Source organism: Orcinus orca, chromosome X, assembly GCF_937001465.1.
Source record: "Orcinus orca chromosome X, mOrcOrc1.1, whole genome shotgun sequence".
NCBI lineage: Eukaryota > Metazoa > Chordata > Mammalia > Artiodactyla > Delphinidae > Orcinus > Orcinus orca.
In genome coordinates, this window is record NC_064580.1 from 26,509,627 (window position 1) to 27,086,342 (window position 576,716).

A 576,716-nucleotide genomic window follows, 5' to 3' on the forward strand; every position below is an offset into this window, starting at 1 on the left:
ATATTCTTTATGAATACAAGATTACTCCTGCACATTTTTTTTTATCATTTCAGTACATTGTTCATTGTCATCTGACTTCCTCCACTCACTTGCATTTTAATATACACCATAAGTGCTGTTCATTTTTGAATGGTGAAAGCAATTTTCAGGGTGACCGTGAAGAAATCCTTTCATGTTTAAATTATAAGCATTTTATGAAATCATTTAAGTTTATTAAATCTGAATTTGGTGTAAAATCATTTGGTTCTTCAAAGAAAAAAATCAGCCTTCTGAGTCATCCACTCAAAGCTAGGCTGACTGGGTAAATTAGAAACAGCTGAGGTGCATATGGTGCCATCAGAAGCCTCTACTATAGGAGAAAGAGTCCCATTGGGGAGGTTTGCCCTAGGAGAAGCTTGCGCTATTTGTGCCAAGACCATAGCAAGAGTTAGTTAAGGACAATTCAGTAAAGTTAGTTGGAGTATAGAGACTTCTACTGGTCAAAAGGTTTGTAAGTTGGGTTTTTAAACACTGGGTTTTGATTTATCTAGTGAGGATAAACTAATTTTGGGAGAGCTAAATCAATATAAAAGTGAGAAGAAATTTATGAAGTTAAGAATCAACACTCCATTTTTCTTTGAAAAAGTTTTCCTCTTTGTTCTTTGCTCTCTTTAATATTACACGAGTATATTAATTGTTTTTCTTTTGTTGTTGGTTGGTTGGTTTTAGTAATGTAGTTGGTTTTCTTCATTCATAATCTACAAGTCTTTTAATTTGAACCTCTAAGTCTGCTTTGCTTCTCTAAACAGAGGAACCACTGATATTTGGTAATAGCAACTAAAGTAAATTTAGGCATTATCTTTGAAACTAAATAGTTCATTTAGGATGCATCCTAACTGATCCCTAATACCAAGCCCAACTATTAAGTAGTAGCAGACATGTTCACTTAGAAGCGTTTTGATCCTATCTTGGTGCAAAATTTTTTCCATCTATTTTTTTCTGTTTCTTATGCCACTTCTCCGTGTCGTTTAATATGTTGCTGAAAACGTCTTTTACAAAATCTTCCTAATTTGATGGAATGAGAGACAACGGAGCTACCATGCTGACTCAGTCCCTTCCCTATTTTATTCAGAATCCTTGCCCCCACTGATCATTACTCTCTGCAGTGTTTTATTTTATTTTATTTTTTAACATCTTTATTGGAGTATAATTGCTTTACAATGGTTAGTTTCTGCTTTATAACAAAGTGAATCAGTTATACATATACATATGTTCCCATATCTCTTCCCTCTTGCATCTCCCTCCCTCCCACACTCCCTATCCGACCCCTCTAGGTGGTCACAAAGCACCAAGCTGATCTCCCTGTGCTATGCGGCTGCTTCCCACTAGCTATCTACTTTACCTTTGGTAGTGTACATATGTCCATGCCACTCTCTCACTTTGTCGCAGCTTACCCTTCCCCCTCCCCGTATCCTCAAGTCGATTCTCTGGTAGGTCTGCATCTTTATTCCCGTCTTGCCCCTAGGTTTTTCTGACCATTTTTTTCCTTAGATTCCATATATATGTGTTAGCATATGGTATTTGTTTTTCTATTTCTGACTTACTTCACTCTGTAGGACACTCTCGAGGTCCATCCACCTAACTACAAATAACTCAGTTTCGTTCCTTTTGATGGCTGAGTAATATTCTATTGTAATTATGTGCCACATCTTCATTATCCATTCATCTGTTGATGGACACTTAGGTTGCTTCCATGTCCTGGCTATTATAAATAGAGCTGCAGTGAACATTTTGGTACATGAATCTTTTTGAATTATGGTTTTCTCAGAGTATATGCCCAGGAGTGGGATTGCTGGGTCATATGGTATTTCTATTTATACTTTTTTAAGGAACCTCCATACTGTTCTCCATAGTGGCTGTATCAATTTACATTCCTACCAACAGTGCAAGAGTGTTCCCTTTTCTCCACACCCTCTCCAGCATTTTTTGTTTGTAGATTTTTTTGATGATGGCCATGCTGACTGGTGTGAGATGATATCTCATTGTAGTTTTGATTTCCAATTCTCTAATGATTAATGATGTTGAGCATTCTTTCATGTGTTTGTTGGCAGTCTGTATATCTTCTTTGGAGAAATGTCTATATAGGTCTTCTGCCCATTTTTGGATTGGGTTGTTTGCTTTTCTGATACTGAGCTGCATGTGTTGCTTGTATGTTTTGGAGATTAATCCTTTGTCAGTTGCTTCATTTGCAAATATTTTCTCCCATTCTGAGGGTTGTCTTTTCGTCTTGTTTATGCTTTCCTTTGCTGTGCAAAAGCTTTAAAGTTTCATTAGGTCCCATTTGTTTATTTTTGTTTTTATTTCCATTTCTCTAAAAGGTGGGTCAAAAAGGATCTTGCTGTGATTTATGTCATAGAGTGTTCTGCCTATGTTTTCCTCTAAGAGTTTGATAGTGTCTGGCCTTACATTTAGGTCTTTAAGCCATTTTGAGTTTATTTTTGTGTATGGTGTTAAGGAGTGTTCTAATCTCACTCTTTTACATGTAGCTGTGCAGTTTTCCCAGCACCACTCTTTGAAGAGGCTGTCTTTTCTCCACTGTATATTCTTCCCGCCATTATCAAAGATAAGGTGACCATATGTGCGTGGGTTTATCTCTGTGCTTTCTATCCTGTGCCACTGATTGATATTTCTGTTTTTGTGCCAGTACCATACTGTCTTGATTACTGTAGCTTTGTAGTATAGTCTGAAGTCAGGGAGCCTGATTCCTCCAGCTCTGTTTTTCTTTCACAAGATTGCTTTGGCTATTCAGGGTCTTTTGTGTTTCCATATAAATTGTGAAATTTTTTGTTCTAGTTCTGTGAAAAATGCCAGTGGTGGTTTCATAGGGATTGCATTGAATCTGTAGATTGCTTGGGGTAGTAGAGTCATTTTCACAATGTTGATTCTTCCAATCCAAGAACATGGTATATCTCTCCATCTATTTGTATCATCTTTAATTTCTTTCATCAGTTTCTTATAGTTTTCTGCATACAGGTCTTTTTTTTCCTTAGGTAGGTTTATTCCTAGATATTTTATTCTTTTTGTTGCAGTGGTAAATGGGAGTGTTTTCTTAATTTCACTTTCAGATTTTTCGTCATTAGTCTGTAGGAAAGCTAGAAATTTCTGTGCATTAATTATGTATCCTGCTACCTTACCAAATTCATTGATTAGCTCTGGTAGTTTTCTGGTACCATCTTTAGGATTCTCTATGTACAGTATCATGTCATCTGCAAAGAGTGACAGGTTTACTTCTTCTTTTCTGATTTGGATTCCTTTTATTTCTTTTTCTCCTCTGATTGCTGTGGCTAAAACTCCCAAAACTATGTTGAATAATGGTGGTGAGAGTGGGCAACCTTGTCTTGTTCCTGATCTTAGTGGAAATGGTTTCAGTTTTTCACCATTGAGAACGATGTTGGCTGTGGATTTGTCATATATGTCCTTTATTATGTTGAGGTGAGTTCCCTCTGTGCCTGCTTTTGGAGGTTTTTTTTTCATAAATGGGTGTTGAAGTTTGTCAAAAGCATTCTCTGCATCTATTGAGATGATCATATGGTTTTTGTTCTTCAATTTGTTAATATGGTGTATCACGTTGATTGATTTGCATATATTGAAGAATCCTTGCATTCCTGGGATAAACCCCACTTGATCACAGTGTATGATCCTTTTAATGTGCTGTTGGATTCTCTTTGCTAGTATTTTGTTGAGAATTTTTGCATCTATGTTCATCAGTGATATTGGCCTGTAGTTTTTTTTCTTTGTGACATCTTTGTCTCGTTTTGGTATCAGGGTGATGGTGGCCTCATAGAAGGAGTTTGGGAGTGTTGTTCCCTCTGCTATATTTTGGAAGAGTTTGAGAAGGATAGATGTTAGCTCTTCTCTAAATGTTTGATAGAATTCGCCTGTGAAGCCCTCTGGTCCTGGGCTTTTGTTTGTTGGAAGATTTTTAATCACAGTTTCAATTTCAGTGCTTGTGATTGGTCTCTTCATATTTTCTATTTCTTCCTGGTTCAGTCTCTGAAGGTTGTGCATTTCTAAGAATTTGTCCAGTTTTTTCAGGTTGTCCATTTTATTGGCATATATTGCTTGTAGTAATCTCTCATGATCCTCTGTATTTCTGTAGTGTCAGTTGTTACTTCTTCTTTTTCATTTCTAATTCTATTGATTTGAGTCTTCTCCCTATTTTTATTGATGAGTCTGGCTAATGGTTTATCAATTTTATGTTCTCAAAGAACCAGCTTTTAGTTTTATTGATCTTTGCTACTGTTTCTTTCACTTCTTTTTCATTTATTTCTGATCTGATCTTTATGATTTCTTTCCTTCTGCTAACTTTGGGGGTTTTTTGTTCTTCTTTCTCTAATTGCTTTAGGTGCAAGATTAGGTCGTTTATTCGAGATGTTTCCTGTTTCTTAAGGTAGGATTGTATTGCTATAAACTTCCCTCTTAGGACTGCTTTTGCTGCATCCTATAGATTTTGAGTCGTCGTGTCTCCATTGTCATTTGTTTCTAGGTATTTTTTGATTTCCTCTTTGATTTCTTCAGTGATCACTTCGTTATTAAGTAGTGTATTGTTTAGCCTCCATGTGTTCGTATTTTTTACAGATCTTTTCCTGTAATTTATATCTAGTCTCATAGCGTTGTGGTCGGAAAAGGTACTTGATGTGATTTCCATTTTTTTTAATTTACCAAGGCTTGATTTGTGACCCAAGATATGATCTGTCCTGGAGAACGTTCCATGAGCACTTGAGAAGAATGTGTATTCTGTTGTTTTTGGATGGAATGTCCTATAAATATCAATTAAGTCCTTCTTGTTTAATGTATCATTTAAAGCTTATGTTTCCTTATTTATTTTCATTTTGGATGATCTGTCCATTGGTGAAAGTGGGGTGTTAATGTCCCCTAGTATGTTTGTGTTACTGTCGATTTCCCATTTTATGGCTGTTATTATTTGCCTTATGTATTGATGTGCTCCTATGTTGGATGTGTAAATATTTACTGTTGTTATATCTTCTTGGATCCATCACTTGATCATTACGTAGTGTCCTTCTTTGTCTCTTGTAATAGTCTTTGTTTTAAAGTCTATTTTGTCTGATATGAGAATTGCTACTCCAGCTTTCTTTTGATTTCCGTTTGCATGGAATATCTTTTTCCATCCCCTCACTTTCAGTCTGTATGTGTCCCTAGGTCTGAAGTTAGTCTCTTGTAGACAGCATATATATGGGTCTTCTTTTTGTATCCATTCCTCCAGTCTGTGTCTTTGGTTGGAGCATTTGATCCATTTACATTTAAGGTAATTATCGATATGTATGTTCCTATTACCGTTTTCTTAATTGTTTTGGGTTTCTTGTTGTAGGTCTTTTCCTTCTCTTGTGTTTCCTGCCTAGAGAAGTTCCTTTAGCATTTTTTGTAAAGCTGGTTTGGTGGTGCTGAATTCTCTTAGCTTTTGCTTGTCTGTAAAGCTTTTAATTTCTCCATCAAATCTGAATGAGATACTTGCCTGGTAGAGTAATCTTGGTTGTAGGTTTTTCTCCTTCATCACTTTAAATATGTCCTGCCACTCCCTTCTGGCTTGCAGAGTTTCTGCTGAAAGATCAGCGTTAACCTTATGGGGATTCCCTTATGTGTTATTTGTTGTTTTTCCCTTGCTGCTTTTTATATGTTTTCTTTGTATTTAATTTTTGATAGTGTGATTAATATGTGTCTTGGCATGTTTCTCCTTGGATTTATCCTGTATGGAACTCTCTGTGCTTCCTGCACTTTATTAACTGTTTCCTTTCCCATATTAGGGAAGTTTTCAACTGTAATATCTTCAAGTATTTTCTCAGTTCCTTTCTTTTTCTCTTCTTCTTCTGGAACCCCTATAATTCGAATGTTCTTGTGTTTAATGTTGTCCCAGAGGTCTCTGAGACTGTCCTCAATTCTTTTTATTCTTTTTTCTTTATTCTGCTCTGCAGTCGTTATTTCTACTATTTTATCTTCCAGGTCACTTATCCATTCTTCTGCCTCAGTTATTCTGCTGTTGATCCCTCCTAGAGAATTTTTTATTTCATTTATTGTGTTGTCCATCACTGTTTGTTTGCTCTTTAGTTCTTCTAGGTCCTTGTTAAACTTTTCTTTTATTTTCTCCATTCTATTTCCAAGACTTTGGATCATCTTTACTATCATTATTCTGAATTGTTTTTCAGGTAGACTGCCTATTTCCTCTCCATTTGTTAGGTCTGGTGGGTTTTTGCCTTGCTCCTTCATCTGCTGTGTTTCTGTGTCTTCTCATTTTGCTTAACTTACTGTGTTTGGGGTGTCCTTTTCGCAGGCTCCAGGTTCGTAGTTTCCGTTGTTTTTGGTGTCTCTCCCCAGTGGCTAAGATTGGTTCAAGGGGTTGTGTAGGCTTCCTGGTGGAGGGGACTAGTGACTGTGTTCTGGTGGATGAGTCTGGATCTTTTCTTTCTGGTTGGCAGGTCCACATCTGGTTGTTTTTTTTTGGGGTGTCTGTGGCCTTATTATGTTTTTAGTCAGCCTCTGTGCTAACGGATGGGGTTTTGTTCCTGTCTTTCTAGTTATTTGGCATAGGGTGTCCAGCACTGTAGCTTGCTGGCCATTGAGTGGACCTGGGTCTTGGGGTTCAGATGGAGATCTCTGGGAGATTTTCGCTTTTTAATATTATGTGGAGCCTGGACGTCTCTTCTGGACCAGTATGCTGAACTTGGCTTTCCCACCTCAGTGGCACAGCCCTCACACCTTGCTGAAGCACCTAGACCCTGTTCTCCACCCGGCTCAGCATAAAAGGGAGAAAAAAAGATAGAAGAAGATAAAATAAAATAAAGTAAAATAAAGTTATTAAAATAAAAAATGATTGTTAAGAAGAAAAATTTTTAAATAATAAAAGCAAACAATCAAAAACGGACAGACAGAACCCTAGTAAAATGGTAAAAGCAAAGCTATACAGGCAGAATCACACACAGACGCATACACATACACCCTCACAAAAAGAGAAAAAGGGAAAGAAATATATATATCGTTGCTCCCAAAGTCCACCTCCTCAATTTGGGATGATTCGTTGTCTATTCATGTATTCCACAGATGCAGGGTACATCACGTTGATTGTGGAGATTTAATCCGCTGCTCCTGAGGCTGCTGGGAGAAATTTCCCTCTCTCTTTGTTCGCACAGCTCCCGGGGTTCAGCTTTGGTTTTGGACCCACCTCTTCATGTAGGTCGCCTGAGCGCGTCTGTTCTTCGCTCACACAGGACAGGGTTAAAGGAGCAGCTGATGTGGGGGCTCTGGCTCACTCAGGCCAGGGGGAGGGAGAGGTACGGATGCGGGGCCAGCCTGCAGCGGCAGAGGCCAGCGTGAGATTGCACCGGCCTGAGGGGTGCCATGTTTTTTCCCGGGGAAGTTGTCCCTGGATCACAGGACCCTGGCAGTGGCGGGCTGCACAGGCTCCGGGAGGGGAGGTGTGGATAGTGACCTGTGCTTGCACACAGGCTTCTTGGTGGCGACAGCAGCAGCCTTAGTGTCTCATGCCCGTCTCTGGGGTCCACGCTGATAGCTGTGGCTCGCGGCCGTCTCTGGAGTTCCTTTAAGGGGCGCTCTTAAATCCCCTCTCCTCATGTACCAGGAAACAAAGAGGCAAACAAAAGTCTCTTGCCTCTTCGGCAGCTCCAGACTTTTTCCCGGACTCCCTTCCAGGTAGCTGTGGCACGCTAACCCCTTCAGGCTGTGTTCACGCAGCCAACCCCAGTCCTCTCCCTGGGATCCGACCTCCGAAGCCCGAGCCTCAGCTCTCAGCCCCCGGCCGCCCCGGCGGGTGAGCAGACAAGCCTCTCGGGCTGGTGAGTGCTGGTCAGCACCGATCCTCTGTGCGGGAATCTCTCCGCTTTGCCCTCCGCACCCCTGTTGCTGTGCTCTCCTCCGCGGCTCCAAAGCTTCCCTCCTCCGCCACCCCTGTCTCCGCCCGTGAAGGGGCTTCCTAGTGTGTGGAAACCTTTTCTCCTTCACAGCTCCCTCCCACTGGTGCAGGTCCCGTCCCTATTCTTTTGTCTCTGTTCTTTCTTTTTTCTTTTGCCCTACCCAGGTATGTGGGGAGTTTCTTGCCTTTTGTGAGGTCTGAGGTCTTCTGCCAGCGTTCAGTAGGTGTTCTGTAGGAGTTGTTCCACATGTAGATGTATTTCTGATGTATTTGTGGAGAGGAAGGTCATCTCCACATCTTACTCTAACGCCATCTTGAAGCTCTCGAAAAATATTTTTTAAATGCAACCTGTGTTTGAGTTCTTTCACTTTCCTAACTGTTCTTCCCCGTGTGAACTATGGTTTGTTTATGTGCCTCACAGGGAATACATAGGTATAGACTTAACTTTACAATCCACAGTGGACTACAGTCACTACAGCAGAGTTCTTGTATTTTCTAGAAAGGCAGTCTGTGTTCACATTTGCCACTATTTCATAGCTTTGTTGTCCTATTGACAATAATTGTGCTTGTATTCAATTAAAACCAAACTCTACTGCTACGACTGCTGCTGCTGCTACTTATTTTTATTTTTACCCTGAATCATATCTTCTTTACCCTGTTTTGTACCTTTTGTGTTTTGGCATCCAAATGTACAATATGTTTTATTCCTGTAAGATTTATGCTATTATATTAGGCCTCAGTTCCCCTCATCAAGATCGTTTTGGATTTTTATTCTGTTATCCTCTATTCGGTAACCCATCCAGATTCACATTACTGGTAAATTGCATAATTATTCCTTATATGACTTTATCCATGTCATTGGGTTAAGATATTGAAGAGAATATGAGAAAGGCTTGAGGCCTGCCGTTAGAACTTTCTCCCTCTCTCTCAAATAGATCCATTAACTTATACTATTTTACTATAATATTATATACTTATGCTATATTTCTATATATTGCATACATATATCTTCTATTACTATATACTGTTGTATATAGGAACATATACTTAACTGGTTCCTTTCATGTAAATAAACTTTGGTGGGGGAGATTCATGGTAGGAATATAATGAAATAACAGGCCTTATTCAAAAGAAATGGATTGATAATAGAAATGTAGCATGCTTAATGTAATCATATAAAACTTTAGGCGGTGCACAGCACATGCTTATTGAAGTTATTAGTTGTCTTTATTATGTATATTCTCTCTCTCTAATTAACTTGTTAATTATTTGACTATACTTCCTGAAACCAAGCAAAAGATTTCAAGGAAAATTTGCAAAAATATTATAATTTCATCCTAGAATAAAACATATTCTGAAACATATTAGGAGTAAAGTAAAACAATTAATTTAATGATGAACAATACTCTGAAGAAATAAAATGATCAATACTCTCTAAAGTTTGTATGCTAAAATTCCCTAAAACTCCTTAGGTGATGTGTGCTATTGCTGAAGTTGTTTTATTATTTGTTTTGGAAAAGCTTAAAGACTTTAGATGGTTAAACCAGTAAATTTACAGACAGTTATAGAAGCTTGTGCTATTCATGTTGTTAAATAATCACATAATGCTTAGAGCTTGCCATTTGTTACTGATCTTCTCCCTGTGATTAGGTGTTTAGTTTGTATATTAGAAAGAATAACTGATTCCACACTTCATGGATCAGGAAAATAACCACACTTTAATTGTCAGGATATAGATAATCACTGTCTTATAAACTATAGTAAAACCAAACATTTATGATATCTTTTAAAAACACTCCTTTACTCTTCAAATGATTTTCGTGTATTAGAAATTCCTATTGTTTGTCTGACTTAATGACTCATGAAAATGTAACCTAAAAGTGAAAACATTAACATAATAAAATAAATAATGCCATTAAATCACTAGTGATATGGTCCATTTGTGTTAATGGTCTGTATTTCTAGACAAGTAATTGTGCCCTCTTGTAATCGTGTTTCAGTTACAAATCTCACTATCTAATTTTAGTAGAAAATGTCAGCTTAAAAGTATATGTTTTCTTATCACAAAGTAATTGTTTTTGCTGAGGTAAATTTGGAAAACATAGAGAAGCATAAAAAGTAAGAGGGAAAATCTGTTGCCATTCCATCACCTAGGACCACCACCTATAATTTTAAAATTGCTCTATATCAGTATATTTGTAGTTTCTTTTTATAAAATGTAGATTATAATCTTCATCCTTTTGGGTAGCATTCTTTTCTTTCTCTTAACAATGAATTCTAAACATTTTCCATGCCATTAAATATTCTTCTAACACATCTTTGGCTACAGCAGAGTTTAGTTACCAATCTCCTATTGATGGGTGTTTAAGTAGATTTTAATCTATTGATGAAAGCAAAGAGCTTGATGTTTCTAAAACTGCTTTTTAAAATGAATGCATAAAACTCTGAGTCTGATTTTGTACAAGAAAAATGTATTTGTCTTATATGCATTTGAAAGAGCCCATCATTTATTCTCTACTTAAAATTGTAGACTTATGTCAGTGTTGTAATGAAACAAATGGTTAGCCAGAATAATTTTAATGTATTCTGATGGAAACTTGGAGATGCCTCTATTAAAACCTAGATTTGGACTTTGAAATTACTGCAGTAGTATTGAATATGTCTGATATTCCTTAACACTCAAGTAACTTTTTAAAAATAGCTGGATCTAATTCATTGATTCATTTGTAAAAGCACAGGGTACCTTACCAAAATAATCAAATATTTATTCATATCCTCAGCTAATGTTAGAATATATTTTTTACTGAATTTTATTCAGAAATAGGCAGCAGTATTTATAAAAACAGTGGCTAAAGTTGACCATGCTTCTTTATTTATTTATTGTGTGTGTGTGTGTGTGTGTGTGTGTGTGTGTGTGTGTGGTACGCGGGCCTCTCACTGTTGTGGCTTCTCCTGTGGTGGAGCACAGGCTCCGGACGCTCAGGGTCAGCGGCCATGGCTCACAGGCCCAGCTGCTCCGCGGCATGTGGGATCTTCCCGGACCGGGGCACGAACCCGTGTCCCCTGCCTCGGCAGGCATACTCTCAACCACTGCGCCACCAGGGAAGCCCGACCATGCTTCTTTAGGTTTAATATAATCTTCCATAATTTCTGGAAACTTCTTTAAAATGCTACTTATCTTACCTGGTTTGACTAACATTTTTTTATATAAACTTATTTATTTATTTTTGGCTGTGTTGGGTCCTCATTGCTGCTCATGGACTTTCTCTAGTTGTGAGCGGGGGCTACTCTTCGTTGAAGTGCGTGGGTTTCTCATTGCGGTGGCTTCTCTTGTTGTGGAGCATGGGCTCTAGGTGTGTGGGCTTCAGTAGTTGTGGCACGTGGGCTCACTAGTTGTGGCTCATGGGCTCTAGAGCGCAGGCTCAGTAGTTGTGGCACATGGGCTTAGTTGCTCTACGGCATGTGGGATCATCCCAGACCAGGGCTCGAACCTGTGTTCCCTGCACTGGCAGGTGGATTCTTAACCACTGCACCGCCAGGGAAGTCCCTGACCTAACATTTAATATATCTGTATTTATTTTTCTATTTCTGTGGGCATAGGTGATTTTCAAGGTTGTATTGGTCCATAATACTAGCAGAATTTTAAGCAAACAATTATAAGTGAGAAAATGTTAATGATCATGTTTTCATTATGTAGTAAGAAGTATATGTCTATACAATATTTGCTAGATTGAATTTTGTCAGAAAATTATAAAATAGAGATATAAACTGTCTGCTGGAATGTACAATATCTGTACTAGATTTTCCTAAGTACCAGAAGTTAAGTATACTAAAGTAAATAACTTTGAATTTTTTTCACACGTTTTTCAGATTTTGTGTTAAATGAGACACCGTATAACACATGTTTAACTGACCACATAATTATGTGCTGAGTTTTCATTTTTTAAATGTTTTTACTTAAAAAATAAATATAAAGATGCTCAAATTCACTGTTAAATGCAGCTATATTTATGCAAATGCACAGATTTAATAAAAGTACACCATAACTGATTTTTTAAAAATCAAAATCGATTTGTAAAACCTAAAGAATTGTAGTGAAATCAGTCAAGTTGGTTGTACTTAAGTGGACTTCCTTAGTGCCATGAACTTGTTGTTCACTATTTCTCTTGAAACATAATGCTCTCTTTTGCTTTCTTTATGCAAACGCCATGCCATTGTAGCAGAAGCTGTCACCTCAGTGCAGCTATAGGCAGTGTCAGTTCCTTTTCTAATGATTAAATTTTTTATTGACACATATTGATCCACAGTAACTCTCAGTCAATTTTTCCTGGGTGAAGACATGTATCCAATGAAACAGTAGCAGTGAAATTGTTGTTTGGATATGCTCACTACTTTTTTATGAATGTCTCTTTTTGTATAATTTTTACTGGAGTATAGTTGATTTATAGTGTTATGTTAGTTTCAGGTGGACAGAAAGGTGAATCAGTTATACATATACATAAATCCACGCTTTTTTAGATTCTTTTCCCATACAGGTCGTTACACAGTATTCAGTAGAGTTCTCTGTGCTATACAGTAGGCCCTTATTAATTATCTATTTTATGTATAGTAGTGTATATATATCAATCCCAGTCTCCCAATTTATCCCTCCTCCTTCTTTTACCCCCTGGTAACCATAAGTTTGTTTTCTATATCTGTGACTGTATTTCTGTTTTGTAAATAAATTCATTTGTACCATTTTTTAGATTCCACATAAAAGTGATATCATATGATATTTGTCTTTCTCTGTCTGACTTCCTTCACTCAGTATGACAGTCTCTAAGTCCATCCATGTTGCTACAAATGTCATTATTTCGTTCTTTTTTATGCCTGAGTAATATTCCATTGTATATATGTACCACATCTTCTTTATCCACTCCTCTCTTGATGGACATTTAGGTTGCTTCCATGCCTTGGCTATTGTTAATAGTGCTGCAATGAACACTGGGGTGCATGTATCTTTTCGGATTATGGTTTTTCTCCTGATATGTGCCCAGGAGTGGGATTGTTGGATCTTATGGTAGCTCTATATTTAGTTTTTTAAAGAACCTCCATACTGTACTCCATAATGGTTGTACCAATTCACATTCCCACCAACAGGGTACGAGGGTTCCCTTTTTTCCACACCCTCTCCAGCATTTCCTGTTTGCAGATTTTTTGATGATGGCCATTCTGACCGGTATGAGGTAATACCTCATTGTAGTTTTGATTTTCATTTCTCTGATATTAGTGATGGTGAGCATCTTTTCATGTGCTTTTTGGCCATCTGTATGTCTTCTTTGGAGAAATGTCTATTTATATCTTCTCCACATTTTTGGATTGGGTTGTTTGTTTTTTTGATATTGAGCTGCATGAGCTCTTTGTATGTTTTGGAGATTAATCCCTTCTCAGTCACTTTGTTTGCAAATATTTTCTTCCATACTGTGGGCTGTCTTTTCATTTTGTTTATGGTTTCCTTTGCTGTGTGAAAGCTTTGAAGTTTAATTAGGTCCCATTTGTTTATTTTTGTTTTTATTTTCATTACTCTAGGGGGTGGCTCAAAAAAGATATTTCTGCAATTTATGTCAGAGAGTGTTCTGCGTATGTTTTCCTCTAAGAGTTTTATAGTACCCTGCTTTACATTTAGATCTTTAATCCATTTTGAGGTTTTTTTTTTCTTTTTTAATAGTGTTAGGGATTGTTCTCATTTCACTCTTTTACATGTAGCTGTCCAGTTTTCCCAGCACCACTTATTGAAGAGGCTGTCTTTTCTCCATTGTATATCCTTGCTTCCTTTGTCATACATTAGTTGACTGTAGGTGTGTGGGTTTATCTCTGAACTTTCTGTCCTGTTCCATTGATCTATATTTCTGTTTTTGTTCCAGTACCAAACTGTTTTGACTACTGTAGCTTTGTAGTATAGTCTGAAGTCAGGGAGCCTGATGCCGCCAGCTCAGTTTTTCTCTCTCAACATTGCTTTGGATATTTGTCATCTTTTGTGTTTCCATACAAATTGTAAAATTTTTTGTTCTAATTCTGTGAAAAATGCCATTGGTACTTTGATAGGGATTGCATTGAATCTGTAGATTGCTTTGGGTGGTATAGTCATTTTCACAATATTGATTCTTCCAATCCAAGAACATGGTATATCTCTCCATCTGTTTGTGTCATCTTTGATTTCTTTCATTAGCATCTTATAGATTTCAGAGTACAGGTCTTTTGTCTCCTTAGGTAGGTTTATTCCTAGGTATTTTATTCTTTTTGATGTGCTGGTAAATGGGATTGTTTCCTTAATTTCTATTTTTGATCTTTCATTGTTAGGGTATAAGAATGCAGGAGATTTCTGTGTATTAATTTCGTATCCTGCAGCTTTACCAAATTCATTGATGAGATCTAGTAGTTTTCTGGTAGTGTCTTTAGGATTCTCTATGTATAGTGTCATGTCATCTCCAAACAGTGATAGTTTTACTTCTTCTTTTCCAATTTGGATTCCTTTTATTTCTGTTTCTTCTCTGACTGCTGTGACTAGGACTTCCAAAAGTATGTGGAATATAAGTGGCAAGAGTGGACATTCTTGTCTTGTTCCTGATCTTAGAGGAAATGCTTTCAGTTTTTGAATGTCAATTATTTTTGAGAAATATTTTCCTATACTTGCAGACCTTTCCATTGCAAATTTAATAATACTGTTGTAAAAATAATACTAATTTGACTAAAGGAATGTTTAATATAGAATTTAATTAATTTAGATAACATTTTGGGCTAAATGTGTATTCTGATCATGATAGATATTTGCAGGTTGAATAATTAATATTCTAAAAGCTTTTTCTTAAACATTTTACATTGTGCGCCTCACAAATAAAAGCAGAATATTCAATGAAGTTGGATATCATAATGATTGTTTTTGGTGAAAAGAATTAGGGCACTCATTTTGACAAGGGAAGATATGCAGTTCCCTTTGCTCAGAGGTGTGTGTCCTTCTTTAACTTAAATCACTTTAAAAATTCTATTCCCCATTTATTTTCATTAAGATTTTTGATGTAAACTAAGTGTATATGTGTTTTGTGGATTTCCAAATTGATTGCTACATAGGGGAATTGGGGATTAAAACTCTTGCAGTTATTTTTTAACATTCTCAAAAAAACTTTTCTGCAAAATATATTGAGCAAAGAACGTACACATGTATTTTCTTTGGATTCATGAAAAAAATATCAAAACATTGAGAACTTAAATGTAGTCAGAATTTCTATGTAAATATTTTTAATGAATTATAGAATTCCCAGGAAAGCTGGAGAATTTTTGTTGTTGTTCTGGTGAAAAACATAGCTTTGGCATTTGTTACTATACAAAATAAATACATACATGAACACAAGTCAAACAGCCTTACTGTCTACCTGTAGGAATCTCTCTGTCTTGTGGTACTGAAGTACACTTTGAGTGGATCTGCTTTGGTTATTTGAAACAAGATCTTTGGCAAAGTTAGTTAAATGAGTTGCAATCTCTTTCCCTGGCCTTGTAAAAATCAAGAGGGCAGATCTGAATGAACCTATTTGAAGTGTCTCACTCAGTGATCTCTTACTCAACTTTAACTTCTACAGCAAACTCTACAGATGTTTACTGAATAGAATTTAAGTAAAAGTTTGGAGGAAGTGGAAGGAATGAAGCTCTACTATAAAGATATGAAAAAAAATAGCAAAATAAGCATATGCTTAAACACAGTGATGGCCTACAGGGAGAGATATCTTAAGTGATGTCAAGGGTATTTCATGTTAAGAACTGAGAAAAATTTCTCAGTTCAAGGGAAGTCATCTAATTGCCAACTCAAGAAATTTTAAAGTCTCTACTAGATATCTATCTCAAACATGGGTTTTAGAAATGATTAAATAAGTTAATTTTAAATTCAGGGGTGATGTGATTCCTTTGCAGCCCTTCTGATTCCAGTGATTTATTAGTGATTCTAGTAGCTTCTGTCACTTAGTTGTACAGCAGAAACTGTAATACAGATCTCCAACATGGCCATATCTAAATTGGGCTGTAGGAAATACCTACATAGCTATTTACTTTGTGTAAATAATGGTTACTAGGAAATATAGGGATATTATTTAATGAATTATGGAAATTTTTTATGTTGATTTACTGTAATGCCTTTCATTATACCTATTTATACTTTTAAAGAAATGTGAAATATGTTATAGATACAAAATAATGTATGTACCACATATAGAAAGTTTTAAAAATAACAAAAATGAACTCCTTTGTGTCAGCCACCAGTTTTGAGAATAAAGCAGTATAATACCACACTTTGTAAACCCCTTGGGGCATGGCTGCCTGGGTCTCAACTCCCATTTTCCCTTCATACACAGCTAACCTGATGTGTAACTACTGTCCTAAATCTTGTGTTACTCATTTCCTTCCTTTCCTCTGTAGTTTTAAAATATATTATACATTAACTAAAAAAATACATAGTTTAGTTTTGCTAATTTTGTTATGTAAATGTATTCATTTGAATATATTCATCTTCTGTGACTTATATTTTACTTATTGTTTTTTTGGATAATATTGTAATGGTGGCAATATCAGTATTTATTTGTTTCTATTGCTGTATAATATTTAATTGCATAAATATACCACAATTTAATTTACCATTTTACTGTTGAAGGACATTTGGGCTGTTTTAAGTTTTTTTGCTGTTATTAACAATGCTGCTAGGACTATGCCTATATTTGTCTCTTGGTGTACATGTGGAAAAATGTCCCCAGGATATGAACTCCTGGGTTTGTATGCATATTTTGAGTTATATTAGGCAACAATAAATTCTTCTCCATATGTGTTATAACACTTTACATACCAACAAGCATGTTCAGCCACATCTGTAATCAAGCCCATTGCCTTTGTTTGACCATTTTACTTTTATGTTATTTGTCTTAAGCCTCTTGATTCAAAGGAGTATATTACATATCCTGCATATGATGCCTTTTCTGGTAATACATAGTGCAAATATCATCTCTTTGTGGCTTATCTTTTTACTCCCTTTGTGGTACCTATAATCAAAATCAGTTCTTAATTTTAATCTACTAAAATTTTTTATCCTTTTTCTTTCTGGTTTGAACTTTGAAAATAAAGTTTCATATCAGTAAAACATTTACCAGAATAAGGCTATTTGTCTAGAATGATAGTATGCACCTATCTAAAAATTATTATAAAATATAATAATTATAAAATGTGATATGTATATAAACTGTATATATATATGCACTATATATATACATGTATTTGTGTGTGTATATATGTATTGTGTATATATATATATATATATATATATATATATATATATATACACACATACACACACACACACAAACACACAGTTGACCTTGAACAACGTGGGGGTGGTGTGTAGTTAGAGGCACTGACCATCCCCAAAGTTTAAAATTTGAGTATAACTTATAGTTGACCCTTCATGTACATGATTCCTCCCTACCGTGGTTCTACGTCAGCAGATTCATCCAGCTGTGGTTCATGTATTATAGTACTATGTTTTTTACTTTCGAAAAAATTTGCATATAAGTGGACCCACATAGTTCAAACCTGTGTTGTTCAAGGGTCAACTGTACATACACACACACACATAACAAAGTGTCTTTCAAGGTTTTCAACTTAATTTTAAATTTCATTTATCTGCCTTATCATGCATGAACTACCTTTTGCTTACTTTATTATTTTAGGCAGCTCCTGAAAACACTTCTACTTTGCAGAAGGGGTGGTAGTTGTGAATTTTCAGGTGTTTGTCTTTGAGTTTTCTCTTTGGTAGATACTATGATTTTGTTCAGCAACATGAGAGAAACTATGGGATTTTTAACTTTATGAGGCATCATCATGCTCATGATTTATTGTTCTTTGGACAATTGATTCCAGCTCAAATGTCCCATGAAATAAAATAACACATTCAGTGAAATTTGTTTCAGTAATTATTATATGTAGCAATCATTTGACTGTGCCAATCAAGTTTTACTTTCTAAAAGCTCTTTCCATTAGTGCTAATGTGTTTGACTCTTTTTTAATAAATCTAGTAATCATCGGGCAGTTGGTGAGGAGAAACAGATTAGAAGATTGTTTATCTGTATTTTCAAAGTGATGAAATAGAAATTCTTTTATGAACTTTTGCTGCTTGGTTTCTGGCAAAGTGTATTTTTAGTGTTAAAATGCTGAAGCACTGAGTGTAATTAGTCCAGGGAGAAAAGGAAAAGGAACTGTCATTGGTTAAACACTCAATATAGGTTAGGCAGTGTTCTGGCCATATTATCACAGATATTCTTTATTCATGCATGCATTCATTCATTCAACAAGTATTTTTGAGTACTATTCCATGTGTCAAGTTCTGTTGTAGGAATTGGAATAAAGCAGTGAATTAAAAAGAAAAAAAAATCTCATCCTCATGGAACTTAGGCAAAAAATATAATAGCTTATTGCCTTAAAGGTATGGAAAAGTTGACAAGTACTATAGAAAATAGCATATGGCTCTGCTTCTCATATTGTACTATGCATGTGAATCACCTGGGGATTTTGTTACCATGCATATTATTACAGTAGTTCTTGGGTGGGAGCCCGAGATATGGCATTACTAGCAAGTTCTTGAGTGATATCAGTGCTGCTAGCGTAGGAGCACACTTTGAGTAGCAGAGATTGTACAGTAAATGGTGAGGAGTGGGGATCAAGAGTAGAGAATGAGAGAGAGACTGGCTGCAATTTTAAATATGATGATTAGGAGGAGGCTTACTGAAAAGGTGATGATTGAGTAAGGATATGAAGAAGGTGAGAGATTTTAGCCATACACTTATCTAAGGAAGTATAACCGGACAGTGCAGAGGCCTTAGATGGGAGCATGCCTGGCAAGGAGGCCAGTATGGATGGAATGGAATGAACAAGGATAGCAGTTGTAGATCGGATTTGAGAGGCAGTGGGTGGGGGACAACCTTGCAGGGTCTTGTAGACCATTATAAGTTCTTTGGCTTTCACTTTGTGTTTGGGACTCACTCCAGAGTTCTGAGCAGGGGAGAGACATGCTGTAACTTTTGTCTTTAAAAGATCACTCTAGCTGTTATAGAGACGATAGACTGTTGAAGGGCTGGGGTAGAAGCAGTGAAACCAGTTAGGCTTCTGCAAAATATATGCTGGCTCAGACTAAGGTGGTAGCAGACGAGATGATGGAAGTGGTCGTATTTGGAATCCACTTTGAAAGTAGAGCCAAGCGAACTTTTTGACATGCTAGTTGTAAGCTGTGAAAAAAAGAAAAGTCAAGGATGACTGCAAGGTTTTGGCCTGAGTTTTTTGAAGGATGGAGTTGCCAACAACTGCAATGGGAAAAGACTGTGTTTCCAGGAGCACATTAGAATTTCAATCTGTGTCTCGTTGTGTCAGTTAGTCCTCCAAGTGGAGAGGTGGAGTAGACAATTGCATAGGAGAGCCTGGAAGTCGAAATTTGTTCTCCCATAGCATTCTCATAATCCTCTGCTGTTCATCTTTTGTCCTTGTTTTGTAGTTGGGGAAATATGATCAGAGAATTTAACTAACTGACTCGGCTGGCAAATGGTGAAGCAGAAACTCAAGACAGTATCTGTCTGGCTCCAAATGTCATACTGCTCTCCTGCTCCAGTAGTAAAGGAATCAACACTGGTCATTGTAACTGGTTATGCCTTTATTCAGAGCAAATCAAAAGTAGTTTTAGGCAGGAAAATGGAGTTGGCTGTTCATCTTTTTAGCTGACTTGTTTGCTTACTATAGACAGATTTCTTTAAGTCGATACTTGGCAGGTTTCCACATGTTCTAGAGTGCCATGCTCATCTGAGTGTGACTAAGGTTTTCCTGAATCACTCTCTTTTTTCTACAGTTTACTAGGGGAGAGAATAATATATGGTCAGTGATCTGGGGTTCATAGTGAATAAATCTGTGCTTTCTCCGTGTTAGAAGGGCAGAGAAGTGGGTCGATAACATTGTAGCCTCCCTATCCTCCATGCAGATGATTATGAAGAATGTTCTTCATGGTTTCTCAGAGGTTCGCAGCAGGATTGAGCCCCAGTTGCCCACAGCAATAACCCACTGATTAATAACCATTTACTGGCTTTCCTTGTATCCCTACCTCACCGTTCCCATTCTTCACTTCTTGGGATGACCTCCGAAATAGACCGTCTGCACCCAAGTGCATGTCTCTGGCTAATCTAAGGCAGGTGACAATGTAAAATGTGCTTAATTGGTGTATCCAGAATAGTTATTTCTAATTTCTACCACAGCACCTGGCGAATAGTCTCAATAAATATTTGCCAGACCACCAAATGGCTACAACTTTCCTTAATGATCATTAAGTAATAATAGTAGTTGGTGTTACTATTATGTTACGCAAATCTATTTTTAATAGGATAAAGATAAATTCCCCTTTGTCACTGCTGCTACCAATCTCATTCCTTTTCATACCTTCCCAGAAGCAAGAATTCTTAAGAATTTGGTGTGTGTGGTTCCAGTCAGTGGGGGTGTGTGTGGGGTGGGTTTTTGACATTTACTTAAGTCACATCATTTTATACGTATGATTATGTAATTTGCTTTTTATCAAATTTATTATTTTGAGCTCTATGCATACTATATATTTCCTGCTTTCTAGTTGATTAAATTTTTCCTATTTCCCCCCTCTACAGGATTTAAAACTATTAAATTCTATTTCTTTTTTTAGTGATTTTCTGTAAATCTTTAAGGAACATATGAATTTATATTTTTAAGTACAACTACGAGTAATAAGCTAATATTTTAATGTTGTTAAAATTAGTGAGCTTCTCTATTCTCTCCCAAAAACATAAGCTGTAGCTTACTTTTCCTCCTTGCTACTCCTGTCTGCTTCCATATTCATGTTTCATATAATTTTTTGTTTGAGATTGTTCTTAAGCAACAAAAGGCTTTATTATTATTATCTTCATTGGTTCTTATTTAGATTAATGAATTTTTATTTCTTTTTTTCATTTGCTTCTTGAACGTATTTCTTTCTTCACATGAATTTTTTCTTGTTGGTGAAGTGTCTGCTTGAGTCACTGACTGTGGTAATTAATCTAGGTCTTGACACTAGGGTTTTGCCATGAAGAGGGAAAAAAGGAGAATCTATGCAAGGTGATAGTGTCTGGATTTCCTTTGCATATGCTGGAAGGTCTATGCATTACCCTCTGAAAGTGGCTTTATGTTGCTGTAATGTTTGCAATACAATCCATGGTATAGTATATATGTATGTTAAAAAGAAACTGATGAGAAAATGAACAAACCACACATTAAGAGGTGACCCAAAAGAAAGTATTATCTAAGACAGTATATTTGGTATGTTAACCTAAGTGCCCATCATCGGATGAATGGATAAAGAAGATGTGGCACATATATACAATGGAATATTACTCAGCCATAAAAAGAAACGGAATTGAGCTATTTGTAATGAGGTGGATAGACCTAGAGTCTGTCATACAGAGTGAAGTAAGTCAGAAAGAGAAAGACAAATACCGTAGCTAACACATATATATGGAATTTAAGAAAAAAAAATGTCATGAAGCACCTAGGGGTAAGACAGGAATAAAGACACAGACCTACTGGAGAATGGACTTGAGGATATGGGGAGGGGGAAGGGTAAACTGTGAGAGAGTGGCATGGACATATATACACTACTAAATGTAAAATAGATAGCTAGTGGGAAGCAGCTGCATAGCACAGGGAGATCAGCTCGGTGCTTTGTGACTATCTAGAGGGGTGGGATAGGGAGGGTGGGAGGGAGGGAGACGCAAGAGGGAAGAGATATGGGAACATATGTATATGTATAACTGATTCACTTTGTTATAAAGCAGAAACTAACACACCATTGTGAAGCAATTATACCCCAATAAAGATGTTAAAAAAATACATAAAGATTTGTTTAGAACTATTTCCCATATTTCTTAGAGCCTCATCAAATGCCAGCATAATCAAATATAGTGAAATCAATGAAATGAATTAAATTTTAAAACATAATTTCTGCAGTGTGTTTAGCCTCACTGAGTAGGCATTATGACTATAATTTCCAATATTTGTAGACTGTAGATCTTCCTTCTTACTCATAGAGTCATTTTTAAGTGCTAGGACAAACCATTTTTTCCCCTCTCTTTGACACTCATGCTATTGTATACCTAAATTAGTTCTCTAGTTATTAATTTTATGCAATTTCACCATCACTGGTACTTTTTTTTATTAATCCTCAGTCCTACTGTTAACATTCTTACCAAAGGGTTATCAGAAAATTTAAGTGACTAAAAACACATATAAAGCACGAAGCCTGTGAAAGGTAGTTAAAGCTGGAATTCCTCCCACTGTTAGAATCCCACTCTCACACCTTTCAGATCGCCTTTGCCCTCAGCTCTGATCTTGCCATTGGGCATGATGTGGTCCTGGCTCTTAGCTTTTTGAGATTTGTATGGTAGATGTCACCTCTAGTACTTCCAGGACCCCAAGAGTTCGACCCAATTAATCAAATCATAGGCCATGATAACACTTTAAATTCTCCTATATACTCCTCAAAGCCTAGTAATGGGAAAGGGGAAAATGGACTTTTTTTTCTCTTCTCACGACATCTTCTTTCATCCTTTCTGGTTTCTCTCGATGTCTCTCTTTCCAATTACCTGCAAGTTTACTTTTTTCAGTGGTTTCCTGTGTTGTCTGTGTGTTATTCCCTCTTGGAAGAAGGCACTGACTAGGCTGACAGTTTGCTAATATCACCACTGTCTGATTACAGCTCTGTTACGCATGTGCAGCAGAACTGCATATCCTTTAAGAGGCCACTACAGCATTTATCAGCCTTTGTGGGTTTTAGACTAATTTGACCATTCATTTAGACTTGCAATCCATGCCGTGGGCAATCCAAAACCACCACCATGACAAATTAATGCTTTGTCAGAGGCATAGCAGTTGTCTCTCTATATCCTGAGACCCTCAGAGCATTGTTAAAACATGGCAGTGTTAAACGTTAATTTTTATTGCCCGGTGGGGTTAATCACACATATCCATGAAGAGTCAATTTTAAATTAAAGTTCTCTGTTCACTATTTATAATTCCTTCAAAGGAACCAATCATACCAAAAAGGAATCAGAGCCAGTAGTATTTCTTACTGTCCATTTCGTGAGAGCATGTACTTATTGTATTGGATTTCTGGCATTTAGTGTTCTAGAAATATAAATTCCATTTTAAGTGCCCTAAAGACTCCCATCACCGAAATGAACAATGAAGTGTTAACTTTTCATGCACACGTATTTAGTGGTTGTTGTCAAAATTTAAATTTATGCTGCAGGTCCCTGTATTGACAAAGTTTTAGGATCTGTCAATTTTAGTTCAGAAAAAGATGTATTTTTTAATATTGGAAGTTATCTTTAGCTAGTCATTAAAATACTTAATTCATACTAAAGCTTGTTAAAAACAGCCTCTTCTCATGTTTATACTATTATAACATTGGGGTTTCTAAGCCAGTTCTATAGTACACATTCTAATTACTGTTTCTTATGTTATATTCTTATTCTACTTTTATCTTAAGGGAATTTATGACTTCATAATATTTTGTTCTGGCATCATAGTTTAAACTTTAAGTCCACTAAAAAGTGCATTTTGAATAACAGTAAAGAGATAATACAGTATAGTCTTCTGAAAACACAAGTTCACTTAGTTTTTCTTTTTTTCATGAGACAGGTTTCCAGTGATTCAACATATGTTTTTTGAATTTTTTCAACCTATGTTTTACTATTGAATTTGCGTTCTCAATGTTAAATCTGATGCCGAAAGTATCTTCCCATATTTCTTCTGGTTCCAAGAACACCATCCACTTTCCCAAGTACTGCATTTTATCTGAAAAAATATGAGAAGATGTAAACAACCTTGAGGCAAAAGCATTTGAATTTGATTATTTTCAAAATTTGACAAGTAATTTCAGGCTAAATTTGAAAATAAAATTAATTTCTAAATAGTAAAAGGATAAATAAAACTAAATTTATTATCACTGAGAATATTAGACCATCTGTAATTATGTCTTTTAAAAAACATTAAATGTAGCTTTCACAGATTATACCACTTTTAAGGTGACACTATCTCCTATGTGCTAGATAGAAAATGAAAGATAATCTTGAGAAAGATTAAAGTGCAACAGAGTGCATCATGTTTGAATCTAAGTTTTAAATTGTGTGACCAATACTTTTATCTTTAGATTGGCCCTGAATATATTTTTCTCAGCCAGTATATTTTTCTCAGCCATTAGCCATTAGAAGAACCAACATTCTACTTGGTTTCTTATGACAGTTTAATTTACTAGCTTCTCTGGTTCTTCCAACTGTACATGTTATAAAGAATAGTTATTCTTTATTTCTTTGGTAAATTTACTTCAGATTCAACCATGGGAGGAAGATACTCCCTAACACTTCTCCATTTCTTTCAGTATTTGTTCATATGCCATTTCATCCAGGAATATTATCTTTCATTTCTGCCTCTTACCTAGTTGAAAATAAAGATGAGTCTACAAATCCAAAAGAACATAGACACCTTAACAATAATACCTTACAATTTATTATGATGATGAAGTTGCCATTAAAATGTGTAGTTTTCTGACTGTTTCCAAATGTATATTGCAGGACAATGCTGTAAACATATTTTTTCTCATTTAATTAAGCTTAATTAATTAAGCTTCAGTTTTGCATACTTGAAGTATTTACTCTTAGGAATATTCTTAAAATATTCCCCAAGTCACATTTATGTAAGCTAAGCAAACTATGCAATAGATAAAAACTCATTATTTTATAAAAACTCTTTATTATATAACAAGAGATATATTTGTGTGTGTGTATATATGTGTAAGTATATGTATATATGTATCTGTATATTTATTAGACACATTTATTAAATTTCTAGAGACGTACTATGGATTTTAATCTTTGATTTAAATTATATATAATTTGCAATTACACATACATCTACATGTCAGCTTAAGTATTTTAATCACAAGATTTGTATGTAATTTGTCTCTAAAGTTCACTTTTTTCTGGCCATGGTAAATTCTCTATTCTTTGACAGTAGCTTTTGTTTATTATCACTAGAAACACTTTTCTTGAACTAGGTTGTTAATTAACTGTCATTTTTGTACAGGGTGTAGAAGAAAAATGAAAAGAAGAGTACATAAGCAAACGGAATTTCACACACTATTGACTGTTATAGTGTCTTCAAATTTCAAATATATGTATTGAAATTCTTATCGTATTTAATTTCATCAGAAGCATGACTTTAACCTCTGATTCATTACACTAGAGCACTGTATAGATACAGTTTAATATTGACTGAGAATATATTAATACAGACTTTAAAGTGGCCATTAAAAGCAGATTTCTGCTTCTCAATTTGTGCATTTTCTGTGATTACTGTCATTGCCATTGTAGCTAGCTTTGTGTGCATTTATAAAGCTTCTGTTTTAAACCTAGAAACATACAGCTCTGAGAGAAATAATATCAGCAGTGTTTAACTTTTGTCCACTGTTGTAAATTGACAAGTGACATAAGTGCCTTTAGATTTTTTTTAAAGAAACAAAACAAGTAGAACATATGCATCTAACTCATTAGGATCATCTCAAAGGAGCCACACTTCTTTATTTAAGTGATTCATTAGCCCAAATACACTATAATTTCCTCTTTTAGAATTGCTTTCACAGGCCAGTTTATGAACCAGAAAATAAAGACTCATTTCTTTATAGTTAAAACCTAATTTTTGGCCAAAAGTTATATTGCCCAGTATACCACTTAATCTCTTATTGAATCTGATTCTCAATGAATTTTGTTTCTGAAGTTCATAGCAGTTCTTAGAAGACTGAAGACTTTTCAACCATTGAGACTATTGAGAAGGCTGAGATATAAGATTTAATAATTCAATAATTACAAATGGCGTAACTACTTTTTACTTCCAAAGAAGGTGATAGGGGGCTTTCATCAGACATCCTCAGAGGTTCTAGGGAAGGCGGATCCTGTTCAGAAAGTCCTGGGAACTAGAGGCAGATTGCCATGTCATAGGCAGTCAAGTCCCTAAACTTTAAAACTTATTGCAAGGACATGGTAGCTCATTTGAGCAGATTGATAAGCTTTTTGCCTTTCAGGACCGAGGAAGCACTGCAATCCCAAGGTCCAAGCCCCAGGAGGCTTCTCATCTAAACATTGATGCTTTAGAAATCACCTGCTGCTGTGAATTTATGAGTGACTCGGGGCATTAAGGTAAAACAGGAAACTCCATAGGGAGGCTTGGGGCTAGAGGAGAGATGTAGGTAAAGGAGATGGAGTGGAATGGTTGAAACAAGGGTCTGTTTAGACAGTTGGCACATGGCTTGTTTTACTTAGTCCAGACAGAAAGTGCTGACACCTCAGCCAAGGCTGGCCATTTTTCACTGGCAGGGATCAGCGGGGATGAAGGAACCACACTTTCACGTGCCAGATGTGGTAGCTTAACATCTTTACCAGACATGTGGAAGTCTGCAATCTGAGCAGGGAAGGGAGTTTATAGTGTCACTGTATAATGAGTGGAAGTACTGGATATACAGGAATCTAATGAATAAGAGAAATACTAAATGAATCTTCACAGAGTGAGGTGAAAGAAAAATGATAAAAGTGTGACTGGTGACAAGAGATTAATAAAATTGAATTAGTGTGTGTGTATACACACACACACACACACACATAAATACATACATATATATATGTCTCGTTTAAAATTAAGAGTTCAGTGAACTGTCCATCAGCATGTCTTCTTCATATCATTGAAGATTTAAAATATACCTAGGGCTTCCCTGGTGGCGCAGTGGTTGAAAGTCTGCCTGCCGATGCAGGGGACATGGGTTCGTGCCCTGCTCCAGGAAGATCCCACATGCTGCAGAGCAGCTAGGCCCATGAGCCATGGCCGCTGAGCCTGCGCGTCTGGAGCCTGTGCTCCGCAACGGGAGAGGCCACAGCAGTGAGAGGCCCGCATACCGCAAAAAAAAAAAAAAAAAAAATATATATATATATATATATATATATATAAATAAAAATAATCCAAAATAAAATATAATTGAATAGACTCCAATATCACATTATGAAAATAATCCAATGTGACCAAATAGAATTGCAAGAATGGTTTAACTGGAAAACCTATTAATATAATTCACCATAATAATAGGTCTAAGAAAAAAATTTATACTTACTCCATAGATGCCAAAGAGATAAATCAGTTAGAGGCATAAGATTTAGAAAAGAAGTAAAACTCCCTTTATTTATAGATGGAGTAATAGTATACCTGGAAAACCCTAGTGAATAAATGGTATTCCTAACTCAATAAAATAATTCGACAAGTTGGCAATATGTAAAATTGAGAAGTAAAAATTGATACCCATCATATGCAAGAAATAATAGCCAATAAGAAGAGTTGGAAATTTTTTAGATGAGTTATAAAATCGCGTTACAAAAGCAACAAAAAAGATAAAATACGAATAAACTTAACAGAAATGTGTAAAACCTATAAGAAACTATAAAGCCCTTCTGAAAGACTGAAAAGTAGACTTAAACAAACAAAGAAAATCCCTTGTTCTTTGATAAGACATCATTAACATCTGTTCTCCCTAAATTAATTTATAAATTTAATGTGTTCTCAATAAAAATAACAATACTCTTTGTTATATGGAGCTAGACAAATTGAAATTACGGTTTATATGGAAAAATAAGTGCAAGAAATATCTGGGAGAACACTGAAAAGGAAAAGCTATGAGAGTGGCTAGCCCTACAAGATATTAGAACATGCTACAATGCCCTAGTAATTAATTTTAATGGCATATGAGTAGACAGACCAATGGAACAAATTCGAAAGTCCAGAAGTAGACCCAAGTACATACGGAACTGTAATATATAATAAAGGTAGCATCTCAAATTGCTGAGACAGAGGTGAATTTAATAGTAAATAGTATTCGTAAAAAGAAGTAATTAGATTTCTTTCTCAATCCATGCATAAGAATAAACCTTAAATAAATCAGAAGGCTAAATGTATAAAATAAATCTATACAAGTACTGAAATAAAATATTGGTGAATTCCTTAAGGTAGGGAAAGACATTGTAGTCATGACTCAAAATTCAGATACCACAAATTTAAAAATTAATAAATTTTACTACACACAAAAGAAAATTTTCACAAGGAAAAATCAAAAGACAAATGAAAATTGGGGGAAAATTATGTAACATATATCACATAGGTTTAATATTCCTAATATATAAAGAACTTTTAAATCTTAAGTGGGAAACAAAAGTCCTATTAAAAATGCTTAAAACATAAACAATTTACCAAAAGTATAAAAATGATCCTTAATCATATGAAGATGACTGCTTTCAGTAACAGTAAGAGAAATGCAAATAAAAATTGTAATGAGATACTCTTCTCAACCATCAGATCGGCGAAACTTTAAGTTTCACAATGTACTCTGTTAAGGAAGCACTTTCCTACATTGTTGTTAGAATTGCAAAATGGTCCACAACAAATGGAAGGGAAGTTGGCAGTATCTCATAAAAGAACATGTGCAGTTAAACTTTGACCTAGCAATCTCATTTCTAGGAATTAACCTGAAGATATACCTTCGATAATGCAAATACACATATGCACAAAGTTCTTCATTGCAGCATTACTTTAAACTGCAAAATATTGGAATCTACCTAAATAGCCAAACAGGATGTTAGTTCAATAAACTATAGTGTATGCACACAGTAAAGTAGTAGGCAAATGTAAATAAAATAATTAGGATATATTGATTGACTGATATGTAATTTCTAAGGGAAAGAAAGTTTCTCTTGTATGCTACCTTTGTGTAAAAACAGTAAAAGAAATAAGAAGAAACTGGACATCACCTTATGCAAGTATTCCCTGTGCAGTACAATATATCCTTGTAGCTTATTTATTTTATATGTAGTAGTTTGTACCTCTTAATCCCCTACTCCTGTTTTGCCCCTCTCCCTTCCCTCTACCCATTAGTAATCACTAGTTTGTTTTCTATATCTGTGAGTCTGTTGGTTTTGTTATATTCATTTGTTTGTTTTATTTTTGAGACTCCACATATAAGTGATAACATACAGTATTTGTCTTTCTCTGACTTATTTCACTAAGCCGAATAACTTCCAGGTCCATCCATGTTGTTGCAAATGGCAACATTTCATTCTTTTTTATGGCTTAGTAGTTTTATATATATATATATACACATATATATACATATATGTATATATATATATAACTACTATATATATATTTTGTTGATAGACACTTGGATTGCTATCATATCTTAACTATTATAAATAATACTGCTATGAACATTGGGGTGCATGTGTCTTTTCCAATTACTATTTTAAATTTTTCTGAATATATACCTAGGATTGAAATTGCTGATCATATGGTGGTTCTATTTTTAGTTTTTATGAGGGGCCTGCATACTGTTTTTTACACTGGGTGCTACATCCTACATTCGCATCAACAGTGTACGAGGGTTCCCTTTTCTCCACATCCTTGCCAGCATTTGTTATCTGTGGCCTTTTTGATCATGGTCTTTCTGACAGGTGTGAGGTGGTATCTCATTATGGTTTTGATTTGCATTTCTCTGATGATTAGTGATGTCAAGCGTCTTTTCATGCGCCTGTTGCCCATCTGTATGTCTTCTTTGGGAAAATGTCTATTCAAAACATGGTCTTCTGCCCATTTTTTCATTGGGTCAGTTTCTTTTTGATATTGTTTTATGAGCTATTTTTATATTTTGGATATTAACCCCTTATCACTCATATTATTTGCAAATATTTTCTCCATTTCATTGGATTGTCCTTTCATTTTGTCGATGGTTTCCTTAGCTTTGCAAAAGCTTTTAAGTTTAATTGGGTCCCATTTGTTTATTTTTGCTTTTGTTTCCTTTGCCTTAGGAGACAGATCCAAAAAAATATTGCTATGATTTATGTCAAAGAGTATTCTGCCTATGTTCTCTTCTAGGAGTTTTGTGGTTTCCGGTATTACATTTAGGTCTTTAATCCATTTTGAGTTTATTTTTGCATGTGGTATGAGAAAATGTTCTAATTCCATTCTCTTACATGTAGCTGTCCAGTTTTCCCAGCACCACTTATTGAAGAGACTATCTTTTCTCCATTACACACTCTTGCCTCCTTTGTCGTAGATGAACTGACCAGCGTGTATGGTTTTATTTCTGGACCTTCTATCCTGTTCCATTGTTCTATATGTCTGTTTTTGTCCCAGTATCTTGCTGTTTTGTTGACTATAGCTTTGTAGTGTTGTCTGAAGTCAGGGAGTGTGATAACTCCAGCTTTGTTCTTTGTTTTCAAGATTGTTTTGGCTGTTGAGGGTCTTTTGTGTTTCCATATAAATTTTAAAATTATTTGTTCTTGTTCTGTGAAAAATGCCATTGATATTTTGATAGGGATTACATTGAATCTGTAGATTGTGTAGACTAAGTGGTGACCAGAATTTCTACTAACTTAGTGTCACTGTATTAATTGATTATTTTGATTTTGGTTCCCTCACAAGCAGACCCTAGATCCTGGGACAGGGATTCAAGAACAAATAGTTCATTTGGGAGGGGATACCAGGAAATAATAGGTATGGGCAAATGAGAAAGGGAGGGGAAGGTCTCTAACAGAGGATGCATCATTGACCCAGTTACCACTAGGAGGACGAGCTTAATCCCTTTGGGGGACTGGGCGACAGTGTAATACACACCTGAAAGTTATCCTGCCCAAGGAGGGAGGGGGATGAGGTATTTGTACACTGATTCTCAGACATAGATTGAGGGCTTTTGGGGCATGCGAATTAATTCTCGGCACTTCCAGACTGCCCCAGTTCTCCACCAGATTCCCGTAAGCAACCAGTTGCAAGAGCTGATATTTGAGAGACAGGACCTCACATGTGAAAAATGATGAATGCTAAGGGGTTACTGGTGAGTGCCTCACAGCATCTGCTGCCTAGCTGAGGTGGAAAGCTGCTGAATCAGTCCCCCTGGCATTTCAGCCAGCACTCAGAGGGATTGCAGCCATAATTATGATGAGGTCTTTACCTTAACTCTGTTTCTAGGGTCCAACAGATTTGAAATACATTATTATTTCTTCCATTTACTAGCTCAACAACCTTGGATGAGTTTTTTGTTCAAAACTTTAGTTTCTTCATCTGTAAAATAGGGACAGTAATAGTGAATCCTCATCGAATTTTTTAGATGTAAAGAGATCTTGCTTTTGAAAGCTTGGCACTAGAAAATGATTACTAAGTGTTAGTTTTAATTATTATATTTGTATCCCTTACAGTTGTTATTACTTTTCATTTTTAATCAGTCTGTTAGAGATCATTGTTCTTACGTTGAACTATAAAATGCACCCCAGTCTGCTAGATTAATGTGTACCTTAGCTCCAACAAATGTGAAATTTTTATAGCCATTGAAGACTCAGGACTATAGGGACTCCTATTTGCCATCTCTTCTTGAAAATGACAATCAGTTACTTAGGAAAGTGACACTGAAAACTACAAAGGAAAGTCAGAGAGATTGGAACCAAATCATGAAGCTCAAACACCATCAAAAGCATAAGTTGTGAGTGGCACATAAAGGGAACAAAAATAAACATATGAGGACTGGACTAAGCCATGTGCACTATGCTTTGGATATATTTATGGAATAGTCACAGGTTAACTGGTTAATTGCATGAGGTAGATTTGGTTGGGTGTAGAAAATCACCTATTCTTTCCTACACTGCCCCTTCAAACCTGTTGTTGTGGCTAGTCCTTTCCCAACCCATGAATGAAACCTCAGGCCAATCCCATAGTTTATCAGTCTCACAGTGTATTAGTTTCCTAAGGCTGCCATGATGAAATACCACAAGATACGTGGCTTGAAAGAATAGAATTTTATTCTCTCACAGTTCTGGAAGCTAGAAGTTCAAGATCAAGGTGTTGGCAAGGCTATGCTTTCTCTGAAGGCTCTAGAAGATGATCCTTCCTTGCCTCTTCCTAACTTCTTGTACCTACATCACTATGATGTCTACTTCCATCTTCATATGGTGTTCTCCCTGTGCCTCTGTAGCTTCATAAGGCCATTGTTTTATAAGGATACCAGTCATATTGGGTTAGGGGCCCACCCACTCCAGTATGACCTCATCTTAACTTAATATCATCTCTAAAAAACCTATTTCCAAATAAGATCACATTCTGAAGTTGTGGAGGACTTCCACATATCTTTTTTGAGGGCACATAATTCAACCCATAACATGTAGATAATTATAATCTAGGCCCATCAATAATCAAATCCCCAAATCTCCTCCACTGTAAACAACTTCCCTTCCTCAGTTCAGGACTGCTCTATGCCTGAAAGCCTACATTGGGGTGAGAGTAACGTGAATGCCATCTTCCCTGCCTCCTCACCTTGTTCTGCTGCTCCTCCTCTCCCACTGGCTGACAAGGGTGGGGCTGGCTCTTTCAAGGCTTGAGCAGGTGGAGAGGGTAAAGGTACTGACACTGGAAGGAAAAGAGGAGAAAGGAAAGTATGAAGAAACTTCTTTTGACTGATAGAATTATTTTGGCTTTTGTGTCCCCTGAGGCAGCAGATTCCAAATTCTTATTCTTATTCTGACTATTAGGTGGGTTTTATGCTTCTTCAGAAACTCACTTACCCTGAATTCTAGGTATCTTTCACTTAAAACCAAATTTATGTGGACAGTGTCTCCATCACTATCAATCAAATCTTCAGACCCTTGATGTGTCATACTGTTTCTCAGTTGGGATCTCTGTACCCTCCAGGCAGTCATCTTGGGTGGAACTTCTCTTGAAATGGATTCAGCATCCTTCTCCAAGGTTGACAGAGGCCTCACAATAAATGTAAATCCTTGTCCCATGAAGCTGGAACTATTTCCTCAGGCATTAATTAGTAAAACTCCAGCCTCAGACACTTGCTTTGAAGTTCTAAGAGTTAGATACCAGTCCCTACAGTCGTCAGTCTCCATTGGATACATTTTAAGTTCTCCAAGTCGAGGTTTTCTCTTATGGGGGGCTCTCTCGCTAAGCTTGTGGTGAAGTGAAGCGCTCCTCTTCCCTACCCCTTTGACTCCCAAGAAGGGGTAGGCAGAGAAAGTGAAGGGATTGTCAGTCTTGCAGAAACACAGCATGCTAACAATTCTCTCCAAAGAAAGCCACACTACTGGACACCCTGATTTGTCCAAAGATTTCTTAACCTTATATAAACAGCCTAGAGGTAAATAGCAGCCTAATCAAAACCTGGTAGAACTTGTCAGAACCTGTCTTTTTTTTTTTTTTTTTTTTTTGTGGTACGTGGGCCTCTCACTGTTGCAGCCTCTCCCGTTGCGGAGCACAGGCTCCAGACGCACAGGCTCAGCGGCCATGGCTCACGGGCCCAGCCACTCTGCGGCATGTGGGATCCTCCCGGACCGGGGCACGAACCCATGTCCCCTGCATCGGCAGCCGGACTCTCAACCACTGCGCCACCAGGGAAGCCCCAGAACATGTCTTTTAATATTTTCTAATATGTATTTTTGTAAAGTGGTTGACTGAAATATAATTCACACAGCACACCTTTTACCTACTTAAAGTACACAATTCAATGTTTTTTAGTATACTCACAGGGTTTCACAAGCATCACACAACCTAATTTTAGAATAAAAACCCCATACCCATTAGCTGTCATTACCCATTTTTTCCCTCCTTCCAGCCGAAGGCAAACACTAATATACTTTCTGTCTCTGTAGATTTGCCTATTTTGGACATTTCACATAAATAGAATCATACAATATGTGGTCTTTTCTGACTGGCTTCTTAGCGCAATGTTTTCAATGGTCATATATTGACTTGTAGCATGTATGAGTATTTCATTTTTTTTCTCCAGATAATATGCCATTCATGCATATATCATATTGCATTTATCTGTTTATCAGTTGATAGGCATTTGAGTTGTTTCTACTTTATTACTATTATAACTAATGTTGCTGTGAAGTTTTGTGTACAGTTCTTTTGTGGATATATATTATCATTTCATCTTTGGTATATACCTAGCAGTGGAATTGCTGGGTCCTATGGTAACTTTATGTTTTAACTTTTGAGGAACTGCCAGACTGTTTTTCAATGTGACTGCATCACTTTACATTTCTACTGCTTCTCCATATTCCCACCAGCACTAGTTTTTGTCTGTCTTTTTTATTATAGCCATTCTAGTGGGTAAAAAGTAATTGTTTCATATTATTTCACTATATTTTTGTAGGTGTTCTATTGCTTTTTCTTTGCGATGTCTGAAGAGTTTATACTTTCTATATTTTTTCTCAGACTTATTAGTCCTAAGCTAAATCTCTAAAATGACAAGAACAGTGATAAATGACAACAATCTCCACAGCAGTCAGACAAGAAAAAGAAATAAAATGCATCCGAATTAGAAAGGAAGAGGTAAAACTGTCACTATTTGCAGATGACATATTACATAGAAAACTCTAAAGTCTCCCCCAGAAAACTATTAGAACTTAAATGAATTCAGCAAGGTTGCAGGATACAAGATTAATATACAGAAATTTGTTGTTACTATACACTAATAATCAAATATCAGAAAGAGAAAGTAAAAAACCTATCTTGTATAAAATCACACCAAAAGGAATAAAATACCTGGTAATAAATTTAACCAAACAGGTAAACAGCCTATACTCTGAAAACTGTAAAACATTGATGAAAGAAATTGAAGGTGATACAGAGAAATGGAAAGCTATCCTGTGTTCTTGGATTGGAAGAAATAATATTGTTAAAATGACCATACTACCCAAGGCAGTCTACAGATTTAATGCAATCCCTATCAAAATACCCATGACATTTTTTCACAAAACTAGAACAAATAATCTTAAAATTTGTGTGGAACCACAAAAGACCCCAAATTACCAAAGCAATCTTCAGGAAAAAAAAAAAAAGCTGGAGGTATAACCCTCCCAGATTTCATATTATGCTACAAAACTATAGTCATCAAAACAGCATGATACTAGCATGAAAACAGACACATAGATCAATGCAACAAAATAGAGAGCCCAGAAATAAACCCACTCACTTATGGTCAATTAATATAAAACAAAGAGACAAGAATATACAATGAAGAAAAAAACAGTGTCTTCAATAAGTGATGCTGGGAAAACTGGACAGCTCCATGTAAAAGAATGAAATTAGAACGTTTTCTCACACCATATGCAAAGATAAACTCAAAATGGGTTAATGACTTAAATGTAAGACTGGAAACCATAAAATTCCTAGAAGAAAACATAGGCAGAACACTCATTGACATAAATCGTAGCAATATTTCTTTGGATTTGACTCCTAAGGAAAAGGAAACAAAACCAAAAATAAATAAATGGGACCTAATTAAACTTAAAAGCTTTTGCACAGCAAAGAAGACCATTGGAAAAATGAAAAGAAAGCCTAAAGAAAGGGAGAAAATATTTGCAAAGTGACCAACAAGGGATTAATAGCCAAAATATATAAACAGCTCTTACAACTCAATGTCAAAAAAAAAAAAAAAATCCAATCATAAAATGGGCAAAAGACCTGAACAGACATTTCTCCGAAAAACCATACAGATGGCTAACAGGCACATGAAAAGATGTTCAACATCACTAATCATCAGAGAAATACAAATTAAAACAGCATTGAGATATCACCTCATACCTGTCAGAATGGCTATCATGAAAAAGACCACAAGTAACAAATATTGGTGAGGATGTGAAGAAAAGGGAACACTCTTACAATGTTGGTGGGAATGTAAGTTGGTGCAGCCACTGTGGAAAACAGCATGGAGGTCCCTCAAAAAACTAAAAATAGAACCACCATATGATCCAGCAATTCCACTGCCTGCTTGGTTCTATATATACCCTGAAACAACAAAAAACACAAATTCGAAAAGGTACATGCTCCCCAAAATTCACAGCAGTATTATTTACAATAGCCGAGACATGGACACAATCCAAATGCCCTTCAACTGTTAACTAGATTAAGAAGATGTGGTATATTTATACAGTGGAATAAAAAATAATGAAATACCGCCATTTCCAGCAACGTGGATGGGCCTAGAGAATATTATGCTAAGTGAAATACATCAGACAAAGACAAATACTTTATGATATCACTTATTTGTGCAATCTAAAAAATAATACCGATGAATGTATATACAAAACAGAAACAGACTCACAGATACAGAAAACAAACTTGCGATTTCCAAAGGGGAGAGGGAAGAGGGGGGCAAATTAAGGGTATGGGATTAACAGATTACAGACTACTACACATAAAATAGATAAGCAACATAGATATATTGTGTAGCACAGGGAATTATAGCCATTATTTTATAATAACTTCTGATGGATTATAATCTGCAAAAATACTGAATTACTATGCAGTACACCTGAAACTAATACAGTATTCCAAATCAACTATACTTCAATTAAAAAAAGACAAAAATTTCAACAAAAGGCATTGGTACAGCTCTACTCTAGAGTTAGCATAATATCATATATGCAAAAAAAATCATGCATATGTCATGAGATAGAGAGTAGAGTACATGTGAAATAATCTTACTACATCCTGAGTGCTAAACACTTATGAAGGCCTTCAGACCGGTTACTTGCTTTATAACAATAATCACAACAGTAATAATAATAATGATAATAATAGATAACCTGTACTGAGCTCTTCCTATGTTTGTACCAGGCATTGTTCTACATATATTTTACATACATTAACTTCCTTGGTTCCTGTGAAAACCCCACTAAATAGATACTATTATTAATCTTAGTTCCCAGATGAGCAAACATCCTTAGATGACAAGGTTAATCTCTAACTTTTCACAAGTAGGGGAAAGAGAAGATGGAGAATATATTAAAAATAGCTAATGCATAAAAATCTGCAAAGGTAAAGGGCAGTAATTTTGCTTAGCTCTGTCCAGATCTTCTCAGGTCCCTTTTGGATATTTTTGTTGTCTACCCTTTCCCCAATTTCTGTGCTTTCATGCTCATCAACCAGTTCTTTTTGGAGGATTGTCCTCAGGCTACTGGAGCCCATCTCCCTCCCCACTCCCAGGTGGAAGAGCTTAAAGCCTGGAAATTTCCCATGAAGTTTTAGAAGTTTCCCTACTGATAAAATCCGTTTGCTTTCCCCAATCCCTCACTGGTTTTCCCTGAAAGTGTTTTTTTTTTTTTTTTAACAAATCACTTATACACAAATCCTCATCTCAGGGTTGGCTTCTTTTCATGGAGACATGCTGGGGAAGGAGAATTTTAATGACATTTATATAGAACTTGTTATGTGAGGAAGAGAAGTTAAAGTTATCATCTCAAGCTAAAAAAAAATGAGAACAAAAGAAAATTCTCTTAAGCCAGCAGGAATTTATATTAGAAATAAATGGATTGTCATGATTTGAAAATGTTAAAATGGGCTATTTACCCAGAAAAATCTGTGTACTTGCTTTCTGTGAAGACTTTAAAATGTATATAACCATTTTTTTCTGGGTTGGTTTAGATATACTGCAGTCCTTCTGGAGCAACATGACTAACTCAGTGTCTTCCCAGAGCCTCTTTCGCTCTGAAAATTGTATAAGAGCACAACATTATCATTAACCTAAGCAGCAAAGCCTTTTTGATTATGCATTGTGCTAAGGGCTTTACAATGATGGTTAAATAGATTCAGTCCCCACCTTTTAGGAACTTAAGAGAGCAAACTTTGAAAAAGAAATAAAAGAAATCTACTATTTATAGTATACTACAAAGAAGCATTAAAATAAATGAGAATGAAGGTCACTTCAAGGAAACATTAATGGATTACAAACATCAGTATTTCAGAAAAGGAATATTTAGAAGTGATATCCACATTGATTTTACAAACGAGATATAGAGAAAAAATATATTTATGGCATGTGTACTCCAAATTGATCCATTTTTCAGAGAAAGTAGAAAACTAAACATAATGGAAAAAAAAAGTTTATCATTATGTAATATTAAGGGAAAAGAAAGAAATGCGTCAGAAAAATGTGAAGGTATGATGGATATATGTGAAGAAATTTTTAATAAACCGATGAAGAAAGAAAAATTTTAGTGGTCAGGATAGGATATTAAAAAAAAATTTGCAGGATAAATTCCCATTGTGTCATTGGGGAAGCAAATAATACTTCCTTGTAGAGGGCGGCAAGTCAGGATCTAATATCAAAAATTATTTATTAAAGAAATGAATACTTTTTCTTCTCAAATCTCAAAACATATTTGGACCTGAGCAATTTTGAAACAATTTTCTTCTGAGTTTCTTAGAATGATAAAATAGTTCTCACGTATGAAAATGACTGAACTTTAAATATTTGTGTGTATATATTTGATTTAAGAGGTTGGGAAAAGATTTGAGTGGATAAGTAGTAGTTAGGGGAAAGCAGAGGAGATAAATAATACCAACCCTTTACATAATTTTATTATATAAGTAATTTCATGCACATTGTAAAATCGGCATTTGTAGTACATATATATATTTCCTAAAACTGTTACTACTTTCCCTCAATCAGATAGATAATGAAGTTGTTTTTAGCTCTTTTAAATAAACTAGAAATGTGGGCAGAGATGAAAAAACAAATCCAAATCTATTGCCTTCAAACTTCACCTGTGTGAATATTGAATAAAGACACATTTTCAGATGTGCAAAAACAGAGAATTTGTTTCACCCTTTCTTAAAATATTATTCAGGGATGTTATCCATCAGAACTAGAGAGTAAACCAAAAAAGAGGAAAGCAGTGAAGAGAAGTTCCTTGATTATAGCTATTTGGAAGTCTCTACCAAGGAGCTATCTGTCCCAAGTTAAAAAGGAGGGAGGACTTCAGAATAGAAGTTTCTGGGGAGTGATTTTATTTTATACTTTATAATTTGGAACAATGTAAGGAAGCAATAGATGCCAAAGATAAAAGGATAATAGAAAGGTAATCAATCATAAAAGATCTTAGCAGCCCCTTTTATGGGAATAGGAGGACTATTAGATGATAAAGTCCAAGCAATCAAGATCAAACCAAAACAAAAAAACTCAGGAATATTAAATATGTGGTAAAAGAACAGAAGCACTTTCAATACAAATAAGTGTAGAATTGGAAATAAAAATAGAATCATTTGTAGAATAGAATGTAAATATTATAAACATGGAAAAGTGAATTAATATAAAATTGAAACAAGAAGAGGGACAAGAAGCTTATTTTCTTGTTTTTCCTACAGGAAAGAAGTCAGTCTGGCTTAAAATTGAAATACTTATTTTAAAATATTATAATTGTACTGAAGCTGACCTCTTAAGGTAGATTCATGTTTACTTTTTAAGAAAATTCTAAAGCACCTAGAGGGATCATTAACAAACTAATAATTATTTTACTTCTGATTATTTCTTCATTTATGTGCAAATAAAATTGCATTAATTATGTCATTCAAAACATGACCGTGTTTAACATAATCCCATTTAATAAAATTATATCTATCTATATTTATCTCTATACATGTATTAGAGAGATAGCTGGGATAATCATTACCTGATGTTTATTATTACTATTTCTTATCTATAGTTTTTAATATTGTTTGATTTTTTTAATATTGAAAATATATTATTTTGTAAATTAAATCATTCCAAGAAAAAGTCAATTAGTAAAATAATGTAAAAATCAATACAGCTGTAGGAGTGACATCAGCACCCTGGTGGTGTGAGAACTCCCTTTGTCTCGCCCCTTCAATCTGCAAGTACTAAGACATCCATAACTGAACAAAGATTCCTTTGCCCAGCACACCAGGATGCAGAGAGACCCACACATTTGTGTGCCTGAAGATGGGTAGATTGGAACACATAGAGGAAGCAGAACTGGGGAACAGTGGCAGCAATGCCTGCGATCCTGGCTCCCCAGCTGCAGCAGCTGAGACTGCAGGCCCAGAGAACTCAGTAGCAGAAGTGGAGGCAGCACACACAACTCTGACTTCTTGGTTGGAGTGGCACCCACGGCCATAGGGAACTGGGCAGCAGTGACAGTGAGGGCCCCACAACCCCTGTCCCTCCAGCTTCAGTAGCATCTGCATCTCTGGTCCCCCAACCTGCAGTGGCAGAGCACCCATGAACCCGATGACCCCAAAGGTAGTGAAGACACCTGCTACCCCAGCTCCTCCTGCTTCTTCCTGTTGCAGCAGCAGTGCCCACAACTCAGATGAACTCAGACATGGCAGAGGCACCTGCCATCTCAGTGCCCCTGGTGGTGACACCAGCAACAGCAGCAATACCAGCAGCAGCAGCAAGGCACTGGATACCCAGGAGGCACAAGCATCAATTACGAGGGCACATCAACACCTCTGGCAGAGGTGGTAGAGGGTAGAAATGGCCTGTTCTCAAATATAGTCCAAGGCATCAAGTAAAAGAAACCAAAATCGTGTGCTATAGTGCCAATTGAAAAACAAAATAAAGGCCTCTAGTTACCAATCTCTTGAACAGTTAGAATCAAAGTAAACAGAGCTTTACCTAAATAAGAAAGGTGTTTTCTACTTCAAATGTGCCAGCAGGGGAACAACTCATCAAGCACCATGAAAAACTATGTTAATGCAGTATCACAAAAATAAAATGACAGTTCTTCAGAAACCAAACTTACAAATGTCTTAAAATCATGGAAGACTGTGACCTAACTGATAGAGAATTCAAGATAGCTGTCACGAGGAAACTCAGCAAACTACAAGAAAACTCAGAAAGGCAGTTCAGTGAGCTCAGCGACAGAATTAATGAACAGATGGAATACTTTACCAAAGAGATTGAAACTCTCAAAAATAACCAAACAGAAATTCCGGAGCAGTAGAATTCAATAAATGAGATGAAGAACGCATTAGAAAGCATTGGAAGTAGAGCAGACCATATGGAAAAGAGAATTAGCTTAAAGTTAGAATTCTAGAAATTTTCAGGTTGAAGAGGAGAGTGAACTAAGTTTTTTTAAAAAAATGAATAAACTTCACAAGAACTATTAAACTCCATTACAAAAGGGAACATAAGGATAATGGGTATACTAGGAGGAGAAAAGAGGGAGAAGGGAACAGAAAGAAATATTAACATAAAGAAATAATAGCTGAGAACTTCCCAAACCTGGGAAATGAACTGGATATACTACAAGTCCACAAAGCTAATAGAACACCTAATTATCTCAATGCAAAAAGACTTTCTCCAAGACACATTATATTAAAATTCTCAAACATCAATGGTAATGTCAGCCAGGGGAAAAAAGACAGTATCTTACAAAAGTACCTCACTAGGCTATCAGCAGATTTCCCAGCAGAAACTCTACAGACCAGAAAGTGAGGGAATGGAAAACAATATTCCATGCAAATGGAAATCCAAAGAAAGCTGGAGTAGCAATTCTCATATCACACAATATAGACTTTAAAACAAAGACTATGGGCTTCCCTGGTGGCGCAGTGGTTGAGAGTCCGCCTGCCAATGCAGGGGACATGGGTTCGTGCCCCGGTCCAGGAGGAATCCACGTGCCACGGAACGGCTGGGCCTGTGAGCCATGGCCACTGAGCCTGTGCGTCCAGAGCCTGTGCTCCGCAACAGGAGAGGCCATGGCAGTGAGAGGCCCCCGTACTGAATAACAAAAAACAAAAAAACAAAGACTATTACAACAGACAAAGAAGGACACTACATAATGATCAAAGAATCAATCCAAGAAGAAGATATAACAATAGTAACTATTTATGCACCCAACATAGGACAACCTCAATACATAAGACAAATGCTAACAGCCATAAAATGGGAAATAGGCAGTAACACAATCATAGTAGGAGACTTTAACACCCCACCTTCACCACTGGACATATCATCCAAAATGAAAATAAATAAGGAAACACAAGCTCTAAATGATACATTAAACAAGATGGACTTCATTGATATTTATAAGACATTCCATCCAAAAACAACAGAATACACTTCTTCTCAAGTGCTCATGGAACATTCTCCAGGATAGATCATATCTTGGGTCACAAATCAAGCCTTGGTAAATTTAAGAAAATTGAAATTGTATCAAGTATCTTTTCCATCGACAATGCTATGAGACTAGATATCAATTACAGGAAAAGATCTGTAAAAAATACAAACACATGGAGCCTAAACAATGCACTACTTAATCACTAAGAGATGACTGAAGAAATCAAACAGGAAATCAAAAAATACCTAGAAACAAATGACAATGAAAACACAATGACCTAAAACCTATGGGATGCAGCAAAAGCAGTATTAAGAGGGAAGTTTATAGCAATACAATCCTACCTCAAGAAACAAAAAACATCTCAAATAAACAACCTAACCTTACACCTAAAGCATTTAGAGAAAGAAGAACAAAAAAAACCCAAAGTTAGCACAAGGAAAGAAATCATAAAGATCAGAACAGAAAGAAATGAAAAAGAAATGAAGGAAACAGTAGCAAAGATCAATAAAACTAAAAGCTGGTTCTTTGAGAAGATAAACAAAATTGATAAACCATTAACCAGACTAATGAAGAAAAAATGGGAGAAGACTCAAATCAATAGAATTAGAAATGAAAAAGGAGAAGTAACAGCTGATACTGCAGAAGTACAAAGGATCATGAGAGATTACTACAAGCAATATATGCCAATAAAATGGACAACCTGGAAGAAATGGACAAATTCTTAGAAATGCACAACCTTCCGAGACTGAACCAGGAAGAAATAGAAAATATAAACAGACCAATCACAAGCACTGAAATTGAAACTGTGATTTAAAATCTTTCAACAAACAAAAGCCCAGGACCAGATGGTGTCACAGGCAAATTCTATCAAACATTTAGAGAAGAGCTAACAGCTATCCTTCTCAAACTCTTCCAAAATATAGCAGAGGGAGGAACACTCCGAAACTCATTTTATGAGGCCACCATCACCCTGATACCAAAACCAGACAAAGATGTCACAAAGAAAGAAAGCTACAGGCCAATATCACTGATGAACATAGATGCAAAAATCCTCAACAAAATACTAGCAAACAGAATCCAACAGCACATTAAAAGGATCATACACCATGATCAAGTGGGGTTTATCCCAGGAATGCTAGGATTGTTCAATATATACAAATCAATCAATGTGATAAACCATATTAACAAATTGAAGGAGAAAAACCATACGATCATCTCAATAGATGCAGAGAATGCTTTTGACAAAATTCAACACCCATTTATGATAAAAACCCTCCAGAAAGTAGGCATAGAGGGAACTTACCTCAACATAATAAAGGCCATATATGACAAACCCACAGCCAACATAGTCCTCAATGGTGAAAAACTGAAAACATTTCCACTAAGATCAGGAACAAGACAAGGTTGCCCACTCTCACCACTATGATTCAACATAGTTTTGGAAGTTTTATCCCCAGCAATCAGAGAAGAAAAGGAAATAAAAGGAATCAAATCGGAAAAGAAGTAAAGCTGTCACTGTTTGCAGATGATATGATACTATAAATAAAGAATCCTAAAGATGCTACCAGAAAACTGCTAGAGCTAATCAATGAATTTAGTAAAGTAGCACGATACAAAATGCACAGAAATTTCTGGCATTCCTATACACTAATGATGAAAATCTGAAAGTGAAATCACTCCCATTTACCATGCAACAAAAAGAATAAAATATCTAGGAATAAACCTACCTAAGGAGACAAAAGACCTGTATGGAGATAATTATAAGACACTGATGAAAGAAATTAAAGATGATACAAATAGATGGAGAGATATACCATGTTCTTGGATTGGAAGAATCAACATTGTGAAAATGACTCTACTACCCAAAGCAATCTACAGATTCAATGCAATCCCTATCAAACTACCACTGGCATTTTTCACAGAACTAGAGCGAAAAATTTCACAATTTGTATGGAAACACAAAAGATGACAAATATCCAAAGCAATGTTGAGAGAGAAAAACGGAGCTGGCGGCATCAGGCTCCCTGACTTCAGACTATACTACAAAGCTACAGTAATCAAGACAGTATGGTACTGGCACAAAAACAGAAAGATACATCAATGGAACAGGATAGAAAGCCCAGAGATAAACCCATGCACATGTGGTCACCTTATCTTTGATAAAGGAGGCAGGAATGTACAGTGGAGAAAGGACAGCCTCTTCAATAAGTGTTGCTAGGAAAACTGGACAGGTACATGTAAAAGTATGAGATTAGATCACTCCCTAACACCATACACAAAAATAAGCTCAAAATGGATTAAAGACCTAAATGTAAGGCCAGAAACTATCAAACTCTTAGAGGAAAACATAGGCAGAACACTCCGTGACATAAATCACAGCAAGATCCTTTTTGACCCACCTCCTAGAGAAATAGAATAAAAACAAAAATAAACAAATGGGACCTAATGAAATGTCAAAGCTTTTGCACAGCAAAGGAAACCATAAAGAAGACGAAAAGACAACCCTCAGAATGGGAGAAAATATTTGCAAATGAAGCAACTGACAAAGGATTAATCTCCAAAATTTATGAGCAGCTCATGCAGCTCAATATCAAAAAAACAAACAACCCAATCCAAAAATGGGCAGAAGACCTAAATAGACATTTCTCCAAAGAAGATATACGGATTGCCAACAAACACATGAAAGAATGCTCAACATCATGAATCATTAGAGAAATGCAAATCGAAACTACAATGAGATATCCTCTCACACCGGTCAGAATGGCCTTCATCAAAAAATCTACAAACAATAAATGCTGGAGAGGGTGTGGAGTTAAGGGAACCCTCTTGCACTGTTGGTGGGAATGTAAACTGATACAGCCACTATGGAGAACAATATGGAGGTTCCTTAAAAAACTAAAAATAGGGCTTCCCTGGTGGCGCAGTGGTTGAGAGTCCGCCTGCCAATGCAGGGGACACGAGTTCGTGCCCCGGCCCGGGAAGATCCCACATACCGCAGAGCAGCTGGGCCCGTGAGCTGTGGCCGCTGAGCCTGCACGTCCGGAGCCTGTGCTCCACAACGAGAGAGGCCACAACAGCGAGAGGCCCGCGTACCACAAAAAAAAAAAAAAACCAAAAACAAAAAACTACAAATAGAACTACCATATGACCCAGCAATCCCACTACTGGGCATATACCCTGAGAAAACCATAATTCAAAAAGAGTCATGTACCAAAATGTTCATTGCAGCTCTATTTACAATAGCCAGGACACAGAAGCATCCTAAGTGTCCATCAACAGATGAATGGATAAAGAAGATGTGGCACATATATACAATGGAATATTACTCAGCCATAAAATGAAACGAAATTGAATTATCTGTAGTGAGGTGGATGGACCTAGAGTCTGTCATACAGAGTGAAGTAAGTCAGAGAGAAGAACAAATACCGTATGCTAACACATATACGTGTAATCTAAAAAAAAAAAAAAGTCATGAAGAACCTAGGGGCAAGATGGGAATAAAGATGCAGACCTCCTAGAGAATGGACTTGAGCATATGGGGAGGGGGAAGGGTAAGCTTGGACAAAATGAGAGGGTGGCATGTACATATATACACTACCAAACGTAAAACCGATAGCTAGTTGAGCAAAGATCAAAAAAGGAGATAGATATAGATATATGAACAAGTGGTAAGAAGCCGCATAACCCAGGGAGATCAGCTCTGTGCTTTGTGGCCACCTAGAGGGGTGGTATAGGGAGGGTGGGAGGGAGGGAGATGCAAGAGGGAAGAGATATGGGGATATATGTATATGTACAGCTGATTCACTTTGTTATAAAGCAGAAACTAACACACCATTGTAAAGCAATTATACTCCAATAAAGATGTTAAAAAAATTAATTAGCTAATTAAAAAAAAAACCTCTACCGACCGGTCGAGAGTGGAATAACATAGTCAAAATTTTGAAATATAAAAACTGTCACCCAAGGATATTCTATCCAATAAAGTTATCGCTTCATATATGAAGGAGAAATAAAGGTTTTATCAGACAAACAAAAGGTGTGGGAATTCGTAACCACTGCACCTGCCTTAGAAGAAATGTTGAAAGGAGCTCTTCTACCTGAAACAAAAAGGCAAACGTATACAAAATTGTCAATAATGTGATAAATAGCCAGAGAGAATCAGAAAATTGCAGCTGTATATCAGAATAGGTTGTTAGACAGTTAATTTTAGCATAAAGGTCAAAGGAAAAAACCGCAGTAGAATAACTGTAGCTACTTCAATTTGGTAATGAACTCAAAACATAAAAAGGGATAATTTGTGAAAACAAAAACACAAAAGGGGAAATGGAAAAGGATGGAACATGTATAGGCAAATGAAGATGAAATGCTATCATCAGAAAAAAGGACCATTTTATCGGTGAGATGTTTTATACAAACCTCATGGTAACCACAAAAGAAAAAAGAAAAAACTAGAGAAGAAATTTGAAAGGTGAAAAAGAGGAAACTGAGAAAAAAAAACCATACAAAACTGGCAAACTAAAATGGCAGACAGAAACACAAGTAAAAAGAAACAAGGGAGATGTAGAACAACCAGAATACGAAAGATAAAATGGCAGTGCTACATCCTTGTATATCAATAATTACCCTAATTGTAAATAGACTGAATTCACCAATCAAAAGACACATGTGGCCGGATGAATTAAAAACCAAGACCCAACTATATGCTGCCTCCAGTAGACTGATCTCAGTTCTAAAGACCAACATCTGCTCAAAGTGAAGGGATGGAAGATGGTACAGCAAATGGCAGCCAAAAGAAAGATAGTGTAGCCATACCCATGTCAGGTAAAATAGACTTCAAGCCAAAAAAAAGTAACAAGAGACAAGGAAGGACATTATATAATGGTAAAGGGGACAATCCATCAAGAAGTCATAATATTTATTAATATATAGGCACCTATAGCAGGAGAACCAAAATATATAATGCTGTTATTAACAGACCTAAAGTGAAAAATGACAGCACCACCCCATTTACATCAATGGATAGATCATGCAGATAGCAAGTCAACAAGGAAACAGTGGCCCTAAATTAAACATTAGATCAGATTTACCTGATAGATATATGAACATTCCATCCAAAAGCAGCAGAATACTCATTCTTCTGAAGTGCATGTGGAACATTCTAAAGGATAGATCATATGTTGTGACACAAAACAAGTCTCATTAAGTTCATGACTGAAGTAAATTTGATTTATAATATAGCAAAATATCCAGAGTATAACCCTAAAAGCTTTTTTTCAAAATAATTTAATAACCTTCCAAATTATTATCACCATTCTTATTATAAAAACATGTAGTCTTCACCTCTGTTTTCAACTGGAAAATAATTTTACATTAAGGGTGTAACTGCTGACCAAATCCTAGTAAGCCCATAGAACTGTAACATAAGATAGTTTAGATTAAAACCACAAAATACATTATTGACAAGGTATATGTCACAATGGGGTGAAGTTCAACCCAAATTACTGCCTTTCTTTTGCAATGTGCTTCAGATTTTGTGAACTCCTTTTGCCCTTCAAAAAATGTCTGGAAATGGAATATATTTGCTTTTACTTACATAGGGACAAAAGTAAACAATAATACCTGGTAAAGTTTAGAGGCATAGTATACTTACTTGTTTGGATAAGAGCATGCATTAGAAAACACTAGTATCTAAGATAGCCAGGTCCAAAACACTAACTTACAACCGTCTAGATGCCTTCATAATCTGAATTTATTATAGCGAGAAAGCCTAACCTAAGTCAAGTATTTTATGTGCTTTTCATTTACCAGTGAAACTAATCCAAATGGTGTGAGACTGAAACCAGGGGTATCAGCTTTCATCATCTGGGCCAAGCTTGCTCTGCTTCATTTCCTTCCACTTATTGTTTTCCCGCCAGGTCACTGGTTAGCAGACCATGCAGCCCATAATTATGACCTGGGGTGCTGAATATGAGTTTTTCATTTTCAGTAAGCATCCACTTTGCAGCAAGCACTTCTGAGTTTATTATCCAAAAATATATAATAAAAAATCCTTATACTTGGACCAATGGGTTTGTGGAATAAATTGTATTTGGACAAAACTAATGTGCTCTTGAAATGTTTATAAAATTTTGTTAATCCAGCTTCTTCTCTGATTCATATTAGTTATCTGAGTTAGAGACTTGATATCCTTTAGCCAGATTTCCATATTTCCTATAATATTAGATGTCCCATACACCCACTGTGTCCTACTAGCATCACAGGGACACCTCCACTCCAGTTAGATTATCACTCTTGTGCACTCTTTTACATTCAGATAAGTTCATATTATTTCTCCATTGGTTCCTGTCCCAGGAATGCCATTTCTTCTCACCCTTTTCTATCCAGCCGTACTTCAGAATGTATATAGTGCATGAAGAACTTTCTTGTTCTCGAAATCCCTATGGAGAGTAATATGCAGTTCAGTACTTAATCAGCCTCGAATTGTTTCCTACAAGCTAGTTTTATCTCCACAACTGAGTTGTAAATTCCCTGAGTGCAGTAACATCCCCAGATCTTCTTTATCTAGCACTACCATAAACAGTGCTCAGCATATTTGTTACCTGTTTTAACAAATAGTTGTTTATGATTACTTGATATTATGATTTAGGCTAGTGGTGCAGACCTGCTTTCAGGTAAAAATAAACACAAAGACAAATAAAACAAAACTTCACATCTGTTATGCAACATTTCTAGTCTCCTCTCCTGGCTCCTCTAAATTACTTTAATGCTTTTGATTTGAATGACTCAAACTAGAACATACTTAGAAGGAAACCCAGTTGTTGTGAATATCTATTAGGATGACTCAGGGTAGATAAATAAAGAAATAATAACTCAGAGGAAAGACTGGAAGCCAAGATTCAGAGTTCATGTTTCCAAGTATAGGTCAATGTATCTCCTTTGATCCAGATAAGTCAGCCAGTTGGTCAGTGGATCCTATTTGTTTGCCTATAGTAACGTGCATTTCTGTTTTTTAACACTTCTCCCATTATTGTAAGTACCTTTGCATATATTCCTCTTTTCTGGGCCTGTGGGCCCATTATGTAGCCCAGCAACTGTCTTCTCTTCACCATAGTATTATCAAGGCTGAACAAAAGGCCTAACACTTAGTAGGTGTTTAAAATATGTGTTGGAAGAATGAATGTATGGATGGATGGATAGATGAGAGATGAAATTATTTACTGGGTCATAAAAGAAGATATCCCTTCTTATGAAAATAAGTGGCCTTTTTTGTTGCATTGTTTGATGCTCTAAGATGTTAAGAAAGCAAAAAGGACATATTAGAGACTAAACCTAATCAAGGCTCTCTTCCCATACAAACACACAAATTAGAACACATGACCTTATAACATGGAATGTGAGTAGCTGCCTTAATCGTTTCAGGGTGGCATTTAATATCTCCTTTAAGCAAAAGGTGTCTTTGTGAATAAGATTCAGTAGTCATTTAGCCTTCTGTTTCTCAATGTTCTCATCTCTAAAATGGACATAGTAATTGTTTTTTTTTTTTACCTATTTCATAGTTGGATTAAAATTTATACCTTGCCATATGACCATTTAGACCACAGCCCTTGCACACCTTTCTGTGGATACTGACAAGGTAGAGAGGTCAGGGAAAGGAAATTTATACTGACATAGTGGAGTGACAGCAATGGGACAATAAGGGGAAGATTATGTGAAAAATTCATGCCAGGGAATAGGGGCAAGATTCTATAAAACTTAGAGCAAATCTCAAAGGGGAGGAAAGTGTCAAAATGATTAATATTAGGATTCAAAATCCACACTAAAAACGGATTTTAAAAATTGATTCTTTGCTTACATGTCACATATATGGTCATACAGTAGTAACATTTGAAAGAATTTTGAGTCTTATGGTCACATAGATAGGTCACATTTTTACCTAAATATCTCCTATAGTAAGTGTTCAGGGACTTGGCTAATTTTATATTTTTTAACTTGTCACCCAGCCCTTTGTTTCCTCTCTCCAGACATGCAGAAGGATTCTAAAATATATTTATGCCAAACATTTCTCTTTCATGGGAATTTGGTTTAAACCAGCTCTGTTGCTATGGTACCTAGTTTTCAGTTAACGGAAAAACACAGAATAGAAATAATACTGGATTTGTAGTGTGTGTGTATGTATATATATATATATTATATATATATATATATATACACATACCCAGTTGCATATTAGTTTACTCACATCAATTGAATATGCAAAAGGTCAGAAGTTGCCCAGTACAGTAAAAAAAAAAAAGTTCCTAACCTATTTAGAATTCACATAATAATACATACTAGTATTTATATCTTTCAAATATGTGTGTGTGTATAGTAGAAGAGGCGGCATGATATAATAGTGTTTGGAGGTAAAGACACCTGAGATTGAATCCCAGTTTAGCCAGCTAAGAGCAAGTTAACCTTGAATAAGTTACTTATTGCTCTGGATCTGTTTTCCCATCTGAAGTGGGTATTAATAATAATATTACTAATTTTTAATTTTAATAAAATTAAAACAGTGCCTTAATTGTGTGAAACAGTGACTGGCACTGAGCAGGTTTGCATAGGCCTACTAGTTTTTTCAAATGTGGAGGTAAAGTATATATATTTAGTCCGTTATATATATTGGACTAAATTGTTTTCCCTCTCTTCCAAAACTACATGTTGAAGCCCTAAACACCAGTACCTCAGAATGTGACTGTATTTGGAGATAGGGCCTTTAAAGAGATAATTAAGTTAAAATGAGACCATTAGTGTGGGCTCTAAGCCAATCTGACTGCTATCCTTACAAGAAGAGGAGATTAAAACACGTAAAGAGTTATCAGGGGCTCTCATATAGAGGGAAGTCCATGCAAAAACACAAGGAGAAGGCAACCCACTGCAGGCCAAGGAGAGAGGCCTCAGAAGAAACCAAACTTGCTGACACCTTGGTCTAATGCTTCTCGCCTCCAGAACTGTCTGTGGTACAGATGGTCTCTGACTTCCAATGGTTTGACTTGGAATTTTTCAACTTCAAGATGGTGCAAAAGCGATACACATTCAGTAGATACTGTACTTTGAATTTGGAATTGTGATCTTTTCCCGGGCTAACGATATGCAGTATGATCCCCTCTTGTGAAGTCGGGCAGCAGCAGCGAGCACGGCTCTCAGTCAGCTATGCAATCACCAGGGTAAACAACCTGATAAACTTACAAACATTCTCTACCGATAACAACCATTCTGGTTTTCACTTTTAGTACGGTACACAATAAATTCCATGAGATATTCAACACTTTGTTATAAAATAGGCTTTGTGTTAGATGGTTTTGCCCAAGTGTAGGCTAATGTAAGTGTTCTGAGCACCTTGAAGGCAGGCTAGGCTCAGCTATAAGTTCAGTAGACTTGGTGTATTAGATGCATTTGTGACTTATCGTATTTTCAGTTTATGAAGGGTTTTTCAGGACCTAAGCCCATGGTAAATCAGAGGAAAACCTGTACTTTATTTGGCAGCCCTAGCAAATTAATACTATCTATCTATCTGTCTATCTATCTAAAACAGGTACACAAATGGTCATAATAATATAAAAATGATAGAACATGCTGGGTTTTCCTGAGTCTTTTCCTCTTCATTCACTGCCTAAAGTATATAGATTTTTAGTTATTATTTACTTTTTATTGACTAATAACTTATCTGGAATAAAGAGCACAGATCTTAAATGCATATACCAATGAATTTGTACGCATGTACACATCCATATATTTATCACCTAGGTCAAGACTTAGAACATTTCCAGTTCCCTAGAGATCTCAGTCACATTCCTCCAAATCCCCATCCACTCCTCCCTGTCAAAGTAAACACATGTGACTTCTAGTGTTGCATGTATTTTGAACTTCACATAAATGGAATCACACGTTACTCTTTTGAGTCTGGTTTCTTTCACATAACATCATATGTGTGAAATCCATCCATGTTTCTATATGTTAAATAGTTCATTTTTTTCTGTTTCTTAGTAGTATTCCATTGTATGAATATACTCCAGCTTATCTATTTTAGTGTTGAGCATTTGGGTAGTTTCTAGTTTTTCATAATTATAAATAAATTTGCTATGAACATTCTTGTAGCTGTTTTTGGTGGACATAAGCACTCATTTCTCTTGGATAAGAAGTACATAACAATTTATAAAATGTCTCCATTTTAATGTTAGTCACACTATAAAGTCAGTATTTTTCTACCTTTTATTGCCTTTATTCTCCCCTCTAGAAATTTCTAATGTTTTCTGAACCAGGGATGACTTTGCCCCCTAGGGAATATTTGGCGATGTCTGGAGATATTTTTGGTTATCACAACTGAGGGGATGCTCCTGGTATCTAGTGGGTAGGGGCCAGGATTGCTGTAACAGCCTATAACACACAATATAAGCCCCGACAACGAATTATCCTGGCCCAAATGTCAGTAGTGCTGCTGTTGAGAAACCCTATATCTAGATCAATAGGATTTCATTTTTATTTTTACCTGGTAGGTATCAACACCAGCTTTTATTGCTTGACCAACCAGCATATTCCTTCCACTGTATTTTGTTAGGACTCCTAAAGGGAAGTTGTAACGGGCAAGAGTATCTTCTTCCCCGTTATATTTGGTGTGTTAACTCTCAACACCTATATGACCTGACTCAAATGAGCTCAGGCATCAAAAGAGCTTGACTTTGTCAATAAACATTTCTAGAAAAGGGAAATAGCAGGTCTCCCCTTTAAGCTTATAGTACTACATTCTGTGCAAGAAAAAAATGTCATATGTCTATCTATGCAAATGCCACCCATTGCCTCTATTTAGGACCAACTAAGACATCCATGCCATTGATGCTTATTCTGTTTCAAAATTTGTACAGAATATTCTTGAAATCCCTCCTGTCATTTTTCCCATTCTCTGAAACTGTGATCAGTCCATTCAGACAACCGCATGTCACTCATTGTTTTCTCAGGCAACCTCTTCTAACCTTCAGAGTAACTGAAGGTATATTATATTCACTTTAGTTATCACAAATACTTAAAAGAAGAAAATGAGCATGTTATTTCCATTTCCATGTATCTGAGCTTTCTCTTCTCCCATATTCCTGTCAGTCTTTGCTTCTGGAAACTGAGCTTAAGGGCAATACCTTAACTAACACTTTTTGCTGATTTTATATCATCCATCTAGCTACAGGGCCAACAGAGGTGATTACTTGCCTCCCCAAACAGGCATGGAGTCTCCACCTCATATGATTGCCTTCATTTATTTCAGTGACATTGAAATGGAGGAATGGTGTTCTTTGGCTTTCGGCTTTAAACACACGATATGCAATATTTTTGGCTGACATCTCAGGAGTGCCTGACACTAAAAAACTGAAAAGTCATCAGTTTCCCTCTTCACTTTCAAAAATTGAAAAACCACTGATAACTAAGAGTATTAAATGTGAATATAACCCATTTTAATAATACATAACTGCCTCTTAAATTTAAAAATTATTACAAATAATTCTGTCTGTGCAACTCTAACACGTCAAGAAATGTTTGTGGGTGAGGGCTTTTGTAACTTAAACTTTAGCTCTATGGTTCCTTAATTTTAAAACTCATAGTTATTGATATTTGGTGCCTTGGCTCTGTGATGCCCACAGTCATACTATGTTTCAAAGTGTCTCATAAAAAGAAAGACCATCTATTTTTAAGATGTACTAATGACCTCATTGGCAATCAGTGACATAAAAGAAGAGAATAATTAACTTTTCAAATGATCCTCAATGAAAGGTGCTTTTCATGATTCTAGAATCATGGAAAAACTATGGGGGAAAATTATATCTGCACTTGAACTCTTGGGAAATATTTTCTTTAAGCTATTAACCATTATTGTAGAGAAATTACTACTTTGGCTTATTTTTAAAATATTTGTTTTTTCCTTTCATCTTCAGCAAAATTAACTAAGTATTAACTATGATATGTCCTTGGAAAGAAAAGAAAAGGGTTCTGTGGTTGTTATGGTAAGTTTCATGTGTCATCTTGACTGGGCTAAGGGATGCACAGATAGCTGGTGAAACATTAATTCTGAGTGTGTCTGTGAGGGTATTTCTGGAACAGATTAGCATTTGAGTCTGTGGACTGAGGAACGAAGATCTGCCCTCACTGTTGTAGCTGAGCATCATCCAATCCACTGAGGCTCTGAATAGAACAAAGACAGTGCGTGAGCTGAGACCATCATCTCTTGCCCTTGAACATCAGTGCTTCTGGTTCTCAGGCTTTTAGACTCAGACCAGGACTTATACCATCTAACCCCGATTCTCAGCTCTTCAAGTTCAGATCTACACCTTTGGCTTCCCAGTTTTCAGACCTTTGGACTTATACTGAATTACCACCACCAGATTTCCTGGTTGTCCAGCTTGTGGACAACAGATTTTAGGACTTCTAGGCCTCCAAAACTCTTCTCTTTTATGTATCTGTATATATCCTTTCGATTCTGTCTCTGGAGATCCCTGACTACTACAGTGTTGCGACAAATTAATTAAATACTGCATACCATTTTCCTCCACCCTGACTATGCCGTAGTTTAACCATGTGGATTTGAATATTAAAAGCTTTAAGAGTCATTTTAATCTGTTTTTCTTTCCCCATCCTTCCTTCCTTCCTTCCTTCTTTCTTATCATGATAAGAACATTTAACATAAGATTTACTCTCCTAACAAAATTTTAAGTGCACAGTATAGTATTGTTAACTATAAAAGCACTGTTGTATAACAGATCTCTAGAACTTATTCATCTTGTATAACTGAAACTTTATTACCAATGAACAGCAACTCCTCATTTCCCCCTCCCCCCAGTTCCTGGCAACCACCATTTTACCCTCTGTTTCTATGAGTTTGACTATTTTAGGTACCTCATATAAGTGGAATCATGCAGTATTTGTCCTGTGACTGGCTTAGTTTACTTACATGATGTCCTCCAGGTTCATCCATTTGTCACACAGATGTATAAACCCAAGGAACAGAATAGAGGGTCCAGAGATAAACCCATGCACATTTAGTCACCTGATCTTTGACAGGAGTTCCAAGATGGGAACAGGATAGTTTTTACAACAGAAGTGCTGGGAAACTTGGATATCCACATGCAAAGAATAAAATCGGACCCTTTTACTATACACAAAAATCAACTCAAAAAAGATTAAAGACTTAATGTAAGACCTGAAACTGTAAAACTCCTAGAAAAAAACATAAGGAAAAACCTTCATGACATTGGTCTTGGCAGTGTTTTCTTGGATATAACACCAAAAGGACAAGCAACAAAAGCAAAAGTAGACAAGTGGGACTATATCAAACTAAAAAGCTTCTGCATGGCAAAGGAAGCAATCAACAGAATGAAAAAGCAATAAATATTTGCAAAACATATATCTGACAAGGGTTTAATATCCAATGTATTAGGAACTCATACAGCTCAGTAGCAATAATAATAATAATAACCTGATTAAAAATAAGCAAAGGACCTGAATATACATTTCTCCAAAGAAGACATACAAATGGCCAACAGGTATCTGAAAATATCACTAATCGTTAGGGAAATGCAAATCAAAACCACAATGAGATCTCACTTCACACCTTTTAGGATGGCTGTTATTAGAAAAACAAAAGATAAGTTTTGGGGAGGATGTGGAGAAATTGGAACATATGTACACTGTTGGCAGGTAAAATGGTTCAGCCACTATGGAAAATAGTATGGAGGGCCCTTAAAAAAATTAAATATGCATTATTTCTTAAATGTATAGGACTATAGGATACTTTTTTCATCTAACATCTAGTGATATGAACTAAATGTTCTGTGGAAAACACTTTGAAAAATGACTATGTGAAGTCAGAGTATCCAGTAATATTTCTCATTCTAGTCTAAATCTAAAAGTAATATTCAAAAGCCAGTCCTTCTATTGCATAGAGTAAAAGACTTTAGAGTTTCATAGTACCAGAAAAGATCCCCTAGTAAACCTTCCTTTTGAATCTATGGTTTTTAATTATCTAACTGATGAATCCAAACAGATTCTCCAACATTATCTTCTCTGTGTTAAGACCACCCCTTATGTTGCTACCTTAAAGACAATTTGCATTTCAGTAATGAACATAAAAATGAATCAGTTCCTTAAATAAGAGTCTGAATATAAGACAAAGCAAGCATAATGTGAAACCATAATAATCATTGTTTTGAATTGTGGTCAGTAATTTGGGTAGAGAACATTTTTTTTTCAACTCTAGAAAGAAGGCGTGACAGAAAAGTTATCCTTAAACACAGGAGAATCAAGATCAATTCCATAGTCACAGTCATGTGTGACATTCTTCTGAATAAGATTTCAAAATAAATGCTGCAAAATGTTCTAAAAAATAGAAAATTATCATTAATCGTATTCATGCTCATTTCCTTGTCTATTTTCCAACAAAGATTTTTTTTCCACTTTCACCTTTTACAATCGTTGGCTATACAAGTGATACACTTGTTCCATTTCAAGTCAAGTGACAGGGTTAGTTCATTACTGTTGCAGCTCTGGCAAATGAGATCTGAAGCGAAACACCTGTCCTTCAACCCTAACTTGTTCTTGGCTTATGCAAATGAAGAGAGCAGGTAGGCGTTTTACATGTTTTACGTCTCATATGATGCTGTGGGTTTTATGCTGACAAGGGACATTTTAATGTGTGTGAAACTAGTTTTCATAATCTGGTTTGGTTTTAGCTTTTTTCATATTGGACAGATTGTCACTGCTGTCTTTTTATCTGGAGAGCAGATGGAAGTTACCCAGGTTTAAACTTGCACATAAAATCCAGGTTAGGCCCCATACACAAAAATAAACTCCAAATGGATTAAAGACCTAAATGTAAGGCCAGACACTATAAAACACTTAGAGGAAAACATAGGCAGAACACTCTGTGTCATAGATCACAGCAAGATACTTTCTGACCCACCTCCTAGAGAAATGGAAATAAAAATAAACAAATGGGACTTAATGAAACTTCAAAGCTTTTGCATAGCAAAGGAAACCATAAACAAGATGAAAAGACAACCCTCAGAATGGGATAAAATATTTGCAAACGAAGCAACTGACAAAGGATTAATCTCCAAAATATACAAGCAGCTCATGCAGCTCAATATGAAAAAAGGAAACAACCCAATCCAAAAATGGGCAGAAGCTCTAAATAGGCATTTCTCCAAAGAAGATATACAGATTGCCAACAAACACATGAAAGAATGCTCAACATCGTTAATCATTAGAGAAATGCAAATCAAACCTACAATGAGGTAACATTTCACACCAGTCAGAATGGCCATAATCAAAAAATCTACAAACAATAAATGCTGGAGAGGGTATGGAGAAAAGGGAACCCTCTTGCACTGTTGGTGGGAATGTGAATTGGTACAGCCACTATGGAGAATAGTATGGAGGTTTCTTAAAAAACTAAACATAGAACTACCATACGACCCAGCAATCCCACTCCTGGGCATATACCCTGAGAAAACCATAATTCAAAAAGAATCATGTACCACAATGTTCACTGAAGCTCTATTTACAATAGCCAGGACACGGAAGCAACCTAAGTGTCCAGCGACAGATGAATGGATAAAGATGTGGCACATATATACAATGGAATATTACTCAGCCATAGAAAGAAACAAAAGTGAGTTATTTGTAGTGAGATGGATGGACCTAGAGTCTGTCATACAGAGTGAAGTAAGTCAGAAAGAGAAAAACAAATACCATATGCTATCACATGTATGGAATCTAAAAAAAAAAATGGTTCTGATGAATCTAGGGGCAGGACAGGAATAAAGACACAGACGTAGAGAATGGACTTGAGGACACGGGGTGAGGGAAGGGTAAGCTGGGGCGAAGGGAGAGTAGCATCAACATATATACACTACCAAATGTGAAATAGTTAGCTAGTGGGAAGCAGCCACATAGCACAGGGAGATCAGCTTGGTGCTTTGCAATCACTTAGAGGGGTGGGATAAGGAGGGTGGGAGTGAGACTCAAGAGGGAGGGGAAACGGGGATATACCTATGCATATAGCTGATTCACTTTGTTATACAGCAGAAACTAGCACAACACTGTAAAGCAATTATACTCCAATAAAGTTGTTAAAAAAAAAAAGAAACAGGTTAGATTTAAGTTTAGATGTCTGGATGACTTAAAGAAATAGATTAGAAATACACCTATTAAATTTACCCATATCTTAACATTTGGTTTATGCATTATGACTGTCCCAATATGCTATGCCAATGTGAATATTTTCATAACTAATATAAATTATTTAAAAATAGAAAATGCAAAACAAAAGCTCTTATATGAAATATAGTTATCAGCATGAAGTGTTTACTCATTTAGTACCTGGCTATTGTAAATGTATTAAATTTAATGATTGCATTTTCTCCATTAAAGTTCTCAATAATAATCTGGATATAAAATAAATCTACTCATGTTATTTTAAAGAAAAGAAAAGAAAATTCCTTGGGATAAATTGTGTAACTGAACTTTTGTGATAATTTATTTCAATTGGGATAGAAAAGATTATTACTATGCAGATATGGTGGCAATGGAAGTCCAATGCGAAATAAAGCCTGTAGACATTGATTGCAGTAAACTGGTTGCCCTCATTCTTCAAGGGGTTTCCAAAATGTTATTACAAAGTTCTTATTTTCAATAAGTCACATCATAGGGAAAACGTCTTTAAAATGAATAGACTATTATAGCCATGGAAGTCATCTATTGGAATTCTTGGCAACAAAGTGAAACCAGTAAGTTATTTATTTGTAGGTTTTTCTATGCACATATTGTATAGAAAAATGGGAATATCCTTTTTGATTAGAAAAGTTTTAACGATGGGAAAGCGGTTTTCCTGTAACAGTGATATAGGGTTGAATACCACTGACCCAAGGTTACCAAGAAATTCATAATTATTCCAAGGGAAACAATTTGTAATCTTTTCACCCCTTTATTTTAAATACATAGACAGTAACTTTCCCCCAGGTGGCAAATACTCAATGAAAAATCCAAAGGAGATGTGTTTTGTATTCGGTGGAACTTTGGCATACAAACTAAATTGGTGGCAAATAGGTTGCTGGCTCTTTGATTTTTTAGATATTTGGAAAGATGTTTCTTTTGTAAGGAAGCTAACCAAATGACAACCAATGTGTTTCTTTTGTAAGGAAGCTAACCAAATGACAACCAATGAGTGGTGTGAAGAAAGCAAGGGAGCTTTCACCTTTAATAGCATGGTTTACAATGCAGCTGCTTCTGGGGAAGAGAGTTACATTTCCTTAAATCCCAAGGTGAAAGGTTGCTGTGAGTTCTTTTTTCTGAAAGAAGGGTTTGATTAAAGAAAGTCATAGATTATTTGTGGATGCCAGGCTCCTGAGAAAATAATGGAGGCCATTCTGACAGGGAAGAGAGATGCAAAAAGGATGGGCATTTGGGGATGATTAGAGAGTCTCTCATTTGAAGCAGAAAGTGTTAAACTTGGAAAGAAGGGCAAAATAAAACCATGATCACGGTGAACTGATGACATATTGCCAAGAATTAGGTCATTATTAATACATAAACATTTAATAGGATGCAAATTTGGATCATAAAAGACCAAAAGGTAAGTTTTAAGGAAGTAGAGTTATTACTCATACATGAATATTTATGTTTACATGTTGTCAGAGACTGTTCATACTTGTTCATATTGCTAATTTGAGTATTAGAGGGTTAAAGTGCTTACTCCTTATGGATATTATTTCCCTCCCAAGATTCTTTCTATCACCAAACCTCCCAAAGTTTGTTACGCTCTATGAATCTTACATTTTTAGTTATGGCAATCAGAAAAGCAGATGGAAAGGCATTCCTTATTGGGAGTGGCATAGACAAAGTAATTGATACTGTTGGAAAGATAGAACATGACAGACAGAACATGACCATCCCATCAATTACAGTGCACCATATGGTGGGTGAAATGGTGTACCAGTCAGGATGTGCTAGATTATCATGCAGAAGTTAGTAACCTTATTTTTTTTTTAAATTACTGTTATTTGAGTTTTCGTAAAACTTGAGAAACATGACCTCATGATAAACATTTTTTGAAATGTAGAACTATTTATATGAATCCATAAAAGAGATATAAAGATGAAGTACAACAGATATGGATAGATAATAAATTATTATGTGATTCTTTGATATTCTCATGTATAGTTTTATATTTTACAAATGTGCTTTCTAAATAAGAACCTACATAAACCTTTATATTTGGGTCGTTCCAATTCTTTCAATTCTAAAGATGTTAATTTTGGTCCCACTGGAATTTCAATAACAGAGATAAATTAAAGCTGTTATTCAGAGATGTTTTTTTAAATTCTATGTTAATAAGGGGTTCCTCAGAGATGTTATACCTAGTTTTCCAAAAATAATACCTATCTTCTTAGTAATCTACAAGTCAGATTTTAGGCAGCAGCTGTTAAGAAGTTTAGGGCACTCATTTCCATTTTTTCAGATTGTAAAGTTCTAGTGCTGGTCAATGCAATTAGGATATTCATCACACAACATTATTTTTTCTAATATAACTTAAATAGAGATTATCATTAAATGCTGACTTCCGAGAGTTCCTCTTAAATGAAATTTTTTTTTTTTTGAAATCTCTGAGCAGGAAGAGGTAGAACTTCAGCTCCAAGCTCTTGACTATTTGTTTATTTTCATCACTTTGCACAAAAGTCTCAGATCCGAGCTGGCTACCTTATTTACAGTCATTATCAACTTACTTGCCTATAGTGCTGACATTGTTGATGGATTCAAAGCAGTGAAACTGGCAATTCTGTATCTAATGTTAAAGTCCTAGGAGCAATAAAGGGAGTTTCAAAGGGAGGCTGAAATTGAACACTCATATACCTCAATTGTTGGAAATCATTATATATTTTTTTGTTTTGTCTTGCCTTTTACCTTGGAGAAGAGTTTCTTTACTGCCATGGACAATTATACTTATTCAATATGTAGAAAGGTCATGACTTCCCTTAAATATTTGGCTTTCCTTTAAAAATTAATCTTATTAGGAGTCTATTTTAAACTGACGTGAGCTAATTTATTTAAACTGTGAGGAAGAGATGTTATATCTTTTGGGCACAGCGGGAAAATCAGTGTCCTAGAACTTACTGGTGGCACCTTCAGAGGTGACTCAGCTGACCAGAAAGTGTTGATTTCCACTTTGTGATTTTAAGAGTAAATGATATAAACAATCTAACTCTACACGTAAAACAATCTAACTCTACACGTAAAAAAACTAGAGAAAGAAGAACAAAGAAAACCCAAAGTCAGTAGAAGGAAAGAAATCATAGAGATCAAAGCATAAATAAATGAAATAGAAACAAAGAAAACAATAGCAAAGATCAATAAAACTGAAAGCTGTTTTTTTGAGAATTGATAACCCTTAGCCAGACTCATCAAGAAAAAAAGGGAGAGGATGCAAATCAATAAAATTAGAAATGCAAAAGGAGAAATCACAACTGACACTGCAGAAATACAAAGGATTATATGAGAAAGAAGAATTGAAAGCAGAAAGTGAAAAACATATGTAGTCCATATTATTTTCCTGTTGATAGCTTCAATCAAATAAGTAGTAGTTAAATGCCTTTAAGAATCAGATATACCACAGAGGTAGCTTCAGATGACATGTTGCTTTGTAAGTTGATTATATAGTTTGGATAGGACCTTGAGAAGTATATCTTGGCTATCATATTGGAAAGTCTTTCCACAAGATGATGCTCCTAATGTCTTTTGTTTTTAACTTTTTTCTTGCTCCTAATCTCTTTTGTTTTTAAATTTTTTCAGTGCTTTATTTTTTTACCAAGTTGAAGAAAATATATAACTGCAATACATGTTTGAGAATGCAGATAGCTCATTTCAGATACTTTTGATTGGTTTATTTTATTGCTGATGGTTATCATATATTTCCTCAAAGACATCAAGAGATGATACTGGATTTGAGGGGTACATGAGGGCCTATCAGCCCTGCTCCCAGATTTAATGCACATTGAAAAATTGTACCCATGGATTCTTATACTAACCGAGATTTTCAGTGTACCAGATTACTGTTATTTTAATATTCCAACTACCTGATTTATAATTCTGTTCTACATGTTCTATTTCTCTATAATACTTGGCCCGAAAAAAAATGAGAACATATTTTCTGCTAAACAAATTTTTCCACTTGGATGTAGTTTTAAAGATGTATTACATTTATACAAAGTTTTGAGATGGGAGCCTTTCAGGTTAAATTCCTCCTTTCAAATTTTGTCTTTTATGGTCACTTCTGCATCTTGACACCCTCTGGAATAATGACCACAGTAAACAGAATTGGGAGGAGACTCTGGAGAGCACTTGGTTCAAGATGTTGCCACTTGTGCATGTTCTCAGTGTTTTTTTTATCCCGAAGTCTAAGTGAAGGGAAAAATCAAAGTCTTCCCTTTTGAAGTGTATGAAGGGGAGAAACAGGAATGGGAGGGAGCAAAAAAAGCAAGAGAGGAAAGGACTTGATATCATAAATGTATGCATTGATTGCTATTAGAATAGTAGGGCAGCCTCAAGCATTACTTTACAAAACCGTATTCACCAAGTCAATAAAATGTCATCACTATTGTTCTAATAGTAATGATGGATAAAATATGAAAACAGATAAAAGACATATCCCAACAAAGTAAATATCTCCAGACCAAATCAAAAAAAAAAAAAAACAGAAACAAAATGTGCACAGTATGACAGGCAGATCTAAGGGCATAAGTGTGCTGGGATCAGAGTCTGGAAGTAGGAAGAGGTATCCTGGAATTTATATCCTCTGGGTCTATAGAACTAACACTGCCCTTTATGAAGCATGTAACTGGAACTAGGCTCAGTGTGCAAACTGGTAAGTAGGCTGGAAACTGATTGAAGAGATCTTCTGTTGGCAGACTCTAATTCTTAGGAGGCTATAGTGGAGTAAGCTAGTATGTTGGTTTCCTATTGTTGCTATAATAAATTATTAGAAATTCAGTGGCTTAAAACAACACAGATATATATCTCATAGTTTAATAGGTCAGAAATCTAACATGGGTCTCACTGGGCTAGATCAAGGTGTAAGGAAGGCTGCATCCCTTCTGGAGGCTTCAGGGGACAGTCTGTTTCCTTGCCTTTTCCAGCTTCTAGAAACCGCCTGCATTTCTTGGCTCATGGCCCCTGCTTCCATCTTTAAAGTAGCAGCATAGCATCATCATATGTCCTTCACTGACTCTGCTACCTTTGTCACACCACTTTCTCTCCTCTATCTCTCACCTTTCTGCATTCCTCTTTTTATTTATTAAAAGAGCAATGGCTATAATATGACTGAATAAAGGTACCTGATCATATTTCATAAAGTAATAACTTTATCAAAAATGACAACAAATTTAAAAATTTAAAAGAAAACAGACAATGAATCAACACTCAAGTTATAAAATTACTTCAGATGAAATGAAAATAATGGGAAAATACTAAAATAATTATATTCATGATTGTTCAAGAGATAGCAGTTATGCAAAAAGAGCAATTTTTAGGGAAAGAATGAGAGGCCCTAAAACCTAAAAGAATGAAGGTAGTGGATATATACAATAAATTTCATTATTGGAGAAATTTTTGTACAATATATAGAAAAGGATCACTATTCTGAATATGCAAATATTTCCCACTTAACAAGAAATAACCTAATTCAAAATAGTAAGAATATTTAAACAGATAATCAAAGAAGCCAATAAACATGGAGATTTTCTCAGCTTCATTAGTAATCAGGAAAATGCCAATTAAATAACACATGTACTATACTATGTTCTACTGATCAGATTGGTAAAATTTTAAATAGACATTTGTAAGGCTGATTACATAGCTACACTTACATATTGATTAAATCTAAAACCTTACCCCAAATTTGACCTTTTCATATTTCCCTGAGAGAAATACTCATATACATGTATAAAAAGACATGTACAAGGTATTGTTTATTTTCATTGCTGTTTATAATAGAGAAAAATTGATGCCAAAAATAGACAAAAGCTAACAAAAGAGGACTAAATAAGTAAAATGTGGCAAAACATATAATGAAATATAAAACATAATGAAATTAAATGCACTGAATTTATGTGTTTCATCATATGGTAGAATGTCAAAAATATTAGTATATTATTTGATTGTAATAGGAAGAAATGTTTATATTAAAACAAAATCACACTAGAGAATTTACATTGGTACATATTCATATATACAAAAGCTTTTAAAAATTACTTCAAAGATAAAAACCAAATTTTTAATAGTATTTACCTCAGTATAGTGGAGGAGTGGATCAGCAATGGAAGTGGTGATTGAAGATAACTTGAGCTTTATGAGTGAACTCTCTGGTTTTGTTAAAAATATACCTAGATTCATATTTTCAGTAGTTTGTAGAGCACACACGGGGGTAAAAGGTGTTCATTAGTAAATTAAATCACAAAAGTGGTTAAATCTGGCAGCTGGTAATATAGGTGTCTGTTATTTTTATTTCTTTTTATGTACTTTTCAAATATATAAACATTTTTTCAGGATAATTTTACCAGAAGTAAATCACTTTTTTAAAAAAAAAAGCTCAGCTGATTAATTTTAGAAAGCACAGAGCCAATATGAAAATTAGTGAGCAGAGAAATTTATACCAAAAGCAGAATAAGGAGACAAATAGATTCAAAATAGACACATAAAGGAGTAATTAGGAGACAAGGAACATAGCTTGTGAAGTTCCAACATTATTCGTTTTATAGGAAGTGATTTTAGAAATGGCAAGGAAGCAATAGTTGAAGTAGTAATGTCAGAGAATTTTCTAGGACTGAAAATTTTAATCATTTTCCATTGATTAAATGTGCACACTGAATGTCCAGTAGGACCAATACAAATAAATCCACATCTAGACACATCAAGGTTAATAAGAGCATCTTATTAGCTACCAGAAACCAAAGACAGACTACCTACCAGAAACTAAAGGAAAGACAATTAGAGCAATAGCAGACTTGTCACCAGCAAGGATTGATGCCAGAAAACAATAGATTTCATGAAAGCACCACGGTTAAGATCTATCAACCTCGAATTCTATGCCTAACTGAACTATTACTAGGAAAATAAAATAAAGATATTTTCTGACATTGAAGGACTGAGACAATATTTTGCCCATAAATTCACCGAAGGGTGGGGAGGCTTTGAAAGCAAGAAGTGAAGCCAAAGGGCCTGAATGGATTTAAGTAACAATACATTTTTTCTTTCCTCTTCTCTCAAAAAAGATAAAGCTTCTGCTTATGGGTCAATCAGATTTCCAGTATTTTTCCTATAGAAAATAAGTGAAGTAAGAAAAACCTCATATTCTGCTCCTAGAAGTTTATTCCTGATAAAAGTTTGTGAAAAGTTCAGAAAAGTCAAGTATTTGACTGATGAAATTGATGCAGTTCATGGCAGTATACAGTAATTGGCAGTCTGATCCTAATGCAGGCTGACATAGAAAACAATGTAAAAATGACATGTAACATTACTTCCATTAACAAAAAAGAAGAGCTAGACATTTAGGTAAGTATACAGATACTCTGTGTACAGGGTACCAAGATTTTCTTTCATTTGAAGTTCTTTTTGGCAAGCATCTTCCCTGTTTGGAAGATAAGAGAGTTGTGGCAGTTTCAAAGGGACTTGCAAGGAAGTAGTAGTGCACAGAACCAGCAACTGGCTACATGAGAGTTGTCATTACTTTCATACAAATGCATATGGAAGGGGAATGGAATAACCCAAATTCCAGAGTAATGTTTCAGATTACTAAAGGAAATGTATTATAGTGCATGGTACATAATAAGCACTCGATTATATGTTGAACCAATAATATCTTTCCCTTCTGACCTATTAAACTTATTTTTAAGGTCAAAAGTAATCAATTATTTATTAGATTATTCATCTGATATACAATGAATTCATATAAGTATAATTAAATCGAATAAAAAAGCCATGCATGGATCACTGATATTAATACATCATAAACCTAGGATTAAGAGTATACCAATTGTGGGCTCCCCTGGTGGCGCAGTGGTTAAGAGTCCGCCTGCCGATGCAGGGGACATGGGTTCGTGCCCCGGTCCGGGAAGATCCCACATGCCGCGGAGCGGCTGGGCCCGTGAGCCATGGCCACTGAGCCTGCGTGTCTGGAGCCTGTGCTCCGCAACGGGAGAGACCACAACAGTGAGAGGCCCGCATACCGCCAAAAAAAAATAATAATAATAGAGAGTATACTAATTGTGTACACAGGAGCTTTTTCAGGAACAAATAATGAACTTTATGTTCTTTTGAAAACTTTAGAGTTCTATATAAATATAAGATAATGTATTGTTATTTCACCAGCATTAAAATGGTGATTTCTGGGTAAATATTCCATATTGTTTCAAACTAAATTATTCACAGTTATCAAGTGAACTCTCAATTGGCCATATTTATTTTGATCCATGGATCATATATAATACAGAAGTGGTTATTAAGTGAAATAGTATTTAGGACTAGGCCTCGTTCATATTTTCAACTGGGATGATTTCTTAAGTTTGTAAGGAGAAGAATAGCATTTGTCATAACTAAATACAGTGTAATAGAGACCAGCAGTTTTCTGGCCCTTCAGAAACAAGAAGATTTCAATTTTATAGAAAAAGAAAAAAGAGAGTCAGGAAGGTCTTAAACAGAATATTTATTCAACCCTATATCACTTGGTTATAAAAGAGATGTGGTAGTCCTTGAGAATGTCCATGGAGACAACTGCAGATGACTTTGAGAAAATATCCACCATAGATTTTTTGGTCACTGAGCTTTGACAGCCACTTTAGATCTCGTCTGATGCAATTTCTGTTCTACCTTCTTCATCAAAACTGAAAAGAATTGTTTAATAGATAATATAGAAATATGCCTTATTCCTCCACATTCTAGCAGTTAAATGCCTTATATTTTCTAGTTAGGTGATCCCAACCATTGAAGCTTTATCATTACAGACTTTGGGGATGGAGCAATGAATATGATATATGATATCTTATAACAATATAAAGGTTCTCACTAGAGTTTGATTGAAAAGAATATAACAGATGGTATTTTCTTCTCTGTAGCCTACTGTCTTCATGCATCTCTTAATAAGATCATGACTCCAATCTCAGAGAACCTGAGGAACTTTTCCAAGGCCACATGGCTAGAACATGACTCACCTGGGGTATGTTAACATCAAGGCTCATTTTCAGGCTGAAAACAGGAAATGCTTTGCATTTTGAGCATGTTCATATAAAGTTCAAATGGAAAAAATACCATATAACTTCAAAGCCTAACACTCCTCATTTTATCATATTGCCCCAACACTATACTCTTAGTTCAGTGTGAAGGATATATGATGATGATGATTAATTTTCTTGTTATTTTGTCATGACCATAAATACAATGCAAAAATAATGACAGATGCCATCTTTTTCCATTTTATTTTTAATAATTAGAAAGCAGATTGTCTAAAGAAAAAATTCACAATTACTTTTCAACAACTTATAGTCATGTTAAAATGCCTATCAATGTAAGATAAATGAAAATATATTATGATTTGAATATTAACATTTGCCTAATTCACATATTCCCAGGATAGTATCAAACTATTGATTTGGGCTAGAAAGAACATTACCAAACACAGGTTTATAATTTAGAACCTATTAGTCTGATAAACCCATGTATTACCATGGATATAGGAGGAGATTTAACTAATGTTTCAATAGGATCCATCATATGAAAATGTGTGAAGGCAGGTCCAGTCTTTAGTAAGGACACAGCAGTGTCACTGTCATATAGAACAATGTAATGACTATTTTTTTGCTCCATCAGACAGATGTATTACTAATAAAAGATAAAATATATTGTACCCTAAAAATTATAGCTGATATCCAGAACTGTGAGATTTATGTTTTAGAAAAATTCCATAGACACCTAATTGTAAAATTCATTATCAAATGTATTTTTAATCAAAAAGTAGCTAAGTATTTTGTGTGCATCTATAAATTTATGTTCATGCTCCTTATTTCCAAGTTTACTTCTGAAACAGCAGTAACTAATCTAAGTGACAAATTAAATGAAAAAAATTTTTCCAATGCATATGAAAATAATTTTTTAATACAGTGGATAATAGATTTTCTTAGAAAAAGATCTGAAGGTGAAAAAGCCCAACAGTATCACCTTTGCTCTGCTATTATATTCCACTGGTGAGTTTACAGTGATATTTATTCTGCCCACAGTTACTACTAAAAGTAAGGGGGTGTTGAGAATTTGGACACAGTGCTTAAGGTTGTGAAGATTTTTATTGTAGCTTTAGGTGGTTTCCTTACTTCTAGGTCTCAGTTATAAAGAGGATATTAATAAGTATGAAAACATCTACAATTTCTGCTTTATTTACTAAATACTAGGCTGATTTAATACTAAGTCTGCCTAAGATCACAGCCTTGAACAAAAGAGATAGATAGACGAGTATCACAGAATACCAGGAGGGGATTCCATTCTTGAGCCACTTAAGCCTCCCCTGACAAATGATATTGAGTACTACATTTCACTGAATCACCTGCCCGCAAACGGTTGTGATAAGAGCTTCTAATCTTATACTTGAATTTCTTTATTGTCCTTGTATAAATGAAAGCAGGAGAAAACATATGAAAAAAATTGTGTATGTTACTTATCTTTCATCCAAAAGATACATGTAAAATCATTTGTCTAAGCAGTTATTCTTGAGCGTACTTTTCATATTGTAATGCTGATTCGAAGTCCCTAACTATTCCAAAATTAGAATTTAAAGACTGTTAAGACACAGGTATCCTCAAACTATATTGAAGCTTAGCCCTAATGCCCTTTTACGAAGCCTAGAATGCATCAAAATAAGATTAGTTCCTAGTAGTTACTATTTATCCATTAGGTCCATCAAGAGACCTGAGAACATTTGATGTCAAGGAAAATATAGTTGTTTATTTCCAGTTAGGTTTAAGTTTTCCTTGTTCTTCTAATAGATGCCTTTCTAATCTTGTTTCTGTAATCTGTAGTTGTCTCCTCTATTTTATTCTATTGTATATTTCCCCTCCCATATGTAAAGTATATAATGTACAGAGAGACATGGATATAACTGCAATGTAGAACTCTCCCAGTTGCATTTCAGTAGCTGTTTTGTGTCATGCTGATTTTCTGGGAGAGGGTGACAGAAACAGAAGGGATGAAAGAATGGGTTTTTCAGTGCCAAATTATCATAGCATTTATGTCCCTTCTTCCTATGATGCCACTATACTCTGTAATGTTTGTCTCAGAATTAAGAGCCCCTGGAGGTCTTAAGAGTTTCATGATGCTGCTTTTTGTTCATCAGTTTATTCAATGAATAATTATTGAGCAACTATATGCTGCCAAGTACTGTTCTTGACTATAAAATCTGGCAAGACCCTTAAAGTCCCTCACAGTGTCTTTTATCTTATAAGTAGTTAAAAAATTCTTGACGATAATTATTTCCTTCGATCATAAATATTTTCAGTTCACATCAGGATATTACAGGATTAAGGATTTTATCTTGACAAAGTTTTCTGGTTTTGTTTTTTTTTGTCTCTGATTTTGTTTTATTTTTATTTTTAAACTGATACGAGACAAAAGGATTTTATTTTTTGTCCAATATGTAGTTTTCACTTCAAGACAATTGTAATTTCTTACAGTCCCTATACTCATGAATGGCAATTAATGTATATAATCATTCAACTCTAATGTGTCACCTTAAAACCTATTCTAGGAAGTAAAGCATTGTTTATAGAAAGTTGAAGTCAGCAGTGTTTCAAGTCATTTGTATTAGATACTCTCCAAAGTCATTTTATTTATATATATGTATATATATATATATATATATATATATACATACATAAATATATATAAAAAACTGATGTAGAATGAATACCCTGGTCATTACAATTTCTTTATCTTTAAGTTCACAGTAGGAGGATGGTGTTGTACAAGAACTCGCATTTTTTTTTTAATGCAGAAATTCTTGACACAGTTACACAATAAAATTGAAACAAACCTTTTTCCAAAAGTACTCAATGTTTAGAGGCACTGCATGAAAATACCTCTTCTAGTATTTTTCCACATTGTATGCCAAGTAAATGTTGTGTTCAAAAAAGTGTTCCATGGTCAAAGAAGTTTAGGGAATGCTGGATGCTTAAGCCCCCCCTTAGAAATTTATAATGCACATTTCTACATCAGAAGAATCATAAAAGATCTTGCTTATCTTCATTTGAGTCCTTTTAGAAAATGAAAACTATTTGAAACATCTTTCATGAGTATTTAGAGAATACTACTACTACTAAAGTATTTTTTATTGATCTTTAAATTTTTACAACTGATGATACAGTCAAGTTACATGCATATATACATGCATTATCTTTAGTTGCTTGAATTTCACATATCAATTTGGGGAGAATTTGAAAAGGAAACTGGGAAATGCAACTGACTTGCCCAAGTTCACAGTTAGTGACAAAGAATGAACAATGCCTTTGTTCCTATTTTTCCCCAACTCCAATATATTTATAGATAAAGAATTGTTTATTCCTAGGCCTGTTACACTGGTCTGTTTCTTGAAAATTTGTTTTTCCTTATGAAATGAGACTTTTATTTGGTAAGATGAGGGAAAGGTAAGGCAGTGTGGCATATGAGAAAGGCATTTTGGGGGACAGGATCCTAAAATGATGTCAGGAAGGTAGTCTACTTTTCTACCTCCAATTATTCTGGTTCTGCTATAACCTGACTTGATTTTTGATTTATAAGGTACTTTTTATAAGTACCTTTCTTCAGAAGAGGGGAGTAGGGAAACGAATACTCTCTCATCACTTTGTACCAGTTATTCTCAACCTTGGCTGTACCGTAGAATCACCTGGGGGAGCTTTTAAAAATCCTGATGTTCAGGCCATACTCCAAATCAATTAAATCTGATTCTCTGGCAGTGGCATCAGTATATTTAAAGCTCTCAGAGCCACTGCTCTAAATAAGGATGAGGAATGCAGTAGATGTCAGATGCCTACAGAGGACAAATAGTTACACATTAAGAAGCCATGTGAGACGAATTGGGAATAGTGGTGTCCGTGGCGACTGGAGAGATGATTGTGGCTACTAAGCTCCAAGCCAGTGTTGAAGGGAGGGGAACAGGTTGATTAAGAGGACCAAGCAAATCTCCTGGGGTTAAAGCACTTCTCTGCCCTTTACTGTGTAAGCTTGAGCAAGAGATTTCTTTATACTTCAGTTTTCTTATTAGTAAAATGAAGATGATAATTATACCTATCTCTTAAGGCTGTTGTGAGGATTAAATGAAGTCATAAGCATAAAGCACTTAGCCTTATGTTGGACACGATACAGATACCCCACATTTGTGCTGATTATTATGATAATGAGCCCAGAAATACCAGAGTTCTTCACTTGTCTTCTTTTCAATAGGCAGTTGGTTTCCAATCTAGGGAGAGGAAAGGAAGAGTACACAAGAGCTAGGGAGATGGACATCAAAAGTTTCTGAAGAAGATCTTACTATTTTTCAATTATTTTTCTTATTTTTCTATCACCTTGTCCCCATGCTCAGCCTCCAAGAATTTCTTGCTCTTTTAGGTTCTTAAACCTCCAGTTTCATGATACTCCCACCAGGTTGGAAGTGACATTTCTACATGAGTGGATGAATTAGTAGGTTATCAGTTTAGAGTCTACTGTGTAGCAGACTATGTCAGAACAAAGACTATTTGGGGGCTTAAAACAAGAACTATTTTTGGTTTTGCCTCACTATACTTTGAGTTGACAATTTGGCCTGTGCTCTCCTGAGTGGTTGTTTCTCTGGGCTCACACATGCATCTGTGTCAGCTGTTTGTCATCAAGCCAGCTCTTTATTTTGGGGTTGGCTTACTGCGACTGGCGTGATAGACTTGACTGAGTTGTGTGTCTCTCATTACCTAGCCAGTTAGCCTGGGCATTTTTACATGATGGTAACAGTTCCCAGGAGTGAAGAAGTGGAAGCTCTTGTGGTCAAGGGTCAGACTGACACTACATCATTTCTGCCACATTCTTTTGGTCAAAGGAGATCATGTGGCCAGCCCATATCCAAGGGATAAGGAAATGGTCTCCACCTTTGATGGAAGTTGCTGCAAAGTATTGTGGCCATTTTTTGTCACCTTTCACAGTAGCCTGTTGAAACAGGGCTGATGGGAGGAATTGAGGTCAGAGTGAGGGTGATGGCACGGGACGTATAAAAGGCATATTAGAGATAGGATTTGGCAGATGATCCAGTGTGGATGGTGAGGGACAGACGTATTTACGTGGAAGCTGAGGCCTCAGTTATTATGAGAACTGAACTTTTATTAACTGAAATAGGAAAGCAAAGGCAGCAGATGAGCACAGGGTCTTATCTATGTATTCTCTTACAACAGACCCTGGACTGTATTTCCTTTCTGAAATTGCTTTTTTCTATAACCATTTTTTCCCCCAGGGCAGGGCATATTTTAAAACTCATTAATTAAGGTCTCAAATGACCAATTAGATATTCTGTTTCTTAGTTGACTCCTTCATGAACTTTTAGAATGCTAATAAAATGTATAAATAATATATGTAGTTTCTAGTTCAAAAGGATGTTCCTCTAATCTCAACTCCAAAGTAAGTTATTCGGTTTCAGACTCTGAGCCAAGACCAAAGTCTATGTAACATCTTAAGAGAATCTGAGAGAAATTTATGGGAATAAAAAAGATACAGTGGCACTTAGCCATTTTCTGTATTTGTTTATTGAATCTATATAGAATTCTTCTCTGAAGTTTATAGACTTTTTGTTATAGATTTGCTCTCATGAATATAATTTTAAATTGCTTTGCTCTTATATAACCATTTTATATAGGCCACTAGACTGTGAAATAAAATCAGATAAAGGTAGACATTGTTTTTTTTTTTCCTTTCTTGATTTAGTATTCTCCATGATTTTCCTATAGCAAGATGGTCTCTCCTTTTCCTTTTGTGGTATTTTGCCCCAGAAAATCTTTCTTTTCCCTTTGATGTACATTATTTCAAGTACTTTTAAAGTAGCATATTTTCCTGAATTAAAATTCTTTAACATTAGTTTAGAAATATCCAGTACCACTTATACTAGTGCTTATTATTGATTTTTTATTATTATTACTATTTATCATCATTGCTTAAAATGTGTTTTTAAGTAATTAGATAAATTACTTTTTCCTCTTACTTTCTCCTCCCTCACACTTGGGCACGTGTTACCAGCCCTGATTGTATGTGTGCGTGTCTCCACATGGAGAGCTCTCTCTACAGGATGAGAGAGCCTGTGTTACTGGCTCAGGCAGAAGAACTATTTATTTTTATTCACCTATAGTTTTTCCTTGATCTGTTACTTAGCTACTTCCCCATTACTGCTGCATAATAAACTATCCGAAAACTTGGTGGCTTCAGACAGCAATCCCTAATTCTCACTCATGCATCTGTGGATCTGCTGGGCGGGAGCAGGGTGAGGGGAGGTGGCTCATCTAGACTGGGCTCAGCTGCATTAGACTCCAAGATGTAAGTTGGATCTAGGTCATTGTCATGTGTCTCTTATCCTCCTTGGACCCATTATAGGTTTTAGAGCATGGTGTGTTTTAGGTAGATGACTCTGACAGCAATTTTTCTATTTGGCAATTTGAGTGCAGACTACTAGATGTCTCAGTATATAAGATGTGAAGACAGGAAACAACATGCAAGGATGCCTTATTAACTTACACAAGACAACAAGCAATTCCATTTTCCTTTACTATTGAATTCTCTGTTCTATTTGTGAATTTGAGCCTTCATCAATTTATGGGATTCACATATGACTCATTCTGTCTTAATGTAAGTCTAAAATAACTTTATATTATGGAAATAAAACATCTTCCATCTCAGTACAGTCCAAAATAGGTTAAATGAGATGGATTCCCCTGAGTAAGTGGAGCAGGTCTACAATATAGCTTTCTCACATATATTATGTCACGTATTCTTTTAGCATTTATGTGAGTTGTGTACATCACACAGATAAGCATATGCAAATGCAAACAAAGATGCTGGCACAGTACACACTTTAAAACTGCTTTATTGTTTTTAGATTTTGCTTGTGCTGATTTAAAAGGAAATCTACAAATATTTTTCATATAAGTAACGGATATGAGCTAGAATTCTAAACTATTAACACTGGAAGTGATTTTAGAGATCATGCATTATATACAGCACCCACATTTGTCAGATTAAGGAGTACAACTCAGATACATCAAGTGGCTTCTCAGAGATTGGATTGTAAGTTAGTGGAAGAGCTGGAAAGGAATTCCAGCTCTCCTGAATAACCAGTAGGCTTTTTCTATACTGCCATACCTCCCAGGCCCCTGCTGAACAATATGCCAACAGAGTTTGCAGAGGGACAAATTAGACATAGTTGTGTCCTGATCTCTATTATTGTGGAAACTTTTAAAAATGTGTTTTAGTTCCTAAACTAGTCTTGCAGGCACCTCAAAGCTAAGAGCAAGTCCTTCTGAAACCTTCCCTGGAATCCTGTTGGAAACGTTGACACCACTGTTTCTCATCTTTAAATTTTTGTGGCACATAAACATTTTGTCATGAGGATAAAGTTCTTCAGGATAGAAAATATATCCCTTACTCCTTTGTACCCGCTCACAAGGATAAGAGCAGTTCTGGCTATTTAATGCTGTTGACTGTAAACTCCCCCAAACGACAACAGAATAACCTGTTGATTGAGCAAAGCTAATTAGCCCTACTGCAGTAAAGGGAGAACACCAACTAGATGGAGTCTTGGTAGTGTGTCAAAAAGGGATATTTGGGGGGTTTCTAACCCAGGCTGGATAATTTCATGGTGGGTTTTGCAAAGTGGGGTTATGGTTGCGATTGGACTGAGTTTATGTCAAATGGTTCTGGATGAGTAGACACACGGTGTGTGGATCTTTATATGATTATTAATGAGCGTTAATCTTTTTCAATAAAGCATTTGGTTGGTTCACACTCTGTTTGTTCAAGAGCAGGTATTTCTTGGAACACATAGTTAAATTATATTTGTATGATTCCAGCATTTTTAGAACAAAACCAGGAAAGTATACATCCTCCCATAATTGCTTAGCAAGGAAAATATGTTGATATCAGTTTTCAATATTTACTTGTTAACTAGTCATCATTACATCATCCTAAAAATGAAACTAGGCCAATCCGAAGTTACATGCAAGGGGCATTTCTCAATAACACCCTGAAATTTGAAACCATGTAATTTAGACTGCAGATATAATTAGCCATGGACTTCACAAGTTCTTATGTGAAGCTGGCACTAGCGAGAGGTACCATTCGAATTTTAAGGGGCAAAAGAGGCGTTTACTCAGTTATTCCTTCATGTGTTACTGAAATTTGTATCTTGAGTCCCAGTGTCAAAACTAATGGAGCAAAAGGAATGTGAGAGAATTCTTTCTAGACCCAGTCCCACCTTTCCCTCCTTCCGGAAAAATGGTATTTCGCAAAACTTTGATTTTTATAAACATGGTTCAAAAGAAAGAAGCCACTGGGCTTACTCCCCACACACACACACACTGCTCTTCCCTGGGGAAACTGATGTCAGGGGCAAGATAAGATGCCCAATGTTCCAAATGGGTAAATGATACCAATGGGCCTCTGCTTAAGAATATCTACTGTCCCCATTCTGCCAATTGCAACAGCGCTCTTGAGTCCTGCACGTGTACACTGTTGAATGCCAAATTATAGCTCCATTTTCCCTCTGCTTTTGTCTATTCAAACTACTGCAGACACTTCATTTGTACCTTTTGTTTTGTTTTATCCACCCAATGGAACTAGTTGACTCTGATTCAGTCATAAGCACGGATACATCTCCAGCACTGAAATATTGTGGCAATGCTTAATTACATAGTAGTTAATATTTTTGGATTATCTCCAAAATAGAAATACAATATTTTAAATTTTCTCTTATGAACTCTTAAAACTCAGTTTAAGAAATGCTGCCCTAGAGGTCTACTAGCATCAGCATGCTTTGTTTTAATATGCGCACATTCATTCACTCAGTAAATATTTACTGAGCACCTATTTTATGTCAGCCACTATTCTTGGCATTAGAAATTCAGTGGTAAGCAACAATAGGTAAGACCTTTGCCCCTATGAATTTACTGTATAATAGCTAAGGCTTTCTTTGAATGAACCAAAATGATAATGAACAAAGTAGCGAGGAACATGGTCTTATTTGTGTGTAATATGGAGAGCTGTAGTACTGAGAATGGATGGAAGCTATGAGTGAAATCATATGCAACTTAGAGTGAAGTATCTCTAACTACTGAAACAGTAGGAAATCCGCACATGAGAGCTTGTTTAACAGTATCATCACCTCGTCATCATCCACCATGTACATGGAGGGTGTGGTTAAAAGGGAATATTGTTTAGTAACGTGATTCCTTGGTAGAGAACACGTTTTAAAATTAATTTTTATTGGAGTATAGTTGCTTTACATTGTTGTGTTTCTGCTGTACAACAAAATGAATCAGCTATACGTATACATATACCCCTCTTTTTTGGATTTCCTTCCCATTTAGGTCACCACAGAGCATTGAGTAGAGTTCCCTGTGCTATACAGTAGGTTCTCATTAGTTATCTATTTTATATATAGTAGTGTGTATATGTCAATCCCAGTCTCCCAGTTCATCCCACCCCACCCCCTTTCCCCCTTGGTATCCATACATTTAGAGAACATGTTTTGAAGGGTGGTCACACTAGGATGGAAGAGAGAGAATCAAATAGTGGGAAAGAATAAGGAGAGAATTGGGAAGGCAATAAAGATAGGCTTGGCCTCTGTCATTTTTTCCTAGTGGTAAGTGCCTGGTGATCATCTAGATGAAGCTCTGGCAGATGGTCAGATGTTGCTGATTGCTGGTGAGTTATGTTAAAGTAAAACCAGGCACCAGCTGAGTTAAAGAATAAATAATTCAGTAGAATGCTTATATATGTTAATCAATGACATCAGGTCTGATCATTTATGCTACTTGCATTCAGCATTGTTCAGAGCAAGCCATGGTGCCTGTGCTCCAGATCCTAAGGGAGAGAGCCCCTGAGAATCATGTATACCACCCAGGAGAACCCAAAGTATGGTCCTTGAATCAGCAGCATGGACATCTGCAGGCACGGTAAGAATGCAGAATCTTAGGCCCCACCCATACTGAATCAGAATCTGCATAATAACAAGATCTGCAGGTGATTTGGAAGAACATTCAAGTTTGAGAAGTACTGGTCTAATAAACTGACTTAGCTTCTGTGTTAGTCACTGCTCTAGGTGCTGGGGATAGAGGACCCCAACAAGCCGTGCCCCTGATTTCATGAAGCCTTTAGTTGAGTGTGTTTTCCTTGGTGGTCCTATTTTCAGATACTGTCTTTGCTTTCAGACCATTCGTCCTGATTTTTGGTGTAAAAAGTTAAGCAGCATGACAATACAAAGTTTGTTATAATGAGGTTGAAAGAGCAGAATGTTTTGAGTCAGAGAGGCCTCTGTTACAGTCCTGGATGTACTATGGCTTACTAGCTACGTGGTCTTGGGAAAGTTACTTAATCTCTTTGATTCAGTTTCCTGAGCTGTAGTATTACGGGTTAGTTCATAGGACGAAAGAAAATTATATTTATTGAATGGGTAGTAGAGTACCTGGTTTAAGCGTCTCTCAGTAAATTGGAGGAAGAGTAACTCTGGCTGTTATTCTTAAAGCTTATATGAGAAACAGCATGAAGTTCTTTGAGACTAGTCATTAAATCTGTTGAAGCCTCTATTACATATAATGAAATTACACACCTTTTAGAAACGCACAAAGAGGTCTAAACTTGAGTGGGCTGATACTTTCCCAAGGGCAGTGATTCTCACCCTCTGTCTAACTTCCTCTCCTAGGTGGAAGATTCCTGTGCATGTGTTGGAGGGGGATTTAGCAGGTTGCTACATGTAGACTATTGCTATGCTGGCCATGTCTCCCATGTTTCCTGTGGAATCCACAAGCACAGCTGAAGTGCTGTTCTTAAAGGGATGGCAGTATTGCTCTACCTGATTTTCCCATGTCCATTGACTCCGTAGAGGGCTTGTCAACAAGGTTCATTAAAGCTCAACCTCCAAACTCTACCTTGGACATCAGAGAGTCTGAAAGAGCCCAGGAAGCTTGGCTCCCTACAGGTGTCACTGTGACTATTACCCATTGGCTCCTGTATGGACTGTAGGGTCTGATGACCTGACCACACAAAATCACTAACCCAGCATGGTTTACCCACCTACTATGGCTTCTCCTGCCTTTAATGTATTCCTCTGATGTGCTTTCCTGTGAAATATCCAGGAGCCTATATTTTGTGCTACAACAATCCAACAATAGTTTTTAAAAACCAGACAGCTCTTTAACATGTTGAGATCTTGGAATATGATTAGTTCTCTGGCATTACAAACCCTAGAAGCTTTCCTGTAGGCTGAAGGACTATGAGAAACCAATGGCCTGGACAAACAGTTACTTTTACTTTGGGGCAGTAGAGAGGAGCAGAGGTGGTAATGTTGTTGGTGTTCTCTGATTAGCTAAAGGTGATTCTCTACCCACAGTTGCTGGGGAGAAGTCTACTTGCTACTCAAATAACAGAAGAAGAGTAGAGCTTGGCAAAAGTTAGGAGGGCTTCATGGCTCTCTGCAGCAAATCACATATTTGTGGGGTGAGCGTCTTGACAATGAGGTTTCTGTGTATATGAAGTTTAATAGGCATTACATGGCAAGAAAGGTTTCTTGGATTTATACAAGCACATATTCCAAAGAGCTCTAAATACATCTCCAACACTATTTGCTTTATTCTTGGGACACTCCTGTGAATTAGCCAAAGGCCAAGCTGGGTCCTTCTGCTGGAGAAAGATGGTGGAAAGAGGCAGAGAGAGGGGGAGTCACCAGGCAGAGGGGAGCAGAGAGGAAACTAGGGTGAGAACTGTCTGGTTCACGGATGTAGACCTGGCTGCTTCTTCTGTGTGGCACTTTCCATCTCTCCTCTAGGTTCAGCAGGCCATGGTTTTCATAGCCAGTGGCCCAAGGACCCAGCGATCACATGAGAACCAGGCCCATCGATACCTCAAGGAAGCATGTGTAAACATCCGGTCTATAGGGAATGAGAGATATACAGCTATTTAGTAAGGGCACCGTAGCAGGCACTGTGTTATGCAGCAGTATAGTTACAAGAGTAATTAATTTTAGGGAAAACTGGAAGATGGAGGAACTCTTATTATCCCCATTTTACACATAAAGAAACTGCTGACCCGAGGGAATAGGTGAATCTCTTAAGATCCCTTGGCCAGAAAGTGGTGAACAGAGATGGCAAACCCAGGGCCTCTGATCCCATTGTTGAAGCTTACTGGGCAGCCTCTGATCAGTCCTCTATGACAGGCCAGGAGGCAACACAGAGTAACCCTGAAGCATCTGATAAACATGACGCAAGAGGGAAGAGATATGGGAACATATGTATATGTATAACTGATTCACTTTGTTATAAAGCAGAAACTAACACCCCATTGTAAAGCAATTATACTCCAATAAAGATGTAAAAAATAAAAAACCTCAAATGTTGACACTCACGGGGGAGGGGTCAGTCTTCTGTGGTGCTTCAGGTGACACATTTGTTTTCTTTTGTTTTAACACGGCACATGAGAGTGTTTATAAGAATTGCATGTTCTTTTGAGTCCATCTCTTGGGACAGAATTTATGTAGAACGTACTATGCCTCTCAAAATAAATATTCAGCCATTGATAATTCTATGGTGCTCTCTCAGATACGTGATTTTTGGATAGATTAGGTGTTTCATCTGGGAATGAGGTTGATAACTGTTTGCAATGATATATATTTATATATAAGCATATTCTTTAATAACTAACAACAAACGTCTTCCCTCTTACATTGTAATAAAACCAGTTTTACCTCTATTTACATAATCATTTCAGTATTCCTAATCAATATTCTAGTGTCTATTCTTTGGATCCTTTTTTGAATCAGTTATAGCACCTTCCCATTCACTCATGAGTTAAATTAGAATCTTTTATCATGTGCTCATTTTATATCTGTATGAGCGCCATGACTTTATCCCGTTTGAAAAATATTTTTTAAGTGTTGTGGAAATTGCAACAAGATGTTCAGTAGATTCACATGACAGAGCCAGGCAAATTTCCATGACAGATATGTGCATGTCATAGCAGTTGAAGCTCAGATGTGCTTTTCTTAGCTCTCCTTCGGTGAATCCAAAGCACCAAGAGAACATTGCTGACTCTCTGTTTTTCTGGTTTTAATTTTCCTCTCTACTAATTTTGTGTTTCTGTTCCATCTTGGTTCATTTACAGCCAATAAGTTATTACCTATTGTTGGCAGCAATGGTTGGGAACTTGATTTTAAGGTCTGACAATTTGGACATCCCTCTAAATGGATTAATGGTTTATAGAAATCTAATCCCTATGAGTGAGAGACAACAGAACCTAGTTTGTTAGTCTTTTTGTTTGTCTATTTTTCAGCTCAAATCAATGAAGAGTGTCTTGCTGTCTAGGAAGAGAACAGCTCTTTCATCTGGACTGGGCAGTATTTCTGTTTCTTTCTTGACTCTTGCCCTATGGCTGAAATTATAGAATTGAAGCTGTAAGGTCTATTTTTCTGCCCCTGTATGTCTATATATTTATAATTCAGAAATACCTTCACTGCTGATTGAGTCAGTATATACTATTTTCCTACATCCAGGTGGTATTAATATATTACCTTATAAAGCTCTTAAATTAGAGGAGCTCTATTCTTATGAGCATATCAACATACCTACTTATATAAGCTGACTTTTCCTAAAATTCCCTGAAAATAAGGAAATGGAACTACTGATCCTTTAAATGTGTTGGATTAAAAAATATATATTCTCCAAAAAACAAACACAGAAGCATTATAAGAATTCAAATTTATATAATTTAGGTAAATAGTTGGCAAGAAAAAAGTTTAATCTTTAGTGTTTAATAAAAGCAGCTATATCTTCTCTGATTTGTCAGTGTTAAGTATCAAGTATAATACAGCATACTTTTTTTCTATATGAATATGTTTTTCCTAATGTATACAGGTCAACTGATCATATAAACCAGCATACTTCTAGTTATCATTTAACATTATGAAAAACATACACTTATATTTAACCAAAGTAAACCATTATTCTGACAGGCTTTTTAAAAAATTTCCACAGTAATTAAGTTTAAGAATATGTCAGCTTGAACGGAATTTCCAAGATGTTCAGCTAACCCTTGGACAGATATTGAATTAATTGATGGACATCCATTGAATGCCTAGATCATTTCTATGTAAGATAGAATACTGAAGTATTGATTGTTAAGCATAACTTTAAGGGTATATACTTTTGCTCCTTACTTGTATGTGCTACAGAGAAGGTATATCTTTGGCTTTGTCACTGAACATGTTCTTTTCTGCCATGTTGAGAAATAAGGGAATGTGCTGCTGTAAGAAACTGAACTGTATATATACTGAGCTCTGCTAGTCCACCAATATGACAGACTGTTCACAATTATCCACCCTTTAGTTTTCTCTGTGGAATAGATGTAACATTGCATAAAAGCTATAATTAATATATATGAATGAGACTCTATTAGGAGTTTCAAGATAATAAGGCATGTTTTAGTTGATTAAGGGGAAAAAAGAGAATGCTTCTGTCTTAAAGTGAAATGACTTTTGTTCCAGAATAAGAAACAACATGGTGAAGGGCAACACTTAGCATACAGATAGATCTGAAGAAGATTCGCAGAAAGATAACCTGAAAATGAGAACAAATTTTTGTTAGTATTTTGCCAAATAGGACTCAGTTTTGATAGGTTTATTCATGAGATTTTCAAAAAGAGCTGTGTCATGTATTTGTTGGTGGTCTGTATATCTTCTTTGGAGAAATGTCTATTTAGGACTTAGGCCCATTTTTGGATTGGGTTGTTTGTTTTATTGTTATTGAGCTGCATGAGCTGCTTATAAATTTTCGAGATTAATCCTTTGTCAGTTGCTTCATTTGCAAATATCTTCTCCCATTCTGAGGGTTGTCTTTTGGTCTTGTTTATGGTTTCCTTTCCTGTGCAAAAGCTTTGAAGTTTCATTAGGTCCCATTGGTTTATTTTTGTTTTTATTTCCATTTCTCTAGGAAGTGGGTCAAAAAGGATCTTGCTGTGATTTATGTCATAGAGTGTTCTGCCTATGTTTTCCTCTAAGAGTTTGATAGTTTCTGGCCTTACATTTAGGTCTTTAATCCATTTTGAGCTTATTTTTGTGTGTGGTGTTAAGGAGTGATCTAATCTCATACTTTTACATGTACCTGTCCAGTTTTCCTAGCAACACTTATTGAAGAGGCTGTCCTTTCTCCACTGTACATTCCTGCCTCCTTTATCAAAGATAAGGTGACCATATGTGCGTGGGTTTATCTCTGGGCTTTCTATCCTGTTCCATTGATCTATCTTTCTGTTCCATACTGTCTTGATTACTGTAGGTTTGTAGTATAGTCTGAAGTCAGGGAGCCTGATTCCTCCAGCTCCGTTTTTCGTTCTCAAGATTGCTTTGGCTATTCAGGGTCTTTTGTGTTTCCATACAAATTGTGACATTTTTTGTTCTAGTTCTGTGAAAAATACCACTGGTAGATTGATAGAGACTGCACTGAATCTGTAGATTGCTTTGGGTAGTAGAGTCATTTTCACAATGTTGATTCTTCCAATCCAAGAACGTGGTATATCTCTCCATCTATTTGTATCATCTTTAATTTCTTTCATCAGTGTCTTATAATTTTCTGCATACAGGTCTTTTGTCTGCTTAGGTAGGTTTATTCCTAGATATTTTATTCTTTTTGTTGCAATGGTAAATGGGAGTGTTTTCTTGACTTCACTTTCAGATTTTTCATCATTAGTGTGTAGGAATGGCAGAGATTTCTGTGCATTAATTTTGTATCCTGCTATTTTACCAAATTCATTGACTAGCTCTAGTAGTTTTCTCATAGCATCTTTAGGATTCTCTATGTGCTCAATATCATTAATCATTAGAGAAATGCAAATCAAAACTACAATGAGATATCATCTCACACCAGTCAGAATGGCCATCATCAAAAAATCTAGAAACAATAAATGCTGGAGAGGGTGTGGAGAAAAGGGAACATTCTTGTACTGTTGGTGGGAATGTGAACTGGTACAGCCACTGTGGAGAACAGTATGGAGGTTCCTTAAAAAGCTACAAATAGAACTACCATATGACCCAGCAATCCCACTACTGGGCATATACCCTGAGAAAACCATAATTCAAAAAGAGTCATGTACCAAAATGTTCATTGCAGCTCTATTTACAATAGCCCGGAGATGGAAACAACCTAAGTGTCCATCATCGGATGAATGGATAAAGAAGATGTGGCACATGTATACAATGGAATATTACTCAGCCATAAAAAGAAACGAAATTGAGCTATTTGTAATGAGGTGGATAGATCTGGAGTCTGTTATACAGAGTGAAGTAAGTCAGAAAGAGAAAGACAAATACCGTATGCTAACACATATATATGGAATTTAAGAAAAAAAAGAATGTCATGAAGAACCTAGGGGTAAGACAGGAATAAAGATGCAGACCTACTAGAGAATGGACTTGCGGATATGGGGAGGGGGAAGGGTAAGCTGTGACAAAGCGAGAGAGAGGCATGGACATATATACACTACCAAATGTAAGGTAGATAGCTAGTGGGAAGTAGCCGCATAGCACAGGGAGATCAGCTCCGTGCTTTGCGACCGCCTGGAGGGGTGGGATAGGGAGGGTGGGAGGGAGGGAGATGCAAGAGGGAAGAGATATGGGAACATATGTATATGTATAACTGATTCACTTTGTTATAAAGCAGAAACTAACACACCATTGTAAAGCAATTATACTCCAAAAAAATGTAAAAAAAAAAAAGAGCTGTGTCTCCTTTACAATCAAATATTTTAGTGAGGCAAACCTAGAATTTGATTTCCTCTCTGTAAAAATGACAAAGTTTCCTTGGAGTATTCATCTGCTCTTTATTATAATTATAATTTTATTGAGTTATAGTAGCTGTACAATATTATATATTATAGGTGTACAATGTAGTGATTCACAATTTTTACAGGTTATACTCAATTTATAATTATTATAAACTATTGGGTATATTCCCTGTGTTGTACAGTATATCCTTATATCTTATTTTATACATAATAATTTGTACCTCTTACTCCCCTACCCCTATACTTCCCCTCCCCCTTTCCTCTCCCCACTAGTGACCACTAGTTTGTTCTCTGTATCTGTGGGTCTGTTTCTTTCTTATTATAATCACAGTTTCTTCTAATTTTTAGATTCCACATATAAGTGATAACCCTACAGTATTTTGTCTTCAGCCGCTCTTTTTTTTTTTAACCTCTTTATTGGAGTATAATTGCTTTACAATGTTGTATTAGTTTCTGCTGTATAACAAAGTGAATCAGCTATATGTATACATATGTCCCCATATCCCCTCCCTTTTGCGTCTCCCTCCCACCCGCCCTATCCCACACCTCTAGGTGGTCACAAAGCACTGAGCTGATCTCCCTAGGCAATGCAGCTGCTTCCCACCAGGTATCTATTTTACATTTGCCTACCTATTTTATTTTATTTTTTTACTGTATTTATTTTTTTTAAACATCTTTATTGGAGTATAATTGCTTTACAATGGTGTGGTACTTTCTGTTTTATAACAAAGTGAATCAGCTATACATATACATATATCTCCGTATCTCTTCCCTCCTGTCTCCCTCCCTCCCCCCTCCCTATCTCACCCCTCTAGGTGGTCACAGCACCGAGCTGATCTCCCTGTGCTATGCAGCTGCTTCCCATAGCTATCGGTTTTACATTTGGTAGTGTGTATATGTTCATGCCACTCTCTCACTTTGTCCCAGCTTACCCTTCCCCCTCCCTGTGTCCTCAAGTCCATTCTCTAGTAGGTCTGCATCTGTATTCCTGTCCTGCCCCTAGGTTCTCCATGACCATTTGTTTTTTGTTTCTTTCTTGATGCCATATATATGTGTTAGCATACGGTATTTGTCTTTCTCTTTCTGACTTACTTCACTCTGTATGACAGACTCTAGGTCCATCCACCTCACAACAAATAATTCAATTTCGTTTCTTTTTATGGCTGAGTAATATTCCATTGTATATATGTGCCACATCTTCTTTATCCATTCATCTGTCGATGGACACTTACGTTGCTTCCATGTCCTGGCTATTGTAAATAGAGCTGCAATGAACATTGTGGTACATGACGCTTTTTTTTTTTTTTTTTTGCGGAATGCGGGCCTCTCACTGTTGTGGCCTCTCCCGTAGTGGAGCACAGCCTCTGGACGCGCATGCTCAGTGGCCATGGCTCACGGGCCCAGGCACTCCGCAGCATGTGGGATCTTCCTGGACCGGGGCACGAACCCGTGTCCCCTGCATCGGCAGGCGGACTCTCAACCACTGCGCCACCAGGGAAGCCCCACTTTTTGAATTATGGTTTTCTCAGGGTATACGACCAGGAGTGGGATTGCTCGGTCGTATGGTAGGTCTATGTTTAGTTTTGTAAGGAACCTCCATAATGTTCTCCATAGTGGCTGTATCAGTTTACATTCCCACCAACAGTGCAAGAGGGTTCCCTTTTCTCCATACCCTCTCCAGCATTTATTGTTTGTAGATTTTTTGATTATGGCCATTCTGACTGGTGTGAAATGTTACCTCATTGTAGGTTTGATTTGCATTTCTCTAATGATTAATGATGTTGAGCATTCTTTCATGTGTTTGTTGGCAATCTGTATATCTTCTTTGGAGAAATGTCTATTTAGGTCTGCTGCCCATTTTTGGATTGGGTTATTTGTTTTTTTCATATTGAGCTACATGAGCTGCTTGTAAATTTTGGAGATTAATCCTTTGTCAGTTGCTTCATTTGCAATTATTTTCTCCCATTCTGAGGGTTGTCTTTTCGACTTCTTTATGGTTTCCTTTGCTGTGCAAAAGCTTTTAAGTTTCATTAGGTCCCATTTGTTTATTTTTGTTTTTATTTCCATTTCTCTAGGAGGTGGGCCAAAAAGGATCTTGCTGTGATGTATGTCATAGAGTGTTCTGCCTATGTTTTCCTCTAAGAGTTTTATAATGTCTGGCCTTACATTTAGGTCTATAATCGATTTTGAGTTTATTTTTGTGTATGGTGTTAGGGAGTGTTCTAATTTCATTCTTTTACATGTAGCTGTCCAGTTTTTCCAGCACAACTTATTGAAGAGGCTGTCTTTCTCCATTGTATATTCTTGCCTCCTTTATCAAAAATAAGGTGAGCATATGTGCGTGGGTTTATCTCTCGGCTTTCTGTCCTCTTCCATTGATCTATATTTCTGTTTTTGTGCCAGTACCATACTGTCTTGCTTACTGTAGGTTTGTAGTATAGTCTGAAGTCAGGGAGCCTGATTCCTCCAGCTCTGTTTTTCTTTCTCAACATTGCTTTGGCTAATTCAGGGTCTTTTATGTTTTCATAAATATTGTGAAATTTTTTGTTCTAGTTCTGTGAAAAATGCCATTGTTTGATAGGGATTGCATTGAATATGTAGATTGCTTTGGGTAGTATAGTCATTTTCACAATGTTAATTCTTGCAGTCCAAGAAAATGGTATATCTCTCCCTCTGTTTATATCATCATAAATTTCTTTCATCACTGTCTTATAGTTTTATGCATACAGGTCTTTTGTCTCCTCAGATAGGCTTATCCCTAGGTATTTTATTCTTTATGTTGCATTGGTAAATGGGAGTATTTCCTTAATTTCTCCTTCAGATTGTTCATCATTAGTGTATAGGAATGCAAGAGATTTCTGTGCATTAATTTTGTATCCTGCTACTTTACCAAATTCATTGATTAGCTCTAGTAGTTTTCTGGTAGCATCGTTCGGATTCTCTATGTAGAGTATCATGTCATCTGCAAACAGTGACAGCTTTACTTCTTTTCCAATTTGTATTCCTTTTATTTCTTTTTTTTCTGATTTCTGTGGGTAAAACTTCCAAAACTATGTTGAATAATAGTGGTGAGAGCGGGCAACCTTGTCTTGTTCCTGATCTTAGTGGAAATGGTTTCAGTTTTTCACCATTGAGAACAATGTTGGCTGTGGGTTTGTCATATATGGCCTGTATTATGTTGAGGTAAGTTCCCTCTATGCCTACTTTCTGGAGGGTTTTTATCATAAATGGTGTTGAATTTTGTCTAATGCTTTTTCTGCATCAATTGAGATGATCATATGGTGTTTATTCTCTAGTTTGTTAATATGGTGTATCACATTGATTGATTTGCATATATTGAAGAATCTTTTCATTCCTGGGATAAACCCCACTTGATCATAGTATATGATCCTTTAAATGTGCTGTTGGATTCTGTTTGCTAGTATTTTGTTTACGATTTTTGCATCTATGTTCATCAGTGATGTTGGCCTGTAGTTTTCTTTCTTTGTGACATCTTTGTCTGGTTTTGGTATCAGGGTGATGGTGGCCTTGTAGAATGAGTTTGGGAGTGTTCCTCCCTCTGCTATATTTTGGAAGAGTTTCAGAAGGATAGGTGTTAGTTCTTCTGTAAATGTTTGATAGAATTCACCTGTGAAGCCATCTGGTCCTGGGCTTTTGTTTGTTGGAAGATTTTTAATCACAGTCTCAATTTCAGTGCTTGTGATTGGTCTGTTTATATTTTCTATTTCTTCCTGGTTCAGTCTCGGAAGGTTGTGCTTTTCTAAGAATTTGTCCATTTTTTCCAGGTTGTCCATTTTACTGGCATATCGTTGTTTGTAATAATCTCTCATGATCCTTTGTATTTATGCAGTGACAGTTGTTACTTCTCCTTTTTCATTTCTAATTCTATTGATTTGAGTCTTCTCCCTTTTTTTCTTGATAAGTCTGGCTAATTGTTAATCAATTTTGTTTATCTTCTCAAAAAAACAGGTTTTAGTTTTATGATCTTTGCTACTGTTTCCTTCATTTTTCATTTATTTCTGATCTGATCTTTATGATTTCTTTCCTTCTGCTAACTTTGGGGTTTTTTTTTTGTTCTTCTTTCTCTAATTGCTTTAGGTGTAAGATTAGGTTGTTTATTTGAGATGTTTCTTGTTTCATTAGGTAGAATTGTATTGCTATAAACTTCCCACTTAGAACTGCTTTTGCTACATCCCATAGGTTTTGGGTCATCGTGTTTTCCCTGTCATTTGTTTCTAGGTATGTTTTGATTTCCTCTTTGATTTCTTCAGTGATCTCTTGGTTTCTAAGTATTGTTTAGCCTCCATGTGTTTGTATTTTTTACACTTTTTTTCCTGTAATTGATATCTAGTCTCATAGCGTTGTTGTTGGAAAAGACACTTGATACAATTTCAGCTTTCTTAAATTTACAAAGGCTTGATCTGTGACCGAAGATATGATGTATCCTGGAGAATGTTCCATGAGCACTTGAGAAGAAAGTGTATTCTGTTGTTTTTGGATGGAATGTCCTATAAATATCAATTAAGTCCTACTTGCTTAATGTATCATTTAAAGCTTGTTTCCTTATTGATTTTCATTTTGGATGATCTGTCCATTGGTGAACATGGGGTGTTAAAGTTCCCTACTATGATTGTGTTACTGTCAATTTCCCTGCTTTTGGCTATTAGCATTTGCCTTATGTATTGAGGTGCTCCTGTGTTGGGTGTGTAAATATTTACAATTGTTATATCTTCTTTTTGGATTGATCCCTTGATCATTATGTAGTGTCCTTCTTTATCTCTTGTAATAGTGTTTGTTTTAAAGTCTATTTTGTCTGATATGAGAATTGCTACTCCAGCTTTCTTTTGATTTCCATTTGCATGGAATATCTTTTTCCATCCCCTCACTTTCAGTCTGTATGTGTCCCTAGGTCTGAAGTGTGTCTCTTGTAGACAGCATGTATATGGGTCTTCTTTTTGTATCCATTCAGCCAGTCTCTGTCTTTGGTTGGAGCATTTAATCCGTTTACATTTAAGGTAGTTATCGATATGTATGTTCCTATTACCATTTTCTTCATTGTTTTGGGTTTATTATTCTAGGTGTTTTCCTTCTCTTGTGTTTCTTGCCTAGAGAAGTTCCTTTAGCATTTGTTGTAAAGCTGGTTTGGTGGTGCTGAATTCTCTTAGCTTTGCTTGTCTGTAAAGGTTTTAATTTCTCTGTCGAATCTGAATGAGAGCCTTGCAGGGTAGAGTAATCTTGGTTGTAGGTTTTTTCCTTTCATCACTTTAAATATGTCCTGCCACTCCCTTCTGGCTTGCAGAGTTTCTGCTGAATGATCAGCTGTTAACCTTATGGGGATTCCCTTGTATGTTATTTGTTGTTTTCCCCTTGCTGCTTTTAATAATTTTTCTTAGTATTTAATTTCTGATACTTTGATTAATATGTGTCTTGTCATGATTCTCCTTGGATGTATCCTGTATGGGACTCTCTGCGCTTCTTGGACTTGATTAACTATTTCCTCACCCATATTAGGGAAGTTTTCAACTATAATCTCTTCAAATATTTTCTCAGTCCCTTTGGTTTTCTCTTCTTCTTCTGGGACCCCTATAATTCGAATGTTGGTGCATTTAATGTTTTCCCAGAGGTCTCTGAGACTGTCCTCAATTCTTTCCATTCTTTTTCTTTATTCTGCTCTGCAGTAGTTATTTCTACTATTTTATCTTACAGGTCACTTATCCATTCTTCTGCCTCAGTTATTCTGCTATTGATTCCTTCTAGAGAATTTTTACTTTCATTTATTGTGTTGTTCATCATTGTTTGTTTGCTCTTTTGTTCTTCTAGGTCTTTGTTTAACGTTTCTTGTATTTTCTCCATTCTATTTCTAAGATTTTGGATCATCTTTACTATCATTATTCTCAATTCTTTTTCAGGTAGACTGCCTTTTTCCTCTTCATTTGTTAGGTCTGGTGTGTTTTTTCCTTGCTCCTTCATCTGCTGTGTGTTTCCCTGTCTTCTCATTTTGCTTAACTTACTGTGTTAGGGGTCTCCTTTTAGCAGGCTGCAGGTTTGTAGTTCCCGTTGTTTTTGGTGTCTGCCCCCAGTGGCTATGGTTGGTTCAGGGTGTTGTCTAGGCTTCCTGGTGGAGGGGAGTAGTGCCTGAGTTCTGCTGGATGAGGCTGGATCTTCTCTTTCTGGTGGGCTGGTCCACGTCTGGTGGTGTGTTTTTTGGGGTGTCTGTGACCTTATTTATGATTATAGGCAGCCTCCCTGCTAATGGGTGGGATCATTTTCCTGTCTTGCTAGTGTCTGGCATAGGGTGTCCAGCACTGTAGCTTGCTGGTCGTTGAGTGGAGCTAGGTCTTGGCATTGAGATGGAGATCTCTGGGAGATTTTCGCTGTTTGATATTACGTGCAGCTGGGAGGTCTCTTGTGGGCCAGTGTCCTGAACTCTGCTCTCCCACCTCAGAGGCACAGCACTGACGCCTGGCTGGAGCACCAAGACCCTGTCATCCACATGGCTCAGAATACAAGGGAGAAAAAAAGAAAGAATGAAAGAAAACAATTAAATAGAATAAAGTTATTAAAAAGACAATAATTATTAAAAATAAAAAATTTTTAGGTAATAAAGAAAAAAGAGAGCAACAAAAACAACAAACAAATCCACCAATTATAACAAGTGCTAAAATCTATACTTAACCCCAAAATACAAAAAATGGACAGACAGAACCCTAGGACAAATGGTAAAAGCAAGGCTATACAGAGAAAATCACACAGAGAAGCATACACATACACACTCACAAAAAGAGAAAAAGGAAAAAATATATATACATCGTTGCTCCCGAAGTCCACTGCCTCAATTTGGAATGATTCCTTGTCTATTCAGGTATTCCACAGATGCAGCGTATATCAAGTTGATTGTGGACATTTAATCCGCAGCTCCTGAGGCTGCTGGGAGAGATTTCCCTTTCTCTTTGTTCGCACAGCTGCTGTGGTTCAGCTTTGGATTTGGCCCCGCCCCTGCGTGTAGGCCACCTGAGGGCGTGTGTTCTTCGCTCAGACAGGGCGGGGTTAAAGGAGCCGCTGATTCGGGGGCTCTGGTTCATTCAGGCCGGGGGGAAGGGAGGGGCACGGAGTGCGCGACGAGCCTGCGGCGGCAGAGGCCGACATGACATTGCACCAGCCTGAGGCGCACCGTGTGTTCTCCCGGGTAAGTTGTCCCTGGGTCACGGGACCCTGGCAGTGGCGGGCTGCACAGGCTCCGGGAGGGGAGGTATGGATAGTGAGCTGTGCGTGAACACAGGCTTCTTGGTGGCGGCAGCAGCAGCCTTAGCGTCTCATGCCTGTCTCTGGGGTCCGCGCTTTTAGCCACGGCTCGCTCCCGTCTTTGGAGCTCCTTGAAGCGGCACTCTTAATTCCCTCTCCTCGCGCACCAGGAAACAAAGAGGGAAGAAAAAGTCTCTTGTCTCTTAGGCAGGTCCAGACTTTTTCCCGGCCTCCCTCCCGGCTAGCTGTGGCGCACTGACCCCTTCAGGCTGTGTTCACGCCGCCAACCCCAGTCCTCTCCCTGACCGAAGCCCGAGCCTCAGCTCACAGCCCCGCCCGCCCCGGCAGGTGAGCACCGGAGCCTCTCAGGCTGGTGAGTGCCGGTCGGCACCCATCCTCTGTGCGGGAATCTCTGAGCTTTTCCCTCCGCACCCCTGTTGCTGCGCTCTCCTCCGCGGCTCCGAAGCTCCCCCGCTCCGCCACCCGCAGTCTCTGCCCGCGAAGGGGCTTCTAGTGTGTGGAAAGCTTTCCTCCTTCACGGCTCCCTCCCACTGGTGCAGGTCCCATCCCTATTCTTTTGTCTCTGTTTTTTCTTTTTTCTTTTGCTCTACCCAGGTACGTGGGGGGTTTCTTGCCTTTTGGGAGGTCTGAGGTCTTCTGCCAGCGTTCAGTAGGTGTTCTGTAGGAGTTGTTCCACATGTACACGGATTTCTGATGTATTTGTGGGGAGGAAGGTGATCTCTACTTTTTACTCTTCTGCCATCTTGAAGCTCCTCCTGTCTTTGGCCGCTCTTAATAAGAGGTTGTAAAAGTTTGCTCTTTACCTCAGAGGCTAATTTTCCCAAATAGCAAAGGTTCCGTATCTCACCAGAATGACATTCTACACTGTGTTTCTGACTTTGTCATGTCCTTGAGTGTTCTCCTCAACATAAAAGAAACAACAAATGTTCTTCATTTCTGAAAGTGTTGAGTGTCACTTCGATTAATAGATAGCCAAGTCACAACCATTCATGTTCTCAGGCATACCTGATCTCATCTGAAGTGCTCAGATCTGTCAAATTTTGAATTTTGCCTTCCCCGAATCAAATCCTTGCTGAAAAATGGAATAAAAAGTATGAAAGTTTCACAGAAACTTTCACATCTAAATCTTTCTTTAAGATTTCCCACAGGGCCCCTGGAGAAATCACAGAGATTTGTTCTTTTGCCTTATGGAAAAAGATGTTATGGAAATAACTATGTTTATTTGTTATGTTACGGTTGATGAGCCTCAGAATTGTCACATCAAAAGAGTTGCTACTTTGTACTTTTAAAGACTACTCTGAGTTCACGTCATATAATCATCATTTGTGAATGAATGCTAAAGATTATTATGGTTTTTGATAATTTAGTACAATGGTTATAATCAAATTCAGATATGATGGTTAATTAGTTATTTAAGAATGTTTATGAAATCTAATCTATATTATTAGTATGAGTTTTAAGAAATTGGTATTTATAGAGATTTTATTTTGCCCAGAACTTTGCGAGTCAGGATTCCCAAATGAATATCCTGCATAGCCATCCTGCATCTGGGAGGCAGGCAACAAGTGAATAAGGCTGAAGATAGCAGACTGGACTTATATTTCTGTGTGTTAATAACTTCCTCTTATTTTTTAAAAGTAGTTGAATTGGAGTTTTCTTTTTCTTGTAATTTATAACCTTCTGACAGATATCTACCTATACTTGGATCATAGACTTTTATATGTTACAGCTTCACTCATTGTTATTGACTATTATTCACCAGTAAACTTTTTAAGAAGTTTGCTTGCCTAGCTTCCCTACACATAGAACTTTCAAACCAGGAAACCTTAAGATTAACATCAGGCTGTTAAAGGCAAGCACATGACAGCGGGAGATGTGGAAGCTGAAAGGCTATCTTTGAAGGAAGGAGAGGCTAAAAAGGCAAAGAGCTGGGAGACATAGAATTGTACCAAAATACACAAAATAGATGCTCATAATGATGACTTTGACACATAAAGAGAAAAGTTAAACTATCCTTTTATTAAAGACTGAGAAGTATATATTTTGCAAAGACTTCCATCAAAAAATCTTAAAATGTATTAAATATGTAATGTTGTTTCAAGGGAAAAGTTATGTAGAATGTTAATTGACAAGATATTTTTTATTTCCCAACACCTAGCACGGAGAAAGGCATGGAAGAGACAGTTAAAAGTTTGTTAAATGAATGAATAGATGGATTTGGAGGATGGACAATATAAAATTATAATCTAATTCTATTTTGCACAGTTTCATAACTCATCTGACATGGAAATGATCACCTCTAAATATCTTTTTCCTCTTAATTTTCCATGAAGTCTATCCCCCCAATTTGTCTTTTCCTGAGTATTTAAGAAAAAACATTGCAAAAGAGTTTTTATGGTTTTCCACTATAAGTTATGCCCAGAAATGCATCAACAAAATTTTGAATTTCTTGTCAAATTTCATTCATGTAGCACAATGGAATTTCAGGGACAAAATGAAAGGCTAACAATGAAATCCAAATGTTAAATCAATTCATATCTGTGAATCATGGGGTGGGATGTGATGGACAGCAGTCCTAATGGGTTGGCAATGAGGAAGTAAAGTGTCTATAGAATAATTTAGAAACAAACATTGACTAGAATTTGTTCTGATTTTTTATTATCTTCATGTACCAGCAATTCTAAACAGTGTCTGTGATAAAATATTTCTTCCACCCAAAATATTTTGTTGATCTAATTTCTAAACAATTGATGTGGCTACTGCTGTGCTGTGTTTAATATTTATGTATGCTTCAGATTAACACATTTTTATTACTTATCGTTCAATAAATGTTTAATTCTACTTAGCAGTTAACTCAAAGACCTCCAAGTTACATATTAAATCCCCAACATACAGTCTCAGCTACAATGCATTTATTTCTAGAGTAAGTTTGTAATAGTTTAGAACCGTCTGAGCTGACTTTGGAAAAAGTTGCTTTGTCCAGTCCAGTGGTACTTGATATTTCTTTATTTAAATAGGAGATTTGATTTAAACAGTGGTGGGACAGTGATTGTAAAGATGAACAAATAGAACTTGAATTCCTTCAATTTTGACATTATATATGACCCCTTAGAGTTTTTGTTTGTGTTTAAAATTTAAAACATTGAAGCGGAGTGTGAACTACATGGAGTAATGTTTTTGTTTGGAAAGGGTATATCTTTGATACATGAAATATGTTACTGAATTTGAAAAATATCTTTATAATTGAAATTTTTTCCTTTTTATTGTTTTGAAACTAAAGAACAAATTGAGAAAATGACTACTACTGATTATTACATGGGTTTTACTGAGACTAACTTTATCAGATAGAAGAAGGAGATTGTAAAATATCCACTTCAGCAGTCCAGTACCCTCGTTACTCCACTGGATCATACCTTCCATGTAACGTGCACAGTGTTATGGCATGAATTATACATAATTATCATGGAAGTAATGATAATTAAATACCCAATAAGCCAGTGCTACAATTTTCCAGTCTCTATCGATCAGTTTGGGAGCCAACAAAGGGATCACAATGAGCCTTACAATATATAGACAACCTTCCAATTATTCATGCCCTTGCAATTAATTTAAAACTGTAAGTCTCTGTGCTTGTTCATTTTCTGTCTTGAAATGATTGTGTTTAAAATCAAATATGAATAAGCATTTACTTGGTGAAAGGTGAAATGGGTATATCATGGATAGGTTAATGACATGGCATCAAATAATTTCCTTGAGGAAATTAACTCTCTAGATGATGTTAATGATATTAAACCTCTTGGAGGCACTTTTCATTCTGTATATAAACTGGATCCTGTCATCATACTTCTTGGCAACATTCATCACAGAAGTTCGTGTTTCTCCGTCATGGGACCCTTCTCTGGGCGTTAGTGATTGCACATTTTTTCTGTTTTTCTGGCTCTTCTTCTTTCTCATTTGTTGTCTCATTCCATATGAGCCATATTCTTCTTTCCTTATGAGAGTTTGGCCTAGACTCCTTCCTCATCTCATTTTATACTCTTGTGATAGATAATCTCTTGCATGTTCCTGACTTTATTCATCATCTTTAAGTGAATAGCTTCAAAATCTGTATTTCCAGTTTCTCTATGCGCTTCTTACAGCTGGAGATCGCTGCCTAACTATCTCAGAGACACCTCAAACTCAACCTTTCTGTTTCAGTTTTCTATTACTTCACAAATATAGTAGCTAAAACAATGAAGGTCTATAATATTTGAGAATTCTGTGCATAGACTGGGTAGTTTTTCTGCTCCACTTGGTGTGGGCTCTAGAGTCGTGCAGCTGTTTTCAGCTGGAGGCTAGACTGGGCTGAAAGGTCTAAGATGGCCCCACTTTCCACATCATGTCTTTCCCTCTAAGTCCCCTCCATGTGGCCTCTCTCTTCAGCAGGATAGCCTAAACTTCCTAATAGCATGGCAGCTGGGTTCCACAAAAGCAAAGGTGGGAGCTGCCAGACCACTTAAAGGTTAGTCCCAGAAGTAGCCCAGATCAGGGAAGCCTGTTGCTTTAGCCAAAAGTAGGTACCTGTAAAAATATTCTTATTAAGTTTTAGGGATAGAGTAGCTACTGACACCATCAAAGGAAGTTTCTAAAAACAGAAAGGAAGGAAGAAAGGTAGGAAGGATGGGAAATTATCTTCAATCAACTTCTCAAAATAAAAGGGACAAATATTCAGCAGTAGGAGTGGTGTATTAGCTTCCTTGGTATTTGAAGTGTGAGCTGCCTTTCAGCAATTCCCCTTATACATATCAAAAAGGGCATATAGAAAAAGGAAATTACATACACATAATTATCAAAATAGTTTCTTCCTTGGACTACCAAGTTCAAAGTATTATTGCTTTTCCATAATTTATGCTGATAACCTTGGAATCATGGTTTGATTGGTCGAACCCTCTCCCTTCCATATCAGTTCAGCCATTTATCAAATCTTATGGACTCTCCCTTTGCGTGATTTCTCGCATCAGGTAATTCATTTTCATCACCACCATCCTGCTCCATTTCCTTTCCACCTAAAATGTGAGGTATTATGGAAATCCCATACCTGCCCACCCTGCATCCAATTTTGCCCTGGGTCAAGCTATTTTACACATTAAAGTGATTACACAGATTATTGCCTGCACAATACAGCCCAAACATTTTAGCATGGCTTTTGAGTGTCTTCAAACTGTTCCAACTTTATTCCTAGCTCTCTCATATACAAACTCTCTCTAGTGGCCAATTGGATAGGTTTCCTCTGTGTAATTGGTCAAGCTGTTCCCCACCTGAATTGTCCTTCTCTCATATCAGTTTTCTCAAAATCTATCCCTTTTTGTGAGTTTTGGGTCACATCCCATCTTACATCTTTCTGGGCTACCCCAGACCTCATGATCCTCTCATCAGTGTACCTCTTTAACTCAGAGTCAGTTGGCCTTCAGTGTAAATCAACTTACTGTTTTTTAATGTTTCACATGTCTCAAATGACACAATAAAGTCTTCCTGGATAGATCAATATTTTGAGCCCTCAGTAGTTCATGGAGAAGAGATGTTCAGCTTCTTTTCTTTTTTACCTTTGAGGAATAAGTAAATTACTAGTCTCAGATTATGTATCCACTTTATAAAGAGGCACTGTCTACCACTGAATTTACTGGAAATTAAAGGAAAAGCATAAGAATCTGATTTAAGAAAGATTCAGAGACAGAGCAGCTCTGGGGATCTAAGTACGAGAACCTCCTAGGATCCTCAGGGTCTGACCACCGGGATGAATGAAATCCCACCATTTTTCATTTTTCTGTTGCATTCTGTTTGTAAGAGTTCAGTCTGAAGAAAAAGCCTGATTGCCAGAGCTTGAGCCACACATTCTTCTTGAAGTATGTGTCGAGGGTGGGTCTAAAGTGAACTTCTTGGCTTCTCATTAAGACTCTCTCCAGTGAGTAAGAGGTAATTTTCCAAAAGAGACTTGGCGACCTATTATCAGAAAAGAGGGGAGCAAAGGCTGGGCAGGCATCTCATTCCTCCTTTGTATCAAATCATAAGATTTACCTGTATTTAATATATTCAGAGCCGACCCTGATAGAGCCTAACTTAGAAAGTAAGGAAGCTAAATGCCAGTAAGAAAACAGATACTGATTTCATTAGGATGATTGGTGGTATGGGCAGAGGAACACTTTTAAAGATGTTTGGGACCTACTTTAAAATTTTTCATCGTGGCCAAAATTGATTCCAAAAATATTATGTTTCCAGTAAACAATACATTGATTTGCATTTTCAAACATTTTTATAGCTGTTAAATTATTTTTGTCTTTTTAGAATATTTTACAGTGTTTTAAAATGTTGATCGGGCTACCTGAAATCTCTAAGAAAAGTTCTAGAAAGTCAAACCTCTTGGGTAATGTGTGAAAAACAGAAAAGGATCCAGTGCTTTCCAGCCAAAGGATAACTTTCCCTAATGTTGAAACCAAAACAAGATGTCATTATCTTACTTTCACCCTGATCCTATTTAATGTTGCAGTAGAGCAGTGGCTGGGTAATATGTTTATTGTCATTGGACCCCTTTGATGACAGCCATAGTATTCTCTCCCCAAAACATACATTTGCACAAGTACAATTTTGCACACATTTTTGGAGGATATATGTGTCCCTGAAGCCCATCTATCAATGCTAGATTTAGAAACTTTTGGGGAAAAAAAAGTGTGTTAAACCTGTAGTGAAAGGGCACGATATTTAGTTCCATTCCTATGTTGTATGGTAGCAAATTTCACTAAAAAGGAACCAGCAGATCCCAGACTGACACTCCTCCATTCACCTCCCTTCTGTAGTATGTGTTAAAAAAGAAAGTCACTAGTAAGTTTCTGAAACTTGTTCCTAAGTTGATTGTGCACTTTACCAATAGAGAGCCTTAATTATTACTGAAGAATTTCTTTTTGGTTAGGAAGTATATAAGGACCTTAATACAGTTCTTTAAAAAATATTTGGTGACACTCAAACTAACACTTTCTCTCTACTTATTTCATAATTCTAATTTGAGTGATTCATTATTCATGCATTTATTTGCTGTGTACTTAGTACGTGACAGAAACTGTGCTAGGTGCTGAGAATGTGCAGATGAATATGACACACTAGGTTCCTGCCTTCAGGGAATGTGTATTCATTATTTATTGGCTTTTAAATTCAACATATACCTCTGTTAATTTGACTATTTTAAACCTCTAGTTAATTGGCTTAAAATTTCTTTTACTCATTCTTTCTGAAGTGATTTTTTTTAAATCAGCACTATCGAATAGAATTGTAATGCCAATCACAATATGTGATTTTAAATATCATAATTAGTTATAGTAAAAGTAAAAAAACAGGTGAAATTAATTTTAATAATATATTTTTCTAACCAAGTATTTCCAAAATATTGCCATTGCAACATGTGATATCATAAAAATTTATTGATGAGCTATTTTACAATCTTTTGTTGTACTGTCTTCGAAATCCATCCACATTTCAAGTGCTTAATAGCTACAAGTAGCTGGTGACTACCCTTTTGGATAGAACAGGCCAAAATATTCAAATCCACGTACTTGCTCTTCCTCTGAGGACTTCAGTCTCTCAACATTTTTGTCTGCCTACCTATCTATTTTATTGAAGTATAGTTGATATACAGTATTATATTAGTTTCAGGTGTACAGCATAGTGATTCGGTATTTTTGCAGATTATACTCCATTATAAGTTATTACAAGATAATGGCTATAATTCCCTGTGCTATATACAATATATCCTTGTCGCTTATCTCTTTTATACATAGTAGTCTGACTGTTAATCCCATACCCCTAGTTTGTCCCCTCTTCCCTCAGCATTTCTTATGCAAGGCTATTTGGCTCCTTCTCACGTTCTGTCTTAATAATTCAGTACCTATTTGCTCCCTCCCCAAATTGCTTAATAGTGTTCTTATTTGCAGCAGAAAACAAAAGAAAAAGAAAAAAAGACTCTTACCGTCAACTATCTGCCTAGGAGGGCAATGAAAAATCATAAATTTAACAACAACAACAAAGTTTGCTATAAATGATAGAGCTAAAAGGGGCAATAGGCTTATTTGATCAGGGAAACTTTGGACATGGTAGGACACGACAGAAGAGATCGATTTTTAAAATACTATGTTAACTGTGTTATCAAGCACTTATTTGTCATCTTTTAGGCTCAAAATTAGGGTCAAGGATCTTCTTAGAGACTGAACTCACCTGGAATAATTACAGCAGCTAACAAACGCACACACACTGCCCATGGTCTACTTGCCTTATTTGCTAAAACTTCCAATTTTTAGGCAAACTGCCAGATTCTCAAGGTAATATCTGTGTCCCAGTTGAGACTCTGGTGTGCACAAACCTCTATTGCGACAGCTCCCTTTGGTGCTTCTGTGGCCCAATGAAGTGGAAATAATGATGAAAGAGTTCAAGATTTTGAAAAGTAGTTTTGACTATTTAAAAAGTGGCTATTCTAAAATAATTTCTATTTTATAGTATTTAGAGCTTAAAGAACTGAATAAAACTCTGGAAACTATTTGACTCCCTTAAAATTCTTCTGCAAAAAAAAAAAATTCTTCTGCAGATTCTGAATAGGAAATACTTATTAATCGGCTGAGTTAGGGACGTTGCATCACATTTTCTTTCATTAGTAAAAAAAAGTAAAACACAAAATAGACTCACCTTCTCCTTTTATTTACACATGAAGTTAATATTAGTCCAGACAACTAGGAAAGGAGCAAAAAAAAGTACGTTCTTTCCTTTGAAAGCTGCCTGAACAAATACCTGGTTTTCCTCTGAGCAAACAGTAGTGTGTGCACAGCAAAAAATGGTTACTGTAAGAAAAAAAAAAAAAAAAGAATAGATCAGAATAGACTATGTCTGTTATTTAAGTCGATAGAAGTTTTTTTTAATGAAACAAAGGAAATCTTTTCTCAAGAATATTCTGCATGATAACATCATTTGCAGAGTTCTCAGAATTCCAAAATACTTGTTGGAGTATGCACACACAGATGGACAGAAGAGTGCTCTACGGAGTTAATCCCTACCTCCAGATATCTAAAGACTAAGATTTTATGGTATCGTTCATTTTTTTAGTGAATGCTAAAAATATATGTGTTTTAAAAAAGCACATATTATACAGCTCTTCTAAATGTATCTGCACAAGGGCAAAAATAGGAAAAGCAGTGTGGTTGTAAATCTAATTCTCCTGCCAGAGAAAAAAAGTGTAGTGTGGCCTTGCTTGATATTATGACTTTTCCAAAGAGTTACTCTGTATGGTTTAACAGAACACCACTTCCACCAAAAATATGTGCTGCTTACAAATCTTAGGAATTGGAAAGTCTTTCGATCCAACTTGAAGAAAAACAAATGAGTAAGCATAAATAGTATATACACAAAATGTTATGTACCATAGCATTTTAATAATATAAAAATAACATGAATTTAAATACTTTAGTTTCTCTCTCATAGTCAAGCACTACTCAAGGATGGAAGTGTGGAGAGGGAGGTTCTGGGAGAGTTCTTGAAGTAGAGGTGTGGGGAGGGAACCTAGGAATTGTATCTGTGGAAAATGTATTCCAGCATCCTATCTGTGCACTTGGTCTTACTGCTAGATTGTGGGCAATGAGTGATGTACTTTGAATAGATGGGTATTAAGGGGGCCCTCCAATGAGTGAGGCTCATTGGAGTTTGCAGAGATCATTAAATGCTGGAGACCACATATTCAAATAGTTTCAGTAGGAACAGGAGACAGGGTCCCTACAAAAGTATCACTGTGGATGCTGGAGCAGGTGAGAGAACTCATCTTTGTGGGTGAGGCCACAGTGATCAGAGTGTCACCATTGCTCTGAGATGGAGACAGGTTGGAAGTAAATTTTCTGAGATAGTTCTTTTGGGAGTCCAGGAGATGGGCAAGAAGGGGAGTCTTCAGAATTCCTGGTTTATTCTTGTACTCTTATAGCTATCAATGTTAGTGGTACAATGCGTCATGTTATGTTATGCTAATTCAGGGTCACTAGAGGCCCATCAGAGCCCTGATTTGGAGGGAACAAAATGAATGGGCACAACTGGAAGATCCAGGAGGGATTCTTGAGGGAAGCCAGGCCAGGGGAGTGGATATACAGCAGGAAAATCCACTCCAGAGCCCCTGAAAGGCGTGTTTGCCACTGGAAGCAATACTGGGGAACTCTGTTGAGGGTGGCAAAGTCCAAACCAGGTATTGTCCCTTATACTCGGACTGTTATAAGCACTTATTTTCTGATTTCCCTATCATCCGTCTCTACCTTCTCAACTCTGTCCTCTAAGCTTACTCACTCATTGGATAACAGTTTAAGGATCACCTATATGTTAGGCACTATTCTATATTCTTCTCATATCAAAATGAGTAAAAATAAGTGCCTGTCCGCATAGATCTTCCAGTCCAAGCAATCCCAGTGAAGTGGAAGAACTTCAATAGGGCTTACAGGAGCATGTAGCAGTGACTCCCTAGTGTCTGATTATCACTTTTAGTGATGCCAAGATTGATGTGGGTTCAAGTGGTAACCTGATCCCTGCATTGTCAAATTCCCCATCAGCCTCAAGATTCCTAGAATTTAAAGATCCTGGCTAATGATTTTGTCAGAAGACTTATCCGGAGTTTCCTTCCATTCATTCATAGAGCAAACATTTATTCAGCTTTTTCTAAATACTAGGCACTATGCCGGTGCTAGAGACACAAAAAGAAATAAGCCAAGATGCATGTGGAAGAGACAGATAAATGAATAACTTCAGTGCAGTGTGAAAATGTGCAGGAGTAGATGCAGAGTCCTCTGGGAACACAGAGGAAGCAAGGTCCCTAATGATGGCAATCTCTAGCAGTCAGTGGGGAGTTCATCTAAGTCAGGAGCTGCTGGTTATCATGCATTAGCAAACAGCCAACATCCGGGGGAAACTCAGCTATACAGCTTGAATTTCTGCATTTCACAGCCAGCCACCAGAGAAGCTTTCACTAGAGGCTTGATACATCAGACTTTCTGGGTTCATCCTGCTGGCTCCCTCATTTTTTTTAAACTCTAAAGCTCTCATGTCTGCACTGGGCAACCCTGCTTCAGCCTCTTGAAAAACAGGGCAGGACGCTCTAGGCTTATGCCCTGGTCGATTTGTTTCTTTAGAGCTCCTAAAGTGGTTTGTATCAGTAATTTAAGGAAAAATACTCCAGGTAGTCTGCTTCACAGCCTGGATCCCCACTAATATAGTATTGTCAGTTGAAGAACTGTTGTTTCTTGTCTATTTTGTCACACCCAGTATTGACGCTTTACTAAAGGAAATCAGCTTTCAAATAAGAATGGTGTTGCCTCCTGTTGGTTCAGCTGCTCTGCAAACCACAGATTTTGTAAATTACAAATAAGATCCAATCTTTCAACCCAGAGAGGAGGAAGAGGCCCTATTTTCCCACTGGGCCTTATATTCTAGAGTGAGCCTTTTACTTAATTTCCCAGAGAATACTGAAAATGTTACCAAAAATGCAATAAGAGAACACTGCAAATATTATCTAAAATACATAAGAAAAACCAGAAAATTCATAACTAGCCCTGAAATTATCCTCTTAGGATTTTAATATTAGATTTAAAAACGCTGATTAGCCTGTTAAGTTTTCAACCCCACCCCCAAGCAATCAGCAATTGACTTCCTTGCATTCTGTGTGTAAAAATATGATAGACTGGGTAGATTATAAATAACAGAAGTTTATTTCTCACAGTTTTGGGGGCTAGAAGTCCTAGTTCAGGGTGCCAGAATTGTTGTGTGAGGGCCCTCTTCCACGCTGCAGACCTCTTCCTGTGTCCTCACATGGTGGCAGGGACATGGTAGTTCTCTAGGTCTTCTTTTTAAGGGCATTAATCTCATTTATCAGGGTTCCACCCTCATGACCTAATTACGTCCCAAATGTCCTATCTCCTAATACCATCACATTGGGCACTAGGATTTCAACATATGAATTTGGGGGGGGACACAAACATTCAGACTGTAACACTGGGCCAGTATCCTATGGCATATGATACTTTAAAATGTTTTATTTTGGTAAAGATATTTTTCATGTTATCCTAGGTAGACTAGTTTCTGTGGCTGCTGTGACAACTTAACACAAACTTGGTGGCATAAAACAATATACATTTATTCTCTTTAAGTTCTGGAAGTCAGAAATCCAAAATCAGTTTTACTGGACCAAAATCAAGGTGTCAGTAGGGCTATCATTCCTCTGGAAGCTCTAGGAGAGAATCAATTTCCTTGCCTTTTCGAGCTTCTAGAGCTACATTTCTTACATTCCTTTGTCCCTTCTTCCATCTTCAAAACCAGCAGCATAGCATCTTGCATCAGTAACCCACTGATTTCTATCTCTGTAGTCAGATCTCTCTGCCTCCTTCTCAAAAGGAGATTTATGATTAAATTTAGGGACCACCTGAATAATCCAGGATAATCTCCCCATCTCACAATCCTTAACTTCCTTGTATCCGCAAAGTTCCTTTTGCCATATAAAGTGACATTCACAAATTCCAGGGATTAGGACCTGGCTCTTGGGGGCCAATATTCAGTTTACCATACTAGGTAACAAAAACATTCTTCTCATCTGAAGTATCCATTTTCTCAAATAATCCACCCCCTTTGGTCTACCAAGGTTGTTTCAAACAATATTTTTTCCTCAAGTATGTTAGCTGCCAAACTTATAAATTATTACAGATGGAATCATTGTAGATCTGTAATATACAGCCTGCTGAGCTACACAAACAAGATCCCCTTTAGCTTTCTTTTTTTTTTTTTTTTTTTTTTTTCTTTCCGGTACGCGGGCCTCTCACTGTTGTGGCCTCTCCCGTTGCGGAGCACAGGCTCCGGACGCGCAGGCTCAGTGGCCATGGCTCACGGGCCCAGCCGCTCTGCGGCATGTGGGATCTTCCCGGACCGGGGCACGAACCCGTGTCCCCTGCATCGGCAGGCGGACTCCCAACCACTGCGCCACCAGGGAAGCCCCCCTTTAGCTTTTTATCCCGGTTTGACATACAACATGGTCAAGGGAAGACTGTTTCAATGACTTCTCTAAAACCCCATTGAATACTCAAAATGTCATCCATTATGTTGTTGAGTGTTCCTTATGGAAAAATTCATGATTTTTTTTTTAAAAGTTGTGTCCCTTAGATTTAAAACTCGAATTTATCTATCCTGATTAACTACAACTAGACATATAGGATTCATACTGATTTTTAAAAATTTGTCTTGACTTCCAGGAAGTACAGGCTAAATTTAGTAGATAATTAAAGTAACTATTCTAGTTAATACTATTGTATAATTATATGTTCTTCACCCACCCCCTCAATAACCATTTCTTCTCTTCCTTACTGTAATGCTTTAGATAATTTATCTTCCGGTCAACAAGCCTATTGCATGGGCCTTTTATTACAGTCTATCTCAAAATCCTTTTTGAAAGCAGCAGACATGAATAAAGCAAACAAACAAATTTGGAAGATATATAGACCCTATGAATTATGGCCCATCTGCAACTTTTTTGAGTGCCAAAGGTATAAATTCAGCGATAAATACATTTTGTTACTACAAAAGCATTTTACAATTGTGTTTCTGTGCGTTATATAGCTTATTAGAATAGATAAATTTAGATGTCAAGGATATGCTAACTAATGCCAATATAGTCTGTAGTTGTCTTGATTTCATTCAATATCTTCCAATTTTAATAATTTACAACTGGTATCAATGACACTAAGAAAACTTTAAATGGAAATGTATATGAGCTGGCTTTTGTTAATACCTTCTGCAATAAAGACACATAAACACAGTTTTGAAATCATAGGTATATTTTCTGAAAGGTTTCCACAGGATAAGGGCTTCATTTTGGAACTATTTTATACAGGTTTCTCCCCCTGCCACCTCCCACTCAGTTTATTAGAACTTAACATACTATCTGACATAAGTGACACATAAATGGAGTAAATAATTTGTGTGTATCAGAGGCCAAGCATATTGGCTATTGTGGAGGCTTTGAAACCCTGTCCTAGTAGAGAAAAATAAGAAAAAAAAAATAAATATAAGGGTCAAAAGTCATTGGCCTGCTTTCTCATTTATTCTCTTAATCTAGTTTCTGATGGTTACTCATCATGTAAGGATTTCTCATTACATTTCCAGAGTTACATCTCCAAGAAACCTAAATGATAACTAACTTAAAAATGCCAATATATTAAGCTTTAATTCAAATACAGCAAAATAAACATGTCTGAATGGGATTTAAGATTTAGAAAAACTTTGATTTATAAAAAGCAATTTAACTCAGAGAACTAAACATTAAATTGTAACTCAGAGACTCTTAGTTCAAATTTCATGTTCACTGACTCATCTATCCTTTTGAGATATCAATATTTTTAAAAATATATTTAACATTATAAGTGGTTAAACAGACCTAATTCTTTCTGTGATTTAAAAGTTATAGCTGTCTTTTAAAACTCTACTGATTCCCAATATTTTCGATTAATAATATATTTTTTTAATTTAAATATGAAATATTTTGAAAAGATAGAAATGGTACAGAATAATATAATACAGTACCTTTAAAACATTTCTACCCAAAGTTCAGAGTAAGAAAACCTATTTTATATCACATTTACATACATACATAAGTATACAAATAACTGAAGCAAACTATCCACAAAACACTGTTTAGATGTACTGCAGTTTACACTGATATTTCTTATTTTTTTTTACTTTATTCTTTTTAAAAATATAAGCCTCAATCTTTCAAAGTGATTTCAGACCCACAGTACGGGTATCATCCTACAGTTTGAAAACACTGATATACTATTTACATTTATGTATCCACCATTCATTCAGCTTTATAAGATCTTAACATTTTGCCATATTTACTTTAAATAAAAAGAAAATAAAACATTAGATAAATTCCAAGTTCCCCATGTACTCTTTCTTTTCCCTTTTCCTACTTTCACCACAGAAGTAACTGTTATTTTAAATTCGATGTTTGTTTTCATGCATGTTTAACAGTTTTCACTTCCTATAGATGTGAAGAATATAGAGCATAATTTTGCGTATTTTAAAGTTTATATAAAGCTATTATGCTCACCTATTCTTCTGAAATTTGTCTTTTTTGGTTTATCATTATGTCTTTTTTAAAATTGAAGTATCGTTAATTTACAATATTTTATTTCATGTGAACAGCATAGTGATTGAGTGTTTTTGAAGATTATACTGCATTATAGTTTATTATAAGATAATGGCTATAATTCCCTGTGCTATAAATAATATCCCTATTTCTTATCTATTTTATACATAGTAGTTTGCATCTATTAATCCCATGTCCCTACTTTGTCCCTCCTTCCTTCCCTCTCCCTTTTGGTAACCACATGTTTGTTTTCTATATCTGAGTCTTTCTATTTTGCATCTACCTTCAGTTATATTATTTTTTAGGTTCCACATATAAGTGATATCATACAGTACTTGCCTTTCTGTCTCTAACTTATTTCACTAAGCATAATATTGTCTAGGTCCAACCACATTGCTGCAAATGGCAGCATTTCATTCTTTTTCTGGCTGTGTAGTATTCCATTGTAATTCTGTTCTGAGTAATTCCATTCCCTTGTTTATCATTATGTCTAGATACGTATCAAGTTTGATACCTGTAGCTCAAGTTCATCCATTTTAACTGCTCTATAATAGCCCATTGAATAAATATTACTCATTTTTTATTAATCTATTGTGATTGGTAATTTAGAGTTTCTTGTTATTGTGGCAATAATGAACAATACTGTAATGAACATTCACGTACCTGCATCTTTATGCTCAAGAATAAGTGTTTCCCTAGGGTCTATAACTAGAAGTGGAGGCATGAAGCAATAAGACTTGCACGTGTTTGACATATATTTCCAAATTGTTCTTCAAAATAGTTGTTCTGATTTGTGTATGCAGTAGTACTGTCTAAGAGTTTCTATTTCTCCATATCCTTGCCGTTTATAAGTATGATAAAAAATAATGTGATTGAAATCTTGTGTAATCTTAATTTATATTTTATTGATCAGTAGTGAAGTTGAAAATTTTCATGATCTTTCGTCGAGTTCCCTCTTCTATACATTTTCTCCATTTTCCTAATGGGATATATTTTTTATGTATGTATGCTATGAGTATTTTTCCTCCTTTTTCTATCTTTTACAGTGAGGCCAGGTCTACACTATCAATATTATAGTAAAAATTAATTATTCAAATCAACAAAAGAAAGGTGTCAGACTTGCTATTCATGCTTACAGTCAAAGTGTAGTAGTTTTTCTGGTTTGTTTTAGTTTTGATACTTGGTTCCTCTGCAAGAAGGGCATTTAAAGTAGGGTTTGAGGCCTAAGTTGACCTGAGTTAAGCTCATAATAATAGCTCTCCACTTGGGGTAATGTATAGCACAGACCTACATGTGTTCCTGTATTTCTCATTTTTCAAAACTTCAACAGTGGATCAAATATCTGGTTTGATATTTGATCCAAATACTTGATCCAACAGTGGATCAAATATCTGGTTTGGATAATTTACCTCGGACAATCCATTGTTTCCTTAGTGATTTATTCTTAATATCTTCTCATTACAAATTATTGGGGAAGTCAGTTACAATGTGAATGAAGAAAGCATACATTTAACATATACTTACTATGTGCAGTATGTTGTAGTTGAGGGATGGGTAGATATGGATATTATGATATAATATCTTACTTCAACCAGAACATGGCTTCATTGGGGTCCTAATACCAATATACGTAAATGCAGGGTCTGTATGCTAGATTGGATCTGGATCTCAGGCTTTAGTTCCAGTCTCATCCTTCATGGCCATGCCACCTTAGCATGCCACTTCTTCTGTGGCTTCTAAACACTTAGGTAACTCAAGACCATGTCTACTTTTTTTTTTTTTTAGAATGTAAAAAAATGACATGCCAAGTCAAGGTTACAAATTGTTTTTTAATCAAAAACATTTTAATGATTAATGTATAGACATTATTTAACATTGTGGGTATATGCAGATGAGCTAAAGCACACTCTGACAGCACACTATTGAATGTTATAGTTTCTGTAATGAAATATGTAAAGACATTTGCAAGCTAGTACCTAGGAAGACATACACTTACAAATATATACATTCTAGATTTGATAAGGTAAATGTAAACAGATGCTGTGACTCCTTCCAAACAGAAAACCCACAAGACTAATTAAGAGAACCAACTGGCTCCCTATAATATGAATGTGCAAAATTAAAGCATGATAAACTGATATTTACATAAATATCAAACCACCAGTTCATTTATACATTGTCAACGACCTTCTCAGATGTGTCATGAGTGGTTCAATGAATGTTTTTTCCTCCAGTGGAGGAGGTATTCAGAGGCTAAATTCCAGTACTTTAAAATGACACACACAACAGTCCTTATCTGTTAGATCACGCCTCTAGGGTGTGAGACATGATTTTATGATAAGCGGTCTTATTTTTAAACAAGTATTTCTAGACAAATCTTTAGATTCGAAGCAGGAAAAAAAATTACAGGTGCTATTAGATTTACATTAAACAAACCATCTCTATCCAGTTTCCCAGTTCTCTCATGCTGCAGCTATCTGTTTAATTTTACCTTAAATTTAAGGTCCTTTCCCCACCTTTATTCATTTTGGTAAGCTAGGCACATTTTCAAAAGAAGTTTGTGTCAAAACAGATAGCAGTACAGAAATCAATCCAAATTTGGACCCTGGCAACCAGTTCCCCACTGCTCATCTATGGGACTCTGTCAAATGGTAAACATTTAATCATCTCTCTTGGAAAATATATATCTGCTCTCACAAGTGGAAAGCAAAATGGGCTTTGTCTCCTGTATAAAAACACTTAGCACTTCTGAAATTTAAAACGGGCTACTCATCCTACACACTTCCTAAAATCTTGAAGACAAAGAATATATATTGGAAGTTTCATCAAGACTGCTTTAGAACCCCCCCTCCCATTTTACATTATTAATAGTGGCACTCAATAAAAAAAAAGATCTATTAAAAAGTTAAACTGACTGTTCCACTAGACTTGAACCTGCCTGATTTAAAGCCAATATTACAAAACTGAAGGTGCCGATTTCACTTGTACAAGTCACTTGAAATTATGTGTCACACGATAGTTTCATAAATCATGGTCTTTGAGTTTTCTGAACGGAGCTATTAGAAATGAATAAAAACTTGAAACATACCCTAATTTAAACTAATAAGCTTTGGGCCCTGCTTTTTAAATTTTAAGGCATGTGTGTTTCTCTACTGTAACAACATTATACAAATTTACAATCACATGCGTAATCTACAGTAAAAAAAAAAAGTGTGGATTACAGTGTTATTAAATTGTGAATCACAATTCAGCACCTATCATGCTATAACTAATGAGGCAACAGCAGTGTTGTGTACTACAACACCTTGCCCTCCACAGTCTAGCGCAAGGGTCAGTGAGAGCCCAGAAATGTTAAAACTCTTATGCCTACTTGGAAAATCTGTCTACATTTTCTAGGGGTTTGGAACTGATGGAAGAGGTCCTGCGTGAGTCACACTATTGTAGGCCGACTTTTTACAGCACCTGTTAACTAGCATTGGGCACAATTCATACGTGCTTACAATCAGACGACGTGGTTCATAAGCTGTCAACCCTTGGGCCTCAGTCCTTATGCTGCTTCCTCGGCTTCACATTGTTTTCCAGGGAAGAAAAGCTGCTGGTGTGGCCGTTTATGGCCGTCACATAGCCGTTCTGGTGGTCCTTCTGGTGTTCTCTCCTCCGGGAGGCCCCCTTCTTGTTGTAGGTCTGAATATAGAAGTTTGTGAAGAGGGCAACCAGAGAAATCACATATCCAATCTGTAAATACAACCAACCAAGAGGGAAGGCGCGCGGCTAGATGACCCCGCAGCCGGTCTGGATGATGGTCAGCACAAACTGAAGCAGCTGCCCCTGCGTGATGTACTTCTTCCGCCAGAGGTACGGCCTCATGGAAGGGACGGACGACAGACTGTAGTACGAGTACACGTGGACGTGGATGAAGCTGTTAAGTGTGGCACCAAAATAAGAGTGCCACAGGGGACCCAGTTCATCACGAACCACCAGATGTTGAGCATGGAGGCGCGGTGGTACACGTGCAGGACTGTGATCTGGTGGTGGTTCTTGCGCAAGATGAAGAAGGTGTCCATGAACTCGATGAGCTTGGAGAAGTAGTACCACTAGAGCATGCGGGTGATCTTCATGTCTGCTTTTCCTCCACTGCGTGTGCCCTGACAGAAGAAGTTGTACTGGCCCTCCCATACTCCCGTCACTAACTCACAGAACATAGAGAGAGCAGTGTGCATTCAAGGTTATACACCACTAAAATCCCCCGGCAAGAGAACGGCTGCCTATTCTTCATATATTTTGGTCCCAGCCATACAATTAGCAACTATAGGATGGAGCAGAGCAAAGTAGGGATATAATTGTCCAGAAGAAACCATCCTTTTAGTCTGGGATCTCGGGGGCCGAGCAGTGCCTGGTAATAGGTACTAGGTGCTGCATCAGAGTGTTCCATTTTAAAACCTCTTAGGCCGAGGGCGGCTGCGGCTCCAAGAAGTGGCGAGGCGGCATTGGCGGCGGCATCCGGAGCCAGCCGAGCCAGGAGGAGGCAGGAGGGAGGCACCGGCCAGCAGGACCCACCACCACAAATTGATATTCATAATGTACATATGTAACTTACTAAGTCCGTACCATAAAAATGACATCTATTGTGCTATTCAAAAGAATAATGGTGAGATTAATTTTTTAAAATATCAGTTCATTGTACCATATGGTTGGTATGTACTTGTAATTTAACACAAATATAAAGAATATGAATATCTTTTTTTCAATTCTATCAGTAGCTCTTTGAGTGAGTATATAAATTCATTTGTAAATGATACCAAATCTAAATTTGAATTCTTCAATCTAAGCCATGGGCCAAGGGGTATCTTGCCCCTCATCCTTCTCCAAATACCATGGAATTGCCTCTGACCTCACCTCAGTTGACTTATTACTCTTAAGCTGTAAAATGATTTGTAAGATCCCATCCATATCTAACATCTCATGGTTTTAAAGACATTCTCTTCGTAGTTATTTGTGATGTTACAAACATAGGATAAATTTCTTTGGTGAAAACAGTCTTATTTGACCTTGATGTACCACTTGGCATTTTTGGAAATAGAGCAACTCTTCTGCTATGTTGTTTCAGAGAAAACAAATTCCCATATTATCCCAAACTCTTCAGTATAAGGCTATGAGTATGTTTAATTCTTCATGAAGTTAAGGTTTTTTTGTGATGTGGTGCCAGGAAATAATTTTGTGATAAAACAAACACTTGGTTTAACCAACTAGAAAATACTGGCATCCTACAAACATGAATTCATTAGAGAGGAATTCTGAGCTGCAGCTTTCATAAACTAAAATAGCTATGCTAGTTAATGTCCCAGAAGTTCTTAGTAAATATAAAGTACAAGAAACTGTCAGTGCTTCAAAAGCAGAGATAATATCTTATCCTTTTTATAACCTCAGTTATTAACTAGAACTTGCCACATAGTAGGAGACCGATAAGAACATTCATGGATTGGAGTGTTAAGTCATTAATTTTCAAACCTATATCCTTTAAATAACAAAGGATTGTCTTCTATTATTTCTCAAAAAGGTGGGTATGTGGCCCATAGGTTTCTTACCTTTGCTTTACATTCCTTTAGAGCTATGATAAACTAAAGCATTTTTTAGGAAAAGTGACTTCTAAAATATTTTTTGTTAATGTTTCAAATGTGCAATTATAGTCTGAAGATCATCAGGGCATAGATAAGTGCCTGTGGCATCCATTTTGTATAGTGGCAACCGTTGTTTATGTGTTTCAAGTGCTGCCTGCAGAATTTTTTCTTATATGAGAAATATAAGTAAATCAACATTATAAAGTCTATAGGATCTAAAAAATACAACAAACTAGTGAATGTAATAAAAAAGAAGCAGACTCACAGATATAGAGAACAAACTAGTGGTTGCCAGTGGGGAGAGGGAAGGAGGCAGGGGCAATATAGCGGTATGGGATTGAGAGATACAAGCTATTAGGTATAAAATAAGGTACAAGGATATATTGTACAGCACAGGGAATATAGCCAATATTTTATAATAACTATAAATGGAGCATACCCTTTAAAATTGTGAATCACTATATTATACACCTGTAACTTATATAATATTGTACATCAAGTATACTTCAATTAAAAAAAATAAAGTAAAATAAAAGCCACATGAGGCTAAAACGAAAACATATACCTATGCAGATACCAAGAAACAAGTGTGTAGGAGATTGGAATACTGTTTATGACTAGAAAAGCTTGACTATTTTTATTCCTAGATACCTATATGCATGGCACATGCAATATGACATTTGATTATGAAACAATTTTAGAATAGTTAAGGTGAATTAATTGATATTCATGAAATAACCATGACTGCTACAAGATGGCCATTTGGAAACGTGCCCTAAGACAGGGATCTGCAGACTTTTTCTAAAGGGACCAGATAGTACATATTTTAGTCTTGTGAGATATACAGTTTTAGTCCCAACTACTCAGCTCTGCTTTTGCAGCACAAAAGCAGCCACAGACAATGCAAAAGAAGAATAGGCATGGCTGTGTTCCAATAAAACTTTTTTTTTTTTTTACAAACACAGACATGGGCCATAGATTGCTGACCCCTGTCCTAAATAGCCATTGACCTCATTCAATTTTAAGAATTTGAAACTTTTAGCAAAAATGTTACAGTTCTTCATATAACTTGTAAGAACTGTACTTTTTAAAAAAATAAATGAATGAATCTCAAAAAAGGAACCTAAGTTTCATTTTCATTATTTGAATGGAAACATGATTTTTTTCTTATATTTGATTATACATGTATTGAGCTAGACTTACTTGCTCTTACCACTAGACCAGCTGTTATTAAATATACTTAGATAGTAATTTTTTAGATTATTTTCCCTAGAATATACTCGAATCTTGGACAAATGTTTCCTTGTCATTGAACTTTAGGTTTCATGTCTGTAAAATAAAGGCTTAGTCATGATTTCTCTAAGGGATCGTCAAACTATACAATTCCATGTTTCTATGGGTGTCATATCATTTGCCAGTAGGAACAATGTCCTTGTTTAGAGACTTCTTTTAAAATTCTTTTATTGAGAATGTCATTTCTCCAAGAGATCTTATTCTCTTTGAAAGTCACTTCTAGTTTCTGTATGAAAAAAATGTCTTTTAAAATCAATACCAGTGAAAGTTAATCAGGGATAGAATGATTACAGGATGCCTTGCTTATCATTGGAAAGCCAAGATAGTGATCTCTGTGATTATCCTCACATCTGATTTGAAAGGACAGAGGGGCAGCTTTTCTGGCCATCCCACTCTTACTTTGTGAAATGTCCTCACTATAATCCCTTTGTAAGAAGGCTGCCTGCCTTTATTACCATATTCTAAAGAGATTAACCAATATTATGCCCAAGTGCCCAGGATATCCCCAGCCCTACTTCAATCTTAAATTTATCACACATTCAACATAGTCATAAAGGGAATAATCAGAAAATCTTGTCACATCTCATCTCATTATATTATTGTGCATAAGGAAAAAATAGTTTTAAGGTATAGAGAAGAATGAATCGGGTCATGCGGCTGCTTCCCGAATGTTCAATTTCTGTCTCCATTGCCTCCATTATTTTTTCTCCCTGAAATGCAGAAATTATTCATATTGAGATACAACAGTTCTCCCCCCGCCCCGCCTCAAACCAAGTCTTCAGTGCCTGCTTCTTTATTAACACATAATAAAAGGTAACTCTAAGGATGTTGATGCAAGTGGCGGGCAAAGATCACCAGGGTTCTTCTTCATACAACCCTCTGCAGGGTTTTGCCTTCCCAGCAATCCCATGTCTGTGGGAACTGGCTTTTCCTCCTCCCTCCTCCTTTTGAATGGTTACAGTGGAAGCAAACACATTTTTACAAAGTGACCCCACCTCATCTGTAGAGATATAGCCAGAGGTTGGCTCCTGACCCAGGCTGAGCTAATCTGAGTCCATTCTCAGGATTTTAGAGTTAGAACTGGGAAATGATCATCCAGTGAAACTTTGAGCTCTTAAATGGAAATGTTGCAAACTCACAGGCTGTTGGCAGTAGATATTTTCTGACGTGTGCTTTAGAAATAGAACCAAAAAGTGATTCTACTGGTGGGGGTGGGGGTGTGGAGAGAGAGAGGGAGGAAAGGAACGAAACAAATATATAATGAGAGGCAGAGTTGAGATATGAAGAGCAAATTCTGGTTTCTCCACAGTTTTTGGATAAAGCTCCATTTCACACCATCACCCTGCCCTTGGGTTGTTTGAGATAGCCATATATGCGTTTAAGAAACTACCTTTTGCTAAAACTAGTTCAAACAGTTTCCATAACTTAAAACCAAAAGAACTAATTGTGAAGTTTATTTTTTACTGTAAACATTCTATGAAATATAGACTATAAATATAATGCTTACAGAAACATTCTTTTAAAGGTGCTAAATTACTGAACAGAATTAATTACCCACAAGATACTCCCCAGAGAAAGAGATCACAAAATGTGTGTGTGTATAATATCTTTTTTCAAAAAATAAGTTTTGAGTGCCTTTTGTGAACCAGCCCACAGTGGTAGGTAGGCAACAATGAACAAATACAAAAGTAGTCTATTGGGGGAGAGATATATTAACAAAATACTCACAAAAATTAGTAAATGATTAAAGACTATGGAAAATTCTATGGCAGAGAGGTAAGGGACAGGGAGCCAGGCAGAGGAAGCAACATATGTGAAGGCCCTATAGCTAATTCAAGCAAAGAACTCCAGTGTTGCTAATCCAAAGGATTTTTTTCACAAAGCCATTTATTAATTAGGTCCTGAAAGCATCACTTCTGTTTTCTGATTACCATATTTAGCTCTCATGTAGGAAGAGCATTTTTCGTTTGTGTTCCAAATTTACTTCTCAAATAGTTTAAGACCCTATTTCCTTACCATTATTCAAGAAAGACATGTAGTATACAATGTTATTTGCACCATCAATTTGTTCAGCAAACTTTCTTTGTAGTCAGATCAAAAAAAAAAAATCATCTCAGGTATATTCATGGTTTTACCATGGATCCGTGAGTGGATTAATGAAATCCTCGTTAGAGAGCTACAATTGTGGTAGTGTTCCAGCACATTATTCCAGGCCACCAGCTCCATCTCACTCAGGTAGGGTCCAACAAAAGTATGTGAGCCCAGAGCCATGGGAATGTTCATCTCCATCAAAAATTAATAGGAAAAGACACTCTCTTTAGCAAGATTTACTTAGGAAAGCAGCGTGCAGTGCTTTCTTGGGCTAGCATCCCTCTGTTCTTAAACCACAACCAATGCTACTGTAACATTTCGGTAGTAATCTAACAAATGGTGTCAAAGATATAAGAGAGAAAAATTATACTTTGTGATTTCTCTAGGTTTCTGAGCAATGCATGAACTCTTTAACTGTGTACACAAAGAACTGTACATTTAGTTGCCGTGGCACTGCTTATCTGTTGTCTTTAGGAGGAATAAAATGGTACTTTAACTACTGTGACTCATCCCCCTAGGTATAATTGATAAAGCTACCTTTCCTAACTTTGAACCAGAATCCTTCAACGGGCAAAGACTTTTTGTTGCTTTTGTTGTTGTTAAAGAAAAGATACTTGTTCACAAACCTAGGCTTAAACCCGTTCTCGACAAATGATAGCTTTAAGCAAAGATCACAGTTTACTGAATCTAACTAATAATTCACATATAATAGATGGACAACAAATCAAATGGCTGTCAGGGAAATAGCATTTTCCCAACATGTGTCCTCTTGAGTTACTATGTCTAAGCACTGACGAATGTTTGCTACTAATGACCCCTGGCACTAATAATGAGGCTCTAATCAAAGATCTGTTACATAACCTGCCCTTGATAAGAAATACTTAGTGTTCCTTAGCATATGGTCAGGGGAGAGTCCAGTGAGTATGGTATGTGAATTTAAAAATTCCTCACTATGCACCTTAGTGATGGAAAGTATGAGTGATTCTAGGACAAACGTGAGACTCCATGTATATACTGATAGGTGTGACACCCTCGCATAATTATTAAGACTGTCCTCTGTGCTCTCATAATACTGTGCCCATGCTTCCATCATGACACTTTTCACTTTGCTTCATAATTTTCTTTCTACACCATTGAGTTACCAGCTTTTAGAAGTACAATAGGCCATTATTATTATTGCTGTTGTTATTATTATTCTTGATTACCAAGTGCCTAAGAAGGAAAGGCTCAATACATGCTTGCGGTATTATTCTCAAAGAATCTACTTTGAGAAAGCTGTGTTCATTATGTCTTAACATTCTGCAAGAGTTACAAACAGATGAAGCAATTAAGTCTGAGAACCATGGATTACTGGATGTCCAAGATCAACTCTCTTCTAGGGAAATGCCCTGGGTTGAGGTTGGCCTAATAATAATAACTCTGGGGCTTCCCTGGTGGTGCAGTGGTTGAGAATCTGCCTGCTAATGCAGGGGACATGGGTTCGAGCCCTGGTCTGGGAGGATCCCACATGCCACGGAGCAACTAGGCCCGTGATCCACAACTACTAAGCCTGTGCGTCTAGAGCCTGTGCTCCTCCACAAGAGAGGCCGTGATAGTGAGAGGCCCGCATACCGCGATGAAGAGTGGCCCCCGCTTGCCACAACTAGAGAAAGCCCTCACACAGAAACGAAGACCCAACACAGCAAAAATAAATAAATTAATAAATAATAATAATAATAACTCTGATTTCACCTTATCCAGAGAAGCTTAGGAGAAAACACCCCAGGATTTAGAATGCTCTTTTTAATTTTTTATTAAATTATTGATACCTTTGAGAAGACTCTAGAAGCTACACTTTTGGAAGTCCTTAGGAGCAAAGACAAGTTATTTCTTGGACCTGGCATATATTTCAGAATGAAACAAATGAAACATCCTAACAAATTGTCTTTTTTTTCCTTTTTTTTTAAATTAAAGTATAGTTGATTTACAATATTGTATTAATTTCTGCTTTACAGCAAAGTGATTCAGTTATACATATATATACTTTTTTGTATTCTATTATGGTTTATTAAAGGATACTGAATATAGCTCCCTGAGCTATATAGTAGGACCTTGTTGTTTATCCATTCTATATATAATAACTTACATCTGCTCACCCCAACCTCCCACTCCATCCCTCCCCCAACCCCCTCCCCCTTGGAAACCACAGGTCTGTTCTCTATGTCTATGAGTCTGTTCCTGTTTTGTAGATAGATTCATTTGTGTCATATTTTAGATTTCACCTATAAGTGATATCATGTGGTATTTGTCTTTCTCTTTATGACTTACTTCACTTAGGATGATAATCTCTAGTTGCATCCATGTTGCTACAGATGGCATTATTTCACTCCTTTGTATGGCTGAGTAGTATTCCATTGTATATATGTATCACATCTTCTTTATCCATTCATCTGTCAATGGGCATTTAGGTTGTTTCCATGTCTTGGCTATTGTGAATACTGCTGCTATGAACATAGGGATGCATGTATCTTTTTGAATTATAGTTTTGTCTGGATATAGGCCCAGGAGTGGGATGGCTGGGTCATATGGTAGTTCTATGTTTAGTTTTCTGAGGAACCTCCGTACTGTTTTTCATAGTGGCTGTACCAACTTACATTCCAACCAACAGTGTAGGAGGGACTCCTACATCCTCTCCAGCATTTGTTATTTGTTGAGTATTTAATGATGGCCATTCTGACCAGTGTGAAGTGGAACCTCATTGTAGTTTTGATTTGCATTTCTCTAATAATTAGAGACGTTGAGCATCTTTTCATGTGCCCATTGGCCGTTTGTATTTCTTCTGTGGAAAAATGTCTATTTAGGTCTTCTGCCTATTTTTCTTTTTTTTAATTTTTAAAAATTTATTTATTTCATTTATTTATTTTTGGCTGTGTTGGGTCTTCATTGCTGTGTGCAGGCCCTCTCTAGTTGCAGTGAGTGGGGGCCACTCTTTGTTGCGGTGCGCAGGCTTCTCATTGCGGTGGCCTCTCGTTGCAGAGCATGGGCTCTAGGTGCGTGGGCTTCAGTAGATGTGGCTTGCAGGCTCAGTAGTTGTGGCTCGCAGGCTTAGTTGCTCCACGGCATGTGGGATCTTCCCAGACCAGGGCTGAAACCCGTGTCCCCTGCATTGGCAGGTGGATTCCTAATCACTGAGCCACCAGGGAAGCCCCCTTCTGCCTAATTTTCAATTGGGTTGTTTGTTTTTGGTTCTTGAGTTGTATGAGCTGTTTGTATACTTTGGAAATTAAGCCCTTGTTGGTCACATCATTTGCAAATATTTTCTCCCATTCTGTAGGTTGTCTTTTCATTTTGTTTATGGTTTCCTTTGCTGTGCAAAAGCTTGTAAGTTTGGTTAGGTCCCATTCGTTTATTTTTGTTTTTATTTCTTTTGCCTTGAGAGACTGACCTAAGAAAACACTGATTCGTTTTATGTCAGAGAATGTTTTGCCTATGATCTCTTCTAGGAGTTTTATGGTGTCACATCTTATGTTTAAGTCTTCAAGGCATTTTGAGTTTATTTTTGTGTATGGTGTGAGGGTGCATTCTAACTTCATCGATTTACATGCAGCTGTCCAACTTTCCCAACACCATTTGCTGAAGAGGCTATCTTTTTCCCATTTTATATCCTTGCCTCCTTAGTTGAAGATTAATTGACCGTAGGTGTGTGGGTTTATTTCTGGGCTCTCTTTTCTGTTCCATTGATCCGTATGTCTGTTTTTGTGCCATTACCACACCGTTTTGATTACTATAGCTTTGTAGTATTGTCTGAAGTCTGGGAGAGTTATGCCTCGTGCTTTGTTCTTTTTCTTCAGGATTGCTCTGGCAATCCTGGGTCTTTTATGGTTCCATATAAATTTTAGGATTCTTTGTTCTAGTTCTGTGAAAAATGTCATGGGTAATTTGATAGGGATCACATTAAATCTGTAGAATGCTTTGGGTAATATGGCCATTTTAACAATATTCTTCCAATCCAAGAGCATGGGGTATATTTCCATTTCTTTGAATCACCTTCAGTTTCCTTTATTAACATTTTATAGTTCTCAGCATATAAGTCTTTCACCTCTTTAGTCAGGTTTATTCCTAAGTATTTTATTTTGGGGGGTGCAATTTTAAAAGGTACCCTAACAAATTGTCTTGAATCAGATAACTCCCTGACAGAAACGAGGCAAAGTTTTCATCACTAATTTTGCCTTTGCAATAAAATTCCTAAGAAAGAAGTTAATTTGGCAATGGTGAAACAAAAAATTCTGCAGCATCAACACTGCAGATACAAATGGTACTGAAGGTAGTAAAATTGAGAAGTATGCATCTTTTATCTTTAGTAGTAATTTTTATATTAAAAACTCACCACCCAAACTGTACTAAAGTTATTGTAGGTTATACAAAGGTTTTGAGAAATATGGATGTGATAATGTAAAAGGGATTAAAATTTTATATTCTGTGAGATTTTACAATTTATTTTTCTTCCATGATATAGAAACAAGTACTGAAATCTCAAAGTTATTCCACATAGTAATACTGTAAATACAATAATGTATTATATTTAGAAAACTTGACTCAATTTACTACTTAGAAAAGTAAGTAGTAGTATTTTGCATAGTTTAATGGTTGGCCTTCTAAACAAATGCATTTAGTTCCTATTCTCCCATGATAACCTCTATGTTACCTTGTATAATTCTTTGTGATCTTTGTTCTCTGTTTTAGTTTCTCTAACCACATGTAATTTTGATTTAATTAAAAAATCAGATCCCTCCCTGTGATAGACTGTGGACCTCTTCCTAGCTTGGTGGCCATCCCAAAGTCATTTCTGTATCTTCCATTCCCAAGTGGCCTGCAATGTTCGTCTGGAATCCATTCAATCCTGTTTGCATTCAACAATACTCAGTATATTGGGGAAATTTTCCATCTTCTTTTTTAAAAAATATCTTAATATACCTAAATTATGGTATGGTAAGACTCCATTAATTCAAGCTAATTGGGGAGAAGGTGACTTGAATTTATAGGGAAAGAGTTTGTTGTTGTAGTTGTCTTGCTATTGTATAATTTAACTTCAGTGTTTTTACTTGGAGTGATATCTGAAGTCAAGAGCTGTGGAGTGGCTTTCTATTAGAGAGCCTTCCTGTTTACTAGGTAACATGGTATTTGAATGTAAAGAGGGACCTCTCATAGGTTGAAAAAGTTTGTTGCCCTTAGTAAGCTGAGTGATCTCTGAAATCTTGTTTACATTGTCTAACAGCATATTAAATTTATTAATAGGAAAAAGCATACCATAAATAACATTCCTATTTTTATGACTCAAACAATGCATTAATTTTCTAACTTGATCTTGTAAGAAAAAAAAGTTCAAACAGGATAATATTATGTGGGAAACTTATGTAAACTTATGCTATTTTACCCAGAAATCTTAAGAATCACCAGTACACCTGTGTAACTGCTGGTGTCTCATTTGAAATGAACCATTTAACCGTCCATAGAAAGTAGTTTCTCCAGATATTATTTAAATGGATACCAGGTTTAAATATTTAACTTTTATATGTCCTTTGTCTTATTATTCAGTTTACACTTTGACTTTTTAAAATGTTAAGGGTGCATTGAAATTGTACATTTTAGGTTTAAATAGCTGAATCATAGGTGGGCAGCTATTAAAAATATGCCCTATTATGAGAACTTGTATAGTGACAGGAATAATATCAGTGAATGGCCGAATTAGATTACAACCTTTAACTAAACAAGCACTTCTTGTAATTGTGATTGTCTTGGGGCTAATGTATATGACTATGACATTTGTTTCCACCATGATTTGATACCTATTTGAAAAGACATGCTATATGTCACAGGTATTCAGTTAAAATATTTCAGTGTAATTATAGCTAATTAAATCATACACACAATCACAGAACTCCATTCAAGAAATACTTGGTACAAATCTAAAGCATACTAAAAGGAGTAAAATTTAGTGTGAAGGGTCAGATAGCGCTGCCCTTGATCTTCCCAAGAGATTCTAATCATTGTCGACTGAATTTCTAGATGTTAATTAATGTGACACAGAAATCAAGCCCTGTCTCCCCTTACTTTGACTAATTATACATTTATTTGAGTTTTAAGTTCCTTCCATTCAATTTCAAAATGGTGCCTTAAGCTTATAAAGCCCCTCAGAAGCTTAAGGATAAGGCAGATGTAGTTTGGGTTGTAATTTTAAATAAACTATTTAAGTTATTTCATTGAATTCAGTGCTGCTAAAAGTAAGTATTCTTGGTTTTGTGGGTACTTGAAAAAAAAACATGTATCTTAAAGTTGTTCATTTTCATAGGATCATAAGACTGCTAATACTCTGGTGATAATGAGTTCGAATGGATTGAAATAGCATTCTTCATGTTATGCTGATGATGTGTTGTGTGTTAGCATTGTCATCTGTGTAGACAAGGAGGTGCCCCATGGTCACTTCAACACATGTGAGCTTTACCTGAGTAAGAGTTTCAGGAGTAGACAGGAATCATGTCATTTTTCAGCCTTTTCCAAACCTTTATAGTGATGCAGTATTGAATGGATGTACAAGACACTAATGATTTCATGTTAGTCAACACCGTGCCACATATATTTGGCTGCACATGATATCCATTCATAATGACACCAGCAAGATACCTAAACATTCCTGAAAAACCCCAGATACTGATAATGGAATGTATATTAACACAATCATTTTGTAAAACTGTTTATTAGTGTCTACTAAATCTGAACATCTACAACCTATCCATCCCCTCCTAGGTCTATATCCAGCATACATACAAAACAAGTACATGAACGTTCATAGCAGCACTATCTGTAGTGGCCTCAAATTGAAAACTACCTAAAGGTCCATCACCAGTAGCAGGAATAAATAAATTGTGGTGTGGTCACCTAATAGAATAATTTACATTGATAAAAATGAGTGAACTCTGTTATACACAATAATGTGAATGAATCTCATAAACATAATATTATATGAAAGACACCAGGCTGAAAGTGTATATAATATATGATTTCATTTATCTAAATTTTTAAAATAACAAGCAAATATTGTTGGACATCAGGATAGTGATTACCTTTGCTTAGGGGAGAAGTGATGGCAAGGGACCATGAAGAAAACCTCTGGGATGTTGATATACTGTTCTGTTTCTTGATCTGGTTGCTGGTTAAATAGGTATGTTCAGTTTGTAATGATTCATCAAGATATATACTTATGATTTGAGCATACACCCACACACACACACACACACACAGATACACTCATACATAGATATATAAAATATTTCAATAAGAAAATTAAATTATTGAAAAGTTCTGAGGTTAAATATGTTAAATTGAGCCCAAGTGTTCATCTGTGCTTGTATTAGTGTCCTAGGGCTACTATAACAAATTACCACAAACTGGGTGGCTTGAAACAACAGAAATTTAGCCTCTCACAGTGCAGAAAGCCAGAAGTCCCAAATCAAGGTATTCGTAGAGTTGGGGTTTTTTTGGAGGATCTGTGGGAGAATCTGTTCCATGTTCCATGTGGCTCTCCTGCCTTCTGGTGGCTGCTGGCAATCCTTGCCATTCCTCGACTTGTAGACACATCACTCCAATCTCTACTTCCTTCTTCACATGAATACCACCCCCCACCCCGCCCCGTATTTCTTCTCTGATATGAACACAGGCCTTTGGATTTAGGGCCCGCCTGGGTAATTGAGATTATTATCTTAATTACATCTACCTTTTTCCAAATAAGGTGGCATTCACAGGTTCTAATAATCTTTTAGGGGGGCCACCATTCAATCTACTGCCGTATTCCTTCCTCAAATTCCATGCAAATCATAGAAATATAAATATAAAAATATTACACAGACAAAAAATATGAGAAGAGAGGAAAACACAAGAGATAGTTTCAAGATTTTGGAAGATGGAAAGTAAGTATTGGTTGATTTAGCAGAATGCAAGAAGTTAAAATTGGGTGTCAGTAGAAAGCAATTACAAGCAGATGCAGGGTTTGGAGATACCAAGTACTTCTGGATGCAGGGGTAACAAGTGAGGCAGAAAATAGTAAGTTTGGTTGAAAGTCTATAGAAGGAAGTTAAAGATATCCTCCCCTGGTTTAGGCATCCAAGTGAGTAATTATCCCATACCTAGGCAGACAGAAAATGAACAATCCATATGAAAGAGAAGAATCAAAGTGGCCCTAGGCTTTTGGAACTGAGGAATTGCCCAGGTAGGGAGGGAGGCGCTGTACTGAAACAAAGGGATTAAGAAACAGTCCATATTTTGAATGGTGCTGACACCCTCCCCCCACCCTTCTATGTTCTAGTCAGGAGCTTAGAGGTTTCTTATCTGGGGAAAACTGCAGCCAAAGAGAAAAGAGCTGCAAACGAAAGGACTAAAGTCCACTTTTCAGCCACCATACACACAGAGCTTTCATTCTGTCAGCCAAGAGTTACAGTGTATTTGAGGAAAGCTCACAATGTAAAAGAGATTTTTTTAAAAAAACATACAGATAAAAAGAACTGTGAGGAAACAAAGACTGTTCAGGAAGATGAAAGCTTAAAAAAATTATAATGAATATTCCCCAATACATTAAAGAAGCAATTTATAACATCCAGGATACTATAAAAATGGACATTCAGGGAACTCATAAGAACTTTTGAAAGATTATTATAGCACAAATCTTCCAGAGTGTAAAACAAATTATCAAAGAGAGGAGAAGATTTTTTTTCAAAAGGAGATCAGTACAGGAGGTCTAATTGGAATTTTAAAGACCTGGGGAAAATGGAGAAAAAATAGAGAAGAGGAACTTATAAAATAAGTAACGTAAGAAAGTTTTTCTTAATTGATAAACTTAATTTTCCATATTTAAAGGGTTCAGTGGGTGATCAGCAGAAGGCATTCAAGATTATTCATATCAAGGCATGTCTGCCAAAAGTTTTAAGACACCAAGGGTAAAGATTCCAAAAACTTTCCAAAAGGGAGTGGAGAAAGGTCATATACAATGTCACGGGGATCAGCATACACTGGACTTCTCAAGAGCAACATTTGAAGCCAAAACTCAACTAAGTAATGTCTTCCAAATTTTGAGGAAAAATTACTAACTACTTTCTACCTACAATTCTTTATATAGCCAATTGATCAGTTAACCTACAAGAACAGATGTATAGAGGTTTTCAGAAGTACGAGATCTTAAAAATATATCTTTAGTATACTGTTTCACAAGAAGGTCCTAGAGGACATATTTTGCCAAAATGAGTGAATAAACCAACAAAGAATGGTTAAGAATCAGAAAACAGGGTACACGGGAGAGGAGAGGAGAGGAAACCTCTGGAGAGAAATATATTGCTGACAAGTAATAGAGAAAACAGAAAAATGAAAACATGAAAGAGAATGATTTTCAGTGAAAGAAGCCAATAGGAATTTAGATGATGTACATATAAGTGGAACGCTCCCAGAAAAGCAAACCACTCAAGATCTCTGAACACTTGCTGTATGTTTCTGCCTTTTCTGTTGCTTCTTGACATGCCCTTTCTCCATCTTCATTGTTGCTACACTAGTCCTTAAGAGACCCAACTCAAGATGTAATCTTTGCCAAAATGCAGGGGAGCATCTCTATGTCCTTGGTTAAGGAAAGCTTTCTTAACATAGATACAAAATACAGCCATAAAAATAGAAAGTAAAATCTGACCACATTATAATTTTAAACTCTTGTGAAGCAAAAAAGTTTCATAAACAAGTTTAAGAAGGTGACAAAATGGAAAATTGTATTTCCATTGGTTATCATGATAAAAACTTGGTACATAAAATATATCAAGAATTCCAAGTCAATAAGAAAGATACACAATAAAATAAATTCATGCAAAAATGGTCAAAGTTATAGCATATAATTCACAGATGAAAAAATCCAAATATGAGAGGATGGGCAACTTCACTTTTATTAGTGCAAAAGAAATTAAAACAATGATGAGTTATCCGTTAACCCATCTGAGTTAACCCATCAGATTAATTTTAAAATGTAATTAGAAAATCTGGTTATCAGTTGTTGGGGAAAATGTGGGGAAAATTGTTAGGAAAAATGTGGGAAAAAAATTATACTCTCAGATGCTGCTAGTGGAAGTATAAATTGGTGCTGGGGAAAATGTGGGGAAAATGTGGGGAAAATTGTTAGGAAAAATGTGGGAAAAAAATTATACTCTCAGATGCTGCTAGTGGAAGTATAAATTGGTGCAACCATTTTGGGGAACTATTTGGCAGTAGCCCATAAAATTGTAAAACTGTATGCTAGGATGAATATATATATATTTTGTTGCATAGCATATAATAGCAAAAAATTAGGAGCAATATGTCAAAAGGGAACACCATATCTAAAACATATATTACAGAATACTAAACAGCAAAGGAAAGAGATAAACTAGATTTCTCTATATATCAACATCAGTAGATACCCAGAACATAAACTTCAGGTGTGAATAGAAGACCCCAGAATGTTATACACAAAGATAGATGGATAGAGTGACTGATTGATATTTATATAATAGTAATTGATAAGTTCAATTAAATACAGCCCAAAATTATAATAGTGGTTGCTTCTGGTAATTGGGAAAGGGAGTCCTGGTCATGGTTAAAGGGGAATTAAGCTGTTTTAGTCATGCCTTATTTCTTTAAAAATAATTTGAAGCAAGTATGACAGATGTTAAAGTTGATAGATCTGGATTGGGGTGAGGTACATGTATATTTTAAGAAATATTATTCTTTGTATTTTAATGAGATTTTTTTCTCAAAGACAAAATGATGCCTTTTCCATGAAGCCTTCCTTGATCTCTAAGCCAAACATCACCTCTGTCACTCCTGTCTCTATAGCTCTCTTATGAGTTATGCTATTCTGCTTATTGGGTTTGTCTCTTACATTAAATTGAAAAATTCCTTATTGAAAAAATGGTGTCTTGTTCCTTTTTGAATCCGTCCACAACACCTGGACAGATAGCTGATACATAGTTAACACCCAATAAGACTATTAAACAGAACAGAGAAAAAATAGGTTGGTTTACATAGAAATACGTGCCTCGCTTTAGGTGACGCTAGAAAAATTTCAAATTTTCAACTTTTCTGTACTTCTCTTTGCATAATGGACCTATGTTTTCTGCCAACTTCAATTGACATTCTTTCAGAATAGATCTCTAATAAAAGTGAAATTACAGTGTTTTATGTTCATATGTTCCTTAGCATGTTGAAGATGCTCCAGACAGTAATTACCAAAACAAACCTAGGCTAGCATGGTGATTAAAAGCATCTGCTTCAGTTTCTCCTTTCTCAGAAATACATATTCTTTTTCCTAATGCTGAGTTCTAGACTGTTGAATGGGATGTGGCATTTTTCTTGGTTACTCCTTTGTGTCACTTTGGCTCTGTTGACCACTTTAGTAATGTTAACTTCTGCCTGTCAACACTAATTAACAATTTTTTTTAACATATACTGGGTCCACAACAGAATTTCAGTTTCCTGCTGTTCATTTAGAGTCTACTTGTTAAGCAGAGCTTGAATACAATATGGCATTTGCTTTGCAGTGTTTTTTTTATAATTTCAAGTTTCAAGGCTTCAGTTTTTCCACTCTCATAAATAAAACATAACACTTTTATTTTTTTCAAAGTTATCAGAGTTTGTGCAGTTGAACAATGCCCAACTTGCACATGAGTACTTTTGAAAATACATATGGTGGATATGTAAGTACATATGTGAATTCATTTGGCTCCGATGTGAATTTATTAAATGTGCTATGCCGAGTTATCTTTTATCAAAAGAACTGTTAGTAAGTGAAGATATCAAGTGCGCTTCCTCATACATACATAAAATGCTAAATTTAGGTTTTAATGCTGGCTTTTAAAGTGACTTTTTTGCCTGCTACTTATACTAAAAGGCTGCCTTTATTCTTGAAAATGAAATGTGTTTTTAAAGAATACTTTTCTTAATTTTTTTAGATTCCTTTTGTTGTTGTTTTCAGCTTTCTCTGCTGTTTCAGACTTAGGACCAGATATGCCCAACTGCAATGGCCCCCTCAACCATTATCTGGCTTTCCTTTGAGGCAGTACTTTGCACAGAGCGTGTTTTCTTAGCTGGCTGACTCCTGTGATTGCTGGACTATATGTGCTGTGTGATGTGTCTCACAATTGGATCTGACTAGTGATCCTGGCACTTTGAAAGTGTTCTTTTCAGGTACCTTTTCACCCATACACACAAAAGATGTGCTGATGATAGCACTGACTTTTCAGTGATCTTTTCATCATAATTAACATTAAAAAAATTCCCTGAGCTGAAATATACAATCCCGCGTGGCTTTGATGCTTCTGTAGTTAAGAAAGGCAGGAACAGCCTTGGGGAACACTTGCTGACTTGGCAGCATAAAGCAAGTCACATGTACCTCCAGATGAGCAGAAAAACAAGCTGATTTCGTTCATTTTACCCCCCTATATTACATGGACTGGCTGGTCATTTACTTATGTTGTCAAAACTGACCCTTAAAGACAATTAATCTGGCTAAAATTCAAGTACTTTATACCCATAGTATGAGATATGCTTCTGAAGTGGCTAGGGTTTTAAGGCAGGAGCTATATTATGGGTGCCTGGCATTTTGCAGGCTCTTATGAGCACACTGTTAGGCATTCAGGTATTAGAAGGGTTTTGGAAATCCTGCTCAGCCCCTGGCATCTTATCAACCCTCTCTCGATCTCTAGTCCAGCTGTTCAATTAAAAGAAATGAAGCTGAAGAGGCATCAGCGTGGCTCCAGCTGGTGCTATGGAGGTTGGCGTTATGCTACCAGATAATGCACGCATTCTTTTTACTGATGTGGAAGGCTGCTTTGCTGTGTATTTCTCAGGCTGTCAGAAAGATTGATTCTTGAAATAGTTTGAAAAAATGCTAAGTACTAGCTACTTTGGGTATTTACCCAGGGGCATTGCAGCTGCCTGACATTGCTGCATGGCAGCTGAGCAGTAATCGGTGCTATTTCTCTGATTTGTTTGTCTTGGTCAGCATCTGAGAGGAAGGAGGTTCAAACCCAGAGTGGGGCCCTCCTCCCGCAGTGATCTCATCCAGGCCATGGCTTTAAATATTCTCTGAGTTGCTAATGACTCCCAAATTCATTTCTTTGGCCCTGATGTCATCCGTGAATCTCAGACTCATACATCCAGCTGCCTGCTAAGTAGCTCAGATTTGATGTTTAAGAGGTATCTCAAAGTGAAAATGAACAAAACCAAGCTCCCGATCTGTCCATCCACATGCAGCCCCAGTTGCTCCTCCCAGCATCTTCCCACAGCAGTAAGTGGAAACTCCTTTCTTGGAGTTACTCCAGCCAACGCCTTGCAATCAGCCTTGAATCTCCCCAACCCTTTACCTCGTGTCCCGCATTCCAAGGATCTACCTTGAAAGTAGAGTCAGTACGTGAACACTTCTCTGCCTCTGCCACTGCTGCTGTAATCCAAACCAACAAATCTCATCTGGACTTGTGATTGCCTCTTAACATGTCAACCGGCTTTCCCATCCCAGCAGTGGATTTTCCCACAGCCGCAAAAGTGAACCCTAAAACACGAGTTCGATCATGTTATTCTCTTCTCAGAAATCACCAATGACTTTCAATCCCTAGGTCCAAACCACATGTGCAGAGCCGTAAGTGATCTGGCTCTCTGGTATTTCTCTAACTTCACACCGTTCTGCTGTTTCCTTAGCTCATTTCCTCAACTCATTCGCCTGTGTATACAATGGAGTCTTCACTACTCCTCACATATTCCAGGCATGGTCCCGCCTAAGTGTTTTTTTTGTTTTGTTTTGTTTTGTTTTGTTTTTTGCGGTATGTGGGCCTCTCACTGTTGTGGCCTCTCCCGTTGCGGAGCACAGGCTCCGGACGCGCAGGCTCAGCGGCCATGGCTCACGGGCCCAGCCGCTCCGCGGCATGTGGGATCTTCCCGGACCGGGGCACGAACCCGTGACCCCGGCATCGGCAGGTGGACTCTCAACCACTGCGCCACCAGGGAAGCCCTCGCCTAAGTGTTTTTGAAATTGCTCTTCTCTTCGCCTGGAATGCTGTTCTCCTGGATATTTACATGGCCTCTATCATCACTTCCTTTAGGTTTCCACTCAAATGTCTCTTTATCAGTAAGGATCTTCCCTCACCAGCCTTTATAAAAGACAGCACTGCTCTCAATACTCTTACCTTGCTATATTTTCTTATTTGCCTCTGTAATCTCCCTGTGTCTTTCCCCTCTGCATGCAGGCTTTGTTTCGTTCACTGCCAATTCTCCAGCACTAAGAACAGTGCCTGGTGCACAGAGGTCTTCAGTGAGTATGTGCACAAAGCACACCCATCGGACTATTCGTTCTACCTCAGTCTCCACCAGCTGTAAAATAGTACTTAAAGTACCTGGTTCTTTTGTTATTTTCATGAGAATAGCTCTGCGGTATCTTAGCTCTTCAGTAGAAAAGCCCATTCAAATCCAAGCGCTCACGGAGCTCATCTCTCCATCTCTGACTTGACTAGTCTGTGCTCTGGAAACTGGGCTGTGAAAAGCAGGTACTGCTGCGTCTTGCGTTCCTTGGATTGCCTAGCACTTAGTACCAGAGTGATAATGCCTGCATAACAAAGGTTTTTCCAGTGACTTAAAATCATTATAAAGAAAAGACACTTTCTGTATCTTGGGGAACAACTTGAAAGTTCACAAACACTTCAGTGCTACCAATTTCCTAGACTTGCCGTTTGCTTCCATCCACTTCTCAAATAACCATGGTGTCTGCAATTCATCTTCTGTGTCCACAACAAGCAACTCGCCTTTCCTCTTCCTCCTTGTCTTTTTGCTTTAACGAGAAAGAAGACTTCCTACGCTTCTTTTGTCTTAAAAACTTGTCCTAAGATTTCAACATTCTGCTTTGTGATTTATATTGCCAGCAAGTTTCCTAGTTCTTTGGGGGTGCAGGAACCATGAAATTCAACATCAGTGTTTGTCATAACACTTCGCAAAAGCCTTCATAGTCAGTGATATCTGTCAGCTTGGGTTTTAGCCTTTTTCAAATACCTTTGACATTATGATTACCTGTCTTTTTAATTAGAAATACAAACCTGATTAGTAATTGTTTTTCAAGAGGACCAGACACTATACTTCTCTGATGGTGTGGGACTGGACATCAACTAAGGCACAGCTTTCCAACTGATGTGCAGTGACACATGGCTGTGCCCCAAATGCATTTCAGGTGTGCTAAGATACCAACTCCTCTAAGCTCTTCAGGGCAGATGGAGCCCCTAGACCGATCACTTCTGACCACAAGATTTTTTACCCCAGGGTGCCCTACAAAAATAATTTCCAAATGTGTCATGACATGAGAAAGGTTGAGAGTAATTCTAGTCCATCACTGCATAAAAGAACTTTCTGCAGTAACAGAAATGTTCCAGATCTGCCTGTCCAATAAGGTAACCACAAGACGTGGTTATTGAGCTCTTGAAATGTGGCTAGTGTGACTCAAGCTACTGGTTACTATATTGGATACTGCAGCTCGAATATAAACTCTAAACTATATAATCTATTAGGAACCAAAGATGAAAAATAAGCACAATTTAGCAATTTATCAGGCTCAACAAATATGAATTTGAAGTGTTAACAACCCATTGTGGGACCAGCAGGCACAAATTAAATTAATGGAGCACTAGCTTGAGAATACAGGCATCAAAGCAGACCTGATCTTTTAATGTGGCTAACATAGTTGGATATTTGCTGGCTGACTCTAGCTGTGCTCTCTTGTCTTCTTTTTGTTTGATAATGTGGTGATGTGGCAAATGACAGTGTCGTTGCCGAAAGTGGCTTCAAAGTCATACCTGCAGGCCTTACTTTATTGAGTTCAGGTCAGTTGTGGCATTTACATTGTTCTTCTAATGGGGCCTGGAGCAATCTAATAATTTGCCTTTAGGTCCTACAGACCATGTGGTGTTTACCATCCACCTCTCCATCTTAAATGAGCTGACAGTCATTGATGAGGCCAGTGCTCTGTGTTTAGCAATGCTTTTATGCTAGGTTAATCAGTATGGAATTAACTATTGCTTGCAGCCATTGTCTTTGAAGCATTGTTTAAGCAAGAGCATTCTGGAGTATGTAGATGTATGAATCAAAATTCACAACCTAATTCCAATTTACAGTGAGGAAAAACAGATTAGATAATCTATTGCTTATTTCCAAATTAATCCTATAGGAGATGATTAATAACTGGCCTTTACCTCGTGATTCCTATGTTTGTTCATTCTTTCAAAAAAATGTTTTTGGAAGTGCCTATTTGCCCATATTTCTCGAAATGACTCATTAACCTCTCTGCTTACATGATATATCAAGTCCAGCTCTGTTTCTTTATTCATGCTGCTCCCTCTTTTTGGAATGACCTGTTCCTCCTCTCTTCTCAGGTACATTTTATCCTTACTTCTGGAGGTCTTCAAATCCCTAATATTAGCGTTAATGCACACTAGCAGTTATGAAGCACATTTTCTGTGCTAGGCCTAATATCAGCTACCCTTACGAGGTAGCTCATTTAATCTTCACGACACACCTTTAAAAGATCAATTTCTTCAAGAAATATATTTTATATCTACCTTAGAGATGAGGAAACTGAGTTTCAAACATGTGAAGCAATTTTCATAAAAATTTTATAATGGAGCAAAGCCAGGGGTGGAACCTAGGACTTCCTGACTCTAAATAAAGCCTTTGACTTTTCCATTGCAGATACAGAAGACAAAGAGGTCTATTAAAGGAATCTAATAAAGGAGTCTATTAACTATTAACCTTGTACTCCTTGGAACACATTTTATGGCTTCCTTGTTTGACTTCTTGATTTCCATTCCTTGTTTGCATTGTGCTGTCATCTTACTTCCTACGTCACGGTGCCTTCTAATACCAACAGAAAACCAATTATTTGCCAAGTGTGTGAGAGAGAGCATGGTGGACAGGGAAAGTCTTGGTCTTTCTGGGTAGTCTAGTTCAGGTACAATTATCTACTCTACCTATTACATGTTGCTCATCCATGGATCTCTCTCTGATTAATATCCTATTTCTTCCACCCCTTAACTTAGAACTGTGATATCACCCATAGCCAGGAATACAGAGTTCATCTTTTTATTAAATAGGGCTTTTCATTTGTTGTTGTGTTACTGGTCATGTATCTTCAACCAGAGTGTAAATTACTTGCGTGTATCTTGTTCTGTACTTACTTGGCCTTGCCCTATGGCACCAACCCAAATGCTAGGCTAATCACTGGCATACAGTGATGACACACTGTTGACTGAGTGATTATCTTCATCTTTACATTATAAGTGGACAAAAAGAGACATCGTAAAATTAAAATCCATTCCCCAGAGATGAGAAACATAGCTGAATATACTAACTCCTGGTCAGAAATCACTCAAACAAGGATGACATATTTCTCATATAACTATACAAATAGTTGGTACTTATTATTTTTAAAGGGTACTAATAGTTATTTTCTGGATTCATGTAGTGTATTTTCTAGATGAGTAAGTTTTCTAAACTAACTGAAGCTTGTCTCAGCCATCGAAAATGTATTTTTAATGAACAGTTTTTAATGTAAATCTTCAGAAAAAAAGGAGCATACAATTACTGCCTTTTAAAATAGAATGCATGAAATACAGTTACGTTTTTCCTTAAGTCATTCTACAAAAGTTTTTTGAGCATCCACTATATTCTACCTGTTATAGAAGACACTAAAAACATTAGGGACATGAAGGTTAAAAAAAATTTTTTTTAACCACCATAATCCCTGTTCTCAGGGAGTTTACACTTTCAAGAGGAAGTCAGATGTGTAGAAGGAAAAGTTACAACCCAGCCTCTTAAAGGTTGGATAGACGTGAGGAAACTTTAGCCTGAGAATTGATACCTGTGGTAGTTACGGAAGGTGAGTTAGGATTTAAGAAGGAGCAATCTGACGTTCCAGAATGAGCATAGGAGGCACGTTCCAAAAGAATCTAAGAGAATGGTGAACTGGAAGAATGGTAGACTGTTCAGTGTGCTTGATGCAGAGCAGCCTGAGGCTAGTTCTAGACTAAAGGAGCATAAAAAATTCACAGGGGATCATGTTACTTGCCTCCTTACCTCCATTGATCCCAAATCAATTACTGAATAAAAGTCTTAACTTGCTAAAGTATCTAAGAAATGTAAGCAAGCCCAGCCCAGATGAGCAAAGCCACATGTTTGACCGGGAATTGACCACAGATGCATGAGTGAGCTGAGCAAAGATCATTCCAGTTTGGGCGAGATCCACTGAACCCTCCAGGTGTCTCATAGACTCACGAAAAATCACTATTTTAAGCTACTAAGATTTAGGGTAATTAGTAACTCAGTAATGTTTAGCTGATAAACTGTATTAGTGCTTTTTTCCTAAAGTAAAATGCCTTTGCTCTATTTATTATAAAGAAATGGGAAGACGTATAGAAACAAATTTTGCTGAGCAAATAGCGCTGTGGTATTGCTTTGAGCTGGCATAGATACAGTTCAATTCCATTTCATTTCTTGTTATAAACTTGGCTCAAAATTGCTCATTTATACTTCACTATATGGATATATGTAGATACATGCACATATTCATGCTATATATAACATTCAAAAAATTTACCAACCCAAACCCTAAAGTTTTCATATCCGTGATATTTTTGAAAAACTGTTTTTATTTTGGATAATTTCAAGCATAATGGACACAAAAATAGAGTAGCATAATGAAATTCCATGTACCCGTCGCTCAGTTACAGTAATTATCAACATCCTGTAGATGTTGTTGTTTGTAACAGGCTTTTGTTTTGGTACTCATTTTCTTTTCGAGGGTGTGAGTGGTGTTCAATGCAACTAAGAACAAATTTGCAGTTTGTTCCTGCACTGCTGAAAAGAAAATTCTTAAAATGACTAACCCCAGTTTGTTGCCAAGTAACCCTTAGCTATGCACTGATAGCAAAAGTAATATAACAGCATTTGCAGCATAATTAGATTTTAATAGCAAGTTTTATTTAAAGAGTGCCTGATCTTATTGCTCATAGGCATGCTTTTCTTTCTTGGATTTCTTTTCTTTTTGGTGGTAATCACGTTTTTAATGACTTGTGATAGACTTTCCTTTTATGAAACAACAGGAAACTGCCATAGGAGCTTTTTAGTAAGCGTTTAGACGTTGTTGAAGCTGCTTAAAATCCTTTTAGGTAGGAGGTTATTATTTGACAAATAACCGTTTTTATAAAATGATTTCTGCAAAAAAGATGAATTCCCACCAGTGTTATTTGAATGAATGAAACCAGTCTAAACAGGAAAAAGTGATGATTATGTAGCCGAGTAAGTTATAGCTGAATAAATGAATAAATGGAAATTTAGGTTTCTGTTTTTTCACTGTAACCAGAATAGAGAAAACAAAATGCTTTTCCTTCAGTCTGCCTTCCAGATGGATTTCTTGGGAAGGAAGGAAGTATGATATGAAAGGAGGGAGGCAGGGAGAAGAAAAGGAAGAAAAGAAGGAAAGGAAGATGGGAGGGAGGGTAAACAGAAAGCAGGGAAGAAAAAGGAAGAAAGGGGTGGAAGGAGAGAGGCTAATTATCTGTAGGCGTATTTCTTTAAGCAGTCATGTCATTAAATATCACAAGCAGCCTGTAACTTAGTATACAGTATTTATATTGCTATATAATATAAACTGTACAGAAGTTAGATTGGATTCAAAGACTATCAGAGGAAACTGGTATCTCCCAGTGCAACCTTATCATTGACAGAGGTCAAGAAAGTTAAAGCAAGTTCAGAAGTTGAATATATCAGTGTTTGACAAATCTACTGTTACTGTCCCGTAAGAAGCTGACCACCAGTGAAATTTAATTCATCGAGAAGAATGCAATTCAGTAATAGTAGAATTGTTTGTTTAATTTATGTTTCCACATTTTATGCAAAAGTGATGTTATTTTTTACAGGATATGGGTGGTTATAAAGTCACTCTAAAGGAATTCTCTAATATTTTATATAATTACTACAAAAATTTAAAAATTTTAGTTCATATATATAAACCTTGGATTTCAATGGAGAACATGCTTTTGAAGGTTCATTTTCTCTTTGGTAACAATTTTAATGGGATTTCTAGAACGCTTCCCCTTATTTTGGTCCACCGTCATAATGAGAGCCTCAAATTGTATGCCATCATCAAGTTCTGTATTCAGTAAAGGGTTCTGCTTATGAGAGCCGATGACAGATGTAATCCTCTCTTCTAATCTTAAGAAATCAGTGTTAGGCTTATTCAAATTCTACAGTAAAAGCTTCATGATTGTGGAATACAGTTGAGTCCTAACACAGACGTTTCCGTCTCTCTATTTCCAACACCCATCAAAATGTTTTTCCCCAAGTCTTCCCCATATCATCAGAAACCCCAGGAGAAAAATAAGGTGTCTAATAGAAACTACATTAGAAATCACAAATGTTGGAAAGTAGACTACAGAAATGGAAAGCATGTGACCATTGAAATCAAATGACATAGGTTCAGATCTTGGCATCTGTCCTCACTGGCTGTTGGTTTGGGGAGAAGCTTCTAGATTTTTTCATTGTAGCAAATGGATGATCAAATGAAATAATGTAACTGCACACCCCAAAATAGTGTGTTAATTTTTCTTACACATATGCTTATTTGCAATCTTACATTTATGTTCTTGTGTCTTAAAAGCCTTCAATTTATGCTGAGAGTTCCAGCTTACCTGTCAATTTAATAGTTTGTGAATGAAATTAAGCAAAGTATGCTATGTTAGCTTTTAATGATAAATTGAGATATTACATGGGCTACTTTGTTTTTACTCCCTGGCTAGATCCCTTGAATACTTACTGCCACTTACCAAAAAACAAATGTATATATAATATGTATGTATACATATATATACTTTTTAGACTACCTTCTCTTGGTAAATATGTGTTCAGTGATTGCAAACAACTTTCAAATTAAGTGAAGTATAATAGTACAATATTAGGAAGATTTTGCTGTGAAATATTATGTAATATTTCATCACCTAAATGTTTTATAATAGGTTCGAATTATTTCTGCAGTTCTGGGTTGCCTCCACTATGCGTTAGATGGTTTATTCTATGTCTTTAGAGAAGAACCTCTTATTTTTTAGTTGTTTGGGTAGGGACAAGAGGCCTTGGTGGTGGTCATCCTCGCTATAAGGGTTTGGAAGGAGGAAGAGGTTACTAATTCTTTATATGGACTCTCACATTAATTCTTCTCATTTTGGCCTCCCATCTCTCCCTTGTACCCTGTCAGACATACCTGACCTTTCTGTGTGCTAAGCCTATGCAGACTTTCATACACCCTTCATGGCTCTCTCGATTGCTGTGGTCCACTCTACGGTGACCCAGACTACAGCTTCCTCCATCCTATTTCATCAATCCTCATGTTTTCAATAGCTTTCTGTCTACTAGAAAATTAAAGTCTCTTGTCCAATTCAGGCTTGAAATATAGCATTCAGGCTTGAATATGGCATTAGCCTGAAACATGAAACTTTTTTTTTAGACCATTTTCTCAGTCCTCTGGGAGACCAGAGGAGAAGATGAGTCGTCAGCCAGTGGCTTGGTTTTTCAAAATATAAATCATTGATCAGTAGTAAAATTCTCTAGCCTCTATGCATAATTGGAGGTGGCTGAATTGATTTATAAAAATGTGTCTCTTGATTCGTACTATCTTATAAAACTACCCCTCTTGTACTGTCCCCCGTATCATTAAGTAGCACTGCCCTTCAGGTGTTTGCTCAAGTGCATAACTGGGGATCTCCCTTAATTCCTAGATTTTCATTTACATTCCATATCAAATCCATCAGTAAATTTTGTCAGTTCTACCTACCAAGTAGGTATTTAAAGGAAAAAATCCTACCATTTCCAGCAGCAGCACTAATGTATCATCACCATTTGGTGTACTGCTTCAATACCCTCCTTACTGGCCTTCTGCCTCCACATTACTCTGTCCTCCTAGACATGAACACCAAGGTGCCAGAGTGATACTTTTGGCATATAAATGCTACCAGAAGCTCTCTCCACAAGTCTCCAGTGCATTCTCATTAGGTTTAGAATAAAACCCAAGTCTTTTCCATGTTCTACAAGGCCATGCCTGAATTGGCCCATGACTATCTCTGAACTCATTGCCACTCTTTCCTTTTGTCAAGATAGCTATAATGATCTGTGCCTTCCCTCAAACATGCCAAGTGCACTCCCATTTCATGGCCTTTGCACCTTCCTCTGCCTGCCATCATCTTCCTCTAGGTATTTCCATGACTGGTTCCCTCCTTTCACAGAGATCTGTTTCAAAGATCTTTAAAGCAAACTTTCCTGGCATTCCTCTAAAATAGCACCTGCGCTAGCTGCTTTGTTTTCTTTTTCTTTTTTTATAAATTAATTTATTTATTTACTTTTGGCTGCATTGGGTCTTCGTTGCTGCACGCAGGCTTTCTCTAGTGCTGCGAGCAGGGGCTACTCTTCGTTGCGGTGCACGGGCTTCTCGCTGCAGTGGCTTCTCTTGTTGCGGAGCACGGGATTTAGGGGCATGGGCTTCAGTAGTTGTGGCACATGGGCTCAGTAGTTGCAGCTCGCGGGCTCTAGAGCGCAGGCTCAGTAATTGTAGCGCACAAGCTTAGTTGCTCCGCGGCATGTGGGATCTTCTCGGACCAGGGCTCGAACCCATGTCCCCTGCATTGGCAGGCGGATTCTTAACCACTGCGCCACCAGGGAAGTCCCGGCTGCTATATGTTCTACAGTACTTAGAACTACCTGATATTATGTTATGCATATATTCATTTACATGTATAGTTTCCATCTGCCTCTCTGGGACGCAAGCTCCATGAGAGCAGGAGTTGTGTCTGTCTGGTTCACTGTTATACCCTCTAGTAGCTAGAAAACTTCCTGGCAAAGAGAAGATGTTTTAAAAATATTTGTTGAAATGAATGAATGAACATATTTTTTAATTTGCATTGTAAGCTACACTTATCAAACTATATGAATAAAATATTAAGTATCAAAGCTAGTCAAATTAATTTTTGATTTTCCTGAATACATACATTTTGATAGATTATATTAAGAGTTACATCCCTGGGAGTATTTGCTTTATCACTTTGACATGACTTCTAGATCAAGGTTATCATTTATATGGTGTTAGTTTGTTCATAAACCGCTTTCCCTGCACTCTCTGCTCAGTTGATTTGCCACTCCTTCCTCTTTGAGGCTTCTGAGGCTCCATGGCTCCATTGGGAGTTACCATAATTGTTTGCAACAGAAAGGAGAAATTTTGCCAATCCCAGTGCATTAGAGATAAGTGAAAAGTTAAGCACCTTTCTTCCCCCAAATGGCTCCACCTAGTATACACTCATATTTTCTCCCATCCGTTCATTTTTTTTCTCCCAAGGAACATGAGGTTTTGTCTACTTGCTATATATCTCATGAGTGCTATGCTCCACTATTAAGAACTAATGTTAAAACACTCCAGACCGGGGCTTCCCTGGTGGCGCAGTGGTTGAGAGTCCGCCTGCCGATGCAGGGGACGCGGGTTCATGCACCGGTCCGGGAGGATCCCACATGCCACGGAGTGGCTGGGCCCGTGAGCCATGGCCCTGAGCCTGCGCGTCCGGAGCCTGTGCTCCGCAATGGGAGAGGCCACAACAGTGAGAGGCCCGCATACCGCAAAACAAAACAAAACAAAACAGAACCAAAAAAACATTCCAGACCAAAGAAAGCAGAACTGAAATCCCATTTTGAATCATTGAAGCTCTATGAGTAATTCACATTCCGTTGACTTGCTAGGACAATAGGCAGTTGGTTGTCAAGTCTTATAAGTTAAAAAAAGTACATGCAGACAGCAAAACAAACCAAAAATCTCCATTGTAAAATGGCGCGTGTTGGTGGGATTGCCACAGAGCGTGTTTTATTGTCAGCTGAATAAATCTGTGAGTATTGTTTTGTGACCAGATTTAGCTGGTAGATTTAAATAGGGTCATAAAGAAATTACCTCTGAGTATAGCACTCATTACAATGCATCATATATGCGTTCTCATCTCATACATTCTTATGTATAACTCCATGCCTTATTGGTCATTTTATTTGTAATATAGTACTTATTATTTGCAGGTACTTCATAAAGGCTCTTGAAACTGACTCGTGGAGTTATATTTTAATTATGTATCTAGGTTGTAAGCTCTGTGAGGGTTAAAAGCTGTGTTTTGTTTACCTTTCTTTGAGTCCTTTACAATCCCAGTACCTTGCTTGCATATCTAAAAATCTTCAAAATGCTTTTGTTGAATTGTGTTTTTGAAGGATGGACCAGTTCTCCTGCTATGGAAACTAATGTAGGAAATATTAATGATTCTTAAATTCGGAACTTAAATGCCTTTTGAACCCTTATCTAAATATCCAGTTCATTATTTTACAAACTATTTTTTTTTCTTCTCAGGCTACAAAGAATGCTAAATGCTATTGTCCCAAACTTCGATGGATATCATTAGTACAGATGTATTTTCCATCTAATATATCCAGGCATTTAATCTGTTATCCTATTTAATCCTCACACCAAGCCATAGGGGAAAATGTCACATTTTTTATATAAGGAGACTGAGACTCATAGAGTTTAAATAACTTCTCCAACTTGCCAAACCAACCAGGTCTAACTTCTGTCAGAATTTATTAGACCCATGTCTCCCTGAAAAATATGTGTATTATCTTTCTTACCTTACCATAATGCTTCTAAGAAACAAAGCAGAGAAGGCACTACTTAAAATACATTTTGAAAAGTATCTATGATTTTGAAAGAACAGATTTTGTGGTAGGACAACTTTAAGTATCCAAGAAATATTAATTATTCTCAAGAGTATTTGAGGGACTAAACTTAAATTTTAGAGGGATGTCAAAACAAAGATACACTCATCCTAAATATCTCATATTTCTCTTCTCTTTAAGAACATTAGAAAAATTCGAGAATACTGGCCTCATTGCCCTGGTCTCTTGTCACTTTTGCTTTGGAAAATTGGATCCTCTTTTTCACTATTCCATAACCCAAGTGTACATGGCATGGGGAAAAAAGAGAGAGACTTCATCTCTTCATAATTATTTAGGGAACGTTAACATAGGAATTATTCCTATACACAACTTTGTGTATACCGCCTTCCAGATGTTTCTCTAACTAGCAGCTGGTAAGCAAAACAAACGTCCTTTAAATTGTTCCTTCTACTCTGAAGAACGGTTTTGTCGATCGGGACATATTAATAACTCTGTAAAAGATTTTTATTTTAAAATAGAAATAAAGATTTTTAATTTCAAAATAAAAACACTTTTAAAATAACTATGTTATCTTTAATGTTGTCAATGGGATATTCTGAAGAATAAAATGAGAGCTTGAAAATATTTTTGTTGGTGGATTCATAGAAATATTTCAATGCATAGGTAGCCAGAGAAACATCTCTACTATAATTGTTGTGTATTTTTTTTTGTAGACAAAATGTGATTAGGATTTAAAATCAGCCTGTGCTTCATGTCACTACTGTCAGACTTGCTTTATTTTTTCAACGATTTCAGCTTAGTGAGTGTGTGTGTGTGTGTGTGTGTGTGTGTGTGTGTGTGTGTGTGTGTGAATGAGAGAGAGAGAGAGAAGGAAAGAAAGGGTCCCAAAAGGAAAGATGTTTTCTTGACAATAAAATGTTAGTTGGTCTAGTCATGGTCTAATGCTTATTACTTTGCTTTTTATTGTAACTAATTTGTTTGAGTTCCTTCCAGTCGTACTTTTGCCCATGCAGAAAATGAAGAGGGCTTTGTGTTTGTGTGTTCATTTTGTTTGGTCATTACCATTCCTGCATTTGTTTGCCAGTTCTGTCTTCTGTCAATTCGATTCAACTGATATTTGTTAAACACCATAAAGTGTCAGAAACATTCAAATAATGGATAATTCAGCAAATGTCTTTTCTTTGTGGCAGCACAATTGTTTGCCCTCAAATGACTGGACCTATGTCTTAGCTTTAATGGTCACCCCATTTCACAGTCATGTGTCAAATCTGTAGTCAGCTCTTGTGTTCTCTGACAGTTTCAGTTCACTTTTATCAAAGACAAGTGAATCATACAAGAAACATGCCTCAACAATATCCCTCTAGAGCATAATATCAGAACTTAGAGATGACAGATTGCACAGTACAAGCGCTCTGCTGTAGGTTATAGTCACTTATTTGTATGTTTTTGCTCTCCTAACAGATTGCTCACACCTTGAGGGGAATCATTGCACAGGACTAGTAGTTGCTTGACAGAACTGGGAGGCAAAGATCTAGCAAGGACTCTAGCTTGAATTTGCTCTTTTACCTTTGGCAAACCAGTTGTGCTTTTTACACCTCGGATCTTTGACCTCTAACACAAGGGAGTTGAATTATAGATTTGTCTGGGTATATTCCCAGGAGTGGGGTTGCTGGGTCATATGGTAACTCTATTTTTAGTTTTCTTAGGAACCTCCATACTGTGTTCCACAGTGGCTATACCAACTTACATGTACAAAACAGAAACAGACTCATAGACAGAGAACAGACCTGTGGTTGCCAAGGGGGAGTGGGGAGGGAGAGGGGTGGACTGGGAGTTTGGGGCTGGTAGATGCAAACTATTACATTTAGAATGGGTAAACAACAAGGTCCTACTGTAAAGCACAGGAACTATGCTCAATATCCTATAATAAACCATAATGGAATAGAATATAAAAAAAGAGTGTATATATGTTTATAACTGAGTCACTTTGTACATCAGAGACTGGCACAACATTGTAAATCAACTATACTTCAATTAAAAAAAGAAAAAAATGTAAAAAAAAAAAGTAAAAAATTAAGTAAATAAAACAAGAGAGTTGAATCAGCCCAGAATTGTTCACTATTGCCATTATTTTTTAACTTCTGATTACTGTAAGATGTAAAGGCAGAAACCAAAGATATTCCAAAGCCACTATCACGATACCTAGCACATTATAGTGTCCAGTATACATCAGTTGAGTTGAATTGGATTTGGGGGGTTAAAATCTTGGACGGAATACTGATGTATAAGTAAAAGCAGAGCTACTTATATCAAGAGAGGGGTAGGCAGTACAACAAGGTATGGAGTCAAGGCCCTCAGTCCACCCCTTATCTGTATCTGCATGTCACCTGCCCAGAGGGGCGCTGTAGAAACCATAGGGCTTTAGGGAACACAATTTAAAAATCAAAGAATTTCATAAGCTTATAATTTTTTTCTGGCTTGAACACTCTGATTCCTCTGTTAACTTGGACTTGTCCCATGAGGATAATATAGAAAGATCTTAAGGATGTAACATTATGCCATGGGGTGGGTGGTGTGTTGGGGTGGAGAACCACACAACCATTTTATATTTCTGAACAAATGTCCTATCTATGGATTTTATTATCTTTCTCTACAGATATTTTCTTTTATTATAAATTAGTGTGAGATGTGTTTGAACAGGGAACATTTTTCTCAGCTGCTTTCTATAACTGTTGAATTGTCTGCTTGTGACTCTATAATCACAAGCTTTTATAAATGGAGTTAATTTACTGAAGAAACAGGTTATTTTGATGCCATATTGCTTTTGAAGTTACCTGAAATCATTTGATAACCAGAGCCTAGGAAATGTGGCTCTTTGACCTATTAATGGTGAACTGCTTTGCCAACATTTAGTGACTAACCTACTTATTTAGCTATTAGGAGAATAAAAATCTGTTAAGATCATTTTAGGCAAGACATACAAGTATTTGAGGTTAATCAGAGTGATGTCAAATCTTTGAGAAGAATTTCAAAGTGATTTATCTCATCTTATTACCCCAACTTTCCTTTCCCCTTCCTTCCCATCCCTGTGTTAAATATTAATGAAGATGAATGAATAATGCATTCAATTAGTTATGAACAAAACCTACTGATCCTATGTGAGGTTGGTCTTCCAAACAAGGACTCTTAAAACTCATTCCTGTTTTTCGGAGCTGGGATGCATCATCCGTTTGCACTGACTGTGTTTTCTGTTAAGGAGAGATAGAGGTGAGCTTCCGAAGCAGATTGCATTCTTGAATCCTCTGGTGATGAGGATTTGTGGCCACAACTCCGAGCATAGCTGTCTAGATCAGCCTTCTGGTTGTCAACCAAACTGGCGTGTCCTCCTGGCAAGGAAGGAAGCCCGCAAAGCAAAATCATTTAATTTTTCAATCAATTTCAGCAACCCTTAATTGATCATTTCTGTACTTCTCACAGAGTGGAAGTTGCAGTGACAGATTTCACAGGGACCTGGGCATTTCAGTCAGAGAGGGTGAGGAGGGAGTCTTTAATGAAGGATCACTGACTATTTGTCTAAAGTCCAGATAGTCTAGTTAGCTAGGAATGAAGTATGCAATGGGAAACCTATCTTCAAGATGCTTAATAGCCAACTCTTAGATCTGTACACTGATCATTGATAAATTGATAAGTGCACAGAGCAGTAATGTGTAGAAGCTAAAAATCAAAGACAGTATATCATGCAAATTAGCAATAAGTACTATAAAATGTCATGGATAATAGTAATAAGGGGTTCTGACTAAATGAAAAGTATTACTTAAAATATAACTTGGTGACTACTTTTATGCATGTTTGAATATGCTGCTTGTATTTGTAGTAATGTAATGCCACATTGCTGCCTCATTTATAGGAGATGTATGTGAGAAATACTTAATCTAATTACTAAATTATGGGTTTTGAGGCAATGTGATCCAGGGTAGGGAAACTAGGAATGGGATTAAGAAGAAAGAGGCAATATTATGCCCCCCCAAAAAATCATTGAAATGCACGATACAGATATAATGTGTATCTTTAATTAACATAGAGAAAAGGTAGGGTACCCTTTAAAAAGGAAAGCAAGGTGAAAATTGAAAATATTTGGTGAAGTACAATCATACGTTCTTAAGGACTGACCAATCCTGATTCTGTACTGCAACAGTCTCATGTGACTGCCAATTTGGTAGTGTTATATTTCGCTCATGTATAATCTAATAGCTTTTCAACTCGCCTGAAGGTACTGCCTGCAATATGTAAGTCATTACTTGGTAGAATGCTTTGACACACTACTCAGAGAATGAAAACTACTTGGGAAAATAAACTGTGTTCTATCCTTCAGTTTATTCAGCATAACTATAAGTCTGTATTATTATTGTTTTTCAGCCCCTCTCACTGATAAACCACCCAAGCTTCTGTATCCTATGGAAAGTAAACTGACAATTCAGGAGACCCAGCTGGGTGAGTAATTTCTTAATTCTAGTTAATACACTTTTCTCGTTACATTCAGACTATTAATAAGCCTAGATTGTAACCTGGTGTAATACTCTGAGCTAAGCCCATGTTTATTTAAAGGGAGCAAAATTAGAAAATACCAGCAAATATGGTGTATTCCATCCCCCTGGTGCGTGCATTAGGACCAAGCTGGACATATGGATGTAAAAACTTATGTGTTAGTTAGATGGTTGTTGAAAAATTAGATGGACTGAAGGGTTTGCTGATGGTATTATTTTGTCATTTTATAAGGCTTGAATTGTTGGGTTATTTAAATTTATTTTACTTATTTATTTATTTTTGGCTGTGTTGGATCTTCGTTGCTGTGCGCGGACTATCTCTCATTGCGGCTAGCGGGGGCTACTCTTCGTTGCAGTGTGCAGGCCTCTCATTGCGGTGGCTTCTGTTGTTGCAGAGCACGGGCTCTAGGTGCGTGGGCTTCAGTAGTTGTGGCATGTGGGCTCAGTAGTTGTGGCTCGCGGGCTGTAGAGCGCAGACTCAGTAGTTGTGGTGCACGGGCTTAGTTGCTCCGTGGCATGTGAGATCTTCCCCAACCGGGGCTCGAACCCATGTCCCCTGCATTGGCAGGTGGATTCTTAACCACTGTGCCACCGGGGAAGCACTTGAATTGGTTTTAAAACAGGCAGTGTGGAACTGTTTGACTTATAATACTTACTATAATACCCAATAATATGTTAAAATACAATTTTTTAAAATTGGGGGAAAGGGTAGAGATTCATTAAAGTAAATGACACTGTTACAGTTAAAAATCATTTTTATCCAGCCAAATATAATGGACCCTGTGATAGTTAAGTTATGGATAATATATTCATAAAATGTGAGTGAGTGGCTTTTGGTTAAAGGACTGAAACATAAGAATATGTACAGAATATTCTGCCTTGGTAAAAATATCTAGTCCACAAATAAGAATTTTAACATATTTATCTTAGAGTTAAGTCTAGAATTTCTTAGTCTGATTTATCTATCTATATTTAGTTATACCAAATTATGGGAAATTTCCCCTCTTGTTTATAAATATATACAGCACATTCAATTATATTTTTTATTTGAAATATGATATGCATGTATGTATATATCATAAACTTTAGCAGAAAATTAGTTGTTTTTGGTGGTTTGATATAAAAGGTTATCAAAAGTATAATTTAAACCATATATTCATGTTTGTTAAGGAATTTTTTCTTACATTAACCATTTGAAAGTAGAAATGCATTTAATGAATACAACTAAAAAAAATTCATAGTCCATCCCTTATGTTATCAATGTTATTGTCACTGGGGAGAGTTTAAATCAAAATTGTAAATCTGTCTTCAAAATGAAGATTACAGATCTGATAATCTTTACTAATAGCACATCCACAGTTATAGTGCAAAAAGATAAGATGATGGTTTTAGAGACTATAAAATTATTGTAGTCAACAGATTTCCAGCATTGGAAATATTCACTCACTTTGAGGCATGAACATATGTAATTTTTATACAAGTCAGGGTTTTAATGTTTCTTTGATGATAAACCTAAGGCTTTGGATTAATTCCATATACATGCAAGTAGTTTTATAATTGTCATTATTTTGAGATGGGAGACCAGAAGCAGCACTAAAGCCATGCTGTATATGAAACAAACATATTAAAATTGTATCGCGCTCTTTACTCATGCTGTGGTATATTGAGATATATTAGATGTTATTGCTACTTTGAAAAGAAATTTTGAAATATAAATTTTCCTAAGCGGCCATTCTCATACAGACCTTTCAATAACTCCTAGGAAGATATATTTCTAAGAAGTTATGCAAAACTATAAATATCTTGGACCAAGAGGGAGTGGTTTATTGTCCCAGTTATCTGTAATGAGCATAGCCAAAATGATATTAATTGTATCTCTTTACTTGAAAAAATGATTCAAAGAATTTTACAATAGATGGTTGCCCATTGGGTTTCCTTATATTGTCCCTGAATTTGGAATAAATCAAATTGTTCTGTCTTCTAAAATGTTTTACAAAATGGAATAAATAATTTGTAAAGCTTTCCTTTTTTCAAAAATTACTTTTTCTTGAACAAAAATTATAAAAACAAATCAAATTGAAAATATGAACATTTCTTATGCAAATTGGAAGGTTTGGCTGTATATTTGTTTGAAGAAAGATGGGCATGTCTTGAGAACAATCAAAATGCTCCAGAAAATACTCTAATTAACTCCTTTATTGTCACTGCCGAAAGGAACACCTTTTAAACACCAAGTAAACCATAGACATCAACCTGGGACTTGTATTGTTTTAAACAACTTTCGTTTTATTTTCTAACTCCACTTCTCAGTGTGATACATCATTTACTAGTTTGAGAAATTTAACCTTAATCCATGAATTTTTGAGCAACAGTTGATTTGAAATAACTACCTTTTAGTGTTGCTACTTTAATAGTATTGGGGTAGGTGAACAGCTGATCACAAAGGATAAGTGAAAATAGGAAATAATGTTAAGGACCAAAAAAAAGGAAAGACTCGAGATGCCTAAAATATGTTTGTTTTCTACAATATGTACTTTGATTTTTCACCTCCTTTGGGATTTAATTTTTGCCCTTTCCAGATTTGAAAAAGCTAATAATTTCAACAGGCTCAAAATGTGTTGTCAAATCCTAAGGAAGGGAACTGAGTGAAGAGTCATGGGCGGGGGAGTAAGGAGGGTGGCCAGGACCAGTGATAGGGAACCTGTAAGTGGTGCCTACTCTCATGAGATGGTGAAAATCTCCAACAGAGTTTCATTGATCAAGAGCTTGGGGGTCTGACTCAACCTTGTCCTAAATTGAGGGTTAACCTCAGAGGTTAATAAAACTACTATGTGAGTTAATTATAAGAACAATCATTAGAAATTACACAAAGCTGAGTTAATACATGGCTGGTGACCTAACATGAACATCTTGGCTAAGTTAAACACATATCCATTCACCTGTCCTTGGTAACTAAATCCATCAAATCTCCAGTTTGTGTATGAATATATAAAACATATTAATAATGAATTAGATAAAATCATGAAATGCATAGATTTGTTTTCATCTCCAAATTCTCCTTTCTCTGCCATTTGCTAGCCATGCCTACCTTTCCCTTTCCACATCCCTTTGTGTCTTCCTTTTCTTACAATTCTTTCATCTTCTCAAAACTGGAAAGATTCTGATAGTGATAATTTAAACTGTTTCAGTATAGAAAGCAAAAGGCACCAAAAATCAAAGTACTTAGGAAAAAAATAGTATAATAGTAACTAAATTCATATTAACCATGTAAATTGGTGGTTTTGAATTTCAGTCAATATGGGGTTATAGCCTAGTATTTTCATTTTAAGTGGCATCTATATGTTATTTCTAAATGTGAAAAAAAAACAAAAACAACTCTGTCCCTTTTAAATAACTTTCAGGCATCAGCGAATATGTGGACAGAACTTTCTTGGGCAAAAGGCCCAGAAATCACACTGTGCAATTCTGAAGGTCAATCCAGGGGGTGAGCCTGACTTAGTCTTTTCAGGTGGTTGTAGTCAAGGGAATCAAAAGACAGACACCAGTGTCTTGCTGAACTTGAGCCCTGAGGATGTCAATCAGATATATGGCCTTCTTATGGCTAGGAGCCCATTTTCAGAAACTTCTAGTACAGAGGATGTTATATTCATCATTACCAGACTTTCAAAGAGTAGAAATTCATTCCACCCTTGTCCTAGTAAGACACATTATACTTTACAACGTAGAATTTACTGAAAATTATCATTAATTACTCATTTAGATATGGGTATTTCTTTATTTAAATTTTGCTTTTTGCTTTAAAAATAATTTTATAGGTTAGTTTTACAGGTTAATTACAGGTAGACCTTTGGGGGAAATACAGAAAAGAATCTTGTTTCTTATACTTTATGTTGTAGAAACATTCTGCTCCTATTAAATATTCTGAGAAAATACTCCTTTAATGGCTGCATGACATCCATGTGAATGTCCTATAATTTCACGTATATTGCTGGAAATTTGGATTTTTCCAAATTTCATTATCATAAATAATGATGCAGTTGTCTTTAATCATACATTTTCTCTTGACCTATTTCAACAGGACAGATTGCTAAAAGGAAATGGGTAAAAGGAAATAATTTCATCAAAGTTTCTTGCTACATAGTTTCAGAATTCTTATCAGAGTAATACAGACTCTCACTAGAAGTATGTAGTGAGTTTAATAACTTTTAATTTTTTTGATACAATGCATAAAATGATACATCTTTGTAACATAGAGCTCTTGAAGGAAAACTCACTTTCCTTGGGTATCAGAATCACTTCTTCCTTCCCCCCTTAGCTCCTTCTCTTCATTCATTGAATATGAGTGTGGCCTCTCTTTTTCAGGATTATCCTCATTTGGAGGGTTTCGAATAAATCTAATCCATATTGTTGAAGAAATATAGAAACCTAATCAAATGTCTGCAGTCTCTATCCATTTTTTTTCTCTTGCTTATCCTAATGCTCAACTGAAAACTTCCTCTAGAGCCTGCGTTTCTTAATATAAGTACACAGGAATTTTGTGATGTGCTCTGGGCATAGGGAATGTCAATAAATACTAATTGACAATAAGGTATACATGCCACAAAGGACACACATCTCCAAATTTTCTGTAAGAAAAAAGTAATGAGACTGAACTGAATAAGCTGCTCAACAGTGCTTTTGTTTTTCTTTAATATCCACTTTCTTTTGTTAAGTTTGTTAAAAAGAAAACACATGTATCTGAGTTACAAGGATTCACCAGATGTTAACATCTCAGGGAAAGTGGTTGATGACAGTATTGAAACCTCAAATTTTTAAACATCTGTCCTCGTAAAGGACACACTACACATGTAACTTTATCCAACTTAATTACAGGCTAATTAAAATGTCACACTAGAACTTAACTAACACATCTTGCCCTGTTACACCATATTATAGTTGGCAGAATTTTAAGTTTCAAGCAGACTGAGGGAAAAATGTCTATATAATAGATCCTGATTGATAATTTAATAGGAAAACTTTTTGCCATGAAAATTTTATGTTTAATTTACTGTGTTGCTAGAGTAATTAGTTATGGAAATATATTCTACTTCAATCCTTTATATGTTCTGGAACTGTATATATGCATACATATATACATATAGTGCATGGAATGTGTTGTATTACAAATATACTAGTTGAGTTTTTAATCCAAGGAAAGTATATAGGGAATTATTTTATGGAGTGAAAAATAGCCCTCTAACATTTACTATCTAGTTCTATATTTTCATAGCTGTTATTTTCTTGAAACAGAACACATCCTTTCTGAATAGTTACTTAATTAGGAGGCCTGTTTGTTTCCTTTCTGGAGTAGGGAAGTACTTTATGTCAGTATCCTAGAAACAAAACAATTCAGGTGTTGAATTTGATACCTAATTCTGAAAATGACATACAATATTGATGATGCTAAAGAATACTTTGTTGCTGAGTTATGCAAGTGATGCAAATATGACCTTCCTTCCCAGAGGTAAGGAAGTCAGGATTGACTGTTTGGGTTTTTCCAGCCACAATTGCTCTTCTGGTTGTCATCAGCAAATGTAATGCTGTTGACTTTGGTTTTACTGCTCCATGTGGAAGATACAAAACATATTTTCACTGACAAACTCATATGAAAAACCATAAAACTTCTCTTTCACTCTGGATAAAAACATTTGTATCCAAGTCTTGATTTTAGATGACAAATGATGTACTCGTTGCCCACTTAAGAAAGACATGCAGATCAGCATAGTTCTACTGCCCAAAATAAAGCTTGCTAGACATAAATTAGAGCTTCTGGGCAAATAGACATCATAATTAAAGCATGTAAAGGCAAATACAGACTGGTGTTATAATTATTTAAACTGATGACATTCAGGTGTACTCAGTCCAAATTTATTGTGCCAGGATGAATGAAAGTAATAACTCTTGACAGCTGTTGTATTTTACTTTTGAAACCAAAAACACCTTAAGAATTGTGATTCTAACCTGAAGAGGAATATTTTGATATTAGTATTTATTTAACATTTCATATCCTTAAACAAAAGATGAATCAAGTAATGAAAGCTAGTATTCATATTCTTAGATCATTATATGGCCTAGCTTATATGATATGAATCTCACAGATTCTCAAAATCAGTCTTTCCTTATGCTAGAGAGGAAGATTAGGTTGGGGGAAAATGCAGCTTTGCATGTTTGCTTTAAAAATTACTAGGTAAAAACTCACAGATATAGAGAACAAACTAGTGGTTACCAGTGTGGGGGGTGGGGGGAGGGGCAATATAGGGAAGGGAGAGTGGGAGGTGCTGCAAACTGTTGGGTGTAAGACAGGCTCAAGGGTGTATTGTACAACACGGGGAATATATAGCCAACGTTTTGGAATAACTGTAAGTGGAAAGTACCGTTTAAAAATTGTATAAAAATTTTCTTAAAAAAGGTAAAGAATGGCTAAGTAGCAATGATGAGAACAAACATACACTATTTTTTTAAATAACTTTTACTATTTTTAATGTTAAGTAGCTTATTGCAATTACCCCTCAATCCAGAAAAAAAATCAAAACAAATATTAAAAAAATTGCTAGCTAAGCAGAAGTCAGACTTCCTTTTTAAGTGTTACATGCTCGAGGCCTAGTGCTAGGACAGGCTTGAGACCCAAAGAAAGATGGAGATGAAGGTTACAGCGGCTCCTATGGGCCATTGATTTCTGAACGTTTGGAAGCCAGCTGAAGCACTTGTATTTAAAAACTAGAATAGAGAAAATGTGAGTCTGCTGGTTCTTACTTTGGAAAAGGGCCAAAAGAGAGAAAAGAAAGGAAGAAAGCAAAAGTGCAAGAAAGAGTGTTGTCACAAAACCAGAGTCTTTTGAAATTCCCAACTCCTGGTGTAGTTCTGGTCTAGTTTGTTGGACACTAACATGAATCATGCAGATTGCTCTTTTGCTACAGCACTGAGAGTACAGTTTTGTTTGTCTGTGGCCAACTAAGAAACTAGATATGTAACTCTTCACAATTCTAGATTTAGAAACCTTACGAAGTGGAGGGACTTTGATAGTTATCAAGTCAAATTCTTCTCTTTAAACTGATGAGAAAACACAGATCAAAAATGGCTACATGTTTTTATATCACAAAATTTTCAAAAACAAACATCATCAACATCATCATTTTTCTTCTTCATTATTATTATGATTATTATTATTTTACTATTTTGGTTACTTACAATAAAGAGGCAGCATATAGCAGAGGTTCCAAATTCAGGTCATTCTGTCAGACAGACCTAGGTGACAATCCAGCTCTACCACTTAGCTCTGCTGTAACCTTAAACAAACAGCCCTCATTTTCCTAGTCAATAAAAAAGACACCATGATAATACGTAGCTCTGTAGAGTTAGTATGGGTATTTAATGAGATAATGCATGTAAAGATTAGTACATTGCCTGTATATATTAGGTAGTCAGTATGTGCTTGCTGCTGTTAGTTGAGATATTTCAATGCTACACATATATGTATATATGGTGTAGGTATAAATATATAGAGATATATAGAGAGGGAGAGAAAGAGGAGAGAGATAATGCTGTATATACAAGATTTCTGAGCTACATTTTGAATGTCAATGATTGTTTGATCATGTTTATGTTCTTATTAGAATGTAAGTCTGCTATTGTACAGGATGGATAATATTTTAGACAATTTCCATCTTCCATCTAAGAACAAAATATGAATACTAAATTTTTCTACTTAAATGAGACTTTATCTTAAAGAAATTATTGATTTTAGATTACTTAATTGTTCAACAAATCTATCCAAATGCATACAGTAAGTACTTAGTCATAGCAGAAGAAAATGATACCCATCCTTTAAAAAATGACCATGTAATGGACACTATGCCGCACGAATTTGTTAATAACCATCAAGAAGAAAGACTGAAAAAATTACTTTTTCAACTAAAGAACTTCAGATATAGTATTTCTTAAGACAAGGTACATGAGAATAATTTTACAAAGCAAAGCATCAAACCATTATGCCTGTCAAGTTCCTCCAGAAGGTTTTGGCAATAGCCTTATTCATTTTATAGAAAAATACTGCTTTTCCTCTGACAAGTACTATTATCTTGAAAGTACAGAGCTTGAAAATACAAAGCTTTCTGAGTTGTTCTTAATGATTGAAGTTTACTGCATAGAAAAATGCAGTGAGTATCCTATGTTAACAAGAACTTCTGAATTTGCAAAGTAAATGCCAATTTATCAGAAATAAACCTATCAAAGGACATAATGGTGTAGAATATTAAAAGAGGTTTCAGAATAAGAATATGTACCACATGACTGATGTTCATTAAAATAGAAACTATAAAAAGACCCACATCATTTAAAATTTGAATATAAAGAGAGATGTTCATCCATAAATTTCCTCTTGAATTTTGGCTAAATAACTGAGCATTCCTAAATTATATGCAGACTCTTCATGAAAAGTAACTCATGCTTGAATATGATTATAAAAATAGGATACCAGTATTTTATGGTCTAACGTTAACACACTTAGCATTCCAGTCATACTTTACCAACTTAGTATGTTCCTACAGATTTGTGGGTAAATTGAATCATCATAATTTCAGAGAAGTGTTCCCTTCATTTTTGATTGATCTTTAATTGGTAGTGGCTTAACATGTCAGTTTTAAGAGGCTCTGACCCCCAGTTCTTTTAAGCAGCTAATGATCAGTGAAAGATTTATATGCACAAGGGAAGTACTCTATTTAAAGAAACTCTGTGGTGAGTAATTTTATATAAGAATCTTTTTTGTAATTGAATAATCACCCCTATAACTCTTCTCTGTGTTAGTGAAGATTTTTACATTTTCATAAGATGTGGTTCATTGATATAAAACTGGCAAGTGGTATTTCTAACTAACCCAGATAAAGGATCATCCACCTATCACTGCAATATGGCTTCCTCTTTATCAGTGGAAACTGGTGTCCCCATTGTGACTTTTTGCCTCCTCTGAGGAAATATTAAATTTAATTCACCAGCCTCAGATCAACAGAAATTCATTTTAATTTAATTCTCAAAAATTGATGTGGTAGGGTAGATTCTTTGAGTAACCAGACTATCTCATGTTCATTTATGACTAAACAGTTTATTTTCATAAGAGGTACATTTTGAAGGCCATCGTACAATCTTATCTGCCTTGATTTTATTGAAATGTATCCAATAGAATGACTGTCCGTGGTGTCATTTGTTTTTCCATAGCTATAACTGTTGTTATTTCCAATTTTAAAGAGAGCATTTTGTATTTTGATTCTTCTAGAATTTATATGGACCTTTTCATTACATCATTTTGTTGATTACTTCCTTTTTTCTTAATGTATTCCTATGCATTTAATAATGTTTAACTTTTTAATATGAAAGCATATACAATGAAATTTGATCTGTTACTTCATGAATGCTTAAACGTTCACATTTTAAGATATGCCTAAATGTATGCTCCAAAACATGCCAGATAAGGGACTTCTCTGCTGGTGCAGTGGTTAAGAATCAGCCTGCCAATGCAGGGGACACGGGTTCGAGCCCTGGTCCGGGAAGATCCCACATGCCTCGGAGCAACTAAGCCCGTGTGCCATAACTACTGAGCCTGCATGCTGCAACTACTGAGCCCACGTGCAGCAACTACTGAAGCCCACGGCGCCTAGAGCCTGTGCTCTGCAACAAGAAAAGCCACGGCAATGAGAAGCCCATGCACCGCGACAGAGTAGCCCCCACTCACCGCAACTAGGGAAAACCCACGCGCAGCAACAAAGACCCAAAGCAGCTAAAAATTAATTAATTGATTATTATTATTATTTTTTTAAAACATGCCAGATAAGCCCAATGCATACAGTATCCAGAAGGTTTTAAAACCTGCGCCTCACAGCAAACTCTCAAGAAGAGGCCTCCTTTGCAATTCACCACACACAAGCCCAATGTTACTTTCTCAGAGACACTAAGGATTTTTTAAAATTTTGTAGTTAAGATATGTAAATTTTAATTATAGCATATATTATCCAATTGAATAATTAAGAAAAATAAAAGTAAAAAGCTTGATAAAGAGTTTTTAATTTTCCAGTGGTCTGAAGATATCTCCCACTTCCACTTCTGGTCCCCAGTGAGCATGAGAGAAAGATTTCAAGTTGCTGAGGCATCCAGGAAAGTCAGTACTTCCCTCTCCCCTCCCACTACCCCGCAAACTTACAGGCAGGCTACAGGCTTTCTCACTCTTGGAGAATTTTTGTTTCCAGTTTAATAAAAGCAGGATACTTACCTCAGACTTGCCTGACAAAGAATTGTGTTTATAGAAACTTGGCACCTCTTTGAGTAGGAAGAGAGCAAAGGAAAGTGCATTGCTTTTCTGGAAAAATTAAATTAAATTCATTCTGTCACATCAAGCTATCCTTAGAGATAGGATACTTACAACATGACTTGTTCTAGGAAACATTTGCAAGGCATTTTCATATGTTGTCTCATTTCGTCTTTTCAACAGTCTGTGATGTTTGTATTGTGCTTCCATTTTACAGATTGTGACCGAAGCTTACGTGCTATATACTTCTTGAAACATTTCTATACACTAGCGTATTGATTATTGTTTCTTTCTTCACTCCTTTGTTAAATTCTAATTGTAAATAAATGCTCTCTTAAATCCATGACCCTTCTGCAATATTTAGAATGATCTCATCTTATCCTTATGGACTACAATATTTAGAATGGTCTCATCCTATAGACTGCTTCATTTTATTTTATCCCACTGTTAACAGATTCTGTGTCTCATCAAATAGCACATCTAGTAATAATGCAATTGAATATGAACTTGTCCTTGAAATGTTTCTCAGGGTTTTTTTTTTCCCTATTCATTTGCATGTCTCCTCGATCTGCTTCAGTTCATCTTTGCCTCCTATTTTCTCATTCCCATTTTTTTGTACTTCTGCTCTCTCAAGTACATTTTAACAGACACTTTTCTTCCTCTACTGATCTTCAAGCATGAAATTTCTTTTCAAGGCACTTAAGAAAATGGGAGTACTTAGAACATTCATGAACAGAATGTCCCGTGAGCTGCAAAAGTTAATGTGAAAAAAGCAGAAGAGTCAGTTAGTTCATCAGTTTTTACTCTTTAAAAACAGCAAGTTATAGTCCTTTCTTAAACAGCAAGCAGAAAGCAAGTGTTCTCATTTCACTTCTTAAAATAGACAAAGTAAAACTAATAATTGACTTGTCAGTTTACTGTGACTATTAATTCCCTGTGCCCAGAGTTGGTTTTTGTAAATTTAGGATTCACATTTTCTTTCCGAATATAATTATCTGACTCTACATAGATAAGTAATTTAAAGACTACTGATTGTTTGAGCATTTAAAGTTAAAAACTATGTAGACATTGGTAAATTATCCGTTTAGAAAACCTGTAACAATTGGATTAAAATTAATGTTAACCCAGAAGTTAAATTGGACTTATGATATTTTTATGACATTTACAGTGCATCTTGCACATGGCTTGTAAATATACGTTAACTTTAAAGAACTTGGTAAGATTTTTATAGAAATGGAGATTCTTTTATAATGTAAATGCATGCTGCATTAACATAACAAAGTAATTTGCAATTTCTCCTATGGGCTGACATTTACTAGGTCAAGGCCCCACAAACAATGGTATCAAAAAACCTCCACCAATTGTAAAAATGCTTTTATGAATGAAAGTAGCATAGTAACTAAGTTAACACTCTGTTTTAAACTTCAGTGACTAAAAGGACCTAAGCATTAATTTATTTTATTTTCACAACAGCAGAATATTGAAAACAAGATGGAAGTTGTCTTTATTCTAGCGTATGAGAACAGTTTCTCAATGGGGAAATAAGACTAAGATTCTCAAAGGTTGTTGAAATAATGATAAATTCTCTTAAATGCAGATGAGCATTTTATGTTCAGTTTAGTAATTTGGAACACACGTATTTTAATTATTTTAATATTATAGGTTAACATTTTCACTTTTAATTTACATTTCTTCCTCTAAATAAAGAGGTCCTTGGCATCATGGTACACTGACACAAACCAATGGGCCTGTCTTGCCCCTGACTAATTAAGTGAGAATCTCAGTGACCTGAAGATCTTCATCGCCAGATGAACTGTCTATAGCAATGATTTTTAATGCGGAATGAATGACATAAATACCTGTAGAGCTTTTACAAAACACATGCGCCTGGTTTTCTAGCTCTCCTGCCTCCCGTGTACTTGAAAATTTAACTTATTAGATCTGAAATGGAGGCTGAGAATCACTGTTCTCTGTCCTGTTGGGACTTTTAAGTTCTGCAAACAGAAAATTCTTATAATTATGTCTCTATATCTATATATGTCTATGTCTATACCTATCTATATCTATATCTCTTCTGACCTGGTGGATCTGATGTTTTCGTAGTCATAATCAGGATTTCTGTACTTTCTGGAGCTCTTTGCAATGCGTATGAGGAAGCTAACAGACACAAACACATCTGGGTTATCTCATCAGTCAGGTTGTTATTGTCAAGAAAGAGAGACTCTCTAACTCAGGCACAGAAGGTACAAATGAGATCTGGATGTCCTTCCAAGTGGAAGCTATGTATGATACTGAGGACTGAAGGTGGGGATGAAGTAGAGAAAGGGAACTTCTCAAAGCCTAGTAGAAATTCAGCAACAATTTGCGTCACTTAACCTTTCTGAAAACTTATCTTAGTATCTTTATGTTTCCTGTGGCTGCTGTAACTAAGTACTGCAAACTTGGTGGCTTAAAACAAGAGAAATTTCTTCTGTCAACAGTTGTGGAGGCCAGAAGCTTGAAATCAAGGACTGCACTGCCTCTGGAGGCTCTAGGGGAGAATCTTTGCCTCACGTAATGAATGTCGGGAGGCTGTCAGCCTCCTTGACTTGTGGTCCCATCACTCCAATCTCTGCCTTTGTGGTCACCATTGCCCTCATCCTCTTCTGTGTGTGTTTGTGTGTATGTGTGTTTTGTCTTCTGACTGTCTCAAATCTCACTCTGCCTTTCTTTTATTAGACACTTGGCATAAGAGTTAGGGCGCACATGGAAAATCAAGAGAGATCTCATCTCAAGAGCCTTACTTTAATTACATCTGTGAAAAATCTCTTTTTCCAAAAACAGGCACACCTTGGAAATATTGCAGGTTCAGTTCCAGACCACTGCAATAAAGTAAATACTGTCATAAAGTGAGTCACATGAATTTTTTGGTTTCCCAATGTATATAAAAGTTATATTTACACTATACTGTAAGTGTGCAATAAAAAAACAATGTACATACCTTAATTAAAAATACTTTATTGCTAAAAAATGCTAACCTTCAGGAAGTGGCATCAAAGATAGCCATAAGAAATGTAATAAAAAAGTTTGAAATATTGTGAGAATTACCATGTGACACAGAGACACGAAGTGAGCAAATGCTATGGCAAAAAATGATGCAAATAGAGTACCGATGCAGGGTTGCCACAAATCTTCAATTTGTAAAACAAACAAAAACAACCCACCATAACTTCGAAGCACAATAAAGTGAAGTACAATAAAATAAGATATACCGGTAAGGTGATATTCACAGCTACCAGAGATTAGGACACAGACATATCTTTTGGGGGCCAGCATTCACACCAGTATGGTATATATCACATGTTCTACTACATTCACAAAAAGTGTGATATTGAGTAAAAGTTCACAAGATGAATTAACAGTGAAGTGTCGACAAGAGCCCTCATTCAATGATTATCAGGGCCTGCTCCTCTGTGTGTGCCCACAGGGTGCATGTGTGTGAGTGCACGTACATGTGTGTTATGTCTTGTGGTGTTTCTTTTTCACCTGAAGAATTCTTTGTAGAGGTAGCCCTTGAGGTTAAATTGGGAAAGACACCATTACGAGATGTCCAAAGCACAAGAGTTTTAAAGTGCCCAATACACAAAGCAAAGGGAACCCTTTCCCAAGAAGAAAAAGCATGATCGTCCCGTAGTTCTGAGAGAGCAAAGAAAGTTTGACTGTGAATTAGGCGATATTCAGTTGTCCTTTTACATTTGGCAAGAGTTGATTCACCTGTATTAATTAGAAACGGATGACTGCCGTGGATTGGTGATTATGTCTACTCATGGAGAGTCGGATATTGTTTCCAAACAAAGTGTTCACAAATAAAATGTTAGGAGTAATATGTCCCTCTCCATTAGTAGACATCCTGGTATCTAGCCATAACAATTATAGGCATAACTTCTTAAAACTACGGAGATAGTCATTTACCTTGTACAGCATTCTAAGACTTATGATTCATGAGCAGAGTTGTAATATTAAAAGTTTTCAAGGTACTAATAAGAAATCATTCGTTTAATCAAGCACTTGTTGAATACTTGTCATATGACCAGCATAGTATTAGGCAATGCAGTAAGTAAAACTAAGAACGTACTGTGTGAATTTAAAGAAGAGCTGTTTTCAAAAGCAGGATCAAGTAAGGCCTCATTGTGAAAACATTAGATGAGCTATACCTTAGTTTAGAAGTAAGATTTCAGCAGACAGATATGAAGTAGAAAGGCACTGCTGAACAACCAGTGTTAGGAGAGGCAGAGAAATGAGGAAACATATGTTGACTTTACAAGCTGGGCAATATTACAGCCAACTGAAGCAGTTGAGCCAGCTGACCTGATGAAAAAGAGTAGTGCCAGAAAAATTATGAATTTAGATACATTTTCACTAAAGTGAAACCTTCACGTCACTGAAGCCTTAAAATTTTTTAAAAAGAGGAAAGGAGGAGAGCCCAGTTGGTAAGTTAGTCTCAGACCATAGAATGAGTAAGAGAAAAAAGAAGCCAGTAGCCAGAGAACCAATTGGGAAACTAATTGCCTAGGTGAAAAGTAATATTAGCCTCTGAAAAAGGTCAGATTTCAGGGGGATCAGAGAGAATCGGAGGTATAAATCTTGTTAATGTATCAACTAATAGGAAGTAAAGTTGACAGACCGAGGAATTAAAAAGAAAAGATATTAATTATGGCTGACTGAAAAGGTATTAATTATGGCTGGCTGGGAGGAAGGTAATGCCAATAACAACAAGAATGTCAAAAATAGGAGGAGTATTTGAGGGGAATATGTTGACTCAAACTGTGGTTATAGGAGTGGTACGTTTTTGGCAAGGCTTTCCCAAAACTGGAAATGTGGACATAGCTTGAGTAAGGTGTCTGAGCTGGACAAGCATTTGGGAGATCCTCCTAGAGAGAGAGTCAGACAATTATCGGCCTGAGAGATTACTTATTTTTCTCACCCTGTCTCAAATTATTATTGTAATATGTAAGTATACTAATTTCTGAATGTCTTATTTTCCTCTTGAGCATGGGATATGTGTTTTATTTATCTCTGAGTAACCAATGGGAGAATTTTGTTCAATAAGTTCTTGTTGAATGACTGAAGGTTAGTTGCAGTGTTTTTGAGAGTATCTTTGTTTTTCCAAGTAAAATGGAAATTGTTTCATATTTACTATTGTGTCCTTTAAAAAGCATTTTTAGGAGTTTTGCTACAATCGTATTATCATATCATTGTCTAATCTTTCATGTTTCCAAGTATTTTAACTTACTTTAATTATTTCACAGCCTAATTATAAGATATAACTAACTGATTATTTTCGCAATTGAATTGTATCCATTCAAAATCACTCATCCCCGAATACTAATTATCAGATTATTATCCCAATAGAGATACCATAAATTATGCCTTTTCTTTTTGCTACTGCTTAATTTTCTTCTTCTGTCCAGGAAAGAAAGGTACTATATATACATATTATTAAAATATTTAGTAACTGAATAATTTAGGCAACATTTTAAATAACTGGGGATATGGTAGGAGGTTTTTAAAAGATAATTGACTCAATTTTTTTCAACAATTTCTTTAAAATATACAGACAGACACATATTTGAATGTTATTGATTTGGAACTGTGTCTATTTACATTTGAATTCCTGTGACCTGCTTACCAATTTTAGGTTTCATATTGTTTTATTCTTCCTTAGTCTATCTTTCCATGCTATATTGATTTCTGAGTGTTCAGGGAACTTCCATTTTCCACCTCATTTAAGTGCATTTCATCCTACTGTGTTGGTCACCAGCAAGTCACAAAAATGGTACACAAATGGCCATATAATGCAATGTGATTTGAAACAAAGGGGAATTGCACTTGTCTACGGGCATGGGATTTTTATCCTGGGTTGTTCAGTGTAGTTAGAAAGTAAAGAGTTATTGGGGTTTTTTTTCTTCATAAAAAGAATGAGAAGTTTGAATGCCATTTAGAGCAGTGGTTCCAAAACATATAGATTTCAGGAACCAGGTGAACTACAGGAAGGAAGGAAGGAAGGGAGGGAGGGAGGGAGGGAAGGAAGGAAGGAAGGGAGGGAGGGAGGGAGGGAGGGAGGGGGAGGGAGGGAGGGGACCATCACAAAGTTGTCAATGTATTTAGTTTGCCAAATTATATTATTAAGAAAATAAAGAAGCTAACATCTGCTATTAGTGTAATTTATAATTTCTTAAAAGGGCAATTTAAAATCCAAAACTGTGGAAGTTCTTCAGAGAAAACACCAGTCATTTGAATTGAACTGGTCATTTGAATTAAAATTTATATTTATTTTTTAAACTTACTATATTATCCTCTCTCTCCCCCCAAATTTTGCATCTAAGAGTATCTCAAGACTGTTACTGATCATGTCCTGCCTCCAGGAATGACTATAATCATAATACCTCTTAATTTTTCCACACTAACATAAAACATTTGACAGTGAAAACTAATTAAAATGCACAATTGCATTTCTTCTGTATATTTGGAAGTGGAATATCTTCATTGATATGTGTCTTTACATATTTTATTTGCAATGCAAGTGAAACTATTTTCATCTCAGTTACATGTACTTACACTTTGGAGTCATGTTATGAAAGCCATCTTATGTAAAATACAAGCACCCCTACTACACAACTGTGCATCACCTGCTTGCCCATCCTTCTAGATGGTAATTTTGGCTTCATCACCATCTGCTGGTCGCTTGTGACTATGGAAACACTAGTGAAAGTTGAGCCACTCAGCATAGTACTTTCCATCTTTTTCTCTTTTTGCCTTACTTTCTGGAAGATTTCCTAAACTTTATCTTCCCACTCTCTTACTGATTTTTTTTTCTTTTCTGATACATACTTTTAATTATTAAGTGTTTTTTCTTTGTTTTCTACATATATCTTTTTCTATAGCAGCCTGTTCTTGTTGTGTGGAGGCAATGGCATCTCTTCTCTCTCTGAGAGTATTTAAGTTAGATCTTTTGGGGGTTTTGTTTTGTTTTGTTTTAGGGGCTTTGCTTTTCTCTATATATATTATCTTTATTCTCCCCAAGTTCCTATTGTCTGTTTGTTTGCATGTTTAAGTCTCCCTCCTGTTAAAGGCTTCCCTCAGTGTTTTGGTGGTCCATGGTTGTCCGCTTATTATTAAGTGTAAGGCAGTAAAGAGATGCTTGGGAACTCTTCACAGGTAGTTGACTTGGGACTTCATGGATTGTTTGTCTGGCTTATTGGGAAACCCCTGCTCTCAGTGTCTTTGGGTCTTTTGTGTTGCACTGGTCAGATTCATAGAGAAGAATCCTCCAGTATTCTGCCTGTCTGTCTGCATCTGATAGATGAGTGGGAAAAGATTTTACATTCAGCATAAAAGCACACCTTCAGTTGTGCAGAGACTGTCTTTGACCCTCTCCACGGAATAAACTTCTAGTCTCTGCCATGGTGGAGGGAAGAATTGTTATCTAATTTTCTTTAAAATATTTTTGAACAATCCTCTTGTTTTCCCCCATTCTCATCCTCCCTTCCATAAATATCTAGTATCATCAATTCCCTAGCCTTCGGGGGGTTCTGCGTTGGTAATCATGTTGTTCCTTGGCATCAACATCTGTTAGATTAGGTTTCAGCTTTTGCAAGTCTTCTAAGTGAGTTATTACTTGTTCACTAACTGTCTAGCTTCTAAAATTCTGTTGCTGTGGTTCTCTCCCCTGTCTCCTTTGTGGGTTTGTGGCTAATTAAAAAGCCCTTCATTTATATTTTCATGTGTACTCCGGAGGGAAAAAAACCCTGTATTTCTGTGTTCATTCTACCATCATTACCTGATAGTCTGCATGTAACTTTAGGAAATTGTTTTTGACATTTTGTAAGATGATGGAATAAAAATAAACTGTCAAGAAGTCTTCATAGAAGATTTATGAGCTTGAGCAATAATTGTAATACTCTCTATTAGCTAACCTGGCACAACTCTGAATTAAAGTGAACCCAGTCATGTTTGCTATTGTTGATATGCTGTGAACAATGTGAGTGACACTCATTTTTAATTAGTCCATGGATAATTGCAGCCATGTACCTAAGTCCCATTAGTGGTCACTTTTTAACATTCGTAAAATAGAAGTACTGAAACCACTCTTTTCTTTTCTTCTTCTTTTTTTAATGTGGTGGAGAAGGTCAACCATGTTTTATGGGTTGGAATTATTGATAGGATACTTTTCTTTGGCTTAGCATTTTCATATCTTTTTAGCTTAACTGTCCACTGTGAGACTAAGCTTATTACTGTCATGTAAGATTTGTTAAGCAACACTAGTCATACCTAAAATCCACCATGTGGAGTGATTTATCCTCATTTCAGAAAACCAATATACCAGATATAATAGGGAGCTATTCTTCTTTTTAACCTTTTGATACATATTATAGACACTGGAATCAAAACAGAATCTGTCATCTCTTTAGAACCCAGGAACTTCTGTACACTTGGAGAAAGTGTACCCTGGAATCACCTATAAAAGGATCCTTCTGAGTTCTGCTTTTTCTCAATCATCTTATCCTGTTAAACATGGGACTTTTCTCCTCTTCAGTTTCTCAATGATAAAGGTTTAATTTCAGCTTGTAAATTCAGTTTTATCCTTTGTAACTAGAGCAAGATATCTCCTAGTACTGATCCTGTTTTCACATTTATGTAGGGCCCTGTGTGCCTGTCATATACATACAGATATCAATCAGGAAGCACGTCATTCCAGGCAGGGACGCTGATGCTTGCATGTGTATGTATATATGAATGATAATATAGTGTGAAGGATATGGATTGAGCTCTTTAGGGTATGTTATGGGTAGAGATCTTTAAGGACACCATAGATGGGAAGGCTGTGTATGCTCACAGGGGCTAGAATTGAGCTCTTTAGGGTATGTTATGCGTAGAGATCTTTAAGGACATTGTAGATGGGAAGGCTGTGTCTGCTCACAGGGCCTAGACAAGCCCCTCTCAGGCAGGCAGTGTTGACTTTGAGACTCAAAGGATGAGTTTAATTTCTCTAGGTGGAGAAATGCACACTAGACCAAAAAATAGTATCAGCAAATACTTATGAGTAGGAGGACCTTTAAGATTGCGGAAGAGTAAGACGCAGAGATCACCTTCCTCCCCACAAATACATCAGAAATACATCTACATGTGGAACAACTCCTACAGAACACCAACTACTGAACGCTGGCAGAAGACCTCAGACCTCCCAAAAGGCAAGGAACTCCTCACGTACCCGGGTAGAGCAAAAGAAAAAACAGAGACAAAAGAATAGGCCTGGACTTGCACCTCTGGGAGGGAGCCGTGAAGGAGGAAAGGTGTCCACACACTAGGAAGCCCCTTCGTGGGCGGAGACTGCGGGTGGCGGAGGGGGGAAGCTTCGGAGCCACGGACGACAGCGCAGCCACAGGGGTGCGGAGGGCAAAGTGGAGAGATTCCCGCACAGAGGATCAGGGCCGACCGGCACTCACCAGCCCAAGGGGCTTGTCTGCTCACCCGCCGGGGACGGCGGGGGCTGGGAGTTGAGGCTCGGGCTTCGGTCGGAGCACAGGGAGAGGACTGGGGTTGGCGGCATGAACACAGCCTGAAGAGGGCTAGTGCACCACAGCTAGCCGGCAGGGAGGCCGGGAAAAAGTCTGGACCTGCCTAAGAGGTAAGAGACTTTTTCTTGCCTCTTTGTTTCCTGGTGCGCGAGGAGAGGGGATCAAGAGCGCCGCTTAAAGGAGCTCCGGAGACGGGCGCAAGCCGCGGCTAACAGCGCGGACTCCAGAGACAGGCATGAGATGCTAAGGCTGCTGCTGCCGCCACCAAGGAGCCTGTGTGCGAGCACAGGTCACTCTCCACACCTCCCTTCCCAGGAGCCTATGCAGCCCGCCACTGCCAGCATCCCGTGATCCAGGGACAACTTACCCAGGAGGAACACACGGCGAGCCTCAGGCTGGTGCAACATCACGTTGGCCTCTTCCGCCACAGGCTCGCCCCGCATCCGTACCCCTCCCTCCCCCCGGCCTGAGTGAGCCAGAGCCCCCGAATCAGCTGCTCCTTCAACCCCGTCCTATCTGAGTGAAGAACAGACGCCCTCAGGCGACCTACACGCAGAGGCGGGGCCAAATCCAAAGCTGAACCCCAGCAGCTGTGCAAACAAAGTAGAGAAAGGGAAATCTCTCCCAGCAGCCTCAGGAGCAGCGGATTAAATCTCCACAATCAGCGTGATGTACCCTGCATCAGTGGAATACATGAATAGACAACGAATCATCCCAAATTGAGGAGGTGGACTTTGGGAGCAAAGATATATTTTTTTTTTTCCCTTTTTCTCTTTTTGTGACTGTGTATGTGTCTGCTTGTGTGATTTTTGTCTGTATAGCTTTGCTTTTACCATTTGTCCTAGGGTTCTATATGTCCATTTTTTTGCTTTTTGGGGTTTTTTTAGTACACTTTTTAGCACTTGTTATCATTGGTGGATTTGTTTTTTGGTGTGGTTGGTCTCTTCTTTCTTTATTTCTTCTTTCTTTTTTTAAATAACTAGTTTTTTTTTTATTTTAATAACTTTATTTTAATTTATTTTATGTTATCTTCTTCTTTCTTTCTTTCTTCTTTTTCTCTCTTTTATTCTGAGTCATGTGGATGACAGGCTCTTGGTGCTCCAGCCAGGAGTCAGGACTGTGCCTCTGAGGTGGGAGAGCCAACTTCAGGACACTGGTCCACAAGAGACCTCCCAGCTCCATGTAATATCAAATGGCGAAAATCTCCCAGAGATCTCCAACTCAATGCCAACACCCAGCTCCACTCAACGACCAGTAAGCTACAGTGCTGGACACCCTGTGCCAAACAACTAGCAAGACAGGAACACAACCCCACCCATTAGCAGAGAGGCTGCCTAAAATCATAATAAGTCCACAGACACTCCAAAACACACCACCAGACGTGGACCTGCCCACCAGAAAGACAAGATCCAGCCTCATCCACCAGAACACAGGCACTAGTCCCCTCCTCCACGAAGCCTACACAACCCACTGAACCAACTTTAGCCACTGGGGAAAGACACCAAAAACAATGGGAAGTATGAACCTGCAGCCTGCGAAAAGGAGACCCCAAACACAGTAAGATAAGCAAAATGAGAAGACAGAAAAACACACAGCAGATGAAGGAGCAAGGCAAAAACCCACCAGATCTAACAAATGAAGAGGAAATAGGCAGTCTACCTGAAAAGGATTTCACAATAATGATAGTAAAGATGATACAAAATATGGGAAACAGAATGGAGAAAATACAAGAAACATTTAACAAGGCCTTAGAAGAACTAAAGAGCAAACAAACAGTAATGAACAACACAATAAATGAAATTAAAACTTCTCTAGAGGGGATCAATAGCAGAATAACGGAGGCACAAGAACAGATAAGTGACCTGGAAGATAAAATAGTGGAAATAATTATTGCAGAGCAGAAAAAAGAATGAAAAGAATTGAGGACAGTCTCACAGACCTCTGGAACAACATTAAACGCACCAACATTCGAATTATAGGGGTCCCAGAAGAAGAAGAGAAAAAGAAAAGGACTGAGAAAACGTTTGAGGACTTTATAGTTGAAAACTTCCCTAATATGGGAAAGGAAATAATCAAGTCCAGGAAGCACAGAGAGTCCCATACAGGATAAATCCAAGGAGAAACACTCAAGACACATATTAATCAAACTATCAGAAGTTAAATACAAAGAAAAAATATTAAAAGCAGCAAGGGAAAAGCAACAAATAACATACAAGGGAATCCCCATAAGGTTAACAGCTGATCTTTCAGCAGAAACTCTGCAAGCCAGAAGGGAATGGCAGGACATATTTAAAGTGATGACGGAGAAAAACCTACAACCAAGATTACTCTACCCAGCAAAGATCTCATTCAGATTCAATGGAAAAATTAAAACCTTTACAGACAAAGCAAAAGCTAAGAGAATTCAGCACAACCAAACCAGCTTTACAACAAATCCTAAAGGAACTTCTCTAGGCAGGAAACACAAGAGAAGGAAAAGACCTACAATAACAAACCCAAAACAATTAAGAAAATGGTAATAGGAACATACATATCGATAACCACCTTAAATGTAAATGGATTGAATGCTCCAACCAAAATACATAGACTGGCTGAATGGATAGAAAAACCAGACCCATATATATGCTGTCTACAAGAGACCCACTTCAGACCTAGGGACACATACAGACTGAAAGTGAGGGGATGGAAAAAGATATTCCAAGAAATTGGAAATCAAAACAAAGCTGGAGTAACAAGTCTCATATTAGACAAAATAGACCTTAAAACAAAGACTATTACAAGAGACAAAGAAGGACACTGCATAATGATCAAGGGATCAATCCAAAAAGAAGATATAACAATTGTAAATATTTACGCATCCAACATAGGAACACCTCAATACATAAAGCACATGCTAACAGCCATAAAAGGGGAAATTGACAGTAACACAATCATAGTAGGGGACTTTAACACCCCACTTTCACCAATGGACAGAGCATCCAAAATGAAAATAAATAAGGAAAGACAAGCTTTAAATGATACATTAAACAAGATGGACTTAATATTTATAGGACATTCCATCCAAAAACAACCGAATACACTTTCTTCTCAAGTGCTCATGGAACATTCTCCAGGATAGATCATATCTTGGGACACAAATCAAGCCTTGGTAAATTTAAGAAAATTGAAATCGTAGCAAGTATCATTTCCAACCACAACGCCATGAGACTAGATATCAGTTACAGGAAAAAAGCTGTAAAAAGTACAAACACATGGAGGCTAAACAGTACACTACTAAATAATCAAGAGATCACTGAAGAAATCAAAGAGGAAATCAAAAAATACCTAGAAACAAATGACTGTGAAAACATGATGACCCAAATCCTATGGGATGCAGCAAAAGCAGTCCTAAGAGGGAAGTGTTCTGCCTATGTTTTGCTCTATGACATAAATCACAGCAAGAACCTTTTTGACCCACCTCCTAGAGAAATGGAAATAAAAACAAAAATAAACATATGGGACCTGTTGAAACTTAAAAGCTTTTGCACAGCAAAGGAAACCATAAACAAGATGAAAACACAACCCTCAGAATAGGAGAAAATATTTGCGAATGAAGCAACTGACAAAGGATTAATCTCCAAAATTTACAAGCAGCTCATGCAGCTCAATATCAAAAAAACAAACAACCCAATCCAAAAATGGGCAGAAGACCTAAATAGACATTTCTCCAAAGAAGATATGCAGATTGCCAACAAACACATGAAAGAATGCTCAACATCACTAATCATTAGAGTAATGCAAATCAAAACTACAATGAGATATCATCTCACTCCGGTCAGAATGGCCATCATCAAAAAATCTACACACAATAAATGCTGGAGAGGGTGTGTAGAAAAGGGAACCCTCTTGTACTGTTGGTGAGAATGTAAATTGATACAGCCACTATGGAGAACAGTATGTAGGTTCCTTAAAAAACTAAAAATAGAAGTACCATATGACCTAGCAATCCCACTGCTGGCCATATATCCTGAGAAAACCATAATTCAAAAAGAGTCATGTACCACAATGTTCATTGCAGCTCTATTTGCAATAGCCAGGACATGGAAGCAACCTAAGTGTCCATCAACAGATGAATGGATAAAGATGTGGCACATATATACAATGGAATATTACTTAGCCATAAAAAGAAATGAAATTGAGTTATTTGTAATGAGGTGGATGGACCTAGAGTCTGTCATACAGAGTGAAGTAAGTCAGAAAGAGAAAAACAAATACCGTATGCTAACACATATACATGGAATCTGAAATAATAAAAAAAAAAAGGTCATGAAGAACCTAGTGGCAAGACAGGAATAAAGACACAGACCTACTATAGAATGGACTTGAGGATATGGAGAGGGGGAAGGGTAAGCTGTGACAAAGTGACACAGTGGCATGGACATATATACACTACCAAACGTAAAATAGATAGCTAGTGGGAAACAACTGCATAGCACAGGGAGATCATCGGTGATTTGTGACCACCCAGAGGGATGGGATAGGGAGGGTGGGAGGGAGGGAGACACAAGAGGGAAGAGATATGGGGACATATGTATATGTATAACTGATTCACTTTGTTATAAAGCAGAAACTAACACACCATTGTAAAGCAATTATACTCCAAGAAGGTATAAATTATACTTAAAGAAGGTAAAAAAAAATACTTATGAGTAGCAATAAATCTGAGTGACTACAATAAAGAAATGCCCTGGAACATAATGAAAATTCACCATCAGATCTAACTGTAAAGTAGCTAGCATTGACTGAATATTTCTTCTGTGTCAGATACCGTGTTAATAGCTTCTCCTGAATGATCTCATTTAAAACACAAACTATTTTATCAATCACATTATGAATATTGAGGAGCTTGAGGCACAGAGAGGCTTCCCAGTTTCACACAGTTACTGATGAATATGAGACTTGAACCCAAGCAGTCTGATGCTAAGACTCATGGTATTCATCGCTGTGCTAACAACTGACAGAGACACTTCCTTCTGTGAAGTATAATTGTTCTTGGCCTCCAATTATGTAACTGGGGGATATGGGGTACCCAGAGAACCATCGCATTTGGGATTGTGGTTGACTATGGTGGTAAAGATGCTTAAACTCTCGATTCTCTTAGTGCTAAAAAATAACCACTCTTTACATTTTAGTGGAATACTTCACTATAGATGGCAATGTTTATTTTCATAATAAAAATAAATTTTTTAAATCTCATTTGGTAAGTTTAAATACCTATTAGTCAAGTGGGTAATTTATGGAATGCCTTATGGATAAAAATTTCAAGCAAGTTCAGACCTTAAAATAGGTTTCTCAACCTTGGCACTCTCATTGTTTTGGGATAAATAATTCTTTGTTGCGGGAAGAAGGGTGTGAACTGTAGGATATTTAACAGCATTCTTGGCCCCTACCCACTAGATCCCAGTAGCATTCACCCAGTTGCCTCCAGACACTGCCAAATATCCCCTGTAGGGTAAAAAAGCTCCCATCACTCAGGTTGAGAAACCACTGCCTTAGAAAAATCTAGTGCAATTCCTCAACTTTACACAAGAAGTGTATTGAAGTGCTGTAACAAATGTCACACAGCTAAGTAGTGGCAGAATTTTGATAGATCTCAGGTCTCCTAATCCCAAATCCATAATTCACATACAACAAACTGCCTAAGGCGATATCTGCCATTTAAAGCGATACCGTCAGGATATATGGTTTTAAAAGTGCACATACATCGTCCGTAACAGCTCAGTAAATAGGTCAGACAGGTGGTATAAACCCAATTTTACCAGTGAAAGTGCATAACAAAACATGTTATGATTTTCCAAGATCACACATTTAGTAGGGAAAAGAGCCTGGACACAAGATTTCAGACGTCAACCTTGTTGCTATTTCCAAAATCGACACTTGCCCCAGTGGGTGGGCATGGGCTTGATTTGAGAAAGGAGCAACAGAAAAACTATTGGGGAACATTTCTACATCATGTTTTCGTTTCCAGCACTCTGATCCTGTATCTTTTGCAGGCAGAAAAATAGCAAATAGTCTTTTCTAAATTGGTAGGGAGAAGGGAGTCACAGTATCTTCAAAGATGTTTACTACTTACTAGCTTGTATCTAGCTATACTTTTTCTTATATCTCAATGATTAGAGAACAAATGACCTCAAAAACATAAAAAATAAAATTAAGTTATTTTATATTATGGATGCCTCAACCATAGAAACCTAACTACTGATGATTTCCAAAGACTTATAAAGAGATACGGATGAAGTCATATTTCAAAACTTCTCCTGTCTTGGATTTTGTTATAGGTCTCTATCATGTAGTGATATGAAATCTAAATATTTAGCTACCCGCCTCTTTCCATTCATCACTGCACTGCCAGAAGAGAGGCCTTTATGGAGATAAATGATCTATCTTTCGTCAAAAACCTAGCAGGTCACCATGGTAAAGTCTCAGCCGTCTTTGAGAAGTGAAGAGTAAGCAGTTCTGAATAGGCCTCTCTGCTGTCACTCTGCATGTGTGATTGTTTCTCTATGAAAAATAAAGTTAGTCTGAAAGTTTAAATTCTGTTTAGTTTGTGTAGTGGCTTACGTGAAACTATGAACATGATTAAAAGAAAGAATTAAGAGCAATGTTTGCACATCTGCATAATAATGTTTTAATTTTTAAAATGGCCCTAAGCTAACACAAGACCTGTCGCTTATGTTTTTAACTTATTATTGCTATCTGTGGGCAAAATGTGTGTGTGTGTGTATGTGTATTGTCTGTGAATATTGGGTGTAAAACTAAAATTGGTCTAATAAAATGAAATTAGCATCTGTAAATATCTGGAATAAATTCAGCAATGTTCTGTATATACTTCAGAAATTTCAAAATAAAGGGATTTAAAAATTCCTCTCTGCAATTATCAGTTGTGGAGCTAATGGAACAGGATGCACATCTGACCCCTTAATGAATCACCAAGTTCTGTTGACAACATTTCCTAAATATATCACAAACCTCCTCACTTCTCTCCTTCACAGCCGACATGAGCACATTAGCCAGTGTCAGCATCTCATTAGGAGTACTGCAGTTGCTTTTTAATTGTTCCTCCACATCAACTCTTGCCCACTTCTAATTAATTTGTCCCAAAGCAACCAGAGTGACCTTTATAAAGTGTAATATGGACCATCGCATCATCTTTCTTAAATCCCTTCCATGGCTTTCCATTGCACTTGGAATAAAATTCCAAATTCTTCACACAGAACATAAGAGCTGGTATAACCTAGCTCTCCCCGATCTCTTCTTTGGCCATTTTACCCCTTCCTCACTAGCTCCAAGGACACCCCACCATGCCTCAGGCTCTTCCCAATTAGAGCCTTTACACATGGTCCTTCTCTTTGGAATGTTATTTCCCCATGCTTTCATTTAGCCAATTTTTACTCATTATTCATTTCCAAGCTTAAATATCATATCATCTAGGAATCTTTCTATGATTTTCCCAGAGTATGCCGGATATTCACTCTTAGCACCTTGTACCCTTTCATTGTAACAGTAATCTCATGGAACTCTGGAATTGTTTGTTAAATGTCTGTCTTCCCCAGTAGACCCTAAGCTCCAGGATGGCAAAGTTATAAATCCTGTTTTTCTCATAGTGCATCACTAGTGGCTAGCACAGTGCCTAGCATATAATAGGCATGACATAAAAGCGTGTTGGATGGATCAGGAGGGTGGGAGGGAGGAAGTTAGGAGTGGGAAGGTCCTACCTTTAGTAGTCTAACTGTAAACTTCTTTCTTCAATTTTTATTACTTTCTCCATGCAGACAGCAATCCTATATAGTACAATGAACATCCCTAACTTGATAACTGACACAACTTTCCGAAATAGGCCAACAGTTTAAAGGTTTGAATATAAAGTTAGAACAAATACTATCTGTACATATAGAACCTATAAAAATAGTCATATTTATTATTAAGTATAGAATTTCTGGTTTTATTTTATTTTTTAAAATTTAATTCATATTTTAAATACATAATTCTTTTGCTAGAACATAATTCAAAAGTTCTGGAAAGATATCCAGTGAAAATTTATGTCCCAACTCCAGCTACACAGTTCTTCACCCTAAAGGCAACCAGAGTTTCCAATTGCATGCCAAAATTGGATTTTGATTTAATGATTTCTGAATTAGTTTACAGTTTGGTTTCCTTTCTTATTCTCAGTCTTTACTTCTGTCAGCATTGAAATAGTTACCTTAATAATAATTACTATTATATTTCTTTCTTGTAAAATATAGCGTTAAATATAGCGTTACAATTACAGGAAAAAAACTGTAAAAAGTACAAACACATGGAGGCTAAACAATACACTACTAAATAATCAAGAGATCACTGAAGATATCAAAGAGGAAATCAAAAAATACCTAGAAACAAACGACAAGGAAAACATGACAACCCAAAACCTATGTGATGCAGCAAAAGCAGTTATAACAGGGAATTTTATAGCAATTCAATCCTACCTCAAGAAACAAGAAACATCTCAAATAAACAACCTAACCGTACACCTAAAGCAATTAGAGAAAGAAGAACAAAAAAAACCCAAAGTTAGCAGAAGGAAAGAAATCATAAAGATCAGATCACAAAAAATGAAAAGGAAATGAAGGAAACAATAGCAAAGATCAATAAAACTAAAAGCTGGTTCTTTGAGAAGATAAACAAAACTGATAAACCATTAGCCAGACTCATCAAGAAAAAAAGGGAGAAGACTCAAATCAATAGAATTAGAAATGAAAAAGGAGAAGTAACAACTGACACTGTAGAAATACAAAGGATCATGAGAGATTACTACAAGCAACTGTATGTCAATAAAATGGACAACCTGGAAGAAATGGACAAATTCTTAGAAATGCACAACCTTCTGACACTGAACCAGGAAGAAATAGAAAATATGAACAGACCAATCACAAGCACCGAAATTGAAACTGTAGTTAAATGTCTTCCAACAAACAAAAGCCCAGGACCAGATGGCTTCACAGGCAAATTCTATCAGACATTTAGAGAAGAGCTAACACCCATCCTTAAACTCTTCCAAAATATAGCAGAGAGAGGAAAACTCCCAAACTCATTCTACAAGGCCACCATCACCCTGTTATCAAAACCAGACAAAGATGTCACAAAAAAGAAATCTACAAGCCAATATCACTGATGAACATAGATGCAAAAATCCTCAACAAAATACTAGCAACAGCACATTAAAAGAATCATACACCATGATCAAGTGGGGTTTATCCCAGAAATGCAAAGAATCCAGTGTATGCAAATTAATCAGTGTGATAAACCATATTAATAAATTGAAGGAGAAAAACCATATGATCATCTCAATAGATGCAGAAAAATCTTTTGACAAAATTCAACAGCATTTATGATAAAAGCCCTCCAGAAAGCAGGCATAGAGGGGACTTACCTCAACATAATCAAGGCCATATATGAGAAACCCACAGCCAACATCATTCTCAGTGGTGAAAAGCTGAAAGCATTTCCACTAAGATCAGGAACAAGACAAGGTTGCCCACTCTCACCACTATTGTTCAACATAGTTTTGGAAGTTTTAGCGACAGCATCAGAGAAGGAAAAAAAATAAAAGGAATCCAAGTAGGAAAAGAAGAAATAACACTGTCACTGTTTGCAGATGACATGATACTATACATAGAGAATCCTAAAGATGCTACCAGAAAACTACTAGAGCTAATCAATGAATTTGGTAAAGTTGCAGGATACAAAATTAATGCACAGAAATCTCTTGCATTCCTGTACACTAATGATGAAAAATCTGAAAGCAAAATTAAGGAAACACTCCCATTTACCATTGCAACAAAAAGAATAAAATCCCTAGGAATAAACCTACCTAAGGAGGTGAAAGACCTGTATGCAGAAAACTATAAGACACTGATGAAAGAAATTAAAGATGATACAAACTGATGGAAAGATATACCATGTTCTTGGACTGGAAGAATCAGCATTGTGAAAATGACTCTACTAGCCAAAGCAATCTACAGATTCAGTGCAATCCCTATCAAACTACCAATGGCCTTTTTCACAGAACTATAACAAAAAATTTCACAATTTGTATAGAAACACAAAAGACCCCGAATAGCCAAAGCAATCTTTAGAAAGAAAAACAGAGCTGGAGGAATCAGGCTCCCTGACTTCAGACTATACTACAAAGCTACAGTAATCAAAACAGTATGGTACTGGCACAAAAACGGAAATATAGATCAATGGAACAGGATAGAAAGCCCAGAGGTCAACCCCCACACATATGGTCACCTTATCTTTGATAAAGGAGGCAAGAATATACAATGGAGAAAAGACAACCTTTTCAATAAGTGGTGCTGGGAAAACTGGACATGTACATGTAAAAGAATGAAATTAGAACACTTCGTAACACCATACAGAAAAATAAATTCAAAATGAATTAAAGACCTCAATATAAGGCCAGACACCATCGAACTCTTAGAGGAAACTATAGGCAGAACACTCTATGACATAAATCACAGCCAGATCCTTTTTGACCCACCTCCTAGAGAAATGGAAATAAAAACAAACAAATGGGACCTAATGAAACTTAAAAGCTTTTGCACAGCAAAGGAAACCATAAACAAGACGAAAAGACAACCCTCAGTATGGGAGAAAATATTTGCAAATGAAGCAACTGACAAAGGATTAATCTCCAAAATATACAAGCAGCTCATGCAGCTCAATATCAAAAAAACAAACAACCCAATCCAAAAATGGGCAGAAGACCTAAATAGGCATTTCTCCAAAGAAGGTATACAGATTGCCAACAAACACATGAAAGGATGCTCAACATCAATAATCATTAGAGAAATGCAAATCAAAACTACAATGAGGTATCACCTCACACCAGTCAGAACGGCCATTATCAAAAAATCTAGAAACAGTAAATGCTGGAGAGGGTGTGTATAAAAGGGAACCTTCTTGCACTGTTGGTGGGAATGTAAATTGATACAGCCACTATGGAGAACAGTATGGAGGTTCCTTAAAAAACTAAAAATAGAACTACCATATGACCTGGCCATCCCACTACTGGGCGTATACCCAAAGAAAACCATAATTCAAGAAGAGTCATGTACCACAGTTTCCATTGCAGCTCTATTTACAATAGCCAGGACATGGAAGCAACCTAAGTGTCCATCAACAGATGAATGTTTAAAGATATGACTCAGCCATAAAAAGAAATGAAATTGAGTTATTTGTAGTGAGGTGGAGGGACCTAGAGTCTGTCCTACAGAGTGAAGTAAGTCAGAAAGAGAAAAACAAATACCGTATGCTAACACATATATATGAAATCTAAAAAAAAAAAAAAAAAAAAAAGGAAATGGTTATGAAGAACCTATTGACAGAACAGGAATAAAGTTGCAGATGTAGAGGATGGACTTGAGGACACGGGGAGGGGGAAGGGTAAGCTGGGATGAAGTAGAGAGTGGCCTGGACATATATACACTACCAAATATAAAATAGCTAGTGGGAAGCAGCCACATAGCACAGGGAGATCAGGTCGGTGCTTTGTGACCACCTAGAGGGGTGGGATAGGGAGCGTGGGAGGGAGGCTCAATAAGGAGGGAATATGGGGATATATGTATACGCATAGCTGATTCACTTTGTTATACAGCAAAAACTAACACAACAATGTAAAGCAATTTTGCTCCAATAAAAATGTTAAGTTAAAAAAAAAACAGAAAAGAAACACAAGGAACTAGAAAAAGGAAATTACTATAGGTAAAATATAGTTAAGACCTTAAATTAATTAAAAATAAAAATCAAAAATTAAGGATAAATTGTATTTCTCCTTTTTACTTCACTCTGTATGACAGACTCTAGGTCTATGCACCTCATTACAGATAACTGAATTTCATTTCTTTTTATGGCTGAGCAATATTCCATTGTATATATGTGCTGATTCACTTTGTTATACAGCAGCAACTAACACAACATTGTAAAGCAATTTTAGTCTAATAAAGATGTTTAAAAAAAAACCTTTAGGAATATTGATTATAAAGAACATCCAAGAAAGGAGAAGTGAAATTTCATGTTATAAAATTTTTATACCAACATATTTAATCCATTGTTAGAGTTAAGCAAACATAGGGTCATTTTTATATCTTATATTTAAAAGAAAATAACCATTTATTGAGGCATGTAGAGGCAGATTATCAAAGTGGTTAAAAAGACGGGATCTGGAGCCAGACCACCTGGTTTCAAATTTCATCATGTTAAGTGATTACTTAGCACCTTGCTGAGATTCAATTCATCCATCTTGAAAATGCTGGTAACATTCATGTTTAGTTCATAGGATTGTTGAGAGGATTAAATAGGCTAATATGAATAAGGACAGAAGAATCATGATGAGAGCAAAGCAACCATATCAAGAAATTTTAGTTGTTGTTGTTGCTGTTTGTCGTTCTTACTAGTATTATTTAATAGGATGTGAAAATTGAAGTTTTGCCTGAAGTGTCAATATATGATAATTATCTGATACCCAGCTGAGTGTGAGACAGAATATCCTGGAGGAATCTTCAAAGTGGATAAATCAGAAGAGATTCCATGGCTGTTTAACCTTTCACCCACTTTGAGAATATAAAAGAATGTAGAATGGATAGGCAGAGAGGACCTGGAAAGATTTCTTTAGAGAGCTGCTAAGGTGTCTCCTCTCCCTCTGATAGGGTGAGTGGTCTACCTTCTTCCCTGAAATTCTGAAGGGTGGAAGTTTTAGGGGGACTGCTAAGAGAAGTTAACGGGTATTTCCTGGAGTACAGAGATGCAGTATACTTATGTCTCATTCACACCTGTGAAAGGTGAAGCATGTATGCGGGGGCGTGGGAGGGGGTGCTGAGAGGGAGAGAGAAGAGGAGAGGGAGAGAGAGGGGGAGAGAGAAGGAAGGAGAGAGGATAAAGGACCGGAAAGTGATACTCCTGCAGGGAGTTGGGGGGAGGAGAAGGGGTAACAGGCATGAATGTTTCCCATGGAGCAAATTTGGTCCACATGAAAGAGAAAGCCTACCTGGAGAAGTTGTTGTTTTTTTTTTTTAAGAAGATGTTGGGGGTAGGAGTTTAGTAATTTATTTATTTATTTTTGCTGTGTTGGGTCTTCATTTCTGTGCGAGGGCTTTCTCTAGCTGTGGCAAGCGGGGGCCACTCTTCATCGCGGTGCGGGGGCCTCTCACTATCGCGGCCTCTCTTGTTGCGGAGCACAGGCTCCAGACATGCAGGCTCAGTAGTTGTGGCTCATGAGCCTAGTTGCTCCACGGCATGTGGGATCCTCCCAGACCAGGGCTCGAACCCGCGTCCCCTGTGTTAGCAGGCAGATTCTCAACCACTGCGCCACCAGGGAAGCCCCCTGGAGAAATTTTAAACCCTGCCCAGGAAGAGATGAGTCCTCAGAGATACTTGATCTGAGGAGACGGTGACCAACCAAAGGGGAGGCTCTCACCATCTGAGCTTAGTTCAAGCTGGAGAGCAATGCCAAATCCACATCAGTAACCTTAAATGAAAGATTCAGCTTTACACATTTGCCAGTCACCAACCAAATAAGAACAGTTCTGTCCTTATGTCTCTTTACTCCTCCCTGCCCCTTTGTACCTGGGTGTGGATATGACAAGAAAGACAGGTAAGCTGGTCACATAAGTCACCTTATATAAGACGTGTCCAGGAGGATGGGAGAGCTCTTTAGCTTTGATTGAAGATTCTAAGGTTGATTACTATGATGATCTTAGACCGTACACTAAGGTAGTACTTATAACTTAAAGTGACTGTATGACCAAACTTTTCCTAAGAGCATGGAATCATGGGAATTTCTGAGTTTTCATTCAGTAGTAGGAGAAATTATCCTAGAAAAAAATAGTCCTTAAAAGGAAAGAAGTCAAAAGTTCCCCAAATTTTGAATTGCTTATGCTGTTCTGCTGGTTTGTTACAACAAAAGAGAAAGGAACCCTAAACTATACATACAGAGGACATAAATAAATAGGAAGGGTCATGGCTTAATACAGCATTGATAAAGTAAATACTTACATGATTCAGTACCTAGGCTACCACATGAATTAAAAATGACCATGTGTAATAAATTAATTTCCAACATAAATAGAACAAAGAGAGAAAATAAACCTTAACATCTTTTTACCTTGTGTGAATACAGAAGAGGTCAGTAAGATACAACATTGTTTCCGGATGATTAGAATGTGTTGAAAATATAGTGTATCAATTATAAGTGGTCATAATTTGCAAACTTTCTACTGGATTTTATGTACATGCACAGCATTAAACATTTTAATTAGTATTTTCCCTCCACTTTTTGAAAGCTAGATCCCAAAATGGGGTATTGATCTAAACAAGATCTAGTGAAAAATATGTATTGATAGATGACGTTTAGCACAGGGCCTTGCACATGGAAGATGCTTTTTAATACTAAGTTTTTATTTATTTTAGCTTGATTTTAAGTTCAGCAGAAATACAGAATTCATATATTTGCTTATGTAAAAAGGATTTTTCACTCCAAAAACATGAAACAATGTGTACTGTAGTTTCCTTTGGGATATTAGAAGTGTTGAACCTAGAAGCCTAAATCTTGAAAGTCATAAATATTTTTGTCATAAAATATTATCTGCAGGAATAATTCTAAATATCAGATTTTTTAAAAAACTCACTATACTAGTTTTTATGATATTGAGTTTTATCGTTTTAATTTTACTTGTTGATATCTTAAAAGTTTCCTCTTACATTTTAATAAAATGTATTATTTATTAGTGCTTGAAGCACATGATATTGATATTGTTTATTGGAAAATCTACTAACATGTTAAAAGATCCAAACAAAAAACCTGCCTTAGAACTATAGAAATTTCAACCAGATTGAACTAAATTAGGTTTACTTTTCCTCTGTGTACTATAAGAGAGATTGGACATCAGAAATTTTCTTCAAAAATATTAAAATCTGTTTTATTATATGTTGTATTGTCTAAAAATAATATCTGCTTTGATCCAACTCATAACTATAATTTCAATTTAACCTTATTGCAACTCAGTGAGCAAAATATTCTACCCTTCAAGTATTAAAGTAATAGTTCAATTTCAATAAATTTACTATGAGTCTGTAAATCAATATTAGAAGCATCAATCTTAGAAGATCCAATAGTAAGGAATGATAAAATAGTAGAGTAATAAAAATAAGCACCTGTGCTTTAATATCCTGGACTGTCCTTTGTGGGATATATGAGTTGCTAATGTCATATTCTACTCTTTGCTTTTATCTTAGTTAGATTCTGGTTGCTTTTTCTATCATTAATATTAATGTAATCAAATTCATCTATCTTTTTAGTTTATGCTGCTTTTTTTTTCTTTAAGAAATGCTTTCATTCCTCAGGATTAAAAATATACTCACATATATTCATTTTAAAACATAATATTTTTTCCTTCACTCTGAGCCTTTTTAATGTGAGATTTATTTTAGTATCTAGTGTGAACTTAGGAATACACTTTTGCATTTTTCATGTAGATAGTTAAATGTCTCAGAATCTTTTACTGAATAGTTTTTCTTTTCTTATTTTTTTGTGACACCTTTATTGCTTAATAGGTTTCCATATAAGTGTGGATCTGATCTTGGGTTATCTATTTTTTTGTCTATTTGTCCGTTTCTGTGTGCATACCTCACTACCTTAATTCATACAGTTTCATGTTAAAAGTTTAAGTAAATCTTGATATCTGATAGATATTGAAAGAGTTACTCTTTGCTAGTCTTCTTAACTTCTTTAACTTTACTATCAAATATGATTTATTGTCCTTTCATTTTACTGAAGTATAGTTGATTTCCAATATTATATTAGTTTCAGGTATACAACATAGAAATTCAAAATATTTATAGATTATATTCCGTTTTAAAATATTGGCTATATTTCCTGTGCTGTACAGTATATCCTTGTAGTTTTTAAATTTTACACCTGATAGTTTATAACTCTTAATCCCCTACCCCTATCTTGCCCCCCTCTCCCCATTGGTAGCCACTAGTTTGTTCTCTATATCTGTGAGTCTATTTCTGTTTTGTTATATTCATTTATTTGATTTATTTTTTAGATTCTACATACAAGTAGTAGCATACAGTATTTATCTTTCTCTGTCTGACTTATTTCACTAAGCATAATACCTTTCAGGTCCATCCATGTTGTTGCAAATGGAAAAATTTCATTCTTTATTATGACTAAGCTGTATTCCATTGTATGTATGTATATATGTGATATATATAAGGTTGCTTCCATATCTTGGCAATTGCATATAATGCTGCTATGAACATTGGGGTTCATGTATCTTTTCAAGTTAGTGTTTTTGTTTTTTTCAGATATGTACCCAGGAGTGGTATTGCTGGATCATATGGTAGCTCTATTTTTAGTTTTCTGTGGACTGTCCATACTGCTTTCCATAGTGGCTACACCAGTTTACATTTACACCAACAGTGCACAAGGGTTCCCTTTTCTCTACATCCTTGACCATCACTTGTTATTTGTGGTCTTTTTGGTGCTAGCCATTCTAACAGGTATGAGGTGGCATCTCATTATGGTTTTGATTTGCATTTCTCTGATGATTAATGATGTTGAGCATCTTTTCACATGCCTGTTGGCCATCTATGTGTCTTCTGTGGAAAAATGTTTGTTCGGGTCTTCTGCCCATTTTTTAATAAAGTTGTTTGGTTTTTTTTGATATTGAGTTGTATGAGCTCTTTATATATTTTGGATATTAACCCCTTATTGGTCATATCATTTACAAATATTTTTTTCCCATTTAATAGGTTGTATTTTCATTTTGTTGATGGTTTCCATTGCTGTGAGAAAGCTTTTAAGTATAATTAGGTTCCATTTGTTTATTTTTGTCTTTGTTTCCTTTGCCTTAGGAGACAGATCCGAAAAAAAATATTGCAGCAATTTATATCAAAGAGTGTTCTACCTGTGTTTTCTTCTAGGAGTTTATGGTTTCCAGTCTAACATTTAGGTCTTTAATCCATTTTGAGTTTATTTTTGTATGTGGTGTGAGAAAACGTTCTAATTTCATTATTTTACATGCTATCAATTAGCTATCAATTAAATATGAATTTTAAGACCAGTTTATCAAATTCTGTGAAAATTCCTATTGAAATTATTATTGAATCCAATTTATATATTGATTTGGAGAATCTCCATCTTTACAACTTGGGGTCTTACCATACCCTTCCCATGTTATGTGTATATAGATAGATATAGATGGATTCAGTAATTTAAGCTTTTGGTATATCTTTGGTAAAATTGTTTGGAAAAAATTTAGATGTCCTTTGTTCACTTCATCAGGTCCAAGGTTTCTCATTTGTAAATTGAAGATAATTTTTTTCCTGCCTACATTTCAGGGCTACTTTGAAGCAAAAATGAAATTATGCTTATGAAATAAATACATAAATGATAAGATTTTGTTTTTTATTATTTTTAGCCAGAAGTGTTGGTATATTATATGCTTAATGATACTCCATGATTTTCTGAGATTCTGTTTAATTAATCTCTTTTCCTCCTAGTGTAAAAGTTTGGATCTTATAATTATTTAAATAAAATCATTGTTCTGTTTAATGATTTCTGCAATGCTCTGTGAACCATGACTTTTTATTCATTCTGTGAAGTCTTTGATTAATGAGGAGTATAAAAGTTCATTTCATCAAGTATTTATTGTATCACATACTGTGTTGCTAGCACTGAATCAGTTTTGAGATAATTATTTTCATTTTAGGGGACAAAATGCAATAAGGAGTTTTGGTGACCTGTTACCCATCAATATTTTTTACGGTTATCAGCCTAGAGTCTCTAGTAAACATGGAAGTTTTAAGTATTATTTTTATTATTGTTATTTTTAGGAGAAATTGATCCCAAATTTTAAGTTTTTCCTTTGTAATAAGTGAATTGAAATATAAAGCTTATTTTTCTATTGTCTTCTTTTAATTAATCATTTCAATAACATGTACTATCTAACCTTGCCAAATCAACTATATAATCACTTCTTCCTTCTAATTTTATCAGTGTATTATCTGAAAATAAGGTAATATCAGAAAATATCCACTTGTTGAATGAGTGAAAATGAATATATATATTCAAATCCAGAGAATTCATAGAGAAAATACAAGATTCCAAGGAATGAAACCATACACAGATAAAATACTAAATAATAAATACTTTTAAAATAGGACAAGATACCTCATACATTGGAACATGGTATCAAGATACAAAAATATTCTAATAGATTAAAATAAGGAGTTACATCTAGTAAATGAGTGATCTGTCAAGTCTAATTATGAAGTTCTACACTCAGGTTCAACAACTCTGTTATATAAATGCACACTTAAGTGTATTAATATTGTTAGGAGTTAGTTGATGATGACCATATGTACATGTGCTGTGTGGACTTAAACATTTCATGGATACTTAGGTCATATGAATAGAAGACGTTTTCAATCAAAGGAGAGGGTTTTTTGATATTAGCCTTTCTGGCAGGGGTGAAGTGGTACCTCATTGTGGTTTTGATTTGCATTTTCTTGATGATTAGTGATGTTGAGCATTTTTTATGTGCTTGTTAGTCATTTGTATGTCTTCTTAGGAAAAATGTCTGTTCAGGTGTTCTGCCCATTTTTTTAACATCTTTAAAATGGATTTTTAAATATTAAGTTGAATGTGTTCTTTATATATTCTGCATACTAACCCCTTATAGATATATGATTTGCAGATATTTTCTCCCATTCAGAGAAATGGGAGAAAATATCATCATCTTGTTGATGTTTTCCTTAGTGTGCAAAAGTTTTTTAGTTTGATATAATCCCATTTGTTTATTTTTGCTTTTGTTTCCCTTGCCTGAAGAGACATATCCAAAAAAATATTGCTAAGACCAAAATCAAAGAGCATACTGCCTCTGCTTTCTTCTAGGAGTTTTATGGTTTCAGGCCTTACATTCAATCTTTAATCCATTTTCAGCTTATTTTTGTATATGATGTAAAATAGTGGTGAAATAGATGAATGAATTAAGAGGGAGAAGTGTACAGTTATAAGATAGATAAGACATGGAGATGTAATATACAGAATAGGGAATATAGTCAATAATATTGTAATAACTTTAAATGGTGACAGACGGTAACTAGACTTATCCTGGTGATCATCTCGTAATGTATTTAAGTGTCAAATCACTATGTTGTACACCTGAAACTAATATAACGTTCTATGTTGATTTTACTTTGATAAAAGTAAACAAACAACAATAACAACAAAAAAAGGTGAAGGTATTCCTTGTGGATCGTGCATTGGCATGCTATGTTAAAATATAAGAACATTTTTAAGAGGGGTATTGAAAAATTAAACTGTGTTCTGATGTAAGTAACTAAGTTGATGAAAAAGATCTGAAAACTCTTCCTTAGGAATGGGTTGGAGGTCTAGAGGATTTTATGCTGAGAAGGGAAGACTCGTGCATGGACACAGGAGATCAAATATTTTAATAGCTGTTTCATGGAACTAGATTAAGTTTAATTTATTCTGTAAGTCAGAACCATCAGACTTTTATTTAAAGTTCAGTTTCAGCTCAACCAAAAGTTATTTTTAGCCAATTAAATTATCTAAACATGATAAAGCCTCGATTATAATTAGTGGAGGAACTTCCTGATTTGAGTGCAAGACTCAAGTACATCACTCCATCAGCCATTCATTTTAAAGTATGTATTGGGACTTCCCTGGTGGTCCAGTGGGTAAGACTCTGCGCTCTCAATGCAGAGGGCCTGGGTTCGATCCCTGGTCGGGGAACTGGATCCTGCATACATGCCGTGACTTGGAGTCCACATGCCACAACTGAGAGTCCGCATGCCGCAAGTAAGACGCACTGCAATCAAAATATTTTAAAAAATAAAAAATAAAATAAAAATATGTATTAAGTACCTACAATGTGCTAGGTGTTGAAATTTTTTTAGGAAATCACTGATCAGTAATAATATGTGATTGTAGATTTTAATCTATGTTTCTGATAGACATTTAACACAATTTGATAAAGAACTTGTGATACTTATTAGAATATTACATATATTAGATAGTGTTGAGTGTATACTAAGGCTACAGTTCTGCACCAAGTAGAGTGAGTAATCTGAAAATACTGACATGAGAAGACAGTACTGGATTAAATTTTAAGAATGGATTCAGCAGTTGTATTAATTTGTCTAGAGCAGAGGATTTTCTTAGAAGAAATAAGAAAAGTGACCTGATGAAGTGGCAGTTAAAGAGAAGCAAAGAATGGGATAGAACAAGGGTCCCGAAGTGTAGCCTCTGGACTGGCAGCATAAGCATTACCTGGGAACTTGTTAAAAATGTAAATTCCTGGATCCCCCTCTAGACCTACTATATCAGAAACTCTGGGGGTGGGGCCCAGCAGGCTGCAGTTGAACAAGCCTTCAGGTGATTGTAATTCATGCTCAGTTTGCAAACCACTGGTGTAGACTGCTGGTGTGAAGTCGGGTTTAGATACGCTTTGGAAGCCAATTCATCATCACTGCACATCAGTGGAAATAAAGGATGCAGAGATCCCATAGATTATAGTAGCCATGTGATTGATTGGCTAACTTATGTAGGCATAACCCGGAGAGCACTTACAATAGCAAATGTTGAAACTCTTGCTTTGAAAAAAAAATTCATGGAGGTTTTTCTTTATTTTAATTTTACATCTACCATTTTACACGATAGAGCTGGGTATCGTCGTCTGCCAGAAACAAGGCCTGTATATTTTGTTTCACAGATAATGAATTCTTTCTTCCTCTAAAACAGTGTTGGGTAATGTTCCAAAAAAGTAATCACAGGCCAGTTAGTAAATATATGCTGGGACAGTAGAGTGCCTGATAGCAACAGCTATGTCTGCCGCTGCTGATTAATCATCTAGAGAACAGACCTATTTTTTGACTTAATACGGAATAGGGACTCCATTAAGGACAGAATCTGCATCTCACTTACTAAACATATTCCCCCACTGTTTTCATCTTCAAAGGTGTATATTTTCTTTTGTTGTCTAGTAGAATGACAATCAGGGCTGCACACTTTTTACAAATTGTTCCTTCCCCTCCTGTCTTCCTCTTTTATTCAATCAGCTTGTCAAGCTGTAAGGGATTATGAAAGTTTGGGGAGTTAGAAATCACAGCCAGTTCAATCTCATTTTCATATAAACTGAACAGTAAGTTATTATATTGTAACAGCTTATCACTTTGGACATAAATTACAGCAAAGTAGTTTGTAAATCCCATAACAGAGATAGAATAGTCCATTTATGTAGGCATGTTTCGTACAGTTTGCTGTAACTTTCAGCTTTAGCTCATTTTATATAACATTTTAATATATTGGTTGGAAAGATATAGTCATGATCTGCGGGGCTTTCTGATTTTGCTTCTCTCTAACATTAATTGCTGAAGCTAGTTAGAGACCCGTTTTAGGTTCTGCTGCTTCATCTTCTAGGATTATTCCTGTTTTAGGTCAAAGGAAATATAAGAAGTGCTGTGTCTGGAAATGAAAGTGGCCATTGAGTCAGCCTTGCTCTTTGTCCTCCTCTTATGTTGTACCCTTGTCTGATAATTACATTCTTGCCATATTACTTGTGATCAGACCTTTTTCTCATACTCAGTAATTGCTCTAGAGCTCTACCTTGATTCTAAGGCTTTTCCTCTGTTTATTTAAAACATACTAGGGAATTCTTGCCATAATCCCCAGTCTCACTTCCTCCCAGTCTCTGAGTACCTGTCCACCCAAACAGGTATTAGAGCATTCTGAGTACCCCAATTTGATATGCATGCACATTGAGCCATCCTGCTTTGTGGTCTTAAGGATTTATGTGAGTATGATCTTTTGTTGGCTCTTAGAAAATTCCTTGATTGTCACCTATGTGGATGCTGTTGGTACCCTACCTAGATGCTCTTAACCTGCAAGTACACCCATTCTCCATCTACTGACAGTATTGAGTTATAACTCACAGCTAGCAAAAGCATCACTATCCTATTTTATATATAGTAGTGTGTAACAAGGACCTGCTGTATAGCACAGGGAACTATACTCAATATATTATAATAACCTATAATGGAAGAGAATGTAAAAAAAGATATATATATAACTGAATCACTTTGCTGTATACCTGAAACGAACACAACATTGTAATTCAGCTATATTTCAATAAAAATTTTCAAAAAACAAAACAAACAAGGAAAACCCACCACCATCCTTCTGTGGAGAATTGCCTTAGACCAGTGGTTCTCAAGCTTTAGCTTGCTTCTGAATCACATAGAAGGCTTGTTAAAACAGATAGATGGGCTCAGCTCCCAGGTTCTGATTCAGTATGTCTAGGGCAGAGCCTGAGAATTTGTATTTCTAACAATTTCCCAATGATGCTGATGCTGTTGGTCTGAATAACAAACTTTGAGGGTAACTGGTCTAGTTTAAATAGGAATTTCTTTGTCCCTGGAGGCTATGTGTTCCATCTCCTCTCCTCAGGGCAGATGATGATCAGTGACAGATTGCCATCAGTTTTTAAAGGGCAGATTCTCCTGCCTCAAGGTGGGACTATTTCTGTGTGTCATTCATGCTCCATTGCTGCCTGGTGGGATCAGAATTAAATAGTCACCATCAGAAACCACATTTTGGCTTAGCTTTTTACCCCTACCATACCCTACTTCTTTTACTCTCCTCTTGAAGGCACTCTGTGAGTAAATTACCTGAACAAAATCTCCATCTCAGACAGTGCTTCTAGGGAGCACAACCAGAGACTTGTATCTGTGGATTTCTGGTTTCTAGTCTCTTTAGTTCAATTTATTCAACAAATTTGTATTGAATGACTTTGAATGCCCCAGGCAATATATGGTATATGGGAAGTAATTAAGACCCAGTCTCTCTCTCCCAGTCTCTGTCTCAAACAGCCCACTATTAAGTTGAAGACTGGATAAATAAAGGTACAATTGAAATACAGTATGGCTGATGCTATGCTACACTAGTGCTGAGAATTTGAAGCTATGAAAACTTTTATCTGAGCCTTGGAGGGTATCATAAGCCGGGTTCTTTGGGGAAAGAGACTCTGAGATGGAGATTTGTGAGTAGGAGGTTTATTGGGGCATATTTTGGGCAACACCAGTGAGGAAGTAAGGGAAGCATAATTGTACAGATGGAGAGGTTGGATGAGACCTCAGGCAAACCCATGGGGAACTCTGGAGAGGTCCAGAATTAAGGAGGAAAGGAATCAATCACTAGATGCAGACTGCCTACTGGAAGAAGCAGTTTTTTGGCTAAAGGATGCTCAAAGGGCGACTCAACTGTAAGGTACCATTAGCCAGTTCTCCCAGCTGCTGGAGAAATACACATGTCAGTCCTGTAGTAGGCATCTGGGTGGAGAACCACAGCAGCCAGTACAGAGGGCAGATGGATGCAAGGAAAGATCAGTCCTCAGCCACTTTATCCCAGGACCATAGAAAGTAGGTTGGACCTCATGAGAAAAAGTTTGGGGATCCAGCATGAAGAGTATTGCAAACACACACACACACATACACACACACACACACACACACACACACACACGCACACACACGTTGGTTCCTGGAGAACTGTCCTTGTGATCATCTCAGTTAATATATACTGGCTTCATTCAAGCCAAACAACCAGCAATCCTAGTACACCCAGTGTGAATTTTTTTTTTTTTTTGCGGTACGTGGGCCTCTCACTGTTGTGGCCCCTCCCGTTGCGGAGCACAGGCTCCGGGCGCGCACGCTCAGCGGCCATGGCTCACGGGGCCAGCCGCTCCGCGGCACGCCGTATCTTCCCGGACCAGGGCACGAACCCGTGTCCCCTGCATCGGCAGGCGGACTCTCAACCACTGCGCCACGAGGGAAGCCCCACCCAGTGTGAAGTTTAATTGAGTCTGTTCTTAAGCACTGAATTTCTCAAATATCACAGATGCTAAATGCAAGATAAACCTGAGATTTCCTGAAAATATATCCTGTAGACAGACCTGAAAGAGTTCTAAACCTTGTTGAAATGACTCTGAGGAACAGTTGCAGCAGGTAACAAATCTGCCGACAAGCAGCAATCTTGAGAATAAACATATGTGGGCCCAGAGTTCAGAGGCTAAAGTCGATTTAATGAGAAAGCTGTTGCTATTCTTTTTTATGTAAATTAAATGTATTCCAAGTAGCCAAAGTCACAGCCTAACGGTAATGGTCTGGCTGCAGAACTGAGCGTTTGTTTTATGCTCTTCTCAGGGTCACCTAAAGATGAATGTGAGTTACCTGGATTGAACAGAATTCTATCCGGTGTATTGTAAATGTGTGGTGATAAAATTCGAGAACCTAATTAAAGAGAACTGATTTGAATGTAAAATTGTTTATTTTGCAATTTATCTATGCCAAACATTGAAAATTTTCCATTGAGATAATAACAGCACATAATTTGTAAAGTGGAATATAAAGTCTTAGTGAATAAAGGGTAGGCTATTAATGTCTTCATAAAGTTAATTACACAATGTTAAGACAACAGAAGGAAGACTTGAGTAACCCCCTACCTATCCAGAGTAAATGTCGTAAAAATTCACACATTTTATTTTCTGTATTTAGTGCCAGAAATCCAGCGCATGCAGACACACACAAAAGAATGAAATAGGTCTGCATCTATCCCTGCAGTAGCTGAAATCTGTCCTGATGGAATGGCCTCTGGCAGTATTATGAATCAGCATGAAAGAATAGCAGACCTGGTCTCTAGAAACTATCCCCTCGCTGAAATGTGCATTTAAATTACCTCATGGCAAGGCCAGTGACATTCAAGGATTGAGAATGAGGCTAGAAAAATGGAAATGTTTCTCTACTTCAGGGAAGGCCTTTTGCCTGATCGACATTATGTAAACATTTTGCCAAAGAAAGAGTAGTACCAAAGTTTTGCAGCCAAATTATTATAGAACAGCAAACCGCTTTTATGCCCCCTATGCTCTAGTCCAAGGGTTGGCAAGCTGGCCCTTGGGCCACATCCAACCTGCCACTCATTTTTGTAAATACAGCGTTGTTGGAACACAGCTATGCTCATTTGTTTATGTACTGTCTGTGGCTGTTTTTGCGCCACAGTGGCAGAGTTGAGTAGTGTGAAATAGACCATATGGCCCACAAAGCTTAAAATATTTACTATCTAGCCCTTTACAGAAAATGTTTGCTGACCCCTGCTTTAGTCTCTTCTAGTTCAGTGTATTCCAGATTTACTGATGATAAGAATCGCCTGGAGTACTTGTTAAACCTACAGCTTCTCAAGCCCCTCCTTTGGAGATCCTGATTCAGTGAGTCTGCGTGAGACACAGAAATGTATATTTTTAACAAGTACTAGAATTTTTAAGAAACATCGGTCTAGTTCTTTTACTCCCCAGTTCTTCTGCATACCTTTTTATGCTCATCAAGTCCACATTCTTTTCTTCAAACTCTTCTTCCTCTCCCCACATAAGTGCTCGCACAGACCAGTGTGCTGTGTGACATTGTCGTGGGTGGGGTTTGCTAAAAGCAGAGCTTATGACAGGGATTTGGGTGTGTATTGTTTATGGACAGATCATGCCTAGGAGCAAGGAAGTTATGGAAGCAACATATGATATAGGAGAAACAAGCTAAGCAAGGTTGTGGTCTCAACTGGAGATGTACTTCAGCCTGATCCCACGAGGACCTCTGCAGCATGAATTGCACTACAGGCTTGTTCCCACCTTGAGGCAAGAGGTCTGGCCTTTTGTACACTCTCCCTCATGCCAACATTTGGATGTAGGGTGCTCTTGAACAGGGGATAGCTGAGAGCCATTAACAGCAATAACTGAGGCACACGTGCACCTTCAGTAAAGGAGGATGGGGGGGGTGATGTACAGTATCCAGTGCAAAGGTAAACCCCCAAATGAATGAAATTTAGATAAGCTTGGAATGTGCCCTCCAGAAAGTCATATCTACGATAGTCTTTAAAAGGTAATTTGAAATATGTTTTTAAATTAATAAATCTTTAGAAGTAATAAATGTATTTGCTAGAGTTGAGGTCTTCAGCCTTCTACCATCTCTGAAAAGTAAGAGGAAATTATGTGTCAGAGAGAAGTGACTTTTCCAATAAATAATCGTTGTTTTGTTGACCAGTGTCTTTGACCAGATACTTGGTAAGATCTTTTGGTTATGATCATCTCTGTTAGGATGACATGGGGTTCTTATGAATTTGAATGCATGCAAACATTGCAGAGGCCTCTTGGAATAGTACTCCTGTCCTAGAACATCTTTTTTCCTAGTCCCCAACATCTCATAGTAGATCCACTAGCATCCTAGAAGAATCTATCAATGAAAGGTACATTATGGGAATGTAAAATGAAGTTCATCTCTCCATAATTATGATTTGCTTTCCAAAGAATGGCAATAGCTACCACTACTAGCAAGTAGCAAATTAACTATTAGTAACTATTAGCAAATCCTCCCAACTAGCAAGGTAGGCATTATTTTCCCCATCCTCATGTTAAATCACATAGCTAGTCAATGGTAGAGTTGAATGTTCTGAAGAAAGGCTGACACCGACCCTATTAAAAAGTTATCTTGCTTATTTCTCCCAAGTTGTTTGAATAAAATTAGAACTCACAAGCCTAGGGCAAAGACTCTTTCAGACATTTCCAAATTATTAATTCTTGGATTTTGCAGTAAATACCCTTAAAGCTCTCAGGAGAAGTTGGTCGGGGGAGGAAAGGAAAATGTAATATGATGAGAGTTGTGCTCTTACTATTCTGACCAGTTCTCACTTTCATACTGCTCTTTCTGAAAGATGGGCAGAGAAAAGACCTGTGACCCCATGAGAGGTTGTATGACCTGAGCACCTCCCAGGGTCCTCTCTACAGCCCTCCCTCTGTGAATACAGTGGGGGCAGCTCAGGCAAAGAAGGTGGAGAGTATTATACTGTTTTATAAACTTGGCAGAATCAAGTTACAAAAAGCACCTAGAATCTTAATCTCATGGTATTCTGCTTTCCGTGTCCTTGAGGCAGAGTTGCTTAACCTTTTCTTGAAATAAACACTGTGTGAAATAAGAATTTTTCCCCCAAACAACTTAAGGACATTTTCAACAATTTTTAAACAGAAAAACAGCTAGCAAGATATGGTTACTCAGAGTAACTGTGTTTTTGTAAGTTGGTGACAAAAAATAGAACTTTGATTTTATCTCATGTATTTTGGGGAAAGAGCAAAAGGCAGCATGTAATGGTGAGTGAAAAAAAGAGAGAATTGGCAGGGTCCAGGATTTTCCCATGATTCTGCTGTGAACTTGGGATTCCAAACCAAATCCAGCTCATTTCAAAGCCAGTTTTCTTTCCAATTTGCCATGCCAGTCTCTTACAACTCTCCTTAGACTAGGGCCAAAGAGTGGCATCCCTGAAATTGACCCTCATCAAGGGATGGCTGAATATGGGCACCAGTGAACCACCTCAGGGAACAAAACCAAAACACAAGGATCAGGGTCAGCTGCTGGGTCATCTCACCCATGAAGCCTTTCCTTCTCTCTTCAGATAGATTTTGGTGGATCTTTTCTTTCTGTATATCTGTAGTACTTGTACTGCATTCCTCTATTTTAGAACTTGGCACATGGTTATACCTTTTTTTAACCTCTTTTTCAAATGTGCTAGATTAAGAGCCCACCAAAAGCAGGTTTTCTGTTCTGTTCAATTTTGTATGCTGTGCTCCATGAATTCAGGCATTCATTCAAAACCCATTTATTGAGTGCCTACAGGTATTGTTTTAAGTGCTGAAGATACAACAGTGAAAAAAAACAGACCAAAATTCTTGCCTTTAAGGAACTTTCAATTTAGTGATGGAGATAATATATTGTATATTCTATATAGCTGAGTGCTGAGGTCTAAAATGGAGGCTAAATGGAGACTTGAGTGTTTGGGGGAGGATTGACATTTTAGACAGGATAAGGGGAAGCCTCACAGAGAAGGTGACATTTGATTAAACGCTTAAGGAAATGAGGGAAGTAGTCTACAGATATCTGGAGGAAGAGAAGTCCAAGGAGGATAAAGGTAAAGACCTGGAGTTAGGAGCATGCCCAGTGTGTTCAGGGAAAAGCAAGGAGGCTTTTTAAGTCTGGAGTAGTAGCCACAAAGGGGAAAAGTGATAAGAGATGAGATCAGAAAGGAAAGAAGAAGGTGGGGGCAGAGATCACATATGACCTTGGAAGGTACAATGATAACTTTGGCTTTTGCTTTGAATGGTATTAGAAGACATTGAAGGAGAGCTATCTGAACTTTCAGTTTTTTGTTTTTTTTTTTTGCGGTATGTGGGCCTCTCACTGTTGTGGCCTCTCCCGTTGCGGAGCACAGGCTCCGGACGCGCAGGCTCAGCAGCCATGGCTCACGGGCCCAGCCGCTGCGCGGAATGTGGGATCTTCCCGGACCGGGGCACGAACCCGCGTCCCCTGCATCGGCAGGCGGACTCTCAACCACTGCGCCACCAGGGAAGCCCTGAACTTTCAGTTTTAACAGGATCTCACTAATGTTGAAATAATTAATGAATTACCTAATTAACATGTATTCAAGAAGTGCACAGAAACGCTAGAGATTGGGTTGAATTGGCACAATGGATCAGATCAAGCCTAAGTGCACATTCCTAGAAGCTGAGGGTTCAAGATGGAGCCATGAATCTCATCAAGTAGACAAGGAGAAGGCAGCCACAAACAGTGAACGTGAGATAAGACCCATTTGCCCTGAAAGTCTTGCATAACTCCTACTTCTATCAACATATGGAATAATTTTCTTGGGGCAACGTTAACTTACGTTAGGGAGTGTGAGCAGTTCCTACATAGCAATAAGCTAGGTGAGGAAAGTTGTGATACCCATCTCTCAGTACCCAAGACTGGCCCCTATATCCTGGCTTATATAGAGAAGCTCTATACCATTTGGGTAAACATACTTAATGATATGCTGAGTCCTCTTTTCTTTAAATCATTGTTGAATAGTAACCTGGCCAGCTCACAGTATAAAACCATTTAGTACACACTAAAAAAACATTGTAAGCTCCCAGAAATATTCACAGGTCAGAAAGAATTAAAGGATGAAAAGAAACTGAATGGCAACAATGGACACAGACTCCCAGCACCACAACCATGGGAGATGATCAAGTTAAAGGAATCTCAGTGAATTAGAAGATGAAGCCAGTTATGACCCCTACTTTATGTCTGATTTCACTCTTAAGTCACAAGGCTAATATCTTTCATAGAAAATATTGATTAAACCAGAAAGTACAGTGTCTTATATGTATACATTTACAGTATGATTAAAGATAATCAGGAACACTTTTACTTTGAGAACATATGAGGTTTGAAGAATGTCAAGACAAAGTTTTACTTTAAAAAAGGTCAAAGTATGGAATTTAAAAAACCTTTGTAATAGTAAAACTTAAATTCCATAATTGGAATTCTTGGAATGTTTATCCAAGATTTTTTTAAATCAGTCTTTGTTTTAAACACAACTTTCCATTACTTAGACTGAGCATCTTAGGTTTTTAATTTTCTTTTCTTTTTTTTTTGAATCTTATTTTATTTATTATTTTATACAGCAGGTTCTTATTAGTCATCCATTTTATACACATCAGTCTATATATATCAATCCCAATCTCCCAATTCATCACACCACCACCACCCCACCCACTGCTGCTTTCCCCCCTTGGTGTCCATACGTTTCTTCTCTACATCTGTGTCTCAATTTCTGCCCTGCAGACCGGTTCATCTGTACCATTTTCTAGGTTCCACATATATGCATTAATATGCGATATTTGTTTTTCTGACTTACTTCACTCATAATGACAGTCTCTACGTCCATCCACATCTCTACAAATGACCCAATTTCGTTCCTTTTTATGGCTGAGTAATATTCCATTGTATATGTGTACCACATCTTCTTTATTCATTCGGCTGTCGATGGGCATTTAGGTTGCTTCCATGACCAGGCTGCAGTGAACATTGGGGTGCATGTGTCTTTTTGTGTCTTTTGTGTCTTTTTGAGTTATGGTTTTCTCTGGGTATATGCCCAGGAGTGGGATTGCTGGGTCATATGGTAATTCTATTTTTAGTTTTTTAAGGAACCTCCATAATGTTCTCCATAGTGCTTGTATCCATTTACATTCCCACCAACAGTGCAAGAGGGTTCCCTTTTCTCCACACCCTCTCCAGCATTTGTTGTTTATAGATATTCTGATGAGGCCCATTCTAACTGGTGTGAGGTGATACCTCATAGTAGTTTTGATTTGCATTTCTCTAATAATTAGTGATGTTGAGCATCTTTTCACGTGCTTCTTGTCCATCTGTATGTCCTCTTTGGAGAAATGTCTATTTAGGTCTTCTGCCCATTTTTTGATTGGGTTGTTTGTTTTTTTAATATTGAGCTGCATGAGCTGTTTATATATTTTGGAGACTAATCCTTTGTCCATTGATTCATTTGCAAATATTTTTTTTCCTGTTCTGAGGGTTGTCTTTTCATCTTGTTTGTAGTCTCCTTGCTTTGCAAAAGGTTTCAAGTTTCATTAGGTCCCATTTGTTTATTTTTGTTTTAATTTCCATTACTCTAGGAGGTGGATCAAAAAAGATCTTGCTGTGATTTATGTCAAAGAGTGTTCTTCCTACGTTTTCCTCTAAGAGTTTTATAGTGTCCGGTCTTATATTTAGGTCTTCATTCCATTTTGAGTTTATTTTTGTGTATGGTGTTAGGGAGTGTTCTAATTTTATTCTTTTACATGTAGCTGTCCAGTTTTCCCAGCACCACTTATTGAAGAGACTGTCTTTTCTCCATTGTATATCCTCGCCTCCTTTGTCATAGATTAGTTGACCGTAGGTGCATGGGTTTATCTCTGGGCTTTCTATCCTGTTCCATTGATCTATATTTCTGTTTTTGGGCCGGTCCCATATTGTCTTGATTACTTTTTCCCTCAAGACTGCTTTGGCTATTCGGGTCTTTTGTGTCTCCATATAAATTTTAAGATTTTTTGTTCTAGTTCCGTAAAAAATGCCATTGGTTATTTCATAGGGGTTGCACTGAATCTATAGATTGCTTTGGGTAGTAGAGTCATTTTCACAATATTGATTCTTCCAATCCAAGGACATGGTATATCATTCCATCTGTTGGTATCATCGTTAATTTCTTTCAACAGTGTCTTATAGTTTACTGCATACAGGTCTTTTGTCTCCATAGGTAGGTTTATTCCTAGGTATTTTATTCTTTTTGCTGCAATGATAAATGGGAGTGTTTCCTTAATTTCTCTTTCAGATAGTTCATCATTAGTGTATAGGAATGCAAGAGATTTCTGTGCATTAATTTTGTATCCTGCAACTTTACCAAATTCATTGATTAGTTCTAGTAGTTTTCTAGTGGCATCTTTAGGATTTTCTATGTATAGTATCATGTCATCTGCAAACAGTGACAGTTTTACTTCTTCTTTTCCAATTTGTATTCCTTTTATTTCTTTTTCTTCTCTGATTGCCGTGGCTAGGACTTCCAAAACTATGTTGAATAATAGTGGTGAGAGTGGACATCCTTGTCTTGTTCCTGATCTTAAAGGAAATGCTTTCAGTTTTTCTCCATTGAGAATGATGTTTGATGTGGGTTTGTCGTATAAGGCCTTTATTATGTTGAGATAGGTTCCCTCTATGCCCACTTTCTGGAGAGTTTTTCTCATAAATGGGTGTTTAATTTTGTCAAAAGCTTTTTCTGCATCTATTGAGATGATCATATAGTTTTTATTCTTCAGTTTGTTAATATGGTGTATCACATTGATTGATTTGCATATATTGAAGAATTCTTCCATCCCTGGGATAAATCCCACTTGATCATGGCGTATGATCCTTTTAATGTGTTGTTGGATTGTGTTTGCTAGTATTTGGTTGAGGATTTTTGCATCTATATTCATGAGTGATATTGGTCTGTAATTTTCTTTTTTTGTAGTATCTTTGTCTGGTTTTGGTATCAGGGTGATGGTGGCCTCATAGAATGAGTTTGGGAGTGTTCCTTCCTCTGCAGTGTTTTGGAAGAGTTTGAGAAGGATGGGTGTTAGCGCTTCTCTAAATGTTTGATAAAATTCACCTGTGAAGCCATCTGGTCCTGGGCTTTTGTTTGTTGGAAGATTTTTAATCACAGTTTCAATTTCATTACTTGTGATTGGTCTGTTCGTATTTTCTCTTTCTTCCTGGTTCAGTCTTGGAAGGTTATTCCTTTCTAAGAATTTGTCCATTGCTTCCAGGTTGTCCATTTTATTGGCATAGAGTTGCTTGTAGTAGTCTCTTAGGATGTTTTGTATTTCGGTGATGTCCATTTTCACTTCTCCTTTTTCATCTCTAATTTTATTGGTCTGAGTCCTCTCCCTCTTTTTCTTGATGAGTCTGGCTAATGGTTTATCAATTTTGTTTATCTTCTCAAAGAACTAGCTTTTAGTTTTAATGATCTTTGCTATTGTTTTCTTTGTTTCTATTTCATTTATTTCTTCTCTGATCTTTATGATTTCTTTCCTTCTGCTAACTTTGGGTTTTGTTTGTTCTGCTTTCTTTAGTTCCTTTAGGTGTAAGGTTAGATTGTTTATTTGATATTTTTCTTGTTTCTTGAGTTAGGCTTGTATAGCTATAAACTGCCCTCTTAGAACTGCTTTTGCTGCCTCCCATAGGTTTTGGATCGTCGTGTTTTCATTATCATTTGTCTCTAGGTATTTTCTGATTTCCTCTTTGATTTCTTCAGTGATCTCTTGGTTATTTAGTAACGTATTGTTTAGCCTCCATGTGTTTGTGGTTTTTACGTTTTTTTCCCTGTAATTGATTTCTCATCTCATAGCGCTGTGGTCAGAAAAGATGATATGATTTCAATTTTCTTAAGTTTACTGAGCCTTGATTCATGACCCAAGATGTGATCTATCCTGGAGAATGTTCCGTGTGCACTTGAGAAGAAACTGTAATCTGCTGTTTTTGGATGGAATGTCCTATAAATATCAATTAAAGCTATTTGGTCTATTGTGTCATTTAAAGCTTGTGTTTCCTTATTAATTTTCATTTTGGATGATCTGTCCATTGGTGTCAGTGAGGTGTTAAAGTCCCCCACTATTATTGTGTTACTGTCGATTTCCTCTTTTATAGCTGTTAGAAGTTGCCTTATGTTGAGGTGCTCCTGTGTTGTGTGCATATATATTTATATTTGTTATATCTTCTTCTTGGATTGATCCCTTGATCATTATGTAGTGTCCTTCTTTGTCTCTTTTAACGTTTTTTATTTTAAAGTCTATATTATCTGCTATGAGTATTGCTACTCCAGCTTTCTTTTGATTTCCATTTGCATGGAATATCTTTTTCCATCCCCTTTCAGTCTGTATGTGTCTCTAGGTCTGAAGTGGGTCTCTTGTGGGCAGCATATATATGGGTCTTGTTTTTGTATCCATTCAGCCAATCTGTGTCTTTTGCTGGGAGCATTTAATCCATTCACGCTTAAGGTAATTATTGATATGTATATTCCTATTACCAGTTTCTTAATTGTTTTGGTTTTTTTTTTTTTTTTTTTTTTTTTTTTTTTTTTTTTTTGCAGTACGCGGGCCTCTCACTGCTGTGGCCTCTCCCGCTGCGGAGCACAGGCTCCGGATGCGCAGGCTCAGCGGCCATGGCTCACAGGCCCAGCCGCTCCGTGGCATGTGGGATCTTCCCGGACCGGGGCACAAACCTGTGTCCCCTGCATCGGCAGGCGGACCCTCAACCACTGTGCCACCAGGGAAGCCCTGGGTTTGTTTTTGTAGGTCCTTTTCTTCTCTGTGTTTCCCACTTAGAGAAGTTCCTTTAGCATTTGTTGTAGAGCTGGTTTGGTTGTGCTGAATTCTCCTAGCTTTTGCTTGTCTGTAAAGCTGTTGATTTCTCCATCGAATCTGAATGAAATCCTTGCCGGGTAGAGTAATCTTGGTTTTGGGTTCCTCCCTTTCATCACTTTAAGTATATCATGCCACTTCCTTCTGGCTTGTAGAGTTTCTGCTGAGAAATCAGCTGTTAACCTTATGGGAGTTCCCTTTTATGTTATTTGTCATTTTTAAAGTCTGTGTTATTTCCCATTTTGTATGTATCTTTTACTTTAATCACTTTCAACCATTTTGCCCACCCCCCAACCCACCATCTCTAGCAACCACAAATCTGTTCTTAGTATCTATGAGCTCATTTTTGTTGTTCTGGTTGTTGCTGTTTTTCAGATTCTACATGTAAGTGAGATCATACTGTATTTGTGTTTCTGTGTCTGACTTAGTTTACTTAGCTTAATGCCCTCAAGGTCCATCTACCTCATCGCAAATGGCAGAATTTCCTTCTTTTTATGGCTGAATAATATTCCACTGTGTCCATTCATCTGTCATTGGACATTTGGGTTGTTTCCATATCCTGGCTGTTGTGAATTATGCTGCTGTGAATATGGCAGTGCAGATATCCTTTTGAGATAGTGATTTTGTTTCCTTTGGATAAAAATTTTAGTTTTTCATAGGTTATATTGATTGATTAATATGAATGTTTATTTGTATTTAATTTGTAAATTGCCTGTTACTATCCTTTTGCCCACTTTTCTGTTGGCATGCTCATTCTTATTGATTTATATAAATATTTTATATTTCAATGGTATCAGCAGTCCATTACAAAGATTTTTTATTTGTCTTTTGCTTTTAAAGTTTACTTTAAAAATTAAATCTATATTTTTTAGATAAATTTGGCCTTTGAATATCTGTTTAGAAAGCTTGTTTTTACCTCTAGATGAGACAAATAAACACCTATGTTTTCTTCCAGTGCTTTTAAAATTACTTGTCATATATCTGAATTTTTTTGTGTCTGGATTGTTTTTCTTCTTTATTATTTTCCCACATGAGTTTCACCTTATTTGAGTGGTAAATCCCCATCGATGCGAGGTGCTATATGTAGTGTTTAATAAGTTCTTACGTATGTTTGGCCTGTTTCTCTACTTTCTCTTATGCTTGACATCTCTGTTCTTGCACCAGTAGCACATCAGGAATGTTCTTTTAATTATTATACCTTTGATTTACATTTTGAAGTTTGCCACTTCAAGCCTAACAAAACTTTCTTGGTTATTCTTGCATTTAATTCGTCCATACTTTTGGCAAGAATTTCAAAATGCCTTGGGGATTTTTGTTGAGAATGCATTCAAATATTTTTATTAATTTAGGAATAATTGGCAGTTTTCCCATATTAACTTTCCATACAGGGCATATGCTTTCTCTGTTTCTCCAAGTCCTTTAAAAATTTCTCACTGTGAATTGTTATAGTTTTCTTAATGTAGATCTTGCACATTTCTTATTAAATTTATTCTTATTTATTTTATAACTTTGTTACTATCATAAATGGAATTTTTGGAACCATATTTCTAACTTTTATTGCTGGGTGTACAAGGAAACTATAGCTTTATATATCTTTATTTATTTTAAAATATTTCATCAGATTGGAAGGAATGAGGATCCTGCTGATTTCAATGTGACTGTAAATAGAACATTAGCACGCTTGCATGTTCTTTTACATTCCCAAGGATTTTAAAACAGTATTTCCTTTGATAATGAGTTATTCCTGAGAGCTTTCCATATATCTCTGCATTCCTTTTTGTGAATATTTTGCCTCCTATCTGTGGCTGATAGATCAAAGGAAAAATGAAAAGTAATATGATTAATGCTAGAATTGACCATCAGTTTTTAGAAAGCTATACCTTCCAAATGAGATAATTCATGTGTTCTAGATAATTTAGCAACCAGCAAGTAGGAAATAATGAAGTAAATAAACTTCGTTTTCATTATGTTGGTATTTCAAGTTTTCTGAGTCAAGCAAGCAGTGTAATATGTATTTACTATTAATTAATATGAAGATATTGATATGCGTGAATGACACCCTCCCTGGGGTTGACATAAAAGTTACAAATCAAACATGGATCCGTTTATTCCCCTATTCTCTTCGCTGTACCCTTGCTCAAATTTTCCCCCTGACAGATATCTGAAGACCATTGAACACCCCCTCAGGAAATCTCTGGAGCTACGTACGCACCAGACGTCAGTAGAAATAAATTGTAAGCTATACTTCCAGCTCTCTAATTAGACTTTCCAGTCTAATTGCAGGAAATGAAATCCAGGGAGATCAAATTTACCTAGATGACAGACTTTAGAATTGTTACAAAGAAATACATTGACAAGTACAAAGCCAGCATGCTCCTGGGAATAAAACTGAACCTTTCTCTGCCTCATCAGAGTATCAGATGGGGATAAGAATATCTTGTCTACCTGATTCACATGCTTGTCCACCTGTTTTTGGAAAGAAAATGCAAATAAACTTGCTGCAATGCCGTCCATGTAATATTTAATTATTTTGACTCTAGAGTTTGACCTTGATTCAAATCCTGACTCCACCACTTCTAAACAGCTCACCAAGGAGCAGATGTCTCTAACTCCTTAAGCCTCCACTTCCTGTCAGAAAAATTAGGATAATTATAGAACCTACTGAATATGGTTGTTTTGATGATAAATGAGATTATATCTATATACAAGTTTTAGCCTAACACCTGATACATAGAAAGCATTCCATAATATTATATATTGTTATGTTTACCTTTGCTAATTTCCAGGTTGTTTTAATTAAAGTATAAAAGAATATTTTAAAGAATATTTTTAAGGAATATAGATGATTATTCAGATAGGAGTGAAATTCTAAATAACTGTTTTCCTGGAAATTAATTTTGAAAAGAATTTTTATGAAAATCTTATATTTAGAGTGAGGAAAACAGTCAATTGTAAAGATATCTATATATTTATATACCTTTACATATGTGAAGGTATCTATATCTACCTATCTATTTATCTATCTCTATCTATAGTATGTACTAGAGACACAAGTCAATCCTATGGTATAAGAAGTGTTGAATTGGGAGACTGGGATTGACATATATACACTAATATGTATAAAATAGATAACTAATTTTAAAAAAGAAGTGTTGAGAAAAATGTTGCTCCTTTATTTCATCTTAAACTGATTTGGTCTCCTTCATGAGTCCTCATCCATTATGTAATAGAAGATAAATAAATTCTCACTCTTATTTAAGCTTTTTATTTAGGGTACAATCTCTCAGAGGTAGGAAGGCCCAGTCTCTCATTCAGCTTTTCTCTACTTCTGCTTATTGCAAATAAGATGTTGCTCAGATATATGGGGTAAAGGGGAGGCTTCCTAGGCCCAAACGTTTACGAGGAAGAATCAGTGCCCGTGGGCATAATGTTCCTTGATTTCTGAGATAATATCCCTTATTCTCTAGCCATTGATGAACTTGTCAGCTGGTTGAATGCATAATCAGTCTCCTAACTGGATTAATTAGTATCCAACATCATTCTCTGTTTTACCTGGATTCCTTTTATATTGGAGTGACTCCAGACCCCCAAGTCTCTGCTATATTTTCTGTGCAGCCTTCTGGCCAGTGATCCAGCCCCAGCGTCCTCCATTGGGCCAACTTGTTCTGCCACTGTAAGCCCACAACAAGCCCCTTGGCAGCATCCAGCTAGATAGAATTCACTGTCTGTAGATATGCATGTGTGTATGTGTGTGTATATGTATGCATGAGTGTATATTTCCATCTTTACCCATGTATGTATCTATACACTAGACTGTGTCACAAAATTTATATGGCAAATTTTGTTCCACCCCAGCTAGGGTAGATTGTGAAATGTTCCAAAGTAGAGATTATTTCTCATTCATTTGTGACTCACCAGCACCTCACCTGATATTTGGAACAAATGTAAATAATCAGTGTGTTTTCTCTTCATGACTGGCAAAATTTCTCCATACTTATTGATGGTGGGTTTGTGACTACTAGTATTGGTGTGAATGCACAAAATATTGATACAGTAGCACAAATGGAAAATAAAAAACATTGAGGGACATGTTGGGATAATAATAGATTTTGGAAGGGTTCTCTAGATACCGTTTGATCCAATTTCTGAATTTATAATGTAAAACTGGCATCTGTGCTCAATCAGCTGCACTAGTCTGAAGAATTATTGGGGTGATTCTGGACCCAAACTCAAAGAACATGGTGAGACCGGCCTAGTCTCCTCTTTTGGCTCTAGTGATTTTTACGTAGCGTTGAACATATAAATGGTGCTTTACAAAGTACAGAAAGGGATCAAGAAGTTGATCTCAAATACTTACATAGAGAGGCTTTAAAGATATTTGTTTTACATTTCCTAAAAAAGGAAGGAAGGAAGGGAGGGAGGGAGGAAGGGAGGGAGGGAGGAAGGAAAGGAGGGAGGGAGGAAGGGAGGGAGGGAGGGAGGGAGGGAGGAAGGAAGGAAGGAAGGAAGGAAGGAAGGAAGGAAGGAAGGAAGGAAGGAAGGAAGGAAGGAAGGAAAGAAGACCTCCACTGAAAAGGAGTGTGTGAGGAAAAAAAGAAAACAACGAGAAGGAATTCAGAGGCGGGTTGACGTTTTGAGTTTAGACTGAAATGATGCGTTCATTGCAGTGAGCACCTTTGACATGTCGAAGGTGGTACACAGTCATTGATGATTACTACATTCTCTCTGGCTTTGGGTTCACAGTGCTTTGCAGTGCTATATTATTCAGAACTAAATAACTATTGTCCCTGCTCTATAATTTGGCCATGAGCTATCTGGTTACTTTCAGGCAAAAGAAAATGTCTCATAATAATGGGGTTTTGTATGAGTCTGCTCTTAATTTCAGAAAAAAAAGTGTATTTGAGGATTTATCTCTGTTCACATTGAGGAAGAAGCTTTAAAAAGTTTTACTCCTCCCTCCCTGTAGCAGTTCTCGTCTGGCTTTCCATCAGGGAGAAGTGTTACCTTCAGCATATTCTGCGTATGATATAGACAGTGCCAGATGCTTCAGATGGTCATAATTGTGAAGGATATGGAAAAGGAGGCATCTTCCTACTGTGTTTCATTTCACTGTGGAGGGGAAAAGCCCTTTGGGTAAATTAACACTTGGAGGATTTAGCAAAAGTGAATTAACTATGACAGAGTCCTCTATCCCATCTATTTGATGATTTTGTGAGTTTTATTCCCAGTTACCTGGGATACTACCATGCTTTGGGATGTCATGGGGTCATTAAAATGTGAGACAGAGTCTCTGTAAGAGAAAGAACAGATGAATCTTGACTTGCAGACAGTACGTCTTGCTAAATAGCATTTCCTTTGATCAGCCCTACCTTTCCCTTGGTGCTGAATTTCTCTTTCATATGCTCATCTGAAAAAACAAACAGGTGATTGTGAATTTCAGCTGCCAAAACCAAAAGACTGTTGGGAAGACTTTTTACAAGCAATTAGCAAGTGTGCAATCAAAAAATCAATATATAGGTGATTTTTTATTTGTAAATTGGTATGAAAAGCTAGCCTCTATTATGTCATAAGAATAGGGAAAAGAGAAATGAATGCAGAAGCATGTGATAGAAACGTATATGAATATGAGTCTACTATCCCTTACACACAATTCCTTATATATGATCAAAAATAGCTATGGAAGATTTAGTGTCTTTGTGGTAACTCATTCAACCTGACTTGGATGGATTTGGTGGCTAAGCCTTACCTGATCTACTGTGAATTATTTATCTTTACTTCTCTTTACTTCCCTTGATGTAATTATTCACATGCTTCACTGCAGAAATTTTAGCACATTTGATCCACGGGACTGTTGAGGACCCTGTGGAGGGACCCCTCAGCAGGGTCTTACAGAATATGTATAATGTAGCTTTCCATAGATATGAAAAATTCTGAATTTTGGAACAGAAAATTTTGAATATTGGAACAGACAATATCTATCCTATATGCTTTTCTTACTACTGTGTGAGGCATTGTGCTAACTGCTTTACAAACTTTATCTCAATGAAGGCTCACAGCCTCTATCGGAGATAGACCTTGCAGTTTTTAGATGAGGAAACTAAGGGTTAGAGAGGTGAAACAAGTTGCTCAAGGTCACTCTTCCAGTTATCTACTGTTACGTAACCAACATCCCTGAAATTGGGCAGCTGAAAACAACATTTTGTTGTTATCACGCACATTTCTGTGGTTTGTCCGGGTTCAGCAGAATGGTTCTCGACATGTGGCTACTGTCAGAAGCTGGGAATGGAATCATCTAGAGGCATCTTTGCTCACACTATCTGTCCCTCAGCTGAAACACCTCAGGGCTGATCAGGCATCTCACTCTCCATGTGGCCTCTTTGTGTGACTTCCCTGGTGGCGCAGTGGTTCAGAATCTGCCTGCCAATGCAGGGGACACGGGTTTGAGCCCTGGTCTGGGAAGATCCCACATGCCGCAGAGCAACTAAGCCCGTGCGCCACAACTACTGAGCCTGCACTGTAGAGCCCGTGAGCCACAACTACTGAAGCCCGTGCACCTAGAGCCCATGCTCCGCAGCAAGAGAAGCCACCACAATGAGAAGCCCATGCACCTGAGTTACTCCCACCAGCATGGTGGCCTCAGCATAATCAGGCTTAGTACATGGTGACTGGCATTCCCTAGACTAGAGCAAGTGTTCCCAAAGACAAGAAGTGGAACTTGCAAGTCTATTAAACGCTGAGCTCGGAAACTGGCACAGTGTCATTTCTACTTTTTTTTCTATGGGTGGAAACAGTCAAATATCACCCGGAGGGGAAATAGACTCCAACTCTCTAAGTAGGGATGGAGGCTGCTTAGCTCATAGGTGAACATCTGGGGCTTGAATGTAGGTCTACCTAGTACCAAAGTCCATTCACAAAGGAGTAAAGTCTGCCTCTCACCCCTTCTTCCTTCTGAATGCCATCCCCACCTTGAGGTCTTTTGCTGCTTAATACTCCATTTTTCCCCATCATTTTCCTATGTTCTCCTACTTCTGCCAGGCTATCCTGTAAGAAGGATATGTCAATGTAGAGAACTGTGGCATATTTAAGGGGGTGGGTAGGGAGAATCCTCTTTTCTCCACATACTGCTCTTACCTCATTGATCCTGACTTCATCCCATTTTTTATTTATTTATTTTTTTTGTGGTACGCGGGCCTCTCACTGTTGTGGCCTCTCCTGTAGCGGAGCAACAGGCTCTGGACGTGCAGGCTCAGCGGCCATGGCTCACGGGCCCAGCCGCTCCGCGGCATGTGGGATCCTCCCGGACCGGGGCACGAACCCGTGTCCCGTGCATCGGCAGGCAGACTCTCAACCACTGTGCCACCAGGGAAGCCCCATCCCATTTTTAAAATCCCCACCTCAATAGGAGAGAATTTGGAAATAACAAAGAAGAATTAATGTGAGGAAGGGACAGGAGGAAAGGGGAAAGGCATACATTCTGGAACATTCCAACTACAGTGAGCACCTTTACTCCTCCCTCTACTACCCCTGTACCCCCAAACTCTAATGTATTCCTCCTACTAAAATATAACACATTTCTTGTGGATTCTTGTCAATATTTGCTCCAGCTCTAGCACAGTGACTGGCATATATTAGTTCTTCTTTCTGTGGCAGAATTGCATGCATAAAGCTCTGTAGACCTGTGGATATGCTTCCCAGACATCTCACTTATGACCTGTCTCTAGGTCTGCCTTCTATCCAACCGGAAAGTAGGGGGAAAAAATAGCCAAGGTGTGCTCCTTAGCTGACAAGGTTTTAGTTTGCACTATAATGAAACCTTGAGCTGTTTTTGCCTTTGTGGGTTAAGCTTTGGAGTCCAACCAATCTGGAGACAAATAAAGGGGGCCTTGAGAATTGAGGTTCCATACTGATTTATGGAGGAATAATCACAGTGTTATTTAGAAGGAGAGTTGATGCACTTGAGGTTTCTTCAGGGAAAGTCAAAGCTTCACTGGGATTTAGCTAACTGGCAGTCATGATTTTGAACTCTATCCCCATTTGGCCAAACTTATCACATGTGTCAAAATGACACGGTTCTTTCAGGGGGCTTTTGGGAGTGAGACCCACAGCACGCAGCTGTGCTGAACAGTACAGCTGAACAGAAGCACTACATTAGTCAGCCTTCCTTAGAGACATCTGGCGTTTGCTTTCCATCTCCTTTCCCTCCACAGCCTTGCCTCCCTAATGCTAAACATACAAGCAGCCTTCTTTGCCGTCTTCCCCTACTCTCCCAGTAAGTACACGACTTACTTCCTGTTTCTTAAACAAACTCTATGGTTTTCTGATTCCTTCCAGGTTTTCTTGTGAAATGAAAACTATTGATGGCTCCTTCCTACAAATACAAATGTAACTGCCTGGAACATTCCTGAATTCCAGGTCATTAGCACAGGGGCATATATCAAGTATAGTTTTATAGGGCTTACTCCTGTTGTTTGAGTGAAGATGGTACAGTGGCCAAATTTTCTGAGAGAGAATAATGGTCCTCAGGGCCAAGTATTTAAGCCCAGTGGTCATGGTTGCTATGCTACAAATACCAGGAGCGAACTTGCTGCCACCTCAACATGGGAGGGCCTTTAGGGTCTCCGCGTGCAATTGCCTCATTTTTCCTGTTAGGAAATTGGGACCCAGGTAGGCAAAGCCATATTCCCAAAGATCTGCAATGACACAGTGAGGCTATAACCCAACCCTCCTGGCTCCTAGTTTAGTGACCATTCCACAATGCTGCGTTCATATCAGAATTTCTGCCTTTGTCCATCACCATATCCTGAGTGTTTTATTCTGTCCTACACTTCCACACCCCTGTGATTTATACTTCTGTCACCTCAAAGCTATCTTTAAATTTCTAGATCTCCTATAATGAGCGGGTACATTGGTCAAGAGAGCTTTCCATGTTCTCATTCATTTGCTACCAACACGTACTTTCCTGCCCTCTGTACTTATTGAGCAGGTGAGCCCATGTTGACAGGGAAACTGGTATGTCTTTTGGCCAAAAGACAAAAGGGAAGAGAATGAGGTCAGGTCTGCTGGTCATCATATAACCTTCCTTTTAGTCTCACCATGCCTGGGTGATGGAGGAGCTTTGCCCCCTCAGCAAAGATTATAACTCCAGCAATAGTGGATTGTGTTCCCAATTCTACAGTAGCTCATGAGGAGACCCACCCAATGTGGAAAAGTCCCTAAGTACAGTGTAGCCATCTTCAGAATCTGTGACAGAATCCCATAGATTAGGGCACATATCAAAGACATCTGATGTGGAGATCTACTCCTCACTCAGGATCGGAAAGACAGTGACTCTGGTCCAGGTGTCTCCATGGCAGTCTCAGTGAGGGAGCTCCCAGGAAGCAAACACAGTGCGGGGTGAAAGTGGGATGCTCCTGCCTTTGACCTTTCACGTAAATCTAATAAACTTACCTTTCTCAGGAAAAGAGGTTGGAACTGACCTTTTGTTTTTGGCAACTGGGGTCAGCTAGTATGTCCTCTGACAACAAAACTAGTGTTTCACCCCCCAGCTGGGAGCTGAAGGGGAAGCCCGTCTTCTACACGTTCTTAGCATGCTTGAGAAACATTAAGCTGAACACTTTTCAGCAACTTTTTCCTGCAACTCATGTAGAGAGCAAGGGCTGAGGAAGGAACATTGTCTAGAAAGGAATTTCTTCCAAAGGTCTCAAGCAGAACCTCAAAGCGGAACCTGGAAACACTAGAACTGCAGACATGAATTCTTTCTTTCTCAGCAAAGAAAGCTCATGCTTTTAGTCAGTAGAGGGTCCTTTACTTCCTTCAGCCAGCTAATGACCTCAAGAGGTCAGGGGATTTTATTTTCCTTACTCTACTAAATTTGAGTGGCATATTCTTTTTTAAAAAAGGATATATACTATCCTCAAAATGACTGGCAAACTTAGAAGGACAAGGAGCAAGAAATGGCCCGAAAAGGCTTAAAATAACATATTCCACTAATGGAGTGCTACTGTGTGGTGGAAAGACAGACGAGGAGGATTTTGTTAGTTGTCATAGTTTTTCCTCCACTTGCCCTCCCCCCAAACAATTGTAACTGTTATGGTAGCTAGAACCAGGCAATATGGGATAAAATCATTTTTCTGACCATAACTTTACTGGTTTTCAGTCCTTATCTCAAAATTTGCTACAGTATAAGGTCAAGTTCCATTTGTACATTCAGACAAATGTACACATATCACAATATCACCTTAGTCTTCCTCTGAAGCATAAACTCATGGGTACTTCCCTTTGATCTACCCCATCTCTGTCCTAACTCTCCCAGACTAACTGAAAAATGCTGTGGACTTTCAACAAATGGCACATGCTCCTTCCTTTAGGGGAATGTACATTTCCTTTGCTTTTACTAATAAACCATTACGTGTCCTGGAAGTTCCATCTGACTTACTTCTCCTTCTGCCGGACTCTTGTTATGGACCGTATCATGTCTTTCTGCCACATCTTTATGAATCGACCTTGGAAAATGTCTCCTCAGCTGATCTCAGGCTCAGAGCAGTTTTACCTCACCGAAACAGTTGGTTTGTATTTGTGGGCTCAATACTCAATAGTGACACCCACCCGTTTTCCCTTTTAACAGTGGTCACCAGAACTTTCCAAGCCAAAATTGTAGCCCATCTACATTCAACAATATGAATTTTTCCAACTACATTCCTTACTACATTTTATGAGCTGAACTTTGCTTTTCTTTTACTTTCAAATTTGGTATTTTGCCTTTAATGTATCATTTTATGGAACTACTTTCTGGAACAAGGTGGCTAGGAAGGGAAGGAAGGGGATAGGGGAGAGAATCCAAACTCAAAAGGTAGTTTACTTATGATTCTTTCACCTGGAAAAGTTAATAATTTTCCCTCTGAACTCTCCTAGCACTTGAAAGAAGCCTATATTGTAGCATTTATATCACGATGTGTCAATTGTTCATTTTCTTGGATTTCTTTCCTCCTACCTGACTGCAAATTTGTTAAAAACAATGATTACTTCTTACTTTTCTTGGTATTCCCAGCTTCTGGCTCTGCTCCTGGCTCAAGTAACGGCTCGATATATGTTTATTGAGTGAACAGTAGCTGAAAAGTAGCTCCAGAGATTTAATCCAATCACATAAATTGATTTAACTAATTGGAGTTCTGTTCAAGATTGAGATTCATTCTCTGAATCAGACTTCTGACCTTCAGAACTTTATATGTGACTAGTCACAGTCATATTTTTCATTGTACTTGTCTCCAACTGACTTTTAGCAAATAACCAGCAGGTTTAATACAAATAAGATCATATTAAATATAATTAAAAATCTCTCCATGAAATAGGATAAGATCCCATTGGGGCAGCACAAAACACAATTATACCTTCATAGCATATGCTCTTTTTAAGTAAATCTATTCATGAATATTAAAGTCTGAAAATCTTTTCTCAAAGTTTGTATCATCCTATAAATAACACCATACATCAAAGGAGAATTAGGAAGCCATTGTATTATCTCTATCCTGGATTATTTCTCTAAGCAGAATCATCAACATTGATACATACCAGGGCTTTATTTGAATTTAATGGTAAATCAGCTACATCGGTATAACAGCTAATTATATTCATTCTCTTTAATAGATGATGAAATTCTACAATATGTATATCCCAGTGAGCACAGGGCTGGTACAAACTTCCTTTATTTGCAAGTTGAAACAAGTTTGACCACGAGAACATTTATTCATTTAAATCTGCCAGGTCATTGCTAGGGCAATTGCCTGAAATGTCCTTTGAAATGTTAAAATAGAAACAAAATAGTCTGAAGAAATTATTATTGATTCTGATTTTCTCTCTGTTATTTGGAGAAGTCATAGGCACAGGAAGAAAGAAGAGAGTGTTTTTAACTGGAGAATGGAGAACCTTACACATTGTTTATGAAGTTGGGAGAATAGAAGGATTTGACAGTTTCTTCAAACAGTCATGGACACATTGTCATTTAAATAAAGAGACAAGTGAAAGAAAGTGAATTAAGTATTCACACAGATGTGCGTTACATACCCATACATTCACACGCATAAGCACATGCACTTGTGGGTCAGAGCTGCATCCAGGTAAATTGTAATGATCTCACAGTAGTCACCAAAAGTGACCAGACACCAGAACAGAGTGTTAGACAGTACGACCTCTTCAGCTAGTTCCAGCTCCCCACCTTGCTGACATGCTGCCTTGCCGAGATTCACTCAAAGAACAGGAAAAGTCATCAATATCTGCAGCTGATGGTATCTGGAAATTTACTTCCTAATCTAGTCAATAATTGTAGTCCTTTCAAAGATGCATAATTTTCTTGACAAGATATCTCATCAATGACTTAACTCGGAAACACCTCCTTTCAGTTTAGTGTCCAGTGTTCTCAAAATATCAGCTGTTTCAGCCAGATAAGGGCAAGTCACACCTCCTTTGTATTTTTCTTCTTCCTTGGTCTCAGCACCATCAAAAACTGGAGGGCAGGGTAGAGATTATAACTGAAGGAGGTAAAACCCAAGGTTGTGTGATAAATATGACCATTTTGGCCCCCAGATTCCTTGGGGAAAGCACCTATCTTACACCTTTCTCAAGGGGCCTCCTTTAGATTGCATCCTTATTTTCTCCTCTTGTTTCACATTCCTTACAACTAAATCATTCTTCTAAAGTGAATATTAGTTTTCTATTGCTGCTATAACAGTTACCCCAAACTCAGTGATTTAAAACAATACCAACTTATTATTTTACAGTTCTGAAGGTCAAGTCTGGAATAGATCTCACTAGACTCAAATCAGAGTATTGACATGGCTGCATTCCTTTCTGTAGGGTCTAGCGAGGGTTGGTTTACTTGCCTTTTTCAGCTTCTAGAGGCAGCCCACATTCCTTGGCTTATGACTCCTATGTTTAAAGCCAGCAATGGCCAGGTTAGTCTGTCTCATGCTGCATCCCCCGCACACTGACTCTCCTGCTTCCTCCTTCCTCTTATAAGGATCCTTATAATTACATTGAGCTCACTCAGATAATCTAGGATAATTTCTCTCTTTTAAAGTTAGCTGATTTGCACCCTCAAACCCATCTGCTACCTTAATCCATCCTTGCCGTGTAACATAATATATTCACAGGTTCAACAGATTAGGACATGGACATCTTTGGGGGGGGGCATATTCTACCTAAAGCAGCATCTTCTGGAAGAATTACCTTCTACTCAAATGGACAGACCTCAATCTAGGGGCCACTCCTCCTCATTTGTGAATTTTTTCAACTGGAGTCCTTCACTCATTCAGTATGGAGTGGGAGTAGGCAGTGGCAGTTCAGGAGGCTAAAGGTTGCTGCCATTCCAAGCTCTACAGAGGTAGCGTTTGCAAGGCGCTCTAGGCTTGTGATCTTTGTCTCTTCAAGCCTAAGAATTTAATCAGGGATCTCATTTATAAAAGTTCCACCAGGATGTCTTCATTTTCTTAGAATTTTTTGATAACTGTTGGAGTCATTGTCAGTTACATATTTGCGCCCACTAGAAAATTAGTTATAGAAACAGAGACTGCAAACAGATAGCCATCAGGCAGAATATGTTGCTTTAAAATAAAGGGTAAAAAAAGCAATGTAAAAGTACAAAGGTATAGCAGACAGTGTAGGGCTGGTTCTGGACATAGGGCTAAATTGGTAGGTATTTGGCAACTGTGCTGCAAAACCAGTGAAACTATTGTGGTCAGCTAGATCATAAGGAGAAAGGAAGCCTATAAGAACATTGACACTTAACTCTGTGTCCACGAAGAGTTGATTCTAAAGTGGAGGGTATTCACCCTCAAAATTACTCAATCTAACCCATTGGAGAATGGGAAGACAATGTGAGCATTTCTATACCCATATCTCTACTTTAAAAAAAGAACTTAAGCTTTACTAATACTTAAAATACAAATTGACACTCTCATGATCATTTGGCTTGCACTTTAGCCACTTACATATCACATAAATTAAAACATTTGTTTGAGAAAGAGTGGGAGTCCCACCCTGCAGAGAGGTTGACCAAGGTATGGTCACTCATATGCTGTTACCTTAGTGTGACTAATTGCAATACTCATGAAACCACTAAGTGGATTGATGGTTATACTGTCTTGTTTTAAGTAAGTTAACCCTCACAAAATGGACAAGTAGCTTAAAAATAGGTAAGTGTTTAAAGATTCCTGTAAGAAGCTATGTATGAAGATAATACTAATAAGATGAACATGGGTGAATAGCAAGCAAATAGAAAAAAAATGATGTTTCTCTAACCTCTAGTACTCTGTTCATCAATCACAAAAAATTCCCATCTGGTCAGATCTGACACATTCAATTTTGAGCAGAAATTTTTTTTTTTTTTGCATTTTGAATGAATACAGTAAATAAAAATTAATGCAATAAATAAAATTACAGAAATTAAATCATTTTGCATTAATACTTATTTCTTCTTCAGCTCTGTTTAAATTTCTATTCAGTGCATATCTTACCTTTGTAATATATGAGTACAATAGGCTATGTTTGTACTTTATAAATATGTACACATATACTGAGTATATGTATTAACATTTGTTTTATGGATAAGGCTGCATTATCAAATTGTTTGTAGACTGCTTTTCTACAGCACAGAGCTTTCGGAGGGAGGCAGTGAATAGCAAAGAGAAGGTTCGACATGGAGGAAAGTTTAAAAGGTCATCAAAAGAGGATGTATGAGGGAGCTCCAGTATAGGTCACAGGACATGCTTACACTAAGCTGTGAGTTTGTCCAGATCTGGCACTGCCAGGAACTTAAGTCTTATACTGACCTTTGGGTGGTACTTCTATCCTTTAATAGGGTCCATGACTTATTTGATAAAGAAAATAAGTCATAAAGGTCTCAGTGAGATCCTTTAAATTTTAAATATCCTCTTTGTTTTCATTGCTTAGAAAATGAACTGCTGCAAAGGTTATAGCAAAATAAGTCCTTTCCTATTACTCTGAGCCATGAAGCATCTCAGAAATATATTCATTCCAACATTAAAATATCAATCAAAATTTTCTATGAAGTGGATTTAATTGGCAACTTAGCTACAGCTAGCATACAATGAGTCCTTCTAATAATCAGTAGTTCTCCCTTCTGGACACAGTGATCTTGCATTCAGCTATTTTTTATTAACTTTACAAAGTATGTAACTATGCATTTTGCAGCAAACAACTAGAGAATTTCAGCTACAAAGTGCTCCATCCTGTGAAGGTTGATTATTTTATGGGTTACGAGATTTTCATAACTTCTGTTCCAACACAACACAGAGGCATCCTTCAGAATGCTGTCTTTAAGATCACAGAAGCTAAGAGATTTAAATTTCAAAGTGAATATTATCCATTTCCTGTTCCCTTTTAGCACTCCCAGGCAAGCTCTCTGATGCACTCATCGTTTGTTTAATGTTTTTCATTCTTCCAGCTGCTTTGGGAATCAATTTCAGATCACAAAGGAGAAAAAACCTTTTTCCTTCCTTCTGCCCCAAGCTCACCTTCCCAGACAAGATTTTTGTCTGCATTAAATAGATTCACTGACCCGGGACTAGCAACCTACCCATAGCAGCAGCTTCTGTGGTGCTCAGTGGAGCATGGGAAAGGCTCATAATGCCTGATTAAAGCCATCAGTGAAGCCTGAGATCATTTTAAAGGATTCTGGGGCAGAATGGCCCTACAAGCCATTCTTGTAAGTCCGTGTCATTTTATTACCATTAATACTTTCCTCCAGCTCTTGGTCCTAATGCGGAGAATCATGAGAATTTGAACAGGGTTCCCATGAAGAGTAGTACATTCTATGTTCTGGGACAGAAAGATAAACTCTTCTTCCCTGGTAAAATGCTCTGGCAGAAGTTCCTGCAGGTGTTTCCTCCAGGCGGTATCACATCAGTAGTTGCTTTAGAGATAATGTTTTGGATTGCACCAAAGAACAAAGTATTTGGTCAGATAATCTAAAAAGAATAACAGCTGACCTGAACATTGATGCGGTTCTTCCATGTTATCACATTTCATCCTCACAGATCAGAGAAACCCAGTTAGGTAGTATTTCCCCACTTCATAGACCAGGAAGGAAATTTCTGAGAGGTTAATTGATGTGCTGAAGGGCACATGGTAAAATACATGTCCCATAGTCCAAATTAACAGTCCCATAGTCCAAATTCCTTTTTAGTTCTTCTACATTATGCTGCCCATTCTAACTGGATTATTAGGTTGATAATGCTACTGTTATTAATTCTGCCCAAATGGTGGATAACAGACAGATCATACATTTAAGATGTTGGCATTTATCTCAATTTTATTGCCATCTATGACTAAAAATATTCAAAACTTTTTGATACTAATAATTTTTGGAAAAACATAACTTTTCCTTAGATATTGTTTCTTCATTAGTTTTTTCCATTAAATATTTTCCCCCTTTGGCTATCACAATCCTTAAGATTGATTCTCTCTGCTGAAGTTGTAACTCTCTTTATTTTAACCAGCAGTCGCCTTGGAAATGCTTGTGCTATATGTCACACTTCCTTAAATACGATTACTCACAAGATGCAATAAATATATGAAGTGTATTTATTTGAATATTTACTTGTTAAAGTCACACAGCTGTGTTTGCTTTTAAGCCATCTTCTCACACCTCTGTGGTCATAGCTACATAAAGTGCCAACCTTTCTTGTATCCTGGTATTAGGAAGTGACATGTTACAAATGTAGAGCACCTTGCTCTGAGCCAGCTGTAAATATTAATTCCATAGGAAAATATCTTCAGCCAACTTGCACGCACTGTGCATCAAATTATGCCTCTTGTCCCAGTTCACATAACACATTAAAAGTCCAATGTGATATAGTAAGTGCTTTCTCTGTTGGAGATCTGATATAATCTCAGAATTTAATCTTTCACCTAAAATTTACTCTTAAGTCAGATTCTATGGCCTAGACAAGTATCCAGAGCTTTAGTTCCTCATCTCTAGTTTCCTAGGAGAAATAACCAACTGGATGTCCCACTGTCCCCTCCAATTCAACTTGTCTAAAATCAAACTCGTTATCTTTCCCCCAGAATTAAGCTCTTTTAGAACTTCGTTATTTCAGTATTCAATCTGATCGTTCTCTTAGTTACTCAGGCTTGAACTTTTGTGAGGCTATAGTCTTTTTTTTTTCTCATTTTCTCTCATGTCCTATGTCCTATAAATTATTCTGAGCTTCTAACGGCCTTTCCATTTCCATTGCCACCCTCATTACCTTGCTGGGCCTACACTATAGTGACTTTACCAGCCTCCCTTTCCCTCGCTCTCCTCCTTTTGTCTGCCTTCCAAACTACTCCATGGTTATCTCTAAGTCAACAGTTTGCCTATACCCCTAATCTCCCCAAAACCACCACTCCAACACCTACATTGCTCCCCGACATGATGAGAGCTGAACGAAGCTCCTTGCCCACACGCTATCCTCATGTCCCTTCTGGTTCTTTACTTATGATTTGTGCGTTGACAGCACTCAATTTTCCGTTGTTGGTAGTTACATGGATCTTTGGGGGAAAAGAGATACTATACAAAGATAGTCTAAAGAAAGAAAAAGAGACATATTCTAAACATTAGCCTTCTTATATCTGTGTTATGTCGCTACTAAATCAGCTTTTGTTTGAAATAAGAAGGTATAGGTTTATATATTAGTTTAATTTATAAAATTTGATAATTTCAAACAATTCATTTATATCACTTTGATTATTCTTCTGGAACCTGGGTAGTTTTCCAAAAGTAAAATTAACATTCCATGTTTTGCCATAAAGGAAACTTTTCAGTTATGTTCAGGTCAACAATCATTAGAAAAGTTTTAATTTGGGAATTAAAGAGAGATCTAATATTGTCAATCCAGCTCTTCCCTGGTGGCGCAGTGGTTGAGAGTCCGCCTGCCGATGCAGGGGACACGGGTTCGTGCCCCGGTCTGGGAAGATCCCACATGGCGCGGAGCGGCTGGGCCCGTGAGCCATGGCCGCTGAGCCTGCGCATCTGGAGCCTGTGCTCCACAATGGGAGAGGCCACAACAGTGAGAGGCCCGCGTACCGCAAAAATAAATAAATAAATAAATAATATTGTCAATCCAGCCAACATTCCCTTGAGCACACAACTGGCCTTATGGCCATCATTTTAAGCAATGATAGGTAGGTTGACTTCAATATTTTTGTCCTCCAGCTGTTATAAAAATGAAGCAGAGATCTAGGGTCTGGCATAGTAATCTTGAAAGTGAGGGATTCTTAACTGAGAGTGACTCTGGAAGCTTCTCACCTCTTTGGGACTTTTCTGCAGTCGCAGGTCCAAGGAGGAAAAACTCATGTCTCTTTTCTGGCCACCTACAAGCTTTTAATTAGCACAATGTTGTTGCATTTCAGCCATCTCACAAAACTGCATTTCTATTCTGAAATCATTTTACTTTTCCCAGAGAGATTGATGGACCAAACAGATTCCTGAGTTCATACCCGGGTGCTTGCATATTATTAGGAAGCTAGTAGGAAAAATATCCTCATGCAAGAGCTATAAACATTATTTGGGAATGAGGAAAATCATGTGTGTGCTAAAATGAAATGGTGCCTTTGACGCTTCTGTCTGAAAAGTATGAGATTAGATCACTCCCTAACACCATACACAAAAATAAGCTCAAAATGGATTAAAGACCTAAATGTAAGGCCAGAAACTATCAAACTCTTAGAGGAAAACATAGGCAAAACACTCTATGACATAAATCACAGCAAGATCCTTTTTGACCCACCTTCTAGAGAAATGAAAATAAAAACAAAAATAAACAAATGGGACCTAATGAAACGTAAAAGCTTTTGCACAGCAAACGAAGCCATAAACAAGACCAAAAGACAACCCTCAGAATGGGAGAAAATATTTGCAAATGAAGCAACTGACAAAGGATTAATCTCCAAAATTTACAAGCAGCTCATGCAGCTCAATAACAAAAAAACAAACAACCCAATCCAAAAATGGGCAGAAGACCTAAATAGACATTTCTCCAAAGAAGATATACAGACTGCCAACAAACACATGAAAGAATGCTCAACATCATTAATCATTAGAGAAATGCAGATCAAAACTACAATGAGATATCATCTCACACCAGTCAGAATGGCCATCATCAAAAAATCTAGAAACGATAAATGCTGGAGAGGGTGTGTAGAAAAGGGAACACTCTTGCACTGCTGGTGGGAATGTGAATTGGTACAGACACTATGGAGAACAGTATGGAGGTTCCTTAAAAAACTACAAATAGAACTACCATATGACCCAGCAATCCCACTACTGGGCATATACCCTGAGAAAACCATAATTCAAAAAGAGTCATGTACCAAAATGTTCATTGCAGCTCTATTTACAATAGCCCGGAGATGGAAACAACCTAAGTGTCCATCATCGGATGAATGGATAAAGAAGATGTGGCACATATATACAATGGAATATTACTCAGCCATAAAAAGAAACGAAATTGAGCTATTTGTAATGAGGTGGATGGACCTAGAGTCTGTCATACAGAGTGAAGTAAGTCAGAAAGAGAAAGACAAATACCGTATGCTAACACACATATATGGAATTTAAGAAAAAAAATGTCATGAAGAACCTAGGTGTAAGACAGGAATAAAGACACAGACCTACTAGAGAATGGACTTGAGGATATGGGGAGGGGAAAGGGTAAGCTGTGACAGAGCGAGAGAGTGGCATGGACATATATACACTACCAAATGTAAAATAGCTAGCTAGTAGGAAGCAGCCGCATAGCACAGGGAGATCAGCTCGGTGCTCTGTGACCATCTAGAGGGCTGGGATAGGGAGGGTGGGAGGGAGGGAGACGCAAGAGGGAAGAGATATGGGAACGTATGTATATGTATAACTGATTCACTTTGTTATAAAGCAGAAACTAACACACCATTGTAAAGCAATTATACTCAATAAAGATGTAAAAAAAACCACCTAAATTATAATGAAAACTCAGGTAAATGAATTTGTAATGACTAGAGAAAAAGAAAGAGGACCATAGGTGAATAAGTACTGAATTTCTATTCAGGTCATTTACCTTTAGACCCTTAAAAAACATATTAGCTACTGGAATTGGTGGCCAAACTATGGTGTAAATGGAGCTACGATCAGAGTTAAATTCTGTTTGGACCAGAAGAAAAACCTGGCTATGGCCATAGTTGGTACTCCTATACTAATTCACCAACTCTTTTGTGTTACAAGGTGTATGATTAAAAAAAAAAAAGACTGATTATTTTTTTAAAAAAACCTTAAATAGCAAAACACATGTCTTACAGTGGTTAGGTTTGTTGCAATGGCTTTCTATAAATGTTTCTATAAAACATTTCTATAAAAATGGAAAAAACATCAAAGTTATGCATTGAACTAATGAAACATACAGATTGGGTCAGTATTGCAACCAACTGAATACCCAACTTTTGATGGTCAGTAATCATAAACATTGTCATCACAATTAAAATATGAATATTCAGTCTGGGTTACTAATATATAAAACCACTCTGTATCTTTCCCATTTTTTTTCTGGATTTGACAAGAAAAGAGGTTGTGGCATGGAGGAAGACCAGAGGTCTTAAAGAATCTCAGATTTAGGTTCCAGTTCCAGTTCTGCCCTTTCCTAGCTGTGTGACCTTGATCACATCAACTAACTTCTCTGACTCCTATCCCTTTACCTGAAAGTGGAAAAGTAACAATTTATAAATGATCATTTTATATATATAGGACGTATATATGACATATATAAATAATACATATGTAATATAACAATACTTAAGATAAACTCCTTATATATTCTATATTAATATAATACAATGTATATTAACACAAATACATGTATATTAGTTTAAATATATAATAATAGTTATATAATATTTTATATATATATACAATTGCAGTATTCTTCTGTGACCAAATACACATGACAAAGCATATATGTAAGTAATATGTCTATACATACCTATGTAATGTGTGGGGGGTCATAGAAGAGTACTGTATTAATTATTATGTTCACTGGGAACATTACAATCAAAAGCTTCTTAATCAATATTATTAGACTATAGGCACATTGAATGCAGCTGGCTTCTAAAATAATTTACTTTAGAAGAAGCCATTGATGAGATGATCTCTCTGTTTTCAACTTTGTTTTCAATACCTGGCTTGACTTCTATGCTATTATATTAGGTAAGCATTAATTTTCCCCTGGAACAAATTGCCACGAAGCACACACATAGACATAGTGCAGTGAGGAGAATGGAGCCAGTGGTGAAGTTCTTTTTCTGGAAGGTAATAGTACAGCTTTTCTTATTACTGCAAGTGCATGAATGAATGAACAAAATTACAGGCACAGACGTTCCATACATTATCTCATCAAACAGCCCCATCACTTCCTCAGTCCTGTTTTTTCTCTTCAGCATTAACTGATTTTTTCCAACAATTGAGCTTGTTTGCAATAAGCTGAATCGGAGCATAACCTTCCATTAATTAGAAAAAAAAATATGGGTATTAGCTTGAGGAAACAATAGCAGTCCTTGTGTGTTTTCTAGTGCAAACTCACAGTGATATTTTGTTTGATTGCTATTATTTCTTTTTCCCCTTGTGACAGTGTTAAGTCTGATGCAGAAAAGTCTGAAAACTTTTAAATAGTTTGTGCTCATTCCAGAGAGAAAAAGACCTACCAAGTTCAGCTCTGAATGGATGTGAAACTAGCATCTTAGAATACAAATCTGTGCCATTACCCTGTCTATACTTCTAAGCCTTTTTCATCACTTACAATTGTTTTTACACTCTAGTCTACATTGAAAGCAAACATCTTAATTGTCTTCTTTGTTTTAACTACAGAATTTCGAAAGTATTCCTTGATTCATATTTATATTCCCTTGGTAATTATCACTATGAAATCATGTTGGACTAAGAAGCTAGGTTTATATGTGATTTGCTATTTAGTTTTTCACCGTTTCTGGTCAGGCTGATTGAATTAGCCAATGCAGATTTCTTCAACTCAGCAAAGCTTAATTATGTAAGTAATTTAATTATATAATAAACAAAAGCCACTTTACCTCAGCATATTCACAGTGATCTATTTTTGCTGCACAGTGATTAAAAATGACTCATTTTTCTTAAACTTTGAAATCTGAAAGTATTACTTGAATGAAATAATTTATGGTAGAAATAAATTGAAAATGAGGACAAGGGTCACTGAGGTACAATCAGATGCAGTAGACTAAAGGTAAAATGCAACTTGGAATTATTGACCAGAAATCAAGGTGCCTATACAAATATGAATTAGAAGTTGTTAGGGAAATCTCTAGTATGAAAAGGAAGCCACAGATCATCGCATTTGCATTACCATGAGATGTCATCCTATTTCTTTAATGTAAAGATAAGATCATCATAACTTCTCCATTTATATGGAGACTAAACAGGTAATGGTCTTGAGTCCATCACCTTTTGAAAACCTTAACTGCATAAGATGGGTATTTGGTGGATGTATTCTTGCCTGAACAGAAGTTCTCATGGTCAACAGGGCACTATCATTAAACAACAAAAGTGCTGAATCCCAAGAATAAATTAGTGCCTCCAAATTCCATTCCCTCATTCTCTGAAGATCATTCTCATAAAGGGGATTCCATGTGTGACATCTGAAAGCAAGCATGTTATTAGTTGGACAACCAGTGGCTCTGTGAGAATGAGTAGCAGGGGGAAAATGACCTTCTCTGTCTTCTCTGAGTTTCCGATAGCTTTGGTCTTCACTAGTGTTACTACAGGGACATACTTAAGTTGACTGCCAATGAGGAGTATAAATCCTATTTTAAATGTATGCACAAAGCGAAGGTCTCTGCTCTTTGCCATGCCAATGTGGGTTTTGGTCACCACTGGGTTACTTTAGTTCTCAGGGAGTAACTACCGTATTCGTCATGATTTCTTCCTATTGACACCCTATCATTATTAAGAAACACATTATTTGAGGGCACCAAAATTCCTAGTCTATTATTATTATTATTATTATTATTTTTGGGGGGGGTATGCAGGCCTCTCACTGCTGTGGCCTCTCCCGTTGCGGAGCACAGGCTCCGGACACGGAGGCTCAGCGGCCATGGCTCACGGGCCCAGCCGCTCCGCGGCATGTGGTATCTTCCCGGACCGGGGCACGAACCCGTGTCCCCCGCATCGGCAGGCGGACTCGCAACCGCTGTGCCACCAGGGAAGCCCCCTAGTCTATTATTTTATGTCAAATTAGCACAAAGGACAAATGTATGTTTCTTGACCTACTTTTCTTTTTATAACGTGAATTCCCTACATAAAAAATGATGGTAGCATGTTTTGGCACTTGTGGAACCAACTGGCAGTATGTAAATTTCCAAATAGCGTATTGTTAAAATGCTTCTATTCTTCAAATCCTAATAATTTTCTAAGAAATTATAGTACTACATCTTTAAGGAATTTTTGCTCAGTGCACAGAGAACTTTGAAATATTAATACTTTAGAAAAACATATCATTTAGAGAAATAATTTTATTATAAGAAAAGTTTAAAAGTTGATAATAAGCATAATCTAATGAATAATTTTCTGTGGTGAGTCATCATTTCTTTGTAATAAAAAAAATTTTTCTCTCTGTGTACGCATGGAGCAAGTTTCTGCTAAAAGAATCCAAAACTTGGTAGGAGAAGAAGCCAAGGGATTACCAAAAACTATTCTTAGAATCTTTGAAGTTTTATATTATATTTGATAATACATTGAATGGCTCTTTGTGAAACATTTAATAAGAGAGTGCAGGAGAAAGGCTATTATTTATTAATCATGACATTACTTTTTAAAGTAAACAACAATAAGTCATTAGGTTGGTTTTGTTCACTGATATAGCCAAAGCACCATAACAGGGCATGGAACATAGTAGGACCTCAATAAATAATTGTTGAAATAGCCATCTGATTAGTCTCCATACACAAAGGCTGAAGTGAATTGTTGGATGGAAGCTACTGGCTAATCAAGCACATAATGCTGGCCTTAATTATGTGTCTATTCCAGAGTTGAAAGGGTATGAAGGGACTCAGACATCCTAAAGCTTTGGCCACTGGGCTACTTGGATGGCCATGGGCTTTTTGCTGTTACTCCACTGTGGATTTTTGGAGCAGAGGCAGTCTAATTAGGCATGGAGCAGGTATTATAAATACGTAGTGAATGCCAGTGTTTCATATAGTGATAATGTTTCATACCAATTAACAGTAAATTCCAAATACTATGCCAATGAAATTTCAAGTACCATTATTCCATTGGCTTGTCCATGAAGGCAATAATGCATATTTATTTCTTCACCAGGAAGGTCCTTATTGAACACACTGAGCTGTCTATGCCATGTGCAGTGTACCAACTCATTAGGAAGATTTCATGAAGTAACAATGGAGTCACTCTGAAATGACTTCATTTCAACACAAATTCTGTGTAAAAAGATTTTTGGTAAACAATCTTTCTTCATGGGGTTTCAGTTACCTTTTAGGAATTGGAAACTAATGGATAAAAAATACAGGAACACGTTGATTTTCTAAATAATTTCTCAATCACTTCTAATTTTAAAAAGGGGAAATAATGGCTTTAAGAAAGAAAATAATAAATTAATTATCAAGCCATTTTGTGTGATATAGAAGACATTTAAAGAATAAATGTATCTAGGTGTCTTATTGTGAGCATTTATCTCCATATTTGACTTCACTGGCAAATGTGACACCTTACAAAAGAAATTAGGCCATTTCAGAATTTAGTGCTACAGAGCTTGTTTTTTTTCCCCAATCTGAAGAGACTTCATGAATATTTTAATGTCAGATTTTACAATTTAACATATCAAGACTTGATTACTAATGACTGATAATCCTTGTCTCTGCTACTTCCCCAGTTCATTACTGTCATGCACTCTTGGGACACTTCTAAAGCCAGAATCAACAACTGTAATACAGTGTGGAGCACTAGATGCCTTTAGTTTCACTGCTCACAATATCAGTCATGTTCCAGAGTGTTTGTTGAATAGCAGCATGCCTCTAACCTTCATGAAGGTATCCTTTTTCCTTTATTTTTCTTAAAAAGATATTGTCCGTGGCAGCTAGCATAATGAACAGATCACTCAGTAAACACATTTGATCACCAAATATATTCCAGACTCCAAAATCTTTCTGGGCACACACAGCAGAGTTTAAAAGTCACAAGAGGACTAGACATGAACATATCCAACTATGTTCCAATAAAATGTACAATAATAGAACTATGCAATTAGTGCATTGGAACAGTTCACAATGCCATTAATTTTGGGGGGAAGTAATAAATATGACAGCTAATATTAACTGAGTAATTACCATGGGTCACATTCTCTTTTTTTTTTTTTTTTTTTTTTTTTTTTTTGCGATACTCGGGCCTCTCACTGTTGCGGCCCCTCCCGCTGCAGAGCACAGGCTCCGAACGCGCAGGCTCAGCGGCCATGGCTTGCGGGCCCAGCCGCTCCGCGGCATGTGGGATCTTCCCCGACCGGGGCACGAACCCGTGTCCCATGAATCGGCAGGCGGACTCCCAACCACTGCGCCACCAGGGAAGCCCCACATTCTCTTTTAAGTGCTTTACATACACTACCAGAAGTAAGAGTGAGTGGATGTTATCTCCATGTTTTTAGACCCTAAATGATGACGCATCTTGCCCAAGGCCATGAAGCTAATAGACAGTGTGGCTAGGATTTGAACTCAGGAAGCGTGGGTCCAAAGCCAATACTCTTGATCCCCAGACCACACTGCCTGTCTGTTTTCTTTTGGCGTCATAAGGGAAAGGGTCAGAGACAAGTTCATATCTGAGTTAAAAGCCAAAATAGAATGATGACTTTATCAATTATAGAGAGAAGATAGAGAACTTTTAGCAAAGGAAATATTATGAGCAAAATCAGGAAGAAATGAAAGAGATGAGACACAGGTGGGAAATTTCCCAAAGTCTGAATTGCTAGATAGGGGGCACGGCAGAGGCAGTGAGGGAATGAGATTGTAAAGGTAGGAGCCCTGATTCAGAGTGGTCCGGTAGGCCATGAAATAGGATTTGGGCCTTATTCCATGGGATCCCTTAGGAGTATTGTTACAGTCACTCTGAAGATTATACTGACTTCCGAGCCAGGTCAAAGTACAATTTAAGCTGTCAATGAAAATTATAGGCTTTAAATTTTGTCACCATTTTTAAAGTGCAGTACAGTGTTGAATCAATCAGCCACATGCTATAGACCAAGGAAAACATTTTACTCTAAATAAGCTGTTTGAATACTGAATGGTCTAAGTGTATTCCTTTCACATAATTTATATAAACTCTCTTTGAAATAAGGTATTAAGTAATTTTATGTTAAAAGTTTCAATACTTTAAAAAATTAAAATGTTCTTATTGAAGCCCCCAAGTCATATGCACCATATGTAATCTTTTGTGTCAGAAATACCCATGATAAAGGAAAAGAAAGCAAACAAGACACCGCAACCACAACTACCACCCCCACCAACAATAAAATCTCACTTCGCTTAAGACTTCATGTAGCTTTCAAATAGCCAGATCTTCATTAAAAGTATTCAGTACAATGTTTAGAAATCATTGTGGTGAACAGAAAACACCATCAGCTAATATTAAGTTTGAAAGTTGCATGTGGTGACCGAGACACTGTAATGTTCCAGTCTCTTGGAAGCTTATTTATCATGAGTAGTGCTCCATCTAACTCCCTTGTAATCCATATGGTAATACGTGGAATCTTCCTGTCTCCAAAGCCACTGGACTTCTGTCCTCATTCTTATCCCCAGATATCCTGTAGTAGGGCCCCTTTTCCTGACTTTGGAGTTGGGCTTTCTAGCTTCTGTCTTTCACTTTGTTTGGTTTTGTTTAGTTTTGGGGTTAACTGCATCTTTTCTTGAGCACATCCAGAATCTTCTCAGAGAAGCAACTGGTGCATTCTTTCCTTGCGGCACCTCAGTATTCCATCCCCTCATTCTAATTGAAGCATCCTTTATCTAGGGAAGTGTAAGAAGCAACAAAAAGCCTCCTTTATGTGTCATTTTCCTTTCAAAATTATCTTTTGATTCTCAGAAAACTTGTAGCTACTTTCCATCCAAGGTGAAAAACCTCTTATCCATGTTTCTATTTTAAGAGAAGCTGGGTAACTTAACATGACACATCAAGAAGCAGATGGGCAATCTGTTAGAGACAAGGTGTTTTGTATTTGCATCCTCTGTCCTGTTCCCCACTTTTTTTTTCAGAAAGCAAGTCCATGGCTTTGAACTCAGATGTTTAGGAAACAAATTATTGAGAATAATTAGTAATAATAATAGGTTGTATTTCAAAAGATATTTCAATTTTATGTGTTAAAATACAGATGGCTATAGTACAGTTTTGAGGAAAATCATCTTTTACTCATTACAAACAATTATCAATGGTCTCACTAAGAGAGAAAAGAATATGAGCCTCATAAAGGATCCACTGTTTTGAACTATTGAAGGGTGGTTCCATATTTTACTAGGTCACCCATCTTTCTCTCTTTAGATATTAACATATCTATATCTGTAATGAAATGTGACACTTAGAATTTGCCACAAATAATTGAAGTTTGTTTTTGTAAACCATTTATTTTTTAACCAAATAGAATCTTTTAAAAATTATTCCTATAATTACATTTTCAGTCTGTTATGTGTCATTTTTCATGTGTTTGAGAGATGGAATTAGAGCCACAGGCTAGCTTATCTAGTAGGCCATGAAATTGAAGCATATGTGCATGCCATTCATCTCATGTGACTCGGTGGAAAAAAGGGTGACAAAGGCTGTCCAGAATAGATCACTGAGCATCATAGGTATGCTTAGATTCAGTTCTCGAGCTATGACTTTAGATCATTAGAAGTCCACTGTTTATTGAAAGCTATACATGGAGAGGTAAAGTAATCGAACTCCTCAACTCTAGTCTCTGCTTATTGCTATATATAAAGTCAAGCCCTTACTTCATTCTAAAAATCATAGTTTTATATATATGTGTGTATATTTTTTTAAGCAATATAACATGAGTATGTGGTTCTGTCAGAGCAAGTGAGAATTTAAAACTAGATTCTAGTTAATATTTCGGGAAGTATTAACTAAAAACCTATGTGGTCACAAACTGTTGATAGAGATATAATCAAATTAGACATGATCCCTTCTAAAGTATTCAGTGTATAATGGAGATTGGCTTTAAATAAATCATCATGCACTTGCCAAAATAAATAGATGATTATCATTACTGGATCTCTGATGTTCTTGCAAAAACAATTTGGAAAAAAACTCTAAGGATAAATATGCTTCAGAATATGGTAGGGTATTCACCCTCTAAAATGAAACCTACCATAATAACTTACGGTTGAAAATATATTTTAAAATAACATAAAGTAATACATGCTTTGAAGTAAAGATTAAACTTTCTAACAAGTGATTTTATTTTTGATCATGCAATTTCAAAAATATGGAAAAAATATGAATCTGAATGTATATATGTAAACTTGTTCCATAGGTCAAAAATATTTTTGTATGCTTTTATTGTAAATAAGCATTACTGGAATCAGATATCAAAAATATTGTGATATTAAGACTTGCTAATTGTTAGAAGGTTTACTGAGGGAAATCATCAAATCCGCTCCTCTAATTAGGTAAGATTCTCATTCACTGGGGCTTATTCCTTTGGGAATACTTGAAGGCAAGGGAGTGGATGTTCATGTTTTCTTTGAATGTTGAATCAACCCTTCCCTGAGTAATTTTGCTTCCATGGTCCTTTCACACTTTAGAGTTTGTTTTACGTCCTCAGGTATTTTACAGTAGTCGTAATCTCTCTGCCAGTTGGTTTAGAAATAATACAGAGGACAGATAATAAAATTAACCAGTTTAAATATGTCATTGATAGCATCTTTTATGTGTTTCTAAGGGAAAAAGAACTGAAAATCAAACAGTTAGCTTTACGGAGTGACGTCAAACAGATCAGTTAAGGTATACAATGAAATCTATAATAGTCCAATATATATTTTCCATTAGCATCATTGATCTAGTGCCTGTAAGGTTGGGGCTTCATAAAATGAGACCCTGTAAAGAGAGGAATACCATACAAAGAGAAGGTAAATTAAAATGTGTGCTTTGTGTCATAGTTGAATAGAGGGACAGTTAACTGAAAATCAGGTAATTCTGGGTAAAATGACTTAATCTGCCTAAAACATTCTAGTCATTTAAAAATAAGTGGTAAGTAAAAACATGGAAATCACAAAAGTTATTTATCAGTCAAGAACACATAGAATAATTTGATACCATTAATACCTCATTCAAGCAGGTGTTTCTCAGAGGCATGCACTTCATTGTTTATTTGTCATCGCTCCTAATAAACATGTACTTGAGTTTATGTCATCTTAAAATAATTGGCATGCCCTACAGAGACATGGAAAACTGATGTAGGCATATGCCCGCCCAACATTTAATGACCTTAATCTATCTCAGTGACTTGCCTTTCTATTCAAATAACCAGTTTGGGATGTAATTTACTAAAATCAACTTTTGTAGTATTACTTCAACAAAGGACAGCCTTTTGTGTGACAAGCTGTAATATTTAGCTACTGAAAGGCCTACCATATTTCTCTCCCACTGAGAACTATTTTGTTATCTAATGTCACTTATAGGCTGCCTGTAAATCAAATTATTATTTCCGGCTCTGCATGGTGCAATACTGATTAAAAACTTGTCAAGCTATCAGAAGAATAAGGCCATTTCCCAGCATGGAATGATGTTATTTATTCTAGGCCCAATGATTGGTACCAGGACCAATGCCTAATAATAATATCTGTGACCAAGGGGAGAGAGTCATTTAAAAATGATCACTCTTATCACAATCCTAAGGCATTTGAAATTCTGACAATGCTGAAATAATTGTGCAACTTTAAGGAAATGTATAAGAAGGTAAGTAGACTGTCACTGAACTCACTGAAGTCAGCAGAGACAATGGCTTCATGAAAGCATTTAACACTGTTCGCCACTGTCCTCTTGACATGTTCTCCCACACTCTCTTGGTTCTCCAACTTTTTCTCTATTATTTCTCAGTTTCCTTGGCTGGTCCTTTGTATTCTATTCCTCCATTAAATGTTGTTGATTCCATGATTTCTCTCGTGTTCTCTTCTTTTTTTCATTTTAGTTGCTTCCCTTGAAAATTGTATGTCTTTGTGTGTGTTTACTGCTCCCCCAGATAGTCTCCAGGCATGATCTCTTTCTTTACCTCCAGGCCCATATATCAACAGACCATGAGACATCTCCCACTGATAACTGAAATTCAACCTGTGTAATCTCACTCTCTTACACCCCAAACTGGCTTTTCCTAATCTGTGGCTCCAAAATTCATGCAGTCATGTGGCAAAATTCCCAGGAATCATCCTAGAGTATCTTGTCTTCACTCACATTCCCATTCATTGAAACCTGTTAAGTCAAGCTCTTAAACACTGCTCAACTCTATTCTGGGTCTTCTCTCCCCACTGCTCAGGTCTGTGTTCCCCTCAGCTATGCACCATCACTATCCCCAAAGGCTCCCTGCCTGCATGCTTGCACATCTCTAATCCTGGCTTCCAGAGGGTGTGTCTCCCCCCCCCGGCCCCCCCCCCCCCCCCCCCCCCCCGCTGCAAAACTGAACTGATTATGTGATTTCCAGCCTTCAATAATACCACACCGCCTGAGGGCCAAGCTCATTAGCATGGCATGAGTAGCCTTTGTGGTTACATCTCGGTCTGCCTTTCCAGACTCAATCTTTAGCCTGAACACCTTTATGTTCTAAGTTTCAACAAGTATAACAGAGTACCAAGGCATAGCAAGATGTATCACACTGTGTCTCTCTCTCTGTGTTGTGTGTTTTACACAGTTCTCTCATCTTATAAAGTCTACTGTATTAGTTATCCATTGCTATACCAAAAATTACCACAAACTTAGACTTAAAACAACACACATTTATTATCTCACAATTTCTGTAGATTAGGAATCCAGGTGAGGCCCTGCTGGGTCCTCTGCTTCAGGATGTCTTGAAAGCTGTAATTAAGGTGTCAGTCAGGACTAGGGTCTCAGCTGAAGGCTCTGCTGGGGAAGGATCTACTTCCAAGCTCATTCAGTAGTTCTGACAGTTTAATTCATTGAGGCTTAAATTCTAACTGGCTGTTGTCTGAAGACTTCCCTCGGGTTCCTTGCCTCATAGGCTTGCTCATAGGCCACTCCTTTACAAATAGAAATTCATCAAAGCCAACAGGAAAAGAGTCACAATCTTATGCAACCTTATCATATAAGTGACATCCATCACCTTATTATATTGGGTAGAAGCAAGTCAGTAGGTTCAGCCTACACTGGAGGTGAGGAGATTACACAAAGATATGAACACCAGGAATTGGGATTGTTGGGAGCCATTTCAGAAGCTGCCTTCCACGTCCTCCAACCCTAACTTCCTCCACCTGCATCCACCTCACAACACTTGTGCAAATTTTTGAAGACTCATCTCAATCATCAAGACTTCAGTTCCATTGTAAAACAATTATTACTCCAATAAAGATGTTTAAAAAAAAAAAAAGACTTCAGTTCCTCAGAGACGATTTCCCTGACCAAGCCACCCCAAAGTTGATTACTCTGTCTTTTTATTACTCACACTGTACATCTAACATTATTTTTAAATTATTTGTTCATCTAGCTTTCTCCTCCACCAGGACATTGAAAGCAGAATTGCAGTTTGTATTTTCACTCTCTGGTAGGTTGTCATTCCAAAGAAAGTGCTCATTAAATGTAAAATAACAAGTGTTTAAAAATAAATGAAATGACAGATATTAAGTACATGAAATTAATCTGGAAACATAGTATCCCCTGGGGATATTAACATCAAATAATCTAACATCTGAGCATTGCATTTACTCTAGTTAGGGTACGAAAGGCAATCTTCTTTGAGTGACATCGCAAAGTGACAAATTTGTCTGTTATTTTTAAGTTCCTTCAAATAAAAGACAACTATAGGGCTTCCCTGGTGGTGCAGTGGTTGAGAGTCCGCCTGCCGATGCAGGGGATACAGGTTCGTGCCCCGGTCCGGGAAGATCCCACATGCCGCGGAGCAGCTGGGCCCGTGAGCCATGGCCTCTGAGTCTGCGCGTCCGGAGCCTGTGCTCCGCAACCGCAGAGGCCACAACAATGAGAGGACCGCGTACCGCAAAAAAAAAAAAAAAAAAAAAAAAAAAAAAAAGACAACTATAAAATGAAATGCCATGTGGCTAATATGGGGAAGGGGTTAAGATCATAGGCTTTAACATCAGACTACAGGATGAAAACCCAAGTCTTCCACTTACTATCCGTGTAGCCTCGGACAAATTATTTAACCTCTCTGTGCTTTGGTTTACTGGTCTATAAAATGGGAATAGTAATCAGACCTACATCATAGGGCTGCTTCAAATATTAAATAAAATCATTCATGGTAAGCAGTTAAAAGAAACCTGTCATATATCGGACCCTCAGTGAATATCAGTCATTATTATTTCCTACTGTACTAACGTGGTAAGATGTCCGTGGCATGTAATTAAGTGAAAAAAGCAACTTGGAGAACAGTACGTAGAACCTCAATTACCTTTTTTTGTTTTTGCGGTATGTGGGCCTCTCACTGCTGTGGCCTCTCCCGTTGTGGAGCACAGGCTCCGGACACGCAGGCTCAGCGGCCATGGTTCACGGGCTCAGCTGCTCCGCGGCATGTGGGATCTTCCCGGACCGGGGCACGCACCCGTGTCCCCTGCATCGGCAGGCGGACTCTCAACCACTACACATTAGACTTTTAACTATGATTATTTCCAGAGATTGGGGGAAGGGTGAGAGTCTTACCTTCATTTGTTACTTCGCAGACTTTTGCGCTGCTTGAGGTATGTTAAATAAGCACTTATTACTTTTATAACTTGTTAAGGGCTGAATTATTTCATTTGAAATAATATGTTGAAATCCTAACCCTCAGTACCTCAGAATGTGACCTTATTTGGAAATAGGGTCATTGCAGATGTAATCAGTTAACATGAGGTTACAATGGAGTACAATGGGCCCTTAATCCACTAAGACTACTGTCCTTATAAGAAGAGAAAAGACACACAGACACACAGAGAGAAAGCCATGTGATGATGGAGGCAGAGATTGGATTTACACAGGTGCAAGCCGAGGAATGCCAAGGATTGCTGGCAAAACACCAGAAGCTAAGAAGAGGCAAGGAAGGATTCCCCTATGGGTTTCAGAGGAAGCATGTCCCTGACAGTGCTTTCACTTTGGACTTACAGAAGCACTTACAGTGGACTTACAGAAGCACTTTGGACTTACAGAAGCACTTACAGTGCTTCATTTTGGACAACAGAGTTTTGGATGAAGTAGAAAAGAATGGCTTTATTGCTTTGCCAGGCAAAGGGGGCCACAGCAGGCTCATGCCCTGGAAACTGTGTGTCCCAGCCCGGATGTGGAGGGACAGTGAGGAGTTTTATAGTCAGGGTTGTTGATAAGGATCAGGGTGCCTTCAGGGCCTGCATTCCTCCAATTAATAGCAGTGACGGGCTTCTGTTGTTCTCAAGGTTGTCAAACTGTGACCTTCTCTCTGGGAAGAATGCTTCATTAAGTAGTTTACATCTCCTATTTGGTGGAGGTTTCAGTATCTGCAAAACAGCTCAAAGACATTGTTATGGGTATCCCTTGAGAAGGAACCAGGACCCTGCCCCAAGGCTACACTCGTTTCTCAACTCCTCCTCCCTTGTCTCCGCATCCCCTCCCTACCCTGAGTAGCAACTGTTTGAACCTGCCCTTTGAAACTCAGGGAAGGTCAGGAAGGCTGAATGAAGCCTATTTCCTGCAAACAAGAAACGAGGGACACAGAAAGAATTTTGTGCCGAGGAGCCCCACAAGGTCCTGCTTGGTTTCAATATTAGGAAGCAGAATAGGGTGAGAAATAAAGAGCTTTTTCTTTTCTCAACATGTTTGTAACCATGGAAGATAGCAGAAGGGAGTGAGAAAAAATGCAATCATTTTGATTAATAAAATGAATGGAGGGGGGCTTCCCTGGTGGCGCAGTGGTTGAGAGTCTGCCTGCCGATGCAGGGGACACGGGTTCGTGCCCCGGTCCAGGAAGATCCCACATGCCGCGGAGCGGCTGGGCCCGTGAGCCATGGCCGCTGAACCTGCGCGTCCGGTGCTCCTCAGCGGGAGAAGCCACAACAGTGAGAGGCCCTCGTACCGCAAAAAAAGAAAAATGAATGCAGGAAGCAGAGGAAGTGGTAACCCCAAATAGTGGGACATATATTATTATTTATTTTCTTTGCCTATCTCTTTCTCAAATACCTAGCTATTCATCAAGTAGGCTTTCCCTCCAAAGATCAAGGAACTGCCAAAGATTTAAATTTAACTTAATCTATCACTTTCATTTTTTTGTCTGATGGGATTACTTGTTGTTCTTAAGACTCTTCCAAATTAATGAAAATTGTTTAAGGTTGATACTGTCCAAAAACTTTCCTGTCCTCCAATTTAAGAGATTGTAAAGAATACATGAAAATTACATTACAGAATATGGCAAGAAAAATAGAAAAAGGGATGGGAATGAGAGAGAGGGAGGGGTGGAAGGAAGGGAGGAAGGAAACTGAAAATGGAAATGCAAATCTATCATCCATTTACACAAGTGTGAAATATTTGCCATTATCAGTACAGAAAACGAAACAAAACAAGAAAACTATGTCACAGTTGTCCTGAAAGTAATTACTGTTACTTATTAAGAGAGCAAACCAACAATGTTTTCCTCTGGGACTAATGCAAAGGTTAAACGGCCTGAGAATTACCTGCGCCATGGAAATTACTCTGGGGTTAATAGGCACAAAGTGTCCATCTTTGAGCTATCTTAACAACTACCCTAGAGACCAAAGATAAACTAAAGGACAGTAAAGAAATATAATTACATTGGACACGAGTGTCATGAAGAGTTAATTAGGCTTCAGTGGGTCGTAACTTATTTTGAGGATGTGGCATTTCAGAAAACCACCTAGCTCTCTTCATATTACCTTCAGACACTAAAAGTATAATTGTTGTCATTATTGTTTTAATCAGTGCTGCAATTTAATGGCTATATATGTGATTGTCGCAATGTCTTTTAAGCTATTGGGGATTTCAATATTTGACATATAACCTGAAAAAATAATTCTTTCATAGATTTAATATTGCCCTTTGTGGTTGATGATAATATTGCCTTTTTGAAATGGTTATTATTGATAGAACACATGCTTAAATGGCTTACAGGGCTGCCTTGCACTGCACCACATTTCTTTTCCTCGGAGGTCACTAGGATTATCTAATTAGACCAACACTGCCACCATATTTACTCAGTATGTACTGTATGTCAGTATATTGCAAAATACTAAAATGAAGGAAAAAAACACTTGCAGTAGTTTGTACTGGAAAAACATTATAGTTGCTACAAATGATGGCAGGAATCATATTTTATTAACCATAGTTCCTGATTTTCTTGATTGTAAATGCTAGGTACCATATTAGGCACACAGCTTGAAATACATGTAGCACAATGAATAGAAAAGCTTACTTCCCTGAAATATAAAAGGAATGAAGGATAGGTTTTCAATGATCACATTTAAATATTTTCAAAAAGGGTTATTTTCCACCCAGTGGTAGAATAATTGATATATAATTAAAAAGAGGCTATGCCAAGGTTCTTGCTAAACCCTTTATATTGAGCACAGTGGTCTGTACATAGTGTTTATTGGGAAATCCATCATTTCCACTGGGGTAATGGCCAGTTCTTTTACCACTGTAGCAGCTTACATGCCTCTGTTTCTAGATTTTCAGTTAGCTGCACTTGCGAAATCTTGAAAATGGGCAAAGCACGCATTTCTAAGACAAAGACTTAAAGGGCTGTCTTCACCCTTAGTACTTGGGGTGACTTGCAGCTTGCAAGCCTGGCTTCTGCTCTGAAACTAGCCAGGAAGACACTGAGTGTCACGGTACAGCAGCGGCTCTTACCTAGGCTACATATTAGAATCACTGGGGCGGGGGGTGTCCAGTCACTCTCAGTGATTCTGAATTAAATGCTCTGGATCTGGGTCCTGGATATTTTTTATAAAGCTCTCTAATGTGCAGCCAGGGCATTAGTGATTATTAGATCAGTTGTCAAAATACAGTTTGCTTAGCATTGGTGAATTGTGTCGTGCTAATATTCCTGGTTATGTTATTGCACTGTGGTTTTGTAACAGGTTACTACTGAGGAAAACTAGGTGCATGGAATGGAATTTCTCTGTACTATCTCTTACAACTGCATGAATCTACAGTTATTTCAAAGTAAAAAGTTTAACTTAATTTTTTAAATTGTCTACCCCTGAATTCCATTGAACTCACCTGTAACTCTTAATGCAGAAATGGGGCCCCAGCTGATCAGAGTATTTGTGGGTGGGTCCTGGAATCTACATTTTTAACAAACTCTCCAGGTGATTTCACTGAAACTGCAGAGATTGATTTAGGTCCTTACATGTTTAGATTTTGAGGAATACTGGGCACCTGGCCCGTCCTAGGTAAGGGAGAGTTAGACGAATTGGCATTCTAACATCGCTCCCCCATTCAGTATTCTCCTGCTATTCCCACTTTACTTGTCCAAAAGAAAGGGGTGGGAGTTGTACACCAAGGTGTTATGATCATCAGTCATTCATCCCACGGAAGCAGTAAAAATAACCTTTGTAAACCAATCATCTCAGGCATTGTGATAAACTATACACAGATTTCTTATTTAATACTCAAAACCACCCTGGGATATAAGTTCCTTTATTCTTCCCACTTTGTAGAAGAAAACACTGAAACGTAGAGAAACTATGTTGCTTATATATACATTTCTAATGAGTTTTGGATCTAGAGTTAGAATTCAGACTCTGAAATCAGAGGCTGTTTTTTGTTGTAAAATATACATAACATAAATGTTTACCATTTTAAAGTGTACAGTTCATTAGCATTAAGTACATTCACATTGTTGTGCACCCATCACCACCATCCATCTTCAGAACTTTTCAACACCCCAACTGAAACTCTTGCCCATTAAACAATATCAGAGGATCTTTTTCTTAGGCAGTATTCCCTAATCCCAGTCCTTCCTCCCTAAAAACAATCTCTAAAGGTAGAATTTCAGGCAAAAGGTAAAAGAAAACAATTTGGGAGACGAGCCCCTTGCCAGCGTTCCCCAAATCACGCCACGTAGACACGCATCTGTGTGTAAGGCCAGCCTTGATTTGGCTGCATTTTTATTGACTCTAAAAGAAGTAATTATCAGCACTATTGAATATTGATCAAAAACCCAGCTGTAGAACCAGGCTGCCCAGTTTGAAAGCCAAAGTGGCCACTTGGTAGCTGAGTAACTCTGGGTAAATAATTTAACCTATTTGTGCTCCACTTACTTCTCATTTGTGAAACAGACATATGAATGGTGCCAAAGCAAAGTTTTACTGTGAGGATTAAATGATTAACGCATGAGAAACCCTTAGAACCTTGCCTGGCACCACCTAAGTCCCCCTGCCAAAAGTTAGTTATTACTATTTCCCTAGTTGTCAATTTTATGTATTTAATTTCATGTACATAATTTTCTCACATCTGTTTCACTGTTTGTTAATCTTATAGTTTAGTAGTAAACACATCTAACAGCCTAAATTTATTTTTATTACAATTATTTTTCAAAAAATTACAGTAATACATCCTCAAATGTAGGTTTCAAGCAATTTGACTTGGAAAGTTTCTCAGGCACTGAACCCAATCTTGAGAAAACAGTAACATCCCCCTGTCTGTATTTGAGCGCAAGAGAAATTGCTTTCATGAACACTTGTTTCTGTTTTTCTTCCACTTGATTAGAAAATATGCTGTTGATGGCCAATCTAAATATGTAATTAATTATAGGAACAAATTGAAATTGACCAAATCTGCTCAAATTTCTCAGAGCTTTGAAAAAAAACGACTTTTCAAATGGTCAAAACAATTACTTAGAATTTAGGCATGCATTCAAATGCAAGTCAGTGTGCAGTGGAGATACAAAAGAAAAACCAGGCTCCCCATGATATTATAAGTGCTAACCCTGCTTCTTAAAGAAAACTAAAGTCTCTTTCTATTGTCAGTAGCTGTCTTCTAGGACAAATAGTTTGGTATTTTATAAAGGAAAAAAACTTATCAAAAACATTTCTATGAAATGTATCTCTTTTGAAAAATTACTCCTTGAATTTGAGTAAAAGGATTCTTTAGAAGATAAACTATTGAGATGATTCATCTGCACAAAAGAAAAATGCTAATTAAGAAGCATATTTGAAGGCATGTCATTGAAAATCAAAGATGATTTTTATGATTTTTTTTGGCTGCGTTGGGTCTTTGTTGCTGCATGCGGGCTTTCTCTAGTTGCGGCAAGCGAGGGTTACTCGTTGTGGCGCGCAGGCTTCTCATTGCTGTGGCTTCTCTTGTTGCGGAGCACAGGCTCTAGGTGCATGGGCTTCAGTAGTTGTGGCACATGGGCGCAGTAGTTGTGGCTCGCAAGTTGAAGAGCACAGGTTCAGTAGTTGTGACACACGGGCTTAGTTGCTCTGCGGCATGTGGGATCTTCCCGGACCAGGGCTCGAACCCATGTCCCCTGAATTGGCAGGTGGATTCTTTACCACTGCGTCACCAGGGAAGTCCCCAAAGGTGATTTTAAAAATGAGCCTCAAATAGGAAAAAAAAAAAAAGGGAGAGAAATCTATGTTTAATGTTATTGGTGATTTAAGTTTGGTAATTAGTGTCCATTTATTACTTTATTATGTTGCAATATAGTGGTAAACAAAACAAAGCAAGAGTTTTGGTTACTCTACTGTCCAGGAAATTGAAGCATGTATGAAACTTAGCAACTGATATGAATTTTGCTTTGATGGTAATTATGAAACTGTTAGCAGGGGTTTCACTTCCAGATAAAGATGGACAATGAAGGTCAATTTCTGACCTGCCTTTCTGGATATTCAGTACCAGCACAATTTAATTGGAATCAGGTAATCTCTCAGAAGGCTACACTGAACGCGTTATCATCCCTCAGTGTCACTCCTGCACACCTAGTTATCCTGACGTTGTTTGTCAGAAACTGTCACAAGGGAGTGTGTCTCACTGAGAAAAATAACCCATATGTCATTGCTCAGAGCTTCAAGACCAAACCCTAAAGTGATGAGAAAAAGATTTTTTTAAAGCAAAACTCCCTTTTCTCTAAACTGATTAAATCAACCCATCCTGGTAATATGAGAGAGCATTTTAATAATATAAATTACTTAGGGGAGGTCAGTGATCTTTGTTCTTCTAGCTTTAGTGTGATGGTTTCAAATGTCCCTCTTACCCTCTCTTGGCTTTGAAGAATATTACATCAGTCTTGAATATCTTTTGTACAATATTAGGAGTTATGCAAATAAAATATGTAAATATTGTTTTAAGGACTAGTGTTGTGGATTTTATTTTTATTGCAAATAATCTATCTTTTCTGATTCTTGAAGTAGAGCAGAAACAAATTCATTGTGGCAGTATTTATGCTTTTTATTATAAAAGATGACCATGAGCTCAGGAATTGTCTAATATCATCAAAATAAAAACACTCATAATAAGAGTATAACATAATATATATAAAAGAAATTATTGTGATTTTTAATAACTATAACATTAAATGTTGTTTGAATTGACATTCTTAAATTTTAATTCACTTCTGACTTCTGTCTGTTGATGTGAGGACTAAAAAGACAGTAATAAGTATAATATTTCTAGTCCGTTCAACCTAGACAATGAACCAAACAAAAAAGTAATTTGTGCTACATTTCTCTCTGTCTCAGGACATGGTATCAAGATAATTTCTAATTTTGTAAAATGAAAGTAGTAACAAAGAAGCCACCAAGTTTTATTTCTTCAGAATAACTGTACATAATACTATATACACTGTAAACTTTACACAAATATTGGAATGAAAAAGGAGGAATATTACAAATGATAAGTTTACCACTATATATACATAATAGCATTATTTCTCAAAGGAAATACACACATTTAACATGTGTCTTTAGTGAATACATGAAAAAAGGAAATACAGAACTGTAAATGTCTCTACAATTAACATGATCGAATTATGTAAATGATAGTTTTAATATATAAAGGCCCTCAAAGCATGTTATAAATGAGGTAGAAAACAAAATCAAATTTAAACTTTGCTAGTATTAAAAAATTATTTGCATAATTCTTTTCCGTGTTGAAGGTGTAGGGATTTTTCACTGACACAAACTTTGGAGAAAAACCTGTTCCAGTGTGTAAGGCAACACACATACAAAACACCACGGCTACTTTTAAAAGGGCTTAATGTCCTCAAGTGTTGTTTGCATTTTTATATGCGGAGAAAATAAGATATGGGTGTACCTGTGAGAAAGAATTGTATATGCAGAGGACTGCTTTCTCTTTGCCTCTGAGTAATAATGAGCACCCAAGTGGTTTTAAGGAAGAAGCACCCTTACTGGCTTTTCCTAGGAGACAGACTTTCCAGCTTGCAAAAAGGTGCAAGTAGTAAAATTCACATGACTCTGATGAGATGGTCACCTTTCTTAATCTGAATTGTTGATATCGAGTCATTTTTAAGGATCAGTCTATACGCAGAGCAATAAGGCAGAGGGTTTCCCAGCCTTCAGCATGAGTTAGAGCTGGAGGACACAAAAAAGGGAAGTTGGAAGCACCGGACACACATTGGTACCTTTTTTCTTTAATATATTTGCCTGGTTTAAAAAAGACATTTCCTTTGTCCAACTCATATGGTGTATTCCACATTTAGCTGTAGTATTAAAATAGAAAAAAACAAACAAACGAAAAAAAAAAACAAAAAAAACAAACAAACATGTGTTGGCAGGTAGGCCCCTGTTCTGGGCTGCACCCAATGGTAGGAGCACACTTTTTTTTTTTTTTTTTTTTCCACTCAGAGGCCTGTCACAGTGAGAGAGTCCATTTTATGGTCTTTCTGCCATCAAGAAGTGGATTTACTCTCCCTGGCCAAGTCAGCTCATACCTCTGAACAGAGCTCAACAGCCTGCTGGAGAATGAGATACTCAAGGAGAACAAGAGTATCAACTGGAAACTAATTAAAATTTCTATTACTATAAATGAGCCCTCCACTCACTCAAGTGACAGCAAAGCGAAAGAAAATCATCCTTTGTGCTTCCTTTGTTTCATGCAGTGGGTTATATGATACATTCATTATAGCCTTTGTTCTCAAGAGGAATAAAACAGGCAAGTAAAGGAAGAGTTTTCTTCCTTGGCTTCAAAGCGGTTTTCCTTTTTTTAACAGGTACAACTCAGCACTCAATTACTTTTAGGCGTGAAGTTAACAGCAGTGGTTCTCTGCCCTTTTTTTTTTTTTTTTTTTTTTTTTTTTTTTTTTTTAATCAATGGCTCTGCAGTTGTCATGCCTGGTTATTTACGTGTGAATGTAGAGGCTGTATTCTCCCAGCTCTTAGACTGCCAGGGCATTGCCATTGGTATAATTTATAACATTACTAATTAAAATGAATTTGCTTGCAGTAACACTCCGTGTGCTATTTGTGGGAAAGAAGTTATTAAAATATTCAGTACAGCAACAGTAAACTTGAATGCAAAGTAATAATAATCATACGTTTTTAATTACATGTTTAATACCCATTTGGCTAATATAGAAGTATTCTGAATATTGCTTAGGCTCAGCATAATGTTTTTGCACTTAGTAGTATTCAAAGGCACCCTTGTGAATGGGCTTAGCAAATGCACTGTCATTGAGATATAGCTGTTTAAAACGAGGACACACATTGTTTTTTTGTGATACTTTGCATAAGCGCAGCTATGATCAATACGAGTTTATTTTGCTTATTGCAGGCATATTGAAAGATTCCCATTTTTCCACAGATTTTTTTGAAAAATTTCAGCCTGCAAAAATTGCAAGACTAGTACAATGAGCAACCATATGCCCTTCACCCAGAATCAATTGCTAACATTTATACTGTCTTTCTCCCTTTCTTTCTTTCTTTCTTTCTTTCTCATTCCCTTTCTTTCTTTTCTCTTTTTTTTCTTTCATTCTTTATACATATATAATTTTCCCAGAACCATTTTAGAGTTACTTGAAGATGTCATGATACTTCACTTGTAAATACTGTTGACCCTTGAACAACAGCGGACTTAGGGGCGCTGACCCTCTGTGAAGTCCAAAATCTACTTATAACTTATAGTTGGCCCTCGTCAACTTTGGTTCCTCCACAACCTTGTTTCCTCCCTTGTCAAGTCCTTTGTTCTTTTAGCTGTAACACCACAAGATGTTTCCCCCTCACTCATTTGGAGGGTGTTTCAATTTACTTGTGGCAAGGTATTCTCTTAGCTCTTAATAATGCTATTGATTAAAATATCCTAATATGAAGAAAAGTATGAAGTGTTACTATTGCAAAGGAAATTATAATATAAATGCTGAAAGGAAAAGGAAACATGGGGGAAATCAGTATAACAATTGAATAAAGTTTAAAATAAAGATGCAACATATGTTACAAGGCAGTTTAGCATTACTTGCTAACTAAATGGTATAGGAAATAAGTCTATAGTGTCTGAAATTTATATAATGATTGATTTTTTAAGGCTAATGCAGTACCAGTTGTCCAAAATGGGCAAGAGTTAATGTTGACTTTAGTAATAATCATTTACATAAGTGTACGTGTGATTTCAAGGACAACAAGATAATGGTGGCTCATAAATAGGAAAATTTTTCATTGATCAAAACTGTGCCCATAAACTTCTGGTGTCTGATCTTTTAAACATTGTACAACATTAAAGTAATTAAGAAGAGAACTGAGGCAAATAAGACTGCTTTTAAAACACATCTTTGCGTGATTCTTCATCTTGAATTAGATCATTACAAATGTGATAAATCTCTCTGCTAAGTTTATTGTTTAATAGTTCTAAATTAAAAAAAGAAAACCTCCATTATATTTATCAAGACTTCCAAGCCCTTATTCACCATTCTAAAAAATTTGATTTTTCTACTTCATGACCTCAGGCAAATAGTATACAAGGTTTAACTATAACTCTTTAAAAATTATACTTATTTTTTCTATTATTATGACAAGTGTTATGATGGATCTTCTTTTAGAATTCAGTAACCTAGGAATGAAAAACTATTTTAGATTCAGTGATTCTAACTTCATGAATCTTCTGATTAATAAGCTTTCTCAATTGCATTTTAAGCTGAAAGAAAATTGCTGAATATAAGCTTTTCATTTTGCCTTTTCAAACAAAAAATGAATGTACAATGAGCTCGGTTCTCTTTTCACCACTCAGTGCACAGCTCAGGGCTATAGTGTTAGTCCAGTGCCCTCCTCTTTCTTGCTACCAGTTAGTATTGATTGACTAATAGATTGCACACTTGACATCCATGATCACTAAGATGCATAAACCTGTGTGCAAAGCCTGCCAGGCCGTTGTGTGTGCCTAGTATTTTACTGGAGTTCAATAACAAAACTGGAGATCAATTTCAATCAGCTGTATATAGAGTACAGAATGTGGTCTCTGTCTTCCTATGTATGCTTACTTTTGCTTAGTGATTGTATTTTCCGAGTAACAAATGTTAATTTTATATTAGACAGAAAAGTTATATTGTATTTCATTCTCTCTCTTTTTTCTAAACTTTTATCTTTAAAGAGTCTTTTTTATTTTTGTTATTTAACAGGCACTCATACAGAGCACTCGGCATACTCGAGGCACTGCTTTAAGGGCTTTATAAATATTAGTTAATCTGAAAGACAGCACGAACAAGCTCTCGTACCCGTCTCTTGTGAGTTCAGTAGCTAGTCTGAATTTTAGTAGCGGATGTTTCTGTTTATAGACAGGTCACAGAACCACTGCTGCTCAGGCCCCCTTCATCTGTTTAGTATGGTGTCCAATACAGCCTCCTTCCGGTCTGTCTGCCAACACACTGGAAAGAATGCATGTACCTTACCAGTCACTCCCCATTCCCTCATCCCCCTGCCCCTTGCAACCACTAATCTGCTTTCTGTCTCTGTGACTTTGCCACTCTGGACATTTCATAGAAATAGAATCCTACAGTGTGTGACCTTTTGTGTTTTGATTCTTTCATTTAAGATAATGTTTTCAGGGTTCTATCATCCATGTGGTAGCATATGTCAGTAATTTACTTCCTTTTATTGCTGAGTGATATTCCATTGTATGGCTATTCCACATTTTCCTTACCTAACTGATAGATATTTAGGTTTTCTCTTCTTTTTGACTATTTTGAATAATGCTGCCATGAACATTCATGCACACATTTTTGTGTGGACACATGTTTTCCATTTTCTTGGTCTTATATTATGGGTAGAATTGCTGGGTCATATTTTTGAGGAACTGCAAACTTTTTCAAAGTGGTTACACATTTTACCTTCCCAGTAAGTATACCTTTATATTTCAACTGACTGATAAAATTGAAGCACACAAAGCATATAAAGAGATTTTCACTTCAAGTTACATCTCAAATATTTGGCCATATTTGAAAGCAGATATTCAGTATTTAACAATAAAACCTAATAACATGCCTCTTTATGTGACTGACATTATTATGCTGGATAGCAACTACACAATCATTGGTGAAGCACAGTCTGAGGGATTCCAGAAATAAAATTGGAGGCATGTGGCCATTTAGCCTTCCAGAGCCCAATGTGAAACCAAATAACAGGTTTTGGTCTAGTACCAAGGTTGAAACTGAAATTTGGTGTGTCTCTCTTTCTTCCTGACTTCCTCCATTCCCATATCAAAATAAAAGAAAATAAACAAAATTCTTCCTTCCAACTTATTTTTCAGTGTAAGGAACAAATGGTATAATGAGAAAGCTAAAGTGCATACCAGTTAGGAAACCTGATATGAGACACATTTTGTCAAGTATAAAACTGTATAGGACATTACATTTATTTAATGCTCACTATATGCCAGACACTATTTTAAGTCCTTTACATGATTATTATAAGCCTATGAGGTAGGTGCTGTTGTTCTCCATATCGCGCAGATGAGGAAATGAAGGCTCACCAAGAGTAAGTGTCAGAGCTAATAAGTGACAGAGCTGGAATTCAGATCTAGGCAGGCTGGCTCGAGAGTGTGTACTTTTTAACTACTCTATCCTGCTAAAATGGTTTCTTTGACCACCATTATCTTATTAGGAACTTTAAATGTGTTTGTGTAACACTTGGCAACTTCACACACTGTAGCATTTTGTATGCAAAATTAAGTACATGTCTCCAATATCTAACTTCCTGATTCAAATTTGCAGGTCCATACTATGGATATCTGAAGGGCATTTCCATCCACTCGCAAACTATTGACTTACATCTTGTTTTGTGGGAGAGTAGAATTTATTGAGGATTTCCACAGAATGGAATCAGGATGGAGGGCTGTATGGCGTGGTAATTCCGCTTAAACATTCATAGTTCAAGCAAATTATTGTTTCCTGAGAATGTTCTTCAGACTGTAACTGTATGTGCCTGCCATATCTTTTCCCTGAAAAAGAATGATGACCTTACGGGTTCTAAGGTTTTATGCTACCATGAGTATCACCTCCAAGTTTAAAATATTTGAAGCAGGAGAGTATGTGAGTTTTCAGAAATAAAATTGTGTCCAAAAAATATATGTCCACCTTTGATGGACATGGGTGAGCATGACTGTGTATCATAGGTCATAGTTTTTGGTTCACTACATTTCCTTCCAACAATGTACCATGTTTTTCAAAAGAAAATATTGCTATATCATTTCAAATAAAGAAGGTTGTACTGAATGAGTTTTCTCTAAATAAAAGGGAGGAAAAGGTAATTCTTCCAAGTTTTGTAGATTTAAACCCTGTCATTGACATATATCTTCACATGAAATCAGTCAAGGCTTTGTAGTAGATAAGATATTTGGTAGGGCTTCTCTGTTGTTTGAATTCCCATTACAGGAAGGAAAATGTAAGAAAAAATAAATGTCTCTTTTCTCACCTGCTCTTCGTTTGGGGTCACTGTTTGGAAAATCATAAGAAACCATAACGGCTTGAATAAATAGTACAGAGCAAACCACTTTAACCTGTGCTATTTATCTGTTTGCTTCTACCATCAATTCCAGCTCCATTTTTAAGAGAAAAATGCAACACGGTAATTCTGACTTAGACCACATCGAAGTACTGGTTTTTTCCATCCTTGAAAAGTAATTTCACCCTTGCCTTTTAAAATATAAAATTAATTCTTTGTCAATTTTATTATATAATTATTATGATGAGATAACTATGATGTGACAGAATCTTCTCAGACAGTATCTGTTCATCCATAAAGGAGATACATATTAATATCATATATTAATGACTGCATCACCCTTACGAACCATTTATGAGTGTTCTTTGTGTGTACATCTGGACGTATGTGTATGTGTTTGTGTATGTGCCAAGCTTTGTGAAGGATGCTGAAGTTCTCTAAGTGTCCTTCTGATCTTTTTATTTGAAGTTCTGAGGTCTGTGATCAGAGTCAATGTCAAGGAAAGCCCTTAACTTCATTACTGTGCTTTATACTAAATTCAAACAGTACTGGTTTGTTTATTTCATTTCAAGTTTACATTTTAAATGTTTTTTGTTCAATATAATGGGTAGAAGTTAATTACTATTGTCCATTGGAGGGGAGGAGGGAAAAAGGGGGTTAACAGTGAAATCAAATGCTGATTAGTTTCTCCTCCTCTTGCTTTAGCCCTTGATAACTAGGCACCTTCCACTTTTATTCCCAACACGGTTACAGAGAGAAAGCAGTACTCTTCTCCATTTGTGGGAAATCCCTGTGGGTCACTGTTATTATCATTTCCTCATGAACTCCTTTAAAGGATCCTGCAAGGATGCTATAGTCTTAGAGTAGCTTTACGCCTTGCTACCTATTCAGTACTGTTTCTAGGGTTTTTTTGTTTTTGTTTTAAATCACATGGAAGAGAGAGTTGATAATATTACAAGGGGAAAAATTTCTTTTTCTGCTCAAAATGTGAGAATTTGAAGTAATGCTAGTGGAGGCAACTACAAGTAAATACACAATTAACTCTTACCATACAACTTCACTGAAATTGTGAGGAAATGTTCCAAGGCTAGTAAGGCAAAGAGTTTCATTCCTAATGTTTGTCCCTAAGTAATAGTTTCCTTTCTGAGTTGGTTGTCTACATGCACCTAGAGATGGCACTGAGGATAAAGACTCTTTAACTGTGCTCCCACTACTTTTTTCTGCTAGTTTCTAGCGGTGGCACGAGTTTTCATTACTTATTCAAGAACTGGGTGTGCTGAACTACCATTGCTTCTCTGTCTGCACCCACGTGTTTCTGTAGCTCAGAAATTTGCCTTTGAGTTTATGTATGAGGATCTTTTATCTGTCACTGTGTACTACATTTAGCATAATTGCATTTAGAGTTAGAGATTAAAGCTTATAACTTAATTATGAATCCAACTACTTAAGAAAGAGTTTAATTTAAATTTAATATTTTGATACAGCACAGCTCAATTCATATGTGTCGTTATTAAATTGTGTCTCATTGAATTCACCTTTGTCATTACCTTGGACATCAGTGCTTTTTCAGAGTTGCAGGCTGTAGCAAAATAACAATGCAGACCTGACTTTTGTCTGAGCTAATCTTCAGAAAGGGTATAGGCTAATGATGACATAAACATCTTTATACTTCATCTGGGTTAGTAAATGCCTTGTGTGTGTGTGTGTGTGTGTGTGTGTGTGTGTGTGTGTGTGTGTTTGCATGCACACATGCACATGTGCTCACGTGTATATCTTGCTATGCAAGGGCCTGGACAAATAACCTAATTAAAAATATACCTACAAGGCCTGACCTAAAATGATAAAGTAGATGATGTTAGAGGGTACATTTGGAATAAGAGTGAGGGAGAGAGAAAGACCTGGCCAGAGAGCCCCCGGTGCCTGTTCACGCGCCTCTGAGAGGTTGTACTGGCATGCTCGTGTGTGGGCGTGAGTGTGTATTTGCTGGGACTGGAGCTGGAAAGTTCAAACTAAATTGTTGCTCGCACCGCTCACTGAGACCGAGGCGGAGGCTGCCCAGCTTCTCTGGCCAAGTGCCCTGGTACTCAGGGCCCTTGGCGCAGCGGTGGCCCCTTGGCCCTGCGCTCGGGGATGGGGGTGGTGGCGGCAGCGGCGGCTCGGCTCACACCAAAGGGAAACTGCAGCCAGGGCTGGACTCTCGCCCAGCCAACTCCAGCAACGCTCCCTGCTCAGACTCCTCGCCTGGCGACCGCAGCAAGACTTGAATGCAGCAATCATCTAAATTAGAGAAAGGAGATAAAAATAACCTCTGGATATTGCTCTCTTGTGATATTTATTCTGGATGAAGCATTTAGATCACTACTAGAGGTGCATCACTCGTTATTTTACCCACATCCAAGACTTGAGGCAGGTGGACTAATTTATATTTTAAATGGCTGTGTGGCTGACAGGCTCTTGGTGCTCTGGACAGGTGTCAAGCCTGAGCCTCTGAGGTGGAAGAGCCGAGTTCAGGACATTGGTCCACCAGAGACCTCCCAGCTCCATGAAATATCAAACGGCAAAAGATCTCTCAGAGATATCCATCTCAACGCCAAGACCCAGCTCCACTCAACGACCAGCAAGCTACAGTGCTGCACACCCTGTGCCAAACAACTAGCAAGACAGGAACAATGCCACCCACTAGCAGAGAGGCTGCCTAAAATCATAAGAAGGTCACAGACAGCCCAAAACACACCACCGGACGTGGACCTGCCCACCAGAAAGACAAGATCCAGCCTCATCCACCAGAACACAGGCACCAGTCCCCTCCACCAGGAAGCCGACACAACCCACTGAACCAACCTTAGCCACTGGGGACAGACACCAAAAACAATGGAAACTACGAACCTGCAGCCTGTGAAAAGAAGACCCCAAACACAGTAAGTTAAGCAAAATAAGAAGACAGAGAAATACACAGCAGATGAAGGAGCAAGGTAAAAAAAAAACCCACCAGACCAAACAAATGCAGAGGAAATAGGCAGTCTACCTGAAAAAGAATTCAGTGATGATAGTAAAGGTGATCCAAAATCTTGGAAATCAGATGGAGAAAATACAATAGACATTTAACAAGGACCTACAAGAACTAAACAGCAAACAAACAATGATGAACAACACATTAAATGAAATTAAAAATTCTCTAGAAGGGGTCAATAGCAGAATAACTGAGGCAGAAGAACAGATAAGTGGCCTGGAAGATAAAATAGTGGAAATAACTACTGCAGAGCAGAATAAAGAAAAAAGAATGAAAAGAATTCAGGACAGTCTCAGAGACTGCTGGGACAACATTAAACGTACCAACATTTGAATTATAAGAGTCCCAGAAGGAGAAGAGAAAAAAAAGGACTGAGAAAATATTTGAGGAGTTTATAGTTGAAAACTTCCCTAATATGGGAAAGGAAATAGTTAATCAAGTCCAAGAAGCACAGAGAGTCCCATACAGGATAAATCCAAAGAGAAACACACCAAGACACATATTAATCAAACTATCAAAAATTAAATACAAAGAAAAAATATTAAAAGCAGCAAGGGAAAAGCAAAAAATAACATACAAGGGAATCCCCATAAGGTTAACAGCTGATCTTTCAGCTGAAACTCTGCAAGCAAGAAGGGAGTGGCAGGACATATTTAAAGTGATGAAAGGGGAAAACCTACAACCAAGATTACTCTACCCAGCTAGGATCTCATTCAGATCAGATGGAAAAATTAACACCTTTACAGACAAGCAAAAGCTAAGAGAATTCAGCAAAACCAAACCAGCTTTACAACAAATGCTAAAGGAACTTCTCTAGGCAAAAAAACACAAGAGAAGGAAAACAATTACAATAACAAACCCCAAACAATTAAGAAAATGGTAACAGGAAAACACATATCGCCAACTACCTTAAATGTAAATGGATTAAATGCTCCAATCAAAGGACATAGAATGGCTGAATGGATACAAAAAAAGAGACACGTATATATGTTGTCAACGAGAGACCCACTTCAGACCTAGGGACACATACAGACTGAAAGTGAGGGGATGGAAAAAGATATTCCATGCAAATGGAAACCAAAACAAAGCTGGAGTAGGAATTCTCATGTCAGACAAAATAGACTTTAAAATAAAGATTATTATAAGAGACAAAGAAGGACACTACATAATGATCAAGGGATCAATCCAAGAAGAAGAATTGTAAATATTTATGCACCCAACATAGGAGCACATCAATATATAAGGCAAATGCTAACAGCCATAAAAGGGGAAAGCGACAGTAACACAATCATAATAGGGGACTTTAACACCCCACTATCACCAACAGACAGATCATCCAAAATGAAAATAAATAAGGAAACACAAGCTTTAAATGATACATTAAACAGGATGGACTTAATTGGTTTTTACAGGATATTCCATCCAAAAACAACAGAATATACTTTCTTCTCAAGTGCTCATGGAACATTCTCCAGGATAGATCATATCTTGGGTCACAAATCAAGCCTCGGTAAATTTAAGAAAATTGAAATCGTATCAAGTATCTTTTCTGACCACAATTCTACGAGACTAGATATCAATTACAGGAAAAAATCTGTAAAAAAAAAATACAAACACATCAAAACTAAACAATACACTACTAAATAACCAAGGGATCACTGAAGATATCATAGAGGAAATCAACAAATACCTAGAAACAAATGACAATGAAAACACGACGACCCAAAACCTATGGGATGCAGCAAAAGCAGTTCTAAGAGGGAAGTTTATAGCAATACAATCCTACTTCAAGAAACATGAAAAATCTCAAACAACCTAACCTTATACCTAAAGCAGTTAGAGAAATAATAACAAAAAAACCCCAAAGTTAGCAGAAGGAAAGAAATCATAAAGATCAGATCAGAAATAAATGAAAAAGAAATGAAGGAAACAGTAGCAAAGATCAATAAAACTAAAAGCTGGTTCTTTGAGAAGATAAACAAAATTGATAAACCACTAGCCAGACACATCAAGACAAACAGGGAGAAGACTCAGACCAATAGAATTAGAAATGAAAGAAGAGAAGTAACAACTGGCACTGCATAAATACAAAGGATCATGAGAGATTACTACAAGCAACTCTATGCCAATAAAATGGACAACCTGGAAGAAATGGACAAATTCTTAGAAATGCACAACCTGCCAAGACTGAATCAGGAAGACATGGAAAATATGAACAGACCAATCACAAGCACTGAAATTGAAACTGTGATTAAAAAATCTTCCAACAAACAAGAGCCCAGGACCAGATGGCTTCACAGGTGAATTCTATCAAACGTTTAGAGAAGAGCTAACACCTATCCTTCTCAAACTCTTCCAAAATATAGCAGAGGGAGGAACACTCCCAAACTCATTCTACAAGGCCATGATCTCCCTGTTACCAAAACCAGACAAAGATGTTACAAAAAAATAACACTACAGACCAGTATCACTGATGAACATAGATGCAAAAATCCTCAACAAAATACTAGCAAACAGAATCCAACAGCACATTAAAAGGATCATACACTATGGTCAAGTGGGGTTATTCCAGGAATGCAAGGATTCTTCAATATGTGCAAATCAATCAATGTGATACACCATATTAACAAACTGAAGGAGAGAAATGATATGATCATCTCAATAGATGCAAAAAAAGCATTCAAAAAAATTCAACACCCATTTATGATTAAAAAAACCCTCCAGAAAGTAGGCATAGAGAGAACTTACCTCAACATAATAAAGGCCATATATGACAAACCCACAGCCAACATCGTTCTCATGGTGAAAAACTGAAACCATTTCCACTAAGATCAGGAACAAGACAAGGTTGCCACTCTCACCACTGTTATTCAACATAGTTTTGGAAGTTTTAGCCACAGCAATCAGAGAAGAAAAAGAAATAAAAGGAATACAAATTGGAAAAGAAGTAGTAAAGCTGTCACTGTTTGCAGATGACATGATACTATACATAGACAATCCCAAAGATGCTACCAGAAAACTACTAGAGCTAATCAATGAATTTGGTAAAGTAGCAGGATACAAAATTAAGGCACAGAAATCTCTTTCATTCCTATACACTGATGATGAACAATCTGAAAGAGAAATTAAGGAAACACTGCCATTTACCATTGCCACAAAAAGAATAAAATACCTAGGAATAAACCTACCTAAGGAGATCAAAGACCTATATGCAGAAAACTATAAGACACTGATGAAAGAAATTTAATATGATACAAACAGAGGGAGAGATATACCATTTTCTTGGACTGGAAGAATTAACATTGTGAAAATGACTATACTACTCTAAGCAATCTACAGATTCAATGCAATCCCTATCAAACAACCAATGGCATTTTTCACAGAACTAGAACAAAAAAATTCACAATTTGTATGAAAACACAAAAGACCCCGAATAGCCAATGCAATGTTGAGAAAGAAAAATGGACTGGAGGAATCAGGCTCCATGACTTCAGACTATATTACAAAGCTACAGTAATCAAGACAGTATGGTACTGGTACAAAAACAGAAATATAGATCAGTGGAACAGGATGTCACATTATCTTTGATAAAGAAGGGAAGAATATACAGTGGAGAAAAGACAGCCTCTTCAATAAGTGGTGCTGGGAAAACTGAACAGCTACATGTAAAAGAATGAAATTAGAACACTCCCTAACACCATACACAAAAATGAACTCAAAATGGACTAAAGACCTAAATGCAAGGCCAGACACTATAAAAGTCTTAGAGGAAAACATAGGCTGAACACTCTTATGACATACATCACAGAAAGATCCTTTTTGACCCACCTCCTAGACAAATGGAAATAAAAACAAAAATAAACAAATGGGACCTAATGAAACTTCAAAGCTTTTGCACAGCAAAGGAAACCATAAACCAGACGAAAAGACAACCCTCAGAATGGGAGAAAATATTTGCAAACAAAGCAACTGACAAAGGGTTAATCTCCAAAATATAAAAGCAGCTCATGCAGCTCAATATCAAAAAAACAAACAACCCAATCCAAAAATGGGCAGAAGACCTAAATAGACATTTCTCCAAAGAAGATATACAGATTGCCAACAAACACATGAAAGAATTCTCAACATCACTAATCATTAGAGAAATGCAAATCAAAACTACAATGAGTTATCACCTCACACCAGTCAGAATGGCCATCGTCAAAAAAATCTACAAACAGTAAATGCTGTAGAGGGTGTGGAGAAAAGGGAACCTTCTTGCACTGCTGGTGGAAATGTAAATTGATACAGCCACTATGGAGGTTCCTTAAAAAACTAAAAATAGAGCTACCATATGACCCAGAAGTCCCACCACTGGGCATATTCCCTGAGAAAACCATAATTCAATAAGAGTCATGTACCACCATGTTCATTGCAGCTCTATTTACAATAGCCAGGACATGGAAGCAAGCTAGGTGTCCATCGACAAATAAATGGATAAAGAAGATGTGGCACATATATACAATGGAATATTATTGAGCCATAAAAAGAAACAAAATTGAGTTATTTGTAGTGAGGTGGAGGGACCTAGAATCTGTCATATAGAGTGAAGTAAGTCAGAAATAGAGAAATACTGCATGCTAATACATATATATGGAATCTAAAAAAAAAATGTTCTGAAGAACCTAGGGGCAGGACAGGAATGAAGACGCAGATGTAGAGAATGGACCTGAAGACATGGGGAAGGGGAAGGGAAAGGGGAAGCTGGGACGAAGTGAGAGAGTGGCCTGGACATATATACACTACCAAATGTAAAATAGATAGCTAGTGGGAAGCAGCCACATAGCACAGGGAGATCAGCTCGTTGCTATGTGTCCGCCTGGAGGGGTGGGATAGGGAGGGTGGGAGGGAGACACAAGGGGGAGGAGATATGGGGACATATGTTTATGTATAGCAGATTCACTCTGTTATACAGCAGAAACTAACACACCATTGTAAAGCAATTATACTCCAATAAAGATGTTAAAAAAAATAAGATGGTACATTTGTGGTCTCCTAATTTTGTGCCTCATGAACGCACAACATATGCATATACGTGGAACATTATACACACAACACACACACATATATGTATACGGTACTTGTAACATTGTAGTAATTATAGGTTTCCAAATATGAGAACCCAGAATTTATAGATAGCGTTCGGTAGTATCTCCTTCCCTATCTCTCCCCACCTTCTCTTCCTTCTCTCCTTCCTTCCTGTTTTGCTTGCTACTTCCCACCCTCCGTTTCTATCTTTGTTACAAAAAAATAATGGCTTAGTCAGATAAATAACTTCTAAACTGTTCCTTTTTAGAGGAAAAATGGACTTTGTAAAGGTATTTTGTTCTAAGTAATAACTGTGCTTGCAGGGCTATGGGGGACCGATCTGTGCATATAAGGCGTTTTATTATCAATGGAAATCTTCCATTTGTCATTATGTTCACAACAACATCAGAAGCAGGAACATATACAGCATCTCAAAGAAAAGTCTAGGCAGCTTTGTGATCTTCGTATATAATTAGGCAAAGAAGTGATTAATACATATTGCAATATATGTGTCAAATCAACAGATTATACACCTTAAACTCACATAATAATATGTCAGTTATTTCTCATAAAGCTGGGGGAAAAAGTGAATAATAGTGAAAGACTTGAATAAGTCCCTTTCATAAACAACGTTAAAGCAACAATAATAGGAATTTAAAAATATACATGAGTATCATGCTAAGGTGGCAACTGTTTATTTTTCTCTCCATCTAGTTAAAATTCTAATTTATAAGGTTTTAGTGGATATAATTCTTTATACATATAAATCCCCCACTAAACAAAGAATTGCTTGTTATAAATTTTCGTGTCAGAAGTTTTGAACTAGATATGTGTTCCTATAGAGATAATGTAGTTCAAACTTCTCCACCAAGTACTAGTGAGGTGCTTGTGCTGGGAAGACATGGAGGCTATGGTGGGTGTCTTTCAATGGCTTGACTTCACACCAAGTAGCTCCACTTCGGTGTGTTTTTTTTGTTTGTTTGTTTTTTTGCGGTACGCGGGCCTCTCACTGACGTAGCCTCTCCCGTTGCGGAGCGCAGGCCTAGCGGCCATGGCTCACGGGCCTATCCACTCCGTGGCATGTGGGATCTTCCCGGACTGGGGCACGAACCCATGTCCCCTGCATCGGCAGGCGGACTCTCAACCACTGCGCCACCAGGGAAGCCCTGGTGTGGTTTTAAATTGTATCTTCTGACATCTCACCAGAAACTAACCCTGAAGGAACCTTCATGTCAGGCTTCCAGCCTCTAGAACTGTGAGAAGATAAATTCCTTTTGTTTGAAAAAATAAAAGTGGAATGCTAGTTGCCGGGGACTGGAGGAAGGAGAAAATGAGGAGTCACTAATCAAAGGACATAAAGTTTCAGTTAATTAAGATGAATGAGTTCTCTAGGTTTGCTGTACAACATTGTACCTATAGTCAACAATATTGTACACTTAAAAATTTAACAGAGTAGGTCTCATATTAAATATTCTTACCACTATAAAATAAAAATTTAAGAAATGAAATGAATGAACTAGAAAAAAAGAAAATAACAGAAACAGTGGGATAAAATAAGGGTAATTGAAACCTAAACATCACTGAGTAGGATTTTTATTTTATGCCTTGAGCATGATGCTTAAGGAGAGCACATCTAATTAGAGAGACAGGAGGCCAGTGAAGATTTTGGTGGGAATTATACACAGACGATTAGGGCATTTTCAAAGGCCTTGAGCTTGAGGGTCATTATATCCTAATTCACTTTCCATTTCCTTGTTGTTACTTTCATTACTCCTACACTTACTCATCATTGGGGTCGTTTGGGAGGTTACAAGTGAGTTAGAGCTGAGAGAGAGAAATCTCCTGTGATGATTAGACAAGCAAAGAGGGAAAAGAAGAAGTTGGGAGAAATGGTGTGCTTTCATGTGATGTGCTTGGGGTGGAAATACTTACCTGTGAGAAGCAAAAGGGAAACACAGACAGGTCATATGCCATTGCTCACAAAGAAACTCACCAGGTATTCATTCACTTACTGAGTATTTCCTGAACAAGATTGTATGAATACAGTGTCCTAGGTAAAGGGCATTCACTGATGAACAAGACCTGCCGGGAGCTTTCAGTCTACTGGAATAACAGGCGTAGAATAAAGAAGCAAACATCTTAAGTGCTAAAAAGAAGTAGAGTGTAAAATGAGAACCTGTGATAAGGGCACCTATTATGATCTCAGTGCTGAGGGAAGACTTCTCTGAGAAAATAATGTTTTAGCTGAGAACTGAATGATGAGTGGGAGTTAACTTGTGTGTTGAGGGATGGGAACAGTGTTCCTGATAAGGGAATAGCAAGTATTAAGCTGAGGAGTGGATGTGGTATTTTATGTGTATAAGACATGCTCCTTCTTTGGTCTTCCATGAATAATGTGATGAAATCAGCATCCTTCCAGTTACAAAGCCAAAGACTAAGAGTGATTTTGGAGCCTACCTTCTTTGCCACCCCTGCATCTTCTTTACCCTTACTACTCACCATATCCATTTGATCAACAATTCTTTCCTTTCCTATCTCCAAATCCCCCTTGATCCCTTCTCCTGCACTTCATGCTCAAATTAATTCACATCTCAATCACTTATTGATGAACTTGTTGCTTTCTCACTTCCCCCAAAATTGACTGTCATAAATATTTGATCATGAAATCCTCACCACAAACCTGTTGAATGACATAGCCCTGCCTACATAGTAAGAGCATCATCTCTATATGCTCTCCTTTTTTTTAACTTTTATTTATTGTTTTATACACCAGGTTCTTATTAGTTATCCATTATATACATATTAGTGTATACATGTCAATCCCACTCTCCCAATTCATCCCACCACCACCACCAGCACCCCCACCACTTTCCCCCCTTGGTGTCCATACGTTTGTTCTCTACGTCTGTGTCTCTGTTTCTGCCTTGCAAACCAGTTCATCTGTACCATTTTTCTAGGTTCCACATATATGCGTTAATATACGATATTTGTTTTCCTCTTCCTGACTTACTTCGCTCTGTATGACAATCTCTAGGTCCACCCACATCTCTACAAATGACCCAATATTGTTCCTTTTTATGGCTGAGTAATATTCCACTGTATATATGTATGACATCTTCTTTATCCATTTGTCTGTCGATGGGCATTTAGGTTGCTTCCATGACCTGGCTATTGTAAATAGTGCTGCAATAAATATTGGGGTGTATGTGTCTTTTTGGATTATGGTTTTCTCAGGGTATATGCCCAGTAGTGGGATTGCTGGGTCATATGGTAATTCTATTTTTAGTTTTTTAAGGAACATCCATACTGTTCTCCATAGTGGCTGTATCAATTTACATTCCCACCAACAGTGCAAGAGGGTTCCCTTTTCTCCACACCCTCTCCAGCATTTGTTGTTTGTAGATTTTCTGATGATGCCCATTCTAACTGGTGTGAGGTGATACCTCACTGTAGTTTTGATTTGCATTTCTCTAATAATTAGTGATGTTGAGCAGCTTTTCATGTGCCTCTTGGCATGTGTATATCTTCTTTGGAGAAATGTCTGTTTAGGTCTTCTGCCCAATTTTTGACTGGGTTGTTTGTTTTTTTTAATATTGACCTACATGAGCTGTTTATATATTTTGGAGATTAATCCTTTGTCCGTTGATTCGTTTGCAAATATTTTCTCCCATTCTGAGGGTTGTCTTTTCGTCTGGTTTATGGTTTCCTTTGCTGTGCAAAAGCTTTGAAGTTTCATTAGGTCCCATTTTTTTATTTTTGTTTTTATTTCCATTACTCTAGGAGGTGGGTCAAAAAGGGTCTTGCTGTGATTTGTGTCAATGAGTGTTCTTCCTATGTTTTCCTCAAAGAGGTTTATAGTGTCTGGTCTTACATTTAGGTCTTTAATCCATTTGGAGTTTATTTTTGTGTATGGTATTAGGGATTGTTCTAATTTCATTCTTTTACATGTAGCTGTGCAGTTTTCCTAGCACCATTTATTGAAGAGATTGTCTTTTCTCCATTGTATATCCTTGCCTCCTTTATCATAGATTAGTTGACCATAGGCGTGTGGGTTTATCTCTGGGCTGTCTATCCTGTTCCATTGATGTATATTTCTGTTTTTTGTGCCAGTACCATATTGTCTTGAGTACTGTAGCTTTGTAGTATAGTCTGAAGTCAGGGAGTCTGATTCCTCCAGCTCCGTTTTTTTCCCTCAAGATTGCATTGGTTATTCGGAGTCTTGTGTCTCCATACAAATTCTAAGATTTTTTGTTGTAGTTCTGTAAAAAACGCCATTGGTAATTTGATAGGGATTGCATTGCATCTGTAGATTGCTTTAGGTAGTATAGTCATTTTCACAATTTTGACTCTTCCACTCCAAGAACATGGTATATCTCTCCATCTGTTTGTGTCATCTTTGAGTTCTTTCATCAGTGTCTTATAGTTTTCTGACTATAGGTGTTTTACCTCCTTAGGCAGCTTTACTCCTAGGTATTTTATTCTTTTTGTTGCAATGGTGAATGGGAGTGTTTCCTTAATTTCTATTTCTGATCTTTTGTTGTTAGTGTATAGGAATGCAAGAGATTTCTGTGCATTAATTTTGTATCCCGCACCTTACCAGATTCACTCATTAGCTCTAGTAGTTTTCTGGTGGTATCTTTAGGATTTTCTATGTATAGTAACATGTCATTGGCAAACAGAGACCGTTGTTTCTTCTTTTCCAATTTGTATTTCTTTTTCTTCTCTGACTGCTGGGGCTAGGACTTCCAAAACTATGTTGAATAAGAGTGGCCAGAGTAGACATCCTTTTCTTGTTCCTGATCTTAGTGGAAATGCTTTCAGTTTCTTACCATTGAGTATGATGCTTGCTTTGGGTTTGTCATATATGGCCTTTATTATGGTGAGGTAGATTCCCTCTGTGCCCATTTTCTGGAGAGTTTTTATCATAGATGGGTGTTGAATGCTGTCAAAAGCTTTTTCTGCATCTATTGAGATGATCATATGTCTTTTTTTCCCTTAATTTGTTATTGTGGTGTGTCACATTGATTGATTTGCATATATTTAAGCATCCTTGCATTGCTGGGATAAATCCCACTTGGTCATGGTGTATGATCCTTTTAATGTGCTGTTGGATTCTGTTTGCTACTATTTTGTTCAGGATTTTTGCATCTGTATTTATCAGTGATATTGGTCTGTAATTTTCTTTTATTGTAGTGTCTTTGGTTTTGGTATCAGGGTAATAATGGTGGCCTCACAGAATGAGTTTAGGAGTGTTCCTTCCTCTTCAATTGTTTGGAAGAGTTTGAGAAAGATGGGTGTTAGCTCTTCTCTAAATGTTTGATAGAATTCACCTGTGAAGCCGTCTGGTCCTGGATTTTGTTTGTTGGAATATTTTTAATCACAGTTTCAACGTCAGTGCTTGTGACTTGTCTGTTCATATTGTCTGTTTCTTCCTGGTTCAGTCTTGGAAGGTTATACCTTTCTAAGAATTTGTCCATTTCTTCCAGGTTGTCCATTTTATTAGCATAGAGTTGCTTGTAGTATTCTCTTAGGATGCTTTGTATTTCTGTGATGTCCATTGTCACTTCTCCTTTTTCATCTCTAATTTTATTGGTCTGAGTCCTCTCCCTATTTTTCTTGATGAGTCTGGCCAAAGGTTTATCAATTTTGTTTATCTTCTCAAAGAATAAGCTTTTAGTTTTATTGATCTTTGCTATTGTTTTGTTTGTTTGTTTGTTTTTCTGCGGTACACGGGCCTCTCACTGTTGTGGCCTCTCCCGTTGTGGAGCACAGGCTCCGGACGCGCAGGCTCAGCGGCCATGGCTCACGGGCCCAGCCGCTCCGTGGCATGTGGGATCTTCCCGGACCGGGGCACGAACCCGTGTCCCCTGCATTGGCAGGCGGACTCTCAACCACTGCGCCACCAGGGAAGCCCTTTGCTATTGTTTTATTTGTTTCTGTTTCATTTATTTCTGCTCTGATGTTTATGATTCCTTTCCTTCTACTAACTTTGGGTTTTGTTTGTTCTTCTTTCTCTAGTTCCTTTAGTTGTAAGGTTAGATTGTTTATTTGAGATTTTTCATGTTTCTTGAGGTAGGATTGTATTGCTGTAAACTCCCTCTTACGACTGCTTTTGCTGCATCCCATAGGTTTTGGATCATCGTGTTTTTGTTGTCATTTGTCTCTAGGTATTTTTTTATTTCTTCTTTGACTACTTCAGTGATCTCTTGGTTATTTAGTAACGTATTGTTTAGCCTTCATGTATTCGTATTTTCTATTTTTTTTCCCTGTAATTCATTTCTAATCTCATAGCATTGTGGTCAGAAAAGATGCTTGATATGATTTCAATTATCTTAAATTTACCGAGTCTTGATTTGTGAACCAAGATGTCATCTGTCCTGGAGAATTTTCCATGTGCACTTGAGAACCAAGTGTAATCTGCTGTTTTTGGATGGAATGTCCTATAAATATCAATTAAATCTGTCTGGTCTATTGTGTCATTTAAAGCTTGTGTTTCCTTATTAATTTTCTGTCTGGATAATCTGTCCATTGGTGTAAGTGAGGTGTTAAAGTCCCCCACTATTATTGTTACTGTCTATTTCCTCTTTTTTAGCTGTTAGCATTTGCCTTATGTATTTAGGTGCTCCTATGTTGGGTGCATGCATATTTATAATTGTTATATCTTCCTCTTGGATTTATCCGTTGATCATTATATAGTGTCCTTCCTTGTCTCTTGTAACATTCTTCATTTTAACGTCTATTTTATCTGATATGAGTATTGCTACTCCAGCTTTCTTTTGATTTCCATTTACATGGAATATCGTTTTCCATCCCCTCCCTTTCAGTCTGTATGTGTCCCTACGTCTGAAGTGGGTCTCTTGTAGACAGCATATATATGGGTCTTGTTTTTGTATCCATTCAGCGAGACTGTGTCTGTTGTTGGAGCATTTAACCCATTCACATTTAAGGTAGTTATCGATATTTATGTTCCTATTACCATTTTCTTTCTTTTCTTACATATCGATATTTATGTTCCTATTAACATTTGTTTTTGTAGGTCCTTTTCTTCTCTTTTGTTTCGCACTTAGAGAAGTTCCTTTAGCATTTGCTGTAGAGCTGGTTTGGTGGTGCTGAATTCTCTTAGCTTTTGCTTGTCTGTAAAGCTTTTGATTTCTGTGTCAAATCTGATTGAGATCCTTGCTGCGTAGAGTAATGTTGATTGTAGGTTCTTCCCTTTCATCACTTTAAATATATCGTGCCAGTCCCTTCTGGCTTGTAGAGTTTCTGCTGAGAAATCAGCTGTTAACCTTATGGGAGTTCCCTTGTATATTATTTGTCTTTTTTCCCTTGTTGCTTTCAAGAATTTTTCTTTGTCTTTAATTTTTTCAATTTGATTACTGTTTGTCTAGGTGTGTTTCTCCTTGGGTTCATCCTACCTGGGACTCTCTGTGCTTCCTGGACTTGGGTGGCTATTTCCTTTCCCATGTTAGCTAATTTTTCCACTAGAATCTCTTCAAATATTTTCTCGGGTCCTTTCTTTTTCTCTTCTCCTTCTGGGACCCCTGTAATGCAAATGTTGGTGCGTTTAACCTTGTCCCAGATGTCTCTTATGCTGTCTTCATTTCTTTTCATTCTTTTTTCTTTATCCTGTTCTGCGGCAAGGAATTTCACCATTCTTTCTTCCAGGTCACTTATGCGTTCTTCTGCTTCAGTTATTCTGCTACTGATTCCTTCTAGTGTATTTTTCATTTCAGTTGTATTGTTCATCTCTGATGGTTTGTTCTTTAATTCTTCTAGGTGTTTGTTCTTTAATTCTTCTAGGTCTTTGTTAAACATTTCTTGCATCTTCTCCATATTTGCCTCCATTCTTTTTCCGAGGTCCTAGATCATCTTCACTATCATTATTCTGAATTCTTTTTCTGGAAGGCTGCCTATCTCCACTTCATTTAGTTGATTTTCTGGAATTTTATCTTGTTCCTTCATCTGGTACATAGCCCTCTGCCTTTTCATTTTTTCTATCTTTCTGTGAATGTGGTTTTCATTCCACAGGCTGCAGAACTGTAGTTCTTCTTCCTTCTGCTGTCTGTCCTCTGGTGGATGAAGCTATCTAAGAGGCTTGTGCAGGCTTCCTGATGGGGGAACTGGTGGTGGATAGAGCTGGGTGTTGCTCTGGTGGGCAGAGCTCAGTAAAACTTTAATCTGCTTGTCTGCTGATGGGTGGGGCTGAGTTCCCTCCCTGTTGGTTGTTTGGCCTGAGGCGACCCATCACTGGAGACTGCAGGCTCTTTGATGGGACTAATGGTGGATGCCAGGAGGGCTCATGCCAAGGAGTGCTTCCCAGAACTTCTGCTGCCAGTGTCCGTGTCCCCGCAGTGAGCCACAGCCCCCCCCCCACCTCTGCGGGAGACCCTCCAACACTAGCAGGTAGGTCTGGTTTAGTCTCCTATGGGGTCCTTCTCCCTGGCTCCTAATGCACACACTACTTTGTGTGTGCTCTCAAAGAGTGGAGTCCTTGTTTCCCCCAGTCCTGTTGAAGTCCTGCAATCAAATCCTGCTAGACTTCAAAGTCTGATTCTCTGGAAATTCCTCCTCCTGTTGCCAGACCCCCAGGTTGGGAAGCCTGACCTGGGGCTCAGAACCTTCACTCCAGTGGGTGGACTTCTGGGGTATAATTGTTCTCCAGTTTGTGAGTCACCCACACAGCGGTTACGGGATTTGATTTTATTGTGATTGCGCCCCTCCTACCCTCTCATTGCAGCTTCTCCTTTGTCTTTGAATGTGGGGTATCCTTTTTGGTGAGTTCCAGTGTCTTCCTGTCAGTGATTGTTCAGCAGTTAGTTGTGATTCTGGTGCTCTCGCAAGAGCGAGTGAGCGCACATCCTTCTACTCTGCCATCTTGAACCAGTCTCTCTATATGGTCTCTTGATATGATCTAGATCTCTCCTCATCTCCTGCCCCTTTCTTCACATTCTGGCCACATGCACCTCCTTGCTATTTCCTGACAATAGCAGGCACTCAGGGCCTTTAACGCTGCCAGCATGCCCTTCCTCCCTTAATTACCAGTCACAGTTCTTCTTCTATCCAGCCTATTGATTTCCTGGAAACCACTTTTACCTGTCTCTCCCACTCTTCAGCATTTACTTCACTCTGCCTTACATTGTACTGTGTCATTTATCATCTCTCCAAACTAGATTGTAAATTCCATGAATCAAGTAATTTGTCTTATTCACCTTTGCATTCCCTTTATGCCTTGTTTTTATAATTTTCCACAGTTAGAAATAAAAGTTTATATTCCAGACTTGATCAGCTGGGGGTACCGTCAGAATATTGGTAGTTGATAATGACCCAAGTCATCAAATAAAAGAGACTCAGGCTTTGTCTCTATGAGGCCAGGCACTCAGATTTTGAAAAATGAACATTTTTAGCAACCACATTTAAGCCCCTTAATAGCTGGATGTCTGGTGCTAGAGCAGACAGCTTTAAATGCTTGCTTTCAAAGACTTACATTAGGAAAACTGAAGATTTATGATCTTAGACAAGATGTTATTGATTATAATTTATTTATTCATTCAACAAATACTGATTGATTACTCACTGGGGATCAGGTACAATAAAACCCCAAACTCTTTCTTGGCTTTGGTCATGCTTGCTTTACTTTATTGCTAATTGAGTCTTAAGACTCACACCTGGTCTAAAAATTACCCGACCTCTACTGTTGGCTCCTTCCCTAACCCTGACACTAATCACACAAAAATCCTGAAATGGAGAGCTACCAAATTTTCACCCCTCATGTTTGAGATCTTGTTTTTTCCTTAACTAGTCTCTTGTACAAACCAAAAGACATGCAGACAGAATAACAAATGAAAATCCTTTTCAGCCAATAATAAAATATTTCTATAAAAATGGAAGTGTACAAGATAGCAGCCATCTGTTGTTTAAAAACAGCAGAACTATATTGAAACCTAATTACTGTGTAAGGTATGTGCCTTGAAAGCAAGGGCAAAATTGTTTACATTCTTCTAAACAGGAGAAGCTTTTGTGTTCTACTTTGTTCATCTATGCTGGTATCAGATTGGGTAACTATTACTGACAATATAGTTACTCATATTTAATTATAGGCAAGAATGGTTGAAAAAATTGCCCTTTTATTTTATTATTCATGAATCACATGGACATGTCGAACTGGATGGTTCTGATTTTTTTCCTCTTTATTTTGAGTGGCTTGAAATCCAGATGTATTGGCTTAGCAAATCTATAAGAAATCAGTGACAATGGAAATCACTAACAGAGCCTGAACTTCTTCTCATTTTCTTCCCCTGAAAATTTGAAACATATAAATCATGATAGAAATAACAACTAGAATAATTGTAAAAAGTTTTCAATGAAGTACATACTAATGGGAGTTAGGGCCTTACTAAAAAATATTCTTCCAGATATTCAATAAAATTGATACTGTTAAATTATATTGTTGATTTTTTTTTACTTATTAAAAATGACTGCTGTGAAAATCTACATTATTCTAATTCTTGGTATATTTTCAATGTTTAATAGAGGAATTGCATAAGTTAATCTTGTAAAAGGTTTTCATTTGTACCATTATGCTTTATATAAATGAAATATATGAGATATACATTCTTTGAAAAAGATGTTAATATCACTAATACAGCAGATTAAAAATTTATTTTATTTTATTTATGTATTTTTGGCTGCATTGGGTCTTTGTTGCTGCATATGGGCTTTCTCTAGTTGCAGCAAGCGGGGGCTACCCTTTGTTGCAGTGCATGGGCTTCTTATTGCAGTGGCTTCTCTTATTGCAGAGCATGGTCTCTAGGCACACAGGCTTCAGTAGTCGCAGCTCATGGGCTCAGTAGTTGTTGTGTGCAGGCTCAGTAGTTGCGGCGCACAGGCCCTAGGGCACACGGGCTTCAGTAGTTGTGGCATGCAGGCTCAGTAGTTGTGTTGCACTGGCTTATTTGCTCCACAGCCTGTGGGATCTTCCCGGACCAGGGCTTGAAGAACCCATGTCCCCTGCATTGGCAGGTGATTCTGAACCACTGTGCCACTGGGGAAGTCCCTACAGCAGATTTTTTGCAGAGACTAATAAGCTATGTCTAGCAAGCACATACTGCTCACATATGTTTTTTGTTTAATCTGCATTGTAATTTGAAAGCATGTGCATTGTTGCCAATATTTTGCCAACATTAAAATCCAGATTTTTGTCTTCCTTTATAAAGCATGAGAAGCAAACATTGCACATCCAAACCAGGATGTAGGGAACAATCTCAAAATACCTAAAATAGGAAATGCCAGGGGGGAAAAATGTATTGTCCTCTTAAGATGACTGTGCTCTCTGAGGCCATGATTGAAAATGTAAAGCATTTCTACCTGAGTGAGATGACTTATGAGGTAACATTTCAAATTTGGAGTCTCCTTCACTAGAATACAGACTCCATGAGGGCAGAGATTAAGCCCTGCTGTATCCTCTAATCTACCACAGTGCTCAAAAAACATTTTGTTGAATGAACAAATGAATGAATACACTTTCTTTCTTTCACCTTCATCCAATACTTGTGTCTCCTACAATAATCCTCTGTCACCCAGGGTTACTATTCTATTATTTGATGCCAGAAAATCCTCCAATGGGAGTACTCTATGTGCTTGTCTTTAACACCTTTTTTAGCCTCTTCACTTTTATACCTGTAATACTAACAGCAAAGGAGCCAAAAATCCACACACTGAGATGTGGTTCAACCAGAAATATTTAAAATTTAAAAGTGAGTGTATTAAGCCAAATCTATATCTTATAATAAAATGTAGACTATAGGATGATATTAAAAATTTCAAATAGCATATGAGAAATAATTTGGGGGAAGGAATCTAGTACTAAGCCTTGCTTCCCAAACTTGATTGTTCCTGTGAATCACGTGGAGATCTTGTTAAAATACAAATTCTTATTGGGTAGATCTGGAGTGGATCCTGAGAATCTGCCTTTCTAATAAGCTCTCAGGTGATGCTGATGCTACTGGTCCATGGGCCACACATTGAGTAAGAAGATAGTAAGCAACTGCTTAAATTATTCATTTGAGAACAGTCATGGTTTGAAGCTGTATGTGATAAAATTGATGGGCATTTATCAAACTGCTGAAAAAACTTAGATTGCTGAAAATATCCAAATGGGGCACATACTTGGAGTAAGATCTATATAGGAGTAGACTGCAAAGCACCTGAGATATAATCTGTTGCCTCATTTTACACAATAGGACTCTGAAGCTCAAAAGTATTTAGTGACTTACACAGAGCACACAACCACTTTGATGTTGCACCCAGTTAGAACCCAGGTTTTCTTATTCCCAGGTCCACCCTCTTTTTTAGATCATGCTCCCTCTTAGCTATTGGAATTATAGTAGCATTCCTTAAATAAAGCACTAAAAGGTTATTGAACTTTAAAATATACTTAATTTCACTTACTATTGAGTGCTTCGCTGAAGTCAGTCACAATGAAGGGAAATAGTGCATTTGTTTCATAGCGATTTTCATTTCTTGTGTGTAACATTTATTAAATTTACAATTTTTAAAAATAAATTTATTTATTTATTTTTGGCTGCATTGGGTCTTCATTGCTGCGTGCGGGTTTCCTCTAGTTGCAGCAACCGGGGGCTACTCTTCGTTGCAGTGCACAGGCTTCTCATTGCGGTGGCTTCTCTTGTTGTGGAGCACGGGCTCTAGGCACACGGGCTTCAGTAGTTGTGGCACACTGGCTCAGTAGTTGTGGCGCACGGGCTTAGTTGCTCCACGGCATGTGGGGTCTTCCTGGACTAGGGCTCAAACCCATGTCCCCTGCATTGGCAGGCAGATTCTGAAGCACTGTGCCACCAGGGAAGCCCTACAATTATTTATCTCCATCAAATATTGAAAATAATACTGAAAAATTTGGGATGCCTTTTATCAAGTATTACTGAATATAAGATGATGAATGACTTCAGTGGACTAGTTTGTTTTTGCCCTAAGAAAAAGCTTAATTTTATGACTAAAAAATATAAAAATTTAGGAAAAAAAAGCAACAAAATACCAAAAAAAAATTTTACTGCTTTTACTAATAAAAGATACGTTTTTTGCTAAATTGAATGGTTTTTTATTTTAATTTTTGAAAATCTGCACAGATTCCCCTCAACTCCAATGTCAAAAAGGTTTCTATTTTATCCTATAGTCTTTCACATCTAATCAAAGCCATCTTCCTTTTACTGTATATGTGTATGTGTGTATAAGTGCAAGCGTTACAATTTCTTAAAAGTAGGTAAAAAAGAATTATTTTTACCCCAGTATGGTACAAAATAGCATGAAAAGTGAAGTGATCTAGTGTGCATAAATTAGACACTTAACATTTCATTTGCAGTCTTGTCAAACTTGAAACAATTAGTTGGAGTCAAGATTTAATCAGAGGTTACATATATCCATGGGGACTTAATGGAGCTTCTTGGGTTTTTATGGGACAAAGAAGATATTTTTGTGTAGAGTAGAAGGATCCATCACCAACCCTTCTCCTCTATTCTACCGTCAACCCTCTACTTCATGTTGATCCATGTTAACATTATGAAAGTAACAAATGGAAGCTTCTCCTGACACAGGTTGTAAGAGCACATTGCCATGATGTGTAGAGTATAAAGGGAAAATCAGGCAACATAATTGCTGTGCTAATTAGGCTCAGACCATTAAAGATCTTATAACATTTGTATTGTTGTTGTTGTTGTTAATATCACCTGAATATTGTCTCGCAGATTACAAACCACTTCCTCGTATGTTATTTTCATGTGATAGATTATGAAATGCTAGCACAATAAATCATAATAATATTAATATTATTTTAATAGTGCATGAATCCTTGATTCTCAGCGAAGCCATCCTGTTTGCATAGTGACTATGAGTAACTAACTGCTATAGATTCTCAATCAGTGTTTTGTTTTGAGAGTTGACAACAAATGCTGGCATTTTTACAAAGAGTAAATTAAATAATCCATTGCATGCTCAGAGAATTGTAATGGTTACTAGGAATTTTTAAAAAGCATAATGATGCTTGGGTGATGCCTAGAATTTTCTGCTATGTATAAGTTTTTAAAAGGCCTACGCAGGCCTCATTTCTAGTCCTTTATCTGGCAATCACACCAATAATTTCTGACTATCATATATTTATGTCTGTCAGCTAATAGCCCTCTTTTAAATATTCCAACATGCATGAAAATGATAATACATTAAGGCCATTTTATCTACAGTTCTCATTTTGTTGTGAGTTGGTTTAATTTGTTTGCTTTGGCCCAAAGTATAAGCCAAAGTTAGTCCACAGAGAATAGGCATCTTGTTCATAGGGAAAGAGGATGGAGCTGCAAAAAAGTGGTGAGTCCTCAGATGCTACAAGGAGAGTATCAGGATCTGCCAAGAAATAGAAGGGCAGCCGCCAAACCAGATTTGTGTGGGGACTCTCCTTCCCTCATGCCTGAATAAAACCCATAAAACCTAGATAAAGTATATTATTACAGTTGAACGGTAGAAACTTGTATGTGTGTGGAATTCTGAACTTCTAAACTTATTCTTATACCCCTTGTTAAGTGTACTTTAAAACAAAATAGTTGTTGTAATATAATGTGCCAGTGAATCCGAGTCTGTCTTGCAGAGTGACCCATAACTCTTGAAAGGTCACTAATTTTGAACTTCTTCAGCATCCTTAAAAGAAGTTGAAAACTGACTGCTGCTGGCCTATGTGACTTGAAGATTATTTTGTTTAGGCCATACACTGTTTCTCATTCTGTGTCAACTGGCTGCCCACATTTAAAACTGAGAGGTCTCCTGTACACATCCATTTTTTCCTCTTGAACAACTGAAGATCTAGCAGTATTGGACTTGTGCTCTGCTGAAGCTGAGTATCCTTGTCTCCTTGGAAGGGACCTTCCCTATCCAGTTTTCCAGGTCCTGGCAAACCTGCTTCTCTCTGTAGAGACAATTGTTTTGGCACCTCTTGGCTTTCAATGTAGAAATGGCATTCCTAAAATTTGACCAATGTGGTGACTGATTGATTGATTATTTTATAAAGAGTTGAGTGAACCATTTTCAGTTTTATTATTGCTCAATTATGTACATTGAATATGTAAACTGTGGTGGAAGTTACACTTTTAAATGGGCCAGTTTACCACTGTACAATTTTAAAGGCTACATTGAAACAAAAGATAATTTTGAACATGTTCTTCCATTTAAAGATACATGTCTTTATAGGTGTGAAAATAGAAAGGAAAGAAGAAATCGACACAGCTTTTGTATATCCTACTGGTCCTACATGTGTGAATATCACATGTTTAAGTGAGGAGTCATTCACCAAGATTCTACTGTGTGCCAGAAATACATGCTTCTCCTCTAATTCATGCTAGAGGTATGAATAGGACATGTTCCCTAGTCCTGTACCAACTGCAGAGTCTGGTGGATACAAAATAAAAATATAGCAATAATTAAAATACAGTGTGATTAGGGCTGTAGTACAGGCAGGTACACACTATATGGAAAAACTGGCCAGAACTAATTCTGACTGAGATAGTCTGTGAAGGTCCCACAGAAATGTTCATTGAGCTTATTCTTGGAAAATAAGTAGAGTTTTATCTGACAAAGGAAATAGGGAAAGACATTCTAAGATGAGGAAATGGACTAAGCAAAGACCTAGACATGTGAAAGTTGATTTTATATCTATTAAAATTTCTGACTGAAGCATATGTTGAAAATGAGGTATAGTCAAGGAAGATGTGGAAGATAGAATAGGTGGATAGTGAGATTTGAAAAGGCTTTTTAGTCCTTCTCAAAGAGCTGGAGCTTTTTATGATAGGCAGTAAGGAGTAGTAAATGCTTCAGGGGTGGATATGAGTGATTGGAAAGGCAACTCTAGCGGCAATGCAGAGTTCTGATGAGCAGTGGGAACAAATAAAGTCAAGAGGTTCGTTAGGAAGCTTTGGGTATTGGCAGGGAGAGAAGCTGTGAGTAAGAAAGGAAGTAATTGGCAGGAAGGAGGAATCAGAAGAGAAGTAACTGAAAGCTATCCTTGAAGACATTTTCCTGATTGGATGTGGGTGCTGAGAGGATGAGATGAGTTTGAGGTGTGTAGCCTGAGAAAGAGTGAAGAAATCATACCAAAACCAAAATCATTGTATCTAGGAAGGGAACCATCCCTCGCTACACTTCCCATTGTGTAACTCTCTAATGCAATACATTGAGTGAAGTATGATACATTCCCACTTGCATTGTGTAGTCACACACAGACATATATCTTATATTCAAAATGCAATAGTGGTTTTTTGTTGTTGTTGTTAAAAACATATTGAATCAGAGGTCTTTCCATTGTAGGATTAGCAAAAAATAAGGTTGTACTTTTGAAGAATATATGTGAATATGAAGGATCATGAGTAGCTGTTCTGCTTTGTCAAATTCAGAATTAAAATAGGATTTAAGTGATTAAAAATAGAGGCATTTTCAGTTTATGGACTTATTATCTTTAAAAAAGAAAGTGATAGTAGGATTTCCAGCTGAGAGGAATGGTTGCAAAAAACATTTTGTTCCAGTTAGTTAATTTTTCCCTACATGTGCTATATTCATCCATTTTAAAAGCAAATGAGCCGTCTCTATCTCCTCTCGCATTTGTGGCAAACTCTTGCTGTGCCAATTTCAGATTACATGTATCTTAGGGAGAATAATATGTTCTAATCTTGATTATAATTTTAAATTAAAAGAATGAAAATAATTCAATATGAGGATATTTCTAGGTTGTGCCAGTCAGACTGCCTTTGCTTCATCTCCTTGAATTTGAAATTGAGTCTTTTGCAGTTTTTTTAGACATCAGTTCTTAAATGATCAACCCAAAATCTTTATCAGAAATCCGTGATACATTCATGCTTGGTATGTTGACGCTTTGAATCACTAAATAAATTTAAAACAAAAGACCAGTCTTTCAGTTTTCATTAATAAACTTGCCATAATTAACTACATTTATGATGAAGGAAGAAAAACAAAAATAATTTAGGTAACTTCAGTTTATAATCAATCAATTCAGGATGTATTTATTGTAGCTTTTTATTGGTGTATCATTTGTCTCGTTATTTATGCATATGCTTAAAGCAGTGAATCTGGAACATCAAATGTTATGCTTTGTTTGTTTTTTGAAGAATTCTATTCACATGAGTTTTAATCCACATCGATGTTGCTTTCTAGTGTTGAATACAAAGGAGCAATTATCTTTTGTGTGTGTCTGGGTGTTGCTTTTGAAGAAATTATATTCACATGAGGTTTAGTCCACCTTAAAGTTTTCTTTTTATTAAAGCTTGTGCAAAATTGCTGGAGTAAAATTTCATGATGCCAAGTCACTAAGCAACATTCCCCAAAATAACAACTGTTAAAAGAGCGAACTGAGGGCAATCATAGGCAGTGGGCAAACTGCCCAGTTATGAACCCTGAACTCATTCAACTAAGAAATCTATATATGATACTGGTATCTATTAAACTTGACTTCCTTTTAACCAGCTTTAGTCTAGGTTTCAATTCCCACTTTTTATTCTAAGGTACACGGGAAATAGAAGAGAAGGATAATCTTGTTCTGGGTGATTGGTAACTTTGGAAAAATTAACTTTCTTTGGTATCTTTCTGGCAATAGTTTGAAATGAAACAACTTTTTTTTTCAACAGATTGAAGCAACTTATTTCCTCCAGAGTAATAGTTTGCATTTGACATCAGATAAGTGATTCTTCTAATTTGTCTAGGCTTTCAGCAAACTATTGAAAACAATCCTTTCATTTATTTTCCATCTTTCTTTTGAGTTTTATATATATATATATCTTTCAAGGTGTTCTTGGAGATTGGGGGTTGGCTATCAGCTCAGAATAAGAATCTAAGAAAAAAACATACCATTAAGTATTTGAGCTTCTCAAATCAAACTCAGTATTTAACAGCAAAATAATATTATGCAAGGTTTTCTGATCATAAAGAGACAGATAGATAGTGACTTTGGGCAGAATGATTGTATATGGTAGCCTCTGAATTAACATTTCTAAGTCTAATACTCCTGATGAATTTCCTTCTGTCTCATATTTTTCTTAGGTATATAGCTCATGAGGCTAAAGCAGTATCCAGTCAGCATAAACATGTTATCACTGCCGTATATTTGGTGACTTTTTGTTTCTTTAAGGGAAATAAAGTTGCTCTTTAATGATTTGGTGAATTTATATGATTTCTTTGGAAAAGTTACCACTAGGATTCACCATGAATCACAACAATATACTTGGTGCTATTCAGAAAACATTTCATCCCTTTCCCTGTTTTTGTGAAGGTTTATTTCCTTTTAATGTCTCTTTAATTCCTCTTATTTAAAGCCTAAGTCTCAAACATTCATGGCTCTTATTACAGCCTATAAAATATGTGCTTAATGCCATTATCCTTTCTAAAAATTGTCTTGAATCCTTACAGTTTAATCACACATCTTGCTTGTAACTAAATTTAACAATATATGTAAATTGTCAGACCTCTGGTAGAACAAAATGACTAAAAACATTAGATAGTGCTGTGGCTTTTTAGCAGTGGTTACATCACTTGTTTTATAAAATTATTTTATTTAGCTTTTAAAGTGATATTTGCCCATTATCTGTATCTAGTAAAATCAAAACAGAACTTAGACGCTGAATATTTTTAAAGCCAAGAACCTTGGTGCCATCCTTGGTTTTTCCTTTTTTCTTACCTCTGACATCTAATCCGTCGAGTCCTATTGGTTATGTCTCAAATTTGGCCCTGTACCTGTTCATAAGTCTTCTGTCACCATGTTATTCCAAGCTTCCTCACTGTTCCCTACAATCCATTCTCCACACAGCAGTGAAAGCCGCTTCTCAAAAGTAAATTGGAGTGAACCACTTTCTTACTTAAAACTGCTCAATTACTTCCTGGAATCAAGTCCAAATTAGCTAGTCCCTATATCAACTGGCTCCGCCTTCCTTCTCTGATCTCATCTCCTGTCACGTCCCTTTCTGGTCACATACCAAGCTGGTTCCCACATCAGAGCCTTGGTTCTTGTTGTTCCTTCAGTTGCCGCAAACCTCTTTCTCTGCTTCATGATTTCTGCCTTCTCATCCCTCAGGTATCAGCCCAGATATCATCTCTCCGAAGAAAGCTCTGACCACCCAGCCCAAAGTAGCCCCAAGTCAAGCCCTATCATATCTCCCAGTGCTATTTATTTCATTTCAGTTAGCTCCATCTGAAATTACTTATTTGTTTGTTTCCTTGTTATTATTCCTTCCCCTCCCCCGAACCCCCTTATAATTTCCAGGAGAGTAGTGTCCTTATCTTAGTGCAATACTTGAGATCCTAGGTCAGAATCTGGAACATAGTTTATGCTCTATATAGATTTGCTGAATGGATCGTATATTAATGTGTCAAAATTCAGGGCATGTATTGAACAATTTTTTTGAAGCATTGATTCTCAAACATTTTTTTCCCACTGTAACCTTATTATTTTTTTTTACATCTTTATTGGAGTATAATTGCTTTACAATGGTGTGTTAGTTTCTGCTTTATAACAAAGTGAATCAGTTATACATATACATATGTTCCCATATCTCTTCCCTCTTGCGTCTCCCTCCCTCCCACCCTCCCTATCCCAGCCCTCTAGGTCGTCACAAAGCACCGAGCTGATCTCCCTGTGCTACGCGGCTGTTTCCCACTAGCTATCTATTTTATGTTTGGTAGTGTATATATGTCCATGCCACTCTCTCACTTTGTCACAGCTTACCCTTCCGGCTCCCCATATACTCAAGTCCATTCTCTAGTAGGTCTGTGTCTTTATTCCTGTCTTACCCCTAGGTTCTTCATGACCATTTTTTCTTCCTTAGATTCCATATATATGTGTTAGCATACGGTATTTGTCTTTCTCTTTCTGACTTACTTCACTCTGTATGACAGACTCTAGGTCCATCCACCTCATTACAAATAGCTCAATTTCGTTTCTTTTTATGGTTGAGTAATATTCCATTGTATATTTGTGCCACATCTTCTTTATCCATTCATCCGATGATGGACACTTAGGTTGTTTCCGTCTCCTGGCTATTGTAAATAGAGCTGCAATGAACATTTTGGTACATGACTCTTTTTGAATTATGGTTTTCTCAGGGTATATGCCCAGTAGTGGGATTGCTGGGTCATATTTTTATCTCATGAAACTGTCAAGTTGTCTCACTCTACAAGGACTCCCTCCCGTAAAACTGACTCAGTGTTATCAGGCTTTTCTGTTCATTAGTAACACATTTCCTACCAGTGGAATTTAATTTTGGTGAAGTGTTTCACAGGTCTTGAGTTATATAAATCATGTTTGAATTGTCTTCCAAATAAGGAGACCAGGGAAATGACTGACCACGTGTTGTGATTTCTAGGGTTTTGGAAAGCATCTGATCACTTCCTTCTACCTCCACCTGCCCATCCTCACTTATACCTGAAAGTCCATGTTTAGAGTTTTAGTTTTTTAGTTTATGTTTTGATGCATGTTAAGATAAAAATACTTCTAGAAGGGTTAACACTTTAAACTCGTCCAGCCACTTGAGTATAAGCTCTGAGGATCTAAAAGGATGTTTTAAGAAGGGAAAAGGGCAAACATTAGAATACCAGGAAGCTGAGATATAGGTGGAAGGAAGCACCCAGAGGGAGTGCTTCCATTTGGGAGCCGCTCAGAAATTATCTGCTTGTAGGGCAGGTGGGGGGATATCCATGGCATTCTGGTCCTTTTCCTGGCTCTGCTGCTAACTGTGTAAATTTGGACATGTTATTCCATCTTTATGGGAGAAACTAAGAGATTCAGCTGGGTGTTCTCTAAATAATTCCAGGTTGGTGATTCTATACTCATTCATTTTACCTGTGATGAACACTCTCCACTTCTCGTGGATAATGGAAAATATAAGAGAGTCGATGTAATTAAAAGCCAATATGGTTTCTATTAATTCAGTAACACAGGAAAAAACAGGAACAGACCTTGAATTTAATTTTTAGCATATGTATTTTATTCCACATATATTCATCGTGTTTCATTATGCATGTATTGAGACATGAATGTGTGTGCATGTGCACGTTCACAATGCACACTGTCTCCTTCACTGAGAAATTACAACACCATTATCCATCCAGAGACACTGACTCTGAGAAGCGAAACAGAAGATACTTCTCTCTTACGCAATGTCCAATAAGCTGCTTCATTTTCTGATATTCCTCATTATATTGCGTTTTATTTATCAGTATTACTTTGAGCCAGAATGCACAAAACCATAACAGATTGAGCAGGTTAGCAAGAGATCATCTGTTTCTTCCTTCAACTCAACTTCCTTTCAGACAACTCATTCTTGGTGATTTTCTTTTTAAATACTTTCCTTCCTTTCACCTACTCCCCTGATTCATCTATTAGTATAGGGTCAATTGTAGGGATCCTGGCAATGTGATAACAATGAGCAATTACTGTGGCAGTAACAAAAGACTTAATATTTTGTGAATATTTTCATTCTCAATCAGGGTCACAATTATTCTTATTACATTATTACACTTAATACACTTATTATTACATTTACAATAGTCGTCATGATCAAAAGTGATCCACTGATTCTCTCAGGAGGCGCTCAATACAGAGTTGGTGAGTGAATGAATAAATGCAATGTTGGAATTAATACACTGTCTAAACATTTCAACAAAACACTTCATTAAAAAGCGTGGGGGGGGGGAAATACGGCATTGGAGGCTGTGCACTGGAACAGTTATATCTTTTTCCATAGCATGAGATCCTGTCCTCATTAAAATACATATAATATGGAGCTATTGCTCCTAGAGGACCTGCTGTGTCCTGTTGAAATTACCCTTGCCAGTCCGTGGATTAACTAGCAGTAGGGGAGGATAGGGCTGATGCTTCTCTGTGCCTGTGTATTTAAATGACTGAAGAACAGAAGTAATAGTGATTAACATTCTGCTTTTACAAGTATAAATATACATTTGACAAAGAGACAACTTTATTTTTAGTGTACTTCATCTGTGCATTATGAATGGTATGTTCAGGTCATGCTTCTTTTGCATTCATTTTCTATTTTTGTGGAATTGTAGCAAACTCATCCAATTTATCAATGAAATTCAAAACTGTACTTGAAAATGAAAGAAGAAGGCATCATTTTTGAAAGAGTAAGTATAAATAAATTATCAAAACTTTAATACTGTTCAAAAAATAGTTTAAAAACATACTTACCTCAATCTGTTATTTCTCCAAGTAGATGCTTTAAATGTTTTAAACTTCAGTTAGAAAAACTAACCTAGACCAATTTGTTCACTCCGCAATTTTCAGGCTCTTGGAGTAAACTTTGTTAGAGTCCTTCATTTAGAGACAGGTGGGAAATCCATGGCAACCTACCAGGTGGTATGCTAAAATTAACACAAGCCTGATACCAAATTGACCAAATTCTGTCAAATGTACCAACATTTGTAGCAAATAAGCACAAAAACTGTTCTTGAGCTTAGGCCTTTAAGTTCTCACTCTCAAGCTGCAGGAACTTCTACTAGTCACCTTGCAAGAAAGGTTCATTATGAGGAAGATCGGCCAACCTTCTGTTCAGATCAGAGGACAGAATCTTCCAAGAAATAGAGTAGAGGGCAGACCGCAGGGAGTTTAGACCTAGACTGAATGCACTTATCTGAAGGTATTAGGCTCCTGGCCTTGCTGAGGGCTTGTGCCTTATTCATGTTAAGGTCCATAAAATCTATCTAGCCATCTGAACATCTTGACCGCCACTTATTTCATCAATGAATAATTATTCTGAGCATCCCTCTTCTTGAATTAATGAAACCTCTAGTGTAGATTTTCATAAGGATACTTGAAATTCTTACATAACCCTTTTATAAGTGTGAATTTTTGACTAGGGAACTAAAAATGCTCTCCACCTTAGATATGACTCAAAGTTAATTTACAGATACATAATTCACAGGGAAGTGAATTTTAAAGTCTACCACCATTCCTGTAACATAATGGCTTTATATATTGATTTATTAAGTATTGTAACATAATAACTTTTTCATTAGATTTGTGCTATAATGTTACATCTCCACCAAGAAGATATTGATTGAAATATGTAACATTTCATAGATATTCTACACATGTGTTTTAATATATATTTCTACTCCTACGATGATAGGGTGATGATCAGATGTATCTGTCATCATGGATGATATATCTGTGATCTATTATCGTAGAAGTAGGAATCGCAGAAAACAAGGTCATTTGAGCTAATGTCCCTTGTTTGTGTCACTTAAATGGTCTTAAATTTTAACCATATAAATTATTAAATACTCAAATAATGCAAATTCTACAGGTGTCTAAGGAATCGCTTCCAAATTTTAACTCTTTTTGGCGACACATAAGTTTCTCATATTTAAGAAAAGGATTGGCTAGTGAAGGAGACCAAGTCTGGAACTCAACTGAGTTCTTAAAAAGGTTTGGAAGGAAAACAGGGACAAGTTAAATGTCTGCCTCTGCCCAGAGAGGAACTCCCTGGATGAAGGAGAGCTCTAAAATTTCTTTCCCAACGAAAAGTTTAAAAACATAAAACAGGGCCCTAGGGAAAAAGCTCTGGGTGCTTGCCTGAAAGCTAGGTCAAGAAGTAGACTAAGAAGTAAAATTTCAGGGAAGCTTCTCTATACAATTGGAGGAATACCTTATGATATTAGTGTGCTTTCCACCTTTCAGTTGCCCCTCTGTGAATGAATCAAGTGGTTTGCTTTTAGTCAGTATATTGATTTCCTTTACCCTTGGGAAGATCATCTCTACTCACATACTTGGACCTGTTGTTTCCCTAGGATCAGTTATATACGCAGGCTTTAGAAATCAATAGAACTTTCCATTATATCTCTTTACAGGTAGAATGTTGAGAATAAATCCACCTGAGATTGAGCGCTCCCATGTGGAATCACTGAGTCTCATACTACCTACATATTCTGCTGAACAAAGACTCATATATCCAAATGACTACTAGAAAAGTCCTTTTGAAACTCTGGTGGGCAACTCAACCATAACATTCACAGCAAAAATACCAGTTACTCAGTCCCCCAAATGGCTTCCCAACCATTTTCCCCCATTACAATTAATGTTTACAACACACCCACCATTATTCAAGCCAAATACCTAAGAGTCATTATCCATTCTCTTTATCCTTTATACCCCACAGCCAATCTATCAACACTTTCTACGAGCTCTGACTCACCATCTCCGCTGCTATTCTTCCAGTCCAAGCCTCCATCCACTCTCACCCAGAATGCTGCATTTTCTACCTACTACCTCTCCTTTCTTCTACTCTAGCTCTGCTTCTCTGGTCAACACAGTAACTGAATGACAAGGAAAAAAAAAAAGATCATATCACTCCTTTGGTTAAAACCCTCTTATGCCTTGTCTTTTTACTCATGGAATGAATCAAAACCCCTAACAGTGGCCTACAAATCTCCCAGAAAATCACTGGCCTCTCAAATCTTCACCAGTTTCCTGCTGACTCTAGCCAAATAGGGTTTTCTCCTGTTCCAAACAGAAAACCAACATAACCCATCCTCAGGACCTTTGCACTCACCCTTCCTCTGCCTGGAAAGCTCTGGCCCCTGATATTCATGTATGGTTCTTTGATATCCAGACCTCATGTCAGGCACTCTCTGCATCCATACCTGCCTTCTATTCTCCAGGGTGTTTTTCACCAACTAGAAGTTTCTTATTTATTTTATTGGTTGGTTTTTGTCCTTCTACTGTGACTATAATATAAATTCTGTAAAATCAAGGATCTTGCCTCTCTTCTGCTCTACTTTATTTGCCTTTGCACATAGTAGGAGTCCAATTTGTTTAATAAAGGATTGAGGACTCCCACCTGTCAAAGTTCTTCTTTTAAAAAAGGGAGAATCAAAGTGACCTTTTCTAATGTGGTTGAGGTCCTTGGTAATATGCTGACTTGGGAGAGCTGTTCTGTCTAAGAGACCCAGAAAATGGTCCACCCTAGTGAAATCCAACTCTGAATATATTAACTGCCAAGGAGCCACCAGAGGACCAATAGGATCAATCTGAGTGTTTCTTGTTCCCTCAGGCTCCCTCGTCCTTCTGTTTGATAGATCCCTACAAGAGGAAGAGGAGTGGTATCAAATGCAGTGACAAGGATGACCTGTGATAATTTGCATCATTTCCAAAGAGAATTCAAAGCGAGTGACTCAATCTTAGAGCCCTAGGGCAGTGGTTCTCAAAGTATGGTCCCTGGACCATACATACATCAGCACCACCTGGGAACTTGTTAGAGATGCATATTCTCAGGACTTGCAGAATCTGAACCTTTAAATCTGTTTGAGCAAACCCTCTGCTAAACTGTGAGATCTATTGTGCTAGATCTATTGTACTGCCCAACCTCGGTTGCACTTTCTAATCATCTACCAAGCTTTTAAAATTTCTCATGCCTGAGCCTCTTTGCCAGAAATTCTGATTTAGTTGGTCTGTCATGGGCGAGGGCTCTCTTTTATTTAAGTTCTCCTGGGTGATGATGATAGATCTCCCAAGTTCAGAACCACTGCTCTAGTATGGGAGCAGGGTAATTTCAGGTACATCTAGGTACTTGGCAGAAGTTCCTCCTGGAAAAGAATGCAATTTGGAATTCAAAAATCGTTTGCTTCACAATTTTACAGTAGAGGAGAGGGGAAATAACTTGGCCTAAAACACAGCATATGGTTATAATTGCTAGTGTTATATAGCCTCATCCAAAGCATCAATTCATAGGGAAGCACATTAAAGCAATGTAATGTTCAAAACCAAGTTGTGTGGTCAGCATCCGCTATAATAGAATGACTTATTCCAGAAGTGAAGTTTAATTTTGGGGAGCTTATCATGATATCAGATATGTTTTGAGTTAATGAAAACGCAGGAAGCACCAAGTTAATAAGGCAATTTTAGACCATAAAACCTAATTTAACTGCACTAAGAATGACAATGCTCCGCACAGAGAAAGTCTCACAATCTGACTGATCAAATGGAGAATTCCTGGGATGCTCTGTGGCATTTCTTTTGAAGAAGCTAAGTTGGCTGGGAGAGCCAGGCTTATTTAGAATATGGTTATTTACTTCTTAATTAAACACAGAATGATTAAAAAGAGATTTCACTTTAGAAGGCCACAGAACTGCTTGTTTGATAAAATTGTTATCAGCCTCTAGACTCTCATTTTCATTTTAGTATTGATTCCTTATATTTGTTTCAGAAATATTTAAAAAGAGATTCTTCAAGTTCTGTTTATATATTTGCTTTTTTAGTTGTTGTTAGAGGTAAGATAAAGTTTGAATGATGGGAGAAAGTGTTTATTGTCATAATAAAAAAACCCTTTGTGTAATATTGAAACTATCCCTTTTGATGTAGATAACTAGATTTTAGCTGCTTAATTTCAAATTGAATTATTTAGTTGAAAAATTAGAAGTCAATACTATTGAAGCAGAGCTGCTTGTGTCTCTCATTTTATGGATATTTTATGAAATATAAAACCAGCTGTTTCATTATAATTTTCCTGAACTGAATCTCCTTAAGGGCTTTGCTGAAATTATATTTGATCAATAGCTCTTTTAAAACTTCCCCTATAAAATTTACTTCTTAGTAGTATTTTCCTTACATATAAAAATTGGCTACTACTGTTGTGGGTTAAGAACTTTTGTGAGGTCTCCTTAATTCATTAGAATGCCATATTATGGTTTGTAAAACCAATTAGACCGTTTACTAAACAGAATATTAGAAACATGCTATATACAAAAAGCATTGTGTTACAAGTGGTTCACTTTTCTAATTTCAAAGTTAGTTTTGGAGCATAATACATTTACAAAGTGAGAGTAGTTAAATTTAAATTTAAAATAATTTAAATGAAATAGTATACAAATTTAGTTCCTCAGTCACACTAGGTACATTTCCAATGCTCAATAGCCATGTGTGGCTAGTGGCTACTAGTATATTGGACAAAATATGGAACACGTCCATCACAAAGTTCTACTGAAAAGTGTTGTATAGGCTTGTTTTTGAGGAATATTTTTTAAAATATTTTTTTAAAAGCATTGTTTTATGGAATATTATAGGATAATTTTAAGAATTCTTAAATAGAATCAAATGAAATATTAAATAAATAAGGAAATATTATGACACATGGAATATTTCTTAAAACAATTAACCCTCTAGAAGAAGAGCCCTGAGTGCACTACACACACCATTTCCTATCAGAGGTGGTTGCCTAGAGCTGTTGTACATCTCGGCTCTATAACTAGGTCATAAGGGTTTTGAAGGCCATATCTTCTCTTCTAGCCAGTGTCCTCACAGCACCAAGAAAGAGTGTTGTGCGTAGAGGGCACTCAATGAATTTTTACTAAAGCAACTTGAAGCAAGGAGAGACTCCATAAATATTGACTTTGAACTTGAACAGTAGTTTGTGACCCCTGACCCAATCTAGCACTCCACTGTACAGTCATTCTGAACATTACTAAGCCATGACCTCCCTCTGGATCAGATGCTTCCAGGTAGAGTCACAAAAGCAAGTATTCTCTCAACCAGTCCCTGAACTAGAAGTTACCTAAACTAACGCAGAGCTCCTATTCCCTGTCATACCCTCTTTATACCTGGTCTAAGACCAGCCAATGTGAACAGACACTGGCTCAGCTAGTTTCTCATGATTTAATTATTCACCTTGAATTACCATATGACTTCCTCCAACAAAGTTTACCCATCTTTAATTCTCTCTGTTTCTTTCCCCATTATAGGAGATTGATACTCCAAATACACACACACACACACACACACACTCACTCACTCACTCACACTTATACATAAAAGCAGTTGAAATCCCTCTCTAAATCAGCAATATAGTTTTGTTTCAAAATATTTGCAATGCATAAATTTCACAAGGTAGTTTAAAATTTAGTTTAAAAAAGATTACTTTATTCAGAAAAAAGTATTTTGGAATATATTTTAAAACTTCGAGAAGCACACACAAACAGCTTCATTCCTAGATTCAAGAAAGGCAAATATTTCTAAGTATTTTCTAATCTTTTCATGATTAGTTAACCCAGAATAGTGTATCTCTTTTCCAACTAGACTGCATGTATCTCAAAGGTACAGAGGCTATTGAAAAAGAAGGTAGAATAGGAAATATTGACACGACTTTGGTCTGAAAATCTTTCCTTAATACATCACATGTGTTTTTGAGACAGATGTTTGGAGGACATGTTTTTTAGGGCAGAACCAGCACAAGTGTAAAGCTATGTCTGGACACCTGTTAAGCCCTTCCGTGCCTTCTACTTACAGGAATGTACATATGACCTTAAAAAATGGGTGCTGCTTTTGGAGGTCATTTACTAGGGTTGAGACTACACCTCCAACAACCGTAAGACTTAAAAAGAGATTTATCTCAAAAGGAAGTGTTGTCTCTGAGCATGAGCTCATTTTTATGAGCTGAGCTCAAAGTCCCTGACATTTAGAAATGACAGTGTGTCAGTGTGAGGTTCTTTCAAACAATCCTTCTAAGTTTTATCAGCTTTGCAAAATGTTACTAAGTGTCAGTATTCAGTTTATGAAATGTTTTAACTGTTGAGACTGTGATGGTGACCAGAAAGGGTAGAGTCTTTAGCTAAGATTGATCAAAGATAGTTCGGTGAGTAACTGTTTTATAAGGGGAATGGCGGTGGTGTTGTTTGATGGTTTTGGAGAGAGAGAGAAGGATTCCCTGTTGTGGTTATAAGATATATGCTCAATTTTATGTCTTTTAAAAGTTTTTTTTTGTCATAACATTTTAAAATTGTTGTTTGGAATTACAGTGAATCAAGGAAGTGTCTTTAAAAAGTATTCATAGGGCTTCCCTGGTGGTGCAGTGGTTGAGAGTCCGCCTGCCGATGCAGGGGACACGGGTTCGTGCCCCGGTCCGGGAAGATCCCACATGCCGTGGAGCGGCTGGGCCCGTGAGCCATGGTCGCTGAGCCTGCGCGTCCGGAGCCTTTGCTCTGCAACGGGAGAGGCCACAACAGTGAGAGGCCCGCGTACTGCAAAAAAAAAAAAAAAAAAGTATTCGTAGTTAAGGGAATATAATTCTGCTATCAAAAAAGGAATTTAATGACTTCCAATACATCTTAATGGTAAACAGTTATGTGATCATGAATAGTAATTGGGAATTTTATGAATGAAAATCCCAAGAATGCACATGTTCTTGTGTGTACAGATATGTTTGTCTGTGTTTGATTTAATGGAGGCCATGAACAGATTACTGTCCCATTCATTTGAACAGCTTGCCTCAGTATAAGCATCATTGAAAGAAAATAGGCATGGAAATGTCTAGTAAATAGCTTCTAATAGACTCATCAGAGAAAAATTGTGATAGAGAAACTGAGACTTAAGAAAGCAAGCTTGGTGATGTCTAAGCTTGGTTCTTAGATGAGAAAGAAAAAAATTAATTTAGCTTTTAAAATTATAATAACTTTAGCAGCAATAAAACATACCAGTGATTCTGAAACTACCTGAGGTTAAGTACCAGGTGTTTTGTTCTGCTTTAATTTTCAGTTCCTTAAGGACCAATACTTCAGTAAAATATCATAAAAATCAATAACTAGAAAGAGTAATATAAAAAAAAAACAGACATAAAAAGTAGCCAAGTATTTTTTATTGTTTCATTCAGACGACATTATCCAGTTGCTATAAAAGTTACTAAATGCTTACCCTCACTTTATATACTTCTTTTATGAAAGAACAATAAAAACAATTTGTAGACTGGCTCTGGTCTGTGAGCCAGGTTTTAAATAGAATTGCTTTACATCACTATGTATTAAACTGGGTACATGGGTGTATTCTCAGGGAGTTATGAGATACCTACAGAAAAATATTATCTATATATTAGATATAACATATTTTATTTTGATGATCATTTTAAAAATAGTATAAACGTGTTCTGTAGTATCTGGCTGACCAGAAAGTACTGATGCATGGTATGTGTCCACATCTGTGTTTGTGTTTTCAATCAAGTCAGCAAAAGTAATGTTATTCTAAATGTCAAGGTCTGATGAATGAAGACAAGAGGAAGCTAAAGAATCTGATATTTTGAAGAGTCACCTCTATTAAATGGGAAAGCTGGGCCTTGAATCCAAGGCTTTTAATTCCTACTTTAATGTGCTTCACTTTAGTTTTAAGGCAAATGTATGCTATAAGTGAACTGATTTATGTGAATCTTTCATTTTGAAGCAGATTTTATCACTTCACACCATATGAGAAAGTAATAAAACCAGGCCCTTTATTGGCACTGTTTTTCAATCACAACTTATATAACATTTTCCCCTATACTACTTTTATTTGTATATTTGCAAATTTTAATGCAGAATTAGAAACCAAGAATAGAATATTTGTGAAATCCACCTTGGACTCACTGTTTTTTAGGACCCTGCAGGGAGAGGTCAAGGGAAGCACATTAAATGTATTAGATGCATGATCCATATTCTCAAGGTTTTAAATGTTCATTCTCTTTTAGGGAGTGTGTAGGGAAAGAAGAGTTGCAAACATGTAAAATGCAGAATAAGACCTTATGCATCAATAGGCCAACTTGTGTATTTCGTAATTAAATATACGAGGAATTCAGAGAAGAGGAAGCTCAAGCTCAACATGAACTAGCTTCATCAGTGGTAGCCTCACCAAGGAGCCTGACCAAACTTCAGTATGAATTGTGTTTCCCTCCTTTCTTAAAAAAATAAATGTACAGTTGAGCCTTGAACGACACAGGTTTAAACTACGCAGATCCACTTATACACAGATTTTTTTCAATAAATATGTATGACAGTACTACACAATCTGTGGTTGGTTGAATCCGTGGATGCAGAACCATGGATACGCAGAATCCACTGTAAAGTTATATGCAAATTATTGACTCTGTGAAGGGTCAATGCCCCTAACCCCCTCGTTGTTCATGGATTATTGTTGTTGGAATGATTGTCTAATGCTGAACATCTAAACATTAATTGTGATGCAAAAAATAAAAACTTTTGTAGGCCCCACCAACTTAGTAAGAAAGACCCTGGCAATTAATTATTTTCCTTAATGATTGTAGTAAAATGTCATTCTCGCAATGACAAAATATTAGTGAAGGATTTGGGAACATATTAAAGTTACTTAGCGTTCATTGAAATAGTACATGGTGAAACATGCACTTGTATTCGTGCAATATGTCAGTCACCATTCCACCTTGACAAAGGGAACAGCACAAAGGGAACAAGAGTAAAAGTTTTATCAATAGAGAATTTCCAGGGTCACATTGTAGCAGATGGGTTGGGACTGATATAACTTCCCATTAAAATAGTTACACACAAACATGCCCTGGTATGCAGTGTGATGTGCTTGTGTGAGTATGTTTCCATTTGGGGAACTGTCCAGCATGAGTGCTAAAACACTCCACTGACTTTGGGCATATGCCAGGCCTGAATAAGTCGTTTCTCATTGGAAAAAGGGTCTATACCTAACTTTTCTAAATGGTATCTATTAAAATTATTCTGCATTATAAGAGAAAGGAAAGATTTTCCTGAAGGTTCAAAGTAGCAACATATTTCTGACAGTACGTTTCCATTAAAAGAAGTGAAACGTTTAGAGGGTATCTTGGTGTCCTCAAAAAGAAATAAGAATACATGATCACTATTAATTAAAAAGCTGGGGGGCGGTTGGGGGAAGATGGTGGAAGAGTAAGACGCAGAGATCACCTTCCTCCCCACAGATACATCAGAAAAAGCTGGGAGCCCTGGGGAGAAAATTTAATGATGAAGGGCAGAGATGCAAAAGAACTTGTTAAAATGAGAAAGGAATGAGAAGAAAAGCAAATGCAACTAGGGCTCTAAAAGCTGCATTGAAAGGAAAGCTGAACAAATTATATGAGTAAATGAAGAAATGTCTCCAGAAGGCAAAGTAAAATAAAAACCTATATATATATATATATATATAGAGAGAGAGAGAGAGAGAGAGAGAGAGAGAGAGAAGAATGAGTGAGTTATAGGGGGCAGAAAGTAGATATCTAATCTCATAAGTACATCTAATTTAGATGAAGAAACCATAAAATGGAAAAGTGGTCAATATATTTGCAATAAACAATTACAAAGATGAGATAATGGGAGTAATGCAGTCCTGGGATCTGACTGCAATCCTTGAAGCAGCCTTATAACCTAACTTCAATGCTGCTCTACTGTAATCTGAGGCATTCCTGCCCATCCAGAGACCCATCCAAGGGACTAGGCAGAAGCCAGGCCTATGGTCACCCCTGGTAATAGGCCCTAAGACATTGGACACGACTGTGGTCCCTGAAGCAGACTTGAACATGCAGAAGAAAATCAATGACCTTGAAGACAAGTCATTTGAAATTATCCACTTAGAGGGAAAAATAGAGTGAAAAGGAGTGAAAAAGAGCCTGGGTGACTTATGATGCACCATCAGGAGAACCAATAGATGCATTAAGGGAGTACCAGAAGGAATAGAGAATGAGAAAGGGTCAGAAACCTTATTTAAAGAAATAATGAGGAAAAGCTTCCCAAATCTGGGGAAGGAAATGAACATTCATATCCATGATGCCCAAAGAACCTCTAGTAGGCTGAACTTCAGTGAGACACTGAGACACATTATATTGTCAAAAATCACAGACAGACTTCCAGTTTCCAGTTCCACATGTAAGGAGCTTGGAGGCTGCCACTCCATCCTAATAACAACTAAAAAGCTGAACAGACTGAAAAACCAACAACACTTCAAGGATCCATAAGAGAGATGAAGAAAGAGTGAAAACACGGACAGTCAAATACAAAGGAGTCATGGCTCACCAGAGCAGAGACTCATGAACAGTAACTACTGCAGAAACCAGTGCTGCGTAGGAAAACTTGAACTATAACTAACAAAAAAGTATCTTTTTTGACCACAATGGTATAAAACTAGAAATCAATAACAGGAAGAAAAATGGAAAATTCACAGTTATGTGGAAATTAAACAACATACTCCTGAACAACCAATGGGTCAAAAAAGAAAAGTGAAATTAGAAAATATCTTGAGATAATCAATCATAGCCTGAAGAGATATCTGTACTCTGATGTTCATTGCAGCATTATTCATCATAAGCAAGATACGGCAACAACTTAAGTGTCCATCAATGGGATGAATGGATAAAGAAAATTACACACACACACACAGAGTGGATTATTATTCAGGTGTAATAAAGAAAGAAATCCTGCTATCTGCAACAAATGGATGAACCTGGAGGACATTATACTAAGTGAAATAATCCAAAGAAAGACAAACACTGCATGATCTTACTGCATGATCTGTATGGCATCTAAAAAAGTCTAATTCATAGAAGCAAATTGTAGAACGGTGGTTGCCAGGGCTGGGGAGTGGGGGAAATGAGGAGGTATTGGTCAAACACTACAAAGTTTCAGTTATGTGGGATGACTAATTCTGGAGAAGTAGTATACATCATGGTGACTGTAGTTAATAATACTCTACTGTATACTTGAAATTTGCTATGATAGTGTGTCTTAAGTGTTACCACACAAAAAAAAGTAACTATGCAAGGCAATGTATATGTTAATTAGCTGGATTGTGATAATCATTTCACAGTGTATATGTATATCAAAACATCATGTTGTACTCATGAAATATATACAAGTTTTGTTTGACAATTATATCACAATAAAGCTGGGGATAAAAAACAATATGGGTCTAACTTAAGATGAGCAGACAAGTCAATGGATAGGACAAATGGCCCTGAATTAAATAAATTAAAAATATATGTATATACACAGACACACACATATATATAGACATACACATATATGTGTATTTTTATATAATGATTTAGGGAGTTTATATTAAAAATGAAACCATAAGATACGTGGAAAAGTTCCTGGTTAATCTCTAGATAGAGGACAGTTTTCCAAGAATTTTTTTATTAAAAAAGAGATGGTCCTCACAAGAGAAAAGATTTTGACTACATTAAAAAGAACATCTTTTTTTTTTGCGGTATGAGGGCCTCTCACTGTTGTGGCCTCTGCCATTGCGGAGCACAGGCTCCGGACGCGCAGGCTCAGCGGCCATGGCTCATGGGCCCAGCCGCCCCACGGCATGTGGGATCTTCCCGGACCGGGGCACGAACCCGCGTCCCCTGCATCGGCAGGCGGACTCTCAACAACTGCGCCACCAGGGAAACCCCAAAAAGAACATTTTTAACAGCAAATATCAAAAGATAAAAATGACTAACAAGGTTAAGTATATTCAACAGGCATGAAGGGATTGAATTGTTCTTTAAATTTATTTTTTAAAAGCAGCAAAGCACATAATTGAATGATTAAACAAATAATAAGAATAAATAAAATGGCCAAGAAATTTACGGACTGTATTCAACATCATGAATAACTTGGTTATCAAAGATATGCTAATCAAAATGATAAGATTACAATTTTTCCTGACAGTTTTGTCAAAAGTATTGTAAAATAGACACCCTCATATCCTGCTGCTCAGAATAACATTAGTAAAACTTTTGTGCAACACCTACAGGGAATTTTAGGTCTAATAATTCATAGACTTGTTCTAACAATTCAAATACTGGGAATATACCCTTAAGAAAGTAATTAGACTCTTACAATGACTTCTACATAATAGAAGCTTTGTCACAGTGGTATGTATAGTAGCAAAAAATTTAAATTACCCAAATCAGAAACAATAGAGTAATTATGCCATGATTATTCAATGAAAAATTAAGATGCCTTAATAGTATGCAACATGGTAATTTACTTTAACTATCCCTTTTTTTGGATTAGAATTTTTTTAAATAAGATCTCACATATAATCTTAATATAACAGATAAAAACAACATTGTATTAGGATAAATTTATTTAATGATACTAATCCTTTTAAATTTATAGAGTTGCAATAAGGCTCAGTGTATCACTGTCGTTAATGCTCCCTGTGTGTTTGAAAAGCTTTTGTGTTCTGAAATTGTTGGGTGCATTAGTTTGAGTGAGTTGGTTGTATATCTCAAATTTTAAAATTTTATGTATTGTGCTGTTTGTTTTTTCTACCAACCTATCAGTTGGTAGGAGGAATTTTGAAAACATTTTACTCAGGTGGTCTATTTGTGTATTTCTCTTCACAAGCTGACAAATTTTACTTTATATATTTTGACACTGCATTTTTAGATACATAATTATATAGTCTCAGTATGTATTCTAGATATGTCTTTCTGATAAGGTGAAATTCTTACTCTTATACAGTGGCCCTCTCTATATCTAATAATACCTTTTCTTTAAAGTCTATTTCATGTATTATTGATATTGGCAAGCCAGCTTTATTTTGTTTATATTTGCTGTATATGAATATTTTATATACCATTTTGTGTACTTTTTTTTTTTTCTTTGCGGTACACGGGCCTCTCACTGTTGTGGCCTCTCCCGTTGCGGAGCACAGGCTCCAGACGCGCAGGCTCAGGGATCATGGCTCACGGGCCCAGCCGCTCCGCGGCATGTGGGATCTTCCCGGACCGGGGCACGAACCCGTGTCCCCTGCATCGGCAGGCGGACTCTCAACCACTGCGCCACCAGGGAAGCCCCATTTTGTGTACTTTTAATTTACATGTGGCACTTATGAACACATTTAGTTGGATTTGGTTTTTTTGTTCTGGTCTGAAAATCTTTGTTAACTAGGACTTTTAGTTCATTTTTAATTGTAATAAGTGGTGTTTCGAACCATGGCTACCATATTTTGTGCTTTCTTTTTTTTTTCTTTTTTTTTTTTTGGAGAACTGAAGTGTGACAAATAAGAAAACGATCATCTTTATTCTTTTGATACACATATGCTTACTCAAGAAAATTTTAAAAATCACTTCGAAGTCAAAATATATAAAACTAAAATATATTTTATGCCAACATAGATTTCAATTATGAATATTTTTAGGTAAGTTTTAAAAAAGAATTTACTGGAGTATAGTTGATTTACAGTGTTGTGTTCTACTGAGGTTTAAGGCAAAATGAGACAGTTATACATTTACATATATCAACTCTTTATTAGATTCTTTCCCCATATAGGTCATTACAGAGTATTGAGTAGAGTTCCCTGTGCTATACAGTAGGTTCTTATTAGATACCTATTTTATACATAGTAGTGTGTATGTGTCATTCCTAAATTCCCAATTTATCCCTCCCCCACCTTCGTCATGTTTTCATTATCATTTATTTCTAGTATTTTTTTTCATTTCCGCTTTGATTTCTTCAGTGATCACTTGGTTATTAAATAGTGTATTGTTTAGCCTCCATGTGTTTGTATATTTTACAGATTTTTTCTGTAATTGATACCTAATCTCATAGCATTGTGGTCAGAAAAGATACTTCATAAGATTTCAATTTTCTTAAATTTACCAAGGCTTGATTTGTGACCCAAGATATGATCTATCCTGGAGAATGTTCCATGAGCACTTGAGAAGAAAGTGTATTCTGTTGTTTTTGGATGGAATGTCCTATAAATATCAATTAAGTCCATCTTGTTTAATGTATCATTTAAGGCTTGTGTTTCCTTATTTATTTTCATTTTGGATGCTCTGTCCATTGGTGAAAGTAGAGTGTTAAAGTCCCCTACTATGATTGTGTTACTGTCGATTTCCCCTTTTATGGCTGTTAGTATTTGCCTTATGTATTGAGGTGCTCCTATGTTGGGTGCATAAATATTTACAATTGTTATATCTTCTTCTTGGATTGATCCCTTGATCATTATGTAGTGTCCTTCTTTGTCTCTTCTGATAGTCTTTGTTTTAAAGTCTATTTTGTCTGATATGAGAATTGCTACTCCAGCTTTCTTTTGATTTCCATTTGCATGGAATATCTTTTTCCATAGCCTCACTTTCTGTCTGTATGTGTCCCTAGGTCTGAAGTCAGTCTCTTGTAGACAGCATATATATGGGTCTTCTTTTTATATCCATTCAGCCAGTCTGTGTCTTTGGTTGGAGCATTTGATCCATTTACATTTAAGGTAATTATCGATATGTATGTTCCTATTACCGTTTTCTTAATTGTTTTGGGTTTCTTATTGTAGGTCTTTTCCTTCTCTTGTGTTTCCTGCCTAGAGAGGTTCCTTTAGCACTTGTTGTAAAGCTGGTTTGGTTGTGCTGAATTCTCTTAGCTTGTGCTTGTCTGTAAAGGTTTTAATTTCTCTGTCAAATCTGAATCAGATCCTTGCTGGAAAGAGTAATCTTGGTTGTAGGTTTTTCCCTTTCATCATTTTAAATATGTCCTGCCACTCCGTTCTGGCTTGTAGAGTTTCTGCTGAGAAATCAGCTGTTAACCTTATGGGAGTTCCCTTGTATATTATTTGTCATTTTTCCCTTGTTGCTTTTAATAATTTTTCTTTGTCTTTAGTTTTTTCAATTTGATTACTGTTTGCCTAGGCCTGTTTCTCCTTGGCTTCATCCTACCTGGGACTCTCTGTGCTTCCTGGACTTGATTAACTATTTCCTTTCCCATATTAGGGAAGTTTTCAACTATAGTCTCTTCAAATATTTTCTCAGTCCCTCTCTTCTTCTCTTCTTCTTCTGGGACCCCTATAATTCGAATGTTGGTGCATTTAATGTTGTCCCAGAGGTCTCTGAGACTGTCCTCAATTCTTTTTATTCTTTTTTCTTTATTCTGCTCTGCAGTAGTTATTTCCACTATTTTGTCTTCCAGGCCACTTATCCGTTCTTCTGCCTCAGTTATTCTCCATTGATCCCTTCTAGAGAATTTTTAATTTCATGTATTGTGTTGTTCATCAGTGTTTGTTTGCTCTTTAGTTCTTCTCATTCCTTGTTAAACGTTTCTTGTATTTTCTCCATTCTTTTTCCAAGATTTCGGATCATCTTTACTATCATTATTCTGAACTCTTTTTCAGGTACAGTGCCTATTTCCTCTGCATTTGTTAGTTCTGGTGGGTTTTTACCTTGCTCCTTCATCTGCTGTGTGTTTCTCTGTCTTCTCATTTTGCTTAACTTACTGTGTTTGGGGTCTCCTTTTTGCAGGCTGCAGGTTCGTAGTTCCCGTTGTTTTTGGTGTCTGCCCCCAGTGGCTAAGGTTGGTTCAGGGGGTTGTGTCGGCTTCCTGGTAGAGGGGACTAGTGCCTGTGTTCTGGTGGATGAGGCTGGATCTTGTCTTTCTGCTGGGCAGGTCCACGTCTGGTGGTGTGTTTTGGGGTGTCTGTGGGCTTATTATGATTTTAGGCAGCCTCTCTGCTAATGGGTGGGGTTGTGTTCCTGTCTTGCTAGTTGTTTGGCATAGGGTGTCCAGCACTGTAGCTTGCTGGTCGTTGAGTGGAGCTGGGTCTTGGTGTTGAGATGGAGATCTCTGGGAGATTTTCGCCGTTTGATATTACGTGGAGCTGGGAGGTCTCTGGTGGACCAATGTCCTGAACTCAGCTCTCCCACCTCCGAGGCACAGCCCGACCCCTGGCTGGAGCATCAAGAGGCTGTCATCCACACGACTCAGAATAAAAGGGAGAAAAAAAAGAAAGAAAGAAAAAGATTAAATTAAATTTACAAAAAAGTTATTAAAATAAAAAATAATTATATTAAAAATGTTTTTAAGTAATTAAAAAGAAAAGAAAGAACAACCAAACCAAAACCCAAATTCACCAATGATAACAAGCGCTGAAAACTATACTAAAAAAAAAAAAGAACCGTAGGACAGATGGTAAAAGCAAAGCTATACAGACAAATTCACACACAGAAGCATACACATACACACTCATAAAAAGAGGAAAAGGGAAAATATATATATGCATCGTTGCTCCCAAAGTCCTCCTCCTCAATTTGGGATGATTCGTTGCCTATTCAGGTATTCCACAGATGCAGGGTACATCAAGTTGATTGTGGAGATTTAATCTGCTGCACCTGAGGCTGCTGGGAGAGATTTCCCTTTGTCTTCTTTGTTTGCACAGCTGCTGGGGTTCTGCTTTGGATTTGGCCCCGCCTCTGCGTGTAGGTCGCCTGAGGGCGTGTGTTTTTCGCTCAAACAGGGCGGGGTTAAAGGAGCAGCTGATTCGGGAGCTCTGGCTCACTCAGGCCGGGGGCAGGGAGGGGTACGGAACCGGACGAGCCTGCGGCGGTAGAGGCCGGCCTGACATTGCACCAGACTGAGGCGCGCCGTGCGTTCTCCCGGGTAAGTTGTCCCTGGATCCCGGGACCCTGGCAGTGGCGGCCTGCACAGGCTCCGCGGAAGAGGGGTGTGGAGAGTGACCTGTGCTCGCACACAGGCTGCTTCTTGGTGGCTGCAGCAGCAGCCTTAGCGTCTCATGCCCGTCTCTGGTGTCCGCGCTGATAGCTGTGTCTCGCGCCGTCTCTGGAGCTCCTTTAAGCAGCGCTCTTAATCCCCTCTCCTCGCGCACCAGGAAACAAAGAGGGAAGAAAAAGTCTCTTGTCTCGTCGGCAGCTCCAGACTTCTTCCAGGACTCCCTCCCGGCTTGCTGTGGCGCACTACCCCCCTTCAGGCTGTGTTCGCGCAGCCAACCCCAGTCCTCTCCCTGCGCTCCGACCCAAGCCCGAGCCTCAGCTCCCAGCCCCGCCCGCCCCAGCGGGTGAGCAGACAAGCCTCTCCGGCTGGTGAGTGCCGGCCGGCACCGAGCGTCTGTGCGGAAATCTCTACGTTTTGTCCTCCGCACCCCTGTTGCTGCGCTCTCCTCCGCGGCTCCGAAGCTCCCCCGCTCCGCCAACCCCGTCTCCGCCCGCGAAGGGGCTTCTAGTGTGTGGAAAGCTTTCCTCCTTCACGGCTCCCTCCCACTGGTGCAGGTCCCGTCCCTATTCTTTTGTCTCTGTTCTTTCTTTTTTCTTTTGCTCTACCCAGGTACGTGGAGGGTTTCTTGCCTTTGGGGAGGTCTGAGGTCTTCTGCCAGCGTTCAGTAGTTGGTGTTCTGTAAAAGTTGTTCCACATGTAGATGTATTTCTGATGTGTTTGTGGGGAGGAAGGTGATCTCCGCGTCTTACTTTTCCACCATCTTGAAGCTCCCCCGTTCTGTGCTTTCTATTTACCTGACATTTTTATGTGTCATTTTCACTGATTTTTTTCCCTTCTTTCACATTGGTTGAGTTTGGAAGTTTTATACTTTATCTCTGTTCTTTTCATTATATCCTAGAAAATTCGTATATATACTTATCAAAGTTCACTTTTAGCTATATTTTTATTCTTTTTCAGGCAAAGTAAATACCTTTATTTCTGCTGCTTCTCTCAACTTTTCTTATTGCTGCTCGGTATCTTAGACTTTTTTTTTAATTCACAAAAGGTGCACTGTTATTGCTTTATACAGTCAGTATTTGTTTAGATAGTCAGTAGACTGCAAGCTCCATGAAGGGAGAAATTTTTGTTGTGGTGGTTATTCCTCGCTATACCTCAGGCAGCACTTAAAAGAGGGCCTACCACATAGTCATTGCTCATAAATAAATAATTATTGAATCAGTTGATTGAATATACCCAGGTATTTAACACTTTTTTTCACATCATACCTTCCTGCATCCCTCTGCGATCATTTTCTTAATGCCTGCAGAGTAATTCTGTATGGTTTCCTTCAGTGAGGGCAGGCTGCTACCAAATACAGTCTGTTTGCTGTCTGAAATGTTTGTATTTTTCATTCATGAATGGTACGTTTAGTTCTAAATTCTTTTTTTTTTATTGGGGTATAGTTGTTTTACAGTGTTGTGTTAGTTGTACTGTACTGCAAAGTGGAGTAGACTTCCCTGTGCTCTACAGCAGGTTCTTATTAGTTATCTATTTTATACATATCAGTGTATTCTTTTCAGCACAGTCTCTTCTCTATTTTAAAAGTTTTCTCTTTGTACAAATATATGTCAGTCCCATTCTTTCATTCTTTTTCTCCACTTCTTATGGAACTCCACTTAGAATAAGATATACCTCCTTACTCTATTCTCCATATCTCAAACCCTCTTTTATAGTTTCCATCTCTTTGGTTTCCTTGTGCATTGTAGATTGTATCTTCAGATCTAACTTTCAAATCACTAATTATTTCTTTAGGTGTTTGTACTCAGCCATTAACCTAAACATTCAATTATTCAATCATTTTAACCATCTCCACATTCTATTTTTTATTTCTAAAAGTTATAGTATTTTCATTTCTAAATCTGCTTTGTCATTTTCCATAGTCTCTTGCTTCTTATTCATATATTCACCCCCTTCTTTTTTTCTTCATAATATATTAAACATACTTTATTTTATATTCAACCTTTAATGATTCAGATATCCCAGCAATTTGTTAGAAGCTGCCATCTGTATTTTCTGCTGGTTCTCAACATGGTGCCTGGAGAGGGCTTCATGATGTAATGTTGACTAAGCAGAATAACACATAAGCAAATCGTTTACACTATGATAATGATTTTATAAAGATTCAAAGACAGAGAAGATAGACCAAAATATTCACAATTGTTAGTTACCTTGGAAAAGTGGAACTGCGGGTAATTTTTATTTTCTGTTTTATGCTTTTCTTCATATTCCAGATTCTCTACCATGAATATGCATCACTCCTCTCATAAAAAATAGTTTAGAAAATGACTAAAAGGAACTTTCCCAAAGAATTTCTCTTTTATCTTTCAATAAGATGGCATTTTAAAGAATGCTCTCATAGAGGATTTCAAGCACGTCAAGAAACTTGTTCCAAACTGCTGAGAGTATTGTGGTGAATGTAACAAGGTTATATTCCAGCTTTTGACATGTTCATCATTAACGTTTCGCTGGTCCCTGGCCTGTCTGAATGGAGAGATGAATTCATTAGAGATGAGTAAATAAAAAAGTGATTTTCTCTCTAAATTAATATAATGACACACTTCCATGATGAATTTGCTAAATCATTTCGGGTTATACCTTCCTCTCTGTGAGTTCAGTTATCTTTGTCATAAAAAGTTTTTTTTTTCCATAGACAACCTTTACCCATTTTTCATAGCCTAATTTAACTATAAAACTGTTAACATCCCATTTTAAAGCTGATGATAAATTGCCTTTTAACCTGTTTGAAATTTTTGAAATTAGGTGGTATAATATTCGTAGATATAACCTTACCAATTATGTGGAGAAAAAATGAAAACATAAATATGGCTTTAACCTTGAAACCTGACAGGCGTTTGGATAAGAAAGAGATGAGCCTTTTCATGTGTGTAAATTTGTCCAGACTCCTCACTCTGCGTGTCAGTGTTAGGATTAGTCCTTCTTAACATTTGTTTTCTACTAAATGTGTGAAGAACATATGTTTCCTATTGTTAGTGACTCAATACTGTTTTACTAAAGAATTGCATAATCTGAGAAAGTTTCAGTAATAAAGAAAATTCACGTTAGCATTTCCTGGTTATTTATTTGTATATATGTTTCACTCCTTTCTCTTTGTAGGTAATCAAAATAGTGTGAACATTCAGACTGAGGCTTAGAACAGTGTCTCTTACTCTCAATCCCTTAGGAAAGGTCCCTAAAATTAATCACAGTGGGCACCATATCTATATATATGTATATATATATATTTTTTTTTTTAGGGAAAATCTTTATTTCAACAGACCCAGGAAGTCTGGGCCCATATCTTATATTTTAAATGAATACCTTCTAACACCTTTTTAATTATACCATGCCATCTACTAACCAAATCCATGATTCTGACATAAAACAGTAAATAACTTATAAAATCAGAAGAAGAGAATCTTTTAAAAATTCATTTGTTTGGGGCTTTATTTATGTGAGCCATTATTTTCTAGCATTTCACCAGTTCATTTATATTCAAATTATGTGTTGCATTCTGTTACAGTGACTACTTTTTAAAAAGGGCTTTTAATGTGTCTCCTTTTTCCTCTTTTTTCTGACATTTGCTACTACCCCATGATTTCTGTTGTATCTAACACTAAGCAGGTGTCTTAGGAAATAATCCAGTATCTTGTAAAAGAGGTTCTACAGTGGCCTGTATGTTAATATCATTTATCCTCTGTCTTGTTACCAAGATAATGTGAGGCATTTTATTATATTCTCCCTCTCTCTCTCTCTCCCTCTCTCTCTCTCCCTCTCTCTCTCTCTCTCTCTCTCTCTCCCCCTCTCTCTCTCTCTCCCTCTCTCTCTCTCCCCCTCTCTCTCTCCCTCCCTCTCTCTCCCCCTCTCTCTCCCTCTCTCCCTCTCCCTCTCTCTCCCTCTCCCTCTCTCTCTCCCTCTCTCTCTCTCCCCGTCTGTGTGGCACATTTGAGAACATTAAAGCCCTAATCAGGCATTTCAATTCCTGCATGCCACCTCAAGTATAGTTTGGGAACTGTGGGAGCATATAACGCATTGTCTATTTCTTCCTCTTTGCTTTTTGCACAGTACCTTTTGATTTGGATGGAGTCTTCTATTTGCTGCACAGTTAGCCTAACATTCAGTTTAGTTTCAGGGGTCCCTTTGGCTGCTTTGGTGGTATGTTTGACAGCCTTTTGGCCTTGTAGATTCTAATGCATTTCACATTAGTTATATCTTGGTTGTCCCAGTATAATGTGGCTGGTGAAATTCCACTTGTTTACCAATTTTGTAGAAATGTTTTCCAGTTGATCTGCATTGTACCTGTGGCTCATTTCCCTGTATTGCCAAAACCCTGAACTGGGAGGGGTGTGAGGTATAATGCATTTTTTTGCATGTTCTTCGTAGCAAGTTAGCTCTAAATGTACCGATGCGTATAGTGTATCTCTACAATGATATGTCTCTCTGGGAAATCCCATTTAATTTGAGTTACAGGCAGCAAAGGTAACAGTAATGGCATAAACACAAACTTCTCAGAACTTTTAAGGACAAAGATCTCAGACAATTCATAAGAATTAAGATGCTTTTGGCTACAAGTAACAGAAATCCAGACTCCAACTGACTAAAACAATAAAGAACAAAAGATCTCACTTGACTGGAAGTTCAACGGTGGAGTGGGCTTCAGGGCCGGGTGATTCAGCAATGTCATCAAGGGCCCAGGTACTTTCTATTTCTCTGCTCTGTAATTCTAAGTGTGGCTTTATCCTCAGTGTAGTAGCAAAATGACTGCAGCAGTCCTAGGCATCATATCTACCTCCATTAATATCCAGGGGACATTCCTATGGCTATCTCACAGTAGCAAGGAATTCTCCCTTACTCCCTGGAAGAATTCCCATTACACTTCAGGTCAAAATGGGGTCATATGCTGGTTCCAGAACCAATCATAGGCAAGATTACTCTTGAAAGAATCCCTTCCTAAAATCGGGGTGAGTTCATTTTCTCTTGAGACATACAGCTACATGGAATTAAGGAGATATCTGATTGAAATTGGAGTTCTAATATACAAAAAAGTGGAGAAATGAATACTAAGTAAGCAACAAATAGTATCTACTACCTGGTTGTATCATCATAATTGAAACCTGAAAAAAATACAGAGGGAAATGAGAGCCCCTGTGGCCAACTTGCTATGACCAGCATGTGTTTCTAAAGCATAGGTTGAAGATAAAAGAAAAGGACAATGAGATTGCCCATCTTTTGGCCTGAGGCTAAAATAATTAATAAAATTCTTTAGTGAGCAGATACTATAGTTTGGCTCACTCAGCATCCTTTCCATCCCCCTTTTCTTGTTCTATAGAGATTAGAAAGTAATGTCCTTGATTTCACAGACTCTAACAGCTTGGGTTGGCCATGAGCAGAGTTGTGGCTAATGAGATTTAGGAAGAAGTCACTGGAGCAGGCTACCTTCCAGGAAATAAATGTCAGATTTGGGTATGACATTCAGAAGTTCAGTGTCTGCCTTGAAACCAGGAAAATAAAAGTCACCTATTAAAGAGGGTGGAATTACAAGGAGGCTAGGGTCTCAATGGCATCATTGAGCTGCTATTTGAGCCCTGAACTATGCACCCCCAAACTCTTGGTTATGTGAGGAGATATCAGTCACGGTAGTAACTGAAAGTGACAGTAGAAAATATAGAGTATCCAAGTCAATTCTATAAACTTATTCATATTTTATCTCACTTACTTTAGCCTTTCATTGTTTCCCTAAGGCCAAATTAGAGAAACTCCTTAAATAGCATGTATCACAAATATCTTAACTAGTGTGAACCCAGGAAACCAACTAATCATGCTCTTGGTGCCTAAGCAGAGATGATGCCCATTTATATGAATACAACTTTGCATGTGCCACTGCCACCTGAACCACCACAAGTTTCACAAATCAGTCCAGTTTGAGCCCACATGTCAGTCTTATTAAAGCATTGAATGCAACTTAAGTGAACAAAGAACAGTGAATTATATTTTATCATATAAACTGATTCTGAAATACGTCTGAAAACATTAACATGAATGAATGGGGTTGTATAACGGCAAGGAAGTGAAAATGTATATTAAAGATACTTTGTTTAACAATATTTGAACTCCATAACAGTCAAATAGTAAGCAAACAGTCCTTTCTTCTTTTACTTGATTAAAAAACAGATTGTCTAGAAAGTAGAACTTTTGACTACATGCAACCAGATGACAAAAGATGTTAGCTGGAGGGAAATTTGTTCTCTACCAATAAGTAAAAAGTACCTTTAAAATACACCATTATGGTGTGGAAAAACTATGTTTAGTTTAGAATTACAAACTCCTCAACTGCTTTAATACCACAGTTTCATTCCATTTGCCTCTCAACTCTTCCTACTGGGGCTTCTGCTGCAGTCTATTGACATATATAAGGGTTTCCATTACCTTTGAAAAACAAAACCAGCAATCATTTTTCAAAAGACGTTCATGCTGTCAGTATGTAATTATTGCTGATATTAAGCATTCATTATGTTACTGAATGCAGTGCACACACAAACTACCTCCTCATTGGGATAAACTTGCATTCCCACAATGGAAAAAAAAACCCTAAACACTATTAAAAGTAAGACTTAAGAAAAGTTCTCCAGTATAAATATGATCTTAAGTAAAGGTGGGACAAACAGGTCCCTGTGAGATATTTTACCAAAATATTTATGTTAAAGATAAGGTTCTACTGTATTTGGGATCTGGTTTCCATCAAAATACCTCATAATTACCTAATTTCGGTAAAGCAGGAGTAGAAGGACTAGCCTAGATAAATATGAAAGGGCTTTTATTCGTGCCCTGTCATACAGTTAAAAGTGTTCATCTAAGCTGCTGCATGGTATAGGATAGTTTATTCTCCTCGGTAACACCAACCATTAACGTCATATATCATAAGACAGAGACAAAATGCTTAGGAGGATTCAATAATATACTGGGACATTTGTCACTAATAGACGTATGTAAAATTCAAAGACAGTGACTTTGAAATTTTTTATATTACTGTTTTTAGCAGTGTAACCGTTTCTTTAAGCCAGAGCTTACAAAGATGCCAATGCAGAATACAGATAAGGTCATGAAGTACCTAGGGGTAAGATGGGAGTAAAGACACAGACCTACTAGGGCATGGACTTGAGGATATGTGTGTGTGGGGGGAAGGGTAAGCTGTGACAAAGTGAGAGAGTGGCATGGACATATATACACTACCAAACGTAAAATAGCTAGCTAGTGGGAAGCAGCCGCATAGTACTGGGAGATCAGCTCGGTGCTCTGTGACCACCTAGAGGGGGCGGATAGAGAGGGTGGGAGGGAGGGAGATACAAGAGGGAGGAGATATGGGGATATATGTTTATGTATAGCTGATTTACTTTGTTATAAAGCAGAAACTAACACACCATTGTAAAGCAATTATACTCCAATAAAGATGTTAAAAAAAAAAAAGCAGATCTCATGGTGAAGCAGAGCTGGCATTTAAAATCTGGTCTTCTTAGCTCTCCCACCCCCCTGAGAGGCTCCTGAGGCACCTCTGCAGAAGTATTACAAGCCATCATAAGGACCCAAAGAAACTTGAGGCACTAATGTTTTCTCCTCTATTGTAATAATTGTAGCTATTTTAGCTTCCCCGCGGGGATGATTTAGGTGGTCAAAAACTGAGAAGGACCCCTCTCCTGAGACATGGGAAGAGTCCTGAGTTCCAAACTACACTTCGTATTGTCTCTCTAGTCCTCTTAGGACATCCGATTAGTTGTACAAAGGGGATGTCTTAGGGGTCCTTGGAATTTCCTAATTGGAACTTCCAACTCACGCTTTACTGCTTTCATAGCTGTATAAAGTTGATAGCGCTATCAGATTACTAGACAATAGAGGTCTTTTCCTTTTTTTTTTTCGCTCGGTTTCCTTTTTCTCGTGTATCACATAGCATTGGATATTCTCGTTGTCAGTGTGTGCATGTGCACATGCATGTGTATTTCCTGATCTGAAGTTTAAAACCCTCCAGTTAGCTTTGGACCAATCCTGAGAAGGCCACAGAGCTTATATTAATACTGGTCTAAAACATAGCTGTTGACACCTATAAAAACAGAGTGGACTTCAGAAATGGAGTGACTGTGCTATTTTGTTCTATTGTGCTAAGTTCCTTTAAGCAGAGAAACTAGCCTCTATGGCATCCATAAGGAACCACCCAAGATGTGACACAGCCACAAATTGCTGTTTTGCTACAAACTGCCTGAAACCCATTTCATATATTTCAAGCCGCCTGGAGTCCCCTTTTATGCCTTTACTTCAGATTGTATACACATCTTCATTTTTCCTGGTTAACACCTGGGCTTCTCTAGGATACACTAGGCTTTTTGTACCAACAGTATACACTTAGATTCTCATGTATTGGGGTGTATTCAGCTGGAATTAGGTGGTAGACTCAGTGGGGTCGTGGGGAGAGAGAACATGATGTAGCTGCAAGGGGGGTCTGCCCAACTTGACCTGTGACCTTTCTAAAGGGACACAGCCAAACAGAGGGTGCTCAGCCGAGAGCTGAGAGAATAAATGTCTTGACCCCATTCTTTCGCACTCTTCTGCTAGTACTTCCCATTGGCCATACCCAAACTAAAGCCAAAGTCGTCTTCTGGGGCAGGTAAAGAAAGATTGGAAAGTAGAGTAGTAAACAGGAAAAAGAAAAAAAAAAAACTAGCATTCTTGGAAATGCCTTTCCTATCTAAACCTTTGTATCTGGAAATGCCTAATATCAATAACAAAAGCTATTATTTATCTAAAATTTGCCATATTCCAGTTTCTGTAGTAAGCGTTCTGTAGACATTATTTAAAATCGATAAGTACAATTTTTCTTCCCATTTTACCTACAAAGAGAGTGGGAAGTAGAGAGTTTGAGTTATTTTCCAAGGACTTAAATGCAAGTAGATATGAGAATCAGGTCTTGAACCTAAGTGTGACTCTAAAACTCATGCTTTTCATCAATTTTTATGTAGTCTCCCATTGATACCCCAGTAGCATCCTCAGCCAGCTCATTTGGTTTTTCTCTGCTGAAATTCTTGAATTCTTAGACTGCATTGGACAATCCCTTCCTTTATTTTTTTAATTTTATTTTTTTATTGAAGTATAGTTGGTGGACAATCCCTTCCTTTAACATATAAGGTTGAAACTGTAGCGCTCCATATTGTCAATTAATTGTGACAACATTGATGAGAAAACCACAAAGCTTTTGTCTTTTGTGGGAGGATGATATAACATATAGAAGTTTGGGGAGGGGACTAAAGAGATCTAGTAATACCTGCAGATCTAAGCATTTAGCAGTTAAAAATGATGAATGGGTGACCTTCCAGAAACTGAAAAAATCCTTACCTCTTATTCATGCAGGCAAACAATAATGTGACCAACCTGATATTGCCCCATTAGTAATCAATTATTTCTCTCTGACTTGGGTACCATAGAGAATGAATTTTGAAGGTACATCCTTACTTAGAACGTTAGTTTATTTTCCCCAGGTCACTTACAAGACACCATTTGTTTATGACAAATTCCTATCATGACATGACCCATGTCATTAGCATGGCATTCAAGAGTATAGATTCAAGCTATTTCTATTCAGATGGCCAGGGCTAGAGCTATATAGAAAATTAATTTAACTTTTTAATATGTGAAACCATATTCTGCAGCAATAATGACTTTCCATTTCAAAAGAGAAAGTTTTATCTAAAAACACTCATTTTTTCAAACTAGAATAGACATAATCCTATACCTTAAACATTTTATTCTTAGTGCTCTAGATTTCTATTGAATTATAATGAAAGGTAGGATGGCTCTCGACAGGACTTCATTTTCTGGTGAGAGCAAGTTGACATTGATCTGAATTATTTTGTATGCTTGTTGAATATGCCATCCAATCTTCCAGCAATGTGTGTGTGCAACATATAAGTATCAGAGTGAGGCAAAGTTACCTTAGTTATCTTCTAACTCCTGGCTTATAAGCATTCATATAGAAGCCAGAAAATAAAGTCTAAGATTTCAATTTTCTTATATTTAGCATCATTTAGAATAACAATCTGGATACTTAATCTAGTGTTTTACTTCTCAATTTATTTGAAATCATGTGAACATGATTATCAAGAAAATATATTTAATTATTATTGCCTCTAAAGAATTTCTAAAGAAATTCAGATTAAAACATGTGGTCAGTATTTGCAGAAAAGTATTGCATGTAGCAAGCTTGTAATATATTGTAATGTTAAAGAACTAATAGAACTAATTAACAGTGGAGGTTTATCATCTGTGAATCATAGGAGATCAAGAAATTAACAGTAGAACAATGTATATATCTATAATTTATATAAAACAGACAACATTTTTCAAACTTCTTTTGTCTTTGTGTTTTAAAATGTATATATATTTTTTTCTTTTTATGTCTGCATATGTAACATTTAGATATTCTAAAAGTTAATCTGGTAAAGTCTTCTTCTGCAATAGAATTTCCTATTAATTTAATTTATTGTGTTATAAACCAGAACTTATGCTGTTGAAAGTGAGATGGACTACTCATTTATTTATTCCACATATATTTTTTCAGCACCAACAACGTGCCTGACATTGTACCAGATAGTGGGAAGGCAAGGATTAGATTTTATTCAACTTGGCAGCCTCCGTAATGTCTAAAACATTGCTTTAAAAGCTATTGGTGTTCTGTAAATATTTGTTGAAAGAATGAAGTCAAGGTCCTCGACTTTGGGGAATTACACATGCAGATAATGACAATGTTGTACTACAGTAGAAGGATAGTTCTGACATTTATAGAGCTCAGAACTTCCGGTGGAAGGAACGGGAAGTTTCCACGGAGGGGAGATATTATGAATGACATTTAAAAGATGGGGAGGGGGCTTCCCTGGTGGCGCAGTGGTTGAGAGTCCGCCTGCCGATGCAGGGGACACGGGTTCATGCCCCGGTCCGGGAAGATCCCACATGCCGCGGAGCGGCTGGGCCCGTGAGCCATGGCCGCTGAGCCTGCGCGTGTGGAGCCTGTGCTCCGCAACGGGAGAGGCCACAACAGTGAGAGGCCCGCGTACCACCAAAAAAAAAAAAAAAAAAAGATGGGGAGGAATTTGATATGTGGATATGGTAATAGGGGATAGTGTGGCCAAAGGCACAGCTTCAGAAAAGAATTAAGTATGCATTTCTGAAGAAAGAAGTCCAGACCAATTCGGCTGGACAGAGTCCCATGTAAAAGGAAACAAACTTGGAAAGGTTGTTGATTGTTTTCAAATGCAGGCTGAGAAGGTTGAGCTCTATTTGGGAGTCACTGGAGGCTTTAAGCATAAGCATGGTAAGATTGAAGCGTCCTTCATGAAGGTCAATCCAGCTGCATTGTACAGGATGGGTTGTCGCAATGGGAGATGAAAATGGGGAAATCCACTGTGAGACTAATGTAATTGTTCATGTGGAAGGTAAAAATAGCCTGAGTGACCAAATAGTGTTCCTGTATTTGAGACTGACTTTGTTTCTCCAAAATGCTTCAAACTGTTTAGAAGAGATTTCAAGGAGTCTCAAGTTCGAAGCAGTCACTGTTACTCTAAAATAGAAACATTGTGTGAAGCTACCTCATTTACTCACTTCTTTAGGATATCAGGCATCCTAAAATGTGCAAAACACTGGAACACAGTTGTAAATCTGTACTTTTTGCTAGTCTCCATTAGAGACCATCTTAGACCTTCACTTAGGGTCTATTTAAACTTTTAAATACAATCTAAAGAACCATACTACATTGATTTCTATAATATATGAGATTAGAAAAACCTAATCAGAAGGTGACAGTAAGCTATCAAAAAGCATAGACCATTCTGTGTAGGCAGAGTAACACCTGAATAAATTCTGATGCTATTAGTGTACTTTGGTAAATAATATTCAAAATGATAGTAGTTATCACAAAAAGCTTAAACTGTTTTTCACAAGTTCTTTTTGAGAAGGATAGAATATTCACTTTGAGGAAACTGAGGCCATATATCTTGTTTTTGCTTCATAACCAGCACCAATGCCTTGAAGAGTGAAAATTGAAGTTGGAGAGGCAAATAAGACTTTCTATAAAATCATCACTGTTTTAAAGGTGCAAGTCTTCAAAGTACATTTCAGCCTCCTGGAAAACATATTTCCAATGTAGAACTTAATATCAAATAATGATGAATGTTGAGGTGCTGTGACTGCATATTTATGGAAGCATTGTCTCTCCATGCAAATGCCTTAACATATAATTAGAAATTTAAAAATTAAGGAACTTGATTTCATTCACTATCATTTAAGCTCCGTATATTTGTTTGAATTTTTCTCTGAAGAACAGCTGCTCTAAAGTACAGTCAATATTTCTCCCATTGTGATAGCTAGTTCTACTCAAAATTTTGATATCAGCAAAATTTATTGTGGAAGGGTGTGTGTGTGTGTACTCATCCTTCCTTCTTTTTCTCACTTTCTCCGATAACCAGCATCCTTATGCCTTCCATCGGTTCTCAAACTTTAAAGTACTTAAATATCACCTGAAACAATTCTTAAAAATGTGTATTCCTGGTCCTACACTCCCTGGAGATTCAGATTCCAAAGTGTGGGAAGCCTGGGATTCTACATTTTGATAAGCCCAACTAGGTGATCCTGAGGCCGGTGTAACTTAAGCTTACTGTAAGTGGCTATAACTTTAGCCCTCTCTTTACTTTTGTGGGGTGGCATGGTCCTGACTTTAAATAGGTGCTATCAGTTATTTAATTCAATTAATGAGTAAAGTCAAGCAGTGTAGATAGCCAGGAAATCTTCTGTACTGAGTCAGAAAAATGGTGTGCCCATATAGAGTCTGGTCGTTAGTAGCATCACCCCACATTGAGAACTGCAGTTTTACACTGTCGGTCCTGAGATGTTTTATAGTAAGTTAAATGATCTAATGTATACTAGGTGCTGAGATACTTCCAAAGACAGAGCACTTCCAAGGGTAGTACCTTTTATGCATTTAATTACATTGGGGTTCCAATCCAGTTCAAAACCATGTCTACAAAGGGTGGCCTTTAGTCAGCTAAAGATTTGAATGCTTCTTTGTTCCTAAGGAGGAAAACACAAGACTAATTTCTGTTCAAGTAATTGCAGGTGCAGGTTATGTTTACAATCTTGAAAAAGGAAGTGTCTCACTGAAGGGAAATTAAATGAGAGGGTTAAGTGCATGACCTGGAAAGGATATTTGAGTCACCTGTGATTTTCCATCCTGTTTTAGAATTCATCTTTCCTTTGAGGTGGGACCACATTACCAGCTATGTTCCTCTTAATAGGAGGAAGTTGGGTACTGGAGGGAGAATAAAAGGGTACAAAACATTAGCCAAACACAATCACAAATTAAGTTTTTTTAAAGCTAACAGGAAGCATTTAAAGATCTGCACAATAAAGGGATAAATAAAAACACATAATGGAAAAAATAATTGAGTGTTTTCCCATCCACTAAAGATAATCACGTTCCACCTTTAGGTCTCCCTTTACACAGTTCGCTTTGGAATGAACTTTCACAGCTGAAATTTCAGCTGTCATTTTGTTGTCAGAAAATATATCCAAGTTACTCAATCTGATAAAGAAGTATCTCTGAGGAATATTAACATTAGTAAGACAGATAACTTGAGACCGTTTCCCCTTCAGTGTGGAGACCATGGCCACCTTTGTCCTTCTAACAAGCGCCCAGGAGATGCTGATGCTGCCTGTCTGTGGGTCACACTTTGCAAACCACAGATCTAACATGTACTGCTTACTCCTAGTAAATTTAGTATGCTGTGCGTAATTAATTTTCCTTTATATGCATAGTCATTGAGCTGCACTTCAGATATTGAATATGGAGGAAGAATTTATCCCACAAGATTTTACTGAGAACCTGCTACATGCCAGGTGCTATTCTAGACAAAATACATCTCTTAATAACAGACAAAAGTGGAGCTTATGTTCAAGTGAGAGAAGATAGACAATAAGTAAGCATGTAACATATCAGGTGGTGATATATGCTGTTAATAAAAATGAGAGAGGGTGTGAGGCTAGAGAGGGGACAGTAGGGAAGAGTAAACTGTCCAGAGAAGGTCTCTCTGAAGAGGTGATGTTTGATCAAGGATTTGGAAGCAGTGAGAGAGCAGGAAATGCAAATTCAATGCACATTGTGGTAAACGGCATGTAGTCAAGCCAGGCAGAGTCCAAAACTTACCACTGGCCCTCTCCTAGCAATTTGACCTGGGACAAATTACCTAACCACTCTGTGCTTCACATCCCCATCTGTAAAATGGGAATAATATCTCTCCCCATAGTATCATTATGAAAATTAAATTAGGTAGTATATTAAAGCATTTAGAGTAGTGCCTAGTGTATAGTATTATAAGAGAGGTGGATTTACTGTGAGAATAATGAAGCTAAAAGTCCAGTCTTCATATGTACCTCTTCTGAGGCCCTCTATTGAATTTTATATACAAAATGTCATATTCTTTCTCTTAAAAAGATCCCCCAAATTGTATGAGCCCCAGGCCTTACATAACCTGGACCTGCCCCTGATCTTAGCTACCATTTCTTTATCTCTGGGATAAATGATTCCAGACAAAGGCAACAAGATGTGTAAAGGCCCAGAGGCTGGGAGAAAACGTGACCAGAGGAAAGTCAGTGAGAGACAAAAAGAGTGAGTGGCAGAGGTGAGTCAGAGGTGACCAGGGGAGGAGATCATAGGCTTGGAGCAGGCCTTGGCAAAGTATTTTGTTATTCTGAGTGATATGGGGAAACACTCCAGGAGAGACATGAACTGATTCACATTTTAATGGGCTACTCTGACTAAACGTTTAGAGAATAGACAATTGGGTGGGTGGGGGGGAGGATTGTTTAGGATTAGAAGCTGGAAGTGCTATGAAGAGGCAACAAGCTAGGGAGGAGATAATGGTGCCCAAGACTAAGGTGAAAGTGGTAGCTGTTGATAGTTTCTGAATATATTTTGTTGATGGAACAAACAGGATTTGCTGACAGATTGTGTGTGTGAGCGAGAGAGCTGTTACAGATGATTGGAAAGTAACTGACTAATGAGGATCAGGATTGGATACGCGAGTGAAGTGGAAATCAGGAGTTTGGTTTTGGACATACTAGTTTTTGTTTTTGTTTTTGGTTTTTTTTTTTGCGGTGCCGGGCCTCTCACTGTTGTGGCCTCTCCCGTTGCGGAGCACAGGCTCCGGACGCGCAGGCTCAGCGGCCATGGCTCACGGGCGCAGCCGCTCCGCGGCATGTGGGATCTTCCCAGACTGGGGCACGAACCCGCGTCCCCTGCATCGGCAGGTGGACTCTCAACCACTGCGCCACCAGGGGAGCCCTGGACATACTAGTTTTGAGATGGCCATTTTATATGTAAGATTCTGGATTATTCTTTCCAGGTTATATAGCCTCGATGGACATTTTTCTGAATTGCTACAATTAAATTATTTTATAGTCATATGCCTATTATAAAATTCTGTACAGAATGTACCATATAGGCTCTTTGGAGTTATAACACAGATGACGTTTATGGCAAATTAATTTTCGAAATAGGGTGGAAGTAGCTTTCTCCTGATAAAGGCTTTACAACATTTATCATTATCCCTTGACTTTTTAGGAGCATCTAAAACACTATTACTTTTCCATCTAACACAGCATTTTACGTCCACTATCTTAGGAGCTTCAAGATATTCTGTTTCTTTTGAATTTAGTTCTTCCACCTTACACGGGCTTTAAGGTTTGCCATGGGTATGGGATTTTTAAGAATGTTGCAATACTTGAGGATTTACTACGTCTGAAAGAGCTAAGTTTATTTAAGAAAATATTTATGAAATGATATCATCATTGATCTCAGAGTTCCAAGCATTAGCTGTTCTCTACTCAGAGAAAATACCCATTGAGTTTCTTTTCTTTTTTCTTTAATTAAAAATACTAAATATGTCAAACTTGTAAAAGGTAAAAAGAATGATTTAAAGAATATGCTTATATTTTCTCATATCTCTTGGCCTTTACCAACTTATCCTCCATGGAACTATCATGAGTCTTTCCCTTTTATGTCACATGATATGGAAGGTTTCCATTTAAAATATACTATCTGGGACGTCCCTGGTGGCGCAGTGGTTAGGAATCCACCTGCCAATGCAGGGAACATGGGTTCAAGCCCTGGTCTGGAAAGATCCCGCATGCCGCGGAGCAACTAAGCCTGTGAGCCACAACTACTGAGCCTGCACTCTAGAGCCTGCGAGCCACAACTACTGAAGCCCACGCAGCACAACTACCGAAGCCCGCGCATCTACAGCCCGTGTCCCGCAAAAAGAGAAGCCACCGCAATGAGAAGCTCGCACACCGCAACAAAGAGTAGCCCCTGCTTGCTGCAACTAAAGAAAGCCCGCACACAGCAACGAAGACCCAACGGAGCCAAACAAAACAGAAAATAAATAAATTTATTTTAAAAATAAATAAAATATCTTATCTAACTAGATAATACTATCCATATTATTAAATATATTTTATTCTGTTAGACCCGAAGGCCCTGAGGAGAAGCGCCATGTTTACTCATCTTCCTAATCTACTGCCTGCCTCTGTGCTTGACCACAGTAGGTGCTAAAGATGTTACATGAATAAAAGTTAAAATAATGTATATTGAGGATGAGCTCTTTGGAGCATTTTATTTTTTTCTAAAAAAGACCTTATATCCATAAGGCAGTGACTATCAATAACAACTTAAGAATGGATCGTGTGTTAAACGCACATGACTTCAAATTCCAAGTCTATCCATTTTTGACTTTATTAATTTGGCAAGTCACTAATTTATCTGAGCATGATTTGTAAAATGGAATTAGTAGTATTTGTCCTATTTCATAGCGTTGTAGTCAGAACTGAGTAAAATAATATATAGAAAAACATGATCTAGAAAGTACCAAAAATTGTATTTGGTTCTACCTAATCTGGAAGAGTTTTTATTGACAGTGTCTAATCCTTATTCTGAGAATAAGGTACTTCGCTATAGTTTCCAAACACTTTGCATAGAGGTAGTGAAATGGACTTTCAAAAACTTCATTTCCCTTAATATAATTTACAAAGGTTCAGTCATTTAACTTCAACTCCCATTACCATGTGAGAATCTTTTTAGGCTAAATTAGCTCTCTTTTGAGATTCACATGTGGAAAATAATCTTACTGAACTCTTACTGAAAAAGTCCTGTGACATTTGATTTTGAATTTGACATTTCAATTTAATTATTCTGAACTTAAGGTTTGTTAAATCAATGAATAAATTTGGAGGATAAAATATCCCTGTACCTTTGCATATCTTTCATAACCTCTTACACATTAGCCAGAATTAGAAAAAGAAATGATCATCTTCCCTGCCTTAAACTAAAATGAATAGTTGGCACATTTAAACAATAAATGATGAAAATAAATGACATTGATAAAAGTTTCACTGAGTCATTATGAAGCCCATCATAGCTCCATTGGGTGATCATATGCAAATTTCCATATAATTCAACACTTTATCCTAATTATACTAACATTTCAAACAGTATTTATTCTTTGGATGTATTTCCTTATTTTCCCATCATTCAACTCGTATTGATTCACCATTAACCAACTCTCAGACTCTTTGAAGAGATGGCTGAATGGAGTTGACCCAGTCAATACAGGTTCCAAAGGGCAGAAGTTGGGAGCTCCTTATGTCCATATCTCTAGTTCTATAGTGGCAGAGAGGCAAAATCATGTTCAAAAGGACTTCAGGCCCCAAGGCTAGAAAAACTGCCTTTATCCAATCGGATTCTCAAAGCAAGGACAATATGAAGCAGGATTTAGGAGATGGGCTTTGGTAATGGGCCTGAGAGCCAAGGAAGAATGGAATAAGATATAATGTTCTAAATTAGAATTCACAAGGAAAATTAGAGACAATGTCCCTGGAAACCGAGGACCCCATTTGTCTTTTTCACTGCTGTGTTCTCCATGCATAGTACATGGAACATAAATATTTATTAGCTAGCAAAATGCTGTTGTTCAATTATGTTTGTACGTACTCCTGCTAAGGTGCCATGTGAGCAAACCAGACACAATGACTGGACTAAAGAGAGAAAGAACAATGTGCTGAAAACAAAAAGGTGAACAAGGTGGGATTCTTGCCCTCCAACACCAGGCAATTAAGTCTCCCATGGAAGTTAGCTTAGAGGAAGCAGTACATTTCCTGGGAGAGAAGAGTCTCAAAGGATGAATAGAAACCGACCAGCAGACAAAAAAGGACTGGAATCCCAAGAAGAAGCAAAAAGATGTGCAAAGTCTTTGGGCTGTACAAAAGGACAGGTTGTTTGGAAGATGTCTTACAGTTTAATATGAATGTGATGACAAATGATACTGGGAAAATAGACATGAGTCAGATTATGAGCCATCTTCAACGTCGTGCTAAGGAATTTGAAGTTTGTTAAGACTAAGTTAAACCTCAAATACTTAGTTCCAGCATGTTGACATAAAGGTATGACCCAAATATTTTAATCTTTTTATAGGAGAATTTAGCTTGTTAGTAAAAGTATTAAACTGACCTAAAAGAACATACTTAAGTCATGAAAGTGGAGAGCCCTTAGTTTTAAGGAGGAGAGAAAAAATATATATTGTCAGAAGCAATGATAAAACAGTCACCTCTCCCCTCCCTTTCCAACATTATCTACTTAAAAATCTTTTATATCAGCCTGAAGGGATATTAGCTTCCAATATGAGTACGCTCTAGTTTTATTTTATGAGTATTAATAACCTCATGTGTATTTCTGGTTATGATTAACGTACAAAGTGGATTAAATTTATGGTAGTTCACAGTTTTAGTTATGTTCATATAGTTTTTCATCATGTTGTCAACCTGTTGGACCACTGATGACATTCTCTATCAGGAACCAACATCACAACTAAGAGGGTATGTGAACTTAAATGAGACATGGTCATGAGACAAAAAGCAATGCCATTTTATTTCTCGTAGATTCTTTTCAAGGACTGAGAAAACGTCATATTCTAGGTATACTTGGTGGGAATGATTTTATGTGTGCCGTTGAGAAGGATAGGGTTATAGAGGATGAAATTAAAGCCATACTCTATCTGCCTTATGGATAAAATGCCCACTCCAAAATATCTAGCATCCTTATATAAAGAAAAACAGTTACCAAATAATTATTTCTTTCCTACCCACCATATCCAAACCATCAAATACAAGCTCTGTTTTCAGTTTGAAGAAAGAAGGAATAGTCACCAGCTAAATTTGAGGGCGTGAGTAGGGAATTAGGGGCAAAAAAAGAAGAGATGGAAAGATAAAGCTTTATGAACATCCCTGTCTTTCTACTACAAAGGAAATTGAACATTTCATGCATAAAACTAAGTATCTCTTGTTAGGCAGCATATGATCATATCAAAGGAGTAGCAAATAGCACGTGCCACTGACTGACTGGTAAAAAGAAAATGTGCTCAAGTAGGTCAAGATTCACTTCTCAATGCCTCACAAGCTCCCCCGCCCCACCCTTATTTCTTCAGTAAATACCCACTGTCATTTTATTGGCATGCAAGTGCGCACACACGCACATTGTTATACAGCGAATTTCCTTCTAGATCTGTTCGTTGTTTAAAGTCCTCCCTGACTTCTCCTGTAATGCGTGTCTGTTGGCTTTGATGTTCACTGTCAGGGATAAAGAAATTTTACAAATGTTTGATGCATGCTGCTCAAACTTGTGACATTGAACAAGATGTTACTCATTAATAAAAGGTGGGGGAGAAGCTCAAAGATTAATAAATGTTGTCATGGTTGCTGATGGAATAGAATACAAGAAGAAAAATACCCACTATTGCCCTCTTGCGAGTTTAAAGTACAAATATCAAGAAAAAAATAATATGTATATTTAAGGTATTTGGTCTATTAAAATTCTGTTCAGATATAAAGTAACCATTATATTGGTATATACTAAAAAATTTCAACCCCATGAATTTTTCCAGAATTATCTTATATAATCTAGAAATATAATATTCAGATTATATAGGTGCATATATATATACATGCACATATATGTAATAGATAGATATAAATGGATTAGAGATAGATAAGTAGATAAGTAGTCTTCTTTCTTCCTTGCTGCATTAAAGAGGCAGAAAGTGAAAAACTAATTGTATTTAAGTGGTTGTCAGATTTTCATCATATTTAGTATGGGTTTGGTCTATTTTTATTTTTAGGTCCCGGTTATTGTGACCCACACTTATGTTCTCAACCGTGGAGCTGAAGGTTGTCTAAGTGGCCTTACAGTAGCACACCTTCTTACATGAATCCCCGATAGAGCCCTTTCCCAGGGTGTCCCCGAACAGTTCCCAGAGACTTTTAGGAACAGCATTCTACTCTCAACACATTTAAAACTTAGAAATTTATTTATATGGGTTTAAAATCTGCCTCTAGGGCAGTTGGGTTTATTCTACTTGGAGCTCACCTCAGAAATAGTACATATTTCTGAGATGACAAATAGGTTTCATCTCTTGAGAAAATTCCAATTAGTAGTGGCTGGCTGGAGTGTTAGGAACAATTCTAAGGTGTTTTCAGTGTCATCAGGAAGGACTATAGTGATCTATTAGTGATGCCTGCCATGGGCAGGGTATAGGACTGGCCAGGTTTAGATTGAGTCTAATTCTTCTTCCCTATGAAATTCCCTCAAATATGTGGACATAGCAGTCATGTTCTTTTTAAGGAATATCTTTTACCTACATCTGAAATCTAGCTGCCTCACAACACATGGTACAGCATCCTCTCTAGCCTCCCAGCATGGTGTAGCTTTTTCTACGACTGTCCTTCTAGCCATCCCCTCACTCATAAAGCACAGAGCTATTCTGTGCTTGCAGAACTTCCCTAGGAAAAGCTTCTTTTCAGGGTCACAAGTGAAGCTTGAACACCTCTTAAAAGTTCCTCTGAGTTCATATCTATATGCAATTCAGTGTGCCAAAAGCAAACCATCATCTTGTCATTTGACTACTGAGATAGCTTGCCAAAACCATCAAAACTTTGCTTCAAATTGCATTTTTATTTCCTACTCTGCTTTTAAAGGGTATTGCTGATCAGCTACATATTCTGTTTCTACCTTGAAGATTTTGTATCCTTATATGTCTGTATGGACATAGCTAAGGGTATATTGATGATTCTAGTATTGAGTGTAAAAGCACAATTGACACAAAAACTGCTTACATATGTTAAATGGAAATCCAGTTCCGGAACCATCACAGCACAGCCCCTCACCCCTACTCCCTGCCAGGAGACTGTGAAACAAGCATGAATTTTTTATTTGTATTTCTATTGGGATGATATTCTTTTAAAAGCTAGTAAGACAAGGTGGAATGTTGTCACTTTTAGTTCTACTCAAGTCCAGATTCCACGTGCCCTCATATAATGGACTTCCAGAATAGCCCTACATCAATCAATAGAACATCAGATAATATACTTTGACTTACAAATCTATCAATGCAAAATGATTCAGTTGTGAATATCCTCCATTCATGCTGCATTACCGGTTAAACACAACCATTTAATGTTATGATGGACTTCCATACATATTTTATTTTTGATATACTGGTATATTTAGGATTTTATCTTTCCATTTTATATGCTGGGTTATCTTGCATCAACAATGTATATAAAACCGGTCATGTTTGCTGTTATGACAGCTGTACAAAGTCCATGTCTCAGAGCTGTATATCAAAGTGGAAAACAATAACAAAACACAGATCTGTTTTGACACTAAGATGCATTTCATGCTTGTTTCACAGCCCCTTGCCCCAAACATTCAAAAACATTGTAGTACCCAGTAAATAACAGTCCAGAAGCAAAATCCAGAGACTGTATCTATTGTTTCAGATCAAAATTGTGAGATACAAGAATGCATACTCCTTTTCTACATTTTGCATTTTATTCTGCATCCTGTGTTTTTAGGATTAAAGTACTTCACTCCCCAAATTCAAAATGTGGCTAAAGGTGAAATAAGAGGTTTCCTTAGAGGTTTCTCTTACATTTAAAACAAACATATCATTGTTTTGCCATCAATCATCTTGATTTCTTTTCAGCTTACTATGCCAAGCACCTTTTCCCGCATTGTTACAAGAATTAGGTTGTTTCAGTCTTAAAAATGACCCTATTAGGTAGATTATACTATTGCTCCATGTTACAGATGAAAAAAAAAGGCTCAGAGGGGTTAAGTGACACACTCAAGATTCCAAAATAGTAATAGTGTGGTCAGGATTTGAACCCGGAAAGTATGGCTCCAGAGCCCACAGAGATCAACATATGCTGTCTGGTGTGTAAATTATAATGAAGGGTTGAGTAAAGTACTAAAGTTTGTTGAGTCTCTATTTTATATCAGGAATTATGACAGACTATCAACATCAACAATCTTCCTTATTCCCCACAACAGCCCTGTTTGTTAGGAACCAGCATTACTCCCTTTTGTTAAGTACAACTTGAAAGATAAAACAAATAGGCAATAAAATTAGAAGAGTGAAGATGACCTTAGTTACACAGCTGGTAAGGGAGAAAAGCTGGATGTAGACTCCATTTGCTTGCATCTGAACCAGACAGTTCTTTCAGCTTTCATATTCTAAAAAATCTAACCTTAATAAAGTGGTTGACTAAATTTTCTTACGTCTTTTCTCATCTCCATGATCTTTCTATCTTGAAAGTCCAAGAAACTGAAGGGCTTTGGATGAAACAGAACGTACCACTGTGTTTAAACATCTCCAAGCCACATTGAAGTCATTTTAGAGTCATCTTGTGTGAAATTTTTCTTGGAAATTGAGTGGCATTGTTAGTATTTTGAAAGGCAGCAAATATAACTGCATATTATATCATAAGAATAGACAATTATAAAAAGAGTATAAGATGAAGTACCTTTACATGAGCTGTAATTGCAGCTGGTAATTAAACTGAAGTGTTTCATTTTCCCAGTCAGCTCATCAGTGACACCAGAAAATAAATAATTTGAAAGTGAAATCCTTAGGGGCAAACAATTGTAATTAATTGCATTTTCCAAGGGGGAAAGCATTCCTAAAGCCTGTTTGGGATGACCTCTTGAGTAACATACACAGTGATTTATGCTGTGAGCAGGAGGGTAGGGTTCAGAACCAGACCTGATTTAATTTGAATATTCATGAAGTCTCCAGCATGATTTATACTTCAAATCCATCTCCATTCTCAAATTTATTGTCCCCTAGGTGAAAAAAGAAAGCAGATTTATATTCTGAATAATTCACATTGCACAATGAGATGATCAGCATAGAAAGACTTTACCGTGGTGGAAACACATAAAGTGGGGCTGCTATTCATTTCTTCCAACTTGGAATCTCCTCAAGTATGAAGAGTATTTTCTTAGAGATGCTTGGGAGCTGAAATGAAAATATTTATGCATATAAATGTGGATCCATATCTCATAATCCTATGGGATTAGAAGCATAAAATTCAGACAGTCTGGTTTGCCACTATTCATTCACACAGAAAGTGGCATTTGGGATTTGTGCACATCTTTTTGGCTATTCAGATCACATGGAACAAATTGCTGTGACTTTTCTGATTCGTGCTGCTTGCTCTGAGACCTGACCTGAAGTAGGCTTTCTTCTGTATAATTTCACATAATTTAATCGAGAACTCTAGTACTCATTTCTCTTCTCTTCTTTCCTTTTACTTCTGATGTGAACATGGCCTTTGGACACAGAGAGGCATGGATACAGAGCCCAGCTCACTAAATCAGTAAGCTTTTACCATGTAACAAAGAACCCTAAAACTTAGTCGCTTAAAGCAATAACTATTTATTTAGCTTATGATTATTCAGGAAGGCAATTTGGGCTGGGTTCTACTAGGTGGTGCTTCTGTTCTAGGCCAGGCTCACCTGATCTGAGGTGGGGCTCACATATGCGTTTGCAAGGGAGTGCCAGGTTGGGTGGGGTAGGGTGGTCTAGGGAGGCTTCAGCTGACATAGCTTATCTCTGCTCCATGTGGTCTTCCACTTTCTAGCAGGCTAACCTGAGCTTTCTCAAACGGTGGTGTGGCAGGGATCCCTAGATCAGTAAAGGAGGGCGAGTCCAAAAACACATGCACTTTTCAAGCCTCCTATTGTCCCATTGGCCTAATGGCCAAGCCCAGAGACAGGGTGAAGGTTACTACCAAAAACTAAGTATACTGAGAGGCATGAACAAATTGGGGGCTATTGCTACAAGAATTGACAACATACACATAGAAGAAACTATGGGCTAGTTTCTCAGTCCTTCATTCCCAGTTTCAGCATCATCTCATAGGGTTGTTTGGGGGATTAAAATTAACTAATATTAAGTAAATTTAATGGGTAGACTGCCTGGCCTACTTAATAAAGGAAGGATGCTTTTCTCTTTGAGATATATATGTAGTCCCATTTATTAGTTACACAAAGCAGGTATTTTAAATATGAGAGCAAACTGTTAGTGACATGTCACACCACTGACCTCTAGAATTGTTTAGTATTTAGCTGGAGAGGCTAGTATTTATCTCCTCCTTCCTTAACAATTTCATGTCAGTCTTTACTGAAGCTATGCATTAACTTGGAGGATAAACTTCTGCAAAGAAGTATATTTCTAAAATAATATGTGAATGCATGCATGTATGTAAAATGTATTTCCCATAAAAACTAAACGTTTATTGAGCCATTTATTTAAGCTCCTCTTTTATTTCTTTGCAACCTACCAATCAGAGGCCAAACTAGGCCAACACGGTCCATGCATTGCATTGGGGATCATAGGCTAGAAGAGGCCATAAAGGTTCAAAGTTTTCCAACTATTGACCATGGCCATTGAAGCAGCTAAGGTGTTTTAAAGTTAGCTTGACAATGTAAGCAAATAATCAAGAGCCCTTAAAGCGAACTCAACTTTGGCCTGATTGTCTTTAAAATCTGGCTCCGATATTAATGCATGGATGTTCACATCTTTAATTTGGAACTAGGCCACCAACACAATAGAGTAGATGAACTTCTGTGATTTTCAAGTGCACCCATGCTTTTTCCCATTGATCTGTGGGTAATAGACCATTCTATTGGCATCTCTGCAGCATTCAAATACAGTCTGCATAATTCAAAACTGGTCAGTGAATGTACCACTGAAGTACCTTGACCTGAAGATCATATAAATGAAAAGCCATTAAAAAAATCCAAAGAGATCACTGTAGTTGTCATATTTTACTCTGTGAAATACACAATTTATTTCACCAAAATATATTTCTCGTACATCTATTATTTTATAGGTCATTAAAATAGTGCAGAGCATATCAGATTTATTTCAGTGTGCAAAGACATCTTGTATGTATCTCTTGGGCCTTTCAGGACTGATGGAACCTCTCTGATCTTTGCTGACTTAAAAAGGAAAAGAGCATTTGGTCAGCATGGGCTGAGGCAAAGAGCTATGTTTATACTTGGCAGTACTTTGATATTGAGTGTTTTGAGGGTAGGAGAGTGAAAGAATTTGAAGACTTCATTGGGATCATATGTTTATAGGGGACTAGGCAAAAACTACTTTTTAAAATGTAATATTGCATGTGTCAAAATACCATTTTCTATTAGTCCAATAATAATTTAACATATAGTTTTTAATTTTTGATTAATCTGTTTCAGTGAGTCAGGCTGCTGGAAACCAAAGTGATTGATTGGCTTTCTGAGATGAAAAGATTATAATTTTATTTTTGTAGTTGAAGTAATCACTTTGAACCAGATACAGGATTCCAGGCAGTAACTACTTATACTTATTATAACCCGATTAACTCAAATGGATGAAAAACCTACTGTGAAAAATGAACACCAGTTGTAAAATCTTTTCAAGGGGCCTAACAGAAACATTAGCAGGGTCATTACTGCTTTGTGAGCATTTATTAAGAAGTGGAGTTTTAAAACATAAAACTATTCATGAATTTGCTGAGATCATATCTTAAAATACTACATGAACAGCCCAAGATTTTCTGAGGTGTGTTCTATATTAATTTTATTATTGATTACTTCAGTCACTGTCTCTATGGCAGAACAGTCTTTCTCCAGGTATACAGTTATTTAAAAGCAATCAATTTAAGGGAAAATGTAGAATGACAATGCTTTAAAAAGTGTTCACATTCTGATCATAGAAGATCAAGCATATAGGAAATAAAATGGCAATTACTTTTATTTGCTAATTACAGATCATTACAAAGGCCATTCTGAAAGTAAAATTCAAAATTTAAATCTGTGTGGACAGAATATGATCTTTATTATATTGTCTTGTTTTGCTTTATAATCTAAAGTCTGTTTATGTGCTAAATCGTTTGCTTAAGCAAAAATACCTTTAGTTATTAGAAAAGCTAAGAACGTAAGGATGCCAAAATTCATGCTTTTGATTGTATGCCAGTAATTGTATTTGATTCTCTTTTTACAAGTTGCACCTCTGATGACAGTTCAACTGAACTAGTATTTATTGAGCAATTATTTAGTTTATGGTCACTGTGCTAGAACACAGTGATACAGAGATGAATAAAGCATGATGCCTGTCCTCAGAGGAGATAGACATATACACAGCAACCGTAATATATCATGTAAGAGCTATACAAGTGGTATGAATTGGGTTACTCAAAACAGTCAAGGGAGTGATTCTTCTGGGGTGGGAGGAATGGGAGAAGGTGACATTGGAGCTGAGAATACAGGAAGATGTATCAAGGGTCCCCAGGCCACCCCCAGTTTCGGTGATGTACTAGGCAACCTCACAGGACTCAGCATATAGTTGTTTTCATGGCTGTGATTTATTACAGCAAGAGGATACAAAACAAAAACAGCAAAGAAAAAAGGGGCATGGGGTGAATCCCAGAGGAAACCAGGCACAAGGTTCCAAGACTCTTCTCCCAGGCAAGTCACACAGGTTGCACTTAATTCTTCCAGCAAGGAATTGTGACAACACATGTGAAATGTTGTCTGTCAGGGAAGTTCATTAGATTCAGCACCCAGGGATTTTACTGGGGGCTGGTCACATAAGCACCCTGTGCCTAGCACATCAAAATGCCAGACTCCCAGAAGGAAAGCAGATGTTCAGCATAAAGCATATTGTTTGCAGAAACCATTTAGGCACAGTGAGGCATACTTATAAGGGAATGATGGCAGCTCTCCCAAAATCCAAGTTCCAGAGGCCAGTCGAGAGTTAACCTTGTAATCCGGCCTTTCTAGGGATAGCAGTCTCAGTCCTGGTAGGTTAACTCTCTTCTGCACAAGGTAAACAGGATCCGTCCAGATAGAGTTGGTGGAGAAATGAATTCAGACTGAGAAAACATCAAGAAAGGGCTCAGAGGTATGAAAAATGATTCAAAGCATTTCATTCAGTGAGATATTAAAGCCTAAATGCTACTGGAATGACTCAGAATGTAAAATCCACATTCCTCAGGCCCTGAGTGGATTCCAGCATCCCTAAGCAGGCATCATCTTGTAAAGGGGATTAAAGCAGTGATTGTGTTAATTCAAAACACTTTGCCTCCATTGTCTACTTCATTCATATGATGATGTATTTCTAGTTTGGAATATCTGGATATTTGTCTTGGTTCAGTGGTTTGTTTTTTTTTCCCACAGTGTGTACAGTTTCTGACCATCACACGTTTGAAGTGTATAGTTCAAGATCTCTGTCACAGTACAATGGAGAGTGTAATGTCCTGGGTGTGGAGTATGTACCATCAGAGATGACATTTCAGAATAGAGTACATTTATAGAAGTGATAGACGCAAAATGTCATTTTTATCACTAGTACTTACTGCATTAACTATAAACTGTGGAATTGTGCTCTTTCTTTTCCCCAGCCAGATTAAGACATGCTTCAATGTCTATCAGATTGTACAATCTAAAGCAGAACCATCCCTCTATTTCACTAAGAGAGAAATGAAAACTGTTAAGCTCATAAATATTTCACCACAGATCGCTATGTATTAGCTGCTCACTGTTGAATTCAGCTGCTGTGAAATGCTGATAATTCTGTACTGAGGACTTGAGGACAACCTCTATTTCAATAAATGGTATGGCTTGTACTGATTTATGAGTTCCATGCATTCCCTGACAGACAAGATGGAATATGTTAGCCTTATTAATGCAATTGGTATAATGTACTCAAAGAACTAAGTCTCAATTTCAGAGATTTAGCTGCTTGGGTATGCTACCACTATAACATGCATGGGCCTTGGTGGTGTAGAAATATATATCTTATAAAACATTGCACAAATGATATCTCTGTATAGTTTGGAAATATATTAGAAAAAATATACATATTGCTTATCTTTTATTTTGTTAAACTCTTAGGAAATTATAAACGAATTCCAAAACTAAAAAAAAGCATAAAAACAAAGGATTCTTTTCTTTTATTATCTTCTTTATTGAAGGTAAATTAGGACTCTGAAAGAAATGTATTTGTGTCCTATTGCTGGTGTAACAAATTACCAAAAACGTAGTAGCTTAAAGCAACACAAATACATTATCTTACAGATGTGGCGGTCAGAAGTCCAAAATGGGCTCTACATGACTAAAACCAAGGTGTGGGCGTGGCTGTGTTCCTTTCTGGAGGCTCTAGGGGAAAATCTGTTTCTCTGCCTTTTTCAGCTTCTAGAGGCTGCCTGCATTCCTTGGCTCGTGACGTCTTTCTCCATCTTCAAAGGCAGCAGCACTGCACCTTCAAATTTCTCTCTCTCTGTCTCACCTCTGTTTCCATTGTCACATCTTCTTTTCTGACTCTAACCCTCTAAGAAAGATCCTTGTGATCAACTTTGGGCCCACCTAGATAAACCAGGATTATCTCCCCATCTCAAGATCCCTAACTTAATCACATCTGCAAATTCCATTTTGCCATGTATGGTGTCATAATCACAGGTTCTGGAGATTAAGATGTGGACATCTTTGGGAGGCCATTATTCTGTCCATAACAACCCCCATATCTTTATTTTGTGTAATTGTAAATACTATAAATTATTGAAAGCCAATTAATGCTAGTCAACCAAACTTGGGCCCTTCGGTAAGTATTTATTGATCACCTACTATATGCCTTGTAATGTTCTAGATGCTGAGGAACAGCAGTTAACCAAACAAAATGTATTCTTATGGAGATTACGTTCTAGAAGGAGAGATGAATAGATTAATATTTGAAATATTCTGAATATTTGGTACTATGAAGAAAAGTAATTCAGAATTAGATGGGAGGGTGTGATCCTATATGTATCATAAATACTGCTATTTTATCACCGAATGTGGTCGGTGATGAACTCTCTCAAGATGCAATATAACAGGTTGAATAGTGGCCCCCAAAAGATATGTCCAAGCCCAAACCCCTGGTATCTGTGAATGTGACCTTATATGGAAATAACATCTCAGCAGATACAAGTAAGGATCTTGAGGTCATCCTGGTTTTAGAGTGGGATTGAAGTCCAGTGATGAGTGTCCTTACAAGAGACAGAACAGGAGAAGACACAATGAGGAGGGCCATATGAAGACAAAGGCAGAGACTGGAGTGACCTGTCTGCAAGCCAAGCATCACCAAGGATTACTGGCACCCAGCAGAAGCTAAGAGAGAGGCATGGAAGGGATTCTTCCTCTCAGCCTCTAGAAGAAACTTACCCTGCTGACAACTTGATTCTGGACTTCTGCCCTCCAGATCTGTGAGAGAACACATTTCTGTTGTTTTAAGCCACCCAGTTTGTGATAATTTCTTACAGTAGCCTTAGGAAACTTAATACTGGCAGTGTTTGAGCAGAGACCTGTTTGGAATGAGAAAACAAGTCATATAGATGTTTGAAGGAAAAGCAATATAGACAGAGTACACAGAAGTGGGAGGTACTTTGTATCATGCAAGTAACAACAAGGGGGGACAGTGTGACTAGAACCCAGAAAGCAAGGGGGGAAAGAGTGTTTGAAGATGATTTTGGGACTGTTGTACAGACCAGATCTCACAGGCAGCACCTTGTGAGCTATAGTAAGGATTTTGGATTTTACTCTGTCCATACCTTAGTATAATTGTGACCTAGTAATAGGTAGTATTCTATATTAAATACTTTATCTTTTTTCTTGTGCATGACAGTTATTAACTGCCAGAGGAAGTAATTGTGACACAATTCATGATAATCACAAAACCAGATTGTATTCTGGTGGGCTCCAGCATATTCCAGTAACTTAACTATCAAATTTCTAAGTAATATTGGCTTTGGCCTGAACTAAGATTTATCAGTCCCTCCACCACCCAATAATTTATTTCCTTTTGTGTCTGCCTGTAGAAAAATCTGTTGTGTTCGGCTCCTTAAGCAGCACTGTTCTGTATACTAGTAGTATCACTGATACACTCTGATACTCACACAAGATAATCCTGCCCATCAGTGAGAACAGAGGACACATTGTAGAATGAGAATCTCGCACAATCTAAAAGCTTTACTTGCTCATCAAAGCTGCAAACTACTAGTAAAATGAATGAATGTTTTACCTCCCCTGCTGGCCCCTGCTAACTCTGACTCTAGAAAGCCATAAAACGTTATCAAGAGGTGGCAGAAGAAATAGACTCAAAAAATAATGAATGGCTTATTAAAAATTGCAACATGTGTTATAATAGTTGCTAGAACTGTGGTAGAAATAAGAAAATTATAATGGAGTAGGAAGTTGTATTTCTAACCAGATGTCTCTATGTTAAGAAATAAAGGTCAAGTCTTAGAAAATGAAAGATAATGTTCTAATGGCTTTAAAACTGTGTAATTGGTAGGATCATCTCAAGGAAATGAGTAGTGCACAGAAACATAATCAATGCGAGCTTGGTAGGAGATGCTTTACTTCTTTAACATTTGCCCCTCACTCTACTATGTACAGTTTAGATATTTGCAGTGTATGTCCATCAATGAAAGTAAAATTAACCATCCTCCAACTTCTGTTCCTATATGTGTATATATACCTTGTATACATACATACAGCGAATCCTGTGGGCAGGAAAAAGATGCATATAAGATTGTATCTCTGCTCACTTTCCCATGCTCCTTCATTTTATTTTTTATCTCATATTAAAATGTTTTTTTATGACAAAAGAAAATTTCAGTTGTGGGAAATTAAAGATCAAAAAGGAACTGAATCTTGATTTTAGAATCTTAACTGTTACTTAGAACCTTTCACACCCTTTTTAAGGGAGCACCTGCTAAGTTCATTTGATTCCAATGTGGAAATCTCTATAATACTTTGGGTAGATAAGAATAATCTAGAAATGTGAACTTGAGCAGAAGAATGATAAAAGTTCCATGGAATCAACAAGTTTGAAATATGCTTACAGTAAACATTGCTTTAAAAAGGGCTATTGCAATCCGGAAGGAATCTGTCCATATAGCCCACTAAATTATCCTCAGAAAGATGATCACCATAGAGTGATGCAGTGGTACAGAGTGCCACGGTTAGCATTACAAAGCCAGGATTCTAGATCTGCCTTTATTATTAGTGGAATGACTGACCTCATGCAGGTTATTCAACCTCGCTGTAATTCATGTTCCTTAAATTTAAACTGAGCTGTATGAAAATAAGAAAAATACACATTGTCATTTTGGGCTGTATAAAATATGGAAAATGTTTCATTTTAAAACATCACCGATGTTATTAAAACCATATATCTAGATACCAACAAGTGATCTAAGTACAACATATTCATATAGATAGCATATCTAGACTACATATACTACTTATGTGCCATTTTGAGTGTGAAAGGGTTAGCCAGAGCTGTAAATTCTGTCACTGAGGGAAGTTAAATACCTTGAAGGAAAATACAAATCAGTCTTTCCAATTATAATTTTATATCTAAATCTACCTTATCTTTGGTTTGACATAGTTAAGATTTTTATCCTGTGCACAGAAGTAAAAACCTTACGACCTAAAGACATTTTTTAGTTACTTCTCCCATGCTTTTTCATTCTGTTTGTAGTTTAATATACAAATAAAATGTTTTAGAAAAGTTATTGCCAATTTTTTTTTTTTTTTTTTTTTTGTGGTACGCGGGCCTCTCACTGTTCTGGCCTCTCCCGTTGCGGAGCACAGGCTCCGGACGCGCAGGCTTAGCGGCCATGGCTCACAGGCCCAGCCGCTCTGCGGCATGTGGGATCTTCCCGGACCGGGGCACGAAGCTGTGTCCCCTGCATCGGCAGGCAAACTCTCAACCACTGCGCCACCAGGGAAGCCCCCAAATTTTTATATTTTGACGTTTTATTCTGTAAATACGATCCATTCTGCTCATTTCTTTTCCAACACTAGATATTTTTACTAAAAATAATCCGATATAATGAAAAGGAAAGCAGGTGCATGTTCCTGCTCAGTAGACACAATTCTTCAATAGAAGAATTCAGCCCTTCATGAATGATCAGAAGTATGTTTCATTGAAAAAATGTGAAACTTAAAAAGTCACAGATTTTCAGATGATGACAACTAACAGCAACCGAGATTCTTGCAGGAATGTACCAGGCAGGTTGTAGGAGAAGGAATACCTATTATCACACATGTAAATGAAAATTGTTGATTCAGCCTCATAATTTATAAGATCTGTGTAAACTATTTTTCTCCACTTTGGGTTATCTCCAGTTTAATTATTTTTTGGTCATAACTTTTCATTGGAGCTAGTATATACTACTGATTCCTTCCTAATCGTCTGTGGCTAAAGCTTGCCATACGCTATGTGGAAAACTAAAATCAGAAGTCGCCACATATATGCGTTCAAGCTTTTCCTTCCCTTTCCCTCATAGAGCAAGAACGTATTTTATTATTCCATTCCAAAAAGAATAGCCCTTTTGATATATGTGTACACCTGCTCATCTCAGGGGTTTCAAGTAGTGGCACATAGCATGTAGGTGATACAGACTTTATATAAAAGGCCGAAGCAACTAGGTTGTTATGTTTTTGGTTGTACTTAATATTATTTTGGTTTTGGTACTTTAGCCATATTTTTTTCAAAAGGAAGCAATAAAGTTGGATAGAATTTTGGACGGAATGTAGACTGGACCAATCTCAAGAGAGCTGTGCTCTGGTCTGGACTACACCGTTAACTTATCACATACCTCTAGTTTACCTGTCTAAAATACTAACAGCAAAACTTGCTTTTATCATCCTCCTGAGGATAACTGCAAGAAAGAACTAAAGTAAGCTGCTAGCAAATCTTTTATATTTAAAAAGTACAATTTGATCTTTTTTGCTGTATTATGAAATTCTCACTCATGTTTCAATTTATATTTAACTTTTAAAACTGTAAATGAAAATTGCTAGTCTGCCTTGAGACCTGTCTCTGATACCAGAAACTTGAAGGATAGTCCCAATTATACAATCTGTATTTTCTGAGATGTAGTATGAGACAGGAAGTCTTCTAGGTGCTGGAATGTCTGATGACCAAGACAAATCAGTCCCCCTAGAACTATGTATTCCGTGGAGTAGACAGACTCTATACAATTAAACAAACGTTTTCTCAGTTGTTGGTAGGTACTCTGAAGAGAAGAATACTGGATATTGAATAGGAAGTGTCCGAGGAAGGGGATACTTTTGTATAGAGTGGTAAGAGAAGAGCTTTTTGAGATGGTGACGTATGGGTTGAGACCTGAAAGTTGAGAACAACCGAGCCATCCAAAGGTCTTAGAGACAAACATTCCAGGCAGAGGAACAAAAGGATCTAAGATTCCTGAGGCCTCAAGGAGCTTGGCAAGATGGAGGAACTTGAGGCTTACTGGACTGGACAGAAGTGAAGCGGGGAGAGAGCCTCAGATCAGCTTGAAGAGGCAGCCAGGGGCTAGATCAGACAAGGCCTTGCAAGCCAGGACAAGGAGTTTGCATTTTATTCTTAGTACAAAGGGAAACCATTGGGAAAATCTGCATATTGTTAAAACAAATTTCCTCAACATGACAGAATTGGGGTGGCGAGTGTTTACTCAGCATATTACCCAGAAAACTTCACCCCAGTTCCTCTACAGATTTCTCTCTGTCCCAACAAGAGTGAAACTGTCCCATTGCCTTCCCCTTTAAATACCTTCTTCTTTGACATTGGCGCACCTGCTCTCAGCCCCCCTGGCTGAGTATAGTTCCTTGGGAATATAGTTTCTCTTCTCTACTCATCTTCTTCCATTGAGAATCCTCACACTCTTCAAAATAAGAAAAATTCTGCTGAGTAAAATTCTTCCATTCTGCATACCGTCTACCTACTTAAGCCTTTGTGGTCGTCTGCCAAAGGGCACAGTATTTGTACATCCAGGAGTACTTCCTATTCCTAGCCTCGTGGCCCTCCTCCTTTGCATTTTTCTCAAGGGCCTTTGGAGATGCTTCCAGGTTCGGCATGGCCATGTATTTAAAAATGTGGTCCATCAGTTCTAGCAACTAGCACATAAAGAACTGTCCTTACCAAATCACCTTCGGGTTTAATCAGGACTCCTCCAAGGCCTCTCCAAGAAACAAGAAGATGTGATTAGTGGATGAAAGGACTCAAGGTGCAAGACCGCCACAAGTGAGCTGGTACTCATCCTCTCCCTTGCTGGAGTTCACAAGGCAGTCTGGGGTAGGTGGCAGCTGTGGAGGGCAGGGTAATAATACAGTTACCTTCCAGAGGGAATTCACATAATCACTGTTTATGGGGGCCATGCTGATTTGGGGTCCTCTGGCTTCAAGCAGTTGGGGCCCAGCTGCATCCCTACAGAGTTCTCGGTTGGCTCTGCAGCACTTTCTCTTTTTCAGACTTAAACAGCTCTGCAGACAGTGAGAATACAGCCCATGTTCTTCCATTCAATGAAGTCTAAGATTATTCAGTAATACTTGACTATTTGTTGTTCCCGTAATAACTTAATCTGGCCTTCCAAACTTGGTGTCCTGTGGCATCCTGCATCGCCCTTCATGAGCATTCTTCCAATTCTTTACATGTAGAACAGAACTTTCCCCTTCTTTTTCTTCTCTCTGAGATGAGGTTAGGAATTTGACATCTGAGTCCTAAAGTCTGTCCACATCACTGTGCTATGCTGCTTTAAGTTAGTAAGAAAATGTGCTACCAAAGTTGTATTTTTATTAGTTCCTTGTGGGGAACTGGGGAGATTGCCTAAAGAAAATTTCTGAATCATCTCTCACATAGGCATTTCTCAGTAATTCTAAAGTTAAAATCCTCTTGACCCATATTTCTATATATCTCTGGTCATGTTTTCAAACCCATCAGGGCTCCTGCGTGATATATCATGCCCCTTTAGATCCTAAGGCTATGACATAAGTCAGTCATCATGAAAATACACAATTAGCTTAGCTTTTAATCTAAATTGTGGCTGGGTACCTTTGGTCAATCCTGAACAAGTAGCCCTAAATATCACTGATTATATAGTACTGCCCCTAAAAGTCCTGTGGAAGCACCCACAAAAACAGGAAGCCATAATTTCAATTCCAGAAAACCACGGAAATCATGTTGATTCCTAAAAAGAGATTATATGGAGGGGTTTTTTTTTTTTTACTTCTGTAGCATTCTGCTATGTATTAAATTTCATGAACACACAACTAAGGAGGGTTTTAATCAATGCATCATACTGAAATTATCCTAAGAATCCTTCTTTAGATATTTGTGACACCCCCCAAATTTCCTTATTCAGAGCAGTCCCTCAAATTTCTCACCTTCTCTGTCATCTGTACCCCTCCAAGCTTACCTCCATTGTCTCTGCAGAGTTCCGCTCAGTTAAGCCTTGATCTGCACACAGGTCAACCTCTGACATGCATCTACCCATGGGAGCTGTGGGTCCTTTTCTGTTCTTTTCTTTATATATATAAATTTATTTTATTTTATTTGTTTATTTTTGGCTACATTGGGTCTTCCTTGCTGTGTGTGGTCTTTCTCTAGTTGCGGCGAGCGGGGGCTACTCTTCCTTGCGGTGCACAGGCTTCTCGTTGAGGTGGCTTCTCTTGTTACGGAGCACGGGCTCTAGAGCGCAGGCTCAGTAGTTGTGGCTCACGGGCTCAGTAGTTTGGCACGGGGGCTCTAGAGCGCAGGCTCAGTAGTTGTGGCTCACGGGCTCAGTAGTTTGGCACGGGGGCTCTAGAGCGCAGGCTCAGTAGTTGTGGTGCACGGGCTTAGTTGCTCCGCGGCATGTGGGATCTTGCACAGGGCTTGAACCTGTGTCCCCTGCATTGGCAGGTGGATTCTTAACCACTGAGCCACCGGGGAAGCCCCCCTTTTCTGTTCTGATTGCTTTTCTTGTGAGCTGTTTCCTTTTCCATCTTCCCACCCTCACCTCCACAATTCTGGTAAAGAAAAACTTAAAATAAAAATAAGAAGCCTTTCTTGGCTTTTGCTTATTGCTAGCAAAAGATTCCATTTAATTCAACAAATATGTATAGACTGCCTATTGAATATTGTGGACTGCAATAATCAGAATTACAAGTTATTCTTAAAACATGGTTAAGCTCTTAAAATATTTTAGCATGAGCTATCTGCTTCAGTTCCAACTCACACAGAAAAATTTCCCACAGGCCCAGGGGCCACTCCTCAGATTTACAGCAATGAAAACATAAATGAAGCTGCTCATTTAGGGGTGACCAAGCTGTGGAGAAGTGATGAATGCCAAACCGAGCTGCCAGAAACTGATTTATAAACCAGAATGCTGATTCATCAAATGAAATGGGAGATGAATCTGGTAAGATAACTGGCATCAATCATTTGAACAAGACACACTCCCTCTTAATGAATAAGTCATTGAAGAGACTAAATTGCAGATCAGGAGGCTTCTTGAGACAGAATTAGAGGAGAAAGGAATGATAAGGGACCTTCCTTTGAACTCAGGTCGCTCAGACACTTTGTTCCTCCCCACTCTGAGGGGCTTATAGTCTGCGAGTCTGGCAGCTGACACTGCCAGTTCTTACCTTCAGCTGGCTTTTGTCCCTTCTCCATTCAGACCACCACCCTTGTCTTAGGACAACAAAGTCCCAACACTGTTAGAAAGATTTAGGTCAGAGTTTACTTTGCATTCATGATATTTAGTCTCCTCTGCTTGTAGGAGATAAACTAGAGAATTCGGTAAAGATATTTGGGGAACACCTTAAACTCATCAGCCACCTTTGTTTTTATTTTATTGAAGGAAAGTTGATTTACAATGTTGTGTCAGTTTCTGGTACACAGCAAAGTGATTCAGTTATACATATATATAATAGTTTGCATCTGCTAATCCCAAACTCCCACTCCATCCTTCCCCCATACCCCCCACCTTTGGCAACCAGAAGTCTGTTCTCTAGGTCTGTGATTCTGTTTATGCTTCATAGATAGGTTCATCTGTGTCATATTTTAGATTCCACATAGAAGTGATATTATATGGTGTTTGTCTTTCTCTGTCTGACTTACTTCACTTAGTATGATAATCTCTAGGTCCGTCCATGTTGCTGCAAATGGCTTTATTTCACTCTTTTTTATGGCTGAGTAGTATTCCAGTGTGTGTGTGTGTGTGTGTGTGTGTGTGTGTGTGTGTGTGTGTGTGTGTACCACATCTTCTTTATTCATTCATCTGTCAATGGATTTTTAGGTTGCTTCCATGACCTGGCTATTGCAAATACAGCCACATTGAACATTTTGGTACATGACTCTTTTCGAATTACGGTTTTCTCAAGGTATATGCCCAGTAGTGGGATTGCTGGGTCATACAGTAGTTCTATTTTTAGTTTTTTTAAGGAACCTCCATACTGTTCTCCATAGTGGCTGTATCAATTTACATTCCCACCAGCAGTGCAAGAGTGTTCCCTTTTCTCCACACCCTCTCCAGCATTTGTTGTTTCTAGATTTTCTGATGATGCCCATTCTAACCAGCGTGAAGTGATACCTCATTGTAGTTTTGATTTGCATTTCTCTAATAATTAGCAATGTTGAGCATCTTTTCAAGTGCCTATTCATCAGCCACCTTTTACATAAACCATTTTTATAGTGAATAACCATGTCTGTTTCAGCTTAATGCTTATTAGCTTTAATTTTCAAAAAGGTGACAGTTTTTCCCATTCAATTTAGCAATGACTTACTAAGCTCCTCAAGAGCAAGAAAACTCTCAGGAGGAAACAGAAATGAGCAGGACAGTCCTCTACAGAAGCTTAGAGAAAGGTTCAAGCAATAACAACAACAACAGCAAAAGGCAGAAATTATTATGGTACAGAATTAAGAAATCATATAAGACAGACCTTTCCAGAAAATGAAGCCATCATACATCTGAATGTGAGAACGGGGTGGCTTTTGAGCTGGACCTTCTAGGGCACATGGGGTTTTGCCAAGAGGAATAGGGAAGAGGCTGCTCTGCACAGCTGAAGAGCTACATTCTAGAGTGAGGGCAGCCCCAGGCACATTAAGAGAAAAATGACGGCATGGACCCTATTTAAAGACTGCAAGGAGTACATGTGAAAGACCTGACCTGCCAATTCTCTTATGGCTTTTAAAAATCCAAACAAACAAACAGAAACACTATTCCAAATTGTAACCAGAAGTGATTAAGTTACCTGGTGTATTTTTCTTTACTTTTCTGGGTGACACCTGAATTTGAAAAGCCAGGACAATTAAAAGATAATGATTAAGGCAATAGCATAACATTTAATGATTAATCATGTTAGGAGCGACTTGACTATAACCAGTCATCAACTGCTGATTCATATTTAACCATTCGTTCCTCAAAGTCTATTCCTAGTAAAAAGAAACATGCAAAATTAATATAAAGCCTTTAATTTCTGAACTTTTGGCAGCTGAACTCTGTTCAGCTCTGGAGTACCTGGTTATATGCCATTTTCTATTATGTAATTTCACTCAGAAGTGCTATCTTTTTATGGTATTTTAATTGCTGAGAAATCAATAGTTAATCAGAAGATAGTTTGAACTATTAAATGACAAGATTGTTTTTAATTCATTATTTTTAACTAATTACAAATGAATAACTTATTTTCTTTTTACCTGTGTCATGTAAATGATGGAAAGGAATCTCACTATATCTAACTTATGACTTTTTTTTAATATCTTTATTGGAGTATAGTTGCTTTACAATGTTGTGTTAGTTTCTGCTGTACAACAAAGTGAATCAGCTGTACGTATACATATATCCCCATATCCCCTCCCTCTTGAGCCTCCCTATCCCACCCCTCTAGATCGTCACAAAGCATCAAGCTGATCTCCCTGTGCTATGCAGCAGCTTCCCACTAGCCATCCATTTCACATTTGGTAGTGTATATATGTCAACGCTACTCTCTCACTTCGTCCCAGCTTCCCCTACCGCCCCACCCCCGTGTCCTCGAGCCATAGAAAATCCTAAAGATGCCACCAGAAAACTACTAGAGCTAATCAATGAATTTGGTAAAGTAGCAGGATACAAAATTAATACACAGAAATCTCTTGCATTCCTATACACTAACAATGAAAAATCTGACAGAGAAATTAAGAAAACACTCCCATTTACCATTGCAACAAAAAGAGTAAAGTACCTAGGAATAAACCTACCTAAGGAGGCAGAAGACCTGTATGCAGAAAACTCTAAGACACTGATGAAAGAAATCGAAGAGGATACAAACAGACGGAAAGATATACCATCTTCTTGGATTGGAAGAATCAACGTTGTGAAAATGACTATACTACCTAAAGCAATCTACAGATTCAATGCAATCCCTATCAAACTACCAATGGCATTTTTCACAGAACTAGAATGACTTTTTATCTGAGTCTTCTTTCATCCTCCTTCCAAATTTTTGAGGTATAAAAAATGACTCTCTGCCTTCACATAAATTGCCCCTGAAACGTTTCTGTAGTTAGTGACAGCCGTCATACACTTCCAGGAAAAAGACTATTCACATACTGTTCAGGCCCTTTCACTGGCTTGAGCAGTTTACAACAGGGAAAAGAATGTGACATGATCAAAGACTTCCTTCTCGCTTTTACTGTATGCTGTCGTCGAGTAACACATACTGAGGGGCATGGAGGTGGAGTGAACAGACCAGAATGCATTTACCTCTTGGAGACAGGGGCTTTCTAAGATGAAGTAGGGAAGGTGTTGACGAGGTAAGAGCCACTTTAAGAATAGATGTTTCACTTTAATGACTTCTTATTTTATTGGTATATGGTGTTATTTTCTTTTCATGTTAACTTTTTTTATTGAGGTATAATTGACAAAATAGTATATATTTAAAGCATAAAAAAGAATAAATGTTTCATATGACATATATGTTTATTTTACTTCATTCTTGGTCCAGCTCAAAGTGCAGAAATATTGGAAGAATATTATTCCACCTGGTCATTAGAATTGGCAAGCCACCCAAAGGCAGGACTGTGGGCTGATCAGGTTCTGAAATAAGGTGGCTCACTTGAATCCCAACTTTCCATTCTTACTCACTGTGACTTTGAGCCAGTGACTTACTTCCCTACCATTAGATTAATTTTCTGACTTATCTGATGGAAATATACTTTCTTGGTATTATAGTAATGATTAAAGTAATGGTATGTATAAAACATTAGCACAATGCCTGGCACAGAGTAATCAAGCAATAAATGGTGGTAACTTTTATTAAAAATAAGAGGTATTATTTCTTTATAGCACCTATTTATTTTGTGTGGGTGGTTGTATACCTCTTTTTTAAGAAAATTTGTCTTTGTAGACTATAGGACACCGATTGGCTATTTCTGAAACACAATTTAAATAGACTCTTCACCACGCACAGTGTAGAAGTAGAAAGAGGAATTTGGGGACTGGTATTCAAACCATTGAATCAGGAAGACAGTATTAGTACAGGGATTGCCACCTAGCAAATTTCTCTCTGTGAGAAAGGTGTCCTTTCATGTCAATGTAGGAGGAGATTCAATACCCATTAATTTTTTAATGAGACAAACAGTAAGCATCTACTGGAATTCACCTACCTAAGTATAGATAGTATGTTCGTGTATGTGTACACACACAACTACAGCACCTAACATGTATGCTCATATATACATGGGATGAGAGAGGGATTGGTTGATTAATTCTTATATCTTTTTTTTTGGAGTATAATTGCTTTACAATGGTGTGTTAGTATCTGCTTTATAACAAAGTGAATCAGTTATACATATACATATGTTCCCATATCTCTTCCCTCTTGCATCTCCCTCCCTCCCACCCTCCCCATCCCACCCCTCCAGGCGGTCACAAAGCACCGAGCTGATCTCCCTGTGCTATGCGGCTGCTTCCCACTAGCTATCTACCTTACGTTTGGTAGTGTATATATGTCCATGCCTCTCTCTCGCTTTGTCACAGCTTACCCTTCCCCCTCCCCATATCCTCAAGTCCATTCTCTAGTAGGTCTGTGTCTTTATTCCTGTCTTACCCCTAGGTTCTTCGTGACATTTTTTTTCTTAAATTACATATATATGTGTTAGCATACGGTATTTGTCTCTCTCTTTCTGACTTACTTCACTCTGTATGACAGACTCTAGCTTTATCCACCTCATTACAAATAGCTCAATTTCATTTCTTTTTATGGCTGAGTAATATTCCATTGTATATATGTGCCACATCTTCTTTATCCATTCATCCGATGATGGACACTTAGGTTGTTTCCATCTCCTGGCTATTGTAAATAGAGCTGCAATGAACATTTTGGTACATGACTCTTTTTGAATTATGGTTTTCTCAGGGTATATGCCCAGTAGTGGGATTGCTGGGTCATATGGTAGTTCTATTTGTAGTTTTTTAAGCAACCTCCATACTGTTCTCCACGGTGGCTGTATCAATTTACATTCCCACCAACAGTGCAAGAGGATTTCCTTTTCTCCACACCCTCTCCAGCATTTATTGTTTCTAGATTTTTTGATGATGGCCATTCTGACTGGTGTGAAATGATATCTCATTATAGTTTTCATTTGCATTTCTCTAATGATTAATGATGTTGAGCATTCTTTCATGAGTTTGTTGGCAGTCTGTATATCTTCTTTGGAGAAATGTCTATTTAGGTCTTCTGCCCATTTTTGGATTGGTTTTTTTTTTTTTTTTTTTTATTGAGCTGCATGAGCTGCTTATAAATTTTGGAGATTAATCCTTTGTCAGTTGCTTCATTTGCAAATATTTTCTCCCATTCTGAGGATTGTCGTTTGGTCCTGTTTATGGTTTCCTTTGCTGTGCAAAAGCTTTGAAGTTTCATTAGGTCCCATTTGTTTATTTTTGTTTTTATTTCCATTTCTCTAGGAGGTGGGTCCAAAAGGATCTTGCTGTGATTTATGTCATAGAGTGTTCTGCCTCTGTTTTCCTCTAAGAGTTTGATAGTTTCTGGCCTTACATTTAGGTCTTTAATCCATTTTGAGCTTATTTTTGTGTATGGTGTTAGGGAGTGATCTAATCTCATACTTTACCTGTCCAGTTTTCCCAACACCACTTATTGAAGGGGCTGTCCTTTCTCCACTGTACATTCCTGCCTCCTTTATCAAAGATGAGGTGACCATATGTGCGTGGGTTTATCTCTGGGCTTTCTATCCTGTTCCATTGATCTGTGTTTCTGTTTTTGTGCCAGTACCATACTGTCTTGATTACTATAGCTTTGTAGTATAGTCTGAAGTCAAGGAGCCTGATTCCTCCAGCTCCATTTTTCGTTCTCAAGATTGCTTTGGCTATTCGGGGTCTTTTGTGTTTCCATACATATTGTGAAAGTTTTTGTTCTAGTTCTGTGAAAAATGCCAGTGGTAGTTTGATAGCGATTACATTGAATCTGTAGATTGCTTTGGGTAGTGGAGTCATTTTCACAATGTTGATTCTTCCAATCCAAGAACATGGTATATCTCTCCATCTATTTGTATCATCTTTAATTTCTTTCATCAGTGTCTTATAATTTTCTCCATACAGGTTTTTTGTCTCCTTAGGTAGGTTTATTCCTAGATAGTTTATTCTTTTTGTTGCAGTGGTAAATGGGAGTGTTTTCTTGATTTCACTTTCAGATTTTTCATCACTAGTGTATAGGAATGCCAGAGATTTCTGTGTGTTAATTTTGTATCCTGCCACTTTACCAAATTCATTGATTAAATCTAGTAGTTTCCTGGTAGCATCTTTAGGATTCTCTATGTATAGTATCATGTCATCTGCAAACAGTGACAGCTTTACTTCTTCTTTTCCAATTTGGATTCTTTTTATTTCCTTTTCTTCTCTGATTGCTGTGGCTAAAACTTCCAAAACTGTATTGAATAAGAGTGGTGAGAGTGGGCAACCTTGTCGTGTTCCTGATCTTAGTGGAAATGCTTTCAGTTTTTCACCATTGAGGACGATGTTGGCTGTGGGTTTGTCATATATGGCCTTTATTATGTTGAGGAAAGTTCCCTCTATGCCTACTTTCTGGAGGGTTTTTATCATAAATGGGTGTTGAATTTTGTCAAAAGCTTTCTCTGCATCTCTTGAGATGATCATATGGTTTTTCTCCTTCAATTTGTTAATATGGTGTATCACGTTGATTGATTTGCATATATTGAAGAATCCTTGCATTCCTGGGATAAACCCCACTTGATCACGGTGTATGATCCTTTCAATGGGCTGTTAGATTCTGTTTGCTAGTATTTTGTTGAGGATTTTTGCATCTATGTTCATCAGTGATACTGGCCTGTAGTTTTCTTTCTTTGTGACATCCTTGTCTGGTTTTGCTATCAGGGTGATGGTGGCCTCGTAGAATGAATTTGGGAGTGTTCCTCCCTCTGCTATATTTTGGAAGAGTTTGAGAAGGATAGGTGTTAGCTCTTCTCTAAATGTTTGATAGAATTCTCCTGTGAAGCCATCTGGTCCTGGGCTTTTGTTTGTTGGAAGATTTTTAATCACAGTTTCAATTTCAGTGATTTGCACATCTTTAATGATTAATGATGTTGAGCGTTCTTTCATGTGTTTGTTGGCAATCTATATCTTCTTTGGAGAAATGTCTGTTTACGTCTTCTGCCCATTTTTGGATTTCTTATATCTTTAAATATGTCTTTAAATACACTTGAAAGTTCTTGAGAGAGTTATCTTTTATTTAGTTATCTTAAAAGTTATCACCACAAAAAATGGTAATTATGTGATGGGGTAGATGTGTTAACTAACATTATATTGGTGATCATTTTACAATATATTCATATGTCAAATCATCATGTTGTACACTTAAACTTTAACAATGTTGGGACTTCCCTGGTGGCGCAGTGGTTAAGAATCCACTTGCCAAAGCAGGAGGCACGGGTTCTAGCCCTGCCAGGAAGGTCCCACATGCTGCGGAGCAACTAAGCCCGTGCGCCACAACTACTGAGCCTGCCCTCCACAGCCCGCGAGTCACAACCACTGAAGCCCACGCGCCTAGAGCCTGTGCTCCGCAACAAGAGAAGCCACTGCAGTGAGAAGCCCGCTCGCCGCAAATAGAGAGCTACTAGAGAAAGCCCACGTGCAGCAACAAAGACCCAACACAGCCAAATAAATAAAGAAATAAATTCATAAAAAATAAACTTACACAACGTTATATGACAGTAATATATCAGTAAAGCTGGAAAAACAGAAACAACAGAAGTATATATATTCAAGTGCCCTAGATTTGATTTTAGAAAATACTGGTCAACACACTCAAGTACTCCCTTGAATCCTTTCTCTTGAATCTTGAGATAGAGCCCAGAGTCCCTGATGTTCTGGTAACTCTTCAGACCTCCTAAAAGTACTTCACTGAGGGAAAGGGGCAGTGTTGAAGACCATCAGCTTCTCAGGAGGGTCTGGGACAAGATGTGGCTCAGAAGTCAAAATTATTTAGAATGTAGTAAGATAATGTGGTGTATCTGGATCAGATACGACATTCCATCCCAAGAGAGTTCACGGGCAGTACCCCATAATCAGTACTATTTCTGAAGCAAAACATATGAATATTCACACTAAGTGTGATAAATAAAGATCATAAATAGCCTTAAGCAGTTTCAAGGAAATTTCTGCCACCAAATGAGTTATGTTACTGAAAAGCAGCTTTCAGTTTTTAGAGCTTCTAGGAATTCTGAATTACAAGTAAGGAATTGCAGACCTTAGCTGAAGTCCGGTATCCAGGGAATCAGTAGAAGACTCACATTCCTCTCTATTTCTACACTGTACCTAAAAGATTGTAAATTGCTACTAGAACAGCCCTAGGTGTCTTGTAGTTTATCAAGATGCATAATTTGTGAATGTGTGAATTATGTAATCACAGACTAAGCATCTAAAAATTCATATATGTTGCATTATATTTATTATTCTATATAATTCTTCTTTTAACAGCATTTACCAATGCATCCCAGTAGCGCCACTTGAACTAATATAAATTGCTTGCCTGGCCCAATGCAAACATATAAATCATTGAGAAAAGACTTGAAAACCACAGCTGGAAATTAGAAACCTATCTCTGCAATAAGATATTTTTATGCAAAGAGGAAATGAATTGAGTACTTAAATCTGGAGCCCCTCTCAGCTTCACTTGAAATAGTTTTGCCTGAAAAATTGCATAACATGTGTTCACTGATAAGAAAAGCAATGAGTTTTAATAAAATAAGTATGTCTAAATTTAAACTACCTTTCAGATTTCAACTGGTGCAAGGGAAAAATTTCCTCAAAGGTTTAAAACCTACTGAAAACAGGAAAAGAAATGCGGAAAAGTAACAAAGTGAGCCAAATCTTTATGTCTATATCCTTATTTATATTTATCCATTCATCTGTCTTTAGCTAGCTAGCTAGCTATCATATTATATTCAAGCCACTGCTAAAATAAAGTGTCATCAATGTAAAACTAAAGACGGTTGCTCCCTTTCGAGGAATATCTAACTTTTAGGTATGGAGAATACCTTCTTATGCCTCCTTCATCTTCCATCTATCAAGAATCGATTGGGGCTTCCCTGGTGGTGCAGTGGTTGAGAATATGCCTGCTAATGCAGGGGACACGGGTTCGAGCCCTGGTCTGGGAAGATCCCACATGCCACGGAGCAACTAAGCCCCTGAGCCACAACTACTGAGCCTGCGCGTCTGGAGCCTGTGCTCCGCAACAAGAGAGGCCGCGATAGTGAGAGGCCTGCACACTGCGATGAAGAGTGGCCCCCGCTTGCCACAGCTAGAGAAAGCCCTCACACAGAAACGAACACCCAACACAGCCAAAAATAAATAAATAAACAAATGTGTGGTTTAAAAAAAAAGAATTGATTGTATACCTACTGGTGCTCCAAATGTGGCTTTGTAAAGCTTTGAATCTAGGAGGAGTACCAGAAACACCCTCCTACTAGAAGAACTTCAATCTAGTTAGAAAAGATGCTGCTAGGGTCATGTGGATGAAAAGGGCACACAATATGCCACAAAGTGTTTTGCACATGATAAGAGTTGCTTGATTATCAAGCATTCACATTCACAGCTAGTACCTCAGAACCCTTATTTTTCAATTTGGACTCTATTCAGATCCAGGGACCATATGTACCTTGGCTGAGAAACAAGATTTATTACACTGAAACATATGAAATTGCCACTCTGTAGGTCTGAAATGCTGGCAATTTCATATGGTTCACTATAACGTAAGATGGCGATCTGGAATCTGTTGCCCTAAGTCAGTTAGTCTTTTGTTCCACTTGTAACCTTGATCTTGGACATCTTGTCCTGGAGCAGCAGCCACTCCCCACCATGAATTAGTCCCTAAAATCTGTGTGCCTCCAGATCTCCCCAGTGCTAACTACTTAACCTGGAGTTTGACCATTGCCTGGGCATCTGGCCAATGGGCTTTTATCTGCCTACTCTTCTCTCCAGACTTGCAGGACCCTGAGAATGAGTGTTTTCTTAAATCCTGTTCCCTAGGTGCCTTGTTTGACTCATCCTAGTCCCAGACCTGCATGACATCACACTTGATCATCAATCCAGAGCTGTCTGAATTCACCCATCAAAATTCAATTGAAAAGGTCTCACTCCTGGGGAGATACTTTTCACCCTAATCACATTACCTCCTCTGCTGCATTTGACACTATGAGTCACTCTATCCTTCCCAAAGTTCTTTCCTTTTATAAGTTATCATGAAGTAGCTGCCTTTGTTCCTTGTACATCTGTGTTACTCTGACCAGACAATCGCCACTCACCTCTTGGAGCTACCCAAGGCTTGGTCTCCTGTCCTCTCCCCTTTTTACATTCTCTCTGGACAATGTCATCCCAGAATGGTTTTGACTATCAACTATGTACCGATGGCTCTCTAAACTCCACCTCTAGCCCACACGTCTACTCTCCACTGCCATCTCAACCTGAAGGTGCCACAAGGGTCACAGACTCAACTGTCCCTCTTCTTCCAGTGCTTTCTTTCTCAGTTGGTGACACCATACAGTCGCCTAAGTTAGAACTTTGGAATTCATCTCTGATCCCTCCCTTTCTCTTGCTTCCCCATGGCCAGTTCACCGCCAAGTCTTTTCTTTCTCTTTTAGCTAAGGATTTCTTAAAACTTTTTCTTCCTACCCATCTTTTCTGCACTTGCAATGGAGTTCACCATAGTTTACCCAAAGTCCTTCTCCTATAAGACCTCTGAATGTGATCTTTCCCCTTTCACCTGAGAACAGCATGAGAAACATTTAGACACTGATGCCATGATAACATGAATGATTTTCATACAGGCTTGTATAAAAATAATTTCCACATAAGAAATGATTTCCTATATTGACTTTTATTACACATGTTAAAAATTGAGATAAAACGCTTGTCCTTTTAAAACAATTTTGAACAGTTATTCTAAAAGAGGTAAAGATACACCATACACAGTGAGTCCAATTGCCATTGGTTTTTACTATAAAACTCTATTGGTAAATTGCTAATTGCTGGATTAAATAAATGTTTACATAGGAAAGATCTTCAAAAAGAAATCAAAGTGCCATTTAATATCTTCTAAAATTTATATTTAAAAATAAAATACATTTAATGCACTTTAAAAAATACTTTGGGGCTTCGCTGGTGGCGCCGTGGTTGAGTCTGCCTGCCGATGCAGGGGACACAGGTTCGTGCCCTGGTCCAGGAAGATCCCACATGCCACAGAGCGGCTGGGCCCGTGAGCCATGGCCGCTGAGCCTGCACGTCCGGAGCCTGTGCTCCGCAACGGGAGAGGCCACAACAGTGAGAAGCCCGCATACCGCAAAAAAACAAACAAAACAAAACAACAAAAAAAACCTTTAATTTTTTAGAGAAGTTTTAGGTTCACAGCAAAAGTGGACAGAAAGTACAGAGTTCCCATTATAGCCCCTGCCCCATCACATGGTAGCCTCCCCCATTATCAGCATCCCCTAACAAAGTGATATACTTGTTACAATCAATGAACCTATACTAACACATAATAATAACCCAAAGTACATAGGTTACATTAGTTTCACTCATGGTGTTGTACATTCAGTGGATTTTGACAAAAGTATAATGACATGTGTCACCAATAATAGTATCATACAGAGTAATTTCACTGTGCTAAAAGTCCTCTGTGCTCCGCCAATTCATCCCTTCTTCCACCTAACCCCTGGCAACCACTGATCTTTTTATTATCTCCACAGTTCTTTCTTTCCCAGAATGTCATATGGTTGGAACCGTACAGTATGTGGCCTTTTCAGATTGGCTTCTTTCACTTAGCAATATGCATTTAAGTTCCCTCCAAATTTTTTTATCTTTTGATAGCTCATTTCTTTTTAGTGCTGAATAATATTCCATTGTCTGGGTGTACCACCATTTATCTATTTACCTACTGAAGAGCATCTTGGTTGCTTCCAAGTTCAGGGAATTATGAATACGGCTGCTATAAACATTCATGTATAGGATTTTGTTTGGGCATAAATTTATAACTCCTTTGGATAAATACTAAAGAGAGTGACTGCTGAATCACATGTAAGAGTATATTTAGTTTTGTAGGAAACTTCCAAAGTGTCTTTCAAAGTTGTTACCATTTTGCATTCCCACCAGCAATGAATGAGTGTTCTTGTTACCTCTACATCCTCACCAGCACTTGATGTTGTCAGTGTTCTGGAATTTGGCCATTTCATTAGTGTGTGGTAGCATCAAAGTGTTGTTTAGTTTGCATTTCCCTTATGACATATGTTGTGGAACATCTTTTCATACGCTTATATGCCATCTATATATTGATATTTTCTTTGGTGAGGTGTCTGTGAAGGTCTTTGACCTATTTTTTTAACAGAATTGTTTGTTTTCTTATCATTGAGGTTTAAGAGTTCTTTGAATATTTTGGAAAAACAGCCCTTTATAAAATGTATATTTTCTCCCAGTCTGTGGCTTGTCTTTTCATTATATTGACAGTGTCAGAACAGAAATTATTGATTTTAATGAAGTCCATCTCATTAATTTCTTCTTTCATGGGTTGTACCTCTGATGTTATATCTAAAATGTCAATTGCCAAACCCAAATCATCTACATTTTTACGTATGTTATCTTCTAGGAGTTTTATAGTTTTGTGTCTTACATTTAGGTCTACGATCCACTTTGAGTTAATTATTGTGAAGGGTGTAAAGTCTGTGTCTAGATTCATTTTTTTGCATGTAGATGTCCAGTTGTTACAGCACCATTTGTTGAAAAGACTGTCTTTGCTCCATTATATTGCCTTTGCTCCTTTGTCAAAGCTCAGTTGACTATATTTATGTGGCTCTATTTCCAGGCTCTCTATTATGTTCCATTGATCTAGTTGCCTGTTCTTTCCCCAGTATCACACTGTCTTGATTACTCTAGCTTTACAGTACATCTTGATCTTGGGTAATATCAGTCCTCCAACTTTGTTCTTCTCCTTCAATATTGTGTTGGCTAATCTGCGTCTTTTGCCTCTACATATACAAACATTAGAATCACTTTGTTGATATCCACAAAATAACTTGCTTAAAGGGATTGCACTGAATCTATAGATGAAGTTGTGAAGAACTGACATCTTGACAGTATTGAGTCTTCGTATCCATAAGCATGGAATATCTCTCCATTTATTTAATTATTTGATTTCTTTCATTAGAGTTGTAGTTTTCCTCATGTGGGTCTCCTACCTATTTTGATTACATTTATACCTAAGTATTTGATTTTGGGGGGTGCTGATGTAAATGGTAATGTGTTTTTTATTTTAGATTCCACTTGTTCACTACTAGCATATACAAAATCAGTGGGCTTTTTTGCATTAGCCTTGTATCTTGTAGCCTTGCTATAATCTCTTATTAGTTCCAGGAGTTTTTTGTCAGTTCTTTCAGATTTTCTACATAGACAATCATGTCATCTGTGAACAAAGACTGTTTTGTTTCTTTCTTCTAAATACGTATACCTTTGATTTCTTTCCTAGCTATTGCAATAGCTAGCACTTGCACTACCATGTTGAAAAGCAGTGGCGACAGGAGATATCCTTGTCTTGTTTCTGATCTTAGTGGGAAAGCTTTGAGTTTCACACCATCAAGTATGATGATATCTGTAGGTTTTTGTGGATATTCTCTATCAAATTGAGGAAGTTCCCCTTAATTCCTAGTTTACTGGGTGTTTTTAACCTAAACGGTTATTGAGTTTTGTCAAATGCTTTTTCTGCATCTATTACATGATCACATGATTTTTCTTTGTTGACATGATGGATTACATTAATTGATTCTTGAATGTTGAACCAGCTTTGCATACCTTTTATAAATCCCACTTCATCATGTTGTATAATTCTTTTTATCATTTGCTTTACTTTTTAAATAGCTTTGGTAGTTTAATAAAATACCTTTTCTAAAAATGAGCATAAATGGGAGTATCAGTATGTGAGGGGGGAGGACTGATAAATGGCCTGAGAGGTGGAAATCTCAATATTGATGCTATTTTCTGAACTAGAGTTCTAAGAAAGAAAACTGGAAAACTTTGCTTGTATGAAATATATAATTATTATAATATATTGAGAACTATTTATCAATTATGACTGAAGATACCTCACAAAAGCTAGTAAACATATCATTCTATATCAGATCAACCTTACAGTAGGTATCACTTAAGAACCTACCCAGAAGAGTGATGTGTAAAGCAACACAAGTCACAATGCATTGTTCTTACTCCAAGAGTTTATAATTTAATAGTGTAAATAAAACATATAACTAACTATAATACTCTAGCTGCATATGATGTAGGTTGTACAAATTGGTCACAGAGAGTTAAGTGACATGGCGTGCACAAAGTCACCAAGTCTCATTTTAGCCCCTCTTTCTTTAACTTGCCTTTGGAAATCTTTTGAAAACCTTTTCTAAATTCCTGTACAAAAAAAAATATTGTAGAAGAAAAGATAATAAGAAGAGTAGGAAGAGGAGAAAGTAATGAACTGTGGTTGAAGATGAAAGCATTTGGAAGGGGGCTAGGGGTATATGGGAAAACTCTGTACCTTCCTCTCAATTTTGCTTTGACTCTAAAACTTCTCTAAAAAAAATTAAGTCTTTAAGAAGAAACGTTAAAGCTTTTCCAGAGGAGCACTTGATTAAAAGTTCCTAGAGAGCTTAAGCGTTAATGTGGATCTAATGCGCACTTGTTAAGTGGCAATGGATGGAAATGACCTCTGGAAAGTACGTTTTTCTTTAAGAGTGGAAAAAAAATATTCCTCCAAGTGAATAAAAAGGAATGTTATGCCCAAATATTGAGGACTTGAGGAGCAAACAAGGACAAGAAATACTGTAGAATGAAGGGATTTTGTTCCCTTTGTTCCTCTGCTTTTTCTTCATTTTAGCAAGAGGTTCTCAGTATTTGAATCATCCATGAGAGCTTTTAAAAAATCCCTGTTCTTGACCTCGACCCCAGATTTGGAGAAATTAGATCCAAATATCTGGGGATAGAACCCAGGCATCTGTATTTTAATAAACTCCCAAGGCAATTCTAACATAAAGTCACAGTGGATACCCATGCCCCAAGAGATCTGGAAGAGAGATGGCAGGGAATACTTAAACAAAGAAGTTGAGAGGAAGTAGATATATCACCTTCAGCTAGTGTTACCTCACCAGCCAATCCTGCTAAGATTGGTAGGAATATAGCAGCCAGAATAAGCAAAGAGGCCCTCACATATTTACCAGTAAAAATGAGAGGTTTGGATTCAGTGATCTCAAAAATTACCATTTGCAATAATAGCATTCTGAGCTAAAACTGAAGAGTTATAGTGAGGAGGAAAAAGGTTTCCTAGCTGTTAAATCCCTGATGTGATATTTCTTCTTCTAGCCTGCATCTAAAATGGTCAGTCTTGGTTCACTAATAAACATACACTCACTGAAACACACATTAAATGATCTAGGCATTTGGGAAGATGGTAATATGAAAAGTCAGCTGTGAGGTTGGTACTCGGATGGATGATTTCAAAAGCTCTTAGCTCCTGATATCAGTAAATGTATTATATTTTTCCTCCCTTATAAAATTCATGTACTGCTTATTGCTTCCATAGTCCCTTTGAGCATGTAAAGACACCTCTCACTCATTCTCATTCTTAAAATGTGCCAGCTCCTTGGTGTATAAGAAGGAAAGCTACAGTTGGTTATAAAAAATGTGATGGATGATTTAGGTGGCTGTATTCAGCTGTAAGCAATAAGCGCTGAGCTTGGCAGAAAGTACTATAGGCAAAGTGCTAGTGATTTACTAGCTATCTAAAGCACATGAGATTTGTAATGCATGAGACCCTCAGGCCCATCGCTTCTCTTCAGTAATGGGAAACAATATTTTGGTGAAAAATGACACATTTAATTTCAACTTTGTGTTGTAAAACAAAAAGGCAGTCTAATTTTCATTTTATTATTTTTTTCTTTCATAAAGCATCTTTGCATCTTATTGGAAGCACAAATGGTTTCTTAAGACGCAGAAACAGTAGAGCATGTTAGAAACACTATCTACTGGTAGACATTATTGGCTGCATGTTTGCACATGGTTGGTAAGATCAAAATGAGAAACTCAAGAGTGCTGTGACGGATCCGTTGTATTCAGCTAGACTCTCTGGAGAACTGATTCTAATAGCTTAGTGCTGTTTAAGGCAGATGTGTATCCAGGTGATTGCCATGGTTACATATGGATACTGAAAACAGTTTTGGCATTCTCCAAAACAAGAAGGAAAAAGCCAGAGGGGAAAAAAATAGTAAGAGAAGTAATGTTACCCACTGAACTGAGGGTAAAAAAAAAATGTAGTTACCAAGGACCATGAACTCAAATCCCAACTCTGTTAAAGATATATATAGTGTGAATGCCATAAACTTTCTGCATCTCATTGTATCAGCCTGTGAAATGCTGATCTATTTTGCAATTTCAATGTGAGAGGTAAATAAAACCTCTTCCAAGGCACTTTGAAAATAGATTCTGCATTTCAGAATAAATGTTAAACAACAATATGATGATGGAATAGCTGACACAATGCAAATTTTAAATAGAGCAGAGTAACTTTCTAATTATGGGCTACATTTTATTCTTTGTAACTGTGATTAGAAAGGGGCCATGTTCCCTTAATTAGAAAGTTAATTAGATTGTGACCTCTTTTCCTGTCTTATTGTCTTGGACTACAGGCCAGAAGTAAATTACAAATTCCACTACCGACATGTCTATACCCACCTGCCAAAAAATAAGACTGTTAAACATAAATATGATTACAAGGAATAAATTAGGAGTTACAAGTCAGATAGGCTATGGAATAGATCTCCCATTAGAGAAAAATTGATCGGGATAAATGAAGAAGTTACTCTTCTAGGTCAAGCCTGTATAGTAAGATCCCTAAATTGTGTTCTTCGGGATACTGGTTCTCATACTTTAGTATGCATGCATGAGAATCACCTGAAGGACTTGTTAAAACACAGATTTGTGGGCTCCACGCATAGAGCTTCTAATTCAGTGAATCTGGGGTGGGACTGAAGAGTTTACATTACTAACAAGTTTTCAGGTAATGCTGATGCTGCTGGTCTAAGGACCATACTACAGGAGCTATTCCTTAAAATATTAAGAGTGTTAAGCTGAACTATTGTTTTCTTATCACATAAGTTTGAGAGTTCTTAGAGTTGAACACAGTTAAGCAAGTCTCTTTACTGTGTGATATCGAGAGTCTTTTTTTTTTTTTTTTTTTTTTTTTTTGCGGTACGCGGGCCTCTCACCGTTGTGGCCTCTCCCGTTGCGGAGCACAGGCTCTGGACGCGCAGGCTCAGTGGCCATGGCTCACGGGCCCAGCCGCTCCGCGGCACGTGGGATCTTCCCGGACCAGGGCACGAACCCGTGTCCCCTGCATCGGCAGGCGGACTCCCAACCACTGTGCCACCAGGGAAGCCCCTCACAGAGTCTTTCATAGATTACTGTGCTTTAGGAATCTTCAAGAAGAAGGGTAAAGTATGCATTGCTCCTCAAATGTATTTGACCTCTCCACCTGTTAGAATGTCTATAATTTACTTTAAAATGTAAATTGTCAGCTTTGACAACATGACAGGCCTTCAGTATTACCTAGTTTACGCTAAACTCTAGCGGTGGTGAGTTGCCCTTATGGTAATTTCCAAAGGAGGTCCCTGCAAACACTTTGGCTCTCTTTCCTCAGAGCTATACTGGAGGATTTGCTATTTCACATACTGTTGTTAGAATGGGCTGTTAGAAGGATTTGTTAATTAGCATTAACAGCAGAATGTTACAGTTTTCATTGGTGTAATTAGTGATTTTCCCATGTGTGTACTGGTTAAAATATCGTAGAGACACTCCCTACCCTTGCATGAACAGGGTATACAAATCTAGTAAATCTTCATCCTTTAATGTGAGAAATAGTGTTCTAAATTCGATTCCTAATTCTGGAAACTTCTTGATTGCCTGGCTCCTACTAGCCTAATTAGCTGAATTCTTTCTCTAATATTATGATATTTGCCTTGGGTGAAATTTTTATGCAAAATGATGTTGGATCACTTTAAAAGAGATTTTTGACTTCATAGAGTTGACTGGATGTTTTGTGATTGCTTGTTAATAAATGTCTAAAGGAGAATTTGCTTTGAGATTTGCTCACATTACAATTTAGCAGTAAAACTCCTAGAGGAGGAGGCTAACCCCTCTCCACCTCCAGCCAATAGCAGTTATGGATATCTACAAGAAAAGAACATACTAGTTGCGCAAGATGAGATTGCCTTAGGTCAGATCAAAGCACTGTCCCTGCTCCCCACTCCTATTCTTGTTTGAGTCTTTGTGAAGCATTTCATACAACCAGTGCCCTTCAGAAATACTTGGGGAAATGCTGTGTTATTATTTTCAACCTCTTAACAAAGGAGGCCTCCTATGTCACAGGAAACAAAACAGCATTAGGAAACTGTTCTGTAGCATCTCTGTTGTGTTCTACGTGAAAATTCCATGCAGAGCCAAATAGAAGCCCAAGAATCACATAGAAGCAAACAACTGGAGAAGAGGCAATGATTTCATGTTTACCTTCTTAGTAGCAGTTTCCTAGGGAGATAATTACTTGGGAGAAATAATCAGTTTGCCTTACTTGGTGGTATAAATTGCATTTTGTCTAGAAAAATAGTGCTCTAGAGCACGAGTGTTTTGGCTAAAAAAAATCGTGCACATACATGACACTGGGAAATTCAAAGGTACCCTTTTGGTCTGTTCTTATTTTACTTTGTTGAAAGCAAGATGCTCACATGTACATAATCTCAATATTGAGTGAAATTAAGAAATCTCATTTCTTATATGATGTTACATAATAGAAGCTCAGGAAACATCTGTATTTGCTTTGGGAGTCATTTCTGTTCATGCACTGTTGTCATTTCAATTTCAACTTATGATGTGAGCTTAGAATATATTTTAAAAGATGGGTATTTTGATAGTACAGTAATCCTGATCTACAGTAGGACTTTGAATGAGTGCCATTTTAGGCCAGAATTAATGGAGTGCACTCTGCTTTGGAGTTAGACTTGAGTTAAATTGTTGGCCATATCACCTAACCAGCTCAGTCGGGAGGAGGGACACCCTAGAATTTGCTTGATTTATTTGAGTTTCAGTTTGACACTCCCCAAATATGACTAATAAAACCTGACCTCATAGGATGACTCATTCATTCATTCAACATTTATTGACTGTCTACACGTGACGGGCACTGTTCCAGGACTGGGAGTACAGCACTGAACAAGCACATTAGCTACTGTCATGGAGCCCCTATCTAGTTGAAGAAGACACTAAAGGCCACCAGCAAATACGTTGTATAGTATCTGGAGATGACGAGCACTGTGACAAAAATAAGTCAGGATAAGGGGGCAAGAGAGAATTATAAGGCTGCTATTTTATTAGGAATCAAACACAGCCTTTATGATAAATGGACATTTGAACAGACTTGAAGGAAGTGAAGTCTTCTGTGCTGCAAGGATAAAATGAGGTAGAGCGTGTGTAAAGTACATTGTAAAATATCTGACACAGGATAGGTATGCAGCAAATGGTATATTTTATTTTTATTATGATTTTCATTACCAACATTATCACTGATGTTGATATATTTTCATAAAGTCATGCCACTGTTCAGTAGAAAAACCTGAGGGAAGAATCCCTAACTAACAAAAGGCCCTCATGAATGAACTGTCACTTAAGGAAGGCACCAGACTTCTTGACATCACTGCAACAGGAGTCTGAGCTCTGACCACTGCTTGAGGTGAGAGCCTTCTTATAATCATCAAAATAGTTTGCGCTTCCTGGATTATTGCTAGGGAAACTGTGTGTGATAGTGGATATTACAATAATATCAGCTACCACCATCAATTACGGATTACTTTTTATACATCATGCAATGTGCTAAATGCTTTATGTTCACTATTGCTTTGAATTCTCCCAGCAATCCTGTAAGGTAGATATTGTTGGGATGCAACTTGCTCTGGATCGCTGTGACACTTAGGATCACACGTGAGATTGGAGCCTGGAGTGGTGTGAAAACAATGTCCATGCCCTTATTCACCACATTCACAATGTAGAATATATCGGCAAAAAGAAAAAAGAAAATTATAAAATTGTATATATTGAAATTGTATATATTCCAGTTAATGTTATGGAATAACATTTTGCTTTTGCTCCTGACTTTGGAACCCAGACTTATGCATGTTTTTTGCTTGTTGTTAAATGAAAAACATATTTTTGATACTATATAACAAAAATAAAAATTAACTTCTGGAGAACATACTTGTTCACCCAGAACTTCCTAGAGATGACAGTTCTTGGAATTCTAAGCACTGAGAGAATAAACAATGTACTTTGGATTTTTTAAATAGTGAAGCCTCCCCTCAAATCCATATTTATCCATTATCTCTCTCCAGTGTTGTAGGTCACAAACTCTTGAATAGAATCATTCATACAATTCTCAATCATCACTAAGACTTATTTAAGATGCGGAGATTTTATAATTTACGTGTTACTTAAGAAACCGAATACCTAACTAAGACAGCTTATTAGATTTTTGAACTTTATTTAGTGGAATGACCTCTGGTGGCATTAATAATATAAATTGGTTTTGAATTATTATTCAGGGTAGCTTGAATAGACAGACAGGTGGCGAATTTATTACAAAGTAAATCCCTCATGACCTACTACTGTTTTTCTTTTCTAGTGAAGTTCTTCAAAGCATAATCCTATCCCTTTTGACTCGAATGAACTAGTCACTGTCTCCCGAGCTGAACTATGACATCACATAGAAGTTTAATTTTCTTTTTGTTTAATTTGACCTTAAGCAATCTGTATCATAAAAAGGCAATATGATCTCCAGTTCTAAACTTTACACATCTTATAACTACTCCACCCAGAATGATTCCCAAGAGACCTCACAAAATTTAAAAAAAGAAATTGGTCAGATTTTCCACCTCTAACTTTATTCCCCCAGATATTTTGGAATCTCTTTCTTCCTATCAGTCAGTGCCTTTCAGACTTGAGTGCACCCAATGGACAACCCTATGCATGGGGGAGAAACTTGCAATAATAAATCCCAAACATCATCCTCTTTGGCTGGATCCCCTGCTCTAATGCTTAACACAATGCCTGGCACATAGTTAGCAGTCATGTGGTGTTAGTTGTTTGAACTACTAACTCAATGAATTAATGAAGCGAACAACTATCCAATACACGGACAACAGAGTTGGCCTTTGATTTTCATTTGTTTGGAGTTCAGTTCAGGGCCAGAGGACCAGTTGGAAAAAGTATTGTATAGAGATGTAGTAGCAAATGATTAATGATTTACATTTTCTGGAAACATATCTTACTCTAACTTTTTGTAAACATCAAATTAAAAGAATGCTTAACTAGAAAGTTGAGGTTCTCATTGGCAAAATCAAGAGGGACGCAGTGTGGAGAGGTGACTGCATACGTTTTTTTTACCTCCTTTTCAACATCCTAAAGTGTAAAATATGGGTTAGATTTCCACTCAACCAATGGGAATTTCAGATTTCTCAAACCATACCCTCTCTATTTCCTCTTTATACTTTCATCTGCAGATACAGAGTTCATTAGAGAGCATAAAATGAGCGCCACCTTAGGTAGAGGATGGACAGGACAAGGGAAGCTACTGAGAGCCTTCTTTTGATGTAATGATTTCTTAGTCTATGCACCAGTACCCAGGAGTTTATCTATCCTAGAATTTCAAAGTAGTAATTATAGTGGGACAAAACATTTATATGCATTCCAAAGTTTTGAAGCACACTTAGAATACATCCATGCCCATTATTTGATCATTGTGAGATTAATGTGCAGTCAAAAATATCCTTGGCATTTGAGTGTTGTGGAGTGTCAAATACTTGTTTCAGGTTAAGACATCAGAAGGCCCACATTCCCATGGGAGACTTCAAGAAGGGGAGCCACTGTCCCTAAGCTTCTCAGTAGAAGGACTGGTGATGGTTAGTGCTTTCGATGAGCAGCAAAATGGAGGTCACCAGAGACAACTTCATAAGCTGTGGTGGAACACAGAGTGCTGGGCCAAGGCTTGTGAGCCATGGGCTTCAGCAGAAGCTAAGAGTCTCATTGTAGAACTCTCACATAGAATCAGACTGTTTTGAGCAAGAATTAGGGTAGTAACATGAGCTTCTTGTTTTAGTCCCCTCCCTGTTGTAAAATTTGTTTCATTTCATGGAGGGATACAACAGCTACTGCTGTTCTATGGGTAACCAGGGTGAGCACTGTACATTATCTGTCAATTACTATGAACTATTTGAGAATTGTTGAGTTACTTGAACTTGAAAAAAAATTAGAACAAAAGGCCTTCCTTGGGATAATCTGGAGGACGCTGCATGGAGCAGAAATGGAAAATTGGGATGGAGTGAGGGCTTCCGTAAGTACAATAGAGCGCTCACAAAAGAACTGGAGCATTTTTGTAAATATGGGCACAGTAGATTAGTGTGCCACCTTTGGCTTCATTATGGAAGTGTGATAGAAAACTACTGTGCGAATGAAAGACAGTAGTGACCTAAAGGAGTTACTGACAAGATGACAGCTGCTCAGGGAAGCTGCCTTAGAAGGTGGCCAGTCAGGATCAATTCTGGAAAAGGACTGATGGAAGGTATTCAGCCTGCTGAATGGACATGGCTTGGTGGTAGATTGGATAATGAGAGCAAAAGATAGAATGGTGTAAAACATCATTCAAAGTCAAGGAATCTGACTCTTGTCAGTTACAGAGAGAGAGAGACAAATAAGGGGAAAGTATGAGAAGGAGGAAAAGAAGAAGACATTTTAAATGATTATTTTCAGTTTCTTTGTTATTTCTTCTGCTTTGGAGTCTTGGGGAAGAGATGGTCCCACGTTGAGGATCCTGACTGAGGCAGAGGGTATTGAGGCTGCTCTGCCCACCCCATTCAATGGAAGGCTTAACATTAGTTACGGGTATGGGATATGAGATGCAGATGCTGAACTGCTAAATCTACTCTCCCTCCCCAGGCCTCCCAAATCACAGCTCTAATAGACTGTGCGTTCCACATCACAGGAAACCTCTTCCACCTCCTTTCTAGTTTTCCTGGCTTGCCTTCATCATAATTACCTAAAGAAAGCACCCCTCCTTCTCCTTGTGTTCTGGTGTTAGTGCTACTTTATGGATTGCTCACCTAATGACGACCCTCACTTTCCATTCTGCCCATTGATCAATGCCAAGCATAGGAACAATTGTGACTTGAAAAAGAGTGTTCTTTTTAGAAACTGCATCTTGCCTTCTGGCTATATGTCTCTAGTTCTCTATTCCATCACCAGGTCATTTTCTCCAGCTTCTGCCTCATCCTAGAGAGCTTCTGTTGTTTGTAATAGTAACAACCTACTATGTATAACAGTATGTATAGGACTCCCTGATATGTACTCTGCCTGTGTTATCTCAATTAATCTTCATGGGTATCCTGAAAAGTAGATATTATTACTTACTTTTGTAGATGACAAAACTGAGTCTCCCAAATATTAAATAAAATAACTCATATAAGGCAGGAAATAAATAACAGAGCCAGGACTTAGAGTGGTGTCTGTTTGAATTTGAGACTTGCCTTTTTCCAGTGTGCTACAGCAAAATATGGATGGGGAGAGGTGTTAGGAGATAGCTTCCTGCCTGTTGCTACCTGTCCTGTTTGCCAGGCTGAACCATGAGACCTCATATCTCAGGCTCAGTACGGTTATATCATCCAGCTTAAGTTAAAAGTTACTAAGCAATATCTAAAGCTTGATATTCTTTAATTAAGAAGAAAGTGCGACAAGAGTAGGTACAACTAGAATGCTAGAAACATGGATTGGAGATTTGTCTGTATGCAGATTGTATTAGATTCCTATTGCTGCTGTAACAAATGACCACAAGCTTAGTGGCTTAAAGCAACACAAATTTGTCATCTTACAGTTCAGAATATCAGAAATGTGACATGGGTCTCATTGGGATAAACTCACAGTGTCCACAGGGCTGAATTCCTCTCTGGAAACTCTAGGGGAGACTCAGTTCCCTTGCCTTTTCCAGCTTTAGAGGCTGCCCACATTCCTTGGCTTATGGCCCCCCTTCTCTATCTTCAAAGCCAGCAACATCTCATCTCCATTCTCCCTTCATGGTATCAATTGCTGACCACAGCTCGAATTGAGTCTTTGCTTTTAAGGACTGATGTGATTAGAATGAGCCCACCAGGATAATCTCCCAACTTAAAGTCCATAACCTTCATCACATCTGCAAAGACCCTTTTCCCATGTGAGGTAACATAGTCACAGGTTCTGTGGGTTAAGATGTGTACATATTTGGGAGGCCACCATCTGCTTTCCACAAAGATGTTTTCTGAACCAGTGAGAGCATATGAGAGTCTCATATGCAGTATCCACAAGAGCCATTTTGATACACAACACAGCCACCCAAATGACAAAGAAGTCCTCTGAGGCAGTGTAGACAGTGATACTCCATCTTAAATTCTGCAGAACTATAGATTTTACCCTATGAGGGCAATGGTGTCTTCCCTCAAAGTGACAGTGACTCACACACCTTGCTAGATAATGCTGCACACTCCAGTTCAGCTCATCTAGCCATTAGAAGCAGACCTTGCTTAATTAAATGAAGCAAAGGGATTTCTGTCATTTTCTGTTGTTCTTTCCATAGGCATCTGATTTTGTGATAATTTGAAATCTAGACCTTTTTCTAAGTTACTGAAGTTGACATTTTTTCTTCCTTGCCAATTTTTCCCCGTTTGGGCAACCATAGGCTAGAAGAAGAACGCATGCCATGCGTTGAATCTTCTACTAGTTGGATCTATAAGAGAATGAGTGTTGGTAGTGTCTTCTAACGCGTTCTCAGATTCACGGGTTATCTGTTTGACCTGGTTATTCATGATATTAATTTGGCATATCCTAAACATCATCAGAGCAGAACATAAGGAATGTTATGTCAGGTAGCTTTTCAGCTACCCATAAATATAAAGCCTATAAATACCCTGCCTTATATAAGAAGGAAATTTGTACCAAATGCTGGGTTGTCAATCATCAGCAAGCACCCAGCATGTCTTGTCTGCAAATTATCCTTCACCATTTCTTTTTCTAACTAATTGTCATTCAGCTAACAAGCTCTCTTGCCTCAGTGAACTGCTTTTCCAAGATTGACTCCCATGTGCCTACACAGCGAATAGCCCAGCATTATTTCAGACATTCAAACTAGGTCAGAATGGATTCAGGGCCTTCATCACAAAACACTCATCTCAGCTGGATATCACTATCAAAAGCACACTTCTAGCTCTACCCCATATTGGCCAAGAGAACAGTTTCTAATTTAAACTAAAAGGTGGAAGAAAGAATGGAAGAGTAACAATATGGAACATAAGCAGCATGTGTACTTATTTCTGCTTCCTTTCTCTTTTCTCACTAATTAAGACAGATAACAGAGCCCTTTGGTCATAACACCCATCTTTGCAGGAAGTTGTCTTTGATGATGCAGTGTCACTGGTGGGGATGTGAGCAGTGATGAGCTGGAGGACTTAGGAAGGCAAAAGGATCTCAAACCATGTGAATGAACCTTAGCAGCAACCCAGTAACTGACATCATATACCAAAGAGGACCCTTTAGATAGGCTGTCTCCATTTATACAGTATGTAAATAAATACCAGGTGATTCTGCTTCAGCATCTGTGGTCCCCAGCAAGTATGTACTGCATTTTCATTAGTGTGGTTCAACTTGGTCCTCAGGTGGTGTGCCCTAATGTCTGCTATTGGTGAGCTCCAGTGGTGATGTTTCTAGAGCCTGGGTTGTTTTCCTGTCAGTTTAATATTAATCAGGGTAGCAGTGCCCAAAATAGATCCATTCCCTGTCTCTCCTGTGATACAATGTCTCTTTTTCACAAATCAATATGGATCAAGGTAGAGGTAGATGTTGAGAGGTACTAATCAGTGCCTTTCTAGTCTGCCCTTTATGTTATGGTAGTCTTTTATGTTAGAGTCATCTTCCTATATACTATGAACCAAATATCTCATAAAAGCAATGTACAAATTCTAGCCCTTAAAGGTTATTGCTCTGAACCACAGTTTTCCTCCACCCATCAATTTGCTTCCGGTTGAATGTGTTTTGAATCGTCTCCATATCCCAGGTTCCTGGCACTCATATTCCCCTTTGGATTTCCTCAGTTGAATAGATTCTTTGGAATTAACCCTTTAGCTGGTAAACCCTTGGTTATCTCTGACTGAGTGTCTTATTACCTAAGGTGACAATTTCCTATTCTAAACCCCTACCCAAGTGGAATTCCACTCCTACCCAGGCCAGCCATATATCCACCCTCTCCCTGCCATTTTCAATAAGACAATTAGGTGTTTTATTAATGTTTATTGTTTTGTGGAAAAAGATATGTTCTAAGATGGTTTAAATCTCTTCTTCACAATAAGAAGTGTGTCATTTCATTTCCAAGACATTGACCTTCCCACCCTCTTCTCTTCAGCTACCCGACATGATAATATGGAACTTCTAAATTTTCTTCCACAAGTTCATGCTTTATTATTTCCACTATCAGGATGATATCAAGTTATATTACCATTCCTGGGATCCTTGAAGTGATGTCTTAGAGAAATTACAGTGCCAACAGAAATTATAAAATAAAGGTACTTGCATAAGAGGAATGATCGCTTGCCAAGCATTTATGGATTCAGATCGAAAATTTTACCTCTCACTGTCACTAAACAGTGGGTTCCATTGTTTCATTCACAATAGGCTATTGGTACACTTTGGGAAAACCATTTTGCAAAGACTCTTCCAGCAACATGAACAGTGAAAGAGATCCTGAAATAGCTGCTAGGAGTATCTTATGGATACAAATATCTACCCTCCAAAAATCTCACTTTAGTATTTATCTTTGACTTTGGGTGGTCAATTTTAAATATGACTGGCTCTTTTGACAAAATAGATTCCTTTCAGTTTTTCCTTTCTCTTAAGGAGAATACCATTTTAAGGACTTTGTTTGTTTGTTTTTGTAAAATCGGTGTAATGGCTACAACACTTACCTATTTCCCTAACATACACATACACACACAGATTTTAAATTCCCAGTTCTTAAAAATATTCCCTGGTCAAGTGCTTGTTTACATGGTATTACTGCTTTGTATATACTGCCTCCCGGTGGCGTGAATCACTTTTATTGTCCCCTCAAAGTGAATTTTAGAAATCCATCTATGATAGAACCATTATTTCATAATGGTTAAATATTCAGAAAACTGATGATTTCAGAATTGTAGGCAAATTGCCTTGGAAAAGCATACGTTGAAGGGAACTGTACAGATTTTAAGGCACTACAACCTTAGTCAACAAATGATCTGAGGAACCTCCTTCATCAGCTTCCCCTGACGTTCTTGTTACCAAAGTTCACTTCCAAGCCTGCTACAGACGTACCGAAAAAACATCTTTGAGAAGGAGGCCAGGAAAGGGAATCTGCGCTGATGATTTTCATGCACACTGAAGTTGGAGAAGCATTGTCCCTCAGAGACATTAGAAATTCAACTTGGGACAGCCTAGAATTCTATAAGAGGCATACACAACATGCTGTCTAAAATAACCCCATATTTACAATCCTGAACCAAAATCTGTAAATTTCAGTTGTTTAGTTCCCCCTAAATCTCTTATCCCTAGAAAAGGGGCAAGAAGGGATAGTGGAAAAAGCATTGAAGCAAATGTGTGGCGACCAGATAGCATGAGTATGAGCTGACATTAGCTCAGGGGAGAGGGGAATGGTAGAGAAAGCGATCCTGCGCACCTCCAGTTTAGAGCTGGTTCTGCCCTCTTTGGCTATGTGTGACTGTGTGACTTAGACAAGTTAAATGACTTGGATGGTCAAAATGTGAATGATAATATATATCATCGTATTGCTGTGAACGTTAAATGAGAATAGTAGACATGTAGTACGTCCCCACGTATTAGTTACCTTTCTTCTTGTTTGCTGTCACTTCTACTCAAAAGGGAGACTTTAAAGCTTGAGGGAGATCTGATGGCAGAATCTAAAGTTCCTTTAGGCCGTGTCTTTAAGCCACATAGAGATACATTTTGTTTGCCAGAAAACGTAGTCTTCTGTACAGTTCAGGAAATGGACACCACTATGCTTTATCCATTAGCAGCAACAATACTCTAGTATTTGGTGACCTCTGGTGGGGCTCCTCTTAAACCTTCCCAAGGATCTGGTCTCATAAATGAAAAGGACTGTACCTACAGAGTAAGCTGCACAGAGGAGAGTCTCCGAGGAGGAGAAATAGGTTTGTAGGATCCTATAGTCCTTACTTTTACTTTCAGAAAAGAGAAAATAGTAGGAGAGAAGAGTGAACAGCCCTGGAAAATGGCAGCAAAGGAGAGTAAATAGGATACAACAGACTAATAAAATGAATAGAGTGCAGAGAACCTAAATAGGCTGACAGCTCATGATAAATGGTCTTCATATTTTGACTCCTGATTCCTAAATCAGAATCCCCCACTAGCAAACTACTAAATAGATCAGCCCAAGTATGCCTTAGCACCCTCTGCACAGTACAACGTACTAGACAGAGTGACCCAGAAATAAACAAGGCTCATCTTTGCCTTCTAGTATTTTGCCAGGTAGCAGGAAACCTCAACAAATTTGGCACAGAAAATAGGTAGCTAATCAGAAAAAGTTAAGCTTGTATCAATGTACTTAAGCTAAGAAGAAAAGCCCCATACTTCTTATTAAAAATAAATGTAGTTTAACTGCTCAAAGAGATCCCAGTCCACAGATTATCACAGTAACTAAATGCACACCCATCTCTTTTGCAAATCACAGAGCAGCCTGCTCCCTGCACCTCAGATGCCTTTCCAAATCACCACAGGGGGAGACTTTTAATCATTTCAACAACCAGAGCACCAGCTTTGTTCTCACATAATGCTGGAAGGTTTCTAACATCTGTGCTATCTATAGTGCTATACTCTTTTGGCTTTACACAGTCAGGGTTTCGTTTTGTTTGTTTGTTGTTTGGCCTGCAAATCCGTGCAACAGGCACAACTATGCATATATTCTCCTCTTCGAATTTCTACTTGCTTGATTGGGACTACACAGTGGCTGGAGGTGTTGTCTGCATCTGCCTTTCATCCTTAATTTGGGCAAAATGAGTGGAGATTGATTCTTATACGTGCTTTTTTTTTTAAACTGAGGATCTGCAATTAGCCCTGGCTATACTGCTAACATCATGGAACCACTTGGTGAGCAGCATCCCTAGGAAAGATGACAAATTATGGACAAATTAGCATCAATATGAACTATTCTGTAGAAGGGTCAAAATACAAAAACCACAGAAGTGAATCCTTTTAATCACTGCAGTTTCAATAACATTCTACTGAAAAGAGTAATTAACAAATTATTATGGTAACCTAGAAACAGGACATAATCACTATGTAATCACTAAGACATTAGATACTGATAAACAGGTGTTTACATATTCACACATACATATTCTCATATTATCTCAGAAATAAGATTCATTAACCCATAAAATGAGTAAGATATAAGCTAATAGGCAAGTTCTTGCAGTGATAAATGTCTAATGTGAGGCCAAGTTAGCTCTGATTTTCAAATTTTTTTAAACAGAAGTCAAAACTGTTTTAACAATTTATAAATAAATTTCTGCACCTTAGAGTTTGGCTTAAGGCTTAGACCAGAACCATCATGGAAAAACACAAATGTCTAGTGCTAAATCATTTTGACTTATATTGGAATGTCAGATCCAAGAGGACAGGCATTTTTGTCTATTTTTGACCACCAGTGTATCCACAGTGCCTAGAAGAGTACCTGGCACATTGTGAGCTATTAGTGAATTTTCATGAAATAAACAAGTGGACAAAACTTAGATGTTTCATTACACTTTCTCTGTCAGAATTACAGTCATCAGTCAAAACCAGGTAATAGGCATGGAAATTTTTCTGGGGAAGTAATAACCATAGGAAGATATGGTACTGAAAGCTACCTCAAGGAAGGCATGGATCAAGGTGTCTCATGGCTGCCCTATCTCATAATGGACTCTATACAACCCTAAGCCCAAACTAACTAGAAAATTAGGGCAGCCATTTCTCTGTCATTTGCTGCTGTTTCTAGCAGCTTTCACACTCTGTTGCCTTCTAGACACAACTCGGGGAACTCTCCTTCCCATTTTTCCTGCCCTTTGCTTTCTTCATTAGGAACTATTTACCCTTCAATTCTCCTCTACTATGTTTATTTGCATTTAAGAGGATCATGTTTGTTGTTCTTGTAACTTCATTTTTGCAACTGATACAAGAACAGAATTGGAAGCATTGAGATGAACAAAAATGGGGCAAATTGTCTGAATCCACCCTTTCTTTCCCAGTCCATTCTTAAGCTTTTCAGGTTCTTAATGAGGATGTAGGAAATTTCAGATGACTTTGTGACCATGAAAAGAACTTTGAAATAACCATCCATGGTTTTGTGTTATCTCCAATCATAATCCTTTTTATTAGCTAAATAATGAGGGAAAATATTTTTCTTCTCTTTCAGAATGAAAGGCAACTGTGTTGTTTTTCTGAAACTTTCTAGAATTTCACATCTCAGAAATGGCATTAAAATGTATCCATTACAGAGGAGGACTTTTGCCTTTGTGGTATTATATCAGTGCTTTGATTTAATGTTTAAAGTATCATATTGTATCTCATATGCAGTTAAACATACACTTACCATTTGACCCAGCATTCTCACTCCAGAATACTTATCATAGAAAAATGAAAACTTAGGTTCACACAAAAAGCTGTGCACAAACATTTATAGAAGTGTTATTCATAATAACCCCAAACTGGAAGGAGCCTAAATTGCCTGCTTTGGGTGATTGGATAAATAACAGTGGTATATCCATATAATAGAATACTATACAACTGTAAAAACGAACAAACTGGGACTTCCCTGGTGGCACAGTGGTTAAGAATATGCACTTCCACTGCAGGGGGCACAGGTTCAATCCCTGGTTGGGGAAGTTCCTCATGCTGCAAGGTGCAGCCAAAAAAAAAAAAAAATCAAGAGATCACATACTGTATGCTTCCATTTATATGACATTCTAGAACAGAACAGAGTGGTTGCCTGGCAGTAGGAGTAGAGGAAGAGTGGCATTCTACAAGGATAGTACAAGGGAGATTTTGGGGGTGATGGAACTGTTCTGTAACCCAGTTGTGGTGGTGGTTACATGTATCTGCATCTATGCTAACACATATAGAACTGTACACCAAAAGAAAACACGTCAATTTCACTCTGAGAATTTTAAAAGTAAAAGTTTAAAAATTAAAAACATCATAATGTTCCTTATGAATCTATACCCACAGAGAGATGCCTAGAACGGTATTCACCAAAATGATATCATCTGTATGAAGGGACTTCAGAATAAGAATATATTTCGTTTGTTATTTGAAAATAGCTGTTTCTCTTTTTAAAATATTATAAAGTAGGTTTATTTTTATTTAGAAATTGTCAAGGTGCTTTTTTGTTTAAGTCATTCTCTTATAGCTTCTGGTTAATACAAAGACCCAAATCACTAATAATTATTTTTATACAGTATTTTTCTGGTAACATTAATACTGTTTTTATATGGTGAGTGTTATATTACTTCCTGCCAAGCTTGGAAACAAAGATGACGAGTGCCATAAGTGTTAGAAATATATAAAATTAATAGTTTCATGCCTAAGAACCTCTCTTTGCACATGAGATTAGTACACCATTCTTAGTTTCATTTTGTAGTGTAATTTGCCTCTTCAAAGAGCTCACTTTATTCCATTCAGTTGTAAAGCTGGAATGATTGCTATGCCTGTAATAAATTTAGAAAATTAAGTTATTACTACAGTGAAATTTTCAAAACGCCATCCACTCAAAAGTATTTTAGCCATACTTTTCATAACAGAGTGAATAGAAAGACAGGTACTATTAATATTTCTCTTTCTTCCCTGAATTCATCCTCTAATGCCTTAAAAATGAGAGCATGAGGGCTTCCCTGGTGGCGCAGTGGTTGAGAGTCTGCCTGCCAATTCAGGGGACACGGGTTCGTGCCCCGGTCCAGGAAGATCCCACATGCCGCAGAGCGGCTGGGCCCGTGAGCCATGGCCGCTGAGCCTGCGCATCCGGAGCCTGTGCTCCACAACAAGAGAGGCCACAACAGTGAGAGGCCTGCGTACCGCAAAAAAAAAAAAAAAAAAAATGAGAGCATGAGATGATACCACATATGAACACATGTGTGCACATATAAAAGATGAACAATTACATACCTTTGTAGCCATATCTTTTTGCTCTATACTTTAATTTCAAAATATAGTTACCTTTTCTTATGTTAGAATCTCAGCAAAATAAAATTAAATATCCTATATAATTAATACTTCCCTTTATCCCAGATTAGGTTTCTTCCTGTGTTTTGCATATAATGTGATACAAGGTTGCTGGGGTTTTTTCCACTGAGATAAATTAAAAGAAATCTTTAAAATGATCATGAAGCATGGTCTCTAGAAAAACTATGTGCAATATGCAACTCATACTAAAGAAGAATAATGAAATGAGGTATTCAAGTGGCTACTGAGAGGTGAATGAATTGTTTTGTTCATTTTATGACAACATCTAAATTTTTCATGTTTCCATTGTATGTCAAAAGTTAAGCTTTAACTGGAATAAAAAATTTCCTTTCTTGGTAAACTCAGTTGATTTAGCAGTTTTATGCATGAACTGAAGCTTTCAATCAACATGTTTTTCTGTCAAATTTCCCTTTTTATGGGAAATTCTGTGCCTGATTCTTTTTTCTTTAAACATCATTGAAAAGAATAATAAAAGAGCACCAAATGTCTCTTTTGGTTGAAAGAGTTTTTAAGGGGACACCACAGTAACACTTTACGTTCTTGTTTGGAAGTTACCTTTATAAACAGGGTAATTGTGTGACTAATGTCTCACTGTGAATCAGGGTAACAGACAGGGTCATTGTATATGGCAGAGCTGAGGGATGCTTGTCAACAACCATTCAAAAATAGATATTTGTGGGACTTCCCTGGTGGTCCAGTGGTTAAGACTCCACGCTCCCAGTGCAGGGGGCATGGGTTCAATCCCTGGTGGAGGAACTAAGATCCCACATGCTGTGCGGCCAAAAAAAATAGATATTTTCATGAGTTTTGGTTTTATTTCCCCTATTTTCACATGCAAGATCACCTTCATTTCTTTCTTCTCAAGGCATTCCCTTGCACCTACCCTTGGTCCTCCATACATCTGAGCTCGCCTCTTCTCACAGACTGTGATACCCTCCACAGTCAATGGCCTGTGAATCTGGAGGGTTTCTTGAGGCACTTCCAAAATTCAGTTCCTTCCTTGAGTTTTTATGACCGCTCACAGCCTAAGGCAAAACAAAAGTGAGGGTTAATTGATCATAAACAGGGCTGAGACCACCCAGAGAAGCTGTCAAGGGCCAGGTGACTGAGTTGATTGAATTTCCAAAGTCTAGAGGATGTGTGTAGCCAGAGGGAGGAGGCTGCCTTATTTTGGAGTCATCAGCTGCGGGCTAAGGAAAGAATATTCTGGGAATTCTACTCTGTCAAGACACTGGTTGGGCTTTTAGAAGAAAATAAGGACACTGAATTTACCATAACAAGACTTTCAGCAGTTGCTTTTGGCTAAAATTCTTGCTATTCTTCCTTTTCTTTGATTCTGTTCCATTCTCATTCTTTTCTTTTTAATTTATTTTTATTTTTGGCTGTGTTGGGTCTTCGTTTCTGTGCGAGGGCTTTCTCTAGTTGCGGCAAGCGGGGACCACTCTTCATCGCGGTGCGTGGCCTCCCACTATCGCGGCCTCTCTTGTTGCGGAGCACAGGCTTCAGACGCGCATGCTCAGTAGTTGTGGCTCACGGGCCTAGTTGCTCCACGGCATGTGGGATCTTCCCAGACCAGGGCTCGAACCCGTGTCCCCTGCACCAGCAGGCGGACTCTCAACCACTGCACCACCAGAGAAGCCCCCCATTCTTATTCTTGACCTTCAGAAATCTCTGGTCTGTATTATTAGAGACTTAGTAATATTTATTGATCAGAATATAACATTTGAATAATTTATTCTTTTTTACATATGCAAAGCAATGATTGGCTAGGAAGAGGTCTAGGTTCAAATATCTACCCTGGCACCAGCTCCTCGGTGACTTGGTCAAGTAATCCAAATCTCAGATATCCCAGCCCTGAAATATCTACATACTATACTGTGAGAGATAAGTGATTCCATAGAGGAGAACCCTTGCAAAAGTTATATGTGCTCTAGTAATATATAATATCTATAGGTAGTAGAACTGGTGATAGATTGTTTCATTTATATAGCATTGATTACAGTTGGACTTAGTTTTTTCTCTAAGCATTTGAAGTTGCTTACCAAACAATCTGTCTGTATTCACTACATTTCTTTGAAGCTGAATAATAAAATGTTGCTAAGTATATCTAGGGTCATCCTGTTGTTCTCAACACAAGTTTTCTCTGCACTGTGACACTTATATTACTTCTGCATACATAGTGACGTTCAGACATTTTGCGGAGGTATTGCATGTGGTAATTAAGATCATAAGTTTGGGAGCTAGTCCTAGATTCAAATTTGGGGTCTACTACTTTCTAGCTTGTAATATTGGGCAATTTATTTAACTCCGCTGAGGTTCAATTACTCTTCTTCCGTAAACTCGGATAATACTAGTATTTACATCGAGGGTCAACAAATGTTTTCTTTAACAGACCAGATAGTAAATATTTTAGGCTTTACAGACCATATCATATATAGTGTCTTTCACAACTACTCAACTCTGTCTTTGTGGTGCAAAAGTAGGCCTAGACAGTATGTAAATGAGTGGGCATGGCTCCAATAAAACTCTATTTACAAAAAACAGGCAGCAAGCCGGATTTAGCCCACTGAACCTAGATTGCTAACCACTGACCTGCATTAATGCTTGGCACAGTTCTAAACATTAATTTTAATGAATGTAAATTAGATTATATTAATTCCGTGACATAAATGTAAACTTTTACCATTATTCAAGAATATGTCACAATTATATGGGGCTATGAATACTATATTAATCACAGACTATTTTACATTAGAAACTAAAATCACTAGATCCTGAAGGAAAATACCATGGTTTGAAGGTTTACATTTGTGGAGGATTCTGCAGTAGAATCTTCTGATCTGATGAAAGGGAAATAATAACCATTGAACATTTTTCAGTGCTTTCAAATCAACTAAATAGGCAGGGGATGCTAGAATATTGAAACAAAAGTCCGTTAGATGAAATTTTCAGTAAGATAGGACCACATATTTATTCATTCTTCAGTCCTTTGACTGTCATTTCCTTCCTAAATGTTGCTAAACATATGCACCTAGTGGAAGCCTAATGTGCTGAACTTGTACCATTACAGTCCTGTTCCTTGTCTTCCTAATATAATGAAGCTGATTATATTCCTTGTTTTATAATGTTCATCCTTTAGGATAGAGAAATTCATTGGCTTCCAAGCACAGCCTTATGTTCATGTTCTTATCATTAGCCCTGCTCCAGCTATGGACCTATCAGCATTTTCAGCCTAAATGCTGCTTTCAGGGCTTTGCAATTCAGTCATAAAAATTAGCTGCAGGCAGAAACTTGACATATAAAGTCCAGACCCAAGAGAAAAATGTTATTACATTTTTAACAGGAAGAGGAAAGTACATTTGGCTGTTATAAAAAGCATAAAATTCATTGTAGGGGACTTGCTCTGGATCCTTTGCTGTCCTGGCATAATTTAAGATTGCATTTTTACTGCTTCCTCTGTTTTCCATATATCCATGGAGGAACCTATGGACTTCCAGTGTTACACAACTTTGCAATAAGTGCCCTTAAGGCTATTGTCCTATTTAAGATTGAACCAAAGCAGCTTTTTGAGTACCATTTGTCAATGGGAAAAGGAAATTTCAGCCTCTTACTATAGCCTTCTATGAATTCAAAATTTGAATCATTTTTCTGCCATAATATAACAACCCAGAGTATGACCTGCATCAAACTTCATGTTTTATGCTTGAGCTTTAGAACTGGCTTGTGTGTGCAAAGGCATTTCTTTGATGCAAGATTGAATTAAGGAAGCTTAATTAATATTTTCTAATTAAATACTGCATGGTGAACTCAATCACATTGTATTCTGCAACTTTGATGACATTACGCTCTCCTTATTTAAATGAACAAGATGGGATATAGGATTGAGAGCTTGGACGGTAACCATTCCTTCCCTTCCTCAGCCGTCACCCCTGTTTTTCAGAAACATTTTTAGCCACTCATCTAATTGCAGGAATTTGGTAGAAACGCATTTCTCAGAAATGCTTAAGGATGTTAAAAATGATACCTAATCTCATGATTGAGAGGAGTAGTATTCTACCCATTTAATACCCAATTCAAAGTTATTCTATTCATTGGCGATAAAGCCTATTTTTTCTTCCGTTTTAACTTATTTTCTATATGGAATATGTGATATATGTGTCATGTAATACATAATATGTGATTTCCAGTGACCCCCATGTTGTTCAGTTTAATGGCCAATGTACCATCCTCATGTCACGTGGTCTGAGAATAGCACTCATCCCCCTCCTCCATGAAACACCGTTTCCTCTGGCTTCCAGGACACCACAACCTTTGGATTTTTCTCCTGCCTTTCTGGTCACTCTCTCTCTTACTTTCCTTTGATGGTTACTCTTGTTCCCCTGGCTTCCTAATATTGCAAAGCCCAGGTCTTCTCCTCCACTCTCATTCTATGCATTATCTCGTTCCATCTGTATGCCAGTGACTCCTAAGAGTATATACTCAGCCCTGACATTTCTTTAAAGTTGCATGTCTAACCATCTACCCATCTCCACTGGAATAGATACCCCAAACACCATATCTACAAAAATCAGCTCCTGGTCTTTCCCTACAGACCTGCATCACACATAGCCTCCTCTGTCTCAAGGACAGAAACCCCAGTCCTCAATTGCTCAGGCCTGAAATCTTTGGAATCATCCTTGACCTTTCTTCCTCTCACTCTTCACATCCAACCTGTCAGGGAATTCTGATGACTCTAACTTTAAAATTATCCATAATCTGATGACTTCTCACTTCCTCAGCTGTTACTGTCCTGGTCTGAGGCCCTTCTCGTTACTCATCGACTCAAAAGCTCCCCATTTCGCATTGTGAGCCACAGCCCTTACAATGGCTTACAAGGCCCTACCCAGGTGAACTCTCCACCCCCTGTATGACCACATCTCTACCTGTCTCTGTCTTCCTTATTCCACACCAGCCCCTTGGCCTCCTTCCTGTTTCTCTAACAACCTAGGCACTCGTCCTTCTTAAGGCTTTGTACTCACTGCTCCTCTGCCTGCAATGCCCCTCCGTAACATATCCAGCTGGCTAACTCCTTCACCTCCTTCAAGTCTTTTCTCAAATGTCAACGTTTCAGTACATCCTATTTTGATCACTTACTTAAAATTGTAGACTCACCCTACTGCCAGCATTCCTGGGTTCTACTTTTTCTCCTTTCCTGTATATCTAATCACCTTTGAACATACTGTATAATTTTTGTCCATTGCCTGTCATCCTGCACTAGGACACAAGTCCCACGGGAGCTAAAAGTGTTTCTTTGTTCTTTTACATATCGCAAGCACCAAGAGTAGTGCCTAGCACATAGAAATAACTCAATAAATATATAAACTGCTAAATGCATACATAATCATTGAAAAAAATCATAATATTTAACAATAAAAATTCAAGCATTCACAAGAGAGTAACAATGCCAAATGATTTGTTAAACATTTTTAATTTAGGGGAGTGATTTTTTTACAAATAATACTTGTTTTAAATTATCCTTATTAACATTTTAAAAGATTGATTTTTATATAATCAAAGATGGATGACTTCCTTGGTGGTCCAGTGGTTAAGACTCCATGCTTCCACTGCACGGGACACGGGTTTGATCCCTGTTCAGGGAATTAAGATCCCACATGGGAACTAAGATCCCACATGCCACGCAGCGCAGCCAAAAAAAAAAAAAAAAAAGATGGATGATGACATTCTATATTAAGCAATTTTCAAAGAAATAATAGTTAATAGTCATAGAGTTCTAAAGAAAATTTTCACATGGAAAATTAAGCATGAAAAGCAATTGCGTCTTCACAATTTAGTTAATAAAATGTCCAAAAGAGATAAACTTAGTTGCAGATCTAAGTGCCTCACAACAAAAGCCGTTTTTTACATTGGCAGCAAAAGTAAGAACTTTAGAAGACTTTTCTCCAAATTTTTGGATGTTGTTATTTCTTCCTAAAGTAGCATAATTTATTTAGCTATGTATGCTTACTGGAAGCAAGCAATCATCTTTAGTTTATAGTTTACTTCCTGCTCTCTATGGGTATGTTCTGCCGCATGTTCTGTTTTCTCCACTCCAGAGGTTTTGATCTTATCAAATTTCTCTTAATGAAGAAGATTAGAGGGTGAAAACTAGTAATAACTTTGGGGGGACAGTACAAGGTTCTCTGAGGCATTAAATTCTAACCAAGTTAGTTAAAGCTATTATTGATACTTATTCAGAATTCCATATTAAAGCATTGAAAATCTTTAAGAATGATGATTGTGGAGTCACTGCTAATAACATAATGACAATAGAATATGTTAAGTGCTAAAAAATAATGAGATAGACCTAGATTGCAACTGCTGACTCAAATAACTATAATAGTTTTTTGATAATCACCATTCTCAGAATACAATCTAGGTAGAAATAAAAGCAAGAGTTAGATGCAATATGGAGTAGACCTAATAGGACCTAGAAACTGGAGTTAAGTTGAAAATTATAGTTCCTAATGTAATTGTTTTGCAGAAGCCTTTCATGCAAAAGATAAACCATGAAATAAAATTTGTATGGAGTCCTTACTGAAACCTCATTTTTATACACTCACTACTTTGATGATTTACACATCTAATTTTACATCTTTAGTGAGTGTGCACTAAGCAAAATTATGAAAAACATGTTTCTCATTAGAGTACTTGAAATCCCCTGCATGTAACTTACCCTAACCAATGAATAGGAATTTCCTTTCTGCATTGAGTATTGCTGCTATCCCATAACCTATGTTGTACTTGAATATTAAAAATGCTTCAGTACAAATAGGGAAGGAATTATTAATTCTTCAGTTATTAAAATAGCCTAATCAAGTCTCACAGCTCCCACTCATAAAAACAGAAAAATTATCAGAGTAAAATCACTACAGATTATGTCCTCAAATTATAAGAACACGAAAATTGTAAAATTTCAGCCAAATATGTTTTTAGTATCATTCAACTGTTTTTCATAAAGCACTTAACGTTATGAAAAAAATTGTAATCTGAATAATTTGCATAACAACGTACCATGTTGAAGATACGCTATAGCGGTGTTTCTTCAACTTTCCACACCAGCAGACCTGACAGTGGAGCCAATTTGAGCTTTTTATGCTTATTTCAACATTAAAACTTTTGAAGATAATCTACCATTGGAAGCTTATAGTTGCACTGTATAATGAGTGAGATCCAATTACACTGACTCTCTCAATTAAAAAAAAAAATGGGCTGACACACATTTCAGGACTTCTCTGATGAGGTGTCAAAATATTTTGATTCAACAGACATATAAAATTATGAGGATGCAAATAGCAAGAGATTGTTTTTGTTTTTCAATTCTCTTGATCTTGGTCAGAAAGATTTCTAAACATAGATACCCCAAATCATGCCAAGAGGTGGAAAATAGCAACTTTTTTAGGCTACTGGTGGATATTTTAATAAGTTTATCTTCTTTTAATAGGTCAAGTCACCCAGGGTCCAGTGATGGATGTAAAGGGTCTATGATACACTGGTTAGTCTTCCTTATTGCCTCAGAGAAAACTAAAAAGCCTTTATCATTAAGAAAAAAAATGACTGATAGAGTTCTATATTTAGAACTTATGGTATAATTTTGAATTTGTCAATCAACTAAGAATCCCAAACAACTCATAATCCTCATGAACTCTTCACCCAACACTCAATATTCATTTTCACTGTAGTGAACTTATCATGAGTAATAAAAGTATTCAAAGCTTTGCTTTACAGTTGTTGATAAGGGGGCTCAGCTTTGAGGGAAAATCTTATCTGAGTTTCTACTCTTTCTTACTGTATTACTTAAGATAATGATAACTGTTATAATGCAGGGGAAAAAAACAATTCCTTGGGGCTTAATATAATAGAAGTTTATTTTTGGATCACATGAAACAAAGCCCATTAGGGGCAGGGATTGTTGGTAGAGTGCTCTGTTCCAGGCAGTCATTTAGGGACCCAGGAACGTAGAGACTCCGTCACATTCAACACATGGCTTCCAAATTCACCTTGGGTGTTGAAATCCTGGATGGATATTAGAGAAACAAGTGAGTTTTTTAGGGAGGAGGAATAGAATGAATAGGTCAGGCCTGAACGTTTCATTGAGCACTTCTGCCCGTTTTCCATTGGCCAGAACTCAGTCATATGGCTCCACTTAACTGCAAGGGAGGCTGGTAATGTTATTTGGCTGTCTGCCTAGAAGGAAATGTATACAAAGTTGGTGAATGGCTAACCAGTCTCTGCCACAGTCATGTTTTATTTGTTTGTTATTTGTTTGTCTCCATAAAGATAATTAACAATTCTGCATAAAGTTTGAAGATTCTTCCCTGCACCATATGTCATACATATGTGCAATAAATGGGCTTTTAAGGTCACTTCTTATTTTGGTAGTAGTATGTCTAAAGGATGGAAACTTCAGCCACAGTTTACGAAATTTATGAGTTTTACCACTGTGTTGAGCTCCTTGAAAAAATCAAAGGGTGAATTATTTGAGATGGTTTCTGTTGTGAAAGACACAGCAGCTGAGGAATTTGGGGTTAAAAAATAGCTCCAATGAAGGCTACCATACTTCACCTCTATCTTTTATGATGTGACCCTTTCAGTGTACATACCCTTCTGGTTACTTTTCCAGTCGATTTCATGCTCACTAAAAAATGTGTACCTTGTCGAAAAATTTCTCAGCAACTATTTTCCATCAAAAAATTCTTCACAGGGCTTCCCTGGTGGCGCAGTGGTTGGGAGTCCGCCTGCTGATGCGGGGGGCGTGGGTTCGGGCCCCAGTCCGGGAGGATCCCGCGTACCGCAGAGTGGCTGGGCCTGTGGGCCGTGGCTGCTGGACCTGCGCATCAGGAGCCTGTGCTCCGCGGCGGGGGAGGCCACAGCAGTGAGGGGCCCACATACCGCAAAAGCAAAAACAAAAACAAAAATTCTTCACAGGTCTTCATAGGAATCATCATTCTAAATATTGAAAATCAAAGACTTTATTAAACACTAAATCATCTAGAGATTTAGTACAGCCCTTTTTGTAGGCTGTAATAAGTCTATAAGATAAATAATAGAAGCAATCTGAATCTAGTAACCAACTGTTCTACAATGTTTTTGAGTACTTTAAAAGATGTCCCTTGTTAGTATTGGTAAATAAAGGCACATTTTTTTTCAGCTTGGCTACCTCCTTTTGGCTCAGAACAGACTCTAGCATCTTTACGATCCAAGTTTTCAACTAAATTTTCTCTTATAAGAAATCACCTTCCAAAACGATACTTCCAAGATTTTTTTTTTTTTTTTTTTTTTTTGGCCACACCGTGCGGCTTGTGGAATCTCAGTTCCCCAACCAGGGATTGAACCTGGGCCCTCGGCAGTGAGAGCATGGAGTACTAACCATTGGACCACCAGGGAATTCCCAAGATGAATTTTTAGTTGCTTTTTTTTAAAATAGCCAAAATTCTCTTTGTAAATTGTAAACAACAAAAAAAAAATAGCTCATTGTTTTTTTTAAATGTGCATGATTAATTTTTAAATGCCAGTGAAGAGTCATGGTTTCGTGGAACATAGCTTCATGTTTTTTTTATGTGCCAGATGCTAAAATGTAGGCTCATTTACATCACCAAATTAAAAATCATATTTGAAATAAGAAACTAAGTACAGCATATACAGTTTAGATTCACTGCTGTTTATTACTGATTGGAATAGTTTTGGTATGAAATTTCGTGTCTGTCACAACCTTTCATCATTTCAGATTTTTCTTTCCCATTTATCGTGTGTGTGTTCACCAGTTTCAAATTTACACTTCAAATTTGGTATTTTTATCCATGACGCATTTCAAAATATATGTTACACTTTACTGTAAAGCTATTTATTCAAAGAGGTTGAGCGCAGCCCTTTTTATAATAATAAGTACCAAAACTAACATAAAAATGTTCGTGAATATGGATTGGTGAAATAAGCTATGATCCACGTATTAGAATACCCTGTAGCTGTTGGAATGACAAAATAGGACTCCTTGTACTGGTATAATGTAACTTGTACTTTGTAAAGGATATATGTGTATGTGTTCATATACGTACATGTACATATACTACACATGCATGTTCATATTTATATAAATGTACATGTACCTATGCATATGTTTGTATATGCATAATATTAGTTGAGAAACATACAGAAGAAACTGTTTTAGTGGTGACCTCTGGAAGAGTGAAGCCAAAGGATGAAATGTGGGTAGGAGCTCTTTACTCTTTATTATCTTATGCCTTTCTTTTTTTTTTTTTTTACGAAGGTGCAAAGTAATCTATTTAAAGATGAATAGTCTTTTCAAACAAGAAAAAGTAAACTATACAGATTTTCACGTTTTATAGAAAACTTCACTCAAAATAGATCATAAGTCCAAATGTAAAATGTAAACATTTTAGAGAAAAAAACAGAAGGAGGGCTGCCCTGGTGGCGCAGTGGTTGAGAGTCCGCCTGCAGATGCAGGGGACATGGGTTTGTGCCCCGGTCCGGGAGGATCCCACATGCCGCGGAGCGGCTGGGCCCGTGAGCCATGGCCGCTGAGCCTGCGCGTCTGGAGCCTGTGCTCCGCAACGGCAGAGGCCACAGCAGTGAGAGGCCCGCGTACCGCAAAAAAAATAAAAATAAATAAAAATAAAAAACCAGAAGGAGATTTTTGGAAATTATGGCCCTGTGACAAGTTCTTGGGCATGACATCAAATGCATGATCCATAAAAGAAAAACATCAGCAAATTGGGATTTATCAAATTTTAAAAGTTTTGTTCTGCAATAATACTGTTAAGAGAATTGAAAAGGCAAGCTACTGACAGAGAAAATATTGGGCACCCCAAATATCACAAAGAACATGTATCTACAACATATAAAGGACTCTCAAAACTCCACACTAGAAAAATAAGCACAGTGAATAATGTTCAACAACACTAGTCATTAAGGAAATGCAAATTAAGAACATGATGATGTATCACTACCTATTAAATTTAATACCTATGTAAAAAGCTAAAAGGTAAAATACTGGCAATGCAAAATGCTGGTGAGAATGGAGAGAAACTGGATCTCTCATGCGCTAATGGTGTAAAATAGTACATCCCTCTGGAAATTAGATGGTAATCTTATACCTTTCTTAGCTGTTTGAATTTTTTACCATGGCCATCTGCTTTGGCATGTCATTTATTCCATGTATGTGTGTATATACATACATATGGAATACATACATATATATCTCATATATATATACAACATTGTAGCACCTATCACTAAAGAAGTTTTAATATAACTAAGGAATAAGAATATTAAAGGTGGAGGAAAACTTCAAAGTCCAAATTACTTTGTAGTGTTTAAATTCTGCTTTTGTTTTTCCTGTTCTACCACTGTCTATTCCATTTTTCAGCTAAATTCATTCCCACCTGAGAATTAAGGGAAGCAGCTTCTCTAGTCAATGGGAAACTTGTAACTGGGGAGCAAGGCCATAACTTTAAATCAGCTGGCATCCATTGAAACTAAATACCAGAAATAGCAATGGTTGCAAAAGAGCCCAAGCCCACTCCCCCTCATGCAGCCGGGCTACAGTGATTGGGGTGCAAAGAGTGAAGAACTTTTGGGGACTTCCCTGGTGACGCAGTGGTTAAGAATCTGTCTGCCAGTGCAGGGGACACGGGTTCAAGCCCTGGTCCGGGAAGATCCCACATGCCATGGAGCAACTAAGCCCATGCGCCACGAATTACTGAGCCTGCATGACACAACTACTGAAGCCCGCGCGCCTAGAGCCTGTGCTCTGCAACAAGAGAAGCCACCGCAATAAGAAGCCCATGCACCGCAATGAAGAGTAGACCCCGCTTGTTGCAACTAGAGAAAGCCCATGCACAGCAACGAAGAACCAACACAGCCAAAAATAAATTAAAAAAAAAAAAAGTGAACTTTTTGAATAAGGCAATGCTTACTCTGGAATAAGACGATGCTAACCAAAAACCTGACCTACTACTTCCATCAAATTCATTCTGCCCCAGGAAAAAGATGATGATTTTATCCTAATTATGCTAACAACATTTCAATAGCCTCCAGAGAAAATGCCTGTTTTCCAAAATACAGATCATTAAATTATATTGTACTGTTTAGCAACTCCTACCACTGAGAAATCAAGGCTTGTTTATTTATCCCAACTTCACCTGGTTTTAGCCATCCCACGACTCCAGTTCATATTTTTCTCATAAATTCTGCCCACCTTTTAGAGCCAGACCTACGTGCTAGTCTTGGAGGGTCTCCTGGGACACAGTTTCTAGGCATACGGGTGTTCAAACCTTCATGATTACTCTGATCCACTCGAGATAGCTCAGGTTCCAGCTGGGGCTCGGCGTTGCACTCACTCAGAAGGCTCCATCCACTGCCTCTAGTATCCCAGATTTGTTTATTTCTGTCACAGCAGATAAAACCCAGAGGTTCCAAAATGTGCTATGCACCTGAGTCATCAGGAAAGCTTATTAAATAAATAGTTCATTGATTTCTGGGCTACAGTGATACACAGCCAGGTTTGAAATCCCTTCTCTCGGGTCATTGTTCCTGAGTCCTGTGTACTGGAGCACCACCAGGGCTGCCTTAGTGCTAGCCTCCTCCTCTTGACAAAGGGATTCCTACATTCCATCATGTGTAACCACCCTTTTTATGCATAAGCTGCCTTCTGTTTCTTTAACTCTCAGTTTCTTTTTTATGAACTATTCAAATCAACTCATTAAAAATATTATAAAAGATGCCAACACCAATAGAATAACAGTCAAGCCTTTGCTTTGGGCCAGATTTCCCTCTGTTCCTCTGCTCACTGAGGAAGGTCTAAGTTTCCAGACTCTTTCTTGATTCAGGATAAGAGTCCTACTTTCCCAAATGAGCAGGGACTGAGGGGTTGTCACCATTAGTATCCACTGAAAGGCTTTTTACTCCCAACTAAACGTTAGTCCTCACAAGCTCTGAGGTTCAGGATTCTATGAATCTCCTCTAAGAAGTCTCATTTAGCTGGATGTGTTGGTGATGTCATTGATGGACATTGTTATATTCATGTAGATTTGAAGAAGGGGGCTTCTGTTCCCTAAGACCTACGCAAAAGATTATTATACACACTGTTAGGAATGAATAGGAGGCCCAGGTTAAAATAAAAATATTCACTTAAGAGCTTTCAATTTGATGGTTTGATTTATAATGTGAGTTGCAACACCTATGAAAATCTTCCTCAGTTATCTTACAGTTTACATAGGAGAATATGATTTTTTTTAAGTAGAGAAAAATCTGGTGGGTCCAATACCAGTATAACGTATCTTAAGAGATTTTACCCTGTAGCCAGTGAAGATTTGGAAAGTTTTTCATTAATTGTGGGTGACTGTTAATACCATTTCAAGGAGTTTGCTGGACATAGAAAGCCTTTTTTTTAAAATAAATTTATGTATTTATTATTTATTTTTATTCTTGGCTGCATTGGGTCTCCGTTGCTGCACACAGGCTTTCTCTAGTTGTGGTGAGCGGGGGCTACTCTTCGTTGCGGTGCCCGGGCTTCTCATTGCAGTGGCTTCTCTTGTTGCAGAGCACGGGCTCTAGGTATGCGGGCTTCGGTAGTTGTGGCACATGGGCTCAGTAGTTGTGGCTCACGGGCTCTAGAGCGCAGGCTCAGTAGTTGTGGCGCACGGGCTTAGTTGCTCCATGGCATGTGGGATCTTCCCGGACCGGGGCTCGAACCCATGTCCCCTGCCCTGGCAGGCGGATTCTTAACCACTGTGCCACCAGGGAAGCCCAAGAATGCCTTTATTAAGTAATTTTACACATATCTCATACACTTAGAGATTTGAAACATAATGTAGGGAGAGAATTCATCAGGCAGAGTTACAAGTTTTGGCACTCATCTAGGGATAGTTGCTCATAAGTTCTGAAAGTGTTAAATATAATATTGTGGCTTTGATTACATATCACATTTTCTTTTCTCACTCAAATGTGGTTTAACATGGTTGCGTAGATTTGGCTCCTAATTTACCTGCCTTAGACTCTCACTTAAGTATACAGTTACTTTTTCAGTATTGAGAAGAATATGTTACTGTAAGTAGTTCCTGAAAATAGGACAGCATTTTATAGTTCTCTGGACTTGAAGGTTTTTTGTTTGTTTATTTGTTATCTTGTTTGCTTATTTGTTTGTGAATGAACATAAAGTGAATCCTCATAGGACAAGGAAAAGTATCTTGTGTTTCCTTATGGATTTAACCTCTGAAACTTTTACACTATCACTAATGATATCCCAGGAGTCCTTGGAGCTAAAATAAGAGGGTGTACAGTTCATAAAATTTTATTTAGATGCAACCCTTGCTTGCATATAAGTTTACAATCTGGTAAAGAGACAAGGGTATAAAAAAGATGTAATGAAGTTGAAGAAATGGATTGAATTTAGACCGTATCTGGAGGATATAGCAAGGGCTTGTATGGCCACTTGGGAAGATGATGGGGTAAAATGGTAGAAATATGTGAGAAAGTTTTTCTGGATGGGCTGGATCAAGTCTAAGTTCTAAAAGACAGCCATAGGGCTTCCCTGGTGACGCAGTGGTTAAGAATCCGCCTGCCAATGCAGGGGACATGAGTTTGAGCCCTGGTCCAGGAAGATCCCACATGCCGCAGAGCAACTAAGCCTGTGCACCACAACTACTGAGCCTGCACTCTAGAGCCTGCAAGCCACAACTACTGAGCCCACGTGCTACAACTACTGAAGCCCGCCTGCCTAGAGCCCGTGCTCTGCAACAAGAGAAGCCACCACAGTGAGAAGCCCGCACACCACAACGAAGAGAGTAGACCCCACTCACTGCAATTAGAGAAAGCCCACACGCAGCAAAGAAGACCCAACGTGGCCAAAAATAAATAAAATGAACAAAGTAAAAAAAAAAAAAAAAAAGACATCAAAGTTGTCTATTTATGGTTTTGGGGGTTTTTTTTTTTGCTGTACATGGGCCTCTCACTGTTGTGGCCTCTCCCGTTGCGGAGCACAGGCTCCGGACGCTCAGGCTCAGCGGCCATGGCTCACAGGCCTAGCCGCTCCACGGCATGTGGGATCTTCCCAGACCGGGGCACGAACCCGTGTCCCCTGCATCGGCAGGCGGACTCTCAACCACTGCGCCACCAGGGAAGCCCCAAAGTTGTCTATTTAAATAAATAAATAAAAAATAAAAGACAGCCATAGAATGATAGATAAGATAGCAAGTTGAAGTGAGATTAGAGATGGGAAAAAACTTGAGCAAAGAGGAGATGGCAAGAGTGGGTGTATCTCAAGATGAAATTCATCAGAACAATGCAAAACAGTAGAGAGCCTTCACTTCAGTGGACAGCACTTGCTCTTTCATCCTTTGGATAAGTAACCTTGAGTTCCAGTGGTGTTTTTGGAGACTAATACAGAATGAAGGGAAACAAGACAATCTATTAAATCAAAAAGCCTAGAAAAATTGGGTGGTGGAAAAATAACATGATGGCGTGAAAATTATGTGGACTCTTATTAGCAGAAGAGTAGTTCTGTTTTATCAAGAGGTACTTTTCAGCCTGGTACCTAGTAGGCACCATATTTGTTCGGACTGTGTACCATTATTTTTACTAGTACTAACACCCACCATTCTCTGTGCTAATTTACAGTGTGCTAAGTGCTTTACATAACTTGTTCATATGTTTAATCCTCATCATAAACCCAGGAGTTAAATATTTTTGCACTCAGTCTTGCAAAAGAGAAAGTTAAAATATTTGAGAGGTTAAATGACATAACATCCTTAAGGTCAAGGAGATAATAAATGGTAGAGTCCTATTTGGATATAGATTTAGCTGACTCAGGGACCTGACTTCCACCTACTACATTTATGCTTTAGAACACGGATTGTAAATTGGTGACCAGAGCACCAAAATCGGCCTGGGGACCTGCTTTGTTCAGCCTACATGGTGTATTTTCAGAGAATCTGTATGTGCCTTTTTATAGTGGATGAACTATTAACGGGGGTCACCATGCATCATTGCCTTAAATCATCTTGACATTTAAGATTTCAGTTTCTCGTTTGAAGTTACAGGTCAGATATCCCCTACTTTACCTAATATCCATTGATATATATGTATGTGTGTATATATACATATATACACACATACATATATACTGACACAATACATACTTAAAGAAAGTTCCATTTTTTGTGCTGAAGAATGCAAAGAGAAAATATTTGGGGAAGGTATTAAAAACATTTTTAATTAATCCAGGGACACTGATTTTGCAATCTTGAGGTAACAAATTTCCAAAGATTCCTTTTTTCTGATTTCACTTCTTGCTCTCCATGAATAGACACAGCCAGAGGGATTCCCTTCTGTAATCCCCATCCATATGCCTCTGCCAACCAATTAATTGCTCATTAATGCATCAACCTAGGTGTTAATTTGTTGATGGACAGACATTTAAAAAAAGAGGTTGTGGGGACTTCCCTGGTGGTCCAGTGGCTAAGACTCTGCTCTCCCAATGCAGGGGGCCCGGGTTCAATCCCTGGTCAGGGAACTAGATCCCACATGCCACCACTAAGAGATCGCATGCCACAACTAAAGAGCCTACATGCTGCAACTAAAGATCCCACACGCGGCAACGAAGATCCCACGTGCCGCAAATAAGACCTGGGGAAGCCAAATAAATAAATATTTAAAAAGAGCTTGTGAATACTGTCCCAATCGCCCTACCTACTCTGGAACATAGGGGAAACTATAATCAAATTTCTTGTCTCAAATATGTATTTCCAACTACTGTGATAATATTTCATTGATATTCTACTGTGACTATATTTGTCTTTTATTTTACATTATTCTCCATTATGGAACTGCATTTTGTTTTCAGAATAAGCACATTCTGAGGGAAGTAGCTGTTTTTTTAAAAATTCATTTTGTCTTTCCCAAAAGATGGTAAACTGGAGAAAGAATGGTTGAAAATTCATTTGATATGACCACTGTTTTTAATATAGAATAAAAGGTTTTCACTTTTTTAGCACATAAAAGCAATTTTTAAATGGATTTATTAAATTCCATCTAAATATTATGACAATAAAACCTCACAAATGATATCTTAATATCTTAAACAGAATAGCTTACTTTGTTTATACCTTTTGCTACTTTACTGTCATCAGATAAATCATCAGTATTTTAGTTATTGCTTTTCAAATTCCCACTAGGACAATCATGTTTGTTTTGACAAACAACTGTAGGTTTTCATTTCTATTAACTCAAATGGGCAAAAAAGGATAACTGAAAGCAGCACAAATCCCGTAACACCTTCCTGTGAGATTATAGCTCACATATAAATTAACATTTTCTAGCATCGTATTTTAACCAGATCACAGATTCTTAACCCAGGATTCTTGGGTCTGTGAATGAATTTCAGTGGGCCTTAAAACTGTAAACACAGTAAATATTTTCATGGTGGGGGCAGGGACTCTATCTTTCATCAGTTCTTTAAATTAACTGTAAACCAAAAAGAAAAAAATACGGCTAACTTGGAGGAAAAAACTTGGAGGTTATTAGGCTGAGTCTTGTTCATTGAAATGTCCCTTTCACCTAATTTGAATAAGAGCTAGTTGTGTGCATTAGGCTGCTATTATTCACTCTCAGCATTTAATAGTGGAGAAATCTCTTTTCTGAGCATGTTTATTTATTCTTTAACTTTCCAATAAGGATTTATTGAATGCCTAATGCGTGTTAGGTAATGTTCACCAAAATAGGGAAGTCAGAAGAATGAGCAATTGGGGGAGAAAGATGGGAAGTTTAATTGCTGACATGTTGAGTGTGAGATGCATGTGGGAGATGTTCATGCAAGAGAAAAGTTCAAGCCAAAGACTTAGATTTGGAAATCAGTAAAATATGGGTGGTAAAGACATTAAGGTCATTGATATATATGAACCCATCCATGTATGCAAAATAGTGTGAGAAGAGGGTTAAAAGGAGAAACAGCCAACATAAAATACGTACACACACATATATTTATACATATAAATTTATTTATTTGCAGGGAATTGGTTTACACAATTATGAATGTTAGCTAAGCAGCCTTCCCATGGCTATCTCTGCATCTAATGCTGAAGTCTGAAGTTCACAGGCAGGAAGTCAGTAAGGGAAGATAATGAGTGAGATAGGACCCAATGAGCACGAGCTGGACTTGCAGTCCACGGGGCAAGCAGTCAGGTGGGAGGAGCATGAGCAGGCTTGAACTCCGCTAAGATGGACTGAAACCCATGTCAAGTTCTTGTTGCCTTTGACCTTACCAAAAAGAATGATCCAGGGCCCTTTATCATAGAGCTAAACACACACCACTGGTCCAGGAGTCGGAGACACTGGCAGAAGATCCAGGAGAAAAGAGAAATTTCAGGCACAACTGCTACTCCATGTCAGTGAAGTGAGCATATCAGTAAAAAAGTACACACACACACAGACACACACACTCATACCCCGAAATGGCTGCTACCTCTTTTCCATCCTTCCACTAGTGTGAGAGAATCTCTCTTGTAGCCTACCCTAACTGGACACATACAAGAAAATGGAATTCTGGGAAATGAAGTTCAGCCTAGTCAAGTCAGTATATTACAAAGCTATCACAATGTGCAGTCGCAAAGATGGCAAGCCATGGTAGGCGCTAGGGTTAAGGTGTCTGGTAATCATTGTGCTTCGTGAACGTACCTGCACTGAGAGGATAAGTGAAGGAAGTAATGTAGACATCAGAGGGTGGGATTAAAAAATCAGCTTGTTTATCTTCACAACTGTTCCAAGGGCACTGCTCACATGTATGTATACAAATACTCAATTTACCTCTCTACTTTCTCCCATCCCAAACAGCCATTCCTAAGATTGAAAGGAAGTGTGTCCACTTTCCACTTTTTTTTAAACTTTTATCGGGGTATAGTTGACTTACAATGTGGTGTTAGTTTCAGGTGTATGGCAAAGTATATCAGTTATACATATACATATATTCACTCTTTTTTAGATTCTTTTCCCATATAGGTGATTACAGAGTATTGAGTAGAGTTCCCTGTGTTATACAGTAGGTCCTTTTTAGTTATTGATTTTATATATAGCAGTGTGTATGTGTCAATCCCAATCTTCCAATTTATCCCTTCCCCCCCCTTACCCCCTGGTAACCATAAGCTTATTTTCTACATCTGTAACTCGAATTCTGTTTTGTAGATAAGTTCATTTGTAGCCTTTTTTTAGATTCCACATATAAGTGATATCATATGATATTTGTCTTTCTCTGTCTGACTGACTTCACTCAGTATCACAATGTCTGGGTCCATCCATGTTGCTGCGAATGGCATTATTTCACTCTTTTTGTGGCTGAGTAATATTCCATTGTATATATATACAACATCTTCTTTATCCATTCCTCTGTTGATGGACAACTTTCCACCTTTTTTCAGGCACTACTTTTCTAAGATGAATAGTCTCGATCATTATAGTGAAAATAGAATGCTCTCTGAAAATTTTAAGAGAGTAGTTGAACAAATGGAAGTGACAGTGTTGGCTTAAATAAAGGAGAAAGCATAAATACTGTTCACACCTCTTCTTTGTCTCTCCAAAAAGAGCAAGTATTGCTACAAGGTATAACCTTATTTATTGTTGGGAAAAAACTGTAAGTGGAAAGGTTTCATTCATACTGTACCAAACCCCTGTTTTTGGAGTAAGATGTTGATGAAAAGGGGAGGGCAAGTCTAAAAATAAACACACTTTCAACAATGCTGATTTTAAAATTTGATTTGTGTGGGAAAAACCCACAGTCCCTAACTATGGATGAGAAAGATGTCTCCTCTAATACTTATGTTAATGCTGTGATTCCAAGGAGTATCACTAATATGTAGTCTTTACAACTGCACTTTTCTTAGCATATTTAGAGTCACAGAGCTGATCTTGACTGAGAGAGAGTTGTTTTCTCACAGAGCCTTCTATGACTGGAGGCTATTGGAGAAAAGAGGTAGGGGAGGAAGATGGTGCCTGATCTGCTGTGACACCTTGAAGTAGAATATATGATGACATTTTAATGCTATTATTTATTTTTTCCTCAATTATAAAAGCATTATTTTTACATTGTATAAATTTGGGAAAATAAAGACAAAGAAGACAAGAAAGAAGTAACCAAGATGTGTCAAAAGTGCTTTAAGTCTTCATCTGCAGAACCTTAAGAGTCTCTCTCTTACTTCAGATGAGAAAGTTAAGGAGCATATCTTTTGACTAAATAGTGGTAGAAAAAAGTGCTAATTAAATAATGTTTTAGCATTGCAGTTCTGCTCACAAGAATCTGGTTAGGTTTAATAGCTATATTAATTTTTCTTAATTTTTGCTATAATTATATTTTTTACTATGTGATGGGCATGGTCATGGTAAATTAAAATATCAGATTGATCAAGTTAGTCAGATCAATGAGTATTTTCACTAAGTCAAGATGGTGTTTGATTCAGAAGGCACATCCTATCAGCAAAACTTGCCATTAACTTTTCAACACAGGGTATCCCAACAGCTAACACCAAGGAATTAATCTGTTATAAAACATCATCCAGATATGAACAGATGGCTTTATTCTTCCTCTATCTTAGGCTGTGTAAAAGTAGCCAGGGTTTCCTGGAAAAGATTTAGAAGTAATTGCCACATTTTACCTATATCGATTAGGTGTACTAAAGGGCATTCTCTCTGAGATTCAAGTGTTAGGGGAAAAAAATCAAACTCATTAATATAGCTACAGATAGAACACCAGTCATGTGAATGAGTCCAGAAATATGTGGATCATCTTTATGGAATGACACAAGTGGTCATTTTCCTAAAGACAAGAAGATTCAGTTATTTTAAATACTTCTATAACTTTCCACCTAGAGAGTTGCTAATATTAGAACATAAATTAAAAATCACAGAATAATAGTGATAGGCACAAAGATAGAATTCAGAAAATCATATACCTTCTTTAGGTAAGAAAGCTGTAAAAATATTCTCAAGCGATAACCTTTGTTAGATGCTGACTCACCTCAGATGGTACTTTACAGTCTTTTTTATTGAAGACATCTTGACGGTTATAAACCTTCTAGATTGGTGTCTCACAAGCCTTGCATAAGGCAGTTGTGATTAAAAATCATGTGGAAAACCTCCCAGTAGCTCACAGAAAAGCAACCAGTCTGTCTGGTATTGGGATATGTGTGTGAGTTTTAATAAGGTGTTGTTTTAGTTTAAGGGCCAGGAGTAAAGATAACACCATGAGAGAGAATTGAGTTCTAGAAAGTGAGATTGGGAACCCCAAAAGGAAGGAAAAAATTAAGAGTAATGTCGTAGCTTCTCAAGACATTGCAGGTTTAGAGACAATAAAAGTACTTTTAAGCATGGGGGAAAAGATGTCTCCTTGAACCTAAGGTTCTATGATCAGGAAAGAGGCATGAAAGTTAGAATAGCAGGGTTACTTTCAATTGATATTAAAGACACCAATAGTAGAATAGACTGAGAAGGGAGATACAGGTTCCAAAGAGAAATAACATGTCTTTTTCAAGAATGAAAAGAACGGGAAGAAATAGCTCTTTCGTAGACTGGAAATGAAAATAACAGTGAATTTTTTTTTAAGTATTGAAAATATCTATGAGTGCTATCAGCTTCTGAAACTTTTCCTGATTAACTCAGCACAGAAAATTCCCTCCCATTTTGAACTTCAGTTGTTCAAACTGCTATCATTTTTCCTTCTATCAAATGTGGACCAAAAAACCAAACTTCGTGGTATATTTTAGGCTCAGAATCTGTCAGAAGCGTTTTACTAAGCCACTGTGGAGGAGAGACAAGCAGAGGAAAGCACTATTTGAAACATCAGCAGTTACACTGAGTACTTTTTTTAATTTATGTATTTATTTGGCTGTGCAGGGTCTTAGTTGCGGCATGCAAACTCTTAGTTGCAGCATGTGGGATCTAGTTCCCTGACCAGGGATCGAACCCAGGCCCCCTGCATTGGGAGCGCGGAGTCTTAGCCCCTGGACCACCAGGGAAGTCCCACATTGAGTACTTTTAATATAATGCTGACCAACAAAAGCCCTTGTAGGCAGGAATGAAGAAAACACAAAATAGTGAGTTCACTGAATGTTCATTTACATTTTAAATAATAAACATCATTCATGAGCTATCATTATGTCCTACATTAGCCATGTTTTATAAGCTTATAAAACCTCCTGAAGAATATTTCATTAACCTTGAAAGCCACATAAACCTAAGGATTACGGTTTATATTTTTTAAAAGATAAGAAAAGCAAGCTTTATGAATATCCAGATTATCTCTTAAGACCCTGAGTGTTAGGAAACTTGGGGGGTTCATTAAAATGCAGATATAGCCAAATGTAATTGGAATTGGACCTTTTATTTTAGTGCAGCCAGTTCATTTAAAAAGCAACAAAACAAAACACCCTTTTTAAGTCACAAGGTACTATGTGTGCTTTAGAACAGGTGCTATTGGGACTTTCCTGGTGGTCCGGTGGTTAAGACTCCATGCTTCTACTGCCGTGCAGTGCGGCCAGAACAAACAAACAAAAATAGAACAGGTGCTATTGACTGTATTACCCCTAAGTAAATTCCTTATAGTTTTCCTCCAGTTAAAGCTAAATCCTTTCTTAAAAGGAGACTCATTCTTAATGTCATATTTTCCTTCTCAGAGAGAACATTTGTAGTTTTCTGTTTCTGCATTTTGTATATAGGTATTATGGGAAATTATTAGAGGATTAGCAAGAGATAAATGTGGTTCTTGTCTACATCAATAAGTAGATCAAATTAGTTGGTATAGTGTCATGAATTTTATCCTGCCACACTGCAACCTGGGCGACAAGGTGAAAAAAATACTTTCTAGAGGTACTGGTTGGATGACAGAGGTACTGGTTGGATAACAAAGGTACCCCAAAATACAATGTCTTCAGTAAATTAGATGTGTATTTCTCTCATCAAATAGACAAGTACAGGGAAGTCCAGACTGGTGGACGATTCTGTTTCATTATGTCATTCAGGGACCCAGGTCCCTTACATCTTATTGCTCTACTATTTTGTCTTCACATATATGACAGAAACAAGTTCACTGACCCATCTGCTTTCCAGCCTACGGGAAAGGGAAAAAGAAAGTCCAGGGATGAGGCATCATCATAAAGGAGATGAATGGGAAATTGTAGACATCACTTCTTCATGCATCCCATTGGCCTGATCTCTGTCATTTGGCCGTATCTACCTGCAAAGGAAGCTAGGAAGCTAGGAAATATAGTCTGTAGCTAGGTAGCCATGTGCCCAACTAAAAGAAAGGATAATAGACACTGGGAGGCATTTATTGGTCTTTACCTCAATAGGTATCAGCCAGGGTTTGGAGATGACAGATTAAGCACAAAAAAGATGAAGCCGTTATCAGGACAGTCAACTCAGGAGCATGGCAACCTAAATGTAACACTTACACTTGATAAGCTGTTGTGAACATTTCAGTACCCTTCACCACCTCCACTAATATCCCTTCCTTTCCTCCTCCTTTCGTTTTTCTTTCCCTCTCATTCCTCCTTTTCATATGCCTATTTTTCATCTCCCTCTGTCTCTTTCTTGCTTCAATTGCTTTTGATACTGTGTTCTAAAGAATTTGCTGATCACTGGCCACAGATAAATGCTTTCTCTATGTATGTTAATGGATGATTTAAATATACTTGGAGGCTGAAAATTTGCTTTAAAAATGTGAGACTCCAGAAGGATGAGAAAGCACCATGAGAGTTAAAAGAATCAATGAGGGATTTAGTACAGTGGCTGTGTAATTAATGGAGCAAAAATAAAGGAGATGTCTTATCAAGATGCAATCACAGAGGGCTTCCCTGGTGGAGCAGGGGTTAAGAATCCGCCTGCCAATGCAGTGGACACGGGTTTGAGCCCTGGTCCGGGAAGATCCCACATGACTCAGAGCAACTAAGCCCGTGCGCCACAACTACTGAGCCTGCGCTCTAGAGCCTGCAAGCCACAACTGTTGAGCCCGCATGCCACACCTACTGAAGCCCATGCACCTAGAGCCCATGCTCTGCAACAAGAGAAGCCACCACAATAAGAAGCCCGTGCACCGCAACGAAGAGTAGCCCCCACTCGCCGCAACTAGAGAAAGCCCACGTGTAGCAATGAAGACCCAATGCAGCCAAAAATAAATAAATAAATTTATTTAAAAAAAGAAAGATGCAATCACAGAAATTTGAGATTAGTAAGTCCTCTGCAACAAAAACCTAAAAATGTGTGCATTACCCCAAAAAAAAATCTACTTGTGGATGACTCAAAACAGTTTTAGAAATGAATAAAATTATAAGCAGTTCTGATGTCTTTGGCAGAAAGCAAACCACAAATCTCTTTTTGCATCCTCTTTTTCAAATGATGGGCAAAAGTGACCCTACTTCCCTGTACATTTAAAAATGGCTAGGATGGTGAATTTTATGTGTATTTTAACTCAATAAAAAATATCCCCCCGAGGGCTGCCCTGGGTGCAGTGGTTGACAGTTCGCCTGCAGATGCAGGGGACATGGGTTCGTGCCCCGATCCGGGAAGATCCCACATGCCGCAGAGTGGCTGGACCCGTGAGCCATGGCCGCTGAGCCTGCGTGTCCGGAGCCTGTGCTCCGCAACGGGAGAGGCCACAACAGTGAGAGGCCCGCGTACCACTTAAAAAAAAAAAAAAATCCCCCCAAATCGTCCTACTTCCTCTCCATCATCACCAAAAGTTTCTGAATAACATTTGTAAGCAAATCCATTCCCTGGCAGTTAAACGTTTTCTACTGAGCAGTTATCAGTTTCCTACTTCTTTTTGCTAATACCCATTTTCTCAACACTCAGGTGCAACATCACACCTCCCAGGGGTGAGGTCATCAGGTGGCACCAGATGTTTAGTGATTCCTGATGAGTCCCCCTCTTCAGCTTGGTGTCCATTAATTGTTCTAGATGCTTTCAGGGAGGAAGAAATTATCTTCTACCCTTCTAGGTTCTTCTGGCTGGTCTAAGAATTAAATTGACGTGAGACGGATTAACAGGAGAAAATCAAACAAAAGTATAATGACACATATACACGAGAGAGACCCAAGCAAATGAGTAACTTGCCAAAATGGACAAAACCCTCACCTTAAATACCATCTTCAGCTAAAGACAAAAGAGGATGTTGGGGATACTGGTTTGGGACTTGAAAGGGAAGGCAATTCATATGGAGATAGAAAAGCAAAGGTTTTGTAAACAAATGCTTTCTGGGCCAGGCAGAGACAGTGGGACACAGAGTGGACTCTGATCTTTAGGTTCTGCCTAAAATCTCCCCCACCACACGTAGCCCATATTCTTTGCAGATAGCTCTGGTGATAGCTCTATTCCAGGAACAGGATCTCTATCTACATTCTTTTAGGCAGTTCGGGGGATAGTCAGAGTTTCTTGTTGAGTCTTTTGGGCCTTGATTGTTTTCAGCTCGGAATAATCCATATGCCAAAAAGACATTTCGGGATGGCAAGTTTTGCTCCTCTATACTGCCAGAAACTTATGGACCATGCATCTAGAAGGCGGCCATCAAGAGCTACCATTTGAGTCCTTACAAGAATCTCTGAACTATCTAAAAACAATGCAGTAATGATATTCCTATTTTGTACACCCTTTCCTTTCAAACGCATGAGATTTCCTCTCCATTCTGGAGGGGCTGTGCCACTGCCTTCCTTCCTCTGATAGGTGTAGGAAATATACCCAATAATTCATTCAGATTCCAGTATGCGGCCCTCAGGTTCCTGAAGGGCATAATTTGGCCTAACTTGATACATGAACTACAAGTCATCACTTATAGAAAAGCTTAAGTCCCATCATAATAGTAACACTAGTAATAGTAATAATTGGTAACAATTTGTGAGCACTCATTCACCATGGGTACTGTGGATGTACATTAACTCATTTAACTCCAGGTTATTTGTGGTTACTTAAATCCCCTTGCAATCTGCTGGCCAGGCAAATAAGTTGTTTTGTTCTTAAGATCTACAGAAATATGCTGTAAGATAGTACGAAATACATTTTCATAAGGAAATCTGACACTACAGCTGAATTATGGTTAGCAAATTTTAAAGTGCATGTCTTGTTTTCCTGTGATTTTGTTCCCTTGAAATTTGAGCAGACGTTGTTACATCCTGCAGGAATAACAACCTCAACTATGAGCTTAATATAACCTATCCCTTCCATTTCTTTCCTTTCTTTTGGGATCCTTAGGTAAATCTCTGATTTTCAAAGAACTCTGTGTGGTTAGTTACTGGCAACTATTACGTGCCATAGGTCCTAATACTTATTTGGGTAAAATGTCTTGAGCAAGTTGCAAGGGAACTTTCTGTGTGTGTGTGTGTGTGTGTGTGTGTGTGTGTGTGTGTGTGTGTGTGTGTGTGTGTGTGTGTGTGAGAGAGAGAGAGAGACAGAGACAGAGACAGAGACAGAGACAGAGAGACACACAGAGAGACTGAGAGACACAGAGATTCTTCATTTCAGAATAAAGTCTTCTGGAAGAGGAGCCATTCAGTTTAACTAATGACAAAAGAGAAATATGTTTTGTAAACCACTTTGCTTTTATCTTAAATGGAGAGTCTTTGGCAAAACATTTATTTTTACCGTGATCGTAGGGTAATTTCAATACCCATGATTAATGGTGCAAATGAAATTAAAACCCCCTACTATTCAACATCTTGTTTAAGAACGAAATGCTCACTATTTCCTCATTCCAACTAGTAAGATCTCTGGGTGCTGATGCTTTTTAATTAGGGAAGAAATTTCCTTTTAATTGAAAAGAAAACTTTTTTTTTTTCAGTAAGTTAGAGAGTGTCCTCTAGTGGAGAGAGAATCTCTGCTCTCAGCAGATTTAGAAATGGCCAAATGATACCTAGTTAGAAGAAGGTTACACTAAATAGCAGGTGTCCCTACTGCCGATTGGAATCTGCTGGTTGAAGAGAAAATGCATTATTTTTCCTCTAAGGCCCCCTCACATTGTGGCCTCCTTGAAAGCCTGCCGTATGACAAGCATTGTTCTCATTTTAGATAACAAATGATTTTTTATGATCAATTTTAGAGTGCTTCCTTCGGAACTTGGTAAGATTGAGCTGACAGTGCACCTTTCGGCCAAAAAGGCAGCAGAAGCATTTAGTGCAATTTACTGAAGCTTTTACAGATATCAACTTGATACAGCAAGAATACCATTATCTTCGGGACTCCAGCCCTGGCTGACTGATATATTTGATGTGTGTGGCTCCCCAGGCCATAGCTTAAATTTTTCTGTTATTATTTGAAGGAAAGCAAAGAAACAAAATTGAGGGGGAAATTAATGTGACTCTTTTCTATAACCTGTGGAATTCTAATGCTAATTTCCTGTATTTCTGGTTATGTATAGTAAATAGTATTAACGTTATCACTTGGGTATCAGAGGTCACACTAGAGGAGACTTTTTTCAATATATAAATGGAAGGGGATAAGGGCGAGCTTTGGTGCTTGACTCTCTAAATCACATGCTAGGCTTGCCTTATCAGAAATTGCATGCTACAGCAAATTAGAGAGCAAAAGATAGAAAAGATGGATAGTTTCTCTTGATAACAAGTTAAATAGTTTGGACTTAAATAGAGTAAAGATAAAATTATATTGCTGATTCTTCTATTGGAAAAAAAGAAAGAGGAATAAGGAGAGTGTTCTTAAATCCTTGAGTAGTCGAACACATGTCAGAGACATAACGTGTATGTATGAATATCATGTGTGTGGCTTATTTGAATGGTAATAATAAGCAGTAAGGCTAGCATTGTATTTCTGTTAACAGATAATGTTCAGAAAAATGTATCATCACGACTTTCATACAGATATTAAAATGAACACATGTTAAAGATTTTTTGCTCATATGATATGAAGGGAACAGGCAGGTGTTATGACCAATTCAAAGGTAAAGTCAAAATAGTATATTAAACAGAAGAAAGGAATGCTGAGATAAATTCCAAGTAGAGACAAAATTGATTTTTCCCTGGGGTGAGGAGCAAGCAAGGCTAGGGGAGCAGATAGGGAATTAAGTCGAATGGCTACTAGACATGAGAGAATTTACATATCAGTTACCTACAAAGAGTTGAAAAATCACTCAAAGACAGGAAAGGGCTAAAATCTGATAACTCAGAATGGTGTGCAATAGAAGAATGAGTAGTTTTCCACAGAAACACAAATGTTTTTCCTACATTCCTTTGGAAACCTAGTATATTTCTATAGCTTAGATTGGCTCATCAGTGACCCAGTTGTACAGTCTACTTCTTGTCTATGCCAGCAACTTCTCTAACCACCACTGTCATTATTAGGAACCCTCTTTCCTAGACTCCCTGTCCTTGCTTCCTGCTTAAAAGCCCTGACGGAATGTTTTTCAATCTTGTTGCTTTTCTCAGCCCCAACTCCAATTTAAACAGAGTTCAAGGTAAAAAGAAATTGTTCCAGACAGTTAACTGTAACCACTTGCATGAAAATCACCTGGGAGTGCTTGTTAAAAATGAAAATCCCTGGAATCCTATACACTTGCTGAGTCAACATCTGGTTTTGGGAGAGTGGGAGTAAGTTTTTTTGACAGTAAGTTCGAGACTCACTGGCTTCAGTAAAGAAAAAAATATAACATCTGGAGCCATATTCATCTAAACTAAATGATATTGTAGAACATATGAGTGTATAAAATAAACTCTGGCCTGAAAGTTAGTGGAAATTTGCTAGAAGAAACAAGGTTTTTTCTAGTTGCTATCAAAATCTGGCTATGGGGACTTCCCTGGCAGTCTATTGGTTAGGACTCCGTGCTTCCACTGCAGGGGACACGGGTTCCATCCCTGGTCAGGGAACTAAGATCCTGTATGCCACATGGTGCAGCCAAAAACAAAAATCTGGCTATGATTATTTTAAAGTTGAATATCTGGAATAATCTATTAATGATTTTTCTAGGCACTATGCTGCGTCCTTTTATTGTTTTTCCTTTTTAATTGAAAGCATACTCAGATACATATTAGACAACAAACACACTAAAGAAAAATTTGTGATCATTCACTATTGTCTTAATTTTCTTTGTATTATTTTCTGTTCTACTGAAGCTTTTCTAATTATACATTTAAATCTGTCAGTCGTGAACTTTCTTGTTACTTCTAGGCTCTAATTCTAAGAAAAGAGTTTTTTTCCTCTACAGATTTATAAAATAATATATTTTCTCCTAGATAGTATATACATTTTATAATAATATTTAACTCTTTAATAAATCCCAATTTTTTTTGTTGTATTATGTGGAATTAATTTTTGTTTCCAGGTCATAATTCAGTTCTGATAACACATTGCCTGGAGTTAAGTCTGGTACAATTTCTGAGCATTTATATCATTTTTCTTTAAAAGCATAAGCCTTCAATAGTTTATTCATTTCCTATAAATTCTCAACTAAAATTATAAATACATCACAGGGCCTATAGCACAACAGTGGGGAAATAAGCATTTTAGGTATGATGTTGATAATTACATTCTGTGGTCTAATAAAAGCCCTTTTATCTTGATAGTGTTTTTATAATTTTGAACAACACTGGTTATTAATAAAATAATTATATGTAATAATAAATTTTTGGTTTAATAGTAAGAACCACAAAAATACTGCTTCACATTCACTAGAATGGCTATAATCAAAAAGACAGGTGACAAGTGTTGGCAAGCATGTGGAGAAATTAAAACTCTCATACATTCCTGGTGAGAATGTAAAACGGTGCAGCCACTTTGGAACACAGTTTGGCAATTCCTCAGACATTTAAGCATAGAATTATAATGCAGCAGTTCCATTCCTAGACATATAACCAAGAGAAATGAAAGCATATGTCCACACAAAAATTTGTACGAGTGTTCAAAGCAGCTTTATTCATGATAGTCAAAGAGTGGAAACAACCCAAATGTGCGTCAATTGATAAATGGATACGCAAGATGTGGTATATCCATACAATGAAATATTATTTAGCCATAAAGAGGAATGAAGTATTGATATATGCTGTGACATGGGTGAACCTTGAAAACATTAAGCTAATCAAAAGAAGGCAGAAACAAAAAGCCACATACTGTATGATTTCATTTATATGAGATATCCGGAATAGGCAAGTCCATAGAGACAGAAAGTAGAAATAGGTGAGTGATTGCCAAGGCCCAGGGGTTTGGGAGGAACTGACTAGTGACTGCTAATTGGTTCAGGATTTCTTACTGGGGTGATGAAAGTCTCGTATACATTGATTGTGCTGCTGGTTTCACAGTTCTGCGAATATACTGAAAACCATTGAATTGTACATTTTAAGTGGGTCAATTGAGGATATGTGAAATATACCTCAAAAGAGGTATGAAAAATATGCATGCAATATCTTTGAAAAACAACTTTATAGAAAGTGGTGTGCTGGTAAATGTTTAACAATTGGCTCTCCCAGTGTCATTCTGAGAATTACACCACCATATAGGTGGTTGATATTTTCATTTATATTGGAAATAAGAGTGAAACATTGGAGATGTATGTCAGAACTTCATTTGTTCATCAGTGATGTAAGCAAATCCTTTGCTGAATTAGATGATAATTTTTGGATGCCAGAGGAATTTTTTTATGTTTGCAGTATTACCAGTGTAACAGCTATAGACATGACACTTTGAAGTTTAATCTGCATTATTAACATTTTCTCCATATTGTCTTAAGTACAGACAATCAGCAAAACAGTAAATCATAGCCTGATTTGTAGCATTTGGCAATTCGTGGGGTAAATACTCTCACCATGGCTGATTGCTGGCTACTAACATAATCTCACTGTGCATTTGGGAAGAGATGTGCAGTAATACACTATTATATGGTATTTCTGCCATACCAATACCACAGAAGAAGAATATGGAAAAATAAATAGGAGAGTTAGAGTTTGGGGTATTTTTTACCTTAGTTTTTAATATAGTATATTTAATTATAAGTTTCTATAATTTAATTTTTAATAATGACTATGTTTAACAACTTGCTTAAAGAATTTCTGAAAAATGTAATAGCTGATTCTTAACAGGCTGGTGTGAGCCAGCTCCGACCCACAAGAGAATTAACACCTGAATGAGGAGGCGCTGAATGTTGAAGACTAGTTTACAAGATAGACTTGGCCTGTTGAGATAGGCTGGAGACATGTAACCTTTAATTAATGAAGCTTTGAAAAAAGAAATCAAGGAAGAATGCAAGTACAAGAGATATTAAGCAGGGTATTAATTTGAAATTATTTATTGAGTTGCTAATATATTCAACACGCTGTAATGGGTCTAGTAATATACAAAGGTAGTTACAGATGTAATTTCTGCCTTTGGGGAGTGAATATCCTAGTTGCTGCACTAGACATGCAAACAAACCAACTATTGTGAGGAATATATTATGATAAAGTACAGATATGTTCCAAGGACTAGAGAGGAGAAAAGACGGAGTGAAGAGGTGCTATTTGAGTTGGGACTTAATGGATGAGGAGTAATTTACTAGGTGGAAATGAGGAGAATTTAAAGCGAAGAATATAACATTAAAAAGCGTGAGAATGTGAAATAGATCATGGATGGACTACTCATAAAACTCAGATGCTAAAATCCTGTTATGTAACTGGCATGTCCTGCTTCATCAGCCTGAGTTACAAACACAGTCATATTATTTTTATTTTCCTAATTCCTGTTTCCTAATTGCCTAATTAACTTTCTAACCAAAATTTGCTAATTATATTTTCCTAATTTTCCTGGTTGTGCTTATGAATCTCTATCTATCCTTATTGAGTGGAAGTGCATCATCTGTCCCTAGGATCTAGAGACTGTCATACAGAGTGAAGTATGTCAGAAAGAGAAAAACAAATATCGTATATTAATGCATGTATGTGGAACCTAAAAAAATGGTACAGATGAACCGGTTTAAAGGGCAGAAGTTGAGACACAGATGTAGAGAACAAACGTATGGACACCGGGGGGGGAAGACGCGGGGGTGTGGGGATGGTGGTGTGCTGAATTGGGCGATTGGGATTGACATGTATACACTGATGTGTATAAAATTGATGACTAATAAGAACCTGCTGTATTAAAAAAAAAAGGATAAATTTTAAAGAAACAAACAAACAAAATTAATAGTAAAGGAACCTATTTAAAGCTGCATTTGGGCTTCCCTGGTGGCGCAGTTGTTGAGAGTCCGCCTGCCGATGCAGGGGACACTGATTCGTGCCCCGGTCTGGGAAGATCCCACATGCAGCGGAGCGGCTGGGCCCGTGAGCCATGGCCGCTGAGCCTGCGCGTCCGGAGCCTGTGCTCCGCAAGAGAGGCCACGGCAGTGAGAGGCCCGCGTACCGCAAGAAAAAAAAAAAAGCTGCATTTTGCCTCTTAAAAGTTTGTAGACATTTTCTGGACTTGACTTATCTGGTCACTAATAACGGTTATTGTATATAGAATCAAAGTCCATAAGGAATCACTTAGTTGGAGAACATTCAGACATAAACAAGCATAACATAAAAGGAGAGGCTATATCATGCACCTTAGAAATATTAGAACAGCAAGAACTTAGTTATGAACTATTCTTACACAGTGGACATAAGTAAAATAATAATACGAATTTTATCCAATAAAAATTTTCTTATTGTGGAACTTGGAGAATAAATTTTACATATAGGTTGACCCATACCAGGACTTAGAAAGAATGCATCTGTAACTGCATTGTGCTTTGCTCTGGGTTCATGTTGTAGAATCACTTGTAAGCCCCGTTTCACGAGGTGTGCACTATTAACTCATAGTTTAGCTGTGAGGCTTGCAGTCTTTAGGAACCTCGTTCTCTTCACCTTAAAGTCAGAGTTGTCAGAGTCCTCTAGAATATTCTCAGGAATTTATGAAATGAAGGAAGTTTCCTTACTTCAGATGCCTATAAAGGTATCCCTGGAGCCTAGTTTTCAGCCCTTCATGTAGTCCTCATCCTTGTGAGTTCCCCTGCTCCAGTCTAAGCTGGAGTAGGTCTCCACAGGTCTCTATCCCACCCTGCATTTTCTAGCTCTACTTGGAGACAGCAAGACCTTAAAACTATAATGGTGCTGGTGTATTTCAGTTCTCTAATGCCGCCTGAGGCTTGGGGAAACCAGGTGTTTGCAAAATCACATTACCTGTCCAGAAATACGCCTTATTTTCTGCAGGCATTAAATTCGCTTCCACTTTTCTGTCAGGGACCTCCACTTACCTTATTAAGTAATCAACCAATCTGTATTCACCATTATAGTGGTCTCTCTTGAGTAGCATATTGGAAGAAACTCATCTCCACAGTAGTATTATTGATTTTACATCTTATAAACATCCCAAATATTTATTCTCAGGAGTTGTTCATTTGTATTTTAATGCGCTTTTTTACCTGAGCGTGTGTTGGTTTCCTAAGTAAAATACTATTCCTCATATAGTACAAATATTTTAATAACATTTTTAGGGGATCCTGCATTTTACAATTTCATTTCTTTCCCATGAAAAGATTTTGTTCTCTTTCTGTTTTCCACATTCAGGACTGAGAAACATCTTCTACCTGCTTTACAAAATCTTATATTATCAACATCATGTACTGTCTGATATCATGCTTTGAGAAGGGCACGTCACCTCCATGGTACCATTCCCAATAATTCATAACCTCAATTTAATCATGTGGAAAAATCAGGCAAACTTAAATGGAAGAACCTTCTATGAAATAACCGACCAGTGTTCTTCAAAATCTTATAAGTAATTCACTTTCCACTAAATAAGCTGTCAAAAGCCCACATGAATTTGACAAAGATAGAAAACATCTGAAAAATGTGACTTTAGAAAGATGTTTCATTAAAACAATGAAGTGATTAAAATGTTACCTGCCACTTTGCCTAAAATAAGAGTGTACAAACAGTTTTATAACACATTTTCATCACTTCTCTCAACAGGCGATTCAGCTAATCTAACCTGCAGAGCTTTCTTTGGGTACAGTGGAGATGTCAGTCCTTTAATATACTGGATGAAAGGAGAGAAGTTTATTGAAGATCTGGATGAAAATCGAGTTTGGGAAAGTGACATTAGGTAAAGTAATTTTTGTCTTTTAACTTGTACAATCAAGATTAACTTTTGTTCTCTTAGTGAATAGAAAGTGAACTAAAAGAAAAGAAGGGGTTTGGGGGAGTGTTTTACTATTATAATAAAAATATTGCAACATTTAGTGGCAAAGAGGCAAAATAGTCTTGAGAGTGTGACTATGAAATTGTCAAACAGGAGTGCCATTTGCAAAGAATTTAAGAGAATTAAAAAGGAGTTTTTCACTAAGGAATAAACTGAGTGTGAGAGAGACCAAAATAGCATCAAATATGGAAAATGTCTGAGATCAGATGATACAGCCACTATGTAGAACAGTATGGGGGTTCCTTAAAAAAACTGCAAATAGAACTACCATATGACCCAGCAATCCCACTACTGGGCATATACCCTGAGAAAACCATAATTCAAAAAGAGTCATGTACCACAATGTTCACTGCAGCTCTATTTACAATAGCCAGGACATGGAATTAACCTAAGTGTCCATCGACAGATGAGTGGATAAAGAAGACGTGGCACATATATACAATGGAATATTACTCAGCCATAAAAAGAAACGAAATTGAGTTATTTGTAGTGAGGTGGATGGACCTAGAGTCTGTCCTACAGAGCGAAGTAAGTCAGAAAGAGAAAAACAAATACTGTATGCTAACACATATATATGGAATCTAAAAAAAAAAAAAAAACACAAAGGTTCTGAAGAACCTAGGGGCAGGACAGGAATAAAGACGCAGACATAGAGAATGGACTTGAGGACACGGGGAGTGGGGAGGGTAAGCTGGGACGAAGTGAGAGAGTGGCATGGACATATATACACTACCAAATGTAAAATAGCTAGCTAGTGGGAAGCAGCCATATAGCACAGGGAGATCAGCTTGGTGTTTTGTGACCACCTAGACGGGTGGGATAGGGAGGGTGGGAGGGAGACGCAAGAGGAAGGGGATATGGGGATATATGTATATGTATAGCTGATTCACTTTATTATAAAGCAGAAACTAACACACCATTCATTGTAAAGCAATTATACTCCAATAAAGATGTTTAAAAAAAACATGGAAAATGTGATATTATGCCTTCGGTTTATAAGAGCTCTTTTTCTTAATTGTTGAGAGAAGATATTAACAGGTTTCTAGGATTCAACCAAACACAATCTTTCTAACTTCCTTTTATATGTTTTTACATATTTTAGGCATCATGTTGACTATAAAGCACTTGATAGGAATGATAAAGGATACAAAAAATGTTTTTATCACCTTTTTTAGTCTGACTTTAAGGTCTAAACATTAATATAGTGGGAATAATAGTGAATAATTAAAATACAATCGATTTTGAGGGCATCGTGCTTAAGCCTCTTCCTTCTTTTTTAAAAAAAATAATTAATGTATTTGTTCATTTACTTTTAAATATTGAGGTATTCAATTATGACCCAAAGTAGGCTTATACACAGATACTCATTTTTAATCATAATGTAAATTGGCAAATATATTAATAAATAAGCTATAAGTGAATCAAAATACTGATCAATTTAAACATTCTCCCATCTAAAGATCGCCTCTTCTGGGTATATATGAGCATTTTAACTAAATTCTTCTTCTTAAATGTGAGGAGTTTTAAAACTTGATGAAAGATATAAGAGAAAAAGGTTTTCGATAGAAAATAAAAACCTATAGAACTGTCATATAAGATTATTTCTACTGGAATTTTCTTCCTGGCAACAAATACACAAGAATATTGCACTGCAGTTGGGTTCTGAAATGCCCAGATGAGTAATTCTCCAGTATGTACTAAAATGTTCCTCTGCCATTTCTCATGTTCAGAACTTCACTATTATCTCATACCCATACACTCTGAAATGCTAAGGTTAAAGAAGGATAATAAACCTCCTAACTTTTCCCCTCTCTCCTGTTGTGGGTGCTCAGGGAATGTTCTAGAAAGGTATTTTTCTTTAATTCTGCATTAGGAAGTATTGTGCAGAGATGAGTTACCAAGCAGGTGGGAGGGTAGAGGTGGAAACTTTGTGAGCAAGGAAAGGGAGGCTTACTTTGAAGTTTTCCATTTGTTCTAAAAAGATTGCTAAAATCCTTGACACTGAGATTAGTGAGCGTTTACCATTAATTTTAAATGTCAGAATTAAACACTTCATCAAACATTTAGTCTACAGTTTTGTAATTTCATGTTTCTTTTAAAATAGGAATTGATTTGCACCATTAAAAAAAAAATAGGCTAGAGGTTTCAATTGAAATGTCAAAATAGCTCAGAAATTTTCTATTCTTCCTTTTATTTTTTTAAATTAACCTGGTAGATAATTAGTCCTCCAGCGAAGACATTAGAATTTCTTATCTCACCCTTACATCATATTTCTTCTTAAAGGGAAAGCAATTTGTAAACTTTTCTTCAAGGTCTCTCTCACCTCTTTATTATGATAGTGTGATTGTCCTGCTAAGAGAGATAATTAACTGCAACTTAATTAGCATCTACAAAGACAAGCTTCCTTATTAGAAGTGAAGAAGAAAAGGGCATGATATAATTTAATTAAGATAGCATTAATCCATGACCAAATTTGAAGCACAGATGCTGTAGGTTTTTTCACATCAGATTCAGATTCATCTAAATGTTTTTCTTTTTCATGTATGTGTATGTTTGTGTGGGGTTTTTTGTTTCGTTTTGCTTTATATTTTAGAATCCTCAAGGAGCATCTTGGGGAACAGGAAGTTTCCATCTCATTAATTGTGGACTCTGTAGAAGAAGGGGACTTGGGAAATTACTCCTGTTATGTTGAAAATGGAAATGGACGTCGGCATGCCAGTGTTCTCCTTCACAAACGGGGTGAGTGTAACCTTCTAAGCTTGAGTGGTTGACTTAACCTTTAATGGAAGGGAAGTAATTGGGAAGCAAAAAGTTCTTTAATTGTTTTTACGTAAATTTATTCTAAATAAAATAATTACATTAGCATTAGGGCCATCAAAACATGTAACACAGCAGATAGGTGACTAGCTCATACACTAGAGTCAAACTCAGATTCCTTGCTTTGTTTTTTTGTTGGTTTGTTTGTTTTGGCCGGGCCTCATGGTATGCGGGATCTTAGTTCTTGAACCAGGGATCAAACCCACCAGGGATTGAACCCATTCCCCCTGCAGTGGAAGCGGGGAGTCTTCACCACTGGACCACCAGGGAAGTCCCCCTTGCTCTGTTTCAATACCAACTGTATAACCTTAGGAATGATATCTAACTTCCTTAAGCTTCAGTTTTCTGATAATATGGAATGGGGAAATAATAATATCAACTCTTCAGTGTGTTTTAAGGATGAAAGAAGACAGTAAATGTGAAGAGCTTGGCATGGAGCCTGTACACAGGAAGTATTTAGTTAGATGCTACTCTTTATTATTAGATATAGGCAAACCAATTAAAAATAACCAGGACAGTTTTAAGTCAAAGATTGTGCTCCTTATTGGAAGGTTGTTCCTTGAGTGTAAGAATTATGTCCAATGGATTCCCCATTGTAGTTGTTTTTGACTTTTTTTCTGCCTTGGATAAGTTTCACATGTGTAATATCCTCCCATGATTAATAATAATTCGCTAGTGAATTATTTGTCAATTATTATTCATGAATAGCAATTCACTAAATCTGATTCCACGGCAACCCCAACACCTTACACACAGGGATAAAATATATATAAATAGATATTGAATTGTTTGAAATTATAGACGATTGTAAAATTTGAGCCATGCCTTTTAGTTGGTGAAAATTTTCATGTACATCGCAGAGAAAAATATATTTTTTCTACATTATGCTAAGTGAAAACTTTCTGGATGTTCTCTTACTCAGCAAATTCACAGTGATTTTAATTTCAAAGCACATGTTTAATCCTAAACTCTTTGAGGTTGGAAAAGAAAGAGAATGCCGAAGACTGTTCCCCTCACTTTAGTGGACAATAGATTCTCTTTGAATAATGTTACTGAAAGCTATTAAAACAGACACTTCTGTTGTCAAGGTGACTATAATATTAAAATACTTTACTTTTGGGGGGATGTTAACAGAGGGAAAAGGTAAGCAGCAGTTAGTAAGCAACATGATTGTTTGTTTCTCTAGCTTAACACATATATTCAGTCAATGAAGGGATTTAGAGTAGAAATATTATACATATAAAAGGACAGAAATAGCTTCTCACGGTTGGAAGCAATTTAAATGTGTAATTGAACTACTCCATAACATCTTCCTCAGTGATCGGTCAGCTTATACTGGATCACATTCCTCCTCAAGGAAGCCAATTGTATCTTTGGAAAAACATAACTATTACAAAGCATTCCTATTTCACTGTCTGTCTACTCCTTGACCCCACTTTCAATCTCTCTTCCCCAAAATAGCCCTTCAAAAGTTTGAGGACCGTCACCGTAACCCTTCTGGGCCTTCATTTCCCTAGATTCAACTTCTTTAGTTCCTTTTATTCATTCTTCTTTTATGTGGATAAAATACTTGCACCATTCTGGTTACTCTCTTGAGCAACATATATTTCTTTTTAGGACAAAGTAGGAGTGACAGTTAAAGTACGGAAGCTGGGTTGTTTCCAAGAAGGATACAATTATTAAAGCTCTCTTCTAGCAGCCAGGCACACAGCCAGGAAGGGGCACACAGCCCCACGCTATTTTTAGCATGTGTGGCCTAAGGTTCAGTTGCCCATAGCTACAGAAGCTTCCAGTACTACAAAAATAAATGACTGAGGAATCAAGGAAATTGTTTGAAAAAACTTTTCCAGTACTGTCTAATTCCCCAAACATGAAGAAGAAAGTAGTGGACAATGTTAGAGCACTCTTGAATACTTAGATCTTCCACAGTGTTTTTCAAAGATGTATTTATGCCAACAGCATTTTATTCTTAATAAAATAAAAGCAGTAAGAAGCCAAAAAGAGTTCTTCAAGGTCATGTTCTCCAAAAGTCCCTCTTAAAGTTAGTGTTCACCTTCCTTTTAAGGGAGCTGCAGCAAATAAGTCATCAATTCACAATGACAGCAGTGTGGAATGGTCTACCCCAACCATCTACGGGGAAAAACAAAGGACTCTAGTTAACAGATGGCATAACTGCAAGTTCCCCAGCCCTGAAAGGTTCAGAAGGTGAAGACACAGCACATGTGAGCTGATAGTTTGAGTCTTTGATCATAGGGTCCCTGAAAGAGTTAAATTGCTGTCATGCTAGCAATTATGTAATGACCAGATGTGTTACTGTATTGCTTGAGGGGCTTCCCTGGTGGCGCAGCGGTTAAGAATCCACCTGCCAATGCAGGGGACACGGGTTTGAGACCTGGTCCAGGAAGATCCCACATGCCGCGGAGCAACTAAGCCCATTCACCACAACTACTGAGCTGCTGAGCCTGCGCTCTGGAGCCCGCAAGCCACAACTACTGAGCCCCCATGCCACAACTACTGAGCCCCCGTGCCACAACTACTGAAGCCCGCACGCCTAGAGCCTGTGCTCTGCAACAAGAGAAGCCACTGCAATGAGAAGCCCGCGCACCGCAACGAAGAGTAGCCCCCACTCACTTCAGCTAGAGAAAGCCCGCGTGCAGCAACGAAGACCCAACGCAGCCAAAAATAAAATAAATAAATTTTTAAAAAAAGAAAAGGAAAATCCTTGCTTGGGAATATTCAGAGTTGTTGATTCCTGCAGCCAGGGAAGGTACTTGGACAGTTAGGATCATGTCACATGCTATACAGAGAACTAGGTTATACAGTGAAACAGAGACAAAGGGCCATGGGGCCATATTAGTGTATGACTACCCTGCCTCTTATTCCTCACTCTAGTCCCTGGCCTGACAAGCTTGAGGGTTAGATCCTTGTTCCGAAAAGAACCAAAGCAAAGAGTAGAGCAACATTCACTACTGTGCTATTTCTTGTCTCCACCATTGCCTATTGAATTGAATTCCATATATGTCTCTGAATCTTTTACCCAGATGTCTTTGCTTAGATTCCTAATTGCTGCTACCCGATTCGACCACACATCAAACACTGACCTTCAGTTTCCCTCCAAAACCCCGCCCTTTTATTTTCCTTTCATTTTTACGTTTTCCATTTCTCTAACACAAACAATTCTCCAGATGGGTACTCAGCAGCACTGTGCTCTGGCCTCTGGGCTAGCCCCTCTTGCACCGATCAGGCAGTCCTAAATTTCTTACTCATCCGCTGAGTTTTTCGTCCATACTCTAATTCTGGATGACCTCACAGCGTGGACATGTTTACTGTCTGGAGCAAAGTAGTTTAATGTTTAAGGGTTTGGACTCTGGAGCAAGGCTGTCTGTATGAAACCTACTCTCTGCTTACTAGCTATGCTATCTTGGACAAATCCCTTATTCTCTGTGAGCCTCAAATTCCTCTTGTGTAAAAGGGGAATAATAATAGTACCTTCCATATAGAGTAGCTATGAGGATTTAATAAATGAATATATATCAATATGTATCACAATGTCTGACACATATTTATCACCTAGTAAACGTTAGCAACTATTACATGATTTTTCTACTCCAACTACATGATGTTCTGGCTAATTTAGGATGCAGCAATAATGTGTTCCATTAAAAACTCCCTGAAATCTAATTTATCGTTCATTAAAATGGTCAGCTGCAGCTCCAGCAATTTTGTTCCGTTGATTCTGTATTTTTCTTTATAACAGATTTACTTTAGTTTGAATGTGCTGTCCGAAAGGAGATCTTCATTTATTTATTCATGCATTTAATGATAATTGTTAAGAACCTACTATGTGTCTGGCACTCATAAAATTAAATGAACAGGAAATAAGAACCAATATAATTTGAAATGCCATCATCTGCTTTTTAAATTGCATTGATATTAAGCACTTCTAATGTATTGATAGAATTGTGCTTCTAGGGAATGTTTGGCTTTGAAGCTGTCACATTAAGGGAATGTTCATTAACAGTCCTGTTGTGAATGGTTATGTTTAGATATATCGATTACAGTATTATGGCACTTCATTCATCACGAAGTAGTTTGGGGACTGGCAAAGTATCTACCTCAGAGACTAGCACTAGTTAATAATGATAAATATCTGGTTTTTCTCTATTCCCCCTCAAACCCATTTTAATTGTTGCATGTGCAGTCTCTCTCTCTCCCTCCCTCCCTCTCTCCCTCCAAAGAGTGTAATCAATGGGAATTAGACTTGCTCTATAAACTCCCTAGTCCTCGGAATATCTTTAGTAACGTAATTAACATGTACATCATTTAGGACGCATTGTTTTAAAGCCAGATGAATTTAGACCCAGTGGAGTCCTTATCCCTTCTTATAATGAATCATTTTTGTACTCTGTGCCCCTATCCTTGTTGGTATTTACCTAGTGCATTTATTTGCTGAGAGATACAGTAAGACTGTAGAACTGTTTAAAGCTCTCTCGGGGCTCATCCTTTGACATCTTCGACCATTGATTTCAGAATATGGAAAAGCCAAACTTTGCCCAGACATCAAAACCTCCTACATCTCTTTATGGCTGCATCTCCCTAAAAAGACCATGACCCATTAAAAACTGAGTAGACATCCACAGAAGAGTCACTTTTACTGAGTCGTTACTGTGGGGGAGGAAAAATCATTGTCCCTCTACCTTTCTAGGTTCTTGGCTGAGACACACCGTGTAATAAAAGATAGATTAACAGGAGAAAAACAAACATAAATTTAATAGCATATATTCCTCCTGTATACGTGGGAGAACCCAGGAAAGCTGAGTAACTCCCTGAAGTGGCCCAAGCCAGCACCTTAATTACCATCTCCAGCTAAAGACAAAACAAGGTGTTGGGGAGCAGGGAGGTGGCCAGGAAAAGCACAGTAACCATGGGCATGGTTGTTCTGCAGATTTAATTCTCTGCCTTCTCCACTGATGAGTTTCTGGAGATTCAGAGTCATCCTCTCCCTGGTACAGCAAGGGAAACACCCTTACAAATGAGGATTTCTTTTATAAATGTAAATATCTCTTACAAAGAGTAACTTCTACTCGGTTTTTAGAGCTTCTCCTGTGTCTGCTGTCTCTTAAAAATAATCAGCCTTAAATAATGTTTATATCAAAGAGGCATATTTTCGGAGGGTATATTCTGTCCCTCTTCTTTGCTTGTGCAATGCCAAAATATTAAAGAACTTTAGTTATGTTGCTGCAGCATCTCCAAATCAGAGCCATCAGGTTTAACAAATTCTCTCTTTGGATAAGATCTGACATTTTGAAGTCAAAGTTTTATTCTATCCTGTAACATTTTTCTTGCTTCTCTGCTCCTCAGTTATGTAAGACATTTAATCTGACCTCAATTCTTTTTTTTTTCTTGGCAACTAACACCAAAACAAATAAACAAATAAAAACCACGTTGGAGGCTATTATGGATGCCAAGAGCACAAATTGTCTGGTACTAGTGATTTTGTACCTTTGAGTTTCTTGATATGGACATTGCAACAAGATTATTTGACTGCCACCAAAATTACAGGCATGAAAACTAAACTTTTGAGCTACTTCCTCAGATATAGAATATATGATTTAAGTGAGGTTAACTCCAAGTTATTTTTGCCTCAACAGTGGAATATCTTTTCAAAGGTCTGTTGATCCCAGTTTTTCTTGATCAGCTACAGCATGGATATTTGTAACGTAGCATAGTTTTGCCTTTCAGTCCTTTTGGTTATTGTTTTCCTAAGTGTGAATTGGAATATCCAAGCAGCATCTTTGTTAGGAAAGAAAAGGACCACTCTTAGCTGATGATTAGCTTATTTCTCAATAAGTAACAAGGGAATGATCCAGGACCACACCCATATTGAGAGCCGAGAATGATAAGCCCTTCAGTTTTTATCATTCCTGTTAACCATGTGGGCCAGAGCTCTTAGTATTTAATTTATATATGGGCATAGTCATTGGAAGTCCTTTATTTTGTTTGTTTTCCTAACTAAATGTTAAATTCTTAATAAAGATCTTTAACTTGTACTTCTCTCTTATATCTTTAACTTGTACATCATCACATAAATGTGATGTACGGGATGGTTAAAGTTCAGTAAGGAATCTCCAGATTGAACTTTTAAATGCCCCCGAGGCGAGGAAGGCAAGCCAAACACTCGCCATCATGCTTGCCTGTAATACCTGTAGCTTTGGGTGAATTCCTCACTTTCTGAGGTCCCCCAAATATCCTGAGGTTCCTGCACCTGCCAGGAAGTGACCTGCCTTACTCCCCTGGTAAGGCTGCCGGGAACCCTGTAAGCAAGGTGCCAGGCTGTTTTTCCAAAGGGCCTTATTGGCTCCATAAAGTCAACCTTAGTTCCTTAAAGCTGTCTGGTCATATCTGAGTCTATGCATGTCTCTCTCAAATAAGACATTCCAGTGAAAACCTTGGTAATATAACAAATTTCCAATTGTGTCCTGTTCCAAGGAGAACAGATTCTTATTGAACTTATGTAAATATAACTAGAATGCCCTGAAAATAAGAGTATTCACCATGAGTTTCTGAATTCTGGAGGGATCAGGTAGGGAGAAAAATATAAATGTTTCAATTCTGCTTATAAAGATATAACTTACCAAATTGCTGTTAAGTCATAGTGTAAGATTAAAGGTTTTCTTATATCTGAAAAACAAAGATTAAAAATGTAGTTATAGTTCAGACAAAAAAGTCAAAATTATAATCATATTCATCAATTTATTCAGTCCCATGTGATTAATTCTTGTTGCTCTTATCTTTTGTTAACAGTTTTGTGAAGCCATCAGTTTTTTGATTAGAGTTCTATAATTTCTTACCCAATTCAGTGGTATCATCTGAAAGTTATCAGAAGGATACATTGTCAAAAAGTCCTTTCTATGGATCTTCTTGAAGATGAAGTTTTTGTTTTGTTTGCAAAAGCATCAGAGTAAAACAATAATTGTCAATAAATGACAAAAGTCTTAAAATGGCATGGTTAAAGATCTGATTCACTGTAGTGCAATTGAAAAGGAAATTTGATTATTTCTGTGACATAAAGTTTTAAGATAATAACTAGAATTATGGCTAATAACGTTGTACCAGGAAATATCTGAATTTTATGAATTTTATATAATTTCTAGAACATTTATATTAATAACATTTACCCAAATAATATAACCTAAGAACATTTATCATCACTTATTTGACAATGCTTCCCATATCATTTAGCATACCCAATAAGCCTAATTAGTTTAATATCTCTCTTTTATAAGGAGAGAAAGCAAATATTTTGAGGTATTCCAGGGGCCTTTTGGAAAACCCCCAAATTATTTCCAGGTCAATAAGACTTCATCAGAATTTTACTTGTGGGAAGTTTGTCAAAAATATCAAAAAATTTTAAAACACTTGTCAAATAGGATCCTAGGTCACTATGAAACAATACTTAGTTATTCACTTAATCAGAATGACAAAGACTTCACAGGCAAATACAGAAAGTTAAATAGTTGTAAAACAACTTAGCTCTTATAATATTTGAAGAGACTCGGGTTTCTTTCCTAAATAGTCAGAGACCTGATAAAGATAAAACATAGAATTTTTGTTTTTCTAGACAGATGCCATTAATGATAAAGAAAATATTTGTTTACAATTGCTTATTAAGAGCAGACCAATGATCTAAAAAAAAACCTTTGTGCTTTTAACAGAAAGCAAAACCAAATTCTAATTTTGTACAAGTGTACCTTTGATACTGAAATTTATTCACATAATTAAATTTATCCCCATCTTAGCCAGCTTGATCACACATAAAATTTCTTTCCCAAGATCCCTTTTTCACAAAACTTCTACAACTTTCTATGGCCACTTTAATTTGCCCCTTTTTCTCTTTCCCAGTTTGAAATAATCAGCTCTAGGACAAAGATCACTTTTATTTCTCTCAACAAAAATGCACCTCCATTATCTCATGCCTTTTCTTACCCAAAAATACATTTTACTTCCCTTGCATACAGAATTGTTTCCCTTATTATCTCTAGTATCCTTAATCACATGTAATAATTAGAAACCTTAATTTCTAGCGAAAACAAAGAAATAATTGTGAACTACATTAGCATTTTGTGGTGTGGAAAATTTATAAATACACTTTTTTAAAAATTTCAGCTCTTTTAATTTTTTATTGAAGTATAGTTGATTTACAATATTGTGCCTATAAATACCTTTTATAATTTCTAGAAATATATGCCCTTTTAAATAGTGCAATCTTTCAATGTGGCACAAGACATGGTTACTAAAAGACTGAAATTCATCTTTAGTTTCTCCGCAATAGGAAGTCAAAAGTAGATAAGACTATGTCCAATAATTAATGTTTTATTATTTTATCTTATTTGGAAATGATCTAGATATTTAATGAATTTCCATCATTTAATTTGATCTAGCAAAACCCTAAGGGTGTTAAGTTACCAGAAAGATTTGGGGAACTATTTAAGTAAACAATCATCGTTTTAGAAAGTTCACCTGAAAACTCTTATCTCATTTACATCTATTTAATACATTTGTTTTTAATAATTGCACTTAGATTACCCCTGAAGATTTTATGAGACATTAAAGCAGTTAACCATCTTAAGTTATTTTTCTTGTTGACAAATTTTGTAGCAGAGATGACATGAACTTATTTGACTTTTAGTAAACCTAGGTAGAATAAAAGTATTGTACTGAATGCTGATAACTCTAAAGGTACACCTGTTTTAATTAAACCAGTAAGTTTAAATTTGCTTTTATTGACTAAAGATTAATCATAGATCACATGAAGTTAAAAAACATTTGCGTTAGTTCCTATGACATTTAGAAATAATTTATGTAAGCATTTACTTTAAGCTGAGTAAATAGAGCTCTTTTACAAATTAATTATGGCATGACCATCTAGAGATCTAAAAATAACCCTATCTGTAATGTACACACCAGAGAGAATATTCCCACTGGTCCTAAAGGCAAGCTGGGTCTACCTCACCACACCCTTGCCCACGATCTTTGCAGATATCTCTGGTGATAGCTCTATTCTGGGAACAGGTCCTTTATTTAAATTATTTTAGGCAACTAAGACAGATGTAAAAAGAAAAACTTCCTGAGTTTCTATTTCTTAAAAATAACCAGACTAGGGCCTCCCTGGTGGCGCAGTGGTTGGGAGTCCGCCTGCCGATGCAGGGGACACGGGTTCGTGCCCCGTTCTGGGAGGATCCCGCGTGCCGCGGGGCGGCTGGGCCCATGAGCCGTGGCCGCTGACTCTGCACGTCCGGAGCCTGTGCTCCGCAACGGGAGAGACCACAGCAGGGAGAGGCCCGCGTACCGGAAAAAATAAAAAATAACCAGACTAAGTTGATCCTCATACCAAAGAGACACATTTTGGGGTGGCAAAATTTGCTCCCCTACACCACTCTTGGAAAGTCAACCCAAAGTCCCTAGAGCAGTGCTTTACCATCTTCTGTTGTGGTTGTTATCGCAATCTTTACAGTACACAGAAATCACCTAGGAAGTTTGTTAAAAAGTGATTCAAAATCACTCATCTGGGACTTCCCTTGTTGTCCAGCGGTTAAGATTCTGCACTTCCACTGCAGCGGGCATGGGTTCGATCCCTGGTTGGGGAAGTAAGATCCCACATGTCGCGTGGTGCAGCAAAAAAATCATTAGTTTGAGGTGAACTCCAGATTTGAATTTCAAACAAGTTTCTTGATGCTGCTGGTCTGTGGACCACAGTTGGCATACCAAGGTCTTTGCCTAGGCAATAGGTACTCTAATAAACTTGGTAGACTCTAACAGGTGAAAAGCAACTAGCTCTCTTGAGTTCACTGTTGCCATCACAGAGGAATGAAATAGGGGTATAGCCAGTCACTGGGACTAATTCTAACTAATTGCCTCATTCTTTTTACGTGGTCAACACCTTTGAATCTGTTTGAACGTTTGTACATTGCCCTCACATCTAGTCTTAATGAGGTTACTTGCCTCATGTATTCAATGAAATTGTGCTTTATAGAACACATTTGCTACTCAGAGAGATGTCTGAAAGAGCACTGTCTTCAAGTATTAAATAATTAACCTCTTAAATGAAGAGGGCCTTCATTGTTGGACACAGTTCCTCCATATCCCTTTTTAAAAAGGAAATCCACTTAGGGATGTCTCAACAACCTATATATGGATATATACATATATTTCAATCTATGCAAATAGGCTGTATACAGTGTTCAGCCTGTGCAAATAGCAGTTCCCAAGGAGGAACAAGATATATGATGGGCAGTAAGTACTGCTAATTTCCTGGGTTTTGTTTGTTTGTTTGTTTGTTTGTTTTGGTTTTTTTGCGGTACGCGGGCCTCTCACAGTTGTGGCCTCTCCCGTTGCGGAGCACAGGCTCCGGACGCGCAGGCTCAGCGGCCATGGCTCACGGGCCCAGCCGCTGCGCGGCATGTGGGATCTTCCCGGACTGGGGCACGAACCCGTGTCCCCTGCATCGGCAGGCGGACTCTCAACCACTGCACCACCAGGGAAGCCCTAATTTCCTGTTTTAAACACTTGTATTCAGCTAAATTTCAATTATGTGTAGTAAGGAAGGGCAGACAGTGTGAAGATTGAACCTCCACATATTATTGGTCAATGATATGATCGCAAAACAGGCAAAGAAAAAAATGACACAGTAACAGAACCTGGATAAACAGTTTCTATGTGTTCAGAAGTTCAAATCATTTTTTACAGGCGTCTTTCTAGCATCTAAAGAGGTTATAAAAACACAAGTAAACCTACAGTGAGAGCAGAGGGAATTCACTGGAACTCAGATCTTTGTCTTGGAAAGTAACACACAGGCACTTTAGAAAATAATAATTCAGTTTAAGATATTTGCAAGAAGCCTACAGATATCATTGAGCACGCACATAGCACAATTCCACATATGTGATCAGAGATCACAAGCAGAATAGCATATCCATGGCCACTACCCACCAACACACCATTCACTTTTACTTCTCAGAACTACCTTAATATTCTCATTATTTCTGGGTCCGGACAACCTATTGACTGACAATTCTTCATATCCTGCTCAAAGTCTCACTTCACTGCTGGTTAAAGATGATTCATATAATGCTGTTGTATGAGAAAGCAATAAATCATTCCCATTCACTAAAGATGAATTAAGTTCCAGCTCTGGGCAAGGCACTGGGTTAGTTGTCCTCAGTAGTTGAGTCACTGCTGCCAGCGGGATGTCTATCACCGTCCTGGGGCATGAAAGCAACATTGTTGGGGAGAGGAAGATGGCTGTGCATTTTTATGGCTGTGAATTCCTGCACTCGGTTGAGAAATGGCACAACTGGGTCAAAAATGCAAGGTATAACTTTTAATAAGCAGTTCCCTGTATATCGAACTTTGACAACCAGGTCAGTAAAGTGAGAAGTTAGACGTGACACATAAAAAAATGCTAACTACTCTCTCAGGTCATATAGTAGGAAAAAACGTGTTGATTTCCAATAAATTTCCATGGTAACTTGTATTAGATTTTAGTGCTGAGAATTACATTTGCCATCTGTAAGAAATATGTTAGCTATTAGTCTCTATTTTTAGGGCACATATACTATTTTTAGCATGTGTTCTATGAAGGATGATATATCTGGAGGTAGATTTCTCTAAATTAAAGATGGACATTTAAATGCTATTAAAATAGATTTTGTTTGTACTTCACAAAAAGAAATCCAGTGGTATATTTAAGAAAGCACAAAAAGGTCATTTTAAAGGTCACCCAGGAATCATTACCATGAATTAGAATTTGATATGAATGAGGATTGACTGAAAAATTGTGAACAGGGATGAAGAAATGGACAGTTACTTGAGAGTGTTTGTATTTGACTCTTCACTTGTGTGTGACCTAAAGCAAGTCTCTTTATGTCATTGTTCTTCATTTTTATCATTTGTTAACTAATTGTCCTTAAGCCACAGTGCAGTAATCTTGTAAGACCATATTAAACTCCGGGTGACTAATAGTATCTATTAGCCCATTCATCAGATTTTATAGGTTCTCAGAGTTTTGAGTCATTGTACCTCATTTTGCAAATCTTGAAAGTGAAATGAAACAGTTGTTCTTCCCAGGAATTTTCTTATAGTTTTAAGTGTTTGTAAAGTTGACTCAGATCTTTAGATAAGTTCCTGTAACTGCAGAATAGAAATTATAATTCCTTAAGGTATGCTATGGCAGATCAAAGTACTGACTGGTAATGGTTACCAAATTCATGGAAACTAAAATGGAAGAGGCCATTATCAAAAGCTAAAGAATGATACTTAAATTGCCTGACTTAGATCAGTTTGGAATTCTAATTCTAGTATGAAATATAAAGTGAATATAACTTGAAAACTCATTTATACTACTTCACCATTTCAAGGTAATGACTCACAACTGCTTGGGTGCATTTCTAATTCTCCCCAAGTGAACAAATGCATCTATATTATTTAACTATATCACTATCGAAAGTAGCTAAAAGGAATACATTAAAGATGTCACAACAGAATTCCGTATTGGCCATCATCTTGTGCAGATTAATGTCGGTGGCAACTCAGTAGTCCCGTAAAAGTTGATAATATTAAAAAATATATTTTCAACTTGCCACGTGGCATGTGGGATCTTAGATCCCTGACCAGGGATCAAACCCGCACCCCCTACAGTAAAAGCACGGAGTCTTAACCACTGGTCTGCCAGGAAAGTCTGTCAACTTTTAACTGTTCTCAGACCAGTTTAGCTTTCTTGTCTGTAAAACAATGCAATTAGACTAAATGAAATTTGAAATTTGAAATCCATATTTTCTCTAAAGTGGGATTATGATTTTTTTAAAATATTTATTTATTTTTGGCTGTGTTGGGTCTTCGTTTCTGTGCGAGGGATTTCTCTAGTTGCAGCAAGCGGGGGCCACTCTTCATCGCAGCGTGCGGGCCTCTCACTATCGTGGCCTCTCTTGTTACGGAGCACAGGCTCCAGGCGCACAGGCTCAGTAGTTGTGGCTCACGGGCCTAGTTGCTCCGTGGCAAGTGGGATCCTCCCAGACCAGGGCTTGGACCCGTGTCCCCTGCATTGGCAGGCAGATTCTCAACCACTGCGCCACCAGGGAAGCCCCTGGGATTATGTTTTAACCTGCTTTTTCAGGGAATGTTTGTAAACTGTTGCAAAAAAACATGGTTATTATTTATATAGAGAAAAACTCCCTATTGGTGTTAAATAATTCCTGCTAGACTTGCCTGGCTGAACTAGGCATCTATAAATGATGATTGGGTAAACAGACAGGTGAATGAAAAATTAATTAGGCTAAAGAGTTTGCCATAAGGGCTCTTAGCAAAACACAGATTATAAACCACCTTGGATAACTCTATTCCAAACTGTCCAGAGTAAAAGGCAAAATATAAGCTATTTTGAAGTGTTAGCATGTAAAACTATAGGTCACTTGCCCCTGTTAAGTTCAATTAAAACCTAATACACTAGAAAGAGATGCATTTACAAAAATTTTAACTGAAGTAGTAATAGTGGTTATCTCAGGGCAGTCTGATTCCATGTGACCTTTAATTTCTTTTTCTTATTGTTATATGATTTTCAAAATTTTTACAGTAAACATATTTTATAGAGTCAGGAAAAAAGGTGAGAAAAAATAAATGTATTTTGATACAGTCTGAAGAATTTTAAAATTCTTACAGGAAACCTACCATTAATCTGTTTGCTATAAAATCAAGTTATTTCCACATTTTAAAAGTATGTTAAAATATGTTTCCTTGGGCTTCCCTGGTGGTGCAGTGATTGAGAGTCCGCCTGCCGATGCAGGGGACACGGGTTCGTGCCCCGGTCCGGGAAGATCCCACATGCCGCGGAGCGGCTGGGCCCGTGAGCCATGGCCGCTGAGCCTGCGCGTCCGGAGCCTGTGCTCCGCAACGGGAGAGGCCACAACAGTGAGAGGCCTGCATACTGCAAAAAAAAAAAAAAAAAAATCTGTTTCCTTGAATGTATTCTTGCTTCCACTTTATATCTGTCTGTATTAGAAAACATTGCATGTTAGGGGACACCTTGACTTTTGCATTTTCTCAAACCACTGCTAATTTTCACACACCAAAAATCAATACATAGAGTGAGACAATAAGATAGTGCCTTACTCTTTGTGAAGCAGGGCAGTGTTATCGCTGTTTTGGTAAAAGAGAATTCATTATTGAGGACAGACTTTTCATATATCCTGACAACACAGGCCACTAAAACATATGAGCCACCCACTTTATTCTCAACTTTGTCGTGGCTTAAGGAACTTTTTACTGTTCCCTTAGGAGGAATCAAGGAATGGTAGGTTCTGCCATTGATAGTTCCCAAAGCATGCCTATTCCTTCATAGAGGGTTGATGGGAGAAAAAGAAAAAACTTAAATGTTGATAAATTCTTGATGAGTATCTCTTTACAAAATGAGAAAGGAAGGCAAACTTACCACTATTTTCCTCAACATTTTTATGTTTTCAGAAAACAGAGAATGGTCAAAAAAGATTCGAAAGGGATAAGAAATGGATTTTTCTGTTATGTCCTTTGAGGGAAATGATCCAGCATACGGTTTTATTATTGTTTTTGCCTTAATAGTCTCTAGCTCTGTGGAATCACCAAGATTTTTTTTTTTTTTTTTTTTTTTTTTTTGCGGTACGCGGGCCTCTCACTGTTGTGGCCTCTCCCGTTGCGGAGCACAGGCTCCGGACGCGCAGGCTCAGCAGACATGGCTCACGGGCCCAGCCGCTCCGCGGCATGTGGGATCTTCCCGGACCGGGGCACGAACCCACGTCCCCTGCATCGGCAGGCAGACTCTCAACCACTGCGCCACCAGGGAAGCCCTCACCAAGATTTTGAATGAAACTTGTCTCATGAGAGAAACAGCTTTTGCTGAACACGTTTTATCCTAATGCTCTCAATAATTATGAAATAAGTTAAAATCTTAAGGGAAGAAAATTATAATAATAACATAAAATTCTAAAGTTTATCAAAGCATCCCATTCTGTATATTGCACTAACTCCGTTTTTACATGTGTAAAATATTTTATAAATCGATTTTTAACAACTGAATATACTGACTATACTACAGATCATCATACGATTTTTTTTAGAAGTGTTCAGTGTTTCTGTCGAGAGCATGGTTCCTTCTATTGGTTATCTAAGCAGTCCAGATGTTCTGGGTTCTTTGGCCAGTCCAAAGCATTCCCAGTGGAAGACCAAATTCTTTTAACTGTGACTGCATATCCTCTGGTGGAGGATTGCTTTTAGGATAAACACTGCAGCCCTTAACAAAAAGGAGTAAAATGGCAATGCCACCTTCCCTCTGACAATTTTCTCTCCAGAGGCGTTTTGTAACATTCCATCTGTGACTGTCTATTTGTATGACATGTTGAAAAGGAAATTCCTAGTAGAGGTAAAACAAATACTTTTTCTTCTAAGAGGTTTTCTTGTAGTCATCAGTGAGGTTTGACACCTTGATATACAATGGCCCTGTCTTCTAAGCTGGTCACTCGAGGCCCATTTAGTTGTTTATTATAGCAGTATCTTTCTTTGTCTGGCTTCTCCCCATCATGCTAAGTTGTACGAGATCTAAGATGACGGAGGCCCCATCTGAATACTTTGTATGTGTCTGTGTGTGCAAAAACCTAATAGTCTGTGTACAGACCACATTATGGTCTTTGGATAGACCTATTTCAAACATTGCTTTCAGAATCCAAAGGGGAAATGTTTTCAGAGATAAAGCTCTGTCTGTGTTAGTAATACCATATGGTACATTTTGAAAATATATGTCAGTTTTCCACTGGGGAGAATCATTGTCCTATTTTTCTGACCTAATTTTAAGAAACCTGACTTAATTGATACCATGAATCCTTCAAACAAATATTTATTTTCAAGGTGCATGCTTGCTAGCTGCTTGGAAAAGGAAAAAAAAAAGATAAATATATTCTAGCTGAGAAATCAGAGCATGAATTTGCCTACCATCACCCATCACACCATCCACTTGCTTTCCCCGTACTCCACACCAAACTACTTGCCAAACTCCTTTGCAGCCACTGTCCTGTACTGTGCCACATAGTGTCTGATCCCTATCTCTAAGATCCCCCAACAGAAACACAAATACACACACAAACACCCTGAGTGAGTTGCTCACCCGGTCCTTGGTTATTATTCTTATAGTAGAGCATGTTTTACACCCATATAAAAAGCCTAGCAGAGTGACACTTAGGCGCACAATAAATATTAGCTCTTATTATTTTGTTTTTAAATATTTCCTTGCATGCCTGACTCTACAACTACACATAAGCTCCTTTAAGGCAAGGAGCATATTCCATCCATCATTTTATCACTAGAACCCAAAGCACTACACCTGGTACATTTAACGCACTTACAAAACAAAAAGAAAGTGAATGAGTGAGTGAAAAGACAAAAATGAGTAATAATATCAAAGATGTAAAACAATACTTTCCTCATTCTTTAAGTCTATAAAGATTATGTATGTTGTCATTGGATTTATGGATGAAAGAATCCTTTTTAAATCTGTACTGTGAAGTTGACCACTTTTCTATAGAATGAAGTTTTATCATCAAACTAATAGCCTGTGTATTAATAATTATACCCCATCAGTTGCTTGAACCTCATGACACATTGTCTGGAAAAATGGCTCACAGAGATATTCTTGTCATTTTAGAGTGGGAATGCACAAAAATCTAACTTTTCATTAGAAAAGTACATTTGTTCTTATCCAGTCATCCATTTATTCAAATATTCATTGAGCTCCTACTATGTGTCGGATAGTTTTCAAGGCACTTGAGAGAGAATCAGTTAAAAAATATGAACAAAATAGACAAAAAAAACTTGCCCTGATGGAATTTAAGTTCCAGTGGGAGCAGATAGACAATAAATATATTAATAAGAAAATTAAATACTATGTTCTATAATGATAAATGCTGTAGTGAAAAATAGAGAAAGGAAAGTGGATACAGCCACAGGTTAGTGACTTGGAATGAGTGGTCAGTGGACCGAGTTGCAAAAGTGTTCTATGAACAAAGACTTGAAGAAGCAAAGTGGGAGGCCCTAAGGTAAAGCAATTGTTTATCATGTAAAACCATGAACAACACTTAGTGGTATAATACAGTATGATAAGTCATCAAAAAAGCTACAGAAAATACAGGTTCTAAGGAGACAAATTGCTTTTAGTTGGAAAAGCTTCACTGAAAGTACAGATCTTAGCCTTGCCTTGCAGGATTGGTAGGGTTTTGATAAATGGAAAGAAATTCTAGGTTGGTACAGAATTGGGAAAACATATGTCAAATTCAATTCACATTGGAGGGATAATTCCTGCTGGAGGTTAATCAGCTGCTTCAATTAAAGGAGTGAAGGACCTTGAATGCCAACACAAGGGGTTTGGACTTTTTCCCATGAGCAATGTAAATCAGCTAACAATTACTGAAGAAAATTCCAAGATGAGGACATGTTTTTGGAAGATTAAACTGAAGTCTTTGCAAAGATTATAATAGAATAGTTGTGAATAACTTTAATCCAAAATAATCAACCCAAAATATTCTCAAATTACAATAACACTTGCAATATTGTGATCTTACCGTAATTTCCATATGGCCTCTCCAACTAGATTCACCAGTTATTAACATTTGCCACATTTGCCTTATCTCTCTTCATCTAGTTGGGTAAATAAAAAGATAGAGCTACACTATGTATACAAACACATATTATTGCTGAACCACATGAGAGTAAATTGCAGACATCATGACTAGATTCTTCAACATGAATCTTCCTAAAAACAAGGATATTTTCTGATAAGACCAGAGTATATTTATCAAATTTAGGAAAATTGAAAATGATAGAATGCTATTCACTAATATGTAGTCTATATTCATATTTCAAAGGGTATTCCCATAATATCCTTTTACCACATTTTCCATCCAGAATTATGCAATCCATTTAGTTTTCAAGTCTTTTTAGTCTCTTTTAATCTGGGATTGTTCCTCAACCTTTCTTTGTCTTTCATGGCATTGACATTTTCAAAGAATAGAAACCAGATTTTATTTTTTACTCCTTTTTAGGATATTTACTTATATGTGGCTGGAATACTGCATAGATGATATTATACCTTCTTAATGCATTACATCAGGAGGTACACGATGTCAATTTGTCCCATTACTGGTAATGCTAATTTTGGTCACTTCCTTAAGATTTCTCCCTTAATCATTAATAAATAATCAGTAGGGAGGTACTTTAAGACAGTAGGAATATCCTACCTCATCAATCTTTCACCCATTAACTTTAGCCTCTGTTGATAATTCTTGCCTGAGTCAATTATTATTAGGATGGTGGAAAAATGGTGATTTCTAACTCTATTATTCCTTCTGTATTTGCCAGTTGGCATTCTGCCCTAAAGGAGAGCTTTCCTTTTTATTAATTTGTTTATAATTAATACAAACTCATGGATTCATGTTTTATTTGATTACTGTCATTATTTTAAATTGTCTTTTAATACATGCCACTTGGGACTTCCCTGGTGGCACAGTGGTTAAGACTCCACGCTCCCAACGCAGGGGGCCCAGTTTCGATCCCTGGTCAGGGAACTAGATCCCACATGCATGCCACAACTAAGAGTTCGCATGCCACAACTAAGTATCCCACGTGCCACAACTAGGAGCCCACGTGCCACAACTAGGGAGCCCCCGTGCCACAACTAAGGAGCCAGCGAGCCGCAACTAAGGAGCTCACCTGCCCCAACTAAGACCCAGTGCAGCCAAATAAAAAAAAAAAAAACATACCACTTATGAATATTCCCTACTTCATAGAAAAAAATATAAAACAAAACTTAGCACCCTTCCTATCTGGTTGGGGAGAGAAAAAAGACATTCCAAGGGTAGGCTCTAGCTAACTGTATAAGGAATGATGCATTTTTTCCATCTAGTCTTTCATTTAATTTTTTGTTTTAATAGTTTATTAATGTGTAACATTTCAGATCCAAGGGCTTATGGGAGCTTAGTCTAACTAGGCCCTAATCATGGGTCCCAGCCAATACCATATTTGCATTCTTTTGTTCTTTTTTGAATTTTATTTTATTTATTTTTTATACAGCAGTTTCTTATTAGTAATCCATTTTATACATATTAGTGTATATATGTCAATCCCAATTTCCCAATTCATCACACCACCACCACCCCCCTCTGCCACTTTTGCCCCTTGGTGTCCATACATTTGTTCTATACATCTGTGTCTCAGTTTCTGCCCTGCAAACCGGGTCATCTGTACCATTTTTCTAGGTTCCACATATATGCGTTAATATACGATATTTGTTTTTCTCTTTCTGACTTACTTCACTCTGTATGACAGTCTCTAGCTTCATCCACCATATTTGCATTCTTAATTGACAGTAAGTTAAAGTTAATTTGATACTTTGGCTGAAAACCTCTTTCCACAACTGCAAAATATACTACTTGGAAGGTAACCTTTTGCCCAAATGTTTGGTTGCACAGATCACATTGTTAAATTCAGAGACCACTTTCATTTATTATTATTATTATTATTATGTATACCTTTCCTTGTTCCAAAAAGCACTTTTGCAAGAGCAAAACTACTATCTTTACATACCAGTTTATACTTTCTGAAAACATTTTCTTGCTATTATGTGAATAGCAATTCAGCTTCTTAATGTGTTACCAAAAAAAAAACATTATAACTGCTTCTAAATTGCATTGATGTATTGTAGAATTGAGTTGAATATCTTTGTAGGCTGAGCATAATTATCCTCCTGCCAGGAACAAATAAGTTATACTGCTCCAGAGAAATAAATATGCATATGAATTTATGTGGATGGATAAATCCTTATAAAGTTCAGCTCTTTATAACACAGTGAAAGAAGAAGAAATGTACTTGGTGACGCTAATGAATAAACTGGGATCATTATATTATCTATCATGCATTTCCCCCACAAACTTGCATTTTACTGCATATAAATCAGGGCAGAGCATTTCAAAGGACTTTATATAACGAATGAGGCAATTTTAGGATAAACTATATAAGAATAAGCCACCTAAAGTCTTCAGTTATACTTTAAACAAGATTATATATATAAATATAGACAGAGATACAAAATGAATACTCCAAGTGAAGAGTTCAAAATTACATATAGGGATTTCCCTGGTGGTCCAGCGGTTAAGTCTCCACGCTCCCAATGCAGGGGGACCAGGTTTGATCCCTGGTCAGGGAACTAGATCCCACGTGCCACAACTAAAAGATTCCGCCTGCCGCAACTAAGACCTGGTGCAGCCAAATAAATAAATAAATAAATATTTTTTTTAAATTAAAAAAACACAATTACATATAAACTTTGATTTAACTCTGTTAACATCTTTACCTCTTTAAAGATACCTAGCAGAAAAAGTTTGCAAACAACACTAAATACAAGCCAATTTAAAAAAATAGGATTCCAAACTATACTAGGTAATTGCAGCAAGATTAGTGTAAACCAAATGCGTTTATTATTTGCAGTGTAATCCAATATACTAGGGGATGGCATGCGCTTTATTTTAATTAGCTGTTTCTTTTAAAGGGTTGCTTGGTCCAGCTGTCTTGAGAAGAAAAAATTGTAGTCATTGCTCAAAATGCTTGTAGCAAATCTAGTTTTAAATTGAAGCAATTTATTCCGAAAGCAGTCTACTACTGCAGCAATAATCAATGTGTTTTCCCTTAGCCCATACTGGAGCTTTCCACAGACTATTGTTAGTTGCCTGTAACTAAATGACTGCTTGTGCCCTTAAATGTAACTCTTTGGCACTTGTTCATTTGTTGTGTTTAAGCAAATGCCGGTTTCCCTTAGGTTTTGCCCAGCGATTTTGCTTTACAATTTTCAATATTCAGTCTCAGTCCCTTAAAGGGGGCAGAGTCTATCATTTTAACAAAATAGCACAAAGGCTAAACAGATTTTTAAAGGCTTGCACTTTCTCTTTCCATCCTCTGATGTTGAATTGTGCTGAAATGGAATCTTTATTTTTTAAATGCTGCCACTCCAGGCAGCTTGAACTTGAGCTGAAAAGCAGATCCCATTTCAAAAGGAAATGACATTTACTGGGGCAACACCATTCACATTGTAACGTAGAGATAAAATACAGCAGTGAGCCCCAATCATTTCTTTTAACAGTAACAGAATTTAACCCCTAGTAATTTTGTCCTGACCTAATGTATAAGCAGTAATGGCTGGCACTCATATTAATGAATGTGTCCAGCTTGGAGCAAAAGAATGTGGAAACTGAATCTAATGCACCATTTTCTTTGGGAGAATTTACACATGCTATATAAACCAATGGAAAAAATTTCAATGGAAAAATTTTTAACCTGCACGCATTTATAATATGAAGGCAGGTGTATTAGTCTTTACGCTATAAAAATAACGTACTAACTGAGGAGCAAGCACTATTGTGTGGACTGTGGGGAAAGACACATTTCTTTTCCGACTTACAAGTTTGTTATAAGCACACCGTGCTTCTCCACGTAATACTATGGAGGTTTCTGGGGGAAATCCGAGATACTGTCAAGATCTCAGAATAAGTTAGCTCTTTGTAAATGCTGTTTCTTGGTCTAGTTTTGGGTATCCCTAGTATTAAGAAAATGACTATCATATGGCTCAGAAGAATTTTTCTAGCGTTATTGCTCACACTCTAGGTATATGTAAGTTTTCGTATGTTTGTACCTTAAAGGAGGTATTCATGTGACACAAGACCATTTCTGTAATTGCTAAGCCTCATCAACCCTGCTCTCTTTTTCTCATTACATTTTAGACAGTATTACTGGTTAGCCTAATAAATAGTGTATTCAAGGTAGTATATACAGTTTTTTGAGTGGCTCATGACATCTAGCAATGGGAATAATTCACATTTGGGCAACTACTTTTCTGAAAACAAAAAAGACTTAACTGTCATACAAGTTTTCTCTTACACATATTCAGTTTTTAGAAGTTAAAAAAAATGTGTGTAGAGACCAGTGTTACAAATAGCATTTGAAGAAAATGAGAATGCTGCTTACTGGATTAATAGAATTATATTTCAGGCATAGTTTTTGATTGTTCTAAAAGCTATTCAATGAGATACGGGTGTGTAAGGCATGCTAGATGCCCAGGCCCAGTGCCATGGTTCCAGAATCAAAGGATGTGCTTAGGGGCACCGTGAAAGAACCATTCTCTGCCTGGGCACTTATCTAGAGCAAAGCAGCTGTCCTGACTCGCAGCTTTCCTTACAGCTCCTTCCCACATAGCCCTTGGGTTAGAACTTACAATGACTCTTTTTTTAAAAAAAATCAAATTTTTAAAGAATTGAAGTACAATTAACGTAAGATAAAACACGTAGATCGTAAGTGTTTAGGTCAATGAGTTTTGACAAAAGTATATATCAATACTTGTATCTACACCTGAAAAAAGACACAGAGGTTTTTTGTTGTTGTTGTTGTTGTTGTTGTTTTTTACCCCATTATGTTCCCTCTTTCCCCTTCCCAATAAAATTTCCCATCACCCATCCACAAAGCATCCATTTTGTGATTTCTATCCCTGAGGTTTATTTTGGCCCGCTCTTGGACTTCATTTAAATAGAATTATACGGAAGGTATTACTTTGTGTGTGGCCTTCTTCACCTAACATAATTTTGTGAGATTCATGCATGTTGCAGTAGTTCATTCTTTTTACTGCTGAGTATATTATATCACACGGTCACACACAGTTTGTTCATCATATCCTGTTAATGAACATTTAAGTTGTTTCCAGCTGTGGTTACTATGAATAAGACTACTCTGAACATTCTTGTACAAGTCTTCTTATAGACATCTGCTTATATTTCCTTTGGGTAAATACGTAGGAGTGTAACTGCTGTTCATAGGGTAGATTCATATTTAACTTTATTAGCGGCTACTCAAAATTTTCTAATATAGTAGTACCATTGGGCACTTCTGCTAGCAGTGTTTGAGAGTAGAAGTTAAGCATTCTCCATTATTTTTTTATTTCTTTTCTCACACAACAAATTTCAGAGTGATGAATTCCAAGTGTGTAATGCATTATATTAGAAAACAGAATGAATATTAAAAGGAGCCACAGTCCAATATATACACTACCAAATGTAAAATAGCTAGCTAGTGGGAAGCAGCCACATAGCACGGGGAGATCAGCTCGGTGCTTTGTGACCACCTAGAGGGGTGGGATAGGGAGGGTGGGAGGGAGGGAGACACAAGAGGGAAGAGATATGGGAACATATGTATGTGTATAACTGATTCACTTTGTTATAAAGCAGAAACTAACATACCATTGTAAAGCAATTATACTCCAATAAAAATGTTAAAAAAAAAAAGTAGCCATAGTCCAAATGCTTCTCTTTCCCATGATATCCAGTGTAATTTAAATCAGATTTTTTCTGGTATATAAATTAGCCTATGGGCATAAGTTAGAGTTTTATACAGGCTTCTATGTGTGGTGGAGTTTAACTGATATCCTGAGAGAACAAGCCTCAGTGTACCCCACAGACTTACCTACCCACTAATCTTTTCTGTTCACATAGTAGTGGGAAAACATTATACTAAATTGGGTTTTGTATCTTATTCCTGGTACTTTTGTAGTACTCTCTTGTTGTAGTCCCTCACAAGATTCAGCAGATAAAGCTGTCTGATATTTACAAATAAAAATATATATAAATTTCCTTGAGGTACTTTTTAGTATTTCACACTTCGTATTAATTCACTTAGACTCTAAAAGATTTAATAACTCACTTTATTTTTTCTTTCTTAAATTCATAAATTCCGATCACTTTTTATAAGTTTTTCTTCTGTGTCCTATTTAATTTTAACAAGAGCAGAAAAATACACTTGATGAAACAGTAGTTTATATGTATTTTTTTTATTAAACTGTTGAATTAGAAATGAAGGCCTAGATAATGAGAACTATGGCTGAGGTTTTTTTTTTCTGTAATCATCACAGGAAAAGTGACATCACATGCAGGCACACACACACACACAAACATGTCCTTGTGAGAAAATTATGGCCATACTTTTCAGATTATTAATCACTGATACTACATTGCACCCATGATGATTTCACCCTATTTGTAAGATCTCAGGAGTGATCTTGTAACCCAAGAGTACTTGTCACTGCAAAGCCATAGATTATTTTAAAGTTCTCAGTCTAAAACTACACTGACTATGTTACAAAATTAGATAACCCATTAGTGGATTGTAAATTACAGGATCAAAAATGCCATTATTTTAGAGCCATAATTTCAGGAATATTTATCTTTAATGGTAATTAAGGCAAGTAGTATTTTTCAAGGTAGTTGTCAACTGCAGGGAACAGTGGATACCCATCAATAACATTTGGACTATTATGATCAATGTCAACATGTATAAATAGGCAGTTAAAGTGAGTTTCAAAATCTGTGCATTCTGGCTTAATGTTTAAATATCAGTATCATTGAATTTGTTACAATGTTCATGAGCTCTAAAGGAGAAGAAAATAAGTGAATATTTTATCCCTTAAATTTTCTGATCATTTTTTATGCAATATAAACATTCAGTAGGAATAAGAGAACTTGTATACAGTGAATGGCAGGAAAATTCCTCTTTTGGGTAGAATGTAGTAACATACCAAGTAAAAGCGGAAAGGAAGGATAAGAAAAAAAAAATTTAAGTAGCTTAGTGAAAGGAAAATACTACCAACATAGTCTGGTGTGACATCCACTCGAGAGCCTACTTCTTAAGCCCAAGTTAGCACTCAGCCTCCGAGACCGTGGTCAGCCACATTGACACCACTCTATTCAGAAAGCTACAGGACAAGTGTTATTGCTTCTGACAGGAGCCGGCAGACAGTATTCATTAGGTGGTCCACCCAACACTCTATGCGACAGTCCGCACTGCCCTTCAGGAACTGTGCTATTTGACTCCTCATCTCCTCTCAGCCCCAACTCCCAGGTGACAGCTCAGGTGGGAAGGATCAAGATTCATATTGGGTGAGTTCAGAAACCATCCTGGCTTAAAAGCTTCATACCACAGGAACCGATTTTTCTTTTATCAACTCCATGAGCATAGCTTGCAGGATTCCCACAAGCGTTGGGTTTATATGTAAGAGTTACTCGCACCCCAGCAAGCCCAAAATTATAGTTTCCAATCAGGTATTTATAATTCTCTCAGTCCAAATGCAATCTACCAATATAGGTTCATTTTTACCAGAAGCAATGTTTCTTAGAAACACAGCTACGATAAGGGAAGGGGACTTCCGGGAAGATGGCGGAAGAGTAAGACGCGGAGATCACCTTCCTCCCCACAGATACACCAGAAATACATCTACGCGTGGAACAACTCCTACGGAGCACCTACTGAACGCTGGCAGAAGACCTCAGACCTCCCAAAAGGCAAGGAACCCCCCACATACCTGGTTAGGGCAAAAGAAAAAACTAAACAGAGACAAAAGGATAGGGACGGGTCCTGCACCAGCGGGAGAGAGCTGTGAAGGAGGAAAAGTGTCCACACACTAGGAAGCCCCTTCGCGGGTGGAGACTTCGGGAGGCGGAGTGGGGGAGCTTGGGAGCCGCGGAGGAGAGCACAGCAACAGGGGTGCGGAGGGCAAAGCGGACAGATTCCAGCGCAGAGGATCGGGCCGACCGGAACTCACCAGCCGAGAGGCTTTTCTGCTCGCCCGCCGGGGCGGGCGGGACTGGGAGCTGAGGCTCCGGCTTTTGTCGGAGCGCCGGGAGAGGACTGAGGTTGGCGGCGTGAACACAGCCTGCAGGGCGTTAGTGCACCGCGGCTGGCCGGGAGAGAGTCCGGGGAAAAGTCTGGACCTGCCGAAGAGGCAAGAGACTTTTACGTCCCTCTTTGTTTCCTGGTGCACGAGGAGAGGGGATTAAGAACGCTGCTTGAGAGAGCTCCAGGGACGGGCGCGAGCCGCGGCTAAAAGTGCGGAGCCCAGAGACAGACATGAGACGTTAAGGCCGCTGCTGCCGCCACCAGGAGGCCTGTGTGCGAACACAGGTCACTAGCCACACGGCCTTCCGGGGAGCCTGTGCAGCCCGCCACTGCCAGGGTCCCGGGATCCAGGGACAACTCGCCCGGGAGATCGCACGGCGCGCCTCAGGCTGCAACGTCACACCGGCCTCTGCCGCTGCAGGCCCGCCCCACACTCCGTGCCCCTCCCTACCCCCCGGCCTGAGTGAGCCAGAGCCTCCGAATCAGCGGCTCCTTTAACCCCGTCCTGTCTGAGCAAAGAACAGACGCCCTCCGGCGACCTACACGCACAGGCGGGGCCAAATCCAAAGCTGAGCCCCTGGGAGCTGTGAGAACAAAGAAGAGAAAGGGAAATCTCTCCCAGCAGCCTCAGAAGCAGCGGATTAAAGCTCCACAATCAACTTGATATACCCTGCATCTGTGGAATACCTGAATAGTCAACGAATCATCCCAAATTAAGGAGCCCTGTGGATGAAAGGCTCTTGGTGCTGCAGCCAGGAGTCAGTGCTGTGCCTCTGAGGTGGGAGAGCCAACTTCAGGACACTGGTCCACAAGAGGCCTCCCAGCTGCACATAATATCAAACAGCAAAAATCTCCGAGAGATCTCCATCTCAACGCCAGCACCCAGCTTCACTCAACGACCAGCAAGCTACAGTGCTGGACACCCTATGCCAAACAACTAGCAAGACAGGAACACAACCCCACCCATTAGCAGAGAGGCTGCCCAAAATCATAAGTCTACAGACACCCCAAAACACACCACCAGACGTGGACCTGCCCACCAGAAAGACAAGATCCAGCCTCATCCACCAGAACACAGGCACTAGTACCCTCCACCAGGAAGCCGACACAACCCACTGAACCAACCTTAGCCACTGGGGACAGACACAAAAAACAACAGGAACTACGAACCTTCAGCCTGCAAAAAAGGAGACCACAAACACAGTAAGATAAGCAAAATGAAAAGACAGAAAAACACACAGCAGATGAAGGAGCAAGATAAAAACCCACCAGACCTAACAAATGAAGAGGAAATAGGCAGTCTACCGGAAAAAGAATTCAGAATAATGATAGTAAGGTTGATCCGAAATCTTGGAGATAGAATGGACAATAGAATGGACAAAATGCAAGAATCAGTTAACAAGGACCTAGAAGAACTAAAGATGAAACAAGCAACGATGAACAACACAATAAATGAAATTAAAAGTACTCTAGATGGGATCAATAGCAGAATAACTGAGGCAGAAGAACGGATAAGTGACCTGGAAGATAAAATAGTGGAAATAACTACTGCAGAGCAGAATAAAGAAAAAAGAATGAAAAGAACTGAGGACAGTCTCAGAGACCTCTGGGACAACATTAAACGCACCAACATTCGAATTATAGGGGTTCCAGAAGAAGAAGAGAAAAAGAAAGGGACTGAGAAAATATTTGAAGAGATTATAGTTGAAAACTTCCCTAATATGGGAAAGGAAATAGTTAATCAAGTCCAGGAAGCACAGAGAGTCCCATACAGGATAAATCCAAGGAGAAATACGCCAAGACACATATTAATCAAACTGTCAAAAATTAAATACAAAGAAAGCATATTAAAAGCAGCAAGGGAAAAACAACAAATAACACACAAGGGAATCCCCATAAGGTTAACAGCTGATCTTTCAGCAGAAGCTCTGCAAGCCAGAAGGGAGTGGCAGGACATATTGAAAGTGTTGAAGGAGAAAAACCTGCAACCAAGATTACTCTACCCAGCAAGGATCTCATTCAGATTTGATGGAGAAATTAAAACCTTTACAGACAAGCAAAAGCTGAGAGAGTTCAGCACCACCAAACCAGCTCTACAACAACTGCTAAAGGAACTTCTCTAGGCAAGAAACACAAAAGAAGGAAAAGACCTACAATAACAAACCCCAAACAATTAAGAAAATGGGAATGGGAACACACATATCGATAATTACCTTAAATGTAAATGGACTAAATGCTCCCACCAAAAGACACAGATTGGCTGAATGGATACAAAAACAAGACCCATATATTTGCTGTCTACAAGAGACCCACTTCAGACCTAGAGACACATACAGACTGAAAGTAAGGGGATGGAAAAAGGTATTTCATGCAAATGGAAACCAAAAGAAAGCTGGAGTAGCAATTCTCATATAAGTTATATATATATATATATATATATGTAGTTTGCTTGAGTGCAGTGTTTTTTGTTTTCTGTACTGAATTCATTAGCATGGGTCGGTATAAAATTTAGCATAGGTCAATATGTAATTTGTAAACTAATAAGGTCTTAAAAGTGAGGAATTAAGTCTTTTAAATTTAATTATTTATTGTAAAGAGCAGAATAGCATACATAAACAGGTGCCTAAGGAAAACTTGTATTCTAATATGGAACTCTCATGAACACTTTTTTTTTTTTTTCTTCTAACGGTATGATAGTAGGCCATTTGATTATTTTTATGGCTTTAACTTTACAACAATGAAATATTCGTGAATTTTAAAAAGTATTTTTCTTTATTTGATGCGGGTGGGATACTGGAGAAATGAAAGGTCAAACATCTATTGAGGAATCCATACTTGTCTATATATTGTGTACTTTTATTTCAAGAACTGATTTAAAATTCCTAAAAGGATGCTATAATAAGTTATTATGCCATTTTACAGACTGAATTAAGTAAATTTCAGGGAGGTATGAAACTTGCCTAAGGCTATCCAGCTACCAAGCGGTAGAAGTGAGAATTAAATCCAGGTATACCTATAAAAAAAAAAAAAAAAAAAAGAAGGCGAGGGCAGCACCAGGGTATGGGGTTGTTAGTTTTATAGGGGTGAGTAATTTCATACGCTGATGAGTGGGAGGAGTATTCCAGCTATTTTGGGGAAGGGGTGGGGATTTCTAGGAATTGAGCCACCGCCCACTTTTTGACCTTTATGGTCATCCTTGGAACTGTCGTGGCACCTGTGGGTGTGTCGCTTAGCTTGCTGATGTGTTACAATGAGTGTATACTGAGGCTCAAGGTCTAGTGGAAGTAGACTCGTCCGCCATCTTGGACCTATTTTGTTCTAATCAGTTTATGTTGTGTCCTCGGGCTATGTAATTCTTTTAAAGGTTGTGCCCTGCCCCCTTTCCTCCTGTTTCATATTGAATATATAATATTTACCAGAGTATGTTTTAATAATTAATACATGATATATTGTATAATTAATTTATATATCATATATATAATGATATCTATAGGTATTTGTTCCAATAAGTCATTAAAAATAAATGAATATTCTTTTTCTTTCATAAAAAAAAAAAAAAAAAAGATTGTGAAGGATGATAAAAAAAAAAAAAAAAAAAAAAAGAAACTGCAACCTTGGCCCCCCTCACTTCTCAAAAATTCCAAGAGATTTCGACTTAAGATAAGTGTTCACTTTTTGTTTGTTTGTAATTGTGCCATCTTGCTTTGAACAGCAATTATAGTGTGTGTTAGCATTTTAATGTTTAACAGGAATTTCCATTGAAAGTTATTTGTATAAAAAAAAATAATAAAATAAATAAATAAATAAATAAATATAAAAAAAAAGAAAGAAACACAGCTACCACATACTACCTTATCTGGTTACCAAGGCAACAGCTAGAAAGTTATCAAAAGATCAAATTCTCAGGCAGAAAAGGAAGGGGTTGTGTTAATCCATTACCTGCATCTGATCTCATCCACAAAACTGTGAAATCAAGTTGAATTTATGATTTTGGATGTGAATATGGTATAATTCCCTCTTGTAATTTTTTTTTTAGAGCTGATGTATACAGTTGAACTTGCTGGAGGGCTTGGTGCTATCCTTCTGCTGCTTGTTTGTTTGGTGACCATCTACAAGTGTTACAAGATAGAAATCATGCTCTTCTATAGGAATCATTTTGGGGCTGAGGAGCTGGATGGAGGTAAGATGAGTTCCCTCTTTTAATGTTCTTTCTGAATATTCTGTTTCCTGCTTTTGTTTTTCTGAGGGGAAGAAAAGTTACCTGAATAACTATTTGCAGCAGCTCTTACAGTCTTTCAATGTTCAGTTTGTAAATTCATCTTTTATATGGAACTATATGTGTGATGCTTTGCAGCCAGTAGGTATTTTCCTCTGAAAATTGTAAAGCAATACCTACTCTTTTTAGAATGGTATTCCAAACAGCACTTGCGAATTACAAACACTGACTAGAGTGTTATCAGAGTGTTCATTTTCTCTCACCTTGTAGTCAGTACTGAAAGTCCAGCTTTACTTCTATATAAGTAAGGAGTGTCTCTTTTTTTTTTTTTTTTTTTTTTTGCGGTACGCGGGCCTCTCACTGTTGTGGCCTCTCCCGTTGCGGAGTGCAGGCTCAGCGGCCATGGCTTACGGTCCCAGCCGCTCCACGGCATGTGGAATCTTCCCGGACCAGGGCACGAACCCGTGTCCCCTGCATCGGCAGGTGGACTCTCAACCACTGCGCCACCAGGGAAGCCCAGGAGTGTCTCTTTTAATTGTGTTCCCTGGCCCAATAGTTTGAAGTGAATCTCAATTTGTTCCTTGTTTAGACTGGTCAGTTATAATAAACAGTACCAAATATTTTAGAAATCATCCAGCAGTCTTTTCAATCCTGTTTATTTAGCTATATTTAGACAGGCTAATTTTTATTCCAAGTGGGGACCAACAGATAGGAAAGTGTACAAGCAAGTTGTTTTCATAATAATAAATCTAATACTTTTACTTAAGTTGGATAAGTAAATATTGTTTTTGTAGAAATCATAAGTATTATTTGCCTCTGGTCAGTCATGAATATGTGTACAATCTAAGAAGAATTTGGAGTCCTTACAATTGAGTTCCATAAACCACCCATGAGAGGACTAAAGTTTTTTTTTTTTCCTTTTTTGGTCGTTTGAAAGTGAGTCATAATATAAGATAGACTTGCAATATAGGAAGCATATGTGAAGTGACAATAAATTGTACAGATGGTCAAAGTTTCTTGATCATTTTTGTAATCTCTTTTTATTGACTGTTCATTTTTCACTAATTGGTACAAAGGAAAATAAAGCAATTGCCCATGCTACCACATTTCCAGGGGCCTCTGGAATAAATGACATTTATTTGTCACTTTGTCAGACTTGTGAAGAAGAGCCATTTATTCAGCATCCCTAACACTCCTCTCTTTTTAACCTTCTCCCCTTCCCATCAGGGTGAAGTCTGTGCTGCAGCAAAGCTGTTTGTTTGTTGGTTTTTTTTTTTTTTTTTAAAGTACTGATTAGCCTATTTATTCTTTGTTTCTAACTTTCTTGCCTGTTCATACAAATTATTGTTCAGTACTGCTTCAAAGAGAAATGAGAAAATTGCCAACGTCAGAGTCGTTGTTGAGTGAGAATCAAGCAAAGTGCTAGGCATTCTTAAAATCATTTTTGCTAAGCCTCAAAAAAAAAATCTAAGGTCAATGTTATAATATCCATTTTGCTGATAAAGCAACTGAGGCTTAAGTAAGCCTCAGTTAAGTGGTTAAGTAAGTGGTTAAGTAACTTACTAAAGAAGATAGCACTAGTATTATTGTAAGTGGCCAAGATGGGATTTGAATATAGGTCTATTTACAAAGCCTTTATTTTATTGGACACTGAGCCCCTATTGTTTTTAGCTTTTTAAAACTTTGGTGTGTTCAATATAACCTAAAGATCTGCTGTTGCTTGCACAGTTAGCATAGTAGAAGGTATTTGAAAAAGCAGATTACCTAAACAAGTCTCACTTTATCTATTTTGAACATATTTTGTGTTCTGAATGATATGAATGATTTCACCGAAACTATCAATTTCCAGTATAATTTTTTGTCGTGTTCTGAATGGTAGAATATTCTGAAGAGTTTAGTTGCCTCTAAACCTATGTCTCATCCCCTTAGATCCGGATCTACACATGCTATTATGGTTGAATAAACATCTACTCTTCCATTGTTGAAAAATTTCTCTGACATCATCAAATCCCCATTCTTCCTAGCTCTCCCACAAGTCCTTTCTTTTTCCAAAGAAGAGATAATTGTTAAGAGACCCCAAACTTTTCATATTCTTGACTTGGCTTCAAAAACTGTAATTTGAAAGTCAAAGTTGATCGGTCTTCTTTATTCTTGGCTACCATGTTATCTCCCCTGAAAAGGGAATACATAAAGTGCTCTTGGAAGGAAAGGCAAAGAGTGTGAAGAAAAAGAGGGAGAGAAAGTTTACCTCATATTTTGAAGTAATGTCAGAACTATGGTGATTGATAATAACAGATTCACTGACTATTTATTGACTATGTATTAAATGACAAGGGCTGTGTTGACTATTTTATTGATAGAGAGCTATACAACCAGGAAGACAGAGTTCAAACCCAGGTCTAAACGACTCCAAATCCCCCAAATTTCCATCACTGTATCAGACTAGGAGATGGACTGTTTGGCATCTAGACACATTTAGTCAGTTCCTTTCAAGTCATTGCAACAGGCATTACGTGACTGTATCAGTTCTATATCAAAAGGATTCTATTTTTCCAAGATGGAACATATTGATGCTTTGCTCTCTTAGTTTGTTCACATCACTCCTTGTTCCCCTCTACACAGCCTTGCATTTTATTGTTTCCCCTAGACTCAGGCCTTAGCACTTCTCTTCTAATTCTGCAGCACCACCTTTTTGGATCACATGTACAACCCTGTCTACACTTGCATTTGTGTACAAATGACTCCTAAATCTAAATGTCCTTCTCCCAGTTCTCTTGTTATCGTTTTTTTCTCTGCTAACCTGTTGCTTTTCTCCACTATGATAGGTCCCAACCCCAGCTTTTGAGTCGCGCACCCCCCACACTCATTTCTTATCATCCTCCATTTTACGTCTCAGTTCTTTGTATCATCCTCTACCTCATTTGCTTCACTTCCTCCTCATCTGCCATTTCCAATTAGTAATCATGGTCAGTTAATTGTACCTCCTGAAAATAGACTATTCCCTCAGTCTTCATTGCAAATGCCTTGTGCAAACCTCCTACACCACCTTCTTAGCCTTTTTCTGTTCCCCTCCATTTGATCCTCCACACTCAGCCAGACTTCTCTTTCTAAGTACAAATGTACTGTGATTCTCTGAAAAAAAAAAAAAGAGCATGCCTCTATGTTGCCTGCCAGAGCAGAAAGTTTTCTTAGCTAAGAAAGCAACTGCTGTAACAGGGTGACCCAACTTACATTTATAGCCTGGCCACCCCCATGGAATCTGATCATGCATAGTTCCAGTTAAAAGGAGGTGCTGGTGTTTGGACAAACACAGCTATTGAGAATGGACCAAGACAATGCAGTTACACATAATTCTCAGGTCCCTTTGAGTAAATGAGGTAACCATAATGGTTAGGGGTAGGAGAAGGTAAAGTACTCCTCTACCACCTTGATTCCACAAAATGGTGAAAGAAAATTTGGACAAATTCTGCTGCATATACATTTATTAATAAACAATCATTTAACCTATCCTATAAACTTGAAGAAGTCCCAACTCTGTGTCATGTGAGTGTGTGTGTGTCTGTGTGTGAGTTCCCAAAAAACCTTGCCCCTGAGGCAAATGTGACAATGCCAGTGGCAAGATTAGGCTAACCATCTAAAGACACCTAAGGATATTCTTCATTAACTGGGTAGTGATACAGAAAAATGTCATGCTGTTAAATGAAAAGTAGAAAACAAAAAGATTTGTATACTGTGATCATCAGCTTTGCACATCCCTATGTCTCCATGTAGATAAGAACTGAAGGATAATATTTAAACATGAAAACAGCATTGTAGGGTGTTATGATTCGAGATGTTTATACTTACATTTTTTCAAAAATTTCTCTAATATTTACCATCTTTTCTATTACATGTAACTTTTTACATTCTTTCTGAAATAAATTTGAACTTATGAAAAAAAATTCTTCATCAGGACACAGGACCATTTGGAATCAAGCCTGGAACAGTTTCCCTAAGGAGGCAGGCCACTGACCCCACTAGATACTTGAGGGGTGGGATGTGTCTCTAAATGATGTTATGTTATCCATATGTCTTTTTTTAATTGAAGAATAGTTGATTTACAATGTTGTGTTTGTTTCAGGTATAGAGCAAAGTGATTCAGTTATAAATAAATAAATAAATAAAATTCTTTTTCAGATTCTTTTCCCTTATAGGTTATTACAAAATATTGAGTATAGTTCCCTGTGCTACATAGTAAATCCGTGTTGTTTATTTATTTTATACATAGTAGTGTGTATATGTAAATCCCAAACTCCTAATTTATTCCTCCCCCCCTTTACTCTTTGGTAACCATAAGTTTGTTTTCTATGTCTGTGGCTCTATTTCTGTTTTGTAATTAAGTTCATTTGTATCATGTTTTTTAGCGGTATAAGCGGTATCATATGATATTTGTCTTTTTCTGTCTTACTTCATTTAGTATGCTAATCTCTAGGTCCTTCCATGTTGCTGCAAATGGCATTATTTCGTTCTTTTTATGGCTGAGTAATATTCCACTGTGTGTGTGTGTGTGTGTGTGTGTGTGTGTGCCACATCTTCCTTATCCATTTATCTGTCAATGGACATTTAGGTTGCTTCCATGTCCTGGCTATTGTAAATAGTGCTGCAATGGACATTGGGGTGCATGTATCTTTTTGAATTAGAGTTTTCTCTGGATATATGCCCAGGAGTGGGATTGCTGGATTATATGGCAACTCTATTTTTAGTTTTTTAAAGAACCTCCATAGTGTTCTCTATGTAGCTGTACTACATTCCCACCAACAGTGTAGGAGGGTTCCTTTTTCTCCACACCCTCTCTAGCATTTATTTGTAGAATTTTTAATGATGGCCATTCTGACAGATGGGAGGTGGTACCTCGTAGTTTTGGTTTGCATTTCTCTAATAATTAGTGATGTTGAGCACTTTTTCATGTGCCTTTTGGCCACCTGCATGTTGTCTTTGAAGAAATGTCTATTTACATCTTCTGCCCATTTTTTGATTGGGTTGTTTTTTTGATTATGAGCTGTTTGTATATTTTGGAAATTAATCCCTTGTCGGCTACATCATTTGCAAATATTTTCTCCCATTCTGTAGGTTGTCTTTTCGTTTTATTTATGATTTCCTTTACATATGTCTTGAGTAGCACTGATTTCAACATGGAGGGTCCATTTCCAAGATCTACTATATACTTGGTAAAAAGCCACTAATTTTAGCAATGAAACTTTATTTCTAACATCCATTGTGCTAATTAATGAAGCATCTACTTTTGATCAGAAATAAAGATAGTTGAAGTGTTTGTAGTGGCTCTAGAGTGTTGCCTTATTCTAATTAAATGCTAGCTGACCATCCTCATAAAGGCAACCTACTGTCTCTAGAGCTGAACATACACTAACATAATATCCTACCATCTTTGCTGGAATAATTACCAAAAAAAATACAGTTATCACAACAACCAGAATCCTTTGCCCCTCCATACCTCTGACTGGGGTTTCCCTTCCACTTTTGTTTAAATGCTTGTATAAAGGTAGTCCTTCCTTCCTTCCTTCCTTCCTTTCTTCCTTCTTTCCTGTCTCTTCTCCCTCCCTTCTCTTTCTCTGTCTCTGTCTCATATACAATTCATATATCCCCCTAACTTACAAAGATTCCCCTCTTAATCCCAAGGTCTAGTTATTTTCTCCTTCATCTTTACTAAAATGGTACTTCAGGCACATCATTTTTGCAGCCCTTTTCACTTTGAGTAACGAGCACTTACTAGTGAATACTTACAACTTGTAGAGCATTATGAATTCAAGATTCCTTATCACATTTATTTATTTATGGGAGCAGAAGGACCTCTTTTTTGAGTTCCTATGGATTCAAATAGTCCAGAAAAGTACCAAGTAGTAAAACATGTAAACTAGAACAATATTGTTAAATTTTCAAAGTGTAAAACTCAATCAGCTTTATTTTCGAGTATAATTGTCAGATGCCACCATGGCTGAATTGACAAGAAAAGTGGAATTTATTAATACAATGACATTCAATAATCACAAAATCAAAATATTAATATATGCTTAATGTTTTGTTTTGTTTTGTTTTGTTTTTTTTGCGGTACGCGGGCCTCTCACTGTTGCGGCCTCTCCCGTTGCGGAGCACAGGCTCCGGACGCGCAGGCCCAGCGGCCATGGCTCACAGGCCCAGCCGCTCTGCGGCACGTGGGATCCTCCCAGACCGGGGCACGAACCCGCGTCCCCTGCACCGGCAGGCGGACTCTCAACCACTGCGCCACCAGGGAAGGCAATGCTTAATGTTTTTTATTCAAAGATCTATCATCTATTTCTGCAGAGTTTTTAATTGAAAAATTATTAGTTGGAAATATAAAAAAGCATATGAAGGCAAATCTGAAATACAAGAAAGAAATGACTTAATTTTTTTAAAACTCTTATTTATTCAGATTATGTCAATGCTAGTTTTTAATGATCGCATAATTCTGTGCTAATATACTACATGCAAACATAGAAAATCACCTTTTAAAATGAAATACACAGTTCATCATTGGGCCCTACCCAGGTCTCCTTTTGGTAATCCATTTGCTGAATAATGGCCTCTGTCACTAGTCAGTTTCACCTATGTGACTTATAAATATTTGAAAGTAAATTTAAAAAAAGAAGTGGCCACCTGCCAATAACGTCTGACAACCATTCAATAGGCATTTAAAGGTTAAGAACTCCCAAAGACCTGAATGTCAATCCCAAGCCATTTATATTGTCAGTAAATCTCTTTCCTAGCCCACATCCAATATAGCCACCACCTTCATCTTGATAAGGGAGTCTTCAGTCTACATTTTCTTAAAAGCTCTATTGTTCTAAAAAATCCATGGATCCTTTGGCTTCTCAATCCTTTTAAAGAGAATTGACTAATATCCTCTCATATGTCAAAGAGGAAAATATTTGTTTATCATTTTTCCAACCACTTTTTTTATTCCTGTTACACAGTTCTATACTTTCCTTCTCTCTTCAAGATTTCTTAATAATATTTTTAATTCATATTTTTATTTCTTAACTCTCCAGAGTCTAAACGTTTTCCCCCTCAAATATATCTTTTTATAAAACATAGTAGTTCCTTCAGTAAATTGAAGGAGAAAATTCTACTGGACTAATTGTTTGACTTAAAGTAACAAAGCAACTAATTAATTGGTTAGGTTTGGTGTTTTTGGTTTGTTTGTTTTTCTTTCTCCCCGCAGCTTTATTCAGATATAATTGACATGTAACATTGTGTAAGTTTAAGGTATACAGTGTGATGAGTAGATACACATATATATTGTGAAATGATTGCCACAATAATGTTACTTAACATATCCATCACCTCACATAATGATTTCTAAGATCTATTCTCTGCAACTCTCAAGTATATAATACAGTATTGTTAACCATATTCACCAAGCTGTGTATGTATCCCTAGAAATTATTTTTCTTATAGCAGGAAGTTCATTTACTTTGACCAACATCTCCCCCTTTCCCCTGCCCCCAGCCCTTGACAACCACCATTCTACTCTGTTTCTATGAATTCAGCTTTTTCAGTCCATATTGTAAGTGAGATCATGCAGTATTTGTCTTTCTCTGTCTGACTTGTTTCACTTAAGCGTAGTGACCTCAAGGTCCATCTAAATAAAATGGAAGGTTTCCTTCATTTTTATGGCTGAATAATATTCTACTAAATAATATTCTACTGTGTGTGTATGTATTTTTATATACATGTATATATATATGTATACACACACACACACATATACACATTTTCTTTATCCATTCATCTGTTGATGGACACTTAGGTGGTTTCCATGTCTTGGCTATTGTGAATAATTCTGCAGTGAACACTGGGGTACAGATATCTCTTTGAGAGAGTGGTTTCGTTTCCTTCGGATATATACCCAGAAGTGGGATTGCTGGATCATATGATACTTCTATTTTTAATTTTATGAGGAATCTCCATGCTGTTTTACATAGTGGCTGCACCAACTTACATCCCCACCAACAGGGCAGAAGGGTTCTCTTTCCTCTACATCCTTGCCAACAGTTGTTACCTTGTCTTTTTGATAATAGCCATCCTAAGAAGTATGAGGTGAGGTCTCGTTGTGGTTTTGATTTGCACTTCTTGATGATTAGTGATGTTGAACATCTTTTTATACACCTTTTGGCCATTGTATGTATGTCCTACATGTCTTTTTACTATTGAGTTGTATGAGTTCCTTATATATTTTAGATATTAACCCTCCCTTTATCTAATATATGGTGTGCAAATATTTTCTCCCATTCTGTAACTTGCCTTTTTATTTATTGATTGTTTCTTTTGCTGTGCAGAAGCTTTTTACTTTGATATAGTCACACTTGTTTAGTTTTGCTTTTGTTGCTTGTGCTTTTTGTGTCATAGGCAAAGAATTGTTGCCAAAACTAATGTTAAGGAGTTTTTCCTTATGTTTTCTCCTAGGAGTTTTATGGTTTCAAGTATTACATTTAAGTCTTTAATCCATTTCAGATTAAAATTTGTGAATGGTGTGAAATAGGGGCCCAACTTTATTCTTTTGCATGTGGATAGACAGTTTTCCCAACACCATTTATTAAAAAGATTATTCTTTCCACATTGAGTATTCTTGGCCCCCTTGTCAAATATCAACTGACCACATATATGTGGGTCTATTTCTGGGCTCTTGATTTTGTTCCATTGGTCTATGTGTCTGTTTTTATGTCAGCACCATACTGTTTTGATTACTATAGCTTTGCAGTATAGTCTGCAATCAGGAAGTGTGATGCCTCCAGCTGGGCTCTTCTCTCTCAATATTGCTTTGGCTATTCAGGGTCTTTTTTGATTCCATATGAATTTTAGAGTTTTTTTATATTTCTGTTAAAATTGCCATTGGAATTTTTTTTTTTTTTTTTTTGCTGTATGCAGGCTTCTCACTGCTGTGGCCCCTCCCGCTGCGGAGCACAGGCTCCGGACATGCAGGCCCAGTGGCCATGGCTCACGGGCCCAGCCGCTCCGTGGCATGTGGGATCCTCCCGGACTGGGGCACAAACCCACGTCCCCTGCATCGGCAGGCGGACTCCCAACCACTGTGTCACCAGGGAAGCCCGCCATTGGAATTTTGATAGGGATTATATTGAATCTATACATAGTTTCGGGTAGTATGGTCATTTTAACAATATTAACTATTCTGATTAATGAACATGGGATAGCTTTCCATTTGTTTCTTCTTCAGTTTCTTCATCAGTGTCTTACAGTTTTCAATGTACAGATCTTTCACCTCTTTGGCTAAATTTATTTTTCAGTATTTTATAATTTTTGATGATATTCTAAATGGAATTGATTTGCATATGTTGATCCACCCTTGCATCCCAGGAATAAATCCTGCTTTCTTTCTTGCCCATGCCACACAGCATGTGGAATCACAGTTCCCCAGCTAGGGACTGAACCCATGCCCCCTACAATGTAAGCACGGAGTCTTAACCGCTGGACTGCCAGGGAAGTCCCATGAATCCCACTTGATCATGTTATATTATCTGTTTAATGTACAGTTGAATTTGGTTTGCTAGTATTTTGTTGTGATTTTTTTGTATCTATATTCAAAATTCATTCATTTTGTATCTATATTCATTCATTAGGGATACTGGCTTATAATTTTCTTGTAGTGTCCTTATGTGGCTTTGGTATCAGGATAATGCTGGCCTCATAAAATGAGTTTGAGAGTGTTCCCTCCTCTTCAATTTTTCCTTGGAAAAGTTTGAGGATTGCATTAATTCTTCTTTAAATATTTGGTAGAATTCACCAGTCAAAGTAGTTGCTGGCTTGAGGATTTCTGTCTGATTCTTTTTTATGGTTTCTGTTTCTTTAATAAAATTCTCATTTTGTTCATGCATTGTTTTCTGATTTTGTTAAATTGTCTATCCGTGTTATTTTTTATTTCACTGATTTCCTTTAAGATGATTATTTTTAATTCTTTGCTGGACAAGTTGTAGATCTCCATTTCTTAGGGCTTGGTTACTGGCACTTTATTAGTTTCCTTTGGTGATGTCATATTTGCCCGATTCTTTGTGATCCATGTATCCCTGCATTAGTGTCTCTGCATTCGAAGGAGCAAACATCTCTTCTAATCTTTACACACTGACTTTAGCAGGTAAAGTTCTTCTCCTGTCTGTTCCCCAGGCCAATGGGATTACCTCCAGAATCCTAATCATTCTGGGCTGGAACTAGTTTTGAGTCAGTTGCCGGGTCTGCAGTGAAGTTCTTGGTTGGCAGGCTTGTGAGCAGGAGCTCAGGTTCACATGGATCCTGTCTGGTCTCTGGGTGGAGAGGAATGCCTCTAGTATCTTGTTCAGTAGTATAGCACTTGGACAAGTGTTCACTTCAGGATCCACAATCGGTTCTTCACTCGGTGGACCTATTGCCAGGTGTGTGGTTGGGTATGTCTCCCACCAGGTTTCTTGGAGGGCTTCTATCTGGTCATTGGATGGGTCCTTGGGTGGGCAGGACTGGCTCTGTACTGCAGCTGAGAGGATACATGCAAGGGATATCTTATTTGACCATCTTGCTGACTTCATTCCTATTTTTCTTTTTTTGTGGGAAATTACAGTCAGAATCTCTTGAAAATCATGGAAAGAGTAAACCAATGACTATATTAGAGCTTATGAATATTATTACAGAGGGTGTGTACATCAACTGCTTTCCATCTCTGTAGCCAATAGAATTATAGTTGAAGGTTTAAGTTACAGAAAATAAAATTTAGAGAATAAAGTTCAGAATAAGAAATATATTGTTGTACTCTCTTGTTATGACTAACTAGTTTTCAGCTGGCTATAAACTTAAGTTGAATTTAAAAGATCACAGTCCTACCTTTAAAAATCTTAGCATAATTTTTTTTCTATGATTATAAAAAAATCTCAAATTTTCAGTTTCTTATACACATTAAGATTAGTCAATGTATGTTCTTACAGATATAAAAAAAAATCTTAAGATATTTCCCAAGATTCAGATTCAGCTGGTAACTGGGAAAAAAGAAGAAACCTTAGAATCCATATGATTTTGAATCAGAAAACATTGCTGAAATTAGCATGATATCTGGCCTGGTGTTTGCAGTCTGATAATTTTCAAGTCAGGAGTTTGCTTCTGTGGGTAAATAAATGCCTAGCCCAATACTGCACTGACATAGACTCTGGGGAAAGAGAGGAATTAGATATCAATCAAGTGTCCCATTGATTTGAGGGAGGAAGCTGCTGCAGATGCTTGCAAGGGGCCTTATTACCAGAATTACCTACATGTGAGCGACTCCTTTTTATCTGGGAGATATTAGCTTAAATGTTATAAATTCACTCAGATGACATAAAGAGATAGAAAACTGACTGAGACCACAGCACCTCTTCCCGAGGTTCATTTAAGCTTAATACAGTTACTGAATATATTAGTCTAGGTAAGAATTTATCCCCTTTTTGATGAAAGGGGATTTTCAGCTATTTTATTTAGAGCACATGCCCTGTAAGTATCAAGACCACTCATGAGCTGAGGCTGCAGTGTGTAGGTTTTGTGGTACTTTGATCAATTACCTGGCAGCTGACTGCAGTTCTTTGATGCCTTTGAGACCTTTGGGTACCTATACCCTGTCCTAGAGCAGAATTTCTCAAAGTATTGTCCCTGGACCGGCAGCAGTATCACCTGATAGTTTGCTATAAATTCAAATTCTAAGGACCTATTCCAGATGCTCTGAATTGAAAACTCTGGAGGTGGGACCTAACAGTCTGTATTTTATCAAGTCCTCCAAATTGTTGCCGTTCATGCTTCAGCATGAAAACCACTTTTTCAGAAAAGTTTACAAGGACTCTGAGGTCTTCAACTGAGTCACAGTGAGAAAATACAGTTCAAGATTATTCCAAAGGAACTTTGCTAAACTTTGACCCTGTAGCTCCTAGTAATTACTTGAGGAGTCCAGGCAGCTTGGAGTGTGTATCACCAAAGCCATCTCTCCTAGGAAATGACCCAAATCTTGAGAAAATCTCCACACTAGCCGTAAGGTATGTCATGTGATACCCAAATGAGAGGCCATTCATTCATTTCATCAACAGATATGTTTGAGCATCTACTAAGCCCTAGTCACATATCTGAGTCAAGGATCTTGTGGTCAAAGAAAGAAGATAAAATGTGAGCACAATAACATAATACATGGGAAAAGAGATCACCTTCAACTCAATGATATCAGACTCAGATTCAAAGGAAACAACTGCAGAGTTAGCTGCTGTTTTTTTGACAACGGATAGCCATAAATATTTTTCAAGCTACCATAAACACAATCAGTGGTGAGGTTTGGAAAAATAAATTTTGTGATTCTATGCAGAATGGGCCAGAAGAATAAGGAAATGGAGAGGGAAGACCCACTAAAATATAATTATAACAGTTGAGAAGAGAGTAGGGCCTCACCTAGGATGGAAACAGAATCCAAAGGATTTTCACCAGTGAATGGCTGTGAGGTTATTGGTAATGAAAAGAGATAAGTGGAACATGCCTCTGAAGTTTGGAGACTAAAGATGTGAGATTGTTATGTTAATAAAATTTAAGTGAAATAAAATGTGAAAACAAAGCTTGAGATGGGAAGCTTGTTTCGTTGTGAACATGTCAAATGTGAGGTACATGCTGAGCATCCAAATTAAGGGGTCCAGGTTACAGATTCATGAGAAAGAAGACGAGATTGGACATCTACATTAGAGAGACGTCTACACAGAAGTGGTTGTTGATGTCATAGGAGGAAAGGAGATTTTTAAGGGAAAACAGACTGAAAGACAAATGAAACAGGCCACAGAAAACATCTTGAGAAATGACAGTATTTATGGATTGGAAGAGAGATGTCCATTGAAGAGGCAGGGGAACCAGAAACAGTGTCATGTAAGCAGAAGTGATATCCAGCTGGAACTTACGAGTATTGGTGGACCATTGTTTACATCTCCTCTGAGTCATAAGTGCTCTGTTCTTTTTGTTGTTCATATTGATCTGGTTATCAAATATTTTTTAAGCCTACAGAAGGCAAAAAGCAAAGAATGAGAATCTAGTCATTATACATCTCAGGTCTGAGCAAACTTCAGCACTTTACAGTACTTTGTAAAAATCTGGAAGAGGAAAACCTCCCAGAAAGAAAGTAGTATATGCATGAAATCATTCTACAATCTGCAGTCTGGTTTAAAGAGTCCTCCCTTTGGCCCATGACCCCTGTACTACTCTTTGCAACACATTTATCCTCTGGAAATAGATTGTTGACTTGTCTACATCTTCTACTAAACTGGAAGCTACTGACCCATATTGCAAAGGGGAAGATTTTATCTCATAGATATGGCATGTGATTATCTAATAAATTGACATTTTAACTAAATACTAACTGGTATTATATTATAGCTTTATTATGTGCTATTTTCTATGATTTCTTACTCAACTGAAGTATTTACATCAACAAAATGGTACCAATGTAGACTGCTGGCATGTTTGCGTAGACATGGTATAACAAACATAATTATTATTTTTTGTGAAAATTGAATTTTATTTTTACTATGTACAACTATATCTTGGTTGAAGAATAAAGAAAATACCAAATACCAAAATATGATAGGGATGATTACTTTTTTTTTTTTTTTACCTGAAATGTGCTTTAAAGAAATCTTCCATAGCTAAAGGTTCTTTTCCCCAGGGATCCTATAGTAGAATTGCTAGCTTCTTATATGCCTGTGTTAACTTTAGATGAAGTAAACAGTTTTTTGAGTTTTCCATGACAAGTTATAGAAGTGAGCTTTAGTGTCTTTGAAGTCAAAAGGAGTGTCCCAGAGCCATCCAGAGCAAGTCGTGGATGCCCCTGTATCTTTGATGTTTTATACCCCAAAGATTTTAAATTTTCTATACCAAATGCCCAGTTCATTTTGTTCTGAAATTTAAGAGTGTTTCAATTCAACTTGATCTAATAGTCAAATAATACAATGACAGTCATTGGGAAAGAAGCAGAAAAGAGACCTAAGCATATTGATATTGATAGGCTCAGCATACTGATAGTATTTAGAATTGAGGTGAATTATGAATCCTGATATCACACTCCGAAAAGGAAATTGGAGAATGAGACTATGCAGAAGATAAATGACTTCTTATTCTAAGAAACAACAAATGAGAATTTGGGGATGTTTACGTTAAGATAAAAATAATGCACAATAGTAGTCATCAAATATTTGTAGAGTTCTCATGTAAATATGGGGAAGAATGAGGAAAGAAATCAAATTTTAGAACTAAGTTTCATTCATTTATATTATAATTTTGGATTCTTATAGTCAAACTGATTAACATGATGAAAAATAATTTGGCAATAATTTACATGTAAGGTAAATGAAGATCAGGAAAACAATATGTTTTTCTATAATAATTCAGCATACCAAACTCAGTTCTAAAATCCAAGAACCAGCTCCCAAAGAAAAATTAATTATTCCAAATTTCATTTTATTTTTTCCCCAAAAGAAAATCAGCACAACACACGCAACCTAAAAACCATTCCTCAAGCCAGTTTCAGTGTTCTTTCTTTGATTAGGTGAATGTACATTTATGTAGAATAAGAACGTACAATCCAAATATGTCGCTTTTATAAGCTGTCAAAATTCTCTATGATCTGTGCATCAAAGATGTTGAGCGTTACCATTTCATTGCTCTTTTCATTAATTTTTCTCCTACTGTCTTGATAACAACAAAAATAGTGACTCCTTTATACCCCCAAATTCATTCCACGATACTTGGCATTATTGTATTCTTAATGAAAATTAATAAAGACTTCTTTCTTTGGCATCCCAGAAGTGGGACACTTGGAGATATTTATGAAATGAGGTGAATGTTCTCATGTCCTACTGTTTTCTTTGTAGCGTAGTGACTTCAGCTTTACTCTGTAATGTTCTTGACAGATAATAAAGATTATGATGCATACTTATCATACACCAAAGTGGATCCTGACCAGTGGAATCAAGAGACTGGGGAAGAAGAACGCTTTGCTCTTGAAATCCTACCTGATATGCTTGAAAAGCATTATGGATATAAGTTGTTTATACCAGATAGAGATTTAATCCCAACCGGAAGTAAGTTAATGTTTTCATTTAAGAGTGTGCATATACTTGTGTCCGTCTGTGTAATCATCATTTTTAAACAGAATTTAAACTTTTAGTTCTTCTACATCTTTCAGTTTCTCAAGAAAGAAATGGCATTATGTGTTCAAATGAAAAATAAGTGTTGATACCCCTGAGGAAGCTACTTCTATTATTATATAAAGCGTCTCATGTTATAAGCCTTGACATTTAAAGAAACCAAATGAGAGATTTGTACCTGGGAAAACATTTCTGTCTTTGAGAGAAGAAAAGTCCCATACTCTGTTCAAAGTGATCATTGGCTATTTTCATCTTCTCAAGGGTTTACCTAGCAAAAAGAACCAGCAATTCTCATTTAATGTGTGAAAGAGAATTTACTGGGGCTTTCTGGACCCAATGTTCAATTTACTTATTCTGATAAACCCTCTTCTCTGTTGTAGCATATATTGAAGATGTGGCAAGGTGTGTAGATCAAAGCAAGCGGCTGATTATTGTCATGACCCCAAATTACGTAGTCAGAAGGGGCTGGAGCATCTTTGAGCTGGAGACCAGACTTCGAAACATGCTTGTGACTGGAGAAATTAAAGTGATACTAATTGAATGCAGTGAGCTACGAGGAGTTATGAACTACCAGGAGGTGGAGGCCCTCAAGCACACCATCAAGCTCCTGACCGTTATTAAATGGCATGGACCAAAATGCAACAAGCTGAACTCTAAGTTCTGGAAACGTTTACAATATGAAATGCCTTTTAAGAGGATAGAACCCGTTACGCACGAGCAGGCTTTAGATGTTAGTGAGCAGGGGCCTTTCGGGGAGCTGCAGACTGTCTCAGCCATTTCCATGGCTGCGGCCACCTCCACAGCTCTAGCCACTGCCCATCCAGATCTCCGATCCACCTTTCACAACACTTACCATTCACAAATGCGTCAGAAACACTACTACCGAAGCTATGAATACGACGTACCTCCTACCGGCACCCTGCCTCTTACCTCCATGGGAAATCAGCATACCTATTGTAACATCCCTATGACACTCATCAACGGTCAGCGGCCACAGACAAAATCGAGCAGGGAGCAGAATCCAGACGAGGCCCACACAAACAGTGCCATCCTGCCGCTGTTGCCAAGGGAGACCAGTATATCCAGTGTGATATGGTGACAGAAAAGCAAGGGACACCCCGTCCCTGGGAGTCTGAGTGGAGTCTGCAGTCCAGTGCCTGGAACTAAATCCTCGACTGCTGCTGTTAAAAACATGCATTACAATCTCTAGAACACGAGGAAAAACAGGGTCTTGTACATATGTTTTTTGCAATTTCTTTGTAGCATCAGTGTCTTCCTGTTTTACCATGTCTCTTACCATTACATTTTTTGACTTTGTTTTATATGTCATTAGAATTTGTAAATTTACCTTTTTTTAAAGAAGAGACTTATGTATAGATAGAAAACCCTTTTTTGCTTCATTAGTTTAGTTTTAGAATGGGTTTTTATTTCCTTTCCTTGATTTTTGTTTTGCTTTTAACATTTCCTTGGGGTGCTTGGACAAATCTATCCGATGGGACAAGGAGCGCCGGATCCTCTCTTGGGTTCTGCCTAGGATCAGCAGGGCCATGAGGGCCTCCAGAAACCAGTGCAACGAATGCCAGCATTGCCATTTGGGAAAAAAAAAAAAAAAAAAGATGAGAAGAACACTTGTTCATAGGAGGGCCGCGCCAATCAGAGCCCTGAATATCTTCCTTGTCCCACCTCATTCCCCACCTCTACCCTTCTAATGGCGGCATGATGTGTAAACTCTGAGAAGGGGTTCGGGGGGTCTAACTGTCTTAACATTTAATTCACTGCTCGTCAGAATACACTCCAGACCCAAAAGTGTGCTAGTCACTTGACAGTGACCACTACAGAGTGCTAAGAAGAGAAGATCAAGGGCAGAAAATGGGGGAGAGTGTGCTGTTTCCGTTTTTTAAATGAGTTGATGTACCCTTATATAAATATATATATATATACATATATATATATAAAAACACACAACAAAAGAAACAAAAACAAAAAAAAGCAAAAAGACAAAAAAAAAACAAAAAAATCAAGCCCTATATTTGATCACTTTCTGGAAAGGCATGAATGTGTTTGTGGCTGTTTTTGTTTACTATTCTACTTCCTCTTTTCCCTCTATAATTTTCTGCAAATGAGATTATGTGCAAATGCCTGGCAAGTTAACTCAAAAGGGTGAATCAACACAAGTCAAAGTGAAATTTACATTGAAGGCTTCCAAACCAAAGGGAAGGGCAGGATGTGTCATCAAATATGTTTTGTCACCTTGTATTATAGAAAATGTTATTTTCTAAAGAGTCAGTGCAAATCTGTGAAACTTATTATGGGGTCCCTTTGTATTTAAATGTTAATTTACTGTATTTAATTTTCAGTGCTATATTCAGAATCAAGTGTTTGGTTTCAGTTTGTGAACATAAGCAACACTTATTAATATCAAAGTGTTTATATAAGCACTCAGGAGGTCAAACATATGAATACCAACAGAAATCAGTATTTTCAAAATAAACATTATTTACACAAAATAGTTTTTAAATTAGGTGAGAAGGTATTTAAAATAATTAATTTTTACTGTATAAATAATTAGTTTTACTTTAACTGTATAATTCTATCTGTCAGAAACAGAAAGCTGATGCTCCCAGGAAATTCATCTCTTACCATTTAGTTTTATGTTTGAATGACATAGCAGCTAATACATAGTCATGTTGAAAATGATGAAACATCAATCATAAAGGAACTTGCAGAGGGCAGAATTGCTAAAGGGAAATATTACCTAAGTAACTTTTAGTTTTAAAAAAAAATCAGTGTGATGAAAACACTGATAATAGAACTCATGCATTACTTTAGTGATTCATTATAGGAACTTCCATTCCAGCCATCGTCTGTGGGCTCGTGTAGTGAGTATTGTATGTTTGGTTTATTCCTACCACCATATAATGAGAAAACAATTCTACACTTTTGGTCACAATACTAAGGTATGAGTTGGCCACACACACAAAAATGTAAACTTCAGTAGAGTTCACTGGGGAGGGTAAAACTGAATTGCAGATGTATGAGAGATGAGTATAAGAATTTTGTAACAATGCAAGCGTCTCATATTTGTGTGACAAGGTAAAGGACCTTTAGGATGTGCATTGATTTTTATTAGCTAAAAAAATGCTTATTTCCCTGACAACTCGCCTCGGTCCTTCTCTACAATCTGTTCTTTATTCCCGTGCTCCCCTTGGACCTGTGTCACATTTTCACAAACCAGAACTGAAGCTGCAAGGACACATAAACTTTAAGGTCAGCTTTGCACATTGGTTTATTTTCAGAATCCAAGAAGGCCATTGTTTACTTTGTACTATGGACACCTGTCAGGGACTGGTGGCAGTCAACCTCATTGGACTGGATTCCAGATTCCCCCAGTGCTCAGAAAACTGTAAACATGGCAATGGCCTGGTTTATTTCTTTGTTTTTTTTTTTTATTTTTTTTTAAGTGCACGATGAAAGTGTGGAATAAATGTAGAGGAAGTATTCAGACCACAGTCATATTTTAGGCATCCATAGGTGTTAATTTAGCTGCATTGGGAGTACATTTTTTGTTCTATTTTTAGTGTAGATTTAAGAACTTTGAATAGCATGATTCAGGGATTGATGGGTAATATTTGATATTCTCACAACTTAAAAAACGTTTTTTTTCCTCTAATGCTTTGTCATATTTTTAGAAAATAAATGGAAGAAGAAGCTATCTATGGCTTTAGAAACATTCCTCCCAAGTATTCCTCTATCAGCTCCATGTGAAAACAAATGAAGGAAACTGTCATGTGTTTACGTGCTCTATGTTTAACAAAAGTTATGTTAGAATTCACAATAAAGAGAGAAAAAAATGTATTTTCCCTAGTGCTTAGGTTTCATCCTTCTCTTTTTTCGGTGGGGACTGTGGGGGATAAGAATATTCTAGCTGTAAAAACACAGTTGAAAGTGTGAATATGTTAGCCAAGCAGAGGGAGATAATCAGCGTCTGGACTTGGACATGTGTGTTGTTTGGTATTGCCTGTTTTTCATCATTCGCTGCTCAGACTCCAATGTGACATGTTATGGATTCGTTAAGTCCACCTGGTTCTTTAATGTAACCTCTACTTGCTGCCTATGAGCGTCCTACCCTTTATACTGGTGCTCAAATCTTTGATTATTTAATTTGTAATCCATTCCATAGGTCTTCTATGGGCAGAGAAGAAATTTGTATCTCATGCGGCCAGCTGATTTAAGTTAAGATCAATTTTATGAAATAAATCTAACACAGGATGAGTTCAGACACCTGAACCTACTATAGTTCTATAGATGAACCCCTGATTGTTCAGTCAACCATTTTGCATTTATTACTTTCTTCATAGTATATGTATTTGAACCCTATTGACTTAAATACCTAAATACTGCTTTTTTCCTTATTTCAATATTATTTAGCATTGTATGACAAGAACAAATAATAACTGAGAGCCGACCCTAAACTCCAAGTAAGTTTTATTTATCCTAGAATAGTCATTAACTTTTGACAGATACCATCTATGTAAATTTAGATCACCATTTCTAGGAAAACATTAATTCATACATTTGTGAATTATCTTCAGATTCTGGAATGATACCCTAGTTCTCCTTTTTCTAAGAAGTATTTTTTTATCTTGTGCTTAATTTCTTTCTTATTTTAATTTAGTTTAAGTTTATATCATTAGTCCCAGAAGAAAGCTTATTCAAATTCAGAGGAGACCATTGATACTGTGCAAGTAAAATGACTGAATGGAACTAAATGAATACATAGACACAGAAGTGGAAAATCCCTTATTGTTCCTGATCTGAACTTGCTTGGTCATTATTCCCACTATTGTTATAGTTGATTAAAAGAGGTGAAATATTATTAAATGGATTAGAAATCCTACCTACATATTCCCTATTGCTGAAGAATTTTTTTAACAACATATACAGTCATTACAAAGACATGATAATGCAACTGAGTTCCCTAAAAGGAGCAGCTTGTCAATGGAAGCAGAGCTATTCCTTGCCTTATCACTAACCCTTCCCACTTTATTGTTCTGAACAAAGAAAGTAACCAACAGTTAAATTTGCATTATCCTTAACAACAGACCTTAAACTTGGGTTTAAGGACACCTTGAGTCTGTAAAAAGGATTAAAGAAAATAACGAAGCACTTGAAATTTCAGACAGAATTGTGAATGTGTACAAAACTGTGATTTCTGGGATGTTAGTCTCAAAGACATCCATCACCTAAAAAATTGTCGATGTTTCAATTTAGAGCGTATTCTCGGAAACTGGCATTCAGATAAACCACATGTCTTGTAAGCACTGTTGTGGCTACTATTCCTTACCTTTATTCGTGAAAATTCAGGGGATGACTGTTGTTCTTTTAACAAACAGAGGCAATTCCTCTTCCAGCATGACCCAGCTTTGTGGGAGGATTGGTTTACAGTGAGGAAAAACTTTGACTGATGACAAGTAATTCATGCCCAAATAAGTAAGAGTTGATAGTTTATTCATTTCTTAATTTACTCAAAAGATACTTGGGGGTGGGGGGATGTGAAATCATGCAATGTGGCATGACGCCTTATTTCTTTAAACTTTTTTATGGGTTGATTTAATCATTCTACTACAACGAAACTAAGAAGAATTAATTTAGTGCAGGAGTAGAAGAAACAGCCATTTGACGTGTTTTTCCAAAGGGGCCCAGTTTTCTTATGCCAAGATTTAGAATTGGTTATATACTTGGTTTTCAGCAAGTGTGCTTATGCCAGTTTCAGGATTTATGATATAACTTTAGGGTAGTATGAAGAATTTTGAGAATGAACTGAAGTTAGGTGGTGGTTATTTAAAGTTTTACTTTTTACTCATTATGGGCAGCAAGATGAAAGTTTGTGCTACGTTAATTAAGGTACTGTCACAGGGAGCTATAAGACCTGACTAAATTTGAGTAAAGAGAAGGATGATGATGATGATGATGACTTAATCCTAATCCTAATCTTATGTGTTTTGTCATCGTCAAACTTCAGTCACATGTATAGAGAATGCCCAGACTAAAAAGAAGGAACTCAGCTCTAATTTTCCATCAAGTATCATTTCTTCCTTCCAGGCTCAGAACACAAAACATCTCTCCATTATATGCACATAAGATACATAAAAAGAAAACTTTCCTTTTTCCCTTTAGTAAATGTTCCTCTAATTAGTCTCTGAGTCCACTGACAAACTCATGTTTCTGAATCGTTCATTAAAGTTAAGTAAGACACTATTGTTTTCTCTACCATTCACTACCTTCATTGATGCATCCCCCAGGGTCTACAGCCCGAAAGGAATTCTCTTTCTAACAAAGGCAAGTCATTACACTGTATTCCCTCCACTACTAAATGAATAGAAACCGAAGAACTGCACATGAACTTGAGACTCTTACATGTAATATTAATGTTGTGTAAATTTCAGTCTTCATAGTCCAGATAACCTTAAATTTCAAAGGGCATGCTGGTCATTAAAAAAAAAATTTAATGTAAAACTACATATTACATAGTGCATGAACATGTGGCAAAGTAATTCGGATCTATCCTTACTAGTCAATGAGAGACTAAATTTGGGGAGATCAGATGTGAGTGTTTTAGGTTAATTCTCAACTGGGATGAAGACATCTTTCTGTTAGGATATGTGGACAGTTGTCCATATTCCTTGCAACATATGCTCCTGGTAGCTAGAATCCTTAGTGTGTTCTTTCGACCAAAGTAGTGGAGATATGTTCATATAATCTGCTATTGAATTGTAAAAACTTTTACATTTTCAGAGTTTGAGAGAACCCAAATAGGAAAATGAGTTTAGTCATTTTCCTCTGCTGGTGTTCAAGTCAAATTTTAAACTCAGACACTCTCAGATATGTTCAGCAGTCAGTAAAAAGTGCATTTTCCCCAGTGTTTCCCTTTAGTTCTGCCCACCCTCTTTGATTTTGTACAACCTGCAATGTATGTAACTCGTGTAGGCGATGGAGGCACTCCTCTTTTTCTTGGAATACTTACAATTATATATTTGGTTTTGCTTTCACTAGCAATAGGAAAATAGACAAATACAAGTGTAAAAATAAGAAATTTTAAACTTGAATTATAATTTGTGTTTTACAGTCGTTTCATAAGTCTGTTGCTCTCTATGAGTATGCTCTCTATATATCCTGTAAAAATAAATTTATATGTTACATAGAAATTCAAGAAATTAAATTATTTATTAAGCTACAAATGTTTCTTCTGGTTTCTACCTGATCATCGATGAAAATAAATTAATAATGTGTTGTTGGAACCTCTGTAAGTACCTTCGTTAATTTGACAACTCTCGTTATACTTTTCTTTCCCTCTCTGTTTATGTCTGTATAAGCTTATAATTCTTAGACTTGATTTCTATTATGATTATGGAGAAGGGGACTTAAGAAATGGCCAATTGGCTGAACAAAAAGAAAACCAGTGTTAAAAAGTCAAGTCCACTTACAATCCCCCTCTTTTTCTTCACTACTGGATTTGTGAGAAGTTTGAATCACAAACTCAATCACTTAAAAGTTATTATCACGTTAATGATCTTTTCAAGGTTAAATTCTGCATTTTCCCTTCATCTATTTCATAAAATGATTTCAGGAACAGAAATGAAAGGAATGATAACACGTGAATCCTCTTTGCTGTTTCTTTTCCTTACTTCTTGCTCCCCAGCTATTTTATTCCTTTCTTTTTAAGGTACTACTCACATAAGGACCTTAAAATAAAGTCCCCTCAGGTAATATTATAAAGTGACCAAAATCTTTAATCACTTTATGATTTTTAACCCTGTTTCCACCTAGTTGTAGTGCACAGTTATTCCTAAAGGGAAATGTTTTGGCCTTACTTTTCATTTTATGTTAAAGATAAATAAAATTATTAATATTATTTATTTATTTGGGGGGAGGGGAATAGTGGTAAATCTTTCTATCACAAGTGTAACAAGTGAACAACCATAAACCTTTTAGAACAAATGGGCTGGTTAGGCAAAATTCATGTCTTAGGAAAGCCTTTTAAGGAACACTTATTAAAGGTAAAGCAGAGATAAATCATTATGAAAAACGGAAAGTAATTTTTTTAAAAAAAACTGTAAGGTTATTTCAGATTGGATTTCAAAGTAATTAATATATTTAAAATTTCACAAAGTCATTTCTACCTCAGTAGGATTTTTCAGTGTGAAAAAATAACTTCTACTGAAAAAGTAAAATGTTATGTGGATTATGACTCAGTGTATAATTTCTATATTGTATTTTAAGCTGTGACTCATAGGACCTGACATATTATTAAAAATATCAAGAAAGAACTCTATAGTTGAAGAATATTTGGGACTATGTGTGCGCCTCATACACACACATAAATTCTCAGGAACTTTCAATTACACACATTAACAGCTGGTTAAAAGACTGATCGTCAAGGAACATCTTACTTATTTCTAGAAGATTCCTAATTGGTATCAGATCTACTTTTACTGGAAAAACAGAAACATAGAAGGAGGCGAATATTCAGAGAATTAAAATAGTAGTAAACTAATCGCTGCTGTGGGATTTTTAACATGTATGTATGGCCTGTAAGAGTAATGCAAACAAATTGCTTGATTAAGCTTACATTTTCAATCAATGTTTAATGCCCAGTGATACTGATGTGGCGGCGGGGGTGGGGGTGGGGGTGGTGGAGGGTGGGTGAAGTTCTGAAGGATCGAGAATATCTGAAGTTGATGAATAATTTAGCCAATTGTTTGCCCAAATTAGGGATTTTTATTCCAGTGTTATGTTGATTTGAGATGGTACACAGAGGGAAGTTTTTATTTGAATATTTATGTATTTGATTTAAAATGTGTTAGAATTAAAAAAAAGACTTAAGTAGTAGATCAAACTTGACCTTGTGGATACTATTTCTGGTAGAATAATATATACTAAATACTTTAAACAAAAACATAGGTAAATAAGAGTCTAGGAAAGGTGATGTATGGCAAAAGTCATCAAGATGGTTCACAAATGACTGGATTATGGAAAAACTGCTAAGGCAGTCCAATTTCTACCTTCTGGGAAACAAAACCAATAAAAGGAGAATATCCAAAAAATCAGAGAGCAGAACATGCCAAAAGCCTATGTATATGACGAAGAGAACTATAAAATTATGAAAATGAATAGCGGGTTTAAATTAAGCAATGAAATATCTCAGTTCTTCTATTGTCCTTGGCAATAAAAAACTGTTTACACAACTATGAACTTGAAAGGAAAACTGGACTCTGAATGAAAATCCTTTTTTTCAGTGGTCTCAGCATGCTTTTCCTCAGTAAAATGGGAAATTCATTGCTAAATGTTATAATGTATGAATAGAAATTATGATTTTGGCATGTTTGATACTGTGCTGTAAAGGTTTGGTGAGGAGTGAGATAGTTCTTTCATAGAATCCTTCTAATGGGCCTACTAGTAATAATTCTAAGACCTAGGTGCACTTAGAATCGCCTGGAAAGGTTTAAAAACTCCTAAAGTCCCACAGATTTCAGATGATACTAGTCTGAAGTTTGTCCCTATTGTTAGTTAGTCAGTTGGTTGGTTTATTTAATAAACCCTCCAGGTTATTCTATAAGACAACCAGAGTTGAAAACTATAGGAGCAAAACAGATGGGTCTCAAATTTTAGACTCCAGAACAATTGCCTGGAAAGTTTGTTAAAAATGGAAATTCAGATTGAACGCCAATAATACTGGAGTGGGGTCCAGAATCTATGTATTTAATAAGCTCCACAGGTGACTCTAATGTGGTGGCCCAAGGACCCCCATCCCCCCCCATCCCCGGCCTCTTTGAGCAACAGGCGTGTAGGATTTATTGTTTCTGTCATTACTACTGCTGTTACTCTTTGGAATACAAAATTAAAGTTTGCAGCAGATGAATGTCACCATAAACTGGGTCTTCCTTTTTTAATAATTCCTCCCAGTTTGTCCACCAGAACTCACAATGAAGAAGTCCTGAAAAGAGCTGAACTATATAGACAACAACATTTTATTTGAGAATTTCTCGAAAAGAAGGACAAAAAAAGAACTAGTCAAGAAAACCAACTTTGTCATGAAATATATGACTTCAAAAAAGTAATTGTACCATCGTAGAAGAAGCAAATAAAGCTAATAGTTAAGTGTTAATTAAAAACACACCTTCCTTCTAAGAGACTACAGATCTATTGTTACTTCCATTTCTGTTAAGGAAGAAAAATGACAAAATTACACAGGGATACCGAAGATATTGGTTGTGAAAATAAATACATCAGTATAAAATGTACTAAATTTTTTGGACTTAACAATTATTTTTCCTCACATTAACAATGAATTCATTCAAAGATGAACTCTGATGAAGACTTTTCCAAATGTCCTTTAGCATAAGAATCGCGTGTAGCATTTGTTAAAAGCATAGATTACTGGCTCACACTCCAAAGCAATGGAATTCCAGGAAATATTTATGATCATGTAATTTGGGGAACCGTATCTAGTGAATGACGTAAAGTCCAAGACTATATTCATCCAGCGCCGAAAATTTAGGTAATTCTATGTATGTGGGATGATACATTAAATGCATCATCTCTCATTATTTCAGAAAAATGACAACCTACACAACAGTGACAAACCAGTTGGTTCTTTATTTCATACCTCAATCACTTATTCTGACAATATATTTCCAGCCACATAGATTTGTCTTACTAGGCTAATGTTGATCTTTATGTTCCTTGTTATGCCAGGAATGAGTACCAGTGATGAGGTTGCTAGCTTCTGTTTCTTAAGAAGAAATGTCCTATTTGATGTCTGATTCTCACAAACTAATCACGTCACTCATCCTAAGTGCAAATTTCAAGGACAAGGCTTCTGTTAGTTAAGAGAAAATATTCTTATACATGCTTTGTGGATTAGCCACATCAAAGAGTTTCTTCTAGAGAATTGGTTTAAGTTTTCCCACACATATGCTAGTGACTTCCACAGCCACTGTAGGCCCGCTTACCATCTAGAGTTTTATAACGCTAGAACATCCAAAAAATAATATTCAACAGTAGAATTTTATTGAGTGCATTAAAGCCTTTTTTATTTCTATACTAAACTGAAAGAGACAATATACCAGTTGAGCTGGGTTTATTTTCAGAACACATTCTGGACAACAGCAGTTCGAAACAGTCAACTTTGACAACATGAAGTATTTAGTGTGCTAAATTAGTCTACATGCGTGCGTGCATGTGTAAGGCGTGTGTACTCTAATCGAAAACACACACTAGCATTACATTTAAATAAGCTTAATCAATATATGTACCACATTAAATAAACAGTTATATGAATTCCCTAGATAATGCACTCCATCAGGAAATTACCAGTGAATCCTTTTGGCACAGGCTAAAAATAAATACCCAAGTTTCTGTTCAACTCACTTTAAGAACATGCATTTTATCTTAAAGGAGAGAGCCAGCTTATTCTTGTTTCCCCATAAAAATTCTGTGATTGTTTCCGTTTCCTACTTTTTCCATTACGTGGTAGCCCTGAGTTATTTATTTATATAAAAAGGGGGAGGCATTGCACTCAGCAACTATCATAAGAAAAGCCGATGACAGCACCAAGGTTATTACCATGAGTTTCCTATTTTAGTTGATTTTATTTTTCCAGGGTTGTGAAATATCTTATTTTTTCAGATTTCATTTAAATTATGTCCATAGCAAATAACATGTCCTCAGCAAAGCCTAACTTCAGAGATACAGTTACTGATAAGATTTTTTTTTTTTTTTTTAGTTTTCTCTTACTTGACAGAATCCATGCCATCACTGAAGTGAAATAGAAACACAATAGAATTAAGTGAATTTACAACCGACAATCTTACGAGTACTGCACCTTAAGTATTCTGTGCCACCAGGTGACCTTGTAGTCATAGTCATCTTCAAAATGGGCATGAATAACTTGCTGTGTATTTTCATGAGAAAACCGGACATGCAACGAGAAATTACAGGAAGGGGATAGCAGATTCCTGCTGGTGTAGCATTTGTGTTGATATCTTTAAAGAAGTATCCTTTTGTGTTGATATCTCTAAAGATTTTCACTACGGCTTAATAGGTAAGACTATGTAATCGACTGTAGCAAGCATAACATTCTTAGCATTTTGTACTCTCATTTTTAAGAGGGAAGGAGATCACTCACTAACTAGGAATGCTGCATATGTTAGCAATAGAGATAGTGATTTTGTAATTTTGATTGCACTTGCCTTAAATTTTTTTCCAAAAAGAAATTATATAAATAACAAATATAGATGAGGATGGTTAAAGAACATTGTTTAAAAATAGGCAAGTTCTGCACTGATTATAGTTTTTTTACATAATTTAATGCATAATGGCAGAGTATATTTGCCAGATCTATGTAAAGAGTATATGAGCACATGATAACAGCAGTTTGTATAAGCACAAGGTGTTCTATGTTTAGACTAAAAATTAACAATAATAACTTTTGGTGTGTGCTTTAAATTTCAAAAAAGTTGGATGTTTAAAGATAAATTTATTACTTGCGTAATAATATTTTTGTATAATATCGGCAAAGGTTTAAAAAATGGACTTGCTTTATGGAGTGCATTTTACAGAGAAAATAAACAGGGTATGTGTCTAGTTTGTAAAATGTTTTCTTTCAAGATTACTCTTTCACTGGTTAAATGGGAGGATATGATGACTTGAAGTACCTTTTTTTTTGTGAACTGAACAATACGAACAACAAGAACAACAAAAATAAAGCAATGTGAATAAGTTGCGTATGCAAACTTCTTTTACTCAATGCCAGTAGATTTCGAAAAAAATAGCAAGGTCCGTTTTTGTGAGTATAATGCTAAAAATAATTGTATAAATGTGGTTTGCCATTCGATGCATGAACATATATCCATTATAAGAAAAATATAAAAAATGTTTTGATTTTAGGAAAATCTTTATTCTTCATGCTTCAGTTTAAAGTTATATTTATTTTCTAAAATTAAGAACAATAAGACAATTTAATAGCACCTCATACTTCTTATTACATATTTATGACATGAAAGCTAATATATAAAGAAAGTTCTTGAATTAATAAAAGGTTCTATGTGTACCTGGCTATTAGGGAATGTATGTCCTGGGCTAAAAATGTTACAAGGTTTATTAGAAAGAACGTATTTACAAAAATGGTGTGCTGATATATATATATATAAACTTTCAGTCTCCGAAAAAATAATTTATATCCTTATAATGTACCTGTATTTAGTTAAATACCCTGCTTCGAAATCTATAAATGTGATTGTGAGCTGATTTGGAGACCAAGGAGCATCTACAAGGCTAAAAATATCTCTTGAAGATTAAAATGAGAGGCTTGATCATTTAAGAAGACAATAGTCCCAGATAAGATGTGTGGATTTTCATGCATGCTTTTATAAGAATTATCCAGTAAGTGGTTTTAAGAAGGTTCTATAAACTTTCAATCAAGAAAAAAATGTGGAAACTGAAAATAAGCCTTCTTTGCTGGGGAAAAGACTTGTGACAAGAAAACCAGAAAAAGAATCACATTTTTTAGACATGAGGTGTCATACCTACAGCACTATGGGGTGTGGAAAAAGTGCTGGACTAATACAGAATTTTTTTTTTAATTTTGTAATTTTTTTTTTTTCAAGAGGCCAAGGGCATTAAAATGAAAACCTAATTTCTAGTTTATCACAGACATTCCTACACCCATGGCAAGTATTGCTACTTCTTAATGATGCACAGGTATTCTATATTTTGCGCATCTGTGTAAAACTGTGCAGTTATTACTGTATTAGGTCACACCCAGGGGAAATGCCAAAATCAAGAGTGGGTGGATGCAATTGCTCAAAAAAGTATTAGGGGCATTTATTTGGAAAAGAAAAAGAGTATTTAAATTAATAAAACTAACGATGAAACATTAACCTATAGAAGTTGACTCAATGTCTTACTCTCCCCCCCAACAATTGTCCTACGGACTGAAATGTATTAACACATCCTCCTTTTTTTCTTATGATTCATCTAAGAATTTGGCAAAATTAACAACAGAGAGTCCTCCTCTTTGTTCCATCTCTATAATCTCTGTCTTTAAAAAAAAAAAAAAAGGGAGACAAAAATTTCCTTTAACTGCCCAGCCCCCAACACACAGAGAGGGCATAAGTGTCTTTTTTTTTTTTTTTTCTTCCTCTAATGTTCCAAGCATCTCTGCTCCTCTGCTGGTGGGTTGTCATGTAGATACAACCCCAGTTCTGTGTTGTCGTTATAGAATTCAATTTTTCTGTGATAGTGTCAACATATTCAGTGAGTCAGCTCGGGGTAGGACCACTGGGATAGCACTTAAGTAAGCCTTCATGGTTAAGGGTCTGAGAGTATGATCTTGAGTTGTCTAAGCCAAGATCTGTTAACAGACCTATGAATGATCATTCTCTCTTGTTCAGACTCATGCTAATCAGGCCTTTAAGACTGTCTTCAATGCAAATGACAGTTACTAATAGTGGACAGAATGTTCTTGCCATCTTGTAGGAAAGTCACATCATAACTAAAATCTGTTTGCAATATGTGGAATCATAAAGAGGAAACTTAGTAGAAAGAAATTAATGTCAATTGTCGTGATAAATCTATCTCCACCACTGAGATACAGCTGTTATGCAAAGTCTCTGTTCTGGGCATTTTCTACCTTACACAGAACTAGAAAGACAGACAAATTCTGACTACTGACGTTTCCTTCTTCTGGACTCTCAGATGCCTCTCACCCTCCTGTTAAATCATACCGCTTTAAGTATGATGATATAGCCGCGCCTTGTTCTCGGTGCCTGGAATATGAGTGTTAACAAAACTCCTCAGCCGTCCATTTATCAATATCTGCTTTGGGCAGCTGATCGCCTTAAGCACTTTGTCTACAATCAGTCTCAGAAAACAACCTTATTTTTCAACTTTTGGTCACGTGTTATTTTTGGTTAAGTAAGCTCATTACACCATTAAGACCTATCGATTTGAGCTGATGATGTTTAATAATTTAATTAAACTTTAAAGCGCTCATTTACCTCTTAAACTGTATGGGAAAAAACACCAGAGGAAGTGTTCCTAGGGCTTGTTCTGAGATTCTGGCAGAGGAGAGCAGCTGTTTGCTCTGCTCAGGTCATCTGTTTTGGTCTTTTCTAGACCGCCTTTAAGATCGTGCTTGACAGAATTGTTTATCTGCTAACCTAACCGCATGGAAACCCTGGAGGGGACAGCAGGATAGGCTGAAGAGCAGACAAGTCATTTACTTTAAGTTGAGAGACCTTGAGCATGGTATGTGACCTCTTTTACCCCTGAATTCCACATGAGAAATACAAGTGGACAATAATACCTTCTCTGAAGGTAAGTTGTAAAAGTTCCTTCCTTCCTTGCTTCATTTACTTATTAGTGTCAAGCATTGTTCTGGTTGCTGGGGACATAATAAAGAATCAGAGACGGTATTGTTGACTCACAGGTCTTACTCTCTGTTTGAAGGTGACACACAAGGCAAGTTCCCGAATCAATGAGAAAATTTCAGACAGTGATACATGCAATGACAATATAAACTAGGGGGATGTGACAGGAAGTGACTACCTGAAGAGGTTAATTTACAGAGTGGCTATGAAAGGCTACTTGGAAGAGATAAAATTATGGCTGAACCTAGAATCAAGAGAAGGGGACAACCAGGAAAACACTTGGCATTAATCCGAAGGGCAGACTAATGCAAAGACATTGAGGCAGGAATGAGCTTGGTGTGTTGGAGGAAGAAAAGGAAGGCCATGTGGCTGGGTCCTTGTGAATGCAGGTTACAAGTAATATACAGAAGGCATAGTACCTAGTAGGTGATAGATAAAGTGTAGCTAGTATTACTGAAATCAGGTTGGAAATTACATTTTAAAATTTGGGTTGTCTTAATGTAAAATGAAAATATATTGTAGTAACTTTTCATTCCATCTTTTTTATTGTCCAAAATATCTTTGAGTTGTAGTTTATCACTGATGAAGGACTTCAACAGGTTGTATTTAAGAGCATTTATTCTCAAATCTCTAAGTATGTCACCAAATCAGCTATAAGAAAAACCAAACCAAAAACATACTCTCAGCTTATGGACTTGATGTGCTATATCTAACTGGCTAATTAGAGTCTATGTGGTTCTTGGGGGTGTGGGTGTGGGCAGCAGAAGGTTAAATGTGTAATGCCCACATACTGGGGCAAGAACCAATGCAATAGTCTCTCGCCTCTCACCTCACCATGATGTGCAAGGAAAGGGGTGGGAAGGAGAGACATGGGGAAAGAGGCCTGAGAGAAGTGCATTGATTTAGTTCCCTATTGCTATGTAACAAACCACCCCAAAAGCCAGTGATTTGAAACAATAAACTTTTTATTATCTCTCATGTGAATTGAGTAGGATCAGCTGTGCTGTTCTACTGCTGGGCTCCTTTAGGAACTCTCATGCAGTTGTGTCATATTACCAATGGAAATGGAGACATATGGAGGGTAAACTGAAATGCTACAATGGCCTGCTTTCTCTCCTTCCTCATGTAGTTCTCTGCCTCTACTCTCCACTTGGTCCCTCCCCCAAGGTCTCTCCATGTGGTCTCTCCAGCTGGGTACTAGACTTCTTACATGGCAGCTCCAGTTTCCCAAAAGTGCAAAAGTGAAGGCAACTAGATCTTCTTCAGGGTCAGCATGACTTTCACCACATTCTGTTGGTTAAACTGAGTCAAGTCAGATTCATTGGGATTGATTGTGGGAGGGGACCACACAAAGGCATGAATTTCAGAAGGCATGGCTCTTGGAAGCCATCTTTGCAGACTGACTACCACAGAATCAATGAGAAAGACAGGATGCATGGGACTGAACCCTTGGTGTCCAGGACATGGTCCCACCTCATGCAAGTACTACATGGTTGGCCTCTGAAAGACATGAAGTCCACAACTGCCTTCGGTATCTAAACAAAACTGAGTAAGCTCATGTGGTCACTAATGCCATTAAGTTTAAATGTAACAAAACATACAAGAAGAAAATCTTGTCTTCCTTCTCCCCCCCACCCCAGCCTGTAAGGGTTCTTTCCTATCTTAGTCAAAACTCACTCTGCTTACAGAACAGGGAGCTAACTAGGGAAGGCTTTATATTAAGGTTTCCTTTTTCTAGTAATGAACTAATGCCAAACCTCCATCAGCAAAGTCCCCAGGGATCACTCCGTAGATAAATAAAGATTCTATGGTCAGGCCACTCAAGATGGCTGTTCTCTTGCTCCCTGTACCTCCCCTGCCCGACCAGTGCCTGCTTCACCTCTACCCTATGCACATGACTGACCTTCCTACTACTCGCCCCAGGCCCCAGCTGGTGATTGTTCTTATCAAAGGGGCGGGGAGGGGCGTGCCCCTCTCCTGGTTTCCCTGGTAACTAATGAGCCCAGCTGATGTCAATTTTCCTACAACTGGTAATCTCCCCTTCCGCCGGGGAGTGAAGACTGCCGCCATGTCCTGCCTGCCGTCCGCTACACACGCTGGGGTGTCGCTCCAGGACCTTGCTTCAGACAGGTAAGCTCCCCCATCTGTTAAACCATTGATGTCTCTGTCGCTGACTCCGGGCTCTTTCTTCGGTCTCAAAGCTGGGCAAGCACAGGCCTTGTAGGCCTGCGGGGTGCAGCCCAACAGGCCAGAGCAGCCAAGAGACCGAGGAAACTCCCGTGAGCGCCGAGATGTCGGGAAATACAGGACGGGGAATGGAAACTTGCGGGTAATCCTGGAGTGGCTGTCCACTAACATGTGGGGCCCAAAAGTTCCAAGGGTGACCCCGAAAGTTACGGGGAGATCGCAGGGTGGCTGTCCGCTAGTATGTGGCGTCCTGTGGTGGCCGTCCTTGCTGAGTGGCGGCTGCCGAGAGAGCTGGAGAACAGTGCCCTCCAGTGGCTCTGCTATTGTATCAAAGTGAGCCTTCCGTAATTGGTTAAGCCAGCTTTCTGGAAGGAATTGGTATTTCTCTTGTGCCTTTGAGATGTAAATGGTATGCCTGGGCTTTCAGGAACTTTAATCTTCTGTGATCTCTAAGAGTAAAGGAGAAAAAAAGAGCTTTTAGGTAAACTCTATAGAAATAATTATGTTTTGGGAATGTCTGTCTAAAACTCTCTCTCCAGGTTTTGGTAACTTGAAACTACACTAAGTTAAATGAAGAGAATTCATTGACTATCTGGGTCATTTCAAATAGGATAAAATATTAGAACATTAATTGCTGAGCGGGCCTCAGTTTGCCTGCCTTTGCCTGCTTAAGAGAGGTAGACTAAAGCGTTGAGTTTTCCAATCAGGAAATGCACAATTACTTGCTTCTTGGTTTTTGCCAGACGTTAAGGTTTTCAAGGCTTAAGGTTATAATCAGTCATAATTCTTGTAACCAAGTTTCTTTATCAATTACATTGTGATCAGGTGTTTAACCGTGCCTTTTAAAGTTATTCGTCATTTATAGGTAGTTATTTTTGTACCCTGATGCTTTTGCAAAAGTGTTTCATCTTCAAGAAGATTCATAGGAAGGATCTTCTGACAGTAACAGGTCTCTGATAAGTTTCAGATTATACTGCTGAACTGGGTAAGAACTTAAAGAATCCTAATGGAAGACCTGATGGCTTCATAAAAGTTAACAGAAGGATTGGTTACTGAGTGAACTGGTGAAAATAGTTTTAATTTTTATGGGTTTTGCCTCGAGTGTTACTGGTTTTGATCTGTGTTTTCCAGATATAGGGAAGCCCTTCCCCTTAAGTTGGTTATGAATTATAGCAATTTGGTAGACTATACCTGTGGGTAGGATTGAAGCATTTTCCTTTTTCTCTCTGCCTGGTCCCTCCAGAAACTGGGGACTCTTGTGTTCTGAGCAGCCGTATCAGGGGAATGGAAAAGACTGTCTCCTGGCATGTGCAGGAATCTTGATATTTTGGGGACTTCTAGAAGAGAAAAATCCACCAAGGCAGAGCCTGGTAGCAGGCCTTTGGCATGGCTTTGCTGGCCTTGAGAGGCCTTTCGGGAATTCAGTCTGAGACTCCTGAGGACTTCCCCCTCAGGCAGTTTGGAGGAGCCTACGTGATCTATTGACCAGACTTATTTTGCAAACAAATTAGTTTTGATTGGCTGTGTTTGGAGATGAGGGTAATTTTAGAACACGATTATGTTTCAGTGGATGTTAAATTCTAGTTCTGTTAATTGAGGTCTGTATTTATGAAAGTTACTGTGCTAACCATACTTTTGCCCTGGTGTTCTGGATGGAAAGAAAATTAGTGAAATTGTCACAGAGTATAACTACTCATGAAGTGTGACACTACTTGCTTTATTAGTCTGCTGCTGAAAGCCCATGTACAGTGCTTGTGTGACAGTGGGTATAAGTGATAAAATATATAGCCTATGAAGTGTCTCCCCATTAACATACCTCAGAGCCTGTTCACGAGATCTGACTAGCTTTCCCCCAACGTGAATGACTAGGCGAATATAAAGGAGGCCTAGCACCAAGGGACAGGATCTGAACCTGGGGTAGGAGCCAGCACACCCGCATTGCAGGACAAATATTTTATCAACAGTGCTTTCTGTTGGAAGATTTTCAATCGAAAGGCGAAATGCTGGAAAAGTCTGCGCATGTTGAGGTATGGGGAAGTCATTCTGGTTTATATATGGTTTAACTTAAATTTTACTGACCAGAGCAGCCTGATTTGTGGCCTTTCAGACATGCACTGTGTGTCTGCTTTGGCCATTGAGGAAGGGAATATGTTTGAAAGTCAAAATGGAGTAGCTGTGGTTCAGACATCCAAGGTGAAACTAGGTGGCCATCGAATACCTGATTTTAGACACGTTCTTATATTATTGAAAAGTTGAGTTTTCTGAACTATATTGCAGACTAGGACAAACACCACAGGCAGGTGTGGTATTATCTCTGAATGTGGTCACTGCTTGTATTTTGCTTAATTGTCACGATCTCCCCTGTGTTGTGCCTGTTAGATGTCTTACATTTTGTCCATAGCCTGAGGGAGGAAATCTATTTGAGGGCTGAGCAGCGACACTGGCCTCACTGCGAAATGAGTCGAATCGCTGGGTGTACAGTGAGGTGCTGTTGTCGTCCTCCTCTGGACTTCCATGAAAAATCGACCAGGCTAATGTGACTATGTCGGTGCTATTGACAATGGGGAGAAAAGACTCACCATCTTCCGGTCCCATATGCTAATATGTCAGAAGGACCCCCCATTGGTAAATGTTACTTTACAACTGACTGCCATGAGCCCCCCTGGGCTATGCTATGTGGAATGGTATAGTTAGGCTTTTGGACACCCAAGTCCAACTAGTGGGATTAACTGTTTTGTTTGGAAAAACCCGATGGGTCCACCCCTAATGGCACTCAACATAGCATGGGGTGGCAGACCTGTACTGTGACCACTGACTCCTGGCTAGGCCACCAGAATGTTTCTTGTAGAGCCAGGGCCCACCCCTCCCCATGTGGGTGGCTCTGGGTTTGTGAAAACCAGGGGTGGCCTTACCTTCCTTACAACTGGGCAGGGCACTGCTGCTATTGACTCCCTCTCCATTGACCCAGTAAGCGTTTGGCTCCAAAATTTGTCCACATCGTGCTAAATGACTCTTCTGAGCATGCTAGGTCTCTTACTTTTTTTTTTTTTTTTTTTTAGTATTGATTTATTTACTTGGCTGCTTCGGGTCTTAGTTTGTGGCATGTGGGATCTTCGGTGCCCTGTGCGGAATCTTTTAGTTGCGGCAGGCAGGATCTAGTTCCCTGACCAGGGATCGAACCTGGGCCCCCTGCGTTGGGAGCGCATAGTCTTAATCCCTGGACCACCAGGGAAGTCCCTAGGCCTCTTACTACTCTTCGGCTGCTGCTGTCTGTACTGTATTCGTGGTATCTGGCTGCAGTGCCCCTCTGCATATCTGACCCCAGAGATATCGTGGAAGAGCGGTGGACCAAGATGGTAAGGGTCGTGCAGGGTCTGTAGGGGTGGAGGGTATGGTCAGGCCACTCCAGGTGGCTGTTCTTTTGCTCTCTGTACCTCCCCTGCCTGACCAGTGCCTGCGTCACCTCTACCCTGTGCACATGACTGACCTTCCTACTACTTGCCCCAGGCCCCAGCTGGTGATTGTTCTTATCATAGGGGCGGTGAGGGGCGTGCCCCTCTGCTGGTTTCCCTGGTAACTAATGAGCCCACCTGCTGTTAGTTCCCTGATCACTGGTAATTCCGCCGCCGCCCCCCCCCCCCCCCCCCCGCGAAGACTGCCGCCATGTCCTGCCTGCCATCTGCCGCACGCGCTGGGGTGTCGCTCCAGGACCTTGCTTCAGACAGGTCAGCTCCCCCCGTCCACTAAACCATTGATGTCTCTGTTGCAGACTCCAGGCTCTTTCTTTGGTCTTGAAGTTGGGCAGGCATAGGCCTTGTAGGCCTGTGGGATGCAGCCTAACGCTAGGGGAGACTTTATATTAAGGTTTCCTTTTACTAATAAACTAATGCCAAACCCCCACCAGCAAAGACCCCAGGGGTCACTCCGTAGATAAAGATTCTAAAACACATAGAGTTCATTTATTTCCTACATGAAGTCCCCAGAACTGGGAACAAACCAGATAGTTCTCTACCCAAGAGGTCATGCTAACACTTTGAACAAGAATGGAAAAGTCGAAGCTATGTTAAATTCTCGTTAGCATTTCTTTGATCAAATGTATATTTTCCTCCTTTTCGCAACTTTTTTTTCAAATGCGAATATGTGCTTAAACATTAGCCACTGAGCTGCTACTGGGAGAGCCTCCACAGAATATTTAAATATGCAAACCAGCACCTTAGAGAGGAAAAGATGAACCTTCCCTACTTTGTTCTTTTGTACACAGCAGCAAGCAATGGAAAGTACAATTAAATAGTCTCTCTGAACTCCTGCATCAAGAAGTATGTATTATCAACTGAACTATATGCAGCTGTGCTGCCAGAAGTCTTAGCAAAATGCCACATGTGCCCCAGAGAGATTCCAAATAGAATACAGTTGCAGTTAAACTGAGTCACCGTTAAGGAAAGTGGCCCAAATCTTTGCTTGAAACTGGGCTCAGTCATATCTGTGGATGATTTTGAAAGTAAATATGGATTAGGAATATAAAGGAATGAAGGCAGAGACCTGTCGGAGTCATCCACTCGTGCTATGAGGAAACTGCCCAATTAATAAAGAGCGACATTTACTAAAATTTTGAGATTTTTTTTTCAAAAATATGAACAAATGCAAATAAATCTGCAGATACTAATTAAGTGCTGCACCAAGTGTTGATGAGGTCATCAGAAGATGAGGAAATGGGTATGCTTATTTACTATGGGTTAAAGGGTAAATTGGCACAATGATTCCTTTAGAGTAGAAAGATAGCATCAGTTCTCGTCTACTTGGAACCTTTCTTTCTCTTCATTTTAAAGTCTGTTTAATAATCTGTAGCGTACTGGACATTCCACTGAGAGCCTTATCCGGGATTTGTAGGACACCACATTAATGGAAGAACACATTTTAAGTTGGCATCCTGACGCACAGAACCACCCTCTTCTAATTCCACTCTGCTCCTCCTAATTATATTTCTCCCCCTCTTCTTTCTTCTCCTTTTCCTCCCAGATTTTTAATGAAAACTAGCATAATATAAAGGAAATGGCATGAGTTTTATATTTGGAGAAACACAATTTTCAGTCCTAGCTTCTCAACTTTTTTATGAACCTTTGTCAAGTTAGTTTTAATCTATTTGAGCCTCCGTTTTTCTCGTCTGTAAAACATAATACCACAGAGTGTTTTGTGAATATTAAATTATATGTATTGATACGACACATAGAAGGTATCTAGGTGGGTTATGTAATGCTAGGTGCTACGACAATTTAAAAATATCCAGGGGCCTAACTCACTCAAATTTTATTGCTATAGGAGTTCCTGGTCAGCTAAGACCTAATCCTAACTGTTGGCATTTTTCCATTTTGTAGCTCTACCATCCCCTAGGTCTCAGACAAGCTCTGAGTATGCAGGAGCCCGTTCCCACCTCACTGCTAAAAGTTACGTCACTTCCACTCAAAGTCCATGAAGTCAAAACTGGGCATTTGTTGATGCCTGAAGTGAGTGGGCCAGAAAAGTATAGACTGTGGCTGGACTGTCCTCAGCGATAGCTCAGTGTTACAGAAGTCCCCATTTGTGGTGGTAGAGTGCTGGAATCTTAACAGTGTTGCCTGCCAGGATTTCAGAATTGCCATAAACCTACCGGTTTGCCATCTCTGTTTATTATTCTCTTTCCAAATGTATTTTTTTAAATTGTGGTTTTCTATCCTTGCTCCACTGTATCCTGGAGATAAGGACAGGGCATACAATTTATATTTTAATCCATAGATCAGGGGAAGAAATTGGGCTCTGGTGCAGCTCCACAGAAGACCTCAGCTGACACCCATGGGGAGCTGTGAAGTTGAGATGGTTCTTTAGAGTTGTCCCATGTTATGACAAGGGTGCCAGTTGTTTGTACTCCAGTATAGACCACTTGTTGGATACAGGCTGCCTCTGGAGATGGGTGTGAAATTTTTAATCTTCCTTTAAGTGGCAATGTTCTTTGAAATCAATCATATAATATTGCAATAGTTCCTGAAAAAATATATTTCTTGAATTCAAGTCCATGGCTACATGTATAGCATGAAATCAAAGGTGCCTAGAAAGCTCCAAATTGGGTTGGCCAAACAGATGATTTTTCATTGAGATATGTGTTTTGACATCACTAGGGACTTCCAATGAATGAATGTTTCTTCCAATTTTGATACATAAATCCCACCTTCAGCCTAAATTTGGGTCATAGTCTTCACTGTTTCGAGGGGAACCGATCCAAGTAAACCTGAACTTAGACAGTGAGAGGGAATCCTATGATATTCCCTATGGCATTAGAGCAACCAGCTTCTGTCTCTTAGGAGAAATTAACCACCCTGAGGCCCTAACCACTCCAGTACAATCTGACTCTCAGCTGGGAAAATATAAAAATCCACTGTCCCTTTGGCTTAGTAATGCCTAAAATTCTAGCCCTGGAGGTCCAATTGCTTAATCTAAAAGCCCATGTTCAGTTAAGATACAAACACCTTGTGTGAAGTAAGGGTAGCTTTTACCATTTATGAATACCTTGACTTAAATAACTCTTTCAGATTGTTTTACAAAATAGCTTACTAGAAGAAAGATGAACCTTAATGCCAACTACATTGATTAGAGAAATAGGAATACCAAGTTTGTGCACGGGAAGGATGTGTTAGCTATCTATTGCTGTAGTGAAATTACCCCGAGACTCAGAGGCTTCAAACAATATTCATTTATTATCTCCCAGTTTCTGTAGAATTTGGGAAGAGCTTATCTGGGTTTAATATTTCAGGGTCCATCACAGACCTACAGTGCAGGTGTTTTCTGGTTCTCTGGTCTCATTTGAAGGCTCAATTGGGGAAGAGTGTGCTTCCAAGCTCAATTACATGGCTACTGGCAGGATTTAGTTTCTTGCTGGATTGTTTTGAGTGACTCATTTCCTCACTGGCTGTTGAACAGAGGTTTCCCTCAGTCCCTTGCCATAGGGGCCATTCCCACATGGCAGCAGGCTTTATCAAAGCAAGGTAGCTGCCATGGCAAGAGAAAGAGAAAGTAGAAAGTCACAATCCTCCATAACCTAATCCTGGATAGAACATTCCACTACCTTTGCTGTATTCTAATCATTAGAAACAGGTCACTATGTCCCGGCCACACCCAAGAGGAGGGGATTACACAAGGGTGTAAATATTAGGGAATGGGGATCATTGAGGGTCATCTTGGAAAGATGCATGCCACAAGACAGTTGACTGTAGCATAAAGAGAATGGAGGTTCTGATAGCAAACTTTGCTAAAATCACATGTCTTCTCTGGGATTCAGCTCAAATGATTTTTCAGATATTCTCCACCATAATCTGGAATTCATTAGAACACAGGCTGAATGAAATCCAGAGCTTCTTGGATTCTCAGGTTCATAATCAACAAAATAAGGATGATAATGCCTATTTCAAAGGGTTGTCGCTGGAGATTAACTGAGAATAGTTTTAGAAGTAGAATTATACCTAATTTTTCTTCTCTGCATGTTTGCCAGTGCGTTAATATTTTTCTAAGATCATGTGTACAGTTAAACTTTTTTAAACATGCAAAAACACCATTTAGGGTATATTAGATGCTTGAGTTAATATGAGGATATCTTAAATCTATACCTGAACTACTAAGTAGAAAGGACTTTTGAGCTATGGATTTGATGAGGCCTTAATTTTCCCTTATTTAGAAGTTAATCACTGCAAGATAATCATTATACAGTGATTAACTTCTAAATAAAGGAGAAATAAGGACAGAGCAAATTCATATCTCAGTGTTGTATGCAGATTGGGAATCTGTTGCATCAATGTTCAGTATACAAGAAGCTGATAATTACATTTACATGGATGAGACCTGCCTTATCGTGTACAAGATTCTTGCTGACATTTAAGAGAAGAAATCGGAATACTCTAAATGCAGGCAATTTATCATTGTCTTGATTCACAGCAACCTAGGGACTCTTCTTTATCAAATTTTCTACTTATGCCAAACACTTAGAATGCTCTGTATTGTTGCCCTGCGCTATTTTCTCTATTCTTTCCCTTCTAATACAAAGAATGACAATTTGGGTTTGTTTTAGTTTTTAGTTTTTGTTTTTTGTACAACAGTCTTTCTTTTAAATGCATTTTAAGCTCATTCATTGCACAAAGATTTAATGAGTTTTTATATAACCAAGGCATTTTGCGAATTCAGTCTTAAAAAAAAATGTACTCACTGACTTTAAAAATCTTAGGATCTATGAGAGAAATTATACATCCATTAACAAGACAAATACTGTGAAAGTGATCCATTTAAACTAGTGTTATCAACAAAAAGCAACATTAAGTGCCACTTGACATGGGACCAAGATCTGAGATGTGCACAGGGAATCACAAACAGTGGCTCAAAGTATAATTTTCAAAATGTCAAAAACATGACACATACAAATACAGAATGAGTATGTATCAAAAATTTAAATCATTAATGAGAGAACCAGCAGGATGGTAAAAATGGTTCAAAGGAGAGTTTAAGAAACAGATTTATATAGACACTCAGTAGGTCAAAGGCATAATGAAATGAACTTCCTGGTAGATGAAAAATTAATATCCTACAGAGTAAAAACACTATCTTTTGGAGTAGTCTTTCCTCCTAAATAGATATTTATAAGTTAATATGTAACTTCAGAGCCTGGGCCCTGATCAGTAGTGAACAGTAAATCAAACAACGGTAAATCCTGTAGGAAATGAAATAATCGTTGGGTCGGCCTGTCAGGCGATGCTTCAGTATGACACCAAAATGACATGCGGTCATTCTTTTGTCTTATTTCTAAATTTTGAATACTTTTCCTTAACAAGGGTAAATAGCATGTACATGGCCACAGAGGTATATTTTTAGAGACGGGCACATGCACGAGGGGTTGGCAGACTTTTTCTATAGATGGGCAGATAGTAAATATTTGGGGCTTTGGGACGGCCATGTGATCTCTGCTGTAGCTACTCATGTCTGCCATTGAAGCCTAAAAGCAGCCATAGATAATAAGTAAACAAATGAGTATGACTGTTACCATAAAACTTACTATATGAACGCTGAATTTCCTATAACTTTTACATGTCACAAAATATTCTGCTTTTTGGATATTTTTTTCAATCCTTTAGTAATGTAAAAGCCACTCTGTAGACCATACAAAAGCAGCCGGTGGGTTGGATTTGCTCTGCATGTCGTCTGCCGACCCTAGCAAAGCGATGACTTGCTATTTTACGTCAGTGGCAAATAAGACAGCAAAGAGGTTGGGGCTAGGAAATGCATGGTCTTAAAAACCCTACTCAGACACAGACAAGGAAGGAATCAATTTGAGCCTTGGTGTGGGTTTGCTAAATGACACTGCAATGTTTTCATAAGGTTAATCTGAAAGCAGTGTTTTAGATGAGGTACAAGAGGCCAGAGATAGAAAAACTAGGTAAGAATTTTTTACTAGTTCATTTTGAGGAGCTAATCATGTGGTTCAGAGTGTGGTCAGAGAAAAATTTCCCAACAGATGAGATGTATGGGGCGGGAGAGAGCAACTATTGAAAGCTTATGCAGAGGATTCAAGCCAGAGACACTGGGGAGTGAAGATATCCTTGTCAGAAAAGGAGCATAGTGACTATGTTGGTTATAAATCAGCTGAGCTGGAGGTAGCCATGGAATTCCAGCTGTAGGAAATCAAGCAGAGTGTTGGGAAGCCTTGAATGGATTTTGGGAGATAGTCCTTGCCCACAGGTGAAAACTTGTAGGAACTTTCCTCATGGAGGGGAGAGTGAGGGGGCATGGGAATGGATGGAGTGTCCAATAAAATGCCTAGCCAGAGGGCTTCCCTGATGGCGCAGTGGTTGAGAGTCCGCCTGCAGATGCAGGGGACACGGGTTCGTGCCCCGGTCCGGGAGGATCCCATATGCCGCTGAGCGCTGGGCCCGTGAGCCATGGCCGCTGAGCCTGCGCGTACAGAGCCTGTGCTCCGCAACGGGAGAGACCACAACAGTGAGAGGCCTGCATACCGCAAAAAAAAAAAAAAAAAAAAGAAAAGTCACCTCAGCTTTTAAAATAATCATATATCAAACCTTTGTGTTACATCATATTAGTATAAAATTTCTTCTATTTAAACTCCTCACATTCAATATTCAGATATCAGCACGTGAAAACTAAAGGGAAAAGCAGGCTACAGTGTAGTTCAGCGGTTTTGCTCAATTATCTCACACAGCTCCTGCAGCAGCTGCCACATTTTTCATGGTCTTATACACCAAATGTGCCTTCGATTCTTTTCTCTCTCCTCCCAGACCTGATCCTACTCATAAAGAGAGTCAGCAGCTCTTTACCTGCTGTAATACGCCTGCAACTACCTCATATTCCAAAATTAGTTTCTCATATTGAATGGGTCAGGTGGAAAAAGCAGGGGCATTTCTCCCCAGGCTCACAGATAGAATGCCATATGCATTGACATTTTAGAGCTGGAAGTGACATAGGGGCTTTTAGTTCAGCCATCTTCAAAATCCTTGTTTTAATTAGAAAGCAATGGAATTCCCTCCTCAAATTTCCCAATGAGGGAAATTTGGTGGTTGAGAGTCCATCGGCTAGTGCAGGGGACACAGGTTCGATCCCTGGTCTGGGAAGATCTCACATGCCACGGAGCAACTAAGCCTGTGTGCCACAACTACTAAGCCTGTGCTCTAGAGCCTGCGAGCCACAACTACTGAGCCCACGTGCCACAACTACTGAAGCCCGCACGCCTAGAGCCTGTCTTCCACAACAAGAGAAGCCACCGCAATGAGAAGCCCACGCACCGCAACAAAGAGTAGCCCCCGCTCGCCGCAGCTAGAGAAAGCCCGCGCGCAGCAACAAAGACCCAACACAGCCAAAAATAAATAAATAAAATTTAAAAATTTATTTAAAAAATTAATGTGTCAAATTTCCCAATGAAATTTTTGGTAAGGCCCATGACTTAGAATAGATGGACGCAAATTTTTCTTGTTAAATACAGAGTAACGTATGCAGAGCCCCACCCACTCAGCTTGGACTAAGCTGAAACTAATGGAAACATTGTGAAAGAAAGTAAATTTTCCTTAGATAAACTGTTCCAGTTTTGAAGATCGAGTTCTTTTTTCCTTCTGTAGCACCAACAGGTGCTAATACATGGCATGTATGTTGCCAATCTGCTTCCTGTCCCTGTGCAGACATGACTAATCAAGTATAGCACTCTTTCCTACTAAACCTGAAATTGGCATCAGAATTCTTGTCAGTATAGAACTCCAGAACTTCACTATTTATCAGTATAAATTTGAGTTTGCACTGAAGATGAAACCTATTTGCAATCCCTAAGAGACTTTCTGTTTACACACACACACACACACACACACATGTATATCTTCTTTACACACACATTACTTGTCCTCTATTTAATACTGATGTTCCCTGGCTATCCATTCAGGTGAACAAGCTGTGAGGTCTGTAGAGGCTGAACTAGGGAATTACAGCCAGCTCTTAGAATCTCAAAAGCCTCCCTCACCCAGGCAGCCCTCACTTCAGCAACTCTGAACAAATACTGGTAGATGTGTGGGTGTTTGAGGAGTCCCCAAAAACCAGACCCTGAAGAGACCTTCATTAGTTTACAATATTCAGAGGCTGACTGAAGGGACATTAATCCCTCTTTTTGGGTACAAAGTATTGTTTTAATATAAGAAATGACATTTATATATCTAAACAGTTTACAATTCTACTTTCCACCAATCCAAAAAGTGTTTATGCCCCTCCTTCGCTAACCTAGTCTGAACTGAAAGAGTAAGAAGAGGTGAGCAGCATCTTAGTGGATTTAAGGTCTGGATGTTGTCTTTAAGAGACCTTTATTTTCACAAATCAGTTCCGCCGCCCCCCCCCCCCCCCCCCGCTTGCCTGTTTAGTTTTTGGAGTTAGTTAGACCGAGGTCTACCTCTCAGCTCTGCCTCTTGCTGCTATGTGATCAAATATAGTTTTATTATTTTGGGGAACCTCAGAAAGTCCTATTATTCCAAAGTTTCTTTAAAGAGGACGTATCAGTGTGGTGTTTCAGTATCCCTAAAGTCAAGAAACTGAGGTTCTAGTATGTGTGACGTGCTTTAAAGATCTCTGTGAACTTCAGTGCCTTCCTTTGTCAAAGAAGGTAGGGTTTGATATGCTGTGGGCCAGCAATTCCTGAGCAGCCCAAGCCAGGGACTGAGCATGGCAGGGCCACTAGATCCCGACATTTTTTCTTTAAGGGTCAACCTTTGCTCCAGAGCTCCCAGCTGGACTGGCTAAGACTTGGAGCTGGATCGTGGTCACTCCCTGACCAATGCTGTCCCTCTTTTCTTTTCACAGGTGTCAGATCTAAAATGCAGTTTGAAAGCTTTCCTTGCCCATTCTCTCTTCCTCCATCATTCACTGGAATTATCCTCTTTCTTCCTCGAGGAAACCCCTCACACTCATTAACTCCATTTCAGAGTGTGCTTCTTGATTGACCCAAACAACACATGCTATAAGGTCTATTAATGTTTTAATAAATAAGATCATGTTAGAAATGATTCTGTTTTCTCTTACCTTTATGTTTGGCGCTTTAGCAACAGACTTGGGAAGGGTGAGTGGGATGCTTAGGAGATCATACATCTCGGTTTGCCTGCAACAGTGCCAATTGACACCTTTTGTCCAGATGTCCCTTCTGACATAACATTTGCTACTATATAAATTGTTTTGGAGACCATGCATTGTGGTCTCCCTAGTGATACTGAATAACATGTTTAATGCCTTCATTTCTAAAATTTAAAATGCTCCTATATATATCCAAAATAGCTCAACATATCCATCAATGTGATGATGTTCTATTCATTCATGTATTCATTTAATTCTGGAAATATTTATCGAGTTTAATTCAGTACAGTATTATAGACTCAGGACTTGGATAAAAGACAGTAAATACTTGAGTAACATTTTAGGTCAAGTTATTGTATTTTATTGGCTAAAAGACTAATTTGAAAGATCAATTTTTCCTTGATTTTCTAGTTCACAAAGAGCATTCATAATGGCTAGTCTACCATGACAGATCCTTCCTCCAATGAGGATGACATGTTTCCCTTGGGAAAATTTCTCTGGGCAGCTGCAGCCGCAGCGCAGGTTGCTGACTTCAGCTAGACTATATTCGACAGATTGAAAGCTCACAGGTGCCTGAGCATACCAGAAAACATTTGTCTTTCTTAGTAGGGAAGTTGGAAGGATTTTAGTTGGCTGTGCCGTTTTTTTTCACTTATACATGTTTTAACGGTACATTTCTTTACGACAAAAGTAAGGTTACCAGGATATGGGCTGCTATGTGTTAAAGCATTACAGATTTTTCGCTTTATTCATAATTTTAGTGCAAATTCATTAAATAGCTTTACTAGAATATTCGCTTCTTTAACAAGTCGAGACACTTTTGGGATTTTTCCATGTTTCTTATGGTTGAAAAAAGCCTCCTCTGTCCACTTCTCCACAAATCTCCATTTGCCCTTCTCATGGCAAAATCTAATAAGCAGGGTTAAAGTGGGCTATCACAGGGTACACTCATTTTTTTTTATTGACGTATAGTTGATGTACAGAATTGTGTTAGTTTCAGTGTACAACATAGTGATGCGACGTTTAAATAAATTACAAAATGATCACAACAATAAGTCTAGTAACCACCTGTCACCATACAAAGTTATTACTGTATTCTTTTTTTTTTTTTTTTTTTTTTGGTACGCGGGCCTCTCACTGCTGTGGCCTCTCCCGTTGCGGAGCGCAGACTCCGGACGCGCAGGCTCAGCGGCCATGGCTCACGGGCCCAGCCGCTCCACGGCATCTGGGATCTTCCCGGACCGGGGCACGAACCCGCGTCCCTTGCATCGTCAGGCGGACTCTCAACCACTGCGCCACCAGGGAAGCCCATTACTGTATTCTTGACTGCATTCCTTATGCTGTATTTTGCATGTGTGACTTATTTATTTTTTAACAGAAGTCTGTAGTCTTAATCCCCTTCACAGGGGATACTCATTTTGAACACAATGGAACAATTGTTTCCGAAGGTCAGTATCCACTTTGCATTCTAAGAGCTAGGCTGGATTATATTTCAGTTGAAAGGGTTGAAAAAAATGATACATGTCAAAAGATGAATAACCTAAAGATTGGTCACTACAGAGACTAATTATATCTCTCTTCCCTACCTTTAAATTCTCTCTTTAAATCAGGAAATGTTTGCAACTAAGATGGTTGCATACTCAATTCATTGGCCTCAGACAGTTCTGAATTTCCACTTAGGGCACAAAACTGAGGTGTTTATTGTGTAAAGGAAGACATTTTAAAAGATTTTTAATATTAGAAGGTGCCATGGTAGATTATCACTTATATCTTTCAAACAGTTGCCTTAAATTTCCTACAAATCTCACTTTGATTATGCAGAAAGTATGAATTGCTCCACAGCATATGAGGTGTGAATAAGGTTACAGTTAATTATTTTCCCCAAGTTGACTAAAATCAGTTCCAAAGCCCACCTGTAAGTCCAGTATCACTCATTTTGGGGGACATCTCTTCACCTCCTTTATAAAGTCATAGTTAAAGTCAGGAAAGTGGAAATCATTATAGATATTTCTAGTCGGAAGGGATTTTTAATACAGGGCAACAGAGGCTTCCACAGGTTTTGCAGTGCTGCTGACATCAGGGAAGCAGAAAATGCAGGGATCAGAGAGGCCTGCCACTCATCACCTCAGGACGCTATAGGAGCCGCGTGGCTCCTGGAGATTCCTGGAAGAGGCCGAGAAGTTGTTGTCAAAGCCCTACCTCTCTCAGCCTGGACCTTGTCTGCAACTTCTAGAGGAGAAGTAATGGCTTTTTCTTTGATTACATTTTGCAAATTTCACATGAGTCCCTTTCCATGGCATCTTCTAAGCTAGAGACCTGCGCTCAAGGGGATCCCGAAAATGTATTTCTAGGATTTCTGTTTCCGGGGCAACATAGAAGGGTAGAAAGGATACAGATTCAGGAGGGACAACAGCTGGCAAATAGCCCCAAGAAGACAGTCTCCCATATTTCTAATCTCATCATGATAGGCTGTGGTTTCTTAGTCCATGACTATTGTCACTGCTATTACGTCTTGTTATGACTTGTAGCTGTAGAAAAGCGATCCCATTTACAGGCCTGTTTTTCTTCAGGCTTGGAGATGCTGGTCCAATTCCCTTTGCGAGTAAGCAAGATCATCCCAATGAGGATATCTCTTTGTGAGTTCTGTCCCCGCTAAGCTTGGCATCGGCCCACCTTGCAGGCTCCCTGGGCTGTGGAGTTATGCTCCAGTCTACTAACACGCTCTTCACCATTGCCATGCCAGCTGCACTCCATCCCTACCCTCCACTACCCAAAACACTCCATTGTTTTCCCTCTGTCCCAGTCGTGGAGTTACATCTCATATAGTTTGGACAAATTTTTAAGCAGAAAGATTTGTTCTGACTGCTTTTTCAACAGCAATGCCTAATTGCATCCACGGGCCTCTAAGTCCTCTCAACAGAAAAGTCTGTTATGAGGTAGACTTCTGTTGCCACCACATGAAAACATCTCCTTCAGAGCCCTGAAACCCAAAAGCCAATTAGCTTCCAGCAGAGGAAAGGGAACCCCAAACCTTAGGGAGATAAACACCTGAATGGCTTCCTAGAGGGGTAAAAATCACTTTTCGTTCTTTCCCAGTGAATCTCCAGCGGTGAGAACACGGTGCTTTTTCTCTTTAGGTCACCCCATCACAGCAAATTTGCAATAAATCAACCTGCCACACTTGCTAGAGGATTGTCTTTGTCTGTAGATGCTGAAGTGAAAAGCACTCCTCTCAGGAAATCATTGTGGATCTGGGGCTGTGTCTGTCTCCTCAGAACTTAACTGCTGTTAAATGAGGATGGATTCTTGCTCTGTGCTCATCTCTTCAAGAAGAAATCAAAGCTCAGTGATCCCCATTATATGACTTTGTGAGGAGATACAGTGATGCTCTTAGATGCAGTGATGGGGGGTGGTTAGACATTCTGGGCCACCGTACTAACTGGTCACTCTAGGTTTGAAGGATGGGAGAGAACAGAGGAAATCTTAGAGCTCCTGCAGAAGAGGTGTGGTATTGGGTCATATAGTAGGAACCAAACAGAAAGAGAGGGAGGGAGAGAGCAAGGGGGCACGTGACCAAGTAGGAGGGAGTTGATGGACATGAAAGACAATACACTTAGGGGAACTAAGAGGCTGAAGAGCATGCATGTATGAAGAATTAGAACCCTGAAAGGTACATATTCATACCTGACCAAAACTATCATACTACCTCCAACAGGGTGAGACAAAGGAGAAGTTAGGATCTAAAGCTAGATTGATTTGTAGGAGTGGGGCAGGTACAGACTCTGACACCAAGCCCAGACTCAAAGCTAGGAAGTAGAACTCAGAGGGTCTAATGCAAACCTGTGGGGGTATCCTGCTGGATAAACACCATAGTGGAAAATCACAGAACAGGCCACATGCAGAAATCTACAAAAGTAGGTAGGTGACGCCCATCCAGAAAATCCACTAGTAGAAAATAGGACTCCAACCCCTCGGCTGGGATTCAGACTGATATCATAACCTCCAGGAAGACAGGGCAGGCATAACCAACTCAGAAAGCCATGCCTAGATGATTATGGTATAGGGCAGATTACTGGTTCAAAGACTCAAGACATAAGTTATTCACTACTAGAAGAACGCAAGATGTCCTAAAAATAAAAAAAAGTTCTAGTTGTGAGAATCAGGAATAAAGCCAGGATTGAAGTAACAAAATTAATAATAACATTAATAATATAACTATTATTTATAGACATATTACCAGGTTCCAAGAACTCTGCTGTGTCTTTTTCATATTATTTTCATTTAATCATTACAACTACTAGTGACGTAGGTATTATTATCTGATTTAACAGATGAAGAGATTGCGTCCCAGGGAGTTAAATTATCAAAATCATACAGCTAGTAAGGGACAGAGCCATAAATTGTACTCAAGGCTCTCAAATTTCAATTATGATTCAATGATAAGCATAGAATTGAGCTTGATTTCTCTCAGTCATTGAGGTGACCAAGAATATTTTCCAAAGATGGCTGCAACATTATCTTCTATTCCACATGGTTTTCTGCAATGTCACTTTACCCCTCCCTCTTTTTTTTTTTTTTTTTTTCGTCGCACCACTGCTTGCGGGATCTTAGTTCCCCGACCAGGGATTGAACCCATGCCCCCTGCGGTGGAAGCGCACGGTGTCCTAACCACTGGATTGCCAGGGAATTCCCTACCCCTCCCTCATTAAAAGGAGTCTATTTCTCCACTCCCTTGAAATGGGCATAGAATACAGCAGAAGTGATGCTGTTCCAGTTAAGGATTCAGTTCTTAACTGGCCTGGCAATTTATACTTATAGCCTCTTGCAACGTGTACTCCTGAGAACGCTCCACCTCGGAACGCAACCACCGTGCTGCAGAAAGCCTAAGGCACATGGGAAAAGTCACACGTAGCCTAGTTGACAGCTCCAGCTAGCTCCTTGCTGACATCCAGAATCAACTGCTAGCATTTAGGGTGGACTGTCTTGGGCATCCAGCCTAATTGAGCCTTTAGATGACTCCAGCTTCAGCCACCATTTGTATGACTGAGCCACGTGAGAGCTGCCCAGATGAGCCCAGGATCATGAGAACTAACAATATATTATTCTTTCTAGCCACTAAGGTTTGCAATAATTTGTTATATATTAAAAGATGAGACTACAACGCCAAGGTAAAATGTGGTCCTAGCTATTGAGCTGAGACTGAGCCTGGACACGTGGGGTGGGAAGGTCTAGGTGCTGGGGGGTGGAAAAGAGGGGAAACAGAAAAGTAACTACATAGCACATTAGTTACTCTTAAGTTTGGGGTAGAGGATGAGTAAGATGATTAACGTGAAATTTTATACCTGTTACTTAGCTCAGCTGTATTAGTTGTCCTGTTAGTTTTCTATGCACATAAAAATTACTTACCTTAGTAACTTAGAACACATATTTATTATCTCACAGTTTCCATGGGTCAGGAATCTGGACACAACTTAGCTGGATCCTTTATTCAAGTCTTGCAAAGGCTACAGGCATGGTCTTGGCCAGACTGTGTTCTCCCCTGGGGCTTGGGGTCCTCTTCCTGGCTCACCTGCTTGTTGGCAGAATTCAGTTCTGTGTGACTGTAGGGCTGTGGCTCTCAGATCCTAGAGGCCACCTGCAGTTCCCTGTCACATGGCTCTCTCCACAGGCAGTTCACATCCCAGGAACTTGCTTCTTCAAGGCCAGTGGGAGAGTCTCTCTAGTGCGTGCTAGCAACATAGATAGATACATAGATAGATAGATAGATAGAAGATATTTATATATAAAAATAACATAACCATGGAAGTGACATCCCCTTACCTTTGCCATAGTTTTTTTCCTTCTTTTGGCCAAGCCACGCGGCTTGCGGGATCTTACTTCCCCGACCAGGGATCGAACCCGTGCCCCCTGCAGTGGAAGCGTGGAGTCTTAACCGCTGGACCGCCAGGGAAGTCCCCACCTTTGCCATATTCTGTTTGTTAGAAGCAACTTAAAGGCTCTGCCTACACTCAAGGGGAGGAGATTATTCAGGATAGCAACACTGGGATCAGTTGAGGATCTATCCCCAGCAGTTTCTCTTACTTAATATATTCAGTATTCAGTATTCAGTCATCTACTCATCCATCCATCCATTCATTCATTCTCTAAACATGCTCCCTTAGAACCTTGGCATTTACTTTTCCCTCTATCTGGAACAATTCCCCAGAAATTTACACACCTCATTCTGTCTTTCTTCAGATTTCTACTCAACTGCCACCTCATGAGTGAGGGATTCCCTAGACCAGCCTGTTTACAGCAGCTGATCTTGGGCCCTAGAATTCACTGTCCCTCTCATCCTGCTTTATTTTTCTCAATAACTCTTACAAGAATTTGATACATGTGTTTACAGCTTTGTTCATTGCTGTCTCTCCCACCACAGTTTTATTCACTGCTGAAACCCCAAAACCTAAAACAGTGCCTAGCCATAGTTGGAACTCACTAAATATTTGTTAAGTGGATGAGTGAATGAATGAATCCACAAGTGACCATTTACTGAGCACCTACCTTGTGTAAAAGACGGTGCTAATTGCTTTAGAGACCTGAATAGTTCCAGCTGTGAAAGAGTTTGCTAGGAGAGTACCAAAACTTGAGCCTGAGAATGAAGATTTCCAAGCAAAAAGACACTTTAAAATCAAACCCAATCTGGAGCAACTTCAAGGGGGCATCAGAAGTTTCTACAAATCCCAGAGAAAGCACAAACTAAAACTGAGGCAGCTGGAATTAGTGTTTGAATGAAGATAGGCACTCAGAAAATTAAAACTGTCTCAGAAGAAAGATGGAAAACAATTCATTTCAACAGCAGTGGTTTCAGGATTCACTTTTCCCAGAGGCTGAGATTTATTAAGAGGACCACTAATTTTGGCAGTATTAAGAAGTGCTTTACCTGAGGGCTGGTGTGGTATGCTAGTTTTAATTGTTCCAGTGGATAAGGTAGCTTCTTTTTTTTTTTTCCTTTTTTTTTTTTTTTTTTTTTTGGCGGTACGCGGGCCTCTCACTGTCGTGGCCTCTCCCGTTGCGGAGCACAGGCTCCGGACACGCAGGCTCAGTGGCCATGGCTCACGGGCCCAGCCGCTCTGCGGCATGTGGGATCTTCCCGGACCGGGGCACAAACCCGTGTCCCCTGCATCGGCAGGCGGACTCTCAACCACTGCGCCACCAGGGAAGCCCTAAGGTAGCTTCTTGTAGATGGCCCTTGACAGGTCCTGGATCACCTTGAGATGTTTTCTAGAGCCGTGTATGATATTGCAGGTGTGAATACTGTTCCAGTGAGGAGACACTGACTGATTTCCAAGTGCTGAGTCCTGTTGAAAAGAACATGAAGGTATTACTTACAAGCAAATTTTGGAGCTAACAGTAGCTAAAAGGAAGAACATTTCTGGGAAATGGAAGAATGTGCAAAGACAGAAAAATTTAGCCCTTTAAAGCTGGTCTTGGCAAGGAGAAGTGAGGATGCAAGTGACAGTCATGGTATAGTTCAGTGATAAATCATAAATAAAAACCGATCACAGTATGAGGAGAAATGGGTTGGTTCCCTTATGTTTCCAGTCTTATTTTTGGATGCGGGGGGTCATGCCCCAAATGTCAGAATACCCATGGAGGAAATATCCAGAGCAGCAACAACAGGACTGGGTGGCCTGTAGCAATTCCCTCCTTATCAAAGGAAAAGCTTGATTCCAATTTCAAAGTCTGAAACCAAATTGGACTTTGCTTTCAGCTAAGTGCCCAGCTTCCACCACTCCTTGCCACTGGTGAGAAGAGCTGGGGACATCTGATTCAAAGAACAGTGCAAGAATTATGAGATGGTGATGGTAGGGAAGTAAAATCAATTTCACTGTGAACACTGCATACATTGCCAAAGCACAGTGGGGACTACCTGTGCACTACCCTACGCCAACCAGACACAGCATCTATCTGGCAGAGAAATGCAGTAACTAAAAGGATTTGTAGCCAAGTAGGCACACCCAGCCACATGACATCTGGGTGCCAAAGCCTCGTACGTTGCAATTAGCTGTTCAATGATCATAGATTGGGAGTAATTGGTATCTCTGCAAAATGTAATGTGTTTGCAATTTGGAAATGCCAAATTTTAAAGTAATGGTGCCAGTAAAAGTGACATTTGGCAATGTTGGAATCTCTGAGTTGAAAAAAGAAGAAAAAATGGATCATTGAAGGTGTTTTTTGTCACACAGACAATATGTGTATGTCAAATTTGCCAAAGGAACTTTTGACTTACAGATTCCTGGACCCTACCTCTTAGAGACCATATGGATTGATAGGCCCAAGATTCAGAATCTATTTTTTTTTTAAATCCCAGGTGATTTCTGATGGGCATTTTTGAGAACCTTGAAAACATGACATGAAGGAGGTTTACAGGTTAAGGTAAATAAAGGATTGAAAGATGTTTAAGAAACATGATTTTTACACTTCAGTGTTACATAATACTTTGGTCCCAAATGACAGAAGGTCACTGAATTGAAGGTCTTAGAGGGCAGATTCTGGTTCAACACAAAGCAAAACCCTCTCAAAACTGGAGTTGAGGAGATTAATGAAAAACCATGATCAAAACCCATGATCAATGAGGTGATAAATGTGGGGACTAGATTGCTGTCACATGTATAGACATAACCAGTGGAGTAGTAGCTTCTGGTGGTAATGAGTATCCTTTTGTCACTTGTCTATGAGAACGATTTTATCAATAGAATATTTACCCACTTTAACCCACTCTGACCCACTGCTCTGCTAACTCTGCCTTTACTGTGTCACTAACACCCTCCATATTGCCAAATCAAAAAAATACTTTTCAGTGCTGTTAATAGCTAATGTTCATTGAATGCTTGCTGTTTACCAGGTACTGTTCCACGTAACTTAGGTGTTGCATTTAATTCTTGCAAAAACCCTATGAAGTAGGTAATATTCTTATCTAATTTCACAGATGTAGAATCTGAGGCACAGTGAGGATAAATTATTTTCTCAAGGTCACATGACAAGCAAGGCATGCAACTGGTCTATGATTCTGAGAAGTCAAATTCTAGAGCCAGTGGACTTCCCTGGTGGCACAGTGGTTAAGAATCTGCCTGCCAATGCAGGGGACACGGGTTTGAGCCCTGGTCTGGGAAGATCCCACATGCCGCGGGACAACTAAGCCCGTGCGCCACAACTGCTGAGCCTGTGCTCTAGAGCCCGCAAGCCACAACTACTGAGCCCATGTGCCCCAACTCCTGAAGCCTGCGTGCCTAGAGCCCGTGCTCTGCAACAAGAGAAGCCACCGCAATGAGAAGCCCGTGCAGCGCAACAAAGAGTAGCCCCCGCTCACCACAACTAGAGAAAGCCCGCGTGCAGCAACGGAGACCCAACGCAGCAAGCAAGGAAGCAAGCAAATAAATAAATAAAATAAAAATAAAACAGGTAACCAACAAGGACCTACTATATAGACAGGCAACGCTGCTCAATATTCTGTAATATCCTAAATGGGAAAAGAATTTTAAAAGGAATAGATACATGTATATGTATAACTGAATCACCTTGCTGTACACCTGAAACTAACACATTGTTAATCAACTATACTCCAATGTAAAATCAAAATTAAAAGAATTAAAAAAAAATTCTAGAGCCAGGACTCATAAATAGTTCACTATACAATCTCTCTTACCAGACCTCCATGTAACACTTGGCACGGCTGACCTCTCTCTCTTTGAAATACTCTTAGTTTCTGTGACACCACAATTTCAAGGTCTTCCCCTTACTTTTCTGCCACCCGTTCCTAGTTTCCTTTACTAGCTCCTCCTCCCTTAACAAAACAATGGCTTTATTGTATCTATTGTCATTATTCCCCCCTCTCCATTCTTACCGTTTTTTTTCCAATGCCATCTACATACATAGGACTGTGGAATTTGTATGTTTAGGCTACTTTTTTGAGATTTTGTAAATATATTTGAAATCCCTACATCAGTGCCTCCCAAGCAGCTTACAATTAAGCTGTTAAAAACAGAACTCTTGGTTTCCAACCTCTCTTTTCAAAAATGAGATGAGGAAGGACTTCAGAGTTACCCTTGACACGCCTCTCTCCCAACACACCTACACCCAATCCATCACCGTGTCTGGTCCATTCTACTTTTACAGTATTTGGAATCTGTTCACTTCTTTCTGATCCATTGCCACTAATCTAGTACAAGGCAATCTCTCATTAGACTGTTGTAAGAAGAAATTTATTAGCTCTTTGCTTAGACTCTTTTTCTCTCCTGAGTGACCCCTCTTACAAAAAAAGTTAGTTCTGGGGTGTTGTCCCCCTCTCCTTCCTGAATGTGTTCCTTCAGGTTTAGGCTGGGAATGATTTTTTTTCCCACAAACGTAATTTTTTGTTGTATAGCATTCAACCTTATAGTTCAAAAATTAATAGACCTTATTTTTTTAGAGCAGTTTTAGGTTGACAGAAAAATTGAGCAAAAGATCAAAGTTCACATATACTCCCTCCTCCTCCCCCCATACACACAATTTCCCCTATTATTAGTATCTTATATTAGTGTGGTATACTTATTACAATCAATGAACCAATATTGATACATTATTATTAACTGAAGTCCATTGTTTACATTAGGGTTCACTGTTTGCGTTGTACAGTCTTATGCATTTTGACAAATGCATAATGTCATGTATCCACCATGACAGTGTCACACAGAACAGTGTCACTGCCCGTAAATCCCGTGTTTGACCTATTCATGCTCCTTCCTCCTGAGCCTTTTGGCAACCACAGATCTTTTTACTTCCTCTTTACCTTCTCCCCAGCTCTGCCTCCCTCCCCACTCTGCAAACACACGTACTCTCCAGGCACCATCACAAGAACTAATATCTCCAAACACAGGCTTTGAAGAAAGATAGGTCTGGCTCTGTAGTTTCCCCCTTTCTCATAGAATTTTAGAGCTTTGAGGAATCTTAGAGATTATTTAATCCAATGTATTCGTCCTTCACTATGTTTTGTATTGTTTATTATTCTATTTCTTTGACTGGAGATGGGAGGAAGTATGAGACTGAAGCAACATGGCATTTTAGTTTGTAAGTACAAAAAGCGAACAGAATTATAAACTACAGAGCTGGAGACACCAGGCCAGCTTAGCATAGTCCTGTCAATCAAATATCTTCTGGGCCTGCTTAGACCAGTTGCATGTTGGCCTGTGATTTCAGCATCCCCAGGTTCACGCATACTTGCAATGGCGAAGAGTTAGAGGGCAAAGGCCCAGTTAAATATTACATGGTGTGATGGTTAATTTTATGTGTCAACGTGGTTGGGCCATGGTGCCCAAATATTTGGCCAAACATTCTGCATGTTTCCGTGAAGGTGTTTTTTAGATGAGATTAACATTTAAATTGGTGGACTTTGAGAAAAAGTCCATATTGCTCTCCGTAATATGGATGGGTCTCATCCAATCAGTTGAAGGCCTGAATAGAACGAAAGGCTCATCTAGCCTGAGCAAGAAGTAATTCTGCCAGCAGATGGCCTTCTGACTTGAACTGCAACATGGGCTCTTCCCTGGGTCTCCAGCCTAATGGCTCACCCTGCAGATTTTGTACTTGCCAGCCTCCGTAGTCGAGTGAGCCAATGCCTTAAAAAAAAAATCCCTGTCTATGTATCTATCTATCTGTCTGTCTATCTACCTACCCACCTATCTACATTTTATTGGTTCTGTTTCTCTGGAGAGCCTTGACTAATACACATGGCTAAAAATTCATGGGAAACCCTGAGTCTTATTTCTGGTAGACAGGATTGAGAACATGTGAATTCTTGCGAATTGTTATTAAAAGCCTACTTTTCACTTGGACTATTTGTGATTCCCACTGTGGAGTCAAAAGGTGGAAAAATGGGAGAATGGGAGGTATGTATGGGAGGTATGTGGGAGGATGGGGGTGGGTGACTATTACCGCCTTAGCCTCCTAGCTTCCAATTGAATATAACTCCCTGGATAATATATTTTCCCATGGCAGGCAGTGGCTTTCAAGATAATTACATGGACTTCATGACTCCTCAAAGTTATATGATTAATATTCTTGTGGTATGGGTAATGATACATCTTCCTCAGAAAAGCATTTTATTTTATTTTACTTTATTTTTAGAAAAGCATTTTTAAAAATCAGGTCTGTTGCATAGTTTCTCCCTTGTATACCTTCTTGTCTCCTCAGCTTATAGAAGGCTACAATATGAGACTAAAGAGGTAGGAAACTATCATTAAATCTTTCCTTCACTATTTTCAGTGCTCCAGAAAGGTGACATCTTTTCTCATCTAATTCTCTCTTTATAGGAAAAGTACTAGCAAGAACGTTTTTCAAAGGAAACTTCAAAAGAGGCACTTACAGAATTTCTAAGACCAGTAGGAAGGAACGGAGCTGCTTTCAAGTGTTAAGGCAGATGATGGAATGCATCAAAAAGGCAGCAACAGTTGTGTATGGATTTTGTTAGGCAATATTCATTTACTTAACAAATACTTGGGATTTGCTTTGCGAAAGGTTTTGTTTCAGGACCGGTTTACAATGACTAGTAAGACATTTTCCCTAACTGCAGGAAGTTCGTCATTTAGAAGAAAAGCAGTAGTCAATCAGTTACCTGTAATACATATGATAAGCATTATAATAGAGTTATCTGGAGGACATAGTAAGAAATCTGTGAGGAAAACACATTCAACAGTTTTCACTGTCTGAATAAAAATATGAATAAATGGCATGAGACAAAACTCCACTAATAAATTCAGTTTTCAAAAAAATCACTCTTATAGTAAAGATAGTTTATTTTCAAAAGCAGTCATTTTGGAATGATTAATATTAAGTTCATGTTCTTTGAGTTTCTTGAGTTAAAGCTGGATTAGTTTCATGTCTTAGTTTTTAACCTTTCCAGAAGATTACAGAAAACAGAACAGAAAGCAAAGTAGTAAAGATGTGCATATATGTGAGAGAACTGATAGATGAGATTTTTCCTTTTTAAAAATATTAAATTGTTAAATTTTATACGCTAAATAAATTTATGAAAAAATAAAGACTGGTTGTACAAATGTTTCATTTTTGAAAGATGTTTCAACTGTGCATAGAATTTTAGGTTGCCGTGGGGGGGGGTTGTTGTTTATTTTTCCATTAAGTACTTTAAAGATATCATTATGTCTTATTTGCATATTTTCTGATGAGAAATCTGCTTACATTCTTACCTATGACCCACTGAGCATACTGCTTTTCTTTTCTCTGAATGACTTCAAGACTTTTTGTTTTCTCTTTTTAGTTTGACTGTGATATGCTTAGGCTGTTTTCTTTGCATTTATTAAGCTTGGGATTTTCTGAGCTTCTTGGATCTGTGGTTTGTTGTCTTTTTTTTTTGGCCATGCCGCGTGGCATGTGGGATCTTAGTTCCGCAACCAGGGATTGAACCTGTATCCTCTGAAGTGGAAATGTGGAGTCCTAACCACTGGACCTCCAGGGAAGTCCTTGTGGTTTGTTGTCTTTCATTCAATTTTTGAAAATAATCAGTCATTATATGTTCAAATGTTTCTAATGCTCTAGTCTCCCTCTTTTTTGGTGGGGGACTCCAGTTACATGTATATTAGACTGATGGTTTCCCACAGCTTTTGGATGTACTATGCTTGTTTCCTTCCGTTTTTTCTCCTTCTGCTTCAATTAGTTCCTTTTTTCTTTCAATTTTTAAAATTAAACTTTTTATTTGGGAACACCTTTATAGAAAAGTTATAAATATAGTGCAGAGAGTTCCCATATATACTTCACCCAGCTTCCCCTAGTGTTAACCAGTGGTACATTTGTCAAAACTCAAATATTAACATTGGGACTATTAGCTAAACACCACCAGTTTTTCTACTAATGTCCTTTTCATGTACCAGGATCTAATCTAGGATACCATATTACATTAGTCATCATGTCTTTTTAGTCTCCTCAAGTCTATAATAGTTTCTTGGTCTTTCCTTGTTTTTCATTATCTGTACAGTTTTGAAGAATATTGGTTGAGAATTTTGTAGAATATCCCTCAATTTGGGTTTGTCTGAAATTTTCTCCTGATTAGAGTGGGTTATGGGTTTGGGGGAAGAATACCACAGAGAGGAAGTGCTCTTCTCATCACATCATATCAGGGGGTACATGCTATCCACATGACTTACCACTGGTGATGTTGACCTTGATCACTTGGTTGAGGTGGGGCCTGCCAGCTTTCTCCTCTTCATACATTCTTTGGAAGCAACTCACTAATTGCTTCAGTGGGCCACTGCTCCTGTTTTGTGTTTAGTGTGATACCTGGAGTGCTATAGAGTTTCTCTTATTGTTTCTCCTCCACCCTTAGCTTTCAGCTAGCTCTGCATGCTCATGACATAGAAGGATGTTTTTCTGTGTACTGTTGCCCCTCTCCACAGTGGTAGGCTATTACTTAGTGCGAGACTTGTGGATATAAGGGGAATTTTGCTTTCTCCTGCTATAGCCTCTGCCTTAAGTCTTAAGCATGCCCTGTGTAACTCTGCCCCAAAGGCGGATCTACCTGTGTTTTAGCCCTTCCCCAGTGGCAGACCATCTCTTGCTTGACTCTGAGGATTGAGCAGTGAATAAAACACAGAATGAATTTCATAAAGCTACATCTACAACAACTGGTAGAAAACTGATAAACACAAGCATGCTGATTTCTTGGCTTCAGGTAGATGAAGAACCCAGCTAATTTTACCCAGTTTGGCCAGTTTGAGTCATTATTTTGTTTATTCAGGCAAATTGTTAGTTTTCCCAATCACTGAAAGGATTTCTTGCCTTTTTATTTACTGAAGGGGAAGACACTTTTCCCAAGTAGAACTCATCAATTCCCTCTTTGTTAGGGTGGATGCCAATTCAGTATTCAGATAACTTAACTCTGAAATATAATATAATTATACTTAATTGGGGAAATACCAATAACATTAAAATATTCCATTTGGAAATACGGTATCTGGATTTTTTCTGGATTTATTCTAAATCTTCTAAAAGCAGTGAGGACAGAGGTAATTACAAATCTAAAATGTGAAATAGTTTAGACTCAACACAGTGTTTAGTAAGTGAAAAGGCTGCTTCAAGCATTATTGCATGGATAGAAATCATGTATTTTAAGAAAACTCCTCGTTATGTATGTATGACGTTGAAATTTTAAAGCTTGTTATGTACTATCAAATGCTGGCACCCCAAACATCACCAATGCATCCTGTTGATAAGACAAATCGAAATGTATCACTTACCATGGTAAGGGAGATCACCATCTTGACAGAATTTGATCTTGTCTCGGAGAAGGACTAGGTTAGATTTTTGTTAAGCATTTGAAGTTTGGTTTAAGATGGTTTTTCAGTGTGGAGGCTTACTTAGGATTAAGTGAGGATCATGGTATATTAGTTTTCGATTGGGAGCACAGCGAGGTGAGGGCACAAATTGTTAATTTCCATTAAAGAGTCAGTGGACCTTTTGGAAAGTCCTGTAATGTAATGAGCAATATTATTTGCCTGGGCAAGAGTCTTCTAGAATAATAAAACTGTACTAACGTAGACAACTGAATGCCATGTCAGTGATTCTCCGTGAGCCATGTGGGTGGTTCTCAACTGTGGCTGTTTTGCCTCCCAGGGGAATTTTGGCAAAGTCTGGAGACGTTACAGTTGTTACAAGGGGAGTTGGGGGTCTTGATGCTACTGGCATCTGATCAATAACTGTCAGCCAGGGATGCTGCTAAACATCCTATGATGCAGAGAACAACCTCCATGACAAAGAATTATCCAGCCCAATATGTTGATAATGGCCAGGTTGAGAAATCCTGGTGTGGACAAGAGGTCTATAAAGGGCCAGATGGTAAAAAAGTTTACACTTTGGATCATACGATCTCTGTTGCAACTACTCAACTCTGTTACTGTGCAAAAGAGTCACAGATAATACGGAAATAAATGGGCATGACTGTGTTCCAAACTTTATTTACAAAAACAAGCAAGGAGCAAGATTTGCCCCGGTGGGCTGTTCTTTGCTGATCCCTAATGGAGCCAGTAAGCTGTATGGGGATAGGAGGTTTCAGTTTTCAGTGTCTAAGTGTATGAGTAGATGGTTTCTGGTCTCAGCAGTGTGCTTTGAATCTTCAATAGAAGAAGAAACATTTTCAACTAAACATAGGTAAATAGCAAATAAATATGGAATGTCACACGAAAACCCTAGACTTCCCAAAGAACACCGTGAACATTTCTATGGAGCTGATTTTCTGTGCTACATGAACTATACCAAAACAACAATCTGTTTGCTGAACCAGTAATTTTCCAGGATGAATTAATGAAACTAAAATTACTTTTTAGCTGGGTTTTATCTGTATTATGAAACTCATTTAAATTAAAAAAATGGTAACATGAGACAAAAATAATTATTTCTTTTAAAACAAACAAAATATAACACTCTCAATGACAATGGCTTAAAAATTATCCCTTTAACACTTAGTACTTTTTTCTTCTTTTTTCAGTTTTTTTGCTGCATTAATCACTTCCTGAGATTATATATATATTTGTTTATTGTCATGCCCTCCCTGTGAGGTCATGGTCATTGTATATTTCAGTCACAGCTGTATCCCCATCACCTAGAGGACCAGAATGAATAATTACACCGCTCATAGAGAACCATTATTATCATCATAGATAACAGAGCACTTACTGTGTGCCAGCTACTCTTCTAAGGACTTTACATGGATTAGCTAGTCTAATCACATTACAACCCTGGGTAGAGGGTACTATTATTATTCACAGTTTAAGAGACGAGAATAATGAGGCATAGACAGGCTAAGTGACTTGTTTAGGCCCACAGAGCTAGCAGGTGACAGCTAAGATTTGAGTCCATGTAGTCTGACACCAGAATCCACACTTTGAACTATTACACTACAGCTAATGCTCTCATGCTGATATGTTGCATAAATACACATATATACATACATCGTTTGCATATTTCACAATTTCTCTATTGTGAAGCTGGTTACACCCTTACCCTAGGTCTCCTGGCTCTGTCATTCTGCATTATTGTCGTTCGTGATATTCAGGACCCAGGTCCTTAGAGGTCTATCTCTGTGAGGCATTGAGGTGCCTCATGGGAAACAGCAATTCCTAAGGAAAGAGAGAGTTGGAAAAATAAGCTTGTTCCACTATAAGTGTTCCTACTATTAGAGAGAAAGATGGTATTGGTATTGGTCAGAGCACAACGTGTATTGCTTCCTGTGAATGGACATCTGAACCCTTCCTGTGAATGGATACCTGAACTCTAGTGGAGAGAGGCTTCCGTTGATAAAATCTCAAAGGGAAATTTTCTCACAAAACTCTCAGAGACGTCAGGAACACAAGGAACACTACTTGGTAAGAAAGCATGACACAAAGGCAGAGGTCGGGAAGGATCCCTACTGCACCAGCAGTGGGGTTACACCTCAGCACTGCCTTGTATCCACAGTCACTGGTATTTCGCCAGGGCTGGGGGCATATAATCATGTGTGGCACCCAGGCAACACAGCACAGGCAATAAGGCATGGCAGCAGGAGAGTGGTGGCAACAGTCACAGAGCAGCTGCAGCTGAGGGTGGGAAGGGCATTCTGGGAGGTCTCAGCAGCAGACATTACTGCAGGGAAAACATATTTCTATGTTGCGATGGGGAAGGCCACATTGATGCCTATGAATACTCCAGAGATGTACTCCAGAGGCCCCAGATGATTGGGTTAGGAGAAGGACAGAGCTAAAGGTCAAGTGCTTTTTATGGTAGCAGCTTAGAGTTACCCTGTTTTTCTCCTTATGACTGTGGAGCTTCAGAATAATGGCTTGCAACTATTATAGAGCTAAAGCCAATATTATCTTCAAGAGTAAATGTGTGTATGTGTACGTGTATGTGTGTGTACTTGAGAGAGAGAGGGTGGGGAGAAGGCAGATAGGCTGTATATCTGTATATTTAGGTCTAAATCATCTTCGGTCATACAAACTGAGCAAATTAACACCAATGCATTGGGTCTTTACTAAAAAACACAATGGTCGCGGTTGTTCTCTGAATTACTAATGCCCTGAAACTGCCTGAAAGTCATTTGGATATGCTTGCTGATAATACTCTTGATGAGGAATAGAATTTATTTTTTGCTTGAGAGCTAATTAATGTAATCTTTAAAATATATAAATCCCATGGTGAGCCCAAATAATTATAATTGAAATGTGGACCTTGCCAAAACTGAGAAAATTAAAATGCAGACAAAATCTGTTAATATATCTAAATTAAAAAGAAACAAAAAGGAAAGAAAACCAATTAACTTCTGGAAACAGGGTTTGATATTTAGAATGAGGAGATTAAATTATGCAGATATCAAATTAACACTTGGAATGAAGATGGTGTTGCCCAGCTGCCTTTCAAAGCTTTGCCTTGCACAGACTAAAGTTGCTAGGGAGCAGGGAAGTGAGCTGTTTAAAAGGCCACAGTTGTGTTCCCTAAATGGTCCACACAGGGATCATAAAAATTCCTGATGGAATCTTTAGCAGCATGGAGGTAATTGGAAGGAAGGCATGGGGCTAGTAATTAAATCACAAATCTTTTCTGGGGAAATTATATGTAGATACACATATAGAGAGACATATATAAATAAATAGATGAGCTAAACAATATATACAGGTATGTACATATATATTCACTTATACAACACCTAGTTAGTCATTTTGGTCATTTCAGCAAACAGCTGAGCAACTCCATCAGAAAAAAGAAAAACATTGGAGGTATGGGGCTTAGAGTATAGTTGTACGGGCTTCCCTGGTGGTGCAGTGGTTAAGAATCTGCCTGCCAGTGCAGGGGACACGGGTTCAAGCCCTGGTCCAGGAAGATCCCACATGCCGCGGAGCACCTAGGCCCGTGCACCGCAACTACTGAAGCTCGCGTGCCACAACTACTGAAGCCCGCACGCCTAGAGCCCGTGCTCCGAAACAAAGAGAAGCCACCACAATGAGAAGCCTGCACACCACAACAAAGAGTAGCCCCCGCTCGCCGCAACTAGAGAAAGCCCGCACGTAGCAACGAAGACCCAATGCAGCCAAAAAATAAATAAATTTATGAAAACAAATACAATTGTAAAACTTTCAGAATATACATTATCATATAACACCTGTACATCTGGTGCATTTCAGCAATTTAGTAGGAAAAACAAAATGGCCAAATTAGTTTTTTTGTTTTGTTTTATACCTGAACTGACCAACCAGCTCAATCCAGGTCCTCTGGTAGTTCCACGTTATTACTACATTTAGGAAATCAGATAAATATGTCTTTGGTTCTTAGGGATATTTCTATGTGTTTCTCACTTTTCAAACAGCTCTTTTTAGCATTGTGTAGGTACCGTCACAGCCTCTTCCACTGCATTATTATAAAGAGTTCACGGTAGGAGTCATTTCTGTAGACACAGTACCATAAAGAGGTTACGGTATATCAGTGTGGATGGATCTGTTCTTACCTCATTAGCCAGCCAGACAGAAGTAATTTTGAATATCAGATCTGGACCCTGGGGGAACTCTTGTCCTTTTCTAAGACAAGCTGTAGAATGTGTACCCTGCTGCACAACCTTGAGATGACCATTAAAGTTCAGAACTCCATCATGAGTACCATCACCAAATGGCCATATTAATAAGACGCCTGAGAGAGCAGAGATGAGAATGCTTTCAGAGAGTTATAACTAGCACTGACAGGGACACAAGACCTTCATCTTATTCTGATTATTCTGGCTTCTTAGCCCAGAGGAAAGAAAACGAGTCAGAAAAACAAAAGGTTTGTGGAATTAGTTTGGTGTCCTATCTATTCCCCAAGGGAACCAGAAGAGCAGAGAATGGGGAAGAAAGCAGAGGGAGAATGATTTCTTACCAAGTACTGTATTTGAAAAGCAAACTGGTAAGATGAACAGTTAATGAACGCATCAGCTCATTTAGCAAATATATTTTCTTTCATTAATCATTTAGCAATACTAAGTATTGTAGGCTTGGAGTTAACTAGGATGAGCTAACTCAGAGAAGGCCCCTGCTTCAATAGAACTGCAGCCTAGTGTGGCGTGCAGACCTTCATTGAATAGTTACTCTGATGATAAGCCAGGTCTATGGACATGCATTTGGAAGGAAGCAGATGAAGAATGGGGGTGAACAAAATAATACAGTGTTTGGAATATGGCTATGTTAAATCCTACTCTAAATTGGAATGACCGCCTACCTAAATCATTCTTTTATATAATCATATCTGCCAGAACTTTTGTAATACCCCATCTCTGGTATCTGCAAAGCTCTTTTTACACTTAACAGCAAAACTCTCATTCTTGGCAGCAATTTGGATCTTAGAATGGTCAACCCAGCGAGTATGGTACATCTCTTTAAGATATGCTACAACATAATTTTAGAGAGGGATACTTTGTAAATGAATTATGCATACTTTGGTACTGTTAATGCAAATATCCATAAGATTTTTAACTTTCAAAATTATTGTTAAAGATTTTTTCCCATAAAGTTTCCCTAATTTGATACCAATGGCATTTTTTACAGAACTAAAACAAATCTTAAAATTTGTATGGAGACATGGGGGACCCTGAATGGCCAACGCAGTCTTGAGGGAGGGGGGTGGAGCTGGGGGAATTGGACTCCCTGATTTCAGACTGTACTGCAGGGCTGCAGTGATCAGGACAGTGTGGTGCTGGCACGGGAACAGAAATATAGATCAATGGAGCAGGATAGAAAGCCCAGAGATAAACCTGCGCACCTATGGTCAACTAATCTATGACAAAGGAGACAAGGATATACAATGGAGAAAAGACAGTCTCTTCAATAAGTGGTGCTGGGAAAACTGGACAGCTACATGTAAAAGAATGAAATTAGAACACTCCCTAACACCATACACAAAAATAAACTCAAAATGGATTAAAGACCTAAATGTAAGACTGGACACTATAAAACTCTTAGAGGAAAACATAGGAAGAACACTCTTTGACGTAAATCACAGCAAGATCTTTTTCGATCCACGTCCTAGAGTAATGGAAATAAAAACAAAAATAAACAAATGGGATCTAATGAAACTTCAAAGCTTTTGCACAGCAAAGGAAACTACAAATAAGACGAAAAGACAACCCTCAGAATGGGAGAAAATATTTGCAAACGAATCAACGGACCAAGGATTAATCTCCAAAATATATAAACAGCTCATGTAGCTCAATATTAAAGAAACAAACAACCCCATCCAAAAATGGGCAGAAGACCTAAATAGACATTTCTCCAAAGAAGACATACAGTTGGCCAAGAAGCACATGAAAAGCTGTGCAACATCACTAATTATTAGAGAAATGCAAATCAAAACTACAATGAGGTATCACCTCACAACAGTTAGAATGGGCATCATCAGAAAATGTACAAACAACACATACTGGAGAGGATGTGGAGAAAAGGGAACCCTCTTGCCCTGTTGGTGGGAATGTAAATTGATAACGGCCACTATGGAGAACACTATGGAGGTTTCTTAAAAAAGTAAAAATAGAATTACCATATGACCCAGCAATCCCACTACTGGGCACATACCCGGAGAAAACCATAATTCAAAAAGACACATACACCCCAGTGTTCACTGCAGCACTATTTACAATAGCCAGGTCATGGAAGCAACCTAAATGCCCATTGACAGATGAATGGATAAAGAAGATGTGGTACATATATACAACGGACTATTACTCAGCCATAAAAAGGAACGAAATTGGGTCATTTTTAGAGACATGGATGAATCTGGAGACTGTCCTACAGAGTGAAGTAAGTCAGAAAGAGAAAAACAAATATCGTATATTAATGCATATATGTGGAACCTAGAAAAATGGTACAGATGAACCGGTTAGCAGGGCAGAAGTTGAGACACAGATGTAGAGAACAAACGTACGGACACCAAGGGGGGAAAGCGGCAGGGGGGGTGTTGGTGGTGGTGGTGGTAGTGGGATGAATTGGGAGATTGGGATTGACATATATACACTAATATGTATAAAATGGATAACTAATAAGAACCTGCTGTATAAAATAAATTTCAAAAATTCAAAAAAAAAAAAAAAAGAATCCTGAATTTGATATCAGTCTAAAAGACCTTATTTTCTGGGCTAGAAATGAGGATATGGATGTTTGTGCAGCTGCTGATTATTATTTTGCAATTTTGCAGTTTGTACAAAACTAATCTGTTTTTTGATGGAGCTGGTGTGGCAGGGTAAAAAACTGAGTCCGTGTGTTCATGTGTCCTGGAAAGGTAAAAAGAACTTTATTTATTTTACTTATTTCTCCTGGCTAGTGGAAATTTATCTTAATTCATTCACTTTCTTCCCTCTATCCTTGTTCTTTCAGGGTTCAGTCTAATTACAGGAAGATTATGTACTGTCTATGCAAGTTGGCGTCTTCTAAGTTGTCTTTATTCCCATCTGTTCATTGGTCCCCATGAGTCATAGCTAAGTCCCACTCCCAGCTACAGGGCATCTTCAGTTTGCTTCTTTCTACACCACTGTGGATGCATGGAAATCATCTTGTTCTTTTCCACATTTGGGCACAGTTACTCTGTGAGCTCTCAGTCCCATCGGCCTGGACACCAGGTGCAGATATTTCTAAATCTCTTCTAAATCTCTTGCCGCCTCGCTACAGTGTTCTGGAAAAGGGAGTGCAGCTTCCCTGTGCTCTTGGATCTCAAATTTATCAGGATTTCCCCTCACACCCCACCTTCAAGATGAGGCTGAACTTGGTAGAAATGTAAGGCTCAAGTCTAACCTTTCTGAGGGATCCAACACTGACTGTATTTAGTCAATGTTTTTCATGGAGGTTTACTGCAATCCCATTAATCTGGAGTATCTTTTCTAGTCTTGGGGTGGAAAGCTTTGCTCTGAACCATTATATAATCTTTCTGCCATGAATCCGCTTATTAAAAGTTCTTCTCAGCTCCTTTTGCAACACCATTTTTTTGAGATATAGTTGCTCTGTTTTCCAGTTTCCTGAATGGGACAAGGACTGCTAAGGATCACAGATCACTGAATTAATAGCATAAAGCCTTATGTTAATATATTTGTGGTGCTTTTTTTTTGAAGATTAGTGAGTGATTCAAGCCTCAAGCAAAGCAACAAACAACGGTTTTGTCTGGGTCTTGAAAGAGTCTCAGTGTTCTGGGAAGAGAGATCCCACTCAGATAACAGGTACTTCATATTTTCACAGAGAGCTGTAGGATTGTATGCTTATCCATGTCAATATTTCCTGTAGGCTTCATCTTCTTTTTTTTTTTAACATCTTTATTGGGGTATAATTGCTTTACAATGGTGTGTTAGTTTCTGCTTTATAACAAAGTGAATCATTCATACATAAACATATGTTCCCATATGTCTTCCCTCTTGCGTCTCCCTCCCTCCCACCCTCCCTATCCCACCCCTCCAGGCTGTCACAAAGCACCGAGCCAATATCCCTGTGCCATGCGGCTGCTTCCCACTAGCTATCTACCTTACTACGTTTGTTAGTGTGTATATGACCATGACTCTCTCTCGCCCTGTCACAGCTCACCCTTCCCCCTCCCCATAACCTCAAGTCCGTTCTCTAGGAGGTCTGCGTCTTTATGACATTTTTTTTTCTTAAATTCCATATATATGTGTTAGCATACAGTATTTGTCTTTTTCTTTCTGACTAGCTTCACTCTGTATGACAGACTCTAGGTCTATCCACCGCATTACAAATAGCTCAATTTTGTTTCTTTTTATGGCTGAGTAATATTCCATTGTATATATGTGCCACATCTTCTTTATCCATTCATCCGATGATGGGCACTTAGGTTGTTTCCATCTCCGGGCTATTGTAAATAGAGCTGCAATGAACATTTTGGTACATGACTCTTTTTGAATTTTGGTTTTCTCAGGGTATATGCCCAGTAGTGGGATTGCTGGGTCATATGGTAGTTCTATTTGTAGTTTTTTAAGGAACCTCCATACTGTTCTCCATAGTGGCTGAACCAATTCACATTCCCACCAGCAGTGCAAGAGTGTTCCCTTTTCTCCACACCCTCTCCAGCATTTATTGTTTCTAGATTTTTTGATGATGGCCATTCTGACTGGTGTGAGATGATATCTCATTGTAGTTTTGATTTGCATTTCTCTAATGATTAATGATGTTGAGCATTCTTTCATGTGTTTGTTGGCAGTCTGTATATCTTCTTTGGAGAAATGTTAGGCTTCATCTTCTTTTGATGGAGGAGGGCATTACTATGGATTAAAAGGTTTATTGGAGTTTAGATTTTTAGAATATTCTAGAAGTGAGTGAGCCACAAACAGGATTTTTAGAAATTGTTTTTGTTCTCAGTATATGCTTTCCAAAGTAAAATATTCTCTGAATTTTTTCTTTCTCAGATAGAATAGAAAACTGATACCTGTGTGTGTGTGTGTGTGTGTGTGTGTGTGTGTGTGTACCACTGATTCAATTATCACCCTCCAGTGTTGTTGGGTTTTTTTTTTTAACATCTTTATTGGAGTATAATTGCTTTACAATGGTTTTTTAGTTTCTGCTTTATAACAAAGTGAATCAGTTATACATATACATATGTTCCCATATCTCTTCCCTCTTGCGTCTCCCTCCCTCTCTATCCCACCCCTCTAGGTGGTCACAGAGTACCGAGCTGATCTCCCTGTGCTATGCGGCTGCTTCCCACTAGCTATCTGTTTTACATTTGGTAGTGTATATATGTCCATGTCAGTCTCTCACTTTGTCACAGCTTACCCTTCCCCCTCCCCGTATCCTCAAGTCCATTCTTTAGTAGATCTGTGTCTTTATTCCCGTCTTACCCCTAGGTTCTTCATGACCGTTTTTTTTTTCCCCCCTCAGGGTATATGCCCAGGAGTGGGATTGCTGGGTCATATGGTAGTTCTATTTGTAGTTTTTTAAGGAACCTCCATACTGTTTTCCACAGTGGCTGTATCGATTTACATTCCCACCAACAGTGCAAGAGTGTTCCCTTTTCTCCACACCCTCTCCAGCATTTATTGTTTCTAGATTTTTTGATGATGGCCATTCTGACCGGTGTGAGATGATATCTCATTGTAGTTTTGATTTGCATTTCTCTAGGGTTTTTGACTTCTTGGTCTGTTCATGAGCTTCATACCCTGTCAGAATCTCAGGAATTAAGCTTACATGAATGCAATTATTTCTTCTCTACAAAAGGAGGCGTAAATTGATGTTTTCTTTCAGATAATGCCCCTTGGAAATCCAAACAGGATATGTTTCTTTCCCTTTTGTGGTGAGTGAGTTGTATGAAATCTTATTGCTAAGTATACAATATTTATTTACAGTGGCACCATACCTCTCCATTTATTTATTTATTTTTTTTAATTTATTTGTTTACTTTTGGCTTAGTTTGGTCTTTGTTGCTGTGTGCAGGCTTTCTTTAGTTGCGGCGAGCGGGGGTGGCTACTCTTCATTGCGGTGCGTAGGCTTCTCGTTGCGGTGGCTTCTCGTTGCAGAGCACAGGCTCTACGTGCGCAGGCTTCAGTAGTTGTGGCACGTGGGCTCAGTAATTGTGGCTCTTGGGCTCTAGAGTGCAGGCTCAGTAGTTGTGGTGCACAAGCTTAGTTGCTCCGTGGCATGTGGGATCTTCCCAGGCCAGGATTCGAACCTGTGTCCCCTGCGTTGGCAGGCGGATTCTTAACCACTGTGCCACCAGTGAAGTCCCCTATCCATTTACTTTTATTAAAGCATGATATGGAGGAATAGCGCTAGACTCGTTTCCAGAATTTCTAGGTGTGTATCCCCAGTTCTGCCTACCCATTAGCAGTGTGATTGTGTTCATATTTACCACATTCACAACCTCATTTTTCTCATTTTTAAATTGGAAGTAACAATTTTCCACCCCATCTGACAAGGCTTTTGCATATTCGTTGTTATTGCTAAATATTTTGCCTTAAATAGTTCTTAATCTTTCCATTTATAAGATAGAAATATTCTCTCATTGTTGATTCTGAGTTTTCCTTAGACTAGGATAATACATAGTATGGAAAAGACTCTCAAGTTCAGTATAATCTTCATAAAGCTCCAGTCAACCTAGACATTCCCATAGTAAAGGTTTTCTTTGGTGAGTGTGGAGGGAAGTCAGCATGATGGCACTGAGATTTGGTAAGAAGGTCAAGGAAAATGGCTGTGGCTGAATTCCTGAGCAGACAAAATTGCCAAATCTATGTAAGTCTCCTTCCATAGATTTACTTGAATGGGAAGGAAACTGTTTTTCTTAATCAGTCTAATGACGTTCAACCTCATTGCCCAACTTGGTGAGCCAAATTCATGGTGATAAAGGCATTGCATGATGATGATGAGATCTTGGGGTGATAAGAGCAATGAAATGATGAGAGGTATTATATTCTCTATGTAAAGTAGTCTGAACTGTTAGATTTGCTAGATTTTTGTGTGTTTATGTTCATAGTATTTTAGAAAGACAAGTGTCCAATAAATAAAATGTTAGAATGTAGATTTTATCTATTTGAGGAGAATATATATGGTCCTTGTGAAATTTAAAAACTGAAGTACATTCCAGATGAATCAGCAGCAGCCCGTTCTGCTGTAGTAATAGTACTAGTTGTTGATACAGCTGAAATGAGAGGACCAGCTGGGCTTTCACACGCCTGCTTTCTCCAGGCTAGGGGACTGCCCTGTGTAAGAGGCTCCATTTAGTAGTGTGTTGCTATTCACTTGCTAGGTCAGTGATTGTTTTCCATGTTAGTTTGTGCTACATGTTTTGCTTGGTGAGCCTGAAATTCATCAGAAAATAAGAGAAAGTTCAGGAGAAGAGGAGAGAGAACAAACAAGTTGAAGCTTGTGTTGTTTTAGGAGCACAGTGATTCAATATTAGGCATTTTGTTTGAATTCCTGTGTATTATGCTTCAGTGAGTCAAGGTGGAAGTAGTTTATAGCTGAATTTGGAAATAAAGGGATGTTTTGTTGATTACATGCTCATCAATTGTATAGTATATTTTATTGATACCCAGTGTAAGATCTCCTGGTGATGAAAATTATATCTAATTTAAAAGAAAAATAAACAGCAGCAGCATATAGTGTGAACTCACTCTAAATTGCTGCTCAGCTACTCATAAACAATTAAACATGGTCTCTCCTTCGATTCTTTATAGCCAATGCACTTAAAAAAATTTTTTTTGGCACATCCCACAGTTTGATAACATTCAGTATCCTTACTGAAATGTTGAAAGGATTTTAGTCCATCTTGAATTAAAAACCAAATGTAAGATAGAAGATTGAAATACAAGCTGATGGTAGAGAGACGTGAAGCTCTTGCCAACATCATATTTCTATTTTATCTAGGAGAGTGTTTCTCAACCATGAATGATTTACCACCCTCCTCCCAGGGGAACATTTGGCAATGTCTGGTTACTCTTTTAGTTGTCAGAACTGGGAGGTGCTACTGGCATCTGGTGGGTAGATGCTGGGATACTGCTAAACATTCTACAATGCATAGGATCCCTCTCACCCCCTCCCTCCTCCCACCCCACATTCACAACAAGAATTATCTGGGTCAGAATGTCAATGGTGCCAGATGTCTGTCCTGACCTAGGACAGACATCTGATGAGATATTAGGATTTTGAGGAAGAAATTTTCCTAACATTTAAAAAATGAAATCATCTGTGGTTGAGGGCACTGCTGCTTTGAGTTCAAAGACACAGACTTCTCATCTGAATTCAGGGAGTTATAACTTCATGAATACCCTCAGCAAATATTCTCTTCTTACACAATATAGATTCTGTGAAGAGAAGTCACCATTCCTATATGGGAAAAAATGATGTAGGTTCCACTAAAAATCCATTAGAATGAAGAGATTATCATAGCCTTAGGTTAAATCATAAGACATTTCTGTTTCTGTAGGTCAAAATTATCAAGTATCAGTAATATCATAGGGTTCAACTCTGTACTATGACATCTGTCGTCAGATGATCATGATCTGAAAGAAGGTCCCATTTGGGAGAGAGATGTCAGGATGCCTCTTCAATGTGCCTTGCTTGTATTTCAACCTATTGCAATAATTATGGCTAGAATCTGGTAACATTTGTGGTATCTTAATAATTAATGACACACTGTTCAAAATGCATTTTTGTAATAACTTTTGCCAACATAATTTCTGTTGACATACATTTTTGAGATAACAAAATTGCTATTGCTTGGAAATTTTGAGAATACCTGTGTCAGGCTGGTTTGGGAATTTTAAAAGTCACTCTAAGAATTAAGGAAATAAGAGGTTTAATATAGCAATTAGGGGTTAAAATGGGAATTAGGAGTGTGAAGGCCTGGAAGTATATGGCTGAAGGATCAGAGAAACAGCCACTGTGACATCAGTCTGAAAGCTTGGAATGAGTGAAAAAGCTGCCAATCCTGGGAAGTCCAAGAAACTTCAAATACCACACAGTTGGAGTTTGCAGAGTGGTCTGGAACTAGATGCCTGCCCCTCTGATTGTCATGATGTATTGAGCAATAATAGCTTCTTTATCGTTTCTACTTTCCAACATTCACAAGAGTTCCTCTCACTGGTAAACCATAGCCTGGGTCTATAGCGTGAAGTTGATCCTGAGAAACATAGTTCCCAGACTGAGGAGGGACTGGAAGCAGTGAGGCCAAGTTGACCACCACCAATTCAACACAATGAAAATCTCCTTGATGGATTGCTCACACTCATCATTGAGGGTAGGTGAGAATGGGCAACTTAAAGTTTCTCAAGATTTCACAGAGTTATAACTGCATTTTCATAAGGACAAGAAAGGATGGGCAGCCAAAGCCTCTGTAGAATTCACAATGATATAATTGCCTGATCATAAAAAGTCGTCAACATTAAAATAAAGGCCATGAAGAAAGATAAAGAAGGACACTATATAATGATAAAAGGGTCAATACAAGAGGAGGATATTATACTTGTTAACATATATGCACCCAATATAGGAGCACCTGAATACATAAAACGAATACTAACAGACATAAAAGGAGAAATTGATGGGAATACAATAAAAGTAGGGGACTTTAACACCCCACTCACATCAATGGACAGATCTTATAGACAGAAACTCAATAAGGCAACAATCTGAATGACACAGTAGAACAGTTGGACTTAATTGATATTTTTAGGATGTTACATCCAGGAAAAAAAAAAAGCAAAAACCAGAATACACATTCTTTTCAAGTGCAATTGGAACATTCTCTAGGATAGACCATGTTCTAGGGTACAAAACAAGCCGCAACAAATTTAAGAGGATAGAAATTATTTCAAGCATCTTTTCTGAACACAAAGGCATGAAACTAGAAATCAACCACAGAAAGAGAAATGAGAAAAAAAAAAGATTATGTGGAGACTAAACAACATGCTACTAAAAAACAAATGGCTCAATGATGAAATCAAAGAGGAAATTAAAAAATACCTTGAGACAAATGACAATGAAAACACAACCATACAAAATCTATGGGAGGCACCAAAAGCAGTCCTTAGAGGGAAGTTCATAGCAATACATGCCTTTCTCAAAAAACAAGAAAAATCTCAGACAACCTAACCTACCATCTCAAAGAATTAGTAAAAGAAGAACAAACGAAACCTAAAGTCAGTAGAAGGAAGGAAACAATACAGATCAGGAAATAGAGACTGAAAAACAATAGAAAATCAATAAAATCAAGAGCTGGTTCTTTGAAAGGGTGAACCAAAGGGTAAATCAACAAATCTCTGGCCAGGCTCACCAAGAAGAGATGACCCAGATAAACAAAATAAGAAATGAAAGGTGAGAAATAACTACTGACACCCTAGAAATACAGAAGAACATAAGCTAATACTATGAACAATTATATGCCAACAAATTGGACAACCTAGAAGAAATGGACAAGTTTCTAGAAACATACAGCCCACCAAAACTGAACCAAGAAGAAATAGATAATTGGAACAGACTGATCACTAGAAATGAAATAGAATCTGTAATAATTAAAAAAAACAAAAACAAAAAACACCTCCCTGCAAACAAGAGTCCAGGACCATAGGCTTCACTGGGCAGTTCTACCAAACATACAAAGAAGAACTTATACCAATTCTTCTCAAACTCTCCCAAAAGATTGAAGAGGCAGGAACACTCCCAAAGTATTCTGTGAAGCCACCATCACCCTGTTTTCAAAACCAGACACCTTTCTTGCTCCCTAGCCATCTTGGCGGCTCCACTTGGTTGGGGGAGTTCTGCACCTAAGGCAGGAAGATGGTGGCCACGAAGAAGATGAAAAAGTCACTGGAGTCAATCAGCTCTAGGCTGCAACTCATTATGAAAAGTGGAAAGTACCTGCTGGGGTAGAAGCAGACTCTGAAAATGATCAGACAAGGCAAAGCAAAACTTGTCACCCTCGCCAACAACTTCCCAGCCTTGAGGAATCTGAAATAGAGTATTATGTTATGTTGGCCAAAACTGGTGTCCATCACCACAGTGGCGGTAACATTGGGCACAGAATGTGGAAAATACTACAGAGTATGCACACTGGCTATCATTGATCCAGGTGATTCTGATATCATTAGAAGCATGCCAGAAAAGACTGGTGAATAGTAAGTCATGCACAATTTTTCTTTAATAAAACTGTCCAGAGCTTGTTTAAAAACAAAACAAAACAAATACAGCACCAAAAAAGAAAATTTCAGGCCAATATCTTTGATGACTATAGATGTAAAAATTCTCAACAAAATATTAGCAAACTGAACCCAACAACAGTTAAAAAAGATCATACACCATGATCAAGTTGAATTCATCCTAGGGTCACAAGGATGATTCAACATATGCAAATAAATCAATGTGATACACTACATCAACAAAAGACAAAAGCCACACAATCATCTCAATAGATGCAGAAAAAGCATTTGATAAAACTAAACATCCATTCATGATAAAAACTCTTGCCAGAGTGGGTATAGAGGGAACATACCTCAACATACTAAAAGCTATTTATAACAAACCCACAGCCAACACAATACACAGTGGTGAAAAGCTGAAAGCCTTCCCACTAAACTCTGGAAGAAGACAAGGATTCCTACTCTCACGATTTCTGTTCAACCTAGTATTGGAAGTCCTAGCCACAAAAATCAGGCAAGAAAAAGAAAGAAAAGGTATCCAGGTTGGAAGGGAAGAGGTAAAATTGTCATTATACGTAGATGACATGATGCTCCATATAGAAAACCCTAACGACTCCACAGAAAACCTATTATAACTGATAAATTCAGCAAGGTAACAGGATACAAGATTAACATACAGAAATTGGTTTCATTTCTTTACACTAACAATGAAATATCAGAAAGGGAAAGTAAAAAAACAAATCCTTTTAAAAATTGCATCAAAAAAATAAAATACTTGGGAATAAACCTGAGCAAGAAGGTGAAAGACTTATATGCTGACAACTTTAAAACATTGATAAAGGAAATTGAAGATGATTCAAAGAAATGGAAAGATATCCCATGCTCTTTGATTGGAAGAATTAATATTGTTAAAATGGCCTTACTACCTAAAGCAATGTACAGATTTAATATGATCCCTATCAAATTACCCACGACATTTTTCACAGAACTAGAACAAATAATCCTAAAATTTATATGGAACCATAAAAGACCCAGAATTGCCAAAATAATCCTGAGGAAAAAGAACAAAGCTGGAGGCATAACCCTTCGAGACTTCAGACAATACTGCAAAGCTACAGTAATCAAAACAGCATGGTATTGGCACAAAAACAGACATATGGATCAATGGAACAGAATAGAGAACCCAGAAATAAACCCATTCACCCATGGTTAATTAATCTTTGACAAAGGAGGCAAGAGTATACTATGGAGAAAAGACAGTCTCTTCAGCAAGCAGTGTTGGGAAAGCTGGACAGCCACATGTAAATCAGTAAAGTTAGAACACTCCCTCACACCATACACAGAAATAAGCTCACAATGGCTTAAAGACTTAAGTAGAAGGCATGACACCTAGAAGAGTCCTAGAAGAGAACATAGGCAAAACATTCTCCTACATAAATCATATCAATGTTTTCTTAGGTCAGTCTCCCAAGGCAATAGAAATAAAAGCAAAAATAAACAAATGGGACCTAATCAAACTCACAGGCTTTTGCCCAGCAAAGGAAACCATAAAAAGTGAAATACAGCCTACAGAATGCGAGAAAATATTTGCAAATGATGCAAGCAACAAAGACTTAATTTCCAAAATATACAAACAGGTCATACAGCTCAATTAAAAAAAAAAAAGCCCAATCAAAAAATGGGTAGAAGACCTAAATAGACACTTCTCCCAAGAAGGCACGCAGATGGCTAATAAGCACATGGAAAGATGCTCGGTGTTCCTAATTATTAGAGAAATACAAATCAAAATTAAAATGAGGTCTCAGCTCACACTGGTCAGAATGGCAGTCATTGAAAAGTCTACAAATTGCTGGAGAGGGTGTGGAGACAAGGGAACCCTTCTACACGGTTGCTGGGAATATAAATTGGTACAGCCACTATGGAAGTCACTATGGTGGTTCCTCAAAAAGCTAAAAATAGAGTTACCATATGATCCAGCAATCCCACTCCTGGGCATATATCTGGACAAAACTATAATTTGAAAAGATGTATGCACCCCAATGTTTATAGCAGCACTATTTACAATAGCCAAGACATGGAAGCAACTTAAATGTCCATCGACAGAGGAATGGATAAAGAAGATATGGTATATATACACAGTGAAATATTTCTCAGCCATAAAAAATGAAATAATGCCATTTGCAGCAACATGGATGGATCTACAGATTATCATACTAAGTGTAGTAAGTCAGAAAGAGAAGGACAAATATCATATGATATCACTTATATGTGGAATCTAAAATATATGTAACTTGCAAGAGGCCTATGCAGTATCCTTCCTTCAGAGTACAGTATCTGATGTGTAGTCCTTCTCTATCTTGATACCTTTCTAAGAGATTGCTATTTTTCCTTTGGTATATTAGGGTAGAATAGCCAGTGTTTATCAAACACATCTGAACTTTTAGTGACAAGATGAAAAATTTTTGAACTAGAATGAAAATATATGAAATGAAAAAATGATTGGACACAGAAGGAGGGAACAGTAAATTTAAGACATATTAATAGAAATTATCCAAAATGAACCATCTAGAGAAAATAGAACATCAATGAGTAGGAACAATATCAAACGTACTAATACGTATGTAGTCGGATTTTCAAAAGAAGTGGAAAAGCTGTGCTTCTAGAATCAATGAAATACGATATTATCCCCAGTTGTCAGGTAAGAGAACTAAGGTGCTGGAAGTGAAGCAGGAGGTGGCAGGACTGGGCTTCAAACCCAGGAGTGCCTGATGCCAAAACCCACGCTCTCTGCTGCTTGGCCCCGAGCCCAGAAAGCTCGAGACTGCTTGAGTTTTCTTCCTTGAAGCTCACCTGGGCAGCCCCTGGAGAGAGCTGGGCAACCGCCCCTGTGTGAGGCTTCCAGCCTCAGACTGTGACCCCTCTGCCACCCGGACCCTGGGAGCACAAGTGTCCTTCCTTTCAGGCTCATCTGCCTACTGCCCACCTTCTCCCGGTGGAGCTGAGCCACGTGTGAGCTTGGGTCCAACCCAAGGGCCTTCTCCTGTTACATGGGGGCTCCCATCAGGGGCAACTTCGGGGAGAGGCTGTGACCACCACCCCCTTAAGTAGGGCCCCCAGGGCGAGGACAGGAAGATCAGAGGATGCCCCCTTTGTTGTGCTCTGGTGCCTGTTCATTGTGAATCACCAGAGAAATTGAGCTGTTTCCAAGTCAAGACAAACTCCTTTTTCTAGCCCATTCTCAGAACTGGGGGTCTTCTGGGATTTAGCTACCCAGGGCAGCTGCTCCCCTAAGTATAGCAATGCTTTTTCAGTCATCCGACAACCACTGGTCAGCATGGCCTGTGTTCTGGACACAGGGATGGGAACCGGGTCTAAAGACAAGGCCCGTAGGGAGCGCGCAGTCCAGAGCAGGAGGTGGGCAGATTTGTAAACTTGTATTTGACCCACCCAGTGCTGGATCCTGTGGTAGCACATAGTAGGTACTCATTAAAGGTTTACTGAGTAAATCAGAAATCAGGTTGTGAGTCTTCAGGGTTTGGTAAAACACCATGTATACATGCACACAAAGTCATTCAACAAACGTTTGCTGAGTGCCTACTAGGTGTGCGTTGCCAGGAGGACAGAGCTGAGAGGACAGGGCCCCAGCTCTGATGTCAGAGGGAGTGACATTATGAGACATTTGGGGCAGAGTCCATGGGCTTTCCTGGCCATTCTGTTGCCTCGGGGGGTCTATCTTAGTGAGTACACAACTGCTTTCCAGACCCAGAGCCCCCTGCACGCTTCAGAAAGCCTTCTCTGCATTAGGAATGCCGGGCATCTCGTAGTCACTGAGTTGCTGCCGAAATGGCCTTGGACAGAACCCTCAAGAACCCCACCAACCGATAATCGCCTTCAGGTCTTGCCAGGGAGACACGGGGACATAGCTACCTGCTACTTTCAGGCCTTGGGACTGGTGGCTGGCAATCAATCCCCAAGTCGGCAGAGAACCCCCAGTCAGTTCCAGAATTGGGTTGTGCAAAGTCTTGGCGAATGAGAGGCAGTCACCTTCCACTGCTCAATCCTGTCTCTGCCCCGGTTCTGGCAGAGGGACTCCGGCTCAGGAACACGTGGCCTCCTGGCATCTCTCGGTATTTAATTTTCTCACCGTCTTTCTCAAGTCCCTAGTGAGATCACCTGTACAACAATCTGTCTGTGCCTTATGAAAGTGTCTGTGCACTTTTAATCCTTTTTAAAGGCAACTTTAAAAAGTGGGCCAGGGACTAGCATACGTGGTAGTGTTCTAGAAATCTGTGCTCATCACTGAAAGCCTTCTGCATTGTGTATTTGATGTTGGCGTGAATGTCTCTTTTTCTGATTCAGTACTGTGACCTCTCCAATACAGTCTAATCTTTGGGGATCTGTAATAAAGGTTTTGAAACCTGGGGGGAGTGGCGGGGGAAGGGTTTGCACTGGTCTGGTGTTGTGTGTTGTGCTTTTGCATGTTGTGTGTTTTGATTTTTGTCCGTTTTTATCTGTTTTATATTAGCATAATTTTCCTGTTTAAAAAAACAAATACAACTTTGGCTTGTTAATAAATAAATAAAACAAATGCAATAACTGGGATTTGGTGTCAGAGTTGCTACTCTAGAATTTACAGTGAGGTGTGCAGGAGATTGTCGGGCTGGGACAAGTCGTTATGTATCAGTTTTATCAGTCTAACATTTCTTTTGCCCTAGGACTAAGCACAGCATCCGAATCTAGAGTCATTCAGGCAAGAGGAAAGTCCCCGTAAATAATAAAATTTTAGAATTTTATTGCTGGAACTTACAAACCTTAGAAATCATCTGGTATAACCCATGTGTTGTTTTTGTTTTTTTCATGAAGAAATTAAGCTACAAAGACAGTAAGTGACCTGACTGTCATATGGCTTGTTAGTGGCACAGTCTGGTCTCCTGCGTCCATCTGGTATGTTTTCCAGCAAGCCCTCCTGAATCTGTTGTCTCCAGAAACATACTGGGAAATGTACCAGTTATGTTTTTCTTCTCTTCCACTGAGAAAACATTTCCATTGTGTGAAAGGGCCAATGAATCAGCATGCTTGTAAAAGTAGATCGGTATCAGCATTCTTCTTCTTCAGTAGTGTGCTTCTCTCTCCTTTGCTCTCACATTCCACTGTTTCCTCCCTTATTCTTTCACTTTGCTCCCCTCATCCATTTCCTTTTTCTGTACCTTTTCCCATGCTGTAAAAGGGTAACATGTAAAATAAATGTCAGAAACAATTATCAAATTAATCTCTTATGCAATAATACTCTTCAAATAATATTTCTTTAGTCAATGAGTTGGCCTTTATTTCAAATTAATAGTAAATTATAGTAAATTAAATTGAATTTCACATAGGTAACTAAAGTTTCAAAGTCTTATATTTCATATGAAGAGACTAAGCTCTGTTAACACCGTCATATGGAAATATATCTAAATGGAGGAATAAACCATAGCTTCAATGAACAGTCGTTCATCCTTTGGATGTATAATCAGAATTAATGAGTTGAAAAATTGTCTTTACTGCCAGTAACACTGGCCAGTAAATATCTAAAATGGCCATAAAATTGAAGTATGGTTGCGTCTGACTGAGACCTTCAGATGTTAGCTGAAGCAGAAATGAGAAAATGAGAATGATGTTGTGTGAGTCATTGGTTTGTTTGCTCTCAGATCCTGTTGGGGTTAACCGTTGGTGTTTAACAGCCCACCACACCACTTAGCGGCTTTAACAACGGCAGTATTTATTTTTTGCTCGTGGATCTGCAATTTGGGCAGGACTCAGTGGGGACAGCTTGTCTCTGTTCCATGTGGCGTCAGCAGGGGTGTCTTGAATACTGGGGTTAGAATCATCTGAAGATTCACTCCCTCACTTGTCTGGCCCTCAGTGCCATCTGTCAGCTGGAACTTCAGCTGGGGCTGTGACCAGACCACCTACATGGGTCCTTTATTCATCTTTGCTTGGCTATTGCTAATCCCTAGACTGCCTCTCTGCCGTCTTTTTAATTTTTCAGGTTCTTTACAAACTGTTTGCAACGATTTCCCTATATTAAATTCCCTCTGTTGGATTGCACCTCAAAGAACCTGGGTTCCAACAAGGTGGAAGCTGTATCTTTTACGAATTCAGAATTCACGCATTCACTTTTTGCTACATTCTGTTCCTTAGAAGCAAGTTGCTAAGGCCAGTGATATTCAAGTGGAGGGGAATTAGACTCCACTTTTGGTAGCAGAAATGTCAAAGAATTTATGAACGTGTTTTAAAACCACTGCAGTTTCCCTTCTCTAGTCGTTTGCTTGTTTGCTCAGATACAATCCTTGCCGTTTTTGTCTTCTTATCTGTGTTTCAGGGCACTTATTTCTGCACATTACATTCCCCAGAACCTCTTGCTTTATGGCTTCAGGTTTGGGGCAGCTAGTGGAAGGCACTGAGAAGAAATTGAAGGATAATATGAGGGAGGAAGCCCAGATAGTTACTTCTACTCTTTCTGCTTCAAAGTCTTTGGCAGTTGATGTACCTCCTTTTTTGTTCCAGTTCCCATTGGAAGTGGGACAAAAAAGCCCTGGTCGCTAAAGAACCTGTACACTAGTTCCCCCATTTCTTCTTGTCCCATTCACATCATGTTGCTGAATTGTTTCTGTGATAAGCTGAGTTCTTATGTGTTCTTTTTATATGCCATCAAATTATAAGGAACTTTACTACATGTTCAAATAAAGAGTTTTCCTTGAACTTTCAAATACAAAAATAACTATTAAAAACTTATGATCTAACAACAACAACAACAAAGTCTTTATGATTTTTGGAGGAAAGTGGGAGGACAAATTGGAGGAATTTTGGCACTCAGTGGGGTAGCATTGTAGGAGCTATGAAATTACAACTGCTTCCTCTCTTTACATTATGGATACACTTTATTTGTAATTTTTTCACTTTAAAATTGAAGTCACTAATCTTATGATTCCTGTGCTGCCTTGACTTTGTTAATAATTAATTTCCTTTGCTTGGCATATCTTTAATTCGCACCATAGTGTTTGAGAGCTTCCAATCTGTGGATCTGAGCAAATGCATTATTGAACATTCTTCCAACAGTTCTCTTTTCATTTTGCTCCTCAGGCCTTCTTATTACCCAGTCTCTAAAACATACCAAGCTTGTTGCTTTTCTTAGCGAGTGAATTGTTGATAGCTTATTCTTTTTGTTTATGCCACTCCTCTTTCCCTTTGTAGGAGAGTCTTAAGTTTTACTGATGCCACTGTCAATCAGGACAGGTAGGTTTGTGTCAGGTGGAGAAGCATTAGCCTCTTTCTCTTAAACTGAAGCATCTATTGTCCCAAAAGGTGTCTTTCCCAGAAAGAAGAAAGCAAAGTCACCTAACATAACACAGTATGTGAACATACTGTTTCTGTGGTGGAAGCTTGCATATATCAAAGGATATCCGGTATATTCAAATATACAGCAGACTCTGACAAGGACACTGCAGCTCAGGCACAGTTCCTAAGGGACTCTCATAATCTCTCCTTTTGCTGGCCTCAGGCAAAGTGGGGAGAACTCAGTATAGTCCCAGAGTAAGCTCTACCAGGCCCCATAGAGAACTCATTGATTAATATGAAAGGGATGGTTGAATATAAGATGTGTAGGGATCTGAAGATTTTTTGATGCCTCCTAATCCCAAATGTTTAGACTTAAGATGTGAGCCTACCACATCAAAAATCCTAACTTATTATGTTTCCTCAATATTCCCATACTGTCAACTAAATTATCATTTCTTATGTAGTCCAACTCATCTTGGTAAAGATTGTAAGTTCTACAGGTCACTTCAAAATCTGTGGTGTGCTTACATCTTAAAAAAAAATTAAAAACATTTTTTTAAAGACACCTAATGGCCATTCATTCATTTCATTTATTAAATCCCTACTCTGTGTCATGCCCTGTGCTATACACTGAGAATTTATAGTAAATGGGAAATAGTTTCTGTTCCCAATATACCAACACATATTTATGGTAATTTATTACCTACTGAAGCTACTGGCTTTATGATTTTTGTACTGTCTTTACTCTGTAAATAATCACACAATATTTGCACTGATTATCACTTCTGCTTAAAAGTTCCTCTTCTTCCTTCTCCGTCTGTGAATGCCATATTCATTCATTCTTCAATATCCAGCCCCAAACAGCTTTTATCTCTCCAGTGAAGACTCTATTTTCCCTCTTTTGAGCTCCACAAGGACCAGCCATTTGTGTTTGTTTGTAACAAACAAACAGAATTTATGCATTGGTCTCCTTGTCAGCAGTGTGATGTTCATCTTGTTATCACTAGCACCTAGCACAGAGCCTGGCACATAGTAGATGTTCTGTTAGTGTGAGCTGCGTTGACTTGGGTGAAATAGCTCAAGGGCATCTCACCTGTCTGGAGAGGGTAATTTTATAATAGAGTGATCAGAAGAGACTGCACACCTCACTCGCCCAAGGAACAAAGGGCGTGAGAAAGCAAACCCTGTCCGTATCTTTTTTTTAATTTTAATTAATTAATTAATTTTTGGCTGTGTTGGGTCTTCATTTCTGTGCAAGGGCTTTCTCTAGTTGTGGCGAGCGGGGGCCACTCTTCATTGCGGTGCGCAGGCCTCTCACCGTCGCGGCCTCTCTTGTTGCGGAGCACAGGCTCCAGACGCGTAGGCTCAGTAGTTGTGGCTCACGGGCCTAGTTGCTCCGCAGCATGTGGGATCCTCCCAGACCAGGGCTCGAACCCGTGTCCCCTGCACTGGCAGGCAGATTCTCAACCACTGCACCACCAGGGAAGCCCACCGTGTCCGTATCTTAAGGAAGGTTGTTCTTCAGTGACACATCCTTGTAAGTGGAATTGGGCAATTTTCTTCCTGCCGTGGGCTTTGGCCTCTCAGCGCTGAGGGCCCCACTCTTGACACAGCTGACCATGTTTCCATCAATTCAAATGAAGAAGCTGTTTGGCAGCAGAGTATTGGCTGTGACACCGGCATACTAATCGCATTGGCACTTTCCTCCCTCTTCTGACCAAAGGGAAAAGGTTATAAGGAGATTGCTGCCGGGGAGTGAAGGAAAGCAAGTCATGAAAGGCTCCATGCACAGCCAAAAGTGGCGTTAAAAATACAAGAATATCTCACAGATTGCTGGATGTCATAATTTTTCCCCAGCTATCTGCAAGAGTTCAGTGCTAATCTTATATTCAGTTTTGTGGGCATTAATTTGCATAGAGGAAATATCATAGGTGACAGAGTTGAACTGTTGGGTACTAAAAATTTTAGTTCCCAGGCTCTGTTGTAGACTTTGACTAGGAATTCAAGATTTAGTTGTGCCTCACTTAAAAAAAAAACATAATCCAAAACTAATGTGAAAACCAAAATTCTCCAACAGGTCTGGACTCAAAGAGGGCGAAAAATCCTCAACAGAAGCTCTCCGGTAATTAAGCAGCGCCCAGCAACAAGTGAGCACAGGTGAGAATTATTATGCTACAAAATTATGCCAATTCATTGAGACAACTTGTTTGTCAGGTGTTAAAAAAGGTGGTATTCACCCACCCATTATTATACTGGTATATCCCACTGAGGCTGTGCCTATAAGGAAAGTTAAAGGTCGGGGGCCGTGGTGTTCGCTATATACCATATAGCACAGGAGGTGTATTGGACATCTGCCGTCTTCCTCTGTAGGTATGCTATCATGCGTTCTCTCCCTGCTCCTTGTATGGTATCCCTATAGACCACATCATCAGGGCTCCTGTACCCTCTGTCTTGTGGTTGGGTTTAACCTACAGGGAGCTCTGGGAGACTGAAGGGAAGAAGGAGAGAGAGAAAAGGGTATTTATTCTCCCAGATCCTTTCCTGCAATGTTGCTTTGGACTGGCTCCATCGTTCAAGTTATCTTCTTGAGGTAGCCTACTCTACATAATTTTCTCTTGTTCTGGGTTCCAGTAACTTTTCCCTTGTTTCTTAGGACCTAGAAGTGGTAGCAACTCCACTGTTGGGAGTCTCAGGTTCTTGCCGTGTATCCTGTGGTTCCGCCTACCCCCAAACTAATACTTTGTACTTAGTAACTTTATCAACCCTCTATGAATTATTTTAATTTTAGTATGCCACATGTTTCCTGACAAGACAAGGTAAAACTGACAGCAGCAAAGCTTTGTTGAATAAAGTATCCTCAAACAGCACAGTAGAAGCTGGGGTATACAAATGTCATGCGATATGGAAAACAAAACTCCCTTTAATGAAGGTCAAAAGATGAAGCATATAATGTGTGCCAGTCTTAAAAGAGAAAATGGGTACCTATTTATAAGTTTAAAAAAGTGAGCAAAAGAACATGCAGGCAGCTCAGACCAGTGTTACTTTACTAGTTTGTAGGATATTAGTTCTCAGAAAGAGCAGCCTCAAACATTGTACAGATCCTAAGTGCAATTGAAATTTTACAATATACCTACTTAAATCATTTCCATCATTTTCTGGATGAATAGTTCTTAGTGGAAATAAGTACCCCTGTATCTGAGTAGAAAAGCATGTGTAGAAGTATTCATTGTATTTTTGGCATTTTAAATTGACTTAGCATTAAAAGATTGGGTATAATTGTCAAAAATCACCAAATAATAAGACTGAAGAAGGATTTAACAAGCATAGCCCATTCTCTGTACAGTTTTACAATGTTGGTGAAATATACCTGTGTGAGCAGAGGATGCCAACTTCTACCCTGACAGGGAGCAGTAAATCAAATGTCCCAGGCTTTAAGCAGAATAAAGATTCTCCTTACATTATCTGGTGCTACATGTTCTAATAAAATAAAACTTTCAGCAGTTAGGAGTCTTCATCTACTTACGACTTTTGAAAGTATCATTTTTATATTTACCAGATGCCTTAAGGAGTCCAAGTTCTTATAAATGAGAAAATAAAACTTTTTTCCTTCATAATTATCTCACATTTTTATCTTAGATAATACATCTCTTTTTAAGTTTTTAAAATTAAAAAAGCTGGGACAAAGTGAGAGAGTGGCGTGGAATATATACACTACCAAATGTAAAACGGATAGCTAGTGGGAAGCAGCCACATAGCACAGGGAGATCAGCTCAGTGCTTTGTGACCACCTAGGAGGGGTGGGATAAGGAGGGTGGGAGGGAGGGAGACGCAAGCGGGAAGAGATATGGGAACATATGTATATGTATAACTGATTCACTTTGTTATAAAGCAGAAACTAACACACCATTGTAAAGCAATTATACTCCAATAAAGATGTTAAAAAATATATATATATATAGAGAGAGAGCATATTAACTATAACTCTCAGTAATCTGGGAAAGTAAATCTGCATATCTGAAGATTCTTATGATTAGGGTAATGGTGCAACCACTCTACAGTCATATCAAAATTGTTACACAACTTTCTCACTTGGAAAACTAAACCTACATTTAGTAGCATACTAGAAATCATATTTTATGAATTATTAAATATATGTCATGTTATTGGTTTGTAAAAATCAATACCTATTGTTTAGTAATGTAAGTAAATCAAACTGTGACTTAGGAAATCAGCTAATATATTTGCTGTTGAATCCATGGATTAAAAAATTTAAATAATAGAGTTATACTGGTAATACCGCTACAAAAAATTTTTTAAAAAGCATCCACTAACTTCCAGGTGCTGTTGGAGATAGCAAGATGACTAAAACACAGTTCTTATCCTTCAAAAAATTGTAATCGAAAGGAAGGGAGAAAGCATGCATGTGATTGGATAAAATGTCAGTTTAAACATGATAAATTCTTTCAGAGAAATAAAAGTATTACAAGTGTTTACAGGAGTAGATCATATTTGGTTGAGTTTATCAGGAGAGAAATCACTGAGGATGTCTGAGAACAAGATAGGTCTTGAGGGATCAATAAGGTTTCAGAATGGAAAAAATGAGACCAAGGGTGGGAATTAAAGGGCAAGAGCATTACATGAAGAAACAGAATAGAAAAGGCATGGCAGTAGGAAGATCTAGAGAATATTTAAGGGCTAGCCAGAAGTCTAAGTTAACTAAACATAGGATAAGAGAATTATATTCAGCATCCAATGGATTTTGTACTATGTACATGTAGTATAAATAAAAATTTCTGCTAGTGTCTGTGGTAAACACAGCCAATAAAATGACATTGTCTTTGCCTTCCGGGAGTTTGCATTCCTGATGGGCAGAGAAAGACAATAAATATCTATTTAGTTAAAATTCTGAAGCTTCAGTTGGCTTGAAGGATGGGAGAAAAAGTGACAGAAGTGGATGTGCCTTGGCTTTGAGGAAAAAGTGTTTTGCTGTGAGCAGGCTCGTCCTAGGGAGAACAAGAGGAAAGGCCAAGCATGAGCTGTGGTCTTTATCTCAAATCTCTCTAATCAGATTTCTGATGCACTGGAGAGGACCAAGTGTGAGGTAGAGAGAACCGTGGATGTTTTCTTCCTAATACTTCCTAAAGAAGGCATAAGAGAAAAGGAAAAGCACAACATTTTATTATTATTATTTTGCTGTACATTAAGGTAGTTACAGTGTATGAACCTGCACTGACACATTGTAATCTCCCAAAGTCCATAGTTTACATTAGGGTTCACTCTTGGTGTTGTACATTCTATGGGTTTTGACAAATGTATAGTGACACGTATCCACCATTATAGTATCATACAGACTGGTTTCACTGTCCTAAAAATCCTCTTTGTTCTGCTTATTCATCCCTCTTTCCCTGCTAATCCCCGATAACCCCTAATCTTTTGGTTATCTCTATAGTTTTTTCTAGAATGTCGTATAGTTGGAATCATACAGTATGTAGCCTTGTCAGAATGCCTTCTTTCACTTGGTAATAAACATTTAAGCTTCTTCCATGTCTTTACATGGCTTGAGAGCTGATTTCTATTTAGCACTGAATAAATATTCCATTGTTTGGATGTAGCACAATTTATTCATTCATGTACTGAAGGAAATATTGGTTGCTTCCAAGTTTTAGCAGTTGCGAATAAAGCTGCCATAAACAGTCAGGTGCAGGTTTTTGTGTGGCCATGTTTTCAGTTCATTTTGGGTAAATACTAAGGAGCACAATTGCTGGATCATATGGTAAAAGTTTTCTTACGTTTGTAAGAATCTGCCAAACTGCTTGCAAAGTGGCTCTACCATTTTGCATTCCCCCTGTCAATGTATGAGAGTTCCTGTTAGTTCACATTCTCAACAGCATTTGGTGTTCTCACTGTTTCGGACTTTAGCCATTCTAGTAGGTGTACAATAATGTCTCATTGTAATTTGCAATTCCCTAACGACAGATCATGTTGAACATCTTCTGATACACTTAATTGCCATCTGTGTATCTTTGGTGAGGTACCTATTCAGGTCTTTTGCCCATTTTTATATTTGGGTTGTTCACTTTTTTTTATTGTTGAGTTTAGTTTTAAGACTACTTTGTATATTTTGGATAACAGTCCTCTTTCAGATGTGTCTTTTATAAATTTTGTTTTCACATTCTGTGTCTTCTCATTCTCTTGACATTGTTTTTCACAGAGCAGAGGTTTTTAATTTTAATGAAGTCCATCTCATCAATTCTTCCTTTCATGGATTATGCCTTTGGTGTTGTATCTAAAAAAAAATCATCACCATGCCTAAGGTCACCTAGATTTTCTCCTATGTTATCTTCTAGGAGTTTTATAGTTTTGCATTTTACGTTTAGGTCTTTGATCCATTTTGAGTTAATTTTTGTAAAACGTATAAGATCTGTGTCTACATTTATTTTTTTGCATGTGAATGTCCCTTTCTTCCTCCCTCCCTTCCTTCTTTCCTCCTTTCCTTTGCTGACTTCCTATTCTGGTTTATTTTTGCTTTTCTCCCTTTTTCTCCCTTATTGGGGAAAATTTTAAACCCTGTCAACCCCAAAAACCCTCTCCACAATATGTAGAAAAGGAAGAAAAAAGATTTATTTTTTGAAAAAGCATTAAGTCAAATTACAATGTGCTTCTTCATAGGGAATCAGATAAGAATAGAAAGAAAGAAATCCCATTCTTTTTATATATCCGAGCAGTTAAAATCCATTAGGTACATATTCACTACACTAATGGTAATTTGTCTTATTATAAGAGGACTTGACAGCACCCTTGGCTTTGCATTCTTTCATAGTTCATCCAGCGTTCACCTGGTAATTGAGGCAGCCATTTTTTTTGCTAATTTCTTTTATCCAAAGGAATATTATAATTTCTCGTATCTCTATGAGAAGCAAATTGTTTACAGCTCAGAGAGAGGCAGCTAAGCTAGATTCCCAAGTTAACAGAAAAATAGCATAACAGAAAAACCTTCCTTAAGGTTTACATTTCAAAGAGATGGTTCTTAGGCCCTTAACTGAAACATTCCGTAGTTGTAAAGCTGACATAAAGTCTACCTAGCCCTTGCAAAGGTTTGCATACAGATCAGAGAGTTAGAGAAAGGATTCACAAACATTAGATTTCTCAGGGGAATGCTCTAAGGGGGAGGGAGAAGAGGTCCCTTTCCCTTTGACAATAGGGAAAATTCAATTTTTAAATTTACCTTTATATTTTCAACAAATATTTACTTATTCCCTACTATTTGCTAGGCACTGCAGCATGTATAGGTATATGACAGTGAAGTTACTGTAATGTAGTGTAGAAACAAATTGCAAGATTGGTCGGGAGTAGGGGGAGCATGATTTAGCATGAGAATGGTAATGGAGATGGGATGATGGCGATGATAGTCTGGTCTTTTTAGCACTAGCTACACGGCTTTCTTCTGCAAGTGGCTGACCTCGACTTCGCCAGGGTAGGAGCATAAAGACCAAATCTACTGTCATCTTTGGAGATCTTGGCTGTAACAGAGCTCCTTTTGTTGAGATACATAGTGTATGGTTGAACTAAAAAGGCATTACATCTGAATGGGGTATGCTCTCATTTCACTGACTTTATCTGCAAAGACCTAAAGGCAACCTGCGAGAAAGCAATGTGATATACTAAGTAGGACCTGGATTAGCCACTACTAAAGACACGTGGCTCTTAACCCTTATGAATCTGTTGGTTTAACTCTTGAGAAAGTTGCACCAGCTGATCTTCAAGGCTCCTTTCAGTTCTCTCAGCATGGTCCACAGCCTAGCTACTCAAAGTGTGGTCCAAGGATCAGGAGCAGCACCTGGGAGTTGATAGAAATGCAGAATCTCAGGTCCACCCCAGATCCTCTGAACCAGAATCTGCATTTCAACAAGATCCTCAGGTGATGTATATACCTTGACATTTGAGAAGCACTGCAGTCAAGTACTGGAAAAGAAAAAATAAAGGAATGACAAAAGTAGTGCAAAATGTGAAGGAATTTCTGGAATAAGGAGACCAGATGACGGTGACCGATAGAGGAACAAGAAGAGTAAATTGCAATCCCAAAGAGTTGAAGAGAGGATTGCTGCAGAGTGAGTTGTGGCTGGAAAAAGAAGCACAGCAGAACCTGGCAACTTCTGGACTTCAGAAACAAACCAAGGAACAATGTGAGGAGGAGAAAGAAAAAACAAATGAAATGAGTAACACTAAACTTTTTCAGGCCCAAGACAGTTCTTTATTACACTGAAAATCATGAGGATCCTCAGCAAGCTTTCTGCTCCTTTCAGATAGAATGGATGATTCCCTAGAAAAATGTAAATTAGCACACCTCACTGAAGAAGACAAAGATAGACTGAAAGGGTACATAGCTATAAAATATTAAGAAAGTGATAAAAATACCCACCCTTGTAAAGGTAACAGGCCCAATTAGTTTCATGAGTCAGGTCTACCAATCTCATCAAGAACAGAAAATATTTTTTCTACTTCAAAATTTTAGAGCATAGAAAATGATGAAAAGCTTCCCAGTACATTCTAGGCTAGCATAACCCTGATACTCAAATCTTATGAGACCTTATAAGCCAATTTCACTTACAAAAGTAAATGTAGACGTCTTAAATAAAACTTCAACAACAACAAAAAATACTAGAGTGAAAGAATATTAGATCCAAGGATTCATTCCAGGAATGCAAGGATAATTTATATTAAGAACCAAAAATATAATTAATCACATTAACAGAATAGAGAGAAAGTCATATTACTTCTATTAGATGCTAAATTATTTTGACAAAATTCAAAAACTTTTCCTAATAAAAACTCTTAATAATTCTAAGAATATGAATTTCTTAACTTGAGAACAAGTACCTACCAGAAACTTATAGTAAACATCATAGTTAACAGGGAAACTTGAACAGCATTCTCATTATCAGTAGGAGCAAGATAAGAGTGCTCATTATCTCCACAACATTGTTCTGGAAAGCCTAGCCAATGTAATAGGACATTAAAATGTAAAAAGAGCTAAAAAATACTAGCAAGGAAAAGAAAAAATTATGAGAATTTACAGACACTATGAATCCAAGAGAACCAACCACAACTATAAAACTAATTAGGAAACCCGTACAAGTGGCCAGGTATACAATAAGAATACCAAAGTCCTTAAAGCTTTGCTATGCATCAGAAATAACCACTTTCAAATGCACAGGACTCATACCACCTATCAATAAATATTTCTTGAGTGAACAACAAAAAAATTGCTATGGAAAAAATGCCCCACTCACAATAGCAATAAAAACTATTTTCAAAAATCTCCTGTGAATAAGACTAAAAAGAAGTGTGCAAGATCTATTTTAGGAGAAAATACTGAAGGCCATAAAAGAAAACCTAAGTAAGAGTCATACTATGACAGTGGGTCTAAGAGTGGATATTAAAAATATATCCAGGGCTTCCCTGGTGGCACAGTGGTTGAGGGTCCGCCTGCCGATGCAGGGGACGCGGGTTCATGCCCCGGTCCGGGAGGATCCCACGTGCCGCGGAGCGGCTGGGCCCGTGAGCCATGGCCTCTGGGCCTGTGCGTCCAGAGCCTGTGCTCCGCAGTGGGAGAGGCCACAACAGTGAGAGGCCCACGTACCGCAAAAAAAAAAAAAAAAAAAAAAAATATATATATATATATATATCTCTCCAATCATACAGAGAATCGATTGGTGGTTGCCGGAGGTGGGGGTGAAGGGTGGAAGAAATGGGTGAAGGTGGTCAAAAGGTACAAACTTCCAGTTATAAACTAAAAAAGTTCTGAGGTTGTAATGTACAGCATGGTGACTATAGTTAATAATACTGTATTATATATTTTAAAGTTGCTAAGAGAGTTGATCTTAAGATTTCTCATCACAAGAAAATTTTAACTGTGTGATGATAGACATTACACATATCAAATCTTTATGTTGTACACGTGAAACTAATGTTATATGTAAATTATACCTCAGTTTAAAAAATGAATTTTCAAACATACCTCAAAATTATATCAAATTAATTAATGGATTAAGTAGCAAACAAAATTCTTAATAAGATAGTTAATAACTTATGACAAACTGAATTTTATGTTCTTTTGAATGGTTAAAAACATAATAGCCAAAAGATATTTGGAAAAGAAAGAAATGAGGGGAGAATTTATCTTACCAGATTGAAAATGTTCTTCTATTTCAAATTTCCCCCTCTCAACCCCTGGCAACCACCATTCTGCTCTATGAGTCTATGAATTTGACTCTTAGATGCCTCATACAAGTCATATTTATCATATTTATCCTTTTGTGACTGGCTTATTTCACTTAGCATAGTGTCCTCAAGGATCATCCATGTTGTCAAACATTGCAGAATTCCCTTATTTTTTTTTAAGGCGGAGTAATATTCTATTGCATGTATATTTCACATCCCCCCCACCCTCAGGTCTTTAATTTAATGTCCCAAAGTTATCTACTCATTAATAATCACAATGATGATCATAATGTGGTGATTTGTTATTTTGGTTTCTCACAAAAATATTTCTGTTAATTTTCAAATGCCCTGACTTCTCTTTTTTATTGAATATAATTTGACATATAACATTGTGTAAATTTAAGGTGTACAATGTGTTAGTTTGATACATTTATATATTGTAAGAGGATTGATGTTGTAGTGATATTTATCACGTTACATACAGTGCAATATTATTGTCTATATTCAGTATACTTATTACAGTTTCTTTATCCATTCATGTGTTGATGGGCATTTATGTTGTTTCTACATCTTGGCTATTGTTAATAGTGCTACAGTGAACATGAGAGTGCTAATACCTGTTTGAGATCCTGATTTCAATTCTTTTGGATAAAAACCCAGAAGTAGGATTACTGGACCATATTGTTAAGAGGATAGATCTCAGGCTTCCCTGGTGGCGCAGTGGTTAAGAATCTGCCTGCCAATGCAGGGGGCATGGTTCAAGCCCTGGTCTGGGAAGATCCCACATGCCATGGAGCAGTTAAGCCCGGGCGCCACAACTACTGAAGCCCGCGCGCCTAGAACCCGTGCTCTGCAACAAGAGAAGCCACTGCAATGAGAAGCCTGCACACCGCAACAAAGAGTAGCCCCCACTCGCCACAACTAGAGAAAGCCTGTGCAGAGCAACGAAGACCCAACGCAGCCAAAAATAAATAAATAAAATAAATTAATTAAAGAAAAAAAAGAGGATAGCTCTCATCTTAAGTGTTCTTACTGCAGTAAATCACCACAGACTTTCCCTGGGCGTATTTATATGGTCCAGGCGACTTAGGTCTGTGCATCCTGCCTCATTCCTGCCGGTAATATTTCTTTGCATCTGCCCACTCTCTGTGCCATGTCTGTGTTACTCTCATACACATGGGGAATATTCTGAGATCCTATACCACTCTAGGGTCTGGGGTAATAAGCTTCTGTACCCCACTCAAGAACATGGGCCCTTCTGTCACATCTACACTACAGAACAGCATGGGGAAGAATCCTTGGAGACTGTAGCAAACCCAATGACTGAGCAAAAAATAGCTCTTTTGCATCTCAAAGCCGCCTTGCTCTCAGCTCCCCCCACTCCCCACCTCCACACAAAAAAACACCCCAGGGGCTTCTACACCCTAATCCCCCTGAGCCAGGAGCTTGGTTGAAGGCTGGGGTAGGAGTTGAGGGCATAGGACCCCTTCGCAGGACTCACCAGTGTTTAAGCTCTCATCACTTCCCCTCTTGGCTCTTCTCTGCCCTCAGCCTAGAAAGTCTCATCTACACTTGAATCAAAGAAAATTTGCTCTGAGTCATCATCTTTAGGTTATGCTAGAATTAGGCTTCTGAAATTCAGTGAACAAGACTGAGCCTTTTCTTAAAGGGTTTCACCGTTTATGAGACAATATATCTTGCAGAATACCAACCAGAGATACCAAGAACAAAAAAGAGCTACTAACATATCTGCTTATAATATATTTATATTTCCACCTCTTTTTTTTTTTTTTTTTTGCGGTATGCGGGCCTCTCACTGTTGTGGCCTCTCCCGTTGCGGAGCACAGGCTCCGGACGCGCAGGCTCAGCGGCCATGGCTCACGGGCCCAGCCGCTCCGCGGCATGTGGGATCCTCCCAGACCGGGGCACGAACCCGTGTTCCCTGCATCGGCAGGCGGACTCTCAACCACTGCGCCACCAGGGAAGCCCTATATTTCCACCTCTTTTGAATGTGGATATTTGTAAAGCCTAGAAAAAGCTTTATTAGGTCTTACTCCAAATCGAGTAACAAGGTTACCTCCAGGGAAGTGGGTACTGGTGAATGGAGACTTACAATTTTACTCATTCTTCTGAATTCTTTGAATGCTTCAGAGCCGCAATTCTCAAATTTTAGCATGGATCAGAATCTCTTGGAGACCTTGGTAAAACTCTGATGGCTGTGCGCCAACTGGTAGTTTGCATTTCTAACAAATATCCAGGTGATGCCCACGTTGCTGGTCCAGGGACCACACTTGAAAAACCACTGCTTTACAGCAAGCCCATATTACTTTCAGTAAATATAAATTATATACAAATTAAAATTAATGATTTTTTAAGAGTTCCCACTGAATCTACACAAGAATGTCCCATTTTCTAATGCAGTAAGTGTTCAGATGCTGCAGAGAGAATACTCATGTGTGGTGCCTCTGTCCTCCTTTACACCAGCCCATTTGTAAGCTGAAATGAGCTGCCTCCATCTGGGAACGGCCTTCCCATCACTGGCTTTGGTGATTGAAATTCATTCTGCTTAAATTATTCCTTTTCCATTTTTCTTTGAAAATTTCCTCCCCACATCTTCTCAAAAGAGAAACCAAAATGCAGTGAGGCAGTGAGGAAACAGTAAAACTTTAAAAAGAAATAGCTGACCACGGCTATCAGAGAAGAAAAAGAAATAAAAGGAATACAAATTGGAAAGGAAGAAGTAAAACTGTCACTGTTTGCAGATGACATGATACTATACATAGAGAATCCTAAAGATGCCACCAGAAAACTACTAGAGCTAATCAATGAATTTGGTAAAAATGCAGGATACAAAATTAATACACAGAAATCTCTTGCATGCCTATACACTAACAACAAAAAATCAGAAAGAGAAATTAAGGAAACAATCCCATTTACCAGTGCAACAAAATAAAATACCTAGGAATAAACCTACCTAAGGAGGTAAAAGACCTGTACTCAGAAAACTATAAGACACTGATGATGAAAGAAATCAAAGGTGACACAAACAGATGGAGAGATATACCATGTTCTTGGATTGGAAGAATCAATATTGTGAAAATGACTATACTGCCCAAAGCAATCTACAGATTCAATGCAACCCCTATCAAATTACCAATGGCATTTTTTAGAGAACTAGAACAAAAAGTCTTAAAATTTGTGTGGAGACACAAAAGACCCCGAATAGCCAAAGTAATCTTGAGGGAAAAAAATAGACGTGGAGGAATCAGACTCCCTGACTTCAGACTATACTACAAAGCTACAGTAATCAACACAATATGGTACTGGCACAAAAACAGAAATATGGATCAATGGAACAGGATAGAAAGCCCAGAGATAAACCCACGCACCTATGGTCAACTAATCTATTCCAAACGAGGCAAGGATATACAATGGAGAAAAGACAGTCTCTTCAATAAGTGGTGCTGGGAAAACAGCTACATGTAAAAGAATAAATTAGAGCACTTCCTAACACCATACACAAAAATAAACTCAAAATGGAATAGAGACCTAAATGTAAGACTGGACACTATAAAACTCTTAGAGGAAAACGTAGGAAGAACACTCTTTGACATAAATCACAGCAAGATCTTTTTTGATCCACCTCCTAGAGTAATGGAAATTAAAACAAAAATAAACGAATGAGACCTAATAAAACTTCAAAGCTTTTTCAAAGCAAAGGAAACTACAAACAAGACGAAAAGACAATCCTCAGATGGGAAAAAATATTTGCGAATGAATCAACGGACCAAGGATTAATCTCCAAAATACATAAACAGCTCATGCAGCTCAATATTAAAAAAACAAACAACCCAATCAAAAAATGGGCAGAAGACCTAAGTAGACATTTCTCCAAAGAAGACATACAGATGGCCAAGAGGCACATGAAAAGCTGCTCTACATCACTAATTATTAGAGAAGTGCAAATCAAAACTACAATGAGGTATCACCTCACACCAGTTAGCATGGGCATCGTCAGAAAATCTACAAACAACAAATGCTGGAGAGGGTGTGGAGAAAAGGGAACCCTCTTGCACTCTTGGTGGGAGTGTAAATTGATACAGCCACTATGGAGAACAGTATGCAGGTTCCTTAGAAAACTAGAAATAGAATTACCATATGATCCAACAATCCCACTACTGGGCATATACCCAGAGAAAACCACAATTCAAAAAGACACATGCACCGCAATGTTCATTGCAGCACTATTTACAATAGCCAGGTCATGGAAGCAACCTAAATGACCATTGACAGAGATATGGATAAAGAAGATGTGGTACATATATGCAATGGAATATTACTCAGCCATAAAAAAGGAATGATATTGGGTCATTTGTTGAGACGTGGATGGATCTAGAGACTGTCATACAGAGTGAAGTAAGTCAGGAAGAGAAAAACAAATAACGTATACTAACGCATATATGTGGAAACTAGAAAAATGGTACAGATGAACTGGTTTGCAAGGCAGAAATAGAGACACAGATGTAGAGAACAAACATATGGACACCAAGCCAGGAAAGCGGGCTGGGGGGCGATGAATTGGGAGATTGGGATTGATATATGTACACTAATATGTATAAAATAGATAACTAATAAGAACCTACTGTGTAAAAAAATAATTAAAATTCAAAAAAAATAGCTGAATAGATAGAATCCTTGGATTCACCAGTGAATTCCATCAGTATGATCTGTTTGCTCTGGATATTTAATGAACTCTTATCAGTATACTTTTCAGTATCTTTTGCAAGTGGCATTACATTTCTGCCTCAGATTCTAGTTTCCTGCATTTGTTCTATAAAGTAATATGTGTGGTTTGTGGTTTTTTAAATTTATTTATTTTTTGAAAAGGTGTCCTTAGAGACCTGGCCTGATTTCTGCCCTTTATGGCTTTCTCATTTGCCTTTCATGTCTCTGTGCAGTGCTGGATTTGGCTACAACTCTTAAACTTCCCCATTTTTCTGTATTCTGACAGATAGAATCTTGCTGTTTACGGAATTGTTTCTGTGGATTAAAGTTTTTACCTGCTCTTTTCCCTTGGCTCAGTGAATCTAACCAGTAGACTCACTCTTTTCACACCATTTTATTTGCTTACATAGCCAATTGAGTATTCCAAATTTTTGGAATATATTCATACCAATTTCTTCTTAAGCTTCTCTTCTAGCATGACTGGGACTTTGTGTCACAGACATTTTCTTTCCATATTAGCTTCCACTTCTGTTTTGTCTGTTCTCCTTTTGGGTATGCATGCTGCAAATACCTCAAGTCTATCTTTGCCTCCCTGGCTTGTTTTGCAGCAAAAGTGAATAGCAGTGCTAAAGTGATGGACTCTTAATGTGAATGTATTTTAATTAAAACTTCACGTGTAGGCTGATGAAAATGTCTAATTTAAACTGACTTCTAAAAACTCTTATTTTAATCATGGACGTAGAGTGGCATGTTGTTTCAAGCTGCTGCACATGTACTCTTTGGAGGCAAATAATAAAGAAGCAGGAGGAATTATTATTGTAAAGCAGGGCTTGGCATTAGCATATTTTAACCCTTTCAAAACTGTTTTTCAGGCCCAGAATTTTTCCTCGTAGGTATATACCCAACAGAAATGCAAACATATATTCACCAGAAGACTCATACTACAATGTTCATAGCAGCAATATTTATAATAATCTAAAGCCAGGACTTATCCAAATGTTTATCAACAGTAGAATGGATAAATGCAGTATTGCCATATAACAGAATATTATACAGTAATTAAATTAAATCATGGAAAACACATGTAATAGTATGGATAAATCTCACCACCATTATGTTGAGTGAAACAACAACAACAATAAAAAACTAAAAAACTAGTCCCAAAGGGAACACTCACAAAAAAGTATATATTCTATGGTTTCATTTAAATTAAGTTCAAAAACAGGCAAAACTAATCTATGGTTAGTGGTTACCTTTCAATAGTGTTTACCCTTGGGGAGTGGTTAGTGACTGGAAGAGAGCACAAGGGAGTCTTCTGGAAGCTGGAAATCAGCTCTTTGTTAATCTGGGTGCTGTTTACATGGTTGTGATCAGTTTTGAAAGTTGAATTGTGTGATTATGGTACATGCATTTTCCTGCGTGTATATTATATATCAATAAAAAGTAAAAAAAGAATATCGAAGAAAAAACTTCATTATACATTATTGTATTTATCCTCTCCTCTTCACCTGTTTCCTCGTCAGACCCACTCTGTGTTTGTCTTTTGGGGGGACAGTTTTTCATGTTTCTCTCATGTATCTGCACATCTTCTGAGTAGAGGCACTGGCGGCTTTTGTTCTGGACTCTCTTTTCAAGGATGTTTGTAAGCCAACGGTCTTGGACAAATAGAGATGGTATCTCCCTCTGGGGAAGAGGGACGATTTGTTAGCAGTTAAGAATAATAAAAATAACATCTCCCTTGGGGCAAAGTTTAGACAGGTTTGCTATCAACCCCTGCTAAAAGATTGGGAGTACCTAAGCGCAGGGTTCCTCCTGTTTTGCACTCACTGCAAACAGGCGTCCACCTGACATGCTCCACATTGCCCTTTGGGGACTGGGGTGGCAGGGGATGGGGGGGAAGCAAAGGAAGCTGGCACAAATATGCTCATGCTTCCCGCTGTGCTGTGAGTAATAAAGTAACGTGTCTGATTCAGGAGTCCCGTGCCTTCTGCCAACATTCACAAAACTGCAGCAAGCCACCCAGTTAGCTTGCGAGTAGGGTAAAATCTCAGATCCTTCATAGTGCTTGGCACTTTCCTGGTCCAGCAAGCCATGCTGGGTTAAGGTGCTGTCATTTTTTTAGTCTTACTATGTTATATGGGCTTGCCAATCACAGTAAATCAATTTATTGTAATAACCATATTGGAAAAACATAATAAGAATTAACATTTATTGAGCACATAATATGTGTGAGACACCATGGTAAAAGATATACATATATGTATTGTTACTTTAAATACTCTCAATGATCCATAAAATAGGTTGTCTTTTTCTTCAGTTCATAGATGAGGAATCTGAGGTTCAGAGACAAAGTTACCATAGCTACTATCTATAGTTACCATAGTTACATAGTTATAGTTACATAGTTACCACAGTTACACAGCTAGCTACTGACTGACTTGGGATTTAAACCCAGTTGGTCTGACTTCAGAGCCCATACTCTTCTTTTTAATTAATTAATTTATTGATTGATTTTTGGCTGTGTTGGGTCTTCGTTACTGCACGTGGGCTTTCTCTAGTTGTGGCAAGCTCTTTGTTACGGTGCACGCGCTTCTGATCGCGGTGGCTTCTCGTTGTTGAGCACGGGCTCTAGGTGCACGGGCTTCAGTAGTTGCAGCACGTGGGCTCAGTAGTTGCGGCTCGTGGGCTCTAGAGCGCAGGCTCAGTAGTTGTGGCGGACGGGCTTAGTTGCTCCACGGCATGTGGGACCTTCCCAGACCAGGGCTCGAACCCATGTCCCCTGCATTGGCAGGCGGATTCTTAACCCCTGCTCCACCAGGGAAGTCCCAGAGCCCATGCTCTTAAGTCTTTAGTCTCATATATGGACCAAGTTCATATAACAAGAGAGACAAGAACCGCTAGTATGGATGGAATTAGTTAAAATCACTGCAAACGGGCAAGTTCAAAAGGAACTATTTGTTAAAGCCATTTGTGGAAGCATCGTAGCTTCACTGTTAAAGAAACCATGACTCATAGCAGCGTGTAGATGTTTGTCCTCCCATAAACATTGGTTCTGACAAATATTCTGATGTAGAAAGAGCCATCTCTGTTAGCTTCTTCTCATTACGCCCTGGAGTCTTTTAATCAAAGGGATGGATGGCATGGCCCACCAGTCCAACATTTACATTGAAAGTTTTTCTGTCTTAGGGCACACCTAGGAGCAGATTAGACTAGATAGGGAATAATGTGCAACTAGAGACTCTCCAAGCAGAGCAAGGTCTTAACGTTTAGCTTTCCTCCTTTTTTGAACCTGATATTTTACTATCACCAAGATTTAAAGAACATGTTTTCCTTTGAAAAGAAAAACAAATGTTCTAAGTGTAATTCTTCGGTGTCTCAGTTTAGCTGTCTTTCAACAAGAAACCTGCAAGAAAATATAAAGTAAGAGGGAGAAAAGGTATGTGCTTGGTTGGTGGTTATATATTCACAATTAGTTGATGTTAGATATATTGCATTGTTTCTTCAATGTAAATTTATCGAAGTAAATTAAAAATTTCTCTCTGTGACAGAAGAATTAACTAAATACAAAAGTAAAATGCATTTGCAATGGTTGGGAAAGGTCTTGTTAAAAGGACTTCACATGCTTTAGCTAGGAATAACCAAGAAGAAAATCTACTATCAGGTCTATTTTCTGTGTATAAGATATATGTTCTGATACGAGTGCGGCTGCATACGCTGCAGTTCTCAAAAATCACTTACAGAAAATACACTTATCGACAGTTAGGAACGCATGCTGAAGGGCAAAAACTCCTTTTCTCTATAAGACAGAATGCAGAATAAGGGAGATCCAGGTGGTAGCAGGATTCTCCTCCACGCCCCCTCCCAGACCCTGCTGCTTGCCAGATTCAGTGAGTTCAGAGAAACCAGGCAGTTGAGGCTACATGGAGAATCATGGAAACAAGACGTATTTTTAGAATGCAACCTGGTTTTACAGCAAGTGATAAGGGTGACTGCACAGTGAAAACCAGCTACACCAGGATGCTATCTGTTCCATCCCTGCCTGCAGGAACCCTTTGCAATTAGCTGGCCAGGAAGACCATAATCAGAAGATAATAAAATAAAATAATATAAAACGTGGCACAAATCCAGAGAGAACACAGGAAAAACAAAAATGCTTTTAAAATTTTATTTTTAATCTTTTTAGTTATAAAATAGAGTATACTTACTAGAGAATGCACAAAGCATGAATGTACTGCTAAATAGTTTCTCATCAAACAAACATCCATGTAACCACCAGCTAGTCCAAGAAATGGAATCTTGCTTGGACCCTAGAAATCACCCTCATTTTTCCTCCCTATGATTACCTTTCTTTCCCCCCAAAGTAACCATTATCCTGACTCATATGGTAACTACTTCTTTGTATTTCATTATAGTTTTTCAGCTTATTCATGAATTCTTAAACAGTGTAGATAGTTTTGAAGACTTTTCAGTTATATTTAAATGGAATTATACAGCATATGTTGTTTCGTGCTCAGCAATATGTCCATGAGAGTCATCCATGTAGGGGTGTATAGCTGTGGTTTATTTTTAAGGAGTTGAATTGCTGGGTCATAAGGAATGCCAGGCTGTTTCCCACAGTGCTGGTGGTCAGTTTATCCCCAACAGTATACGAGAATTCCAGCTTCTGCAAATCCTCATCTTCTCTTGGTGTTTTCAGTCTTCTTCATTTTACCCATTCTGGTGGGTGACTGGTGATATCATATTGTGTTCACATTGCATTCCCCTGATGATTAATGAGGCTTAAATTCTTTTATCTGTTTATTAGCCATTACGTAATCCTATTTTGTGAAGTACCCATTCAGTTATCTTACTCATTTTTCTATTGAGTTGTCTCTCTTTTTCTTAAGGATTTATAGTGGTTTTTAAAACATATTCAAGATAAGAGCTTTTGTCAGTTATATGTATTGGAAATATTTTCTACCATTATTTTGATTGCCTTTTTACACTCTTAATGCTCTGGGGGGAATGAGGAAAGAAGTCTGAGTAGCCTGAGACTTCCATGTTGTGAGGGAGCCCAAACTAACCACATAGAAAGGCTACATGAAGAGATACTTGGTTAGCCTCAGCGTTCCAGTCATGCAGACACCAGACATGAAAATGAAGAAGCCATCGTAGACATTCCCGCTGCAGCAAATGTGATGTGAAGAATACGGAAGACAGCCAGCAGCCAGAACCAAGACCTCAGACATAGGACCCGAACTGCGCCATCGCAGGCATCTCTAGGTATTCATACCACCCAACTAAGACCCTAGTCAATGTGGAATGAAAACTGTCTATCCCTGGTGGTCCCTGCCCAAATTCCTGACCCATGAAATCTCAAGCATAATAAATGTTGTTGTCTGATGCCACTAAGTTTGGGGTGAATCATTATGCAGTGATGCATATTGTAACAGAAGGTTTAATGAGGGCCGATGTGGAGCCAGGCTCCGAAAGACTGCAATAAGTGCAGGAGAAGAGGGGTTCTGGGAAAGTAGAACACATAAGCTAAGTTGGTAAGTAAAGAATAAACCTGAAGCCTTCAGGTGTCGGTGAGGTGATCATACCAACAAAGTGGAAAAATTATTTTTGGATAAATGTGGCAAGATGTTCTTCACCTTTTACTGGTTAGACAGAACAAAGAGAGACTTTGTTAGCATAATAGCACATTAAAATGAAGCTATATAGTTGTCATCATGGCAAGAAAAATATGATATGACTTGTGGATGTTTCACTCAGAAGAATCTGAAGCCACAACTCTTGGAATGGACCCAGAGCTCTGATCGAGGTCACCTTTAGAAAGGAAAAGAAGAAGCAGAAGAGAGACTGATCTCATAGGTGTTTATCCTAGATATGCCTGGTATGTACTAAATGGGTGACTCCATGGGAAAAGACTATTGTTGGTTTATTTGTTTTCATTCCCCTAATAGATTCTGAACTCAGCGTATGTCCGTTACCAGCAGATGATAGTGAGAATCCTCTCTGGAAATGAACTTTACCTACAAGCTCTAAAAGATTTACCAGGTTTCTTTATAGAAATGTATTAACTTAGCTAGTAAGAAGCATCAAATTATGAAAGACGTTGCCAGAGGCAGGGGGTGGGGCTTAGGTGAAATGGGTGAAGGTAGTTAAAAGATAAAAAGTAAATAAGTCATGTGGATGTAGTATACAAACATGTTAATAATACTGTACTGTATATTTGGAAGTTGCTAAGAGAGTAGATCTTAAAATTTCTTACCACAAGAAAAAACTGTAACAGTGTAGTGATGGATGTTATTAACTAGACTTATTGTGGTGAGTATTTCTCAACATGTACAAATATCTAATCATCATGTTGTATATCTGAAACTCATATAATGTTATATGTCAATTATGTCTCAATTTTTAAAACAAAAATCATGAAAAATCTTGAAATCAAGGAACAGGTGTTTAGATGTAGTTTTGGAAGCAACTGAGAACTTCTAGTCTGTTAGAGGAGTCATAAGTATATATTACAAACATAATTCTTATGTACCTTTGGGGACAGAAGGAAGGAAAGAGACAGATGAGTTTCTGGAGTGTAGAACTGGGTAAAAAGATGCAGTGGTGAAGTTGGCACCAGAACAAGACCAAGAACTAGCACAAAGGGACAATGATGGTGGAACAGAGTTGCTATATCACTGTGTCCCATCCCTTTCATTTCTCAACGTTGAAAATTGCCTTTGAAGCCATAAGTGGAACGAGGTGGTGATTTGAAGGGAAGTTTATGATAACTGCATGCCCCATCTGTGAATAATAGCACAAAAAATCGTGGAGTTCAAACTGGATAGTGCATATTGGCTTTTCTTGTCAACATCTTGTATGATAGCTTATTTCATAATGCTGGCATTTTGAACTCTAGTAAGTAAAAACTTTACAAGAAGACTATATTTTTATTCTTAGTGATACATAACTTCAGGTATCTTTAGAGGGAAGGGGAACATACTGGAGTTCAATAATAAGATGTTTATTATAGTACTGAATGTGAAAATGTCTAAGCAGTAGTTTTTAAAAATGCATGATGAGAATGCATGGCCTTTCAGTGCAGTGATAATAAATAAATAAAGCCTAGAGGCAGAAAAGCCCAGCCAGATTCTGCAGAGTCAAGATATGACCAAAACAATGATTCATAAAATGAAAAGTTAGTGAGACTCTGTTTCCTATAGATATTTCTTCTGAGCTCTTCAGTCCTTTTCCTTAATCAAATTAGACACTTAGATAATTATATAAAAAAAATCTTTCCTATTTCTTTGTTAGTTCTTTATCGTGCTAGATACTAGATTTTGTGTCTAAATGGTAGATTTTGAGCTCTTAGTCTAGTTAAATTTTGGCATTGGGAAATTTGGAGCTTCTGAAATCTGTTTAATATTTTATTTTCTCTTAATGTGAAAATATCTGAAAATGCACGGTATTGCTGATGTCAAGACTAATATGGGATACTGTATAGAAAGTGTTTTGAAAACCATAATATACGATATAAGACGTTCAAATAGTAACATTGATGTTGATAATGACGATAGTGTTCCCAGGTACACATAGACTGAAACGTTAAACATCACATATCCCTAGAAAGAAAAATTGTCATTTTGTTCTACTGAAAAAGGAAAACAGATTTTCCCTGGCCATGGTCTTTAACATAGGCTACTTTCTTTACAGTAGTCTGTCAGTCTGTATTTATTGAGATCTACTGCATGTAGAATTCATTTCTTGCTGTTTTGGAGAACTAAAAAGTAGTCATGAAGTCTCTGCACAGGAGGAATTTATTTTCTAAAGGGAAAGAGAAGAAAACAAGTTAATGTACTTAACATGTACGTGAAAGCATATGTATGTATTCAAATATGTACATACTTCATTGTACATTTCTCACCCATACATCCATTTTTTCAGTGATTTAGTAGAGGGATGGCAAACTATGTCCTGCGGACCAAATCCAGCCAGTGGCCTATTTTTGTATGGCCCTTGAGCTAAGAATGTTTTGTACATTTTTAAAGGGTTTTAAAAAATAGAGACAATGAAGAATATGCCATACAGACAGTGTATGTCCCGAAAAGCCTTAGCTATTTACTGTCTGGCCCTTGGCAGAAAAAGAAAAATTGCTGGTCCTTGATTTAGAGTCACGTGTGAAACTATGAAGTTTTGCTAAATTAGAGGGACCAGAATTGTGTCAGTTTAGTGTGAGAGCAAGTGCCAAATGATCTATAATCCTATAACCCCACTGAACGAAGCTTAAGTCAAAATACTGCTCACTTGTACTGCGCTGGCTTTCAAAGCCTTTCTTGTATGAAAGGCAAAAATATACACTGAAGTCATACTTATTACTGCGGGAAGTTTCATGTGTCGACTCCAATGCAAGTGTATACATTTCTGTCATCTCTGAAAGTACAGACTATTCAAGTCAAGTAAATCTAGGTCTCCATTCTCTCTTCGCTACCACCAAGCTAGTTTTCAACGCTTTAGCATTCTGTTTATAAAATGTGCCAGTAAGGACCTTGGAGTGCTCACTCAGTGACAACTCAGCCTTCTATACTCGATTCTGTGACTAATTGTGACATTACTGCTGATTGAAGTTGCCATTGGATGTGACAGAAAAGACCTGTATTTTCCCAGCGTTTCTTTGCTTTGTGTACCAGAAAGCTGCCTTTTGATTCAGAGCTGGAATTTGCAGTGTGTGACTCAGCCATTTGGTTTATGTTGTTTCCAATGCCTTTGCGGGGAAGTGTCCTTTCGTTTCCGCTTCAAAAGCATTCTTTATGGGAGTTTTACTGGCATTTAAAAAAATATCCTGCATCCCACTAGCATCCCACCCTCCCTCAGCAGCTCTCAGCTCTGCTTTATAATAAGAACTTGTCCTCTGGTTTATCATTTGAGTGTGTGTGTATGTGTTTTCATGCAGTTTCTTCATGAATATTCCATTCTCAGTTTCTGAGCACAATTTTAGGGGATTCCAATCTTATCTAGTGGAACGATTATCTGGGAAGTGTGTGCACCTGCATTACTCTTGGAGCAGTGATTGGGATTTCTGCTCTTTATCATTCAGCTTTGGTTGACCAAGTAGCCAAAAGTATGCATAAACTATTATGCATATTATACATCTCTTGAAACTTCCTGTGCCTCACTTTTCTCACATGTTAAATGGGGACAGTAATAGAACCTAGCTCATAGGTGTGTTAGGGAAATTAAATGAGATAATTTATGTAATTGTTTAGCTCGGTGCTTGGCATACAGTAAGCACTTGATACATGCTAATACCATTATTGTCATCATCATTATCTTTTTTCTCTGACAGAGCTTTTTATTCCCTAGAGTGTTTGTTTAGTCATTTCAGTGATATTTGGTGCCTACCATTTGCTAGGCACTGTCTTAAACACTGGATTAGCAAAGATACTCTTTAAGTCTTCACTGAAAATATAACAGATTTCTGCTGAACACAGATCTGGTCAGGTGCCTGATACATGCCTAAATCAGTGGTTTGGAGGATATGCCCAGGTCAGTGAGCTGATTTAAGTCTTTGTGGTTGTTCTTATCTCTAAGAGCAAACCCACGGGCTGGCCACAGTTGTTTACATTGACATATTAGTCATCTCTGCCTAGTCAGGCTGCTCATTCCACTGTCTTATCAGTGTACCACATTTGTTCTACTTCGGCCTCTCTACCTCTCTATATGTACTACTGTCTATCCATGATCACATGAGGGCCTTGTTAGGAAAATCTGCACAACTGCTTCCTGTGACCTTCATCATAGCTGTAATATAGCTGATTGAAATTCCTTGTCTACTGGCAGCCATGTTCCTGCCACACACAGACACCTGAGAAGGTACAGCCAACCCACAGACACTCAGAGGCTTTTTTTTTTTTTTTCCTGAATCAGGAATAAGAGACAGACAGAGTGACTCCTAGGAGTGGCTTCTGACTTGAGGCTCCAGGGGACTCCCTGATTCCTACAGTTCTCCCATTCTGTGAGCATCCAATATTTGTATCCCAGACCCCTATTTTGACTTAAGCTACTTCCAGTTGTATATCTGTAACTTGCAACTGAAAGAGTTCTGTCTAAAATCCTCTCTCTCTCTCTTTTTAAATCCCAACAGTGACTGAATTTGTTCTTTTCCAAAACAGGTTATAAACTCTAAAATGACAGTTGCCTTTTAAAATTAAATATTCAAAGGAAAAGCTATCTTAGCCATAAAAAAAGATGAAATCTTGCCATTTGTGACAACATGGGTGGACCCTGAGGGTATTACGCTAAGTGAAATAAATCAGACGGAGACAAATGCCATATGACCTCTCTCATATGTTGAATATAAAAAACAAACAAAAACAAAAAAAATGAACAGACCAAACAAAAAGAAACATGTGGATACAGAGAACAGAGGAGTGGTTACCAGAGGGTAAGTGGGGGGCAGGTGATATGGGTAAAGAAGGTCAACTGTATAGTGACAGATGGAAACTAAATTTTTGGTGGTGGGCACACTGTAGTGTATACAGAAGTAGAAGTATAATGTACACACGGAACTGATTTAATGTTATAAACCAATGTTATCTCAGTTTTTAAAAAATCACTTCATTAGGCATTTGGCCACCTCCTCCCTTGAACAGAGCATCTTTTCTCCACATCCATGGGGGGACCTGCAGCCCAAACCCAGGCACCCTCTAAGACCCCCCCCAGGTGGAATCTGACTGAGAAAGACTGTTTCCTCATGGTAAAACTATTGGGGATGAAAAATAATAATACAGGTAAGAGTATTGGGGATAAGTCACGTGTGATAGTCCCGAATGTTGGACAAGGAGGAGAGTTTGCCAGAGAAATACTAGGAGAGTGAATTGTAGTTTAAAAAAAAATAAAAGATGACAAATTCAGCTGGAAGTAGGACCAGCTCCCTTTTTGGAAGAATGACCACGTTCTGAAGATGACTCAGTGGAGTAGAGACTGTCCCCAGGTCACCCTGGGGAGGTGCGTGCTGCAGATAGCAGGGCCACATGAGGGGAGGAGCCCGGATCACTGAGTCAGCACCAGCGGGGAGTCATCCTCTTCCAGGACACTTGGATTGAACAGGAGAAAACTGGCTCCACAGAAAATCCTGGAAATGTTAAGACATTGCCGGTTCCAGTTGATTTTTCCCAAGTCCTTACAATTGAAAAACAGGTCTCCTAGTTCTCAGCTTTGGTGAGACTAAGCAAGATCAGGCTTCCATGTTGCACAAGGAAACTTTAAATCAGGAGAATGAGCCTCACCCAAAGATGTGGGCACATGAGTCCTCTCCTACAGCATGCATCACTGTTATGCCCTGACATGCTCGAAGGTGTTTTGGCATGGGACTGGCTTGACCCAGGTTTGTTGTAGGGCCAGGTGGGGCGTAGTGTGGTCAGAACTCATTGGCCTCCTCTGGCTGCAATCAGTCCTTTCCACATTTCCAAATGCTAAATGCACTGTACAAGTAATGTGACTCTATTTGTGCGGGGAGCAGAGCAAAATGAGGGTACTCTTTTACAGAACCTTGCTGTCTCCTCTCAGCCCCACCAGTTGCCTCTGTCCTTGTTTCCAGGTGCTTGTTTGGGTTAGAATCAGAACATTCTACAAGATTCTGGTCACTTGTGGCCCACAGGATACTGGAAATCAGAGGCAGAGCTGCAGTGGCCTTTGGAGCCATGGATGGTGTGCTGGTTACCATAAAAATGTCTTTCCAGCTGGTCCTGGAGCAACTCTGTGGTGCTGTGGCGGTGTTTTCCAGATATTTGATTCAAGCTCCAAGTATCTTTATGTTTTCCTGGGAGATTTTGTATACGTCACCTTGATTCTTTTTATGATAAAGAGACGACATACTCTAAAGAAGAAAAAAGAGGCAGCCAAAAGATTTTCTGCCCAGGCTGAAGAATATCATGAATTCACTCAGAAGATTAGACTGTTCACACAGGCCCATAAAGCCTTCATGTCACCTGCAGAGGAAGCCAGTCCCCTAAAGTTACAAAGTCTGTGTTTGGTAGCACTTCATAAAGATACGAACAGGTTCACCTCTTCACCTGGGGACTTTCTGAAAAAAGAACAAAACAGTAAGCTCCCTAAACTTTTATTTCACAGAGTGATGATGGCTTACCTTGACGTACAGACACAGTTACTCAAAGAATCATCGAAATCCCTCCAATTCCAAGTTGCGGAGACAAAAAACATCTTAAGAGCATTTCAGAAGAATGTAAACTAAGTTCAGAGGGAAATACTATATGGTTTGGGCAAAGTCATGCATCTTCAGGAAAACCTAAAACTGCTTTCCCAAGCAGCAGCAAAATGGACTGAAAGAGTCTGGGAAGTGAGAGAATAACAAAAATGCTGGAAAACCCAAATACATGAATAAATCAGATTTTAAATAATAAAGAGAATCAGTTAAAATCTCTCCTAAATAATATCTGGTCTTACGGTCCATCTGTGTTGATTGCCTTTTCTCTTCAGTTTGGGTCACATTTTCTGTTTGTTCATGTCTAGAATCCTGGACATTATGAAAAATAGGGTGTTCAGACTCCGGATTCTGTTATGTTACTTCAAAGAATATTGATTAAAAAAAAAATTCAGGGGCAGTTGACTTGGCTGGACTTGAAATCCAAACTCGGTCTCCCCTTTAGTGAGCAGCAGCTGAAATCTTTGTTCGGTTATTTTTGCCTTATCTGGGTTGCTTGGACTTTTGCCTTACACATACATAGTTCAGGGGTCAGCTGAACTATAGTTCAGGGTAGAGTTTATATGAAGAATTTGGAGTTCCCTTTATTGAATCTCTCCTTTTTGATGTTTCTCTCTTTTCAGAGAGAAAAGATTTAGTCACCTTACTTGGGACTGACTATAGCCTGCCCTCAGCAAAAAGCTGTAAAAGGGGAAACTTACCCCATTCCATTTTCTACTTCCAAATGTTTACTCTCCTTTAATATTTATCTGATTTTAGTTATTCTCCATTGACTTTAGATCGACTTTTATATTATGTCCAGAATTTCAAGTTGTTTTCTGTGGAAAGGTTGGTCCAATAGGAGCTACTTCTCCATTTCCAGAAAGAGAATCTCACCCCTCCCACAAGTACTCCTGATGCAGTGACAGTAGTCCATGATGTATGGATGTATATAGTGGTCTTCTGCTACAGAGTGAAGAAACTTGTTGTGAATTAAACCCCTACCATCCCACCAGTAAAAGGTCTACATAAGTCCCAACTGTAGAAGGCAAGAAAAAAAAAAACTGGTGCTCTATTTTATTTCCAAGTATACCCACGTGGAGAATGAAGTCTAATCCCTCCACACCCCCGCCACCGCCCCGCCAAAAGAAATCCCTTGAAGTCACAGCACTTCTATTAATTCTTAGTACGTGATTATTTTAAATAAAGATCACTGTTTTGTCAGAGCCACTAATTGCCTAGAATGAATGAGACCTATCAACAGACGATGATGGACAAAGACAAGTGGCATTCCCAAGGAATGCTTTTAAAAATTCAAATCTCATTTCCCCATAATTAGTCCATCAACCCAAGGGAAAATTTTCAGAACTTTCCTCTTCTTCCCAGCTGTAATTCTGCCTACAGTAACATTTTTGCCTCTTTCATACCTTCCCTTGATGCCATTTTAACTGGATTTCCTCTGTGGAAACACTTTAGAAGAGAGAGAGAGGTGGGAAGGGAGTGGGGAGAGAGAGAGAGAGAGAAGCATACCCTGTGATTGGTTGGGGTGTATGTGTGTGCGTTTGATGCTGGGGAAGAGATTAGAGACTTGGAAATAAATCTTTGTTGGGTGAGGTAACAGTGGAGAGGCAGAAGCTGTGCAAATATTGCTAGATGGCAGTGGTGCCTGAATAATGGGAAATGATGACAAAGACCTGTTTGTCTCCAAATCATGACTTACATGTACCTAAATATGTTCATGAAGTAAAAGTCCGTAATCTTTCCTTCACAAATATTAATGGAATACGTATTTTCACTTGTTTTCCATAACTTTGACCTCAGTCTTCTCTCCTACATGATGATTTTCTGCTTTTGTAGCGGGAGTTAGTTCTCAATTACTGAGAAAAATTGGCTGCATTCAAAACCCTCTCAGCTTGAGTGATACTAACAAAAACAGACCAAACTAGCATTGAAATGTTTGGAAAGGTGAGGGATTATTCAAGGAAAATATCAAAGCCAGGATGGGTTGGATCTGCTATCTGATGAGTAGTTTTACGTAAGTCAAAGTAGATTCTGAAAGAACTGATATTTTCTGTTTAAGAAGTTTTGTTCTGTTTAAAAAGTTTCATTCGTAGACAGAACCCTTTGCTTATCTCAAATAAAGTAAGCTGCTGCTTCTAATTCATTGATGCTTATTTGTGTGTTTTCTCTTTTTGTGTCTGAAGGATGGACTGTGTCTGAATGGTAAGTACATAACTTTCTCAGTGCTGGTCAAAGGCAGTAGTACCTAGCAGAGGGTTTTGTATATAATCTTTGTCAAGAAATAATAGTAATTATGGTGATAGAGATTTGTCTACATCTTTCAGAGGCAAAAAATAAATTACTGATACAGTAATGCATTAGTGGCCCCAATTTGGCAATTAGAGGTGCTGAAAATGATGACAAATTGCTTTCTCAAAACGTATGTTTTTTCCCCCCAACAGTGTTTTTCAAGTTAGTGATTTTAAGTTCCTCATACATGAACTTTTTCTACTTATATGAGAAATGACCGTATTTTAAATTCATTTTAGATATGAAGATGACAAACTTAAAATCATTAGGTTAAAAAAATAACTTTTGGGCTTCCCTGGTGGCGCAGTGGTTGGGAGTCCGCCTGCCGATGCAGGGGACCTGGGTTCGTGCCCTGGTCCGGGAGGATCCCATGTGCCGCAGAGCGGTTGGGCCCGTGAGCCATGGCCGCTGAGCCTGTGCGTCCGGAGCCTGTGCTCCGCAACGGGAGACGCCACAGCAGTGAGAGGCCCGCGTACCGCAAAAAAAAAAAAAAAAAAAAGATAACTTCTATGCTTTCTTTAGGTGGTAGCTTTTAAATATCCAAGGAATTAGAAGAACTTTTTGCTTACAGAAAGGTGAAAAACTTACTTTCATTTTCAGGAAATCATGAAAGCATAAAACTCTTCTATAGAATATCAATGTCAATTAAGGATAATACATTACATAGAGTCAGAAGTACTGGTGTTTCGCGAGTTCACCTTCGAGAGACATTTGGCATAAACTAAAAAATCAAGATCACTTAAGTTTTTCTACTTCGGTAAAATGGTGAAGACAGATTTTGTCTTAGTGAACACTTCAAAAGTGTGAAGTGATGTGTACAATTGAAATAAAAGCAATGAAGAAAGAGGCAACTTTTCTCAGCATAACAGTTTAAAACCACATTATGGATACAGAATGACTAGTTACTGTGAAAGGCTTGACTATTCAGAATGAACTCTATACTTATTGGTGTTAATACATCTTTCTCACTATGAGAAGCTGTTTCCCCATAAACCATAAATAAAATGTATTCTCCAAAAATAGAATAGCGTTTTAACAGATGCATGTCTAGCTGAAAAAATCGAAAGGCAGAAATAAGAACAAAAATAAACTCTAAAAAACTTAACATTTTGGATGAGTTTAAGATTTAGAAAAATGTTTCAAAAATATTAGTTTGTGTGGTTTTTCATAATTATCCTACATAATAAAAGCAGCAGATATATTCGTCCAGCAGGGATCTCCTGTGTAGATCCCCAGTGCTTAAACACACCTCTTAGCTCACAGAAGGCATTCATGTGATGTTCACTGAATTAGAGTGAGATGAACTAAATTGATGTGCTGAGGCTTATAAAAGGAGAGAGAATGCTGGTTTTATATCCTAGAAAATTGTATAACCATCATAATACTGACTTAAATTTGCATTAGTTGGGGAAAAGTCCATTATAAATATTCACATGGCCCTTGGTCGTACCAGTACACCCCAGTACACCCAACATATGTAAATCAAACTTCCACTTTAGTCTCATGCTGCAGATTTTTAGCAATCGATGGTTTCTGACTTGTTTTCCCCCTTATCCTTCATTATCACCCTTTAGGTGGGCTGCACGTTCAATTTGTAACCCTATCAGAAAACCTTTCCTCTACTTACATACTATAGCTCATCTTCTCATTAGTGGGAAAACCAGTCTATTATTTTTCAAGCACACAGGATAACATATTGTGTCTGAGACTCACTTTTATGTGTAAAATGGCCCCCCAAAGCCACTGTAACTTCAGTCACTAACATTGTCTTATGATGGTTGAGATTAAGATCTTTTATGTATCCTCACATTCATATCACAGCTTCCCTAATGTGGTGCCCTCAGGAGAGTGAAACACAAGCAGGTCCATTTCTATGGAAAGAAGTTGCATCTTAGCGACCAAATCACAAGTTCTGGCTACTCAAATGGATGAGTCACAAATACCAAAGAATGCTGTGGAAAATTTCCTTCCCTCAAGGAGATAATGATATATTTAAGGACTCAAGATTCTCAACACAATTAGCAAGCAAAGCAGAACTGCAGTAAATTATGTGGTACAGAATTCAAGTGCTACAGGAAATAAGAGCAAGGAAAATTGCTGCTGACTAGGGAAATCAGAGAAGGGAAGGGTTTTGCCAGGGCACTAGTCCCTGCTCGTGACCCTCTTTCCAGCTGTAAATTGGGCACATGCCAGACTACTCAGAATGCTTGCTCTTATAATTCATCACAAAATACTCCTTTCTTTTTGATCTCCTTTTGATTAGCTCAATCTCATTTGAGTCTCTTTGGCTCCCTGTTTCACAACACTGAACTTTCAGTACACTGAGCTTATATTGTCCTTTAAGTTATATATGCATACATATATAATATATATACATATATAATACTAATTTATTACATACATACATATATAATACTAATTTCCGTTTTCTTTCTCGATTTGTTTAGGGCAGGAACACAGGTTTTATCCCTATCATATCTTCTATTGCATTAGTATAGTGTCCTCCACAAATTACCCACTCAAGTGAAGTTTTTGATTGATGGAATAAAATGACTGGGCTATGGCATGTTTGCATCTAGTAGAGTGCCTGGCATATAGTAGGTAAACAATAAATAGTTTGATGAAAATCCATCTAACTGTTAAATGAATTGTCTTATTGGTCACTATTCATCGCTTTATTTTCAAATTAATCAGTTAGCTAATAGAGAGCTTTACATTTGCAAGTAATGAGGAAACAGTTAATTTAGTTACCCTAAGTAGGTACAACTTGGGAGTGGATTGTGGTAATTGGGATATATTACCTCAAAAATATGTGTGGGTGTATGTATGTGTATATATATACACATACACACATTGCCATAGCGACAGTTTGAAGTCTCTTACAAGAGCTATATCTTTGTATAGCAATTCCTCATTTTTGGTGTAAATATGAGTATATAAAGTATTCGTCCTAAAAATTAAACACCACCCAACCATTTTTCTGTGTCTCTTTTATTGATTAATTGTCGTATTGATTCATTGCTTGCTACATTGAAAACAAAAGGAAAAAACTGGACCAGGCTTTGGAAAATGCCGTGTAGGGAGCAACCTATAACAACCAGCAAATGCTTAATGACTGTAACATTTCTTTTATTGTTAGAGACTAAAATATGTAGAGTAATGGATTTCATAATTAGACTTATATTGAAACCTTGTCTCTACATCATGCCATATTGATACAATGGAAAAACTGGATTGCGATGAAAATGAGCTATCTACAACTACTTTCAATCTTATTAATGAATCTTGCAGACCTGGTGTTGAGTGAAAGAAGACAGAAGAGTACATACTCTATGATTCTTTTATCGTAAAATACTAAAACTGGCGAAACAAATATGTACTATTAGAAGTAAGGCTATTGGTTTCCTTGAAGGGGAAGGATTTGTGATGGAAAGGAAGTAGGATGGTAGCCTCTGTAGTGTTGATCATATTCTGTCTCTTAATGTGGCTGCTACTTTCACAGTTGTGTTCAGTTTGTGGAAAATCATGGAGGTGTATAATTAAAATATATTTGTTTACCTGTATTTTTATGTTTATAAAACATTTTAAAATTAGTTTAATATTTACCTCCTAGGGTTAACATGAGGACTGAGTCAAATGGCATTTATGAAAGTGCTCAGCAGACACTGCATTCAATAAACAATCAATAAACATTACTACCTAATACGTTAATACCTTTACCCTAAATATCTTACAAATAGGGTCCTCACATAATTTGTGTCATATCTGTTTTAATACATGATGTGATGAGGTAGTGCACTAGTATCTTTTAGAACATACCTGCTCTAGCTTCTTCTCCTATCCTGTAGATGTTCACAAACAACAAATGATGCCCAAATGCAGGGGTCCCCAACCCCTGGGCCATGGATCGGTACCGGTCCGCGGCCTGTTAGGAACCGGGCCTCACAGCAGGAGGTGAGTGGCGGGCGAGTGAGCGAGTGAGCGATGCTTCATCTGCTGCTCCCCATCGCTCGCATTACCGCCTGAACCATCCCCCCCCCAACCCCCTTCCATGGAAAAATTGTCGTCCACGAAACCAGTCCCCGGTGCCAAAAAGGTTGGGGACTGCTGCCCTAATAGATCTGCTTTGTCAGGTTGCTATCTGTGAGTCACTCCTTGCTGAAAATAGGTGCACATATAGCAACGGTATGATAGTATCCATCATAAACTAATAATGAGTGGACAGCAGCGGAATGGAGCTCATAATAGAACAAAAACAAACTACAAGCAGAGTAAATCACCCTTCTATGTTTTCAACTGGCAGGAAAAATATTGCTTGAAATTTTGATTTGACAGTCCATCTCAAAGAAAGTAATATGAAATGACTTCCTACATCATCAGTTTACTGATCAGGGCCCAATGGATATAAACATTGTTCTGAGCACTTCTTTCTACCTCTTGGACCAAAAACAGTGTGTTGAGAACTGATAATCCCTGGGTTCTCTGTGCATTTCCTGCAGATTGCCTTAAATTAAAGACTGGATAATTTTTAAAGAACAGAATCAAACGTGATTACTTTTATTTGCCAGGTTTTGTCTAATTATAGTTAGTTGTTTAGTCTGGTTTGCTCACTAATGATAGCCAACGTCTTTCTTATCTTATTACATCTCATCCATTACCCAGTCTGATTATCACATTGAAGTTAAAGGATGGTCATTGAGGGATTAGGTTTTACAATGAAAGCATTATACACTGGAACTAAGCATCCCTAGTAATTATTATCATGTATATGTATTGTACACTTGGGCTTCCATGTCTTTATAAAAAAAGTTCCTGCAGCAAAAGTATTTTATGGTTGCTGGGATTGCTTTGCATTTACTTTTTTTTATCGATACAAATAACTGTATTAAGGTTTGAAGATCAATGTTGAACCTGCCTTCTGAAATCTTAAATAATCAACTTTTCCCTAGTGGAAGCAAAAACAGAAAACCTAAGAGTCCTACTGTAATTGATTTTTCTTAGAACTGCAAAAGTGTTTGTGAAGCAGCAAGAGAAACAAAGGGAAAAAATCTAAGCCAATTAGATACGACGTTTCAGAAGATGGACTTGTTTATCTGGAGACAAACACCAACTGCAAAATCCTTCTTAACTAACTTTATGACAATACTTCCCCAAACCAATGATATAACCCCCACGATTGTAAAAATAAAAAACAATCTTACTGAGTTAAACACAGAAAAGAGAAAGAAATGCTGATTTTGATGGAGTAAGTGGGACTCTAATGTATTGGTAGAGGTTTTCATGATCCTCACACACTAGCTTTGCTAACCTATACTTAGGTGATGTACCCATCAACCATGGATGGTTTTATTAAGTGAACAATGTTAGCAGTCAGAGAAAGTACACAATAGCAGGTGTGTGCCATTTCTGAAAACTAATGTTTTTGAGATTAGTGATGATGTTAATTGGTCTACTTATTCAAGGTTGTTTTAATGGATACCATGTAGATATAGCAAGATCCCCTTTTTCTAAAAGGGGAAGGGCTACAGATAACATAACTGAAGTCATGTAACTTCAAGAAATTTTGAACCTCAGAAATAATTATTCCTCCGCAAAGACATACAAATGGCCAACAGGTTATACGAAAATATGCTCAACATCACTCATCACCAGAGAAATGCAAATCAAGACTATAATGAGATCCCCATACTTGTTAGGATGGCTATCATCAAAAAAACAAAACAAACAAACAAAAAACCCAAGAGACAGAAAGTGCTGGCAAAGATATGGAAAAATCAGAACACTTGTACATTGTTGGTGGGAATGTAAAATGTTGCAGCTGTTATGGAAAACAATATGGAGGTTCCTCAAAAAAATTAAAAATAGAACTGTCATATGATCCAGCAATCCCACTTCTGGGTATATATCCAAAGGAATTGAAATCAATATCTCAAAGAGATACCTGAACCCTCATGCTCATTGCAGCACTATTCACAATAGCCAAGATAGGGAAACAATTTAAATGTACATCAGTGGATGAAAGGATAAAGAAAAAGTACATATACAATGAAATATTATTCAGCCTTTAAAAAGGAGAGCCTGTCATTTGCAACCACATGTATGAACCTGGAGGACATTATGCTAAGTGAAATAAGTCATATGCAGAAAGACAATACTGCATGATCTCAATTATATGTGGAATCTAAAGTAGTCAAATTCATAGAAGCTGAAAATACAATGGTAGTTGCTAGGAGCTTGGGGGAGGGGGAAATGGGGTGATGTTAGTCAAAGGGTATAAACGTCCAGACAATTTTTCTATTACTATAAATTGCAAAAGCATGGTGATGAAGATAGTATAAAATGAATTTAATTATGCAGAAAACTTAATTATTAATGCATAGGTAGTTCCTTCAAAAATCCATCTATCCATCCATCCATCTTTGTATCCTTTGTTTATCCATTCAACCATTCATTCATTCAGCCAAATACTTAATGAGATTCCATCATATGTCAAGCACTGTGCATTTAAGTAGCTTTAAAAAAAAAGTTGTCTTTGGGGGTAGAAAAATGTGCTAACAGTTGAGAAGCCCTAAGCATTTGAAAGCTGTAAGAAAATAAAGAGCTTGGAACTTTTAATCAAGCCAAGTGGCTTCAACTACCTTCCACATGCTTTGCTGGGTAGGTGCATTATAGATTGCTTGCACCTTATTTGGGAGTGATTGCCAGTGGCAGGAATAGTTTCATTTAAAGAGATGGCAGTGGAATATTTCATTTTACATTTCTCTTTAAACAGTCACATAAGTTAAATATTTAACGGATACAAGTATAACTTGCTGTGATGTTTTGCATAATATCCTTCACTCTCTGTAGACCACATGATTAAGAGAAATTTAAAGTATGATAGGGCAGAGTCAAGATGGCAGTGTGGGAAGACGCGGAGTTAGCATCTCCCCACAACTAGGGTGTGTGCCGGCCACTGGTGGGGGACTCTGACACCCAAGGAGACGGGAGGAACCCCAAAGTGAACCGGTAGGACATAGGGGGACTGAGGGGGGGAGGAGAGGTGGAGGCCAGACAGGAGCGGTGCCCCTGAGGCTGGGGAGATCAGGAGAGGCAGGCAGGAGGGGCCCTCCCGGAAGAGCGGAAGAAGAGTGGAGGGCGATTGCCCTCCCCACTTGGGCATGGGGAGTCTGCTGAGCGCCCAGGCCGATCCCCTGCCCTCCACACCCCCCTCCAGGCCACGTGGGTCCTTGGGGGCATAGGAGGGAGGCCGGGGAGATCAGGAGGGGCAGGCGGGAGGGGACCTCCCAGACTGGAGGAGGAGGAGAGGAGAGGAGGGCGTTGGCCCCGCCCACTCGAGCCTAGGAAGCCTGCTGGGCTCCCAGGTGAGGTCCCCTGCCCTCTGAGACCAGGGGTGGGGGGCATGCTTGGGTCCCTTCAGTTCAGCCTAAGCCCCAGCCCCCACAACTCCCAGGGCCTTTTCCAGCACTGTGGGTCCTAAGCATTGGCCCCACCCACCACCCAAACCTTGCGCTTGCTTAGGCCCTGCTCTCCACAGCCAAGGCCTTCCCCCCCTTTTTTTCTTCTTTTCCCTCCTCTTTTTTTTTTTTTTTTTTTTTTTACTATTGTGATACTGATGTACCTTCCAGTTGTTGATTCATCTATATTTTTATATTCTTCCTAATATATCTGTTAGTTTCCTAATCTAATTTTATTTTTTACTTTGTTATTGTCCTTTTTTTGTTTGTTTGTTTTTGGGCACCCCAGGCAGCTTGTGGGATCTTGGTTCACGAGCCCGGGGTCAGACTGAAGCTTCTGCAGTGGGAGCTCTGAGTCCGAAACACTGGACTAACAGAGAACCTCAGACCCCAGGGAATATTCATTGGAGTGAGGCCTCATGGAGTTCCTCATCTCAGCACCAAGACCTAGCTCTACCCAGTAGCCTACGAACTGCAGTGTTGGAAGCCTCAGGCCAAACAACCAGTAAGACAGGAACACAATCTCACTCATAAAAAAAAAAAAAAGACAGCAAAAAAATATGCCATAGATGAAGGAGCAAGGTAAAAACCTACAAGACCAAAGAAATGAAGAGGAAATAGGCAGTCTACCTGAAAAAGAATTCAGAGTAATGATAGTAAACATGATCCAGAATCTTGGAAATAGAATGGAGGTACAGACTGAGAAAATACAAGAAATGTTTAACAGAGACCTAGGAGAACTAAAGAACAAGCGAACAGCGATGAGCAACACAGTAACTAAAATGAAAAACACACTAGAAGGAATCAAAAACCATAACTGAGGCAGAAGAACAAATAAGTGAGCTGGAAGAAAGAATGGTGGAAATAACTGAAGAGGAGCAGAATAAAGAAAAAAGAATGAAAGGAATTGAAGACAATCTCAGAGAACTCTGGGAAAACACTAAATGCACCAACATTCGAATTATAGGGATCCCAGAAGAAGAAGAGCAAAAGAAAGGGTCTGAGAAAATATTTGAAGAGATTATAGTTGAAAACTTGCCTAACATGGGAAAGAAAATAGTCACCCAAGTCCAGGAAGCACAGAGAGTCCCATACAGAATAAACCCTAGGAAAAACACACTAGGACACAAGTAAAAAAATTAAATTCAAAGAAAAAATATTAAAAACTGCAAGGGAAAAGCAAAAAATAACATACAGAGGAATCCCCATAAGGTTATCAGCTGATTTTTCAAAGGACATTGCAGGCCTGAAGGGAGTGGCAGGATATACTTAAAGTGATGAAAGAGAAAAACCTACAATCAATATTACTCTACCCAGCAAGGATCTCATTCAGATTTGATGGAGAAATCAAAAGCTTTTCAGACAAGCAAAAGCTGAGAGAGTTCAGCACCACCAAACCAGCTTTACAACAAATGTGAAAGAAACTTCTCTAAGCTGGAAACACAAGAGAAGAAAAAGACCCACATAAACAAACCCAAAACAATTAAGAAAATGGTAATAGGGGCATACATATCGATAATAACCTTGAATGTAAACGGATTAAGTGCCCCAACCAAAAGACACAGACTGGCTAAATGGATACAAAAACAAGACCCATATATATGCTGTCTACAAGAGACCCACTTCAGACCTAGGAACACATACAGACTGAAAGTGAGGGGATGGAAAAAGATATTCCATGCAAATGGAAATCAAGCAAAGCTGGAGTATCAATACTCATATCAGATAAAATAGAGTTTAAAATAAAGACTGTTACAAGAGGTAAGGAGGGCCACTACATAATTATCAAATGATCAGTCCAAGAAGAAGATACAACAATTATAAATGTTCATGCAGCCAACATAGGAGCACCTCAATAAATAAGACAAAAGCTAACAACCATGAAAGGAGAAATTGGCAGTAAAACAGTAATAGTAGGGGACTTTAACACCCCGCTTTCACCAATGGACAGATCATCCAAACAGAAAATAAATAAGGAAGTAGAAGCTTTAAATGACACAACAGACCAGATGGGTCTAATTGATATTTATAGAACATTCTACCCAAAAGTGGCAGAATACACTTTCTTCTCAAGTGCACACCAAGCATTCTCCAGGGTGGATCACATCTTGAGTCACAAATCAAGCCTCAGTAAATTTAAGAAAATTGAAATCGTATCAAGCATCTTTTCTGACCACAACACTTTGAGATTGGAAATCAATTACAGGAAAAAAACCTGTAGAAAACACAAATACATGGAGGCTAAACAGTGTGCTACTAAATAACCAAGAGATGGCTGAAGAAATCAAAGAAGAAATAAAAAAATACGTAGAAACAAATGACAACAAAAACACGATGACCCAAAACCAATGGCACACAGCAAAAGCAGTTCTAAGAGGGGAGTTTATAGTGATACAATCTCACCTCAAGAAACAAGAAAAATCTTAAATGAGCAATCTAACCTTACACTTAAAACAACTAGAGAAAGAAGAACAAAGAAAACCAAAAGTCAGTAGAAGGAAAGAAATCATAAAGATCAGAGAAGAAATAAATGAAACAGAAACGAAGAAAACAGTAGTAAAGATCAGTAAAACTAAAAGCTGGTTCTTTGAGAAGATAAACAAAATTGATAAAACCTTAGCCAGACTCATCAAGATAAAAAGGGAGAGGACACAAATCAATACAATTGGAAATGCAAAAGGAGAAATCACAACTGACGCTGCAGAAATACAAATGATCATGAGACTACTGCAAACAACTATATGCCAATAAAATGGAAAACCACGAGGAAATGGACAAATTATTGGAAAGGTAGAATTTTCCAAGACTGAACCAGGAAGAATTAGAAAATATACACAGACCTATCACAAGTAATGAAATTGACACCATAATTAAAAATCTTCCAACAAACAGAAGCCCAGGACCAGATGGCTTCACAGGTGAATTCTGTCAAACATTTAGAGAAGAGATAACACCAATCCTTCTCAAACTCTTCCCAAAAATTGCAGAGGGTGAAACACTCCCAAATTCATTCTACGAAGCTATTGTCACCCTGATACAAAACCAGAAAAAGATATCATAAAAAAAGAAAATTAGAGACCAATACCACTGATGAACATAGACGCTAAAATCCTGAACAAAATAGTAGCAAACAGAATCCAACAGCACATTAAAAGGATCATACACCATGATCAAGTGGGATGTATCCCAGGGATGCAAGGATTCTTCAATATACGCAAGTCAATCAATGTGATACACCACATTAACAAATTAAGGAATAAAAACCATATGATCCTCTCAATAGACGCAGAAAAAGCTTTTGACAAAATTCAACACCCATTTATGATAAAAACTCTCTAGAAAATGGGCACAGAGGGAACCTACCTCAACACAAACCCACAGCAAGCATCATACTCAATGGTGAAAAACTGAAAGCATTTCCAGTAAGATCAGGGACAAGACAAGGAATGTCCGCTCTCACCACTCTTATTCAACGTAGTTTTGGAAGTCCTAGCCACAGCAATCAGAGAAGAGAAAGAAATAAAAGGAATACAAATTGGAAAAGAAGAAGGAAAACTGTCACTGTTTGCTGATGACAGGATACTATACATAGAAAATCCTAAAGATACCACCAGAAAACTACTAGAACTAATCAATGAATTTGGTAAGGTGCAGGATACAAAATTAATGCACAGAAATACCTGACGTTACTATACACCAACAACGAAAAATCAGAAAGAGAAATTAAGGAAACACTCCCACTTACCATTGCAGCAAAAAGAATAAAATACCTAGGAATAAACCTACCTAAGGAGGCAAAAGACCTGTATGCAGAAATCTATAAAACACTGATGAAAGAAATCAAAGATGACATAAACAGATGGAGAAATATACCATGTTCTTGGATTGGAAGAATCAATATTGTGAAAATGACTATACTACTCAAACCAGTCTACAGATTCAGTGCAAACCCTATCAAACTACCAATGGCATTCTAAACAGAATTAGAACAAAAAATTTTACAATTCATATGGAAACACAAAAGACCCCGAATAGCCAAAGGAATCTTGAGAAAGAAAAACAGAGTTGGAGGAATCAGACTCCCTGAATTCAAATTATACCACAAAGCTACAGTAATCGAGACAGTATGGTACTGGCACAAAAAGAAATATAGATCAGTGGTACAGGATAGAATGCCAAGAGATAAACCCACGTACATATGAGCACCTAATTTACAACAGAGGAGGCAAGAACGTACAATGGAGAAAAGACAGTCTCTTCAATAAGTGGTGCTGGGAAAACTGGACAGCTACATGTAAAAGAATGAAATTAGAACACTATCTAACCCCATACACAAAAATAAACTCAAAATGGATTAAAGACTTAAATGTAAGACCAGACACTATAAAACTCTTAGAGGAAAACATAGGAAAAACACCCTTTGACCTAAACCACAGCAAGATCTTTTTTGACCCACCTCCTAGAGTAATGGAAATAAAAACAAAAATAAACAAATGGGACTTAAAAGCTTTTGCACAGCAACAGAAACCATAAGACAAAAAGACAGCCCTCAGAATGGAAGAAAATATTTGCAAATGAAACAACAAAGGATTAATCTCCAAAATATACAAACAGCTCATGGAGCTCAGTATCAAAAAACAAACAATCCAGTTAAAAAATGGGCAGAAGACCTAAATGGACATTTCACCAAGGAAGACATAGAGATGGCAAAGAGGCACATGAAAAGCTACTCAATATCACTAATTATTAGAGAAATGCAAATCAAAACTACAATGAGGTATCACCTCACTCCAGTCAGAATGGTCATTATCAAAAAATCTAGAAACAGTAAATGCTGAAAAGGGTGTGGTGAAAAGGGAACCCTCCTGCACTGTTGGTGGGAATGTATATTGATACATCCATTATGAAGAACAGTACGGAGGTTCCTTAAAAAACTAAAAATAGAACTACTGTATGATGCAGCAATCCCACTACTGGGCATATACCCTGAGAAAACCATAATTCAAAAAGACACATGTACCCCAATGTTCGTTGCAGCACTATTTACAATAGCCAGGACATGGAAGCAACCTAAGTGTCCATCAACAGATGAATGGGTAAAGAAGATGTGGCAAATATATACTATGTACACTACCAAATGTAAAATAGTTGGCTAGTGGGAGGCAGCAGCATAGCACAGAGAGATGGGCTAGGTGCTTTGCAATCACCTAGAGGGGGGGGATAAGGAGGATGGGAGGGAGGCTCAAGAGGGAGGGGATATGGGGACATGTGTATGCGTATGGCTCATTGTCTTTGTTGTGTAACAGAAACTCACACAGTATTGTGAAACGATTATACTCCAATAAAGATCTATTAAAACAAAAAGTATGATAGCACACCTGGGATGAGAGCATACACATTCTCCTTGAGGCTCTGAGAATTCTAGAAGCAACAGAAGGAATTTATTGAAAAATATCACTCAGGGAATGACCACTTGGGAATCTGTGGCAGCAGCATCAACAAGGGGCTGTGATAAGCTGGGGCAGTGTCATATATTACAAAAATCCTTCCCGCACCAGGAAGAGTGATAGGAAAGCCAGCTCACTGCAGGTAAAAGGTGTGGATGGTGACTAAGTGCCTTATAGAGCACTGTATTTTAGGCACAGCCTCACTTCACCACTGAATTCTGTGGGGAGGAAATGCATGTAACTAATTAGAGGGCGCTTTTATTTTTGTAAGATCAAGATCTTAGAATTGGTTTGTTGTGTTTTTCCTCCTCAGTGCTACAGGTACAATTCTACCTTTCAAGGCAATCACACAATTCAAGTTTAATTCTTAAATTGAAATGTACTTTTTAAAGTGTTTTATTTTAAATCCACATAGAGAAAAATCTTCTAACAGTATCTAAGAACAGGCTGATTATTATTCTAGTATATTTGAAACTGAACATCCTTTGAGCAGCAAACATTACTCCTCTCCGTGCTGTGTGCTGTATGCTGAGGACTCATTGCTTTACTGGTGTGTTAGTTTCTGCTTTACAATGGTGTGTTAGTTTCAGACTTTTCCCCGACTCCCTCCCGGCTAGCTGTGGTGCGCTAGCTCCTTCAGGCTGTGTTCACGCAGCCAACCCCAGTCCTCTCCCTGCGCTCCAACCGAAGCCCGAGCCTCAGCTCCCAGCCCTGCCCGCCCCGCGGGTGAGCAGAGAAGCCTCTCAGGCTGGTGAGTGCCGGTCGGCACCGATCCTCTGTGCGGGAATCTCTCCGCTTTGTCCTGCACCCCTGTTGCTGTGCTCTCCTCCGAGGCTCTGAAGCTTCCCCCCCACCCACCATCCCCGTCCCCGCCAGTGAAGGGGCTTCTAGTGTGTGGAAACCTTTCCTCCTTCACAGCTCCCTGCCAGACGTGTGGGTCCCGTCCCTATTCTTTTGTCTCTGTGTTTTCTTTTCCCCTACCCAGGTACGTGGGGAGTTTCTTGCCTTTTGGGAGGTCTGAGGTCTTCTGCCAGCGTTCAGTAGGTGTCCTGTGGGAGTTGTTCCACATGTAGATGTATTTCTGATGTATTTGTGGGGAGGAAGGTGATCTCCACATCTCACTTCTCCGCCATCTTGAAGGTCTCCCCCCAGGACTCATCTTTTTTTTTTTTAAATATTATCTTCCATTATGTTTTTTTTTATTGGAGTATAATTGCTTTACAATGGTGTGTTAGTTTATGCTTTATAACAAACTGAATCAGTTATACATATGTTCCCATATCTCTTCCCTCTTGCGTCTCCCTCCCTCCCACCCTCTCCAGGACTCATCTTTATTAGGAGTTTTACCTGATGGGCTGAGGAGGGTTGCAGCATCCAGACTTGGTGGAGAGGTTCACACTCTGGCGAATGCTTGTATTTATTCTTCCTCATTATCTCATGTTCGTGTGTCCTTTTAATAGACGTTCATGCGGAGACAAGGCTGTAAACCTTCTATCCAGATGGCAGACCCCTCTTTGAAGGAATATTTGCAAAGGTCCCTGCCCAACTGACAACAGTTTATTCCTTCCTGACATGCTTATTTGCTGCCATAGAGCGATGGGAGGTACCTAATCTGGGCAGTATAAATTTGGCAATTCATGTATAATTGTTGGCTTATTGAGCCAGGGGTGTTTTCACTTTTATGACTAAACTCACTTTTATACTCTTGCTGACGAGTTTTCTGCTGCCTAAATGTAAGCCCATTTGCTTCCATATTTATTGGTCATTATTATCAGCTGGAAGTTTCTTATGCTTTCTCATATGCAACACGAACAAGAAACAACTTAACCAGTGGAAAAGCAACTCCTGCACTGTCAATTTTAATTATTATTGAAAAAATGTATTTATATGTAGAGAAGTACACAAATCATAAGTGTATATCTCAGTGAACTTCTATAAAGTGAACATACCTATGTAACCAGCCCTCATATCAAGATACAGAATGTTACCTAGAAGCCTCAACTGACCCACGTGGGCACAATCCCCCTTCCTGATATAACCACTATTCTGACTTCTCCAACACGGTAAATTAGTTTCTCTGAATTTAAACTTTGTAGAAGTAAAAAAAATTCACTGTGTCCTCTTCGATATCAGGCTTCATTTACTCAGCATTTTGTCAGTGATTTTTATCCTGGCACTTGCAAGTAGTTATAATTTATTCATCCTCACTGCTCTAGAGTATTCCACTGTATGAATATGCAGTGATATATTTATCCTTTTACTCTTGATGGGCAACTGGGCAGTTCCCATTCCAGGGCTATTACAAGTAGTGCTGCTATGTACATTCTTGTCCACGTCTTTTGGTGCACATGTCTTTTGACCTGTCGCCTTCTTGTTATAAGTAGAAGAAAAATTATGAAGTAAAGTGGAAGTAGTCACCTAAAAAAGAAAAGCCCATGATGCTACTGTTATTTGGGACTTGCTATGTGACTAATTGTATTTTGAACACAAACAACTCCCGCTGCCACAGTGCTTTCCCTCAGGAACCCAGACTCATTGAGTAACTTAGCAAAATGGCCCCAAGATACTCCTGTTCTCATTCGAAAATCAACCAGATTTCAGTTAGGGATGAAAGCAAAGTTTAGGATAAAAATATGCAAGCTTAAAGCCATATAGAACAGCACAGCTAAAACACTCATTAAAATTACTCATGGACAAAAGGGATTTGCACTAATTAAAATGCCTAGTCACCGTAGAGTGGGTTAAGAGGGAAGATTGACTTAATACCAGATGGCTTTATTTTATGGCTTTCCATCAAACTTTTGAAATATTATCAGTTAAGGAAATGAAAGGAAAATGAAAAAAACCTTTTAGCGAAACAGATAAAATAGCACAGACGTAAGGAGATCCATTGTAATTATTATGGCAGCATTTTCTATCACATTTATGAATTTGGGCAATTTTTATTGCACTTGTTAAGGGACGATTGAGCAGGTGCCGTTTTATGAGCTACTAACTCTTCAGTGATGCCAAGTGGAGCACCCACACACAAGGGTCAATTATGAGTCTAATAGAAATGCTGTGATTGGGAAAAATGCAAAGTAACGTTTATCTCCCCATTGCTCCCTTGAGCAGAGTTCAGCTGTCAATTTTAGTCCCGAGGAGCTTAGAGACCGCCAGCGTGGCCAGAAGGTTTTGGATTTGTTACCTCAAGGGCAGAGTGAGGTGAATATTTTTAATATAACTTTATAAAACCAGTTCCTACTTTTAACATTACAGGGATATTTAAAGCAAGAGAAGACTAAATATGAGTCCTATAATTAAAATATAGACTGTGTATTTCAGTATATTATCCCAAGATTTTAACCTTTGATTTCAAAATCATTCCTACTTTAGACCCAAAGTCCTGATTCTTCTCTGGCTTTTATTTCAGTCTTAATGTGACTAAGCATGGAGGATTTTATTCAGGTGATAGAGAATTTATATTCTTATTTCCCATGAAAATCAGAACAACCACAAATCCTTCTAAAAATTGAAACAATAAGTGCACACTACTTAACACCATCATTACACATTTGGCACTCAATAATGTTAGATTCCTTCTAGCATATGTTTGCATGATATTGACACATAACTGTCATTTACCACATATGAATGGGGCCATAGAAATAGGAAGGAAAAGAATGAAAGGTGAAAGGAGACTAATATTTATTGATGGCTTCTTATGTGCAAGGCAGTAAGCTCAATATTTTATATGTGGTAGCTGATTTCATCCTTTCAGTAATGCTGCAGGTGTGACTTAATTAGATTAGAAAGTTGAGACTCAGCTAGTCACACCTACTTGTCCACAGCACTTGTCCACTGCAGTACTTGGCCTTCTCATTTTAAGAACTGATTCTCAGTAGTTAAGATCCTTAAAGTCCTGTGGAAGAGCTCAAAATGAAAATGTTCATGGTTTACCTGCCAGTGCATCAAGAGGTTCTCCAAGTTCAAGATTATTGTGTCTCGTACAGTTTTGACGCTGGCAATGCTTTTTGAGGAATCTCAAGGGATGCCTACCACCTTCCAGTAATGGGTCCCAGGACAATAAGGAATGCTCAGCCAGCAGCTAAAGGCCTCAACTGGGCCACGGTCATGAGGGAACAAGACTGCTACAATTCATTGTCTCCAGGCTTACCCTGCCTCTCGATTTAGCACAGTCTACATCCTCATTTCCTCATTCCTTGCACCCAGTTTGCTGTTTTCCCTGTATCCATTCTCCTCCAACTCCAAACCATCCTCCAAGCTGCTGCCAGAGATCTTGAGGTTTATGAAATGCAAATCTGACCATGTTACTGTCCTCCAAAAAAAAATCCTTAAATTCCCATAGCATTATGACAACTTCTCAGATTAGCACAGAGGAATTGGACCCCTTCTTCCTTTTCTGACCTTGCCTCTCCCCTTCTCTCTCTTCACCCTCGTATCTTTTTTTCTGACCATTCTGAAATATTCAGGATATTTCAGAATATCCCTCAACGTGACATACTGCTTCATATCTCCAAGCCTTTGTTCATGCAATTTTATTTGCCTAGAATATCCTTTCTTCCCCTTTCTTCTAAGTAAATCCAACTTTGTCTTTCATAGTTCAGCTCTAATTTTAACTTATTTAGACCTCCGTGTCTGATTTGTATGTCCCATTATATACTAAAATAGCATAGAATTACACTACTGAATTACAATAATTTACTTGACTGGATTTCCCATTACATGGTAAGCTTCTTGAGCACCGGGACTATGGTTTCAGGCATGTTATTCTCTATACACAGCACGAGAACCTGGGCTCTGTATCTTGCCTATTGAATTAAAATCTAAGCTCTGTCACTTACTGACTGACTTGTCCCTTCTAAGCCTCACTTTTCTCATCTATGAAATGGAACATTACCTACCTTGTAGGGTTATTGTTAAGATTAAGTCAGATTAATTTATGTCAATAAATTACAGTGTCTGCCTATGTTAAGTAATCAGTAAAAGTTAGCTATTACTGCGACGAGAAGAATAGCAACCACTTATTTAATGAATAATCATTCACAATGTATAATAATAATGCTTATGAATTTAGTAACCTTTTAATAGAGTTTTGAAGGACTTCCACATTTGTCACACTTATCAAAGGGACTCTTAACAAAAGCTAAAATTTTTGGTATCTAACAGAGAAGAACTAAGATATCTTCTAGTATCCCTGTTACATTTTACAGATGAAGTAACTGAGGCTCTGTAAGGTCACCTTTATCAGGGTTTGATCAGAGAAGCAGGACCCTTTTGAGTGACATGGAATGAGGACTCTTTGTATGGATTAGGTCATGGGCAATTGTGAGAGCTGGTAGAGGAGTCTACATAAAGCTGTTACTTTCGTGTCTCGTGGTGAGTCCGAAGTCACAGGAGCTCAGCAGAACCAGCAGTCAGGGAACAAAGCTTGACCTGGGGTAAAGGAGCATGAGGACAAGCTGGAACCTTCAGAAACAAACTGGAACCCACTGGGACAAACCAGAACCCATGTTCGTCTCTCTCCCTCCAGCCTTGATGATGGAGACAGTGCCCTTCATCATTGAGCTGCACGTATGCTTGGCCTAAGACTTGGAAAAACTGAAGGGCAAGATATGGCAGGAGCTGAAGGAGTTGAGAGCTAGTGGCTACTGGTGTCAACAAGGTGAGCCGGCAGATAGGCAGTAGTGTGTGTGAGCCGCAGCAGTTCTTGGGGCCCTGCACTGACCTTCCGAGCATAGCGCCTGCTGTTCATTTTCACCTTCTACGTCTCATGCAAATTTCTCTTGTGGCCAACTGTAACCAGGAGAAAGAAATGGCTGGAATTGCATTTCCAGCTCAGATAAGTTGGCACAGTTGAAAGCCACCACATCAAGTAACAACTTCAGAAATATGCAATTGTAGTACTGGCCCTAGAACCCAATGTTCTTTTCATTAGATTGCTCTCCCATCTATAATAGATAGTATCAGTTACAAAGTTAAGAGCATACATTTTAATTTTTTTTTTAAATTCTTTTATTGTATTTTTCTAACATGTTTATTGGAGTATAATTGCTTTACAGTGTTGTGTTAGTTTCTGCTTTATAACAAACTGAATCAGCTATACGTATACATATATCCCCATATCTCCTCCCTCTTGCATCTCCCTCCCTCCCACCCTCCCTATCCCACCCCTCTAGGTGGTCACAAAGCACCGAGCTGATCTCCCTGTGCTATGCGGCTGCTTCCCACTAGCTCTCTATTTTACGTTTGGTAGTGTATATATGTCCATGCCACTCTCTCACTTCATCCTAGCTTACCCTTCCCCCTCCGCATGTCCTCAAGTCCATTCTCTACATCTGTGTCTTTATTCCTGTCCTGCCCCTAGGTTCTTCAGAACCTTTTTTTTTTAAGATTCCATATATATGTGTTAACATACGGTATTTGTTTTTCTCTTTCTGACTTACTTCACTCTGTATGACAGACTCTAGGTCCATCCACCTCACTACAAGTAACTCAGTTTTGTTTCTTTTTATGGCTGAGTAATATTCCATTGTATATATGTGCCACATCTTCTTTATCCATTCATCTGTCGATGGACACTTAGGTTGCTTCCATGTCCTGGCTATTGTAAATAGTGCCACAACGAACATTGTGGTATATGTCTCTTTTTGAATTATGGTTTTCTCAGGATATATGCCCAGCAGTGGGATTGCTGGGTCGTAGGTAGTTCTGTTTTTAGTTTAAGGAACCTCCATGTTCTTCTCCATAGTGGCTGTATCAATTTACATTCCCACCAACAGTGCAAGAGGGTTCCCTTTTCTCCAGACCCTCTCCAGCATTTATTGTTTGTAGATTTTTTGATGATGGCCATTCTGACGGGTGTGAGGTGATACCTCATTGTAGTGCTGACTTGCATTTCTCTAATGATTAGTGATGTTCAGCATCCTTTCATGTGTTTGTTGGCCATCTGTATGTCTTCTTGGAGAAATGTCTGTTTAGGTCTTCTGCCCATTTTTGGATTGGGTCATACATTTCACTTTGGAAGGATTAAGTATTCCATTTTTGAAAATAGACATTAAATCACTGGATTTTCATCTAAAGCAATGCCGGTCTTTCCAGTAATTCTCATAAAATTTGCTTTTGTATTATCAGATGGTCTGTGAAGTCATTCAGGCCCAAACTTCTTGTTCAGTATGGCATCCATGGTGGAAACATTCGGCTGAACACCAGTCCACACAATGTGTCATTTCTTGACAAGATAGGGAAGGTAGCTTCCAGAGTTCTGTTCCTTGTCAGGAAATTCCAAATTGTTCAGTTTTGGGCAAAATCACACAAACCTGTTTACCCATGGAGGCTTTTGATCTCCCAGAGATGGCCTAAGACCACAAAACCAGAAGCAGCCAACAGCTATTTCGTGCAAACCTTTCTAACACTCCAACCTCTACTACCTAGTAGCGAAGGAAATTTAACCTATAGGAGAACCTGAATATCTATGAAATTTTGGTTTAATTAGCTTCATCCAACTAATTACATATTGCTTTAAAAGCTAGGTGAAAAACAGAATGAAAAGAATACTCAACTGAAAGCCATAAGACTGTTGAAGAATGACCTCTAGGTGGCCCCAGAGCTCTGTTTCTGCTCTGACATCTTTGGGTTCTTATCGAAACAGTCTCCACTAACAACACACTCTGATAGTTACTAACTTTATGACAGTCTGTATTCTCTTACCTCTTTCAGTTCCACTTAACTTAATTGTAACTTCTTTAAAGTGCTCTGTTTAGAAAACACATTTCTTCAGTTCTTCCCACAGCTCTTGTTTTGCCTTTACTGTCAATGATTTAGCTCAGAAACATGAATCAGTAGAGTCTCATAATATCTTATACTGTATATATTGTATAAGGCATCTTTAAAATATCCTAATTTTTTACAATTGTCATTTGCTTTGAGGAGGACAGTGAAAGCCCTTTAAGTGTGCCTGGAAACCATTTCCTTCCCGTGATAAATGGCAGACTCCAAGAATCTGGCTCCTTCTTTTCTGTGGCTGAACCATCACTTAAAGGGCTTTGCTTATGCAATCCAGGCTCTCCATGTCCCAGGCAGGGTTGAACCACAGGGCATGTTTGCCTTCTTGAGACAGCTGGGTCTCCAAGGGTAGACTGACATGTCAGAAACCACAGTGTGAGAATGGGAGCTGACTTCGGAGTCCAGCTTTAGGGCAGTGGCTTTTCTGAATTGGATGATCAGTGTTCAGTGGTATCTTCAGAGGACCTTCTGCATGCAGGCCAGTGTTAGGAACATCTCTATGCAAAACTCAGCTCACCTCCTCCCCTGGAGCCATTTTTTTCCCCCTTCTGGGACCATTTCTGCCTGCTATTCTTGTTAATTCTTTCTATGCTAACAAGTGAAACCAGGATATTTACTGATAATATTTTATTGGGTTGGCCAAAAAGTTCGTTCAGGTTTTTCTGTCACATCCCGAATGAACTCTTTGGCCAACCCAAATAATACACCAAAGATGTTTCCATCTAATAAGATACTCTTTACTCTTAGAATAAAGCAGTGGTTAAGACCTTGGGATTTAGAGTCAGAGATGGAGGCAGAGGTTTCGCTTTGCCACTTACTAGCTATGCAGCCATGGGAAAATCAGTTCACGTCTCTGACGCTTGGTTTCCTACAGAATACAATAAAAACAATACCTCCGAGCCTTGCTGTGAGGATGAGATGAAATGTCAGTGCATATAGTGATTAGCACTGAGAGAGCATGTCATAAGTGGTAGCTCTTACTTTTTTTAATATTGTTTATACAGAAGTGAAATTATAATGGCGCCTGATAGGAATGGGTTAAAGCATGGAGTCTGGACTCACATCTTGAGTTTGTATCCAGTCATCATCGTTTATGAATTGTGAGACTTTGGACAAATTGTTTAACCCTTAACCTCCTATGGCTTTGTCTCCTCATCTGCAGAATGGGGATTATAGCTACTTCTTAGGGCCATTGAGGATTAGATAGTTAGATAGACAGACAGATAGATAGATCAGTCTTCCTTGACTTAGAATGGGGTTACATCCTGATAAACCCATTGTAAGTTGAAAACATTGTTAGTCAAAAATACATAGAATACACCTAATCTACCAAACATCATAGCTGAGCCTAGTCTACCTTAAACGTCCTCAGAACACTTACGTTAGCCTACATTTGGGCAAAATCATCTAACACAAACCCTATTTTATAATGAAGTGTTGAATAGCTCATGTAATTTATTGAATACTGTACTGAAGTGAAAAACAATGGATTTATGGGTTCAGAATCGCTGTAAGTGTACCCGTTGTTTACTCTTGTGATTGTGTGGCTGACTGGGAACTGCTGCCAGCACCACAAGAGAGTATTAGACTGCATTCATCGCTAGCCCTGTTTGAAAAGGTCGAAATTCCAAATTCTAAGTACAGTTTCTACTGAATGTGTATTGCTTTTGCACCATTGTAAAGTGAAATTGTAAGTTGAAACATTGTAAGTTGGCGGGGAGATATATAATCACTGAGGAAGGGCCTAGTGCATGATAAATGCACTATAAAGTTTAGCTTGTGTTCGTCACGAGCATTGGCCCTAGAACCCAATGTTCTTTTCATTAGATTGCTCTCCCATCTATAATAGACAGTATCAGTTACAAAGTTAAGAACATACATTTTACTTTGTTTTTTTTTTTCTTTGCGGTATGCGGGCCTCTCACTGCTGTGGCCTCTCCTGTTGCGGAGCACAGGCTCTGGACGCGCAGGCCCAGTGGCCACGGCCCACGGGCCCAGCCGCTCCACAGCACGTGGGATCCTCCCGGACCGGGACACGAACCCGCGTCCCCTAGCATCGGCAGGCGGACTCTCAACCACTGCGCCACCAGGGAAGCCCTATTGTATTTTTTTAACATCTTTATTGGAGTATAATTGCTTTACAGTGTTGTGTTAGTTTCTGCTTTATAACAAACTGAATCAGCTATACATATATGTATATCCCCGTATCTCCTCCCTCTTGCGTCTCCCTCCCTCCCACCCTCCCTATCCCACCCCTCTAGGTGGACACAAAGCACCGAGCTGATCTCTATTTCTAATCACTACTCAGAATGAGCAACACAGACACAAACATACACACACACACACACACACCAGTTTTTTTTTGTTTTGACGAGGAACATGTCATGTTAACTTTTTTTTTATACAGCAGGTTCTTATTAGTCATTCATTTTATACACATCAGTGTATACATGTCAATCCCAATCACCCAATGCATGACACCCCCCCCCACCCCACCGCTTTTCCCCCTTGGTGGCCATATGTTGGTTCTCCACATCTGTGTATCAATTCAGCCCTGCAAACCGGTTCATCTGTACCATTTTTCTAGGTTCCACATACATGCGTTAATATACGATATTTGTTTTTCTCTTTCTGACTTACTTCACTCTGTTTGACAGTCTCTAGATCCAGCCACGTCTCAACAAATGACCCAATTTCATTCCTTTTTATGGCTGAGTAATATTCCATTGTATATATGTACGACATCTTCTTTATCCATTCGTCTGTCGTTGGGCATTTAGGTTGCTTCCATGACCTGGCTATTGTAAATAGTGCTGCAGTAAACATTGGGGTGCATGTGTCTTTTTAAATTATGGTTTTCTCTGGGTATATGCCCAGTAGTAGGATTGCTGGGTCCTATGGTAATTCTATTTGTAGTTTTTTAATGAACCTCCATACTGTTCTCCATAGTGGCTGTATCAATTTACATTCCCACCAACAGTGCAAGAGTGTTCCCTTTTCTCCACACCCTCTCTAGCTTTTGTTGTTTGTAGATTTTCTGACGATGCCCATTCTAACTGGTGTGAGGTGATAACTCATTGTAGTTTTGATTTGCATTTCTCTAATAATTAATGATGTTGAGCATTCTTTCATGTGTTTGTTGGCAGTCTGTGTATCTTCTTTGGAGAAATGTCTATTTAGGTCTTCTGCCCATTTTTGGATTGGGTTCTTTATTTTTTTGTTATTGAGCTGCATGAGCTGCTTGTAAATTTTGGAGATTAATCCTTTGTCAGTTGCTTCATTTGCAAATATTTTCTCCCATTCTGAGGGTTCTCTTTTGGTCTTGTTTAAGGTTTCCTTTGCTGTGCAAAAGCTTTGCAGTTTCATTAGGTCCTTTTTGTAGGTCCTTTTTTTCTCTTGTGTTTCCCACTTAGAGAGGTTCCTTTAGCATTTGTTGTAGAGCTGGTTTGGTGGTGCTGAATTCTCTTAGCATTTGCTTGTCTGTAAAGCTTTTGATTTCTCCATCGAATCTCAAGGAGATCCTTGCCAGGTAGAGTAATCTTGCTTGTAGGTTCTTCCCTTTCGTCACTTTAAGTATGTCATGCCACTCCCTTCTGGCTTGTAGAGTTTCTGCTGAGAAATCAGCTGTTGACCTTATAGGAGTTCCCTGGTATATTATTTGTCATTTTTCCCTTGCTGCTTTCAAGAATTTTTCTTTGTCTTTAATTTTTGCCAACTTGATTACTATGTGTCTCGGCGTGTTTCTCCTTGGGTTTATCCTGTATGTGACTCTCTACACTTCCTGGACTTGGGTGGCTATTTCCTTTCCCATGTTAGGGAAATTTTGGACTATAATCTCTTCAAATATTTTCTCGGGTCCTTTCTCTCTCCCTTCTCCTTCTGGGACTCCTATAATGCGAATGTTGTTGCGTTTCATGTTGTCCCAAAGGTCTCTTAGGCTATCTTCATTTCTTTTCATTCTTTTTTCTTTATTCTGTTCTGCAGCAGTGAATTCCCCCATTCTGTCTTCCAGGTCACTTATCCATTCTTCTGCCTCAGTTATTCCGCTATTGACTACTTCTAGTGTAGTTTTCATTTCAGTTATTATATTGTTCATCTCTGTTTGTTTGTTCTTTAATTCTTCTAGGTTTTTGTTAAACATTTCTTGCATCTTCTCGATCTTTGCCTCCATTCTTTTTCCGAGGTCCTGGATCATCTTCACTATCATTATTCTGAATTATTTTTCTGGAAGGTTGCCTATCTCCACTTCATTTAGTTGTTTTTCTGGGGTCTTATCTTGTTCCTTCATCTGGTACATAGCCCTCTGTCTTTTCATCTTGTCTATCTTTCTGTGAATGTCGGTTTTGATCCACAGGCTGCAGGATTGTAGTTCTTGCTTCTGCTGTCTGCCCTCCTGTAAATGAAGCTGTCCCACAAAACAGTTTTAATACATGCATTTAAATTTGTTAGAAAATCTTTGAGGAAATATCCACTCTGATTTACATGACAGGCTATGAAGAATTAGCCTCTATGCAAGAAACTGGACACATTTGTGGAGCAGGACAGAGAAAGTGGCTCCCATATCTTTCATACACGTCTTTTCCACCTTGATTTTCCTTTCATTTCACCTGAACGTTATTATAGGGGATATGATATTTAAGTAGGCGCCATCGCATTTGTGTCAACAAATTTCAGGGTAAGGAAATGTTGGAGGTGGTATCAGAGTTGACTAAGTGTGCATCACAGCTATGGAAGCTTCTTTAAAAATATAGAACTTCAATATTCAAGAGAGAGGGTTTGACTAAATAGATCTAGGTCATGACCAGGAACTAGCATTTTCACTAGCACACCAGGGGATTCTGACACCCCGCATTGAGATTCATATGAGTAAGAACATTTTAAAAGGGTAAAATTCCATTTCTAGAAAATCTAGCACTAAAACCCAAGATTTTAATCACAATTTCATTTTGGTCTTAAAGACTGTGCCAACTATTTATGTGCAAATGTTTGTGAATGAATCTTTGCTGAAAGTTTAGCAGCAGTGTAAATGTCCAAAAGTAAGGGATTCATTAAGTGAACCATGTCAGTCCTATCTATATGATGGAATGCTATGTAGCCATTACATTTAAGACATATTTTCATAATTTAGTGGTAAGTGAAAAGCTAAGACAGTGAAGATATATATGTACAATATGAATCCATTTTTGTCAGAAATATATTCATAGAAACTAAAGGACATATGCTAAAATGGTACTGTGCTTAACCTTGGATAATAGGTTATAGATAATTTTACCATTTACTTTGTGCTTTCTGGTGCTTTCAAGATTTTCTGTTAGCTCCATGATTAGGAATTTTAAAATACGGTATTTTTAAGATTAAAAAAGTGAATATATATTTACTGCAGTGCTTAGTAAACACATTTGCCAGGACAACTGTCATAGGCAAAATAATGGGCCCCCCCAAAGATGCCCATGCTCTAATGCCCAAAAACTAAATATGTTACCTTACATGGTGAAAGGGACTTTGAAGATGTGATTAAGTGTTTGCTAAAGACCTTGAGTTGGAAAGATTTTTCTGGATTCTCCAGTGGACCCGATCTAATCAAATGCGTCCTTCAAAGCAGAGAACTTCCGTGGGCTGTGGTCAGAGAGAAATGTAATGACAGAAGGGTCCAAGAGATGTGATGTGAGCAGAACTCAGTCTGCCTTTGCTGACTTTGAAGATGGAGGAAGAAGGCCACAAGACAAAGAATGCCAACAGTCTCTAAAGCTGCAAAAGACAAGTAAACAAATTGTCCCCTAGAGACTCCAGAGTACGGTCCCTGCCTACGCCTTGCTCTTAGCCCATTGAAATCTGTGTTGCATTTCCAAACTACAGAACTGGAAGATAATACAATTGTGCTGTTTTCAACCACTAAGTTTATAGGTAATTTGTTACAGCAGCAATATAAAACTAATACAAAGACAAAGCTAAATATTTGCCAATGTCTAAGCTTTTTGCTAGTGTGTAGCCCCTCTACCATAATCAGGAACCAAATTGCTGCCCTTATGAACACTGTCATTAAAATCATAAATGTTAATAGTGGAAACAACTTCAGCAATCATCTAATTCAAGACTTACATTTTATACATGAAGAAATTAAGGCCTGGAGAGGTGACTTAGTTGTTGAAACATCATAATGGTTTAAATGGGAAGTATCAGAAAAGTTTCACTCACCCCGATGTATACAATACGGGGTTTCATCATCTCACATAAGAAGAAACAGGGCAGCCTTCACCATAGCGTATCAGAACTCTGGCTGTTGGGATGTCCCTTGGCTCTGGGTATTAGCAAGATGACTGCCCCAGCACTAGGCCTCACATCCACACATGACAGTGTCCAGAAAAAGAATGGGAGTGTGTCATCCTGTCTCTCCTTCTTAACAGTGAGGAATACTTTCCCTTACACCCCTCAGTTACATATGCTGTGATTCTGAGCATGAAGTCTACATCCAGACTGATTGGGTTCAAATAACAATGCTGCCACTTAGTTGTGTAACCTTCCTTGGGCAAATTATTTAACCTCTTTGTGTCTCATTTTCCTCAACTGTAAAATGGACTGAGTACATTTTGCCTGCCTCACTGAGTTTTGGGAGGGTTGAATGAGTTATTGTGTTCCAGGACTTAGAACATTAGCTGGCACATAGTGAATATAGTAGCTACCAATTTGTTTAAGCCTCCCTGTATCCACATCCTTAGGGTAGTCTCCTTCCGCAGTGACTCTGGGTTCAGCCATGTGACTTACCCTGACTGTGGAAATGATACTGGGCATGACACGAGCAGAAACTTGAAATACACTTGTTGCTCTTGAACACTGCTGTTGTATGAAGGAAGCCTAGGGTAGCCCGCTGGAGAGGAGAAACACATTGCTTCTGTAGCCCTGGCCAAGAGGTAGATACATGAATGAGGTCACCTTAGATCAACTAGTCACCAGCCATCCTTCGAGCTGGTCACAGACAGCTGTGCAAGCCCAGCACAGATCAGCCGTGTCAGCTCAGATCTGAGGAACTTGGCAGCCAACCCATAGAATCATGAGATAAGTTGCAGATTAAAGTCACTAAGTTTTAGGGTGGTTTGTTATGTCGCAAAGGCTAACTGATACAGTGAGCACTCAGTAAGAGTTGGCTGTCCTTTGCTAGTAAGTCTCATTAATCAACCACCAACAATGGAATGATTATCTAAATAATCATAACAATGATTAGCTTAGACCAGAGGCCCTCCTCCTTGCCTATGTTTCATTAATTGGATGTGAAGTATTAGCAAGTGGCAGAGGTGATTCTGGTACACAACCAAGGTTGGGAGTAATCATTTGATTTGGAGTAATCACTGAGAAGGAATGGATATTGGGGTGTCAGTCATCAAAATCATTACACGCATGATCACACAGCTGGTCAGTAGCAGCACAGTGATATTGTCTGGTTCTCCTGAGCCCCTGCCTGCTGTTTTTTCTATCATTGCATGCTGTGGAAGACGGTGATACCCTCAGGCATTCACAGTAAGTTAATTATTGGGCATATTGTCCAACAGCAGAGGGAAACTTGTTCACACTGTTTTTCTTTGAGCTGCACATATTCTGAGGCAAAACAGAAAATTTCACATACCATTACTGAGACCATTTTTCTTTTTTTTCCTGCATGCCTAGCAGCTGGTGAGTGTTCAGCATCAGATATGAGAAGTTAAGCTGAATATACTGGAGGAAAACCTTCTAGAGAAAGCAAGCTCAGCTTTAAAAAAATGCTAAGTTTGCCGACTCAAGAGCCCAGGACAGCTTTATTAAATTGAACGAGAAAAACCAATTAAACACTTTAAACTGCTATTCTGGGGCTCACCAAAACAACACAAATCAAAAGGGGAAATATTCAATTATTACTAGCAGCTGGATTTTTGTGAAAGTTTTTTTAGTTAAGCCAAGTTCCCCCTCTTGCTGCTGCATCCAAGAGGGCTGAGTGATTTTTCAGTCTCCAGAAGGTACTTCACTGTGGATTTGCCCACAGCGGTAGTCAAAGAAATCCTAATGGCCTACTGCATAGCTCTGAGCATCCCACTTCTCTTTTCAAAAACTTTCAGGGGCTCCCCATGGCTTGTCAATATCCTTGACCTGGAGGACAAAGCTTTTTGCAATATGACTCCCTGCGCCCCCTTACCTTGCTTGCTTTCTCTATTACTCTACGTACTTGTAGCCAGAATTTTTGACATGTTATGGGGCTTACATCGCCTAATGAATCCTGTCCTCTGCTGCCTCATTGTCTGTGCCTATGCCCCACTGCATTCCCACCTCTCCCATATATCCTCATTGACTAAATAACACATTTTTCAAGACCAACCTCAAATGCTAACTTCATGAAGCCTTCCTTATCTTTTGTTGAAACTCACCAGCCATGGACCACCTAGAATACTTAACTTGCTGTAGCTCAGAAGAACACATATCAGAGGAACCATGAGGAATCAGGCTTGTGCTGGGTGATTCTAAGGAGGGTTCAAAGAGGCAGGGGCCATTTCTGGACTGGATGCTGTCAGAAAGTGGGAATACTTGGTGACTTGGTATCTTGATAATTTTTATCTAAGAGGCAGGAAAATTAAAGCAATTCTAGAGTTGTTGGTGAAGAAGCACATATTAGAAGAGGGGGTCATTTGGTGACTTTAGTGTTGCAGAGTGTCCTTGCCTCTGTGGCTCGGTCTGATCATTGTTTATGCACTGTGTGTATATATTCTGTTTATAAACCACCCTGTATGTTATGTTCAGTGGGGACATCTCAACTCTCAGGACAGTTTTTCATTGTCTTCCTGTGCAACTGGTTGGATCCATCTTCTCAGGATCTCCATAGTACAGAGATGAGGGAAATGTCCCACAGATATAGCTACATGAGCCCTCATAGATTGTTCTTCTTTTGTTTCTAGTCAACACTTAAATCTGTTATATTTCACATTAAAAACACAACTTGATTTTAAAATGTAGCGTGTTCTGTGAAAGAGGAAATTTTGGCAAGACTCAGCTTGTATGTAGATCTGCATGGAAGAAGCTGAATAGCAACTATCTTATTTATTTATTTACTTACTCATTTAATTTTTTTGGCCATGCCACACAGCTTGTGGGATCTTAGTTCCCCGACCAGGGATTGAACCCAGGCCCTCAGCAGTGAAAGAGTGGAGTCCTAACCACTGGACCGCCAGGGAATTCCCACAAGTATCCCTTTTAGACAGACGTGTTCTCTCCAATTGACCACAGTCCCAGCCATTACACTAGACTCATATTCCTTACTGGCTTGATGTCTGAGACTACAGTCTCATCTTATTCATGTTTCAGAGTTAAATAAGGGACTGTATAGAACAGTAGGAAGTATGGAACAGTGCCCTGTAAAGGACCAGATACTAAACATTTTAAGCTTTGTGGGTCAGGCAGTCTCTGTCACAGCTACTCAACTCTGGCATTGTAGCAAGAAGGCAGCTGGAGACAAAACATAAACAAATGACATGAACCCAAAGAAACTATTTCCGAAAACAAGTGGTAGACAGGATTTAGCCCAGGGGACTAGTGCTAACTTTGAGGCCCATTTCTGCCATTTGATCACAAGCCAATGACCATGTCTGGGTTTTGCATTCTCATCTGTAAAATGGTGATAATACTACTTGCCTTACATATGAGGATCCAAATGGGATATTGTTATGTGAAAAATCTTAAAAATATGAAGCATGGTACACTTAAAAGATATTAGCTTATTGTATATTTCGGGAACAGAACTGTTCATCTTTCTGCAGCAAGATTGTGATAGGCATGGAAGTTGTGCCTTCAAGGAGACAGTGTGAGAAGTGTGCACAGCAGGTAGCCTCCAGCTGTCAGCTCCTTCAGGGTCAGCCGAGAGCTACCTCACCCAAGGCAGACATCACTGTGACTGAGCAGGATGGGAGTATAAAGTCTCAGCCATTTTGACCTCAGCTCTGATAGGCAGTGCTCATTGCACAGCTCCTCGCCAGATTGGCCAAGGCTCTGTGGGATCTGCATGTCAGTCTAACTTTTCCCTCTGCCCAATCATGCTTTCTCCCCCTTTCCTTCATGAGTTGAGCCTTAGTAAATATCTTGTACCCTGACCTCCATCTTGGAGTATACTTCTGGAAAGCGCAACCTGTGACAAGGATAATTTACTGAGATACTACTATATGTCATGTTCTTTTTGGATGTTTCCTTTCTTCATTCCAAGAACATGCCCAGACCTTGCCTTGGGACCCTTTGCGTTCTTTGAAGATAATCCCCCTTTTTGGCCAAAATCTCTGATGGAAATATGCTTGAGCTTTACGGGTATAGATGGAGAGATGAGCTGAGAGGGAAGTAGCCAACTCTGGTGGAATGGGATAACTCTGGACAAGGAAGAGATCCATGGTTTGGTGCCTGTGTTCTATGAGCATCAAGACCTGCCCACCATGTATTTACAACACCCCAGCAAGACCTTGGAGGAGACTGGCAGAATTACGTAACTCAGAGCCTGGAACTGAGAAATTGGGGTACTGATGCCAGCAAAATTCCTGGGTCCAGAGGGCCCTTCAAGGAAACATGCAGGCTTGGACCATAGATCAGCAGCAAGATGGGAGCTGGCAATCAAATTGATTTTATTTATTTATTTATATTATTTTTTAACATCTTCATTGGAGTATAATTGCTTTACAATGGTGTGTTAGTTTCTGCTTTATAACAAAGTGAATCAGCTATGCATATACAGATATCCCCATATCCCCTCCCTCTTGTGTTTCCCTCCCAACCTCCCTTTCCCACCATTCTAGGTGTTCACAAAGCACGGAGCTGATCTCCCTGTGCTATGCGGCTGCTTCCCACTAGCTATCTATTTTACATTTGGTAGTGTATATATGTCCATGCCACACTCTCACTTTCTCCCAGCTTACCCTTCCCCCTCCCCCTATCCTCAAGTCCATTCTCTAGTAGATCTGTGTCTTTATTCCCATCTTGCCCCTAGGTTCTTCATGACCTTTTTTGTTTTTTATCCTTAGATTCCATATATATGTGTTAGCATACGATATTTTTCTCTTTCTGACTTACTTCACTCTGTATGACAGACTCTAGGTCCATCCACCTCACTACAAATAACTCAATTTCGTTTCTTTTTATGGCTGAGTAATATTCCATTGTATATAAGTGCCACATCTTCTTTATCCATTCATCCGATGATGGACACTTAGTTTGTTTCCATCTCCTGGCTATTGTAAGTAGAGCTGCAATGAAAATTTTGGTACATGACTCTTTTTGAATTACGGCTTTCTCAGGGTATATGCCCACTAGTGGGATTGCTGGGTCGTATGGTAGTTATATTTTTAGTTTTCTAAGGAATCTCCATACTGTTCTCCATAGTGGCTGTATCAGTTTACATTCCCACCAACAGTGCAAGAGGGTTCCATTTTCTCCACACCCTCTCCAGCAATTACTGTTTCTAGATTTCCTGATGCTGCCCATTCTAACTGGTGTGAGGTGATACCTCACTGTAGTTTTGATTTGCATTTCTCTAATGATTAGTGATGTTGAGTAGATTTTCATGTGCTTCTTGGCCATCTGTATGTCTTCTTTGGAGAAATGTCTTTTTAGGTCTTCAGCCCATTTTTGGATTGGGTTGTTTGTTTTTTTTAACATTGAGCTGCGTGAGCTGTTTATATATTTTGGAAATTAATCCTTTGTCCATTGATTCATTTGCAAATATTTTGTCCCATTCTGAGGGTTGTCTTTTCGTCTTGTTTATAGTTTCCTTTGCTTTGCAAAAGCTTTTAAGTTTCATTAGGTCCCATTTGTTTATTTTTGTTTTTATTTCCATTACTCTACAAGGTGGATCAAAAAAGATCTTGCTGTGATTTATGTCAAGCAGTGTTCTTCCTATGTTTTCCCCTAAGCTTTATAGTGTCTAGTCTTACATTTAAGTCTCTAATCCATTTTGAGTTTATTTTTGTATATGGTGTTAGTGAGTGTTCTAATTTCATTCTTTTACATGTAGCTGTACAGTTTTCCCAGCACCACTTATTGAAGAGACTGTCTTTTCTCCATTGTATATCCTTGCCTCCTTTGGAATAGATTAGTTGATCATAGGTGCGTGGGTTTATCTCTGGGCTTTCCATCCTGTTCCATTGATCAATATTTCTGTTTTTGTGCCAGTACCATATTGTCTTGATTACTGTAGCTTTGTAGTATAGTCTGAAGTCTGGGAGCCTGATTCCTCCTGCTCCATTTTTCTTTCTCAAGATTGATTTGGCTATCCGGGGTCCTTTGTGTTTCCATACAAATTGTGAAATTTTTTGTTCTAGTTCTGTGAAAAATGCCGTTGGTTGTTTGATAGGGATTGCATTGAATCTGTAGGTTGCTTTGTTTAGTAGAGTCATTTTCACAATGTTGATTCTTCCAATCCAAGAACATGGTATATCTTTCCATCTATTTGAATCATCTTTAATTTCTTTCATCAGTGTTTTATAATTTTCTGCATACAGGTCTTTTGTCTCCTTAGGTAGGTTTATTCCTAGATATTTTATTCTTTTTGTTGCAGTGGTAAAAGGGAGTGTTTTCTTAATTTCACTTTCAGTTTTTTCATCATTAGTGTACAGCAATACAAGAGATTTCTGTGCATTAACTTTGTATACTGCAACTTTACCAAATTCACTGATTAGCTCCAGTAGTTTCCTGGTACCATCTTTAGGATTCTCTATGTATAGTATGTCATCTGCAGACAGTGACAGCTTTACTTCTTCTTTTCCGATTTGGATTCGTTTTATTTCATTTTCTTCTCTGATTGCTGTGGCTAAAACTTCCAAAACTGTGTTGAGAAATAGTGGTGAGACTGGGCAACCTTGTCTTGTTCCTGATCTTAGTGGAAATGCTTTCAGTTTTTCACCATTGAGGACGATGTTGGCTGTGGGTTTGTCATATATGGCCTTTATTATGTTGAGGAAAGTTTCCTCTAAGCCTACTTTCTGGAGAGTTTTTATCATAAATGGGTGTTGAATTTTGTCAAAAGCTTTCTCTGCATCTCTTGAGATGATCATATGGTTTTTCTCCTTCAATTTGTTATTATGGTGTATCACATTGATTGATTTGCGTATATTGAAGAATCCTTGCATTCCTGGGATAAACCCCACCTGATCATGGTGTATGATCCTTTTAATGTGCTGTTGGATTCTGTTTGCTAGTATTTTGTTGAGGATTTTTGCATCTGTGTTCATCAGTGATATTGGCCTGTAGTTTTCTGTCTTTGTGACATCTTTGTCTGGTTTTGTTACCAGGGTGACGGTGGCTTCGTAGATTGAGTTTGGGAGTGTTCCTCCCTCTGCTATATTTTGGAAGAGTTTGAGGAGGATAGGTGTTAGCTCTTCTCTAAATGTTTGATAGAATTCGCCTTTGAAGCCATCTGGTCCTAGACTTTTGTTTGTTGGAAGATTTTTAATCACAGTTTCAATTTCAATGCTTGTGATTGGTCTGTTCATATTTTCTATTTCGTCCTCGTTCAGTCTCGGAAGGTTGTGCCTTTCTAAGAATTTGTCCATTTCTTCCAGGCTGTCCATTTTATTGGCATAGAGTTGCTTGTAGTAATCTCTCATGATCCTTTATATTTCTGCAGTGTCAGTTGTTACTTCTCCTTTTTCATTTCTAATTCTGTTGATTTGAGTCTTCTCCCTTTTTTTCTTGATGAGTCTGGCTAATGGTTTATTAGTTTTGTTTATCTTCTCAAAGAACCAGCTTTTAGTTTTATTGCTCTTTGCTATCGTTTCCTTCATTTCTTTTTCATTTATTTCTGATCTGATCTTTATGATTTCTTTCCTTCTGCTAACTTTGGGGGTTTTTTGTTCTTCTTTTTCTAATTGCTTCAGGTGTAAGGTTAGGTTGTTTATTTGAGTTGTCTCTTTTTTGCTTAAGGTAGGATTGTATTGCTATAAATTTCCGTCTTAGAACTGCTTTTGCTGCATCCCATAGTTTTTGGATAGTCATGTTTTCATTGACATTTGTTTCTAGGTATTTTTTGATTTCCTCTTTGATTTCTTCAGTGATCTCTTGGTTATTAAGTAGTGTATTGTTTAGCCTCCATATGTTTGTGTTTTTTACAGATTTTTTCCTGTAATTGATATCTAGTCTCACAGCGTTGTGGTCGGAAAAGATAGTTGATACGATTTCAAATATCTTAAATTTACCAAGAATTGATTTGTGACCCAAGAAATGATCTATCCTGGAGAATGTTCCATGAGCACTTGAGAAAAATGTGTATTTTGTTGTTTTTGGATGGAATGTCCTATAAATATCAATTAAGTCCATCGTGTTTAATGTATCATTTAAAGCTTGTGTTTCCTTATTTATTTTCATTTTAGATGATCTGTCCATTGGTGAAAGTGAGGTGTTAAAGTCCCCTACTATGATTGTGTTCCTGTCGATTTCCCATTTTATGGCTGTTTGTATTTGCCTGATGTATTTAGGTTCTCCTATGTTGGGTGCAGTAAATAGTTACAGATGTTATATCTTCTTCTTGGATTGATCCCTTGTTCATTATGTAGTGTCCTTCTTTGTGTCTTGTAATAGGTTTGTTTTAAAGTCTATTTTGTCTGATATGAGAATTGCTACTCCAGCTTTCTTTTGATTTCCATTTGCATGGAACATCTTTTTCCATCCCCTCACTTTCAGTCTGTATGTGTCCCTAGGTCTGGAGTGGGTCTCTTGCAGGCAGCGTATATACAGGTCTTGTTTTTGTATCCATTCAGCCAGTCTGTGTCTTTTG

At 37.7% G+C, this 576,716-nt stretch overlaps 1 protein-coding gene, 1 long non-coding RNA gene and 2 pseudogenes across 2 annotated transcripts; 3 read left to right on the forward strand and 1 right to left on the reverse strand.

The window, feature by feature from the left end:
* Positions 1 to 110,092: 110,092 nt before the first annotated feature.
* Positions 110,093 to 111,042, reverse strand: LOC101271459 (elongation of very long chain fatty acids protein 5-like; annotated as a pseudogene).
* Positions 111,043 to 144,777: 33,735 nt separating this feature from the next.
* IL1RAPL1 (interleukin 1 receptor accessory protein like 1) lies at positions 144,778 to 445,609 on the forward strand. The gene is made up of 6 exons (XM_049704799.1): positions 144,778 to 144,852; positions 395,414 to 395,546; positions 398,236 to 398,381; positions 428,269 to 428,412; positions 443,403 to 443,573; positions 444,020 to 445,609. The coding sequence occupies exons 1-6, from the start codon at positions 144,816 to 144,818 to the stop codon at positions 444,736 to 444,738; spliced, it is 1,350 nt and encodes a 449-aa protein (XP_049560756.1). The 5' UTR covers positions 144,778 to 144,815; the 3' UTR covers positions 444,739 to 445,609.
* LOC125963067 (uncharacterized) lies at positions 198,078 to 240,212 on the forward strand. The gene is made up of 2 exons (XR_007474828.1): positions 198,078 to 198,428; positions 240,158 to 240,212. It is a non-coding gene; the product is annotated as an uncharacterized LOC125963067 (long non-coding RNA).
* Positions 445,610 to 504,151: 58,542 nt separating the features above from the next.
* LOC101271711 (60S ribosomal protein L30-like) lies at positions 504,152 to 504,564 on the forward strand (annotated as a pseudogene).
* Positions 504,565 to 576,716: the final 72,152 nt, after the last annotated feature.

What these genes read in the sequence shown, in the direction of transcription:
- IL1RAPL1 (XM_049704799.1), top strand. Translation starts at nt 144,816, where the DNA reads ATGGAAAGTAAACTGACAATTCAGGAGACCCAGCTGG. An exon ending in GTTTGGGAAAGTGACATTAG is followed by an intron (nt 395,547 to 398,235) that starts GTAAAGTAATTT and finishes TTTATATTTTAG; the next exon opens with AATCCTCAAGGAGCATCTTG. An exon ending in GGCTGAGGAGCTGGATGGAG is followed by an intron (nt 428,413 to 443,402) that starts GTAAGATGAGTT and finishes TGTTCTTGACAG; the next exon opens with ATAATAAAGATTATGATGCA.